The 451,412-nt window shown below is 48.1% G+C and overlaps 3 protein-coding genes and 4 pseudogenes across 9 annotated transcripts; 2 read left to right on the top strand and 5 right to left on the bottom strand.

Annotated features, from left to right (window-relative positions):
• The first annotated feature begins 63,024 nt into the window (after positions 1-63,024).
• LOC309639312 (RNA guanine-N7 methyltransferase-activating subunit-like protein) lies at positions 63,025-63,692 on the top strand. The gene has a single exon (XM_082416380.1). The coding sequence runs from the start codon at positions 63,131-63,133 to the stop codon at positions 63,485-63,487; it is 357 nt and encodes a 118-aa protein (XP_082272506.1). The 5' UTR covers positions 63,025-63,130; the 3' UTR covers positions 63,488-63,692.
• Positions 63,693-118,262: 54,570 nt separating this feature from the next.
• Positions 118,263-351,887, bottom strand: MYO18B (myosin XVIIIB). 3 transcript variants are annotated; one of them, XM_082416250.1, is made up of 44 exons: positions 351,627-351,887; positions 338,216-338,453; positions 336,280-336,428; positions 330,052-331,314; positions 329,449-329,515; positions 328,452-328,564; positions 326,971-327,147; positions 322,026-322,224; positions 319,850-319,992; positions 318,921-319,021; positions 317,806-317,869; positions 308,798-308,942; positions 288,798-288,971; positions 285,617-285,707; positions 283,670-283,862; positions 280,340-280,420; positions 278,117-278,264; positions 271,517-271,676; positions 268,912-269,095; positions 267,882-268,104; positions 263,151-263,260; positions 252,866-252,931; positions 248,070-248,198; positions 247,100-247,243; positions 245,527-245,616; positions 232,278-232,397; positions 231,884-231,992; positions 228,548-228,672; positions 223,952-224,106; positions 220,153-220,276; positions 219,075-219,275; positions 215,250-215,360; positions 210,928-211,032; positions 201,928-202,080; positions 185,962-186,075; positions 184,424-184,540; positions 183,555-183,638; positions 182,263-182,400; positions 179,713-179,898; positions 150,314-150,444; positions 141,506-141,550; positions 140,115-140,252; positions 120,717-121,905; positions 118,263-118,478 (listed from the first exon to the last, which is right to left on the bottom strand). In XM_082416250.1, exons 2-43 carry the CDS (start codon positions 338,262-338,264, stop codon positions 120,729-120,731), a joined length of 7,596 nt encoding a protein of 2,531 aa, XP_082272376.1. In that variant the 5' UTR covers positions 338,265-338,453; positions 351,627-351,887; the 3' UTR covers positions 118,263-118,478; positions 120,717-120,728. The 3 variants fall into 3 exon arrangements, with proteins under 3 accessions (XP_082272376.1, XP_082272375.1, XP_082272377.1); XM_082416249.1 differs by lacking the exons at positions 338,216-338,453; positions 351,627-351,887 and adding an exon at positions 337,457-337,790 and having other exon boundaries at positions 336,280-336,438; XM_082416251.1 differs by lacking the exons at positions 141,506-141,550; positions 338,216-338,453; positions 351,627-351,887 and adding an exon at positions 337,457-337,791 and having other exon boundaries at positions 336,280-336,438.
• On the bottom strand, positions 167,439-173,320 carry LOC309639315 (dolichyl-diphosphooligosaccharide--protein glycosyltransferase subunit TMEM258 pseudogene; annotated as a pseudogene). Its single transcript has one exon. The product of its transcript is annotated as a dolichyl-diphosphooligosaccharide--protein glycosyltransferase subunit TMEM258 pseudogene (transcript).
• A 5,452-nt stretch (positions 351,888-357,339) lies between the features above and the next one.
• On the bottom strand, positions 357,340-412,573 carry LOC309639617 (G protein-coupled receptor kinase 3-like; the record flags this gene model as incomplete). The annotated part of the gene is given in 19 exon segments (XM_082417025.1): positions 357,340-363,660; positions 364,674-364,787; positions 367,170-367,306; positions 370,799-370,961; positions 373,893-373,988; positions 374,771-374,837; positions 375,527-375,561; positions 375,565-375,627; positions 376,072-376,138; positions 383,465-383,572; positions 387,996-388,090; positions 390,585-390,715; positions 392,426-392,504; positions 398,952-399,051; positions 401,204-401,295; positions 403,124-403,159; positions 403,161-403,176; positions 408,029-408,090; positions 412,550-412,573. Coding segments are annotated over 19 exon segments (1,647 nt in total). The 3' UTR covers positions 357,340-363,498.
• Positions 367,324-370,336, bottom strand: LOC309639307 (phosphatidylinositol N-acetylglucosaminyltransferase subunit P pseudogene; annotated as a pseudogene). The gene has a single exon. The product of its transcript is annotated as a phosphatidylinositol N-acetylglucosaminyltransferase subunit P pseudogene (transcript).
• A 7,584-nt stretch (positions 412,574-420,157) lies between the features above and the next one.
• LOC309639616 (serine/arginine-rich splicing factor 3 pseudogene) lies at positions 420,158-423,081 on the bottom strand (annotated as a pseudogene). Its single transcript has 3 exons — positions 423,016-423,081; positions 422,558-422,612; positions 420,158-420,811 (listed from the first exon to the last, which is right to left on the bottom strand). The product of its transcript is annotated as a serine/arginine-rich splicing factor 3 pseudogene (transcript).
• A 49-nt stretch (positions 423,082-423,130) lies between these two features.
• Positions 423,131-427,305, top strand: LOC309639615 (thimet oligopeptidase-like; annotated as a pseudogene). Its single transcript, XR_014268572.1, has 8 exons — positions 423,131-423,457; positions 423,604-423,904; positions 424,105-424,479; positions 424,559-424,851; positions 425,675-425,806; positions 425,912-426,040; positions 426,682-426,818; positions 426,912-427,305. The product of XR_014268572.1 is annotated as a thimet oligopeptidase-like (transcript).
• The last annotated feature ends 24,107 nt before the right edge of the window (positions 427,306-451,412 follow it).

Below are 451,412 nucleotides of genomic sequence, written 5' to 3'. Positions count from 1 at the left end.
CTTCCCTGACAGCCCTCCGCATTTACTGAGTCCCCATAACCTAGAAAGTCTCAAACTCTGTGGATCTGATGAGAGCTGTCAATCTCCCTAGAAGGATACAAATGGCCACAAAATTGTGCATCCAATACCCGGGGGCTTTGTACACCCCTGAAGCCCAATCTGAAAATTTATCCATGTTCTGATCTGAGCACCGTTTCTCACATTCCCATTGTTAACGGGGCACCAGAGCTCGCCAAGGCTTCCTCTCAGCTCAGTCCCTTAGCCCTGCTGTACTCCCTTCCCCCATCTGAGCTGGAGTTCAAGGCCTACTCTCTTGCTTTGCTCTTGCCGAGCCCTGATTCTCAGCAGCTTGTCTTTTCTCCACAAATAGAGGTGATGGGGGGGAGAAAGGCAGATGCTTGGGGACAGGCAGTGGCTGGATGGGGGACAAGCTTGCGCCCACTCCTGGAGGCTCACTGTGTGGTCTACTTTTGCAGGCCCAGCCAGCTTCCCAGGCCTCTCACCCCAATTTAGAAAGCCCTCCTTCTCCCTCCCCCCACTCCACCTTGCCACACTATCCCCACGTTGCAGCCTGAGCAGGCAGAGGAGCAGATGGAGAGAAGGTTGCAGGCAGCAGCGGGGAGGAATATGTCTTTAGCAGAGTGGAGGAGCTGGGAGTCCCTATAAAGAATGGGTGGGGGAGTTGCATACTGGGTGGAGGAGGACAGGAGGGGAGAGGGAGCACTTTGGTCCAGGTTTCCGAAAGACCCTCCACACGCAAAGCTTCCCCAGTCCCTCATGCGTTCAGTGTTCTTTTACAGGGTCCTCACTACAGGCCCAGATCTGCATCAGGTTCTGGGGCGTAGAGAGCCCCCAATAAAACCCAATCAGTGGCTGCAAGAAGTTTCCATTCCTGGCAGTAAAGCCAATCGGTTTTGATAAAGAGGGAGGCTGAGGCACACGGTGCCCAAGAGCTGATTTCTCCTTTGGGGAAGACGAAGCATCCCCGTTGCTTTGCTGGATTGGGCGGGGGGGCTCTGTAAGGTGTGGCCTTGCCTGTCTTGCTCATCACCATCCACTCAGTACTGACACAGGGCTAGCATCCAGCAGGCTCACAATAATACTTGTTGAATGGAAACATAAACCAGCAAGAAAGACGGAGGAAAAAGAAAGGGGAGAAAGCAAGGGAGAGGAAAACAGAGGCCAGCTCCACACCTGGAAGCAAGGAAACTAATGTTTATAAGCATCTACTGTTTGCCAGGTGCTATAATGATATAATTTCACAATGATCCTGCCGGTGAGGTGTGACTGTCTCCATCTGACAGGTGAGTACCTGAGCCCTAGAGAGCGGCACAACCCAGCTTAGGTCACTTGGCCAGGATTCAATGCCAGGTCTGAGTCCACAGTCAGAACCCACTGCATCTCAATACGCTGTTTCCCAGGTATTTGATGGCTACCTCTATGCTATGATTCCATGGATGTTCCCTGGTGCTTCAACACCTCCTTGTTACCAGGAGACCACAGTGAATAAAAGTCTACCATCAGAGACACTCCTTTTCGTAAAGTCATGGGGCCTCTAGAAGATCAGTTGCTTGCATGCAGGTGTCTTATGTGGCAGAAGTGACATTGCAAACCCTTAACTCATTGAACGCATGGGCAGGGATTTATTCATTCCATTTGCCAGCTGAAACAAGGCACAAAGTCTTGAGAGAATGGGACATAGACCCAGTAACCTGAAATTGGATGCTGGGAATATAAGGGGATTCTCTAAGAGCAATATCGACATATTTTTTTCTCCCAAGAAGAAATACCATGATAGGGATAGAATTCTGCAAAGAACCAGAGCACCTTGCAGATGAAAATCTTCCCCTAGCACAATTTCAAAACCCATATCACAGATGAGGAAACTGAGGTTCAGGAAGGCAAAGTGACCCCCTCAATATCATGTACTTGGTCTACCTTTTGTCCAGGCTTATGCTCTATTACCATAGGGCACTTCTGGCCTCGATTCTGGCGTCAGGGTGGACTTCCTGCTACCCACTGCTGCCTAGGGAGAGAATCCGAGATTCTCTGCAGAGCTGATGACGTGTGCGCACAACTCTACTTTATATGTTGCCACTTGATAAATCAGCTCTTATGCAGCTAATATTGGTCCAGTGGAGACAAAGAGTTAGAGTCTAGCCTCACCTCTTCCTGCTGGGTAAGAAGGGCAAGTTATTTAACCTCTCTGAGCCTTATATTCCTCTTCTGAGGAATAGGGATAAAAATAACACTTACCGGGCTTCCCTGGTGGTGCAGTGGTTGAGAATCTGCCTGCCAATGCAGGAGACACGGGTTCGAGCCCTGGTCTGGGAAGATCCCACATGCCACGGAGCGACTAGGCCCGTGAGCCACAATTGCTGAGCCTGCGCGTCTGGAGCCTGTGCTCCACAACAAGAGAGGCTGCGATAGTGAGAGGCCCGCGCACCGTGATGAAGAGTGGCCCCCACTTGCCGCAACTAGAGAAAAGCCCTTGCATAGAAACAAAGACCCAACACAGCCAAAAATAAATAAATAAATAATTAAATAATTAATTAAAAAAAAAAAAAAAAAAAAAGTCAAGGTGCCTGAAATCAGATTTGTCCTATTTCTGCCTTAGTCTGTGTAGACCTGCCTTTAAAAAAAAAAATAAATAAATAACACTTACCATGTGGGGTGATTGACACAAGTGGATAATATCACTGTGACATAAGGAGATACAATAGCATCTATTTTATAAGGTTACAGAGAGCATCCCGTGAACCAATAAACTAGAGCATTTAGCCCAGTGCAAACCATAAGGAAAACACTCAATTTCATTCTCAAATGTTTGGTGTTGTGAACCAGAGAGTACTGGGATAGGAGTCCTGAGTTCCGATCTCTTTTCTGCTGATATGCTGTGTGATCTTCGGTGAGTCGCCAGCTTCTCTGGGACTCTGTTTCCTTATCCACCCATCCACCTATCTGTCCATCCATCCATCCATCCACCCACTCACCCACTCACCCACCCACTCATCCATCTATCTATTCCATCTATCTATCCCATCTATCTGCAAATATTGTTTGAGCATCTACTATTTATTGAGTGACTACTAGGTGCCAAACTCTATGCAAGGTGCTGTGGATACAGCAGACTCCATCTCTTGCTCTCTAGAGCTGATAGTCTAGTGAAGTCTGGTAACCTGAGTGCCCAAATCCTTTTCAAGATTAATGTTCTACTTCAGGGGAAGCAGAGTGGTTAAAAGTGGGCTTTGAAACCTGACAGAACTGAATTTGAATTATTTCTCTCCTACTCACAGCTGTGTGACCTTTAACAACTGTCTTAACCTCTCTGAAGCTGCTTCAATGAATGGTTGTCATTTAAGATTAAATGAGGGGCTTCCCTGGTGGTGCAGTGGTTAAGAATCTGCCTGCCAACGCAGGGGACACGGGTTCAAGCCCTGGTCCGGGAAGATCCCACATGCCGCAGAGCAGCTAAGCCCGTGCGCCACAACAACTGAAGCCCGCGCACCTAGAGCCCGTGCTCCGCAACGAGAGAAGCCACCGCAATGAGAAGCCTGCGCACCGCAACGAAGAGTAGCCCCCACTCGCCTCAACTAGAGAAAGCCCGCGTGCGGCAACAAAGACCCAATGCAGCCAAAAATAAATAAATAAATAAATTTATTAAAAAAAAAAAAAAGATTAAATGAGACAGGGCTTCCCTGGTGGCGCAGTGGTTAAGAATCCACCTGCCAATGCAGGGGACACGGGTTCGAGCCCTGCTCCAGGAAGATCCCACATGCCGCAGAGCAACTAAGCCCATGCACCACAACTACTGAACCTGCGCTCTAGAGCCTGTGAGGCACAACTACTGAGCCCACGTGCCACAACTACTGAAGCACACGCGCCTGGAGCCCGTGCTCCACAACAAGAGAAGCCCTACAATGAGAAGCCCACGCACTGCGACGAAGAGTAGCCCCCGCTCACCGCAACTAGAGAAAGCCCGCATGCAACAACGAAGACCCAACGCAGCCAAAAATAAATAAATAAAATAAATTTATTTTTAAAAAAAAGATTAAATGAAACAATCATTATAACACACTTAGGATAATGCATGTAGCATGTAGTAAACTCTCCATTCATCTGTCCACCCATCCATCCATCTATCCTTCTATCCATCCATCTATCCATCCTTTCAACAAATATTTTTTGAGCAGCTTCTATGTGCCAGATACCGTTTTCGGCACTGGGGATACACAAATGAATAAAACAAAGTCCCTGCTCTCTGGAGCTTACCTTGTCAGGTGAGGGATAGACAGTAAAACCTTAATAAGATTTCAGAAAGCTCTATGAGGAAGATAAAACAGGAGGAGCTGAGAGTAAACGAGGTACATTCCTTTTGAGTGATCAGGGATGGCCTCCCAGGCTAGGAGACATTTAAGCAGAGGAGTGAATGGTGCAAAAAAGGTAACCAGGTGAAGATCTGGGGAAGATGTTCTAAGTAGAGGACACAGCAAGTGCAAGGCTCTGAGACTGAAAAAGCGCTGTTGCGATAAATGCTAGCCATTGTCGTCATATTTCTCTGATGCCATTTTTCTGTCTACGCGAATCATAATTAACCAGGGGCTTGACTTTGAGTGTGCCAGGTAGTCTATACTCAGTAATTACTCTCCCCATCAACATACAATATAGGAAGTGTCAATTTTTATTCACAGTCCTGCCCCGCGCAAACCCAGCATCAATTTCTCCCCCTAGGAACGTCTGGTATTGGAAAAGTCTTTATCACTGGGGGAAAAAAAAAAGAGAAAAAATCTTTTGTCTTGGAGTAAAAATGGAATATAAAGGAGACATATTGAAAGAGAGGGAGCTAGTAAAAAGAAAAAAAAAAAAAAAAAACCCCAGCAAGAGTAAAGTCCAGGAGACAAATCCACCCTGGGTCTGTGAAGAGCAGGCAAAGCATTGAACCAGCATCTTCTCTTCATGTGTTTTCAACCCGGTCTTCGTAAGCTGAGCCTGTGCAGCCCCCAGGCAGGAAGCCCGTGGCTATCACATCGCTCTGGTCAGATGCTAACAAGGGAATGATCAACTGTGACACAGCCGCCCCCATCCAGTGCATCTACATTACCTGGAAAGAAGCAATTATGCCTATTTGATTTTCCTGAAATGCTGGATCTGTCTCTATCACCTGTCCTGGCTCTTGAGAAATGCCCATTGCACAGCAGAGATTTGCCTTTATTTCCAAACTGAAAGTTTACAGAATACAAAGTGAGCCTGCAAGATGGATTTGCATTCTCCAGAGGCCTGTCTGGCCAGACAAGAAGGAAAACCAGGACACTGTTAGAAACAGGAAGGAGGCTGAAGGAGAGGGACAAACATATAGGATCTGATGGGACCGCCACAGTCAAGTTCCTGAAAACCCAGCCAGGAGATTTTCCTGGGTTTAGGTTTTTGAGTCTCAAAGGTGAGAGAAAAAAAAAAAAATCAATAAAAGGTACTGTGTATATTTATATACTCTGCTGGCACTATCAACGGTGACACACACATTTTTCAGACCATGAAGAACAGCCTATATCTGCATAGAAGTACACACCTGTGGGCTATTCTAAGACTTTCATATTTGGTGACCCTATGAGCACCTGAGTCCTTTGGAATCAGCAGGTTTACCTGGAGTCAGACATGTCTGAGTTTGAGGGAGTCAGAACTCCCTCCTATATGTGTCACCTCTGAACTTCAGTTTCCTTGTCTATACGCAGCAAGGGATATTAGTAACTACTTCCGGGGCTTTTGTCATAGTAAGAGACAGGATGCATATTCAGTGCTGAACCAAGTACCCACGCTGTAGTAGGTGCTCAGTAAGCGGGAGGAATTATCATGTATTATACAGATTGTAAGTGAAAAGACACGGCCCAAAGGCCATAAAAAGCTCTTCTCTAACAGGATTTATTAAGTGTATTTCTGTATGCCTAGAACCAGAGGAAAGTCCAGCTGGGGTTAAGGGTATAGAATCAGTAAAACACCCAAGCCCATCAGGGACTTAGCCAGTCTAACTCATTTTCCATGTGACTCGCCTCACTTGAAATTAAGCAAGGCGGTACTGCTCTGTTCAGTTGTAGAAACATCCTCTAGCCCTTCGCCTTCCTCTCTTATCTCACCATTCTCTTCATAATGGAATACTGAAATACCAGGCACTGTCAGGTCCCTGCTGACCCATATACTGACCTTTCTTCCAGCTCCCCAGCCAAAGCCCAGCCTTTGTTCCCAGGAGGACAGGAGGGCGGGAGAAGAGGACTAATGTCTGAGGACCCTCTGAGGCTCTGTGTTTTTCCTTTACCCCACACTGTTCCCCAGGAGAAGCACCACCTGGCACCAGCAGGAACAGAGACCAAGGGGTTTCTCTTTAGAGATCACAGATGGACTTGAGTCCAGGAGCCCAAGGGAGAGTGGGCAGAAGTCGGAGAGCCCAGAGGCTGCCCCACTGACTCCTGTGCGATGTCTGTAAGTCCCTTGCCCTCTCTGATCCTTAATTCATCCATATGAAAAAGGAAAATAGGAAAAGTGATCTCTGAAAGCCCTCCCAGGTCTGCAGTTCCATCATTCTGTGGTAATAGCTTCCACACCCAAGAGATGATGGGCTGCAGATATCCTGGTGAGAATATAAGCTGACGTTTTCAAGCAGCTGCTTTAGAGTTTACTGTTCAATATCTCATTTAATCCTTGCAACCACCCTAGGAGTTTGTATCACTGTAACCCAAACTCCTACCCTAGCCTACAGGGTCCTCCAGATCTGGCCCCTTTACCCTCTCTGACCTTTTCTTGTGCTTCCCTTTACGAAGGTCCAGCTGCAAACATTCCAAACTCAGGTCTGTCTCTTATTCTCTGTGATTGCTGTTCCCCTGCCTGGGAGGTCTTTCCTCCTGATAGGTACACACGTTGCTCACTCTCACCCTGTGGTCAGCCAGAACGGCACCTCCTTGGAGAGAACTTCCTCAGTTTTAAATCCTTTCAAGCACGTATCACTCTCTAAAATCATCTTTCTTATTTCCTTATGCGTTTCCAGGTGTACTATCTGTGTTCTCCCCCTGGATTCTAAGGGGGATGAATGATGCAGATGAGTAAACGGAGGCTCAGAGGGGTAATGAAATTTGCCAACAGTCACCAATCAGTGACAGAACAGGGACTCAAACCCAAGGCTGTCTGACCTCTGGCTGGAGTTTATAACCACTTGACCACACTGCCTTTCAGTTCCGGGAACAGGGGATGCTTCCCAGCCGTAAGATTCGAAAGCAGCGGGAGTTCCCAGCCGGAGACACGATCTAAGTGCCAATGTCTGAATGTCTGTGAGCATTTCAAGTTGTTTCAAGAAAAGGCGACGTTAGCGGCACCATTAAAGCCTGCTGTTCCCCATCCCATCACTGCCATCCCCGCCTATTAAAATAATGGTATGAAAAATAAACAGGCTTTATGGACAATTTTATACAAATGGGTGCATTGTTTGTTTCTCTTACCGTTACCATGGCAGTGGTGTTCTCTGGATAACTTCATGTTTCTACATGATGGAAGGGAATGGAATAAAATTGCTTGTGGAAAAACTGTCAAACAAAGGCTTTTTCCTCTTCTGGATGCACCACCCCCCAGCACTCAGAGGCAGCCACGCTCTGAATACTTGTGCACAGGATCAAAACTGCCTCATAACCTAGAGCCTGCCATGGCTCCCTAGTGCCCATAATGTGAAGGCCAGGGGTCTTGGCATGGCTGTAAAGCTTCTACTATCTGTCTTCCTCTCCTGCCCTTTGTCCTCCTGTCTCATAGACCTGCCTGCAGGTAATCCCCCTCCTCATTTTGTCCCTCTCCCCTTGATGCTTCACACATCATACCGTTCCAGCCACCTGGGTTACCCTTCTTCCTTCCACATCTCTGCTGGGCCAGCTGCTACTCAGTTTTTCAAGTCACAGTTTAGGTCTGATCCTGTAACCTCCCTCCTTCCCCACCCATCCCACAATCTGGGTGAGATATTTTCCTCCCAATTTTTCCCATGGTCCCCTCAAGCGTAGCAGGATATGGTCACCCAGACACCACGCTGTTGGAGGACAGGAACGGTGCTTGATTTTAACAGTGTGCCAGGAGCACAGAGAGATGTTCAATAAATGCTTGTTGAAACAAATTAGAAAAAGAAAAAGCAGCTGGTCTGAGAGGCTGTCTAAAGGCACGTTGTCTGAGTGTCTCTCATTCTTTGGGAATAAATGTGGGGGGTTTAAATCAACACCCTGAGACAAAGCAGTGCCTTTCAACCCTGGCTGCACCTTGGAATCACCTGGGAGCTTTTAGGGATTCTGATGCCCAGGCTGCATCCCAAATGAATTACATCAGACTCTCTCTGGGAGAGAACTCGGGCATCTGCGTTCTTTAAAGCTCCCCAGGTGATCCCAGGGTGCAGCCGGGAAAAGAGCCACTGGACTCAAGGTTCTCAATCAGAGTCCCATTCACGGTTCTGTGTGAATGTGTGGGACCTGGGTCCAAGGACCCAGAGCCAGGACTGAGCCAAGATCCCCGCGCTGTGTGCATGGCAGGCGGCTAGGTGCTTTCCACGCTTCACATCAGAATCCTCTCTCTAACCTATGAAGTTGGCATCATGAAACTGAGACTCAGATACTTGTGAGATTGCCTGCGTTCCCATGTCCAGGCAATGGCAGAGACAGGATTTGAACCCGGGTCCATTTGAACCCGGTGTCCAGAGCCTATGCCCTTGAGTATTTCTTGAATGTAGGCAGGGTGGGGCAGCTGGGAGGAACTGCAGATGTTAGAAGTACCCTGGCCACCCAGGACAAGCTCACTGCAGAGGAGTTCCATCTGCCTCTCTCAGGCTTGGGTAATGCATTTCCCTCCCTCTTTGTTCCTTGTTTTTTCTTCTTCTTCTCCCGCCTTCTGTCCCTCCCTCCCTCTGCCTCTCTCCTTCTCTCTGTGTGTGTCTCTGTCTGTATCTCTCTCCCTCCCTGCCTCCCCCCGTCTGTCTCTCTCCCTTTTTCCCCCACCCTCAGTTCTTCTGGAGCAGTGGCTGGGAGCAGCAGAAACAGCCGGCAGCTGGGGCTGCCCGAGGTCCCTAATTAGAGCAGCATGGGAGCTGGGATGGGGGAGGGGCACTGGTGATTACAGACCACTCTGTGAGGCCACAGCCTCAGCAGTTTCCAGGGCTGGGATGCAGCATCCCCAGGGTGATGGTTTAGGATTGGAGGATGAGTGCTGGTGCTCCCCACACACAGCACTGACTTGGCATCCAAAAGGCTTCTTTGCACTTGTTTTCCAGCTGATGTTTATTGTGTGCGTTTTAAGTGTCAAGTCCTGTCTCCACAACAGCCCTATAAACCAAGTCACCTGCAAAATGGAATTTGGAAACAAGGACAAGAGAACACACGTTTCCATTTTCCAGGTTTTACTCAAATCTCAGTGAAGTCTTCCCTGACCAACGGGTTTTAAATTGCAAGCCCTCTTTATCCCACCCCTGACACCACATGCTACCCATCCTCCTGTACTGCTTTATTTCTCCACATACTACTTCTGAGCATCTGATTACTCTATATTTTTATTGTTTGTGTTATTTACATCTGCCTCCTCCAAACAGAATATCAATCTCACAAAGGAGAGCTGGGAAAGCAGGTCTGAGGACAGCATGACAGCAGTTCTGGGAATCTAGGAAGCTGGGATCCTCCCAAGTCCTTTAAAGAGGCTGCACTTGATATGAATCACTACCTGGGTTGGGTCATGTGACCACCTCTTGGACAGAAGAGGGTAAAGCTTTTTTTTTTTTTTTTTTTTGCCTGCGTTGAGTCCTCCTTGCTGCTTCCCCTCCAGGGAAGCCCCAAGAGGGTAAAGCCTTTTGATTGACAAGCCCACCAGGCCTGCATCTGATGAGTGGTTCTCAAAACAAAACAAAATTTTGGTCTGTTTTTTTAAGTCCTGTATCCCCAGCACCTAGATGTTCATTTGCCCATAACTGGCACTCACAGTATGTTTGTTGAATGAACAAATAAGTTTGCATTCTACTGGGACTTCCCTGGTGGCACAGTGGTTAAGAATCCACCTGCCAGTGCAGGGTACATGGGTTCGAGCCCTGGCCTGGGAAGATCCCACATGCCGTGGAACAGCTAGGCCCATGCGCCACAACTACTGAGCCTGTGTTCTAGAGCCCGCAAGCCACAACTATTGAGCCCGTGTACCACAGCTACTGAAGCCCGCACACTTATAGCCCGTGCTCTGCAACAAGAGAAGCCACCGCAATGAGAAGCCTGCACACTGCAATGAAGACGAGCCCTGGCTCTCTGCAACTAGAGAAAGCCCACACGCAGCAACAAAGACCCAATGCAGCCAAAAATAAATAAATTAATTAATTTAAAAAAAAAGTCTGGGCTTCCCTGGTGGCGCAGCGGTTAAGAACCCGCCTGCCAGTGCAGTAGACACGGGTTCGAGCCCTGGTCCAGGAAGATCCCACATGCCGCAGAGCAACTAGCCCATGCACCACAACTACTGAAGCCTGTGCTCTAGAGACCACGTGCCACAACCACTGAAGCCCACGAGCCTAGAGCCTGTGCTCCGCAACAAGAGAAGCCACCGCAATGAGAAGCCTGTGCACTGCAACCAAGAGTAGCCCCCACTCGCCACAACTAGAGAAAGCCTGTGTGCAGCAATGAAGACCCAACGAAGCCAAAAATAAATAAATAAATAAATAATTTTTTTTTAAAAAAGTGAAAACAAACAAAAAAAAGTCTGTTTTACTTAACCTCAGAGTTTTGTTTTCTTAGGCCATCAATCATAAATGTCATTCCAAACTTAGAGTAATAGGGCAACAGAGTCCAGCATGGTACCCAGCACATGACAGGGGCTTTGTCAATATTGGATGGAATTCATTATTATGTATTACTTAACACTCTTTGATGAAAGGGAGCTGATTCTGGCTAAATTCAGCCAGAAAAAGGTGTGAGAGCTTTGTCAGAAGAATAGGAGTATCTCACAGACCAAAGAAGAGTTGGGAAAGCAGGTCTGAGGACAGCATCACAGCAGTTCTAAGGACCCAGGAAGCTGGGACCCTCCTGAGTCCTTTAAAGAGGCTGCACTTGGTATGAATCACTACCGAGGCTGGGTCATGTGCCCACTTCTTGGACAGAAGAGGGTAAAGCCTTTGGATTGACAAGCCCACCAAGCCTGAATCTGATGAGTGGGTCTCAAAACAAAACTAAGTGTTGATACCAAAATAAAGATGGGTGTGAATTCTGGTCAGGGGAAACAATGGATGCCCATGATATTTGACATATCAATTCCATTGGGCACCCCAGTATGGGTAGGAGTCTATGTGGCTGTGAATGACCCATGCAAGGACCCTGTTATTTTGAGTTTTCCATGTTTCTTTCCCCCAGTCACCTGTGCTGTCCGAACAGTGAGGGGCCAGCCGTAGGTTGCATCGATGGGCATGAGCGTTATGGCAAATCTCTGAACTTAGAAGTCCCAGTTCCCCTCCAGTCTACCTGAAATAGGTTCTGGAAAAAAGGTGCATCAGTCAGTCTGGGAATGGCCAATAGCCAACAAGCCATTAGTGCATTCAGAGCAAGAGGCACAAGCAAAAAGGTGGATTTCATGGCAGAGACCAATCACTGTATTAATCAGCATAAGCTAGGTTATGCTGCTGTAACAAAGAAGCCTCAAACTTTCAGCAGCTTAATGCAACAATGGTTTACTTTCCACTCACACAAGTCCAACAGGGATTCCATTGCTCTCCAGGACAGCTGTCCTCCCTGCAGTGACTTGGTGATTTGGTAACTTCCGTCTTGCAGTTTTGTTATCTCTACATGTGGTTTCCCAGCCACCGCTCTTTAATTGCCTCCAAACGGAAGTGACATATTTCTGCTCACAGTCTACTGGTCAGAAGGGGTCACAAGGCCTCACTCCCAACTGCAAGGGAGGCTGGGAAATTCAGGGGACCACATGGAATATTTGATGAGCTCTACTATCTCTTCCGTATATACAGATGGCAGAAACACTTCCCGGCAACTAAGGTCATGACAGTGGGACACGGGCCTTGCAGGAGGCAGCACAGAAAAGCCTCTGAGTGAAGGCTGTAATTTGAAACCTGGAGATTCTTGCTTTTATATCTATACATGCCTGAGCTACACCACCACCAAAGCAATCTCTTGAGCGGATGGGACTGGATATTCGAGATGGAGATTCAACATGGCTCAAATGGCTAGCTCCATGCCAGGCATGACCCGCATCCCTTGTCACATACCCAACATCCCCTTGAAAATTGTGCTCATTTTACAAATAAGGAAAGAAATATAATGACTTGCCTGAGGTTGCATACATTATAAGTGGCACAGGTTAGAGAGCTACCTGAATCCAAACTCATGGTCTTTCCCCTACACCATGAAGCTCAAGAGTCATGGCAGATATTACAAGAGTCTTCTCTTCATTGGATGAAAATGGTAATGATGATGCTAATGGTGATAAAGATGATGGTGGTGATGATGATGATAATGACGATGATAACAACTGCTAATTATTAAGGTGTTACTTCACATTGAAAATGTGTAATCCCATTAATTCTCTCAATCATCCTGTGAGATAGGTTCTACCATTATCCCCATTTTGCAGATGAGGAAACTGAGGCTCAGAGAGGCAAAACAAAGCCTGTTCAAGACCACACAGCTAGTAAACAGCAGAGTTAAGATGTAAACTCGTGGTTGCCCTATTTCAAAGCCACTCCATCCTACAGAAAAGAGAATGATTCAATTCAATTGGTTGTTTTGTCTACATACCTCCAATCACCAAGTTTGACTAACTGTTTTTCTTTAAACCGATCACTTCTTGTTTAGTCATTTCTTAGATGTCTTCACAACTTGCATCTTCTTTCAAAACAGTTCTTAAAAGGGAACAAGAACAGTATGGTCTGCCCCACCTAGGATCCAGAAAACAAAGACAAACACCTTGATTATGTTCCCTGTAAAAAATACATCCTCACCTTTCTGTCCTTAACAAAAGACAGATGCTAATTAAAATTTTCACTAGCATTTACAGGCTCAGTTTTATTTGTACCAGATCTATCTGAATTTACTGTAGCCCTCTGATTAACAGGGAAAGAAAATCAATAAGCATACCAAAAAATTTGAATGTGTTATATGACTAATTCCAATTTTATGTTATAATCATGTTTTAATGTGGCTAATTACCATAATTAAGCTGCCTGTGACAGCACTGGCTGGGACAGAAGCTGTTACTATTCTAAGATAACTTGTCGAAGGCTTTTCCCAGATTTTGGGTGCAATTTGCCATTTGGCTGGTTTGGGGTGCTATGGGGGTGGGAACAGTGTGTGTGTGTGTGTGTGTATGTGTGTGTGTGTGTGTGTGATAGTTCTTGGAGCCCTAGCTCTGCCCAGGAGTGTGTGTGTGTGTGCGTGCGCGCGCGCGCGCGCGTGTGTGTGTGTGTGTGTTTGTGATAGTTCTTGGAGCCCTAGCTCTGCCCAGGAAAGCCTTGGCTCTAATGTTAAAGCTGAGCCAGGTACCATGTCCACGTCATTTATCAAATATTTATTCATTGAGCACTTACTATGTGCCAGGTCTTTTGATGCACTCTGGGAACATGGATGAAATTTTCTTGTCCACTGGGGTGAGTTAGCCATTTAACAATTAATTACATAAGAGGGAAATACCAGGTGATAGGAAAGTGGTTATCATTATCTACACATGCAACGTGATGGATAGGTCTGAAAAGCTTCCCGGAGGAAGCAAGTTCTTAGCTGAGACAATAAGAGTCTCAGGAGTTAAGCAGATAGGAGATCATTCGTAGGACATCATTCCTGGCTAAGAAAGCAGCATTTGTAGAGACCTCGAGTTGAAAGGAGGCTATCTACGTTTTTTTTCTTTCCTCTCTCCTTTCTTTCCCTTCCATCCATATGAAAAGTACCACTGACTATGTACCAGGATGTAGACTTCTAGCTCTTGACTCCGTTAGATGATGCAGCTCTTGCAGGAGCAGGTGAGGACCACATTGACTAGACAGGATTAACTCCTTCCTCCCTGAGAAAGAACAAAGAGGAGTTTGCAGATTAACTGCCAGGATATTCAACCACAGGGATCTGTCGTTCCCAACCTTTAATAGTCCATGGGATCCAACTGTGAGACTTGCTGACCATGCAGACTCCTGGGCCCCACCCCAGGCTGTGGTTCAACGGGCCGAGGGTGGGGCCTTGGAATCTGCATTTTAACTGGTATGATGGTGATTCTGAAGCAGGTGGTCCACAGGGCTCTCTGAGAGGAACACCACTTGGGCCTAATAACCATCCTTTACAGATGGGACAACTGAGGCTCAGGGAGAGATTTAATTTGCAGTAACGTGTATGATCAGAACCCAGCCCTTCACCTCGCGGGCCAGAGCTGCCCTCCGCTAGAAGAGGGAAGACGTCATGAGCTCCCAGGTACTTGTGCATTTGAGGCACACCCTCTGTTACTCACAGGCACTAATGGTGGTAACGAACTAAGGCAACCTGAGTTCACCCAATAATTGCAAACGAGGCGAAAAGAGTAAATATAATCCTCATTAATGTAAAGCAACCTTCACTATAGAGATCTTATATGAATTTTAAGCACAGGCAGACTAACCACATCCTTTATTCATTTAGCTTTCAGGAAAAAAAAAATTTCAGAATGCTTATAAAATACACACAGTACGAGAAACCAAAGCTATATCAAGTTCCCCAAATTCAATGTACGTAACTATATACTTGCATTAAGATGAATGTGGACACAGGCACATACCCATCTAGCCACCTTACATAGTCACCTGGACAGAGAAGCAAGGGGTGAGGAAGAAAAGGTGTGAGAAAAAAATGTAGCAGGATGAAATAATACAGATGGTATAATGTTAATTGGATGCAGGATACAAAATTCTATATGTACATTACCACATAGGTATAAAAATAAAAAATGCAACTATACAAGTCCTGAAAAGAACAAAATAAGAAGAAAAAAGAATCTCCAGGTAATTAAATTTGGGGTGTTTTTTTTTTTTTAAGCATCACTCCCCATCCCCCTCCCCCCAACAAAAGTAAAGAAACTGGGGAGAAAAGAATATAAGAATGTAATAGCAAGAGAGTGAAAAAAAGAGTTTCTCTTCTGGTAGGCATCCCATGGGCAGGGATTCTACAACTTTCTTGGAAATGAGAATTATCTGGAGGGTTTGTTAAAATGCAGATTCCCAGGCTCATCCCTCAGAGATGTTGATTTTAAGGAGTTTCTCATGTAGTTCTGATGTACATTGTGATTAGGACACAATCTGGTTCCAGACAGTAAAGCCTGCCCTTAGCCCCTCTTCCACCCAGCACGATTTGATCAGGCCTGAAATCCCAGTTAGAATCTATTTCCTATAACAAGTCTATGTTAAAATGCAATCGCCATCTGGGGGGATCAGCTATTAAAATTGATCTTCATAAGACAGTGTGATGGGCTTCCCTGGTGGCGCAGTGGTTGAGAATCTGCCTGCCAATGCAGGGGACACGGGTTCGGGCCCTGGTCTGGGAAGATCCCACATGCCGCGGAGCAGCTGGGCCCGTGAGACACAATTACTGAGCCTGCGCGTCTGGAGCCTGTGCTCCGCAACAAGAGAGGCCGCGATAGTGAGAGGCCCGCGCACCGCGATGAAGAGTGGCCCCCGCTTGCCACAACTAGAGAAAACCCTCGCACAAGAAACGAAGACCCAACACACCCATAAATATATAAATAAATAAATAAATAAATAAATAAATAAATAAATAAATAAAAAGACAGTGTGATAAGGTGAATCAGACCTTTAGAACTTTTCCTGATACTGGGTTCATGTGCTAAGAAAAGCAAATATTTATCGACTGCTTATGTGCCCAACGCTAAGAGCTTTCAACATTCCAGGAGGTACTACTCTGATTATCACCATTTTCCAAAAGAGAAAACTGAAGCACAGAGAGGTTAAGTAATCCACGCAAGGTCACACAGCTAGTAAGTGGAAAAGCCAGGTTTTGAACCCACATTATCTTATAATATATTAATATGTTACCTCTCCCCAATAGAGACAAAAGGAGATGACATTATGATTCTGGGAATCCAAAATGAGGGAAAAGACACAGCAAGAGAAGGTAAAGTAGGAATCCAAACCAAGTCTGATAACCATATTTCCCAAGCCAAAATTCCTGTATGTGGTTAGACAAAGAAAACTTCTCTTTTCCATTTAGCAAAGGTCTGAAGATGTGACCATGCTTACTCATCTTCTTAAGGAATAGGATATATTGAAATGAATAAAACTACGTGACTATATGGAAATGGGACTGGATCTCTCAATCAGGATAAAGATATGGGCTCCGGGTATGGAGGGTACAAAGGCCTGGGGTGGGTCTGTAAAGAAATTAGGATATACCCTCGGAGTGTTTTATTTTAAGCTCTCTGATATCAGGCAGACTTTCCCCGTAATCTGATGCTGTAAAGGAAAGTGCTGAAATATACTAGATGAATCAGAAGTATCAAGATGCCAGTGGTGTTGCATTGTATGGATAGATCGCAATTTGTCTTCATCAACTCACCTGTATGATGGGCATTCAGGTTGTTTACTTTTTAGCTATTACAAATAAAGATGCTACAAGAATTTGTTCAAAAGTCTTGGTGAGGCATGTGTTTTCGTTTCTCTTAGGTAAACCCCTAGGAGCGGAATGGCTATATCATACAGTAGGTGTATGTTTAACTAATTAAGGAACAACAAGATGGCCTTCCAAAGTGGTTGCATCATTTTACATTTCTGCTAGGAGCTTGTAAGAGTCCCAGTCACTTAACACCCATGCCAACCCTTGGTATAACTCAATTTTCTAATTTAAGCCATACAGTGGGTGTGTAGTGGTTTTAAGTTTCATTTCCTTAATTACTAATGATGATGAACATCTTTTCATGTGTTTATTTGCCATCCATATATCTTCTTTGGTGAAGTATACGTTCAATTCTTTTGCCCATTTAAAATTTGTTTTGGGGGAGTCCCCTGCTGTCCAGTGGTTGGGACTCTGCGCTTCCACTTCAGGGGGCACGGGTTTGATCCCTGGTCAGGAAACTAGGATCCTGCAGTCCGCACGGCACGGCCAAAATTTTTTTTTAAAAAATTATTTTTGTATTTTTAAATGATTGTGTTGTAAGAGTTCTTCATATATTCTAGAGACAAAACCTTTGTTGGATACATGTTCTCTAAATATTTTCTCTCAGTTTGTGATTTGCCTTTTCATTTTCATAAGTGTATCTTAAAGAACAGAATATTTAAATTTCGATCTTATCCAACTAAATGATCTTTTACAGTTTGTGATTTTTTTGTGTCATATTTTTCAAACTTTTGCCAAATCCAAGTCCACAGAGATTTTCTCTTATGTTCTCTCCTGGAAGTTTTATAATTTCAGCTCCTACATTTAAGTCTATTATCTATTTTGAGCAATTTTTGTATCCGATCTGAGGTAAGAGTCAAGGTTCTTTCATTTATTTATTTTGCATATAGCCATCCAATTGTTTTAGCACTATTTGATGAAAAGATCGTCCCTTCCCCATTGAATTGCCTTGGCAACACCACTGCAAATCAATTGATCATACATGTGTGGGTCTATTTCTCAACTCTCTATTCTATTCCATTGATCTATATGTCTGTCTTTATGTCAATACCAAACCGATACTGTCTTGATTACTGTAACCTTATAATACATATTAAAATCAAGCAGTGTAGGTCTTCAACTTGGTTCTTTTTCAGAATGATTTTTGCTCTTCTAGGTTCTTTGTTTTTCCATATGAATTATATAATCTTGCTGTAAATTTTTGCAAAAAGTCCTGCTGAGGTTTTAATTGGGATTGCATTGAATCTGTAGATCAGTGAGAGCAGTGCTGACATCTTAACAATATTAAATGTTCTGACCCATAAATGTGGTTCATCCTCCCATTTATTCATGCGTTCTTTAATTCCTCTCAACAATATTTTATAGTTCTCAGAGTAGAGCTCTTAAATATCTTTTGTCAAATTTATCATTAAGTATTTCACATTTTTCATGCTATAGCAGTGGTATTATTTAACTTTCAACTTCCAAAGGGTTGTTAACTAGTTTATAGAGATACAATTCATTTTTTGTATAATGACCTTGCTAAACTCACTTATTACTTTTAGTAGCTTCTTTGTGGATTCCTAAGGATTCCTTTGTAAAATCTCTAGGATTTTCTATAGAGACAATCATGCCTTCTGCAAATAATGTTAGTTTTACTTCCTCCTTTCCAATCGATATGCATTTAATATTTTTTTTTCCCACTTCATTGCCCTGAGTAGAACTTCAAGCAAAATGTTGAATGGACATGATGAGTGTGGACACCCTTGCTTCATTCCCGATCTAAGAGGGAAAGCATTCAGTCTGTCACCATTAAGGGTGCTGTTAGCTGTAAGGTTTATTTCTTTTTTTTTTTTTTTTTCTTTGTAGATACCCTTTATCAGGTTAAAGAAATTTCTTTCTATTCCTGATTTGATGAGAATTTTTATTAGGAATGGATATTGAATTTTGTCAGATGCTTTTCTGCATCTACTGAGAAGCTCATTTAATTTTCCTTTTTTAAATTCCCTAATATGATGAATTCCATTTATTGACTTTCAAATCATGAAACAATCCTGAGTTTCTGGCATAAACTGCACTTAGTCATGATGTATTATTCTTTTTTATACATTGTTGGATCTGATTTGCTAGAACTTTGTTAACCATTTGTGTGTCTATGTTTATGACTGATATTGACCTGATTGTAATGCCTTTGTCTGATTTTGGTATAAGAGTAATGCTGCCCTCATTGAATGAATTGGGAAGTTCTTTTTTCTCCTATTTTCTGAAAATACTTGTATTTAATTGTATTATTTTTGTCCTCACATGTTTGGTAGAATTCACCAGTGAAGTCATCTAGGCCTGGAGCATTCTTTGTAGGAAGATTTCCAGCTACAAATACAAGTTCTTTAATAAACCCAGTGTATTCAGGCAATCTCTTTTTTCTTGAGTGAGCTTTGGTAGTTGGCACTTTCTGAGGTATTTGTCCATTTTACCTAAGTTGTTGAATTTATTGGCATAGAATTACTCATAATATTCCCTAATTTGCTTTTTAATATCTATAGTGTCTGTAGCAATGCTGCCTTTTTTATTCCTTATATTAGTAGTTTGTGTCTTCTTTTTCCTGATTATTCCATCTAGAGGTTTACTACTTTTGTTAAACTTTCACAAAGAACAAGCTTTACTTTCATTAATTCTATTGTTTTTTTGTTTTCTATTTTATTGATTTCTGCTCCAATCTTTATTATTTCCTTTCTTCTGCTTATTTTGGATTTAACTTGATTTTCTTTTTTTAGTTTTTGAAGGTATAAACTGAGGTCACTGATTTCTCCTTTTCTAACATAAGTGTTTAACATTCTAAATTTCCCGCTCAGTACTGCTTCAGTGGCATCCAAATTTTGATATGTCGCCCTCTTCAAAAATTCAGTTCAAATGTATTTTTATTTCTCTTTTTTTTTTAATTCTTTGCCCCATTAGTTATTTAGAAGTGTGTTTTTAGTTTCCAAATATTTAGAAATGTTCCAGATATCTGTTAGGGATTTCTAATTTAATTCCACTGTGCTTAGAAAATACGCTTTGTATAATTTGATTCATTTTACAGGTATTGACTTGTTTTATGGTCTATAATACAGTCTATATTGGTAAAAATGCTCCATGTTCATGTACAAAGAATTTGTATCCTGCTGTAGTTAGGCAGAGGGTTCTATAAACGCCAGTTAGATCAAGTTGGTTGATCGCGTTCTTCAGTTATCTACACCCTTTTTGATTTTATGTCTACTGTTCCATCAATTATTGAAATAGGGATGTTGAAATTGCCAACTATAATTGTGGATTTATCATTTTTTTCTTTTACTTCTATCAGTTTTTCGTTCATATATTTTGCAGCTAATATTTGACTTTTTGAAATAGCTTTGTTGAGGTATAATATACAAACCATAAAAATCATCCAGTTAAAGTGTACAATTCAATGATTTTTACTAAACTTATAAACTTGTGCAACCATCACCACAATCCAGTTTTAGAACATTTCTAGCACCCCCAAAAGACCCCTCCTGCCTATTTGCAGTCAATCCTCCATTCCTACCTTTAGCTCTAGGCAGCACTAATCTGCTTTCTGTCTGTCTCTAGATTGGCCTTTCCTAGACATTTCATATAAAAGGAATCACATGATATGTGACCTTTTGCATTCTTCCACTTAGCATAATGTTTTTCAGGTTCATCCACGTTGCAGCATGGATGAGTACCTTCTTTTTTATTGCTCTTTTATTGTATGGATAGATGACATTTTGTTTATCTACCTGCCAGCTGATGGACATTTGGATTGTTTTCACTTTTTGGCAATTACAAATAATGTTGCTCTGAAGATTCGTGTACAAGTCTTCGTGTATTCACTTCTCTTGGATAAATTCCTAGGAGTTGAATTGTTAGGTCATATGGTAAGTCTATGTTTAAATTTGTGAGGAACTGCCAAACTGTTTTCCAAAGTAGCTGTACCATGTTCCATCCCCACCAGCAATGTAGTTCCAGTTTCTTTACACACTCACCAGTGTTTGCTAAAGTCTGTCTTTTTTTATTATGAACTGCTTTTTGACCTATTAAAAATGGCATTTCACATGATTCAACTTATTACTGAGGCAGGAGATGGATGGGCCCCAGGCTGAGCAGCTGGAGTTTGTCCCCTGTGGACAGATACTCCAAGATAAATAGCAGGAGGGAGGAGGAGCTGAGCCCTGCCCAGATACAAGACATGGACTCAGAGCCAGAGCAAGACAATTGGCCAGAGGAAACGTGGAAGAAATGCCCTATATACGTGATTCAAACTACCACGAGGGCACGACTCTCTCCCTGAGCTCGCCCGTGTGTGTCTATTCACACGTACTCTTTTTCTTCCTAATAAACACTTTACTTGTTCCACTACTTTCTGTCTCTTTATGGCAGTTCATTTCTACAAAGCCAATGGGCCAGGGTCTTGTCATTGGCCACTGGCCCTGGTGGTCTAGCGGCTAGGATTCAGCACTCTCATTGCCACGACCTGACTTCAATCTCTGGCTGGGGAACAAATATCCTGCTTCAAGCCACTGCAGGCCGAGGCCACCCGAGATCAATACTACCAGCCCATTATACAGATGTGGAAGCTGAGACTCAGAGGTAGGAAGTGGCAGAAATCTGATTCCAGTTTACCTTGGTCTATCATGTAGACCCAAGCTTTATGAGCTGCCTGTGGCTGCCACCCTTTCTCATGGGCAGCTCAGCCCTGGCTTTCCTTTCCAGTTACCAGGGAGCCAGGCTCCCATCTCAGAACCCCTTTCATCTGTTCTCTCAGTCCCTCTGGAGGCTGACTCGGCCTGTAGGTTTGCTGCCTCGACTTGGCTACAGAGAAAGACCTGCTCCACGCTTGCCGCCCCTGCAAGACTGATGCAGAAGGAAATCCGTGCTTGCTTAGGTGTGTCTGAGTCCCGTGGGCTTATTCCCAGATTGGTATTCATACCAGGAGTTTCTCAGCTTCTGCTTAATGAATCCCCTACAAATTGTGAGATAAGTTCATCCGAGTCTGTTTCTACATTACTGTTATAAGAAATCTTCTTTCAGGTTTGTTAAATTTGTGCTATTACCTGGGGAAGAACAAATGTACATATAATATACATATATAAAAAGTATATATATGTATATTTTCTCCAGCTATTTATCAGCTGACACTTTTCTGAAAACACATTCATTTAGAAACATGCTCTGACACCCCAAACCTCTGCGCAGTGGCACCACCTCCCCATCCCCACCAAAGCCTTGGAAACCTGGGCTGAAACCTGGGCTGGCCGCTGATGAGGTTTCCACTGGTCTGTGGGGAAGTGAGAAGAATAATGTTGAGAGAGTACTCAGAAAGCCACATTCATGTAATTTAAAGGGCTCTCCTCTACCCTGCGATTATGTTTTTTCCCTACCTTTTAGGTGCTAAAATGCCTTTGCTTTATGAGATGATGGTGGTAAGAGATGGTAGTCATTTTTATAAGAAAATGGAAACACTATGTCAATCCGCATATATTTATTTTAATTTTTATTTGCTTACTTTTTTGACTGATCAGTGATGTCCAAATGTCTCGGAACTACTGGCCGGGTGACCCAGGGATGGGGGAAAAATTATACAGACCTGGTTTTCAATGTGGCTTCACCACTCTGTAGCAATTTGATCTTGGGTAATAATAATAACAAACAAAAATAATGGCAGAAATAGACATTCCTGGATGTCTTTTTATGTGCCAAGCACCTTTCTAACTACCTTATGTTCATAAACTCATTTGGTCTTTATGACACCCAAGTAAGGTAAACAGAGTTAAAACTACCAGGATAGTAGTGAGTCAATTAACATGACAAGACAGCTATTTGCCTTTGTGCCAGGTTCCTGGCACAGAGCTCCTAAAATCCTTGGAATTTCCTGAGTGATAAGCATCTTTTGTTTTAATGAAGTACCTTGACAGCTTCAGGATGGGGGCTGGTCCACCGAAAGACCTTGATTAGAAGCTTGTAACTTTCAGCCCCACCCCTCCCAGAAGCAGAGAGGGGCTGGAGAATTATCAGTGGCTAATGATGTAATCAATCACACCTACTACTGAAACCGCCATAAAACCCCTAAGTGATGGGTTTCCAGGTTGCTGAACATGTCAAGGTACTGGGAGGGTGGCACGCCCACTCCAGAGAAGGCACGGAAGCCCTGCACCCCTCCCCCATACCTCGCCCTGTGCATCTCTTCCATTTGGCTGTTCCTGAAATGTATCTTTCATAATAAATCAGTAATAATAAGTAAAACACTTTCCTGAGTTCTCTGAGCCATTCTAGTGAATTATTCAACCTTGGAGGTGGGGGTTGCTGGACCCCCGGAATGTGTAGCCAAGTTGGGTCGAAGTGCTCATAACCTGGGGACCCCCGACTTGGGACCGGTACCCGAAGTGAGGCAGTCTTGTGGGACTGAGCCCTTAACCTGAGGAGTCTGCATTGACTCTGGGTCGTCAAGGTCAGAACTGAATTGAACTGTAAAACCCCCAGTTGGTTTCAGAGAATCAGAGAGTTGGCTGGTGTCAGGAGGGAAAAAAACCCCACCTCTCTGGGGCCAATATATTGCCTGACCAATTAATGTTATATATATATATATATATATATATATATATATATATATATATATATATATATATATATACACACACACACACACACACACCCAATTAATGATAATTCCTTTCCCCCTCCTTTTCCTCCAGGCAAACCCTCTAAATTTCTCATAAAGGGCATGTTAATTGGTTAACGACTTGGGTTTGGGGATCTAACAGACCTGGACGTAAGTCCAGGCTCCCCGCTTTCTTGGCCGGGAAGCTCCTGGGCAGTTTCCTCACACCCAGGCACCTCAGTGGCTGAAGGCTGGAGGGCAGCCGAGGACAGTTTTCACTTTGTATAATATTCATCCTCTGTTGGGGGAGAAGTCCAGAAATGAGAGACTGGGAAGGAGCGTCTGAATTCCACTTGTCTGGTTTTCTCCTCCTGGATGGGATCCACCGCTGACTGCAGTGATGTGTGACTTAGAGTCTCCTGCCCACCCTCCGCGGGGCAGAGCAGCTTCCCTCCAGCCCCACACCCCCAGCCAAGCTCAGCCCTGTCATCAGCGCTAACTCCAGCGGAGGGAGGCCTGGCCAGCCGCAGTGGAGCGTTAAGGAAAGCTTGAGTCAAACTTCATTTCCTCTTGCCCAGGGAGCCTAGCCCGCCACAGGCCAGATGCCAGGCCAGTGTACTCCTGGCAAATGAGCTTATGCTGCGTGAATTCACCACTTGCAGTGCCCAGGCGAGCAGGCACGCACACACCCACACACCCACCCTCTCCCCTGCCATCAAAGAGCCCCCAGGGACACCTAGCTTGATGCGCATTGCACAAATGAGAAAACTAAGGCTTGGATAGGCAAGGCTGCCTGCAGAACATCCCAGAGGGGCTTAAGTCCAGACTTCTTCCGATGCTGACTGTCCTTCCTTTTATGCCATTTTTTTTTCTTGTTTGCTCTTAGGTGCAAATGACTCATTAACCAAGCTCAAAATACAACACTCTCCTTGGAGAGCCTCGTGCAAAGAAAGAAATACAGCAGCTGGAGGGGAGGATTTTAGAGGCACCAGGATTGTCTTGCAGGATCTTGAATGGTACCAACTACCATTCTGTGAGCATTTAGGAAAGCCAGGGGTTGGGCTTTCCATAAATCATCTCATGTTAATCCTCACAACAACCTAGCAGGGAAAAAGCCAACAGTTCCCAATTCACAGATGCAGAAACTGAGGCTCAGAAAAGAAAAGCTCGGGATTGCACAGTCAGGAAGTACAAGGGTGAAGATGTGAACTCAGGACTGTGGCTTCAGAACAAATTTCCCTGAATGTCAATACACATGGCAGCAACCTGTCCCTCCTGGGGCTGGCCCAGAGGGTGTGCTGCACAGACCGGGGTGAATCTTTGGCATCCTCTCTCCTGCACACATGGGGCTGATGCTGCTCTCAAAGGAGCTATAAATACAGCACAACAGAACTTTGCCCCTCCAGTGGAAAGTGTCCAGCTGGGGAGCAAGGACACCTGGTTCTGTTCTTGGCACTGTTACTCAGTGGTTACCCTTTTCCTCTTTGAGTCTGAATTCAAATTCAATCAAGGAGGGCAATTAATTCCGACTTGTATGCCAACTCCTATCCATTGCTAGTTGCTGTCTAGAGTGTTGTATTGAAAAGAATCTTGAGGACCTCCCTGGCGGCGCAGTGGTTAAGAACCCACCTGCCAATGCAGGGGACATGGGTTCGAGCCCTGGTCCGGGAAGATCCCACATGCCGCGGAGCAACTAAGCCCGTGCGCCACAACTACTGAGCCTGTGCTCTAGAGCCCACGAGCCACAACTACGGAGCCCATGTGCCACAACTACTGAAGCCCGCACGCCTAGAGCCCGTGCTCCACAACAAGAGAAGCCACCGCGATGAGAAGCCCGTGCACCACGACAAAGAGTAGCCCGCGCTTGCCCCAACTAGAGAAAGCCCACGCGCATCAGCGAAGACCCAATGCAGCCAAAAATAATAAATTAAAAAAAAAAAAAAAAAAGAATCTTGAGGCTCAGCAATCTATTTGTAATGTCTGTCACTACAGAGGTGGAGGCTGGTGTGTTCCGGGCTGCTTCTACACTGTGCTCTTGCAGATTCCAAACCAGGGGCTCTCTAAGATCCCTAAAAAGAACCCCAACCTCCTGTGTCAAAGAGCTGGTTGTTTGCACTTGAGCACTAGGCAAGGGGGGCCAAGACCTTAGGGTTGCCAGATAAAATCTGGCAGTCCTGAATTCTTATTTGCTAAATCTGTCTACCCTGCAAGAGCTACAAATTCAAGAGACTCCAAAAGTCTCTCTCCAACAGCTCAGTTAAATCTCAAAGTTAGCCACCGTTGATATACAGTCACAGTTGGCCACAGACTTCTGTGCACTTTATTCTTCATTATTCACTCAGCTTAGCTCACGACCCTCTTTGTGAATAGAGGTAGAGCCGTCCCTAAGTATCTGCAGGGGATTGATTCCAGGACCCTACTCCCCTACTCCTGTGGATACCAAAATCATGGATGCTCAAGTCCCTTATATAAAATGGTATAGTATTTGCATATAACGTATGCACATCCTCCCATACACTTTAAATCATCTCTAGATGACTTATACTACCTAATACAATGTAAATGCTGTATAAAGAGTTCTAAATACAAAGTAAATGCTATATAAACAGTTGTCACTGCACAGCAAATTCAAGTTTTGCTTTTTGGAACTTTCTGAAAGCAATTTTTTTTTCAAATATTTTTTAACATGGTTGAATCTTTGTTTCTTTTTTTTTTGGACGTGCGGCATGCGGGAGACCAGGGATTGAACCCGTGCCCCCTGCCGTAGAAGTGCGGATTCTTAACCACTGGACCGCCAGGGAAGTCCCCTGAATATGGTTGAATCTTTGGACATGGAACCCAGAAATACAGAGGCCCAACTGTATTAACTTTGCTAAGTCAAGGCAACTGAGTTACTTTGGGGTGGGTGTTGTTAGGGTTAGGGTTAGAGATACTTCCAGGGGCAAGTATTTAAACTCAGTTTCTTTTTGGGCAGTTACTGGGACAATTCAGGACTCTTCTCCCTCATCCGCTTTGCTTATCCCTGGGTGCCATCTGAGTCCAGAGAAGGCTTCTGTCCTGGCTGGCATCTGGTGACCTTGTGCCAGGTCTCAGGGGTCAGCCTTCACCTGGCTGATGCCCAAAGTGCACCAAGGCCTGCAGTTGTAAGGCCCACATGCCATCCTTCTTGGTTCCAGCTGGGGGGCTTTGGTTTTACTGTACCCCGGGAGCTCTGAAAGGTTGCCTCAAGTCTAGGCAACTCCCTGGGTTATTGCTACTCTATGGTCAGGAGCCACGTTGATTTCAGGCTTATCTGGGAAGCCAGGAGCCCTGGGATGCATCTCAACTTAGGGAAGTTTTAGTGGCCCCTCTGTCTCTTCTTCTGCCTAAAGATCAGGACCCTGGGGTCCTTCTCAGGACCCTGCTGATTCTTCTTTCCAGCCCGCTGACGTGGAAGAATGGATATTATGCCTTCACACTTTCTTCTGCGCTCTGATTTATGCCCCAGGTTCTTGAAATTTGAAGCCAGCATCCAGACTTTTTTTTTAAAGGTGGGTTTTGTTTTTTTTTTTGCTCAAACATTTGACATTTTCAGGTGAAATCCATGGCTTTCAATACCACGGTTTCTGTTGTAGATTCACAAGAGTCTGCCTAAGAACTCTAAGCCAATACTTTGATTCTCAATTTTTTTTGCCTCCCTTCCCTGAGGGCAATCTGATGGGATTCCTCTCTGCTGCTGGAAAGGTAGGCAAAAGGGGCACAAGGACTTGAATATAAATACAGTTTTTAATATCAATATATTACGCTGCTATGGATACATTCAGAATAAGTTATGAAGTCCACAAACCGAAAGGATTTTACCTCCCATACAAAAAAAGATCATGTAAACATAAGCTGTGTATCTCATCTGACTTATTTCCAGGGAGGCTCACATATCTGTGGCTAGGATCCTGCTTTCCAGAGGTATTTCCATCCATCCATCCATCATCACCACACTGTGAAAAGACTCCCCCAGACTATATTTCTAGAGTCTCAGTACCAATTGTTCACTCATTCTCTCATTGATTCATCTTTTCATCTGCAGGATTTCTTATGCCTGCACTCTGAGTTAGGGACCTCGTGACAAACCAGAGACAGCCTCTGCCCTCACAGAGCTCACAGGTAAGTACAAAGCAGTATTGGGAAATGCTTGGTGAGTGAATGAGCAGATTCTTCTTGGATATCCCTTGGTTACTGTGTTATTTTACTAGAGCTGCCATGACAAAAGAGCATAGACTAGTGGCTTAAACAATAGAAATTTGGTGTCCCAAGTTCTGGAAGCTAGAAGTCCAAGATCAAGGTGTCAACAAGGGTTGTCTCTCTCTGAGGGCTGTGAAGAAGAATTTGCTCCATGCCTCTGATCTCGTTTCTGGTGATTTTCTGGGGATCTTTGGTGTTCCTTGACTTCTAGAAGCATAGTCTCGACCTCTGCCTCCATCTTCATATGGCATTCTCCCTGTATATGTGTCTGTATCCAAATTCCCCGTTTTTTTGTTTTTGTTTTTTTTAATTTTATTTATTTATTTTTGGCTGTGTTGGGTCTTCGTTTCTGTGCGAGGGCTTTCTCCAGTTAAGGCGAGCGGGGGCCACTCTTCATTGCGGTGCGCGGGCCTCTCACTATCGTGGCCTCTCTTGTTGCGGAGCACAGGCTCCAGACGCGCAGGCTCAGTAATTGTGGCTCACGGGCCTAGTTGCTCCGCGGCATGTGGGATCTTCCCAGACCAGGGCTCGAACCCGTGTCCCCTGCATTGGCAGGCAGATTCTCAACCACTGCGCCACCAGGGAAGCCCCAAATTCCCCGTTTTTATAAGGACACTAGTCATATTGGATTAGGGTCCACCCTAATGATCTCATCTTAGGTAACAACATCTGCAATGAACCTATTTTCAAATAATGTCACATTCTGAGGTGTCAGGGGTTCAGACTTCAGCATATAAATTTGGGGGGACACAATTCAACCCATAACAGTTATATGTGGGCTCATGGTTCTCATGTCAGAATGAAGATGAAGAAAGTCACCTGCCATATCAGTAAACAAAGGATGCTGTGGCCATCAAGCCCTCAGCCACTGCAGCTGCCCCTGACTGTGCACGGAGGGGATTCAGGATGGAAAAAAACAGGATACTGGCCCTGGACAGCTAAGGTGCGTGTCAAAGGAATGATTTCAATGAGCCCAGACTCTTGCATCTTCCCATATATAGAAAAGAGCTGAATTCATTAACTTGAGAGGTCTGTTTTTTCTTTAATTAACAGTAGCCTTTTGATGTTCTGACTACCTGGTTTTTGTTGCAAAAACTATTATGTATCCTGGCTCCTCCCTTACCTCTTCAGAACAGTCCATCAGAGCTTTCTGAGAGGCTGTCTCCTGGGCTTAAGTCCTCAGTATGTCCACCAAATAAGACATAATTCTCAACTTTTAGGTTGTGCATTTGTTTTCAGTTGATAAGACTCAAGGTCCATGAGGACAGGCTGTACCTTACACTTGCATATCCCCAGGAACTAGCAGAGGACACGCCTGTAGAAGGTGCTCCACCAATATGTCTTTAGCCTGGGAATTATCCACCAATTCATGGAAGGAAACATGGATACGGTGAGGTTAAGGACTTGGTCAAGGTCAAAGGTGCAGCTAGTGTGAATATATGAGAGTCTGTGTGAGAGTGTGTGTGAGTGTGCATTTGAGTCAGTGTGAGTCTGTGAGTGTGAGATGGCGCACGGGAGTATCAAGGGCTTGTGAGTGAGCAGACGGCTGTGCACGTGTGCAAGGAAGTGTCAGCTCATGAGCGTGTGTGAGAGGTGGTGAGCGTGTATGAGGATGTGGGTGTGAGCATGAGAGTGTGGGTGAGCATGTGGGAATGAGTGGCTGTGTGGAAGTATATCTGTGCACGTGCATGTGTGCGTGGAGAGGGAGCAGTGACTTCCTCGGAGAAGGCTTCCAGGCGTGGCCACGGATGGAGAGAGTCAGATGTGCAGGGAGAAAGGGGAGGGAGGGAACTCTAGACCCCGCAGTCTCCTGCTCTCCCTGGCCAAAATGCCTTTCTTTTCACAAGTTCAAACCTCAGCAAGAAGCCCGTTAAACCCAAGAACAAGGTTGGTGCACACACACTGTTGAATGTTTATGTCCAGGAGCTTGAGAGCCCGTACGCATCCCCATATACACAGCTGTGGAGAGATGTGTGTGTATATACAAATGACAGAAACAGACAGAGAAGGGGTGGGGAGAGATTCAGGACTCCTAGTTAACCCTTTCCAAGGTGCATGAGATTGATCTCAAGGAGACATGGGCCAGTGGTAGAGTGAAAAAATTGTTAAAAGTTTTTAATCTCTTAACTCCAATATTTAGCATTGGTAATTATGGCCTTTTCATACCCATAAATACAGTTTTTAATATCAATATATTACGCTGCTATGGATACATTCAGAATAAGTTATGGTGGCGAGGACTGCACTTCCGGCAGGTACCTTGCACACGTTGCTGTACTCTTGGGATAATTTACTCACTGACAAACATTTATTGAGCACCTATTCATTGCCAGGCCTTGGGGTAAGTACTGGAGATACAGTAGTGAATATGAAAGAGTCATTCATTCAATCATTCACTCATCAAGTTTCCGACTGCCTTTCTGTGGTTCTGAAACCGAGCAGGACCCTGTGAGGCCCTCCTAGGCAAAAAAGCCTTTCTGTGTCTCCCATTTCTTGTTTGTAGAAAAAAGACTTTCAGCCTCCCAGACCTTCCCTGAGTTCCAAAGGATAGGCTCAAGCAGTTACTAACTAGGAGAGTGAGGAATACAGAAAGAAACAATAGTGCAGCCACAGGACAGGGTCCTGGTTCCTTCTTGGGAGATGTGCATAACAATTTGATACAGACCTCTGAGTTCTTCTAAGGCCCCTACCCAGATGGAGGACGGCAACTTCAGGCTGAGCACAAGATTCCTGGAGCGCCACCCTCTTACCTCACCACCAACCAATCAGAGGAGGATTACATGCCCGGCAGCCCTCCCCATGAATTTTGCCCATAAAAACGTCGTCCCTGAAACCCATCAGGGAGTTCAGGTCTTTTGAGCACAAGCCACCCATTCTCCTTGCATGGCCCTTGCAATAAACGTTTCTCTGCTCCAAACTCTGATGTTTTGGTTTATTTGGCCTCACTGTGTGTCAGGCACATGAACTTGGGTATGACAACACTTCTGTACTAGACACTGAGGCTACCATAGGAATTCACACCCATTCATTCAACAAATACTCATTGACCACTCAACTGTGTGCCCCCAGAGTAACTCATTCATTCATTCACACATTCATTTATTCATTCATCAAATTTATGACACCTACCCTTGGCTCTGGGCTAGATGCCCAGGCTGCCACAATGAATCATGCAGGGATATGCCCATTTATCGACAAATGCTCACTAAGCATCTACTATGTGTGGAACAGAATGACTCATTCATTCACTCAGCAAATATTTATTGGAAGTCTATTCCCTGTCAGGCCAGTACCAAGTGCTGGGGATTCAGTGGTGAACAGACAGACAAGGTCCCTGCCCTCAAAGCATCTTGCAGAGTCATCCCTGTGGTCGGGGATTTAGGGGATTAGGGGTCCAAAGGAGAGAGACCATTCCAGGGGTCAGGAGTCACCTGAGGTGCTGATGGTGGGGACGAGGGTGGGACCGCATCTTCCAGCCACCCAGAGCCTGTCTCAACTGTATTGCTCATATGTGAGTAACCAGGGAGACCACTGCGCACCAGGGACGGGGCTGCACCCTCCTTCCACTCCCTGTTGCGCTCTCTCTCCGCCTCAGGTGCAACCCTTTGTTTCCTCCAAGTGGTCTGCCTTCAGTCTAACGCGTGGATATTTCCACTTCAGGAGCGCTGTCACAGCAAATATCCAGCTCATCCCCCTCCTCTTGGCCTCGTGGAGTCGGCCCTCCAAGCCTGGCCGAGGGGACCACACATCTAATAACAACACTTGACATTGCAGTCAAGACTCACGAAGCCCCCATTCTGAGCACGCAGATCAAACCCCACACTAACTCCCCCTCCAGGCCAGCAGCTTCCGGCTCTGGCTCTCCTGCAAGAACTCTGGCTGCAGGCAACTTCCCAGGGATTCTAGCATTTATTTTTGCCTGAGCAAGCTTATTTTTTTCCTCTTTTATTCTCTCAAGGTTTTGTTCCTGGCTCAGTTACTGGAGATGCTCTGGCTTTGCCGTGAACCGAGATGTGAGTCAGTGCAGGGGGAAAGAAAACGAGCAAAGTAAAGACTGCAGCTTCACATAAAATAGGTTTTTAGTCATCAGGAAAAAGCTGTAGTGAGGAATGGAAGTAAAAAAAAAAAAAAAAAAACTTTGAGCTCTTGTGGCAACATGCCTCCCACTTGCCTACAGGAGTCTACCTGGGGTCCAGCCATTAGGAGGCTTGTCAGGAGGGCCCAGTAAAGGGGTCTCCAAACAGTACTTGATTGATTGATTCATTCATTCATTCAATATTTATTGAGCATCTTTTACACTCAGGCACTGTGTTAGGTGCTTGCAATACACTGATAAAGAGAACAGACTTGCTCCCTGCCCTTTGAATCTTACAGTTGTGGGGTAGAGACACACTATAAAAAATTACCCAGCAATGTACAGAATGGAAGAAGTCTTTGAAAATTGTCTATCTGATAGGGGTTAATATCCAGAATACATAAAGAACTCCTACAACTCAACAACAACAAACAACCTGATTCAAAAATAGGACTTACATAGATATTTCTCCAAAGATGATACACAAGTGGTCAATAAGGAAGTGAAAAGATGCTCAACATCACTAATCATTGGGGAAACGCAAATCAAAACCACAATGAGATACCACCTCATATCCATCAGTATGGCCACTATCAAAAAACCAGAAAACAAGTGTTGGGTTGGTGAGAAATTGGAGCCCTTGTGCACTGCTGGTGGGAATGTAAAGTAAGTGAAATAAGCCAGTCATAAAAAAAATAATGCATAATTCTACATATATGAGGTACCTAAAACAGTCAAATGCAGAGAGACAAAAGTAGAATTATAATTGCCAAGGTCTGGGGGGAGGAGGGAGGGGAGTTGTTTGATGGGTGCAGAGCTTTAATTTTGCAAGATGAAAAGGGTTCTAGAGATGGATGGTGGTGAGCTCTACACAGCAATGTGAAGGTACTTAGCACTACTGAACTATGCATTTAAAAATGGTTAAAATGGTGAACCGTAAGTTATGTGTATTTTATCACAATTAAAAAAAAATTACCCAAAGGCATGGTTTTAAACTATAACAAGTGCTATGTAGGAAAAGCCCAGGGAGCTTTGACAAGGTCCACCAGGGAGGCGGTTCAGATCCTGTTTTGTGACTGGTCAGGGAAGGCATCCCTGAAGAGGTGACATTTAAGCTGAGACCTGGATGGGGAGGAGGAGTCCAGAAATCAAAGAGGGAGGAAGGGCACTGCTGGCAGAGGGAACAGCATGGGAAAGGCAGATTAAAAAAAAGATGAGATATTACAGCAGGAGGCGAGGTGACTTCAAAGTCTAATGGGAAATAACTGGAATAACTTTCAAGTGCTGACTCCAACTTCATTAAAAAGAGAACTCTGCTTACCATGTGATCCAGCAATCCCACTCCTGGGCAAATATCTGGAAAAGATGAAAATTCTAACTTGAAAAGATATATGCACACCAATGTTCACTGCAGTACTATTTATCACAGCCAAGACATGGAAGCAATCTAAGTGTCTATCAACAGATGAATGGATAAAGAAGATGTGGTATCTATATACAATGGAATATTACTCAGCCATAAAAAAGAATTGAAATAGTGCTATTTGCAGCAACATGGATGGACCTACAGATTATCATAGTAAGTGAAGTAAGTCAGACAGAGAAAGACAAATATCGGATGGTATCACTTATATGTGGAATCTAAAAATAAATGACCTTATTTACAAAACAGAAACAGACTCACCTACTATATAGCACAGGGAACTATATTCAATATCTTGTAATAAATTATAATGGAAAAGAATATGAAAAAGAATATGTATATATATGTATAACTGAATCACGGGAAACTAACACAACATTGTAAATCAACTACACGTCAATTTAAAAAGAAAAAGACTTCTGCAGAATGGACTGTAGGGGCAAGAGCAGAGGGAGGGAGACCAATTCGCCCAGACCAGAGATGATGGGGTGGGGGAGGGGTGGCATGCAGGGGTGGCCATGGAGGTGGAGAGGAGGGGGCAGATTCAAGAGATAGGTTTGAGGGGGGAGAGGCCAGTAGCTGGTGATAGGCGTCTCTCATGAACAAGGAATTGGAAGCCAGGTCTCTGATGGAGCACCTGTGATCTGAGGTGGGGAAGAAGGTCAACCAGAAACAAGTCACGAGGTCAGAACTGGAAGCAAGGAAGGGAACAGGGGGTGGGGCCAGGGGTCCAGTCAGCACATCCACGGCCCCCTGCCCCCCATGCCGGAGGTCTGCTTGCATGGACTTCATGGTACCGAGGCAGTCCTGATATCCAGGAGGGCTGGAAGAGCTCTGTGTGTTTACTGCACCTGCAGCAGCCAATTCTGCAAGGCAGGAGAACATCCTAGTGGGATCAGCCCACATGAGGCTATCGTGGAAAAATTCTAAAGACTGGTTCTGTTTAGGTGGCTGCTGTAAGTATCCTATTCTTATAATGCTGAGCTCGTGAGAGCTAATGGCCACCTGAAGTTTTCTGCGCTGCTATGGTAACCCTTCCAGGTGCTGGAAATGAGACCCTTTAAGAATGGAGGAGACAAAATTGGCAGTATCTGAAAGAAAGATGGTTCCCCTGACCTTGGGGAAGAAATCTCAATCTAGGGTTATTAAAAACTTGCACTGCTGTTCTATAACAAACGTGTTTTACTTGTGTGAAAAAAGGAAATGAAGAGAGAAATTACACTGTTGGGTTCCTTCATTGCCAGAGGCCACTTGTATCGATGCAAAAAGCAACAGGGGCAGGCAGATATCAAGATTCTTTAAATTGCTTATGACTTTGGTTGCAGTAACTGCACTTCTGAGATTCTTTCTTCATGAGAAGATCCTCAATACGAAATACAAGCTTTACAGACACCAGCATGGTCGCTGCAGTGGTACTTGTAGCAAATGCAAAATTGAAAACAGCCTAACTGTCCAAAATAAGGGCCAATAAATCCTGCCCCATTCTGCTCATAATGGAATATTATGTAGCCACTCAAATTGATGATTACAAAGCATGTATGCCAACCTGGGCAATGCTTATAATACACAGGAATGCCTGGGTAATTGATCTCAACCACAGAAAGACAAATCCACAACAACAAAAATAATGTTCTAAACAAAACCAACAAAACCTGAAGGAAATGTATCAAAATATTAACCACCCTTGTGTTGCAGGGATGGAATTGATGATACTGTTCTTTGCTCTGCTTTCATTTATGCAACAATATTTCTACAATGTGTGTGTATGTGGTAATGGGGAAAGTTATGTTTTGTAAGAAAAACCTTTTCCAGTTAGCTTCCTACTGGGAAATGACCTGAGCTCTTTACGAAGCCAGGTCTTCAAACATGGACACAGGGTTCAAGGTGATGGAGGAGGTGAAAGCAGTGCAGGGAGGTGTGTTTCATGGTGATTATGAACTTGGCCTTGGGCTTGGTGTTAGACAGGGCTTGAGTCTGGTGTGGCACCTTGCTGACTATGTGACCTTGTGTAAATGACTCCACTTCTGTGAAGATTTCTTTCTCATCTGCCACATGGAGATAACAGTACCCCCTCCATAGGGCTTGTGAGGATTATTTGAAGTGATATGAGGAACCACTTAACCATACGCCTGGCACATAGACTGCCCTCCATAAACATTAGCTATTATTAATATTGTTATTGACAAGGGACAGGCTTGAAGGGATGTCTATAGAAACAGTTGACAGCCAAAGAGTCCAGATGTCATTGGTCCAAGAGAAGCAGGCTGTGTAGGCATCTTTGCTCTGAAAGGAAAGCGCTGTTGCCATCGACACTCCGTGGAGCTTTGTGAAGGGAGGTGATGGCTGAGGCAGCGACCGGGCTAAGGGCCCCCCACCTTCCTGGGAGCTGCCGAGGGCATCTACGAAAGGGTCTGCATCAGATGGACTCATGGTCACTGTCATGTCGTGGAGAAACGCCTGACTGAGGTCACCTTAGCATTTCCCTGACTGCGAAAAACTCTTTTCCTCCATCTGGGGATCACAATCTCGCACTTTTGTAGCTCCGCACAAACTGTCTCCTTCTCTCTGAATGTGTGTCCCTCTGTTTCCACCTACTGTGAACTCCTACTCTACCTTCAAGACTTGGCTCAAATGTCACCTCCTCTGGGAAGCCTTCCTTGAATGCACTACCCTAGAATGAATCATCTAGAATGAACCACAGATAACGCCTTTGTACCTTGTACACCGTTAGAGATAAATGTACTTCTATCATAACCCATGCTTTCCTTCTCCATTGTAGCTCTTGTCATAACTATAGTAAAACAATTCATTATGGAACTGTCTATCTAATGCCTCCGTGAAGGCAGGGATTGCATCTCTCTTGTCATGGCTGTTATCCTTAGCAGTCTCTGGAACACAGTAGTTGTTTTATCAATACTGAATAGATCAGTCTCGGTTGCTCAATTTTAGGTATTCCACGGAATAGGTTTTCTCAGACAGAAGGAAAGCTCTGGCAGGGCTGGGATTGTGTTTGTCTTGTTCATTACTCTTTCTCCTATCATGGACTTGGGGATGCACCACCCAGATACCTCTCCCAGTGCTGTTGGCAGGCAGCGCTCTGCTCTCAGCCCCATTCAGGGAAGACTTAGCTGCAGAAAGCTGCCTCGTCCAAGGTCATGGCCTTCTCGGGGTGGTCACACCCAGTGAGTGATTGGTATGGTCCAATTTGGACCGATGCTGGAAGGCTATCCCAGCTCCAGGGCCCTCATGGGGTTGGTCAAGGCTGGTGTTGGTCTGTATGTGGCTTCTCCTCTCTCTGCCCCGTCCTGCATTCTTCTCCACCCTTCTATAGGTGATCCTCTCGAGGGCTTCTCTTTACTGCCCGTGAACCCTGTCTCAGGCTCTCCTTCCCCAAGAACCCGTCCTACCACATCTTCAGTCCCTGGATGGTTTGGGGACACTGAGTAGCTACTCACTAACTATTTCCTGAGAGAATAGATGGATGAGCGAATCCCCTGAGTGAATGATTGCTCTGTCTCCCTCTCCGCCTCCCCCTCCAGCCCGTGAGCTCACCAAGGGGGCAACTGTGTTTCCTTCATCTCTGTAACCTCAGCGCCTAGCGCCATGCCAGGTATACAGCGGCTGCTCCATACGTGTTGGAGGAATGACAAATACATGAGCCCCAAAGGAGGACAGCTTTGGGCCAGAGAGTGGGGATGAGTCAGCATAAACCCGTCTCCACTCTCAGATCTTAAATTTAAAGAAGTCTCTCGGCAGCTTCCTTGCCAAAGGTGGGCCAGAAGCACCGTTTCTAGAATGGTCAGGTGGGATTGGTGAATTTCCTCCTCCGCTTTCCTTCTCAAAGGCTCTTTTAGTTCCACTTGTTTGAGGAATAGATGCTAGCTCAGAACACAGTCGAGTCTGGTAACAATAAACACCTCTTTAGAAATGACTTCCACTACTTGTGGTCAATTTGAGGTTTGCAGGCCATAGAAACAGGTCTCAGCAGGCTTGGAGTTGTGTGGGATCAGCACCAATTGATTCTGGCAATTAACACGGCAGTTCTCCCAAGCCCAGACCCGTGAGAGGCTGTGCCTCCCACCGCAGCCTGAGTCGGGCTGGTCCAGAGGCAGTCAGCACAGCAGACAGCACCCAGACTTTGAGGACCTATGGGCCATCGCCCAGCTGCGTGATCTTGGGCAAACAGCTTCACCCCACGGAACCTCAGTTACCTTCCCTGTAAAATGGGCCGCTCCAGGCCTCCTCCAGGACAGAAGAGAATGGTAGTCCTCACAAGCTAAAGTTTGATTCAGATAAATGGGGTCTGAATTCCAACCTTGACCCTCGCTCAGCTGTGTGACCTCAAGCAACACGCTCACCCTCTCTGAGCCTCAGCTATTTCACCTGTAAAATGGGACTGATAACGCCTTTTCTTAGAAGTTGATGTGAGAATTAAGATTGTATTAAACCTGACTGAGTGCAGGTTTAATACAGGTTTGCTACTATAATAATTCAGGTTATGGATTTCGTTCTATTGCTGAGGCAATTATTTTGGAGCCTCTGTGGAGTCCACAAAGTAGTTGACAGAGGCTGTACCACATCTCCATTGCTGGCTGGCCCAGTTATTTCTTACCAACCTGCATCATTTAATTTTTTTTATATTACACTTCCATTTTCTCTGATTATATAAGTAACACATGTTCATTGTAGTATATTTGGAAACCACAGAAAAGCACACAGAAGCAAATAAATATCACCCAGAGATAAACACTGCTAACACTTTGGCTTATTTTTCTGCTCTGTGTATTCTGTACCACGTTCACATATGCATACGTATGTAAATACTGGTGCTTCCTCCCTTAAGTTGGGTCATATGGTATCATATGGTATAAATCAGATTGTAACCTGCCTTTTTCACTTAATAGATTATTTTCCTGTGTAATAAAATATTCTTCATAAACGTGATTTTTAATCTTTCATGGTATTCTATTTTATGGATATACCGTACTTCTTTAACCATTTTCCCATTAAGGTTTCTCCTCACTCCAAATTATACTATTGTAAACAGTACAGTGATGAACATCTTTGTGGCTAAATCTTTGTAGGCTCTTTAGAAATACTTGTAGGACAAATTCTTCAAGGGGAATTGCTGGGTGAAAAGATAGATATCTTTTAGGCAGGATTAATGCAGCCATGATTCCTGTATAATATGATCTATTTGCAGACTAAATATCAACATGATTTCTAACTATTCTGTTTCTGAAATGCCCCCCAGAAAGATTTACCAATATTCATGCTTTCTAATTATTGCATGGGTGTGCAGTTTTCTCATACCATGCCAAAACTGGCTATTAGCATTTTTTTTAAAAAAAGGTTTGCCTAAAGTGTGTTTTTAAAATACAAAAATCAACCCATACTGGATTTCCCCACAAGTTTGCTCTGTGACCTTGGGCAGGTCACATCCTTTCTTTGGGCTTCAATATTCTTATCTATCAAACAAAGGGGTAAAAAGTCATAGGATTCTCTTGATTGTAAGTGACAGAAGCCAAATCCAATTGACTTAACGCAATAATAATCATTTATTGGTTCACAAAACTGTGAAGTTTAAGGAGGACTTCAGGCACAGCTGCATCCAGGACTCAAACAACATCATCAAGAAGTAGCTGTTTCTGTCTTCCCAAGATTCTGTTTTGGTTTGCTTATTGGGAAGGCACCCTCCAGGGAATCACCTCTGGCACTCCCAAACTGACATTCTCCCAGCTTAGCAGCACCTCTTTTGTAAGAGAGTCCCAAGATTCATTCTGATTGGGCCAGCTTGAGTCATGGGCCCATTATAAGCCAATCACTGTGGAGAAGGAGGCTGGACTATGCTGACTGACCAGACCTAGATCTTGGACTCCCCCTGCAGGTGGGGAATGACGGCTCCCCAGTGAAAATCAGAGTGGTGTGACCAGAGCAGGTAGAATCAATGCTGGGCTGGCAAATCAGACCTGACAACCTCTGAGGATCCTCTAACCCTGATATCCCAGGAGTCCGAGGCCCTGGTTTCCCCCAGCACACCTCCTGCAGAGGTTTTTCATACCAGCTTTCCCTATGGGCAGTGTCTCCTGCCCATTAAACTCATGGGTGCCTTTTTCAGCTATCTTTGTTTCTAGGGGCAGTGGAGCAGCAGGGAGGAGAATTACCATATAGATTTATGGACCTCTGCTCAACAAACAGGGCCCTTTCCCTGCAAAGGCACAAAGCCAGTCTCATAAATATTAATCAGAAGGAAACGGCAATCAACTCAAGTGGGAGAGGAAATGGAAATTGCTTTTTCCCTCTCTAGGACATAAAAGCAACATTTATTTGTTGCATGACCAGAGGCTGTTGGGTGGGCTGCCTACTTCTTCCAGATTTCATTCATTCATTCATTCATTCATTTATTGTTTATTTTTGGCTGCATTGGGTCTTTCCTGCTGCGCGTGGGCTTTCTCTAGTTGTGGTGAGCAGGGGCTACTCTTCGTTGCAGTGTGCGGCTTTCTCATTGCTGTGGCTTCTGTTGTTGCGGAGCACAGGCTCTAGGCACGTGGGCTTCAGTAGTTGTGGTGCATGGGCTCAGTAGTTGTGGCCCATGGGCTCTAGAGCACAGGCTCAGGCGCTAGGCACGTGGGCTTCAGTAGTTGTGGTGCATGGGCTCAGTAGTTGTGGCTCATGGGCTCTAGAGCACAGGCTCAGTAGTTGTGGCACACAGGCTCATTTGCTCCGCGGCATGTGGGATCTTCCTGAACCAGGGCTCGAACCTGTGTCCCCTGAATTGGCAGGTGGATTCATAACCACTGCACGACCGGGGAAGCCCCTCTCCCAGATTTCAATGATAATCATAATAGCAACTACTATTTATGAGGCACCTACTATGCGCTGCACTTAAATGTGGCATTTCACATACATTCATGTTAACTCCTGTTTTACACATGAGGAAACTGAGGCTCTGGAAGTTTAAGTCACTTGATCAGGAAGACACAGCCAATAAACAGTTGAGCCGGGATTCAAATCCCATCTACCTGATCTCGGTGCCTGCGTCACTGCCCTTTAATGGGCTGCCTCGGGCTTCTCAGGAGGGAGGAACTTGACTATCCTTTGAGTTTTGGGGACACCGGAAATCAGACTTCTGTTTTATATATAGAAACATCAGGGATAGTAGCAAAGGGGATCCTGGCTGCTTTTGTAAAAAGTTGTCGACATGCGGGCCTCACAGCCTGAAGGTTCTGGAAAGATCTGCTCTAGCTCCAGCTTTGGGCAGAAACCAGGTGCCAGGTTTATATGAACTATGCGTTTAAGTGGATACCTAATGGAATCTTAGCCAACTTCCTCTTAACCAACTTGCCATGTTTACAGACACTCATTCTCTCCACTAAACATGACAAGGGATGCCCACCACCCAGTGATGGCTACAGACAGGATTCTCATTCAACGGGACACTTGGCAACCCCCCTGCCGAGTTGTACGCTTCCTCCAAGTCAGTTGTGTCTATTCCCAAACCTGTTTATGCCAGTTGTACTTGTTATTATAATTATACAATTTAATTAAGTAAACCGATTACACTAAATGTAGTGTGAAAAGAAAAGAAAATGTTGCTATGAATAGGAAACTCAATGCTATACAAAAACTCAGTGAAAAGGAGAGTTCCTGGGGGAAAAAAAATCCTGCTATCAAATTAGGTGTGGGAGGTGACTGAAGGTTCAGAGTCAATGCATAGCACCCAGTGGTGGCTTTGCAAGAGAAATTATAGGAAGCTCTAAAAGCAAAAACATACTCAGGAAAAAAGCCTTCCCTTCTGTCATAAGGTTAGTGAATCTATGCCCATGTCTTTGAATTTAAAAAAAAAAACAACTGTTAAGGAATTCACCATTTTCATTCTCAGTTTTAACCATGTTCCTTCTGATTCACTAAATTACTGGCCCTACATGGGTTTGGTAAGACGGCTCCTCTGTACACCCAAGATAACCAGTTGCAGAAGGATATGGGGAAGGACTTCCCTGGTGGTCCAGTGGCTAAGGCTCCCTGTTCCCAATGCAGGGGGCCTGGGTTCAATCCCTGGTCAGGGAACTAGATCCCACATGCCACAACTAAGAGTTCTCACGCCGCAACAAATATCCTGTACGCGGCAACAAAGATCCTGTGTGCCGCCACTAAGACCCAGCGTAGCTAAACAAATATTAAAAAAATAAATAAAGAAAGAAGGATATGAGGAGACAGGGGCATGAAGGAAATCAACACATTGGAAATGAACTCAAACTTCTCCCCTTTCTCCCGTCATAAACACTTTCCTTCCTCCGGAAGGATGAATGGTCCCTGCATCTGCCAGGATGCTTAAGCCAAAACCCCAGGATGCTTAAGCCAAAACCAGGTGTCATCACAGACTTTTCCTCCCTGCCTTCACCCACAGCCAAAGTCCCACTGATGCCGCCTCCCTGCCATCTCCCAAACCCACCCTGCCCTCCTTCCAATCCCCCTTTTTTCTCCCTCTCTTCCTCTCTCATTTCTTTCCATCCTTCCTCCCTCCTTCCTTCCCTGCTGTTCTCTCTTCCTCCCCTCCTTCTGCTTGCAAATACTTATGGAGTCTCCTCTATGTACCGGCTACTCAGTTGACTCTGGGGAGGCACTAATAAGCACGGCTGATGTGGTCCCTGCCCTCAAGGAGGTTAGAGTCTAACAGAAAAGACTAAATAAAGTAAGTAAACCACGAAACACACTAATAATTATAAATTACTCGAAGTGCTATGAAAAAAAGCAAAGCAAAAGGGACAGGGAAAGAAAACTTGTGGAGGAGTCTGCTTTGGAGGAAATCAAGGAAGGCTTTCATGAGGAGATGACATTTAAGCTGAAATCCAAATGATGTGAAGGAGCTGAAAAGAAGAGAAAAGAAGCAGGGAAAAAATATTCCACAGAGAGGAAACACCATAGAGGGAGGTTTGAAATCATATGAGAGACAAAAATGAAAGCTTCCTGGGGTGGCTAGAGTCTTCTGGAGAATGCGGCATCGTGGGATGATTTGGGGGGTCAGTGGGGTCTGCAGGCCAAGATGAGAGTTTGGATTTTATTACAAAGTCAGTAGGACACTTTGGATAGTTTTAGGTAGGGAGACAATGCTCTTTGAAAAAAATTAAAATTTTAATTTTGAGAGAGCTGTAGATTCACGTGCAGTGGTAAGAAATAATACAGAGATCCCATTCACCCTTTACCCAGTTTCCCCCAGTGGTAACATCTTGCAAAACTAGAGTACAATGTCACAGCCTGGATGTTAACATCGATACAATCAAGATACAGAATTGATGCATCACCCCAAGGGTCCCTCCTGTCACCCATTTATGGTCACACCCACTTCCCTCCCACACCCACCTCCTCCTTAGCCCCTGGTAACCACTCATCTGTTCTCCATTTCTATAATTTTGGCATTCAAGAACGTTATATAAATGAAATTATACAGTAACATTTGCAGTTGACTACCCCCCACCCCCAGGCATAGTTCCCTATAGATTCATCCAGGTTGTTCCAGGTATCAACAGTTCTTTCCTTTTTGTTACTGAGTGGTGTTTCATGTGTGGACGTACCACAGTTAGTTTAACCGTTCACTCACTGAAGGACATCTTGTTGTTTCTAGTTTTTGGCTATTACGAATAAAACTGCTATAAACATTCATGTGCAGGTTTTTGTGTGGACATAAATTTTCATTTCTCTGGGACAAATGCCCAGTGTGATTGCCGGGTCTTATGATATTTGCATATTTTATAAGGAGCTGCAAAGTTGCTTTCCAGAGTGTCTGTCCCATTTTACACTCCCACCAGCAATGTACGAGTGATCCAATTTCTCCACATCTTTGCCAGCACTGGGTGTTGTCACTATTTTTTTTTTAATTTCAGCCGTTCTGATAGGTGTGTAGTGATATCTCACTGTGGTTTTAATTTGCTTTTCTCTAATGGCTAATGATGTGGAGCATCTTTCCATGTGCTTATTTGCCATCTCTATATCTTCTTTAGTAAATCAATGCCCCTTTACGAATTTATCACTCTGCTTTTACTGACAAGCCCCTCTCCCTTAATAAGACTTGAGAGCAGGATCTGACCCATGGATGATGCTTAATAAACGCTCCTTGGATGAACAAACACAGGACCAAGAGCATCACTGAAGCCCAGACGTGGCTCTCCCTGGGTCAGTGGCCCTCCTGCAGCTCAGACCCTGACGCCAACAGCACAAATCTCACCCCTGCTCAACCAGTACACAGCTGACAGTGTCAGTAAGCTCCATCTAGGAAGGATTTGACGCCCAGAGACTTGCGCTCACTGTATAATTAGGTCTAGCAAAGCTTATGAAAGTAGTCCCAGATTATAATCACTTTTTAATTATATTTACCTTTGTCTGTAGAGAGGTGAGGTATATTATGGGCTCTAGGAGGTAACAATTCAAATCTTCATCCAAAGAGGCAGGTGCCCTGAGGAAAATGCAAAGAAATTAAAAATGATCCGCAGACACAGAGCTATGGCTTCCAGAATGAGTCTCGGATTCTGAGGCCAGGAAGTCAAGGATCTTAATGTTTTCTATTCTCAGGGCACCAGGAGGGTGGGAGACGAACAACAGAGTTCAGATCTTGAGTGCTACATGCTAAACACGTTCCATAAATATCTTATTTAATTTGCAAAAGTAACTCTGGAAGGTAGAAACCATTAGTATCATTCCCATTTTGCCAAGGAAACTGAGGAACAGAGAGGGTAAGTGGCTTATCCAGGGTCACACAGCCAGGGAGAAGCAAGACCAGAATTCAAATTCAGCTCTGCCAGATGTGAGAGCCCTGTAGGGAGCCCCAGTGCTGTAGACTGCTATGACCCTGCTTTACTACAGCTTGATCCTCTGACTCACACCCTCTGCATTCCCAGCCCCCTATGCTCACCCTCATTGGCTCAGGAGGTGTCACTCTGAACAGGATTCTTAACACCCTCTTTCCTCTTCCCTTCCTTACAGGGAACATAGCAGGGGACATAAAGTCTCACACTCCCACCATGCCTGTCCTAATTCCTGTCACCTTTGCTGCTAGCAAGATCCAGATCCCTTTCCAGAAAGTTCTGAGCCTGCAGGATCATGCAATGGTGATGATAATGATGATAGTGATGATGAAGCTGGCAATGACAGCCAGTAATTTACTGAGCACTTATTATATGCTGGGCGCTATGTTAACTTTTTATTTATTTATTTTTTGGCGGCATTGGGTCTTTGCTGCTGCGCGCAGGCTTTCTCTAGTTGCAGCGAGCAGGGGCTCGTTGCGGTGCACGGGCTTCACATTGCAGTGGCTTCTCTTGTTGTGGAGCACGGGCTCTAGGCGTGCGGGCTTCAGTAGTTGTGGCACGCAGGCTCAGTAGTTGTGGCTCACGGGCTCAGTAGTTGTGGCACGCGGGCTCAGTAGTTGTAGCTCACGGGCCCTAGAGCGCAGGCTCAGTAGTTGTGGTGCACGGGCTCAGTTGCCCCGCGGCATGTGGGATCTTCCCGGACCAGGGCTCGAATCCGTGTCCCCTGCATTGGCAGGCAGATTCCAAACCATTGCGCCAACAGGGAAGCCCTGTTAACTTCTTCATAGGAATTAGCTTATTGGGTCTCAGAAAGCAGTCCCTGGTCCAACAGCACCATCACCTGGGAATGTATTAGAGATGCAAATTCTTGAGCCCCAACACCAGATCTACTGAATCAGAAACTCTGGGGCCTAGCAATCTGTGTTGTCACCAGCCTTCCAGGGATGTTGAAGCATGCTCAAGTTTGAGAACCACTGTGAACTCATTTCCACCTCACAACCATCCAAGAAGTAGGTATTATCTTCTCCATTTCATAGGCAAGGAAACTGAGACGCAGAGAGGTGAGGTCACATGTCCAAGGTCACACAGCTGGTGAGACGTCGAGCATCTCTCTCCTCTTTCTGGCCCAAAGCCTTGCCTTTGCCTCAATCTCCAACACATACCTCCTTCTCGCTATGGTTGGAACCCCAAGAACATGGCTAAATCCTAAACCCCAAATCACTCACCAAGGGTCTAGATTGGGTTTCCTCAACCTTGGCACTACTGACATTTGGGCTGGATGACTCTTTGTGGTGATGGACATCCTGTGCATTGTAGGCTGTTTAGCAGCATCCTTGGCCTCTACCCACAGATGCCAGTAGTCTTTCCTCCCCCATCCCAGCTGTGACAACGAAAATTGTCTCCAGATATTGCCAAATGTCCCGTAGGGGAGCAAAACTCTCCCTGGTTGAGAACCACTGATCTAGATACATCACCTGCTTCCATTCAGGACAGAAAGAGTCACCCTGGTCCCATACCTTCACCACTTCCCTCCATCCCACTGGGTTTACTGCATATAAACAGAAGCTGCATTAATGTAAAGGGGAAAGTTTGAAGCTTAGACCTGAGCTCAAATTTGTCTTCCCACTGCTGTGTAACGGTTTGTAGCTTGCTGCATCTCTCTGAACCTCAGTTTCCTCCTCTATAAAGGTGGGGGTGGGGTGGTGAGATGAATGCCATTGGGCAGTCAGGAAGATTAACTATTCTGATGTAGGCAGACAGTCTTTAGGCCCTGGAATCAGACATACCTATTCCAATTGTACACCTCACCACTAAAAAGCTGTGTGACTTTGGGCCAGTAATTTCCCTTGATCCTCAGTTTCCTCATCTGTACAATGGAGATGTTTATAATAGATGCTTCCTCATAAAGCGCTTAATAAAGCACCAGGCACGTAATGAAGGGTCAATAAGTGGGAGTTTTACGTAGAACTGGAACACAGTAGGTGATAAGAGCAGTTAGGGCCGTCTCTCTATTCCACACGAGCCCCTGACCCTGAATCTGACTTACCTCATGGACTTGCCCAGTAGGGACCAGATTTGCCTGTCCCTGTCGGACAGCGTGTCAGGGCTAATGGGCTGCCCCCTCTCACGAGCTTCTGCCTCAGCCCCTGCTCCCATCTCCCCCTGGATGTTCCAGGCTCAGCTTGCCTCTCATTTGAGGCTGGACACTCAACTAAAGACCATGACCCTCAGTAAGAGATGAGTACCCTCTTATCCAAACTTGAGGAGGGATTTATATTTAGCTATTTGCTCATTCTCCAGTCGTCTGAAAATCATAATAATCTGCTGTCAGGACTGCCAAACTTGAGTCTAAATCCCATGTCACTTTGGTTACTTTTTGTGTCGCTTTGGGCAAATGAATTCTGACTCTCACTTCATCTTGCCCGAGTCCCAGTTTCCTCCCCTGTAAAATAGAGAGAATAGATGTATAGGGATCTCAATGGTTTCTCTTCCTGGAATACTCTTTCCTTCCATGTGCATCTGTCAATTTCTTTCCATCTTCCAGACCCATCCTGGGTTCCACTTTATTCAGGAAGCCTATTCTAATTCCCTTTCTCCTCTGCTCACCTGGTGTGTACTTTCCATGTTTGTTACAGCATGAAATCCTTATACCTCAGAACTCATTATAATACTAAGCTGGGTATCATTAGTTTTGGACATTTCTGCTCCTATACCAGGTCATTAGTTTCTTAAGAATATTGCCTAGCAATTCCAACTCATCCATCTATCTGCCCATTTCTCCATCCATCCATCCCTCCATTCATTTATTCATTTGTTTGTTGATTAATTTTTAAAATTTATTCATTCAAGAAATAATGTCATTATTTCTTGTGGCTAAAGGTTGAAGCCATTTAGTTTGGGTGGGATCTTGTAGGGAGGGTTTTGGGGAGTGAGGATAATGAGCAAAGAAAATCCCTAGAGAGCATTGTTATTTAGTGATAACACAACAGAGAAGAACCTTGACAGAAAGAGAAGTATGAAGAAAGGCCCAAGGAGGTATGAATGAAACCAAGAATTGCTTCAGAGGATCATGGAAAAGGAGTTATATGAAAAGGTATTATCAAAAGTGTAAAGTGGCATACAGAGGTCAAATCATAGCTTTGAAATCCAATTCAGCTGAGCTAACTTACTTAGATCCTTCTCTTCTGTGTGCTTTAGTTTAATCATCCAGAAATGGCAATAAAATATGCCTTCTTAGGGCCATTATGAAAATTCAGATAATGTTAATGGTCTAGCAGTACCTGACACATAGTAGGTACTTAATTAGTGATATTTTCCATTCACACTCCCATGACAGCCTCAACAATAAATGCTTCCAATTAAAAGAGGACCAGAGTATCCTCTATATGTGTACATCTCATTTTTCATTCTCACATATCAAAATGGTATGTGTTGTGGAAAAGGCAGTGTGGTGGGTTGGGTGATTTTCCCTTGCATGGTCTGGGCTGTCAAGGACTGACATCTCTGGTTCAGACTCTGCAGCGACTGTCATCTGACGCTACTGAAAGCCAGCTCCGAGCGAACTCCCACAGTGATGAGACTGGTACCTGTGCCCTTGGCATGCACCCTATCTGCAGCTGACGCGAGGGCTGGAATGTCAGAGCTGTCAACCTAGCCTCTTATTCAAGCAGCGAATTCCCCGAAAATGGGGTGTGTGTATATAATTATCAGAGACGTAGATCCTGACATTAAAACAAACTGTCTTGAATCCCCATCATCTCTAAGGATGGCAGTTGAAGAGGGAGGTGACATGCCAGCAATGATTAGGGAAGGCATATAACTCAGCATGCTGTGGGATGCATACAGCAGAAAAATAGAGGAGGCATTTAATAGCACAGATTATGTTTTTAATTGCTTTAGCAAACGAACTGTTCTTGTGCTCTGGTAAAGTTGTTGGTGAAGCCACCCCCGGTGTTCCCAGGCTGCCTCTGAGTCACCACCAGGATGGGGGCTGGTCTTGGGAAGCCAGAGAGCTTCTAAGGCAGCACAACTGGGATTGCAAGCGATGTCTTCTTCCCAGGGAATCCTTTGCCTCGTCCACCTATGGGGCACTCTGATCATTATCAGTGGTGTGGTCAGGAGCACCGGTGCTGGAGGCAGCCTAACTGGACTTGAAGTTGACCGCCACTGTTTACTAACCGTGTGAACTTAGATAAGTCAACTGGTTATGTGCTGAACTGTGCTCCCCACCCCTGCCGATTTATATGCTGAATTCCTAACCCTCAGTATCTCAGAACATGACTTTATCTGGAAACAGGGTCACTGCAGATATAATTAAGATGAGGTAATGCTGGGGTAGGGTGGGCTCCTAATTCAATGTGACTGGTGTTCTTATCAAAAGGGCAAGTTTGGGGCTTCCCTGGTGGCACAGTGGTTGAGAATCTGCCTGCCAATGCAGGGGACACGGGTTCGAGCCCTGGTCTGGGAGGATCCCACATGCCGCGGAGCAACTAGGCCCGTGAGCCACAACTACTGAGCCTGCGCGTCTGGAGCCTGTGCTCCGCCACAAGAGAGGCCGCGATAGTGAGAGGCCCGCGCACCGCGATGAAGAGTGGCCCCCGCTTGCCACAACTAGAGAAAGCCCTCGCACAGAAACGAAGACCCAACACAGCCATAAATAATAAAAATAAAAATAAATAAATTTAAAAAAAAAAAAAAAAAAAAAAGGGCAAGTTTGGCCACAGACACCCACAGGGAGAACGTTGTATGAAGATGAAGGCAGAGATCACAGTGATGCTTCTACAGCAAAGGAAGGCCAAAGATTGCCAGCAACCCACCCAAGGCTAGGGGAGAGGCAGGGAATAGATTCTCCCTCACAGCCCCCAGAAGGAACCAAGCCTGCTGACATCTTGGACTTCTAGCCTCCAGAACCATGAGACAATATTTCTGTTATTCTGTTAAACTAGTACCACCCAGTTTGTGGTACTTGGTTATGGCAGCTCTAGGACATTAATACAACAACTTTACATCTCTGTGCCTCTGTTTTCTCATCTGTAAAGATAATGATAGTATCTAGACCTCATGGTGTTGCTGTGAAGATTAAATGCAATTTATGTCAAGCATGTTAAACCATGCCAAACTACACGACAAAGCTCTCAATTGCTGTAAGCTGTCAGTTTGATTATCGAAACCCTTTTGGAAGGGGGTGCTTTGAATGGGGATTAAGAGAGGAAAACCAACTTGGATCAGATCCTTAACGCTTACTGGGAGCCATTCCTAGCCCCTTATATATCTTGTTTCCTTTGATACTTACAGCAAGAAGGCATTTTAATCCCATTTTACTCACAAAAAAGGTGAGGCTCAAAGAGGTTAAGTGACATCTTACCCCAAGGTTACACAGGCTGTAAGTAGCAGATGAAAGATTTGAACCATGAGCCTCTGACTTGGAAGGCAGTAGCCACACCCTCTACTAACTTAGTGCCTCCACGGCATTAACACTGAAGACATCATCTGTGCTCTTGGGATGGAGGAAAGGCAGCAGTGTCAGTAAGGGAACAAGTAGCACAAATTGTGAGAAGCCACCGGGTCTGGGTGGAGCAGATTTGGGTTCAGAACTCAGGGCCATCACCCTCCAGCTATCTGGCCAGGGACAAGTCACTTCCCCATCCTTGAGCCTTAATTTTACCATCTGTGGAAAGGGAACAATAATGACTACACTGAAGAAGTATGGTGAAGACTACATATAGCAACTTAGGTGAAGCACCTGACATGTGATGGGCACTCAGTAAATCCTCATTGTTATTACAATTCTCACCAGGAGAGAATGCTTACATTATATATATCATGTGCCTGGATGTGGGTGGGTCTCTGCTTGATCATTTCATGGTCACTCTCTCTGAGCCTCAGTTTCCTCATCTATAAGATGGGGTTATTAATCATCTTAGTCCTTTGAGGTGGTCCCTTGTGATATTCCCCTTTAGCTGGTGGGTTCTGATTTTAAAGCCCTTGCTCATACAGAAATGGGAGGCTGGTGGCCTCCGTGACCCAGTTCTCTGCATCTACAATTTCTTTGAGTTGCCCTATATTTTTGTGTTCCAGTCTCATTCCAGTTACTATGGCTGCATAACAAATTACCCCAGAACTCAGCAAAACCACCATTTATATGCTCATGGATTCTGGGGGCTGGGAATTCAGACCAGGGCACAGCAGGGATGGTTCATCTCTGCTCTGTGATGCCTGGGGTCTCAGCTGGAAGACTTGAAGCCTGTGCTGGAACCATCTTGAGTCTCATTTATTCCTGTGACAAGCGGTGGATGCCGACTATTGGATGTAGGCTCGGTTCTTCCCGTCATGGCCCCACTAGGTGGTCTCTCAGCGTGGGCTGGTTTGGGCTCCCTCCTAGCAAGATGGCTGCGGTCTGAAGTGAAGATGGGGGGAAGGGGGAGGGGGAGGGGTAACTCCAGGAAAGAACTGTATCCTTTCTTATGATCTTGTCTTGGATATCCCATAGCTTTATTCCCATTACACCCTATCGATTGAAACAGTCACTAGTCCCTGAAGAGATTCAAGGGAGGAGACACAGACCCCCTTCTAAGTGGAAGGAGTGTCAGTCCCATTATAGGAAGAGTTTATGGGAATGCATCTGTCTCCATCTTTGGAAAATACGACTTGCCAAGCTCTTTCATGGCTCTTAGGTAAAAATATATCATTAAAGGTCCCTAGAAAAGGCAACGTTCGGATAGCAATGGACAGAAGCCATCGTACAGTTGTACAAGAGAATAATATCCTCCTAGGACCAAAACCCCCATGCTCTATGATGGCAGGTTCCCTAAAGGAGTTTATAAGAGACAAACTATAATATGACAGCCTCCCGACAGCCCTAGCAGAGAGAATACTCTGGGTCCCCACTGGACCCCTCACCGGTCCCTGCCTAAACCCACTGAGGTTTCACCCGTGAGTCAGTGGATAGCTCTGAGCCACGTGCGCTCTGGCTAATCCCGCAGGGGCTGAGGTCAGGAGCGCAGCCTCGGCGCCAGGCGGGACAGAAAAGCGCATCACTGGATTCTCAGCCGCATCCTCCCCCACTGTTGTGGGAACTTACACATCATGAGCCAGAAAACTCTAGCTGTCTCTGGAACAGAGGGTACATTGGGGAAACTTCCTGGAAAATCAACCAGAAACACACAGTCGTGTTTGTTTCCCTGGGGGCAGATCGCGTTTTCATCATTCATTTAAACAACGACGGCAATCGGTTGAGGGTGTCCTACGTGCCAGGTCATGGAAATAGTGTGGTAACAAGTCTGGCTTCACAACCTCACAGTCAGGCAATGATGATTCAGTATCCTGAACGCTCTAATGGGGGAAACTGAGGTAGCTGTGGGCATTCAGAGGAGGCCTCTGACTCAGTCTGGGGATCAGAGAAGGCTTCCTGGAGGTGGTGATGTCTAGGAAGAGTTTTGAAGTTAGTGGAGGAGTTAGATAAACGAAGACGAGGTGGGGAAATGAGAATTCTAGGTAGAGGACCCTGCATGTACAAGGTCCAGAAACTCAGGTGAGGGAGACGGTGCACCAGGGCACAGCCTTCAGCTCCCGGCAAGGGACAGAGTGAAGTTTTGATCTCACTCCTGCTGAGAGAATCCTGGCTGGTGGAGGTGGCGATGCTGACAGGTGGCAGCTCTCTCCTCCCTACAGGGGGCTGCAGCATCTCCCCTCAATGATAGAGGGCTGAGAGCTTCTGAAAGTCCCCAGCACTGGGCTGGTGGTGGCAGGGGGCTCAGAAAAGGATGGGGAGGAAACCGCCAGCTAGAAATGTGGCAGTCGGTTTGGAAAGGATGCGAGATTTTCTTGAGATGGCTGGCAAGAGATGGAACAGAGAGAGGAAAGAGAGAGGCTGGAGTAGATGAAGCTGTAAGGAGGCTGGAGAGGAAACTGGCTGAGCGGAGGCTGGTCAGGGCAGAGTGGGGCGAGCACCGTGCATGGTGACTGAGCAGTCGGGGAGTGGTTACTAGATGGCGCGCGCGCGTGCACACACACGCACGCACGCACGCACGCACGCACACACACACACACACACACACACTTCTCATCAGTCATTTCAAATGCCCAGGAGGACCCTTTGCTCAGCAAACTGATCTTTTTATACCAAGGGGGATGACCCCAGTTCTCAACCCAACCAGATCATGGGGAGATGCCTCAAGCAGCAAATAGAGAACAGGTCTGTACTGTTCTTGTGATTAAAAATAGGTAACATTCATAACGCACTTACTTTGTCCTGGGTGCTGTGGAAGTGACTTGGCCCTCTGCAGGCTCCCGGGTAGATGGCCAGGGATTGACTGGAGAAGATGTTGCCCACCCATCCCAACTCCAACACACGCTCCGTGAGGTTAGACCTGTGTCCTAACAGATCCCAGAAACGCTTGTTTCTCGTGTCCCCACAAGCCTGTTTACTTGGGGCTTTTATCTCCTTTCAATAGAACCTTCACAGTCTATGCCCTTCTTAGGAAAATCTCAGACACCTGGGCCTCTTCTAGTTCTCAGGCAAATGCAGTCCCATCCTTAGATCCATGGCCACACCTGGGAGGAGAAGGCAGTGGCCAGGTGAGCCTGGACAACCTCTCTACCCTCCTCTTTAGTGGTTCAGAAAGTTCGTCCCCTTACATTTTTTTTTTTGGCTGCACTGCACGGCATGCGTAACTTCCCCGACCAGGCACTGAACCCGTACCCCCTGCAGTGAAAGCTCGGAGTCTTAACCACTGGACCACCAGGGAAGTCCCGCCTTGCATCCTTATAATACCCCTGTGAGGGCATGTCACCCTGTTATCAGACCCATTTCACAGATGGGGCCACTGAGGCTCAGAAAGGTGCAAAATCACTTGAACAGGGTTACACACATTTAGTAAGTAGTGGAGGCTGGACATGGACCCAACGTTTTTTTTGTTTTTGTTTTTGTTTGTTTGTTTTTCATTTTCCTAGATCATCTTTACTTGAAGATTTTTTTGGGAAAAAAAGTAGGTAATGCAAAACATTCTTATATTAAAACAAATGCAGATAATATTGAATAGAATATAAAATTTACATTCCTTTTTGAGACAAAGAGCCATCAAAGACATTTCAAGGTAAGCTACTCAGGAGCTTCAGGCTACATTCCTAAACCCCGGGGGAGGGAGGAGACCCTGCATGCCCACTCTAATATTGTGGGTGCTGCAGCTTTGATAGGGAAGTAGCAAATTCTGAGAAACAGCAAAGTAAGTGCTTACCCGTTGGGCAACAACCCAGTCGATCCCTGAGGGTTCTGAATCCACCGTCTCTGCCCTCCTCCAATGCCTTAAACAACATAAGGTGATAAGGTTAAATCTGCGTGGGGATGGAGTTCTCTGACAGTGCCTTCAGAAGGGAGCAAAAAGTCACCCATGACTTCAGAACGGACAGGACTGTGGGGCTCGGTCTTCAAGGCTGCGTAGGAGTTTGGTGAGGAGGGCACGGCTGTCAGGGCGGAAACTGACACGTGCGAAGGTGTGGCGGCCCTGTGACAAGGTGAATGGGGGAGCTCGGTGCGGCTGGAGGGTAGGGTGCAGGGGAATAAGGTGAGGTGGGAGGCAGAGTCCGGGAAAGGAGTCAGGAACCCAACTTTAAAGGACCTGGATGCCACACTGAAGCATTCGCGGGCACTGAGGACCCAGAGGAGACCAGGGAGGGCAGCGGTGGATCAGGGTGTGTTGCTGATGGGAGGTATGGCTGCTCAGCGGCTCAGAACCAGCTGGGGAGTCCGGCCGCTGCGCGCAAACCCCAGGGCTGGGGCTCCTAGCTGGTATCCTTGGGTAAATCATGTGACGGTTCTAAGCTCTGCTGTCCTCAGCTGCGAAATGGGGAAGGTGGTGATTAAAAATACATAACTCAGAGTTACCGAGAGGCGCAGAGGATATAATCCATGCCTAGCTTTCAGCGGGGCGTCCGGCACACGGCAAGTGATCAGTTAATACTCACTGCCATTGTTATTATTGAAGGGAACCTCTGGAGGTAGCATTCAAGTGGCATGAGCCAGTCGGGAGACAGAGGATGGGGATTAAAGGGGCTGCAGCAGAAGTCCAGACCAGCAAGGCTGATGCCTGGTTCAAGGATGCAGCTGTGGGGATGAAGCACGGAGTGCAGATTTGCGGGAAGACGGATGAGCGTCATTTAAACAGAGGATTAAATAAACTAACACGTATGGGACGGTTTTGTAAACTACACATTCCAGTATGATTTCAATTAGGGCTGTTTTCATCAACTTTATTTATGGGCCCATCAGCTTTGGTTCTCTAGAGGGAAGCTGCCACTTAATTCTCCCAGATCAAATATTTAACAAACACAACACTGAATAAACCCAGCCTTGCCTAGTTAGCATGCTCTTGGTATTTTTCGTTGCCAAGTGCAACGCCGGAGATTTACCACCTTGGCTGACACAGTTCTCTGCCTGAGACTGTTTATCTGTAATGGAGACTGTATACACATTGTCATGGCCAAGAATACAGTACCTGGAGCCCATCTGCGTGGGTTTGAATCCCGGCTCTGCCCTTGGGCAAGTTAATCTCTGAGTGTCCCCAATGATAAAATGAAAAGAATCTTGGAATTAACGTATGGGGCTCCTGTAAAGACCCCCGTGATGGTAGTCAGGGTCTGGGATGTATTATAAATCATTGTCACCACCGTCATCAATGTCACTCTCAGTATTTCTACTGTGCAAAAATACAGTTATTTTTCTGTAGAACATGTTAGGTATGTTAACTTGTAATCGTTTATTATTGTGATTTGTAAATGAATAAATGTTTTTAAAATGTGTCGGTGTTAATTTCTAATATGATGATTTTTACTGATATAAAACACATATATACAAAAGCTCTTTGGGGATCTTCCAGCATTTTTAAGAGTGTCAACAGTCTTAAGACCAATAAGTTTGAGAAACAAGAGAGAGACTGGGCAGTTACAGTTAACAGGCAGGGAAGCATTTGGCATCCCTCTTGGGTACCTGGGATTAGACTGCCCTGGGGTTTCTGGACCCCACTCCATAGTGAGGGCTGCCAACCCTGGCCAAATGAGGCTTCCATGACTGCAGCTGAGTGGGCCAGGTGTTGGGGGAGCAGGTCTGACCACCCTGCAGCCATCAGTGACTGCAAAACCACTGTGGGTTGACTGCCCTCCAGAAGCCGCAGCCTGAACTTCACGGTTGCTACACCTCTTTTTTTTTTTTTTTATAAATCATTTTCACAGTTGTTCCCCTTTTTTGGGTCTTCGTTGCTGAGCGCGGGCTTTTCTCTAGTTGTGGCGAGCGGGGGCTCCTCTTCATTGCAGTGCGCAGGCTTCTCACAGTGGCTTCTCTTGTTGCGGAGCACAGGCTCTAGGCACGTGGGCTTCAGTAGTTGTGGCATGTGGGCTCAGTAGTCGTGGCTCACGGGCTCTAGAGCACAGGCTCAGTAGTTGTGGCGCACAGGCTTAGTTGTTCTGCCGCATGTGGGATCTTCCCAGACCAGGGCTCTAACCCAAGTCTCCTGCATTGACAGGCAGATTCTTAACCACTGCGCCGCTAGGGAAGCCCTGCTACACCTCTTTATGGGCCATTAATCTCCTCTGTGTCAGGACGAAGTGCTTGGCTTGGGTGCACGTGCTTGTCCACTTCGGGAGTTGCTTTACTGTCTCTTTACTTTGGCCCCAAAGAGCACCATTCTACTAATTAAAGGGGCCTTTATTCTAGAGGTCTTTGGAGAGGGCGCACATAGAGTTATTATGCCGTAGACAGGCTGAGCCCTTGTCCTAATGGGGTCATTTTTGGGAGAAGAGCAGGAACAAAATTTTTATATGTACTTTGTGCAGGGCATGGTATCCTGGTGTTTTCAAGCATGGTTAAGAACACAGGCGTCAGAATCAGTTCTGGCATGCTGCGTATTAGCTGTGTGACCTTGGGCAAGTTGTTGCACCTCTCTGGTCCTCAGTGTCTGCAGCGGTACGATGGATATAATCGTCACACTGACCCTTGTAAAACTGCGGCAGGGATGGAGTAAAAATTCCCCCTGTGGGTGAAGAGTAAGCATCACTAATGGGTGCCTGATTCTGTCACTGATTAAGACTACCACTACTATGTTAATAAACATTCCCGACAACTCCACAAGTAAAGGAAGAGGAACCCAAGGCTCCGAGAGATGAAATTAGTGTCCAAGGTCACACAGCCATTAAGTGGCAGAGCTGGGATTGGAACCCAGTTCCTAAGCAGAGAGTCCAGCGCATGGCTCTGGCTGGGGTGGGGTGAGCTGAAGCCAGGAGCTAATAGCATCGTCTGCTTGGTGATTCCTGCTGTTTCCAACCGAGATCTCATTTTCCCTCTCTTTCATCTTGAGGTGAGTTGCTAATATGTGATAGGAAACCCGACATGAAACACAGGATTTGTGTAATCATTTTGTTTCCATGTCTATTTCTCTGTCCCTGAATGATGAGGAGGGGGTTTGCAGACATCTTTTTGACTAGAGCAGCAGTCCTGTTGGAGCTTTAAAATGATCCAGAAATATTTCAAATCATTAAATTTTTTTTTCTGAAGGATATCAATTGTAAGGACAAGGTTTTTTGTTTTTTTTTTTAAAACTATTTTGATTTGCACTGAATGAAGGGATGCTATTATAGGAACCAGGTGTGGAAGGAAGGAGGGAGGGAGGAGTGTGGAAAAGGAGGCCTGGAGAGACAGTGAATGAACATTTTCAAAATGGAGCTGCTGAATTAAGGCATCAGGAAAATGCCCCAATTATGGTATCAAATGGAGGAAAGAGAGACATGAAACTTACCTGGAAAATGAACAAGGTAGTGGAAAACTGAACACCTTCCAGATCAAGGGCTTCTACCTATTTGGAGAGAAAGAGCTGCCTTTATTTCCTTGATATGTATCACTTGCGGAAGAGGAGAAGAACTCAGATAGAGCCCAGTGACCACCATCGGTGTGGAGACCCACAACCCCCGTCTCCTGATTTGGGACACCCTGGGTGTCCAGTCTGTAAACTATGGGCTGGACTTCTGCCTGGGAAGTGAACAGATTCCCCTCGACCCCTCTAGAGAGGGTATGGGGAACAGGTCTGGTCAGAAGGTCTGACCCCAGACCTGGCTCTGCTGGGGCTTGCGATGTGATCCTGCGCAAACTTACCTATCTACTCTGGGCCTGTTTTCCCACCGGAGGATCATTCCTCTCCTTCCTACCTCGCAGGGCTGGTGTGAGACTTTAAATATGATCATGGTTCTGAGTAGGCGTCTAAAAGTTAAAAAGAAAAAAATATATATGAAATCCTTAATTTCTTTTTGTGGGGGGCAAGGCCCACTTTGCTGCATTCCCTAGATAGCTGTCCAATTCTCCTCTTAACTGTAAGGAGCCAGTCTGGGCAGAAAAAGGATCATTGCATTTTCAGGCTTCAGGAGGAAAGTGTTCAGGGAATTTACATCGTGCTCTATTCCAGAGGAGAGCCCTTGTAACAGGCCATGAAACTCAACAGGGAAAAGATGGAAATGGTAATAACAATTTAAGAAAAGGAAAAACAAAGCGACTCGAATCAACTATGATAACATACGAGGGAAGTGCTGGGTGATTTTTTTCTCCCCTGCAGACTTCCTGGCTTCATCTCCATCACCAGCTTCTGGATGGGCCATGGGCTGCTAAGTAATTCCTTTTGGGAGCAGTTTATGGATGTGGCCTTCCCTTTCCATCGTGCCCTGCGCTACTCCTTCCTCTTCGTCTTGAGATGGATTCTGGAAGGAAATGGCTCAACAGGCCCCTCCTCATCTTCATTTCAGGGTAAAGCATCCCTCTCCAGGCTGTCCAGAAACAAGTGTGAGGAACTGGCCCCTTGGAAGGAACGGCACCACCAGCCATTATTCAGGGAGGAACCAGTCCTTCTCCCTCTCAGGCCTGCGGGCAGCCCGTGGGCAGCAGCTCCATAACTGCCCGCTAAATCAAGGGGTTTGGCAGGAGGTGGATTCCTCTGGCCGTTTCCTTCCTCATTTGCTTCATGAACGAGAATCTTCTGGATGAAATAGTTGAGTTGCAGTCAGGTGGTCACTCACACTCCATCCTTACATCTGACCTGGCAGGTGTGTTTCATCAACACTCCAGCTTGACGGGTGGAGCCCGGAAGCATCATGGTGGCACGTAAGATGAGATGGGGCTGGATGACACCTGCCTGGGGCTCGCTGTGTGACCTCCTACACTCCTGGGTCTATGGAGACACTTGATCTATAAAGTGGGGAAAGAAATTTCTTCCTTATTTTGTGGAGAAGAGGGGAAGCGTACATAGAAATGTCCTGCCTTGTATAGACTGGAAGTTGAAAAAAATAAAAACATGGAAAAGATAACTACCATTGACTTGTGTGTGAAGAGCCTCGGAGAGGTTTAGTAACTGGCCCAAGGGAAACAGAGTTGGAATTGGGTTTGAAGCCTGGTGTTTAGACTGGACTCCAGGGTTCTTCTTTCAACTAGGTATGTTTTGTTTTGTTTTTTTAATTTATTTTTGACTGTGTTGGGTCTTCGTTGCAGTGCGCGGGCTTCTCATTGCAGTGGCTTCTCTTTGTTGAAGAGCATGGGCTCTAGGCACACGGGCTCAGGAGTTGTGGCACACAGGCTTAGTTGCTCCGCGGCATGTGGGATCTTCCCAGACCAGGGCTCGAACCTGTATCCCCTGCATTGGCAGACAGATTCTTAACCACTGCGCCACCAAGGAAGTCCCTCAACTAGGTATATATCCTACATCACAGCAAGGTCACTAACATTTTGTTGGAGAAGTGACACTGCCTGTGTCCTTGGTACCTCCTGGCTTCTCACTATACCTCACCTTCCCCAGAAAACACTTTGTAAAGACAGACGTTCTGTCTTCCCCTTCATCAAAACTTACTTGACTGGGGATCCATCCTTTTAGAGCTCAGCCTTCAGCCTACTATCATACATCAAAATCCAGAGAGATGTTTCCAATCCAGAGTCAAAATCAAGTAAGTACAGAGGCCAGGGCAGGTGTAGTGAATGTGAGAGGCAGTCATATGTGAGGCATCAGGGAACACTGGGGTCTGGGGCAAATCCTAATTGTGTACATTAATTATCTCAATTCAAAATAAAAAAAAAAATTTAATTATCTTAAGTTAAAAATCATTTGAAAATTTACGATTTAAATAAATCATTACATTGAAATATTCAGCATTAAATATATTTAAATAAATTATTAAATGAATTGGTCATTTAAAAGTAATTATCCCAGTTAAACATTTAAAAATATTTAACAGAGATAAAAATAGGCCTGGGGGCCCCATGTGGCTCACAGACCACTTGTAACTTTCTCTCTAATTCAGCTTCTATGCTCTGCAGAGGAAATGCAATTTGCCCAGGCCACATTGCTGACAAGGTGGCTGAAGCCACAGTGGTTTCAAAGCCACGTTTCTCTACTCCCAGTCCAGTACTTGTTTCACTCTGAGATCTAACTAATTCACACTATTGTGTTACTGACTGACTGAGCCTTTGTGTTATTCTTAGAAAGGTAACAGTCATGCTAGAAATCTATGCACTGTGACAGTGTGTTGGGAGACACTGAGAGTAGAGGCGCCCCTTGGCAGGTGTCCTAAGGGTTCATCTCTGCATTTCCAAGGAGGAAGGAGCATCCTCACTGCTCACAGGAAGTGTCGACGCCCATCGCTTCCTTTATGTTTTCAGGCAAGAGAGGTTTCCCAGGCTGCATGGCTCCATCTTAGGGGATCAGCTCATCAGTTTCCTGCCACCCACCCCTCCCCAGGAACCGACCTGGTAATGAATGCAAAGCAATGCCATCTCCTGCTATTTTCCTGTGCTTTCTTGGAGAAGGAAGCATGATGCCCGTTATCTGAATTCTGCGACCTTTGCAAATGCATGCCTGCTTATTCCATTCTGTTGCAGAGGTAAATGTGAAAACCCACGTGATGCAGGAGGAAAATGAGAGATCCTCCGAAGTTTCCCTTGGTTCTGGCTTGGTGATGTAGGTACAAAGAGGCCACATGATGCTTTCAGAGAGTTTATTTGTGCAATTCACAGGTTTTGAGGAGCCTCTGTTTTCCCTTCTCAAAAATGGGGAGAATATGAGAATTCCAGTCTAGTGGTTTGGAGTCAGCTCTTTCACTGCCAAGGGCCCAGGTTCGATCCCTTGTCAGGGAACTAAGACCCCACAAGCCATGAGGCATGGCCAAAAAAAAAAAAAATGGGGAAAATGTAAAGATGAAACCAGGAAACACAGCCCAAGTGGCCAGCACAGTGTCTCCCACATAGTAAGAACTCAATAAAGAAGGACAACAGTGTGACTAAGGGAGTTCCCTGGTGGCCTAGTGGTTAGGATTCCAGGCTTTCACTACCGTGGCCTGGACTCAATCCCTAGTTGACTAGTTGCTGAAACAATTTATTTCTGACCCTCTGCAGAAAAAGATTGATGACCTCTGACCTAGTGGAATCAGACAGGGCTGGGTTCATGGTTATGGAACAGGTTGCTTTGCTTCTCTGAGCCTCAGTTTTCCTGTCTCTAAAATGGGGATGATAATTGAACCTTCTTATAAAGATGTCACAAGGAGTAGGCAGTACAGGGCCTGGCACACAGTAGGGACTTAGATGTCAGTCCTTAGATATTAGTCCCTTCCTCCCCCATGTCTGCAGCCTCTTGGCCTCAGGCTGAGGCTCTCTGAAGTCTTAGACTCTCTTTAGGGTTCGGTAGCTGGTCTGGCCAAAGCCAGTTGTCCACACAACAGTGTCCAAGGGCCATTATTTGCAGAGTGGAGGCCAGGAGCCAGGCCCTCTGCTAAACCCTTGACCTGCATGAACAGTTTCTTTTCACACCACCCTTCTAGGTGGTAGGTATGTTGTCATTCCCATTCTACACGTAAGGAAGTTGAGATTTGGAGAGTTAAAGCTAGAAAGGGGCAAAGCTGTTCACTCTGCTTAGGGGACTGCTTGCACTTAGTAGTAGCAGTGGCTAGTAATAGTAGTGACTGGTACTAGCAGTGATGTTTCTAAGTAGTGGTAGTATGTAGTAGTAGTCAGGCTTAGTAGTAGTGCTACTTACTAGTAGCAATAGTGCTGCCAAGCTAAGTAGCAGTACTTAATATTCGTGGTAGTGCTTAGTACTGGAGGTGGTGCTTAGTACTACTAGTAGTGCTTACTAGTGTTATTGCTTAGTAGTGCTTGCATTTGGTGCTTGCACTTAGTAGGCCTATGCATATGTGTTGGGTTGAATGAAGGAGTATAACTGATGCTGGTAAAGGATATATATATAATCTATTTCAAATATACAAAGACGTTTTTCGTGCAGACATGTTGAACATGTAATATAAGTCTTAAAAGAAGATGTATTGGGGACTTCCCTGGTGGCACAGTGGTTAAGAATCCGCCTGCCAATTCAGGGGACACGGGTTCGAGCCCTGGTCTGGGAAGATCCCACATGCCACGGAGCAACTAAGCCCGTGCACCACAACTACTGAGCCTGCGCTCTAGAGCCCACGAGCCACAACTACTGAGCCCCCACACTGCAACTACTGAAGCCCGCGCGCCTAGAGCCCATGCTCCGCAACAAGAGAAGCCACCACAATGAGAAGCCCGTGCACCGCAACGAAGAGTAGTCCCCGTTCTCCGCAACTAGAGAAAGCCCACGTGCAGCAATGAAGACCCAACACAGCCAAAAACAAAATAAAAAATTTTTTAAATTAAATAAATAAATAAAAGATATTCATGAAGGGAAGGCTTTTTTAAAAAAAAAGATGTATTAGGAAAAATAATGGCATTGGTGGGTAATCAAAGTAGCAAGCACATTTACAGTGCTTACTAGATTCTAGGCACTTTACACAAATTGATCTGTTTAATCCTCACAACAATCTATGAATACCCTCATTTTACAGATGCAGAGACTGAATCACAGAGAGGTCAAGTAACTTGCCCTAGGTCACAATGCAGGAAAATCGATGGAGCCAGGATTTGCACTCCAGTAGTCTGACTGCAGAGGCCATGCTTTTAATCATTATACTATCTACTGTCTCTTTCCAGGCTCTGGCCGAGGAAATTGTGGCTACAAACAAAACAACAAAGAACAACTCAATAAACAAACATCATGGCCCATAAAAACATCTAAAGAGAGATGTTGAAAAGATACAAAGTTCGTGTTGTCTCAGGGGAGCAGTCTCAGAACACTGGGGAAGGCTTCTCCCCTCTCTGGTCCTCAGTTTCCTGATCTGGGGAGATGTCCTCCAGTGTCCCTTCCCATCTGGGGTCCTGGGTTTCTGCACAGCCCCCTAGCTACCAGCTACAGAGCCAGGAGCCCGGAGATGCCGTGAAATTCAGGTCACATGGGCTGAAATGCTCTGCTCATTTCCCAGCAGGACCTGCCTCCCCACAGGCTCCCAATGTGCCCAGCAAAATGGAAACCAGAGAGACTGAACGCTTTTATCAAAGGAGTAACTCTGGAGAAGCCGGGAGGCTGTGAAGCCTTGGGAAGGCAAATCAAAGGCAAACTTTGAGGACACACTTTGTGAAGCGAAAGAACATTCCATCGTGCTTCCAACAGCGTGATCGACTCTATGGAAGGTAATTTACTTGGAGCAGAGCGAGGCTGCGTCTGTTCATGTCTCCAGGCTGAAAAAGCAGACCCAGAAGGGAAGTCGGACAAGCATGCAGCAATCTGTTTGTCAGATAATTGGCATAAAAATGTTGCTTTTCCCTCACCTCTTGAATTATTTGGGTGCTTCAAGAAAAATCTTCTGTCCTCAAATTTTATATAGAAACACAATTGTAAACAGAGGTTTATTCTATATCTATCTATCCATCTTGCTATATAGATATCTATCTGAATGTATTAGATATATATTAGATCCTTTCTTTCTTTTTCTTTCTAGCTATCTATCTGTACCTATCTGAATATATATTAAATATATGATCCTATCTTTTTTCTTTCTGCCCACTTATTATCTATCTATAGAATCTCATCTGTATATATAATATAAGGGAATCTAATATGTATCAGAGAGTGAGAGAGAGAATCTATGTATCAGGCACTGTGCCAGGCTCTGGGGAGTCAGTGATGTACAAGACACACATGATAAGAGCTCATGGAACTCATGGAATTTACCATCTAGGGGGTTATAACCCAGCTGCTATATACTGGGTTGCAGCAAGCATGGAGGGGGCAGCTGGGGAACCAAGGGGAGACCCCAAATCAGCCTAAAGGGTGGGGAGAAATGATAGTAGTCAGGGAAGGATCCCTGGAGAAAGATACTATCACACAAAAACATTGGACTGGACCTTGGAGAGCTGAAGGGGTCCGGAGGTCCTGTGACGGTGTTCTGGGCCGGAGATCTAAACAATCTAAACATTTAACAGTACAGCTGCCTCAAATCCCTGGGAATTTCAGAATGACTGACACTTCTGAAGCTGTTCCAAATTTTGAAGAGATGTTTGCCAGTAGATTCACAGAAGATGACAAAGAGTACCAGGAATACCTGAAACGCCCTCCTGAGTCCCCTCCAATTGTTGAGGAATGGAATAGCAGAGCTGGTGGAAACCAAAGAAATAGAGGCAATCGGTTGCAAGATAACAGACAGTTTAGGGGTAGGGATAGCAGACGGGGGTGGCCAAGTGACAATCGATCCAATCAGTGGCATGGACGATCCTGGGGTAACAATTACCCGCAGCACAGACAAGAATCTTACTACCCCCATCAATATGGACACTATGGTTACAACCAACGGCCTCCCTATGGCTACTACTGATAGAAATGTCAGCAGCTTTTAGTAAAACCATTTACTCTGTTAACATGACAAAAGTTTATGTTGTATTTTCTGTTGGTCATAGTTTGACATCTGATTGTAGAGAGTGGATTGATTTTTTGGAACTTGAGACATTTTTTAAATTAGATCTTACTGGAGAGATATGATGGCTGCTGGAAATATCAATAAAGACTCCCCTAAAAAGAAAAAAAAAAAAAAAAAAAACATTGGACTGAAATTCAGGATCAACATCTATACTTTCTGCCACTTTCTTTTTACATGATAATGAACATGTCGGTTTCCCTAGTGACCTGGGTGGTCTCCTGCATGAAATCAAGTCAGCATTTCTCAAAGGATGTACCACAGAACACTTGTCCTTCATGAAATTCTGTGAAAGAAGGGTTTCCTGGCCAACCAGGTATGAGATACCCACACGGGATCTTCCTCTACTCAGAACACATACTACATTTTAAGGTATAATGAAGGCTCTGACAATTCTGCAGTAAGAAAACAATAATAATTGAATTTAACTCCACTTCCAAAACTTCTCTGAAATACATGTTTTTAAAGTAGAATCTCACTATTGTAGGATTCCACAGGAGGCTTTTTGCAAAGTGCAGAAACACAACTATGTTATTAAAAGTAGCTTACATGTGCATATCATTTTAAATTTTACAAGCATGTTCATAACATCCTGCTTGATTCTCACAAAAAGTCTGTGAAGGTGATGCAACAGCCCCTCCCTCCCTCTCTTCTTCTTTCTTTCCTTCCTCCCTCCCTCCCTGCCTCCCTCCCTTCCTTCCCTCCTTCTTTCTTTCCTTCCCTCAACATTTTTTGGAATGCCTCCCTGGACCAGAATTCAACAATTACAAAACATGAGGAAATTGAAGTCTACAGAGAAGAAGTGATCTCCCCCAGGTCACCAAGAGCTGGAGTTAAAGACCAGGATGTGTAACCCAGGGGAAAATCAAAGAAGCAGCCAGTCAAGGCCAGAGGCCTTGCTATCTTACTTCCCGATAAAGAGTCACAAACTCAAACCCTCCAGAGGCCAGGGAGTGGCAGCATCAATGAGCCTAGTAGGCCAAGTGTAGGGCAATAGGGAGTGGTGGTGACTGAGGCAAAGTAGAGAACGGAGTCCTTCCAGGAGAGGGTGGCCACCACTCGGCTCCAGCTGATGTTACTATGTGGAAATCCAGGCCTGGTGTTGGAAGATTTCTTGACTTTTCCTGGGGAGCTTTAAATCTAGATTTTTATGTGAAAACTCTAGATGATTCTTGGCCACAAGTTCAATTTTTATGGGGGCCTCCACATATGCTGATGGGCTGAATTTGACTCAGAGGGCACTGGTTAGAACCACCCTCCAATGAATACGCTTCCACCACAGCACTTGGCACCCCTTCATATACTTATTTACTTACACATCTATTCTCTTTCCCCACAACTGGGTTGTAACCCCCTTGAGGTGAGGGATTGTGGCTTAATCATCTTTGCACGTCCCACTGCACTTTATGGGGCTGGCACGTAAAAGGACATAATAAATGGTTATTGAATGAATGCTTACATTCCCTCCCTCTACAGCAGCTGAAAAATAAATATATAATAGCTTTTAATTAAAAAGAAATGGGATGAAATATGCGTGAGAATCCTAGTCTTTGACAGGAGGCAGCGTGTTAAGGAGAAAGATTTTCAAATTACGTTTGCCAGTGATGCTCCCAAAAGACTAAAAAAGTTTTCTGACACAGTCTCGGCTGGCGAAATCTCGTTCTCAGTTCTGCATTGCGACCAACGCTCACTCTGTTTGGAAAGGTCTCAAAGAATGAGAAGATTGCTTGTTAAAACAGGTTCCTGCCCTTGTCAGCCAGTTCTACTGGTGAGGAATCCCAACACTGCCTCAGCTGACCTCACGGCCATCATTTGGACTGTTACTCCCTGGAAATGTCTTTTCTGACAATAACGATGCACTAAGACTAATTACAAACTGCCTCCAATATGAGAGATGGTCCAGCAGCCTGAGGGTTTAACCACCGGCTTCGCAATCAGACAGAGCTCAGTTGGAATCCCTGATTTGGCACAACTACCTAGGTGACACTGAGCCAGAGACCGAGCCTCTGTGAACCTCAGTTTCTTTTTCTTAAAAATGGGATAATAATGCCTACCTTATAGTTTTGTTACTGAGGGTTGGGAATAGCATATGTGAAAGGCTTGGCATATAATAGGTGCTGAATAAATGACAGCTACCATCATTTGAGGAGATGGTTCCCAAACTTCTTTTAAGCAGCAGTATTTCTTTTCAAATTAAATCATATCTGGAACCCTGATAAGAGAAATAAAGCCAATCTCCCTCATTCCCAGGCTTAGCTTCCCTTCACTTTCCCTTGGGGGAAACTCTGCAGACCTCTGGGACTCTAAGGAACACAGTCTGAAAGCCATGGGTCTAGTTTAACTGTCTCTTTCCAGGAGGTGAAGACTGAATTCCAGGTGGGGATGTAGCATCCTTAGGACACACAGGGAGTCTTCAAAGGAATTGGGACTGGGACCCAGGAAGCTGGGTTCCTAGGCTGGTTGGTGCTAAGAGGTCAACAGAATGGAGATGAAAACCAATAGCTGAGGGATCTCTCCAGCCTGGTTCCTATCCTGGCTCTATCTCCACTGCCCGTGTGACAATGAGTGGGTCATCTCCCCTTTATGAAACTCAGCCTCCCCCTCCATACAAGGGAGACCATGATGAGTACCTAACTTGCAGAGCCATTACGAGAGAGAAATAATAAACAGAAAAGCACCAAGCAGGGTCCTTGTCCCATAGTTGACAATGTACAAAAAAACGAATAGCAGAAACAACAGAAATCAGTGTAACCATATTAACAATACCTTGTGCCTGTACAGAAATTCACAAAGGGTTTTAACAGTCGTTTTATCCTCATAACCACCAATGAGGTAGTGATTATTCCCCCTGTTGTGCAGACAAAAAAAAAAAAAAAAGAAACTCCAAGAGATGTAGTCATTTGCCCCCGATCACATGAGTAATATTGGGTTGGCCAAAAGGTTCATTCGGGTTTTTCCATAAGATGTTGGAAAACCCTGAAAGAACGTTTTGGCCAACCCAACAGAATGGTGGAAGCGGGTTTTATCAATAGATTTATCTTCTAGCAAGGGTCTACTGAACTGACACTCTGCCCTACTGCCACACTCCCATCTAGCTGGACTGATAGGCTTTCCACAAAAATACCCTGGGTCACAAGTGGCTAATACATGGCATATAGACCACCACGCTCCATGTCTGAGCTCATGGCAGACATTGCTAATCAATCCCCATAGTCTTCCCCACTGAGCCTCAGCATCTTTCCTTGTGCAGGGCTATGGTAAATGGGCAGCCATTTATGAGAGATTGGTGTTGGGTCCAGGAGCAGCAACTCTTTGCTCTTATCCCCCCCTCCCCCCACCAGCCCCAGTCTCCTGCCCTGGGCAGTCGTGAGCCCAGGAACCTGGGCTGCTATGCCTTACTGAGTACACAGGGCTCAGCACTGGTTGGGTCACTAGGACATCTTCCTTTGTCCTCTGCCTCTCTGCCCAGGGACGCCTGAGAAAAGAAACAGCTATTACAGAAAAAGCTATTTGTGCTTCAAAAAAATCCTTTATCTAGGTGTTGAATCATATAATTAGGAGTCCTTCCCAATAAGACTGAAGTTCATGTACTGATCACCATTGTACATAACATGTACTGATCACCATTGTCCACACTCCTCCCACCTCCCCACTGAATTTAGCTCCCTGCCCCCTGCCAGTCCCAAGCAATTTTCTTGGACTTGAATTAGATGCCAGTGAGAGCCTGCTTGTCCCAAATGGGCCCCCTTGAGATTTATGCCTTTCCAGGGCAGGAGGAGAGAGAGAATCATTCATGACCCCTTGAGTCCTGGGAGCTTTGTTTTAAAGACACACTGGGTTGGAGGAGTGGAGAACAATCTCAGACACTTGCTTCTAGTTTTGTCATGGTTGTTCCCACTTCCTCCTTCCCTGATGCTCACAGCTGTTCTTCTCTGGTTTGATGGGGGAAAATATGATACACTGATGCAGAGCGGATGCAGCAGTCACTTTATGATCACGATGTACGCAGCTCACTTCACAGTTACACACAGCTGACAGCTCTATCGTATTTCTGAAAGTTACTAACACCTACCCCCACATCCCCTCAAGGTATCTAGGTGTGTAAATGTGTGTGTGTGTGTGTGTGTGTCAGAGACAGAGAGAGATGGCCTATTGGTGTAATCACTCCTTTGCATTCAACCTTCCTATTCTCAACCTTCTACCTCCTTCCCACTCACGTGGCAAAGCCTCAACCCAGCTGAAATCCGAGTCCCGGCCTTTCCCCACCTGTGGCTCCACAGATCCACATGACTGCTGCTGTTTTTCACTTTAAATTCCTGCTCACTGACCCCACAACCCGGTGGCATTTCCTTGATCCCAGCTGCTGGACGACTTTCCTAACTCTCTCTCCAACCCTCCAACTCTTCCTCCTCCGTCTCAGTTAATAACCTCGACTCCTTTCCCCTGAGAAAACAGGAAGCTACTCCCCCGTGCCGTGCTCCTGCCACGTCCACACCTGCCAAGCTTCCCCAGGTGAACCTGTGCTCCTGCTCCCTTCCCGTGCCCAGGGAGGCCCATCTGAGCTGCAGACCCCACCCTGGGACCCTGGGCTCCTCCACTGCACCTACGTAAACCCTTCACCCCAGCAGCTGATCCCTTTCTCTCCGGCATCATCAGTTTTTCTCTTTCTATGGGGTCATTCCCATCAGTGAGCAAAGTTGGTCCAACAGCTCCCTTCTTAAGACAAAACAAACAAAAATAACAAAAAAGAAACTTCCCTTGACTCCACATCCCACTCCAGCCACCATCTGTTCCCTTTAGAAAAAAAAAAAAAAATTACTCCAAAGAGTTGTCCAGATTCCTTTAATTCTTCTCTCATTCTCCCTTGAGTCCAGTCCAGTCAGGCTGCCCTGAAACTAGTTCTAGCAAGGTCACTGATAAACTCCATTTTGCCATATCCAATGGGCCACCCTCAACATTCATCTTATTGGAGCTGTCAGCAGCATTTGCTACAATTGGTTGTTCCCTTCATCTTGAAATGCGTTCTTGACTTGGCTTCCAGGACACATGTGCTCCTGGTTTTCCACCTCCCTCCCTGGCTTCTCCTTCCCATCTCTTTCTGAGCTCCTTCTCATTGCCTGCCCTCTACACACTGGGACACCTTGGGACTCAGGACCCTTCCCCTCTACACTCACTTCCACTGAGTCTCATCCAACTTCTGAGCTTCACATACAAGCTGTGCTCTGACAACTCCCACGTCAAGTACACATACCCAGCCTCCGTCTTTCCAAACCCAGACCGTCCTGCTTAGGACATCCTGGATGTCTAATAGGCATCCAACCTAAGGTGTCCACCTTCCCCCACATCTCATCAATGGCACCTCTGTCCTTCCAGCTGCTCAGACTCAATTTTGTCACTTCCTTTTTCTCACTCTCCATGTATCATCTGTCAGGAAATACTGACCTTTCAAATAATCTAGAGTCTGATGACTTCTTAAAACCTCCACTGTTATTATTCTGGCCCAGGTCATCATGATATATAACCTGGATTATTTTGTCCTCATTTTTTTGAGATATAATTGACATAACATTGTATAGGTTTAAGGTGTACAGCATAATGACTTGATATATATAGTGAACTGATTACCATGATAAGGTTAGTTACCATCCATCACCTCACATAGTTAAATATTCTTTCCTTGTGATGACAGCTTTAATATCTTGGCAACTTTCAAATACACCCTGGATTACCGTAGTAGCCTCCCCATGGTCCTCCTTGCCTCTGTCCCTGCCACTACAGTTCACTCTTCACACAGCAGCCAGAAGCATCCTTTTAAAACAAAATCTAATCATGACACTTCTGCACTCAAAATTCTCCAATGATTTCCTATCTCACTTGGAGTCAAAGTGGAAATTCTTACCAGTGACTAAAAAGCTCCTCTGTGATCTGGCTTCCTCCGTCTCTCCCCGCCTTGCCCACTCCACCCCACACGTGGACTTTGCACATGACTTCCCACTTCCTGGGATGTTCTTCCCCCAGACACGTGCACGGCTCACTCTTTCACTTCCTTTGGTCATTTCTCAAATCTTATCTTATCAGAGAGATCTTTCCTGACTATATTATATAAAATACCACCCCCATCCACACACACCCATCCATACCCTGCCATGAGAGGCAGGAGTTGGTGGAAAATATCTCAGCTACCCTGCCTCTTGGTGGGCAAATATGAAGTGTGTTATTTGCAGGATTGAACCCCAGTTGCGCACAGCAAAACCTACTCATTAACATGTTATTTATTGGCTTTCTTCCCTTCCTTGTTTCAATTTCCCATTCCTTGATGGTACTTTCTAGGACCACCTCCTAAATAAATGACCTCCACTTGAATCCCCTACTCAGTCTTCTTTTAGGGGAAACCACACTAAAACACACTATTTGGCCAGATGCATTTATATGACATGATATATATTTATCTATTTATTTTCTTTATTGTCTATTTCTTCCCACTAGAACATAAGCTCCAAGAAGTAAAGAATGCTCTCCTCAGGGTAGCTGATGGGCACTCAGCAAATGTTTGCCCAGTGGAAGGGTTTATTAATTCATCTGACAAGCAGTTATTAAATGCCTACCCTGTGCCAGGCACTCTTCCAGATGCTGGGGATATGGTGGTGAGCAATATAGGTGAAGTTCCTACTCATAAGGACCTCACTTTCTGAGCGGATGGATAGGTAGATCGATGGATGGATGAATAAACAGACAGATGAACAGACAGACTCTAACTCTAGAGGTTAGAGTTAGGGTTAGGGTGGGTGGATGGATGGATGGATGGACGGATGGATGAAATGATAGCTGGAATGATGGGTGGATGGATGGATGCATAGATGGATGGATGGATGGATGGATGGATGGATGGATAGGAAAGATGGGGGACCAACTGGGACCCACGACAACCTTACAACACCCAACATTTGGATGCTAAGGTACCATACCTGTCACAAGATTTCTTGTATACAGCCTCTCATGACATGTTCTTGCTTCATCCATTCTGTTACCTCTACCTCTTTGTCATGTCCTTACCACATACATTTTCCTCAGAGATGCCTGTGACCTTCCTCACTTCTGCAGCTGAAAACTGCCTGCTCACTGCCCTTTCAGACTGTTTCACACCCTCTAATGTTTTTCCTGCCCCCTGTGCTCTGATTCCATCCTTTTTCTAGTCCAGTGTTTTTGAGGCAATTCTGCCCAAACCCTACATAGAAGGCAGTTATTTTCCCCCATTGACTCTTGGAGTGTAGTGTAGACTGGCATTTGTGTTCACAGGAAATTCATCTTTGTTATTCATGGGAATGGAAGGCAGGGTGGGGAGTGGTCAAGCCTTTGCATTCAGGAGTCAGATGGGGCTCAGACTGAGTCCTGCTACTTCCTAGCTGCATCACCTTGGGCTTGATACTTCATCTTTCTGAGACTCAGCTTACTCATCTGTCAAACAGGGACGGGAAAGCCTCTCCTCTCTCAGAATTATAGAGCAATCAAAGGAGATTATGAGCATAAAGGAGACGAATTTTTATTCAAATCCTGGCTCTGTGTGACCTTGGGCAAGTGTCTTCACCTCTCTGGCTCTCTGTATAATTACAAAATGGGGATAGATGTGAGCTCCTCATAAAGCTGTTGTGAGGATTACAGGAAATCATGCATACAGAATGCTGGGCCCAGAGTCTGGTGCGTAGCAAGTACTTAATCAATTATTACCATTATTATTTTTATAAAGCTTTTGAGCTCAAAAGCCATGGAGGACTAACAGCCACCAAGCCTGCTGAGTAAATCTCTGGAACATCAGACTGCTCACATGATGTGATGGCATTGGTGATAAAATCTTAACCTGGAGATGTTGCTTTTCTGGGGCTTAGAATCTCCTGTTCTTCCTTGGGCATTTTGCTTCTCAAATAGCACTTAGAAGCAAGCCAAGATTCTTCAATTCCGAGGAAGGCAAGTGCTGCAAAGCCTAGGGTAAAATGTGAAAGCCTTCCTTTTCACGTTTATCCCACCAGCAATCTTAAAGAGGGCAACACATCACCCTTTTATCTTCATCTGCAGATGAATGTAAAACACACTGCTTGGGGGATGATGAATGGGGAAAGCTGCTGAACAGATCAGTTCCTTTCCAGAAGGCTGAGGCTCCCTTTGTGAAGGCAAATACATCACCAAGAGGCCTGCAGGGAAGGCCAGATTTCAGCTGGGAGCAGGAAGAGAAAGGTTCTGATCCTCTTCAATAATGAATTCCATTTAATCTTTAAAATTTATATCGTTAAACAGATCGTACGTACAAAACAGTGAAAATCTATATATGCAGTTAAAGAATAATAATCGTGTGAATATCTGTGTCCTCACCATTTGGCTCCTGAAACAGAACATGATTAATAATTGAGCAGCTTCTAAAAGACACCACTACTCTGAATTTTGTTTTAATCATTTCCTTGCTTTATAGTTTTGCCATCATGTGCATGTTCCTAAATAATGATAATAATGACAGTGGTAATAACAAAGATAAAAATAATAATAGGAGAAGCAAGAAGAACTACAATCCTGCAGCCTGTGGAACAAAAACCACATTCACAGAAAGACAGACAAGATGAAAAGGCAGAGGGCTATGTACCAGATGAAGGAACAAGAAAAAACCCCAGAAAAACAACTAAATGAAGTGGAGATAGGCAACCTTCCAGAAAAAGAATTCAGAATAATGATAGTGAAGATGATCCAGGACCTCAGAATAAGAATGGAGGCAAAGATTGAGAAGATGCAAGAAATGATTAACAAAGACCTAGAAGAATTAAAGAACAAACAAACAGAGATGAACAATACAATAGCTGAAATGAAAACTATACTAGAAGGAATCAGTAGCAGAATAACTGAGGCAGAAGAACAGATAAGTGACCTGGAAGACAGAATGGTGGAATTCACTGCTGCAGAACAGAATAAAGAAAAAAGAATGAAAAGAAATGAAGACAGCCTAAGAGACCTCTGGGACAACATTAAATGCAACAACATTCGCATTATAGGGGTCCCAGAAGGAGAAGAGAGAGAGAAAGGACCAGAGAAAATATTTGAAGAGATTATAGTCGAAAACGTCCCTAACATGGGAAAGGAAATAGCCACCCAAGTCCAGGAAGCACATCGAGTCCCATACAGGATAAACCCAAGGAGAAACACGCCGAGACACATAGTAATCAAAGTGGCAGAAGTTAAAGACAAAGAAAAATTATTGAAAGCAGCAAGGGAAAAATGACAAATAACATACAAGGGAACTCCAAGAAGGTTAACAGCTGATTTCTCAGCAGAAACTCTACAAGCCAGAAGGGAGTGGCATGATATACTTAAAGTGATGAAAGGGAAGAACCTACAACCAAGATTACTCTACCCGGCAAGGATCTCATTTAGATTTGATGGAGAAATCAAAAGCTTTACAGACAAGCAAAAGCTACGAGAATTCAGCACCACCAAACCAGCTCTACAACAAATGCTAAAGGAACTTCTCTAATTGGGAAATGCAAGAGAAGAAAAGGACCTACAAAAACAAACCCAAAACAATTAAGAAAATGGTCATAGGAACATACATATCGATAATTACCTTCAACGTGAATGGATTAAATGCTCCAACCAAAAGACACAGGCTTGCTGAATGGATACAAAAACAAGACCCATATATATGCTGTCTACAAGAGACCCACTTCAGACCTAGGGACACATACAGACTGAAAGTGAGGGGATGGAAAAAGATATTCCATGCAAATGGAAATCAAAAGAAAGCTGGAGTAGCTATACTCATATCAGATAAAATAGACTTTAAAATAAAGAATGTTACAAGAGACAAGGAAGGACACTACATAATGATCAAGGGATCAATCCAAGAAGATATAACAATTATAAATATATATGCACCCAACATAGGAGCACCTCAATACATAAGGCAACTGCTAACAGCTCTAAAAGAGGAAATCGACAGTAACACAATAATAGTGGGGGACTTTAACACCTCACTTACACCAATGGACAGATCATCCAAAATGAAAATAAATAAGGAAACAGAAGCTTTAAATGACACAATAGACCAGATAGATTTAATTGATATTTATAGGACATTCCATCCAAAAACAGCAGATTACACTTTCTTCTCAAGTGCACACGGAACATTCCCCAGGATAGATCACATCTTGGGTCACAAATCAAGCCTCAGTAAATTTAAGAAAATTGAAATCATATCAAGCATCCTTTCTGACCACAACGCTATGAGATTACAAATGAATTACAGGGGAAAAAAAGTAAAAAAACACAAACACATGGAGGCTAAACACTATGTTATAAATAACCCAGAGATCACTGAAGAAATCAAAGAGGAAATCAAAAAATACCTAGAGACAAATGACAATGAAAACACGACAATCCAAAATCTATGGGATGCAGCAAAAGCAGTTCTAAGAGGGAAATTTACAGCAATACAAGCCTCCCTCAAGAAACAAGAAAAATCTCAAGTAAACAATCTAACCTCACACCTAAAGGAACTAGAGAGACCTAAATGTAAGACTGGACACTACAAAACTCTTAGAGGAAAACATAGGAAGAACCCTCTTTGACATAAATCACAGCAAGATCTTTTTTGATCCACCTCCTAGAGTAATGGAAATAAAAACAAAAATAAACAAATGGGCCCTAATGAAACTTAAAAGCTTTTGCACAGCAAAGGAAACCATAAACAAGACGAAAAGACAACCCTCAGAATGGGAGAAAATATTTGCAAACGAATCAACGGACAAAGGATTAATCTCCAAAATATATAAACAGCTCATGCAGCTCAATATTAAAGAAACAAACAACCCAATCCAAAAATGGGCAGAAGACCTAAATAGACATTTCTCCAAAGAAGACATACAGATGGCCAAGAAGCACATGAAAAGCTGCTGAACATCACTAATTATTACAGAAATGCACATCAAAACTACAATGAGGTTATCACCTCACACCAGTTAGAATGGGCATCATCAGAAAATCTACAAACAACAAATGCTGGAGAGGGTGTGGAGAAAAGGGAACCCTCTTGCACTGTTGGTGGGAATGTAAATTGATACAGCCACTATGGAGAACAATATGGAGGTTCCTTAAAAAACTGAAAATAGAATTACCATATGATCCAGCAATCCCACTACTGGGCATATACCCAGAGAAAATGGTAATTCAAAGAGACGCATGCACCCCAATGTTCATTGCAGCACTATTTACAACAGCCAGGTCATGGAAGCAACCTAAATGCCCATCGACAGACGAATGGATAAAGAAGTTGTGGTACACATATACAATGGAATATTACTCAGCCATAAAAAGGAACAAAATTGGGTCATTTGTTGAGACGTGGATGGATCTAGAGACTGTCATACAGAGTGAAGTAAGTCAGAAAGAGAAAAACAAATATCGTATATTAACGCATGTATGTGGAACCAAGAAAAATGGTACAGATGAACCAGTTTGCAGGGCAGAAGTTGAGACACAGATGTAGAGAACAAACGTATGGACACCAAGGGGGGAAAGCCACAGGGGGGGTTGGGGATGGTGGTGTGCTGAATTGGGTGATTGGGATTGACATGTATACACTGATGTGTATAAAGATGATGACTAATAAGAACCTGCTGTATAAAAAAATAAATAAAATTCAAAAATTAAAAAAAAATAATAGGAGCTACATTTACAGAGTGTTTGCTCTGTGCCAGGCACTCTTCTAAGTGCTTTATACATATTCTTTTCAGCTTCACAAGAACTCTTTGAGGTAGGGATCACTGCCATCTTTAATATTCTGCAGAAGAAGAAACAGGAACAGAGAGCCGAGTTAACTCACTAGGGTCACACAGCTGGGAGAAGGGACACCTGCTCATGAACCTGTTGTTGGCTCCAAAGTCCATAATGAGCATGCTATTCTGTCTCTCAACAGAGCATTTAGTTTTGCTGGTAATTGAACTTTATATACATGGTCTCATGCTGTGGCTTTTTATGTGGGATTTATTTCTTTAGCTCAATATTAACTTTCTGAGTTTCATCGACATTAATTAGTGTAGCTACAGTTTATTCATTTTCACAACTGCATAACATTCCATTATATTCATTCTGTTGATGGAAACTTGGGTTGTTTCCAGCTTATTTAATCTCTATAGAGATCCCACCATGTAGAATATAATCCTTTTGGTTTTCTGGATGAGGAAACTGAGGCTAGAGAAGAGAAGAGGCTTTCCCAGGTCAGAGCAGGCAAATGTAGAGAAAGCCTTCAAACCTGAAACCGTCTGACTTCCAAGCTTTATCTCTTTTTGCTGTTCCATGCTTAGACTTTAACTGCTGAGCACAGACTTTTAACTTTGAATCTGTGGTGCTATTTTTAGCCTTTCTTCCCTCTAGGGAATTAGCTCTGAAGTCTCCATTCTCTTCCTTCTGGGAGAAGCCACATTCATCTTTTCATAGCCACAATGTAAATGGCAAGCCCTGAGTTAAGTTTTGTGGATAGAGAGACGAATGAGGCACACCTGGCCTTGGAATCGCTCCAATTGCAGGGAGAGGAGACACACATTCCTAACAATAGTTAAAATGTACCTCAGATCTTATAGCAGAAAGAAGTTACAAGTGATCTAGAAGCACAAAGGAGAAAGTGAAATCAGGGAAGGCTTCTTGAAGAGGAAATATTCAAGTAGGGTCTTGAAGACTGAATAGAAGTTATCCTGTTAGATGATGGAGGGCACTGCCCCCTGATGGGGGAACAGCACAGGTCAAGACTTTTTCAGAAAATAGGGTGAAGTTTGGGGTGGTCTGAGTGTCAGCTGTGGGAGAAAAGGGAACCCTGGGGCAGGAAAGCTTGATGGTAAATGGTCTTGGATGCCAAGCTAAGGTGCCTGGACATGGTCCTATGGGCAACAGAAACGGTGTCAATGAGGTTTCAAGGCACAAAAGTGACACAACGGGACCACTGTTTCAGAACCATCTCCTTGGGGCCAGTGTGGAAGCTGGTCTTGGGGGATAGTCATGAAGCTTCCCTTTTGAGAGTATGGAAGTCCAGACTCCATCCTGGGAAGTGCTGAGGATCTCGAAGGGGACTGACAGTCCATATGCATAGCTTATCCTCTCCTTCACAGTAATAAATGTATTTTCCACGTGTTTAGCTCCTACTCCATTTAGCTGTATGAGCTGGGGAAAAATGACTTAAACCTTCTGTGTTGTGGGTTCCTCATCTATAAAATGAGCATAATACAATCGAATAATATGAGGTAATCTTATGACAATTAAAGGAATCCATACATGTATATTAGTTAGAGCAATGTCAGGTGCCTAATTTTTAATTTTATTGCAAGTTTAATACAATTATCACTATCATCATCATCACATTTTCAGAGCACAAAACCAGACTTTGAAATACACTGAATGATACTAAATCTTCTGAATATCTCTGTGGAGTGGGTAGCACAAGCGTTTTCCTCCATAGATTAGAGATCTGAGAGATTGAGAGAATTGCCCAGTGTCACCAGCATCAATAATGGGCTCGCAATCTCAATTCGTGTCTTCTAACGGGTTTCTAGCCATGTCCTCTTACACTAACTCTCAGATCAGGACGCTGCCCCATGCCCTACCTAGAACACGGAAGTCCCTGGAAATGGTCAACCATGTGGACTCTACAATAGCTCGGTCGGTACCGTGGACAGTGACGGGAATTCTTCAAAGAACCGAGCACTTCAGTGGCAGAGCGACGTTCCACCAGCTTCATTCTAGCATGACCGCCACCAGCCTTGCAATGAATTAAACAGCATCTTCAGGGGGAGTCTGGATGCTTCCTTACTCACTTTATAATTCCATAAGTCACTCCCCCCACCCTACACTCTTACTGTTTATCTTCAGGGCTAATTCTTTGCTCTGGTCACAGTGGGAAGCATGTGCCCAGTTCCTGAACAGTTAATTAAGGTCAAAACTCATTTCCACAAGAAACAGCAGTGAGATTGAGGCTGCAGACTGTTCTGTATCGTTCATTATTCAGGAAACAGGTCTGCGTGTGAGAGGGGCTGGGGAGAAGGTGAGAGAGAGAAAAAGTGAAAATTACAGAGCACGTTGGTAAACTCACAGGTTAGGCCATTAGGATTACAACTCCAAAAATTTTATGTCTGGGCCAAGAAATGAGGACTGAGAACAAGCCTAAAAGGTGACAAGTCAGAGGACCATAATGAGGTCTACTGGTGACTTAACCACACCTCTACCGAACCCAGAGATTTCATCTTAGACGTCCTTCTCTGAAACTAAGGAGGATTCACAAATGAACAGTATAAATGGAGTGATTTCTCTCCACTGCAGCTTTTACTAATCCTCAGCATTTGGACTAATTCTGGCCACCAGGAGCCTGTTTGGATGTTCCCTGTTGTCTAGTGGAGAAAGAACCTGAGCTGGATGCTGTAGACTCGGGCATGACACCAACTTGGTCTGTTACCCGAACCAGTCCTTTCTCCTTGCGTGGCTTCAGCATCCACATCTGTCAAAGGCAGGTGATACCCAGGTTGTGCTTTTTGATGGGTCCAAATACAAGCATAGATAGAATGATGTAAGCACTTTGAAAAAGTAAAAATCAACACAAGGGAGTTTAGCCCCCATGTGTAGCACTGATCACAACTAATTTAGTAATTATCTGTTTCTGTCCTTCTTTCCTACATGAAGGTAAGCTCCTTGAGAACAGGAGCTCTATTTCATTCATCCTTGGCTCTTTAGCACCCAACGCAGTGCCTTGCACAGAGTGGTCCTCACTAAACGTCTGCAGCACAGGAGTCAGGAAAGCCTAATAGTTAAATGCTTGAGCTGTGTTGTCAGAAAATCAGGGTCATGTCCTGGCTCTGCTGCATCTCAGCAGTGTGACCTTGGGCAAGTCTCTTAACCTCTCTCACCCTCAGTTTGCACACCTGTAAAAGGGTGATGACTCCTCCCTGGGTCGTTGGGAATGGCCAATGAGGCCACGAATATAAAGCATTTGGGAAAGTTTCTGGTATCTAGGCAACAAACCTTAGCTAACATATTTGTCTTCCATGTTCTAATTTTTGCATTATGGGCCATTAAAGGGTTTCGCAAGGGAACCTACAATTGCCAAGTGGGAACGCTGCCATTTTTTGTGTGGCTATTCCAAATCCATTTCAATCTGACCGTTTCATCAGCCAGAGGATATCCAGAAATAGCAAGAGTGTGCAGGTGCCGTAGGAAGGTGGACAGATCTCAGATCTGCCACTCACCTGCTGAGTGACCCCATGCCAATTGCTCTCTGTCTCCTGGCCTTAGTTTTCCTACAGGTAAAGAGGTGGCCAGGAATGGTTTCTAAGCCCACCCTGCTGCTCTAAGTGCCATGAATAATCTCTGTGCTAAAAAAAGGTCATCCTTTCAGAAACCCCTGCAGCTGCTCCCAGGGAGGAGTGGAACATAATAGAACAAGGGATGCTTGCTTTGGACAGAGCCAAGGTGATCCCTTGGGCATCAGTGTTGATGACCCAGCCCAGGGCTGGGCTGCCTGAAAGACACAATTCACAGCGGAAACCAGAGACAGCGCTCCACATTTCATTTGGGGGAAATCTGAGCCTGAGGGCTCTCCTGGATCCCACCCCCATTTCCCCAAGGAGTCAATTTACTTGGCAACGCATTTCCCTGAGCTGATCACTCTCTTTAAAAGAAGTCATCAGTGACTGTGATTCAGCAAAGAGACCATTGCTGCGCTACTGAAAAGGACACGGACCCATTGTTTTTATGGAAATGGAATGCTTGCTCAGGGAATTGAGCAAAAACAAACAAAACCAAAACAAAACTCAGAGTACACTTTTCCTTATCCCCTTCAAAAATTAGAGAGAGCACGCCAATCTTGAGTTTTCAGCAGTCGTGGGAGCTGGGATCCCTTTGGATGGCCTCAACAGTAACTGAAAATGTCCTGGACAAGACTCAGGAGTTGAGTCAGTTATGCCTTTGCCATTGACAAGCTGGGTGACTTCAGGCAAATACTCTCTTTTCCCTGAGTCTGGTACTCAGTGCCTGCTCTGGCTCATTTTTCCCTAACACAAAAGTAAGTAACAGAAATTGTCTAGGATGGGTCAGATGTATTGACTCTGAGTCCAGCACTGTCCTAGGTGCTGGGGAATGCAACAAGGTCTAGTTCCTGCCTGCCTGGAGCTGATGATTGAAGGAAGCAGAGGGATGGCAAAGTAAGTAGATAATTGCTTTACCATGAGATAAATGCAGAGCTGGAGAAAGTACAGGTACCTTGGGGAGATATAACGACTGTGTGTGTGGGGGTGGGGTGGGGGGTGGGAATCAGAGAAGCTTTCCCAGAGGATGGGCATCTAAATCGAAATTTGAAGGGAGAACAATCATAACCACGACTTTTTGAGTACTTACTATATGACAGGTAAAGAGTTATTCCATTGAACTCTTAAAATATTTTTTGAGGCAGGTAGTATTATTATCCTCATCTTAGGGACAAGGAAACGGAGGCTCAGAGAGATTAAGTCATTCTCCCAAATCTGCACAGCTAAGAAGTGACAAAGCTGGGTTTGGTCCCCATGCATTCACCAGCCACTACCCCACCTCTCGAAGCTGAAGCTGGCCGAGCAATGAGATGGTGAGAGAGAGCTCAAGGTAAAACAGTACGAGCAAAAGTACACGGGTGGCAGAGCAGTGAGTCTGGGGACGTGAAACCTGTGGACAGTGGCCGGAATGCCGCGTGTGCGGTGGGGAGGGTCAAGGGGGAAGCTGGCGGCTCCTGATGAGGCCAAAGAGAAAGGTACAGTTTATGATAACAAATAGACTGCCTTGAGGCAAAAAGCCGCAGCTGAAGAGCTTCCAGCATCGGAGAGCTATTGTCAGGCTTGCTATTTTGAAAACCCATTCTGGTTGTCCTACTGAGAATGGGGCTTCCCTGCCTGGGGCTGATGGCCAGGGGACTTGGCCACGAGAGACAGTGAGACGTCGTCCCCCAGGAGAGTGGTGCTCAACCAGCCCCTGCACCCCTCACTCACTGTCACCTTTTCTCCAAGCCATGACCCCAGAGCTTCTATTTCATCACTATGACAACATCTCCCAACGGGTCAGACCCATCAGTTAGGAGCCCAATGTTCCAGGACAGCCACGGCCAGAGGCCCATTGGTGTTTAGCACAAAGGACCACCTGCTACTTCCCACCCAATTCCCAGTCCCAGTTTGGGGGAGACTCCCACCGAGAAAGAACTGATGATACTGTGGAGAAAGACCAGAAGGCAACAGTGGATGCAAGTTCAACATCTGCTTCCTTATGCAAGCTGTGCTCCCTGCTAGACTGGTGGGTGACAGCTGATTTGGAGCCTCAGTTTTCCCATCTGTAAAATGAACTGGTTAAAGAAGGTCCATGTTTTCCAAAGTATATTCCAACAAAATGGATATATGAGGTGCTCCTTGGGAAAAAGATCCTGTGACCAAATAATTCTGGGGAAAGCTGCCTGTTATGACCCTCTTCAGGAGACTCACATCACACATTGGTACATTAAAGGCTCGGACAAGTCCTGCCGGAAGGACATTTGCTTAAACCATAGGCCCTTATACTTGATAATGGACTTTTCTGATATAATATCTCTGAGCATCATAGCAAACTACTGTCCCGTGGCACCCATATAGGGAAGTTTTAGAATGGATGTTAATTTCCATGCTCTAAGTGTCACTAAGTTTAAGATTAAGAGCTCCTGGAGGTCAGAGATAATACCTTACAAGATAATACCTTACACAGCAGGTGCGAATAAAATATAGCTGAGAGGAAGAAGTTCATAATTGCCTGACACTTATGCAGATTCTAAAGCTAATCCTTCATCGTTATCTGTATTTCACCAGGTGCTATATGATGCACATGGTAATTTCTAGAGCCAATTTTTGACCACTTACAATGTGCCAGTGTTGGGGGCTGCAGCTATGATTGTCCTCTAGCAGTTTCCAGTCTCTGGGGGACCAGAGCTAAACACAGTGCCATAATGGACATCCGTGCAGAGGATGGTGGGTGCTGGGCATCTTTTGTTTGCCCTCTACACTTCACCCTGCTCTGGCCTCCAGAGGCCAGCCCATATGGACTGCATCAGCAGAGCCCCTTGTCTTCTGCTGCCAGCTGTGTTCCGCCGATGAAAGGCACCAACAAGATACGGGACAGCAGGAGGAAAGTGAGGTTGGGGGTTTATCCTCCTGGCTCCCTCCCTGATACATCACTAGGAGGTGAGGCTGTCAGGGAATCCTACTGTTCTATCCTCTGTGAGTTTTGTAACTGTTCCTCCCTTTGCAGCTTCAGATCTTAGGTAACGGTTCCCCGGTGTTTTTAGCCCAGGTGATGCCCTATATCTAGTTGGTTTCTGGAAACCATGTCCACTGTAATGTATATTCCATTGTAAATAATCCCTTTATTAAAGCCGCCTCATATTGTCCAGTTTGTTTTCAACTGAGAGCCTCATTAATACATGAGATGAACAGGGAGAGCAGAGTGGTGGGGATGCAGAGTTGGGGCAAGGAATTAATCCTTGGGAGAAGAGGGTGATGACCAGTAAAGGCTTCACAAAGGAGTGAACATTTGAGTTGCGTTTTGAAGGCTCAATAGGAGTTGCCTAGGTAGATGTTATTTTGAGGAGGGAGACGCCTGAACAAAAGTAAAGGGGTATGAAGAGACACAGTATTTGGGGGGAACAACTAAAAGTTAAATGATGCTGGCTTTTCTTCAAAATCATCCTCCCATGCCTCCGAAAATGGCCATCTTGGTAGATGCAGAGGCATGCTATGGTCACAAATTTTTCAGGATTTAGTGACAAAGATGTGGCAAATGAGGCCTGCTCAGAGACTGCAAACAAACAGTCTGTGGGCCAGTTCAGCCACTTGAAGAGTTCTATTGTACTCACAAAGATCCTTAGGAAAACTCAAGCTAAAACTTAAGAATGGAAATATTTTACTTCAAAATTCTGGTTTCTCTTTTTTAAAACAGGAGACAAGCTGGCAGTACCGTTCCAGCCTTCCCATCTGGCAGCAATAGTTGGAGCTGGGAGGCTCCCTCTCCAAGGCTTGGCATAGGGCCTAAACTTTGCCACAGTCCCCACCACCCCCTATTGCCTCCTGACCACACATTTTTTTTCTTGTCCACCAAGCTCTATAAAAATTATCCACTGAGCTCTATAAGAGTAGATTGATGACCCTGGCTGTAGAGAGTACAGATGCATTTATAAATCCTCTCCCCTCCCTTTTCCCTCTGCACTTGCCTTCGTTAAACAAAGAACTTTTCAACACTCTGACCTGTCTTCCTCCAGGATCAGTGTCTGGGAGAGGCTGGAGCATGTTTTTGCCTCACTGTCTTTGTGCAACACATTCACAGCCTCGTTTTTAAGTGGCAGAGGGTGGGTTTGATGTGCCTCTTATGATCAGAGCTCGTGGGATTTTAAAAGTCTGTTCTAGAGGAAAGCCCATTCTTTGATATATGATGCCAGCCCCAGAAGGACTCTGGTAGCATTAAAATCAGCCCCCTAATTTTATAGATGGGGAAACAGGAAGAGAGACTGGTAGGACTCACACAGGCTCATGTAGGAAGTATGTAGGGAAGAGAAAGGAAACAGCATTTGGTGGCTTTATTCTAGGTGCTTTAAAGGGGATGCTTCTGTTCCTCTTACAATCAGTTAGATGACAGTTAATTCCGCTTTATGAATGAAGGGATGAATGCTTGGAGCAATGGAGTGAGATGTCAGAGGCCACACAGCCAAGAAATGGTAATGGTTCTGAACTTGGGGACCCCAGAGTCAAATGGACACAGGTGCAAGTATCAGCTCTGCTACTGACAAGAGGAGATGCGTCATCCAGTGGCTGGTCCCAAAGGAACAATCCCCCTTTCGAGGCTCAGAATGAAGCGGTCCTGAACACTGAAGGTTATCATCATGGGGACAGCCTCCCGCCCTGTAAGGGAGGATACTCCAGCATAACTTTAGAACCAGGCAAACAGGGGCTTCCTTGGTGGCGCAGTGGTCGAGAATCTGCCTGCCAATGCAGGGGACACGGGTTCGAGCCCTGGTCTGGGAAGATTCCACATGCTGCGGAGCAACTAGGCCCGTGAGCCACAACTACTGAGCCTGCGCGTCTGGAGCCTGTGCTCCGCAACAGGAGAGGCCACGATAGTGAGAGGCCCGAGCACCGCGATGAAGAGTGGCCCCCGATTGCCGCAACTAGAGAAAGCCCTCGCACAGAAACGAAGACCCAACACAGCCATAAATAAATAAATAAATAATTAAAAACTTAAAAAAAAAAATAGAACGAGGCAAGTATGCAGGTTCACATAACCACTCTTCTCTTTATTAGCTTTGGGTCCCTGGCTAAAACCCATCCCCTCTCTGAGCCTTAGGGTCCTAATCTCTAAAGTGAGAACATTACCTCTCTCATAGAACAGTTAAGAAGATTAATGCAATGCTGTTGTAAAGTGCCTTGTAAATTGCGGACCCTGCTTGAAAGGTTTGGTCCTGTTTGGGGGGTTCCCAAGACCATCCACACCTCCAGTGATCCACTAGAAGCCCTCATGGGACTCAGCACATCATTGTCTCCACGGCTAAAGTTCATTACAGAGACACAGGCAGGATGTGCAGGCAGCTCAGCAAGGGAAGGAGGCACGGGTAGGGTCTGGAGGAATCCCTGAGCAAGACCCTGTGCTCTCTCCCTCCTGTGGGGGTGGGGGGAGGAGGTCACACAGGGTGCACTCTCCCTCCAGTAGCAAAAATGCAACCACACATTTGTGATATTTGTTGTAATGCCCCTAGTAGCCTGTTTGAGACTCGCAAATTAGGTTGTTTACTGGGGGCTGATCACATAGATTTCTCTATCTAGGAACTACCAAAATTCCAGGTTCCTAGAAGGAAAGCAACCATAAATCACACTGTACAAACAACCCAGGCCCAGAGAATCAACCTTATCAGTCAGGGAACAGAGGAAGCATTCTGAAAGTCAAGTTCCCAGACGCCAGCTAAGGACCAACCTTGAAAGCAGGCCTTTCTAAAGATCACAGCCTCAGGCCTGTTATGTTAACTCTTTTCTGCAAAGACCCCCTTTCAGAGCACTTACATTCATTCTATGAATCTTTATGGAGGTTCCAATAAGTTTCTGGGAAGATGAGGCTCTGTGTGTTATGGGGGAGAAAAAGGTGCTGATATCAAGGAACTGGCAGTCTAGGTAGTGAGAGGCACAAAGGGAAAAAAAACAAAACCAAAAAATAATGACAATATAAGCCTATGCAAGACACTGGTTGGTTTGGTCTACCTGAGTCTCTTCCTTGCTTCTTGAGATAACAGCACCTTCTCTTTCTTTTTGGAGAACTTTCTCCCCCCACCCCCATACCCCAGACTTACTCTTCTCAGGTAAGGGTGCCAATCACAGATGCCGCGTACTTGTGCATAGACCAAATTTGGCCAATCACAGCCTGTTGGTCATGAATTTGAATTTTGATCAGAGTCACCTGAATTTTGATCAGAAATTTGAATTTCTGTCAGAGACAGAAAGTAGTTGGGACTGTGTCACCCATGGCAATGTCTTAGAGAGACCATCCTCCAACTTCTGCTTTTACGATCCCTAAGGTTTGCCTGCTTCCAGAAGCTTCTTCTAGTAACCCCTTGTCCTAGTTCAAATAAGCCAGGGCCGGCTTTTGACGTGGAGAAGTGTCTTGACTGGGGAAGGAGAGTGATATAGGACACACAGCAAGGACAGCTATATCCTAACAGAGTGTGGGATGAAGGGGGTTGGAATTCAAGCTACAACCACTGAGAGGGGCAGGGAGCGTGTTCCAGGCACAAGAAGCATCACACTCACATGTCCACGGTGAGCTTGAGGAACTGGAAAGTTCAGGGTCTGCAGCATTGCACGTAAAGCAGTAGGAGTAGATGGGTTTGGAGATAGGTTAGGGTGAACCAAACCACTGAGGCTTGCAGGCCATGAGAGGAAGTTTGGGTGGCATCTTGCAGGAAACCATGGCACGATGTACATTTTGGGAAGATCATTTTGACTGTAGAGTGGAGGGCTCATGAATGGAGGTCTGGTGAAAGCCATGTTCAAGGTCACTTCCTTTTTCAGAGAACTTTCAGACTGACACTTTCTTGCCATCTTCATCCCCTTCCAGAGTGAGGTAGGGCAGGACTTATCTCCACTTTCTAGACGGGAGGATGAAGACCCAAGCAGAGGGAGAGTACAGTGCACCACAGCAAAGCTGAACCTCTGATCAGTGACTCCAGGCTCTTGATCTGGAGGGTTTGTCATCGCAGCGAGTGAACCAGGGTCTCTCCCTGTGTCCCCTGAGGTGAGCCAATGGGTCTCAAACTCCACCAGCAAACAATAAAAGAGCAAATTGGGACCAGGTGGGCAAGCAGGAGTAAGGATGGTGGTAACCTGGTAGCCAACAGGGAGGCGTGACCTGATCTATGACTTCTCAAGAGAAGGTGGAAGTTTTTTTTTTTTGGCTGCACTGCGAGGCATGTGGGATCTTAGTTCCCAGACCAGGGATCGAAGCCACGCCCCCTGTAGCGGAAGCACAGAGTCCTAACCGCTGGACCACCAGGGAATTCCTGAAACATCCTTATTTCTGAAGCACTGTGCTGGCCAAACCAAAACATTTTATCCTGCAGGTCACAAGTCTTCACTTCCTACATTAAATTTCCACAAAGTTCCCAGCTAGGATTGCCAGATTTAGCAAATAAAATATAAGATGCCCAGGTCAATTTTAATTTCAGATAAACAATGAATATTTTTTAGTGTAAGTATGTCCCAAATATTGGATGGGATATACTTATGCTAAAAATTGTGGGTTTTTAAATCTGAAATTCAAATTTAACTGGGATTAGGGTTAGGATTAAGGTTAGGGTTAAGGTTAAGGATAGGGTTAAGTTTAGCAATCTTATTCCCCAGCTGACCCAACACAGAGGAAGTAAACTGGCTCCATATCCACCTCCTGGCTCATCTGGGGCCTGGGCTAATTCTGCATTTTCATCAATAATTCCTGGTGCTCAGCCCACACGTCCCCTGAAGACCCATGGTGTTACCTTCTCTTACTGCCCTTGATGAATGGGGACCTCAGAGTCTCATCAGGTGTAGACAGAGCAGACCTGCCATGCAATCGCCACTCCCAGACTCCACAACACATGCCAATGCAATGAGTATCATCTGTCTTCTGATCCAATGAGAGGAGAGGAAATCCCCCTGCCCCTCACAAAGCCAGGGGCTCCAGTTCTCTGGCGCTGAATAGATTCCGGAATAGGCTCTTTGGGATCCCGCTTCCCCAGGTTGCAGATGAGATGATAACGTGTCATCTTACTTGGATGCATGGTTTGGGAGTGTACAAACAGCTGAATGCAGTTTTCTTCCTCTGCGCACCAGGTATACATAGCCCTGGTTGCAGAGAGTCTTTTGTGGATGGCTGGGTGATTGGGGTGTCCAGTTTCTCATTCTTTCTTCTAAAAGTCCTCCATGGATGCCTCTGAAAGCCCTGCCAATGAATGGCCCCACTGTCAGGCGCAGATGAGCAGATAGTGGGCAGTGATTCCCGCAACTCCATTCCCTTTCTTTGCCAGTTTGGGAGGCTCAGATACCACTCACCTGTCCTTCCCATGCCTAGAGGGAGAAACTCAAATGCCCCTTTGCGCTCAGGAAAAAATGGTCAGGACTCACCAAACTTCTTTTGATATCGGGCCTCTGTTTGCTTCCTCTCCCCCAGCCTCTTCTCTGGCCTCATGAGTCTGCTGCTCTTTCTCTACCAAAGTGATTTACCAGTTCCTAACGGGCCTCCCTGATGCTGTTTTTTTCTGCCTTCAACCCAGACTCAGCCTTGGGTGAGCTTCTGCATAGGTCCTAAGGTGAGAAGAAGCAAGCTGTCCATAATCCCATTTATAATTAGCAGTGGAGCCAAGTTCAAACTCAGGCTCAACTGACCTCGGAGCCTCACTTCTCTAGGGCTCCAGCAGAGTCCAGCAGGAGCCAGAGCCAAAAACTGTTGGATTATCCACATACCAGCTTCCAGAACCATGATTTAATTACAGCACCGATGCCAAGGGCTTTGAAAGTCCCAGGCTAGGTGCTGAAAACACAGGAAGTAAGGGGGGTTTTGCTGTGCCTTGCTTTCCCTTCAAGAATTGCTCCCGGGGAAACATCAAATCCCCAACCCCCTTTCATCTTCCTTTTGCTGTTCCAGCTCTTTTGCTGTGGACTGTTTTTTTTCCCTTCCAGATAATTATTTACACAGAAGGAGAATAATTAGCAGCCCAGGAAACGCTTTTTTGTTCTCAGCTCCCTGCCCCAGCCTGCCTCTCGTCTGAAGTGGTGCACTTGGAAGAGGGACATCAAAGCTGCTGGGGAGGCTTTGCACGGAGAGGGATTTTCTTTGTCTGACTGAGAAGCAAAGAAAGACAATCTTGGCTTGTTCGTCTCCGCCCCCTGACGGCTGCCATTTCTCTGGGCCTGGGGATCCTCCAGTGACCAAGGAGAGGTTAGAATAACAGATTGCTTCCCAAGTACGGTGGGTGTTATCCTACTTGGTTTCAATCTCTTTTTCTGGACCATGAAGGGTACATTCTGCCTTCTCAGAAAATGTTAGAGACAAAAGAGTCTGTTTGGTCTGGAAAACACAAACTCAGATGCTTCTTGTGGTCATCAGGTCACAAGCTGAGTGGAGCAGACAAGTATAAGATGATGGGGAGGGGTGGAGTCTGGGGTAACTGAGAGCAGACGTGCCCCTCTTAAAACTTGTCTGTCGCTGCTATGTGGCAATGGAGGCCCAGTGTGGGCTGACTCCCAATTTTTCTAGAGAAGCTGGATACATGAGTTTGCATCTGAAATTAAATTGTAAAATACTGTGAGGGCCAAATGAAACACCAAAAGAAGGGCTGGCTATAGCCCACAACCACCGATTTGCAATGTCTCATCTGTTTCAACCCCCTCTTCTTGCCAGTGAGGGAAACTGAGGCTCAGACAGTAGCAGTAACTTATCCAAGATCACATATAAGGGATGAAGCCAGGACTGGAATCCAAGCCTTCAAGTATATCATGGCTATTTCCAGGGCTTGACATAACTTAAGATGCTTGGCACATAGAAGGTACTTAGATAGTTGTCAGCTAGATGATTAGCGACAACATTTAATTAGCATTGATCACCTATTATGTTTTAGCACTATGCTAGATGTTACATGTCTTAGATATAGTCATCAGGACTCTTTAGGTTGCAAATGACAGAAACCCAACTCAAAATAGTTTAAACAAACAAAGATGCATTCGTTGCCATATATAAAGATGTGTGATCTGCAGGTGTGGCTGTACCTAGACGTTTACACCAATTGTCAGTTCATTTCGCTTTCCCAACATTCTCTTCTTCTCACTTCTGCTTTCCTGAAGGCAGTGTGTTGACTCCATTCCGAGATACATGCAAGATGGTAAAATGGGCCACAGACAGCTTGAAGTTTGCCCCTTTCCAGCTAAAGACCCTAGAAGGCAAAAGAGCTCCCTATCAGTGGAGCAAAAGCCCCAGGGCTAACTCTCATTGGACCAACTGAAGTCACTGCTCATCCCTAAATCAATCCTTATGGCCAAGAGAATGAAATGTTCTGATTAGCCATGTCTGGGTCATGTGACCACGCTTAGCACTTGAGTGAACCTGGTTTTAGGTCTTACATTTAGGTCTTTGATTCATTTTGAGTTAATTTTTGTATGTTGTATTAGGTAAGGGTATAGCTTCATTCTTTTGCATGTGAATACCCAATTTTATCAGCACCATTTCTTGAAAATACTGTACTTTTCTACTGAATGGTCTTGGCATCCTTACTGAAAATCATTGAACCATAAATGGGAGGATTTATTTCTGGACTCTCTATTCTGTTCCATTGGTCTATATGTCTGGCACTAAGTCAGTACCACACTATTTTGAATAGTGTAGATTTGTAGTAAAATTTGAAACCAGGAAGTGTGAATCCTCGAGCTTTGTTCTTCTTTTACAGGATTGTTTTGGCTACTTGGGGTCCTTTGAGATTCCACATGAATTTTAAGATGAGTTTTTCTACTTGTGCAAAAAAAACATCAGTGAGATTTTGACAGGGACTGCATTAAAATTGTAGATAGCTTTGGGTAGTATTGACATCTTAACAAAATTAAGACTTTTAAAAATATATTTTAGGGCTTCCCTGGTGGCGCAGTGGTTGAGAATCTGCCTGCCAATGCAGGGGACACGGGTTCGAGCCCTGGTCTGGGAAGATCCCACATGTCGCGGAGCAACTGGGCCCGTGAGCCACAACTACTGAGCCTGCGCGTCTGGAGCCTGTGCTCCGCAACAAGAGAGGCCGCGATAGTGAGAGGCCCGCGCACCGCGATGAAGAGTGGCCCCCGCTTGCCACAACTAGAGAAAGCCCTCGCACAGAAACGAAGACCCAACACAGCCATAAAAATAAATAAAAATAAATTAAAAAAATATATATATATATAGTCTTTAAAAAAATACATTTTATACATCTATATACAGATACATATGTGAATGTGTGTGTGTGTATGTTTGTTTACATGTTTGAATGTCTGTGTGTTTTGCATATTGATTTATTCTGAAAAGTATAAGAAGTGGCTCTAAATCTAAGACACTCCTGGCCCACAGTAGATCAATAACTACTTTGCTGAATGGTAGTGAATTATACTGAATGAACAGAGAACTTGTTATTGGTCATAAAGTTCAGAGGCTGATGTTTATCTAGGATCAGCCAATGAGTAAGTTGCATTTGTGCTGATTTAATTATCTTATCTTAATGGTTTGTTTATTCATTCAATCGTTATATTATTTCTTAATATAAGCATTTACTATGCGCTCAACCGTCTAATACTGCTGAGGATATACAGTGATGAACAAGACAGGCACAATTTCTCCTGAAGTTTATGATTGAGTTGGGGAGAAAAACACCAAAGAAAAGATAATTAATGTTTTAAATGATGGCTGCTGTCTTCATTAAGATCTGTTAGCTCATCTTCATGGAGTTGGTTGGGTCTGTTAATTTACTTATGTCCGCCATGTTATCAAGGATTATCTTTGAAAGACTTTACTCTCCTTAAAAAAAAATATATTCTTTGATTTGTGAAGATGTCCCAATAAGCCAGAAGCCACAAAATCAAGGAAGGAATGATTGGGAAAAAGAAAAGCCACAATATTCTTGCAGCCACACTATTCTCAGACTCTGACCCTTTAAAATGGTTGGAGTTGGAATCTATAGTCACAGTTTTCACAGGTGGCAAATGGAAAGGCTAGTGGTGGAAAGAAAACACAGACGTTCTAGCAAAATGATGTTTACTGTTGGGGGGTAAATGTAGACCTTGGGGTGGGGATGAAGGGCAGAATCACTGTGTGCACCGGCTGGAAAAGAGGGAACTAGAGCCCCGCACTGCCCACGGATGGGAAGCAGCCAACGCAGCCTTGCGGGCTTGCGTGTAAAGAGAGCTAGACCAGGGCCACATATCCCACGTCAAGCCCTGACTGCCTCCCTCTGGCTATGTGACCTTGGGTAAATCACTTCATATTTTTGGCCACTTCAGTAACGTCTGCAAAATGAAACTCATCATCTTTGCCCGCTCAGAGGGTGGTCTGAGTATCAACAAGATTGTCTGTGGAAGCTCCTGTCTGACTCTGAGTGGTGTTGAGCTTGGAAGTTAATATTTCCATTGTTCTCTTCACACCTCTGATTCTTCTCATTTCTGCCACTTGTTTACACCTGTATTCTTGGCACTTCTGCCATTCCATGTGAGCAGTTTCCAAATTAAAACTGCCACTCATCTGGAAGGCCTTGGAGTCTCTTTTATTAATCTGAGTATCATTCAAGTCAACATATGTTGTTTTCTAGCTGCACCAAGTAAATTATTCCAGAATCAATGATCTGGAATCAATGATCTTTGGTGTTGGAACAGTATAACACAGAGAATGTAGACATTTTGAGCAAACACAGAATCATGGCATAATCTTAGGGGAGGCCCAGAGCGGGGTGACCACGTCCCTAAGAGCCTACCGAGCGGGTCTGCCTGTGACCAGTTCCCAGGATGCTAAGGCTGTGAGCTGGCACTGGAAAGATGAATTAGGGATGGAAGCTGCACTGTGCTCTTGTCTTGCTCCATCTGCTTCTCCATATTCAAGCACTCACTCTTATACAGCCACCTTTCTTTGGGGAACCCGGAATGGGTAGACCAGAACACCAGCTATGGAGCTTGACCTTGGGGACTGCATCCCAAGGATTCAGGGACAGCAGGGGGATTCTGACCCAAGGCGGCATGGCACATATATTGAACCAGAGGAGGCTGGGTTTGCTTCCTCAATTAGGTGCATTTCATTTGTGAGAGAGAAAAAGTGAACTCAAACTAGCTTAAGCAAAAATAAAATTTTAAAGGGGTGATGGGATTTATCAACTCATGTGATTAAGGAGTCAAAGAAATGGAACTAGCTTCAGACCTGGCTGAGCACAGAGGCTCAGGCAGTATTGTCAGGGCTCTGCGCTCTCTGCATCTCTCAATTCTGCTGTCTTTCTTGGGTTCTACTCCAATAGAGAGAGTAGAAACCCACCTGACAGCCATTTGACCTGCTGGCCCACTAGCATCCTAGCAACTCAACATCTCCAGTGGAAGAAAAAACAAGTCTTCCCTGAAACTCTTGCCAGAAAAGACCTAGCAAGGACTCTGATTGGTCCAGCTTAGACCTCATTCTTATCCTCAGCCAAGCCCTGAGAACAGAACTGGGTCACATTCCCAATCTTCGTGCTGGAGATGGTGGCAAGGGTGTCCTTCCCACCCACCCTGGATGGAAAAGGTCTTTGACTGGAGAGAAGTATCCTGTCACCAGAAGAAGGAGGGTGGGAGAAGGATGGAAGTTAGACAGAAAAAAATGACAAAAATTTATAATATCAAATAATGCTTCATGCTTCCCAAGTCCCACAAGATAATCCACACACACAGAGAAGAAGAGTTCCACATTCGAATTAGCTTTGAAAACACTATAAGCTCAATGGCTTTGTATTTTAAAGGTTCTGAGACACCCTGCAGCGAAGAGACCTCTTTAAATTTGTCTAAACTAGCATTTCCTGAAATGTTTGGACCACGGATTCTTTTTTTCAGAACCAATTTTAAAATCTAGAAAACAAAACAAAACAAAACAAAAACAGATGGTCTAGAGAGGGCCAAGATTCGAATGCCAAGAACACCAAGGCCAAACAACCTGAAGTTGGTGTTAACTGGACCAAGAGGCTGGAGCTGGGCAGAGGTGTGTTAAGAGCGTGAACAGTTCAGGAACAAGCTAAGAGCATCAGATGGATGACCTTTCTTGATGGTGGGGGCATAGCTTTTCCGGCCAGAAAAGCCAGAAACTGGAAACCCTAAGAGAGCCACCGACGGGGCCCATCTCACCGTGGGCAGGAGAGCAGTACTGGAGGATGGAGATGGCTGCTCATCAGGCGAGGGGAGAGAAACCCAGGGTCCTAGCAAGGACTCCTTGGTGGACGGAGTGTCTGCTCCCAACACGTGGCAGAACAGAGGCCCTGAGAATTCAGAGCCAAACTCTAACAGCTCAGTCAAGGTAGAAAACCAAATGCTGAGCAGGCCTCTCAGGCTCTGGCCTAGGATTCAGAGTCAGGACTTGGATCTGTCAGGATCGAACAAGGAAAACAGAGACAACTGTATGGATGAAGAATAGGGAATCTGAGACAGGGAACTGGTTATACACGTGATGGAAGGGCTGAGGCATGAACACGCCCCAGTGAGAGGGCCCAGAGAGGAATCCCGCAGGAAATCCCTACCCCGTCTTGGCTGGAGGCAAAAGGGGGAAGACAGTGTTACCCAGAGCCTGAGGTCCCCCAGTGGAAGCTGGCATCACAGTGGGCGAGTCCAGCAGAATCTGGGGCCACAGCAGGGGACACGGTAGCCACTGGAGATGCTGACCAGGTTGTGTGTGTGTGTGTGTAATTAACCATTTTCTCCCTCTCCAGTCTCCTGCCAGTACCAGCCAGTGCTGGACCCAGACAGAAGCCAGTGACCCAGAAGCCTCAAATGCACCGGCAGGAGTCTGCTCCTTTGGCAATTCCCTGAGCAGAAAAAAAAGGTGAGAGAGGTCCCGGACTAGCAAAGAACCTCAGCTTCAAATTACAAGATTACGTGGTTTCCCAGACTTTCCCCTAGATCAGGGATCAGCAAACTCTTCCTGTGAAGGGCCATTGCAATTCAGTCTCTAATGCAATGACTCAACTTTTCTGTTGTTTCCTGACAGTATACAAACAAATTTGCTGTGTTCTAATAAAACTTTATTTACACAAACAACAGTGGGCCACATTTGGCCCACCAGCATGTAGGAACCTGGCGACGTATGAAAGACAGTTACCATCTTTGCACCTGACACCCAGGAGGTGACCTCTTTGCTTCTCTCTACAGAAACAGCATCTTGGGCTGTACAAATCGCAAAGCTCATAAAAAAAAAAAATTAAAAATATTCTTATGCTTAAAATCGTTTCCCCCAGGATTCTGATGTGCAAAACCTTTCCTAGGCTGTCACAACAGTCTACTACATTGTCACGACATGTGTCTTTCAGATGCAACAACATGTTGTAACCTGGACCCACACGCCATATCCAACCTTCTCTAGGACAACATGTAATTTCTTCTTCCAAGAGCCCCAGGCACGAGGGAAGCTTGAACAGCAGGGGGTTGATTTTGAATTGAACATAACGAACCACCAGTCAAGGGCTGCTCTCTCATTGGTTTAAAGAGGCTCATTCTGTCTCTGGAATTGTGAGAATAATTCTCAAAGACGCCCTCTTGGGGTTTAAGGGTGGATTTAGGCAGGCAGTGGCAATGTATTCAAGCTGGAATTGGTCCAAAATGGTGCAGAGAGCAGCTGCTGAGCGCAGGGAGACGCCGTCCCCTTCCCCAAGCTCCGGGTGCAGACAATGCCTGAGCTCCTCTTGCCGGGGAGAGGGGCTATGTACGGAACTTTGACACATCCATGAAATAGAATTCTTCCCTCGAAGACACACTTCTTTAGAAAGCCCTTATTTCTTGGAATTCCAAATGGAAATGGAACCACTCATTTCAGCATCCGCATACGCCCTCTCTTCCCAGCCTTTAGACTTAGTGCCCCCACCATCTCCTTCATCCCACATTTTGGTCCTCCTCCCTTTGTTCTTTTCACCCCCTTCATTAATGTTCCCATGATCCATCACCCCAGCAGCCACTGCCCTCAGGCAGGTGCAGTAACGACCCATATGACATAGACTTTGGCTGGAAGAATCTTGACCGAATTTGCTGACCACACAGCATCCATCACTCAGGAAATGTCCTTGTCCAAGTCTACTTCAGAGAGGTCCCAAAGATTTTGTGAAGGCCAACATTCTACGACCCTTCTCTCTTAGTTCTATTACCCTTCCATTTATACGACCACCACATAAAAGAGGAGGGGGTGTAGGAGGGGAGGAGAAGAGCTCTCTTGTCTGGAGCTCCTGAATATATATATACTGCAGCTGTCAGTCTCAGCTTTCTGTTGTCAGGTTTTATACCCCTCGTCCTCAGCTTCGTGCACCTACAGATCGATCCCAGTCTTCCCGCTGTCTCATACTGACTGGCCCTTCAGCTAACAACTCCTCCCATTCACACCCAGCCCCCTCCTGGTAGTCCCCATCCCCGCTCCCATATTGGCTTATCATGGCCTTGTGAGCAGAGTATGGACATCAACTCAGAACATTGCTTATCTGTCTCTAAGATTCACCAGCATTGAACTTGGTCTTTCCTAGTACTTTGAGAGAAGTGACCTTGGACTGATAAAATTTTCTGAAAGCAGTAACATTTTTGAAAGCAGATACTCATTTCGTACTTATTATGTGTTGTCTGGAAGGCCTTGAACAGTGCTGTGTGTGGTGACAACAGTAAATAAGGTTTATCTCATTTCCCAAATCCAGTTGATCAGGAGTGCCTGCCTCAAACTACATCCAGGCTCAGCAGGAAGAGTTCCATAATTGATTAGTAATGTCTGCAGCAGAGATAGGCCTGGAGGGTGATGACATACGTGCTACTTATCTGCTGTCCCTTTGGTAGGTGGTCAACCAGTACTTGCTGAAGCTGGTGAGACAGGGAGAGCTCAGAACCAAGTTAGAAAAGACAGGGTTTAAAATGAGCATTGCTGCTAATTAGCTGGGTTGATACTGAGCAAAATCCTAACTCCTCTGGGCCTCCACTGCCTTAACTATGAAGAGAAATGTTGAGATCCAAACAAAAATATTTCACCTGGAACCTCCAACCTTGCAGCAGCTTATGAAACTAATGAACATTCCCCAAATGACTGCCCATATTGCAAAAGACTAATGAAAAGGCGGCAGCATATAATGGTTAAGAGTGACTTTGTAGTCAGATCAACCCAAGTTTGGAGCCTGGTGGGCAAGTTACAGAACTCCTTTGTACCTCAGTTTCCTCACCTGTGAAATGACCACTCATGACCACTTAGTAAAAATTAAGTAAGATAAGGTTTGTCAATCCCTGGGTGGGGCCCCAGGAGGCATCTAATACACCCTATCATTATTGGTATCGTTATTATTTTAGATGGGATGGGCCACTTCTCTTTTAGAAGCATCCTATTAACTGAGTGATCTTTAGCTACATAGATCCGTGGTTATTCTGTGAGGAAACACATCCTTTTTCAGATGATCAGAGCAGTTTAGTTTGCTGGCTGCATCCTTTAGAACATGAGGCCCACGGGAAGGGGGAGACATATCAAAGAACCCTCTGATGTGGAAAAGGCCAGGGACCCCAGGGATGGTTGTCCTCCACAGCCCTTTCTTATGCCGCATCTCTGTGCTCCTCTAAAGGCCAGCCACGAGTCTCTACAGGGCTCGGCACACAGGCAGCTCTCTTGGTGGGAGGCGATGCCATTCTGAGATTTTTCTCTACTATTCTGTGAGTCGGTGTACAGTTCGTGTCCCCTGTTGGGCCAATTACTGACTTAAAATGTTGTTAGGAAAAGGCAAGAACATTCATTATGTAGCAGCGAGCACGGAGGCTCCGTGGTTTTCTATTTATGCTGTTTGAAAAAGCCATTCTTCTTTGGTCTCTCTGTGTGTGCGTGCACCAAAAGGCCTCCGAACCACAGATTCTTCCCTGGTAGCTGTCCATCTTCTCTCCCCACGCCCGTCTATCACCCTGGCTCGCTCAGCAGGGATCGGCCAGGACAGGAACCGCAGGCAACAAAGAGCTGAGCAGGAACCGAAGTTGCTGGGGACAGAGATGCTTAAGTACTGTACAAGTGCAGGGGATGAAGAAAAGGGAAGCAGGAGCTGATTTATCTGGTCCACACTCTTGTGGCACAAATGGAGATGAGATCATATGATGCCACAACCGTGAGTAAATTCCACGAAGACACTTGAAACCATGAAAAAACCCAACACTCTCCTGGTGTGAAAAACAAGACTAGGAGTGAGGAGACCTGGCTTCTAGTTATGGCCCGTTTGACCTTGAACAAGGAATCAAATCTTTCTGGCTCCCAGACCGTCCTTCTGCAAGTTGAAATTGGTGATATCATCATCATGTTTCCATTCAGCCCCTACGATCCATGGATATATGATTCCATGAACCAAAGCCTGTGGATGCACTGAGTTCTTTGGTAGATTCCTATTTCGGCTTCATAGAGACCCAGTCTCCGTACTTATAACAGACCCTCAACCAACCACAGGGGAGGGTTCCCCAGATTTGGATACACTTTGGATCAATCCATATCCTTTAGAGTATAGAACTCAAATCTCCCGTGAGCTGGAATACTACTCATCTGATCAATCATTTTCATCCTGTGATAAATACTTTATTGCAAGGAATGCATACCTAGGCACTTTTTTTTATTAATCCAAGTCTGCAATCAGTCAGGGAATAGATTCACGCTTTCACTTTACTTTTCCTAAGCAAGCAAAATGAGCTCATCTCAGGCATAGGATTAGTTCCTCCAGGAGGGTGGAATCCTTTCTGTGACTTCAAACCAGCCTGACATCCAAGTCCTCACCTCATCAGGAACCTGTTTATCTAACCCAGCTACAAAGAGGCGGGCACGTTCTCCCAAAGTGGCTCTCCTGATTTTGTTTTTCTTTATTTTCTCCTGCCTTTTTTTTTTTTTTTTTTTTAAACAGCTTGCTCTAAGTATAAGGCACAGGGTTTCCAGAGTAACCTTTGGGAGCCTAGGGTTCTCCATTAGCTAAAAGATGACGACGGAGTTTCTCCATCTCCCCTGACTCCTTTCTAGCCTCCTGACAAACAGAAAGATAAAGAATTGCAAAGTGATCTGATCCCCTTTGCCAACAGGATGGCAACAATCTCCACGATGGCTTTCCCCCTTCAGTCTCAAAAGAGAAAGCCTCCCCTCACTAGAGTCATCAGCATCTCAGTGTTTACCGAGTTAATATGACAATGGTCTCCTTAGCAACCTTGCTCTCACAGGACTGAAGGAGACAAGTCCTTCTTTAATGCTTCCCCAGCCTAGACCAGAACACAAGCTCTCTCCAACATCAGTAAACAGAATGTAATGAGGTTACAAAAAAAGCCAGTGATACAAGATAGCTTCTCCCTGAGTAGCTTAGCAGGCAGGGTTGTTCTGTTACACAGGGGTACTCGGTAGCTAAGGACCTGGCACACAATGAGGTGGATGGAGCATTGTGTCAGTCTCATTCCTAAATGAACTTACTGTTCTACAGAGAAAAGAGGTTGGGCTAATACAATACTTACCTCTTAGCTTCTTACTGGGGCTCACATATTACAAATGAGAGCTCCTAGCGCGGAGCCTGACACACACCAGGTCAGGAAGCCTGACGGGGGTGAAGAGCTTATGATCTACTAGACTGTCCGCTTCATGAAGATAGGGTATCGATCTGCCCTCTTCAGTGATCAACATCTAGTGGTGCCTGGCACATAACTGATGCTCAAAATTTGTGTCACTGAAATGCACCTTCTATGTGTTATTACATCATCAGATCCTTAAGATACCAGAGGAGGTGGGTAACACCATTATCTTACATTTTACAGATGAGAAAAATGAGACCCTGAGGTCAAGTCTCTGGACTCAGGTCCCATAGTAAGTGACAGAGCCAGGCTCTGTCCCCATGTCCAGTTGACACTGGTGCCAAAGCTCTAGCCTTTACTACGCTGTCTCAACAAAGTTACTCTTTCTCTGGGCTCCGTGAAGAAAGAAGGCTCAGTTTCTCTCCAGTGCTCTCAGCCCTGTTTACCTGCCAACCTGGAAGAAGTGTGATGTGGAGATTCCCCTCAAGGAACTTTAAGCATCTGTGGTGATTTGAAATTTCCTAACTCTGCTTGCCCGCTCCCTCCATCACCCCATGCCCCCTGGAAGCTGTCTCCAGATTTGAAGCTTGAGTGATCCAGTTTCAATGTGGCTCATTCTAATTCATCAAGGAGAGCTCCCTCTCTGTTGCTTCTCCAATATATGTTTATCCAAATTCATCACAGGAATGGGGATTGCGTGTCCCTGGCATGGGGCTCTGCTGCATGGGCAGATTTTCCTGGCAGGGAACCCAAGCACCCAGAACTCAGGAGCTGGATGGGCATATAGCTAATTTCATTGAGCCCAGGTAAAGTTCTGATATCCCCTTTCCAGAGGCTAGAATTGTAGAAGAAGAAGGAGGCAAAAGTGTAGTTGTGAACATCTGGGTGAGGCAATGTAATTTATGATACAGGTTCATTAGTGGGACACCCAGAGAGTAGGCGATGCTGCAGAACTGTCTCCTGGGGCTGCAGAATGTGTATGTGGTCCTGGGACTCCCTGCTCTGGGCTGATGCGCATCAGTGGCCCGGGGAAATAGCAGTCACCCAAACTAACAACCTCAGAGGCATCCTGGGATCCGCCCTTTTTCTCCACCTCCGCACTCGATTAGGTTTTAGTATCACCTTTTGTGTCACCTCCTCTCTGAGTTCACCCAACATCATCTCTTACCTGGACCTTTGCAATAGCATCTCCGCTGTCCCCAACCTCTCCTTCTGCCCCTCTGACGTATCACCTCCTTTGCAGCTGGAGTGATTTTCTTAGAAGGAAAATCTACTCAAAACCCTTCAAAGACTTCTCATGTTTTTATCACAAAGCCAAATCCATTAGCCTCGCATTCAAATCCCTTCATGAGCTGGTCCCTGTCTAATTCTGTGGTCTCATCTCTTTGCACCTGGATTCATCGTTTCTGAGCATCAGTTGACCTCCTCGCCTCTACGTGGCCGCACATGCAATTTCTATTAACCACAAGTGCACTCCAGCCCTGGTGTCCTTTATGCAGTTCTTAAGAGTTGAGGTTTCACTGTCTCCCAAGGGAGCTCTCCAGCTCCCCAGGAAAATTTTCAGGAACCATGAATTTTGGGTTCACTCCCAAGAGACTGAAAGGCATATTGTACCAATTGAGCACCTCCCTCCTCCCTGTATTTGCACAGATTACACTAATAAGATGCTAACCAGGACGACAGGGGCTTAGAGTCTGGGCTTCTTGACCTTGACACACATGAGGCTGTGGGCAAAATGCTGAACCACATTTAGCCTGGGTTTCTTCCTCTGTAAAATAGGGGCAGCAATATTACCTACCTTATTGTTTAAAAAGAAAACTATGTAATATATATAAAAAAGAAAACTATATAAAACACTAATGCTGTATCTTGTACACAGATGGGTTTAACAGATAGTAGTAATGGTGATGAGAATAACTGACAATGTTGACAGCAATAATAGCATGACCCAAGTAAATCCTGGAGGACCATGTGGTCTGGCTTTGGAGTAGTCTGACATTCAGGGAAGCGGAGTCCAGCAACCAAAAAGTACTAAAAAGCAATTCCTTTACTTTTCTCTCTCAAGGAGACACCCAATTCATAAATCACAGCATCATGTTTAAAACTCCCTTCCCCAGTTTCTCTTATCCTCCCATCTGGTAGCTGCCCCAAAGTGATTTCCTGCTTACCCTTCCTACAAGTCTCAACTCTTATTCAAAAACTCAGCACCCCATCTGTCAATTTTTCTTCTTCTCCTTTCTTCTTGGGCCCACTTTTTTTTTTTCCTCCCAAATAAATCTCTCCAACCCCACATCTCAGTTCTCCCCCAAATGAGTTCTCCTTCTTTCTGCATAATACATGTTTGAGGACCAGGGGAGGAAGGGTGAGAATACTGGACAAACAATAGCAAAATTGTCCTTGGTCGGTGAGGGGAGGGAATGAAGCTGATAATATACATCCACGAGTCCCATCTTTCCTGTTAAAACAGCATCAGGGCAATATAGGACATGATAGACAATAAATTAGTGAATTGCCACCTCTATCCTTGGTAACCAGCTGTATCAACAGAAGTGATATTTCTTATTCTGTAAGAAGATAATGTGTGAAATGATCAAAACCATCTCAAAATACCCTGCACCCAAGATGGAAGGATTCCTAACCCCCAAACCTATGCCTTTAACCCCTAACAAGCCAACCTCCAGCTTAGCCAGCCACAGAGAAGATGGAGCTCTAGAATAGTGGGAAACCATACCAGTTTTAGATTTTACCAATAACTACTAAAATAGACCCAAAATGTACTTATTAATCTTTTGATTTAACCTTTCATGATTTATCCTGCAAATGACTGCAAACATGTATTCAGAGATATATTCAAGGATATTCATTACAAAATTATAGAAGCAAAAGACTGGAAAAAGTCTAAATGTCCACCAAGCAGGACTGGTTAAAATTATTGTTGGGCTTCCCTGGTGGCGCAGCGGTTAAGAATCTGCCTGCCAATGCAGGGTACAAGGGTTCGAGCCCTGGTCTGGGAAGATCCCACATGCCGCGGAGCAACTAGGCCCGTGAGCCACAACTACTGAGCCTGCGCATCTGGAGCCTGTGCTCCGCAACAAGAGAGGCCGCGACAGTGAGAGGCCTGCGCACCGCGATGAAGAGTGGCCCCTGCTTGCCGCAACTAGAGAAAGCCCTCGCACAGAAACAAAAACCCAACACAGCCAAAAATAAATATAAATAAATAAAAAATTAAAAAAAATTATTGTTGATTCATGCAGTGGCATGTTCTGGGGGCCCTCTTTATGCTGATACAGGACAATCTCCCAGGCATATTTTTAAGGGGCCAAAAAGTAAAGTGCAGAAACATTTATTAAACATGCTCTAGTTGTGTTTTTTAAATTATTTTAAAGTTTGTGTACTTTGCCTTTATGCTTGTCCGGGCATAAAAATATCTCAGGAAAGGTTAACATAGATCATGAGGAGTTTTAACCTCTGGGGAATGGGCCCAGGGTGGAAGTGGGAAGGAAACATTTTTTATTGCATATTTTGGGGTACTTATTATTTTTTCCATAGGCAGGTGGCCCGATGGGTGTGTTCACCCTTGTTTATTTGTTTTATAATTTAATTTCCCACCAGAGATTAACAGCGTTGTTTTTCTGAGGCCATTTCTTGTAAGAATTGAAGTCAACTCAAGCACTGATTCAGAATGGCTTTGCAAGGACAGCTGCTCTTTCAATTTAGAAGCTCCAAGGTATTAAGTCTGGATTGTGGCTTTGCAATGCAAAAGAGGGTCTGCCACTCTTTTGCACTTGCTGTATACCAGCCGCTGTGCCTGGTATTTAACATGCATTTTCCCCCTGAATCCTTGGGGCAGCTTTATGAGGCCGCTTTATGGTTATCAGAGAGGTGAAGTGACTTGCCCAAGGCCACATGGAGGTGTGGTCAGAACAGAGACACAGCCCTCTGGAATCCCTGTGATTATTGTTTCTCCAGCCAGTCGTTTGTCCTACAAGTTTGTATTAGTATCTCCCAGAGCCGGGCACATGAGATTCAGCTTTGACCGAAATGGTCACAACTCTGCATTTATGAAATCTTTATTACGTTTTGTCAGGAGCACATTACGCTTGCAAAATAACCACTGCCTTTTATTTGCCAAGCACTTTAAAGTTTACAAAATGCATCTGCACTCATTATCTCATCACGAATAAAGGTACTGTACTCCCCGATGCTTAAATAAATGGTAAATGAGACCTGTGACTTTGGAGTGGCCTATTTTGAAAGTGCATCCTCTCCACTCAATCTTTCCAAATCCAGAGGCTGTGTTTACTATCCTCGAAGCAATTGCATTTAAATTAAATTACTGTCCCTCTTTCCCTCACTTCACTCTCTGCCTTCTGCTGCTCTTAAAATGCTTCTTTGGTCTCTAGATCGGTGACTTGCTTTCCATTGCCACTGCATTTGGATGAACACATAGTTCTCTGGGCTGGGGGCAAGGCATCACCTTGAAGACGTACGGGGTTTGACTGACAGCTGGGGACAGCCCCCGAGCAGTCAACCCCCTTACGAAGTCTGCTCTTCCCTTATCACATCTATCCATTCTTTCTCAAGTTTCCTTCTTCACAATGTGGGGCGATAACAAGCAAACACTCTAACAATTGCACATCAACTGTGTGTTGATAGCCCTATAGCTCATGATAAAGAATTGAGATTTCTTTTGCTCCCAGGGTGATAGGGAACCACTGAATGATATGTCCCATCTGTGAGAGAGTCTGTCAGTTTCTGCATTACCTTCCTTTCTGCTGATGGAGAAAAATGCTGTAGGCAGATGACAAGAGCCCTCCTCTGTCCCTGAGAATTCCCTGTGTCTTTAACCCCCAGCTAATAATGATAATAATAATAATATCACTACATGTAAATCTAAGCCTTAATTTTATGATCTGGGGGGGGGGTCCATCATACACTTATCTCATTGTTCTAGAGTTTGGGGGTTCTTCAGCCTGTGCCCCAAGTCCTTTCAGGGCATTCCTCTAAAATTATAGTTTGGGGCTTCCCTGGTGGCGCAGTGGTTGAGAATCTGCCTGCCAATGCAGGGGACACGGGTTCGAGCCCTGGTCTGGGAAGATCCCACATGCTGCGGAGCAACTGGGCCCGTGAGCCACAATTACTGAGCCTGCGCGTCTGGAGCCTGTGCTCCGCAACAAGAGAGGCTGCGATAGTGAGAGGCCCGCGCACCGCGATGAAGAGTGGCCCCCGCTCGCCGCCACTAGAGAAAGCCCTCGCACAGAAACGAAGACCCAACACAACCAAAAATAAATAAATAAATTTAAAAAAAATTAAAAAAAATAAAAAAAAAAAATTATAGTTTGCATTCCTGTGTCAGGCCAGGAAAGAGTTCCTGTCCTCGTGGGTTTTACTGCCTAGTGGGTGATACAGACAACACACAGCAGACCAATAACTAAAGTACAACTTGTGATTCAGGTCATAAAGAAAATATACAGGGAGTAAGGTATAAAGTAACCAGAAGACACCTACTTAGACTCTGAGAAGAGAGGACATGTAAGCGGAGATCTGAGCGACGAGACCGGAGCCAGACACGTGACCTTCAAGGGGAAGCACATTCCGGGCACAAGGAACAGCATGAGGAGAGGATCAAAGATAGGAAAGGAACTGCCAGGAAGCCAGCATCGCGGGGTTGGTGAATGAGAAAGTGGTATGAGATGTCAGAGGCAGGTAGGGTCTGAAGAAGCACCCCGCAATAAAACAGAACACAAGCCACAAGTGTAATTTTAAAATTTCTAGATATTCAAAGGAGTAGAAATAGGTTGGTACCAAGGTGGCTGGGTAGGAATATCCTGCGCTCACCTCCTCTCAGGAGCACAACAGAATCACAACTATCTGCAGAACAACCATCGATGAGAAAGACCAGAACCTAACAGAAAAGATCTTCCACCATTAAAGAAGGAACCACAGTGAGACGGGCAGGAGGGGTAGACTCGTGATGTAGCCAAATCCCATATCCCCAGGTGGGCGACCCACACACCGGAGAATAATTACTCCGCACAGGTTCTCCCACAGGGGTGAGACCCCTGAGCCCCACGTCGGGCTCCCCAGCCCGGGCTCCTGCTCCGGGAAGACGAGCCCCCAGAGCATTTGGCTTTGAAGGCGGGCGGGCCTTCATTTCAGGAGTCCCAGGGGGCCGGGGGAAAGAGAGGCTTCACTCCTAAAGGGCTTAAAGGGCCCACACAAAATCTCACGCGCTCCAGGACACGGGGCAGAAGCGGTCATTTGATAGGAGCCTGGGTCAGACCTACCTGCTGGTCTTGGAGGGTCTCCTGGAGAGGTGGGGTCGGGGGGTGACTGCGGCTCACGCTGGGGACACAGGCACTAGTGGCAGCAATTCTTGGGAGCTCCTACCGCGTGGACGCTGATATAGGTGGAAGCTTTTGCTGGCGGCCGCCATGGTGGGAGCCTCCCTCCAGCTCATTAGCACCAACACCTGGGCCCATTCAGCAGCCTGTAGGCACCAGGGCTGGGACGCCTCAGGCCAAGCAACTAACTGGGCGGGGACACAGCCTCACCCACCAGCAGTCAGGCTGACCTAAGGCCCCCCTGAACTCACTGAAGCCTCAGGACGCAGCCCTGCCCGCCAGAGGGCCCAGAAGCCAGCTCCGCCCACAGTCCCATAATCCCCTGCGCCAGGCCCCGCCCCGGGGAGCCTCTGGGCCAGCCCCACCCACCTGGGGCGGACATCAGATACAAGAAAACCACAACCCCCAAGCCTGCGGACCCAGCCAGCTGATGGCAAGCCACACCCTGCCCTGGGACCAGCTGGGCCCCAACCCTGCCCACTAGCAGGCCAACACAAGCTTCAGGACACCCCAGACCCTGTACCCAACTGTGTCAGGAACTGCCCCCCTCACCTGTGAGCTGACACCAGCTCTGGGACCCCTGGGTGCTGCAGCCAGACTCCAGGACCCAGCTCTGCCTGCCAGTATCCGGCACTAGCCCCCCAGGACCTGGCTTCACCCACCAGTGGGGGGGCAACAGCCCCAGAGTCTACTGGACCCTGCCTCCGCCTACCAGTGAGCCAGCACTAGCCCCAGAGCCCCCTGGGGTTCCGCAGTCAGCTGCTTCATGACCCGATCCCACCAACCAGTGGCTGGCAGCCTCCACACAAGGCAGGGCCTGACAACCAGCTGGACCAGGGGCCAACCAAGCCTAGCAGACTGCCCACATAGTCAGCCCGCCACAACAGAAGGACCCACGCAGCCCTCATAGGAGGAACCCCTAGAGTATATAGCTTGAGTGTAGAGGGGGGGTGTGCTGCTGGGACCTATAGGACGTCTCCTATAGAAGGTCACTTCTCCAAGGTCAGGAAACGTAACCAACCTACCAGATACATAAAAATACCAACTGCGACTTAGGCAAAATGAGGCAACAGAGGAAGACTACAATAACTGAAAGGAAAAATGCACTAGATGGGATCAACAGTAGACTGAATGACAGAGGAATGCATCCGTGAGCAGGAAGATAGAGAAGTGGAAATCATTGATGCTGAATAGATAAAAAAAGAATGAAAAGGAATGAGGACAGAGACCTCTGGGACAACAGCAAGGGCACTAATATTTGCATCACAGGGGTCCCAGAAGGAGGAGAGAGAGAGAAAGGGCCTAAGAACATATTTGCAGACACAAGAGCTGAAAACTTTCCTAACCTGGAGAAGGAAAACACTGTCCTGAGCAGACAACCTCATGACACTTTTCGCAATTTAAATGTAGTCATTTTAAAGCCTGAAAGCTGCATTATTTTCATCCTAACTCAGGATGTAGTTTAGTGACCAGAACTGAGAAGAATGTGCCAAATGAGCGTCAATCAGGTGGATTTTGGGCTATCACTGCAAAAGTGGAATAAATTTATAAATTTAGTATCCTCAGAGTAAAATTTTGTGCTTCATAAGTTATTTTTTCTACATTAGAAAAAAGATGCCACACAGGGAATTACATTTCAGATTTAAAGAATGAATGGAAAGGATACAAAACATTAAAGTGTATCAGGTTATTGTTCATACTTGTAAAGCACCTCACATCATTGAGAAAATAAGAAAGGTGCCTTAAAAGACAAACTGAAAGGTAGACTGTAACTTAAAATGTTGGTGACTTGTTCTTTCACATTAATGAAAGGAAAGGTTGGTCTGAGGATGTAACTGTTGATGTGAGCAGTAGTAAACCTGCTTTTAGATACCATACTGTTAGTATTTAATTGAAAACTTACCTATTTTATTTCAAGCCTGAGTAACTTAAAGGATGTTGTACAAAGTCGAAAGCCTTCATCTATTGAACCTCCCAACATTTTGCTTATGGCTGTTAAAAAGTATAGAGATAAAGATGATTTAATTATATTTTCCTTTGTACTTCAAAAATTATCCTAACACTGTTGTACCTTAAAAGGATTTCCACCAAGCTTTCTTGAAAAGTAACTTCTATAAGGCAAGAAAGAAAGAAGTTGTTTTAGAATCATGTACTAACTCTTTAAATGACAATCATTTTAAGTTTTGAGACAGCAAATGTGAGCAGTGTAATTTCAGAAAAAATTTTAGTTGATCAGATTACTGTAGATTTTTAATGATGATTGCCCTGGATAAAATTGTACTTTTTCTGTCTCCTTTTCCATCCTTTCTTCTTCTTAGTTTCAATTCCTGTAGTATGATAAGCATGCATACTTTTATTTCCTTAGCTTCCTTATGAAGCACTAGTTTTTTCAGGTTTAGAGGGATACTTCTTCCCTGCCTTGACACATTGGATTAATTCAGAGGCTTAAATCAGTTTAAAATGAGCTTTTGCTTTTCTAGGTCATTAAGGTTTTTTGTTTTAGTTTCTTTAGCCTATAGTGGCTGAGTTTAGCACTTGGTTTTCAAAATTTTATATTAAGAAATGACAAGTTGCTTTGGTCCATTTCATAAGCCAAAATTCCTTACAGTTACATAATTAAATGTTCTTAAAATGAAGATTTACTGTTTCTTCTTTACTTGCTGGTAGAGCTGAAGTTTGTTTTACTTGGACATTTGTACATATACCTAAATGTTTTCAAGTGCCTTAACTGTTTAAAATCTCTGGCTTCAAAGATTTTTGGGGAAAGGTAGGCTTACCTCACATTTTTGTTTCCCTCAGTAGTAATATTTTAGGTACCTCACAAAAAATTTTATTATGGTGCCATGGCTGTTAGTTTTTAGTGAGTGCTTTAAGATACACGATTCAGTTGAAAATATACAGGATTTCCATTCTCCCAAAGTGGTAAAAATTAGCTACAATGGTATAATTGTCATTTACCTAGATAGGAATACTTTGCCACACATTACTATAGCTATTTTTGTGGAAATGTAGCTGATGAAGCCTCCCATCTTCTGTAATTTTGAATAATGCTCTAACAGAATCATAATATGGAATTAGATTTTACAAAAAGAGCTCTTACAACAGAACACACACCCTTTTCCCCTCTTCCTTTAGCAGTTTAGTATCTTGAGCCATTAATAATTTTTGGGTTTTTTTAAATCCAGAAGGTATATAGAAACCTTTTCAGATTTTTCATCTGATCTGTTCATGTAGATTGTAGTTCTATTAAAATCCCTTATTTTACCTTACAGATATTTTTTGCACAGACAGACACTGCTGTATTTAGAAATTTCTATTTCAGTTCATTAAAAACTGCAAAACCAATCTGTATCATGTACCAAACTGATTTAAAATAAATCTACATGTTTATTGGGAAAAAAAAAAAGTCACTGGAGTCCAGGAAGCTCAGAGAGCCCCATACAGGATGATCCCGAAGAGGAACACGCCAAGACACATTGTAACTAATATGGCAAAAACTAAAGATAAAAAGAGACAACATTAAAAGCAGCAAGGGCAAAGCAACAAATAACATACAAGGGAACTCCCATAAGGCTATCAGATGATTTTTCAACAGAAATGCTGCAGGCCAGAAGGAAGTGGCACGATATATTTACAAGTGATGAAAAGGAAAAAACTACAGCCAAGAATATACTCTACCCAGCAAGGCTTTCCTTCAGATTTGATGGACAGATCAAAAGCTTAACAGACCAGAAAGGGAACTTTCTGGGGTTTCATGAGGGAACTTTCTGGGGTGACTGTTTGACACTCCGCAAACAGACTGAACAGCACACTTTACTTTTTATTTATTTTTTTTGCCTGTGTTGGGTCTTTGTTGCTGCGCGCGAGCTTTCTCTAGTTGCGGCAAGCAGGGTCTACTCTTCGTTGCGGTGAGCGGGCTTCTCATTGCGGTGGCTTCTCTTGTTGTGGAGCACAGGCTTAGTTGCTCCGCAGCATGTGGGATCTTCCCGGACCAGGGATCAAACCTGTGTCCCCTGCACTGGCAGGCGGATTCTTAACCAGCGCGTCACCAGGGAAGTCCGAACAGCATACTTTAGATCTGAGCATTTCACTGCGTGTAAAGTTGATGTCAGTTAAAAAAGAAATATGAGCTATTGTTATTGTCATTTTTGAAAAATGCACCAAGCACTATGTTCGACACTTACGAGTCTTGTCTTGTAGTCACTGGACTATAAGTGCTATGGAGGCAGGGCCCAGCCCCTCTTGCTCCTGCCTGGTTTCCCAGTGCCCAGCACAGTGCCTGGCACATACCAGGTGCTCAGTAAATGTTTGTTGCATGAATTCATGAATGAACAAAAGAGTGAGTGTTTGAAGAGGGAGACAGCAGGAGTGAAAGAAATTGCTGGCTGGGAGAAATGAAGTCCTGATATTTACAGCCCTCAAACATTTCTGTTCTGGTATGCTGGACAAATGGGGGCTCCATTAACACTCATATCTATGTATTTACAAGACAGCCTGGAGGCTGCTTGGGAACTAATTTGGCATCTCAAGGAAATCATTTGCCTTTAGAAAAGATGTAAATATTCCCCACTCGGCTGAACAGAATGGCCCCACTGGGCTCCTGGAAAAACAGTCCTTGAGAACATTCTTTAACTCACTCAGGAAGGCTTTGTATGGGGAGGCTGGGAGAAGGATCCAGGGAAAGAAAGAGAAACTGACATTATGGAGGGTCTACTATGTGTCAGGCCCCATGCCGAGTGCTTTCACACACACCGTCTCCTTTAGTCATTATGATGATGAAGGTGACAAGTCACTGACTCTATTTCACAGATGAGAAAATGGAGGCTCAGAAGTGCCCCAGGTGAATTACACTCTCTGAATGGGTTGGCACTGAAACCCAGGCCTGCCTGGCACCCAGTGGGGGGTGTTAACTCAGGCTGTTGTCACTTGCTGGGTGCCCAGGGGCATATTATTCTCTGAGCTTCAGTTTCCTTATCTGTAAAAAAGGCATCCATGCCTTGCCTCGTCTGCATCCCCAGTTCACAGCCATGATGACCGCATCGTGAAGCATGCTCAGAAGGTTCAGGTAGTCACTAGTTTTTTTGTCCCTTCCAACAAGGAAGAGGTGAGGCAGAGAGGCAGCCAAGGGAAGGCAGAGATCTCACCGAGGGCAGCTGGGTATGTCACCCGCCAGGTTGTCAATACAGGGAACAGGTACTCATTTCTCCATCAAGCGTTTCCAGTTGGCTCTGCCTTCTAATTTGTCCTCTTCTCACCACCTCCATGGTGACCACTCTGGTCTGAGCCACCTTCATCCCTCCCTTGGATTAGTGGTCCCCAAGCTGATCTCGCTGATTCGGCTCTTGTCCCTTGGAATCTATTCTCCATCCAGCAACCGGCATGATCCTCATCAATCCCAGGTCAGATCGTGTCACAGCTCTGCTCCAAACCCTGCAATGGCTCTAGGGTGACCGCCTTGCCCTTGTTTGCCTGGGACTTCCCCGTTTTAGCATTGAACCTTCTGTGTCCTGGGAGCTCTCTAAGTCCCGGCAAACTGGGATGGTTGATCACCCTGAATGGCTCCCAAATCTGAGTTCAAGCCAACATCTTTACAAAGTGCTACATCATCTGGCCCCCATCACCTCTCTGACCTCGTCCACCACTCCTCGCCCCCTCGCTCACCCCACTCCAGCTGTACTGGATTCCTTGCAGATGCTCAAACACATCATTCGCCCTCCCACCCCAAGGCCTTTGCACTGGCTGTCTCCTGTGCCTAGAATGCTCTTCCCTAAGTTGCAGACATGGCTGCATCCCTCGCTCCCTTCAGATCTTTACTTAATGTGTCTTTTTCAAGAAGTCTTGCTCTACCCACTCCATCTAAAATACTCTCCACACGACTCTCAACACCTCCTGGACCCCTCTCCTGCTTCGTCTTCTCCCCCACACGTTTCACTATCTAAAACATCGAATCTTTTACTTTCTCCTCTTGTTTACCATTTGCCCCTACCCCCAACTAGTATGTGGATTCCATGAGGGCATGAATGCTTGTCTGTTTTAGTCACTGCTCCGTCTCCGGCGCTAGAATAGGTCCAGTGTCTGACACATAGAAGGTGCTTTATAAATCCTGGTTGAGTGAATGCATTTCTTCAGCATCAACCACAGGTTGGGTCCTGCATCTCAGAGTTGGGTGGGGGAAAGCAGTGGGTGAACAGAGGGCTTCATGCTGTGCTACATATATAATGATGGAGGGAGACACAGGTGGGGGGAGACTGTGGCAGAGCCCCCAACCCTACCCGGAAGTTAGGGATGACTGAGGACTGTAGGAGGAAGGGCGATTCATAAGGTGAGAAGACAGGTGAGATGAGATGTAAGTCTCAAACCAGGGACTGCGTCTGGGTTGTTCAGGTTGCTGAGTGGATGCCCAATAAATCCATTTGAATGAATGAATGAATGAGCGAGCCAGGCAGAGATGAAAGCATATGAGAAAGCGCAGAAGGGAGAAGGAACCGGGTGGGGTTGGGGCAGTGGCCAGGACAGGGGCAGGCAAAGCACTTGGGGACCGTATCACTCAAGACTGATATGAACAGCATGTCTATCATGATGGCAGCTCAAGTCCACAAGTGATTGTAAAGTGCAGGAGAGGTTCCAAGTGCTTTTTCATGCATCCATCTGTTTAATTCTCACAACCAACCTTTGCCCTAGTTTTAGTCTTAGCCCAGGCTCCCGAGGAAATAAACCTGGGGCAAGGTTTAGACATTTGTTATGTTACTGGAAGGTACAATCTCATGGCAGTGAGACTGAAGGAGAGGGAAGGGAAGGCAGGAAAGATAAGCTACAAGGTCAGTCACACGTTCTGGCCACGGTGGTTGCTGGGCTCCATGGTCTGTCTCTGTTAGAGTGCACAGGAAAACTGCCCGGCGTGGTCCAACAGAGGGAGGGGTGGAGAGGGAGCGTGTCCTCCAGTCCTTCACACCCCCACTCACTGGTGAAAGTGCTCTCCAGGGTGATACCCTTCTGGAGTGCTAGGAGGAGCCACAGAGCCTGGCGTTTGGCTCTCTGACCTGCATGTATGTTGCTGTAATAGTAGCTGCAATTCAGACAGCAGCTGAGGGTCCAGGAGATTGATGGGGCCAAGAGAACCAGAGAAAGCTCGGGAGATGGATCCAATACAATCACTGCTATCCTGCCTCTGTCGCTGTGAAACTGAGGCATCGAGAGGCTACAGAGCTCACCTGCCATGCCTCCAGCAGTCCTGACACACAGTGAGAAGAATGTGGACCCCTCGGGGCTGCAGAGAAAGCAAGAATGTGAAGATGCCATCAGGATTCTCTAGTACACTCTGGGTTATCCACAGTCAACCCAAAGGCTGAATTAGCCTCGAATCATTTCTCTCCAGCTCCAAGAGGCAGCAAGAAGTGAAGGGAAAAACACTAGGTTCAGGTCTGCTCCCAATTTGCTGTGTGACTTTGGGCAATAGATGCTCCCTCTCTGGTCCTGTTTCTGCACATGAAAAATAATGTGCCAGTCCAATGCACTGGCACCAGCAAGGCCCTTCCAGCAGTGTCTGCTCCTCAGCTACAGAGAACATCCCTGCCTGCCCCTCCCTGCTTGTCCCTGCCTTCCAAACTCACCTTAGAGATTCCCACACACAGGTATAGTGGGTAACAGTCCAGGGACCATAAGCCATGGCACCCACCCAGCTCTGACTGAGATACCCATTGAGCGATCAGCAGCAAGAATAAATTCAGTTACCTCTCTCTTTTCAGGAGAAGACAGATTTAAATCTATCTGATGGCTTCTTGGGCCATGGCAATTAGGTATGTCACTCAACCCATTAGGCATGAAATTGGGTTCCTTCAAAGACAGGAGAGAGGCCGGGCACCCATGGAGCCAGCCCCCCATTCCACCCCACCTTTGAGGGAGGTTGCTTGAGATCGGAGCTGGCAGCAGAGGTGAACGACTGCTAGGGCGGGGTCCTTGCTCAGTGTCTCTCTGCCTGTGACAGAGCTGGAACCCCCTTTTAGCCTTTCCCCAAACCAGCTAGACAACCAGGCCACGAGACTGGCAGGAGGCCACCGAACCTGAACCAGGAGTTAGGAACTCTGAACTCCAATCCCAGCTCCTTCACTGCTAACTTGGTCAGTCACTTGGTTTTGCAAAGCCTCAGTTTCCCCATCTGTAAAATGGGTGTACTAGCCCTTGTCCTCATGCTTCTGTGAGCCAGACAAGCTTTAAAAATTAGTGTCTCCTCTGCCAACCAAAGGAGTTTAGTAAACTGCTCGAGGTCACAGTTTAAAAAATGGCAAAGATGGGAATAAATCCAAGCCTGTTCCAAGAGTCTGGGCCCCATTACCTCCCAGGTAGAGCAGGCAGGGCCGGCTTAGTTCTGCCAGAGGGAGATGGCGAAGGTGAAGCCATATGATCCATAGACCTGTTCTACCAGTTGACCTTGTAGAAAAGCACTATCTACACTGCCAAGCTTGGCCCATGGTATTATCATCAAGGATGCCTGGGTTTGGAGTCAGAGCTCTGGGTTCAAATCCCAGCTCCCCTTGTCACAACTCACGTCCTCTCTGAGCCTCAACACCTGATTTGGGGTGGGGGATCCCCTACCCTCTCCTCTCATTTCCACCTTCTGCCTGACCCCTTGTTTGTTTCCCTCACCCCACATGCTGAGCGATGAAGAACTGCTGTTTACTGAATTGTTCAGAGTCAGCTGCAGTCACTGGACTCAGCTGACAGAGGGCGAGGCCACTGTGCCTTAAAGGACAGCGTCCCCCAGCCTCCCTCCACCTTGGGCCAGAGACTACTCCCCAGGATCAGCTGGGGGCAGGGCCAGGGCAAGGGCTTTGGGCAAATGCAGCTGTGTCTCCCCCTCCCCCCTGCGCCAGCCTGAGCGGGAAGACCACAAACTTGAGATGATGGGGGGTGGGGGATGGAGAGGCTTAAATAAGCCCCTGCCCTGAGCTCTGCACGCTGAAGGCATGTGCGTGAGCAGGATTTTGCCCAGAGCTACCGAGCCTTCGTGCAGCTACTTACAAAGCAGCGTTTCGAGTCATTTAAAGTGTTTTCTTGCAGGTGTAGAACACACAGCGTGATTGATAGGGCTGAGACCCCCAACACTGCTTCTTAGCAGTGATGTTTGAGTACCGCCCAGCACAGTGGCTGGCTCCTTGCAGACATACAAGGAGTGGGAGTGGCAATGGTTCTTAACAAAGGGTGACAAGGTCACTGCCTCACTTCATCACCAGGCCTGCTGCCTAGCCTCTGTCCCTGAGCCCTGAAGGTTGCTGACAGGTAAATAAGCAATCGGTTCTGGGGGTGGGAACCCCGCCGAGGCTGCCCATCACTCTTGGAAGACAACAGCGGGAGCTCGGCCAGGCCATTCATCACATCTAGAGCTGCCGAGACTACATCCAGCACCCTCCAGCACCCACGTCCCCCAGCTGCCACAGTCTTCCCTCACCTGTTCTTCCCACTTAACAATCCTTGGGATTGGGAAAGGATGCAAAACCTCAGTTCCTCAGCCCTGAACGGTGCAGACAGCCAGGGGGCTTGGGACAGGGCTGGGTCTCTCTTGGCTTGGGGAGGGCTCTGGGCAGGGCTGGGATGGGACGGACATGGGAGGATGACCTGGAGCAGGTAGGCTACTGAAGGGCCATCAGGTGAGCGGGCCCAGCCGATGGATACATCTCCCAGTTTATTACCTGTCTCCTGCAGTAAACAACAAGCTTCACAAAGGTAGGCCCTCTGGCCATCCTAGTCTCAGCTTTATCTTCAGTGCCCTGGACATGGGGTGGTAGAAAGATTAATAAATATTGATTAAATGAGAAAACGTTAATTGAGTTCTGAACTCAGACCTACCTTTGTCTTGGGACAGATCTTTTCCCTCTCTGAGCCTCCATTTCCTCACTTGTAAAATTACCTTGAGGCTTTCTTCTAGTCCTGAGAGTCCAGGCTCGTTTCAAGGCCAGGGCATGCCGCTAAAAACGGCCCCGGGGCCGGAAACAAGAGGAAACGTTTGGGGCGGCCACTCAACCCACCTGGATGTGAGACCTGCAACACCCTCACCTTTGAAATGACTTTGGTTATGATGTCAGGGAAACCACACAGGGCACAGCCGTGCAGATGGAGCCTCTGAGTTGGGCACCAGGGAAAAGCGTTTCTGAGCCCAAAGATCAATGGTGCCACTGTGGACCGCGGGCTACGTGCCAGGCACTGTGCTAAGTGCTTCCTGAGCATTTGATTTTTCACGGGATGCTGGGAGGCTGGTACCAGTTCTAGACTCATTGCACACATGAATAAAGAGGGCCCAGAAAGACGTGAACTAACCGAGGTCATGCACGGATGGAAAGGCAGAACCCAGGGCATGAGCCATTTAGTTACCCTGGGTAGCAGAAGTCGAAGAGGTGAAGGCTTGCACGGTGCTTACTGCACTGGGTCCTGGGCTGAGCTTGATGGGACACCAGGATCCATGCTAGAATTTCTGGAGTGAGCTTGCAGGGAGGAGGACCCAGCTGGGTCAGAATCTCCTGCATCAGGCTGTGTTGGGTTGGGGGATTCGAGAGGCAGGGGGACAGTGGTTATCTTCTAGAATGTTGAATTGATTTCTAACAGCATCTTCAGGATTTCTGTTTCCTGATGCACGATGAGGAAAGCTTTGCTGTTGTTATCTGGGTTTAATTTTTTTGAATGCATCACTCACACGACTGAAGAAAAATGATGGTTTCCTTTCTTTACCAAAAGGTACTCTGTAAAATAAACGTCCAGAAAAATTTTAACAGGAAACTTACAAGATAATTTCATCTTTATTTTCCTTTATACCACTTCTCACTCTCTGACAACATATTTATTTTCTTGCTCATTGTCTGTCTCCCCGGCGAGGATGTTGCCTCCAGAAAAGCAGGGGCGGGGGGGGTTCCACCTGCTCTCCATGGATTCCCCGTGTGGGGAACAGTGCCTGGTGCCTAGCAGGTGCTCAACAAATATTGGCTGGATAAGTAATTCTGCTGGCACAGGAGGAGAAGCACATGGAAACACACAGGTTCCAGGCCCTAAAAATGTCTGCAAAACTCCAATGCCAGGAAGGCAGTGAGAATCTCTATTCCTGATTTCCACTATTGCTTTTGTTTGGGGACCAAGCTGGGAGTTTGGGACATATTTATCTGATCACTACATTAATAATAATGATCATTATTAATAAACTAACTGGTCACCTTCTCTGGCATAGCATGTGCTATGGGCTGAATTATGACCCCTACAAAATTCATATGTTGAAGTCCTAACACCCATAACCTCAGAAGGTGACTGCATTTGGAGATGGGCCTTTAGAGATGTGACTAAGTTCAAGTGAGGCCCCTGGGCTGGGCCCTAATCCACTCTGACTGGGTTCCTTTATAAGACGAGGAAACCTGAACACAAAGAGAGACACCAGGGATGCATGGGCACAGAGGAATGACAACGTGAGGACACAGCAAGGAGGCGGCCGTCTGCAAGCCAAGGAGTAAGGCCTCAGAAGCCAGACCTGCCAACACCTTGGTCTTGGATGCCAGCCTCCAGAACTGCGAGAAAATAAATTCCGGTTGTTTACGCACCACTCCCGCCCCCAGCCTGTGGTATTTTGTTATAGCAGCTCTAGCAAACTAGTATAGCCTGCTACACTCTCCCATGCCCAAATCCCATTAGATTCTAATAACTAGTATTCCCACCGTTGAGATGAGGAAACTGAGGCCCAGTGAGGGAAGTGGTTTTTCCAAGGCTCCATGGGTTCCACCGGAGGAAGACACAGGGCTGTGTCTGCTCCCATCCTTACCCCACACCCAAACGTCAGCAAGCTTTTGAACAGCACCCTCTTCCTTGCCAGGACCTCTGATTCCCTGCAGAGATCTCGGATGTCCCCTCCACATGCCCCAGCTCTCTCCGGTGAGCTGGGGCCACTCCTGTGCATGGCAGGCTGGTGGGGGATGTTCCTTAAATACATATAAATATATGATGTATTTGTCTACAGACTCACCAAGCGGGAGAACGCTCCTGCATCTGAGAAAACACAGTCCACTCTTCCACTGACTCTCTCCACCAGAGAGACGGGCAGATGGTGAGGTCTTCCAGGGAGGGCATCCGGTGAATTTCCTTCCTGCCCCATCTCTCCTCCTCTTCCCAGTTCTACCCACAACCTCTGGCGAGGATGGTCAGAGCTGAGATCTCCCCTTCTTGGGGTGAGTGCCAACTGGTAAGTTGTTATGGCTTGAATTGTGTCCCCCACCCCCTCCCAAGATACCCGAACCCCCAGGAGCTCAGAGTGTGACCTTATTTGGGGATAAGGTCTATGCACAGGCAATCAAGTTGAGGTTAGGGTTGATTGACTGTGACTATGACTGTGTCCTCATAAAAAGAGGAAATTTGGACACAGAGACAGACATGCACAGGAGGAAGACGGACACACATAAGCCAAGAGAGAGTCCCTTAAGATACTCCAAAGAAACCAACCCTGCCAACATCTTGATTTTGGAATTCTAGCCTCTAAAACTTCAAGATATTAAGTTTCTGTTGTTTAGACCATGCAGTTTGTGGTGCTTTGTTACAGCAGCCCTAGCAAATTAACACACCGGTGATCCCAACAGGACTTTCCTTCCTGATGGCAGCTGTGACTGGCTGTACCAGAGGGGCCCTAGGAATAGAGGCACATGTGGGGTAGGACGTGGAGTCTGTGCCAGTGGGAACTTAAGGAGAAGCAGCATTGGCTACCTGAATGTGGGCATAAGCTAGTTCTGCCTTTGTAAATAGGAAAAAATAAGTAGATTTATCTCTTGGGACTTTATAAAGTTGGAGTGAGATGCACTGTGTAAAATGCCTAAAATGGTGGTCAGTACACAGTATGTGATCAATAAACATTAGCCTATAGTTTTAGGATTACTGACACTTCAAGGATGTTTGATAAAGTAGGTGTCCAGGCTGTAAGTGTGCCTTTGTGAGTGTAGTTTTAGGTACACATGCATAGTTGTGTGTGCATGGTAGGCTGTGTATGTGAGGTGTACAGGGGACTGTGGGAACAGAGGGTCACAAGTTCTTGAATGTTGCTGTGGGAGGACATTTGTAGAGATGCATATATGTCAGTGTGTCCCAGGTATTCAGGGTGTATGAGCCACTGACTTGTTCCATGGTTCATTTGCTTGTTCAGTCACTCATTCATCAAAATTTCTTGAATGCCTGCACATCTACACACAATGTAGATATGTAAATAGACAAGGGAAATATGAAAGAAGCATGGGATTTAAGGGAGAATAGAGAAAGAGCATTTATTTCAGCTTGATGTATCAGGGAAGACTTCCTGGAGGAGGTGACATTTGAGCAGAACTTAGCCAAGTGAAGAGAGCAAGGCCATTGCATGTAGACACGTAGGGAAAGAAATAGCATTGTGCACCCGAAACTACAAACAGTTTGCATTGGTTCCCTTCCTCGGAATCCTCCTACCCCAAGGTGCACCCCATCAGTCCTCCAGAGTCCTAGGTAACATGATCATAGAATAGAAAGCCCAGATGCCAAGAAGCCAACACTTTATTTGGTACAGACCTAGCATGCTGGGAGCCCCACGCCCCATGGGATGTGCCTCTGCTGGGCCCCCCTGGCCTCTTGAGGGCGGCCACACTGGCTGTGGACTCGAGGCCCCCGGGGAGGCCTGGCTGGTCTTTGTCTCTCTCTCCGGAAAGTCGTGGAGTCGGGAAGTCTTCAAGGAGGGCAGTGTGTCGCAGGAGGCTGGAAACAAACGCAGGTCAGAGCTGAGAAATGGGGCCTGGGGAGTGTGTTTTGGTGGGTGGAAGCCCCTGGAGCCCATATTCCCAGGTGGCGTTACTGCAGCGACGTGCTGAGCGGAATGAGATAGGAGGGGGGCAGAAGGGAAACGAGTGGAGGGAGCCTGAGAGACATCCTGAAGGGCCACCATTTCCAAGTGCAGGTACCTGACATGCACTGTGGCCGCTGGGGCAGTGCTCTGGGCTGGGGTCTCTGATTCACACGCCACTCACAATGCTACTTTGGGTAGTTGGCATTATTACCCCCATTTTCCAGCTGAGAACACAGACGCTCAGCAAGGTTGCATAGCTCGGCAGTTACAGGTAAGAACTGAGCCCTGGGGGCTTGAGTGGTTCCGAATCCCATAACACATTTGTATCGTGGGCAATGGAGCTGTATTGTCGAGCTCAAGACTCCAGCATGCAAGTCAAAGGTGGAGATTTTTAGGCAGGCGCTCCGTTATCACAGCGAGTGTTGCTGGGAGGGGGGAAGGGGAGCTGAGCTTTAAAAAAAAATGGCAGAGACAAGATGTTCTGTGACGACGTCTGCTAAGCACTGTTCCCGTTCGGGACGTGTGCCCTTTACTTGGCCTTTGAAACTGCGTTCTGTGTCCCCGAGAGCATAATAATGTAAATGAATATCAGATCTCTCCTCAGTAATTGAGAGCAGAGAGAAGGCCATGTTAAGTCAATTTAATTTGCTCTGATACAGTCCAAGCCCATCTCCGTGGAAGGGGCAATGGCTTTTTGATGGGCTGAGGGTGACTCTCAAAGTGACAGGACGTGCGGCTTGTTTGGGCCCAGGAGGCCTCTGGAAGGAGGGCTGGTGGCTGAGCCAGGTGTGGGCTGAGCGCGACCACTTGACCACCTGAGCCTTGAGCCGCTGCGAGTTCTGAGCTTCAGTGACACGGAGATTTACGGACGCCGGGGTTGGGGGGGCCCACCACTGGGCTGTGGGTTTGCATCTCGTCTGAACCCGGAGGGAGGCTCTAACTCCCCCTCCGCTGCTTCCTGGCCTGCCTCATGGGGCTTTGCATTTCAGTCGGGAGCTGTGAAGCGGAACACTCAGGGCCCTGGAGTCTGAAACATGCCCTATGAGGGGCAGTCAGGGGCCAGCCTGGCCTCAGGGCAAAGAGCACTGGACTGGGAGTCAGCGTGGCTGGGTTGGTGGCAGACTCACTGGGTGACCTTGATCTTGAGGTCTTCCTCACTTGTCCAAGAGTGAGGCTGGAGTCTGTGAGCTCCATCCCCCCCTTTAGATGTACGATTCTAAGCTCTGCCTCAGTTTGCCCTCCGTAGAGGCAACCCCTTTAAAGACCCAGCTCCATCAGTGTGGCTCCGAGTTTACTCACAAAGAGGCCTGGAATACGTACCTAAGAAAAAGTATCACCAACAAAAGTGTGGGGACTCTGGAGTTTCGAATCCCAGTTCTGCCTGGGTGATTCTGTACAAGTGCCTTAACCTATATGATTCTCAGTTTGTCAATCTGTAGAATGGGAATAAATCATACTCACCACCTCTTGGGGTAACCGTGGGCACCAAATGACTGCCTGATAAACACATTCAATAAACTGGAGCTGTTATTAGCAACGAATGTCTCTTCCTACCTTTATTGCAGAGAAGTGCCAGGATCGGGACGGGGAGGAGAAGGCAGAGGGAAGCACTGCTGCTCCCACAGTGTCACTCTGTGACCTTTGTACTTGTCCCCTCCTCCCCCTTCTAGGGCCCCAGTTTCTCTTTACACATTTAATGCAAGAGTTGGACTTCACTAACATCGAGGCCTCGTCTACGCTAGCCTGACCCTCCCCCTATCCACCCGGGCTCTCCCGTCACTGTGTGGACAGATGCCTCCACGGCTCCCCCAGCACCAGGTGAAAGGAGCGCTGGAAAGAGAACAGGACAAGGGTGGGAAAACTTTAAAAGCCCAGCACCTCCTTCAGCACCCTCCCCCCCGCCCCCCACAGGACCCTCACGCTTTCTGATGGGTCTGTATTTTCAAGAGCAGAGAAACCGGTGGCACCTAGTGAGGGCTTCTGATAAGTTTTGCATTTACCAGCAACACATTATTTGCATAAATAGCAACACGTTATTTCAGTGAAAACCTAAAAGCAGTAGCAGCAGCCGGTTGCCTCCAGGCTGCCAGCCCTGGGTGGACCACCTCGTTTCATCCCCCCAGGAGGACAGGGCAGCCGGGCGCTGTTACCTGAGCTGGCTCCTACTTCTGTAGGTATTTCTTCATGATGCTCTCAACATCCTCCGCTTTCCTCCCCGCCCCCGGCTCTTCGATCTCGGGGGATGTTCTCTCACCACCGTCACCCTCCAGCCGTGGGATTCTCGGCCGACTCTTGATGCTGTCGGCGCTTTTGAAGGACACGATGGAGCTGGAGGAGGAGGATGAGTCGGAGAGGTGAGCGGGGTCCTCCTTGGGCTCCGGGCTCTTTTTCAAAACGGCGGTGATCCCTGAGAGAAAGCCCCTGTCGGCCACTTCCGTCTCAAAGTGGACGCCTGAACGCTGTGAGCCGTCTTGCCCATCTCTGGCCGCTCGGGCCAAGGACGTAGGCATCTCCGGCTTCCGGATGGCCGGGAGGAAGTCATCGAAACCCACTTGGGTCTTGCGTTCGTAGTTGAGGCTCGGGACCTTCCAGCTGAATGCGTCGCTGCCCAGGGGGTCCCCCGTCAGGTGTGCAAACTGGCGGTTCTGGAAGACGAGCGGCTCCTTCCCGAGGTCCGGACAGCCCGCATCTTCCAGCGAGGACTCCAGACAGCGCCTCCGCGGGCGCAGCGTGGGCGACAAGAACGAGCGCCTCAGCGCCGTCGGGGAGCTCGGGGTCCTCCGCGAGCCGGGCCCCGATTCCAGGAGGGACTCGCAGGAACTGAAGCGGGTCTTCAGCTTCTCGGGCGGCGGGCTGGGGCCCCCCACGCTCTTCGAGGAGATGCACTTCAGGCTGGTGGACCGCAGGAGCCCCGCCGACGCGTCCAGGGGAGACTCGGCCCCGGCCCTCAGAGCCAGAGCGCCCTCGTCGCTGCTGGTCCTGGCCCTCCGCAGCGTGGACGCCCCGGTGGTCTGGTAGATGGGGAGAGTGGGCCAGTCCTCCAGGCCCAGCGGCGACCCCCGGCCCCTCTGCGCTCTCTTCCTCCGCAGCCCTTCCACGAACTCCGACAGGGCGGCCGACGGGCTGGGCAGCTTGTCCCTGGGCCGCGGGGACGCGTCTCCACTCGGGGAGGAGGACGGCGTGCCCGACCTCTCCGGGGGCTTTCTCTGGACGCCACACTCTTCGCCGTCCCCGAAGTGGCTGTACTTTCCTCGGCGGAGGGAGAGCGGGGACGCGACCTTGTCCCCCGAGGTCCTGCCGTGGGCGTCCCGGGCCCCGTCGCCGGCCTCCTCCTGGATCCTGCGCCAAGAAGAAACCCTCCGTCAGCAGACATCGTGCCGTCTCTACAGTCGGCGCGACTGAGCCCCAGAGCGCGGGCACTAATACTATTTTTCTTTGGAAATGCTGACCCCACCTGCACCCTCCAACGAACCGTGTGATTTAATGTGCAGTCAAGCCGTGTAAATGATTTCTCGTCGCTTTCTGAAATGCAATTTCTGTCTATAATTAAACCGAAGTACGTTTGAGTAGATTAAAACTGCACCTCTGACGGATGACTCAGATTTACGAGGCATCGTCTCTGACATGATAGGACCTATCACCACACAGCCTGCTGTGAAATAGGTAATTTGCTTCTTGAAGACTCAGGGGCACCTACGGGAGGTTATTTATTTATTTAGGGCCAAGCCCGGAGGACAGCCCCACCAAGCAGAGCTTGCTAGAGCCAGTGACCCAAATATGCGTCTGAATGAGATGCTCCATGACACCCCTGATTGTTTCATGGGATGGCGGTGGGATTAAAAACAAACAAACAAACAAAATACGGTCCTTCAAAAGGGAAACATTTACATCAAATCAACCTGAAACCAAGACTACACACAAGAGGACAGACGCTTTCTATTCTGGGACTGCCAGGCAGAGGCATTTTGCAGCAGCTGAGCCAAAACCACTCTGCCTCTGAAAAGTGGGAATCTCGCAGTGGGGCAAAATTATAGACTGTAAAACGAAAAGCAGGGCTTAAAGGAGAGAGACTGGAGTCCATCCACTGTCCCTTTAAAAAATAAAATCTATTTGTCCTCCCTCTAAGACAAACGACCTCCTTCCCACACACCAGCAAAGCTGTAATTTATAAAAAAGCAAGAAGGGGCGCCAAATGTCAGAGTTTGGGCGTGGCAGCCAGGGCCAGGGCTCAGCCTGAAGAAGGTGGGAGCAACGGTGATGCAGGTTCCCAGCCGTTAGCCCCTGCTTGCTGCTCTGTCACGACAGGAATGATTACAAGAGCCAGCCTCCTACGCATAAAGGTTGGAATTCTGGCACAAGACTGAGGAAGGTGTCCTGCTCACCACAGTCTGATTATCACCATTTCCATCCCCTGACCAGGTAGGATAGTTGAGATGGAAAAGAGCTGACCACAGTGACCCAAAGGGCTTTTCAGTCTCAGAAGAAGCCAAGCCCATGGCCCCTGGAGGTGATGTCAGGAGTGGAGAGTACAGATAGGGTAGGGGATTGGGATCTTTTTCAGGGACCTGGGTAGGGACCTAGGCACTGCCTTCCTGAGCTCCTACCATCCCATAAGCCTCTCTCTTCTGACGCTACCTCCCCTGACCCAGGACCACGGCGATGGTGCTCCGTGAAGAGGTCCCATGAGTGACAGGCACAGGACTGGCTGCGCTCATCTGTCCCTCCTCATGCCCTAGGTCAGCTAGGTGAAGAGGGTCAATGTCACAGTCTGGGGGCGGTGAGGAGACCAGGAGATGGATGCCAAGGTAGGCGTGTAGATGCGCCGCCTCCATCACGCACTGTCCTCACTATCCTTAGTCTTCCAGGGGGCTCAGGCTCCCGACCCCCTCCCCAACCTCCTGTCTTGTGAGTTAGCCCCTGGCTCACTCTGCTGCAGCCACACGGGTCTCCTGGGACAGGCCACGCTCTTCCTGCTTCCGGGGTTTGCATTTGCAGTTCCCTTCGTTGGATGCACTCCTTCCCCCTCCCCCACCATCCTGATCTCACAGGGAGATCAAGGGGAGAGAAGAAAAGCCCTGGGCCCCGTGCCGGGCACCTAGCTCCTCAAATAATGGTTAACAGTTATGATTAATAATAATCGATAGTGAATGGCTATTAATCATCAATAATTAGTTGTTAGGGCTCATTACGATTACTACTAACAACCTCTGGGTCTCTGGAGCCTAACCCACCACTGGACTCCACGGAAGCCTCACGTGAAGTCCCAAGAGGAGCGGGCAGGAGGATGAACGGGCAGGTGACCCTGCGTCCCATCACTCCCGGCAAAGGCTGGCCCCCACGTGCTCAAACAAAAGCCTCGCAATTTGCCCAGAGTAGCTGCTCCCTTCCTATTTCTTGCCTGTCACCTTCCATCTCCGTCACAGCTGGACGCAGGCCGGGAAGGGAGCTGGAGAGCTCCTGTGTGATGACCTGAAGGGGTGTTTGTCAACATCATCACTTTAGAATCGCTCCCCTAACACATGGCAAGATGGCATTCACATGCCTTTCTTTCTTTTCTTCATCTTTTTTTTTTTAATAAACAGCTTGGAGCTGCCAGGGGCACTGGGCTGCTGCAGAGCTGACAGAAGTCATTTCCGTCCTGTCTTGGCCCTGAAAGGAGGCGGACGTGATGAATGTGTCTTGGGCGCTCAGTCTCCTCCATCATCTGTCACGTGGGGGTGGCAGCACCCAGGCCTCCTGTTGCCGGGCCTCCTGGGACTCTGCCATCCCACTCGTCCCAGCTCCCCTCTGGCTGCAGAAGCCAAGACAGGGAGGGAAGAGAAGCTACAGGAGGAGAGGGTGGAGGGGGAGGAGGAAGAGTGGTAGGAGAAGAGAAGTGGGGAGAAGTAGAAGCAGGACCAACAAGAGAGAAGGTGAAGTGAGAACGGATGGGGGGATGGAGAGGAAGAGACCGGTGGCGATGGAGGTGGAGAAGGAAGAGGGAGGCTGAGGGCAAGGCCAGGGGGACAGAGGGGAGGGCCGCAGATGGGGTGTGGGCTGGCAGCTGAGGACCGGCCTTCCTCATCTCTGACCACAAGGTGGGACAGGCCGGGGGCACACGAAACCATCAGCAGCCCAGGAGCGGGGTCTGGAGGTTGCAGCCCATGTGTGCTGCTGTCCAGGCGCAGAGGACACAGGCTCGCTGGGCTGGAGCCACGGGGGACCTCGGCTCCGCCAGACCAGCGGAGATGTGCCCGCCTTCCCCAAGGCCCACCAGGAGCAGCATCTTCCAGAAGGCACAGCCGCTCAGGGCCCACCTGGCTGCCGCCAGCTACTGATCACGGAGCCCTGCTGGGGGCCCCCGTGTTGATGTCGTGGGGTGGAGTGGGCAGGGTCCCTCCTTCTGGAGTGGTCTGGTTGGTGCCTTCAGAGCCTCAGCTGGTGGGCTTGAAACCAGAACACAGTCCAAGCAGTGTAGACTCAGCGGGGGAGGGCAGAGAGGACTGGGAGTGGGGGCAGAGTGAGGAGGGAGGGAGGGGAGATGGGGATGGGGTGGGGGAGAAGGAGAGAAAGAAGCCTCGTCTCGGCTGAGCGCTGCCTCCTGGGTTTACCACTCAGAAATCCACCCACGCCTCTGCAGCATCTTATTCTATTTCCTGTCTGCTCCGCCACTCCAAGGGGGAAGGTTGCTGCATCCACTCCTTTCTGTGTGGAGACCGCAGCACTGAATCTGAATGCAGACGCCCTCTTGCAAGCTTCAGGGTGTGGGTTCTAGCTCTGCTGTCTGGGTCACGGTGATCCTCTCCGTTTCTGCCCTGGCTCTGGACACTTCAAGCACATTCCCCCGTCTTCCTCCAGGGGCCTGGGAAGACTCATTTTTTTCCCAGCTGTCCTCACGGGACGGCTCAGCTCAGGTGGAACTCCCTTCCGTTGGCATCGCGTGACGGACGGATGGTGGCTAATCAAGACGTTGCTGTGCCTGCCTCAGCCAGGGAGAGACGTGATGCACAAGAGGTGCTCCGAGTCGCTGGGAGACGGGTGCAGACACGACCTAGGCGGGGGCACTGTGATTCTCTGAGAAGGGACTCCAGAAACATCTTGGGAACTTCTGCACCTGCCCTTCAGTCTCTCCCAACAGGAAGAGGCTTCTAGCATACCTGCCTGATAAGCAGCCAGCAGCATTCCTGGGCATCCAGCCACACAGGCTCCAGGCTGGGCCCGAAACAGTTACCCCTGGTTGAGCACCTACTGTGCGCTGGGCGCCGTGCTGCTGCCATGGATACAGGGGAGAACAAGCGGGTGGGCCACCTGCCTGCACGGAGCTGACTGCCACGTCCGTTTATAACCTCGACGGCCACCCTGGGCGGTAGGAGTTGTGAGCTCCGGGCACAGTGAGGCGGGGTGGCACACACAGTTGGGAGTAGCAGAGGTGGGGTTCCAACCCCACAGCCAGCAGCACCCTTCTCTGGAAACTTCCTCCACACTCTGTGATGTGATACAGGGTTAACAGTGTCTCCGATGTCACCTTACCAGGTAACATCTGTCCCCTGGAGTCTAGTCTCATTCTGCCACTCACTAGCCACTCACTTGCCTTGGGATAGTCACCTAACTTCTCTAGGCCTCAGTTTCTTCAGCTGTACAATGGGGGGAAACCAGGTCAACCCTGCAATGTTGCGGAGATAAGAAAGAGCTCCAGGAGGGCAAGAGTTTTTGTCTGTTGCATTCACTGCTCTACTCCTGTGCCTAGAACAGTGTCTGGGCACACAGTAGGCATTCAGTAAACATCTGTTGAGTGAATGAGTGCCAGAGCCCTAGCACATAGTAGGTGCTCACTAAATATGTGTTGGATGAATGAGTGGACCTTGAGTCCTCTGGTGCATAGAAGGCATCTGATAAATATCCATTAAGTGAATTGATGAACAAAAGAATATATACGAATACTGTAGCTTTGTGGTATAGTCTGAAGTCAGGGAGTCTGATTCCTCCAGTTCCGTCTTTCTTTCTCTAGATTGCTTTGGCTATTTGGGGTCTTTTGTGTTTCCATATAAATTAAAAAATTTTTTGCTCTAGTTCTGTGACAAATGCCATTGGTAGTTTAATAGGGATTGCACTGAATCTGTAGATTGCCTTGGGTAGTACAGTCTTTTTGACAATATTGACTCTTCCAATCCAAGAACATGATATATCTTTCCATCTGTTCGTGTTGTCCTCCATTTCTTTCATCAGCATCTTATAGTTTTCAGAGTAGAGGTCTTTTGTCTCCTTAGGTAGGTTTATTCCTAGGTATTTTATTCTTCTTGAGGCGATGGTAAATGGGATTGTTTCCTTAACTTCTCTTTCTGATCTTTCATTGTTAGTGTATAGGAATGCAAGAGATTTCTGTGTATTAATTTTATATCCTGCAACTTTACTGAATTCATTGATGAGCTCTAGTAGTTTTCTGGTAGCGTCTTTAGGATTTTCTATGTGTAGTATCGTGTCATCTGCAAACAGTGACAGTTTTACTTCTTTTCCAATTTGGATTCCTTTTATTTCTTTTTCTCTAAGTATTGGTGGCTCAACATGTATGAAGGCTTATTAGATAAATCAGGATATGATCATGCAGAAATGCTGGAATTTTTACTCTTTCTAACCTGCAAGGCTAAGAATCCGGGCTTCAGGAAGCAGACAGGCCTGGGTTCAAATCCTAGCTCTGTGTCTTCCTAGCCAGGTACCTTGTGAAGCCTCGCTGTGACAGTGGGAACAGTAACTCCCAACCTCACAGAGACAACGTACGTCATCGGGACAGTCAGTACCCATGAGCGTAGCCCATGTACACCTCCACCTGCCCCCAGCTCTTCATGCCAGGTGGATTCTGGCGCAACTGAACTTGCATATATATTACTTATTCATTTCAAAACATTACTACTAATAAATATATGTTTAAAATCTTAATGATTGTTTTTCAATTAATGGCCCCTCCCATTAGGTTAGATTAGATTGAGGATTGAGGGCAGATGTTCAAGAATAAACAATTCCTATGTCCGAGCCTGCTCTGAGCAGCACAGAAAAGGGGTGAGGATACCCAAGTGGTCTGTTCAGCCTCAGAGCAAGCCAGCTGCTGACACACGTGTCTCCAAGTTGGGCCACACCCCCTCCCCTGACAGGCCATCCTGTGAATGCGGCTCCATCGTTTTCTCTCTAGTGCCTGCCATAGCAGTAGACATTCCATGAATACTGGGTGAAGAAAAAAATGCATGTACTTTGTATATATCATCTCATCAGGATGTGGATGATCACCCCATCTTGCAGATGAGGAAACTGAGGCTCACCAGTGAGAAGCCATCTGCTCGAGGCTCACACTGCTCAGTGGCAGGGCCTGGATCTGAACCCTGGCTGGCCAGATCTGAAGCCATTGCTTTGTCCTTCCACAACATCACACACCCCCCAGGTAGAAAGCTAAGAGGAAACCTCAACCACTTGAACTCATGTCTACACACATACATTGCTCAAAATCCACTGAGACACAATGAGTAAAACATAGAGAGGCCCAAGTCAGGGAGACACTGGCTTCACTGGCATTAGTCACGGTCACACAATAAAAACCAGAATTCCCAGGTCTGAGTCTGAGCAGAGCCTGAGCCAACAGTAACTACAGGAAACTCGATGCAGATTTAATGACGCCATGAATCATCCCAAAAGACATGCTATCACCCCCCCTCAATTCTTCATCGACACCCTGAAATTAAAGAGGAAATTTAAAATGTATCGATGTTCTTTAACATCGAGGCCTGAATGGGAAACCAGATGTCCTTTGAAGATGGCCTGAAGGTACTGGAACCGAGTCCAACACAGCAGTTGATGGTCTGTAATAGAAGCTGACATGGTGCCCAAAACTGTGCCTGATGCGGTAGGAAACACGAGACATTTATTAAGTCCCTAGAGTGTGCAGGTGAATTCTGCATCACAAGAGCCACTGTATATTGCGCCTTTAGGCTTTGCAGACGTTATTCAATTTTATTTTCATGACAGTCCTCTAAGTCAGCAACTCTTATAATCTTCCTATTTCACAAATGAGGCTCAGGAAGGATAAGTAATTTGTTCATGGAATAAATGGGAGAAACATGAATTTAAACTAAGGAATCCAGCTTCGGGATTCACGTGTCCTGACCACTCTACTCTGCTGCCTGCTATTGCCTTTGACTGTTCCATTCTACAGAGGAAGAAATGGAGGCTCAGAGGGCAGATGGAGAGGAAGGAGCAGAGCCGAGGCTCTCACCTCACTCTCACTGACTCTGTATCAATGCAACGCTCAGCTAAGCTCCTCATAGTAGGAGACGGGCTGCCTCAGCCTTTCGGAGGGCACACTGTGGGTGTGGACACTGGATCAACCCATGCAGAAGGGTCAGCAGTGCGAGCAACTCCAGGTACACTGTGAACCGTGGAGTGTAAAACGTGGCAGGAGGCTGGCAAGGGAGAGGCGAGGGGCTGCGGCCTGAGGGCACAGCCTTTCTGGAGGCGGCAGGGTGCAGTCAGGCTTTCGGAAGAGGGGTAGGATCTGGTGGTGGGAGGGGTTGAGGAAGACACCCCAAGTAGAAGAGCCCTCCTGCCAGCTATTAGCTTATTCAAAACTGTGGACCAGCAAGGGCTGATGTCTACATTTCACAGGCAGAGACACTAGGGCTTAGAAAGGCCACTCGGCTGAAGGGAAAGACTCGAAGCAAGGAGGAGGCCACGGGGGTGTGATGCCCAGGGAGGCCTGCTTGATGGCAAGCAGGAAAGCTGTGGAATAAGCAGCAGAGAGGCCCTCTGCCTGGTTATTTCTGGCGTGAAGGTGCAGAGACTTGAGTCAGGAAGTAGACTCTGTAAATACCCTATATTCCTTATAGTATAATGTTTTTATGAGGCAAGATAACTCTTAAGCCTTGCGTGTTGTTTTCTCTGATCTTAAGCAGGTGCTGAGGCCTTGACACTTAAAAAAAATGACCCATTAACTGCCCTCAGTGGACACCTGCCCACGTATCTCCTGTGGGTCACCAGAATTTGCCTTGTCTCACCCACACATTCTTACTGGCCACCAGGTACTAGGACCAGTGGGTTTTGAACAGAGTTGCCATCAGAATCATGCCTGAAACTCTACCAAAAAAATCAGTTTCAATGGGGGCGGGGAGGTAAGGGGACCATTCTAGTTTAAAAGAGAATAAGGACTAATGGAAGATGTTAATAAGAGGGGAAATTGAGGGTAGGAAGACAGAGACGGGGGAATATGGGCGCTCTGTTCTTTCAGCTCAATTTTTCTGTAAGTCTAAACCTTCTCTAAAAAAATAGTCTATTTACTTTTTTTTAAAAGAGACAGACCCAAAGAAACAAAACAACGAGATGCAATGAGTGCCCTTAATAGGATTCTTCTTTCAAAAAGTACAGTGATACAACTTCAGAACAATTGGGTTAATATGACTGTTGGTATCTTGGATGATACAGTGGATTTGTTCATTTTTTTAGCTGCAATAATGGTGCAAATAGTTAGGAAACATCCTTCTTCGCAGGATAAAGATGTGAAACTATCTTAAGGAGAACTGCCATGATGTTTTCAACTTACTTTCACGTGTTGGGCATAAAAAAATGTGTTTAGATATAGACAGAAGTAGAGAGGAAGGTAAAGATAGAAATCAAGTCAATATGAAAAAAAAAAACCATTGTCAAATTAAGGTGGAGGCTAGCAGAGTTGATGGTGCCCAGACACCTTCATTGTTTAAAAAAAAAAAAAAGAAGAAAGAAGGAGAGAGAGAGGGAAAGGGGAAGGAAAGGACACTTTACAGGTGATTCTGAGTGATAAAAAAAAAAAAAAAAGAAAAGCAAACATTTTTACTCGCCCTTCAATGTTCAGCCCCACTGCAGCCACCTCCAGAAGCCTTCGTCCACCTCCCAGGCTGGGCTAGGGGTCTCCTCTGGTTCCTACAGCCCCTGTGCTCCCCCAGCCTCTATCCTATAATTGTTTGCTTACTTGTTTATAACTCCCAACAAGACTGTTAATTCTGAACTAGACTGTATTTTTCTTCTATGAATTCCCAGGATCTAGAAGAGTCCCTTAAGGGAAGGGCGTGGAGTGGAAAGAGTGAAGGAATGGAGGAATAGAAAGATGAGGGATCGTGGGAATGAAGAAAGAGGGGACAAAAGGCTCCATCTGCCTCATCCAGCTGCTTCATTCAGACCCCAGCAGCCCCACTTACGGGTCAGCCAAACCCACTTCTCTGAGATTCAAACCAAGAGATTCAAAACCAACTTCCAGTACACAACCTAGAGGGGATTCCTCCTATGTCGAAACCCAATCCAAAGCCTGGTTTTATTTCTAGAGAATTTTATCAACTTCAGAATTGAGAGGGAGCTGGAACCACATTTGGTTTGAACCCCTCATTGTCCCCCTGGAAAAACAGAGACGGAGAGAGCCTCCGGGGTTCACAATCTGATGAGACGGGAAAGTATTGGCTCTCAAACTTGAGCCTGCCCTCTGATACAACCTCCACAATGTCCTGAAAGAACAAACTGGGTACGTAAAGTAATCAAATCAGATTAGAGATTCAACTTGGGCTCAACAGATTTTAAATAAATTTTCAATGCTTTCTTTCACTTTCTATGCATAGACATTAGCTCAGCTGAGTACTGTACAATGGCAATAACCACATAAAATCTCTGACTTATTCATAACAGCACCCAGTTCATCATAAAAATGCAGCTTTAAGCGAACGGAAGTTACCCATCCATCCACTCCTCCTTCTAGCCATTCAGAATCATTTGTTGAGTGCCATGACGCCAGCTGCTGCTGACACTGAGGTGAATAAACCTCGCATTCAAGAAGCTTATAGTCTAGAGGGGAAGGCAGTTCACCCACGTATGACTGGAGGGAAGTACGAGTGACCCTTCATGTCCTCCTGGGCATGGAAATTAAGGAAGAAATGTTTACTGAGCAAAAGGAGTAGAAAAGTCTCACTCAGCATCCAGCTTGATAGTCTAGCTTGTATCAGAGGAAACTGCTACTTAGGAAAAACAGAAAAGCTAAATTTAAACTTAAAGGCATTGGAGAGTTCAAAAAATAGGCTTATCTAAATTCAGAGCAGAAATTAGGATGGTGGTTACCTTTGAGTAAGGAGGAGGTCATGACTGGACATGATACAAGAAGGTGTTAGGGGGCTAGCAACGGTCTGGTTTCGATTTTGGTAGTTATTAGAAAGGTATGACCAATTTTTGAAAATTTCAAAAGATACAGCTTCCAGTATGTATGTTTTGATAAGTTTACTTAACAAAAGTTTAGCTCAATTAGAGAACCACAGATACTACAAGAATGTTCTGAACTATCAGTGATTAATCCAAATGGTTTTACGCAAAGTTGCATCTAACTTAGGTGAGCCTCAAAATTCCTGAAAGATCTGCAGATCTATCGTATAAGACCTGGAGCTCTGGATAGAAAACAGCCCTCCTTCCCACGGAAGCCTGTCCAAGAGTGATGCTGGCTCCAAAGATAAACCCCGGACAGAGCCAGACTTCTGCTCCTCACTTGCTCAGGCCTTGGGTCCATGGTTAGTATGTTTGCATTGAAAATTTCCATGCTTCCAGCTTCCACATCTTGCGCACTAATCTTCTTAATACTGATAAAACTGAAAAGAACCCTTTTGTCCTAGGAAGACATAAAACCATTTTCATGAGAGGCTCATTCATTAAGTACATTCAGGATGGATTAAAATGATCCTGAGCTCTGGTTCTAAGAATGCAGAGACCAGTAAATAAATGTGCTATTGAAATAAGATTATCAGTCGGATGCTTAACCTACTTTGAGAACAAGCTGTTTTTAACACCAAGTATCATCCATTCACATTTACATAATTAATGAACTAATTACAAACGAGTCTTATCTAATCATTTAAGCAGGTCTCACATGACCCATCCTTGGCCCCCACTTCTGCAGTAGAGTAATTGCATTTCCTTGAAAGTAATACAACTTTATTTGAAAGACAATATCTTAGGGCTTCCCAGGTGGCTCAGTGGTTAAGAATCCGCCTGCCAATGCAGGGGACACAGGTTCAAGCCCTGGTCTGGGAAGATCCCACATGCCGCCCAGCAACTAAGCCTGTGTGCCACAACTACTGAGCCTGCACTCTAGAGCCCGCGAGCCACAACTACTGAGCCCGTGTGGCACAACTACTGAAGCCCTCGCACCTAGAGCCCGTGCTCCGCAACAAGAGAAGCCACCGCAATGAGAAGCCCGCGCACCGCAACAAAGAGTAGTCCACGCTCGCCGCGACTAGAGAAAAGACCGTGCGCAGCAGCAAAGACCCAGCGCAGCCAAAAAAAAGACAAAAAAACAAACGAAAAACCCTCTATAGTTTAGACCTTTTTACTGATTCAAGCCAGCCTTATCCTACATAAAAATCCACGGGGGCTGATCAAAGGAGGATGGTGGTGTCTAAATCTTTTGCTTTTCTAAAAAAATTTATTTATATGGTTGAGCGGGGTCTTGTTTGCGGCGCGGGGTCTTGGTTGTGGCTCGGGCGCCTTAGTTGGGGCACTCGAACTCTCAGTTGCAGCATGCATGCAGGATCTAGTTCCCTGACCAGGGATCGAACCCCGGCCCCCTGCATTGGGAGCACGGAGTCCTATCCCCTGTGCCACCAGGGAAGTCCCTCTTTTGCTTTTAAACTAAGAACCACAAGCCAAGAGTATGGGGCTGCAAATGTTTACAGAAAGCAAATTTTTCCCTGAAAAAGGAAAAGTTGTAATGCCGTCTTTTAGCCAAATGAAAAGCAGTTGTGTTAAATCAGTACCAAAGCAAATGATACGTACAACAGTAATTAGCGAAGATTACACAGTAATTAAAATCACGATGATTATGTGAGTGAGAATAATTTATACAATAATCTCCACGCTCACACTGCAATATGGTACAAGTCCAATAGCAACAGTGCAGAGCCATGTTTGGTAATAAATTCAAATCACAGCATCTCTAATTATGTGGTGACAGATCGGTCGTTGAAATTGAGGGATAAATAAAGTCTCTGACCAGGATACATACAATTTTATTTGGACTTCCCAAAGCTACCAAATGGGGATCCCAAACACTTGAACACTCCCCATCCCTCCCCCCAACAGAGGGAGCCCCAGACCATCAGGTTCCCCCACTATATTCCAAAAATCCTCGTTCCATGCTGCTAGCAACTTGCTCTGTGATACAAGACAGTTACCCCGTCTGGCAAAGCCACACTTGGCTCTTCATATCAGCGTCATCCTTCTAATCACCCTATCAGAGTGATTAGAGAGGCCATCTAACTTCCATCCACTGGTCATTTATTTGCTCAATGCATGTTTATTGAGCACCTACTATGTGCTAGACACCATGGTGGGTGCTGAGGTAAGAAGGAAAAGAGAAAGCTTATGTCCTTAAATGGTTCACAGCCAATGAGGGAGACAGACACCCAAACAGATGATCCTAATGTATTATGGAAAGTGCTATGGGAGAGGGAATCGTGGGGTCTGCAGAACCACGGCAGAGGGGCATGTGACCCAGCCAGGGAGTCGGTGAAGTCTCCTGAGGTAGGTGACACTTGAACTGAGTCACAGATAAGAGTTCATAAAGTGAAGAAACATGGGAAGGGGGTCCAGTCAGAGCAAAAACCATGGACACAGGACCAAGGGTGGGAAACAACACAGCGTATGAGGGAGTAACATAAACCGTTTGGGGCACAAAGCATGAAGAAAAGATACAGGGAAATGAGACCAGAGAGGCAGACAAGAGCCAGGTCACAGAGGGCACGGGAAGCCCACTAAGGTGCTTGAATTCCATCCTGTTCTATCCTGTAAGGCAGAGGTCACAAAAGGTTTTCTATAAAGGACAGATAGCATATATTTTTGGCTTTGGGGCCATACGATCTCTGTTGCAGCTACTCGATTTTGCCATCATAATGCAAAGGCAGTCATAAACAATAAGTAAAATTTTAAAAAAACAAGAGCATGGCTGTTGATCCAATAAAACTTTATTTACAAAAGCAGGTCAAGGGCCATATTTTGCCTGTGGGTGGTAGTTGGCTGACTCCTGCTGTAGGTGACGGGAAGCTACCGAAGAAACCAGATTTTCATTTGAGAGAGATCATCCTGGCTGAAGCTCAGAGGAGGGTCTAGAGGAGGGTGGGGTTGGAAGGTCTTTGCCAGAGTCTAGAACAGAAATGATGGTAGCCTGACTTCAAGGTGCTGACAGTGAGGATGGAGAGAAGTAAAAAGGGTCAAGAGTATTTGCTTGGCTGCTTCCCTGGTGGTCCAGAGGTTAAGACTCCATGCTTCCACTACAGGGGACGTGGGTTCGATCCCAGGTTGGGGAAGTAAGATCCCACATGCCGCACAGCCCAGCCCCCAAAAAAAGCATTTGCTTAAAGCGGGGAGGGGCAGAATAAACAAGATTTAGGGATCAGCTGACTGGGGATGAGCAAGAGGGATGAGAGCCTCAGATGAGTTGAGGGCGCCAGCTTGGGTGGCTTTGTGGATGACAGAACCACCAAATGATACGGATGACATTGGTGGGGGAAAGGGAGGAGTCTCCCCTTGGATACGCTGGGTTCAGACACCAGGGAGACATCCAGGTGGCGAGCTTCTAAAGGTAGGCGGTTACATATGATATACGCGTTTGAAACCTGGGAGAACGTAAGAGCTGGAGGGCTAGATTTGGGGGTCATCCGCTTACGGTGAGGGAGCTAAAATCACAAGAGGATTGCCTGGGACCAGGTGGAGAGAAAAACAGCAGGTGAGAGCAGCATCCTGTGATCCCCAGCACTGGCGGGGCTGGGGAGAAGTCTGGGGAACGCCAAGGAGCAGAAACAGCTACAAGGCCAGGCAGGCAGGGAGTTCTGAAAAGTGTCTGACAGAGGCCAGTGCAGGAGAGAAGTCCAGAAAAAGATCAAGACTGGAGAATGTCCCCTGGTGTGTCCCTTTGGGAGCCGCTGACGCGGTGAGAAAAGTTTCAGTTCAGTGGCGGGGGCAGGCTCAGGGCTGGAGGAAAGTGAGGCAGAAACGTGAGGTGAGTGAAGACGGTGCATGTGGACCTTGCTGTGAAGAAGCCTGGCTCCAAAGGGAAGGGAAAGGTGATGGGTGAGGACACAGTTAGAACGGGGGGGACCCGCAGGTGCTTATAACCCGTGGAGGAAGGACAAGCAGAAAGGCAGAAGCTGAGGACGCAGGAGAGAGAGGGGGTGCTGCGCACTGCAGGGGAGAGGGGGCAGCGGGATACGGATTCGACTTGAACAGGACTGGATCTTATCTTCTGAGACCAGAGGGAAGACGAGGGCAGAGAGAGATGGATTTATAGACACCACAGAAGTTCAGACCATGATGTTCTTTTCTTTGAATGAACCAGGAGTTTAGGGTGTCTCCTTAGAGTGAGGAATCAGGGCCGGAGGAAAGTCAGGATGATTTGGAGTAACTGTCCAGTAAAATGAAAAGAAGCAACGGACCAGTGATAAGACATCAGCATCTGAACAGCTGGTTCAATTAATGCCCATCAGTGCGTGGACCCTGCAGAACTGTGTGAGTGACCAAGGCTGGGGTTCCGTGGGACGTGGGGATGGGGGTGTAGACAGAAATGGGGCTTGGACCTGCCTTGGAAAGCCCAAGGTGCTGTGAGGCCCAGAGGGGAGAGGAGAGAAGCCTTTCCTGGAGCACTCTTCCGGCAGGGCAATGGCCTGGAGGGCAGGAGGGAGAGGCCAGGCACCCTGCAGGGCCGGGGAGAGCATACCAGCCCTGGACGCCCTGGCACCACCTGCAGCCGGCCGTCAAGAGAGACTCCTGAGCCAAGCGTGGCTGCCACCACCAAGCTCATGAACTTCCTCCCCGGGGGCCACGGAGGTCATTTAGCGTCTCCGTCACCAAAAGCTCTTGCATTTATCAGCGGCAGCTGCATGATTCCTGGGCTGGAAATCATAAAGCTTTAGGTGTATTTCTCTTGAGTTGATATCCCCTTATAAATAATACAAAGAATGCTTTTATTTTTTTGGCAGAAGACTGCTTTCTCTCTCTCTTCTCTTTTTAGAGTGACCTTCTTTCTCAGTCAAATTTGGGAACGCCCAAGGGACTCATTTCTTGAGGCCTGTGATGGGCCAGGGAATACGGGGGGTGCGGGAGCACAGAGGAGCCTTGTATGCTATCCTGTCTCCTCGCACAAACAACGCCCGGATGATCTGGTAGCATCTAGTCAAGTTTAAAATGCAAACTCCCTTTGACCCAGAGAATCATTTGCCCACGTGCATAAGGATGTGTGCCTTTTTTTTTTAAAGGCTTACAGGTTAATAGCAAATATCCTGAACTCAAATAAAAGTGAAACAAGAAGATTGCAGTTTAATAAACCCATGGCATCATTCTAAGATCTTCTGCAGGAATGTAAAAGAATGAGATAGACTTATGTGGACTGATAGGGAGAGATCTCCACGGTATATTGTTGAGGGAAAGAAGCACTTCGTAAGAATTCAGGTAGAGCATAATATACATAAAATAACATCACACCATTTATGTGTTTTAAAAGCCCACAAAAATGTTATGTATTTGCTACAAGTACATGTATGTTTATAAATACACAGAGAAAGATGTGGAAGGATACACGCCAAACTGAAGACGATGGATACCTTTGGGAAGGGAACTGAGGTTGGGGTGGTGGCCAAGAGGACTGTAGCCTTCTCAGTTATATTCTAAGTTCTTAAAAGGGAGAAGGATTTACAGATTATAAAGCTGGAGGTCAAGGCACCTGAACTCTGGGTTAATCCTTACTATAAGCTTAGGTAAGATATTTCCCTCTGCAGACCTCAGTTTTTCCCATTTATATAATGAGAGAATTGGACTAAATAATCCGGTGGTCCCTTCGAACTCAGAAGTTCTAGAACCTTTAAATTGTAAACGTATTCCAAGGACAGGGCTTAAAATTTTCAGGGCTTAATGCCATGGAATCTGGCACTCAGTAGGCACTTAATAAATATCTGTTGGATGGATGTTGAATGTTGAATAAGGATCCTTATGCAGTTTTAATATTAATAACGGGCCAGCTCTTTGCCAGTAAACTCTGCCAGGTGAGTGATCCACCTCCTGGATAAAAGTCAGTCAATGGCAGTATGGCAAACACAAATACAGGCTTCGGAGGCGTTCAAACCTGGGTTCAAATCCTGCCTCTTTCACTTACTTGCTGAATGACATGGAGCAAATTTCTGACCCTGAGTCACAGTCAATGATGAGCTGTGACCAAGTACAGTTAGTATTTCTGCTCACGTGTTGATGTCATGGTTAGCTATTCATTCAGCAAACGTTTACGGAGCGCCATCTGTGTGCCAGCCCAAGGGACACCAACATGAAGAAAACTGACACGGAGCTTATCGTCTCTTCTTGCCTCCTGCCCCACTGCTGTCCTTGGCGCAGGCCCCTCTGCTCTGAACTGCAGCTGGACAAGCCTGAGGACTTGGAGGGGGAGCAGGCAGGATAAGGGGTACTAGGCTCTAGAGAGGGCTGCCTGGAGGCGCTGCCCGAGGCGCAGCTATAGGAACTGGGGTGTGGCCGTCTTTGCCTCAATCAGTTGTTCCCTAATCTCCGGGCCTCAGATCCCTCTTGTGCGACATGGGGGTAATGACATCAGTCTCCTGGGGTTACTCTGGGCATCAAGTAGATACCAACACTAATAAAGCAGCTAATTTTCTTGAGCTCTTTCTAGGGCTCTGGGTGCATCCTCTCATTAACCCTGACAATGATCTACTCACAAGAAAACATGAACAGAGAAGTTAAGCAACTCGCCCCAAACTTATGGTTACCAGGGGGGAATGGTGGGGGGGGGAGGGATAAATTTGGAGATTGGGATTGACATATACACACTACTATATATAAAATAGATAACTAATAAGGACCTACTGTATAGCACAGGGAACTCTACTGAATACTCTGTAATGACCTATGTGGGAAAAGAACCCAAAAAAGAGTGGATACATGTATATGTATAACGGATTCACTTTGCTGTACATCTGAAACTGACACACCATTGTGAATCACCTATACTCCAATAAAAATTATTTTAAAAAACCCAAAAACTTGCCCCAAATCTCGCAGCTTCAGAGGAGCGAATGTGGGATTGGAAGCCAGATGCTCTGACTTCAGTCCGTGTACTGAAACCACTGCAGCCTCCCACCTCCCACTCAAACGGGTGCCAAACAACTCAGTGTGTAATTCCTTATCATGCACCCTAATATAATTATAGTTATGAAACTTGGGTACTATGTTAATGAGCTTTCACATTCAGCTCTGGCTGCCTCAGGTTCTGCTTCTGCTGCCTTATACATTGGCTGACGGGGAAAAACAGAGGTATTTAGTTACGAGGAGAGAAAAAGTCCTCATCGTTCGGAGTTCATAGAGGACATGGCTCTTTCTCCACACAGGTCTTTGTTTTTAATTAAGAGCGGTAATCAGATAATCTTGCTTTAATTAACTCCCCCAATGCACCCCATTCTCAGAGCCTCCCTTTGATATTTTCGACATCAAATCTTTCAGCCTAAGATTATCAGCAGACACATGCCAGACATTTGTCATTTCCCGAATATGCCCAAAAGCTTGGAGTGAACTTCCACCCCTTTCTTTTTGTAGAGACAACTCCCTGCTTCAGAGCAAACACGTTTCAAGTCAGGAAGGGGTTGTCTGGGTTTGCTCCATTAGTTTGTGATTTTTCTTTCTATCTTATCACATTGGTTCCTCTGTTATCACACAAGCAGTGTGCATTTCATCTTAATTACGCATCTGCTTAATCCATAATTTCTGATTTATGGCCATTAGCTCCTAATTACAAGAGGGCTGCCCTTGAAAAGGAAAACCAAACGAGCTGAGCGGAATGGAGCTGAAAAGCAAGAGGGAAGATGGATTTAAGTCCTACAGCTAAGGCTGAGCCCCGGGGCCCATTTGTTGGAGCAACTTATTGCTGCCAGTCCTATAGATTTGTGAGGGTCCCATCTCAGGCTGTGACTGAATTTGTCTCCTTCTATGGTAGGAAAAAAATATAAAATTGTGACATTCAAACAAAGCTGAAATTTCTGAGGAGGAAATCATCCAGCCTAACGATCTTTATATGGACTCCCCATTAAAAGAAAAACAAAACCAAAAAACTTTAAGTAAATATGTTTATAGAGAAAAACTTAAATCCATAACTATCTATAAGTGGAAAACTAGTAGGATTTGCCTTAGATAGATAACAACTATAATAAATCCACAGCTATTTTTTAAAATGTTCACCCCCTGCTATTTAAAATCATCTGGAAAACTGTGCTTTAGGGAGGGCTGTATTAGATTCTCATCATTTCACCTGTTTGGAGCAGTAAATACAATTATATTTCCTTTTACAGGTGAGGAAGTGAAGTCTCAGAGAGGGTAACTGGTCTGCCTAAAGTCACACGGCTAGGAAGTGGCAGGGTCACACCTCAAACTGGACCATGCTTGTCCTTGTCTGGGACAGAGGAAATGGAAGACTTGAACAGCAACCTTCAAAGCCTGAGATTCTTTCAGCTATTGGCCATCCAGAGGCAGCAGCGAGATACTCTTACCTGGGGCTGAGGATACAGCTGCTGGTGGCTGACTGTCGAGAGGGGGTCCTCACCGTGTCTGTGGCCAGGGACAGAGTACAACTCAACCAGGACTGCAGACTGCCCTCTGGCTGGGAGCTGAGGATGGAGACGTTATCTCTAGAACCAGAATGCAAGATGTTGTCAACATGATGACAACCACAGTAACAGCAATAACTAGACAGTCACCCCTTAGCATGAGCCAGGCATTGTGCTAAGTGCTGACATGCCTGACTTTAATCAGTGCTCACAATACCGTCCCTGAGCGGTGCTGCACCTCTTACGTAGATGAGAGTAACGGGATTTGGGGAGGCCAGCTTGGGTCTTGACTAAGGTCACCCAATTCCAATGCCTGTGCTAATAACCACTGCTCTTCCTTGGGAAGATAAACACTCTAATATAGATGCTGAGGTATCTCTAATTTTGGAGTAAAGTTTGGCACTGAATTTCATACCAAATGATATGGTCATGGACTATGTCAAATGTGAAGGCCTTAACTCCTTGCCTACCTTAGCTGGAATGTCTTTGGGGACAGAGGCTTATTGTATGCCCCCTATTCTGAAAGCAGCACAGGGAGAGGTCTGTGTGGGACTCTCATTGCTGTGGGTATTCAATGATTATTTTATTTTCTGGTTGATATGTTCACTCAAATATATATTATATATAATATATAATAAATTTATATATTGATATATACACAAATTTGTTTGTTTGTTTATAGAACACTCTATGCTGGGCACCATGGGATGGAACTATAAACATGAACCCAACATTGACCCTGCCCTCAAGACCCCATTTTAGCAGAGTAGACATCTATACAAATAACCATAAAAGAAAATTATCAATGCTGTAGATAAAGACAAGATAGGTTCTAAGGAGGACAAGGAGGGAGCCCTGATTTGCTTCTTGGAGGCATAAGGGAAGGAATCAAGTAGTGGCAGTTGAGCTACATCTTGTTTGAAGGTTAGGGCTTGGCTACGCAGGCCTGGAAGGAACAGCACACACATAGGTAAGGAAGGCACGGATGATATGGAAAGCAGGAGTCCCAGGTGGAGGGGGAAGTAGGGGTCAGAATGTGCAGGGCTCAAATGTCAGTCTAAAAGTCTCTTCTGAGGCAACGGGGAGCCATTGACGGTGTCTGAGGACAGTGGCATGGTAAGTCACGGGCTTCTCTTTGTCTGCGAGAAGTTGGACGGTTCAGTAGTACATCCCCGGGGCTATACGTTATGACCATGGAGTCAGAGCTCTCGTGGGCACTGCGGGTAACTCTCCAGGTGGGTGTGGATGTTCCTTCTGCAAACTGGACACAGAGGGCCAGGGGCTCGTCTTTGGCTTTGGAGTAATTGGCTCAGTTCTACTCAGGGTTAACTTACGTCTCTTTTCTGCCACTGCCGCTACAATCCACTGCTGTCTGGACACTAGAAGGAGGCACAAGAAAGAGTCTGTTATCCTTGTGCTGCCAGGGGCTGGGGAAGAACCCAGTCTTTGATGTTAAATAAACTTGGGTTTGAGTCCCACCTCCAACCTTTGCCACTGTGTGATCTTAGGCAAGTCACTTGTCTTCTCTGAGCCTCCTGTGCTCTTTTGTAAAATGTAGCTAATAATGGGCCTCCTCCCCCAGAGTTGTGGAGCAGACTGAGATAACCCTTATCAAGATCTCAGCATGGTTCTTGGCAAATAAGCAATGTTAATTAAAGGGTAGCAACCATTACCACTCCTCCTGTTTTAGTACAACTAGTACTGCTATTAATAGCATCATAATTGTCAACGAGCACAGCATTTGCTCTATGTTCTTTGTGAGTGTCTGCAAATCAGACACAGGGATGCGGTGGTCGGCTTTCCCAGTGCATTCTGGGAAACTCTGAGCTAATTACAATAGTAGCTATTCTCTTGCGAGCATCCCTTGATTCAACAAATACGCATTACACGCGATCCCACTAACCACCTTGCCAGTCTCCCTCCTGGAGTTGAGGAAGCTGACACCCTTGTCCAAGGTCATGCAGCTTTGAATCCCAGGTCTGTAAGAGCTACTCAGCTCATGCCCTTAACCAGAGTGCAACCACCCAGTGTACGGGTACAGACAGCCAAACCACAAACCTCAGACACCTGAGCCGTGATTTTAATCCTGGTTCCTCAGGCCGGGACCTCCCAGCTTTATTCTTCAGTGAAATCTGGGCAATTCCTTCCCAGAAGCCCTGGTCACTTCCTCTGAAGGATGCACCTGCAGCTCCTTGGTCCCTACCCTCAAGGGCCAGTCACTCCTGGAGTCTCTACTAACACCTATTCATCCCCACCAGACTGAAAGAGCCCCTCACAGGTCAAGAACACATCTTATTCGTCCCTTTAGCCCCAGGGAAAAGGCTAGAGCAGAAGTTCTCTCAGACGATGCCTGGTGAATCCAATAGAACAGGGGTCTGTAAATGACGACCATGGGCCAAATCTAACCTACACATCTGCTCCTATAAATAAAGTTTTATTGGAACCAGCCACTCCCACTCATTTGCATTTTGTCCACGACTGCTTTTGCTCCACAGTGGCAGAGCAGAATAGTTGCAACAGAGACCACACTGTCTGAAAAGCCTGAAATACTTGCTATCTGGCCTTTTAAAGAAAAATTTGTTGACTTCTCCAGTATTAACAAAAAGCACCTTTTGTGAACGACCCCTTGAGAGGCAGAATAATGACCCCACAGATGTCAAGATCCTAATCCCTAATTCCAAGAACCTATGACTGTGTTTCCTGACATGTTAAAAAGGGCTGTGCAGATGTGGTTAAGGTTAAGGATCTTGAGACAGGGAGGTTATCCTGGATTATTGGGGTGGGCCCAGTCTAATGACTCCAATCCTTAAAAGCAGAGACCTTTTCCCAGATGTGGTCAGAGGGACATGTGGCTATGGAAGAAGAGTCAGAGATGCAACATTTCTGGCTTTGAGGATGGAAGGGGCCACAAGCCAAGGAATGCGGGTATCCTCTAGAAACTGGAAAAGGCAAGGAAATGGATTCTCCTCTAGAGTTTCCAGAGGAACACAGCTCTGCTGACACCTTGATTTTAGCCCAGGGAGATTAGACTGGACTTCTAATGAACAGAACTGTAAGATAATAAGCCATAAAATTTGAGCTAATTTGCTATGACAGCAATAGAAAACCCCTGCAATAGAATAAAAGTATTTTTGTAAGTGACCCTAAATCTTCTTGAGGATCTATATAAATTTTTTCTGATACAGCTTTTAAACAAACTATTTATTTATTTGTTTGTTTTGGGTGTGTTGGGTTGCGAGGGCTTTCCCTAGTTGAGGCAAATGGGGGCCACTCTTCATCGTGGTGCGCGGGCCTCTCAGTGTCGCGGCCTCTCTTGTTGCGGAGCACAGGCTCCAGATGTGCAGGCTCAGTAATTGTGGCTCACGGGCCTAGTTGCTCCGCGGCATGTGGGATTTTCCCAGACCAGGGCCTTAACCCGTGTCCCCTGCATTGGCAGGCAGATTCTCAACCACTGCGCCACCAGGGAAGCCCTAAACAAACTATTTAAAAATACTTAAAAACTTTAACTGAAGTGGCCAGTGTGAGTAGAACCAGCTTTATTCCTGCTGGTGGCCTGAGTCTCTTCTAAGGCTCTATGCGCTGGGGCTGCAGAAGGAACACCAGACTGTGAGGAAAGGCAGCTGAATCCTCGTGTTCTCACTGTGTGGCCTTGGCCTCCTCTCTTCCCTGTTCAGGGTGTCAGGTGTCCCCGTCTGTGAAATGAGGCGTTTGAGCCAAGATGCTTGGATGCTTAAAAATTATGTGCAATGGAAAGGATGCACTTAGGCCCTAGAGTAGGAGTCCTGGGCCTCTTATGAGCTTTTTTTTTTTAAGATTTATTTTTATTTACTTACTTAGGCTGCGCCAGGACTTAGCTGCAGCACGCGGGATCTTCTTTTTCAGTTGTGGCATGTGAACTGTTAGTTGCGGCATGCATGCACAGAGTCTTACTCACTGGACCACCAGGGAAGTCCCTATGAGCATCTTATATGAAGACCATGGAACTTCCATTTCCCCAGATGCACACAGACTCAAATTTTAGTGCAGTATCTGAGGGCTCAGAGTATAATCTCTCGAACTCGTGTGTGGACACCTCCTCCCTCGACCTACTAGTTCACAGACCCCAGTTAAGGACACTGGTTCCAGCTGACCAACGAAGCTAGAATGTGGTAGGCAAGGGCCCTGGGAAGCAGAGGGAGGGGTTTGCGTGAACAGGGCTACATCTCATTAGAAAGACAAAAGAACTGAAGAGTCTTGCGGCCCAAGCCGCAGAGTTCAAAACAGTGTGGCATGCGCCTTAAAAACAGAGAGGGTGAGTTGTACCTGGAACAAAGTTTCTCATGCCCGCAAGCAGGGAGGAAGGGCAAACACGGGCCACAGCAGGGGTGGGACTTGAGGCATGATGATAGAGAGGGAGGGGCTTCAGGCCCATTTCCCACCCCAGGAGTCCATGACCCTGATTACAAGAGGGTGCGCCCAGAGATCCTGGTGGGTGCCTGGGCAAGCTAATGTCTCCATAATCCTAAGGCAACTGGCCTTGAACTCTGTAGGAGACAAGGTCTGGGCAGCTGGGCATACTTCCTCACCCACTTCACTGGTTCGATCTTTAATTGAACCCGGCACAGGAATGTCTGCAGAGCACAATGCAACTAACCAAGGTGCAGGCTGGTGTTAATTCATCTGGCACAACTGGACATCTCAAAGTAAATGAGTCTCTAGTCTGGGGGGAAAGAGCCCTTTCAGAAGGGAGCAAATTCAAACACAGAGTCCACCCATGGGGAAACGTCCTCTCTCACTCCGATCAGAGGATGGCTGTACTTCAACCTAAGCTCGAATTTTCTATAGGAGTTTGCTTTGGTGTAAAAGAGGGGGTTCTTCTTAAAGGTGTTTAAAACCCACTGACGCTTCCACCACAAGAAGAAAGAGTCTCTGGACTTCAAGCTCCATGAGGCAGATCCACGTTTGCCTGTTCGCGACCATACCTCCTGCCCTAACATGGGAGGTTCTCATCGATGATGACGATGATGATATGGTGATGATGATGATGATGTTGTTTATCTGCTGGGTGGGCAAGCAGAGGCCCAGGAAGGGCAGGTGACCTGTCCATGGTCCTGATCTCCTTGGCAGTGCAGCCAGCACTGGAACAGGATATGTGGTGCCTGGTTTTCCCCTCATCTCCTGACATGTGGTCAGTGGTTCTTTCTCTTGCCTTGGTGCATGAGACTTTTCAAGAGGAACTTGGGCCAGGCACTTGTGGACAGGGGGATTGCTGATGAGCAAGAGAAGTAACTAAATGTCCTCTGTTGTATTCCTTTCAGGGGAGTCTTGGCTAGACAGCTCCAGCCTGAATGCGAACACTGCCTGGGAAGTAACACTTGAATGCACTGGCGCCACATCACAGTGACAGACACAAGTTCACCAGAATGACAGGCCAGTTACTTGGCAGAGAACAAAGACCTTGACAACAGAAAGGGGAAAGATGGGGTACGTTTGACATGACAGCAAAGCTTAGTCACTGGAGGTGTGGGTGATGGGGTCAACCTGGAAATCAAATCCCGGCCCCATCACTTACTGTGTGAGCTGGGGCCAGTTTCTTGACCTATCTAAGCTCCAGTTTCCTCATCTGTAAACTGGGGATGATAATGGTTACCAACCTCAAAGAGCTGTTGTGAGAACTACGTATGTGAGACAGGTAGGCTGTGTGGCCTGGCACAAAGTAAGTCCTCAGGAAAGAGTATTAGCCCAATGATCATGGTGTCCTGTAATGCCAGCGTGGATACAGCAGTTTGGAGCCCTCATTCCCCACGAACCCCACTAGCTGGGTATCCAGGCCTTCCAAGCTAGAAAGATGCTTAGAAAGACAGGTGTCCTCTGTGGCATCATTTAAATGTGCTATTCTGCATGAGGGCCCTGTGATGTAACTTGGATGTCTTAGAATAATGGAGAAGTGCTTTAAGCTCTTCCTTCTAAGCAAAATTAGAAGGTAAGAGAGTTGTGGGAAAAGAGACGCGGGCAGTCCCAGAGCCCGTCCTACTTTGTAGCAGGGACCGTTAGAGTCTGACCAGAGCCTGGGCCCACTGATGAGTAAGTTAACTCAGAATTATGCTCTCAGTGGCAGCTGCAATCTTTGGTTAGACTCAGATCTTTCTACTTGTCCTGCTGCAGCCTTGTTTTAGCCAAGTTAAAAGGACGTATGTTGGAAAATGTACAACTTACACTCAACACAGCAACAGAGAACTCCTTTCCAGGGCCTTCATCTCAGATGGGGCCAGCTGGTGTGGAGACACTCTTGGCTGACCCAGGAGTCAGGGGTCATCCACTGACCTCTCCACACTCCCCCCGACTCTGCCCCAAACTCCCAGCCAAGGTGATGACAGAGCAGCTGCAGACCCTGGGCCAGGAACAGATGGGGCTGTCAGCTGATGCACCCCTCCCTCCATGAGTAATAATCAGGCTCCAGGCCTGGGGGAACAGCTTAAAGCATTTCTCCATTAATCTAAGGAGGTTGACACCACAGTCTAAGTTACACCGCAAGGGCCCCGGTGCAGGCGGGTACGCGTTTAAATGCTGCCGCACTGGCCACCTGGCTTTCTGAGCACGTAGCCGCGTTTCCAGCCTGGAAGGCCCGATACACTGGGATCTAATACCCAACATGGGGAAATGCGACTTTTCCTAATTTGAACAAGTCTCCCAAAGAAACTCACCTCCAGCTGAAGCACCACTCGCTCTCTCTCTCCCAGGGTGGGTTTGAATCCTAATTGAGAGCTCAGTTTGGAGACAGACCTTGGCCCAATCCCTCAGGCTCCAATCCAACCCTCTTTCCCCAGGCGATGAGGCAATTAAGAGGGGAGTGCGGGGCTGAGCTGTCAGGCTGGGGAAGAGCTCGGGCTGGCCCTGGGGCAGGAGCTGGGGCTCTGCTCTGGATGGCGGCTCTAGAACCCAGCGGCGCACGTATTTCTTTGTATTGTTGATAACCAACTTAGCTGCGCTGCGGCCAGACAGCATGGTTTGCACGACGCTAATCCTCTGAAACTGAGACTTGAGAAGTGCTGAGGCTTCTCTGTGGCAACTTTTCCCCGGTCTTCCCCCACTCCTATGCTATTATTGAAACCCACGCTCTGTGGAAGTTTCAAATCTAAGTTACAAGACAGCGAGTCAGGACCAAGGCCTACTGAGCATTAGGAGATGCTTCCCGAGAACCACCCTGGGCTCAGGGCTGGCTTTGCAGGCTTGCAGCCCGTGCCCAGAGGGGCCTGTGCTTGGTGTGACACTCTGCTGTGACTGCCTTGGAATTCCGAACCTATTCTGAACAAGAAGCCCCGCGTTCTCATTCCACGGTGGACCCACACACTGTGCCCGTCAATCCTGCCTGGGGTTCGGGCGCTTCACGGGGACACGGTGAGCTTCCATGGGCCACTTCAAAAGGGGAAGAAAGGTGGGAGAGAGGGAACGAGCAAGAGGAGGAGAGCCTTTCTTTCCCACTGATCTCACTCGGGCACACTGGTCAACTTTCACTTCCTAGAATGTTCCTCATTTGCCCTGACTCACTTTTCTTCAGAGCTCCCGCGTCTGGCTCCTTCTTTTAATCCAGGTTTCAGTTCAGTTCTTCCTCTCAGAGAGGGCATGTCTACCTCCCTTGCTATTCATCAGAGCTCTGCGTTCTCTTTGTAATTCCTACTGTATCCTAGCATTTTATTAGTCAGTCTGTCCACTGTATTCATGGGCGGGGACACACACACACACACACACACACACACACACACACACACACACACACACGCTCGCCCATCACAATGTGGGTTCCACGAAGGCAGAGACCATACCTGTGCTCTCCTCCCTCACTACTCCCTCAGGAATTTAACTTCCGCCTGACCTCGGGCAAGTTATTCAATCTCCCTGTATCTGTAAGATGGAGAAACGTGATAACAAGAAGCAAGTGGAATAAGACAAACACTCAGCACAGTGTCTGGTGTGGAACACGTAGAATCAATCACATGAATGAATGAATGAAACTGATGATGGCTGAGCCCCTGCCAGGTAAAAGGTACTAAACCTGGGTCAGATTTTTTCACTTACTTCTTATTATCAACCCGTCTTACAAATGAAGAGACTGAGGCTCCGAGAGGTTGAATAACTCACAGAAGGTCATGCAGACATGAACCGCTGGATCCCTGACTGGAAATCAGGCTGGCTGAAATGCAGCGCCTGCGCCCTCCCCAAGCCGCCCCCACTTCCAGTTGCAAGAATCCCATGCGTCGCCTGGGCTCTTCCCGGTACAAGATGTATTTCTTCACACCTGGGGTTCTATGATCATTTCACCCCTCGCACAACCCTGAGATGCAGGTCAGGGCCCCTCCAATGTCAGGAAGCGTGAGTCAGGTACTGGGCGGACACTGGAGATTCGGACGAGGAAAAGGCACCAGACGTCCAGCCGAGACAAAGATGTAAAGCCCCAGAGACAAAAGGTCATGAAAATGCAGACAGAAAGCTAGGGTTCAGATTGGATCTCTGGGGGCCCAGGAACCAGAGCTCAGAAAAGCTGGATGGGAACCAGGGGGTGAGCACGAGGCTTGTCACCTGGAGCAAAGACAGATAAAAGAATCTCCTGTTAGGAGGAGGGTGCAGGCAGGGTCCCTTGAAGGCCTGAGGGGATCCCCTATAAACAGAGACCGGAGTGATGTCTGCAACCACCTGTGACCTCACTGCCAGGACCTCATGCCCCAGGTGAGAACCTGCTCCTTGTTCTCTGTCACACCTCTGTCCAGCCTGTCCCCGCACCTCCAAGCACGGACGCTCTGCCTCTTTCCAACCTTGTTATTTTTAGAACTTTCATTGTTTATTAGAAAAGCAATCTATTGCTATGCAAGTAAAAATGGTTTAAAAGTTTTGCTCATTCACACACAAAAAAAAGAACACAAAATACTAGTATATACAGCCATTAATTCCCATTATGATTAATGCAAAAGCCCTAGCATTTCTATTAACGGAGAGGCCAGCCAAGCATCGAGCGGGTAATATTGACGCCAGGGGTTTGTAATTACAGATGTTAGTTCTGTCATGACACTAATAAAACTGGAGGAGGGGAGGCAGAGGGGGTTCTTGAACGTGACCCTGAGCTGGAAGCAGCTGCAGCATCAGTATTAGCCGTTTCACCAGCAATTTGGCAGCTGTGGAAACTAGCAGGGCGTGGTAGAAATCCTTATGATGTTTGCGTGGGAGCCATTTTTGCACAAACTGAGGACGTTTGAGATAAAGCCCTTGATTTAGAGGCTAGAGCATGGCAAGTCCACTGGGTCTCTGTCACACTGACGCTGAGAATGAACATCTTCATGGGAAAGTCGGAGGCTACACGCTGCTGAGCAGCTGTCACCAGCCCAGGACTGCATCAAGGAGAGAATGTGCTCACGGTCTCATATCGGGGTATAAAGTACATGACTTATATGAGCAAGATCTCCCAAAGAGGACGCTAGTACAGCTAGGGATGTGTGTGCATGTTCATTGCAGAAATTTGAGAAAATCTACATAAGCCTGAAAAAACCAAAAATTTAGGTCAAAATTTAGGCGTTTAGTAATGGCTTCCCAATGTATTAGAACGTTGGTGTGTTTCCTTCCAGTCTTTTTTCTGGACTGGGCGTGGTCAGCTCTAACACAGATGCCTGGTTCTTCCCACTGGCTGGACCACAGCCCACACACAACTCTCTCTCCTCCCCCGCTGCCTGGCTCACCCACACCTCCCGCCGGTCGGCAGCTGGCCCTGCCCACACCCCAGTAGGAGGTGGCTGGCTGGTCCCGGGAGGAACCACACCTGACGGGTAACTCAGGGCATCCCGCCCCTCACCGTCTCATTTTCTACACAAAGAAAACGTCTCTCCCTGTCGCCCAGGCTTTGCTGCAGAGGCTGAGATGGAGGTGGAGACGCCACAGCAAGATGGGCGAGCCGGGCTCTAGGCGTTTGGTGGTAACACGGAGACGTCACCACCAGCGGGGAAGCATCCTGCCTCTGCTGGCCTGAGGCGGCCAGTTATTCCTCCCACGCCCTGGCGCGCCTGAGTCCCCGGACCCCCAGACCTGAGAGGGGAAGCACTGTCCACTGAAGGCTGCAGAGCTCCCCAGGGTGCAGCCCACCTGCCACGCCCAGCCCCAGCCGGCTCCTGGTAGCTTACCTCTCCGTGTCGCTGTCGCTGGACACCACCTCTTCCAAGGCTGCCTGCAGGTCAGCGATCCGCCGGATGGACGTCTCCAGGTCTGTCTGGAGGGTCTGTCTCACTGCGGTGAGCTCCTCCACGTACTTCTCCTGGAGACAGAGACCACAGCACACGCTGACCTTGGGCAAGACCCCCACCCGCCTACGAGAGCTCTGGGGAGGAGCCTGGCGCTCACTGGGACCCTGTGACATGGTGTGTGCCTACGAGGGGCTCCCTCTACGGACAGGCTCGTGGACCCTCAGATGCTCTGGATTTTACAGAGGAAGTGGATGCCTGGGGGCTCCAGGGCACGGCCCCGCACAGAGCTCACTCACCCACACCGGGGGTGCCGGCCCCAAGTGGACACCCTGGATAGATGGGTCAATGGATGAGTCAATGAATGTTTCCCAGGAGAGTTGCGGAGGCTGGTTCTGGAAGCGGAGTCTCTGTCCCAGGGATGGATGTGGAGCGGGAGATTGGGGGGAGGGCAGAACAAGAACGGGTCCCTCACAACTCTGTCACCTAGACTCCCCCAACTTTCCATCCTCAAAGGCAGCAAAAGGCAAAGATGGAAACCTCAGTGGGGCTCCCCGTGGAGCCGGCCAGCACCGCTGGCGTTTATTGAGACCTTTCCATGCCCAGCATTGTGCTCAGCGTTTCATGCTCCTGGCCTCACTCACTCCTCACAAGTCTGGCACGTGGCTCTTTATTACTGATCCCATTTCACAGATGAAGAAATGAGGCCTGGGGGAGCGCAAGCTTGAACTGGAACTCGAGCTGGAACCCAAGCTTGGTGCATCTGACTCTACATGCTCATCCCGTTACTCTCTGCCCTGATTGGATTTTTGTCCAGACTCTCTGGAAAATCTCTTTCATTTGTAACGTTATTCCCACACTCCTCCCCTTTAACACAATGATTGTCAACTGAGGGTGAGTCTTCCCTCCAGGGGACATCAGGCGACATCCAGAGGCATTTCTGGTTGTCACACTTGGGAGTCTGATGGCATCCAGCAGAGTAGAGGCCAAGGGCGCTGCCCAGCATCTTATAACGCACAGGGCAACCTCCACCATGAAGGATTACTTCACACAAATGTCAACAGTGTCCAGCCTGAGAAACCCTGGGTTAAAACCAGAAACCCACCTTCTGGGAATTAATCCCATGGGGTGTAAACCAAAACACAGAGCAAGGCTCTGTACCTGAGGATGCCTGGGGCAGTGCTACTGATGACACTGAGAGCCGCCTTGTCACCCAGCAACTGGGACTGGTTACGGAAATCACAGCATGTCACTTTGATGCTATTAGGCAGACGTCAACATTAGAAATAAGGATGGTGGCAGTATGGAACGCTTCTGTGAAATAACGTTAAGCAAGCAGAAGAGAACAGAGAATATCGTGCCCAAGTCTACATGAAGACAGCACACGTGCAGTTGGGAAAACACTTGGAGAGTTGAGAATATTTATGGATGGGAGCAAAGAGGGGTTATGGATAGGAGTTTTCTTTTGAGCTGCTCTAATTATGTCAAGTTTCTATTTTGACTGTTGTCTTAAGAAACATGTATATACCAACTGATGAGAGCGTGAAGGGGTGAAAACATAAGGACTGAGGGTCAATCTAAGCACAATTCCCAGCTCCCCACGCAACCCACTAGCTGCGGGACCGTCAACGGTTCACAGTCCCTCTCTGAGCCTGGGATTGTTTTTCTTTATTTTGTAGATGAGGAAACCGAGGCCACTGAAGTCACTCAAGGCAGCAAGCAGTCTGCCCTGCTCCCAGGCCAGTGATCTTTCTGGGGCTCTGTGTGCCCGCCCCAGTGAAAGCCCGCGGGGACCAGGGCTGCTCCTCGTTAGAGGGACACGCTCAGCTCTGCACGGCAGACCAGCTTGTCCATTTGCGGTATTGTAAATCTGTGCCTTTACACTGATTTTGAGTCTTCTCCAATTTGAGAGAGAGAGTGAGCAAAGACCAAGAAAGCCAAAGAAGCAAGCCCCGCTGACGAGAGAAGGGGTGGCGTGGAGAGGTGGGGGAGTGGCGCCGTTGGTTGAAACTGCCAGCTGTGAAATCCCCATCTTGGTGCTGACAAGGTGAGGAACGGTCGGAGGCAGGGCCCCCAGGCAGGAGGTCGGTGGACCGTCAGAGGAAACGACACACCGTGGGATGGCGAGGCGGGTGTTCGCCCAGGATGCGAGCCTGTCAGCTCATAAAGACACCGAGGAAGATGGCTGGGCACACAATCCCAGGAGATTACAGGAGCGTCGCCCGAGCGCTGCTTCTTGCTAGTGGGCCAGGACGACAGCGTCCCTGGGAGGCGAGGGGACGAGGCGCCTGTGTATCTGTAAGACACGGAGATGCTACCCATGTCCATGTCTGCGCCATTCCAGGCATGTGGCGAATGTTTCTTTTAGAGACGAGGAAACTGAGCACCAGAACAGCAAAAAGACCCACCCAAGGTCATGCAGCCGGGAGACCACAAAACTGGACAGTCAAGTCTTGGGTTCTCAGGTGAGGCCCTTAGGCCACACGAGCTGAGAGAGAAGAGCCCAGATGTCCCCTCCTGGTTGTGCCTGGGTGACCTTGGCCCATGTCAACGTCACACGGAGGGAGCAACGAGGTCTTACAGTCTCAATCCGCATGAAGCCTCCTGGCGGACAGAGGACAGGGAGGGGAAGGATGCTGGGTCTCAGGGACAGGTGGCTCTGAGCCAGGACCAAGCAGGTGAGCAGAGGAAATAGGGACCTGAGATGCATCAGATCCGTAATATCATGAAAGTGAAAGTAGGCTCTGGAGCCAGGATGACTGGGTTCGAATCCCAGCTCTACCACTCACTGGCTGTGTGACTTTCAGCAAGTTATTCAACCTCTCTGACCCCACGGGTAAAACGGGGGCAGCCGTAGTCCCCTTCCCAGGGCTGTTGTGAGGATCGAATGAGCTTGGCAGAGAGGAAAGGCTTGGCCAGTGGTGGCATTACTACGTTTCAACGCTCAGAGGGGAACGAGGAGCAGTTGGGTGGGTGTCCCCACATCACCGGGGAGGTTTGCCAAGGTCACGCAGAGAATAAGGAGGCTGGAATGCAGGACTCTGAAAGCTTTTTCACCATCTGCAGAGGAAAGACAGGGGTGGAAAGCAAGGGCAGCTTAGAGGGTGAGTTAACTAGGCAGAGCAAGGAATGCTGAGAGCAAGAAAACCATCAACAGACAGATGAGGCCTGTGGTTCCGGGGACCTGCCGCTACCACCACCCTCCACTGTGCCCCTTGCCCTCCGCGCCCCACCCCCATCTGCCTGGGGACGTGCCTCAGGCTCAGCAGGAACCTCCCAGGGAGATGGATTTGGGAAATTCAGAGTCTGTGTAATCAGCAATCAGCAAACCTTTCCTGTTTCAACTTGAAAACCAACTAGTCTGCTGATTGCCGAGACCAAGTCATTAGGCGAAATGGATGCGGTGCCCACACTAGTCTCCTGGGGGCAGACAAAACAAGGCCCAAGCCAGAGACGGCTCGAGAGACATGGAGGGTGGTGCACCAGGAGAAGGGGGCACAGGGGAGGCCCCCCCTCGGGCCTTCTTCCACCTCCGTGACCAGCAGCGCTCAGGATCGGGTCAGGACTGCTACGCAAATGGGATTGTGTTTTGAGGCCAAGTGTGAGCTTGGTCTTCTCTGTTTTTCTCTCTCTTTGGGGGCTTGGAGCAGGAAGAAGTTGGCGGGAAAATGAGGGAACAAAACTATTTAGACAGTAAGATGTATACAATAGAAACCTACTAATAAATATACTGTATGTCCATATTACTCCTCAGCTACAATGTAGTGATATACATTGTAATAGACACACAACATACTAACATAGATTATTATATATTCATTATATATATATATAAATATAAATATATAAATATATAAATATATATATATATATATATATATATATATATATATATATATATATATATACATATACACATACTGCCATACCATTCATTCAATAAGCATCTACTGAGCATGAACTATGTGCCAGCAGCACTGATCTAGGCACAGGCAGTATAGATAAAATCTTAACTTCCATGAGCATCATTCTTTCAGGGCCCTGATCTTTCTGTGTTGCTGCTGTCTAGAACAGAGCAGGCACTCAATATGTTTTGGGATTGAGTGAATGGCATTACTGCATGACTGTAAGAGGTGAATGAAGGAGGGACACTCACTAAGGCACACATAATACACACCACGCACACAGAGATCAACACAAGACTACGAGGTATATGTACGCGCCAGCCTCCCCCCCTGCATCACATAAGAGAGTCATCAACCCTTGTTAAACTCCCAAGCTGCTCTCCCTGGAACGTGCCGTGTGGAGTCGCCCATGTTGGGAGCAGTTTGTACGATAATTAGTGGCTGCAATTAAAATCATCTCCTCTTGTGATGTTCCATTAGAGGCTAATATTTAAAATTCTTGTCTGGTTTCTCTGCCCCGGGCATCTCAATCTTCAGAGGACCCTCTCCTGCCTGCAGATGCACAGGACTCTCCTATGTCACTTTCTGTGGCTCTGGAGGTTGCCTCTCTAAACTTTGGAGGTGTCCCGCAAGGCCTCCCAAAGTTAATTTCACCTAGTTTGTATTATAGATCAGACTATCTCAAAACATCCTCAAAACCTGATGAAAATTCATCTTGTTATTCTTTTCTTATGTGCTAATGACAAATAGAAACTTCATGTTACAGAGCCTGGTGTTAAGAAAAAATTATACGCACATGCATATGCTGTGTAAATGTGTATAAATATACGTTTATATAAAGTATACATGTAGTATATAGAAATGTAAATGTATAAATGTAAATACATAAATATGTATACGTGTGAATGTGTGTTCTCCTGTGTATTTACAGATACACACACAAATATTCCCAGTCTGAAACATAGCACATACTTAATAAGTATTTGTGAATAGTTAATAAATGAACGTATTTATTTCTATTTCTCACGTGGGCAGGCGTGCTACTAAATGTTTGAAAAAAACCCTTATCTCACGTTATCTTTATAAAAACCCTCAGAATCACGTACAATATAAACACGTAAAAAGTAACGCGAGAACATTACAACAAACTCGTAGCAGAGCTATTATCTCTGTGCAGTGAGATATCAGGTGATTCTTCCCCCCTTTTTTATACTTCTCCCGATATTCTGCAAAGAATATGATTTACTTTTATTATCAGAAAATTAAAAATACAGGACTTCATTTCTCTCTGCACTGCAATAAACAACTCCCTGGTCCACCTGCTCAATGCCTCTCATGGCAGCCTCATTATCCCCATTTTACAGATGAGCAGGCTGAGCCTCAGGAAGGTTAAGTCACTTGCCCAGGGACATGCACCCAAGACATGACAGGCTAGAGTGGACCCAGGTCTCCTGACCCCAGCCCACAGCTATTTTCCCCTTTGCCTCTATTTGCTCCTGCTTCATCCAAGGATGCCTGTGTCTCCAGAGCTGGGGGGAGTCTTCCCAGAAAGCAAGGTTATGAGGAACTGCCGCTGTTTCATTCAAATTGTCCAAGGGTCACTTGCCTGGGAGAAAGGAGGCTATGGGGGGAAGTAAAAGCCCCGTGCATTGTGTCCTGGCAAGAGCTCCAAGGCCATATTGGCAATGGAGTGAGCATTAGCAGGAAGTGTTCAGTCCCACTTTGGGAAAGAGTTGGGGTGCCCCTTAGGAAACCCCAAGTGATGCATCAGATTCTCTTATTTAAGATGGAGAAAGAGCCCAACCTCCAGCTGGAAGGGGACTAGGGAGAAGGTAGTTGTCACTAGACAATGTCCTTTCTTCATAATCATCCTACAAAGTGTTTTATTTTAATGATGTGGTGACATACACAGAGAGACTCATCAAAGATCCCAAAGTCACCCAGCTAGACAGTGACACGTAGGTTCAAGCTCAGGCCTGCCTGTTTCCAAAGGGTCAGGAAATACCTCACGACTCCTCCTGTCCTTTTCTTCGCCTGTGGCAGGCATGCCTAATCAATCACTGCACAGACCCAGGCAGTGTGGGGCCTGAGTCCTTTCTCTGAACCACCAAGCTAAGTGCTTCACCCCAGTACTGCCCTGTGCTCCATCCACCAACATCAACTGGAACTCCCAACTCTGCCACATTTCAAATGATCTCAATCCTCCTGGAAATGCCTCCTGAATCCTCAAAGAAGACACTTATATAAGTTTGTTGCGGCGGGGTGGGGCTGGTATTTCTCCTTGAAAATTGATGAGTGCTCTATGAAACCCAGGGAAGCTGAAGCCCAACCACACTTCGGGAGGGACCCTGGCTGGTGGGGAGGGGGAGATGCAAACTACCAACAACATGGGAGCAGCAGGAGAAGCACTGGCTTTAGGACTAGATGAACCCTGAAGCACTATGTGAATTTTGAAGAATTACTAACCCTTTCTTACTTTCAGTTCCTCATCTGTTAAAATGACAATGTTATTCTGCGACAAACAGTATTGCAAGGAACGAATGAAAGAATGTAAAATTGCGTATATCTGGTATACCTAATACTGTGGCACGTACTTGATACATAACAAAGGTTCCCATTTCCTTCTTTCAAAGTAAAGACTCCGAAAACATGAAACCTGCAGGGACTGTATAGTGAGGATAGCCTCATTTTTCAGAAAATGAATTCTATGAACCTGATACTTTTTTGTTGAAGCCAGAAGGATTTAATGCAATGCCTCCAAGGAGCCTGTATCAGTCAGGAAACTAGAAATCACTCTAGATCATTCAACCAAAGGAATTTAATACAGGGAATTGGTTTTTCAGGTGATGGAAAAGATGAGAAGCCAGAAGAGATTAACAGCTACAGGAAGGCACTGCCAACCTAGGGCTGGAAGGAAAAGCCAAGAAGTTGGGCCATCCAACGGGCAACAGCAGGGCTGCCCAATGGGAGCTGCAGTCAGGGAGGAGGGTCCCAAATGGGATCCGGAATTACAGAGGCTGGGCTGCAGTCAGGGATGCCCCCCAACCCCAAGGCAGTGCGAGAGAGGGAGAACTACTCTGGTTCCTCTCCTTCTCCTGTCTTTCAACTGTCCCTCACTGCCGTTCATTTGGCTGAACCTACCAGAAAGCAAGCTCTTAAAACAGTTTAGAGCACAGCAGAGAAACGGTGGGAATGAATCTGAGAGCAAACAGGAGAATTACTGGTACAGAGCACAGAGGCATCTGGGCTATATCCAGGCTTCATTATTAAAAACAGACGAGGGTGTTTTCAGTCTGTAAAAATTCATCCAACTGTACACTTTTAAGATTTGCACACTCTTCTAGTTGTATATTTCAAGGAAAACATTACAATAAATCCAGAATTACGATTGTCAAGTGTTACAACCAAATTCTGGATTACAACCCCCAGTCTGTATTAGTTATTTATTGCTACATAACAAATTGCCTCAACACCTAGTCATTTTGAAATATCAAATATCATTCTCTCTCATGGTTTTCTGTGGGTCAGGAATTCAGAGGTGGCTTACCTGTGTGGTTCTGGCTCATGGTCTATGGTAGGATGAATAAGGCCCCCAAAGATGTCCACTTCCTAATCCCCGAAACATGTGATTATCTTCACTTAGATGGCAAAAGGAATTTTGCAGATGTGACTAAATTAAAAATCTTAAGATGAGAGTTTATCCTGGATTATGTGGATAAGCTGGGTGGCCCCTACATGTAATCATAAGGGTCCTTATAAAAGGGAGGTGAGAGGGTCAGTGGGGAAGAAAACAGTGCTGTGATGATGGAATCATGGATTGGAGTGATGCAGCCAGGAGCCAAGAAATGCTGGCTGCCTCTAGAAGCTGGAAGATGCAAGGAATGCATCATCCCCTGGGGCCTCCAGAAGGAGCCAGCCCTCCTTTCACCTTGATTTTAACCCCTTAAGACTCATTTTGGACTTCCGACCTTCATGACTACCAGAGAATAAACTGTGTTATTTGAAAGCTACTATGTTTGTGGTAATTTGCTGCAACAGCAATGGGACACCTACACAGGATTTGTCATGATGTTACAGTGAAGATGTCAGCCAGGGCTATGATTGTCTGAAGGCCACCCTGAAGCTGGAGAGTCCTTTTTAGAAAGCTCACTGTCATGGCTATCGGCTGGAGGCCTTAGTTCCCTCCCACGAGGGCCCCCACTGAGCTGCTTGAGTGTCCCCATGACATGGTGGCTGGCTTTACCAGAGCAAGTGATCCAAGGGAGAGCAAGGCAAATGCCAAAGACCTTTTATAACCTAGCCTCCAAGTGACATACCATTGCTCCTGACCATCTATTGGCCACACAGACCAACTCTGATACAGTACGGAGGAGGCTACAGAGGGGTGTGAAGGCAGAGATGGGGACCGCTGAGAACCATCTTGGAGGCTGGCCGTCACAGTAACACTGACACTTCTTCACCCACAGGCCCCATCTCCAGTGACTCCCCCACCCACAAAGGAAAACCCTGGAGGAACCCTGAGCTGCTTCTCATTTCTCGGAGCACATCTGTTTATAGGTGGTATGAAGTCCCCCCCTCAAAGACATGTTGAAATCCTAATCCCCAGTAGTTCAGAATGCAACTGTATTTGGAGACAGGGTCTTTACAGAGGCAATCAAGTTGAAACGAGGTCACGAGAGAGGGCCTTAATCCAATATGACTGGTGCTCTTATGAGAAGAGGGAAATTTGGAAATGGTGGCAGTCATGCACAGAGGGAAGATGATGTGAAGCCACAGAGGGAGAGCGCCGCGTGGAGACAAAAGATTCAAGAGATGCACCTATAATCTAAGGAACATCAAAGATTGCCGGCAAACCACCAGGAGAGGGGCATGGGAGTTTGTTCTCCAGCGCCTTCAGGGAAGCAAGGCCCTGCCGACGACACCTTGATTTCAGATTTCTAGTCTCCAGGATGTGAGACAATACGTTGCTGTTTTACCGAGCTACATGGTTTGTGGTACTTGGTACAGCAGCCCGAGCAAACTAATATAACACCGTGTGCTCTTTTATTTTTCTTTCATACATCATTACCTTTCTTTTCTGGTTCTAATAGGGTTCATTACACAGAATTTAGAAAATAGAGTTGCCAAAGGAAAAAAAAACATTAAAAATTGCCCTTCAGTCTGTTACCTCGGGGACAGCCCCTCTTGATGACTATGCTGGTTTGTCTCCACCCTGTGTTCACTTCTGCATGTGTGTATAGACACATCTACTGGACACGCACTGGGACAAAAGAGTTTAACAGGAAAGGCAGAATGGAGCTAGCCAGGCGGACAAGCAGGGGACCGCGGTGCCCCTGCCCTGCCAGGACTCTCCGGTATCTCCAGGCAGAAGAACGCGTGGGGCTCCGGGCGCCTGCTTGCTATCTTTCCTTTCCCTTCTCATTTTTCAAGCTGACTGTTTTAAATGCCCCCAGCTACTGCCTGAGGGCCTTTATAGCTTTCTGGAAAGTTAATATTTTAGGTAACTTGGGCTGTTCTAGATGATAAAGAGCCGGCCTGCAGAAAGTCTCAGATGTATCTGCTACGCACGTCCACGCATCACGTAAACATCTGTGGACACACACACCATATACCAGGGGTCCAAACTGAGGCCCAGGGCAGGAAGCCACCTGGCCAAGGTTGCTGGGCCACTGGGTGGCAGAAGCAGAACTAGAGCCTTTGCTACCCAGGTCATCTCTCTGTCAGCAAGTGTGTGCCTCTCTCCTTTCTCTGTTCTCACGCTTCGGATGAGCCATTTTTGCCTAAATCCCGGCTCCAGCTACGCGAGTCATAACAGTGCCACGGGCTGGGGCTACAGTGGTGAGGAGGGGGCTCTGTACTTGATTCTTGGGGTCCCACATTTCTCCTGATGGATGGGGAGTGGCAGAAGGCAGAGCCTCCTTGAAAGGGCATGAGACCCTCACACACAGAAGGGGAATGTGGCTGAGGGTCTTTGGAGCCAGCAGGATGGCAGTGGGGAGGGCAGGGTGAGCAGGCTTCAAGGCACCAGCGGGCAACTCCGCTGTGAGTCTCAGGGTCACAAGGTTTGCAAATACAACTTTTAAAAAACCTCTCTAAGGTTCCTTACAGCTCTAACTACTCAGAGCTCGTAGCCCTCCCAGCCCTAGAACCGCCCCCAGCCTGTGACTTCTGCTGCAGCATCTTCAGAAAGGGATAAAGAACTGTCACCGGAGTGCAACTCTCTCAAGGTTGACACCCGCAGGGCCCTCACAAAACCTCCAGCCGCAGAAAGACATCCTGACCTGGCGTGAATCCGAACACCTCACTCCCCACTTCCCAGAGGTGCCCACCCAACTGCTTCCTGCAAAAAGGAAAAAAGGCATTTCATTTTTTCTGCTCCAGTGCAAATATGACGTATCTGTGCCACCTGATTTTCCTGACAGATAATTATATCAATGTAATTAAGCCTCAAATGCGGAAATTCTCTGTACCATGTACACCGACACCACACTTCCCCCATCAGAGGGCCATTGCTCCAGGCAGTAATTATCAAGCCACCTTTGACATGTCTTATTTCAATTTAAATGGAAATGAAGCTCATAGATCTTCCCAGCCCACGACCCCACATGACTGCAGAAATAGAGAAACTATTGAAACTTTGAACTTTGAATTACTGAACTTTTGAACCGGACTTTGAACCTTCTCAAGTGGCCTCAGGTTTTGCATCCAAAGAAGTTAAAGTGTGAGAACAACTTACTCCTATGTACCCCTGGCCCCTTCTCTGATCCTCAAGTACAGCATCTCATATCAACACAGTGGGCTTATCTCTTGCCTCTTTCCCCTGCTCTCCATCCCCTGTAAATTTAGTCTTCATCACCATCTCCTGAGGGTTCTCATCGTCTTGGTCCTCCTCTTCAGTCCAGCCCCCTCTCCAATCCACATTCCATTCAGCATCCAAGGGAGAATCTTTTTAATCCAATCAAGTCCTCTCCTGCTTAAGAGCCTTCAGTGCCTCTTCACCTCCCCAAGTCCAGACTGTGCAGTTGAGCCTATCCAGGCTTTCACAGTCTTTCTTCCAACTCACCTTCCAAGGTTCCTCTCCTTCCACGGCCAACAGTGCACCCACACATCAGTAATTCCCACAGTGCTCAAACATGCCGTGTCCTTTCGTGCCTCTGTGCCTTTGAACCTACCATTCCTCCACCTGGAGTGCTCTTCTCTACTCTGACAAGTGAACTCCTATTCATCCCTCAAGACCCATTCCACAGCCACCTCTTCTGGGATGGCCTCTCTGGCTCCTCTGGGTAGAATCAGCCACTTTCATCTCTGTGCATTGGGACAAGTCACTGAGTTAAGCACATACCTCCATCAGATTGTAACTAATTTCCAATTTCTAATTTCCTGCTATATTGAGCTCCTTATGAGTAGGGCTATACTCAGCCTAATATCCCAAATGCCTAATGCAGTAGCTGGAACTTAGAAGTCACTCCATAAATATTCATCTTTAAATTCTCCCAGCTCGGGACTTCCCTGGTGGCGCAGTGGTTAAGAATCCTCCTGCCAATGCAGGAGACACGGGTTCGAGCCCTGGTCCCGGAAGATCCCACATGCCGCAGAGCAACTAAGCCCGTGCACCACAACTACTGAACCTGTGCTCTAGAACCCACGTGCCACGACTACTGAAGCCCACGCGCCTAGAGCCCGTGCTCCGCAACAAGAGAAGCCACCACAGTGAGAAGCCCGCGCACCGCAGCGAAGAGTAACCCCTGCTCGCCGCAACTAAAGAAAAGCCCGCGCACAGCAACAAAGACCCAACTCAGCACCCCCCGCAAAAAAAAAAAAATTCTCCCAGCTCTACATTCACGGTGGGGGCCGTATGCAGCGGGTCTGACCACCACAGGTCTTCAACTCACACAGACATGGGCTTGCAACCCAGCTCCACCACTTGCGGCATGACTATGAGCAAGCCTGTCACCCACCTCCCTGACCCTCAGTCTCCTCATCTGTAAAGTGGGAGTACTGACAGCATCACTGTGCTGTCACTAGGGACTAGCTGAGGACTCATGGGTGGAAGGTGCTTGAAATGTTGGATAAAACACAGCAAGTTTTATGCTTGATAAACATCAGCCCTCTTCCCTGCTCTCAGAACTACTGGGTGACACCTTGTGAAACACAGCAAGTTTGGGGGGGTTTCTTCTCCCCCACTCCCCCATTTCTCCTGGCTCTCCCACACGCTTCATGTAGGCATCTGGTGACCTCAGTCTCACGCCCCACTGGCCTCACCATTTTAATGCCCCAAACACGGTCCCCCACATCCTTCCAGTCCCCTCGCCACCAGAACATGTTCATGTTTTGTCCCACTCCATCACTGCCAGGTCCCAAGTCAGGCAAACATGCCCCCACATCAGACAAAATCCTGACTGCCAACGTGCCAACCCCCCAGGGCAGGTTAGGTCTCACCCCTGCCAGCATCTGTATGTGTCCAGAGCGTCCCAGGAGAGACGTGGCCAGAGACTGCAGACACTGCCCACAGATACAGGAGTCGGAAAACGGCCCCTGAATAAAGTCACCCAAGACAGCAGTGACCAAAGTGACCACATCCCAGCAGCTATGCCAGGGAGGCACAGCCAGCGAGAGTCAGCACAGGGGTGAGGCTGAGACCCACACCGGACTCAAGACCTGGCAACGAGCCCCACATCCGCACTGGCTCCCCAGGCACCAACGAGCACACCCTCGAGTCTGTCCCCTCAACTCCATCAATATCAGCTCCCTCCCGATCTTCAACACAGAAGACTGTGAGGCTCAAGTCACATTCAGGTGCTCTGTAAACTGTGAAGAGCTGAGCGCATATGAGACATTATTTATCACACTGCTTCTTCCCTCTTCAGATCTCCTCCTTTTTTCAGACACATCTGATGGCCTCATCACAACCAAAGCCCTGGCCGGCGTTCTCAACAAACCAAAGTACCATCATGAATGAACTCGGGTGAGTGGGGAAAGCAATCCCTCCCAGGTAAATCAACCCCCGTTAGTAGTCTTGTATTATTAGATGCATTCCCTGCAAGAACTGATCAGGGAGAACAAGGACCAGAGAGATATTGGTATTGGCGACCAAGGCCATCCTGGCCTTCCTTGTGCTTGGACCAGAGACAATGCCGTCTCGCTGAGAAACAGGTGAAGGAGCTACTGTCAGAGAAAACGTGCGACACAAACAGCAAAAGACGCTGATAAGCAGCTGGCGGCCAGGCGTGATAACGACCAGAGATGAAGACAGTGATCTCTAGACTTGATTGGCTTCCATCTGCAGAGGCAAGAGGATGTTACAGAGACACCAACACCCTGGCCGCGTTTCAGACTCAGGGAAAGTTCCACCCATCCATTGGGAAATGGACATTTTTGGTAGTTATGATTCTCACTTATTCATGCCACTTTTGTGGGGCGGTTTCAAATGCTAACTCCTCTAATTCAAGGGCACTATGTGGCCTCCGGAGAGGGGTTCTGGATAGATTTTGATTTTCTGGACTGAAGAAGGCTGAGCTAAAATGCAGCGTTTCTCAACTTCAGCATTACTGCCACTGGGGCCACATGAATCTTTGTTGGCGGGGGGAGGGGAGTGGTCCTGGGTGTTTCAGGATGTTTAGCAGCAACCCCGGCCTCTAACGCACTAGGTATCAGCAGCACCCCGCCCCTAAGTTGTGCCAACCAAAAAGGTCTCCAGATATTGTAAGATATTATTACTTGAGAGGCAAAATCGACCCCAGGTGAGAGCCAAGCTAAAGGCATAGTGGTAGGTGGGAGACGTTAACTTAGAAGACACAGACTCTGGATCACACCGACATGAATCTGAACCCTGAATGAGCCACTTCCCGCTGTGTGATCTCATCTTACAAAACATAAACCTCCCCTTCCCGTGACTTCAGAGGCTGTGGAATAAGAAGAGGGTATCATGTAAGGCCAGCCACTCCCAGTGAGGTCCGTGTGCCAGCATCACCAGGAGGCCGGTCACAAATGCAGGCTCTCCGGCCCTGTCCCAGCCCTGCTGACTCAGGTTCTGCCTTTGAACAACATCCCCAGGTGATCTGTATGCACTCGATGTTTGAGAAACACCCGGCACCGCGACTGAGAGCACAGGTTTTAGTGTCAGGAGACTGATTCCATATCCCGGTGCCAAGCTTTCCTAGCTATCCAGCCTTGGGCAAGTCACTTCACCTCTACGTAAGCCTCTTTAAAATGTGTAAAATAGAGATAAAAATACCACCTCGCTCCAAGGATTGGCAGTGCCCATTTAATGAGATGGGGCACGAGGTGGGCCACAGCACGGACAGGCAGTACGTGTCAGCTCCTGGGCACCCAGCAGGAAGACTCAGAGATGCGGAAGGAAGCTCCCTCTGTGCACTTTTTTGATCTTCCCTTTGATGGAGTCTAGAATTACAACAGCCACGTGGCTGCTCATGGTCCATTTAGTCATTTACTGACCCAGCAGGAAGGAAAAGCAACCGCCAAGCGCTGTGCTCTCTCTCTCTCCCCTGCACATCTCAAGGTTACGGCCTGGTGGCACGTGCCTCTGGGAGGGACAAGCCTCAACACATCCGCCCCGCAGCTGTGCCCAGGGCTCTCCCAGGTCTGTCCGTCCTGCCCTCGCAGCGCTCAGGGTCATCTCCTGCTTCTCATCCAGAGGCTTGGCTCTGGGGAAGGCAGGCGTGGTTCCAACGGCTTCTCACTGGTTTCCCTCTGTTCAGAGAAAGGCTCTCTGGCTTTCTCCCAGCGCCAGGGAGCACGTCAGCCACAGCCCCTAGAAGCTCTTTCCTCCCCTCATTCCCTCACTGGAGGCCAGATGCTGTCCTGGGAGAGATGTGGTCTGAACTAGGCAAAACCATCCTCAAAACGGCCCCATGTCCGAGTGGGGCCCCTCAGAACCTCTAAAGTAGGTCTGTGAGTTTACTACGCAAATCCCAGCACTTGAGGAAACTTTTATGTTCCAAACAAGGTGCAAACTCTGGCTCCTGGGATCAAATCTGGCCTGTGCCTGTTTTTGTAAATAAAGTTTTATTTGAACACAACTACACTCGTTTGTTTATGTCTTGTCTACAGCTGCTTTCAGAGTTCAGAGGTTGAGACAGAGGGACTCTGTGGTCCACAAAGCTGAAAATATTTACTACCTGGCCCCTGTTCTAAAATCCTGAGGTTCAGACTCCTCTGGTGGTGCAGTGGTTAAGAATCCGCCTGCTAATGCAGAGGACACGGGTTCAAGCACTGGTCCGGGAAGATCCCACATGCCTCGGAGCAACTACGCCCGTGCGCCACAACTACTGAGCCCACGCACCGCAACTACTGAAGCCTGCGTGCCTAGAGCTTGTGCTCCGCAACAAGAGAAGCCACCACAGTGAGAAGCCTGCTCATTGCAACTAGAGAAAGCCCGCAGGCAACAAGGAAGACCCAGTGCAGCCAAAAAACAAAACAAAACAAAAAAATAGCAGGTTCTCAGTTTTGCATATGCAAATGTCTCACCGCAGTAGATAGCTGAACCCTTCCTGGGTGTGTAGTTAACTTTTGGGCCCCACCCTGGAAGGGTTAAGAAGAAAGTGATTCTTCTTAAAGAATCAGAAGAAAGGAAGAAGAAGAAGAAAGGAAGTAGACGGTGTCACTGGGAGAAAAAGACACAGAAGCAAAACCACCAAATCACTGATACAAAGGCAGGGACCATAAGCTAAATTGGGCAGTAGACTGTGTGATTAGGGTCTGGATGGGAGAAGCCCTGTCTCTAACCTTTCTCGGCCTCCTGCTCCTCATCTGTAATAGAGTCAGGGTGAAGCACCTACATCAGGGCTCTTCCTGTCTGTGTGAGTCACCTGAGGGTCTTGTTAAAATGCAGATCATGACTCAAAGGTGTGGGGTGGGGCCTGAGGTCCTGCAGCCAAGGTTGCTGGTCTGAGAATGACACTTTGATTTGGAGGTAGGTCACAGGGACTTTGGGAGAATTAAATGGCAGAATGTACAAACCATGTTTAGGCCTGGCACAAATGGTAGGCTGTTATAGAAATAATAATCATAACAGCGACAACAATGACAACAACAATACGTAAATACAAACTATACATAACCCAACTTAAAATCACCCTCCAGCTGACGTCCGTAACAGAAACAATAAATATGTAAACCCAGAGAGTCACAAATCAGGGTTGTGTTTACCCTTCTCCTACAAAGAGCAATCTCCTCCCCGCCCCCGTCAAGTGAGTCTTAACTATTAGCATCATCGCACAAACCTCAGAATTATCCTGAAGACCCTGTCTAAAAATCGCACCAGTTAAAACACAGAGATAATATTAGCTTTGAAACACAGTGTCCTTGACCTGCAGGCACAGTCTTCAATGTTGGCCCCACATTAAACTACCCTCATCAGCTACTCATTCTAACAAGAGACGTGTGTACACAGAATCTTGATTTGTGTCCTTGTGATGGAGGTGGGTGGGCTGAGCCAGGGGGGGCATCCTGGCGTGGGAGGGCCCTGGTAGAAACGGACAACAGAAGGACCATCCTTGGGAAACTCAGAGCCGCTAGACCTTCAAATGAGCTACAGAAAAACTGGCATCACCAATCCTGTCCCCATAGCAGGGGCCAAGAGGAAAGCTCCAGGCAGCCTTCTTTCATCAGGTTTACTCCCTCGTGATTTTTAGCAGGGGTGAGGAGGTGGGTACTAGGGAGAATTACACTTTATTAACATTTACTATGTGCAAGACACTCCTCTAATATCCAGGTTACCTTAGAGCCCATTTTACAGAAGAGGAAACTGAGACTCAAGAAGAGGTGACTTGGGCTTCCCTGGTGGCGCAGTGGTTGAGAGTCTGCCTGCCAATGCAGGGGACACGGGTTCGAGCCCTGGTCTGGGAAGATCCCACATGCCGCGGAGCAACTAGGCCCGTGAGCCACAACTACTGAGCCTGCGCGTCTGGAGCCTGTGCTCCACAACAAGAGAGGCCGCGATAGTGAGAGGCCCGCGCACCGCGATGAAGAGTGGCCCCCACTTGCCGCAACAAGAGAAAGCCCTCGCACAGAAACGAAGACCCAATGCAGCCATAAATAAATAAATAAATAAAAATTAAAAAAAAAAAAAAAGAACTAAGATCCCGCAAGCCACACGGTGCCACCGAAAAGAAAAAAAAAAAAAAAAAGAAGAGGTGACTTGCCCTGTACACACACTCTGGAAGAGCTAGAACCATGATTTAAATCTAGTTCTGCTATGCATTCCCTACTCCATTTTTCCTTCCAAAAGAGCTTAGAGTAGCAGCTGGCAAACCACAGTCTAGGGGCCAAATCTGGCCCACTGCCTGTCTGTTTTTGTAAGTAAAGGTTTATTGGAACACACATGCTCATTCATTGAGGTACTGTCTCTGGTTGCTTTTGTGCTACAGCAAAGTTGAGTAGTTGCGACAGACATAGTATGGCCTGCGAAATGTAAACTATATTTACTACCGGGCCTTTACAGAAAACATTTGCTGATCCCTGGCATAGCACATTTCATTGCTACTGGGTACAACCTCGTGAGGTTTGGCCACCCTCTCAGAAGAAGTGAAAACAATCTTATTTCCTGAGTTCTTTTCCTTTTGTTTGCTGAGAAGTCACATCAGTCGTCTTTTTTTCCCCACCTGCCAAGCAATTAGCTCATAAAGGCTGCAGCCTGAAGGATTCCCCCTGAGTGTTTGTTTATAAGCCTCCTTCCAGCAGGACGCTGCATGTCTAAACCACTGCCAAACTTTAATAACAGCATCGACTGCATCACCTCCCATCAAAAGCGAACAGGAAGCCTGGCTCGGCTGCCCAGCTGGGTGGATGTCAGTTGTGGACAGCTGCAAATTGCCTGAACAAGGACAGATGTAGCTTGTCTTTGCCTCTCTTCTTCCATGTGAAAACTTTTCGGGGGGAAGATTAGACTGCTGTTAGGGAAATGAATGTGTTGATTCTAATCATGTGAGCAGGGAGGCGGCAGAGGTGACATGCAGCAGGATGGGCTCCAGGTCATTTACCTGGAATGCAGCCAAGGCAAGACTGGGCAAACAACAGAATTCCAATGAAGCTGGTGCCCAGGACACTGAGCACAACAAAGGAGGCATCTATGAACCCATGGGTCACGGGGTGGGGGGGGGGGGACAGCACGCGGGGGACAGAATTCCCAGAACTGTCCAACTGGAAGTGATTTAACCACTGCCTAGGCTTATACCTCTGCTCTAAAGCTCAGAGCTTGCCTGTTCTCGAGGGGGCTCTTCTGTGCTCTCTGCTCTGGGTCTCACTCTCATGGTGATGCTGGTGGTGATGATGATGATAGTGTTGAGAATGAGGATGGTGAGGATGGTGATGATGGTGAATGATGATGGCGGTGGTGGTGGTGGTGATGATGATTACGATGGCAATAAGGATGGCAGTGGTGGTAGTGGTGATGATGGAGGTGACAGTGATGATGACTGCTTGGTCTGAATGCTGGCCCTCCACTCCATTCATATTTTGAAATCCTAACCCCCAAGGTGATGGTATTAGTAGGTGGGGCCTCTGGAAGTGATCAGGTCGTGAGGACAGTGCCCTCATGAATGGGATTAGAAGGCAGAGACAGTCCTAGACCCTTCCACTGTGTGAGGACACAGCAAGAAGGCACGAGCTATGAACCAGGAAGAGAAGCCTTGCCAAAATGCGACCATGCTGGTGCCTTGACCTTGGACTTCCCAACCTCCAGAACTGTGAGTGGTACATTTCTGTTGTTTATAAGCCACCCAGTCTATGGTATTTTGTTATGGCAGCCTGAACAAATTAAGACAGTGATAATGATGATGATGTGACAGTGAGTTTGCTTTATGCCCTGTGATAAGCATTTAAATGCATTATTTCATTAAATCTTCCTCGAAATGATGTGATGGAGTTGCAATGATTATCCCTATTTCATAACATAACAGAGACACAGAAGGTGAGCATCTTGACCAAAGGCACACAGTAGGGAAGTGATGGCACTGAGATTTGCACCTAGTCTCCTGACTCCTAGTTCTCTGCCATTTCTGTCAAGCTCCTACTTCGTTTGGTGTGCATTTTTTACGCCTCCTATGTGCCAAACAATGTTTGAGGGCAAAGGTAAGCGAATTTTTTTTTTCTGTAAAGGACCAGTTCATTAGATGAACTGATAAACTCCGTCTGTTTAAGCCAGTTTGAGGTTTGTCACTTACAACCAGAAGAGCTGTAATTTAGACCAGTTCACTCATCCATTTCTATTTCCACATGCTTGCAATTCCAAATCAGCCAATTCTCCCCAAAAAAACCATTTTCTTTACCATTGCTTGGTCTATCCTCAAGTTCTGAGGTCACCATCTACTTTCTCATTGTTTAAGTTCAGCCAAAAAAGACAAAAAAAAAAAAAAAAGGCACCAGAAAGAGACGAATTGTTTTTCAAACCAAATTATAGTCTGGAAATGAATTTAAAACATTAAGAGTCTGATCTGGGGCTCCCTGGGACCACTGTCTCCTGAAGATGTCCAATTGGGACAATGATTGTGCTTTCAGTTGTGAAGATTAACCTTCCCAAGCCTCTCTGACATGCAATTAAGTGTGGCTAAATCTCATCTAAACAATTCCAATTGGATTTATTTTAATAATTTAATGTACACCTGCACTGTTCAATCATTATCTCCTCCCACTTTTCTTTTTTTTTTTAAGTAACTTTGGGAGGTTAAGTTACTCTAATTTCCAGCAAGTCTAAGGTGACAAAAGTTCAACTGATGAAGTCTCTGGGGACAAGATTAGTATTTGCTCTTCTGTTTGCCATCTCCAGACTCCATGCGTTATTTGTAATTGGTATTAGCAACTTTCAATTCTGATTAATTACTGGAGCGTCTGTTTTTGATGCAGAAACAAAGCCACAAGTCAGGGAGTAATAGACCCAATTATTCCTAGGTAGGCTTTTGGTAATAGATTCTATTATCTAGATATCTCATCTCAGAGGCAGACACAAAGAAACTCATTTCGTTAGATGATAAGACCTCTTGAATTGAGACAAGCACGTTCACCACCCAGGATCAGGAGAGCCTGGAAAAATTCCGCTTCAGAAATATGTCTGGGGCTGGCAACACCAGGTTCTAAGTCCCTTTTAGGACCAAGTTTCTTTTGTATGGAAACCTTTGTGGGGAGGCAAGCAGAAGGAGCCCACAGTGCCTGGAAGTGGGGATGATACAAAGGCCCATGTCTTCCCCTGCCAGCTGAGAGCACAGGAGGCCGTGACTAGTGGGGAGGGAAGCAATGTGTGAACAGGGAGTTTATAAATGTGTTGGGCCATTTTGGATCACACTGAGATAACGGGACAGTAATTAGGAGAGCTATCTCCCTGTCAAGAGAGCTATAAAAGGTGTTATTTATAACCCTGCTCATGGCCCCAAATGCCCTCCACATGGAATGCCTTTTTAAATACTTCAGTTCCCAGCCAAAATAATTCATCTTTATGCTCTGAAGTTCAGAGCCATTGGCGGGAGAAAAACACTGAGAGCTTTTTAAAATGAAACCCTTAACTTTTGGTTTGGTGGATATACCCCCAGGGGCAGGTGGTGGGAGGGGTCTGTGTTCTGACCTAGAGTTTGGAAACATGTGTCTTCGGGCGGCCAAAAAACAAAACAAACCAAAAGCAAAAACAAACACAAAAACTAAACAGACTCTGGCTCTGGGCTTCCTGAAGCCCTTACCAGCTACGGCCAGATTCTCAGGAGACAGGAGAAAGAGAACCAGAGGGGAAGATGGAGCAGCCAGCATGCCTGCAGGGACAGCTATGTGACAGGCGGGGCGAGAAGCATGGTGTGGATTACTCGCTTCAGTCTTTCTGAGTAGATCTGATCACACCCATTTCATACATGAGGTGAAAGCACGTCCTCAAGAGCACAGAGTTCTCATAGTGAAGTAATCTGGCTTAAAAAAAGACAGTCAGTGAGCGATGACATTTGACATGAGAGCCTTCGGACTCCACGCTTCTGCTCTTTCTACTCCGAACCAGGGCAGGGCGACCCCGCCCCAAGGAGACTCCAAGCCTGTGATGCGCTGGAACCAGCTCCCACAGACTGGCAAGGGCTGACTGCTGACTTTTCAGGAATTTTGCGAGCCAGCTGTTACACAAATACGTATTATTAAAAATCGAATAATATCAACTTACAATTAAATAAATCACATTAAAGACAAAGGTAACACGTACTCAAAACACACTGCTTCCTAATCTTACTAACATTCTGCCCAGGCTTTTGAAGTTGTTTTTGGCTATCATGTCTGTCCAGTGGAGATGCCATGTAACAGTACTACTGGGCGTGGCTTCCCAACGCCCCATATCGTTAGCTGGAAACCAGCCCCGGGGGAAGATTCACACCACAGAGGAGATAGGAAAACACTACAGACCAACTGAGATTCCACCTACGATGGAGAGCCGGTTGTTAACCCTCTGCCAGAACACGGCCGCCCCAAGCTCTTCTCCTGGTGATCTAGCAGAGTCTTCCCAGATCCCAGTTCAAGGGAGAACCTCTCCATTGTGTCCATGGGAGGCTTTCTCCTCACAGGAAAATTCACCAACACAGAAGGGAGACATCCCCTCATCTCTTTTAGGACTCACATTCTTTTCATTTTTCCCCCCCGAAAGTGGAAAATATACCCCAGAGTAACACCAAATAAATAATTCATGAACCATATATAATTGATGCTGGGTTTAAAGGAAGTAGAGCCATGAGTGGTTGTCTATTAACTATTTATGACTGCTCGGGCTGCTGACAAGCCAGGCTTGGTGCGGAGATCTCACCCAAGCTCCCATGTTTTATTTAAACATTATTAAAAGCACACAGCCTGCAGCGAGGCCTTCCATCCCACTTAGAATTAGACTCTGCTGTGAAGTCACCTCTGGGTGTTGGAAAGGTTAGGACTGGCTTTTGCTGTCACTGCTACTGACTTTTTCCTTCATGTGGAAGGTGTTAGGCTGCCTCTTCCTTCCATCCTTGAATTTTTCTCTTCTTGATGTGACCCCCACTCCAGTTTTTCTGTGACCTGGGGCGCATCACATCACCCCTCTGCCCTGAGTCTCAGTTTGACCATCTGTAAAATGGGGAGTATCACAGGCGTTACCTTAAGGGTTACTGTGAGGATGAGATCAGGGCAGTGATTATTAATGGGGTGACTTTGCTCCCCAGGGTACATCTGGCAAGGTCTGAAGATTTTTTTTTTTTTTTTTTGGTCACACATCTGCCTTTATTGTGAGCAGCCGATGGGATACTTCCGGCGCAGTAAAAAAAAAATTAATTTACAAAAGCAGGGATTCAGTGAAGCCGCCTGGTTGGAACCCTTGGGAGCTCATACGTAGATGCTGACCCAGAGCAGCAGGAAGAGGACTCCAAAGCCCATGAAGAGCGAGGCCACGAAAGAGATGAGGAGCGCTTTGTAGATACACCGAGTGGATGCGGTGGAGGTGACCTCATAAACGAAGAACCAGGCGGTGAAGAAGATGCCAGTGGCCAACAGCACCACGGTCAGATGCGGAAGGACAGCCGGGTTCACTGGGCTGGTGTACCTGCTCATGGCCGCAAGCTCCACTTTGCCAGGCCCAGGGTAATCCACCGCTCCGCCACCGGGGGAGGTATTTTTGATTGTGATGACTTGGGTGGGGAGCTACTTGCATCCGGTGGGTAGAGGCCAGAGACGCTGCTGAATATCCAACACAGCACAGGACGCCCCACATCAGACAGTTATTCAACCCAAAATGTCAACAGTGCCAAGACTGAGAAACCCTGGATTACAGAATCAAAGGCGGTATTACTTTTTATGACTCACTTTTTAAAAAAGTACTTGAATGAGTAAATACCACGTGTCTAAATCTTCTGAGGAAGAGAATGGGTTTGAGCTGGTGAGATCTTGGTCCAGATTCTAACTCAGCCACTTAACTGGGATTGTGACTTCGGAGAAGTTGCTTCAGTTCTCTGATCTCAGTTTCTTTATTGGTGAAACAGGGATGGTTAACCTCAGACAGAGAGGCTTAAAAGAGAGATCTCATGTAAAGTCCTTAACCCAATGCCCAGCACACAGAGGTAAAGCAGTAGCTCTCATCAACACTGCCCCAGCCATCGTGCGTGTAGGACAGGATGCGGCCGCAGAGCTGGCAGACTTGTGACGGAGTCTGAGTGGACCAAGAAAGAGTCATCGGAGGAGTGAAAAGAAAGGGGAAAGAAAACAAGGGAGCATCTATTAAGTGCCTACTGTGTGCTATCATCGGGCACTTTCACATACACCATCTCATTTACTCCTCACAGCCTCCCAATGAGATCGGTTGTTTTTTGCTCCCAATTTACTGATGGGGAAACTGAGGTTCTTCAGTGTTAACTTAGCCACCCGAGGTCTCGTACTTCAAGTCCAATGCTCTTTCCACCAGCCTGCAGTGAGCTAAGGTGTCCTCCCCAAAATCATATCCACTTGGAACCTCAGAATGTGACCTTTTTGGAAATAGGGTCTTTGCAGATGTAGTTAGTTAAGATGAGGTCATACCGGATTAGGGGAGCTTTAAATCCAAGGCCTGGTGTCCTTATGAGAAGAGAGGACACAGAGACAGGGCAGAGAAGAAGCCCATGTGAAGACGGAGGCAGAGATTAAAGTTATGTGGCCGTAGCCAAGGAACGCCCGGAGCCCCCAGAAGCTGGCAGAAGGAGAAGGAGTCTCCCTTAGAGCCTTCCCAGGGAGTGGCCCTGTTGACGCCGTGACTTCAGACTTCTGGCCCCCAGAACTGTGAGACAACACATCTCTATTGTTTTAAGACAACCAGCTTTTGGCAATCTGTTACGGCAGCCCTGAGAAGCTAATACACACCCTCCTCCTCCCCAAGAGAAGCCAAAACAACTGTGTGAGGAAATGAGAGAGAAAGAGAGAGAGAAACCACATGTCCACACCCAGTCAAGTGAGAACTTGTCCAGCAAGAGAAGCAGCAGGAGAGAGCAGGTGGCAGTGGGGGGAGGGAGGGGTTTTGCAGCTGGCGGCCAGTGGGGGAGCTGCAAGGAGAAAGAAGGAAGAGAAGAAAGAAAGGCGGAGGTGAAGAGTCTGTGTTTACATCCTGATATGTGGGTGTATCTCTGCCTTTCTGGAGACCTGGACATGGCCCGCCACACGGCTGGCGTGCCCTAGACATTTGCTGAATGCAGGTCAGAGACGATGACGAGGTTGAGACGACCATGATCAGACGGCTGCTCGCCCAAAGCTGCTGGCCAGCACTGCATCCTCCATGCAATCTTCTCCACGTCTCCCGGTTCTACCAAACCACTGCCTCCTTTGCTCGCACATCCCATCCTGTACCAGTAGTATTTAGAGACACATGCATCTCCTCCTCTGGAACTTGAGATCTCCAGAGGCACAGTCCCTGGTCCATTCACATCTGCATCTCCCATAACATCAGGCACAGGGACGGGCACATGGTAGGACGCAAAGTAAAGTGTGTTGATCTGAAAGTTCCAATTTTTAAGATAATTTTTGAGCTGTTCTCTCAAAAGGTAAAACTTCAAAACGCTGTGGAAACTATTCATTCAGCAATTTCTGAGAATCTACCTGTGCCTAACCCTGAACTGGAGACCAAGAGTCAAATAAAACCCACCCCCCTCTCTCAGGTGCTCCCTGTCTAGGAAGACAAGAACACAAGCAATGACAATAACCCGTATGAATGGGGTGAACACAAGGCGATGTGGAAACACAGCGGAGGTACGTAACTTAGTGACGGGTGGGGCTAACAGTGAGGGCTTCCTGGAGGTGAGCCCTGACCTGTGACAGGCTGAGCAGGCGGGCAGAGGGATGCAGAACAAAGGTGATGAGCCCAGAAATGACCTGGCGCTGGGGCCTGACGCCTTTGTGCTTGAGCAGATCACGCAAGGTGATGAGAGGCACACAACCAAAGGCAGAGAAGTCTACAGAGGCTAGATTTCTGGGAAGAAGTTGGGGCTTTGCTCTGAAGGCAGTGGAGAGCCATGGAAGATTTCTTAGCAGAAGAGCAACACAGTAAGATGTGTCCCTTCTAGAATGACCTTTGGCATGGAGGAGCAAGAGTGGAGGAACAGTGGGGAGCCAAGATACAAGCTAACTGTACAGGCCCAGACCAGAGGGGTTGCAGATTAAAACAGAGAGCGAGGACACGGGGTTGGGACTGGAAAGGATGGATTTGAAAAATACCTCAGTAGGATAAAATCAGCAGATGTGGTCATTAATCTGTATGACTCAGAGAGAGATGGGCCACCGTGATTTCTAGCTTGGGCCACTGGGTGCTGAGCTAAGAGTGAGCAGAGGCGCCATCTAAGGTTTTCAAGGGAAAGTTAAGACTATAGAGAGCCAGGCCAAGGTGCTGAAGGGTAACCCGACAGGTGTAGCCTCCAAAGCCAGTGCATCTGGCTGAAAGCCTACAGAGGGCAGGCCTTCCTGTCACCCTCAACTCTAACTCTTCCAACTGTCCTTGACTGCCCTTGGTCACCCTGTCCTGGGGCTGAGGTGGTTTCCCCTGAGCTCTGTCACTATTGAAAAACAACAGGATATAAATCCACGGATAAGCTGTCTTGCCACCCCAGTGACAAAAGGACTTGAATGATTTAGAGCCAGAATATTCTTGTCTCCATAATGGTTCCTGGAGTCGCCAGGAATAGTGCATTTACGAAAATTAATGGCAACACCTCATTATTCTTTTTTCTGGGAAGAGAAGTTCCATCGGCTGGGTAATTGATCCTGATCTGGACGTGCCGGTTTGCCAGCCAGGGGTGTAAATCATTCACACGGAACAACCTGCGGCCCTTTAAACCAACACCAGCAGTGACAAATGGGACAGGGTGTGACGGGCGGAAAGGAACACTGAGGGGAGATCCATCAATATCCTTCCCGCTTCTCACCAGGGCCCAGAGTGTGGGATCCTTTTTGGGGTCTCCGCAGCAGAGCCATTTTTCAGCAGGGTTGGGTTGGGAGGGCAACGTGGTGTCCCAGTGACAGCTTTAGCGCTGGACACGCAGGGAAGCCCATCCCAGCTCCGCCACTCCTGACTCTGCAGCCCTGGGCCAGGCGCCCCTTGCATCCATACCTGCTGGGGTGACGTAAGCGTGAAAGAAGATGACATCTGCAAAGAGCCTGAGCCCAGAGCGACTCAATCAATGTTTATCCAAGGAATGAATGAAGGAAGGAAGGAAGGTATGCTTGGCCCAGGAAGCTCAGAAATTCACTATCCCTCCCAGAGAGATGTGAACTTATAAACAGAAGATGAAATGGGCAGTGCTTTACTCAAAGAAGTGATGTGTGGCGATGACCGGGAGCACGATGCCGGCCGGTCTTCTAAGAACCCTCCAAACCCAGCGCACAGACCCTTTGCTTTGCCTGTGAAAGCTCTGAGCGACCACTGCAGAGGAACATATAAAATACACAAGCAATGGCCTTGGCAGTATCTCTCCCTTCAGCACGCGCTCCTCAAGGGTGAGGGTGTGTCTTGTTCCCTGTTGGTCCCCAACATCCAGCACTGGGTTTGGCCCAGAGTAAAACCTAGGGATACACACCAATCGCATGAACGAAAGAACCAGAACCCTGACTGACTGCCTTGCAGGTGAAGTTTATCGGGAACACATGGCACGGAGCAGCTCCCCCCTTACCTTACAGGGGTAGGTTGGAGGAAGGGAAATTGGTGGCACAGACATGAACCTGAGAGGTGAGATGTCACCTCCTGGGATGCCTGGAAAAGTGCCAGGATGCCACGCAACGGGAGAGGCCTCACCAACAGGGTTCCTCTGAAAATGACAGTGTTCACTGAACTCTCCCACTGAGCAGCATTCTGTCCACACTGCGAGTGTGTAAAAATCAGGGACGTTATGATTCCCTGCCCCTCCCCTCCAATGCCCATCCCCGTGCCAGGCCCAGAGTTGGTGTTGAATGAATAGATGGATAAATGAAAAAGTAAGAAAATATGATATCTTCTCCTCCCCCAGAGGAAATATCCCAGGGCTCAAAGGCAAGGGGCCTACTTGAGGGCAGGTCGGTTGGGGAGCTCGGGACATCCTCTATCAGGACAGGTCTGCCAGCCTAACACTGTCCCTGTGAGCCCTGCCCATCCACGGAATCACTGCAGAGACAACCGGCTGTGCAGGAACACGCCCTCCCTCCGTAGTGGGTCGAAGGGTGGCCCCCCAAAAGTTACGTCCTCCCAGACCCTGTCAATATGGCCTTATTCAGAAAAAGGGTGTTTACGAATGTAATTAAAGTAAGGGCCCTGAGATGAAATCAAATTGGATTTAGAGTGGCCCCTAAATCCAATTACAGGTGGCCTTAGAAGAAAAGGCAGATGGGTATCTGAGACACCCACTCACAGGATGAGGAACCATGTGAAGACAGAGGCCGAGACTGGAGTGACGCGGCCATAAGCCAAGGAACACCCGGAACCACCAGAATTTGCAAGAGCAAAGAAGAATTCTAGCCTGGACCCATCAGAGGGAGCAAAGACCTGCCAATACTTTGATTTCTGACTTTTGGCCTTCAGAACTGTGAGAGAATAAATTTCTCTTGTTTTAAACCACCCAGTTTGGGGTAAACTTCTAAGGCAGCCCTGGAAAACTGATACACCGCCCAACCCCAAACACACCAAAATAAAAAGAACAGTTCAGCCTCGGTAAGCTTACCCAGAATCTTACAATGAGAAAACAGAGAAAGATGCAGGTCTAATTTTAGCATACACATAAGCTTTGTGCTTTGCAGTTTTGACCCATATATGGGGGTTGCATTTAATCTTTTCCAGATTCTAGGGCCTTTAAAGATCTGAACATGTCCCTGGGAATGGGGGTAGGGAGAGGAAAGTGAGAAGAGAGGGGAGGAGAGGGGAGGGGAGGGGAGGGGAGGGGAGGGGAGGGGAGGAGAGGAGAGGAGAGGAGAGGAGAGGAGAGGAGAGGAGGGAGAGGGAGAGAGAGGAAAAGAGCAGAGGGGAGAGGAGGAAAACCACTATCTGATGTGACGGGAAAGCCTGGTGTCCGGCCAGTTGAAGAAGACATCGGAGGAGGAGTGTTGGGGATGTTCTCTCGCTGCAGCCAGAGATGGCAGGAGGGGGCTCAGCTGCCAGAGGAGCAGGGCTGGTTAATGAGGAAGTTAGCCCGTCAGTTGGAAGAAAGAGCCTTTCCCTCTCCCAGGGCCAAGGCGGGTGGAGAAGCTGCCGGTCACGGGGCTTGGATTTGTCTGGGAACCTGGGTCTCTGTGCGGAGCCTCGCCTCACCCCGACACGACAGCCGGGCTGCTGGCTTGTCAGGGGCAGAGCTATGGGGATGACACCGGCCGCGGGAGGCAGTGGCCCGGGAAACATACTTGCTGCAGGAGGACAAGGTGGTGAGACTTGTCACAAAACCAGAGTGGACAGGGCAGGGAGGAGATGACGACGGTGATTTAAAGCCCTCTGGGCCGAACTGCAGCACGTTCTGGGTTGTCTCAGAGAAGGCTCTATGGTGGAGGGCAAAGGGGGTGCCAGACGCCTCCCAGGCTGCAGAAGCGGAAACCTGGAGGCTCGGGGATATCTGGGCTTGTGGGGAAAAGGAGGAGTGGGCGCGCTCAGATGCTCTGTGATCCCTGCAGGAAACTGTTCTCCGAAAAATACAATGAACAATGGAGAAACCTTCCCATTGGGAAGGAAACGAATTTTAAAATGCACCTTGGGCCACACCAGGGGACAAGCATGGCTTAGTGAATAAAAGCAGAGACTACAGAGTTGGACAGACCTGGGTTCCAAGTCTTACTTGCATGTGGCCTCAGGCAGGTGAATGTACCGCTCTGAGCCTCAATCTGGCACGTGTGTCCCCATGCCTCAGTTTTCCCATCTACTTCACAGTACTGACAGGAAGATTTAAACAAGAAAGGTTTAACCCAGAACCTGGCACATAGCCAGTGCTTAATAAATGGTGGATTTAGCATGATCGTTTTTATCTTTTATCTTTGGTTGCTGTTAACAGCCCAGAAAGAGCTCTGACATTTACAAGGTATGACCTTGACACATTATCTCAGCTCTGTCAAGCCTCAGTTCCTTTATCTGTAAAATGGGATAATAATACTGACTTCACAGGGTTATTACGACGCTTACACGGCATTATGGGTGTTAAGACTCCATGCAAGGGAGACATTTAATAAACGTTGGTTCTCTCCTCTTTGCACGAGGCCGCCCTGCCTCTGGAGGAGAATGTGTGAGGCAGGAAGAGAAAGTCCGGAGTCTGAGGCACAAAGGTGGTCGGAAGTCATCCTGCAGGAGTGAATGCGATTGGCTCACTTTGGACCTGCCCCTGGCGTTTGCAGCCCATGGCAGTGTCGGCTCACAGCCCATCCCCTTCCGGTTTCTTCCCTGCTTCCGGTCTACCCCCAAAGGCCCCAGGGACCAGGCCCTGAGGCTCCCATTCAGAAGGAAGGAGAGCTCCCCTCCTGAACCCTCTGTCACAGGACCACACTCACCAGCTCCACGCACCGCCGGCTGGCCTCGGCCTCCCGCTGCGCCAGCTCTTCCATGTCCACCTTCAGCTCCTCCAGGCGCCGCTGGTAATACTGGCTGCTCTCCCTCTGCTGGGACTCGGCCGTGGCTGCCTGTGAGAGCTCCTCACCCATCTTCATCAGGCTGTCCCGAAGCCGGATCACCAGGACCTGCAGCCCGGGCAGAGAGCACACGCCCACTCTGGAGTTAGAAGCCTGGGGCCCGACACAGGAGGCTCCAGAAAGAAATCTTTTGCTGAGTCTCTGTGCGTTTTTATAAAGTAATCAGGGTAATAATCCTGATTTCTGGTACAAAAATGAAGAAAACATAGAAAATGATAGCTGCTATTCTGAAAGGCAGTGTAGCTTAGTGACAGATGCTGAATTCGTGTTCTGGGTTCAAATCCTACCTCTACCTCTTCCTGGCTGTGTGACCTTGGGCGGGTTATTAACCTCTCTGAGAGACAGGATGATGTCCGGGATGCTGTCAGGGTTGAAAATGTTAAGTTATGCAGAAGGCTTAGCTTGGTGCCTGGCACACAGGATGTGCTGGGTAAGGGCTGGGAATTAAGATTTATAGCGACCTTCATTCAGCTCAAGGTTTGGGAGGTGGAGTGGCACGGTGGAAAGGACACTATGCCAGGGGGTCCAAATCCCTTCCCCAACATGGATTCTGGTTTCCCGATTTGTAAAATGAGGAAGTTTGAGCAAATAATCTCCCATGAGCCTCAGCTCTAATATTTCACGGCATTTTTCTTTGTGTGTGTGTGGGGGTGGAAATCCACAAGGACACAATGAAACTATGAATAGAGAGAAAAGAGCCGTAAGCATCACCAGTGCTACAGAAAACCAACCCAAAGGCTGTTCTGCAGAATTCATTAGTCAGCCAACAAGTCTGGAACCAATCGATTCTGATGGGTAAATACTCGAGTGATGACATAAAATGCAGCCCACATGAATATTTTAGGTGCCTGCTAAGGACTCTGAGCCCCTTTCCAGATCAGAGACTGAATAATGGCCTAAAAGAAAAGCTTTATGATTTGTTTCCTCTTTCCCCTTTCAACTGGAGTTTAGCAACGGTTTCAAAGGGCAACAGGAGGGTCATAAGAAGCGTAGTCCTCCAATTGTGTCCCCAAGGTACCCCATCTCAAGGACCTGGGATTCTACTAAATTCCAATAATGATGGCAGAGGGAAAAGTGAATTTGGAGATAGAATCTGCCATTTAAAGTTACGCTACAATTGTTTTCTTCTCTGCTATCACTTGACCATGCTAGAATCAAGCAAAAAATGATATGTGATATAGCTCAAATTATGTATTTAGTCATTTAAAATATAGTAGATCAAAGTTTCACGGTGATCTGCAGAGACAATTATGCCTTGAGGGATCCCTTGAGCAATTCCGAGAACCACTGAGGGCCAAGGCAAAGAATTTTTCTCTTGTCTTCATCCAGAGCAGGCTTCTTAGAGACCAAAAGCCCAACAGGGGATTGGGAGTAAATGTTTCGGAATGAGAAGAGCAGCCTCCCATCGCTCAGACATACCGTCATACTTTGGGTAAGCCCCCTGGCTGCAGGGAGATTAGAACCTGAGACCAGGATGGAGCGAAGGTCAAGAGTCAATCTCCTCCTGTCACTGACACTACCTGGCTTTATCTTAAATAACTCACTTGACCTCTCTGGGGCCATCTTCTCATTCTATCCTGCATGCCCCATGGGGCTGTGATGAACATCACGTGGAGTAGCTGATGTGGAAGGTTTTGGCAATGGTGATCTCCTCGGTAAATGTCCCATGTCATTGGTGTACAGAGCTAAATGTGAATACAGTCACTGAACTCCACCCCAGCCCATCCAAGTCTTACCTGTCCTTCAAGGTCCAGCACCAAAGCCACCTCCTCCTGTAAGCCTCCCTGATTCCCCAGCCTGAAAGGACCTCCATCCTCCAAACCTCACAGCCCTCTCTCCTTATTATGGGTATTTATGTACATATCTTACCCACATCTCCTACAAAGCTCTATGCTTCTGGAAAACAGAATCTATTTAATACATCTGTCTTCCACACACCCAAAACAAAGCTTAACACACACTAGGGGCAAAATAAATTTCTGCTCAAAAACAAGTGTCGGGTGCATACGTGGATAAGTGGTTGGATGGAGATGGGCAGAATTGGATCAATGGATAAAAACATGGACAGACAGAGGGGTCAAGGTCTGAAGGAAAAGAAAAGAATAGAGGAAGAGAAGAAAAAATAGAGAAAGGAAGAAGAACAAATGGAAAGGGGGATGATGGATGGACCGATGATGGTGTATGGAGATGGAGACAGAGGAGGTGACTAGGTTGAGTGAATGGGGAGCTTGTGAGACAGTGCGATAGAAGACAGGAAGGAGGGTTGGAGGAAGGGAACTCAGGAGATGGATGAGTGATACAGATCCAGACAAAGGCATATGAGTGGACAGGTGGACGGTGGGAAGAAGGATGGGTTCACATGAAAGCCCTCATAGCTCTAGGCCCGAGCAATATTTACACGCCACCAAGTACCTCAAATCTCTTGATCTGCACTTTCTGGAACTCTGTCTTGTTCTCCAGGTCACAGATGACCGCCTCCTGCCTGCTGACGATGGCTCGGTCCACTGTGGACTGCTCCAGGTACTCAATGCGCATCTGGGCCACCTGCAGCTGGGGACACACCCAAGAAGGCCGCTGACCACCTGGCAGCCCCGAGTCCCAGAATCGGGGGTCCCAGCAAGACCCAGCCCCGGGCCCATCCACGCTGCTCCTTCTCAGCTCAGGTGCACAAGCACGAACTGCTGGATCCCAGCTGAGGACCCCACACGGGACCCTGCCCCTTCCTGTGCCTTCAGCTTCCCAAGAGGCCTTTCAGTCAGCGCCTCTCTCACCTCCTCCTCCTGCCCTGATGACGCACCAAGCCGGGCTGTGGACAGCAAGCTTCAGCATCAAGAACACAACCAAGAGTGGGTTTGGGAGCCAAGCACATATTTCGGGGTTCCACACCTGGCTCCCCACTTTCTAGCTGGGTGTGTCGGGCAAGTCAGTGTCCTCCCTTGAGCCTTGTTTCTTCATGTTTGTGTGTGAAGGAGATTAGTGCCTGGTACCCGGCAAGCCCCCAGCAAGTGGCCACTCCTGCTATTATTTTTGTTCTGCTTGTTGTCACTCTGTGCCCGAAGATACTGCTGGAGAGTAGGTCACTCCGACAGCCACCCTAAGTGGGCACACGCAATGGTTCTAGAAGAGCTTTGAGAATTTCATGGATGATAGCAACCCACTAGGTAATGAGGGAAATTTAGGGGTGTTTGGAGGAACCATGACTTCAAAGGAAGAGGTCACAAAGGATGGTGATCCTGTCTTGCACAGACCAGCCCCTTCTCCTTGCAGCCATTTCTCAGGGGTAAACATCCTGCACGGAATGCCTGATGAGCCTCACTGCGTGGGGCATCTGTGGATCCTGCACAAGCATGGGCAGGAGTGTGTGTGTGTGTGTGTGTGTGTGTGTGTGCGTGCGTGTGTGTGTGTGTGCGCGCGCGTCTCTCTCCCCTCTCTCCCCCTCCCTCTCCTCTCTCTCCCCCTCCCTCTCCTCTCTCTCCCCCTCCCTCTCTCTCTCCTCTCTCTCCTCTCTCTCCCCCTCCCCCTCCCTCTCTCTCTCCTCTCTCTCCCCCTCCCCCTCCCTCTCTCTCTCCACCCCCCTCTCTCCCCCTCTCCACCCCCCCTCGGGATTGTCCTCAATCCATCTGTCATGCAACTGACGTTGAGTGAATGAATGAATGACAGTTCCCAGGATCCTCCCCCACAATACGGCAACTCTGAGCACGTACTTGTTCTTGAAGCTTGTGCTTCTCCTTCTTGGCTTCCTCTAGCTGCAGCTGCAGTTCCTGGATCTGCCCAATGTCGGCAGCAGACTGGTAAGACGAAAAATGTCACCTTGAGACCACAGGCTTTGCTGGAAGTCCCTTCTCCCCCTGCCCACAGATGTCTACGTATCACAGAGCATGACAACAGCTGGTTCTAAAGGGCACCTCACATCCTCCCCAGTATCCCTCATCTCGGTGTGCACCCAGTCACTCCCACTACACAGGCCCATAGCTTCGGTCAACTGTCCAGCGCTTTATTATACACCCTTGAGAGCCCAGACAGAATGAGCTGGCTGCGGCACCAGGACCAGAATTCTGAGGGAAGAGAACTATTCTAGGTCAGGTAACTGGGATTCTAGACCTGGATACCAGCCTTGGCAAGCCACAGAACCACTCTGCACCTCAGTATCCCCATCTGTAAAATGGGCTGATAGTCTCTGCTGAGACCCTCTACATAGGGTTTGTCCAGAGATTAAAATGAGGCAATGGAGAGTAAAGGTCCTTTAAAAAAGAGTTGAACCAAACTGTTGAACGCGACTATCCCCAAAGAAAAGAATTCCAGAGGATAGGAGGGCCCCTAGCTTTCTATTTTCCACAGGCATTTATTATTTAAATTATTTATAATGGGCATACGAATCTACTGCTTTTGTAAATGAACAAATAAACTTCCATTTTGAACAAAAGTAAGTGTGATTCACAGTTGCTATTTACCTGTGTGGCATTTATCCCTCCAAGGTCCTAGCACCAGAGAGTGGCCTGACCACATCACCTTCTCACTGTCCCCACCTACCCCACCCAAGGCCACCACGCCTTCTTCCACCCGAGGCCATTACCTGAGCAATGAGGTCCTTGTGCTTCTGCATGAGGTCGTTCAGGTCGTCCTGGTCCTCATCGATGCGCTTCAGGAGGTCCGCCCTCTCAAACTGCAGCCGGTACAGCTGCTCGTCTACCTGCGGGGGCAGGACGATGGCGGGTGAGAAAAAGGGGGGTAAAAGGGGGACTACAGGGGGCTGATGAAGAGCAAAGGCGGGGCTGGACTTCCCTAGCGGTCCAGCGGTTAAGACTCCCCTCTTCCAATGCAGGTGGCGTGGGTTCGATCCCTGGTCGGGGAACTAAGATCCCACATGCTGCGCAGCCAAACAATTTTTTTTAAAAATTAAAAAAAAAAAAAAAAAAAAAAAAAGAACAAAGGGGGACTTGCCTGTGGGTGTATCAGGTGAGTGAACATCTGCCTGTAAGGGAGGCCATGGCTGTGTCAATGAATGCTGTGTGTGTGTGTGTGTGTGTGTGTGTGTGTGTGTGTGTGTGTGTGTGTGCTGGGCCTGCCTGCGACTGCGTGAATGCAGCATGTGTGCACGTGAATGGATATATGTCCGTGTAAGCCTACCTGGGAATCTACATACATACAGTTTAAGTGTACATGGTGCACATGTGTCAGTGACTTCAATAAATATGGCTAAACTTAAATGTATATCTTACCTACGAGGGCATTTATTTTATATGCGTGTCTGGTGATTTTGTATGTGAGTGTGTACATTCATCCTTGCGTGAGCATGTGTGTGAATGTTTGCGGGCAAGTTCCCCTTGATCTAGCACAAATAAAATCTGGGACAAAAGGGCCAATGGGGATCTTGAGAAAAGCTTTTGCCAATAAATCTCTAGCTCTATCTAAACTTCGGATTTCACATGTTGTGTATAAATTTAAGCCAACCCTGTACATCCAGACGGGGCACTTAGAAACCCACACCCAATCTTCACCAACATAATAGATCCATAATATACGTTCATTTGTTCCTGTTCAGCGTTGAGCACACAGTAGGCCCATTACAGGTGGCTGGGTCTCTCTTAGGAGTGAGCCCAAGTGGGCCCACAGGCTACCCTTGGCTTAGCTTAGAAGAAAGGATGTGAAGAAGTAGCCCAACAATAGTGACCAAGTGCTCTCGAGGGTGGTGGTGTGTGTGTGTGTGTGTGTGTGTGTGTGTGTACAGTAGGTCTACAATAGATGGCCGGGAGCTGCTTCCAGTGGTGGGCACACTGTGGGCTCACAATAGATAGCTGTGCTCCCACTTCAGGTGCTGAGCAAACAACAGGCTCGTACTGGAAGCATCCCCATGGGGCTGAGCACACACTGGGTCCACAGCAGGGTTCCTGGCCTCCCTTCGCACAGGTGAGCACACAGCTGACCCTCACGTGTGTCCTTACACCTTTGTAACGCTCAGCGCTGAGTAGGCTGCCTGTGCTCTCGGAGCGTCCAGCACCCAGTAGGTCTACAATGGATGTCTGTACCTCCAAGTACAGTACAATGAGTGCCCCGGTCCCTCCTCTAATGCTGCACACACAGTAGGCCCCCAGCCCCAGGAGGGACCGGTACCAGGCTCTTGCTGCGGGTCACGCTCTCCAGCTCGCTGTGCATGCTCTCCAGGTCGGCCGTCAGCGCCTTCTGGGTCTTCAAGGCATCCTCACACTTGGTTTCACTCTGCTGCAGCTGGACCAGGCAGGAGGGGGAGGGGAAAGGGAGAGAGGCCTTGTGACACTGTCTCCTAGAACGTCCCTCCCCTCCAGCCCAGCCCGGCCCCTCCCAGGCAGACGAGTACTTTACAGGCGACCCTCCCCTCTTCACGGGTGTTCATCAACCCACAGAGGGGGAAGCAGAGGTGTTTGCAGTAGGGGCAGCTGGGTTCTGAGCCCACTCAAAACTGAACTAGCACTGCCTCACGAAGTAAAGCCAGGCGACCCCCAATTCAGTGCCAGGAGCGAGTCCCCAGTTCCGTTCAGCAGATATTTGCTGTCGCCCACTCAGTGCCAGGCACGGGGCATGCACAGAACAGTCAAGGTGGCCCCTTCCCTCCCGTGGGGGAGACAGGCAGAGACAGGTAGTGACAGCCCCTCTGAGGGTACCAGGAAGGGGAGGGTATGGGGACCCTGGAACACAGGATGGGGGCTGGGAAGTCTTCTTGGAGGAGGTGTTCATAGTTCATTCAGTGGGGACTTGCCAAGTAGACATTTTTAACCAGAGTTGTGAACCCCCTTTTAAATGGTAGGCAAAATATTCTGTGTGTGAGCATTTCCTGGTACATGACTTTCACTAGATTCTTGATGGTTAAGAGCCACTGACTCAAAGTTTCTCCTCCTCACCCTTTTTTTCTCTTCCTTCCGTCCACATGTACACAGTAGGCCTCCTAGCCTAGCAAAGTGGGGCCATGGAGATAGGTACAATGACCTGTGTGGCCCCACAAGACAGACACTTCCCCCGGGAGAGACCACAGTCATGCACAAACCCTAAGTTCGTTCTGCGATTGAGTTTCCCCCTGATTTCTGAACCCTAGAATCTCCAAGCAGAAAACCACCTTATAAATCACTGAAGGCAAACATTTGAGGTTCAGAGAGGGCTGGAGCCTTGTCTGAATTCACAGAGCTACAAGGAGCAAAGACACCACTTGTATCATCCAGACCAGCTCGCTTTCTCAACTGCCAGGCCACTGTCCCTCCAAAACAGTAAATGACATTAAGGCTGGTGCTAACAGATAGGGGAAAAAGAAAAGCCAACTAGACCCCTACTGAAATGACATGTACACAATCTGATCCCCGAGGCCACCCAGTGAATGGGGCGCATTGATTTACGAAAGGAAAATGAGGGAGCCAGGGCAAAGGATGCCCCAAGGACAGCTGACCAAGGCGGCGGGGCTCTGTGGGGAGAGTCCGCCTGGGACCGTTTTCATCTTCCAAACTGGGCAGAGAACATCCTCCTCAGAATGTCCAGGAGCTCACCCCAGATGCTAGAATAATAGTAATGACACGGGAGGTGGGGAGCAGGCAAGCTGCCATTCGTTCCAATATCGCCCGTCAGTCCTCCTGGCAGATCTGGGAGGTGTGCACTGCTAATACCTCCATTACGCAGGCTGGGAAACCGAGGACCCAGCCTCCTCCCGCAGCTTCCCCACACGGCACCCTAATCCCAGCCCCACCCCACTGCCAGCAGCCTCAGCCCACAAAAGCCCCATCTTCAAGGCGCCAAGGAAAGCGTATTTCTGCAGCTCGGCTCCGTGCTGGGCCTGGGAGGAGGGCTCGGTGGCCCGTTTCCCTCAGCGACTGGAAGGGATCAAGACACACTGAGAAAAATGATGTGGAGCAAGGGAGGTAACTGGCATTGTTAGAGCATAATCGACAGAGGAAATGAGAAGTCAGGCGCAGTCTCATCTTCCCCGCAGGCGAGTCCAGGGCCTCTGGGAAGGCCGGGGGCGGGCGGGGGATGCTGGGGATGGAGGGCTGCCCAAAGCCAGCCCTGGATTCACACATAAGTCAGAGGCCTTGCTAAGGAGAGGCATTTAAACTAAGACCTAAATGATGCAAAGGAGACAGCCAGGTAGAGCTTTACGTGGAAAGGTGCCCTGAGTGGAGGCAAGAGCAAGTGCAAAGGTCCTGAGGCAGGAACAGGAAGGAACTCGGTGCTGCAGAACAGAAAGACAGCCAGTGGAGCTGGCCAGCTACACAGAGAAGGCCAGGAGGAGGCGATGCTGAGGAAGTGGATGGGGATCACATCAGTGAGGCTTGTGAGCCAGGACGCAAAGCTTAGCTTTGTTTTTAGTCTGTAGGAGAACCACGGCTGCTCTCTGAGGACTGAGGAGGAGGGTGGCATGATCTCCCTCTGGCTGCTGTGGGGAGGAGGGGCTTTGGTGGACAAGAGTAGCAACAGGGCAGCCAGAGAGGATGTTGCTGTGGTCTTCCAGGAAGAGGTAGGTGGAGGTGCTCCAGTCGGAGAGGAAGGAGAGGAAGTGGAGAGAAACGGAAGGGTCTGCGCAGGGTGGTGTGCAAGGAACAAAAGAAATGGGCAGGCAGGAGCAGATGGGCCAGCGTGGGAGAGGATGTCAGATAACTAGTAGTGGAAGGGAGGTGTCCGGCGGGGCCCCGCTGCCAGGCCAAGTTGCTCGGCCCAGAGCCAGGAGGCAGGCGAGAGCCATTGTGAGTAGCTCGACAGGGCAGAGCCGATAGACAACAGCAGTTCCCCTCTGCTGAGCCCCTCCTTCAGCTGAAGGAGGGTTTCATCAACATGATGCTGCTGGTTCTTCTCTGAGCCCCTGGAAAAAGAAGGCTCTACTTTTATCCCCATTTTACAGACGGTATACCCAGACATGCTCCTTCCTTTCCCCAGTCTCCCTGGAGCAAGCAGGGAGAGGGAGGATTTATCCCCAGGCAGAAAGGAGCGCAGAGGCAGCATGCAGGCAGTGGAGGGCCTGCTGGCATTAGTCCCAGCTCCCACTGGGCTGGAAAGAGGACTATCTTGGCCCTGATGGTTTGGGCATGAGTGGCCACACCGGCTACTGTTGCTTGGGGACCATTTCTAGGGCACTGGGCTCTAGCGGCCTTGCTTCACAACAGCGTCACAACACCTCTAGGAGAAAGGCACCACCGTGAGGACCAACTGACCTCGGAGGAAACTGAGGCTCACTGAGGGGAAGCAACGTGCTCACAGGCACACGGCCGGCAGCAGAGGAGCCTGGTTGTTCCAACTCCAGAGCCCAAACCTTAACCACTGGGCTCCGCTGCCCCTCATGGAAAGCCATGCTCTGGAAAGAGTAACATGGATTAAAATGAAGAGAGAATTCCAACTGCGGAGAAAACAGCCGAGTGGCTTGGTGCCACCATGGAAGCCACTCAAGCCGTGTCACGGTGACCTGAGCCAGGCGGGGACTGTAGAATGAGAGGTAGACACATCAGGAAGAATGGACAGAACTTGGAGTCTGAACCCACGTGGTGGCGCTGAGGAAACACGTCGTGACCGGAGCCTTCCAGGGATGCACGAGTTCATCCCAAAGGGGAGAGGCAGGAAAGCACTACCCGTGTGGCATCTGCTAAGCGCCAGGTGCACCACGAGCGGGGCCAGAGCGTGGGCACTGGGGCCAGACCTGGGGGGTCTGCCTCTCGAGCCAGTCACTGAACTCACCACGCCTCAGTTTCCTCATCTGTAGAGTGGGGACGGTCACATCCTACCACCCGTGAGGGATAAACCAGTGAAAACATGAGCGTGCTTAGCACAGCACCCAGCACTGAGAAAACGCCAAAAAAGCAACGGTGGATGTCGCTGTTGTTTGTCTCCTTCAGCCCTTAACAGCCTGAGAAGTGGGGACTTTTAACCCCGTTTTAGAGGTGAAAGTGCCAGAGGCCAAGTGAGCTGTCAAGGTCACGGGGCCAGGGGGAGGCAGGGCCTGGACCACAGTCCCAGGGAGGGTTTTTAGGCTTCCTGGCCGACTGGGATGTATGCAGGGAGGGTGCCAACCCCAGAGGCACACAAGTCAAGCAGGCCCAGATTTTCGCTGGGCCTGGGGCTACTGCAGCAACACTAGGAATCCCCCAGCCCATGGCCTCCGCCGGGCAGGCCCGGGGTTGCTGCTGGCGAGCCGTCTTAATGCCGAGCTTTAAAAATTTCTATTTATTACACTTCAGGGAGCAGGAAGAAATACAGGCCATCTCGGGCTGATTTTCCATTATGGTTGACGTGGCGTAAGAATAACTCACTGCACATTATTTCCATATCGGGGCTGTTTGACTGACGTTTTTATGAAGTCAGGCGGCAAATAGTGTCAGGGCTGAGATCAGCTCCCTCAGCGGTGCGATGCTGCCACCGCTGCTCTGACAGTGTCCTCCCGGGAGGAGGTCCGGGGGGAGCAGTCAGAGCAGCCGGCTGGCAAGCGAGTCCCCAGGAGGGGCTCTGGGGGTCCCACCTCCAGCCCTGGCAGCCAGCCTGGCTATGAGGATCCCACACCCCCCTTTCAGCTCCAAGTCACCATCCGGTCCCCATGGACAAACCTTCCCAGGTTCCAAGCAGACCTCCACAGCATGGGGTGGGGAGCGCTGGGGGAGAAAAAGGCCCCCCGGGATTTCCATCCCTCTCCAGACCCAGCGTGGGGCGGGACCCACAATAGGCTCTCAGTGACACAACTGATTTGATTTTCGCACAAGTTCACGTTTTTCTTTCCTTCCAAATCTTGTTTCTTGCAAAATCAATACAATAACTTGCAAAGTATGTGGGTACAAAGCAGCAAAATGTCTTTAACAGCCAGAAACTCATCTCCCCCTCACACACGTCCGGTCACGCTATCATTCACTCATTAGATCAGCCACCCTTCCCCAGGGGCTGCTGAAAGGCAGGGTGTCATTTCCTCCCCAGCCCCTGAGCCAGGAGCCCTCTACCAAATGGACACCTTTGTGCATGAACGAAGGGTGTCGAAGCTCTGGCCTGGGGACATGTGGTGAGGTCCTGACTCTTGGACCAGTGTGGGAGGACACTAAGGGTCCTCAAAGCCTGAGTTCTGGGGGGCAAGATGAGACGAGCGGCATCCAGGCTCGAAGCGCTGCAGCGGCCCAGGGGGCTGCCGTGCACGTGGGTTAGGAGCCTGCGCTCTGACACGGTGCCAGGCGTGGCTCTGCCGTCACTCATTTAACCCTGACAACAACATGCGGAGCTAGGGTCAATGGCCATTCTTGTTGCTACTGTTGAGGAAACTGAGGGATAGAGGGGTGAGGTGACTTACCTAAGGTCACCCCGGTATACTACGTGGCAGAGCTGGTATATGGAACTAGGCAGCCTGGCTGCCAGCCTGTTATGCTCTACTCCTGTAACAGCAGTGCCCACCACGCATGCTCCAAAGGGAAAATCCAGTGATGTGACTGCACACGCCTGCTCTCATGTCTTTTGACAGCAGCATCCTATCTTCTCTGCAAAGAATGTCCACCCCCAAACGTCCATGATGGGGCCAACCCTCCTCCCTCAAGCCCAGAGAAGATGCATGCAACTCAGCCTAGCCAGGCAGAGCACCACCTCCTGCTGGCCACGGTAGTTGGTCGCGGGACAACAGCATGATGGACACCAGGATTTTGTCTGTGACTACGGACACAAGATTGGCTCTTTCTGATGCAGGATATAAGCTTGGAGTGTCTGGGGGCCCTCCTGCCACCAAGAAGGAAGAGATTGCCTAAGAATACAAGGTGACATCAAGGTTGTTGAGGCGAGAGACACATTCTTGATGACATGGTTGGAGCACCTAGATCCAGCCAAGCCTGAAGGCAATCGCAGCCTCAGAACTTTTCAGATATTTTGGCCAATAACGTCCCTTTTTCTGCTGGAGCAAATTTGAGCTGGGTTGCTGTTACCCAGAACCCAGATACAGGATGAGTGAGCAAGTCAGAAGAGCTAATACATACACAGGGTCAGCCACAGGGTAAGCAATCAGAACTGTGGTGAGAGTGTTTGCTGATGCTCTTCTGTCAAAAGTTGGATCAAAGTAGCTCCCTCCAAAACCCTGCGACAGAATAACAAACATCTATTTAACTATTCTGCGTATGGATCCCTCCTCATAGGGGGATAAATAGTCCCCCTTCCGGACTGTTCAATGGGGAGAAGAAGGAGGGATGGATTTCTTCAGCACCAACCATATCAGGCATGGTATAGGCCTTGATGCTTATTATGACCGTAGCCTACAACAGCCCTGCAAGGGAGTAATCAGCCTGGGCAGGGGGGTGACTTGCCCAAGGTCAGAGTCAAGTCCATGAGACTCTAAACCCAGGCTGTTTCTGGGCCACCACCAGCCCCCTCTGCACACAGTCTTTCTCTATTGCTGAATTCATCTCAGGCGTTCTCTCCCCAGCACCCACCCCCTCTCATTCAGTGGGAGGGCGATTGAGATTCCCAGCACACAGACAGCAACTACAAACCGATGAATAGCATTACTTTCCTATGCAATGCCATCTGCCCACTTTAAATACCTGGGTAAAATGTTTGCTCTGGACTTATTAAGCTATGAGATGAGTTGGCTCGACACACGGAATGAGGTGGGGAAAGAGGGAAAATTCTGATATTTCAGCAGAGCGGTCAGAACCTGGATTTCTGGGTCTGATTGAACAACTCAGAAGATTTAAAAATACCACATTGCAAACGCCACGGGGAAGTGCTCTAAGAAATGGTGGCTTTGGCAGGCTGATCTCAACACATCCCAGGCCTTGACATCCCATCAGTGCACTTGGAAGAGTTAACCTTCAGTAGGAAGGCTTTCCCTGAAGGGACTCACCAATATCTCAAACTACAGACAGCCCTGATAGGGAACAAATTTAGTAAGTGCAACATATTAAAAATGTCAGGTCAGGTCCACCAATGGTCTGTCCAACTCAGAAGTTTGATGACAGTGGCCTCAAGGGAAAGTTCCTCAGACCATATGGTGGTTACTCTCTGTGTCCTTGATCTCCAACTATTTGGGCATATACTAAACATTCCATGATTTTCCTTACATTGTGCTGGACAACCATCGTCTATGGATGCACTGAAATGCTTCCTGAGGATTTACTGTTTCCATCATCTTCATCTTCAGAGTAATAATAATCATGACGAGTAGTGGAATAATAATAACCGCTCTCTGTGGATGCTGACCATGTGTTTGTTCATTTGCAACATGTACCGCGTCTGTGAAGTACACAGTTTCATCTTCACTTTATCGATGAGGAAACTGAGTCTCAGAGAGGTCAGTTAATTTGTCAGGGTCACACAGCTATTAAACGGTGACTGGAGCCAGGACACAAACTGAGGTCTCTTTTAAACGCACCGCTTTTCCTTGTAAGCCCTGTGGCATGTGCTTACCACCTGCTGAGTAAAGCAGGTCTCCTTTTACTTGTTTTATGTCTGTTTCTTTGAGGGTTTAGGAGTCCTTTCTAATTTTGTGTCATAGGATCTAAGGATGGCACAGGTCCTACATGATTGAACAGACTTCAAGAATTTCCTTCCTGACTTCCCTCTGGTGACAATGGATTTGTAACTCACAGGTGCTCTCCAAAGAGAGAAAGAAAAAAAAAAACACAACACTTGGAAAAGCAGGATAAAATACTCAAAAAAGGTTCTCCCTGCCCCCATCCTATTCACGCCCCCCCTTTTAAAATTATATTCCAGCTCTCCAGTGCTCCTCTAAATAATTAGTACAACGTCTGAGGGCCTCCACGTCTGTCTTCCCGCTGGACAGCGGGCTCTGGAGGGTCACTGGGTCTTGCTCACCTCTGGGGGCCCACACAGTAGGGACTCCACACCCACGTGCGGAGGAGGCAAGGCTGCGAGGTCAGCTCAGCGCATCACTGAGCAGGCCCCTGTCGGCGGGGCTGCCCACGTCTGCAGCCTGAGCTGCCCACCACCCCAGGCGGCTCGCAGGAGCCCCGAATGCCCTCTCGGGAGGCCACCCGCTGCCTGGCCGCCCCCGGGTGCTCCTGAGCACAGATCTCTGACCCAGATGCCAGCAGGTGTCCACAGAGAGGCTCCACGGTAAGGACAAGGGGCAGGGGCAGGACCCTGCCAGCAGGAGCAGACGAGCTGGATGGGGAGAGCAACCACAGACACGTTCAGCAAACCCCGGGGCCCCGAGCAGCTCCCTTTCTGTAAAGCTGGAAGGAAGTCTGTCCAGGTTCCACAGGGGAAACCCAGTCAAGGCCCAGCTTCCGGGTGGGCAGGGCAGAGGGTGTTCTCATGAGACTTCCCTTTAATAAAAGGGTTCTTTCGCACACACAAAAATACACACATACTTGAAAAGCACCAGGATAGATTAAATCTTCCTTCCTCACTTTACAAAAGAAAGCTCTGAAGCCGCCCACCCTCCCCGCCCGCTTGAGACAGTGCATACTGGGGAGGGGCTGGATGGCCTCCAGCGGTACACCCTACGGAAATGCACACACATGTGCCTCCCCCATGTAAGATAGCATGGGGAAACATTCAGAGCAGCTCTATTCCTAACAACCAAAATCTAGATGACTTACTTGTCCATCAATAGGAAGGTGGCTAAATTGTGATACAGTCTCATAAACTAGCAAGGAGAATGAGGCAGCTAAGACATATGGTAACATCAGCAGGTCTCGTCTATATCAGTGGAACAAAGAAAGCAAGACACAAGGAGAGAACAGGCGGAGGATGGGAATTCAGCCAAGGGGTAACAAGAGCGGATGAGTAACCGAGGAACAGCTTTTAAATGTGCATCTGGTTCACTGGCTTCTCCCCTAAACCTATGGGTACCTTTTGAGAACAGGCCTTACGGAGAGGCCAGAATTACTTAGGGCTTGAGGCACTGGCTCTACGGTGACCAGCTCACCCCTGTTTGCCTGGGACTTTTTTGGTTTCAAAATCAGAAGTCCCGTGTCCCGGGAACACGCTCAGGGCTCTATGAATGGTGTCACGAAACTGAGCACAGGCTGTTAACACATTCTAGGTTGGATCCTGAACAGGGAGAAAAATTGTTACAAAGAACATCAGTAAAACAACAGGCAAAATTTGAATAGTCAGCAGATAAGATCAGGGGTCAGCAACCTTCTCCTTCAAGGACAAGCTAGACAATATTTTAGGCCATGCAGGCCAAGAGGCAAAATTGAAGTATATATGCAGGTACTTATCTAACTGTAAATGTAGCCATTTGAAAACGAAAACCATTCTTCGCTCTCAGGCTGTAATAAGAAAAACAAAAACAAGACAACAATGAAAAAATAGGCAGCATGGGCTGGATTTGGCCTGTGAGCCATAGTTCACTAACCCCTGGATTAGAAAATAGTATTTTATCAATGTTAAAATTTCCGATTTTGATTAGGGTAAAGGGACCTCATGTCTGTAACTTGTTTTCAAATAATTCAGAGAACGTGATTTAGTGAGAAAATGATAAAGCAAATGTGGCAAAACGTTAAAAAGTGAGGGCTCTAGGTGAAGGATCCAAAGGAGTCCTTTGAATTATTTTTGTAATTTTTTGGTAAGTTTGAAATTCTTTCAAAGCACATTATTTAAAATACATCCCAGTTGCCCCCCAAACTCTGTGACTTTGGGCAGGATTCTCATACGCTGCGCTTCCTCCTGCATAAAATGGGCCTAAGACCAGCTGCTTCCTCTGGAGACTCAGCCCACCCCGTGGGGCCCTATTCTCGCACAGAGCACTGCTGTGCGCAGACACGCTTCTGCACTCTGGCCCCAGAGAGAGAGGCCGCTCTACTCACGGAGCTCACTGCACTCAAGTGGGCTGGGGGGATAAAGTTCGGTCATGACCTCTAAGTGCTTGGCCCTGTGCCTGGCACGGTGTAAGCCACGGATGCTTGCCATCAATGTTCCCGTGGTTATGATTACCCTGGTGGGTGGCCGGGCTGCTCTGGGGGCCTGGCACTCCACAGCTAAATAGTACCAGGCCCTGTGGGAGAGATGCATAGACGGTGCTCCCCAAAGGCTGCAATGAAACCAGCCTTTTCCCGCCTCATTCATCACCGCCTTGGAAGTGTCAATATTTGTGGGGTGAACAGGCTCCTGATAACCATGTTTTTAACCAATTACAATTTGGACTTTATCTCCTCTGACAGGAGGTTATGTTAATATTGAATCAATTCACTCCAACACAATCTTTCTTTAGAAAAGTCTCTTCAAATAAAACATCCAGGCCACCTGTTCTGTGGTTCCGGGCTGGAGAGAAGTGTTCCCTCAGTGCTCGCTCACACGCAAGACTCCTGTCGGGGTCGTCCTCCCAGAGCTTGCTGGTTACCTTCAACGTCTCATGGAAGCGTGGGTGACACCTGGTGACCACCATCCTGATTAAGGGCACCGGGGATCCTCAGTCGTCTGTGCACTAGCAGGGACCACTGGGGGTTCACTGTGTGTAAGATGCACCAGGCCTAACGGCCCACCTGAGGGACACTGAAGCCAAGTCGCAATCCCCCAGTGGAGGGGCTACAGGAGCACTGAAGCTTCCAGACGGGCTGGGAGAGCCCAGAGTGGGCAGCAGGCCAACAGGAGGCACACTGGTAGTTTGGGGTGGTGGTTATCACACTGCCAGGGGTTTAAGTCAGACTCGCGGGGTTCCAGTCCCACCTCAATCACTTCTGACCTTTCTGTGACTCAAGCAAAGAGGTAACTGTGACAGAATGATCTGGACTGTCCTGGGGGAAGCCCAGGAGCTCGTGAGAGAAAGGAGCTGGGCCCTTCGCCCAGACCCTGGAGGTCAGAGATGGCTCCCAGAGATGAGGCCCAAACCCAAGTCCGGAGGATGACTAGATGCCCATCAGGCAAAGAGGTTTCAGTGGGAGAAGCGAGTGTCCGGCAGAAGGCATGGCTTGGTGTGGGGACCCCAAGACGGTCTAAGCTGCTGGTCAGAGGTGACGGGAAGGTAGGAGCTGGACTGTGCATCTTTAAAGGTCACGTTGAGGCACGTGGACTGTATTCTGAGGGCAATGGGGAGCCACTGATGGATCCTGAATGCAAAGAACCAAGATTGTATTTATATTTTAAAAATCTCTCTCCAAAGATCAGGGGGCAGAAAGATTGCTCGGACAAGACCGAGGCCAGCAGACTTGAGAGAATTCCAAATGAGAGATGCAGGTGGTGTGCGATAAGAGGGGAGAAGCGAGGAGGGGCTAGATTCCAGAGCTCTTTAGGGGGCACAATGGCTGAGACTCAGCAACAGCTTTGTCCTCCGCAGGAAGGGGGGAATGCGGCCCCCTGGCATGAATTAAGTAAACAACTAAAGAGCTCAGTGCAAACTCTTCTCCATTTAACAAAACAAAACAAAAAAAGCAAATAACATAGTTCCTTTCGGGAGGAGGCAAAGGTCAAGGCATGAATCAAATTTAAACAAAAAGCCGCCACTGCCTGGGAGCAGACATCACCTTCCACTTTCTCCTCGGAGCCAGGTGCCGGCAGCTGCTGCTCACAGATGTTATTTATGCACAGCGATTATATCAATGATATATCTTGGTTGTTGGAACTGCTTCTGTCTCCAGATTAGTTTGTTTCCAGTGGCAGCATTCCACGGGAATTAATTAGTAATTACTCCTGAAGAACAGGTGTCATTAGACCCACCCCACACATGGCCTCGTCTACCTGTCCAAGAGGTCTTGTGCAATCCTGGGCCCAGGATCCAAAGTCTTCCACCAGCTGACGCCGGGGGTTGGGACGCAGGGGCCAGTGGGCAGCTCTACATTTAAAACTCATTGTCTTGTAGTTTTCAATTTAGAGAATTCCTTTGAATCCAGGGTCTAGGGTTCTTTATACTAGCCCAATAGCTGGGAATATCAGGCTCTTTTTTTTTTAGGTAAGAAAAAGGAGCCTCTGAAAGACAGGGTGACTTGCTCAGAATCGTACAACTAATTAAGTAGCAGAGGCAGGATCTGAACTCACAAGGTGTGTGTCTTTCCTCCGAGAGTCTTCCATGTTTTACCCCAGAGTCTTTAGCCTCAGGTGTTGGCTGAGACAGAGCCAAGTCTCCCAATGGAGGGAAACTGGGCAGAAAGAGCCAAATAATTTTCTCGGGACTCTAGATGGTAGGGCAACGGGCAGAGGGGAATGCCTGCCCACCTGGGAAGAAGGCAGGGGCTCTGGGAGATGCTCTGCCTAGGGGAACCCTCCCATGCCTCTGGTTGAGCCCGGCATGCCACACATCACTGCTTCAGTTGGGCCTAGAATCCTGCCGTTGTTTTTACAAGCACTTCTAACCATGCCCTTCCCTGCTGTGTAGCTCTCTACAGCTCCCTATCACCTTTGGGATAAAACCCAAACTCCTTAGTTGGGCTCTCTAATCCGTTCACGAGCTGACTCCAGCCTCGATGACCGACGTTACCCTCTCTGCTCTTCCCCGGGGAACGCTGCACACCAGCAACACTAGGCCAAGCGGAACACACTCCCTGTCTCCTCCCGCCCCCGCCCCTGGTGCTCCCTCCTACAACGCCCATGTGCATCTTACCCAGCCAGCCATTCGTTCCCACCTTTAAGGAGACAGCTGAAGCCACCAGCTCCTCTCCCACAGCTAAATCAAGGGCATCCTCTTCAGCTAAACCCCAACATTCCGCCAGGAAAATTCAACACCCTGCTGGCCAGTCTGCTCCTAGGTCGGCCTCTCGCCTAGACTGGGAGCCCCTCTCGGGAAGGGCTCTTCCTTATTCCCGCAGCCTGGCCTTGAATTCGTCCAGAGTGGACACCTTATCGGGATCTGCTGAACACACACAGTTCACTAACAGTTGCTTTCAAACGCATTCCCTCATCTTTGCCCTCAGAGAGAAAACCTTTCTCTAGGTTACCCGGCACCATGGTTAGCGAGCTGTAGAGGCTGCAGAGGGTGTTCAGGCTTCTCAAGCCTTCGCGGGCTAGACCTCATTGGCCCCCACCCCCAACAGCACCTGGGACACGAGGCGATGACGATGCTCCGCCTCAGGAGAAGGGCTCACGGAGGTCCTGTCACACGGCGAAGGTCACAGCATTAGCAAGTGCGGGATCCAGTTCTCCTGACTCAATATTTAATGAATTGTAAAACTGGTTGAACTAGGCTCTGTCACACTAATATAACCTCACCATCAGTTTTCTCATCTGCAAAATGGGCCTATGCCATGGAACTTGAAAGGGAGTTTTGAGGGGTAAACAAGGCCCATGATTCCCAAATGGTGGTCCTAAGACCAGCATTGGAATCCCCTCATCTGACTGTTGAAAATGTAGATCCTGGGGCTTCCCTGGTGGTGCAGTGGTTAAGAATTCGCCTGCCGATGCAGGGAACACAGGTTCGAGGCCTGGTCCGGGAAGATCCCACATGCTGTGGAGCAACTAAGCCCGTGTGCTACAGCTACTGAGCCTGTGCTCTAGAGCCTGCAAGCCACAACTACGGAGCCCACGTGCCACAACTACTGAAACCCACGCTCTGCAACGAGAAGCCACCGCAACGAGAAGCCCGTGCACCGCAACGAAGAGTAGCCCCTGCTTGCCACAACTAGAGAAAGCCCGCGCGCAGCCATGAAGACCCAATGCAGCCAAAAATAAAATAATTAATTTTTAAAAAAATGTAGATCCTGGGTCTCAATGGGAAGAAAAAAGGAGGAGGGGGGCCTGTAAATCTGTGATTTTTAAACGGTACTTAAGTTATCGGATGTGCAGCCAAGTTTGGGGACCCCGAAATTCCAAGGAAAAGCCTGATACATAGTAGGTGGTTGAAAAATGTTAACATCATGGGTACAGAACTGTCGGCGCTGGCGGCATTAAGACATATGCTGCTGTGTGCCATTGGGTAAATTACTCAACCTCTCAGAGCCTGTTTCCTTATTAGTAAAATGGGTCAAAAATAGAAATAGCCACCTCCTAGGGTTCTGGTGAGGATGATCTGAGTAATGCACTTCTTGTTGCCACCCCGACCATCTACCAGTCCCGTCAGCTCCAAACCAGCCCCCACTTTGCCTCCTCTCACCATCCCCACAACCATTTAACCCAGGAGACCCTTTCCTCCAGCCTAGAGGGGTACTCTAGCCTCCTAACGGCATGCACTCATCCCTCCTCAATCCCTTCCCCACACAGAGGAGTGATCCGCTGAATCCGATTATGTCACGCTCTGCTCAGAACGTCCCAACGGCTTCTCATCACCCCGGAATAAAATCCAAACCTCCCAGGCACCGCACGTTCTGGTCTCTGCCTGCTTCTCCTTCTCCCAGGGGAGTTTAGCTGATCACCCAAGCTAAACGAGACCCCTTGCAATTCCCTATTCCTTTATTATTTATAATAACCCCACTTATTTCCTTTACTACCTGAATTAAGGTGTGGGATACTTCTGTTTATGTGTATCATTGTTTGCTTGTCCTCTTTTCCAGCAGACATCAGTTTCAAAGGGAGAAGACCATGCCTGTCTTACTAACCGTAATATACTTAGATCTAGCACATCGCCTGACACTCAGTAGATGCAGCATAAATAGTGAATGAAGGAATGAATGGAATAGTCCAGCACTGAAGACACAGCCGGCAGCAAAGTTAGCTCCCTCTCCCTTCCCCCCTCCCGTCTGCTCTCCCTGCCTCTGTCCCTGGAGGCTTCAGGTAAAGGACAAATACCGTACACGGGAGAGGAGAGACAGCAATGCCCAATGTCATCGCTACTTTATTTGATTAGCTCTGACTCTGGCATCCGGGACACGTGTGCTGGGAGCCAAAGCAACTGTACCCTGACCTCTGGTCCACACGATCCCATCCTTATAACAATTTCCATGACAACAGCAACAGAAAGCCAAGGCTGTGAATTCTCTTTGATAGGAGCCGGATGCAGAGATGGGGAAGAAGGACTTTCAGAAGAATGAAGCTCTTTGATTCAGCTCAAGGCGCCTTCACTAAATACCACTATTTTCCAAGAACACACATTTTAACCCTGCAGAGGGAGACTTCTCATGAATAATAAAAAAAGAAAAAAGAAAAGAGGAAAAAACAAAACCACTGTGGTTCCTTTCCAAGAACATTCACCTACGGAGAGAGGGGGACTTGGACGGCATCAGGAATATTTTGATGGAAGACAGGCAGAATACAGGGCCTCCTGCCAAGGGGGCCGCATGAACCCAAGATGCCCGAGTGGTGGCTGAGTGCTCAGACATCCTGACTGCCTGACGGAGGAGGCTCAGGGTCCTCCACCCACCTGGTCGGTCAGACAGACAGGAAGACGCAGGGTGAAGCAAAAGAGCCCCCAGATTCTGCACTTAGAATCATGAGCCCTGGATTTGAATCCCAACCCTGCCACCTTCCTGCTGTGTTACCTTGGGTGCATTGCTTCCCACCTGTGGACAGAACTTTCCCAGCTGTTAAATGCGCACAATATCATTTGCCCTCCCCCAGGGGTACCACGAGGACTGAGGGAGGGGACACATTCAAGCACAAGTGATTCTAATGTTCTGACATGGCCGTGAAGAGAAATGAGTGACCAACTGTCCTGGTGCCCCTGGGGCTGAGGGCTTGCCCGGGACACGGGACTTTTAGCACTAAACCAGGACAGTCTGAGCCCATCATGTCTCCTGAGGTGCTCAGCTCCCTCCTGGCCTCACCTCTCATCCGCCTCCCGTTCTTCTCTGAGGCAGCCAGGGAAGGTGGGGCCTGAAGACCTGGGTTTGAATCCCGACTCTGCCACCCTCTAGCTGCGGGACTCCGCGTGAGTCACCGCTCTTGTGAATGGAGGTGCTGACCCTCACGTAGGGTCTGCATTATCAGCACTGTCTGTTTCACATCCAGCCCCGCTGGTCACCACGCACGCACGCGTGCACACAGGCACGCGTGCGTGCTGCACTCAGCCATCCTGCCCCAGGGCCCTGATCTGCCCAAGGACTCAAACTCACTCTGCCTCACCCCTAAAGAAGGGAACAGGACTCCTAAGTCATTTATAAACCCCCTTCCTCATCTACCATATCCATGTGACCCATCCAGCCCCGCAGTGCCCTCCACCTCCACGCAGGTCTGTGAAAGTCAGACATCAGGGCTGTGGCCACGCCCATCTGGGTGGGAGAACCATTCTCCCCCCGCTGGCCGCAGCATCCTCCCCGTGGGGTTCTGAGAGGACCCCGTGACACCCACCTGGCTTTGCACTTTCTCCAGCTCCTCCTTGCTGACCGACGTCTTGCTGTCCTCCATGGTCCCCAGCAGGAGCTGCACGTCTGACAATAGCGCATGAGTCCTTCTGAGGTCCCTCCGAAGACGCTTCTCCACATCAAAGTCCCGATGGCCGATCTGGAAGCCAAGGGAAGGCTTGTGAGCTAAGATGGCAAAGTAGTGGCCAGGGTCCAAGTTCTCTGGAACCTGGCTCCCTGAGTTCAAATCGTGCCTCCACCACTCACACTGTGTGACCTTGGACAAGACCTTTCTCCTCCCCAAGCCTCAGCCTCCTCATCGGCAAAACAAGAATGGCAGCATTATCTTTGATAAAGGAGGCAAGAATATACAGTGGAGAAGAGACAGCCTCTTCAATAAGTGGTGCTGGGAAAACTGGACAGGTACATGTAAAAGTATGAAATTAGAACACTCCCTAACACCATACACAAAAATAAACTCAAAATGGATTAAAGACCTAAATGTAAGGCCAGACACTATAAAACTCTTAGAGGAAAACATAGGCAGAACACTCTATGACATAAATCACAGCAAGATCCTTTTTGATCCACCTCCTAGAGTAATGGAAATAAAAACAAAAATAAACAAATGGGACCTAATGAAACTTAAAAGCTTTTGCACAGCAAAGGAAACCATAAACAAGACCAAAGGACAACCCTCAGAATGGGAGAAAATATTTGCAAATGAAGCAACTGACAATGGATTAATCTCCAAAATTTATAAGCAGCTCATGCAGCTCAATATCAATAAAACAAACAACCTAATCCAAAAATGGGCAGAAGACCTAAACAGACATTTCTCCAAAGAAGATATACAGATTGCCAACAAACACATGAAAGAATGCTCAACATCATTAATCATTAGAGAAATGCAAATAAAAACTACAATGAGATATCATCTCACACCAGTCAGAATGGCCATCATCAAAAAATCTACAAACAATAAATGCTGGAGAGGGTGTGGAGAAAAGGGAACCCTCTTGCACTGTTGGTGGGAATGTAAATTGATACAGCCACTATGGAGAACAGTATGGAGGTTCCTTAAAAAACTAAAAATAGAACTACCATACGACCCAGCAATCCCACTACTGGGCATATACACTGAGAAAACCATAATTCAAAAAGAGTCATGTACCACAATGTTCATTGCAGCACTATTTACAATAGCCAGGACATGGAAGCAACCTAAGTGTCCATCAACAGATGAATGGATAAAGAAGATGTGGCACATCTATACAATGGAATATTACTCAGCCATAAAAAGAAATGAAATTGAGTTATTTGTAGTGAGGTGGATGGACCTAGAGTCTGTCATACAGAGTGAAGTAAGTCAGAAAGAGAAAAACAAATACAGTATGCTAACACATATATATGGAATCTAAGGAAAAAAAAAAAAGGTCACGAAGAACCTAGGGGCAAGACGGGAATAAAGACACAGACCTACTAGAGAATGGACTTGAGGATATGGGGAGGGGGAAGGGTAAGCTGGGACAAGGTGAGAGAGTGGCATGGACATATATACACTACCAAACGTAAAATAGATAGCTAGTGGGAAGCAGCCGCATAGCACAGGGAGATCAGCTTGGTGCTTTGTGACCACCTAGAGGGGTGGGATAGGGAGGGTGGGAGGGAGGGAGACGCAAGAGGGAAGAGATATGGGGACATATGTATATGTATAACTGATTCACTTTGTTATAAAGCAGATACTAACACACCATTGTAAAGCAATTATACTCCAATAAAGATGTAAAAAAAAAAAAAAAAAGAATGGCAGCAACCACACAGGGCCGCTGTGGAAATTAAACAGGTGTTTAGCCCACAGCATGACTCATAGTAAAGGCACAACAAATCTGAGCTGCTGTCATGACTGTTATCACAGCCTGTAAGGATCCAAAGTTATTCTGTCTCATAATGTGTACCATAGCCATCACCTTGCAAGAGCTTACATGTCAGGCGAGGCCCTCTGCTGACAGAAGTCAGGACAGCAGTTACCCTGGAGGGGCAGTGACTGGATAATACAGGAGGCGGGGTTGTTTGTGGTGTTAATCTGGGTGCCGGCTTTAAGAGCTGATGCAAATTCATTGAGCAGTACAGGTGGGATAAGGTGTGCTTCCCTGCATGTATGTTACACATCAGTAAATGGTATTAGAAATACTTGTGCTGCTTTTGAAGGTCTAAATCAAGCTTTTCTGTCCCTTGAGCGGGTCTCTTTTGCTCGTATAAAGACAGGCTATTTTCTGCAGAGGGACCTTGCCCAGAGGTGAGCACATTCCCTCCCCCGGGATCCTGTCCTCCAAGACAGTAGTCACGTGGCTCCTGAAGAAGCCGCAGCCTGGACTTGGCACGGGGAGGGTGAATTAGATTCGTTAACAACTCCCAGTGGCCAACAGTACAGGCCAAGACAAACCAAGCGAGGTGCAGAATCAGGTAGGGGCCCCATGAAACCCTGACAGCCCATGGTCTCCCCTAGAAACAGAACACCTACTTCAAAAGCATTGGGGTTAATGTCTCTGAAAGAAACTAACAGCCTCTTTCTCTGCAGGAGACCAGAGGAAGGAACATGGCACCACTGGTCAGATGGGGAGTTTTCAAGAAAATGGGGTGCAGGTGTGTCATCCATGGAACCCAGTTTCTACACCCCTGGACATCTGTGCCTCCACACCAAGTGCAACCAATTCCTGGATGCTCAGAATGCCCCGGAATATTCTAGAAAGAACTTGGGATTTAGAATGAGGTGGCCCAGGCTTGAAACCCTGGCTCGCCACTTGCTGGCGGTGGGACTGAGGCTGAGTCATGCCACCTCTCAGAGCCTGAGTTTCCTCATCTATAAAGGAAGAGGTAAAAAAAAAAAAAAAAAAAAATCCCTATCCTCCATGTTGAGATAAGACAAGGATCAGATGTGATAATGGATCGAAAAGCACTTTGTACACTGTCAAATGCTTCACAAATATAAAAGATTATGAGTACTGTCTGATGACCTGGAATGTATTCCTCTAGACTTTGTGTTATTTTTCTACCGCCAGTTCTGAATTCTTTGAAAAATGAGTTGGTTCTTAGAATATAGCCTCTTAGTTCTCAGATTTATTGCTTTGTTAAGTTTAAAATGCTGAGGTGTGTGTATTTATATTTATATATATATATCTCCTCCTGAGCTGAGGAGCTGAGGACTGGGCATGGTGCCAGGCCCTTTGTCACATATTACTGCATTTCACTCCTGTGATAGTCTCTTTAAAGTGACATTATTATTATTGCCTTTATTAAAATAGTAATAGCTTACACTTCGGGCTTGCTAAGCGTCAGACACTGTTCTAAACGCTTTATGGGTATGAACACGTGGAGTCTGCATGGTGAATCTATGGGGTGTGAAGTATTATGATTCCCGTTTTATGGATGATGAGACTGAGGCTTACAAAAGTGAAGCAGTTTGCCCAAGATCACACAGCTAATCATAAGTGGCAGAGTTAGGATACGAACCCAACTTTTCTGACTGCAAAGAGGTAATTTTAGTAAAATATACAAGAAAAGAGGTTATGGTTTGCTCTTTAATTTAAAAAAAAAAAAAAGGGTGTTATGAAGGCACAGAGGAGCATCCCAGCCAAGGCCGGGATGGGACTAGACACAGTCTCAAGTAAGCAGGAGCAAGTTAGGTGAGGTGCAGGAAGGGGCACAGCTGAGAAACCATCTTGAATATGCGGTTCTGGGTGATTAGCATGAGGGTATAAAACACAGGGATGGGGAAGGTCACAGAATGAGAGAAGTTCCCTGGGGCCAGCTCACGTCTTGTGAGCTGTGTGGAGCTCTTCAGTATGTACTGTCATAGGGAAATGGAGGCACAACCGATAAAACAAGAGAGTGTAAGTGATCAGCCCAAGGCCACACTGCTCCTAAGTGGCTACCCAGGGACTGGAACCCAGGCAGCTCAGTATTAGAATTCAAGTCTCTAACCACTGCACCAGAGTGCCTGGTGAAATCTGAGCCGGGACTTATTAACTCGAGAGCCCAGATTCTTTGCCATGATTACACTCAAGCAGCATGCTTTTGCACCTTCCTCATTTTTGTATCTGCTCTTGCTCTGCACACATCCTAAAGTGCCTTTAATTCTCCTGTGGGGCAGGTCAGCATCAGGGACATCAGGATGACCCCATTCTTGCTGCCAGAAAGGCTCTGAAAATGCTGGCACCATCTCCCTTCCAGAGGGATCACTGCAAACAAATTCACAACAAAACCTCAGACCAAGTCATCCTCCCCTTCATAATAAATTGCTACGCAAAAGGAGGGGGAAAAAAAACACCCCAAAACTCATTAGGTTAATGGGAAATAAATGTCATTCTGCAAGTTTACATTTTGCAGCACAAAGATTCAAATTTAGATAAAGCTGGTGAATAATTAACCAATAAAACTAAATGATGTTTAGTGTTGTTGTGGGAAACTCTGTTCCAACCTGGATTGTTTCACCATTTATCATTAAGGGTAAATTGTTTGGGGCAGTTGTTCAATGTCTGTCATCAAAGAACTCTCTAAGCACTTTTAACAAATGATCTAAAAATGTTATTAGGGGTAATCAAGCCACTTTACAGATGGGGAAATTGAGGCTTAGAGAGAACGTATGTAGCTGAAGGTTGCACAGCAAATTAATGGCAGATCTGGATTGCCTGATAACATTAGGAAAGAAGATGGCCCAGAAAAGGATAATTCTAGTTAACTAAACCTTAATCACTTTTTAAGCAGCATGGTGTTAGATTTAATTAAAAAATACAGGTTTTCAAATAATATATTGATAGACCTCACTTCGAATTCACGTAGGCCACTAACAACCTATATGATCTTGGGCAATGTGCTTTACCTTTTGAGCCTCACTTGTTTCATTTATATGAAGGAACTGATAGTATCTAATAGAACAAAAGAGATCATAGAAGACATTATCAATCTACCCCAAAGGAGGAAAGGAATAAAGGAAGAAGCAAAGAAAGGGGGCAATAAACCAACAAAATTAAACACAAAAGAATAGAAATAATTTCAAATGTATCAGTCATTATATAAATGTAAATGAATTAAATTCTCCAATGAAAAGTTAGAGACTAAAATATTGCATTAAAAAGTATCCATCTGTTTAAGGGACACACACACAGAGAAAGGTTAAAAACAAAGAGATAAAAAAGGTCTTGCGGGCAAACTAAAAGAAATCACACAAAATAAAATAAGGCAAAAATAATTCACAGAGAAAAAAAGGGACACCATACAACAATCAGAAGAACAATGTACAATGTGCCAAGGAAATAAAACAATAACAAACTTAAATGTACCTAAAAATATAACCTCAAAATATATAAAGAGAAAACTATAACACAATTATAAGCAAAGTGTATCCCCATGTACCACTATAATTAATAGAAGTATAGAAAAATATTCTACTTATAAGAGCCACAGAAACAACAAGATTCCTAGAAGTAAATCTAACAGAAGAGCTCAAGACTTATATGGAAAAAAATAATAAAATATACAATAAAATAAATATTATTTTTTATTATTATAAGGTATTAATTTACAATAAAAAATATATTTATGAAAGCCATAGATATATGAAGAAACATAGCATGCTCATGATTGCAATACTTCAATATTAAAAAAATATGTCACTTGTTCCCAACTAACTTACAAACCAATGCATTTGAAAATCCCCACCAGGCTTTGTTATGGAATCTCAAAAAGAAGATTAAAGGATCGCAAATAGCTAAGACAATTTTAGAGATGAGAAAGATAAGCTGTTTACAAGTTATCAAACCCAGCCATTAAGACCACATGGTGCAGGAACTGAAGAATAAACCAATTAAACAGAATGGGTAGCCCCAAAACACAGCCATACATATATGGAAATTGTAGAAAAAATTACTCACGAAATAAAACAAAGGTCGTCTATATCGGGAAAATATAGATTCCTACCTCACACATACCAAAATAAAATCTAGGTGGGACTTCCCTGGTGGCACAGTGGTTGGGGGTCCACCTGCCAGTGCAGGGGACATGGGTTCGAGCCCTGGTCCGGGAAGATCCCACATGCCGCGGAGCAACTAAGCCCGTGTGGCACAGCTGCTGAGCCTGCACTCTAGAGCCCGCGAGCCACAACTACTGAGCCCACGTGCCTGGAGTCCATGCTCCGCAACAAGAGAAGCCACCACAATGAGAAGCCCGCGCACCGCAACGAAAAGTAGCCCCCGCTCGCCGCAACTAGTGAAAGCCCACGCGCAGCAACGAAGACCCAACGCAGCCAAAAATAAATAAATAAATTAATTAATTAAAAAATAAAATAAAATCTAGCTGGGTTAAAGGCCTAAAAATGCTCAAAACTTTAGAAATTTTCAGAAATATGGTGAAATATCTTTACGAACTCTGTTAAGGAAAGAAATCTTAAAAGAATCAACCATAACTGATGAATATGACTACATAAAAAACACTTTTTATTAAGTAAAAAACATTATAAACAAAGTGAAATGATTATCCATAGAGTAGGAGATATTTGCAAAATATACAACCAAAAGTGGTTTAGCATCTTGGATCAGGATCGTGAATAATGAATAGAAAAAAAAGGTGAAGACAAAACACTACAAACAGGCAACTCACATAAGAGAAAACCATAATAAACGTGAAAAATGCACAACTTCACTAGTCATGAGGGACAAGCAGTACAACTTAACACTCAGTAACTGGTGAAGATCTTTAAATGTCTGACAGTGCCACGTGTCGGGGGGCGGGGGAATGTGTGGTAGCAAAGAAAAAACTGCTGGTGACAATGTAAACCGCCACAATCACTCTGAGGAACAATCTGGGCAACATCTAATAATTCCAAAATGGTACATTCCTAACAGCCAGCAATTGCTCTTCTAGATTCATACCCTGGAGAATCTCTTTCCCACGTGCACAGGGAGACACGTATAAGAATATGCACTGTAGCTCTGCGTCCTAGAATGGAAACAGCTAAATATCCACCAACAGAAGAGTAGGATTAAAGAAAATGAATACTGTGTAGCAGTTAAAAAAGAAAAGATTAGAGCTACATGTATTATCATGGAGGAATCTCAAAAACAGAGTACGGAAGGGCAGTAGAAGTAAAGGCAGAATCACATGTACTGTATACAGTTAAAGTTCAAATATACACACAGGGGAATTAAAGCCTCCAACCTCAGGAGAGTGGTCCCCTCTGGGAGTGAAGGACGAAAAGATGGAAGGATAAAGGGATGGGAGATGAGGAACAGAAACCAAGGGGCCACCAACTGTTTTTGAAATGCTTTGCTTCCTTAAAAGCATCCGAATCTGATGCGGCAAAATGTTAATTTCTGTGAACCCTGTCCTCTTGATGCACAAGCATCAATTACACTGTCTGTTCTGCTTTCCCATGTGTTTGGCAAATGTCTTACTAAGACATTTAAAAGTATCCAATGCGATGTTATTCAAAGCCTCCAGCTTGGTGACTAACACAAAATTAGCTTCTCGTTCACTTAAAGTTACCTTCTCCTTGCATGTAAAACTTCAAATTTTAGCAATATTTATAAAAACCTTTCTTTACTGGATTAATTCCTTTGTTTTCTTAAACAGACCATGCTGGATAGAAGGCAACCTTCTCCCAATGATTTCCGACTATCATTCCAGAATCAAATCCTGGGGTGTTCTCTCTCGCGCGGATGCCGAAGGGAGAGGAGCCTCAGTGGCTCTGCACTCGGTGGCCCCAGTGTGCTCGGCTGAAAACCCAGAAAACCCAAAGGAAGATCATGTAGTCCTCCCACTGATGTCCTCAGCTTCCGACTCTCGCTCTCACGGCTGTAGGGGTCCCGCTCTAGAACTCACTCATTTACTCAATAAAAAAACAAAACAAAACATAGTGAGCACCTATTTGTCCGAAGCCTGGCTGCCCTGGATGACCGTTTGGAGGGGCCCACATTCCTCTGTGAACAAGACGAACGACTGTGGGGAGGTTATTGACAGCAAGGTCGTTACTAATTCAAAGACAATGAACACAAGTTAAGCAGATACATTAAAAAACAGTCCTGTGATATTTAAAAAGAAATCATGGAAGCCACCAGCATTCCTCTCCAATGTCGGGGTTTCATGGAGGAGCGATTCCCCCCAACTCTGATACCGGGAGCTGGCTCTGGGCCCTGCTGGCTGCTTCCTTCACAGCAGTGGTTCTCTGTAAAGAGGGAGGTTGATTGCGTCCTGGAGGAACACGTGGTAACGTCCGTAGACACTGCTGGTTGTTACAACTGGGGGAGATGCTTCTGGCATTAGGAGGTGGAGGCCAGGGATGGTGCTCAAAGAGCCTACGATGAGACAGCGCCACCTCCCCCAGCACCCCCCAACCCCCGGCCGCCAACAACAAAGAATGATGCAGCTCAAAACGTCTGCAGTGCTGCAGCTGACAACCCTGGTCTACGGCGACGACGGCAACAACCCCACAAGGCTCTGCTCTCCAGCAGCTCAGAGCAGTTCATTAGATCACGCAAAGCCAAGGAGACAGAAGTGGCCCAGCTAGGGTCTAAAGCGCCATTGGCCTGACTCTGCCTTCAGCAAAAGTCTGTTCTCACGAGGCCAGCTCTGAGCACAGCAGCCATTCACAGTCAGCCCATCAAAGCAAAGGCTGTCTACACTCTCACCCCGACAGCGGCTGAAGGCAAGGTGACCTCGTCTGTCACTTGTGGCTGGGCCCACTCTCTTTATTCTCAAGGGTTCTTCCAAGAACCCTGCTGTGTGAAGACTCCCCCCATGGAAGGTGCCCTCTGAAGAGGCAGTGAGTGAGGGCAGAGACAGAATTGGTGAAGAAGGCGCCTGGGAGGAGCAGGTGGAGGCCAGCTGAAAGGTCTACCCTGGGCTGGTCCTAAGACCCCTCTAGCTGGTCACCCCACGAATCAGCTCTCTAACAGGGCCCCCGGAGGCAGGGGATGCGCTTCCCAAATGTCTGCTGGTGTCTCCCTCTTACCTGATCGCAGAGGGTTCCGATCAAGCCTTCTAAGTCCTGCTTCTCATGGAGGACCATCTGCTTCTCCTCATATTCTTGCTCCAGCTGCATTTCCAGTTGGCGGAGCTGTGGGCACAAAGGGCAGATGAAGGCATAGGATACAAGAGCTCTACCCGACAAACCCCACGAGGCAGGGACCCTCTGGAGGATGGGGTGGGGGAGGTGGAGTTCATGGCCCCTCGCCCAGTTCCACAACGGCTCACCTAGCAGTTGGAGGGGGTGTCTCTGTCAGAGGACTTGGGAGCCTAAAAGCTCAGGAGCCGGACAACTATGGGGAGAGCTGGCCAATTACGGGGAGCCCCCTGCCATTCACTGTGAAGTTCCCGCCCCCAGTTCCTTTCCCATTTCCTAACACATGTCACCTTCCTCTGCCATGACCTAGCTTGAATAGTTACAAGTCTTGGCACTCTGACTTTTTAAGACTCTGCACAACATTGTATCCAGCACAATAAAATGCATTCACCTTGCTTATTAAATACACTGTGATGTAGCAAAAAAAAAAAAAAGTTGCATTTGAGATTATTTGGTGTTTGGACTGCACGTTTGTCTCTCCAAAATTCCTAATCCCAATGCAGTATTATTTGCTGATGGGGCCTTTGGGGGATAGTGAGGTTTAGACGAGGTCATGAGGGTGGAGCCCCCATGCTGGGATTAGTGCCCTTATAAGAAGAGACACCAGGGAACTTGCTTCCTCTCTCCCTCCACTGCGTGAGGACACAGTGAGAAGGCAGCCGTCTATCTACAAGCCAGGAGCAGGGCCCTCACCCTGCACCAAATCTGCCAGCACCTCGATCTTGGACTTTCCAGCCTCCAGAACTGTGAGAAATATACGTTTGTTGTTTAAGCTCCCCCACCCCACGCCCCCAGTCTACGATATTCTGCTATAGCAGCCCAAACTGACTAAGACCTTTGGCTACGAGCAACTCATTTAGTTTACAATTGGCTCTGATTTCTCAGTAATCACCCAGCAAAGGCAGGCACTCCCTGCTAAAGTGGATGCCCCACTATAACGGTTCTTTGCACATCCTCTTCTGCACCAGACTCTCTCATGTGTGTTGTCTCACCCCTTCCTCCTTTCTCCATCCTGTGCTCTCAATGACCTTCTTTTCACAGACAGGTAAACTGAGTCAGAGAGCGGGCCTGAAGCATAGACTCCTACATCAACTGCTGCTGAGAACAGTTAGCATGCCGTCTCCTGGCCCCAGCTCTTGTGCCACACAAGACAGCCATAGGCATTCCCACCCAGGTCTCTAACGATTGATTTCTTGCCCTGGTGATAGACAGACTGAGCAGAGCAGTCACTAGATGTGCAGTCAATGTTAGTATCTGTCATAGGAGAAAAACACCTTTCTCTGACCTCCCCCTCCCCCTCTATAAATCTGTCCATGGAAAAGCCTCAGGAGGGTCTGGGTCACATCTCCAACTCATCAGGGTCCTGGCTCGGGGCACTCATGATGCTCGGAGGCACTCTTGGAATGCACTAGAAATTGTGCTCCCTTCACCTGAGGGCACATGGGCAGGGCCTGGGGGCTTCCATCTCCTGACCCACGGACAGAAAAAAAGTACTGATGGATGGTCATTTCAGAAGAAAGTTCGTTTCAAAATCTTCTTTTAAGAGTGAGAGGCACAAGGCACTCTGCTCACACCTGCTTAAAATGAAGACTGCAAAAGCTGAAACTCGTTTTGAGAAATATACAATAAAAATTATGTATCAAGCAGGGCAAAGTTTTCTGGAGTGTGTTCTGTAGAACATTTCCACATGGTGTTCACACATATACTGTGTGTGTGTGGGGAAGGGAGGGAAGTCCACGCTAGAATAAGTGTGGGAGAGCCACTGAGTTAACAGGGCCTTCCATGCAGTACTTATCAGAGCCTTTGGTGAGTTCATGTGCAGGGAAGTGCTAAAGGATGCAGCACTGCCCAAGGTTGACTTCTATCAAGTGCTTCCTAAATGGCCTTCCATAGTCCAAACATTTGCAAAATTAAAAAAAAAACTTTTTAAATCTAGTTATTTTGGTTAAGAGATTGGGCTTTGGAGTCAGACAGACCTAAGTTCAAGTCCGAGCTCATTTACTTCCCAGTGAGGTAACCTTGGGGAAGACCCTTCACCTTTGGGACTCTATTTTCCTCATCTGTAGAACCAGGACTATAACCCTTACAGAGTGCTTATGAGAATTAAGTAAGCTGACAGACATAAAGAACCCAGCCTGAAACACGGTGCCCACTGGGTATTCAAAGAATCTCATTCATTTCTCCCAAATATGCAATAATGGAAAATAAGCAGAAATTGGCCCCGCAATGATAATTCACAGCACTTTACAGTTTATAAGGCACCTGCCATTCTTTCATCTTATTCTCACAACAGCGTAGGTAAGGTAGAACATTTTCTCTTATTGCTCCCATTTTGTAGATGAGAAAACTGAGTCTTAGGGAAGTTACAAGACTTACTCAAGGGCACACAGGTCTGGTTGAACCTAAAATCTATGGCTCTTCTTTTCCAACTCTGGGGAGTTCTAGGGGGAATGCACTTGGCCCACTGGGATGATTCATGTAAACCCCCAGAAGGGCTGAGCTCTGAAGGGGCCCCAGAAGGAGTATTTGAGGAGCAGGAAGGGCAGCAGATGCAGCAGCACCAACCACTGGGAGTGGAGAGGGGCTCAGTTCTTACTTACTCCCCTCACCCACCCCCCAGAGCGATGACAGGATGCCAAGGCGACCCCATCTGCCCAGGACCTGCTCACTAGAGTCCCGTCTCTGCCGAGGTCCTGACACCACTGAGGCCTCCTCCAGCCCCGCCCAGGATGATGCTCTTGGGGGGCTCTGCAGAGCACCAAGTCCCTGAACCCTTCTTCTCTTGGATGGATTAGTCACACCCAAGAGCAAGGCAACCACCAGGTTTGTTCCCTGGTTCCTCTGGAAGGATCAGCTACCTGAAAATCCACACACACACTGGTATCGCTCATAAGTTTCCAACCATCAAGGGTTACATTACAAAGTTCTGTGCAATAGTTCCACATCTGTGATCTCCTTGAATCTTCCCTGTGACCCGGCAGGGGGCCATCATTATCCTATTTTACGGATGAGAGAAGTGAGGCTTATTAGCAAGGTTACATGATTTCTCCAACGCCCCACAGTTGATAGCTGATGGAGCCGGGACTTGATCCAAGCCTCTGTGACTCCAAATAAAGTAGCAACGTTGGCTTTTTGTGTGTCTTGTAAACTGGCTCTGAGTGACCAGCAGTGGATACAGAGAATGGAGTGTAGTTTAGTTGGAGTTGAGGGTTTAAAATCACTTTCCCAAAATCACACAGTTGTTAAGTTGGAAGGGCAAAGATTCAAACCAAGAGTCTATGAGTTCCAGCACCCATGCTCTCAGGCCCTGCAGTTTGGAGGTCTCTGTAGAGACTCTGTTTAGGGAACTAATAATCAGAGTCAACTTTGGGAGATGCTACTCGGCCCCTTCTTGGAGATTCACAATGTACCAAGGCTATGAAAGGCCCACAGAAATCCTGCCCAGACAAAACCTGTTAAATGAGGCTTAACCCAAAGCTTCTCAGCAATTCCATTTTAAAGATTCATCTTACACATTCACATCAGTGAATGCATCTGTAAGGAGGTTTGTCTCAGCATTGGCCATAAAAACAGAAAATGTCCAATGACAAGAGAATTAATGACAGCACACGCCTAAGGTGGAATACTTTTATAAGACATTAAACATGTAAATTAGATCCGCATTTACTGACATGAGAGGAGGCCCAGGACAAACTTCCCAGTGAAAACAGCAGGCTTCAAGGCAGCATGACCCCATTTAGGTAAAATGCACTTGTGGGTACAATGAAAGAGAGAGAGGAAAGAACATTTAAAAATAGTAATAATGATGGTGCCTTGGTGGTAAGATTTCAAGGGTTTACTGCCTTCTTATACACTGTTTGAAATGTCTGCAAAGAGCTTGGATAAAATGTAAGAAGTGATGTGCAAGGCAAATAGCCAGAAGGGACTGGTCCCTTTCTTGAAACATATAAATCCTTACCCAAAGCATCAGTCACATGGCACTGTGGGCTCTTGGTAGAAATCTTGGGGTGATTATGCTAGACAGTTTCAGAGGATCGTAGTTAGGACAGGTACGTCTGCTCCAGCACCCTTGAAAGCACTGAGGAAGCTAAGGTCTCAGGTGGTTGAAGAGTCCGTCCCCAGGCCCTGGGATTCCCCTCCCTCTAAGGATGAGGCACCCAGACTGACCCTGCCGGGACCCCAGGACACAGCTGTGCTCGTGGCTCACGTACCCGCTTCTGGCAGGACTGGCGGATGTCCTCCATCTCCTCCTCCTTGTCCTCTTGGTCCTTCTGGTGCATCTGCTTCATCCGTTCAATCTCCAGCTCAAACCGCTGGCGGAGCTGGGGGCAGCAAGGACAGCGCGTGAGGGTGACCCACACCGTCCGTGTCGTTCTTAGCATTTCAGCTGCATTTTTCATTTTGGGACCGCATGGATGAGAGTCAAGTTATCCCCCCCACCCCGCCCCAGGCAGCCAGGGAGGTCAGAAATGGTAGATAAATAGCCCAAATACTGCCTCTATCCCTTCCGTGGTCATAACATAACGTCACTATCAATCACACTCTTTGCCACTGAGTTTAGATATCATTTTGGAATCCTTCTCAACACTCTCAGAATGAAACAAATTTGTCATCCCTGGAGCAGGCATCAGGGAAGTTCTTCTAGATGGGTGGATAGGTGGGTGAATGGATGGTAGAATAAAATTTACTTATGAAGACAGGAAATCCTGGAGAGGGAGATAACTTGCCCAAGATGCTACCTTGACAATTCACTTTGCCTTTGGTTAGTTACCTTGCTCTGTAGAAAACAGCCTTCTTAAAATACATTTGTGAGAATGAAATGAGATGACATATAAAGCACTTAGCACAACGCCTAGCACAAAAAGATTACGTTTTCTTTCCCCATTATTTTGAAAACAGAGTAAGGATTGGCCCCTCCCTTCCCGGAAGCCTGACATAACCAAGAACTGTGTTCCCATTAAGGAGGTGAGTTTTTTCAGTGAGAGCCTCCAACACCTGCTCAGGGCAGGAAAGGAGCTGCGTGTGATGTTTAAGCTGTGCCATCTTACATAAAAGGCTCCAGAACTGGAGGCAGAAGTCATGGGATCCAATTCTAGTTCAAGAATTTACTTTCTTGATTTTCATAATTGAGAGACTGATCCAAGCTCTTGCTTGTCAAGTTTTGTGGCATATTAGAATTACCTGGTGCCTTTTTCTAAAAAAATTTCAATTCCAGGGCTTCACTCTAGACCTACTGGGTCAGACTCTCCAGGATACGGGCCGCAGGAACCTGTACTGTTAAGCTTTCATCGATGCATCCTCTTCAGTGCTGTTGGTCATGGAGCAGCGTGGAACCCACCAGTGCAGAGGGTCAGACTGTAGAAACTACAACGTTCTGACCATTTGCTACTCTGCCCTGGCACCTCACAGCAAGCTTTCATGAGGCTACAATTGCTGCCTCTCTAACATGGACATGCAGTCGAAAAAAGACAACTGTGGTCTTTCCCAACGTTGATGATATTCTCTACTACATAGGACTGTGGTGAAGAGGAAGAAGAATGGCGTGCATCAGAGCCCCTACTGTAGTTCTCAGCAGAAAGCAGGCTCACTTTAAAAGCCAACTTCCTTCCCTGCCTCCTTTAAAATGACAGAGGTTATGGGAAGATAATCCAAAATGAGGAGCATTTAAAGCAAGTAAATGTAATATTTCTTTTTCATTTTTTTCCTAGCCTCTTGGACACTCCTGACATCTGCAATACCATTTATGTCAAGCTTATATGAGTTAACATAAAATTTCCTGGAAAAAGTGCTATGTTGTAATCAATAAATATCTCCTGGATGTCTACAATAGCCCAGTGCAGTGTGAGATGATGGGTGAAGCTGAAGATGGATGAAAGGGTTGAGTCAGCTTCGCCTCCTGTGTAAGCTGACGGGGGTACTGGGAAGCTGCATTCAGCCTCGGGTCCCTGAGGTCACCGTAGCACATTTCTGCTTCCGAGCACCGAGTGGTCCCCTGGTGACATCTTCAAGAGGTAACACAACTTTCCAAAGTGCTCACTCTATTCTTGACTCTGGGTTGCTATGTGACGCTGTTCCACCCTCTACGTCCCAGAACGACCTGCACAGATATCCCACCTCCTTCATGAACCTTCACAGATTCACAGCTGGGGTTGGGGGGAGGCTAGGGGGTTGACAAGGCTCCAACTTCATTGTACAGATGAGGAGACTAAAGTCTAGAGAAAACAGGGGGCTCGCCTAACGTCACACAGACCCCATCTGCATGTGACCATCTTGCAGTTCCTTAAATGCCACGTGACTCCCCTGCCTCCAGGTCTTTGCACTGGCTGTTCCCCCTACCCGGAACTCTCCCCGTCAGCCAACTCAGACTCATCCTTCAGCTTTCAGCTTCAGTAAATGTCACTTCCTCCAGGAAGTCTTCCCTGACTGTTCCAAACCTGCTCCCCAAACCAGATCTGCAATTTAAACCTTCTCATAACACTCAGCATAACTATAACCTTCGGCAGAGTGGAGACCACATTCGTCTTGTTTACAGCTGTATCCCTAGCATCCACCCTGTGCCTGGCACACAGTAGGTGCTTAATAAATATGGGTTTGACTGAGTGAGTAAAGAAGCTGTTTTCTGAACCACTACAGACTGTCCCTCCACGCCTGCCACATCCATGTCTCAATACTCAGCAGACTCCATCCAGATGGAGTGGGGATAAGTGAGAAGCAAGGGCCAGCACCCCAGCCTCCCCCTGACCGCCCCCACTTCACCAGAGCTGCTCAGTTTATTTGCTTTTACGTATTCATGCTGCCTGGTCAGACGTTCTTGAAAAAGGAGTTCCAACCTTAAACCCATTTCAACATAATTACCCCTTATGAAATCCCACATGAGAAATTTCTTTAGAACTAAGCATCAAGAAAAGCCTTGCTTCCCCTCAAAAACCTGGCTTGTTTTTATCTTGGGGATGATAAAAAAGCATGTAACTCACATTTCCTCTTTCTCTCTGGCCACCAGGAATTTTAGAGCTAAACCTATTAAGTGTGTAAGATCGTATGTTCTGCGTGTCTGCTTATTAATTCACCACCCCCACCGTTCCTTAGCACCGGTTTTAATTTGTGTTTTTCTGGTTTGGCTTGTTTTATTTATTCTTCTATTTTATTATGCATACATCTTATAAGCTGCCTCAAATTCTTTGTGGAATGAGTTGGGCATATAAACAAACAAGCAGACAAAATATTCATCAGGTGCTTCGTTGAGGGGCTGGTACAAGAGTATTGGATTCCTGCCTTATTCCCCTCAGTTATTTTGCGTTTTCCAAAGATCAGGGCTCCCATCTCCCTGGAGGCTGTGCACAGCACAGGTATCCGAGGCCCTGTGGAGTCAGATGGTGCAGGCTCCAAATTCCATTCCTGCCATTTTCTCCCTGTCCCTGAGCCTCAGTTTCCACATCCGTAAAGTGGGGATAATACTAATATCTCAGCATATAAATTTCTTGGGGAGATTGATGAGGTGAGATGTGAAGAGAGCTTAGGGCTGAGTCTGGTACACAGACAGCGCTCAATAAACACCAGATATTGGGTCAACAGTTATTTAATGAGTACCAACTATGCACCGGCCTCATTCCAGGCTCTGGGGATGCCCTGATAAGCAAGATCAACCAAAAAGTCCTCCTGCTTCCCTGAAATTTATATCCTAACGGGGGAGAGAAGCACTGAGCACATTTTTTAAAGCACTATGGCACACGATGGCAGGTGCTATGAAGGAGAACCAAATGGCTAAGGAGTGGCGTGGAGGTGGGGTTGTTTTCAAGAAGGAGATCAGGGCAAGCTTCTCGGAGGAGCTGACACTGACGCCTGCAGGATGGCAGGAGGGGCTACATCATGAAAGGTCTGAATGGCAGACCTAGGGGGGCTGAGGTTCTCTGGGGTGCCAGGGAGCCACAGAAGAATGAGGAGCCGCTGAGTGAGGCGCTAATGTCGCATCTGGGTAACAACCTTCTGCACTGCAGTCAGCACGCGGCAGGGCATCGCCCTGGACAGGACCTTCCTACCCGCTCCAGCTGCTTGATGGTGTTTTCCTGCTGCTTGTGGATCTTCTCTTGCTCGAGGGCACTGGATTCCAGCTTCCAGAGCCTCTCCTTCAAGCCCGCAATGCAATTCTCCCCCAGAGAGGGTGACCCCAGCAGCTCCTGTTTCTGGGCCTGCAGCATCGCCACGTCCTGCTTCAGCTGCAAGGTTTCTTGCTCCTTTCGCTACAGAGACAAAGTGGGCAGAGATCCGAAGTCACATGACCGTACTCCTGCTCCCCCTGGGACAGCTCTACAACCTGCGGGAGGGCGCTTTCCACTGTTCAGTGCACGTCATCTCCACTGCCATCTCCACCTGGATCTCGCGGCCCCCCGCCGCGCCCCCTGTGGGACGCCAAGGGCCCCTCCCTGGGACAGCTCAGACAGGCTGGGGTGGCGAGTTTGTGGGAAGCAACGCCCTTGCCCCTAGAGCTAGACCTCAGAGCACAAACAGGAGGTGTGTGCCCCATTTGAAAGCTGTGTACCTGCCAAGGCTGGGCCTGAGATGCTGGAGCAGGGAAGCAAAGTGGCCAGGAATGACTCTTCCAGGTTAGAAAGTCAGCTCCAGGGTGAAAGAAGTCTGGGCTACATCATGAAGGAGCTGCCCGCCAGGCTAAGAGGTGCAGAGGTTCTCCCAGAGTAACAGGGAGCCACAGCAGGCCTTGAGGAGCAGCTGAGGGAGGTGCCTGTGTCATATGTTAATCAAATCCCTCTGCACTGGAACCTGCAGTGGACAGGGCACTGCCCCTAGCTGGGTCTACAGCTAATTCATCCTGAGCCAAGCCTCTCCCCGCTCCCAGGTGGGCAGCTCAGAAGTCAGGTAGGTGACCGGAGCAAGATCGTGAGGGACGTGGAGCTAGGGAGGCCTGCTTATCCATCACCTGCCACCCACGGTTTGTTGATTCAGGCGCCCTGGGCTCCGTGACCCCGGCAGGCCAAGGCCGGCCGACCAGGACGGCCACACACAGAGCTCTCGCCCCGCACCATCTGCAGCAGGCGCGAGAGGGGTTTCCTGAGACCCAGCAACCAAGAGCCAGGGGGGCGCCGTGCCCCCGCCCCTCACCTTCAGGTGCTGCTGAAGCTTGCCCAGCTCACACCGGATGCTGGTGTTCTCCTGGGCCACTTTCTCGCGGAGGCCCTTCTCAAACACGGACTCTCCCAGGGCCTGGGCCAGCTGCGTGTCAAACCTGTCAGAGCAGAACGCGGGTCATGGCCCCGAGGCGGGTGTGCCTGGGCCGGGGGCGGGGGAGGGAAGGCGGGTGCTAGAGAGAGGCAGTTAGCTTGCTGAGAACCGCTAGGGAGAGAAAGAGAATTAAATGATGCAGGGTTTGTGGATGTGGGGTAGGAATCCTGAACACCAGAGGGCAACGCTGAGGGTTTATAGTTTCCACAAAAATACCGGACACTTATTTAAAATGTGATAAAAACGTATACACAAAAATAAAAATAGAATAAAACTATACAAATAGAGAATAAGAACAAAAACCATATAGACATATAGAAAAAACTAACCTATCAGGTTTGCTGACATACACCAAGGACCTTTAATTCTACAAGGCCCAGGTTTGGCATCTAATATCCATTGATTGGTATATGAATGTATTTATCAGCCCAAACGAGGGATATTCAACATTTCATATTGTGCATGATACTGTGGGGCTCACGCACTCATTAGCCATATTAGAGCACGGTTATTACGGATAGAATGCTGGACGGTTATACATTCCACCTTGTCTTCATTTGGTTCCTAAGCAGAAAACACAGAGACTGGACAGTCCTACGGGGGCCGTCGGGGAAGGAGGAAGTACCTCCTTTGGAGCGCACCTGCCCCTCCACGATGGTGACCACTGGGTAGGAAGCGCTTCCTGGACTGGACATCATTCCACTCATCAGCCTCTGTCCCTATCACAGGCGAGGAAACTGGCAGAAGTTCTGACAAGCCTCAATAAGATGTGACTTTGGTCACTTGCCCTCAGCCCACACAGAAAGGCCACCTGCTCCAGGGAACTGGGTGTGACCAGAATGGCTGAACTGGGCACGGGGTTTTGGCCTTGGTGAGAAGAAGGTCTCCCTTGTTACAAGATTATCCAGTGTCCCTTAACGCTAGATGGTCATTCAAAGCCTCAAGACTCCTGAGAGAGCCAACTACAGGTCATATGAGGGAGCCCTACTGTTGGAAGGGCCCAGAGGCTTTCTGATTGGCTGTTGGTGACATCATTCAAGAGGCACTATTGGCTGCCTCTGAATGGCAACACTGATGATGATGATAAAGGTCCAGCAGTCCCAAAATGCCAGGCTCTGAGCTGGGATCCATGGGGTCCTTATAACAATTCAGTAAGAAACACATTATAACCATTTCATACAAGAGAAAACTGAAGTTCAGAGAGAGCTGAACTGATTCAGCCAAAATCCCAAAGCGGGTTTGAGCCAGCTTCTCTGCTGATTTAGCTGGTCCCCCATCTACCTGTTCATGCCCTGGAACAGGGAAGGAAAGACAGTGGGGGCCAGACAGTGATGGATGTTTTAAAGGAGTCCTTACTGGGCCACCTGATGCCAAAGAATGCCTCCAACAGACCCTAACTTTTGGAACACACTGACCGACCAACTGCCTGAGGCCAGAGGGACTCACGCCCTTCACCCCACTAGGAGCGGGCTGGGGGTCCAACCTCCCGTGGCTCCGGCACAGGCCTTATCCCCGTGGAAGCAGCTGGGAGCTCCATCAGCCCTCGGAACTGAGCTTTGTGACCCACGAGGAACCATGGCAACAAGAAGCCAACCTCAAATGGAGCCTTTCTGGGCCACTCTGAACTTGGAAGCCAAGGTGGGGCAGGGAACTCTATCAGCATGGAGACATCACTCCATCCAGAGCCCAGCAAACTAAGGAGGCAGCTGCATCTACACTTCAATTAAACTTAAAGAGGTGTGAGGAAGTAACACTAACTTCTAGATCTCTCCCTCACTATAGGCATTCTGTCTGAATTTCCACCGTTAGACAGAGACTTCTACCCCCTTATGGGCTCCCTGCTAAAATGCTAGCCCACCTAGAAAGGTAATGGCTGCTATTTGCAATGAGCATCAAAACATAAATTAACTTCTGCTAAGATACGGTAGTGGAGTAGAGAGCATGACAGGGCAGGTAAGTCTTAAGAAGAAGAAATGTAAGTATGATGAAATGGGGACTTTCCCGGGGGCCATCATGGGGAGGTTCTTGAGGACCTGGAACGACGGGTTCTGCCCAAGGGGGTCGATCACAGGAAAGACCAGAGAGATGGAATTTTCTGGCTGCATAAATTCCAAGGGCAGAACCCTGCCCCCTGCCACCCATCAGAAATCGGAAACCCCCTCATAAAGCCTCTCAGAAGAGAAGTGGAACCCACAGGTAAGGGCCAGAACTGTCACAGCTGGCAGAAGCCTGAGGGGTGATGGAGTCTCACTTCTCAATTTACAGATAGGGGCCTGTCAGAGCCACTCTTCAGCACCAGGTGGCCTGCTTAAGTCCAAGGACGGCTCTGAAACATCAGTCACTGTCTGGCCCAGACAAGTAGTGTCACTTGACAAGGTCACCCAGGAAATGACCAAGGTGGGACTAAGCCATTCTCCCCACTGCAAGGACAAGGTTTAGCCAGAGCATCCATGGGAAGCTGGAAAAGGAAACAGAGTCAGCTATCAGCAAGAAGAGAATAAACTTCTCTCATTTTGGGGGCATACTAATAACACCCCAAAGAGCTTCTTTTTTTTTTTTTTTTTTTTCCCCAAATGAAGGAGCCAGCTCAGGAAAGCTCGAAGGTAAATGAGAGAAACAATATTTAATGCAGATCAAGTTCAAAACCTGTGCCAGTCCCATGGAAATAAAACTCAGCTTGCTACCTGTTGGAAATAGGCACCCTCGGCAAAACCACATCCTGGCACACATAGCAAGGTTCTTCTGTGTTTTTATCCTGGACCTTCTCAAAGAGGCTGTGTTTCATCTATTTGCCTCCTAGGAAGTTTCCATTAGGGCTTATCTGGCTCAGAACAGGACCCCTGCACACCTTTACCCTCACCAGGTGAGCTGAAGAACTTTGGACACAGCCAAGGAGTCCAGGGATGAAGGCACCCCAGGAGCTGAGGTTCCACGTAAGGAGGCCTGTGAGTGTAAACCTGGGCTCCTGGTCTAGGCTCCACCCATGGAAACCTGTGACAGCACCGCCGGAAAGCAAGCACGGGAACCAGTGTGCAGATTCAAGACTGGCATCTTGTTTGTGCACAAAGCCCAGTCCCTGCCAGAACTGCTCACGTGAGCTGAGAGTCTAAACTTCAAATGAAAAGGGCACTGACTCAAGTTTTTGGCCTCCTCACCATTTTCAACAGTGGGAATAGGAACCAGACTCTAGTCCTGCAGGATCTACCAACTGTATCATCTAGTCTTCACCACAAGGGGGGCGCTCCACCTAAGGAGAAGAATCAGGCTGAGAAGGGTTGAATGACTTGTCCAAGGTCCCACAACTAGCAAGAGGCCCAGCTGAGACTTGAACCAGCACTTGCACCCCTAACCACCAGGCCAGGCTGTCTTTGCCCTCCACAACGAACTCTACACTTGATAAGTGGGGATGCGGAGGCCCAGAGAGGCCAAGAAAGTTCCCCAAGCTCACATGGTCAGTTGGTAATAGAGCTGAGACTGGATAACAGAAAAGAATGATTTCTTGCTGGATTCTTGGGAGAACCATATAGGAATGTGTGAGGGGAGAGAGAGGAAAATCAGAGCAGAACAAGGGTGGTAGGCTCCGTGGACGAAGAGCCCTGACTGAAGTGGAGGGGTTTGGAAGAACCCGGAGACCCCAGAAGACCCCAGCGCCCAGGTGTTGACGTGGAACGCGACTCACTTCTTCTGCTTCTTCTCTAGCTCGTGGTTTCGGCTCTGCTGGTTCTCCAGCAGGAAGTGGGTGTCCTGCAGGTCACAGGTCAGGTGGTGGCACTTCCTCTTCAGCTGCTGGGCCATCCTCTTGGCGCCCTCGTAAGCACTCTGCAGCTCCCCAAGCTGTGGGAGGAGTAGAACGTATCAGCCAGCTCCGTCAGTGCCGAACTGCCCCCTACTTTCTAGGTCAAGTAGCTGCTGTTTCCAGTGTGAGTGTAATGGGAAGAGAATAGGCACGGGGGCTGGAGCGACCCCGTCCTGACCACTTTTCACCTGTGTCGCCGTGAGGAAGCTACTTCTCTGAGCTTCAGTTTGCTCAGGGGTAAAACGGGGCGGGGGTGTCTATCATTCTCTTCGGGTTTTTAATTTTCCTCAGTAATCCTCCTGCCAGTGTGCCCACAGATTCTTTACATGCCCTGCCTCAACTCGACAGCCCCTTGAGGACTGTGCATAATTGACATCCCCATCAGTGGGCATAATCTGGGGAGACGCATGCGGATCAGCCGTGAAGCAACCAAAATGGCACATGGAGAAAATCTGACCAGGAAACCCCTGAGATGGGCTGTAAAGGTCAAGGCGGTAACTGGCACTTGAGATGGGCTGGCTTCCACAGGGACACACGCTGCTGGAAACAAACGGAAAAGCCACGGCACTTGCATCTTCCTCCAGGAAACACCCTCCCAAATGTCCTAGTTTAGATCTGGGAGAGAGGGCAACTCAGCACACTCGCTTTGAAGAAATAGCCTCATTAAAGAATTGCTTTAAATAAGCAAAACGCTGAGTTAATGAAGCCTGTAATTCTAAATTCAGTATTTGAAGGCAAATGGGATGTTTTCGTATATTCTGCTGCTCAGAAAAAGGTTGCACTTTTATTACTTTTTAATGTAGCATGAGTATCCCTCCTTCCTTGGGGAGGCTGACCCAACTTTATAATTTGTTATCAAAGAACTGGGCTGTTCCCCTGTGGCTGTCCCTTGCTGGTTATCTATCTATGTCTTCTGAGGATCATGATACAATGTCCATCTTGGAAGTGACCCCTAAAACCATCTCCAGAGAGCCTCACTTCCACTGTTTATAAAATCCCGTGTGATCTCTTCCTGGCCCACCTCTGCAAGTTGATTCCATGATACTTTTCTCTCACAATGAGGAGATATATATATATATATATAAAATAGCGGGACAGGAAATATGACTTCAACTCTTATTGTGCTTACCTCTAATGGGGACACCAAGAAGTAAGCAGATAATTACAACACAACATGATGAGGCTTGTATCTGGGGAAATAATTCAGGGGCACCCAACCCAATCTGTGTCAGGGAAGACTTTCTGGAGGGAAGGACATTTAAGCTGAGATCTTAAGGTTAGTTGGAGATATCTAGGTAGGGAAGAGAAAGAAAGTGTTCTAGGAAAAGGAAACAGCATATGCAAAGGCCCAGAGGTGAGAAAGCATAAGGCTTTTTGGAAGGAGGGGGAAAAAAAAAGTGCAATGGAACAGAATAGAGTCCAGAAAAAGACCCACAGAAATACAGTCAGTTGATCTTCTACAAAGGGGCAAATGCTATACAGTGAAGCAAAGACAATCTTTTCGACAAATGGTGGTGAAACGACTGGTCATCCACATGCAAAAAAATTGAATCTAGACACAGATTTTACACAAAAATGAACTTAAAATGGATCACAGACGTAAATGTAAAATGCAAAACTATAAAGCTCCTGGAAGATAACATAGGAGAAAACCTTGATGACCTTGGATTTGGCAATGACTTTTTAGATATGACGCCAAAGGCACAACCCATGAAAGAAAGAATTTATAAGCTGGACTTTATTAAAACTAAAAATTTCTGCTCTGCAAAAGACATTATCAAGAGAATGAAAAACCACTGACAGGAAGAAAATATTTGCAAAAGACATATCTGATAAAGAACTCATCCAAAATATACAAGGAACTCTTAAAATCCAATGATTAGAAAACAAACAACTCAAATAAAAAAACAGGCCAAAGACCTTAACAGACACTTCACCAAAGAAGGTTACTGATGGCAAGTAAGAATATGAAAATATGTTCCACACCTTATGTCATCAGGGAAATTAAAACAAGATACTACTACACATCTATTAGAATGACTAGAATACAGAACACTGACAACACCAATTGCTGACAAGGATGTGGAGCAACAGGAACTCTTACACATTCCTGATGGGAATGCAAAATGGTACAGCCACTTTGGAAGACAGTTTGATGGTTTCTTACAAAACTAAAGATACTCTTACCATATGATCCAGAAACCATGTACTTTGGTATTCACCCAAAGGCACTGAAAACTTACATCCACATAAACACCTGCACATGGATATTTACTGACAAAACATGGAAGCAACTGAGATGTCCTTCAGTAGGTGAATTGATAAATGAACTGTGATACATCCAGATGATGGAATATTATTCAGAGCTAAAAAGAAATGAGTTATCAAGCTATAAATGAAAAGATGTGGAGGAACCTCAAATGCATATTCCTAAGTGAAAGAAGCCAATCTCAAAAGGCTGCATATGGTATGATTCCAACTATATGACATTCTGGAAAAGGCGAAGCTATGGGGACAGTAAAAACATCAGTGCTTGCCAGAGGTTGGGGGCGAGGGTAAACTGATGGAGCACAGAGGATTTTTAGGGCAGTGAATCTATTATGTATGAAACTATAATATGGATACATGTCATTATACATTTGTCCAAACCCACAGAATATATGACAGTAAGGGTAAACCCTAATGTAAACTACAGCAAACTACAGTCCTTAGTGATGGGTCAACGAATGTTCATTGATTGTAACAAATGTCCCACTCTGGTGGAGGATGTTGATAATGGGGGAGGCTATGCAAGTGTAGGGATGGGGGTAGATGGGAAACCTCTGTACCTTCCTCTCAATTTTCCTGTGAGCCTTAAACAACTGAATGGGTTGGACTCAGTGGTGTGCTGGAGCTGTCTTGTACCAACTTACAAGAGCTGATTCTGCACATCTCTTCCCAGTTCCACATTCAGTAACATCACAATGGTAGCCTGAAATTGGCCATGGTGGGAACATTTACACCACGGAAATCGGCAACTGGCAAACATTACACATCAGGGTCTGTTTTTAGAGCGACAGTTTATCAGCACACCACTGGTTAAAGTGTAGACTGGGTAGAATGTAGACTAGGGGTGGTTGGAGACAATGCAAAACAGAGGCCAAATTACTTTCATCTAAATATGCCAGACAAGGTTACATTATATTTGTAATGCCCAGCTGCACTTTCAAGAAAACAAGGGAAATTGTAGGATGTCAGAAATGCAGAGGACACAAAACAAGAACACTCATGGTAGATGCTAACACTATGGCAGTCAAGGTGGGGAAGAAGAGCAGCAGAAAGATCCAGAAATATCCCTAATGATAGAGGCTGTGTTCAAATGCCCAGAGGGAGACAGGAGACAAGGCCTTGGGGCCATGGAAGGTGGGAGCTTGGAAGGAAGACCCTTGCACTAAGCCAGGGCCCTGAAAGAGCTGCACCGATTTGACAGGGCGCAAGGAAAGCTCCACGCACGGCCTGGAAGGAGGTTAAGAACGCTTGCTGCCGCTCTGGCTCCCAGTCAGGGAGAAAGGATTCCCGTGAGAAATCAAAACCCCAGGTCTGTGCCTCATGTGGGTTCAAAGCTCAGACTGACACTTTGGACATGCTGCAAAAATCTGAAATGCAGAATTTATTTAGCATAACCTCGGGGGCTGCTGCAGAAGAAAAAGTGCAAAAGTGCTTCTTCTAAGAGGAACACATCCAAAAACATAAGACTCCATTTAAAATCAATAAAAAGGTTTTTAAAATTTTTAAAATAAGATCAACTCAATTAAAAACAAAAAAGCTAAAGACACATAAAATCTCACCATGAGTCAGAAGGGAAAAAAGGAACATCTACAATGCCAACTACGTGGGGCTGGTGTGTGGGAGGCGCCTGTGGAAGATGAACTCACAATCAAAATTTACAGAACACACAGGCAAACAATTCCCAGCGACAGTCAGTCTAACTTGCGATAACAGAACAATCTGAAAGAGATGCTGAAAGATCCCCTGGCTGCTGTGTGGTTGAGGGGAGAGGCTGGAAGCAATGAGACCAGTTAGGAGGCTGTTGCTCTGATATAGACGAGAGATGGAGGTGGCAAGTTAGGCTAGAGGCAATGGGAGCTGATATCATTTGACTATTTTAAGAGCACATTACAATCATTTTACAGATGAGAAACCTGAGACCCAAAAGGTAAAAGTGCTTTCCACAAGGTCAAAGCAGAAAGGGAACTGGAACTCAGGTATCCCGAGCTCACTTTCATGTTCTTTAGTCCACAGTGTAGAACATTCGCATGTAGAGAAACTATCACCCATATCCCATAGCGACCTTCATGTGTAATATCAGTGGAGGTGGAGAGGCACGGAACAGGTGATGCCCTCTCTCCCTTCCTGGGTTCAGCCAACACCCTGAAGAGGGAGGTGAGACCCTGCCCAATCGCTGCCACTTTTGCAACCCAGACTATCTCCCCCCCTTACCTTCTGCTCCAGCTCGTTCCTAGACGCCAGCTCCGAGTCCAGCCTCTCCTCGGACTGCTGGAGACGCTTCCTGAGGAACTCGTTCTCCATCTGAGCACAGTCGAAGCGCATCTGCCACTCGTCCGCTGTTTAACAGAGTCAGAGAGGCCAGGATGGGAGGCTCAGTGAATGAGGGTGGTTCTCTCCCACGGTCTTAGCTCTTTGTGCACAATTTCACAGTGTTAATAGAATTCCTGAGGCTCGACCTCAGGCTTCAAATTAGGAAATCCCACTTTAAGTCCGAGCTTTAAAAACCACTTCCTCCAGGCAGCCTGCCCTGACTACCTCCAGGTGTGTAACGTTATTGACCACTCACTATTTTAAGCTTGGTCATTTTACACTGTTCAATTTCTCTACAAGTGTGCAAAGACCTTTTTTTCCCCAAGGAAAGTCCATAATTTTTGAGGGTAGGGGAGCTGTTTTAGTCATTTGCGGGTTTCTCCACACCCTCTAGAAGAGTTTCCCACACACAGCCATTCCCCCCCACATGGTAACACAAGTTCTCCAACTGAAGTCATCCTACTGGCCTACCACACTGGGTGACAGAGAATAAAATCAGTGACTGTTGGTTGAATTAATTAACAAATAAATCAATGAGCAATAATTAAAGTGTCTATTAAATGAAGAGCAACAGACACACTGGTCGCAAGATGTCTCTATGTGATAGCAAAACAATCCTTTGATTTGGTAAAAATCTAAGAAAAATCATTTGCTGGTGTGATGAAAACTGTCTGGCTGAAGAGAACAGGCTGCAGTTAAGTTGTGATATCTTTTAACTGAATAATAGAGTAACATCCTTTAAGGTAATGGAGATGTGGAAAACACTGCACAAATGGACAGTTTAAGATACAGACCCATCCATTTCTCCATCCACCCATCCGTCCTTCATCCATTGTTCCATCTACCTTCCATCCATCCAAACACTCACTGGGCACACTACTCCATACCAGGCACAAGGGATCATGAATAAGAAACCATTCTATCTTCTGGAAGTATCTACTTGTAGAGACAAATGTAAAAATTCAGCTTCAACACAGCATGACCAGTAGTCTCATAAAGGAACTTAAGGAAATCCAGAAGAGGACTCAAACTCATAAGGGCAGCAAACTCTGTTCTGTTCATGATTGTGTCCAAAGGACTTACTACGGTGCCCAGCATATCATAAACGCTCCGTAACTTTCACTGGAGAGGTGGGTGGATGGACGTTAGGGTGCACGGAGAGGTGGGTACGTGGATGGATGAATGGATGGTAGGACTGAGGTCTTGTAGGAGGTCACCCCAATAGGGATTCTCACATAAAACAGAAGAATGATATAACTGTAAGAAGTCAGAGCCTCTTCAAGTTTCCATCAAGGTAAATAATATCATGGTAGGAAAGGAATCCTATCTCCCCGCCAGGTAAAAAGTCTCAAGTAGCAAACAGCACAGCCTGCAAAAGGAAGGGGCAGCAGAAAGGATTTCTGAGGCAGCCTGTGTACTCTGTGCTCCAGAGAGGGGTGTGAGTGGGCTGCACGAACGGATGAGGAAACTTCTCCATTCTGCAAGGCTGATTTCCACCTCCAGCCTCCCTCCCCATGGGCACCGTTTTTCACCAGTACGTGTAAGTGAGCCCTTCATTTTCCAGGCACATCTTTCCTGGGTTTCTCTGACCTCCCCATTTACATTGCAAGTTTCTTGAGAGCAGGGCCCAACTAAAATTCTTCTATAAACCACCCCCCACACAAAACAGGGTCTGGCTCAGTGCTGGACGCATACCGTAAAAGGTTCTCTTTAAATACTTAACCATGTAGAGCGGGAAAACATATATATTTTTAGTAATTTCTACTGCACCTTGATCCATAGAAGAGGCTGTGGTGCCACTGCAGTGGTGTGGTTAAAGTGTTTTATTGCTTCTTTCAACTTTCCTGTATTTTAGAGATTTTCTGTAATGAGTATGTATTACTTTCATAGTGAAAAACAAAATATTTGTGGATTAGCTTCCTGGAATAAGCATCCCGAGCTGAAAGCCTGCACGGCTAATGTGCTCATGAGCTAAGCGCATTTCCCCCATCGTCCGACTCCCGTATCTTTGCACAGGAAAACAAATGGCCGGGGAGTATCATTCAAACATAAATCACGGTCAGGATGGAACTGGGGCTGATGTTCTTCTGGGGAAATTGTGCCGGTTCTGGGCCAACACGTTCCCCACTCCCTGCGTGGATCCTGCCTTGTTGGGTCTCAGGTATCTGAGAACCTCAGACTCCTCTGGATTAACCTCCCTGGTAGACACCTGCCCTGGGGGTAGCCAGGATGAGAGGATAACGAGAGTAGAGCAAGAAGCAAATGTGCCTTGCCTCTCCTCCACCACCTCTGGCCTTGGCTCCTCTGAGTGTCCCTGATGTTTCTAGGGCACTGATTCTCTGGGGGCACTGAAGGAATGATATCAACGTTTTATAAAGGCTGACAGACACGCTGGGAATCCTCCTCAGCTGACTCATTTAGACTGGGGAGAGGAGGTGACAAAGACGTCATCCTGCCCATCCAGCCGTGAGACGTGAGTCCCCAGGTTACCGTCTAAGACGGGCACCACCAGGAACCCCTGGCTCCTCCGAACATACCTCTCATTGGGCAATTCAGGGGTCCCCTCACCCTCTCTCCATTCATTCAGTAACTGCTAAGGGCCTGACGTCACTTTTAAACGGGGACAGTAGTCGCTGCTCCACAGGCGATGAGCAGGGATAATGATCCCGCTATCAGTAATACCAGAAATAATGACAAAGTAACTAACAGCTATTCAGCATTCTGTACCATGCACGTGGCTAAACACTTTCCATTAATCATCTATGGCTACATCCATTTGAAAGATGAGAAAACCGAGGCCCGATAATGTCTTTGCCCAAAGCCACCCATCTAATAAGCAATGGAGTCTAGAGTCAAATCCAGAAATGGGATTTTGTAGATTTCACTTTTTAACCACTGAACTGCCTTCCTCAAAAATTATATTAAAAAGACTCATATAAATATAAGGGTACCTTGCCCATCCATAGAACCACTATATTTTTAAATCATTCTTTGCATTATTACTAAACAGCACCTGCCACACTGATAATTTATTACTTGGGATATTGTTGGATTATCTGTTTAATGACTGTGTCTTCCACTGGGCTGAGAAGGCAAGGACTGTTACTTTCTCTCCGCCAAGGTCTCAGCCCCTAATGCAGCGCCTAGAGCATCGTGAGAGCGCAGTACATGTGAATGAATGGAATAAAAGGACAGCTTTTCCACCAGCGTCTAATGCCAGGGGTCCCAGTGGCTCACCTCCTCCAGTGTGACTCCTTTCCAAATCATTCAAGCGAATTTTCTGCTGGGCTTCTTCCAACTGCTTCTCCACTTCTCCCAAATTCTTCTGGACTTGCTCATACTTGCTCTGGAAGAGAGGTCTCAAGGTTTCAAACTGGAGCTAGACAGAGGCCATCTCACCTAAGGTGCCTCCAAACCAGTACTGGCCACCTACCCCCTGCACAGTCTTCACCCAGGACACCTCCAAGGCCAAGACTTAGGAAGACTCAAATGTCCTCCAGGACTCCGAGCGTGGGAGTCGGTAAGCTTGTGCATCCCAGATGTGAGCCCGGGGTTGGGGGGGGGGGGCAGGCCCACCTCTCCCAGCCACTCTGCTCGGCCGCTCCCACCCCCGGCACTCCTGACCACTCGCCTTTAGCTCCTGAACTTCCCGGGAGGCCCGCAGCCGCTCTGCCCGCTCACTCTCCAGCACCTGGCAGGCCACGTCCCCTTTGAAGCGCTCGTCGGCCAGCTCTGTGGTCAACTCAGCAATCTGGGAGGGGGAGGGTTAAGGCAGGGTTACTTGCTGGCGCTGCAAACCCTTCCCTCTCCACACACACTCCACAGGACCACCCTTGGACTAATCACTGGGTCTTATCACAAGGCAACCCTTCAGCATGAGGTGGTTAAGAGCACGGACGCTGGAATTTTACTGGTCTTGGTGTGTTAGGATTCCTGGCCCAACGCTCTGAACTAGGCGGCATGCCTCTCGGATGCTCAGTTTTCTCAGCTTTAGCGGGGTGGGGATAACTGATAGAACTGTCGTGAGAACTGAGATAATCCACATAAAGCTTAGCACGGTGCCCAGCACATAGTAAGCATTAAATTAAAAACCAGTTATTCTAGTAGAAACTCTCCTTAGCCATCCTTCAGGGAGCCATCTCACTGGACCAACCAACAGGCTCCCTCAGTAAGACACACTCACAGGTGTCCATCCCCCAAGGATGCTCTCAGCCAGGAAACCCCTCCATGGTTCCCCAGGGTCCACCTGCCTCTACCCGGCGACAGCCACGCTCACCTGGTATCGACTGTGTGTGCTCCCAACCTGTTTATGTCTCATACACTTTTACCACCATTACCTATCCTATTAGCTATTACATAAACCTGCAAAATGTGACCGGGCAAAGAGTTTCCATGAAAACTAGGTTGAATGCTTTGGAGGTAACAAATACAAGTGAGTTGCTTCTTAAAATTCTGTCAAACAGGTGTAGGTGCAAAAACTATACAGAAAAAAACAGAAGTAAAAAATTTAGGCTTTTGCATTCAAATTTCTTTGCCATTTGCTCTGCTTTAAAGAAATCAAAACTGGAAATCATGTAGCTGTGTGTTAGGGGTGTGGTCCAAAAAAGAAGTAGATCTGGGGTCAGACGCTCATCCTCCAAGGGCTTTGGTCCTACCTCAGTGAGTTGAGGTAGACACGTTTAAAGTTAAAAATAAAAATGTTTATTTTTAAATGAATTCCCACTTGCACTGACTTTCCACCCCCCCCCCCCAAAATAACCAACCAACAACAAACACCAAACGGGTCAGCGCTTCTGTGGTCTTATTGTTCCAAAATACAGCCTTCTGGGTTAAAGGATATGCCGAAGAAAGTGAGGAGAGGATCACGAGTGGACAGTTTAGACCAAGAGGCACAGAATTGACCTTGCGCAGAAGAGGAGTCCTCGTGAAACTGAGGCTACCCCTTGTGCGGGGCAGTGGCTCAAGTCCAGAGGGAGGGAACGAAAAAAAAAAAAAAATAGAGGCAAGAACCCCGTACAGCGTTCAAGTTCAGACACAACAACTAACATATTGTGTGACCCTGGACAAGTTTCTTCCTCTCTGGGGCTGTGGTCACCTGAACTACAAAATGCACTGAATTAGGTGATGTCTCCTGTCCTTCTGGCAATCCCATTCTATGCCACAGATCTTGCATATAAAGATGTCAGAACACCACAGTTCCCCATCAGACCCTCTGTGTGGTGCCGAGGGGCGGCTGTGCGGTGCTCTCACACACACTCGAGGTGGCCCTTCTGGTGTGGAACCCAGCCCCCGTCAACACTATCAGCTCACAGGCGGCCTCAAAAACCACTCAGCTGCCCCATGAAGGAGGAGGATGCAGATCTATATGTTCCGACATTAAAAAAAAAAAAAAAAAAAAATCCCCAAGTCATATTGCCAAGGGGAAAAAGAAAGCAACGTTGCAGAATAGAACGTTTGGCATGTTTCCATTTTTGTCTGTACTTGCACAGAAAAAGGCACTCCCAAACTGTGAATGGGGATTCCCCCCCACGGACCCGCGAAGGATGCACTCACAGAGGACTCCAATTTCCTTGTGACGCATTTCTGTACTGGTGACTTTTTAAACCGCTTTTGTAATCAGAAAAACACAAAACAAAAATATCTTTTTAAAATAGTCTAAACCATAAATTGAGCTGGGGCTGCCCTGTCCATTCTATGCCCCCCACCTTTCTTCCTCCTCCAGCCCATCAGCTTCACTCCCATCTTGATGACCATACCAGTGACAGCTCAGGCCAAAACGCCAATTTCAATAAACAGAGGAAAAAACCGAGGCTTAAGGGGAGCGTTCTGAAGTCACACAGCAAGTGAGCAGCAGAGCGTAGATGTGGACCCAGGTCCCTTACATCCAAGTACCGACCACCAGTTAAAGGGGAAAGGGCTCTCTGGCCCTGTTCCTGGCTGTCTTTGGGGTGGGGCTTCCTTTGCTATTCCTCACACTGTCGTCTCTAAAGTATTCATTGCAGTGACCTCGGACGGTTGTTTAAATGCAAATCTCAGGATCCTCAGATCCTCCAAACCGCAGTCTCTGAGGTGGGACCCAGGAATCTGAATTTCAACACACTCCAGGGTGATTCTTTAGCACCACAAAGTTTAAGAATTACTGCCGTAGAAACAGCTAGGATCGCCTCCTAATTTTGGCCTCACTTGGCTTTAGACGGGTTAGATTTGCCTAGGGATGTGCAAAGGCATTCAAGCTGGAAAAATGATCACTTGCAGTGGGTGCCGACTACAGGCCAGTGCAATCCAGGAGCGCCCCAGGTCACGCCCCGAAACATGCCCCGCAGCCGTGAGATCAGCACTGATCCCAAATGCAACTGTGTTCTCTCTGCCTTAGCCAATTAGTATGAAATTTAATTTGTGCTAATGGGCCTGAGCAAAGGGAACACAAAATTAATTTAATGCATTACTTCTGAGTTCCACAGACCCAAGTCTGGAGACCAAAGGACAATTAGTCCTTTTAACCTGGGGAAACGACAGCCGCTTTTAACAGAGACAGTAGCCCCTGACCTCCCCCTGTCCCCACAAAGCCCTCTCCCTTCACACGTTTTGGGGTCTGGGGGCTTTGTCCTTGTGGTGAGGGGTAGGCACTACGCCCAGAGCTATTAGGTGAGTGCAAAATGAAGGCCAAGTTAATGAGGGGAGGGCCTGGTCTTTAAAGCCAGAAGGGTCCTCTGCAGATTGCTCCAGGACCAGTTAACCAGAAATTATTCTGGAAACCTCCCTGGGTCCATCACTTGGCCAAGTCATCAGAAACCCTCTTTCTACTTAGGGACAATGACTCCAAGGGCCTGCCAGAGAGGGGGAGACAGAAAGGAATTAATCTGCTGTACATTTTGCACAAACAGAAATAATATATCCTGCATGCTGACACCATGCGCAGTTTGGGGCAACAGTGGGTAACGGGGATTTGAAGGACGTTAGTGCTGAGCACACGTGGGGTCCCGTGGGCTGTCACTGTCACCTGCCCTTCATGATACAAGCACCCCTGCCCTCAAAGACTCCACTGTCGAGTTGGGGAGAGAAGAAAACCACATGTGAGGCACCCAGGTGTCTTGGCTCAACCCTGCCCTGGGCTCTTATACTCAAGGACCCTCTGACCCCAAGTCACCTTTCCCGTCGAGAGCAAACAGCACCCTTTCCCTCTCCTCCTGTACTTTTCAGTTTAACCAAAAGGATTTGTTCATAATAAGCCCTCGAATGAGAAACAGCTCACTCATCCACCGCTGAGGACAGACATGAGCTTATTGAGCACTGGGCATAGACGCCTGACGAGGAGGGTCTTTGCACAGGACAAGAAACAGAGGCACTGAGAGGTGAAATGATGTGCTCAAGTCAGAGCTGATGAGTCTCGGAGGGAGTCCGCCAGGGCGGCCTCACTCCCGGGTCCTGGCTGGACCTCTGTCCAGACGGTCCTCTGTCCCGCATCCACTGCGCAACTCAATCCCCTGCCCCTGGGCCCCTGGGGGCAGCAGAGCAGGAATCGTCGTCCTCCAGGAGCAGACGTGGAACAGCCGGCGGGTGCGGGTCAGCGGCCTGATAAGACCTGGACCCCAACCACTCCACGGGGCCACGGCCAAAGGGAGCCTTGTGGACCCCCCATAGAAGGGAAGCCCCCATACCCCCATCCTCATCAACCTGAGTGGCTAAAACAGAAAATGGAAAAAAAAAACCAGAAGAGAGAAAAGAGAGAGAGGCGAGAAAATGAATCGACAGGTGAAGGGCAGCCTGACGGCAAGGCCAGCGGCGGGAGGGGCGGGGGGGCCGCTGTCTGCTGGTCAAGGAGATTAAGCAGGTCTCATGCTACCTGCCCCTAAAGCTGCCCCAGGCATCACGGATGACTCAGGACAAATCTCCGGGGGCCCCCAGAGATGCAGGCGGACACCAGTGCAGGCACCACTGTATTTCCCTTCCCAGCTGGGGACGCCACCTGCTCGTAAGTAACAGTAATAGTGATAGTGACAGTAACAGTAATACCTTAGTCACAATCACCACCACAGACAGTGCTGATGGCGTGCCCAGCACAGGCTAACCCACAGAACCCTCACGGCAACGCAGACAGGCGGGTACTGACGGCTCCAGGCTGCAGATGAGGCACCAGGGTGCAGGCGGCCAAGGACAGCCAGCCAGCCAGGGGCACAGCTGGGCTATAAATTATGGCAGCCTGGCTCCTGAGCCTTCACTTCTAACCACACCATCAAACTGCCTCTTGGGGGCTCAAAGAACGTGTGCTGAGTGAACAAATAAATGTGTGTGAACCAAGGAGTAAATGTCGGTGGAGACGGGCCGCTGCTTTAAGAATGCCGAGAGAAGGGGCATCTCCTGAGTGGGACGTGTGGGGATGGACACGTCACCGACTGGCCTTGGGGGGAGAAGGGACAGTTATGGGCTTTCACGAGCATTAGAAAGGGTCTTCAAGGAACCCTAGCACCCCCCAAAAAGATAATAACCCCTCAGATGCTGTCACCCACACATCCCATCCTGAGAATGTTCTTTGGTCCAGCCCCTACCTTCAGGATGGAGTTCAACCCTCTAACATGCTTCTCACGGCCCCTGTGACCCGGCCCAGCTTCATGGCCTGACCCCCACCCCGTAATCACCCTCGTTCCATGAGACACTCCAACCGCCAGGACTGCAGGTGCCAGATCAGGTCCCCTCTCTCTGTCTCTGCCCTTGCTCTGCCCTCCACCTGGAATGCCTCCCCACCCCATGACCTGGCTGGGCCTGCTCATCCTTCAAGACCCCTCCTCCGAGAAGCCCTCCCTGAGCCCATTCCCAGTCTGGGTAGATGCTCCTCCTCGATCCCAGCCAGACCTGGGTTCCAATCCCAGCTCTGCTACTCACGGGCTGTGTGATGTCAGACAAATCACTTCCCCTCGACGACCTTCACTTTCCTCATCTAGGACGTGGGGGTACCAACACCTCCCTCACAGTGTGATTTGAAGGTAAAATGAGATGATGCAGGTAAAGTATTTATCACAGCACCTGGCACAGACACACTGCTCATTAAATGTTACTTTAATTACTAAATTCGGTACTGTTCCATCCATTCATTCAACGCCCACTGAACGCTTGGAGGGGTGCAGAAATAGCTGAGATGTATCATTACCTTTGAGGAACTCAGTTTGCTGGGGGGAAGGTAAAAACGTCAGCTGTGTATTAGTCACAGTGCTGATGCGTCAGAGGTAGTGTGATGGCTGCTTTACCGGCACCTCCCCACACAGCCCTACACAGAGGAACGCGTAATATTACCGTCACCGTCTTACTCACGGTGACACAAGGGCTCAGGGTCTTGAAGGATCTGCCTACAATCCCGCAGCAATAAGGGCACAAGGTCAGCCGTCCCGATGGACCCTCCGCTCCTGTCCCAGAGCACCGGGGCAGGTCACTGTCCTCATCCCCACCTCGTACAGCCCCCGCTTCTGCATTTGTGCTGCAAGGCAGGTAGAGACGAGATGACGGGCCCCATTTTCACCTGGGGAAGCAGAGGCGCACAGAATGGACTTTCCAGCCGAGCCCTCCTCTGTGGGGCTTTGGCTCACCCCACCGTGGCCATCCTTGAACAGGCTCACCCGGTGTCGGCAGAGCCTCTGCAGCTGGCTGTCCGCCGGGAGGATGCCCTCCCTGGCATGTGCCCCCAGTGAAGGCCCGAGAGACCCTAACATCTTGAGTCAGGTAGGAAACCAGGCTGCTTTATTCTCCTGGGGACGAGGGGCTACCACATCCCGTCCCCACCGAGGCAGAGCGCTGTGCCAGAGCACGGAACCAGGCGTCAGGAGAGCTGGGATGAGGTCAAGGCCCGTGACCCCCAGCAAGTCACTTCCTGTCCCCTCCTAGAGGTCAGCTGCTGCTGGACACCGTCACGGCCATCAGAGTCACCTCCCTCAGGGCTGCGCTAACGCACTTCTGCCCTAAGTCTCCAGTCCCCGCTGCATCCCGGTGATTCTCTCGGCAATTCCTTACCCAGAAGTGAAACTTCCTGGGCTAATGAGGCCAGACATCGGGGCGCATGGGCCTCCGTCTTTTGCCGTAAATAAGGTCCTGGATGTATTCCAGAGAGAGAAGAGACCACCCCTCTCTCACGTACCGCCACGTGCTCCCGCAGCCTGCCAGGGGCTCCCTACCAGACTGGCTGCTTCCTTGTGAAAATAAAAAGCCCCACTTGGCATCCAGGCCGATTCTGCTTGAAGAAGATTTATAGCCAGCGACTCAGAGGCTCCTCGTCTCCTCTTCTGCTCCTTCGCAAATGAAGCACTCAAATCATTTTGCCATAACGTTGTCTTTTGACTAAGCCCCGTCAAATGGAGTTCCCACTGATGAGGCAACACCATGTTTCAGCCATGGTTCTGCGGCTGTCTCCCCCCTGCTGAGATGAGGGTGGGGTGCAGACGCCGTGAAGGGGGCTGGGGGGTCTTCAGGATGCACAGCCCTGAAGGAGTGTCTGCTCCCCAACTGTCAACAGAAACTCGCTTCCAAGAAAGGAGAACCGTGTGGAAGGAGATGTGGGAAGAGATACTTTGTATTAACATTTCTCAAAGTGTGATCCCCGGACCAGCAGGTTCAGCATCACCTGAGAACTTATTAGAAACACAGAAGCTCCAGGGCCACCCCAAGCCACCGACTCAGAACCTCGAAGGCCAGGATCCAGCGATCTACATCCTGACACGTCCTCTCGGGGATTCTGACACACATTCACCACTGCTCTAACACAGCACAACCCTCCCGCGTCAGAGTTACCTCAAGGCTTGGTGAAGAGGCGCTGAAGGACCCCCACCTCCAAGATTCCCTCCTGGGTCAAAGCCTTGAGAGATGGGACCAGGGAAGCTACAGGGTTAACAGCTCCTCTGGATGATTCCGATGCTCTTTAAAGTGCAAAAGCAACCAATATAAATCAACAGTAGCTTTGCCCAGGTCGTGGGTGGGAGGTGGTGGGGAGGGAAGGGAATTAGAGCCCTTTCTTCAAATAGAATCTTACTTGGGCCCCAACATGCCACATTCCACCAAATCTGAGCTGCCACTGATTGTTAAGATGCACCGTTACAGAATGTAAGAAACGAACATGCGGCCAATTTTTAGTGTTAGCTGCCAATGACTGTTAAGATGCATCCTGAGTCCAGAGATGTACAAAGGGAGAAAATAATGTGCATCTGAGAATCGATAAAAACATAGAATGAAACCAAAAAAGTGCATATACTGTAATGGATGCAGGTATGGGAGTCCTGGAGCCCTCTGACCTCCTCCTCACCCTCTGGTGGGTCTGAAGAGACACAGGGCTTCAGAAAACACTTCAAATTACCGCATCAGAGAAGGCAAGCCACAGAGTGGAAGGCATGTGTACTACTTACATTGAGCAACTGACCTTATATCCACGGCATATAAAGAACTGCTACAAATCAACAAGAAAAGCAATAGAAAAGACGTGAAAGACCACTTTGCCAAAGAGGATAACCAAATAGCCAAAAACATGTGAAAAGGTGCAAATTAAAATCACAATGTTGTACAAGTGCACACCCACCAAAATCGCTAAATGAAAAAGGCAGATAATGCCCAGTGCAGGTAAGGGTGCAGAGCAGGCAGAATGCTCACCTGTGGCCACGTGCAAGTGCAAACCGACACAAACACGGTAGCAAGCTGTTTGGCGGCATCTACGAAAACTGAACACAGAAATAACTTAAAACCCAGCCATTCCATCCCTAGGTGTATTCCTAACAGAAATGTATGACCTGTGCACCAAAAGACACGTGTGAGGCTGTTCACAGCAGGCTTGTTCTTTATAGTTGAAAAGCAGAAACAACTGAACGTTCCTTTAGAGTAGAAGGGGTTAAGAGTGGTCTCTGCGCATAATGGACTACTCTACAGCAAAGGGAGGGGGTGATCCACCACCACCCATGACGAGGCGGATGAATGTCACAAATGATGTCAAATGAAAGAAACCAGACACAAGTGAGTACACACCTTTGATGAATTCAGGCAAAGTGCAAAAACAGGGAGAAAACTAATCTATAGTGTCAGAAGTCAGTTTGGTGGTTACGGGTGGAGGGTAGTGGCTGAAAGGGGGCACCAGGGGGGAATCTGAGGGAAGCTGGGAGTGACCTGTGTCACACTCTGGGTGCTGGTTGCATTGGTGTGTCCACTTTGTGAAAATTCACTAAGCTGTACACTTAAGATGTGTGCACTTTTGTGTATGTTGGACCTTAACATAAAGTCTAAAAGGCAGGAGGAAAGGAGAAACAGGAGGAAGAAGAAGAGGCGGCAGAAAGGGGGGTTTGAGGAGGAAGAGGAAGAAATCCTAACACTCAGTCATCTTAATGTGCTTCCTAGATAAAGTGCTGCTTCGACTCCTGGCTGAATTCTCTTTATGGCACTGGCATCACACCCTTGGCTTGCGTTTCAAGGAGATGCTACCAAAAGCATTCCTACAGACCCCTCTTGTATTTACTGTGTGAATAGTGCCCTTGGTGCCCTTTTAATGAGGATTCATGGGAGAAACTTCTCTAATATCTAGATTATCTCAATACCCTGAAAAGTTACTCTTTTCTCAAGCAACAGGTGTGTGTGTGTATGTTTAACCTAGGCACAACATGTCTATGGAATATCCTGTTTTCCTCTTTGCTTTGGTTGCTAGGAAGCTCAGTGTCAAAATTTCGGCCCACTTTTAATGGTTCCACTCACCCATTCTGTGTCTATTCTGTACCTGGGGCCGGGCTGACGTGATAAGCAAGACACATCCCTGCCCTTGGGTTCTCCCAGTCTAGCTGGGACACAGGTGATTAGGTTGCACCAATCAATGCTGTGAGGGGAAGGAAGCACAGGGCCAGTGGTAGAATATAGTGGGGGCCTAACCCACCCTTAGAGGGTCAACGAAGGCTTCTTGGAGGAAGCACCACCTGAACTAAGTAAGAAGGGATGACCCGACATTTACCAGGTGAAGAGGGTGGAGAGGAATGTTCCAGGCAGAGGGAAGAGCACAGGCAAAGGCTGTGAAGTAAGAGTGAGTCTGAGGCCAATAGTAAATGTCTATATTCTAACTCTTTCCCTGGTTTTCTATATTCCTCAAATCTTAGTTCCCTTTGCTCTGATTTTCTTAGCTTTAAATTTTTGTCTTATTTTTTCAAGGCCCCGTGCATTCAACTGTGTGTGATACAAAGACAAAAAGAGCCTGGACAGAATATTCCGTAGGTGCTGACATGTCTATGCTTGGTTCAGGTCTCAGAAGCCTGGCTCCCTCCCTCTCTCCTCCCAGTGTCCCATAAGCTGGAGCTCTAGATGCTAAAGGTGCTCACCGCATCCCTCTCTCCAAGTCTTGCCCAGCAGCTGACACATCGCAAACCCCCAAGTCCAACCTGACAGCTCGAGATGAATTACTGCATCAAGCGTCAGCTCAGTGGGAAGGAATTTCTACCGGGAAGTCACAGATATTCCCCACCAGCCCACAGAGCTCCAATTTTTTGCTTCTGCTGCTCTACTCATGGCTACTTCCGGCAAGAGAGGTCAGGCCGCTGGCCCTCTGGAGCCTCGATGGAGAATGTAAGGCACTCTCAACAACAATGACAACAATGTAAGTTGTCATTTCCACTCCGCCTCACAGTCTCGTCCACGAGAGGGGCACCGGCTCATGGCACAGCAGCCCCGCCCGCCCAGCTTCTCCTAACTCTGTGTACAGACGTGACTCTCGCTTCCAGGGGCCCCTGCCTCTTGCCTGACCATAGGAGTGGGTGTGGATTAAGCAGACAGAGGACCCTTGGTGGGGAGAGTGGACACAGTCACGGGGAGGATGAGAAGGGTGGAAAAGAGACAGCCCCTCCACTCCAACTTCATTCCATGTCCCACGTGAGCCAGCCAGGCTCAACTCAGGCTGTGAACGTAGGGCGAAGGAGGAGTTATGTTGGCTTGATGGTGAATCTAATTACAGTCCCCATTAGCCATTAACCAAACCAAGCAATATTACCAGTAATGATAACATCATAGCCTCGCTGGTAGAGAAAGCTCTAGTTTTGCTCTGGACTGAGCTTTATCTCATGTTGCTTCAGGACCTTTGCACTTGCTGTTTCTACCCTTCCTCCAGATCTGCACAGAGATGGGTACAGCAAATCGTTCTGATCTAGATTCAAATATCTCAATCCACAGAAGCCTTCCCTGACCACTCAGGAAATACTGGCCCCCACTCAACCTCCCTCCATCATCACCTCGCTCTGCTTAATACCTGCAGCACTCCACAATCTGAAACCAGTTTGCATGTTTATTTACTTGTGATCTGTCTCCCTCTATCGGCCTGGAGACTTGGTGAGGACAGGGACTTTGCTTTGTCCCTGGCTGTATCCAAGGGGTCCGGTTGAATGCCTGCTACATGGGAGATGCTCAGACATAGTATGTGATGAACAAGGGAATAAATAAGTTCCATCTGAACTTCACCAGAACCCTGTGAGGTACCCAGGGCTCCCTGAAGAAAGGCAGTGAAGCATTCAACTAGGGTGCAAAATTGAAGGGAGCACCGAAAACCTCAGAAATCAAGATAAATTAAAAACGTTAACGCAATTTTTAAGAAAATCAAAATTAATGCCAAAAATCTGTGATGACTAAAATATCAAACTTTTAAATAAAGAATCAAGACAGGATCCCACCGTGCAGAGTTCGTCACTTGCCTCACCCTAATCTTGGCCCGCAAACCCTGCATTTATTTAAAATTCTGATATTCTGCTCATCCTGGATTTTTTGCATGCAATTTATCTCTTAAAAGATACTGCATTAGGTCTTCCCTGGTGGCGCAGTGGTTGAGAATCTGCCTGCCAATGCAGGGGACACGGGTTCGAGCCCTGGTCTGGGAAGATCCCACATGCCGCGGAGCAACTAGGCCCGTGAGCCACAATTACTGAGCCTGCGCGTCTGGAGCCTGTGCTCCGCAACAGGAGAGGCCGCGATAGTGAGAGGCCCGCGCATGGCGATGAAGAGTGGTCCCCACTTGCCGCAACTAAAGAAAGCCCTCGCACAGAAACAAAGACCCAACACAGCCATAAATAATAAATAAATAAATAAATAAAGGGGAAAAGATGGTTCAATTTGAAAAAAAAAAAAAGATACTGCATTAAATATTATTTATCTCGCTGAGTTTTTTGGTGCCCCTTTCAATTCTGTGCCCCAGACACGTGCCTTCCTCTCCTCACCCTCATCCGGCCCCGAGAGCTGAGTGGGATGGCAAGTTTTCCTTGGAGAGCTCTTTCGCCGTCTCCCCACAGCTCACTGACTGCGCCCCACATAATACGGAATGAAGACGTGTAGGGGTCTGTAATTTGAGATCGTCTCCTTGGGGGCAGGGCCATCCGGTTCACGTCTTCATCCCCAGCCCACGAACTCAATCCCCAGCCAAAGAGAGAAAACCCCGGCCTGCAGTCACACACTCCCCCAGCCCAACCTTCCCCAGTCACGTGTCCCTTCCATCCCCCAGAGTCGGCCACTACGCAGAATCTGGCATTATTATTCCCATGAATATCTTTACACCATAACTACTTAGGTATATTCTCCAATGTATAGTATTGTTGTGCACATTTTAAAAATTGATATGTACTGTAACATATTTTAGGCATTCTTTTGTAAATTAATCCTTTTCCTTCAGCACTTTGTTTTCGAGGGCAATCCATGTTGGTTCATGTATCTCTGGTTGAAGGGTCAGGAAACATCTTCTATAAAGAGCCAGATAGTAAATATTTTTAATCTCTGAAGGTCATACAGTCTCTGTCACAACTACTCAACTCTGCCTTTGTAGCACAAAAGCAGCCAGAGACTATGCACAAATGAATGGGCGTGGCTGTGTGCCCATAAAACTTTACAAAGAACAGGTGGTGGAATGGATTTGCCCTATGGGCCACAGTTTGCCTGCCTCTTTATCCATTTTCACTTTGGTAACTCAGTTTTTAGTATAACAAAATGTGTTCATCCATTCTGTCAACAGACTCCCTTTTGGGTGTTTACATTTCTTCAACATGACAAATGCTGTTGCTATAAGCTTCTTGTCCTTGCATTTAGGTGAGAGAGCTTCTCCTGCAAGTGTACCTAGAAGTGGAATTGCTGGGCCACAGGGTACAGGCAGCTTCATCTTTCAGAGATAATGCTAGATTGTTCAAGAGACATGAGATCAATTTACACTCCCACCAGCAGCATGAATTCCTGCTGCTACGCACCTCTGCCAGCACTTGGCTACATCAGACTTCTGGATTTTGCCCATCTGAAGCGTGAAATGACATCGTGTTAATTTACATTTCCTGATTGCTAGTTAGTTGCTCATCTTTTCATGAGTTTATTGGCCATTTGAATTCCTGATCACAGGAACTCTTGTTCCTGGGAACTGCCAATTCCTAATTTTTGCCCATTTTTTTAAACTGGAGTGTCTGCCTTTTTTCCAGTTGATTTGAGGAAATTCTTTACATATTCTGGTTACTGTTTGTCAGTTATATGAGTCGCAAATTTCATCTCCAAGTATGTGGTGTGTCTTTATTTTATGCTCTGACAATCAGAAGTTGATTACTTTACCCGGGGTCACAGTGATCATTTTCCCCCTGCGATTTGTGCTTTTGTGACTTATTTAAGAAATTCTTCCCTTTGGAGCCAAATGACATGGGTTTGAGTCTCAGCTCTATACTTGCTGATTGTGTGGCCTGGGGAAGGAACCTAATATCCCAGAGCCTCCGTTTCCTCCTCTGTAAAACGGGGACAGTAACAGCATACACTTCACAGGGTTATTCTGAGGCGGCGTGAAGGCACTTAGCACAATGCCAGGCTCATCCTCATCATCTTCTCCATCAGCAGACCTCCCCCCGCACAGGGACCCCGCACAGGAGGGATGGGGCTACCTTGCTCTCCAGCAGGTCTGTGTTCTGCCGGAGATCATTCCGAGACCTCTCTGACTTCTCTAGCTTCTGTCTCAGCGCTGTAAGCTCCGCCTAGAAAAGCAAACACCTTAACAGAAGCCATTCTGGACTGGAGGTATAGGTTCCATGTATACAATAAAGAGTGGCCAGGGAATGAAGTAGGCAATTCAGCAGTCTATCTGTGATGACACCCAGATGCTAAGTTCCTACGAGGGATGTTTCCTTTGACCATTTCTGAATATCAATGTCTCTGCTCACGCAAGTCTGGTCCACACCAGCCCAGTCTAGGGGCTGAATGCAAATCCTCAGAACAGGACCGCTGCTTACCCCGAGACTGGGCATGCCCGAGTGAGACGGGCGCTCAGCTCTTCATCTTCCCCAATTATCACTTTCTGGCCAGTGGGTCAGCACGAGGTTTACAAGACCACCATTAGGAGCAAGTGAAATGCCCACCCACTGCAGGCTGGTGGAGTGAACCATGAAACACACATACCAAGGAGGACTATGTGGCCATGAAAAGAGAACAAGGAAGACTTCTTTAAAAATGGGAATCCTGTGACAATATATAAATGTATCACATTAACATGTTGCACACCTTAAATTCACAATGTTGCAGGTCAAACATATTTCAATTAAAACATTTTTTTAAAGAAAATCCAAAAAAATAGACATGGCATGATTCTTAAAATATATTTTGAAGTGAAAAATGCAAGTTGCAGAAGAAAACATAGTATGCTACCTTTTGTGTAAAAAAGAAAGGAACCATTAGTTCAGTGTGTGTGTGTATGTGTGTATACAGGCATACTTTGTTTCATTGAGCTGGGCTTTATTGCACTTCACAGACATTGTATTTTTTTTACAAATTGAAGGTTGGTGGCAACCCTGTGTTGAGCAAGTCTATTGGTGCATTTTTTCCAACAGCATTATTTTTTAATTAAGGTATGTACATTGTTTTTTTTAGACAGAATGTTATTGCACACTTAATAAAGTACAGTGTCAACTTTTATAGGCTCTGGGAAGCCACCAAATTCACATGACTCACTTTATTGTGATATCCACTTTATCTCGGTGGTCTGGAACTGAACCTGCACTATCTCCGAGAAGTGCCTGTATTTGCTAATTTTTGCAAAAAGGAACAACAGGCAGGATAAACCAGAAACCAATCAGAGCAGTTATCTATACCAGGTGGGTGCTAACGGGGTAGAAGGGAGAGTAAGGGGAGTGCCCCCTGAGAGGTAAGAAGATAAAGGACTCAGAAACTCTCGCCTTGAGTCTCGCGGGGATGAGCAGTAAGCGAGCGTTCGCACGCCCCCGGGGTGGTGATGGCGCCTCTGACCAGCACCCACTAGCCTAGGGAGGAGCTGGCCACGTGGTGCAGGGCGGTCTGTGTCGAAGGGAGCAGAGGGATATCTGCAAGGGGGCAGCGAGGGCTGTTGGTGGAGCATTCCCAGATGAAGAGTTTCGAGGGGTGGGGCACTGGGTCTGGATGCAAACACTTAGGGGGTGGGGGTTGGGGGGGGCGGGGGGAGGCGCCCTGCCTGCCCCGTGGACCCACCTCCTTGGCGCGGAGCTGCTCCTCCCCGATGGTGGCACTCAGCAGGGGCCGAAGGGAACCCAGGAGCTGCCACCACGGCCAGTCCTTGACCGCCAGGAACACAGCCACATTCTTCTGGATGCACTGGGCAGCCAGCCGGTGAATCTGCAGGGGAGGGAGAGTGGAAACTGAAGGGCCTTTCCCAGGCCAGCTGAAGGAGGCAGAGGGTGGCAAAGGGTGTAGAGGAAATGGGTTTATCCTAGTGGAAGGGATTGGGTAAACTTAAAAAAAAAACAAAAAAACCTTCCTTTCATGAAGTCAGGCTCCTGGCATCAATATTAGGCCACAGTTTAATCTTGCATCACCTAATAATAATAATAATAGGACAAGGAGTAGAAAACATTACGTAACACAACAGGGTCACCTCTTACATGGGGATCAGGCTCAGAAGTCACTGTGCAAGGCAAAAACTATCCTCAAAAATCCCTGACACTGCCTGCGAGAAACAGTGGCCACGATCATGTCACTAGTTTATATTTGGTCCCAAAGGCCTCTGTGGCCAGGTCCTGCCCACGTGCTCTCTGCTGACCCATGAAAGCCAAGTTCTTCAGAGATGGGACAGGTTGAAACCATTTCCAACCCAGGAGGGCTGGGACAACCTCGTGGATATCCTGACCAAGGCTCACATCGGTGGTGATTTGATGTCAGGATCCTAGAACAATCATATCATCTTACAAAGTGTCTATTAAAGTCTGACCACTCGGGGTGGGTCTGCGGAACAGCAGCCCCGGTGCCATCATGGGAGACGGGCAGACCCCCGTGCTCACCCCAGACCCACTGGACCAGAATCCACACGTTAACATCCCACTGGAGATTCATGCACAAGAGGAAGTGTGAAAAGCAGGGATGACAGCCCCCGGACCAGCACAGATGGTGCTTTTCCAGGAACCAGCACCCCTGCCAGGTTCACGAGGCACTTGGGCCCCCGCACCTTCAGCTTCTTGAATTCCTGGCGAAACAGAAAGCCCTTGCAAGCCGCCTGGAACAAAATGATGCTGTGAGACACCAGCTTCTCCCGCTGCTTCTCCAGCCTGGAGATCACGCCCGCCTTGAGGAAGACCTGGAAGGAGAGAAGGTTGCAGGTGACTTCGCTGCCACCGAATCAGACTGCCTCAAGTGGGAGGGGCTGCCGCTCAGACCCCAGTTCTCCTAGATCTACCCGAAATATCTGTCGGTAGCTGCCCTTGACTGGGGGTCTAAATGGTCAAAGCATCTTGTCTCCTGATGCCTCCTCTTTCCCTTCTTCTGGTCCCTGGATGCTCAGAGTGGGGTCCACGCACCTGAGTGTGGTCATCGTCACCTCCTGGGGGTTTGTTAGAAACGCAGCATCTCAGACCCCACCCCAGAGCTGCTGAATCAGAACTGGCATTTTCATTTAATCCCCAGGGTATTCATGCACACACTCATTTGAGAACCACTGGTAGGACAGACCTGCCTAAGCGTCTCTGTGCACCGGAATCACCCAGGGAAGGTGGTCAATGCACACTCCCAGGCCCCACCCCAGGATATGCAGAATCATGGGCTTGGTGTCAGTCCTGGGTGTGCATTCTTTTTTGATAAGTGCTGTTGGCCATGAGACAAGCGCCACCCCAGAAATACTCGGTCCTGCCTTATAAGGAGGGGCAGAGAATGTGCGGGAAGTGAGGGCAGCCCTCCTTGGTCAGGAGGGGATGGGGCCTGGCTGGTGCCACCGGCGGGAGGTGTAGGCATTGAGCAGAACACAGCGGAAAACACAGTTTCCAGGCCTTGGCGCATCAATAATGGATGAGGGCCCCTGCAGCAAAGTGATCACTGCCTCCCCGGCACCCTCGCAGCTGCCCCCAAGAGACTGCAGGGAACACGGGAGGGTTTTCAGAGAGAACCGGAAGCTCTGGGGCCAGGCCTGCTCCGGCCAATGCGGTGGGGTCACTAAAGCTGGTGTCGCCTCCCCAGAGGCAAAGGAAAGACACTCTGCTGCTGGGATATGTATGAGTCGGTGACAGGGGAGGGTTACGTTTCAGACGCCTTCGTGCCGCTTATTTCTAAGCACAGTCCTGTGCGTTTCTTTGCCAGATGTGGCTTGTAGCCCCAAAGGTGTTCAGTTTCTCTGGAGCCACTGGTGAGCTCCACCTTGATCACTGATATTGTCAAGTAATCCATGACATTATCAATCAATGGCTAACATTGATGGAGCCCGCCTGTGTTCTGGATCTGAACTAACCGTTTGGTATGCAGGCAAAGCACTTTACATGCAGAATCTTACATGGTAGTTACAACAATCCCCCCATTTCATGGAGGGAGAAACTAAGGCTAAAAAAGGCATGTGCCAACAATCCTCCACCAGCAGGTGGTAACACCGGGATTTATTTCCCTCTCTCTGACTCCAGACGAGACTACAATTGTCACTGAATGTAATTAACATTTGCATGGCATCTACATTTTTCCAAAGCTCTTTCTCCTATGTCCCATTTTAATACGCAGAACAGTCCCACAAGGAATCTGTCAGCTCAAGGAAGCTGCGTCACTGACTCAAGTTCACATAGCTGGTGGTCAGCAAAGCTGAGACTTGAACCCAGAACCTCAAGTCCACGCCCTGTACCCATTCTCAATGTCGGCAGGAAGCTTCATTTCCTCGCTCACATGATCCAAACACCGGGAGTTTGAGGCTGAAATGCAATGTGATTCCAGGTGGAACAAAGGGTCTCAATCGATTCTCCATTCCCTTAAACCTATTTTCTGTAATGAAGACCACTCTGCTAATCCCACGGTAAACTTTTTCTCAGAGGGAAAATGGAAATTAGCGCAGCCGATCGGTGCTAACTCTGTTTTGCAACCCTCCATCGCTTTACAGAACACTATCAGCCAGGACTACCAAGACAATTAGCCTCATTGAAATAAAGACACGACTGACTCATTACCTATCAGATTGCCTCAATAATGACTGTATTAATTTCACAAGCTAGTGAGTCCCAAAAGCTGCTATAAAAAAAAAAATCAATGATCAAAGTGATGACAGCGCTAGTCCATATATTACAAAAGGCAGCGAGTGCTGCCAAACCCGTTATTGATTAAGTATGAGGCTTTCATTAAAAAGATAATTGGAAACGACCATACGCAGAGTGGGAATAAGTCATCGCCGCTGCAGAATCTTAGCTTGATTTTTTTTCTTTTCCTTTTAAGAGCGTACTGCCGACCAGAAGGTCGATGGCATGTGGAATCCCACCTTTTTCATAAATGTCATGGCCCTCGGCACAGGCTTCGATAAGGTACCGGGGGCTGAGAATCACAAAGAAAAATCTAAATTATTCACTTTTCAGGGGTCCAGCTGCTTATCGGGCCCACGCAGAGTGTAACATCCCAACATCCCTATCTTTAAGGGATCTCTGGGAGCCACTGTTGGGCAAGCCAAGGTTTAAAAATCTAATATGGCAACCGCTCTCCTTTCTGGTATTGCTGAGGAATTAGCTACCCGTCTCTTAGTAATTTTCCAGATTAGAAGAGTTTAATTCTTTAAACGTTAAAACGCTATCCTGTTTGACAAGCATCCTGACCCCGTTGGCAAATGCCTGCCACAAGTGATGACAGCCAGCCCCTGTAATTTACTGATTCCCACAGCCAGCTTGGGAGGTAGAGAGCAGTGGGTCCATTTTACAGATGCGGGAACTGAGGCTCAGAGAGGCTAAATCACTTACTCAAGATTCACACAGTTAGGCAGTGGTGGGGCCTGGGTGTGGACCAGGTCAGCCTGTTCTCTTCCCCTATTCACAGCCTTCCCACCTATTAAGTGCCAAACCCTGCAAAGCATGAGAGTTGCATCTGCCCTTAAAGATCTCAGTCTATTGCCTTGCCTGGCTTCCCAAAGGACACAGTGACCTTGATTTGCTCTGGACAGTTTCTTAGTGAATGCCAAGTATTAATAATAATAATGTTTTATTATGGGGATGTTTTTGGCTTGTAGACATCTTGCCTCGCCACTGTGAGACTTTGTATAGCGACTTTTCATCTTGCTGTTTTCTTCCCTGCTCTGCAATAGTTGATGGGATCACAGGGACTGGTTTTGAAATTCATGAAATAACTAAGTAATTTATCTAAACAGTGGTTCTCAAACTTGGGCATGTACTGGAATCCCCTACAGGGCATGTTACAACCCAGACTGCAGGGTTCCATCCCCAGAGTTTCTGAATCAGCGGGTCCGGGGTGGCACCTGAGAGTTCTGTTTCCGGGAAGCTCCTGGGTGCTGCTGCTGCAGCCGGCCTAGGGACCACACTTTGAGAACCACTGGTCTAGAAGGATGAAGTTCCTGGAGCTGGAGAAGAATTCCTCTGATTCAAGACCATAAACACCTGTGTGTAAAGAATCTGCTGTATATTTCCATTAATAAACAATAGAACCCACAGCGTATTGAAGAGAACTTGGGGGTTGGACCAGTACAGGTTTCCATGGGAGCTGTGCTCCTGGCTCCCTAGAGGACCTGGAAAAGGGGCTGACTTCCCAGAGGTACATTTTCCTCGTCTGTGAAGAAGGGATACCGTAATTATCTCAAGAGAGACTGTGAGGGGAAAAGAGGAATAATACATGAATTTGCCTAGCATAGCACCAGGCTTGTGGTGGGAGCCCAGTAACGCAGGGGTTTATCTCCTCTACCGGACACGTCCACAGAGTTGCTGCCAGCTCCCAGCAGGATCAATCAGGTTGGAACCACAGCAGACTAACAGCTTCAACCATAGGCTGTAGAAGGACCAAGAAGCCTGCGGGGAGAGGCTAGTGTGTCTAGGGGGCAATGACCAGCGTGAATGACTGTGAGCTCTCCGAGGAAAGAGGTGTGATGGGGCGGCACACTTCACTTTGCAAGAGGTACTAATGGCCAATAATGCTACCAACGCTTTACACGGTACCTGAACGTGGAAGGCAATTAATTGACAAAGGTTTCCTGGGTGCCATTAATCAATCAGTCGATAACTAAGTGGGGAGGTGGTCCCTTGGTCTCTTCTCTCTGCAGTTCGTATTTCTAAACGTTGTCCCTACTCCCCTGCCCTCCTCCTGGGTCCCTGCGTTTCCAACCTCTGTTCCCCACTCCCCACACTATGACCCAGGGAACGCTAGTTCTGGGAGGTGGTAATGGGTCTTCCACAAAAACGAAAGGGTGAGGGTTCCAGGGTCAGATCATCTGGGGAGCCCTAAACACTCTATGTTCCCTCTTGAAAACTTACAAGATGTATGAGCATATTAGGGCTCCATGAAATTCTTCTCTAAAGGTTTCAACTTTTCTGGAAGGGCTTTTGGCTCAACACCAGCTTGGAGAAATCTACGTCTCTCAGCCCTAAAATCATGTACCTTCTTCTCATGCCCTCTCCTTTCACTTACTGCTGCTAATCCGCTAGGACTACTGTTGTGTTACAGTTGGTTGCAAAGCAAAAGTTACAAGGCTTGGAGTGAAGATGGGTGTTTCTGAGGTTCCGAAAGTCCTACCTGAAGTCCAGATGTTAATTCTCCAGACCACTGAGGTCCCTGGGAGTGTTACCTCTAATAAATGATATTCCCCAATGTTATTTCCTCCCACATTATAACATTTTGTCTTAACAGCCTTGTCACATAACAAGGGCAGAGATCACTTAGCCCCGTGTTCAGCCCTGTCTGGTGGAAAGGAGACACACAGAAGTAGTGGATGCTGAGGAAGGACAAGACTCAGGTCTCACGTGCGTCCCTGATGTCATGGGTAGAACAGCAAAGGGAAGAAGCTCTACTCACCTGGCTGTGCCCCACGGCCACTGTCTTCTTCTCCAGATCCAGGGTCTGCAGGAGCTCTGCCACAGCCTGGGAAGAAGAGGAGAGTTAGAAAGGAAGACAGACTGAGGGCAGGAGACTCCCAAAGTGGAAGGTCAGCTGGCTGCATGGCTGAGGGATACACCGGGAGAGATAGGGTGACCCCACATGTCCATGAGCTGACAGAGCTCCACCTCCCCAGGTAAGTGCAGAGGATGAGCACGTACTGGGCACCTACTGTGTACCATCCACCTTGCTGGGACCTTCACAGACACCACCTCGTTCCAGCCTCACAGCAACCCTAGGTGGGTCGTCATACTACCATGCCCACTTCATAGAGGAGAAAACCACAGATGCAAAACTCAACAGAAAATGTGTCTGCTACGGAAAACAGTATGGCGGCTCCTCGAAAAGTTAAACATGCAGTTACTATATGATCTAGAAATTCCACTTCTAGATAGATACCCAAAAAAGTGAAAGCAGGGACTTGAACAGATACTCGCACACACTCATATTCATGCCAGTACCATTCACAGTAGCCAAAAGGTAGAAGTAACCCAAGTGTCCATCAGCAGATGGATGGATAAACAAAATGTGGTATATATGCCCAACGGAATATTAATCAGCTTTAAAAGGGAAGGAAATTCTGACACATGGATGAACCCTGAGGACATCATGCTAAGTACGATAAGCCAAACACAAAAGGACAAATACTGTATGATTACACTTACATAAGGTCCCTAGAGCAGCCAAATTCATAGAGACAGAAAGTAGAATGGTGGTTGCCAGGGGCTTCGGGGAGGGGCATGGGGAGTTAGTGTTTACTGGGTACAGAGTTTCGTTTCAGTTTTACAAGATGAAGGAATTGTGGAGATGGATGGTGGTGATGGCGGCACAGCAGTGTGAATATACTTAATACCACTGAACTGCACACTTAAAAATGGCTAAAATGGTAAATTTTATGTTACCTATGTTTTACCACCATTTTAAAAAAACGGAATGAAAGCATTTCCCCAAGGTTATAAGTTACACATGGGCCGAACCAGACTCGAATCAAGGTGTGTCGGGCCACAATGCAACACCTATGTCTCGACTGCTTCCCAGGCCCCAGACAGCTGCAGAGGGCCCTAGGCTACTGGGGAATTTACCTGCTGTGTCCCCCGTGACAGCCTCCCCAGCACCCTGTCCTTCTCATCACACGTGCCGGAGACGGCCTCACTCTCCCAAATATGTGAATAAATGGCGTGGCCTTTAACCCTGTGTTCCTGACCTAGGTTAGGGAGGGAGAGCCTGTGTTTAATTCACCTGTTTCCTCCACTGCACCTGGTACTGTTCTATGCATACGGTAGGAGCTCAATAAATATGACGACTGAATGAGGGAACGCCCAGCAAGAGAGACCCAGGGAGGGTAGAAACGGGGTAGGGTTGGGGGGGAGTGTGGAGAAAGGCCACCCCCTCCAGGAGAAACAAATTCACTCAGAGATCCCTGGATGCAGCCTTAGCCAAACCACCAGCCATTTAATGGAATTTTCCTCTTGTCGTATAGGCCCGCAGGCTCTGAAACAAGCCTGCCAGAGATCCGTACCCTCAGATGAACGCAGGTCGTGCCTGGCTCCCTGGTGACTGCCATTCCCCTCCCGCTCCACCCTCACACCACCCCTCACGGACCTTCCGTTCACCGGAAATCACAAAGTCTATCTTCAGAATAAGCTGTCAGAAAAGTAATTGCGACACTCAAAGAAGCAAAAGGTATTATGAGACAGAGTGATCTGGTAGATGAGTTTCAATTCCATGGGTCATTGGCATCACAGAAAACTTCCTAAGGTACACACAAAAAAAATGCTTATTAAAAGTCTACTCTGAGGCTGTAATCTGGGGGGAAGTTTCCTCCTCTGGCCTCTGAGAGGAACATTCCATAGCGCCCCCTCCAAAAATTCAGTGGTTTCACTTATTACATTTTAGCCAAAAATGTTCCAAGGGAGCTATAGGCAGCAGAATGCATAAAACCAACATATCCAGACTACAACATTTTTTTTCTCTCTGCACGAGAAGAAAACAAAATAAACATTGGCTGAAAACAAGATGGACGGATGGAAAAGAAACGAAGCCTACAGCTGGTGACAATTTTCTAACCTACTTTGGCGTTAACGCCCAGAGTCCACGTGTGGGAGGAAAAAATCAGGATGTGGAGTCAGATCCGCCTGGACTGAGATTCTCGTTTAACCACTCACGAACCGTGCGATCCTGGACAAGCATTCTACTCTGAGCTGCAGGCTGCTCTTCAGAAAAGTGGGGGGAAATAACGGCACCTATTATGGAAGACTCTCTGTGGCTGTGCCTGTGGAGGGCTTCACAAAATAGCTGCATACAGTAGGCACTCAGGAAACATTCTGAGCCTGTCCTGATGTCCCAGAGCTGGTCCTAGCGGCCTCCCTCTTGGATAAAATGGCAGAGGTGCTGCAGACTGCGGCCTAAGCTTCCATTGCTCAGGTGTACCCCAAACACGGCCAAAACACACACCCGGCCCCACAAGATCCAAGGATTCTTCTCCGTCTCCCTGCTTTCTTAGAGCCCTTTAGATGTCTGTGTAGCCAAGCACATTAGGCCTCACAGAGATATTCTGTCCTGTTGACCTCACTGTACAGATAAGGGCGCTGAGGTCCAAGTGACAGAGTGAACAGGTGGCTGCGGGCACTGAACTGTGCTTCTGACCCTCATTTTCCTCACCTGCAAAATGATGCTAACATTCCCTGCCTAGACTGTACAGCGGCCGGGACAATTAACTGAGAATATGTACATGAAAATGACTTTGTCAGTGACTTTGTACTCAGTTGCTCTCATTATCAACATTAATAGTACTCTTAGATCGAACCACATGAAATTGTCACTCGCTTAGGTGAAATACCAGTGATTTCATTTGTTTCTACCTAATATGATCACTGTCAACAGCCAGCCAGTGGATGACAGGGCAAGAATCCAGGTGGCTGTAAGAAATTTCTTCCTTGTTCCGCATCTTTACGGAATCAGCTAATCCATCTGAATTGTCCCGACAGTTGAGGTAAAACCGCTCGGCGTGGAAGGCTGAGTAAAATGTTGGCCATTTTGCTTCCAAAAAAAGAGTTTTCCCTTGTGTTTTGGGGTCTGAGCACTGCTCTAAGTGTTTTACCCATAACTCATCTAATTTTCAAATCTCTGTGACTATCTTAGGAAGTTTTATGCCCATTTTATAGAGAAAGAAAGTGAGGTCGAGTGCAATGAAAGGACTTGTCAAACATCACATGCTAAGAAGTAATGGGGGGGACACAACCCCAGGGAATCAGAGAACTCAGTTTGTTCTCTGCCCTCGGATGCTGCGATCCAGTACAGCTCCATCTTTTGCTAGCTGTGTGACCCTGAGCACGCCGCCCCTCCTCTCTGGTCCTCTTGGTGCCCTATTCCAGAATAGGAGTAGTCATGCCTATGCTACAAGGATGTGGTGGCGGTTTAATGAGACCACGAAAGTAGTGTGTAGGAGTGAGACTTCCAGAATGCCATACAAGGAGCTTGATAAATCCTCTCCCCCCCAAAACAATGATAGAAATGGATACAGTTTTCAAAAACAACAACTCTGATACTCTGGAAATTGAGCAAGGGGATACAGCAAATTGAGAAACATTTATTCAAGAGAAACTACTGGGCCTTTAAGAACCGTGGGAGTTTATGGCAGTCATGACCAAGACCCTTCCACTCCCCACTAAGCTCTGTCACTGCAGTGGTCCTACCAGGGCGAGGCAAGCTGTGAAAACCATCCACTTTGCTGCCAGAAGGAGTTCACTTACAAGGAGCAGAGTAAGGGGACATCCCACACCCAGGAACATTGTCAGAAACAGTAGTGCTCTTGGCAGCAAACAAATGCAGAAGGTCAATGGCACAGCTAGCCTGTTATCCTGACAGGGACAAGCAATGGGCCAGTGACTAGCCAGGTCCCTATGACAAGGAGATATAGGGAATGGGACAGTCATAGTGGGCCTTGAGAACCTCCCATATATTCCTGGCAATCTGGAAAGCTACACACATGCACGGGAGGGACTGAGAGAGCCTTAGGCATCTAAATAGCCCTACTTAAATATAAGGCCACGTGCACAGGCAGAAAACATGTGAAAGAGCCACATAGAAAGTAATATCTGTGGCACACTGCAAATGCCTGAATGTCGAATACATTTTCCAACCCACACAGAGTACCATAAGAATTAGATAAAAGCTTCACAGATTCAAAATGTTTGACCACAACCTCTCCTGACCACTAAGCTGTGCGGACACAGGGGCAACTCTTGAGAAACCACAATTTATAATAAAAACAAGAGTGAAACAAACTGAAAAGAGATGGCAGCAGTCTCACAACATGGGGGAGCCAGACTCCACAACCCTAGTTCAGATAAGTTACCAAGTAACTGGGAAAAGAGCAGAATTTAGAGATGCAGTTTTATATTATTGAAAATGGCCAGCTTTCAACAAAAAATTACAAGACACGCAAAGAAACTGGAAAGTGTGACCTATACTCAAGAAAACAAACAAACAAAAAGCAGTCAACAGAAACCCTCTGTGGGCTTGGATGCTGGACTTAAAGACTTCCAAGCAGCTCTTACAATGCACATAATGTACTTAATATCATGCCTGGCACATGCCAAGTTTCAATAAGTACTAATAACTGGTGGAGGTTCTGAGGTTATAAGTCCCTCTTTGGCACTGCAGAGTGATGACACTCCCTTCACCTTCACCATTCCAGGCTCAAATTATGAGTCCTTCAATGTACCTGGGAGAAACCCAATTCATGCCTCCACTTGCAGAATCCTTTTGTGTCCTAGAATTTTGCACAGAGCTTTCTCTCCAATGTTCAATAAAAAGCACACAGTCTGACATCTCACGTTAAGCTGAACACGCCAGACAAGCAGCGGAAGACTCCAGGAACCACAAAGAGCCATGGCTGGGAAGAGCTTCCCCAACTCAATCCTCAGCAGGTAGTGTGATGCAGGGAACCCACGTCTGTGGAGATAGATGCTCTCCTAGTAAACCATTTGGCTGTTGTCATTACAGCACCTTCTGCAGGAAACCCACACCATGACCCAATGGCTGCCATGTGTTTGGGCACCTACTATGTGCCAGGCACTTTGTTATGCCCTATCACGTGTTGTCCCTGGTCATACAGCTATCAAGCATCATGGGGCACGGATGAATGGAAAGAGAGATGGCAGATACCAGGATTTGAACCCAAGTCTGTCTGGCTCTAAACCACATGCTTTTAACCACTGAAAACTCTCACTTACACACTGATCAAATCATTCCATAAGGGCGGGGACTATATCTCTGTTCTTTAACTCTATAGGCTCAAGACTGTAAATAGAATGTCTGGCACAAAGCATAAACTATATGGACGAACATATAAATAACACACACATATTTATATAATTGGGTTGGTTAACACAGAATGGAAAACATGTAGAATTATTAAAACAGTAGACCCCAACTGGAGGAGGACGGCAAGGTGAGAAAGAAAAGGATGACGAATAAATTCCAGAGGGCTAAGGCTATGGAAGGCCCTGTAAAAATCGTTTAGCATCGTGAGAGCGGACAGCTCCCTCTCTCCCTCCCCCCACCCCTCCGCCCCAGTCACGGGCTCACAGGGGCCTCTCCCCAGCAGAAAAGGACTCTGAGACAAATTCAGATGAAATCGGGAGTGTCTACCAGGGTCTAAGACGGAACAAGAGTGGCTGCCTTTGACAAGACAGACTGGCATGCCTTAGGTGTGTTCAGATCAAGTCCCCAGGGACACAGATTTGGTTGGCTAAAATCAATCATCACTGTAGACTCAGGGGAAGAGGGTGGGCCCAGGGCTTTCCTATCATGGATCAGGGAGACTGAGTGATTCCTGCCTCAGCAGCAGAGAGACTGAAGGGACCAGAATCTGGGACAGAGCCAAGGTGAACCGAATGAGCTCTTCCAGGAACCTGCCTGAGGTCACTCCGGGAGGGCTTCAGTGTGGGTTAAGGCATAATCTTAACCAGATGGGATAACCTGGGAGAGAGGAATGGGACCCACGATGGTTACAGAGGAGAAACAGGGTCATTTTGGAGACCGGAGCAGGTGCCTGGGTGTCTAGAAGAGACGGGCATCCTCAACGGCTGGAAGTCGGCGTGAAAGCACTGCTCCCTATAGAGGGCCATGGCATGGGCAGAGCGGACTTGACTTCCTTCATAATTTTGCTTAAGCCAGTTCAAATAATAACGATCTGGTCTTCAAAGCCATGCTCCTGCTGATAACCTTTTGGTTAGCCATCACTGACCACCTGATAAAGCCCAGACTCTATCCCTGCTAACAATGACTGTGGACCGGCCCCTGCCAACAACCTCAGACCCTTTTCTTGACACTTGGCAGCATTTATGCTCCAGCCACACTAGATTAGCCATGTAACCTCGCGACTCTGGATCTCTGTACATGCTGTTCCCAATGTGGCTTGCCCTGTACTCTTTCTCTTACTTGATTCCTCGAAATTGTCCCAGAAAGCTCAACTCAATCATCATCTGCTCTGAGGTGTCTTCCCTGAATGTCCCACCCTCACCCCTGCTGCAAAAATCAGAAGTTTTACATGTGTTTCCTGGGGCATCCCAGAACTATCCCTCTGTCTGGAAATTACTCATTTTCATCTTTCTTCCCCACGAAGCTGTGTTCTGTTCATTCCTGTCTCTCTGGCAGCTAGCACAGGGCCTGGTGCAAAGCAGGCACTTGGTTACAGTTGGACGGGATCAATAATAATTATTTTAAATTAACATCACGGATGGCACATTCGATACAAAACTTCACGGAATACTCTGTCTTCAAAAGGCTCCCATTCGGAAGTCCTTTATGAACATGAAAAGATGCTCACCAGCCCTGACCATCAGAGGACTGCAAATCAAAACCACAATGAGATACCACCTCACACCCATTAGGATAACTACTGCAAAACAAACAAACAAACAGAAAACCCAGAAAATAACAAACATTGGCAAAGATGTGGAGAAACTGGAACCCTCGTTGGGGGGAATATAAAATAATGCAGCCATTATGGAAAACAGTTTGGAGGTTCCTCAAAAAATTAAACATAGGATTATCATATGATCCAGCAATTCCACTTTGGGTATATACCCAAAAGAATCAAAAACAGGGTCTCAAAGAGATATTTGTACACTGTGTTCATAGCAGGGTCACTCAGAATAGCCAAAAGGTGGAAGCAGTCCAAGTGTCCACTGACAGAGGATGGATAAACAAAATGCTGTACTACATAAACACAATGGAACAGTATTCAGCCTTCAAAGAAGGAAATTCTTCTTTTAAGAATGTGCTGCAACATGTGCTACAACATGGGTGAACCTTGAGGACATCATACTGCGTGCAGTAAGCCAGTTACAAAAGGACAAATACTAGATGATTCCACTTATATGAGGTCCCTAGAGCAATCAAATTCATAGAGACAGAAAGCAGAATGGTGGTTGCCAAGGGCTGGTTGGGGGGCGGGGGATGGGGAGTTCGTGTTTAATGAAGACAGTCTCAGTTTTGGAAAATGAAGAGTTCTGGAGATGGATGGATGGATGGATCCATGGATGGATGGATGGCAGTGGTGGCTTCACAACAATACGAATGTACTTAAGGTCACTATGCTTAAAAATGGTTAAGTATGCTTGAAAATGGTTAAGATGGGTAAATTTTATGTTATGTGTATTTTACCACAATAAATAGTAAAAAGCCCTATATGAGCAATTTGAGAGCCTGAGTTCAAATCCCAGCTCTACCACTGCCCCACTGCCCGGCTGCGGGGTGACAGCCTCAGTTGCCTCTGCTGTAAAATGGGGATAATTCCCAGAGCAGGGAGGCTTTATATACTGAGAGCTGTAACCTTTTCACATTACGCCTGGTATTTTGTGATGAGGGTTTGTGCATCTGTGGTAAAAGGCACACACTACTTTTGTTTCGGGAGCACAAAATATCCATCAGGGACCCTCCAAATGAGAGTACTTCACTGGGAAAGAGCCTTGTTTAAGCACCACGTGCATGTTGGGCACACAGGGGACGCACCAAGGCCCATTTCACACCCTGACAATGAATTCCCTCTGCTGCTGTCTAGTGTCTAATGATAATATTGACCTTTTCTAGCTGTCAAACTTGTCTTATTAAATCCTGAGGTCTTAAATGCTTTGCACACAGAGGCTGACAGTTTGCCCACCCGAGCACGTGTTCATGTATAATTCATGGCATATCATGTTGCCTGGCAAATGAATATTTATCAGCTTTTTCATAAGAGGCAGGATGGCGTTTCCTTTTGTTGCTACCAAAATCCTATGCTGCAGCAAATGAAATTTGTGAGCAAATAAAAAGAGAATAAGCAGCAGCAAAAACTCCCAAGTCCATTCCACTTGTAATTTTCCACTTTCCGAGGCCTCCAGCGAGGGTATGGAGGTGGTTTCGGTTTGGCTACAAGAGAGAACTGCTGAGTCGTCCAGAATAGAAATGCTTCCATATGCTACCCCCACTGCCCCCGCAGAAAGCTCCCCCACGCCCCACTTCTGTGCTGTTTTCAACTGCAGAGGAGCCCAAGCCCCTTTCAATGGTTCCATTCCAGATGCTCTGAACGGAGATTAAGACTGGGGGGGGACCTAGGATAAAGAACCCCAACGAAGCTTGGTACAGAGTGGCTGGTGGCACCAAGCCAGGCAGAGTTTCGTGGTTTCCAAGACGGGTTGGAGGGGATAGCCCTGCTCCACACCAGCTTGCGTCTGAGGTCCCCTCCCCATGGTGACTCAGGAGGACCACAGAGAAATGCCGCCTTGTCTGCAGGAGGTGGCCTGCGCCCTGGCCCCTGCTGCAGAAAAGAGCCGAGAGAGGACTTAAGAATTGTGACTCTTTTCACTCTTCTTGCCTCACGACTCAGTGAGCTCAGGCACGCAAGGACACACTCACTTGGAGGGGGAGTTTCAACATGGTTGTGAATATCCAGTCTGTGTGGCTTGGCTGCCATCACTCTGGCCTTGAAAGGTGATGATGGTGGTGCTGATGCTGCTGACAGTAGTTCATATATAATGAGCCCTTATTATATGCCGGGCCCTGCGTCAAGCACATCAATTATACTATTACATATAATCCTCCAAACGCCCCACTGGAGTTGGTATTATTGTTGTTCCCATTTTACAGATGAGGAAACTGAGGCAGAAAGATGGATTCACTCGTTTACGTTCACACAGCCCCAGCTGGGAGTCAACTGCAAGTCTGTTTGACTCTGGAGCTCAGGCTTTCTCAAAGGCACTCCCTGGAATCAAGAAATTTGGGTTCAAGGACAAAACCCATGAATGCTCGGCTGTGTGGCCTCAAGGGAATCATTCATCTCCATAAGCCTATGTCTCCTCATTTATAAAAGAGATGTAATAGCTCTTGTTTTGCAGGGCTGTTGTGAGGATGCACTAGGGCTTTGCAAATTCTGAAGAGCTCTATCATCATTGATTAGCCGGTGGCCATTCTCAATAGAAACATTTACCGAGGCTTTGGCACTACGGGTGAAGACTTCCGGCTCCAGAAGTTTACAGTAGAGATGGAGAAAGGAGATACCCAGGCGCAGAAATAACAAGGTTAGGTACATATTTTCATTCATTCATCCAACGGGAAATTTATCGAGCACTTGCTGTGAGCTAAAGAACACACAAGCAATCTGTGTATAATTTCAGATAAGGATAAGTGCTATGCAACTATTAAAATAAGATAATGTGATGGAGAATAGCATCTGAGCCAAGATCTGAATAGCAAGATGACAATGACACTGGCCAGGCAAGGACTGGGGAGAAAAGTGCTCCAGGCAGAGGGGACAGTTAGTGCAAAGGCCCTGAGGGGGAGTGTTTGGGACCACAGAGCCCTCTTTTCATAGACTATATCTCAGGGTGCTGGTGCCGCGTGGAACACTCCTATGGGTGGGAATGATGACTTTTCATCTTGCTAGGAGCCCTCCTGGCTGGGACTTGCTCTTTTCGTGGCTCTAATTCTTTCCCTGCACTTCCTCACACAGGGTTTCAGAAAGACCATTCTGGGATAGGCGGTGTCCTAAGTGACATGGCAGGGGGCGAAGTCTGGAGCAGGGGTCTGAGTCAAACCCCACGCTACCGTCATCTTAGCCCCCAAGGCCCAGCTCTCAGATCCCAGCTGCCCCCAGGGCCATCCCCTACGGAGCAGAAGAAATGGGGCCTCCACCTCCCCATCACCTGGCTCCACATACCGTCTTCTCATCCACTCTCTCGGGGGCCGACATGAGCTTCTTCATGAGCAGAGGGTCCAGCACCTGAAATCTTCGGCGGAACTGAGTGAGCCCCATGTGGTCAGCGTAGCCTGGGGTGGGGGGAGCAGAAGAACAAAGAATCCAAATGAGAAGCCCAGCCCGGGGTCCAGGGGTCTGCTCCCAGCCTTGCTACTCATTGTGTGCCCTCACGCCTTGGGGCCTCAGTTTCCCCATTTGCTAATTTAAGAAATTGGGTTCAATCAGCATTTCCCAACTGCATTCCCCAGAACAAGGACCCTATAAAAGGCTCCAATGAAAGTTTGAAAAAGCTGCCCCCTCATCTGCTTCTTAGAAGGTCACAATCTGTGTGAGCACTGATGTCAAAGGCTCCAGAACCTCTGCAGGGAAGATGCCCTTATTAGCTTTCCTTAACCCAGAGTTCTCCAAACTTGGACCATGGACAAAAAATTTTTTTTGGTTTAATACTTTTTACCGCCCCACAGACTGCATGTGGGAAATGCTGCATCAGACGGTATCTACATGTTAAATCTAACATGTAGGATGGACACAGCTGCACCCTTCTGTGTGGAAACTGGGAAGTGGCATCTGAAAAGCTACTGAGAGAAGGTGACGTCCGAGCTGGCCTTTGAAGGGGCCGTGAGAGTGTGCCAGAGGATTTGGTGTGGAAGGAAGTCCAGGCAGAGGGAGCCACAGCAGGAAAATACAAGGTTTGTTCCACAGTCATAGCAAAAGCAGTTACTGAGCTTTTATGTGTGCAAGACACTAGGATAACAACTTCCTTGTGTTACAGGCACTCTGGGGACTGTATTATTACACCCATTATACAGATTGGAAATTGAGGCCCAGAGAGTTCAAGCCACGTAGCCCAAGTGAAGTCAACCCTAACTCTCCCAGATGGGATCCAAACCCAGACAGCAATGATAACGAACCCAGTGGAGAGTAACCAAGAACGAGGTCAAAGACAAGCAGGGACTGGGTCCCCAAAGAACTTGAAATCAAATTCCAGACCTCGAGGCTTGAACTTCATCCTGGATACAAGGGGCGTGGTAGAGCCTCAGTTGCCTTAAAAAGACCCCTCAAGTGGCTGGATGGGAGAAGGTCTGGCGAAATCTCACTCCATTTTGAGACTTCACTTTACAATAAGCCAAATGCATAAACCATGAGGAAGAGTCATGGTAGGTACATGTGGCAAATCCATGAAGCCTTCCTGGGGGAAGAGAAGGGTTTCAGGCCAGGTTGGAAGGATGTTGACCGCACAGAGACCTGGGGGCTGGGAGGTTACAGGCCTGTCCTTTTGAGTCAGACTTACTTGGGTTCGTATCTCACATCTGCCCTGATTAGCCCTCTGACCAACGACAAATGACCCTATTTCTTTGAGGTTCAAGTTCTTCACTTGTCAGATGAGAGTAATAAGATCTCCTGTCACACAGTCACGATGAGGATTAAATCCAATGATGACTGTAGTATTGGGTTGGCCAAAAAGTTTGTTCGGGTTTTGCTGTGCCACCCCGAATGAACTTTCCGGCCAACCCATTAAAGGAGGCTAATGTGTTTTGAGCACTCTCCCAGGTCCAGGCACTTTTCTGTTATTCCCTTATTAATTTATCAACCCACTCGACAGCTCTCTGAGACCTGAGCTATCACAGGAGATAGAAGGCAGGCACGACCTAGGGCCCTGCCAGTGTCAGCCACAGTCAAGCCCAGGCCAACTGGCTCCAGAGTCTGAGCTGTGTCCATCAGTCTGCCCCATATGTAAGGTTTGCTGAGCATTTACTCTCCTCCAGGCATTGTGCTAAGGGCTTTGTGAGAACAACATCAGTTAGTATGTGTAACCGCAGTGCCCAGCACATCGTAGGTACCTGAGAAACAGCATATGTATGTGTGGCTCATGCGTGCATGTGTATATGTATTCAGGCACACCTGACATGTTGCAGGCTCAGTTCCGGACCACTGCAACAAATCAAACATCGCAATAAAGCACCCCCAAAACTTTTTGGTTTCCCAGTGCGTATAAAAGTTATCTTTAGACTACACTATATTCTTTTTTTTTCAATGTTAAACTCATCTTTTTAAAAATATTTATTTATTTATTTATTTTGGCTGTGCCGGGTCTTAGTTGCGGCACGCGGGATCTTTGTTGCGGCATGCGAACTCTTAGTTGCGGCATGCGCACGGGATCTAGTTCCCTGACCAGGGATCAAACCCGGGCCCCCGGCACTGGGAGCGCGGAGTCTTACCCACTGCACCACCAGGGAAGTCCCTAGACTATACTATATTCTATTAAGCATGCAATACCATTACATCTAAAAAACATTGTACATACTTTAATTAAAAAATACTTTATTACTAGTATTTTCCTGTTGAATTTTATAATCACTTTATTTTTACTAAAGGGTATTAATTGAATAAGTAAATTGATACACTATTTATAATTCTGTGTTTTTATAAAAAAAAATAAAATTTTTTTTAAAATACTTTATTACTAAAAAATACTAACCGTCATCTCAGCCCTCAGCGAGTTGTAAATTTTTGCTGGTGGTGGGTTAGAAACATTGCAAGAATTAACAAAATGTGACACAAAGACACAAAGTGAGCAAATGCTGTAGGAAAAAGCGGTGACAACAGACTGGCTTGACAGACGGTTACCACAAACCTGCGATTTGTAAAAAAGTGCACTCTCTGTGAAGCGCAATAAAGCGAAGCACAATAAAACAACGTCTGCTCGTGTATACGTTACATGTGCACAGATTCCAAACGATAAATATGTGATACATGTGTATGGATCTTTGTATGCTTGTAAATATTTCTTGTATGGTATGAGACAGAAGTGACTCAGAGCAGAAAACAATGAGGAGGACTTCCCTGGTGGCGCAGTGGTTAAGAATCCACCTGCCAATGCAGGGGACATGGATTTGAGCCCTGGTCCGGGAAGATCCCATGTGCTGCGGAGCTACTAAGCCCGTGCGCCACAACTACTGAGCCTGCACTCTAGAGCCTGTGAGCCACAGCTACTGAAGCCCGCACACCTAGAGCCCATGCTCCGCAACAAGAGAAGCCACCAAAATGAGAAGCCCGCGCACCGCAAGGAAGAGTAGCCCCTGCTCACTGCAACTAGAGAAAGCCCGCGCTCAGCAACGAAGACCCAATGCAGCCAAAAATAAATAAAACAATTAAAAAACAAAACAAAACAAGAAAACAATGAGGAAATGAACCAGGTCTGGGAGACAGAAATTTGGGAAGTTATACCACTAGACTTCAACCCTTCACTGAGTTGGAAGCTCCCTGAGTCGGGCGGCGCTGAGAACGCAGAGGGCGGACCCGCAGGGAGGAAGGGGACGCTGACCCGCGCCTGAGCGCGGGGACTCCAACCCTCGGGCCAGGGCGCCTCCGGCCAGCGGGGCACCATCGATCAGCCACGGGCTGTGACCACCTCGCTCTGCCCGTGCGACAGTATCTGTCTTCCTGTGCCTGTGGCTGCGTGGACAGGTGGGAAAATCAATGTGATGCTGAAGGGAGCAAGGGGCTCATCTTTGCTTCCAGCTGCTCCCGGCTTCTCCGTCAACTACGTCGTGCCCAGGGTTCCGTATTAATGCAGTGGGAGGACACGGGGGCAGTGACCACAAGCTGAGGCGTCAGTGACCACAGAAATATTAAACAAATGGGTGTCCACCCAGACTCCCCGCCAGCCCTGCCACCCCATCCGCTGACTTCGCCTGAGCTGTTTCTGGCAGGGACGGGAATCCATGGGGTGGCCTATGGGGTCTCAGAGGCAGAAGAGAATGGGAAAATTTCAGATCAAACTCAACTCATAAGATGAGCTAATGGGGGAACCCTGGTGCACGCTTGCTTTCTCAAATACAGGCCTGACACTTCATTCCTTTGGCCGAAACCCCTCATTCCCCTATCACCCCATCACCTCCTCAGCTGGACCCAGGAAAGCCAAACTTCCAAAGACAGCATTCACAGGCTGTCTCTCCTGGTGGATCCGCCCCTCATCTCCCACAATCCCCCACTCATTTTGAGCCCGATTCCCTGAAAACCAAGGCTCCTCCATGCCTCCCTGCCTTTGCATACGGTGATCCCTCGGCCAAGCTTTTCCTCTCCCTGCACCGGCCAGAGGTGAGCTACCTGCTTCCTTCCAAGACTCAACTAAGACGTTATCTCCTCCAGGAGGTTTTCCCAGTCTCCCTGCTTCCTCCTCTGGGCATCCCCATGTGACACATGCCCTGGTCCCATCACGGACCAGGCTAGTTTCCACACAGATCTCCCAAACCAGGCTGAGTGTCTTGAAGACCAAATATTAATCGTTGTGGAAATTTCACCCTCTACTCCAAGGTAGATGCCCCTGAGATGTTTGTTGTTGAAAGGAAGATGAGTAAGACACACCTGTAGTCTTCCAGGAGTTCACAACTAAGTCAGGAAATAAGATGTGCTTTGGACTCAAAGAGACCTCGGCATAAACCTAGGCTTTGCCGCATCCCGCTGTGTGGCCCTAAGCAAGTCCCTTCTCCTCTCTGAGCCTCAGCTTCTTCATCTGTAAAATGGGGTAATCATAGCTCCCCCCTCACAGCATTGCTGGGCAGTTTCGACAGGATGCCGCATGGAAAGCTCCTGGCACATAGCTGATGCTCCTGTCCCTCGGCTGCCACTGGTGCAGGAGCGTGTCCCAGGAGTCAGAGACAAGGTGCTCGCTCCCAGGCCGCCGCTTACCTGCCCTGTGCAGGCGCAGCGCCTCCAGGATGTAGGACCCTGCAAGCTGCACCCTCAGTGCCGGGATGTCCAAGGGCAGGGACCCGCCTGCCCCGGGCTTGTCTCTACCAGGCTGCGGTGGAGTCAGAGACCCCTGCCCGCCTCTGCTCTCCACCACTGGGCTCGGCACCAGGCAGTGGATGAAGTGTAACTGAGACCGTCTGATCACGCTGATCAATGCATCCTAGGACAGAGAGGAGACGGGGTCGCAGTCAGGGCCAGGGTGAGACAGACAGGGGTCTGAACATTCCCCAAATGTATATGCGGTCTGGCCTGGGCATCTCTGTGGGGCCCCTATGTCCTACACCAAGGACCTCCTATCCGTGGCCTGATTAGTACTCATGAGAAATAAAGGACCTTTATAACAACCCTTATTATAACAGATGGAGAAATTGGGACATGGAGAGGACAAGCGAGCGGCCTCAGGCCGCATGGACCACTAGCCGAAAAGGAAGACTAGAACCCGGGACCTGGTCTGCGGGCTTTTCCAGTATAATATGCTACGAGCCATTTCTTCAAACCAATCCTTCCCACATCCCACCCTCCGGAGCTCAGCCTGACTCAGCCTGACCACTTGTTTTTGGATCAAGGTGTCCAGGTAACATCTTTACACCCAGTGCTGGGTCCTGCCGCCTCCCCTATGGAGAGCCTAGAGGTAAACATGCAGGCCTGTGAGAGGTGAGGAAGGCAGGCGGGGCTGGTCTGGCTGTGACATTTGTCACCTTGGTCAAGAGAGCAACTGTGGTTCCTGCAAACTTCCTGAAGCTGCTTAAGCTAAACCAAGGAGCTGAGGCTTTGGCCTCAGACTTGGACGCATCACTTTCCACCAAGTTTCTTTGCTTCTCTGAGCCTCGGTCTCTTCCTTGGTGAAACGTGGGTGTTGCCGGCCCCTTCAGGCTCGCCGGGGAGCTCAGAGATGACGTGGGTGGGTAAGCCACCCTGGAGGCGGGCAGTGAGGCCATGAGTCCGCAGGGACAGGTCCCCCACTCACCATCTGCAGCTTGATCTGGGAGCACGGGGCCTTCCTCTTCACCGCGGCCAAGCTGCTGGCAAACGTCCTCCGCACCGTGCAGCTCCTCTGCTGGGCCTGCTGGGAGGTGCCCTCCAGGCCAGCCACGGCCCGGCACACAGGGGACAGCTTGGCCCGGGCCTGGAACAGGCCCCTCAGCTCCTCCCTGGCAGGTAGGAGGGGAAAGAGAGAGGTGCTTCAGGGGGCTCACAGGGTGGAGCGAAGGGGACCCCCCCTGCCTCCTGCTAATCTGCCTCCTGAACCCTCCCCTCGAATCATACCCTAACTGCCTACTGTTCATGGTCCCTTCTGCCACACGAGCCTTTGCTTGGTGACAAATGTCAGCCCCTTCCTCCATGCCTCCCTCCCTCCCCTGACCTCAGAGCAGCTTTCCTTCTACTGGACGTTTCCGTCACTTACGTACCTGCAGGAATTCTACCCCGCCTGCACTTCCTTAGAGGGCAAAATCACCTCGGTTATCCCGAGAACAGGCCCAGTACACAGCAGGTGCTTACCGTGCTTGTTGTCGAACAGACAGCCTGAGCACCAGGCAGACCCTACTGCGCCCTAGGAGGAAGTGGGGGCCCAGAGGAGGACCCGTGCCTCTCTGGTCGCACCAGCCCATCCCCTCCAGTGGACACCTGCGGGCACCTTCCATCACTCCCTGCAAGTCCGGGCCCCACCCTGGTCCCAGCCCTCAAGACCCATTATCCACCCGCCTCTATGCCTACCCGACTGTCCAATATTAAGGAAATGAGTCTTGCCAGATGCATCAAGGGTGCTGAGAGTGGTTAGATGCATGGCAGAGCGCACAGACTAACAATGGCTTGAATACACTCACGTTGAAATAAAAATCTGGGGAGGGAGCAGTTGGGGGGCGTGAAGCCCCTGGAAGCAGCAGCCCTGAGAGCGAAGGATGTTGGCACCAAGCCCTGGTACAGGGAGAGAAGGTCGGGCCCACAGCCCTGACCCCTGCACAAGGACTGCGCCATCTGTGGGGTTGGGAGACCTGACTTCTGGTCTCCAATTCAATTTGTGCCTTGGGCAGTCACGTGTCCTCTTTGGCCCTCCACTCCATATATATAAAGTGAAAGCTGAGTGGGCATGAGAACCTCCTGGGAAGCCCCCACCTGAGAGACTAGATGGGCCCAGGAATGAGAAGGCAATACCAGCAGTCCTGGTGAATCAGCGACCTGGGCTGCAGAACCACATGCTAAGAAAAAGCACCGTCTGCTCTCAAAATCACCAACGCTTGGCTCTCAAGCCTGCAAGACACCCTGCTGGGATTTACTGCCAACCTGCCGTGCTCTCTCACCTCCAAGCACACGCTGCTCCTTTTTCCCAGAACGTTCCCCCACTCACCAGGCCATCTGATCAACCAAGGTGTGCCCGCCCTTCCCTAACCCTACACCCCTCACTCAGCTTGAGCCACGGGATTTCAGAGCAGCAGGGAAATTTACAAGGCCACCAGACGTGTGTTGAGGGCCGGCTATGAACCAGGCTCCTTGATAAGCCATCTGTTATGTTACATCACCAAAGACTGACAGCACAGGTGTAAGCTTGGCAGCACCATTCCCATTTCTCAGACTGTGAAACTGTGACCCAGCTCACGCAGTTTGAAAAAGGCAAAAGCAGCATTTGTACATCTGCCTGACTCCAAAGCTGTGCAACATGGCCTTGCCCAACAAACCCTTATGTCATGGTGGAGGAAGCGAGAAACCCAGAGGAGGGAAAGGGACTGCCCACAGTCACCCAGGTGACACGGGGCAGGGCTGGGAGTTGACCCAGGTCTGCTGGCTCCCCACACAGCCCTCCATGTGCTCATTACCCTTCCTTCTGCTCCATCTTGACTTGATCTCTCTCCAGGAGCTGTGCGCCCCTGAGCCTCCCCAGATACAGGCTTTCCAATCAACTCTGACCACCTAGACCCAAATTGTACCCCGGCTCTGCCACTTTTTTTGCTATGTGATCAAAGGCGAACCACTTGGCCTCCTGGGGCCTCAGTTTTCTCATCTATAAAATGGGCCTAGGGATACAGTTGTTGTAAGAATTTAAAAGATGCTTATAAAGCATTCACCCTGATGCCAGGTGCATAGCAGGTGGTTAGTAAACGTTGTGGTCTCAGCTTCACTCACACGCACGCACACACACACAAACATTTCCCAATAGCTCTTTGAAGTCAAAGCAGCCCTCTGCTAGCACTTCTGAGCAGAGCAGTCAAGAAATGCAGTGAGCTTTTTTTAATGCTACAAAACATTATCACTTTGGTTTTACGACCCCCTAGTTTGAAGATGTCCATAAAAGTCCTTCCAGTCACATCATCTCCCAGATACTTAATGAAAGGCCAGAAGCCAAAATAAGAAGTCACAGCTTCCTAGCTTTTGTTCCACTTCCCCAGAAGGCCAGCTTTTCTCCTCAGCTGGACTCAGGCTGGCCCTGGGAGACGCTGAACTGCTCCTACTTGAGTACGGGTCTTTGCGCCATTAGGGAGGGGTTCCTGTACTGCTCTCCATCACTGGGTTGCTGTGACTTCACAGCCCCAGCACCTCAAATGCCCCGGCCCGTCCCCAGCCCTGGCCAGGCTCACCTCTTCGACTGCTGCAGGACCTGGGGGGCGTCCAGGGCCGAAAGATTAGGCTTGGCCCTGTGGAGCCAGCCCGTTAGGTCATAGCGCACGGGGTCGTGTCCCAGCTGGTGGGCGATCTCGCACTGCAGGGGTTGCTCACAGGTCCGGAGGGCAGAGGTCCCTGAAAGCAGATACGGGGCATGAGTCTTGGGACCTGGTGGGGACACTCTGTCATCACTTGGCATCACTGAGAACACGCTTTTCCCATTTTAATATGTTCCAACCTAGCTGAAGCTACCAGTTCTGGGCACCCATATTTCTCCTGCTTTGTGCATTTATGTGCATTACATCCAACCTCGATTCTGTTCCTCCTTGCTTTCTTAAATCCAGGATGCCTGTTTTTCCCAACTACCATCAGCACACACAATCTCCATGATTTTTGCCATACCCATGTATCACCTGGGCTGTTATTTACTTAATGTTTTCTTTCAATCGACTCATGTTTTTACCGGTAAAATGTATTTATACAGAAGCATTATACTGCAGATTTGGTGTGCCAGCCATATTTACTTTCTAATATTTGTGAAAATAAATACATAATTATTAAATATTTTGAAAATTCGTGTGTGTACCACCTGAAATTGTCTTGAATACCAGCTACCAAATAAATGCACAGCATATTCTTGGGAGATGCTGGCGGACACTTGGTTCCAAGGGACAGAGCGGGAGAAACAAATGGGCTTGGAGTTGAGAAGACCTGGGTTCCAATCCTGACGTGACCATTTATTACAGTGGGACAGGGGCCAAGCCACCTACATCTCTGAGCCTCAGTCTCCTCCTCTCCAAAATGTGGATTAAATAATACATGTCGGGCTTCCCTGGTGGCGCAGTGGTTGAGAATCTGCCTGCCAATGCAGGGGACACGGGTTCGAGCCCTGGTCTGGGAAGATCCCACATGCCACGGAGCAACTAGGCCCGTGAGCCACAATTACTGAGCCTGTGCATCTGGAGCCTGTGCTCCGCAACGAGAGGCCGCGATAATGAGAGGCCCGCGCACCGCGATGAAGAGTGGCCCCCGCTTGCCACAACTAGAGAAAGCCCTAGCACAGAAATGAAGACCCAACACAGCCATAAGTAAATTAAAAAAATAAATAAATAATAATAATAATAATAATACATATCTCCCAGGGCAGCATAAGGTCTGAAGGAGATAAGGTGTGTGGAGTACTTTGGTGGGGTGCCAGGGCAGTCACTCAGGAAGCAGCAGTCGTGGGTGTCACTGCCACTTCCTGCACTGAAACTTTTGCTGATGTTCTGGAATCACAAAAGGTTGACCTTCACATCCCCAGAGCCCAGCATCACGGTTGGCACATGACTGGAGTCTGGAAGTGCTTGTGGAATGAATGAATGAATGAATGGATGGATGGATGAATGAATGAATTCCTGATCGTTTTTCACATCCCTCTCATTGCAGTGATGCCCTCAGGCTGAGTAGTGGCTCCAGACCAATTATCATCAGGAGGTGTAGTACCATCTCGGTTCCTGTATCTACTCTGAATGATCTTTCTACATTTTCTCATCCCGTGATTGCCAATGGGCCAACACGTATCTAGGATCTTGATTGCCTCCCTTAAATCTTAATTTGCTTCCTCTACACTTCACTGAGCTAAGAAACGAAGGACCTGTGTTTCTTAGAACTCTGCACAAAATAAACAAAGTCCGAGAGTCTTCAGTTCTGATAAGTAAGGGGCATGGATTCTGCCGTCTGTTTGGCTGCTTGGAAATCCTTTGTGCTCACTTCCTGGATCTCCTCTATGTTCTGGATCATTAAAGTTACCAGAAAGGCACACTTCTGGTTAAGTGAAGCATCATTGCGTCAAGAGTGACGCATGAGCCCTTCAGAGCCGTGCAGTCCCTGTCCTTCCACTGAGAGAAGAGCAAGGGACTTCCCTGGCGGTCCAGTAGCTAAGACTCCGAGCTTCCAATGCAGGGGACCCAGGTTCAATCCCTGGTTGGGGAACTAAGATCCCACATGCCACGCAGTGCAGCCAAAAGATTAAAAAAAGAGAGAGAGAGAAGAGCAAGGGACAGAGCACACACTCGGCCCTGGGGTATACGTCCCCGACGCCCTGCAATGCTGCAGGTGTCTGCTTGCAAGGCTGCCTCCCTGCCCTGGACCGGCAGCAACGTGAGGGCAGGGGTTGTGCCCATTCAGCATGATGTCCAGCAGCTAGCACAGAGTTTGCTTCGAATGATGACCCCAAGGGCATTTGGGGAGGGGAAGGAGGCCAAGAGAGAAGAAAGGCTGCTCATGTCTGCTAAGCCCTGGCCACCCTCCATCACTCAGTCCTCACTCTGGTCTGTGATGTGAGCGTCACTGGCGCCCAGCATGCACCTTAGGTGAGAGGCAACAGACAGCGAGCTGGGTCAGCCAGAAAGCCCCATCTGTTCTGCTTGAATGAACGTTCCCATTAAACGTGGAACGATGATCAGAGCTAATCAGAAAGCCCTAGAGGCAAAATATATATATATTTTAATACCAAAACATCTGAGTTAATGTGTCTATCTCAGTCGGTACAGACAAGAATCTCCCCCCTGGGAACCGAGAGCCTTGCAGCATCCTGCTCGGGGTGTCCGGGACCGGCATGGTCAGGCCTCACAGGGAAAGGAGAGGGGCCGAGGGTCCTGCCCCAGCCACACCCTACAAGACACTTTCCACTTCTGACCCTACTCTGTGTGTCTTTAGCCGAAAAATCAGGACGAAAACATTCCATTCGAGAACTCCATTTCATTCGATTCTGGATCACCAGTGTGACTGGAGCAGAGCAAGCGAGGGGTGGGGAAAGGAAGATGGCAGGTGTCCACGGGGGCCCTGCTATGCTCCAGGCACTGGGGAGACAGCAGAGAACAAGACAGGGGCACCCCGCACCCTCGGGGCATACAGGGTGGTCGGGGGATTGACGAGAAGCAAGCAAAGCAAACGGTTCACCAAACATCCCAGAGCCCAAAAGGGGCCCTGAAGGAAATAAGCAGGGCGTCCTGTGATGGGACAACGTGGCTGAAGAGGGGACAGCTACAGACAGGGGTCAGGGAGGCCCCTGAGGAGGGGCCCTCGAGGAGGGGGCTGAAGGAGCACGTAGGCACACACAAGCTCCTCCGTCCTCACGCCAGCCCCCAGGGGCATCGCCATCTTACAGACGGGAGAGGGAGGCGATTTCCCAGAACTCACACACATTGCAATTAACTAGTGGAGCAGGGGTCCAACCCAGGTCTCTGGGGTCCACAGCCTGGGTGGGCTTTTAACAGATCTGCCTCCTGGCTTCCTGTGGGTCTACCATCCGCCGGAAAAATAAAAACCATTCCAGAACCCTGGAGACGTTTCCTGCAGACAGAGGCTACTTTCATAGCCTGGAGAAGGGTCAGGGGCCTGGCTGGCTCTCTGAGTGAGGCCTCCTGGGCGCCGCGCCAGCTCCGTTCTCGGTGCCTAAGGGGCCCCGGTCAGCCACATGGCTTCTCCAAGGCCCCAGATGCCCCCTGGAGGTGGGGCGTAGTGGAGCCCACAATGCCCAGCTCAGACTAAGGGCTCCACAAATAGCAATTTCATCTGCCCCTCAATCCCCGTTCACTGGCTGGCAGAGGCGGACGTACCTCAGAAAATAGAGGTGACCTTCCGGAACAGAGATGATCACTGGCAGCATCACATGGAGCACTAGGACCCCCTCCCCACCCTCCCGGGGGAGGGCAGTCCGGGGCTGCGCTATGACCTCCCCGGGCCCCGGGCACTTTGCTTTCATGAGCCCCTTCCTCCCTCTCTTTCCATATATATAGATATAGATATGTACTGTGTGTGTGTATATATATATGTATATACAAATACATATATATACATACACACAAAATTACATTTCATGACTGTTGGTATAAAAGCAAATAGATTAATATTAGTAATATATAAGTGTATTATATTAGCTTACTACAGCTGCCATAACAAAGTACCACAGACTGGGTGGCTTAAGCAACAGAAATTAATTTTCCCACAGTTCCGGAGGCTGGAGGCTGGAAGTCCAAGATCAAGGGGTTGTCAGCAGGGCTGGTTTCATTGACGTCTCTCTCCTTGGCTTGGAGACGGCTGCCTTCTCCCTGTATCTTTCCTCTGTGCATGTCTGTGTCCTAATCTCTTCTCCTAAGGACCAGTCATATGAAATTAGGACCCACCTCAATGACCTTATTTAACCGTTATTACCTCTTTGAAGACCCTATATCTATATAAAGTCACATTCTGGGGTGCTAGGAGTTAGGAATTCAATACATAAATTACTTTGCGGGGGAAATACAATTCAGTCCATAACATATACTTAAAACAATGTACTTAACCTAAACGTTTTTTCTTCTACTTTTAACAGAAATCAAAAGACTTTCATGGGCCGCTAAGAGTACTGTGGGCCCCTAAGAGTACCATAGGCCCCAGGCACTGCCCCTCTTGCCTGGGGGAGGAGTCGGCCCTGGGCAAGTCGCCGCAGACCCAAGCTCTCCAGGAGCCGTCGGGGTATTAACGCTCTGGGCACGGTCCAGGGAGAGCGGCTGGAGCCATCAGGTGGTACTGCTGTTTCTGCTGCTGTCAGCAAATCCAGCGCAGGAGTGCTGGCGGTGTATCCCGGACAGAGGCCCCAGCCCAGCGACACTGAAAGCTGTCACACGTCTTTCTCCAACTCTTCCTCCCAATTTCTCATAAGCCACTCCAGTCAGACGGTCACCCCCAACGCTCCCATTGGAGTTGTACTTGTCTTGGTGGTCAGTGACCTCCACGCACGCCAAGTCAGTGCCATTCCTCAGCCATGCCTCACTCGACCTTTCAGGAGCATTCAACTCGGTTGGTCCATCCCTCCTCCTGCGGCTTCCAGAGTGCCACATCCTCCCACTCCCCTCCTCCATCCCCGTCCACTGCTCCCCAGCCGCCTTTGCTGGACACAAGCTTTGTCCCTAGCCCCTTGACCCTGGAACGTCCCAGGGCTGAATCCCTGGCCATTTTCACTGCCAACCCTCATTCCTTTAGTGATCTAAACCAGAACTGTGGTCCTCAACATCTTACAGATTTTTTTTTTTTTTTTGCTTTATCACACATCTCCTCTGCTAGAATGTCAGTCCTTTGGAGTGGAGATTTTTGTTTTGTTCACAGATGTATTTCCTGGCCTAAGGCAGTGGCCACCACATTTTAGGTGCTCCTGAAATATCTGTTGAATGAACCAGTGAATGAATGAGCCCACATCCTGACCACCATGTCACTTAGGACCTAAAAGACCTCAGAGTGTACTTGTCTTCTTACGTGCCTGGGGGCATCCAGGTGAGGGGGGCTCACAGAGGTTTAGATCCAGACAAGGCTTGTGTTGAATCTGCCTTCTGACACTCACCCTCTGGGTGATCTTAGACAAGCGTCTCTACAAGCCTCTCTCTGGAGCTCACTTTCCTCATCCTGGGGGTAAGAATATCGACCTCCAAATACGTGACAGAATTCTACCAGACGTTGCACAAAGCTAAGAGCATGGGCCCTGTGTGGAGTGTGGACAGCATTCCTCCAGCCCCTGGAACGACAGGGATGATATTCTTCGTCGCATCCACAGCCTCGGCCTCATCAATGACATCACACCTGGCAGCTGACGACAAAGCTCCACAGGTACATCCTCTCACCCAATCACAGCAGCGGAAATTCTGGTGAAAGGGAGGCCAGGGCGAGCTCCAACCCCATTGTTCAAGACTACGTGAGATTTGTTCGGTGCCACGTTGGTGAAAATACGAATAGCCGGACTTGAACTTGAGGCTGACACGTGCCAAACCCTGTGGTCTCTGGTCTCACTGTCCCAGCTCGAAGTGTCCATCTCCCCTCGCACTTTTCCTCCTGCCAATCCAGCCCATCACCCGGTGCCGGGGACGCTGCCTGCTCGGTACCTCCAGAGTCTGCCCACCTCCCCGGGGCAGGCAGCTCCGCTCTCACCTCCCTGGCCTCCTTCCTATCGTGTCTCCACACTGCAGTCTGGGTGAACTTTCTAGGACATGAATCTGACCATACCCCCCGCTGCCTAGAATCCTTCATGGCTTCTCATTGCTCTTGGGTTAAGACCAACGTTTTCTGTGAGGCCTGCAAGGGCTCGAGGTCTGAGCCCAGATGACATCTCCCGCCTTGTCCTGTACTGCGCTCCCTGCTCTCTGTCACATTCACCGGCACGCCTCTCCCCCTGAGGGCCCCCGGCTCCCAGAGGAATGAGGTCTGCCTGCTGCCCACCACCAAACCCCAGTCTGCCATCTCAGGCTCAGCGGCCACACATGCGCTTATGTGTTAGCTTGTCATCTCCCCCGTCCCCGACTCCCCCCAGCAAGGACACAGATCCCATCAGTGCGTTTGCCGCCATATAGCATGGTACCCAGCACACGGTAGCTGCTCAGGACACTTGAGGAACACATGAACGAATGAACACACAAATGAATGAAAGCTCACCCAGGCACATGCACAGACGTTTCTGCACTCAGACTCCCCCACCCTGCTGTGCAGGCCTTGTCAGGGCTTTGACAAAGACAGATTCTAACCCCAGGCTGGACTAAGCACCCCGCCCCACCTTGCTCCCTCACCTTCAGCTTCAGCACCTTTCTTCTCAAAGGCGGCACAGAGGCGCTCGAGCACCACGCCGTCCCCGGAGCCCTCCACCCGGACCTCCTCATCCAGGACCCAGAAGAGGCCCCTGGCATCCTCAGTACCTCCTCTGGCTGGCAAGCGGACCTGGCAGGAGATCGGGATACACTGAGGAGTCCTGATCCTCTGACAGAGGCCAGGCCCGGGTTTCTCTTCCCACCCGTGGGAGTCGGGGGACCTGCCTCCCAGGCACCACAGGCCTAGATCCACACTCCCTACACCCCACACTCCCACTCACTGCAAGACTCTCAGTGTCGAAGCCACAAAACTAACAATCTCTTGGATACCAGGGGTCCAGATCCTGCCTCTGTCTTCATTTCCAGGGTGACCTTGGGCAACTTAACTGCACCTCTCTGAGCCTCATTTTTCCTCTTTTGCAAGATGGAGACTGGTAATCCTTTCCTCCAAGGGCCGTCGTGAGGGTTTAATAAGGGCAAGCACTCTGTAAACTACACATCTCTGGCTCCACACAGGCAGCTGGTCTATTCGTGCACAGCCAAACATGAAAGGATTAATCCCATCCGCATCACTTCCTCTTAGAAGTCTTAGTATTTTTTTAAACTAAAATCTTGAGGGGAAAAAAAAAAAGTTCCCAAAGCATGTCTTAGAGAAGGTGAAGTTGGTTCAGCGGCACAGACGCGGAATTCTAAATCTAGCCACCAGTGTCAGAGACCATCCAGGCGACCCTGACGCTTTGCATACAGGAAACTGAAAGAGGTCCGGAGAGTCTGCGGGACTTACCCGAGGGCCCACAGTGGGCTGACACATCTGAAAATGGTGCCAAGTGGTTAAAGTGGGAATGTGATGCATATGATGGCCAACGGTCCCAGTGCGCCTGGGGCCAGGGGCTTCCCAGGACGTAAGGATTTCAGTGCTGAGGCCAGCAAAGTCCCTGGCACACCAGCACAGTTGGTCACCCTAATTCAGGAATATCAGTCCACACCCCACTGAGAGGGGTCCAGAGAGGGGAAGGGGCACGTACAGGGTCACATAGAGAGGCCCAGGGGCAGAAGTGGACCTGGATCCCAGGTATCCTGAATCTTCACCTTGGTGAAGAAATCTTCACCTTATTTGCAGGGGTTGAAACCTACAGTCAGCCCATCCCCAGAAAATAGCTGTTCCAGCCACTGCCCAGGGGTCCCGGGGATACCATGGTCCTTCCCTCCTTGCACTGCCCGGGTGATCCCTTCAGGCCTGCCCCTCCCAGGTGAGGAAGCAGGACAGGGACGGGGAACCAGCCCGAGAGGTGCCAGCAAGAAGCAGCAGCAGCAGGTGTGAAGGGCCAGCTCAGCTCACAGACTGAGAGAGCTTTGCAGGGGCAGGTACAGCCCGCTGTGAGCCCAGAGAAGCCAAGGGACCAGGACAAGGTGTCCAAGTGCAGGAGAAACGCAACCTGCGGGACACCTACTGTGGGCCACACACCCTGCAGGGGCTTTACGTGCCAGATACCACGGGCGTTCACGACAACCCAGGGGATACCATCTATCGTTCCCACTTGGGTGATGAGGAAGCTGAGGCTTGGAGAGGTTAAGTGACGTGCCCAAGGTCACCAAGATCGGACCGGAGCCCAGCAAGTTCCATGGCCCAAGCACTTTCACACCAAGATGCGCAATGGCCAAGGGCAGCTCTGGGAGACGGTTGAGCATAGGTGCAGATCTGGGGTCAGCACAGTGGGGTCTGGGGCTGGGGAAAGGGAGATAAAGACTCAGGTATCCCCCAAACTAAAGCCTGTCTGCCTCCAAGGAACTCAAGAGCCTGGATCCACCATCACCCCCACTCTCCATCCCCCAGGGGCCCCTACTGTCCCGGTCTCTGCTGGGCACAGCACCTTCGTCTGAACACCCCATCTTTCCAGGTGACAGTGGCTGGAGACCCCTGGGCACCGGCCCTGGACTCCCCTCACCTCAGACCACAGCCCAGGTGTGGGTGCGTTCTAAGACGCAGACTCAGATTCGCAACCTGATGGGATGTAAATATTCTTTGCCCAGGCCACACCCCCCAGACCAATCAACACAGAATCGGGGAGTGGGTCCCAGGCGTCAGTGTTTTTAACAATCCCTGGGTCACGCTAGGTGCAGGCAGCGTTGAGATCCAGTAGCTCAAAGGCTCAAATCTGCCAGGATTTCTAAAAAGGCCGTGCGGCATCTGAGAGGCCGTGTTACCTGCGAGGGACTCTGATCCACAGCAGCCACCGTGGTCCCCAGGGACGGCTCCGGGAGGGCAAACTGCACAGCAACGTCTTCCTAGAAAGTCACAGAAGTGCAGCGTTAGCTCCTGCCACGAGCTGAAGGGGAAGAAGCTTCTGAAGGAGGAAAGAAAAGTGAGGACTTTCATCGTCACACTTTGGCCTTTTTTTATCATTATTTTTTAATTGTGGTAAGAGTAGACGTGGCATAAAATTTAACATTTAAATCATTTTTAAGTGCATGGTTCATTGGTGTAAAGTACATTCACACTGTTGCGTAACTGTCACTACCATCCATCTCCAAAACGTTTCTCACCTTGCAAAACTGAAACTCTGCACCCATTAAACACTAACTCCCCATTTCCCTCTCCCTATTTCTGTCTATGAATCTGACTACTATAAATATCTCGTATGAACAGAATCGTACAGCATTTGTCCTTTTGTGACTGGGTTATTGCACACTTAGCATAATGTCCTCAACGTTCATCCAGTCGTAGCATGTGTCAGAATGTCCTTCCTTTTTATGGTTGAATAATAGCCCCTTGTGTGAATAGATCACATTTCTTAATCCATTCATTCACTGATGGACACTTGGGTTGCTTCTACCTTTTGGCTATTACAAACGATACTGCTGTGAACATGGGTGTACAAATATCTCTTCAAGACCTTGCTTGAAATTCTTTTGGGTAGATACCCAGAAGTGGAATTGCTGGATCAAATGATAGTTCTATTTTTAATTTTTTGAGAAAACACCATACTGTATCCCACGGCAGCTGCACCATTTTTATTGTGCACAAGGGTTCCAGCTTCTCTACATCCTCCCCAACGCTTCTTACTTTTTTTAGTCTAGTGGGTGTGAAATGGTATCTCAATGTGGTTTTGATTTGCATTTCCCTGAACTAGTGATGCTGAACATCTTTTCGTGTATTTATGGACCATCTGTATATCTTCTTTGGAGAAATATCTATTCAACTCCTTTGCCCATTTTTAATCAGGTTCTTTGTTTATTTGTTTTTTATCATCACCCCTTAGCCTTTGTGTGAGAAGAAAGGATACAGACCAGCATCCCAATAATATCCTGATATTTTTCCTCAGGGTGGTCAGCAATCATGGTGAGAGCTTTATCAGGAACTGATAATTCAGGGCAAACTTTTCTAATATTTACTGAGTACCTAATAAGTGCTGGGCTGAGTGCTGGGTGCTGGATGCAGCAAAAAAACTATGGATAATAACAGTTGGCATATAAAATTAACCAGAAACATCCAGATAATGCTATGCACAAAGATGTTCATCACTGTGTTGTTTATAACAGCATAAACGTGGAAATAACCCAGACGGCCAAAAGAGAGTTCAGATAGAATCAGACATAACCACAAACATGCATCCTTACTAAGAGCTGTGAATGGAGTGAGGAAATGTGAATAACATAATGCTATGAGGAAGAACACTACAAACTCGTGTGTACAGATGGATGGGAAATCTGTAGAGAAGACCATATATGGAAAAATGGCTGGTATAAGATACAGACAGTGGTAACAGTGGTTGCCTCTGGGTGGTGGGGCTAAAAGAGATTGTGTTTTCTGCTTCTTGACACTTATACGCACTTTCCAGTTTTTAAATAAAAAACATGTTTTACTTTGATCAGAAATAAGTGAAATATGATGGCTGCTACCATATGTGGAATGCCTAATACAGATTACGCATTTTCTATCCCACTTCATCAAATGCTCCAAATAGCGCCTTTAGGCAGTACGGTAAAAATGATCGTGAAAATAACCGCCACCTCTCCCCTTCCCCGTATCCACACTCTCTGTACAGATATGGAAGTTTCTCCCATCAAAAAGTGGACGCCATTTCCCCGCCCCGTGAGTCAGGGCTCAGCCTTGGACTTGCTGTGACCAACTGAATAAAGCAGAGGTGACGTTGCCAGTTCCAAGTCTCGGTCCCAAGGGGCCCTGAGCACTCCTGCTCGCTCTCTTGGACCCCTGCCCAGCGCCACGAGAACAGCCTGAGCTAACCTGCTGGAGGACAGGGCACTCCTGGAACACAGGTGAGTCATCCTAGCCAAAGGGCTGCCTGGATCAGCTCATGGCCAGCTGACCCCCAGACACAGGGGAGAGCCAGCCAAGAGCCACCTACCCAACCTGCCTCTGACCACAGGCACATGCTCTCCCAGCCAAGACCAGAAGAGCTACCTAGGCAACCCACAGACCTGCGAGCAATAACAAAAGGTTATTTTTTAAGCTACTATGTGTTGGGATAGTTTATTATGCAGAATTATTGCGGGAAATGGTAACTGATACAGGAGTATTGCTATTTCTATTCTACATGTGATGAAATCGAGGTTCAGAGAGGGTGAGTGACTTTCCTAAGGCCACACAGCCAATAAGTGACAGAGTTAGAGTGAGACCCCAGGTCTCAGCAATGCCATGTGTTTAAGATTTATTTATATTGATGTTTTCATGTTTATTGCTGTGTGGGCTCCAACCAAAGAAATGACCATAATTTCAATACCCATTATCCTACTAATAAACAATATGATCATTTCTCATATTTTCCCATTAGCACTTGCTGGAGCCAAAGAGGTCCCCTTCAGGGAGGAAGGAGGGAGCAGATGCTAGGGGGCGTCTGGGGTGCTGGCGATGTTCTCTCCTTTCATCCTGGGTGGTAGCTGCAATGAGTGTGCATGGTTGGACAAATTCACTAAGCTGTACACTTCTGATTCAGGCACTCATCTGTGTAAATGTTATAGCTCAAAAAATTTTTTTAAGTATAAGTAAAGGAGGGAAGGCAGGGACGTGCCTGTACAGGTTTCCTGGTTCACATATACAGAGTTTCTCCGGGGGGCCTCATAGAATGGGAACTGTATCTTCACCTTTCCTAGATGCTCCCACATTATGATCCAAAAGGTGTGCAAACCCACTATTTTCACCCACAACCGGGCACGAAGGGCCTTCCACGGGGAAGATGCAAACTAACGGTTGGAGGAGGATTCAGCTTGGGTATGTGGGCGAGGAGGAAGAGGTCAGCACAAACAAGGGACAGCTGTGGGAGCGAGGCCTGCGGAACCCCAAGTTCTGGACTGTAAGGCGCAGGGGCCGTGGCTGGAGACTGGGCTGTAGAGGGAGACAGGGGAGCAGCAGAGGCCCAGGAGCCAGGCCTGGAGTTTGGGTTTTAATTATCGACGGACCAGACAGGATGAAGCTAAAACCTACCGGAGGACCAGACGACCACCCCCTCCCCTGCCCCGCCCAGCCTCACGCCCTCACTGAGGCCCTGCGAAGGCCCCGCCCCAGCCCAGCCATACCTCTCGGAATCGCTCCAGCGTTGAGACAAAGGTCCGCTGGTAGAAAAGCAGCTGCAAGCGCTCGTGAGCGTAATTGTGGCACAGCTCCTCAAAGGTGGCGGCCCGGTCTTTGCCCTGGTGCCGGGGGTTCTGAAAGCCTGGAGAGTCCACCACCATGATGGAGGCCATGGAGAGGTGGTGGGAGGAGAAGGATCTGGGGGGAAAGGAGAGGGGCCCCGAGAGGACATGGACTCTTAGAACCCCGCTGGTCCAAGCCTCCCGCACCCCTGCATCACAGAGATGGAGAAACCGGAGCAGCATGCTGGGCGGGTCTGCAGATCCAGCAGATCTCACCACTTGCAGGCTGTGTGACCTTCGGAAAGTTACTTAACCTCTCTGAGCATGGGTTTCCCCCACTGTTAAATGGTGGTAGGGGTGAGTAGGATGACCCCAGGGGCTGCAGTAAGAAGAGAAGGAGTTGAAGTATGGAAAGTGCCTCCCATGGACACCACAGGCCTTCAGGAAACATGCTCTCTCTACCAGGCCCAGAGGAGAGAAATGACTTGCTTAAGGTCGCACCACAAATTGGCTATAAAGTTAGGACTAGAGTCTCCTTTTCTTGCTTAGTGACACGCTGCTAGAGAAAAACAATTTTGTTCAGTGCCTGCCTCAGTTTACAAAGATCTCTCAAGCCATCACCTCCTTGGAGCCTCTTGACAAATCTATCAGGGGGACAGAGAAGGGATTATTCACATCAAAAAGCAGGAGTTAAGAGACTCTGGAGAAAGTCACATGTGGGCTCCAACCCTCGCTCAGCCACGGAGGGGCTGTGTGTCTTGGGAGAGTTGCCTGACCTCTCTGAAACTCAGCTGTGAAATGGCTAATGATGGAGATGAACTTAGAAGGCCGTTGGGAGGGTTGGATGTGATAAGACATCCACGGCTCTGAACGTGGCAAAGCGGTAAGTGTTTTCTGCTATTATTATCATTAGCATGACCAGCTATACACTTTGGACGGCCCTTAGTTTGAACCTGAGCTCTTTGCTGTTACTTGCTGAGGTTTTCCATCTGTAAAGTGGGGCCAATAAGATCAGCCACCACATAGACATGCATGAAGATTAAATCAGTTAATGTTCAGAAAGCCAGACGCCTGTGAGGTGCTCATAAACGTGAGCACAGTGGGTATCGTTCTCACCGATACACCCACTTCATGGAGGCAGGCTCCCAGAGCCAACCAGGAAGCAGCCGCCCTCTGCAGGCTGAAGCAGCCGCCCTCCACTGGCAGTTCACCAATCAATACTTCTTCCCCTAAGCACGCATGATCCCCCTGGTTTCTAGATAATGTGTCTGTGGTCTCAGAGGGTAATTACTCCAGCAGCAAGAGAGGGAGCCGATTCTGTGTCTGTGGAGAACCCCATGTGCACTGTTGCTACACGCCAGCCTCATCCCCTTAACAGGATGTCAGAAGCCTAATTACACCTCCTGCTTTCACAGAGGAGGGAGGGAAGCCCTTGGCCCAGCTCTGGTTTGGCCTCACTGGAACTGCTTAAAGATTCCCCAGGGCTCAGCAGCACTCAGCACGGTAGAAGACAGAGGCTCCCGGCCGTACTACCTGCAGATACCTGCAGTATTTTAGGACCACGATTAGGAAGAGTTGTTTACAGACACTACTTCTTTTTTTACTTTATTGTTTAATTTTTTAGTGATTTCTTTTAATCCTTGCAGTGACCCTGAAGGAAAGAGCCATTTTTACAGATGCAGAAGGGAAGGTCAGAGAGGTGAACTGATTCGCCAAAGTCACACAGCCCACGGGTGGCCAAGGTGGAATTTAAACCCAGCACCATAAGACATGGCTCAACAACCCCCTCTCCGGCTCAACAAAACTCCAGTCTGCTAATCTCCCCGGGCTTGGGCTCGTTCATACACTGCAAAGAGGCCGCCTCTGTAACCGGGAGAAGGTTGCCATTACCTGTTGATGAGCGAGACCACGGCGGCAAAGACCTCTTGGTACAGGCCCGAGGCCATGCCCTCCACACACTCCACTCCTGTCATCTTGAGCCCTACAGTGGGGAAGAGGGGGGGGTTGGCACCCCGTGGTCAGGACCTTGTCTGGGGCCGAGGACGTCGCTCCAATGCCATCACTACTGGCCTTAGCGCATCTTCCCCCAACGCGCACACACACGTCCCCCTACTGCTGAAATTACTTACGTTCTTAGGACCAAGTTCAAGTGTCTTACCAAGTCTTCCAGGGTCCTGTGTAACCTGGCCCTACCTCCCTAACCTCCATTGTGATCTCCTGCTCAACCCTCAGGGCTCAACCCAATGTCACCTCCTCAGGGAAGCCTGCCTTGACCATCACCACCAACCCATTAAGCCAATTCCCAGGTCTACCTTGCTTTTTTCAAAATTTTATTTATTTTTCAAACTGAAGTAATGATTGACATACCAAAAAACCTGTACATTTTTAATGTATACATCCTGATGAGTTTGAAGTATACACCCATGACACCATCACCATAAACACACCACAAACATAAACATCAGCTCTAAAAGTTTCTTCCCTCCGTCTTTGTGTGTGCGCCTGCGTGTGTATGCGTGCGCACGAGATAGGAACTTTTAACATAAGATTAACAAATTTTTAAGTATAGAATACGGTATTGTTAACTATAGGGACTTTGCTGTACAGTAGAGATATTCATCTACTGATCATTTTATTCATCTACCCTCTAGGATTTATTCATCTTCAATAAATAAAACTATGTGCCCTTTGATCAAAATGTCCCATTTCCCCCTCCCTCCACCGCCCTGGTAACCACCATTCTACTCTCTGCCTATATGAGTTTGACTTTTTGAGATTTCTGATGTGAGTAGTATATTATTCAATAGTAAAAAAAAAAAAGAAGGAAATCCTGCCATTTGCTACAACACGGAGGATGAACCTGGAGGACGTCATGCTAAGTGAAGTAAACCGGACACAGAAGGACAGATCTACCCTGATTTTACAGCACTGACCACAGCACATCTGTACTTTGTGGTTATTTCGTTAACCTGCGTCTCCCCCACCCACCACCCAGGCAGGGAGCGCCCTGAGGATGAGGACTACCTCTGGGTTTGCTGGCTCCAAATCCCCAATTCCTGACACATAGTAGTTACTCAGTAAATATCTGTTGTTCCCTCTTTCTAGAGGGAAATTTGGCAATTTTATAGTAGAAGCCATAACATGTTCATATACTTGGACTTAATAACTTCACTCAGGATTTTATTCTAATGAAATAATTCAGAGAAACAAAGATTTCTAAGTATGTATGGTCTCCCAATTGTTGCTTAAATTGGCAAAAAAAAAAATCACTTTTTTGAGACAACCTGAACATCCAACAATAGGAAATGGGTTAGATAATTTGTAGTCCATCTGTACAAAGGAATATTTAAAGTCAGGTCTAGAAGAATATTGAATGAGATGGAAAAGTGCCTGCCTATAGTGTTAGGAGGAATAAAAAAAGCTTAGAAAATTATTATAATGGCGGCCCCAATTTTGTACAAACACACACACTGGTCCCATTAGAACAGCCAGCCTTGATTAGGGGTCACTGAGCAAAGCGGGATAAGGAGTGGAGGGCTCAGATCACAAATATTGACCCTTAGGTTTTGGTTCCATCCACAGGATTGGAAACACAATTTGCAAATCTACACGCACTAGTGCCTAGAGAAACAGTTCTGCTTGTACATTCCAGGCAGCCCACTGCAACCCCAAAGCATTTCCCGTCCCTGCTTTAACTCTGCCCCCAACCTGGGTCGTTGCTAGGCAACCCACAGCCTCCCAGCATCTCTCATAAGCTTGCCGGTCCCCTGCCTGCTTAACGTCTACCCTTGAGACCTCAGCCTGAGAGGGTGACTCAGCTTCACCAAGCAGCGTGTGCATGCGTCTGTGCTCGTGTGTGCGTGTGTGTGCATATGTGCATTGTGTGCATGTGATGGTGCACGCACATGCATGTGTGCGCATGCCTGTGCATGGTATGTGTGTGTGCCTGTGTCCGAGAGGAGCTGTAACCATTAAGCAGACCCCAGCTTACACCAGGGCACAGACCTGGAAGGCAGTGGAGTCTCAGTGACATCAGCCATCAAGCTGAAGTCCCTGGCGGGTGGAGCAGCCACGGGAATCCGAGGGGCCTCTAAGAGATGGACCCCAAAACCACAGTTCCAAACACTGCTACCCACTAAGCCCAGACTCTGTGGTCTCTGGGAGAGCTACTCTTAGAGAGTTTTCAGTGAACCCTGGGGCTCCAAGGGGTCCCTCCGCCCTCACCTTCTGCAGCCAAAGCATCTGGCTGCAGAGGCTGCGGACTTGGCACTCAGCAGACCTCACTCTAGCAGGTGCAGTACAAAGCTCCTGCTTTTCCCCCAGGTCTTTTCAAGCACTCCCATTCCTCCTGCTGCTCAGGCCAAAGTCCTAGAAGGTGTCCTGGCCCCTCGCTTCCACCTAGGGCCCATGCCATCAGCTCTAACTGTAAACGAGACCTTGAACTGGTCCACCTCATCCCATCTGTTCCCACCTCCATCACCTCACCAAGGTGACTTGTACCCATTCCCACTCATTCCCTGATCTTCCTCCAGGCTGAGCTTCATGAAGAATAAAACAAATCATGCCATTCCCCTGCCTGTGCCTCCACGGCTTCCCTTGGTCTGAGCAGAAAACCCCTAGTTTACAGACTATTATGTGAGCTGACCCCACTGAGCTCTCCAACCTTATCTACTGTCCTCCCAGCTGGGCCAACCATCCTGGCCTTACTTCTGTTCCTCAAAGTGGAAGGTGAGTCTTCTGTCTACAGCGTAGGGGCTCAGCAGATACAACCTCCACTGGAAACGCGTTGGTCCCTTGGCACCAACCACAGCATCCCCTCTTTGCAGCACAGGGCCCCCTCCTGGGTTTCAGCAGCCTTTGACCCCTGGGCAGAGCTAACTATCTGACCATAAGCACGGTGCCAGAAGGAGCCAAGTCCATTTCCAGGGGAGTGGCTTCCCTTGCACCTAGAAGGTCTGCACACCGTAGACCCTCAGTAAATCCTCGATGGATAGTGAAAGGATGCTGGTGTGTCCCCGCGGGGCTGGCCCCGCAGGGACACAGCCCACCCAGAGAGGCAGCAGTGTGGTACCTGAGCTGGCCTCCTCATCCTCCGGGCCCCGGCGGCTTGGCCCAGACGTCACTTGCTCAATGATCTGTCGCAGGTGGTGCTTGAAGGTGGCCGTGTTCAGCTCCTCATACTCGCAGCCCAGGGCCTCTGCTGCGTGGTTGGCCGACTCGAAGTGCATGAACTGCTTCCGGCCCACTGTGCAGGGGACAGAGCAGAAGGAGGGTGGTGAGGTCCTGGGCGGGTGGTGGGCGGGCGACCAAGAACACTTCGGAGAATCTCGCCACCTCCCACCCTCAGCAAGAGCCTGAACAACTGCCCAGGCCTGGGCCCCCAGCTGATGGCCCTGGGCAGGAGACGCTTTCTCAAGAGACATGTTTGTCCTATTTCCCTGCCATTTGCATTGCTCACTTTCCCAAAGCAATTAAAAATATCATGGGGAACACTCTAAACGTGGGACTGGGGAATGGTCAGTAAGAGTATGACTTACCCACCCACATACCCACTGACCTATCCAACCACCACCCCTGCCACCCACTAACCTAGCCACTCAACTACCCACCCAGCCACATATCCAACCATCTAACCACCCTCCTCTTTATTCAATACATATTTCTGGAGCTCTTACTATGGGACAGGCACTGTGTCAGCCTCTGGGAAATCGGTGATGAGCAAGACAGACAAAGTGTCTGCCCTCACGGAGCTTACAGTGTTTTGAGAGAGGGAGACAATAAACAAGTAAGCAAATAAATAAATATTTCAGGTGATGAAATTATAAAGTTGTTTTTTCCCTCTAAGGAGAAAATAAAACAGGGTGATGGGGTCAAGAGAAACTGAGGGAGTTGGTATGGATGCACGGTGGTCAGAGGCGGCTCTATACGAGGATGTGATAGGTGGACTGGGGGTATGAAAGATGAGAAGGAGCTGGCCACACACAGAACCAGGGAAGCGCTTTAGAGGCAGAAGGAGGAGGTGGCGCAAAGGCCCTGAGGCAGGAATGAGCATGATGTGTTAGGGAAGTGCCAAGAAGGTCCGCGTGGCTGGGATGTAAGCGGGGAGGGGAGTAACCAGACGAGGTTGGAGAAGCAATGGGGAACCTCTCTATGGACTAGTATAATGCCACTTAATATCAGCAACAAAGACTGTACAACACGGTCAATTCTTATATTCAAAATGTTAAATGAAATGGGCTAGAAAATCACGCCACAGTATGACATCAATTGTGTAAATCACTCTAAACTACTATTAAAAAAAATAACAAAAAGGAAATATATCCCAATACGAACAATCACAGGGTAGGGGAATTTTTTATTTTCCAAACTTTCTGCAGTGGTTCTGCACTAACTTTGTAATCCAAATTTTAAAAAATAATGACTTATTAAAGCAAACACTAGTTCCATCCTTAAGTAATTTTCTCCCAACTCCTATCTTCCCATAAATGTGTTTCCTTCTTTGAAATAAGAATCACAGCTGCCAACAGAGATTTCTCAGTCCATCAGAAAGAGATCATAAGGGCCCAATTCTTCAAACAGACATCTTAAAGAATCTGCCTGGTTTAAGAAAAATTTGGAAATTTGGAAAAAGACTTTATCTGGGGCCTTGACAATACCCAGGAAGAAGGAGCTCTGGCCACTGCTTATCAAGTCCTCCTACATGCCAGTTATTCAGCACTGATTATCTCAAGAACAGCATTTTATTACCTCCATTTTAGAGACTGAATCTCAGCTTTATCAGAGAGGCTACATGGCTAGTAAAAAAGTCCTGCCACTTTATTTTTATTTTTTTAAATTAATTAATTAATTTTTTTTGGCTGCATTGGGTCTTCGTTGCTGCGCGCAGGCTTTCTCTAGTTGCGGTGAGCGGGGCCTACTCTTCGTTGCGGTGCTTTGACTTCTCATTGCAGTGGCTTCTCTTGTTGCAGAGCATGGGCTCTAGGTGCATGGGCTTCAGTAGCTGCAACATATGGGTTCAGTAGTTGCGGCACGTGGGCCCTAGAGTGCGTGGGCTTCAGTAGTTGTGGCTCACGGGCTCTAGAGTGCATGCTCAGTAGTTGTGGCGCATGGGCTTAGTTGCTCTGCAGCATGTGGGATCTTCCCGGACCAGGGATCGAACCCATGTCCCCTGCATTGGCAGGCGGATTCTTAACCACTGAGCCACCAGGAAAGTCCCCTGCCACTTTAAAAAATGGTGAAGAAGGTAACGATGGTGGTGATGACGTGGTGATGATGGTGGAGGTGATAGTGGAGATGATGAGATGATGATGATGACGGTGGTAATGATGGTGATGATGGTGGTGATGGTGATGATAGCAGTTACCACTCACTGACCCCATTTTATTCAACATGTCATCTTTGTTCAGCTCATGGCTTTTGGAGTCAGAAAGCCTGTCTTGGAGTTCCAGGTGTGACACAGAAAAAAACTCAATACATGCAAGTTGTAATTACTTATTATTATTATTATTACTATTCTTGAATCTTCACAAAAGTCCTCGAAAGCAGTATTATTCCCATTTTACAGGTGAGAAAACTGATTCGGAAAACTCACCAGAAATCAGGCTAAGTGGAAGAACTATTTCCCCAAAATCAATCCTTCCAATGTCACCTTTAGGAAATTTGTCAAATCCTTGTGTCCCTAGATAAGACTTTCTTTTAAATGGACTCACTAATCTTTTTCACGTACATAAATACCTTGGGAAAGGAAATGTTATAGCACTAACTTAAACAAGAACCCATTTGTTGAAGGAGGTCACTGAGAGGATATGACCACCAGGTGACCTGCGAGCTGGCCCTGGGCAATTAGAAGCTCCTCACCCCCTCCCCTGCCCTTGGAATATACATCCAGCCCCTTCCCCACTCCCACGGTGGGAACTGTTACAAGGACACAGCCTTGAGAGAGCGGGGTGTTACTGAGACCATCCAGAAGGTCTCCCGTGACTGAGCCCAGTTCCGGCCTCTATAAACTTTAAGACTCTGGCGGGCGGGGGTGGAGACCTACCCTTCTTGCAGCATCCAAGACAAGCCCTGTCTGTCAGTTCCCTTGCATATTACACCTGCCACCCACCAACCTGGAGTGGCTGCCTCTTTCTTCAGTCTCTCCCTGCTCTCCACCACAGTGGGGGCCAGTTTCTGAACCAACACTGTTATCACTTGTCACAAATAGAAAGTAGAAATAAATACAATATGCGTACAGAAATACCATTAGATTCTAATTAGATACAGTTACCTGGGAGTCTGAGGTCTGCTTTCTCTTTGTTGAAAAAGGGAGATTAGCAAGTATTACAGAGAGGAGTTAAAGGCTACTAGCCCTGAATGAGATTTCCTTCTTCCTGTGATGGGGTTGAAAGTGAATTAAACAGGAGACGACTGTCTAGGTGGGCAACATCCTGCCTCTTTCCTGCCCCATCACCTCCACTGCCACCCTCTGAAACAGTCTCCCACACTCTGCCCACAGTGACCTATAGCCTCGCTGAGCTGGGGAGAGCTCATGAAGGGGCTCGGCAATGGTTGTTTCTGAAAAGAGGAGCAGGAAATGGACTGGGCAGGACTCTCTAGGTCCCGCCTGACTTAAGGGGCATATTTCCAAATGCGCTGAGCAGCAGCCCGCTGGTGAAACCCAGAAGGCACATGGGAGCTCTGCCGGGAAAATGTATTTCTGCTTCCAGCTCCCGAAGGCTGGCCAGGCACCAAATCCAACCCCATGGGCCCCTCCGTCTTCGTCCAGACCTGGGTGGAGGCCACGCCTTCTCAGTGGAGGCTGAGAGCCCTGGGGCAGCACCTGCGGTGAGGAGAAGGGGACTGGGCAGGAACACAGACACCGGAGCAGACAGGGTCTGCGTCCCGTTCCCGTCATTCCCAGCTGGCAGCCCTTGGACCAGTCTCACAGCCTTTTTGAGCCTCAGTTTCTTCATCTGCAAAACGGAGTCATAAAACCTCAAACACCTCTTCGCTGGGCTGCAAGGACTGGGCGAGATGGTGGCACGTGAGCTTCTCAGCAGAGCACCTGGCCCTGAGAAGGTGCTGAACAAATCTGAATTCCCTTCTCCACCTGCAAAACCAAAGAGGGCACCATTCACCCCAACCCGGATTGCCCCGTCCTGGGGCTGCAGGGACTCCTCCAGCAGATGTGTCTGTTGCTTCACGGAGAGCGTGTGTGGAAGGGATAGCGAACTGGTGAACTCCGGATGCCGGTCACGCCCAGGGACTCTGAGCCCACCGAGGTCGTTTCTCCTCCAAGGAAAGGCGGACACACGCTGGGCTCAGCACTTCCCACCAACCTACCCAAAGCCGGGGACAGAGCTATCCTCGGAATGCCACCGAGGTCGGAGATGCCAGTACGCAGAGGGCTCCAGCCCCCGTGAAGCCACCACCAAACGAACGAGGACAGCCACCAAGCAGGGAGCGTGTGCCGTGTGCCAGGCACCGTGCCAGCACTTCCCCCGCCTCCTCGCTTTCCTCTTCTAAGCCCCTGAGATCATTCAGATATGGAACGGAGTAGGTAAGGTCTCATCTCCTGTCCAAGGTGGTTCCAGGAGGGAGGGGCAGAGGGGGAGCCCCACCCTCCCGTGCTGATGTCACACCGTGTGCAGCCGCCCGCTGTTCTGTGCCAGCAGAGGTCTGTGTGATCACTGCTCTGGCCTAAGAGAGCTGGCACCAGGAAGCGTTCAATAAACATTAATATGGTGAGTGATGAAATGAAACAAGGAGTCAACGACGAAATTAACATTTCTCACTGATGGCCAGCCCTGCCCAAAGTGGCAGATCTCCAAGATCTGGGAGAGAGAAACACTGTGTTTCCCTCTCCCCCAAAAACCAGCCCATCTGAACCTTAGAGCTGCCTTCTCTAACAAGAAAGGTCAAATAGAAGATGAAACAAAAGGGAGAGAGGCAGAGAGAGGCAGAGAGACGCAGAGAGACACAGAGAGACACAGAGAGACACAGAGAGGGAGAGGCAACGAGCCAGAGGTGGAAACAGAGAGACAGGACCAAAAAAATCTTGGAGGGGAGGGTCTGTGGATTTTTCCCAGCCTCGTAGCCCACCCCATAGGGGATCACACACTCTATCAGGATGCTTTCTTGCCATACAGCAGGAGGCGAGGAGGCTGTGCCCAGAATGATCCCAACGCCAAGTGCAGAGACCATTTCAGGCATGTGCGTTTGGCTGCAGCCATTCTGCTGGTCACTGGTGGGAAACAGGGCCCCGTGGCAGGCGGGCCCAGGGTTCGGCTCTGCGATGGGCTTTCTCACGCACACCATCTAGGAATCCTCTACCTCTTCTTCTGCAAACACCACACAAGGACATGTGATGGTGACCCACAGGAAATGCTCCCTGGTGCCCCACCCGTCACCTATCCTCTGTCTCACCCATCCAAGAAAAAAGAATCAGAACGCAAACTCCCAACAGTATTACAAAGGTGACCTTAACATCACAGCATCAGACAGCAGCACCTACAGTACCCCTTCCCAGGGCCAGGCACTGGGCTTGAGCACTGGATACCGCTGCCTCATTTAACCCTCCCTGCAGCCCTACGAGGTCAATGCTAATATCGCCCCTTGACTTATGAGAACACTGAGCCGCAGAGAGGGTGACCTTCCAAGGTCATGCAGCTGGTAAGTGGCAGAGGCAGGATCTGAACTCAAGCCTTCTCACTCCAGCTCTCAATATGCTAACCATGGGCCCGTGCAGAGGAGCTTTCTCTCATAAGGGGGTATTGTCCTGAAACCAGAGTCTAAGGTGAAATACCAAGAACCCTTAAAATTACCCTTGAGGATCTCTTAAATTGTACAGTACTGTAGCATATTTCCCTAAGTCCAACACTGCCAGCTTCCCCTCCAGTGGAACACCAAAGGAAATGGGTGGCTTGCCTTTAGGGCCCATGACATATGAAAAAATATGTATCTGTAACCACTGGCCTCACATTTGCCTTTGCGTGGCTGGATTTACATAAATACAATGCATGTCTGATAAGACCGCCCACCCTTGAAACAGTTCTATATTAAAGAACTACTTGCAAATACCAGTTCTATTATTATGCTCAGTAGCAAATGGCCCATGCACCTCGCCATGGCCTGGAGGATGCACACCGGGACGTGTCTATACAGAGCGGGAGGACGCTTGTATGACCTTGGCTGATCTCCCAACTGCCTTGCGAGGTCTGCAGGCTGAATACTGTTAGGGCTGATTTATAGTAGAGGCCACCAAGACCCAGAAAGGGACACCGCCCTGCCTTGAGTCACACAGCTGGTAAACGGCTGAGCTAGAACTTGAGTCTAGGTCCCCGGACCCCCAGGTCATGGCATGGGGTTAAGGGCGGCTCTGGTACTCCCAATATCCCACGTTAGACCTAGCTTGAGCACACACGTGGGCTGTAGGTCAGGTCAAAAGGAAACAGGGGCAGACTTCACAAGGCAACAGGGTGGGCGGACCAGAGCAGGGCTGTTGCTTCTCCACAGTACCCCCTGGCGCTCACTGTGCGCCCTACAGCTGAGGGCCTTCTCTCGTACTGGCATTTGCTGCAGAACAGGGTATGGGAGGATGTGGCACGGATTAACATTCCCGGCCTTCAAGCAGAGAAGAAGGTAAGGCCCTCCGAGTGCGATAACTCGGGTGCGTGCTCTATGCTGCCCCCCAGAGGTCCCTAGTGGGATGGAGCCCCAGTTGCCCACGGCGGCAGCTGGTTTTGGTGACACTCTTTTTGGCTGCCTTCCTTCCCTACTTCCCTTCCTCACGCCCCTCCCAGGACTTCCTGGGATCACCTCCCACATGAAAGTCTACCCCTTGAACCCTTGTCTCAGCAGCTGCACCCATTTAAAGTGCCAAGGCTCAGAGAGGGCCTCAGAAGGTTCTCTGAAAGGGAGCCAAGTTCTTGGCACGCTGCTCTGTTGTGTGTGCGCCTTTGTCTATCATTCAGAAGCCATCTGCACATCTGAGGTGAGGCCTGGCCCCAGCCAATGTGCTACCAAGGGCAGGGCTGAGTCAGAAACTCCCCGGGTGGCCAAAGGGATATGGAGCGGGGCACAGAAGCCACACGGCTGGGGCTCAGAGTTTCCCAAAGGGGCTCCTCATAGCGGTTGTTCCATGGAACGTTCATCAGCGTCACAGGGGAAAAATGAATTCTGCATTATACCAATGTGGGCATCGCTTTGGTGAAACAAGTTTCTTAACTTTGGGCCATCTCAGAGCCTTTAAAGTATATCATATGAAGCTCCAAGAAGGGGATGTTCTGTTCAGACTTATTTGGCCTTGCAATGCTTTTATAGAGTATCTTGATCTAATGTCCCAGGAGACACCGGTTTAGGAAATACTGGCTTAGCTCAGAGAGCCCTCGATTAACCAGGTGACCGCGGGCAAACTGCTTTACCTGAGTCACTTGCCCAAGATCACTCTGCTGGTGAGAGGCAGGCGGGGATTTGAATAGAAGAATGAATAAAGGAGGAACGAGAAAAAGAAAAAAGAAAAAAAGGAAGGAGTAAGGGAAAGTTATGGAACTGTAGTTTCTGAGCTGCTCAGATCCACCTGCAAAGGCAGGTTTTTCCCTTTATGCTCAACACAAAAAAAAACCCGAGAAAGAGGAAAAAATAACACGACTGTTCTCCCCTCATGCACCGTGAGTTCAATTGCTATCAACTACTGTGACCTCCTGCATTTATTAATAACCAAGTTATTTCTCCTTCCGACAGTAGCCATGCTGCTGCTGAACTACTGAACGTGATGTGACTTATTTATAACGCCGGCGCTCCCGGTTCACATTTCCTCACACAGAGGTTTACAGTTCGGAGGCCTATGAAGCAGGAGGCCACCTGCAGGGAACAGACAAGCCTAAAAGGCTGTGGGTGCTACGAGAAAAGGCAGCGCTCCAGAAACAGACTGCGCAGGTTCAAATCCCACCTTCGCTGCCAAAAGCCACGTGATGTTGGGGAAAACTGTCACCTCTTTGAGCCTCAGTTTCCTCCCCTGTAAAATGGGACTCTACCCCATGGAGTCCTTGTGAAGCGTCAGCGTGGTTCCAGGTGCAGATCGCTTAGCACAGGATCTGCTGGATAAATGTCTAGGATTATGATCACACTCGGAGAATTCTGCCCAGGGACATCAAGTTCAATTGTTGGGATCCTGGAAAATGGGACCGTCTTAAAGGCCAAAACTTTGAGTCTCTTCCTGCATCTTAGGGCTCCCGCCTGTTCCTGCTGCCCCCGGGTGCCATGCAGCCCTGCAAACCTGGACAGACCTTAGAGAAAGTCACCTGTCCATCTGCAGTCAGCGCACCCCGTAAGGCCTGGCCAACAAGCCGTCAATAAATCGCTGCTGAGTCACTCATAATCCAACATAAATCACTGCTCACGCCCTATCAACTGGAAAGACAACACTGGGACCACCCCTGATGCTCTAGCGTTCTGGACAAAGAGGGCTTGCTGAACAAATCAGCTGGGGCAGCATCCAATTAAACCAACCAAAATGGGCTGCTTCCCTGCAGGACTGCTCTAACCTTGAGTATGCCAATGTGCATCGGGAGTTGACAGGAGAAGGGGAGCATGGGTAGGGGTCTCCTGGACTAATTTGATCAAGAGGCTTAAGGAGAAAGGCGTGGCATCTTTGGGATGGTGGGCAGTTGTGGAAAGAACCAGAGGCTGGGCATCCAAAGGCAGTTTCCGCCTGGTTGCAAGATCTCAAACAGGAAATCTCACCTCTCTGAGCCTCAGTTTCCACATCTGTACAATGGGATGGTTCCTCTCCCAATGGGTCATTATAAGGATGAAACAAGACACTGGGTGTGAAACTGCCTGGGAGTGTCCCCAGAGCAGGTAATCCGACCTGAGAAGCAGAGTCACCAGGGAGACCTCAGTCGAAGGCGTCACTCATCACCTGGGGGAACTGCAGGAGCAAAGGCTCAGGGGTGGGACCAACCGGTGAGTGACCTGTGTGAGGTCACACAGCTAGTGAGGCAGAAGCCAGGATTAAACCCGGCTCTGGTTGGCCCCCAGTCCAACATTCTTTCCATATTCAAGGGTCCCTCACCAAGGTAGACTGAGCAGGGTTCCCTCAACTTATCACACTGTCTCCTTTGAAGCTGGGGCCCACGGGAAGCCCAGGAACAACAGCTGGTTTTTCCGGAGTACTCACCACATGCCTGGCCCTGTGCTAAGCACTTAATCTCATCAGTGTAAGAACCATATGAAAAGGTATGATTACTAATTCCCCATTTATTGATGACCACTGTGGACCATCCAGCAGAACGTGGCATGAAGAATAGGGAGAAAGGCTTCAAAGACAGAACTCCTCGGTCCCAAATTGAGCTCCTCCCCTTCCTGAGTCCAGGACCTTAGATAACTGCCTTTATCTCTCTGAGCCTCCACTGACTCACCCATAAGATGGGTATAACCCACCATACAGAGTTAACAAGGATTAAATGGAATAACCATGCACAGCACTTAAATCAAGCCTGGCAGAGAGCAGATTCTCAGTAAACAGTAACAGCTAATAATCCCATCACTAGCATCATCATCATTGCTGTCAGCAGTATTGTTATGCTCTGTCACTGAAGGGTGAGACATGCATGTACAGTGAGGTCCTCACTGAGTCACAGCCTCCTGGAGTCTCTGATGGGCAAAGAGACGCCAGAGAGTGTCCATCATCCCCACTGGGCAAGTCCTTTCCCCTCTCTGAGCCTCAGTTTCCTCATCTGTAAAATGGGGTAATGGTGCCTACTCCAGGGCATCATTGAGATGGCCAAAGCTCTTAGAATAGTACCTGCACCTTGTAAGCACTGGATAAATGTCAGCTGCTGTTATTACTTATGGGAAACAGAGGCCAGAAAGAGGGGAGGGGCTTTTGCAGGGCCACCCAGCAAGAGTGGCTAAGCCAACCTGAAGTCGGGTCTCTCGGGGGTTCCATCCTCCTCCCCCTGCCCTCCTGAAGCCCGGGGCTGCCGGCAGGGAAGCCTTCTAGCATCAGCCACTTCAGGGCTTTGTGGCTTTTATAATATAACTGTTTACATCCCACAGCCGCCATTCCAGCTTAACAAATGAATTCAATATGCTTAGAAAATGCCGAATCAATCCTTGCCTGTGGCCCAGAATAGGCCCGGCTGCGGCAGCTGTCGGGCAGGGAGCCAAGCCACCAGCTGGGGGCCTGTGGGCGCGGGAAGGCAGGCGGAGGACAGGGCCCAGGCAGGGACCAGACTCGGGGGTGCGGGGCCTGCTCCAGGGCCACGTGGTAATCCTCTCTCAATCCCGCAGCACCGGTGCCGGGGTCTGAGGTTGGCGCCTCGCAGACGGGGACATGAAGGCCCCAGGCCTTGCTCGGGCCACCACACCACTGCTCACCGAGGCTCTGCTGTCTGGAGCATCCTCCCTGATTTCCACTCTGTTTGGGAGATTCGGTTCAAGGGTCCCAGGCCCTAGGACCCCTTGGGCGGGACTGACCCCTCTGAACTTTGGGTGTCTCCTGCCTAGAATTTTCTCCTGGCGTCTCCAACGTGCCTGTCTAGGTCTCCCTCCCTTGATCAGACGGAAGTTTTGTCTTGGAATGTAAGAACGGCTTTGCCGAGGGCCTACCATCCAATAGGCATAGAGAAGAAGAAGAAAAGGAAGAGAGAAGGAGGGAGAGGAGAGAGAGGAAGGAGAGCAGTAAGGGGGGAGCGGAGGGGGAAGAGGGCGAGTGGGGGAGGAGGAGGAGGATGAAGAAAAGGAGGCCGCGGGGGCGGGGGGAGGGGGGAGGATGGAGCAGCATGAACGCAGCCACGGCCCAGGTGTTCAGAGAGCCAGACTCCAGTCTCACATCCCCCCCAGGCTTGTGAGGCTGCAGTGAGCCGACCCTTGTGAATACAGGCAGGGGAATCGAGCCGTGTCCATGGAAATGTTCAACCTCAAACATGCCCCCTGGTCCAGCAGGCCCAGGCCCAGGCCCAGGCCACCATGGCGCCAGAACGCTCACCCCTGCACCGCCTCCACATACAGGGATGTATGCCCACGTGGCGCTGTTTAGAACCCCCCAAAGCAGAAGACTGCCCAAATGCTCATCAGCTGGAGAAGTGCGACATCGACTGAGGCCCCCTCGCTGGGCAAGCCCTGCAGTTAAGGGAGAGAACAAGGGGCGCTACTGTGAGCCACAGGCAGAGAGGCCCACGCCGTTCCGGCACGGGTAGAAGCAGAGCACGTGGAAATGGAGCCGGTGTGAACTTGTTTGTATTGTAACAGCGCCAGCCAGCCACCCCCGTAGTTGTCACGTGCACAGGTGTAGCTCGTGCTCAGTCTAAAAGGCCTGAGGGTGAGGCCTACACTGGGGACACAGTGACACAGCCACGGCCACTCTCTGCTTTTGAGAGGGACTCCAGCCACGTCCGCAGCCACAACTGGGGGACGGGGTCAGGGACTCGATGTGTTACTGTTCCAGCTACTTATGAATCTATGATGATTTCGAATCAAAAAGTTTAAGAGAAAAAAAAAAAAGCTAGCCTGTTAGGGCAGTGGAACTAGCCTGGATCACACGGTCATGGTGGACACACGACATGACATGACACACTTGTCAAATCCCAGAGAATGTACAACACCAAGGGCGAACCCCAAGGTAAACTGGGGACTTCGGTTAATAACGGTGTATCAGTATTGGCTCATCAGTTGTAATAAATGTCACCTTTGCACCTTAACAACGGTCACCTTTGAGGTCAGGAGGATCAAGGGAGTGGGTGGGACCTGCTTTCGACATTCTGTGTTCGTCTGTATTGTTTCCATTTTTCATAGGAAGACAACCTTACAGTATTATTTGTGCAGTTATTTTAGAACAATAAAAAGAGTAAAGTGCGTGAATACATGGTGATTGCTTTGCGTTGACGGCATCACTGTTGCTACTCCCCGTGGCCTTCTGTGCTCAGGGTCTTATCCGGGCTTGGGGAGCATCAGGCCACCTCCTCCTATCCTTGGACAGACTCCCCTGGCTGCTAGATGTCGGGGGTGGGGGGAGGTTCCCAGCAGAAGGTAGGGGGCTGGGTTCCCGTCATCATTACAATCGTCTCTTCTTCCTGCGGGCCCCTCCGGGCTCCCCGAGTTACGGCCCCATCCATTCAGGGACTGATGTCTCTATTAGAACAGGCACGGAGTGGTGGCCGACGGGCAGCCTCCCTCCATCACTCCATTACAGGCCCCCCCCGGGTTATACATGGGCCCGACTGCATCATATATTAGGCAATGGAGTCAGCAACAAGTAGACTGGAAAATTTAGTAAAAGACAAATAAATTAAACCTCTCATCAGCCTTCAGAGCCAAAGGAAAGCAAAGCAACTCGGCCGTCAAGGCAGATACCGCATCCTTGTTATTTTGGATTCTGAACAGTACTGTCATTTTTATGGAGTAATGAGGGACAGCGGGCAGAGTGACAAAGAGCCTCAGACTTTCCAGGGAGGGTGTACGTCTCTTACAGCTACGGGACCACAGGGATTGGAGAGGATTAAAGACCAGCCCGAGTCATCTTTGTAGACTCAAAGCTTTGCCGGGGAAACGCCTGGATGGTGGGCAGGTTTTCCATTAACAATAATAATAGCAATAACAACAAGGGTGGCCGAGCTTTACACATTCAAACTGAATAACTTAAGCCTCCCAAGGACTGTTTATCCCCAGTCTACAGATGAGGACACTGCGCCTCAGAGGTGAAGAGAGTCACAGATCACACAGGAGAGCTGGGGTGAAACACAGGGCTGCCTGGCCCCAGAGCCCATGCTGTGAGCGTCGATTCCGAGCTCTCCTGCCTCGCTTCTGCTTAGCGGATGCCCTTCCAGATGAAGGAACGGAGATGGGAGACTGGGGACGGAGCCGAGAAGCTGCTCTCAGAGGGGAGGTGGAGGTCCGAGCACCCAAAATGCACCCAAGGACTGGGCCAGATGAGCGGCCTCACAGAGGAGAAGGACACTAGCTCTGGAGGCAGACAGGCACCGATTCTAACCTTGGCTCCACCACGTGGTGCCGTTTGGCCTCGGCAAAGTTACATAACCTCTCTGAGCCTCAGCAGCCTGAACTGCCAAGTGGGACTTCCCTCCCTACCTGTCACGGTTGCCGTGGGAATTAGAGGAGAGAACACAGGTTAAGTGACTCCCAGCCTTGGGCTGACATGCAGGACAGCAAGACCCCGGGAGGATTTTGTTCAGGGAACATTCCTGAGAAGAGGGTCCTGACTGGTTTTAATCTCACGCAGCCAAGAGGTCCCGAGACAAGAGAATTGTTTCTTGCTGCAAAAAGGGCTCCGAGTTCCTCCTTGATTTACTCTCCTGTGGGAAAAGGGTCTTTAGGGGCATCAGAGGATACTGGGGGGCACTGGTAATAAAAGTAGGGAGCAGAAATCCCAGGAGCATCCTCCTGCCATCCCAGCAGGGAGCCGGCAAGTATCTCCAAGCTTTGCGACTCCCTAATTCACAACAGCAGCTCTGACAAGTGCCTGGCACTGAGCTTAGCCCTTGACATACATTTCACTTCATCTGCTTAGCAGACCTGTGAAGTCACTACTGCTTTCAATCCCATTGTATAGGTCGGAAAACTGAGCCTCAGAAAGCTTAAGTTCCTTGCTCAAGACCAACATATGGCCACACCAGTATCTCTCACCCGACATATTCTCGAACCTCGTCACTCCCCCATCCAGGGTTGGAGTCTAGACTGCCTGGCCCTTGAAGCTGTGACACAGAGCATGGCAGCAGTGACACTGCATGATAGCTGAGGCCAGCTCAAAAGAGGTGATGCAGCTTCCATGCTGCTCTCTGGAAGCTTCCTTGGAGCCCCGAAGCCGCCAGGCCACAAGGAAGCCCGATCAGGCCCACACTGGGACCCGAGATCTGAGACTCGGAGAGACAGAGGTGCCCGGCTAGTCCCGGCGACTCCAGCCCCACTGTTTCTGGGTCAGCCACCCTCTGACCGCAGCCCAGCCGAGCCCTTCCAAACTGCAGACTCCCAGGAGCTTGGGGAGATAATAAAATGATCATTGTTCAAGCCACGGAACAACATGGGGCTGCCAGGTCATGGCAGCAAGGTCACATGACCAGTCACAAAGCTAGCAAGTGCTGGAATCCTCACTTCCACTTGAGCACAAGACCGTGTCACTCCTGACTGCTCTGACCACTACCCCACACTCTCCCTGGCCCTCAGAACCTTCCTCGAAGCTGTGGAAAGAGCACTGGACTGAGAGTCCGGAACTGGACCCCGGTTCTGAAGCTGCCATTCACTAGCACAGAGGTTTCCCCATGTGCCCTTCAGCAATGAGCTGCATTCCCTGGAGGCTTGAGTTCTCCACCCCGACCCGGCCCATGTCAGGGCAGGCTTTGATGCCAACAGAGCCAACAGATAACAAAAAGCACTTTGCAAAGAAAAGAGAGTCAGGGCTTGCTGAACCCCGCCCATGTGCCAGGTGGGTGGGATGCAGCCATTACCTGACTAACGATGTAGAAGGTAGACAGGGTTTTACCATTTTACAGGCACGGAAGCGGCGGTCCAGAGAGGTGAAACCTCTTGCACAGGTTAAATCACACAGCCAGGAGGTGGAGGAGCCTGAACTCAAGGCCGGCTCTGCCCACTGCAGGGCCCAGCGTGTCGCTCCTCCCCCACCCTCTCCTTGTCAAGTGAGCTCCAGAGAACAACTGTTTGCTGCCATTCAAAACCCATGGGTGCCAGCTGATTGTTCCATGGGCCACATTCTGCCAAAGGAAAGAAACACGAGGCTGGATAAATGGTTCCCTGATGGCTCCTGAGGGACGGCCCAGGCCATGAGTCTTGGTTCACAGCAAACCATCCCGCGTCAAATCACCCAGGGTTTTCTGCCTGCCATACCGAGGCAGCCCCCAGGGCCCCCTCCCACAGCCTTCCCAAGGGACCCAGCAGGGACAGTGAGCTTGAGAAACAGAAAGGAGGTGGAGACAGTGCAGACAGAGGGAAGAACGCGGCCTCTTTATGACCGGCTAGCCGGCCGAGCCAGGAGCCACCGGGCCTGCCCATGGGACGCAGCCCAGAGCGAAAGCATTACTAGCACCGCAGCCGTGCGTGAGACCCCAGTCGGCTCTCCGCCGCCCTTTCTCCCTCTTCCAGAGGAGGCTCCGGCGAGCCCCGGAACTTGGCGGAGGTCACACACAGCTAAGTAAGAGGCCAAGCTGAGACCTGAACCCAGGACTAGCTGACTTCGAGACTCCCGTGTCGCTGCTCTGCCACATTCTAGTGGGGTGCCCTCTCTGACTCCGACGCTGCCCAGGGCACTGCTGATGACAGGGTGATCCAGAGCCCCACAGGCAGCCAGCCTCCTGGGGTCAAGAACACCAAGTCATACGGGCTGGAGGGACCCAGAAGGTGGTGGGGGAAGGTCACGGTGGCAGCGCCCTGCAGGAACTCAGGGGTCAGTGGGGGCCTAATGCCACTCCCCCAAGAGAGGAGACTCAGGGGCCCCCAGGAGTGTGCTGGGGCCGTGACTGATTACAATGATTTAATCAATCACGCCTGTGTAATGAAACCTCCAAAAACCCCGAACGATTGGGCTCAGAGAGCTTCCAGGTCACTGAACACACTGAGGTGCCGGGAGGGTCGCACAGTGAAGGCAGGGAAGCCCCTTGCTCTATAACTTGCCCTGCGCATCTCTTCCATGCGGCTGTTCCTGAGTTGTATGCCTTACGATAAACAGGTACTGGTAAGTATAAGCCCTCCTAAGTTCTGTCAGTCATTCTAGCAAATTATCAAACCAAGGAGGGGTCTGTGGGAGCCCAACTTTATAGCTGGTCCATCAGAAGTACAGGTGGCCCAAACTTATGAACAATGTCTGAAGTGGTACAGTCTCGTGGGACCGAGCCCATAACCTGCACTAACTCCAAGTAGTATCAGGAGTGGACTAAATTGTAGGACACCCAGTTGGTGTCCGGAGAATCAGAGGACTGGTTGGTGTAAGGAAAACCCCACACATTTGGTGCCAGAAGTGTCATGAGTAAAAATAGGGCACCCCAGTGAAAAAGTGACATCACCAGCCCTTGGAGCCTGTGAGGCCAGAAGCAGCGGCACACAGGGCCAGGGAGGCCAGAGGTGTCGTCTCAGAGGTTAGGCTCAGTGCCTGGGCAGACCTGGGTCCAAATCCCACCTCTGGCTTTAGCTGTGTGCCCTTGGGGATGAGGATGAACCGCTCTGGCAGGCCTCAGTCTCCTCATCTGTAAAATGGGCATCTAATAGTTCTCGCTCCTCCTGGGCTAGTCTAAGGCTGTGCAGTGACATCACGTCTGTAAGCACTCAGCACAGGGCCCAGGAAAACAGGTCAATTCTCCAGCAAGGAATGACCCTAACAGCCCTCTGCAAAGTCTAGGGCAGGGGAGTGATATTTGCAGGGAGACCGGCCGTGGTTCCAAACTGCCCTCTGGAACATACTAGCTGTGTGACGTCAGGTAAACCGCATTCCTCCTCTTATAAAGCCGTGAGCCAAGTCCTGTGCTCACACGTTTGGCACTGACTCATTTAATCCTCATGACAAGCCTACAAAGTGGGTGCCATCATTAGCCCCATTTTAGAGAGGAGGAAACTGAGGATCAGAGAAGCCAAGCCAGGAGGCTGACTCTTGCCCATGGCGCTATCCTTCCTCACCAGGTTATTGTATGAATCCAATCAGATCAAAAGGCACAAGAGAGGTACAAGTGCTTTTGAAACCATCAAACGCGAAACCAATATTAGTGGTGGTTGTCGTTACTGCTGAAACAGTTCAAAAATCCTAAGTCCAGTTATAAGGTCTGAAATCTCCCCACAGGGACTGATATTGGTTTTTAAAAATAGGATCAGGACTTTCAAAATAAGTTAAGGAAGCTGGGTGCACTGGGAGGAGAGCATCATTTTAATGAAAAAAAAAAAAAAACCCTGATTAACGGAAATGATTCTTAATATATTTCGAAATGATCTGTTATGACACAAAGCAAAGACATTTATATATGACTTTGAAATTCTTAATAGCTGATTTGAGAGCAACCTATTATGAAATCTTCCAAAGCAGAATATATAGTAAGTAAATCATCAAGCAGGCCTCTCAGGCAGACTGACAGCAGCTCCTCTTAAAATAATTTATCAGGTGGTGTGGGGGGAGGCTGGGAGGAATTATTGCCATAATCACGTACTAATAAAATATTTATAAACGTGCCTTTCTCTTTTATCGCTACAGGCAGCTACAGGTATGAGTCCCGAGCCCCCATCAGAGGGGGTGCCCCAGGAGCCTCAGGAGAAGAAAGTCAGGCATCGAACTTCTCTGGTGACAGGTCAATAGACTGGGGGCTCCCTTAGCCTCTGTTTTGTCGCACCCGAGGCAGAGAGGGTTCAAGCGTGACAATGGAAATCGGAAGGTAGGTCCCAACGGCCCTGTCCTCTCCCTAGGCTTTGCTGAGTGCCGGGAGGGAACAAGACTATTCGAGTTGAGCAAAGCAGAGAGGCATGTGGCTGTGACACCCTGGGAGAGTCACCTAACCCAGGCTCAACAGCACAATCTACCGAGGGACTGCCTGGGGCTAGAAGCGTGGATGACCTGTCCACCACCCCTCGCCCTGGCCATTCCGTACATACCACCCCACACGTGTCCCTGGCCTGTCACTACAGGTACCTGTCTGCGCCTCTCTGCTTTCCTGGCTGCCGGACATGCTCAGCTCATGCATGGGGCAGGCTGGAAGGGCAGGGGGGAATGCTCCCCAGGAGCAACCTTCAACCAGGGAGAAGCAGGAGGCGGTAGATCAATATCCCGGCTCCCTCGTCCCTCGGGTAATACACGATGAGGAGACATGTTCTTCAGAGTCTCCCAGAGGTCCCCAGAGATACTGGCCCCCCACTTCCCACAGCTAATCCACTCCTTAAGACTCCAGCATCACCTGCCTTTCTTCCCTCACTTCCCTACTGGTTCCTCATGATACCCCCTCCCCCAAAGCCTACATGCAATGTTTGTCTCAGGGTCTGCCTCCGGGGAAAGCAGCTTAATTCAGCTTTCTCTTCTTTATTCCATTTAATCCTCACACCAACCCCAGTCTTGGCCCAATGAAAGAGGAGGCCTCTCCGAAGCTCAGAGAAGTTTGGTTTTAAACTCAAATCTGCCTCCCTCAAGCGCCCACAGCCTGGAGTTTTTTCTGGGGGGCTGCGTTGGGTCTTCGTCGCTGCGTGGGCTTTCCTCCAGTTGCGGGGAGCAGGGGCTACTCTTCGTTGCGGTGCGCAGGCTTCTCACTGTGGTGGCTTCTCTTGTTGCGGAGCACGGGCTCTAGAGCACGGGCTCAGTAGTTGTGGTGCACGGGCTTAGTTGCTCCGTGGCATGTGGAATCTTCCCGGACCAGGGCTCGAACCTGTGTCCCCTGCATTGGCAGGCAGATTCTTAATCACTGCACCACCAGGGAAGCCCCAGCCTGGAGTTTATTGCACCTAGACCTTCTGAGCCTCAGTTTTCTATTCGGTAAAATACGTTTGCTTCCTTCCACACATCCCCAGTCTATAGATGCCTGTGCCCCAACTCTAAACCTTCAACAGCTTTTCTGATCTGAACTGTGCAATGACATCCCCAATCCCCGTCCATTTACAAAGCTGGCTGATTTCCAAATGGTCAGGGCGTTGAGCATGGCCCACGGCTGATTTTTGGAAAAGGCAAGTGGCATGTGATTTTTCCATGTTTGCCCAGTTAAGCATGTCTGCCCTTGGCTTGGACCAACTGTGGACTCCCTACCTTCCCTATTTCTGACTCAGCATAACTTCTAGAAATGTCCAAAATCAAATCAGTGGACCAATGCAGCTCAAGTGTATGAAAATCAAAAGAACAGGCCACAAGGCCCACGGGTATGGGAATGGCAGGAATAACATGCCAGCATATTCCAAAGAAGTCTGCTGCCCCACAGAGGGATGGCCCAGAATGTCAGCCAGAGTCAACACATAGCTCCAGAGGACAGACCTCCATGAACACGTGTGTCCATTCAAAAAGTAAATTCCAACTCTATGTTCTGGGCCCAAAGGAAGCCACTCTCTACAGGAAACAGCTAGACAAGGACACAATCACAGTATAAGGTACCATAAGCCCCATGAAGGCAGAAGCCACACTGCTCTCAATATTGACCGTCTCCCCGGGACCTTTCGCAGTGCCAAAAGCAATGGCACAAGAGCCTGGTTAGGGAAGCGAGGAGCCTTGAATGCCAATCCAAGGCATTTTACTTGACGTAGCAGACAGGAGAGAGCCTCGGGAGGAGTCTAAGCAGGGAATGGCACTACAGGTCTACGTTTTAGAAAGGAGCCCAGTGGTCACAGTGAGGGTGGAGCCAAGCCATCAGCAGTGACGCTACCGCAATAGTCCAAGCAAAAAAAGGATTAGCAAATACTTAGTCTAAGGTGATAATAGTAAGAATAGAGAAGTCAGGACAGAAATGCCGTCACAGAAAGTATCTACAGGGCAAGGTCAACGACTGGATAGGGATGGGGGAGGGAGAGGGACGATGAGAACCACTCGGGGAGAGCAACTTGAAGCAGGGACAATAAGCAAACAGACAGTTAAGGATGGCGAGCAGGGTTGGGAGGAGAAGGAGAGCTGCGTCAGCTCCAGCGCATATGGCGTGAGCATCGCCAAGATGTCCAGACAGAAAACATCACTTTTAGTGCGTGGACCCAGCCTTCTCTCACCCGTTTCAGGGTGTCTCTTCTCAGCACAGTAACCACAAGCTAGCTACATGTGGCTATTTAAATGTACGTTACTTAGAATTTAATGCAATGAAAAAGTCAACGCCTCGGTTGCACCAGCTGCATGTCAAAAGCTCGACAGCCACGTACAGCTAGCGGCCATCCTGCTGGACAGAGAACCTCCCCCTGTCATCACAGAAAGCTCCACTGGACAGCGCTGGGTGACGCAGTTTGCTTGAAACATCCAGCCCGCTTCCTTCTCGGCACGCCTGGCTCGGCAGCCCCCCCGAGAGCAGTCCCAGAGATGTGGAAGATGACAGGCTGACCCTGTCCCACCTCACGGAAAGAAGGGCCTTGTCAGGCACCTGCTGGCGGAGACAGCCGGCAGCCCAGGTGAGCCCGGCGGCAGGCACGTACCTTTGCAGGCCCCCGCCGCACCCAGGTGGTAGATGGCTGCCAACACCCGCCAAATGGCCCTCTGCTCGCTCTCCAAAACGCCCAGCGTCTCCATGGCGCCCTGGAGCTGGACGAAGGCAGCTGCCGCCCTCTGCTTGTCTTCAGGCTGAGAGCAAGGGGAGAGAGGAAGACAAACAGGCCGTCACGGTGGAGGAAATGCAAACTTGCAAGTGGAAGCAGGGCTCGGTCTGGGGGGAATGGGTGGTCATTTTATGACCATGGTCAATTACCCACGATTAAGCTGGGGAGTACTGACACACAGAACTCAGGCTGCTGGGAAAGTTATAAAAATCATGTCTATCTGACTTTGGAAGGCGACACGAGTTTTATTCATTCGTGTGTTCATTCAATAGATTTATTGAGGCTCTGCACTGTGCTGGGCTCTGGAGAGACAGAGATGAGCGAAATCCAGAACTTGACTTTGAGGACCTCTCAAGCTAGAAGTGGAGAGAGACGTAAAAACAACTAAGTGCGAAACTGGCTAAGTGGGGGACTGTGGGATCTCAGAGGAGGGCCTGGCCGATCAATCCCACTCGAGAGAGTCAAAGAGAATGTCGCAGGAGATGAGACAAGATTGTGATTGAAGTCTGAAAGACAAATAGGCAGAGCTGACCAACTGGATGGAATAGAGGCCTGACGGGCAGAGGGAACAACGGGAACAAAGGACATCTTTGGAGACAACAGGTGCTCAACTGAACGTGGACAGAGAAGCAGGTATTTTTGGAGGTGGGGCAGACAGAGGGGGGGAGGAAATAAGCACGAGAAGCTGGCCGGTGCCATGAAGAAGGCCTCAAACACAATATTAAAGGGAACAGGCTTAAAACTCCAGCCACGATGGACAAACACGCGTCCCTATTTACACTCCTGGACCCGTGGCAGCCAACACCAATCGATGAAGATCCCACAGCAAACCAGCAAGTCCAGATTCTTTTCAGGATGTCCCCCCTTGCAGCCCCACCCAATGATCTGCCTCAGCAACTAAAAGAGACCCTGTCTGCCATCCCCAGGGCACGCAGAGGGAAACTGCCAAAGATTTTTAAGCAGGAGGAAAGAGAAAATAATATGACCAGATGTTTATGGGTTGTAGGGTGTCACTGTTCCTTTTTCAGATTTATGATCCCAATTATGTTTGTTTTTTTTAAATAAATTTATATATTTATCTATTTATTTCTGGCTGCCTTGGGTCTTCGTTGCTGTGCACGGGCCTCCTCTAGTTGTCGCGAGCGGGAGCTACTCTTCGTTGCGGTGCGTGGGCTTCTCATTGCGGTGGCCTCTCTTGTTGCGGAGCACGGGCTCTAGAGAGCAGGCTCAGTAGTTATGGCGCACGGGCTTAGCTGCTCTGCGACATGTGGGATCTTCCTGGACCAGGGCTCGAACCCATGTCCCCTGCACTGGCAGGCGGATTCTCAACCACTGTGCCACCAGGGAAGCCCCCCCAATTATGTCTGATTGAATATTAAAATTAGTCTGAAACTCCTAACTCCACACACGCCATCTGGCCAAGGAGACGCGACCCAGAAGCCTGCTGGGTTGAGAGGAAGTGAGCTGGGGATGAGAATTCTTCTGTCAATAATCCTCCAACAGATAATGAGGACCTGATTTGCACTTGGCCTGTTTACAGAGCTTGGGTGAGGAACTGTAAGCTGTCAAAGCTGGCAGGTCCTTGAATTTTATGGAGTCCAATGCTTAGAGAGGGGACAACGCTTGCCCAAGGTCACACAGCAAGTTAGTTTCAGATACAGGATTAGAATCAGGCTTTCTGACTCCCCGTCCACGCCACTTGTCCCCTCCACTCAAGCCAATTCTTCTAACTGGGAAAGAAACCTGCAAGGATCATCGACCTACTGGGACAACGTCAAAGCATGCAGTGACACTGAGAGGTTCACTGTGGAAACATTTCAATTAATAGCAGAAGCATGTTCCACTGATCCATCATATTTCTGGGGCACCACAGGACCACAAAAACCCTAGCAACGAGGAGCTCAACCTAGCAACCGCAGCTGCTCCACTGGAGCAAACGGAGGAGAGGAAGGCATCTTACCAACATGCTCTTGGTTATTTATGAGACTTCAAAGTAGCAGAGAAAGGACACCAAAAGGACAGTGGCAACACATTTATTATGGCTCCCACTGTCAGCCATGAGCATTTGACTTTAAATTACAGGCAGACCCCATCATCTGCCACTTAGCTCATACGAACAGAAGAATTAGAAAACTTCCACTAGAGCTTGTTTGCTTCTTTTTCTCTCCTCCCCGCCTCCCCCGGTCTCTGCTGCAACAGAAGACACGGAAGGATGAATATATATGCTTCTGATCTAAAGCAATTAGAATCACGAGGATGTTTACAGTTCCCTAAACTTCTAGGGAGCCAGACGCCTCTGCATAATGCCCTGACAAAAGCCAGTCCTTGCCTCAAAATCACAAAAATAGAAATCAGATCAGTGGGATAAATCAACTCACGGCCGAAATGTCGACCAAGAGGAGAATGGATAAACAGTGGGTGGTCCAGCCAGGGCACAGTGATGGGGTACCAAGCAGCAAGGAAAAAGATCACGTCACTGATCATGCAAGCACATGTATGAACCCCCCAGATTCCACGTGAGACAGAGGAGCCATGTACAAAAGACCACGCACTGTGGATTCCGGTTACATGAAGTCCAGATGTGGGCAAAACTCCCCTATGGGAAGAGAAGTTAGGATGATGACTCAGGCGGGAGGGATGCCTCTGATGGGGTGGGGACTCAAGGGAGCCTTTACTGGAATGAGGAATGTTCTAGATGTTGAGCTGGTGTGGGGCTGCAGGTGCGTGTGAGAATATAATCATCACTGAGTTGCACACTTAAAATTAGTGCTTTCATAAACATTTGACTGTATGTCTCAACTGAATTGAAAAAAAGAAAGTGAAAAAGTAAAAGCTGACTCAGAAGATGCCCAGGCTTTGTCTGATGCAATTAAAGACGCAAGGTTAACCCAAGATGGCAGGTAATTTAGTGCAAAAAATAAAATCCAAAATGTTCTCTCCACATTCAACCGGGCTGCATTTAGAGCACCCAGGAGATTCCGACAATGCAGAGAGAGGCCAGGTTTGGATTTGGAGGCAGACAGAACTGCGTGTTCTCTCGGCTCTGCGTCCCTGCGGTGTGACTGCACAAATCTCTTGCCCTTCCGCTGGAGGCTCAGTTTCCACCACTGTAGAATGAAAATAACAGCCAAACCTCCTCCCAGGCCACTGTGAGGATTAAATGAGTTGAAGTGCGTAAAGCACCAGCACAGCGCCCGGCACACAGTGGCACTCAATTAATGCTGGGCTCGACCCCATGCCTCTGCCCAGGCTGTCAGGCCTTCCAGGGACACCTTCCCTGCTGCTGCACAGCAGTCCCTGGCAAGTGAATCAGGCGTGGCCCGTCCTTGAGGGTCTCCCAGTCCAATAAGGGGGACAGATGTGCAGACAGACACTGACAGCACAGGGTGAGTGCTGGGCCTGGGGCGCTCCGGGGAGCGGTAAGGAGCCGGCTTCTGGGAAGAAGCACTGAATGAAGCCACCAGCACGAGCAGGAGAAGCGGGTGCTGGGCAGGCAGGCCGGCAGGCAGGGTCTCCTAGCAGAAGGGCGCGGGGCTGGAAGGCATGGTGCGTTAGGTGCCGAGCCCCCTGAGGGGGCACGTGCAGGCCTCTCTCACAGGGTGCAGGGCCGCAGGGAGCCACGGTCTGCAGCTGGGCGCTGCTCTCCGGTGGAGGGCGCGGCACCGGGGGCCTCCCTGGCCGAGGGAACCAGCTCCTGGAGTTCTGCCCCTGGTTATAAGCACGGTCCGGGCCCGGGGTCGCACTCTGCTTCACGGGGATGTTAACCACACCCCCTCCTCCAGGGCCAGGGTGTGCGCCCCTGTGTCTCTACAACCAACCAACCCAGGCCTGGAAGGATTCCCACGGTTCCAGCCCCTGGATCTGGAGCCGGATCTGGGAGGGAAATGCAGAACACTGACTCCATTCATTTGCAAAAGAAAAGTGGGTGCCTGCACAGGTGGGTGAACTTGACGGAGACCACGGGGAGGGCAGGACAGGTGTCCAGCAAGAGCCAAGGGCTCCCTTTACCTCAACACTGACGGGTCCAGGTTCTCTCCAGGCACTTCAAGTCCATTTAAGGAGGGAGAAGAGAAGGCTTAACTGAGCATCTACAATGCTGCACTAGGTGCTTTTACCTTGCAAGGCAGCTGTGAGTCTCTCCAATTGTCAGAGGAGAAACTGAGGCTCAGAGAGTCTAAGGCACTTGTCCAAGGCCACGCAGCTGGGGAGGGACGGAGCCACTGTACGCCAGATTCTCTACTGAGCGCCCACCCTAGGGGCAGACCGAGGGTCAGGGCGTTGCTCCACCCACTCCACAGGGGGAGGAACTGAAGCTGAGAGAGGAGAAGTGACCCAAGGCTGCACACTGGGGCACATCCCAGAGCACGCGGTCTGCAGCCAGGGCACAGACCTGAGATGACAGCGAGGGGCGAACAAGAGAGACAATGTAGAGTCAGGCCAACCTGGATGCCCTGCTTCTGCCACTTCAAAGCTGTGTGCCCTTAAGCAAGTAGTTTCACCTCTCTGAGCCTGATTACTCCTCCCAACCAACACATGTGATAATAATCCCTTCTGTTAAAGGGTCCTTAGGAGAATCAAGTAAGAGAAAGCTCCTGGCAGAGCCCCTGGCAGGAGGGCCTGATCCCCCATCCTTCTGTCTGGAGCCCATTCCTCCACAGTTGATGCCTGGGTCATAAAAAATAAATGTGCCTCGGGCCAAAGCCTGGCTGCTGCCAGCCAGAAGCAAACTGCTGGGAGGCAAGGATTATTATTATTATTATGACCACTGCTGCTGGTACTTTTTTAAAACATCAGTCTAGGTTGAGGAAAAACAAATTACAGAGGAGAAAATAATATGAAAGCTTTGTGATTTCAAATGTGTCCTGGTGCCCTAACCGATCTCAAAGAAGTTCCATTTAAAGCTGAAATGTGGGGCTTCCCTGGTGGCGCAGTGGTTAAGAATCCGCCTGCCAACGCAGGGGACACAGGTTCAAGCCCTGGTCCGCGAAGGGAAGATCCCACATGCCGCGGAGCAACTAAGCCTGTGCGCCACAACTGCTGAGCCTGCGCTCTAGAGCCCGTGCTCCGCAACAAGAGGAGCCACCGCAGTGAGAAGCCCGCGCACTGCAATGAAGACCCAATGCAGCCAAAAATAAAATAAATAAATTTTATAAATAAGTAAGTAAGTAAAAGTTGAAATGTGGCAGGCAGGGAGGACGCAGTGCAGGGACAAGGAGGGGAAGCTGGCCATCAGCGAGCGAAGGCGGCCACAGAGGGCCAGCACCACCCCGAGGGCCGGCTTCCCCACAACCTGGCCCCGCTGCTCCAGCTGACAGCCCCCCGGGCCCACACCCTCAACCTGTGCTCTGCAACCACTGCACTGCTGGCTCTCCCCCACCGTTGCCTCTGCATCGGGAGCTCGGTGCAGCAGGAAGGCTGGCCTCACTGCACCTGCCTAACTTCTCTCACAGTCCAAGACCAGCTTGTACTCACCGCCTCCAGGTAGCCCTCTCTGATACAACTTCAGCCCTCCAGGCCTGCCCATGTAATATTTGGGACACACTTAAGTTAAAAAAAAGTATTTGATGTTTATGTGAAACTCGAATTTAACTGGGCATCGTGTATTTTTTCCAGTTTTACTGAATTACAATTGACAAATAAAAATTGTGTATTTTTAGGTGTGCAATGTGAGGATTTGATATACATAAACACTGTAAAATGATTACCGCAATGAAGTTAATTAATACACCCATCACCTCACATAGTTACCGTTTCTTGGTGTGTGGTAAGAACACATAAGTTCTACTCTCCCAGGATATTTCAAATGTACAGTAAGTCCAGTATTATTAACTATAGTCACCATGCTGTTAGATCAGTTACAAGATGAATATGGTCTAGGTATCTCATATTTTTATTTGCTGACTCTGGCGACTTCGGGGGCCTGTACTTAGCAACTCTCATTCTTGGGGTGATTTCCTGACCACCAAATTCCTTCACTGAGTCAGTACCTGATGGCCCAATCCCAGAAAACTAGCCCAGGCTTCTATCAAAGACCGACGAATTTCCAGCTTGTATTTTTGCTCTTAGAGAACAAAGAAAACACTCTCCATGCCTGCCAGGTAGCAGGGTGAGAACAAAGAAATACCCTACCAGTTCCCACAGATCAACTAGTCTAAAAAAACAACCCCCAGAAACACACAGAAAAAGAAAGCCACTTCAAACACCTCCTCGATTGGGTTCACACTGTGCCCCATTCCTGTATGCAGACTGTGAACAAACAGGTCAGGCTGGGATGCTCACGAGGGCCTGGCTTGAGCCCTTCTCCTCATCAAAACCAAGAAAACAAACAACAACGCTCTTGCTGATTCAAATGGATACATGTGGCCCAACCTCATTAAAGAAAACCCAGCACTGGGATAGCCTCGCATCCCCTGCCGTGCTGGGGCCAGTCTGGGCTCCTAGCGCCGCGGAAACCAGGGGGAGAAGAGGCATGAAAGAAGAAAATACTGCAAGTCCCCCCCCCCCGTGGAGGGGGGTGTCAGGCAGGTGAAGCTGGGGGAGCCGCATCACCCCACTCCATCCCACTCCACTCACTGTCGAAACAGACTCACCTGCAGTGGTTCTCAAAGCGGGGTCCCTGGACCCACAGCTTCAGCATCAACTGGGGACTTGTGAGAAATGCAGATTCTCAGGCCCTAGCCCAGACCTACTTAATCAGTAACTCTGCGGATAGTACCCAGCAGAGAGAGAGCGTGTGAGGCAGCCTTACTGAGGTGTAACTGGCAAAAATAAACCACTCATCTTTAACAAGTACAGTGTGATAAGCTTTGACATCTACACCCGTGAAAGCCTCGGCACTCAAGACGATGGACACATCCATCACCCGCAAAAATTCCCTTTCATAATCCTCTCTCCCCTCCTCCTGCAACCAAAACCCCAGGCAACCATTGACCTGTTTGCTGTCACAGCAGATTCGTTTGCATTTTCTAGAGTTTCAAATACATGGGATTATATGGTTGTACTCTTTCATCTGAGATTTCTCACTCAGCACAATTATTTTGAGAGCCATCATGTTCTTGGATGTATCAGCAGTTCATTGTTATTACTGAGTAGTATCCTACCTTTACGGTTTTCTACAATGAATTCATCCATTAACCTGTTAATAGACATTTTGGGTAGTTTCTAGGTTTTGGCTAGTACACATAAAACTGCTAATGAACTTTCATGTAAAATAAATTTTGCACGAATGTCCACTTCCATTCTCCTGCATAAACACCTAGGAGTAGACTAGCGTGCCACGTGGGAGGTGTATGTTTAACTTTGTAAGAGCCCGTTTTCCGAGATGGTGCACTATTTTCCACTCCCACCAGCAGGGTATGAGAGCTCCAGTTACCCCAGATTCTCACCAGCATTGGTACGATCAATCTTTTCAAGTGTAGACACTCTAGTAATTGTGTAGTAGTTATTTCATCGTGGTTCGAGTTTCAATTTCTTTAATTTCTTTAATATACTTTCACATGCCATCTAAGTATCTTCTTTGGGGAAGTCTATGTTGAAATCTTTGGCCCATCTTTTTTGTTGGGTTATTTATGAGTTCTGAGAGTCATTTATAAATTCTGGATTCAAAGACTTTTTCAGATATGTGATTTGCAAGTGTTTTCTCCCAGCCTGTGGCTTGTATTTTCATATTAACAGTGACACGCAAAGAGCAGAAGTTCTTAATTTCAACAAAGTGCAATTCATCAATTTGTTCTCTCATGGACTGTGCTTTTGGGGTCACATCTATGAAGCCTTTGCCCGATCCAAAGTTACAGAAATTTTCCTCCTGTTTTCTTCTGGAAATTTTATGATTTTAAGTCTTACGTTAAGGTCTATGATCCATTTTTTTTGGTCGATTTTTGTACATGGTGTGAATTTGTGGACTGAAATTCTTTTTTTTGCATGACGATACCAAATTATTCCAGCGCCATTTGTTTCCCTGACACGTATGTTTGGAAAAGGGCTTCAGAGTAGAAATGATTCACTCCCCTCTGCCTGGTAAGCTCCTACTCATCCTTCAAAACACAGGTCAGATGTCCCCTTGGCCAAGAAGCCTTCCTTGACTGAGGCCAAGTAGCTTTCATCTATCCTCTGGTGTACAGAATGTTGTACAAACTCTGGCATTTTTCTTATCCCACACGATTGCATTAATTCCCAAGTCTTTCTCTCTTGATAGGGTGAAAATTCAGGGATGAGGACCATAATCCCAGCACTCAGCACAGGCCTGGCACAGGGGGTGATGGTAGGAGTGGGGGTGGGGGTGGGTGACTCAAAACAATTTTTAAAATATAAAAAAATAAATAAAAGAACAAACAAGTGAACAATGTGCTTTTTTAAACAACCGAATACCACCTCTCAAGGCCCTACTCACAGGCCCCATCTTCCAGGAAGCCACATTAATCATCAACAATATTTCCTAAGAAAATTGCCACTGACTGATGTAATCCAAGCCCAGTGCTAGCTGCTTTCTGCACATCGTTTCATTTAATCCTGACAACAGGTCCATGAGGCAGATACCGCTAGCTACTGTTGTTATTTTACCGAAGAGGACACAGACATTCAGAAAGGCTAGGGTCCATGCCGGAGGTCTCATATCCAGTAAGTGTCAGAGCCGGGGTTTGAACCCAGACAGCCTGTCCCGGAGACCGCACCCTTACCTCTACACAAACCACCTCCTGGTTCCCTTTATTAGCACAAGACTCATTTCCCTGACAAGCCCAGGCCCCATAAAGGCAACGCTGCCTCCCCCACGTGACCAGCCCTTGCCAACTACTCACCCCAGTGGCAGAGGGACGAGCCACACAGGGGACCCTCCCATCTTGGCCATGGGGACAGACACCCACTCACACCCAGAAGGACCTCCTCTTTACCTTAGGCCACACGCCCATGCCGAAGGAGCTGCTGTCTGCCAGCTGGTGCAGGTATAGTTCTGTCCTGGAAACAGAGAAGGGACCAGAAGTAAGGGAGGACCCACCCACACCAGTGGCCTGGCAGGGCAGGTGGGCATCATGGCACGGGGCTCCACAGAGTGCCCCAGGAGGCCCCAGGGTCTGCCTCAGGCCCTGGCCCTGCCTCCCGAATATTCCTCACTTGCTGCCCTCAATGGGCCCTTCTTAAGTGAAGGCCTTCCAGAAGCTTCCTTACTCCTCAGTTACCCTGCTCTGAAAACTGGGAGTTTCCTCTCTAATCTGCCCTCTCTCCAAAGGGTAAGGTGCCCCTCTGGCCTTAGCCAGGAGGCTCAGGACAGGTTGGGCCTGCCCTTCAGACGGGGGTGGAAGGCAGGAGACAAATGATGGGGGACGCAGAGGCAAACTGAAAATTATCACCCCTCGCCTGGGGTGAGCACTCCCTGGAGCTTCACTAGATAGAACCTTACTCATTCGTTCAACAGATGAGGAAACCAAGGCTAGAGACAGGGAGCCACATGTCCAAGAATTCCCAGGAGTCAGCGAGGGGCAGAGATGACTCCCTGGGCCACCTCCCCCAGAAGGCCCTCCCAGATGAGTCTTCTGGCTTCTCTGCTGTTCCACCTGGTGCCTCCTCGCCCTGAGCTACCTCAGGTGCACCCAAGGCTCTCACAGAGTTTAGGAGCTTCTGGAAGATTTGGGGTCTGCTGTTCCTTGCCCACCTCCCACGCTGCTGTCAGAACCTGTACCAAAATGTCACCATCACAGCAGACATCCACCACCACCCCCCAGCGTGTATAAAGAGCCATATGTGAATTATCTCACTTAATCCTGTAAGGTCAGTCAAGGTACTATTTCCACTTTACAGAGGAAGAAACGGAGGTTCAGAGCAGGTGACACACCTGGCCAGGTTCACCCAGCCCAGGAGCAGTACCAGGCAGCAGGAATCAGAGGCCAGATTCCTAACCACTGGGATCCACTGCCTCTCAGCTCTGGGCAGAGGCAGGGCTGGGGCCCTGGAGAGCGGAGGCCCTTTGTCTCACTCCCCTCGGCCGTCCCTGCTCAGCCCAGTCGCTCACCTGAGATCCAGGTCCAATCCGGCTAGCATCTGGGAGAAAACCTCGAAATTGCCTTCCCCTTCCAGCTGCCGGGCCACGTGGCTCTTCTCCAACAGCATCGTCTGCCAGGGGAGAGGACAGGCGCCGGTCAGCACGAGGCCCCGCTAGGCTGCCCGCACACCCCCACCAACCCCCAGGCCCACTCTTCGAGGCAGCACCTCAGGCCCCAACTTGGCTGGACGCCTCCAAATCAAAACGTGCCAGGCCTTTGTCTCACTGATTCAGAGTCCACGCCGGCAATCAACGAATGCAACGGGCTCATTCCGATGAAGGAATCCAAGGGTACTAACAATTAACCCAGAGCCGCCCTCCAACACACTCTTACGCAACCGAAGCCCTTAATAACTTGACCCACATGGTGATGCACGGTAGACTTTCAGGGCCGGGACAGAAAGGGATTTATCGTGCACCAGCGAGTCTGGGTATTCTCCTAGCTCCACATACAAACAACCCTTCTAATAACCTAATCCTGTTTTCTGTTCAAACAGAATGTTTGCGGGGGTGGGGGGGGAAGGGGAGGAGCCGGGTGATTTCAGAGAGAGGAACAAACAGGCCCTGTGCCTGTCACACACGGGCGGCCGCAGAAGGCCAGCGAGCGCCTGTTTAATTTCAGCTTACGCTTTTAAGACCCAGCTAATGAGCGGCTGAATTATGTATCTACTCATGAATATTTCATCCCTGTGATACTCCGAGGCACAGACGAGCCGCCGTGCTCGGGGAGGAGATGTCTTGGCACTGAGCGAGGTGGGGAGGAGCTGGCCTTGGCCTGGGGAGCGATGACCATTTAGACACATTCCAGGGTCCCAGCTGGAGGCGTGGGCCCTGCTGAGGGGGGCTGAGGCTACTGCAGCCCCATAGAGCCCCCTCTCCCTCCCACCCAGAGGCCTCACCTGGAGCTGGGCGGCCGTGACTCGGCCTGTGGCGTTGAAGTCCAGTGACATCACCATGGAGAACCGGGTGGCACGGCGGCTGTGGCTGGTGAACACGGAGCCAAAGGCCCGGAGGACAGTGAAGGTGGCTCGAATCTTCTCCACTGGTGGGGCACAGACGGGCATCACCCGTGGCCCGGGTGCTGCCACCCCCACCTCTCACAGGACCCCATTCTGGTCCCAGGCCCCAGCAGGGCCCCCTCCACTCCCCCAACTCAGCTCTAAGCCACACCTCTTCCGCTGCTGGGCTGGCCCTGTGCTGCAAGCAGGGGCGCAGGGGGAGCAAGAGTGAGCCCAGAAGGGGAGATACACACACCTAGGATTGGTACGATCTGAGTGACAAGGGCTGCCCTAGGGCCTCCTGGGCCTGGTGGAGTCTAGGAGGAGGGCAGGGCATTAACATTCTTGGACCTGCTCTCGGGGAACGCCCATCACAGCCAGCTCAAAAAGCCCTGCAGTCCCAGGCTTTTTAACATAACTATTTAACGAGCACCCACTATGTGCTAGGCACCTGGATACAGCCTAGCCTGACTCCCACGCCGCCAACACACACTTTCAGCAGAACTACATTCTGGGAGGGCCTCTCCTTGCTGTATCCCCAGCTCCTAACAGGGCTCTAACCTGGGCCAGGTGCAGAACAGGTGATCAATAAAGCATTGGAATAACCCCAGTGGAGAAGCAGGATAGTACAATGGTTAAACAAGCTTGAATATGGCCTCTCCCCGTTGTTAGTCACCTGATTTGGAGCAAATAAATTAACCTCCCTGTGCCTCAGATACCCCATCTATAAGATGGGGGTAATAATAGTACTTACTTACCTCATGTGGTTGCCACAAAGACTAAAAGATTTAATAATGGAAAGTGCTCAGAACATGCTCCAAATGTGGTGGTGTTAGTATTGTTTGTTATTATTAGAAAAGCAACACTGCCTGGGCCATATATTCTCAGCAGGGGGAATACTGCCCCCAAGAGGGCAGAAACTGATTCTTGAGGATGGGGGCAGTTTTCCTTTCTTACGTATAGAACAGAGCACAGATACACACACACACACACACACACATATATATATATATGTCTGTATATATATACACACATACACACACACTGCATAAACAAATATATGGTGAATCTATGGCATTAACTTTTCATGGTGGGAGACGATTAGGAGAAAGAACAACTAAAAAGGCTCCTCAGAGGGGCAACAATACACTGAGAACACTGGCCCAGGGGTAACAGCTCTGGAGCCAAACTGTCCGTGTTTGAATCTCGGTGCTAGGATGTATGAGCTGTGTGGCCTTGGGCAAGCTGGTTAACCTCCCTGCGTTTTAATGGCCTCATCTATAAAATTCAAATAATAATAATGTCTACCTTATAGGGATGTTTTAAATAATAAATAAGTTAACCTGATTGGAATAGAGCCTGGCGCGTAAGTCCTCAGCAAGCATTTACCACGATCACCATCAATATTGTAATTATTATCACCAACTGACACTATTTTTTACTGAAGTATAGTTGATTTACAACGTTGACACTCTTTCTTTAATGCCCAGCTCAAACATCATTTCCTCAAGAAAGCCCCCCGGCCCCTTCTCTGTGCTCCCTCCGCCTCTCCCCTCCCCAGCTCGGCCAGCAAGCGGTGCAGAGCATTGGAGTCTGGCACAGATGTGCAGCTGAGTCTCCCTTCCAGCTGTCAGTGCCTCCTTGTCTTTGTTTTTACTTATCGGGTCCTCTGCACAGTCCAGTGGGCTGTGCGCTGCACAAGGACACCACACCTAAGGGCACAGCATTTATATCAGATAGCCATAGGCCTACATACTTATTAGGATGATGGCCCAGAACGTGGTGGTCAAGTGTTTGGTTCTAACAATGTCAATGTGTGACGACTGTTCCACATGTGGCAGTGAGTGTCTTAGGCAAGGAGTACCTGTTTCTAATTCACACAAAAGTACCCAACAGACTCGGGGTGGCCCTGCCCAGAAGCCAGCACAGGGTCTGCACACAGCTAGGTGCTCAGTGAACGCTAGCTGAGCAGACAGAAGAAAGAGCCGCCCAGCACCCCCTCCGACTCTCCCTTCCCTTCCCCCACGCCACCGCCCCCACCACGTCCCAGCTGCACGTCACCTGGAGACCACTGTACCTGAGACCCTGCCATCCACACTGCCTGCCATCCCCACCAGGTGCTCCAGGACCTGCTCGCAGCAGGTGGTCTTGCCAGCACCGCTCCGGCCCAGGGCCACGATGCTCTGGTCCCTCTGCTGGCTCAGCAGAGCCCAGTACGCCCGCTGGGCCAGGGAGCCAACGTGGGCGGGTAGGCCATCCCGGCAGCTCCTGGGCACCTGCAGGAAGATCGCCGGCATCAGCCTTCCCACCCAGCCGGGGCCCAGGGAGCACTCCACAACGCTCCAACCCGGCCTCAAGCCCAGATCCACGTCCCTGCCTCCCATCCTACTCCAGCCTTGTCAGAGACGTCGTGCATTTTTCTGGGGAGAGCCCAGCCTGGAGATCTAGTCCTGCCACTGGCTCGCTGTGAGTCCTTGGGCAGCCTTGGACCCTGCTCTGAGCCTGGCCTCTTCTTCAGCCAATGAGAGGCTTGAACTAGAGCTGCATTAGCTCATGGGGCTCATCTCACTTGCTACACAAAGGACCGGATCGTACCTGTCTGAAATGAAGCAGGTGGATAAAATGGCTCAATTGATGAGTGACGTCTGCCATGGAAACAGAATGGGGCATGGGGGAATTGGCGGTACGTGTGCTATGTATTTGCTAATAACAGATTTAGATACCCGAAGCCCCTTTGACTTCATTCATTCATCCATCCATACATTCATTCACTCAGTAAAAAAAAAAAATATTCATTGAGTGTCTACTACATAGCAGGCACTAACCCAGGCACTGGGGGCACAACACTACTCAAGGCGAATAAAGGAAATCTCTGCGAATCGTGAGGAGATATCATTATACACCTATTAAGATGGCTAAAAAAACCTGTTTTTAATTTTTCTGACACACTAGCAAGTTCTGGTTAAGATGCAGAGCAAGTGGAATTCTCTCACAATGCTACACAATACAGCCACTCTGGAGAACAGCTTGGCAGCCTCTTTTACAGTGATATGTACACCCGTCATACAACTGAGCAATCCCACTCCTAGGTATTTACCCAAGAGAAATGAACACTTGTGTTCACCAAAAAACCCTCTGTCCCTGGTTATATTGAGTAGGCATTCAAAATCATCAACAAACTAGAAACAACCCAAATGTCCCTCAACTAAAGAACTAAGATAACCAACCACCCTGGTTTTAGCACTGAAAGTCCCATGTCCCAGAAAAACCATTCCCTCCCACGGAAACCAGGACAACTGGTCCCCCTCTGAACAGACAAACAAAGCTGTGCAATAAAATACAATAGAATAAAAGAACTAACGGCTCACAGCTGCAACAATATGGGTGAATCTCAAATGCGCTGTGCATTGTGGTAAGTGGAAGAAGCCGATTCCAAAGGTTACACGCAGTACAATTCCATTTATATGACTTTTCAGAAAAGGCACAACTAGGGAAAAGGGACAAAAGAACAGATTAGTGGCTGCCAAGGGCGGGACATGGTGGAGGGGATGACCACAAGGGTATGGAGAACTTTTGGGGGTGATGGGAACTGTCCTGTAATTGATGGCGGAGACAGTTTCACAACTATACGTGTTTGTCAAAAACTTACAGAAGTGAACACTAAAAAAGGTGACATTAACTGTATGTAAATTATACCTTAATAAATCTGACTTAAGACAAAAAAAAGCCCTGCCTGTAGAGCTTGCTTTCATTTGGGAGAAGACAGATGATAAAAAACCAACTAATTAAATTATACTGAACGGGAGTCATTTTAAAGCCATGAGCTTGGATGAGATCACCAAGGAAGTGGGCGTTTAAAGAGGGAAAGAGAAGAGGTGTAGGGATGGGGCACCCAGACTTGGAGAGATCAGGGACCAGCAAAGCAGGCTGAGAAGGAGGGCCAGCGGGACAGAAGGAAAACCAGGAGAGCAGAATTCCTGAGCTACGGAAGGGAGTGATGGCAGGAGGAGGGAAGGACCAGCCCCTGAAGTGCTGCTGAGGGTCAAGTCAGAGGAGGCCGGAGAATTGTCCACTGGGCTTGGCAGCATGGAGGTCACTGTGACCTTGACAAATGTCTGCTTAACGTGGTTTTCAGGGAGAACGGAAGAGGGCGGTGGAGGCAGTGAGGGCAGTAGAAAGGCACCAAAGGGAGCAGGGAAACGGGCCTGGCTGGAGGAGGACCCTGGAAGCCCAGGATGCTAAGCGGGTGACAAGTGGGCTAGCATCCACCCTCCCAGTGGCTTGGCAGGACCAGGGGCACAAACTCCGGTGGGGCGGCCCTCCCCCTCCCCGAACCCCCAGCCTGGGGCTAAGGAGCACCCCCAGTGCACTGTTGGCCTTTCCTACCCCGAGGCCCCCAGGAACAGCAATGAGTCCCCATCCTGACACAAATCAAAAGGCTCACAGACCTACTAGAGAATGGACCTGAGGATATGGGGAGGGGGAAGGGTAAGCTGGGACAAAGTGAGAGAGTGGCATGGACATATATGCACTACCAAACGTAAAATAGCTAGCTAGTGGGAAGCAGCCACACAGCACAGGGAGATCAGCTTGGTGCTTTGTGACCACCTAGAGGGGTGGGATAGGGAGGGTGGGAGGGAGGGAGATGCAAGAGGGAAGAGATATGGGAACATATGTATATGTATAGCTGATTCACTTTGTTATAAAGCAGAAACTAACACACCATTCTAAAGCAATTATACTCCAATAAAGATGTTAAAAAAATAAATAACTAAAAAAGGCTCAGCAGGACCCCAAAGCTGGCAAAGTAGGACAAGCCGCCACACTGGCTGGACACAGCCTAAGGGAACGCAGCAGGCAGGGGGTCCTGAGGGCCGAGCCTCGGAGCCACCTCCCGCTTTGGAAACATAAAGTTCAAGGGCCAGGCTATCCCAATCGTCAGCCTTCTCAGGCCTGCAGGGGAACAGGGAGGGTTCTGCAGACCCAGGCCCTGCAGTCACACACAGGTACCCCTGCATGCTTGCACACGGGCACGCTCAAGGGCACACGCGCCCAACAGCTGCAGAGGCCTCTGCACACAGGTGTGCCCATCTACACGCCACGCAGTCACAGCACGCTCACCCCAAAAGAGGCCTGCACCCCCAGGCACGCACCCAGCTCCCAGCCCCCCGGCAGGCCCAGACCCCCAGTGAGAGAGGCCCCCAGCCCTGCCTGGACCCCTCCTAGCCCATCTTCAAGGAGGCCTCAGTCCCAGCCTCACCGCAGGTCTCTGCTCCCACCTGGTGGCCATTTGAGGAACCAGAGGGGACTCAGCCAAAGACAGAAGGCAGCTGTGGGTGCGGGAGGCAGCGTGACTTGAGGGGAACCCACGCCCACCGCAGGGTTACAGGGGCTTAGGGGGATCACGGGACTCAAGTTCCTCCTACCAGGTTGGGTCCCAATCCCCGCACTTTCAGGCTCTTTGACCCAGGCCGTGTAGCAGACGCCGCAATCGAGGACAGTCACGGTCGAGAGAACTGGGCTTGCGGAGAGACCTGTGACAAACACCCCTCCCAGGGGCCCCTGAGGAACCAGAGCAGGCTCTCGGGGCCTTGGGCTGCAGTAACAGAAGCACAGCCTGCCTGGCAAGGGAGGGGAGAGTGCAGCGTCGCCCTTCCAGGCCCCTGGGAGGGGTGACAGCCAGGCTGGGGAAGGGCCTGGAGGGCGACCTAAGGGTGGGGGGGCGTCGAGGAGAAGAGAAGCCCCGGGGAGGAGGTGCAGGGCCACTGTCCCCTCTTTAATGGACTTAGCATCATTCAGGGGCTAGGAATGGCTTTGTCCCACGGGACGCCAAAGGGTAAGATGCAGCTTTTCGTCCTCCAATGACAGATGAAAACACCCAGGCTGGAGAGGTGTCCTGATCTTTCCAAGGTACCTGTGGCATGTTGAACCTTCCCACCAACAAGTCCTCAGAATGGAGCACAGATAAGACTTTCGACCTCCGGTGGGTCTCCCTGCCTCCACTTTTGTCCGCCTCTATCTAACTTCCACTGAGCAGCCAGAAGGGTCCTTTTACAGCGTCACACCACATCACTGCCCTGCTGAAAATCTCCATCATGCTCAGAGTAGAAGCAGAGTCACTATGACCACATATGAGACCTGGCACGACCCGTCCCCGCTCCTCCTGACCTCCAGCTTGCTGTCTCCTCCTCCACATGTTTCTCTTTGTCATGTTCGGCCTGTCTTCCCCCACGAGGATGGAAGCTCCATGAAGGCAGATTTATCTGCCCATCTTCTTCCCTGCTCCTCCCTCCGAGCCTGGCATACGGGACCCTCAATCGATACCTCAATCAGGAGCTACTGAGTGAACGGAGGGGATGGGGTGCAAATGACTCGGTTGTAGCTGCAGACCTCTCCAAGAGGTGGCGCTGACAGGTTTCCTTTGCCCTGACTGTGGTCTTAACAAAAAACGGGCCATTTTACACTCCACAGGGAAAAAAAAATAAAGGCGGAACCGAGGCTTCTGTTTCCCCGTTCACATGGGTGCCCGGGACTCCCGCGGGTCCAGCATGGGGTTCAGAGCACAGAGGGGCCAGCGGCGTGGGCTTCACCCCAGCTCCTCCACCTGCTGGGCATGAGTTTGGCAGCTGGCCCAGCTTCTCGTCCATGGAACGGGGCTGGTCATGGTCCCTGTCCTGTCAGATGGGCCTGAGAATTGACGGAGATGCACACGAAGGTGCTTGCAGCAGTGCCTGGTACACAGCTGATAGCCAGTCAATACACTCTCTCTTATTATTACTGTCTTTCACGCTCCTGTTGCTCTATCAGTTACTCATCCTTCCCCTCTAAGGAGCGGGGTTCATGTGGTCCCCAAGGCTACCCAATGCCCACGGTGCCCCAGAATCCACGTCTGCAGAATGCTGCCCACAGACATGTTTGCAGGGAGCTTTGGCTGCCCTGCTCTCCCCTGAGATGCAGAGGGACCCCTCCACCCCAGCCCTCTTGTGCAGTCCCCCAGCCCTGGCCCCATGGTCCCCCCTCACCTTGACTGCAGAGGGTGCCGTGGGTCCCTGGGGCTGAAGGACGATCAGGTCGGGCCCAGCGCAGGTGTGCAGCAGCCGAGCCCGGTGGCGGTGCAGAAGCGTGTTCAGCACACTGGACTCGTTGACACTGACCAGGGAGGCCAGGTCCTCGGCCTGGTCCAGCTCGGGGGGATTGGCCTGTGAACCAGCACACAGTGTCCTCTGGCCTCCTGGGCCCCACACCCACCCAAACACACACACAGCCCTGGTGACCCTGTCCCTGGAGAGCTCTGTGCCAAAGACCAGAACAGAACACAAGGACTCTGGAGACAGTGAGGAAACCCTACAAATGACACAGGGGAACCTCTTCTCCTTTGCTCTTTGTGCAGCCGCCCCCTCCCCGCATGGTCCTTCCTCCCTGTGCTCATGGCGCCGGGAGGGGGGATGCTCTCAGGACGACACAGCAAGACTTAAGCACCTTCTGTCTCTCAAACACGAAAGACGGGTGGTGCTCTAGAGTGAGGAAGTGTCCTCTGCTGTCTCCTCCTCTTCTGGGTCTTGTCGGGGAGCTCTGCGTGTGCTTCTGTGACACTGAGGATGGAGGGCAATGCCCTAACTGCCCCATTTCTGATAGCCCGTTGTACACTGATCGCTTGGAAATATGCCCAAACCCTTCTAGAAGCAAGGGACGACTGCAGCCTCTCCTTAGGGCATCCACTCTAAAAACCTTCCTACCATTCTTTCCAGCTTCAAGGAGTTTTGGGGGCCTAATGCTCTGGCGTTTGGGTCAACCCTCAGCTCTTTTATGGGTCAGTTTTTCTTCTGAGGACACTGGCCTTCTGCAAACTCCCAACACTGGTGGGAGTAGAGGCCCCGGGGTGGGCAGAGAAGGAGCAAAGAGGGATGAAGATGAACAAGGCCCACATGGAACTCCTGGAGGAAACGCCTTCTCAATTAGTAGGCTGTGAGGGGTGGAAAAGGATCAGGATAGGACCTTTTACTTCTATCATTAGACTCCGACTTATCCGCAAATAGATTCATGGTGTAGTGCAAAAATTATGCAAAACAACCAAAAAAACAAAAGGTTGATACCCAAAAGGTAGGCCAGTGGAACCTATGCTATGGTCAATGGCAAACTGCTAATTTGGCTCTGAATTCCCTGGCAGCCAGGGTGAAAAAGGAAGCATGCTTTGTAGCATGATTTGCAATGTCCATAAAAAGGAAAACAATCACTTTCTCAGATCAAGCAGAAGAATTCCCAGTCCCAAGACCTGACAAACACATCTCTTAATGTGTCCTCATAAAGGGGACACCATGGGACAGAGTAATGAGCCCTTAACAATATACCTCCAGCAGAGTAATGACTTCAATGGTGATCGTCCCTGTAATTCCCCCACAGGGCATCAAGCTGAAGTATTATGTGCAGTCAAGCACAGGGTAATCTCTCCCAGGGGTGGGGAAGGAGGGTGCGGAGCAGGCAGGGAGGGGGACGGGGGGCTCACCCGATGAACGTGGTCCTCATCCACCTCAGTGATGCTTTTGTCAGCATCAATGCACAGTCGCACCCTTCCTGCCGGCAGGTCGGCTGTTCCCTCGTCTGGCTTCAGCACCGTTGCTGGTAGACAACCCAGTGGGAGAGAGAGAAGGGGAGGGTGGGGGGGGAGAGAAAAAGAGGAGCAGGGAAAGAGGGGAGGGTAGAAGACGGGGGCAGGTGGGGAGGAGAGGAAAAGAAAGGAGAAGAGAGACTGATTCTGAGTTGCTGAGCCAGGCCAAGGAGCTGGCAAGGTCTGAGACATGTCAGAAATGGGTAGCATCGCCTCCCCTTGGAGCTTATTTACAGGGAGGGTTCTGAATTGTGACCCCAAACTCTTTGAGGAGAGAGGCTGGGTCTGACTCATTTGGGGCTTTTAGCAGCTGGCACAATGCCAGGCACCCAGATGGTTGGGTGCACTGACCCAATGCATATATAGACCTGGGACGGCAGATAATGGCATACAGGCTGCCGTTTTTCTCTCCAGGGCCCATGACAGACATCACTAATCAATCACTCTTCCCAGCCATGTTCTGAATGGGACTCAGAGTAACTTCTCGGTAGTGTTTGGTCACTAGCCACAAATCACCAGCAAAAGATGAAATGAAATGAAATCCACTGAGATGAAATCCATTTGCCCACCTGCACTAGACTCCAAGTTCCTTGAGCAACACTGCAGGAAGCAAACAATGCTTTTGCTGCTTTAATGAATTAGTTAAATTAATTAATTACCAAGGAACAAATGCCTTCGAAAACAGCACCCAACAGACCAGCTGCCAAGGGTGAAATGACATCCACCTATTCCCACCCCAAAGCCACATATCCCCATCCCAGGCCCAGCTGCCCCTAACCCCTTCCCTCCCCTTACTCCGCAGACTGGGATCAGGGCCTGGCAAATACAGCTGGCAGCAGCAGGGGGCGTAAGAGGGAGAGGCTTAGCCCCCAGATGTGCTAACACCCCTAATTACCAAGAGTAAATCCATCCTTCTGAACCAGCCAGACTTTCTCCGCCTCATACCATCTGTCCTCAGGAGCCTGAGGGCAAAGATCACATAAATTAGACCAAGATGACGCTGCCCTCCCCCAACCCCCGTGTGAGGGGCAGACCCCTTACGTGGGCACTTCTCACAGTGCGTCTGGGACCAGCGAAATCAGAATCTCCCGGTGCGGGTGAGGGTGCTTATTTAAATGCAGAAGCCACAGCCCCACCCCAGCTTTCTGAATGGTAAGCTCCAAGGTGGGGGCCGGGAATCTGCATTTCGAGCAAGCTGCTGTTTACCTAGCACGAAGAACTGTTGTGTGACAACGTAAGCTCAGGCTCGAGAGGACACCTCACATGGTTGGGATGTTCCCTCACTTTCTGGAGAATCTCACCCCGGGACAGGTGCTGCGGGGTCCTCAAGACCCCCGCTTGTGGTCGGGGGAGTGCCTGTTCCCTTCTCTAGGCTGGCCATGCCCTCCACTCCCGGTCCATCTCCTGTCCCTGCCTTGTCCGCCTCCAGGGGCAGGCCTTTCCCACCCCTCCTTCTCTGGCCTGCCCCTCCCCGCCCCCGGGGCCGCAGCCCCCTCACCTGGTCTGAGACTCCGCTCTGGCCTCCTCTGCTCCCCTCCTGCAGGGCTGGCCCCGCTCGGCTCTCCTGCCTCTGAGGCCTTTCCGCACGGTTCTCTAGAGCAGGCTGTCCGGGTCCTTGCGGCTCCATCTCCAGGGCCCCAGCCCCATCACCTGCTCTAGCGCAGGCCTCCTCTGCTTTCCGCCCTCTGCTCTCAGGCTGGTCCTCCTTCCCAGCTGTAACTGGGGTCTCTCCATGTGCATCCACCTCCTTGGGGGCTTTAGAGTCCTTCTCTGTCTTACTCCCGGCTTTACCTGCCTCCCCAGACTCGCGCTGAGGTTGTCCCACCGTTTTCATCTTCCCCTGGGGCTCACCTGCCTTTCCAGTCATGCTCTGAGGCTCGCCTGCTTTCTCCATCGCTCCAGGAGCTTCCCCCACATTCCCCTGCACTGCGCCCGTCTTCTCCACCTTTGTCTGAGGTTCGTCTGTCTTGTCTGCCTTACTTAGGAGCACACCTTCTTTGTCCTTCTTACTCTGGGGACCGTCCCACTTGCTCCTTCTGCCCAGGGAACCTCCCCACTTTCTCACCTGGGCTTGGGCCCCAGCCCACTTCCCTTCACCTGCTGCATCCTTGGAGAAATTCCACTTTGCTCCCTTGTTTGGGGGGTCCCCTCTCGCTTTCTCCACTGCCCCCAGTTGCCCCCCCTCACCCAGCCCCTCTCTGCCCTGGGGCTCGCACCCTTTCGCCCCTTTGGTCTGGGGGGCCCCGCCCCCTTTCCCCACTGTGCCTTGATCCTTCTCGCCCTTTGTCAGTAGCACAGTTCCTGGGTTCCCAAGATCCCCAGTCTGGGTCATCTCAGCCTTCAGAGCTGCATCCTTGGTGCTGGCCTGGGGGCCACAAGGAGTCCCTGGGGTCTCCCCCTTTCTTTCCCCTCCAGGGTCTGTGGCTGGGGTCTTGCAAGCGGGGCCATCCCGGGGCTGGGTCCTCTGCTCTGGCTTGGCTGAGTCCGGGTCCAGCTTGGCCACCATCAGCAACACATCGCCCCTCCTCATCCCTCTCTTGAAGGGCAGGCTTTTTTTGGCTGGTGTCACACTGGGGCCCGACTCCTGGGGCTTCTCGCCATTGATACTGGTCATCAGCACCGGGTCCATGGTGCCGGCCCCCTCACTCTTCTTGACCAGAATGTCTGAGCTTTGAGGAGAGCTCGACTGGTCGTCCTGGGAGATGTGCTGGCTTCCAGATTTGGTACCACTGTTGGGTTGGCTGGTGGAAATCTCTGGGGTCTAGAAGAGACACCACAACCATACTTAGCTGCTTGCTGACCAGACAGCTTTGTCATTCACTCATTCATTCACTCATTTGTTCAGCCAGCCATTCATTCATCCAAAGACCCTCAAGCATCTACGGGCAATGGGCCAAACCCCAGCACCCTACACCCTAGGCTTTGGCTCAGAACCTCAAGGCCAAGTGACATTATGAAAGGAGAGTGGACTTTGGAGCCCAACAGACCCAAATTCACTTCCGAACTCTGCCACTCACTAGCTGTGTGGCCTTAGATAAATTACGTCCCCTCGGGACTTCCCTGGTGGTCCAGTGGTTAAGACTCTGCGCTTCCACTGCAGGGGACACAGGTTCGATCCCTGGTCGGGGAACTAAGATCCTACATGCCGCGCAGCACACCCAAAACAAAACAAAACACACAAAAAACCTTCCCCTCTCTGAGTCAGTTTCCTTACCGGTAAAATAAGAAGCATAATGTCCTACCTCACCAGGTGGGCGTGAGGCTTCCCAGTAGCATATGGAAGCTGAGCCCAGCACCTAGTACGTCCTCAGTAACAGGAGCTATTGCGGCTGCTGTCACTGGTGCTGTTGTCACTGTTCTATTATTTATGCCTGATTCTTCCTGCTGGGCCAGGAAGGGATGGGGAAAGGACATGGAGCCTGTCATCAGAGGACCTGTTCTAGTCTTGGCTCCGATGCTTTCCAGCTCGGTGACCTTGGACGACATCGCCTATCCTCTCTGAGCTTTGGTTTTCCCTCAGTGCAGGCAGATACCACCTGACCATCCAGATTTTTTGTAGGCCGAGATGTGGAAATTGCAGAGAACTGAACAAAGTGATCTGCTGCTACTTTCGCCACCCTGGTCCCCAGACCACACCTGCACACCAGGTGAGGGCTCTGGATCTGCCCTGAGGTCTTCCACTTTTGCTTGGCCGAGACATCTGGGTACCCGACACTCAGGGGTCTCCACTGCCTGTTCCTCTCCCATGTCTTTCTACTGCCTTGTGATGTCAGCCCCGCCCTGCCCTCCATCCTTAAACCAGCCTGGCTGTGGCCTGAACTGCTCACAGAGACAGCTTTGCTCTGCCTCTGCAGAAGGAGACCACGGGGGGAGTTCTACCCTGATGCCGGGCTGCACCATCTGCCCTAGTCTGGGTTCTGCCACTTTGGACCCTGCTCACACCAGCCTCCCACACACCTGTGCCTGAGCATCTGGGGTCCTCATCCTTCTGCATACAGAACAGTCCCAGGATTGCGTTGATTCCACCTGCAAAGCTTCACACCTGAGTCTCCTTTCCCAAACCCAGGTCCACTCTCTCTCACCTGGGCCACGGCCACAGCCGCTGAGCTGATGTCCTGTCCATTTGCTGCCAGTCATTTAAAACCTCATCAAAAGATTCTGGAAGCTGCCCAGAGCCTCCAGGAAAGCCATTCAACACAGCCATCTGCCATTCAAAGTTCTTGAAGAGGAGGCCCCACCTCCACTTGGTATCACTGTCCCTGCTCGTCTCCATGCTTCAGCCACACCTGGCATCTCCTGCCACACCTGACGCTTCCCAGCTTCCATGCTTTTGTTCACGTTGAGCTTGCTGCCCGGAACGCCCTTGCCCTCTCCACTCGTCCACATTCTACTCGTATTTCTATACCCAGCTCAAATGCCCCCTCCTCCACAAACGTGTGCCTGAAGACCTCAATCAGAAACTGCCTCATAGACCCCCCGAGTCCCAGAGCCCTGTCTGTTCGTGCACCATCTGCACCATGACCACATTCTACATCCCATTCTAGCTCTGATTTGTCTTGCTCTCCTGTTTTAGGTGATGGATGCCTCCAGAGCACAGTCTCAAGCTTCATCTTTGTAAAAATGACAATAATAATAATAATGGCTATCATTTATAGATCTTGCAATGGGCCCTACATCGCCATAATGCAATATCCTTCTTAACCTAATAAAGAACCCAATGAAGTAGGTTCTGAACTTCTCCCCATTCTACAGATAAGGGAGCAAACACAGAGATGTAGGGGGCCCAAGAGACAAACCCAGAATGGAAAGTCACACAGGCCTCTCTGAGTCTGAAGCCAGTGCCCTTAACTGTTGAGTACTGACAGCCTTGCTTGTCTTTCTGGAACTCACTGGAATCTCCTGGGAGCTTTAAAAAATTCTGTCGCTTCGGCTCCACTTCCAGAGAGTCTGATGCAGCTGGTCTGGGTGGTGGCCCCCCAAGTGACTGCAACATGCCACCGGGGCTGAGAACGCCAGAGCCCGGAAGCTCAGTCTGACCTTCTGGGACCAGGCAGGACACCGCCTTCGAAAGGGGATTGGCTGCAGCTGGCAAATCTCACCACTGTCCACACCATTTTGAACAGTGAGTCAGGGCCTTATTTTTAACCAAACCCCCGTAGAGGAGACAGTAACACAGGGGTGGGCCAAGCAAGACAACGCATCCCAACCTCCCTCCCCTCTACTCTGTGCACTCTCTTCCTTCAGATTTTCTCAGTCACCAAAACCCTCAGATCCCATCTGCAGCCTTCTTAGTACAAGGGGGAAGAAGAACATCTAGAATCACTGGGGCTGAGAGAAAACTCACAGCCCAACCATTTTACAGATGAACAAACTAAGGCCAAGAGAGGGGATGGGATTTGGCCTGGAACACACAGAGTGGTGGGGCCAGAGCTAGAACCCAATTCTCCTGACATTCGATATGGATCTCTTTCGGCCCCTATGTTATTCCAGTCTCTCCCCATCCCTCACTGGCTGGGTGGCCTTAGGAAAACCAAGTCACCTCCCAGAGCCTCGTTTTCCACTCCTGCAAAACGGTGATGGATTCTAATGGCTCCCTGCAAGGATCATATGAGGCTCCAATGAAATGGCTGTGCTGGGGCGAGGAGAGAGAGGCCGAAGTTATTTAGTGATCGGGGCAAGAAAATTAAATTGGCAGGACCCAGCAAGGGTTCTCTGCCTTGCAGGAACATGTCCTGAGGCTGCCCTGCTCCAGCCCTGGGAACATCTTGGCCCATGGTCCAGACACCTGTTGTCTTCTGAGGCCTGTCCATCATACTCAGAGTCTACATCCATGCCCTGCAGTGACAGCTTATCCCTGTCCTCTGCTTAGCTCTGCTTCTCAACTTGTGCACAGCAAAGCCAGCACAGCCTGCAGGCTCCTGGAACCCTTCCCTCCCCAGGCCTCTGTGGCCACCACACCAGCCACCTCACTCCCCAGACTGGCCCTTTCCCAGGCAGCTTGCCAGAGCAGAGGACACACAGACTCTGGCCCTGGTCTGCCTCTATCTGGCCTCATGACCTTGAGCAAGTGCCTTGACCTCTCTGAATCTGTCTCCACCTCTGATAAGTGGGTATAATCCCATCCACCCCTTTGCTGTACAGGGTATCAAATGAGCCCCTGAGAAGACAGTGAATCTTGTCGAGTGATAAACGGCACACAGTAACACTGCATCGCAACCTAACAGCAGTCTGTGGGGGTGGACTTTGGCCCCCACTTACGCCTGCGTCAGCCACGGGTGGGGACAGAGCCTGCCCTCCCTGTCACCCCCCCCACAAAGGCTCAGCAGGGGGGTTTCAGCAGCTGCTGCCGTTCAGTCGCTAGAGGACTTCGCTGATGCATCAGAGTCACTGTGACCGGACAGGTGCAGGCACGTGGGGGACCTGCCAGGCAAACAACAGCTGAAGGGGCATGGGAGGCAAAGCCAGGGTGGCCACTGGGCTCAAGCCAACTCCAGGCCCTGAGGCCACCAGATCTCTCAGCCCAACCGCTGCAGCATCCACCCAGCGTCAAGAGGGCGCAGCAGAGATGCAAGGAGATGCCCTTTCTGTTAACACTGTGATATGCCCAAGGTGCAAGCACCCCAAGCCTGCTTCCCTGGGGTCCAGGCTCATCATCCTGCCAGAGTTCCCTGGCTGAAGAGCCGGGGGAAAGGAGGGAGGCAGCACTGGACACCATCAGGGATCAATCTGCAAGTCCTTCAAGCACAGGGACTGCACCTCGTCCGCCTACTGCTTCCATCCAGCAGTGCTGTTCAGAACATGTAAGTGGGCACCGACCAGTCAGAAGGGACGCCAGCTGGAGCAGGGCCCTGAGGTCCCTCCTGTGCCAAGCAGTGAGCCTTTAATCATTGGCTGTGGCCACTCTGAGGGACTCAGGAAAGGGGCCTAGCTGAGCATGGCAGCTGGGGGGCACTTGGGGTACTTGGGGCCATGGCATTTACCACCTGCTATGGAAGGGTTTCAGAATTTTAACAACCAATACAGCAATAATCAGAGAACAACAACTGAACATCTTTTCTGCTTAAATGAAAGCAAACTATCTATACATCCTCAGTTAATATTTAGGTTTCCCTTTTTACAAAAGTAGTGGCAGAATGATCCCCTCGTACATCAACTGTTACCATCCATTCACTCAGTGAACAAAAATTTTTGAGCATTCACTATGGGTCAAGTTCTATGAGAGCTGCTCAAGATACAGAGTCGAATGAGAGAGAGAATTGTTGCTCTTAAGGAATGCCTAGTCAAATAAGTCACATGATCAACTAATTACTATGCTGACCACAATTAAGACAGGCATAGAGGGTGGAGTGGGAATTAAAGGAAGGCAATGGGAGAGCTTTCCAGAGATGTACCATTAGAGCTGGGTTTTGACAGAGGTGTAGGAGTTCAACAGATCGAGCTGAAGTGGGGACTGCAGGAACAAAGGCTGGCAAGTGACTCAAAGGATGCTCACAGGACAGGATGGTGGGTATTTTTTAAATTATTTATTTAGGCTGTTCCAGGTCTTCGTTGCGGCACGCGGGATCTTTAGTTGCAGCATGCACATGTGATCTAGCTCCCTGACCAGGGATTGAACCTGGGCCCCCTGCAGTGCGAGTGTGCAGTCTTAGCCACCGGACCACCAGGGAAGTCCCCAGAATGGTAGGTACTGAGAGTCACCTGGTCCCCTTCCTGTGGGGCCACTTACCTCTCGTTCCGGGGAGGCAAGTGCTGCCTGTTTCCTCCGTCTTGCTTCCTTCGACTCTTTCTCAGTCTCCCGGACCAGTTGCCTAATGAAGCCCCCTGGGATGACAGAGAAAAGGGGAGGGGGCGAGGATGGTGGAGGGCTCCTGTCCTCTTCCCGAATCTGTTTTGCAGAAGCAAGGAAGGAGAAAGCTCAGTGAATGAACCAGTGGAGGCAAACTGCCCTTTAAAGAATCTGCGACAGAGCCAGGGAGGCGCCCAAAGAGGACATACACGACCAAGCTCACGTACAAGAGGCCACAGCAAAGCAAGAGAGGCTCGGCGAGGCTCTGGGAAGCCTCGAGACAGCGAATGAAAATGGAATGCACGAGCTTCAGAGGTTACTCCAGTTGGGGCGATCTCTGCCTGGACCCAGTTTCCTCATAATACGAATCTGCATGAACAAGGCCATGGGTTCCCTTCCTTGGTGTGGGACAGACCCATCTCTGGGAAGACCTGTTTCAGAAGGAGCTTTTCCAGGTTTCCAGAAGGGGATGGATCACAGGGAACCATCCACACTCTCCTGTCCCATCTCAGCTCGTAGTTAATAGATTAAGCAATTAATTCATCACTTTAATCACTTTCTGTGCCAGGAGCATGGTAAGGGAGGGAAGGGCGGGAGGTCATGGTTTATATAAGGATCCAGCCCTATGGCTACAGCCCGCTCCGCTGACCCAGTGCCGGGACTTCTTGATGGTCCTTAAGCCAGAATCTGGACAGCCAGGGGCTCCCCAATACTGGGCTTGAAAGCCTGCATTTTACCCCAGAAATGTGGTCTAAGCCAGCTAGCTGGACTTGGATTGCAGCTGAGACTTGCCACAGAGACCTTGGAGGCTGAGACCTGGGCCTGGCTGTGAGCGACTGGGGTGCGTCTTTAACCAGCATCACTGTGACTGCTCGTGAGTTTAAAAAAGAGAAAAAGCTCCAGCGCTTCTTATGGCAGAGCTACACACTGGTTTAAAATAAGCTCCTTATCAAGGTCCTCTTCAAGAGGGTGGCAAAGACTTGATCTCTGCAGCCCTGCTGATAAAAGGGAATCTAAAGGAGATAGGAAAGGCCAGGAGACAAAGCAGAGGCCAGGAGATAAGGCAGACTTCTGCCTAGGAAGAGAGAAGACAGAGACACACGGAGAGTGGGCTCACGTTTACACCACGCTCTAGTGGACTGAAACCTGACAGTGAAAGGCACACTCCGAAGGTGTCAACCTCCACTCCCTCCAGCATTGTTCTATGCTACACCCAGATCAGCCTGGGAGGGGCAGAGGCAGCCAGAAAGAAGCTTCTCGACCACCCCACCCTTCAGCCTCCAATTCATTTAATCGTGTCCACAGGGTGGGATGAGGTGAGGAGGAGATAACAAGCATCAAAGAAAGAGGCGGCCCTTCATGGAATCTTATGAGAAACACAAAAGGGAAAAGCAGAATCACTGGGAAGAAGGGCCCGTTGCCAGTTCTCCATGGTGACAGAAGGCAGGGATCGCAGAAACTCATCCCCATGGCATAAACCTGGCAGCCAACAGCCCTGCCTCTGCCCCCTCACCCCCCGCTTCCCCACCCACACTTCTCCCACACAACCCTCATGCTCATCAGAGCTGCCATGAGGATGGAGACTGGACAGCTGGTCTACCCTTGTTCCCCCGCCACCTACTGCGGAACAGACGGAGACCAGGCAGCCCTGGGAGGAGTCAAGGGCATTGTCACTAATGCCTGGCTGGGTTGAAGAGGCCATAGCTAACCGAGGCAGAAGACCGAAGGGGGACTGGACATGCCCCAGGGAGGCTCTGGATGTCAGAATCCCTGCCCCCGGTGGCCCCAGGTGGGAGGGGGCAGCCTGGGCCACCGGGGCCATGACTTGTCCTGGGAGGGTCCAGTTGGCCCATGTGGCTGCAGCCCGGGCCCTGACCGTTACTTTCCTTCTGCTCCCACAGGGCAAGGCGTGATGAGATGGCCATGCTGAGGCAGTGCCAGGACCGTGAGGTGAGATGAGATGAGGTGAGATGAGGTGAGATGAGATGAGATGAGGTGAGGTGAGGTGAGGTGAGATGAGATGAGATGAGACAGGATGGGATGAAGCTCTCTGCCGGGCAGCACGGAATACGGCTTTACGGACACATGCAGCGCATGAGGAGATGGACACGAGACTGACCCACGGAGACACAGAGGGGAGAGAAGAGAGGGACAGGTTAGCTTATGGGTACTGCCCATCTGTAACCCCCACCAATGGCACGAACCAAGACCACAAAGCCGGGCACAACTCACTGTCATTTACATCTGGGAGGAATGCGGTCAGCAGGGAGCTGCTGGCCATGGAGTGGACGGTGCCCTGATATCCTTGCCCCCTGACCCCGCACTTTAACTTTCTCTTGATGTACACAGTCAGAAAAGTACATACTAGTAAGTGTATAGCTCAGTGGCTCTCACATAAAGAACACAACTATATAACTAGCACCCTGACCAAATTAAAACTGTTAAACTTTTAAAATAAAAACATGATTTTATTTTAAAGTATACTGAATTTAATTTAAAATATTATTGATTAAAATTAAATTTTAATCTTAATTAACAATTTTAATTAAAATTATTAAAAGTACATTTGAATTTAATTTGAAATATTCTTTATGAATATTATAGTAAATATTGTAAACATATTATATAAATACATAAATATTATAAATAAAATAATAAACAGGCAAATCTAATCTAATCTAATCTATAGTGATGGAGGTGGGAGCACCACGAGTGGAACTTCCTAGGGCAATGGAAATGTCCTGTATCTTGATGCGAGTTGTGAAATGTGAAATAAAATGGAGTCACTTATGTCAGGGGTTTTACAATGGGGCCGTTAGGCCATCAAGGAGGGGGACCTTACACACATCCTCCCCCGGTGCAACCACGAACTTCGGAACTGGTCCAAACCACAAAGATTCCAAGGACTCTGCAAGAACACCTGGGATTTGTCCCAGTGAGGAACTTTTACTTCCCTCTAGTGATAGCCTTAGTGCTCAATCATGTTAATCGAAGACCAACTTCGACCTCCTACTCCAATTAAAATTCTTTGTAATGCAAACCTCCCCACTTTGCCTTTAAAAGCCTCTGAATTTTACTCCCTAGCAGGACACTGTTTGCGTTGCTACCAAAATCTGTGTGCCCGAATTACAGTTCTTTAATCTCCAATAAAATTTTTGTTGGATTACTGCCTTCTAAGTTTATTTAGGTTGACAGAGTGCTGGTTACGCTAGTATAGCATGTGTAAAAATTCATCCAGCTGTACAATTAAGCTGGAAAATTTTACTGTATTAAATCATATCTCAATTCAAAAAATAGAACATTATCAGCCCCTTGATCATCCCTCATGCCCGCTTCTAGTAACTATTCCCCTGAGGACAGCCACTCTCCTGATTTCTAAAACCACAGAAGACTGTGTGTTTCTTTTGTGAGGTAGCAGTTGGCTCCACGGTTTGACCGTGAAAATGAGGAAAGGGTAGGAAACCTTGACTATTATTAATTGACCCAGAGCTTTGGGGAAAAGATTAAGCATTTTTAGCATCATTTTGAAAGCCTTAACATACATACATAACTTTTGACCTAGAAAGCCCTCTTATGGAAAACAAATTTGAGGAAGTGATCCTCAACCAGAAAATGTCACCACTGTGTTGCTTGTACGACTAAAAAACCTAAGTCTCCGATAACTAGAGAAGTTGCATAAATTAGAGCACATCGGACTTAAAGGAATAGTATGAACCCATTGAAAAGGATGCTTAGGAAACATTTTAAAACAGCTTTATTCATCCCAGGTCAGACCTTCTAGGCCAGTGTCTGTACAAGCCTGCTGAAGCGAGTTTTCCGGTCTCCTTTATTCGCTTACTATAAATAGAAATGTTGGAGGGGGGGAATGTAAATTAGCAAGCCCAAAGTGGAAAGAACCTGTCAGCCTCATATCCAGGTGTCAATAATAAAATAAAATATTAAATTGTTAAAGTAAAAATAAAAAACTGCTTTCTCTGAGGTATAATTTCTATGCCAGCCGTAAGCTTCACCCATTGTGAGCATACACTTTGATGGTTTTTGATAAATTTACAGTTTTTAAAATAAATGTATAGTTTTGCAACCCTCACCAGAATCCCATCACCCCCAAAAGGCCCTTCATGCCTATTTGCCTCACTAGCTGTTCCCACCCTCAGCCCCAGGCAACCACTAATTTACTTCCTAACCTCTATAGATTGCCTTTTCTGGACTTTTGATATGAATGGAATCCTAGACAATGTACTCTTTTACGTGTGCCCTCTTTCATTTTGCATAATGTTTTTGAGGTTTGTCTGCATCGTTGCGTTTATCAGCGTTCCACCGTATGGATAAACCACATCCTCTTTATCCATTCCCCAGCTGACGGACATTTGGGTTGTTTCCACTTTGGGCCCTGATGAATAATACTGCCATGAAGAGTCCTGTAAGCCTTGGTGTGCCCATGTGTTTTCACTTCTCTTAGGGAGATTCACAGGAGGTCGCACTGCTGGGTTGTCTGCTCACTTTATGTTTGACTTTTTAAGAACTGGCCCAACCGTCTTCCAGAGTGGCTGCAGTCATTTCCCATCCTGCCTGCAGTGTCTCAGGCCCATTTGGGAAGCATTTGCAATCACACTGGAAGGTGCTCCGATTGGCTTGTGAGGTAAAGGAGGCAGAGGGCAACACGGCGCACACGCGCGCGCACACACACAAGAACTATCCAAAATGGGCAAATAACAAAGCACCCCACACAGAAAATGAAGAGCCCTCCTATATGCCCAGGTTCTGCATCTACGAATTCAACTAAGCGTGAATCGAAAAAACTTGGGGGAAAAAAAATTCCAGAAAGTTCCAAAAATCAAAACTTGAATTTGCTGTGCCCTGGCAACTATTTACGTTGTATTTACATTTACATTGTTTTTACATAGCATTTACATTGTATTTATAACTGCTAACATAGCATTTACAGTGCATTAGAGATGATTTAAAGTATATGAAGGAGGCTGTGCTGGGTTATATGCAAATATTACACCGTTTTATATAAGAGACTTGAGAATTCATGGATTTTGGTATCTGTGGAGGGTTCTTGGAATCAATCCCCGAGGGATACCGAGGGACGACTATACAGCAAGATCTTAGTGAAGGGGGTCAAGAGGGGAGGAAGGAGCCTCTTTCTTCCCCCTTCGGTTTTTCTCACTTCTATCTCTGAGCAGGATCCCTCACTGACCCCTCCCAGCCCCCTCCTGGAAGATAACCCCATCCTCAACACTCAGAGTTACCATGGTTCACGAGTTTTCGGAGGTCCCCTTGGCCTGTAAAGAGCTGCTTTCAGGGACTTACCCATAAGAAGATGGCTCGGGCAGCGTTCCCGGAAACCCTGCCCCACGCAGAGACAACTGCACATCCTGGAAGCTGATGAGACAAACCTCACGGGGTGGCGCTGAGCTGAACCCACCTCGCCAGACAACACCACGGCCCTTGTTTTCCAACTCCGCCTGGAGCGAGGTCAAGCCACTCCCATCATCTCGCGAGAGCCCACTGTGGCCCTCTTTCCAGCTCCGCGTGGGCGATATCACCCCCACTCCCCTCATCTCGCGAGATCCCACCGTGACTTCGCTTTTCAACCCCCACGTGAGGTGACGTCACGCGACTCTCATCATCTCGCGAGAGCCCATTGTGGCCCCCACTTTCCCACTCCACATGGGGTACCGTCACATGATAGTTTGAAATCAGCCAAGGGAGTGTTTACACCACAGAAACTGGCAAATACCACAAAGCAGGGCTTTTGCTCCCAGAGCCGGGCGTTAAACACTGACCAGCACAGCGCTGGCTGACACTGCAGCGCTCCTGCGGGGCCTGGCAACGATGAAATCACAAGATCCGAAGACCCAAGAAGGGATATTTCAGCTCTGATGAGGTCACGTGCCAATGGGAGACCCTTAAAACATGTTGGAGTGAAAACAGCCAAGTCTTTGCCTTAAGAAGAAGGCCCCATGGTGTGGGCTCTCCAGGTTGCAGAGGCAGAAGAGGTAAATAAAGCTGGAGAATAAGCAGGAGCCCAGGTCTCTGGCGAGAGGGGCTGGGGGAGAGAAGGGGACAAAAGACCCCCTCCCCACTCATCCCCTTAGGAGACACTGGAGAGGACCCGAGTGACTCACAGCCAGAATTCACTCCGCTACACGCCTGGGCAGAGGAGCCCAGGTTATGAATAGGCGTGACCTGCGGTTGCTGCCCTGGCCACTGCCCTCCCCGCAACACTTCCCATCTGGCCCAGGTCAGTGGCCGCTTCCCAAGAATAGCCCTCAGCTTCAAGGCTCTAGGGGGGATCCTGGCTGATGGTCTGGGTAGTCCTCAACCGGGCTGCTGGCAGGCCCAGGGGTCCAGAGCACATGGGGGAAATGAGAGAGCTCAGTCTCGGGCCTTTCCTCCTCCTGTCTTGCCCCTCAAAGGCACCAGGCCAGCCCCACTGACCCAGGGCCAGGAGCCAATTCTACCGGGGTGGCTTTGTCAAGCCTTAATTTAAGCAAGTGTTCTTATCACCACAGTCTCATCCCGGCCTGAAACTCACACCTGCCTCATCAGCTGCTGTTTTAAGCCCATGAGGAGGCCCCAGATGCTCCGAATTCGTGGGACAAAGTCTCAAGTCTCCCCTCAGAGGTGAGGGAGGCTGGTGAAAGGAGAAGTAACCCCCAAAGCCAGGGATGGTTTGAAACAGTTTTCCATGTAGACATGCTGGTCTGAGTGGCCCCATGGGGCCCTCAAGGCTTTCCCTCTCACATCTCAATGTTCAGCCCTAACCCAGCAGCTAATCCTCCAATGACTTCACCTGTCTCAAAGAACAAACTCCCAAGTCTTTACAGTGGCCTACAGGGCCCTCGTGGTCACCTGTCCTAATGTCTCTCCCCGTTGCTCCCCCACTTCAGTGAGGAGTGACCTGGATGCACCCTTCCACATTCTGTTCCCTCTGCTTCACACGCTTTTCCTTCTGCGTGGCTCACATCTTCAGCTCTTTTAAGTCGTTGCTCAGAGTCACCCTCTCAGTGATCCTGCCTTCACCATCCCATTGAAATTGCTGCATAGCTCCATTCCACCTCGCCGCACCCTTATCCCAGGACTGCCCACCATCTGATCTTACTCTTTTTCCCCCGTAGCCCTTGACCACTGTCCACCATGCTGTGTGTTCTTTGTTTAGTTTCTGACTCCCCATGCAGAACATGGCCCCTAAGAGGTTCAGCATTTCCATCTGTTTTGTTAGCTTATGTGGCCCCAGAGCCTAGGACAGTGCCTGGCACACACTTGCTCTCCATACATATTTGTCGAGTGACTGAATGGATGAATGACTAGGAGCGTGGCTGGGGAGGGGCAGAGCAGGCCGTTGCCAGCAAGTCTACAGCGGGGATTGCTGACGTCCCCCTGTGCTGTCTGCATCTACATCTGTTATCATGGCCCACGTTCATGTCCTGCCACCACTATTCCCTTGTGGGCGCCCAGGAAGTTCTCTGAGACTGTTTTCTCAGCCGTAAAATGGGAAGAGGACGGCCACATACCCACATGCTTAATCACTGGTAACTGCTTTCAATCATCTTTTCATTTTCTTTCGACTCCATGGCCAAAGCCGGCCTGGAGGCCCCAGCCCAGGACCCAGAACGGGGTGATTCACCGACATTTAGGGAGAACCTACACTGTGCCGAGCACTGAGATAGAAACCTTACACCTAAACTGCCCCTGGCCCCCTTAAATTCCTACTGGACCTGAAATTTAATTATCTTGAAATCCATTATCACATTTCTTTCCCAAGACAGCAACCACACGGTTGGCGCCACTCCCATAGAGCAGACAAGAGTCTCAGAGAGGTTGAAGCACTTGCGTGAGGTCACCCGGCGAGAAGGTCAAGCTGTTTCCTATCAGGACCCGGACCAGTACAGCTAGGGGGCAAGTAGGTTTCAACTCACATATCAACTCTGATAGATGAGTGGTTGTGTCTGGAGTGTTATACGGGAAGGACTCTGAGCTTCTGTCGGAGTGACAGATAAGGCATCCCATGTGACACCTGTGGGGTGCACCCTCCATTTTCTTGTCTGGAGCCTTCAACCATTTGCCAGGTGAGCAATTTCTCATAGCTCCCAGATTCTTCAGAACACGGGCCACTGTCCCCTGGGAGTGTCCTCCTAGACTGCTCTCTGCAGCACAAGGGGACACTTCCCTCCACAAGAGGCTGACCACGGTGAGCGCAGTAGGCTTATGCCCTTCAGGGGGCAGACGTCAGTCCCGGAGCCCTCACATCTGAGCTTGGGCCCCATGCTACCTGTTGCCAAACCTCTCTGGGCCTCAACTCTCCCATCTGTCAAATGGGAGCGCCAGTCTTTCTTGTCCACTTCCGGGGGGGTGGGGATGGGGGTGACACTAGCCCTCTGTACACCTGCGAGCCGTTACTGACTTTATTATGATGGCCTTTTGCAGCAGCCCTGTCGCCTATTGACTGAGGTTGAGTCCCAGTCCTTTAAGTTCCTGGACCCAATTCCAACGTGTGTGCGCCAGGGTGTAGGTGGGGCAGGTCAACTCAGTCTGACACTATCTCCCCAGACATAAGATTATATTCCATGAGTAAAGGGCTCAGTCCAACGAGACCGCCCTCTCCCCGCCCCCACTTCAGCCACCAATCCCAAGCTCCGATTGTTACCCGTGCTTCTGACCAACTGGCTATAAATCAGAGGTTTCCACGAGCCCCTCCTTGGGTTAGATCTATTTGCAGAGTGGCTCACATAACTCAAAGAAACATTTTACTTACTAGATCACCGGTTTATTATAAAAGGATATAACTCAGGAACAGGCAGATGGAAGGGATGCACAGGGCGAGATAGGGGGGAAGGGGCTCGAAGCTTCAACGTTCTCTACTCGCACCTCTCACCCCGAATCTCCACGTGTTCACCAACCCAGAAGCACTCCAAACCCCATCAATATATTTGGGACTCATAGCTTTCAAAACCCTTGGAATTTCCTAAGTGTTGAGAGTGATAAAGTTGTCATATATACTCTACCATGTATAAAATAGATAACTAATGAGAACCTACTGTATAGCACAGGGAACTCTACTCAATGCTCTGTGGTGACCTAAATGGGAAGGAAATCCAAAAAAGAGGGGATATATGTATATGTATAGCCGATTCACTTTGCTGTACAGCAGAACTATGCTCGAATAAAAATTAATTTTTTTAAAAAGGTGCCTTTTGTTATGTTAATGAGGTGACTTTTGGAAAGCCAAATATATATGAGATGACCAAATATATACATATATATTTTTTTTTCTTTTTTTTTTTTCCTTTCTAGATTACCAGTTTATTATAAAAGGATCTAACTCAGGAACAGCCATATGGAAGAGACGCACAGGGCAAGGTATGGGGAAAGGGGTGCAAAGCTTCCATGCTGTCCCACCCGGCACCTCCCTGTGTACACCAATCCAGAAGCTCTCCAAACCCCATTCTTTTAATTTCACTGAAGCTTCCTTATGTAGACAGGATTAACTGATTCAACCTCAAGGCCCTCTCCCCTTCAAGGCGGTGGGGGGAGGGTGGAAGAGACTGAAAGTTCCAATCCTCTAATTCTGGTTGGTTCCCCTGGCAACCAGCCCCTTCCTTAGGGGCTTTCCAAAAGTCACCTCATTAACACAAACTCAGGTGTGGTTGAAACGGTTTTGTTATGAATATCAAAAGACACTCCTATCTGGAAATTCCACGGGTTTTAGAAGTTTTGTGCCAGGAATGAAGGACAAAGACCAAATATATATTTTACTATACCTACTCCCTAATACTAAATCGTCCTGCTAATAAGGTAAGTACAATTAAAACTATAGTGAAATACCATGTTCACCTATCAAATTGGCCACATGGAAAAGTTTGCTATTACTCTGTGTTGGTGAGGACACGGGAACAGGCAATCTCATACGCTGCTAGTGCAAGTACGAAGGGCAGCATCTGCTGAAATTTTCAATGTATATTTCCTTTAATCCACCAAGTCCACTTTTGTGGGCAATTCAGAACCCTCTCTAGAATAAGGGTCAGCAAATTTTTTTTTTTTTTCCAAAAAGGGGGAAAATGTAAATATTTTAAGCTTTGGGCCATGTGGGAGATGACCAAATATATATTTTTGGTCTGAATGACCAAATATGTATTTTTCTTCATAAATCACAATATTGCACCCAGCTCAATAACAATCTCCAAATGCTTTGCACATCAGCTGGCTTTGACAAGTCTTCACCTCTCCCCCCACCCCCTTCCTCTCTCCCTAAATCATGCTCTGAGTGTTTCTTGAAGAAATAGAAAAATCTTGGCTCCTCCAGCACATTGCCTCTCCACTCTCCATATTTGTGGTTGCCTCACTGACCCAGCTTGGCCACACGTCCCTTGCCAGCCACGTACAGCCTAGTGAGATCCTGGACCTCCCAGATGGGCCTCCTGGCCTAGGGATGACCAGTAATATTTCTCTCAAATGCTAGCATCTACTGATCTGTAGTTGGGGGCTGTCTGGAGTGTTGTGTTGAGAAGGATCCTGAGCTATGGCTGAACTAGCAAGAAAGTGTGTGGTGATTGACCAGCAATGTCTGCCATGGGCGCAGGAATGGTTAGGAGTGGTGCCTGTGCCAAGTACTTGCCATTTCCAGCCTGGTGCTTCCCCTGCCACAGTGAGGCAAGAGGCTGGTCAGTCTTTTGCTGGGAGGCTCCCCTGATTGCTCCATCACAGGGCTGTCTTTCTACCCCTGCTCTCTTGCTACCTGGAGTTTTGCTGTCTAATACAGCAGCCACTAGCCACATGGGGCTATTTAAATTTAAATTAATTAAAATTAAATGAAAACTTCAGTGGCTTCCCTGGTGGCACAGTGGTTAAGAATCCGCTTGCCAATGCAGGAGACACGAGTTTAAGCCCTGGTCCGGGAAGATCCCACATGCCTCGGAGCAACTAAGCCCGTGCACTACAACTACTGAGCCTGCGCTCTAGAGCCCGCGAGCCACAACTACTGAAGCCCACACACCTAGAGCCGGTGCTCCCAACAAGAGAAGCCACCACAATATGAAGCCCGCGCACCACAATGAAGAGTAGCCCCCGCTCGCCGCAACTAGAGAAAGCCCACACGCAGCAACAAAGACCCAGTGTGGCCAAAAATTAAAAAATAAATAAATTTATTAAAAACCAAACCAAAAAAAAAAAACTTCAGCTTTTCATTTGCACCAGGCACTTTCCAATGTTCCACACGTGGCTAGTGGCTACCATATTGGACAGCAGAGATACAGAATATTTCTATTATCGAAGAAAGTTCTGTTGGACAGAACTAGGCTAGATCAGGGTTTTCAATAGGTGGTGATTGTGCTCACCCATGGACATTGGGCGATGCCTGAAGGCATTTCTGGTTGTCACAGCTGGAGACGGGGTGCTACTGGTACCGACCAGGTAGAGGCCAGGGATGCTGCTAAACGTCCTACAGTGCTCAGGACAGTCCTCCCACCACAAAGAATTACTCAGTCCCAAATGTCAGTAGTGCTGAGGTCAAGAAACCCTGGTCTAGAAGAATCATGTCAAGTGGAGAGGAGCGTTAAGGGGAAGAAAGGGCAAAATAATCTTGCTTCAAACAATAAATAGATGTGATATAGAAAGAATTGAGAAAATGAGTCAACCCACTGTTGACAGAAGAATAAGAGGAGAAGTCATTCCTGGACCCATCACCACTTAGTGGCTCTGTGACCCCAGGCAAGTCACTAACCCTCTCTGATTCTCAGTTTTCTCCTCGATAAAACTGGAACAGTATGATGCCCCCTCCTGGACTGTCAATGGATTAAATGAGATAATGAGTTTGAATAGGCTTTGTTATCTGTCCCTGTGGAACAGTGTTGCATAATTGGTTATCTTAGCTCACGTTGTTTATTAGCCTAGACTAAATAAACAAGTCTCTGGCAGCAAGGCACCAAGTCCCACTTTCATTTCACTCTGCATGACCTTGGGTCACTTAAGCCTCTAAATCTCACTTCCTGATCTGTAAAATGGGGCTAATCACTCATGCCCAAGCTCACAGCGATATCCAGTGTGAAGGAGACATTTAATCCCAGCAAGCAACCATCTCTCTCTCTCAACTCGACAGCTAATCTGGTTCCCCTCCATGAAACTGAAACTCAAACCCCAGCTGGTACCCAAGAAACAGCTGAAAATGCACGCACGCAATCTTTTATGGGCAGAGATGAATTCCCTTGGGACCCCGGACCTTGAAATCCCTGACTCCCTGAGCGTGAGTACTGGCTGAGTATTTGGTAAATCCACCTCACCAATTCTCGAAGATCTTTCCTTTACGGCCAGAAACTGTACTTCTTCAAAGTAATTAAGTAGCAGGGAGAAACACAGTGTAGAGCAGGAAAGGAAAATTACGGAGCTGGGTGAGTCACGCCAGGGCCGGGGGAGGTGATTCAGGTGAAGCTGATGTTGGCTCTGGGTCCTTCAGAATGAATGGTGTACACGTGTGTGTGTGTGTGTGTGTGAGTGTGAGAGAGAAGAGGAGAGACTGACTTCTGCCTTGATGGTTATGAGATATCCCAGCAGCTCTCATCCCAATGAGCTTGTTTGTGTAATAAAGTTCATTTTTGTTGAAACTAGAGCTGAGATTTAATCCTTTCGTTTGAGGCTTGGAGGATGATGGTGGAGAAGGTTTTGGGGGTGGGGTAATAGGAAAAATTGGGTTATTATTCCTAAAATGGGGAGCCCCAGGCTGTTCCCTGAATGCCAAACTTGAAGGCAGGGGCTGTTCTAAGCCCAATGCTGTCACTGCAAAGCTGTGTGTCCTTGGGCAAGTCGCTAACCCTCTCTGTGCCTCGGCTGCCCGATCTGTGAACAGGTGAGCTGGATTTGACAGCACCCAAGGGGCCCTCCACTTGCCGACTTTCTCCATTTTTCAAATAATTCAATTTCACATAGCTTAAATATTAAGGATACCGTGAAAAGACATGGAGGAAACTTAAATGCATGTTACTAAATGAAAGGACCCATCTGTAAAGAGTATGTACTGTAGACTCCAACTATACAGCATTCTGGAAAAGGCAATACTGTGGAGACAGTAAAACGATCAGTGATTGCCGGGGGTTGGAGGGAGAGGGGGATGAACAGGCAGAGCACAGAGGATTTTTAGAGCAGTGAAACTACTCTATAGGATACCATAATGATGGATACATATCATTATGCATTTTCCAGATCCATAGAATATACACCACCAAGAGTGAACCATCACAGACACTATGGATTTGGTGATAATTACGTGTCAGTAAAGGTTCATCAGTTGTAATAAACATCCCACGCTGGTGGGGAATGTTACCACGGGGGAGGCTGTGAACGTGGGGACGGGGGTGTATGGGAATCTCTGTACCTTCTGCTCAATTTTGCTGTGAATCTAAAACTGCTCTAAAAAATAAAAGTTATTAGTTAAAAACATTCAAGGAAATGCCATATACCACAGTCGCCATACAACGACTAACCACCTGCTTAAACCAGCCCATTCAGACAGTCGTTTGTATCTCCTAGGTAAACCAGGAGCCGCTGAAGGGCTGTGTCATCAAGGCCTAGAAGGAACCTAGCCAGAGTTCCCATTCTTTTGGCCGTGCCGGGAGGTTCTCTCCGGCGTTGGGGCCTTTTCATCTCATCTCACAAAGCCCCCAGAAGCGCTTGGTCTTGCCCCTGGCTGAACACGGGCCTTATGAAATTTTGCAATAATCAGACCCTAACAGAGGACAGTGCGTGTTTTCCATGTCTGTGATACCATGAGTTTTGACAAGGTGGGTGCTAAGCAGCAGCCCCCTGGGGTTTTGTCGGCTCCCACAGAGGAAAGGCGTTTCTCCAGCTTTGGTGGGCACCAGACGCGCCCATCAGGTTTGAAACCTGTGAATTTCCGGGCCCCTTCCCCCCAGGACCGCTCAGTAGTTCTGAGATGGTCCCGGGAATCTGCATGTTTAACACCCCCCCACCCCCACCCCCACCCCGTGAGGCCGGTGGAGATAATCAACGACCCATCCTTGGAGAAACGCTGCCCTGGATGTTGAATCCTGGTTGCCATCTCCAGGATGGTCTTGCCAAGGCCCTCAGGGTTTAGAAGGCGAAACTAAAGCTCAGATCCCGGAAGGAACTGCTCCGAGGTCGCAGAGTCAGCAGAGCCCAAACTTGGCTATTCAAGGTCATCGGGCCTATGTGCAGGTGCCACCAGACATCTGCACTGGTGACATGCAGCCCCTCCAAAGTCAGGAGACCCTCCTTCTCCTCCTCCTCCGTCTCTCTCTCTGTGTCATTATTTTCTAGAACTCATCCACAGCCTAAACTACACAGCGCCCCCTGGACGTATCACCCAGATACAGGAGAGCCTGAGTCAGTAGCAAAGACAACCCTGAGGGAACCACGGTCCTGTCAGACACAGGAAGCCCCAGTGGGCCCCTCGGCCCCCCTGAGCTGGTGCACTGAGCAGGCCAGGCATCTGCTCGGCTGGCCGCAGAGTGAAAGCGGCAGCCCAGTTCTCCTGGCCCGGCGGGTCGAGGCCAGACTGGAACCGACTGGACTTTCCCTTCCCAGCCACCTCTACGGAAAAGCCTTCCCAAGGCCATGGCCCTGAGGCCTAACTCCAGGGAGGGAGCTCCATGTGAAGACACAGCCCCTCCCCACTGTGCCCACTGCCCACACCACCCACCGAGGCCTGTGCCACTTCTCCATTCAAAGAAATGCCCACAACGGGCGAGCCAGAGAAAATCCCTCCTCTCGGACAGTGGATCAAGTCAGGGCCACATGAAACTCAAACCTCCGTCCACCATACCCCTTCCCGCCCCATGCTTATTTGGAAGAAATGGAATAAAAAACCATTACAATCAAGGCTTAGACTCAACAGTGTTGGAAACGTGAAAGGGGACGCGTTTGGCTTCCTGACCATCAACTGACACCCAGTTAAGCAGAAACCACTGGTAGCTGAGGGAAAATACGAACCCCTGCCGTCTGGCGGCTGAGATTCCAAAGTGAAGGTTATCTCCTGACTCTAAATATATTTAATAATTAGCAAACAGCTGGGGCCTGACCAGGGTGATCTTTAAAAGTATCCCCTCACCCCAGCGTTTGGTCATAAAATCCTTCCATGAAACACTCTTGTTTTCTAAGCAGGCAACCAGCCAAAGGGAAGAGGGCTCAGAGGCCAAAAGGCCTGAAATAGATGGCAAGACCAGAGGCCACCACAGCCCCCAAAGCACATTCTGGAAAATTAGGCCTATCCGCTCACAAGGCGCGCACCGTCAAACCCAGCCCGACGGTACCTTCTCCAGCCGGGGCTGAGGTCACAGGATCCACTCCGGTCCGAGGGGTCTCCCCAGGTCCCAGCGCAGAGACCCACCAGGCCAGGAGAGCAGGGACAGAGAAGAAATGGCAGCAGCTCCCCGCCCGGCGCCGGCACTCACATCCCCTTCCCTGACTGCTCCTCCCCGTCCTCCCCCACGCCAATGTGATAGCAGCAGCTGAGTGGACAAGTCATTTCTAAAATTAGCCGCTGAGCTCCAGGTCTGGACAGGAGGCAGCAGCCCGGGGTGGCCGCTGACCAGGCAGTTGGAGCGCATGGACGTATTTGGTGGTGCAGAACAGGGGCGGGGACAGCTCCCGACGCCAGCGCCTTCGCCCCCGCCCCCCACCCCACCCCCACGCCCCCCGCCCCCCGTCCCCCACCCCACCCCCACCTCCACATCCCCCGCCCCGGCCCCGGCCAGCGGCACAGCCATACTCCCTCCCCGGCTCCAGGCAGATAACCGGAGGCCACAGCAGCTGGGTGAGGAGGAGCGCCCGGCTCCGTGTCCCGGCTGGTCCCGGGAAGGAAATAGCTCGACCGAATGCCGGTGTCTCTCGGTGTAAGGAAGATGCAGCTGCTCTCGCTCACCCGGACAGCAGCCTGAGGTCTTTAATGAACTCACGTCCTATTCTCGACAACCCTAGGAGATAGGGCTTTCCCCATTCCCATGTCGCAGATGGGGAAACGGAGGCACAGAAAATGAACCGACTTACCCAAAGCAGTGGAGAGCCAGGAATTGAACCCACGTAGTTCTGACCCCAGAGGGCACAGTCTTAAACAGCAAACAGGATGCTCTAAAAGAGTGCTCTGTCCACTGCCTGCGTGACTGACTCGGCTCCTTGGGCTCTTTAATCAATAGGAACTGGTAAGAGGCCAGATGAGAGATTCAGGCGAGGCTTTACTGGGGCTCATGCTGCAGCACGAGGGAGCACAAACAAGGAACAGGTGCCCTTGCTCGCTCCCCAAGGAGGGCGGGCTGATTCCTTAAATGAGGTGAGGGTAGGGGCAGATCAGTGGGTCGGGCAGGAGACGTAGCCTAGGTGGTCTGCCCACCCGCTCCTGGTGCCGAGCCGTGTGCAGGGATCATGCGCAGTGCCGGCTTTTGCTCCCGGCACCTTAGAAATGGCAGTTGGTTTGCGGCCTTTCTGTATCTTATTGTTCCTAATTACCCCAGCTGCGCATGCTTGCAGTTAATGTTAGTACCTTATAGTTCCTCTGTATTCTGTTGCTCCAGAAGACGTTTGTCCAGGTGCAAACACTCTGGTAAAGGGCCCCAGGTCTCGGCCTATCTCACCTGGAAGGAGAGAAGTAGGGGCTTCCATAGATTAAGTATATCGTGCAGGTCCACACAGCTAGCAAGGGGTAGAGTCAGGACTCAAATCCAGGTCCTCCTGACTCTGAAGCCCACGGTCATTGGAACGTGACATGCTGCTTCTCTGAAGAATCATTTCAACCATCAGTACGTGTTGTAACTCTGCTGTCCCCATGGCTGATTGAGCAATAGTTTTCCAAAGGAAACTATTATTTTCTTCTGGCTGTTGACAATTAGCGTTTGACAGAAGTTCATAGAAACACAAAGTAAAGCCAGCTTTGGAAATGGCTATCTACACAATCAACATGAGATTGAAGAGGGTCCCCAGGGGTCCCACGGAGGGTGGTGTGGGACATCTTAGGCTGCTCCACACAAAGAGGTTGAAGATGACAAGTCCCCTCGACCTATTTTCTCCATGTCGTGCTGGATTATCTAACATTGAAACATGAACCCACCTCGTGCCACGTCCTGAAACTCATTTCATGGTGTGTTTCGGCCTCTTGTATCTTTTCATGGCTGTTGGTCTTAAATGGCGGGGTGGATCTCTGGGCCAGGGGCTGGGGGTCTTCATAAGCTGAGACCTATAGGGACGGTTAAGTTAACTTGGATCTATCTGCCCTGAGGGCCCCTGGCAAGTCTGCTTTATTCCCCTGGTACCCGTGGTGGTAGGTTTTCACCACCCAGGACAGTCAAGTATTGCTCTGACTGTGCTATGATTTAGGGAAGCCTCGTAAGCAACATTTTGTCACCTGGTTGAGCATTTATCTTTCTGTCTTGAGGCTCTGTTCCCTAGGTGCGGGAGGAAAGGACTAGAAAATGAAGTGGCCCTTCTGGTGCTTCCGGTGCAATTAGCATGGCATCACTGGTGCTATTCTTCAGGGTGTCCAGGTGGTCTAAGTGGCTGTAGGTCATCTTGGGCAAAGACTAAGGGAATCGTTACTGATCACACCTGCCCTGGGGTTGCTGGTCCTTCGTCCTGGACACCTGACCTCTTCTTCCTCAGGTAGTGAGCTCTGGGTCCACAAAATGGCCAAGGGATTGTGATGATTTATTGGGACAATTGACTTCAGTCGCTTGATTATCCTTAATTTTCTTTTCTGAGTGGGACCCTTGTTGGCAGCTCAATGTCTTTTGCCCCTTGGGGTGCTATTCATCATCTCCATCCGTCCTTTGAGCTAGGAGCCCCCCGCTGCTCCCTGGACCTCACCACACGCTAGGATGATTGCTTCCACCCAGCATCTGATGGTTAAGTGCTGTCATCGGCCTCTTTCATTTTGAGGCTCCTACCATCCTCACTGCCATCAGAGAGCTGTGTGTGTGTGTGTATGCGTGTGTGTGTGATGATAAACTGGAGAATAGTCTCGTGTGTGTCTGTTCGTTTGACAATCATGAGAATCCTCTCACGTGACCACTGCGGGGCCCGGTGTTGTACGTCATGATCCCCTTAAGGATAAAGGGGAACTGTCTGTGTCTCTTTAAGTGTCTGGTACACAGTAAGTGCTCAAAAATACATACAAAATGAATAATCAAATGTATGGAAACTGAGCTGGAGCAGCTGTCCCAGGGTCTGGTCCCACATCATGCTTTCTCTAGATGTCTGTCCATCTCCCACCAGTCTGTGGTCTCCCATTCACCCAGCACAGGGCCAGGCACTGAGTAGGTGCTCATGGGATCTCTGGAGAACAAAGTAACCGATGAATAAAAGACTAGCCTGGGGTGCAGAAGTGGGAGAGACTCCTGTAGAGGAAACCCCCCGACACCTGCCCTCTGACTGAGGTATAGAGATGACATGTCTGCACAGAGCCTGGCTCAATCCTGACCCCAGGAAGGTGGCCTCGCCTCACTGGGCCTCCAGACCCCCCTCTGTAAAATGGGGATCCTGATCCCACTGACCATTCCAGAGTGTGTGGCCCATGCTAGATACTCAGTGGATGTTTGTTGAGTGACTAAATGACTGAATGGAGATCTGTAAAAGTTTTTCATACCATCAGAGCTGCCAGCAGAGGAGAGCTGCCACTGAGCCTCTCAGTGGGCCTGATACGGGAGGAAAGGGATTATACCCAGTAGGTATCCAGAGTTTAGTGAACAGATGTTTTGTTTTTTTTTTTGAACAGATGTTTTAAATTAAGGAGTGCCCTTGGCATCAACACCTATGGAAGGATAGAGCACTCTTCTTTCACTCAGTGTTACCTTTTGACATTGGTGCATGTAACTATGGTTTATTTGGGTTTTTTATTTTGTTTGTTTTATTTTGTGTTTTTTGGTTTTTGTTTTTAATGTGACTATCAAATATATATTACATGTAACCCATACATATAAACTTAATCACTGAGCCTAACTAAAGTGGCACTTGTTTTTTATTGAAGTATTGTAGATTTACAATAGTATCTTAGTTTCAAGTGTACAACATAGTAATTCCAAATTTTTATAGATTATACTCCATTTAAAGTTATAATGCAAAAGGTAAGCTTTTGCGATGGCAACTACAAAGGGCAAATGTATTTGTTAAGCTTATGTAGCTAAGCCTCCGACCGTATGACCTTATTTTACATTGAGGGACCAAAATTTACACAAACAAATAGAATGTTCATAATTCTGTTCCTTTCTTTTTCCATTCCTCCTTGGTCATTTCAAGACAGAGAAGTGAAACCATCAAATCTGTCACACAGAAACAATGAGGCAGAAGTTGGGTTTAAAACAGGATCAAGCTAGTAGCCCCTGATGCACCTTCTTCCATCTTTCACTAATATACACATACAAGGCAGAAAATTTGGAAAATTCCAATGCAGAAAACTATGACTGACAGTCAGGTAGAGACATATTTTACTGGCTATCAAATCAGCACTGTTTCTACACCTGAAGACCTGGGCATTTTACCCACATCCCAAAGTTAAAGAATAAGAATAAAAATGTAAAACACATTCATTTGGGATATCCATAAGTTAGGCAAAATGTCTCCTTGCCGTGATTATCTGCTCTGTCTCCCATTTTGCCTGTTAGGGATCCATTAATATGAGCCACTAAGTAAATTTCCCCTCATGGGCTTTTTTGATTACGTGCATGTCCACAGCTGCGTACATGAGCACAGAGTGAAGCTTCAGTGTTTCATCTGGTTAATCCGATCCCGGGAGATAACCAGCCTGAACAATTTGGACTGAAAACCTTTTTTCAATCTCCAGTACCCAACATGGTTAGAAAGTGGCCAGGAAAAGAAAGCCTCCCCTTCAGTTCAACACCTGGTTTCCGCCCAGGTAAACCAGCAGGGGCTCCAGGGTTGAGGAAGGCACGGTTTAAGGGGGAGAGTGACACAGCAGTGATCCTTAAGGCGACGTGGGAGGAGCCCTGGGATATGCGGGAGAGCATCTCCTTTTCGCTCTACAAGTACAGCCAAAGTCCCTCACATTTACCCTTCGTAGGAAACTTGGGTGTTTTTGGCTAGAATGGTCCTTCAAGATCATCTAATTCAACTCTCTTAATTTAGGGATGAGAAAACAGAAGACCAAAGAGGTTGCCCAGTGACCTTGCTCAGAGCAGGGTCCCCAGGCTGCTCTCTCTCCTCCTGGGTGCCAAGGGGTGACTGGATTTCTGCAGCTCTCAGGAGCGATCCTTGGTTACGTATGGCATCAGACCAAGGGCCCTATCACGCAGCTGACCTCTGCCTACGATGCTGATGACGTGCTCCGTAGCTGGGGCTCCTGTCAACTGTTTTGTTAAGAGGTTTTCAAGTCGGCAAACACACATACATTCCAGGGAAACTGGATGGCTCCATGGACCAATCGTGATGTCCTTCTTTCTTGAACCAGCAAGGGACAGGAGGTGTTTCCACCTCAAGGACAGAGGTACCTACCCTACCCTCGACCTGTGGACCTACAAGCAGACAGTTCTGCCCAGGCAGCTGTGGCTCTGGGGCCACCACTTCCTTGGATTTCTGTTTTAAAGTGACATGTACCACGGGGTCTCTCCTGAAGTCTTCATGAGAGTAGGGATGGAGAGTGAGAGGCCTTAACTTCTGGGAGGGATGCCAAGGTCACCCCGGGAGTACATGGGGGAGCCTGGCATAGGTCCTAGAAAAACTGGAGACGAGATGGACCTCCTGGCTTTCCCAGACTCTTTTCTGGCACCATGTCTTCCACAAGCAGGTAGTCTCCCAAACCCTGATGCTGAAGTTGGCTGTGCTCCAAGAATCCATGAAATCAGCAGAAATGCTTGTTGGCAGTTCCCTTCCCTTTTTTTTTTAAAAAAAATAAAATCAGCCTCTGCATGAATTTCCTCCGAAGTTAGGATTCTTACAAATGAGTCACCTCCTTATGACCTAACAGCTTGATAAAGAAATGTAGTTTTTAGTTGGAGGGGGGGGGGGATAGCACACCGAAGTAAGTCTCTTTGTACAGATCCTTTTTATTGAGGTTTACATAAGCAATTTATCAACACAGAAAACCAGCCCGACTGCCCCCAAATAACCGTGAAAGATGGTGAAACTAACCGACGGTGACACACCACACACAGGGCAGGTGACCGCGGACTTGAACCAGCATCTTACGTGGGATACGATTTCAAACGTGCACTAGTAAACACATACTAAGAGGTGACCGTAAACCTCCACTGGCACAAGCGATGGGAAAAGAGATAAAAACAGATGGTAATTTAATAGGTACAATATCTAGACTTACAATATCAAATTCACTGGCTTCACTTGGTATAGCAATGCATGAGAGAAAACAGATTTATTTCCTCAAGGGCATTACACTTGGCCATGAACAGAGCAAATATGTGACCACGTGGATGGCTGTGCAGCTAGGGCAACAGGGAGAGAAAAACATCAGCATGTGAGGAGGGACCTCGTCTCACAGGGACCGATCTTCACTCTATTTCACGTGGACCCTTTTAACCATAGATGAGCCCATTTCCCAAACCATTTTGAGACGGCAAGGGGGGCAGAGTCACATTCGAATGTGCTGCTCCCAGAAGTGCTGTTTTAAAACCCAGCAGGGCCATTTCTAAAGAATGTGGAAGCAGCAGCTTCCATTTAGTAGTTGATGAATCAGGTGCAACAGTCAAATCTAGAGGCAATGGTGAGACCGACTGGGGGGACTTGGCACAAGAAGAATCAGAAATGATGCTCTGCAGGTGAACTGCAGCTCCTGAAGGCTGACCACACAGAAGGGATGGTACCTACCTGCCCCGCTCGCTGGGGCCCCTACACGGCACGGTGAAATCTACATCACGAGGGAAGGACGGCTATACACTTTCCTGAAATTCTTTTACGATGGAGCCAGCGTAGAATCAAGCATTCGAGGAACCTGTCAACAAGCAGGGGGCCTTCGGAAGAGGTCGATGAAAGCAGTTATTTCACCACAAGTTCACTGTCAGATGTTACCCCAAGAAGTGCGCTTGCCTCTCAGCACAGATCAGAGGGTTAAGCTATTGTTGAAAACAGTCCATGGCCGTGAGAAGGGATGTCCACCCCACATTGCTATACGCTTTGTTTCAATTTTATTTTGTGGAAAAAAAAAAAAAAAACAGAAACAGAAAGCACTGCATTTCCTTAAATAACAAGCCATACAAATAAAAAGGGGCAGAAGCGGTAAGCAATGTTTTTGATGAGAACTGAAGGATTCAATAAATAATATAAAATGCTTTTGTGCTAAAATAGAACTGTTGTTTTTATATATATATATATGTAGTTTGGCAATCTTTATGCTACCCAGAAAAAAGCCAAATCTATTATAATTTGTTAAAACATAGAAAAATACAATTTAACAATAGAACTAAAAAAAAAAAGGCCAGTGCTTACCTTATAAACCACATAAGTATGTACATCATGGAATATAATCAACTAAGAAACAAGAAGTTGAATTTCAAGTCCTTTGGAATATGAATACACGATTAGAAATATTTCTCCATTCCCTACCCCTTACATGAGAGACATTTTATATTAGGACAAAATTAAAATTGGAAGCATAGTTACCAGTTTTTCAGAGATGATTTTGAGATTTGTTAGATGTAAGAGAGTTTACTATAGGAACGTGAGTCATTTAACTCTCAAATGCAGGGTTTTCCTATATGGTTTTGATGGAATGATACACGTTAATCCATTTTCTGTAGTGTGTGCGTGTTTTTTTTAAATAAAGGCAATTTAAAATTTGGGGTGCTACATTTATCAGTAAGTGCTAACCCGGCCAGGCCAGTGAAGTGGCCGGTCACTCATGTCCCCAGGCCTTTGGACGCTGCCAGAGTTGGGCATCCCTGTTACTCGGCTGTCAAAGAACAGCTCTCTTAGTCTTCGAGGATGAAGGAAATCTAAAGGCCATTATGACTCAAGGAAGCCAAGAAGTATCATTTTAGACTTCAACTTTCATTCTTTCTACAGTAAATTTTTAAAAATGTGGCCTGGATACAAAAAATTCATATTAACATGAATTTAAGTGATTAATTAATTAAAGCTTCTCAAGTTAACCTGATGTGGGAGGGAAATCATGTTAGAGCTTTAGGAAGAAAAAATGTTTTGAAAAGTAAAGCTCACTCTGCTTGGCTCAAGCAGCAAGCCCAGTCTTGTCACTGTAGGGGAATTACGGTACCTTCAGTGGGTGTGCAGCAATGTCCCCACCTGACTGACAGGGTGACAGCAACCCACACCCCACCTCTGGCCTTCTCCCCCTCCCCTGATTGGCTGCAAGGCGCACACACCAAGATGGGGCATCAGCTCTGGGTCCCATGTGCCTTCCCCAAGGGTGCTGGATGACAAGGAGCGGCAACCGGCAACCTCATTTCTACAGAAAGTCCTGTGGAAAGCAAACAGCCTCTTATAAGTCCAGCAGCTCCATATTCAAAACTAAAGCGACCGAGTCTTAAAATAGTTACTATTCAACTCTTCTTGTTATAAGGGGAAAACCACCCCAAAGCACCAAGTTCAACTGTAATTTCCCTGGTGCTTTATGGTGTAAGGAGATTGGCTTTTCCCAGCGAATTAACTCCTTTTGTCCTTTGCCCCATCTCTACCAGGATCCTGCCTTCTGTGACCCCCACTCCATCCACGTCCCAGCGTGTGTCACAGATCCCAATGAAGCCCAACTCCTCTCTGGGTACAAACACATCCATCCCCTGGCAGGGGAGGAGTTCCTTCCCCAAGCATCTCTGAATGACACAGATATGAGTCCCTGAATGAAACTGAGAAAAATTACATATAAATTAAATCATACAAGATAAGCCTTATCTTACACCAGCACACTGCAAATTTTTTAACATATTTACGTCAAGCAAAAAAAGTCCAACTTTGAGAATTTTCTTTTCTTCTTGATAGGTTAAAATTTTGAAACATCAGAAAAATCAATTCCGCTGAAAAGTCAAATGTTGTATTCGACTGGCCCAACTATAAATTCTGAATGAAATAAAAAATCATCAGAAAAAAACACACTTTGATCTTCTTGAGAGTTAAACCACATTGTCAATTGGTCAATGATATTTTTTAATGGCCAGTGTGAGCCTTCAAACAATTGTTTTTAGTATCTGTACAGCATATTTCAAAGCGCAAATCAAAGCTAACTCTTGCTTTGAACAGATGGTTGTTTGTGGTCGTTGCTCTATTTGCTTTTCCAGCTTTGTTGCTGTCTTTCTTGAGCAGAACGCTTCCTTTCTTCAGTGAGCCTGGACATTTGCCCCTTCTCTTTACATATAGAATTTGAAATTGTCATGTCCGTGAATTGACCAATCAGAGGCACAGGAAGTGAAACATTCACATTAGCAAGTGAAACAACAGCTGATTTCTAGCAGTTTTGCTGAAAAATTGTACTTAAACATGATAGAGAAGGAAAAACCATGAGTCCCAATGACATAAGGGAATAAATGCACCAAAGAGAATGTTTTAGGTTAAAAAGAAAAACCTTGGATTCCCAAAAGTTTTTAATTCATTCCATATATGGTGTAGAGTAGAGCAGCTTAACCTATTATTTTTAGGCTTTGCTTTAACGATTCCTCTGAATTATGAAATCAAGACACTACTAACATAATTTTACAAAAATATCAACTTCAATGATTTTTTCTGACAATGTGAAAATATCCCAACCAAATAAATCTAAAATGATAACACTTGTGCTCAATTTTGCCCTTTTTAACACTCCAAACGTAGGTAGGGTCAAACATTAAGACCTAAAACAGCCACGTATACCAAGACTCCTAAACCAACCGACTTCTTTGGCCACGGGGGCACCAGGTGCTGGCACAGAAGGGTCCTGGAAGTGCCTTCCATCTGGCAGCAGAAACACTTACCCCCTCAGAAGGGCTGCAGGCACGAGTTCAGGAGGAAGACTGGCCTCTCCAGGCTGCCAAACCCCAAACACAAACACGGACCTCCCCCTAAAAAGCCACTCATCCTAACCTCACAGGGCACTTTTAATAAATCACATCCACGTAATGCACTTCTCAGCCCTGTCGTTACCCATCAAACATGAGGGAGTGTAAAAGTTCACTTGGAATAAATTTGAGGCGAGGCGAAAGGGCTCTCGGAATATTTCCAATTCATTTTTCTTTTGCAAAGGAAAGACAACCTTATGTTCTACTCCAGAGCATAAATGATATTTTTTCAGAGATGCGAATCGGCGTAGCTGGTGCCCTGGGTATGGAACGTGAGACGCTAAGCCCAGACCCTCAAGGAGTTCATGCACCTTCTCCACGTGAGGCTACATCTCTACTCTGTCCAGCAGAGGCAGGAGGCTCAGCGATTTCTAAACTGTAATTACCCATCTCTGAACCACAGGTGCTGAGCACATGTGACCTTGTGATGGAGCCAGTAACTAACTACAGCGGTGACAGTGACCATCAGCCATGCCTGGGGAGATGCTCACTTGTCGTGAACAGCTTTTCTATCTCTGGTGGTTTTTTTTTTTTTTACAAACACAATTTGAATACTATTCTTCCCTTTTAAATCAGGGGAATCCATGTAAATAGTAGCCCCCAACTTCTATACTGGAAACAGCAGATAGTAGAACATGTATGCTAAATTCCAACTAGTAGTTGAGATAAATAGTGAACCTCAAAGTTTCTTTTCCAAGGTAACTCCTCCTATGAAATAAAAGGCTCTTTCGATAATTATCTTCCAAATTCTCAAGATATCGTTTCATTAAAAAGGACTTACTTTCCCAGTGAGTGCAGCACACAAATATAAACACAAAGGTTTGGAACCACTAAAAATATCGAGGACAGGATGCAGATAATTACGATGTCAAGTTATTTATATTGTTAGTAGTCGACTCAGAAACAGACAATAAAACTGCACTGAGAAAGGACAAATATGTGGACTCTGAAAATTATTGTTATTATTTTTAGTCTGATGACATGGAGGACTTGGCTGGGAAACACACTGGTTCTTATAAACCAGCACTTATTTGGGACATGAAACGAACCATGGGGAGAGGAGGCCACTGGGATCAGGCTGTCGCTGTCACAGAACAACCCGCCAGGGCAGAGAATTATTCGCTAATGACAGTTGAACGACAATGCAAGTCAATATACACAGTTAACCCATTTTGACACATTCATCTTCAGCATTCTTTTTTCAGTAAAATTCATTTTAAAATTATACTAAAAGGTAAAACAGAGTTTCCTTCCTTGACACATCCGTTACCCAGATGCTTCCTGAGGTCAGCCAGAGGGAACCAGAGCTGCTGTGTCTCACGACGGCTTCCATCCAAGCCCAAGACGGGCGGGCGCCCGCAGGCGGTCCTGTGCACCCAGGGGAAGTGCACCGACTTCATGGTTTGAAAATGGCTGTGTCACCGTGAGATGCAAATGCCACCGCCTCTCCTGCGGAGCCACGGTGAGCCTCCAACCATCTACCATCTGACGCCTTCGATGTTGAGTGGCTCCCACGTCCTCGGTCCCAGCTGCCTAAGCTCCCGGTCAGAGGCAGGCTGGTACCCGTGGGTGCGGCACCCGCGGGGAGGGCCCAGGTGCAGCCCTTTCAGAAAACCTCTGCAGCTTTCAAGCCCCGAGACAACGAGAGGCTGGTTCTCAAGGGCACAGAAGACACCCAGCTGGTCTGTCATCCTGCCAGGACTATGGAGCAAAGACATCTAAACCCAGCCGGGGCTGATTATGGACAGAGCGTGGCAACGCTGGGGCAACCTGAACGGCAGACTGTTTGATCCCACCTTGGCAAGCCTGAGATACATTTGATATCGGATGCAAAAAGTGCCACAATCAGTAGGAATCATTTCAAGTTCTAGGTTCATCTATAACCAAAAGAAGTGTGTGGCAAAGAAAGAGAACTTCGTTTCTTCAGTAGTTTTGAGGGCGGATGGATGCGATCGTGGCGGGAGGCCCTCAGGAGGGGAGGAGGCGCCCCCAAGCCTGAGGGTGGTCGCCACTCCTAGTAGGAGCATCTCAGAGTCCTGGGTCCCCCCAGCCACGGAGCACCCCGGAGGAGAGCGACTCCATCTCTCATCCTCGCACTTCTCCCAAAGGCTCCACTTCGCGGGTCGAGCAGCCCATGCGGACTTCCCAGAGGAGGTGCCGTCTCGTGGGACCCTCCCCGTGCCAGGGATCAGAGGCCATTGTTGTTCCTGTGGCAGAGGGGCAGCTTCGAGAGCTCCACGATGGCCAAGCGGGATTTGTTGAGGAACTTGGGGGCTCGACGTAACAGCCGCTGGGCCTCGGTGAACGTCTCCGTCAGCTCTTTCTTCCACTGCAGAAACTCCGGGTCACTCTGAAGGCAAACACAAGAGGCGGAGGAGTTGGGACAGTGTCACTGGCTTCGCCGACACACATGGATGCCTCTGGCCAGTCCTTGGAACCCCCTTTCCCCCAGGGAAAGCACACCCCATGTCCCACCCCGCGGCCGGTGAGTAATTGGGGGGGGGTCACGCAGGAACTTCCTCCAGGGGCCCCTTGCCCAGAAGAGGGACCAAGCCCTTCAGAAGAGCCTCCTACAACCCCACAGGAGAATTGCTGCCTTGACTTTGTTGAAAGATCACCTTTGATCTCTGATGTCTGAAATAACTCAAGTCTAGAAAATAATGCATGAGGAGTTTTGACAAATTTCAGAAGCACCTTCACATGTGCAATGACGTCATGAAGTAATTAATCATACGTTTTTCCATCAACTACTAGATTATCTTTCTAAATATGCTCTTTACAAGCACGTATACACACACACACACACACACACCCCCAGTAGAAAAGTGTTGAAGTCGTGAAGCAAACACGTCTTTGTATCTACTACTGCTTTATCTCTCTAAATACGCTCTTTCCGCCCCCAAAACATCCCCCCACACCCCAAGAGAAGTGTTCAGGAATTAAGTTCGGGCTACAATAGAACTTTGGGGAGAGAAAGATGGCATTTCCCCTGTTAAGAGTTACTTGGGGATCTTATGTTTATTTCAACACACAAACCTCAACTTCAAACATGCTGAAAGATCAGATCAGATCTGGAAAACTGTGAACAAATAAAATTCAAGGCTCCTATTAAATACTGGATGGTTTCCAGATAGGGTAATCACTTTATTTCCTGTCCTTCCTCCTGCCATTTTCTAAGAAACATTTCTTTTAAAATAACTGTTAATTTGCTGAGATCCTTGTATCTTCCAACTTTCTTGCTAAGTTCGTGAGTGATAAAGCATGGAGTAAGAAAATGTTTGATAACCAGGCAGGCACCTTTGTTAAATGTTTATATAATTGTTCTAACTTTCACCTCTGGAAAAAATACAAATAAACACTCACCTCACACTGCAAGACAAATTGCTTCCCTCCTTTTATCCTCAACAAAATGCACTTTTTGTCTTTAATCTGAGTTTCTTCCACAGACACAATCTGTTCCATTGTCAGTAAATTTTGCTGACCGTAAAAATAAAAGATGATAAGTTACTTCACATTATTGCATGACTTTTTAAATTAAGTTAATAAATAATACTGAAAACTACCAGCTTAGAAAAAGTAAAGAAAAAAAATCAGCATCTTTCTTTCTTTGATGATATTCTATAAGTGGGGGGAAATGACTACAAAAGAAATGTACGAAAATTCAAAATATAACATCTCAAAGAAAGCTGCAAAGAAAGGAACGTCTCTATAAGGCAGAAAGCAAAGCTGTTCCCTCAGCACAGTACTGATGTGGGGATGAGTGTGAATCACACGTACCTCTCCTGCATCACACACTTGCCTAGACACGATCAATCCTGCTATGAGGGAACAATGACGCCGCTACCTACGATCTACATGAGTGAGAGGTGTGTAGCTGGCTTTGAACCCAGCACCCCAGTAAAAGTTCGGTCACGCTAGCTTGTAAGCGACTGATATTTTGATCACGTCGAAATGATGTTATAAACACAGGTGACGTCCTTAAACGACTGTCCCGCTGGGTCTACAGCATCACTGCTCCCGGTGAAGGCTACCGTGTCTCTGAGCACCTTACCATTTTATGTTTTTTGGAATAAATACTCCAGGAATCCTAAATGAAAAACAACACCATCATAAACCCACGTTTTCTTTTTCCCTTACTTAAACTTACGGATCTATCCAGGCACATTACGTAGCTTCGTGAATCAACGCTAAATGCTGACTCTTTTAAAACCAAGATAATTTATCATATCCAATGGTAAGCAAAAGAAGATTTTTGTTTTAGTTTTCGAATATCCTGAAAAGTGAGACAATTTCCTTTCAAAGTGTACAACAGTGACTGACCAGTAGATAGCATAGTAAACGCATACTATGCCCAGGGCCACTCATTATCTGGAAATAAACATTATATAATGATATATGTATGAATTATAACTCAGGTGCTAGTAAGTATTCTATAATGTAAAAAATACATATGTAATATTATACAAAATATAATTATCTTGTATTTATGTATAATCATATACACATGTTCTATGTAATATGCATATTTTATATTATACAATACTTACCAGTACCTGAGTTATAATTCAGGACCCCCATAGAGTCTTATTAATCATAACTCAGATCCTAGATGTATGAATTTTTAGAAAGTGACTTCTATGGCACTAGTAATAGTGAGAAGATCATGGTCATTTATGAAGAATGTGGTCATACACAGTAGCAATCACTTGTAATTAAATGGCATCTTCACCAACAAGGATTTGCAAAACACATTCCAAAGTCAAACACACCAGATTTGGGCTCACCATTTTCCATGCTCTGGCCAGTACAGAGCTATATTCTGATACAGGGGCCATATTCCAGAACACCAACTATGTTTTTCACAGTTGGGACCACTGTCCTGCTTATGATGACAACCATTCCCTCCCCCAAGGGCAGAACTCCTTCCACATGGGTTGCCACCTTCCATGGAGACAAGCCCTGGGCGCTTCACACAGCAGACGCTTAATAAATGCTGCCCCACTTGCTACGAGGGACGGTGTAGATGGGAAATTTCTCTTTTCTTGTTCACTAACATTAGCTCTCGAAAGGACCTTACAGGGTGGCTGTATCTTCCCATCTAATGCGATAAAACCCACTTCCGATCTTCCAGCAAGGTGGAGACAACGGGAGGGGGGTCAGGTGCCCTGGTCTCGGTGCCAAGCTTCTCGGCCTGCACTGCAGACCTCGTCTTACTCAACCCCTACTCAGGGAGGCCTCGTAACGGAGACATGGGGCACAGGCAGACCCCGGTCGGAATCACTCCTCATCCACACCTGTCACTGGCGTCAGACCTTCCCTCTCTAAGCCCTGGTTCTCTCTTTATAATATAAGGGCTGGACCTCAAAGGTTGCTAAACAAATTAAAAGTGTGTGTGTGCGTGTCTGTGTGTGTGTTTGTGTCTGTGTGTCTACAGCACCAGGCCCAAGATAAATCTGCAACAACTGTAGTAGTCGTTACCATTTCTACTTCTCCCATTTTACAGATGAGGAAACTGAGGCTCAGTCGACATAATGTGCTCCAAGTCCCAGAGACACGGAGCAGTGGATTTAAACACCTCTGACTCCAAAGTCCCAGTTTTTTCCCCTTTTTTGATCCACCTAACCGCTCTCCAGCCCTCCTCAAACCTGTCTGCTTTGACCTCCCTGGAAGGCACCTTCTATTTTCAGGTAGCACCAAATCCTTCCTTGACTCAGAAGTTTAAAAGTTAATGTCTGAACATGAAAATCTCATGTATACATGTTAAAAGAGATATGGGAGCTAGAGGGAGATCTGAGAAAACATTCCGGCGATGTGAAATCACCACGGAAACGAGTGCTCGGGAAGATGCTACAGACTTACTCGTGACTCGCCCTCTCCTCTCCATTCAAGTCTGTTTGGAAAGAGGTAAAAATATCGACGCTGCCACTGAGTCAGGAATGGGTTTCCCAGCTTCAGCATGTACCCATGCATGATGCAGTCTCTTCCCAGAGCGTAATCTGAGGCACGGAACACAACGATGAAATTTAGCAGGGTCTGAAACAGAATGTCTATATGCTTCTCAGAAAAAAAGAATGACACACTTTTTAGAAAAAGAGCAAGTTTCTATAAAGAGAACACACTATAGAAACCATTATTTTAGTTTTAAACACATTAAATAACAGGTCTCTTCAGCTCTCTACTAACATATTAAATGGCTGTTTCTCAATATTCTGATAAATTCATGATGTTCCTCTATTTCTCTGAGAGGGTCAGAGTTTGTTTGATAAATATTTTTTCATTATGTAGGGTGATAATTGGGGAATAGAGAGTGATTAAACTCAAGCTATGCCCAAAGTACCTTTGCCTTTATATGGAATTGGGCTTCTCCCTTTAATGTTATTTAAAAAAATAACAGAGAGGGGATTTTCTTGTCCAAAGAAGCCAAAGTAACACAAGGGTCAAAAACTGGTCTTTCCTCCACTTAAGGTTATAATTATCCTTCATATATATGGCTATGTAGGGAGGCCAAGCTAATTCACATGCATGTTGAGTTCTGATTACATTTTTACAGCAAAGTATTGTCTCAAAAAAAAAAAAAAAGGTCAATTTTAAGTGGCTTACTTTGCCTTACTTAGAGGCTTTGGTGATTGTGCTAAAATCATTCATTCACTCACTCACTCATTCGTTCAACGATGAAGGGAAGGTGCTGGGCATGTGCTAGGCATTCTGGACGCAGCAGTGGATAAAAGAGACAAAAGTCCTCGCCTTCAGGGAGCTTACATTCTAGTGGGAGATTCAGGTAATAAACAAATAAGCAAAACCCATGTTGTGTCACTTGGACACAAGCAGGAAGGAAAAGAATGAAGGAGGGAGGGGCCTCGGGAGGGTCCATGGTGATGGGGTGTGGTTCACGGAGTTGTCATTTTAATGGAAAAGGTGTCTGCATTTGTCAAGTACATTTAAAGTATACGTCTTATATTTTTACTTCAGATATCTAATCCTAGACTATATTTTTACTTTAAGGGTGACTTCTGAGATCTTCAACCAAGATCTAGTTATTCCTAAATTACTTAATTACATGTGAGAATAATTCATTAATTTGCTAGACGTTCTAATTACAGCTCTAATTAAAAGGCTACACTTCAACAAGGTCATTAACATACATATTTTTTTCTGGGTCCAATTTGTCAAGATTCTAGTGACATCATGGCTCTCCCTTGAGCAAACTACTGAGGCTATAATTTCCTGTGTAAAATCCGTAACAGCAAACGTGGTCCAGAGTGATCTCAGTGGACCCGTTCTCTCAAGAATGGCTTAGAAATAAAGCCCCTTTCCCTGCAGAATGGAGGTGAACACAGTTAAAGGGCTGTCACGTTCCCTTGGTGCACTCAGGCGACTTTTAGGTAAGGAGTCATTCATCCAGGATGGTGGACACTTTTCTAAACAGATGATAAATGCTACTGGGGAATGGTCGACAAGACCCAGGAATCCTGCACCAAGATACCCGCACCAAAGCAAATTGTTCACAGACTGAAATTGTTTCCGCTCATTCTTATTATACGTTAACCTCAGAAAGGTCTTTGCTTAGAAGTAAAACAAAAAGCTATCTTCATCACTAACCATAATAAGTTTAAATATCCAAAATCCATAAAGTCTTAGAAAAATCAAGAGTGGCAATATTTGGTGAATCAAAGATGACTGATTTATTTAATACTGGATGTTATGTATTCTCCTTTGGAAATCCTAATAGGGCACTCAAATACGGTAAATAAAAATATGGCTTCGGGCTTCCCTGGTGGCGCAGTGGTTGAGAATCTGCCTGCCAATGCAAGGGACACGGGTTCGAGGCCTGGTCTGGGAAGATCCCACATGCCGCGGAGCAACTAGGCCCGTGAGCCACAACTACTGAGCCTGCGCGTCTGGAGCCTGTGCTCCGCAACAAGAGAGGCCGCGATAGTGAGAGCCCGCGCACCGCGATGAAGAGTGGCCCCCGCTTGCCGCAACTAGAGAAAGCCCTCGCACAGAAACGAAGACCCAACACAGCCAAAAATAAATAAATTAATTAATTAAAAAAAATATATATGGTTTGGTGACTCTTTTTTCTTTTTCTTTTTTTGGGGGAGGGATACTTGCTATATGGTAATGCAGGATTTTACTTATTCTGTCCATTAGTAACTACTATTTGATAACATTTATAATATTAATAGAACTTAATCTAAGAGAAGTTCAACTTACTTCTTTTTTTTTCTTTTACATTTCAATACTGGATATTAATCAGAAAGATAGTCAAAATTACTATGGTCAAAATTTTTACATCAAAAATTTTTAATAAGTGTTTGGTATTAGTCTACATACAATTCAGTTTTTGGTGAAAAGTTCTTTGGCTGCAAGAAAGAACATTTGGTTTACTTCACTATTAGGAATATCTCTTAATGCTGGGATGGCTTCTTCTTGGTATTTCTTCTGCTGTTGGTTTTTGGCATAGTTATCTGTGATTGTATGAATGGAGTTGAGTGGAGAGGTACTCGTCATGTTTATTCCAAATAAGAGCACGTAACCAATCACTACGGTAATGAGGAGGTACACAGGCAGTGCAACTAACTGCCCACTATTTTTGAGGCCAATAGGTCAAGCCTAAGGAGTTTAGCCAAGATTCAGGAATAAAAGCCCACACAAGATATAGTATGAAGCCAAACTGGGAGCTTAAGAAAAGAATAAAGCCATAAGTCGCTCTTTCTGGCAATGGCGACGGTGAATTTTCCACCATTTTCCCCGTGGCTTTAGATAATCTCGGGTCCTCCATGCGCCCACTCTGGCCCCTCCCCACAGTTCGGCCCTGGTGACTCTTTCATGCTGTTTATAATATAAATGTATGTATATACACTTATGTCTCTTGACAAGTAAACATGTAATACTAAGTTCCTCCCCATACTTTGCGGGGCCCTGTGGAAAATGAAAATGCAGGCTGCTTGTTAAAAAATTATTAAGAATGTCAAGATGGTGCCAGCGGAGCATTAACCTGGGTCGGCGGCCTGATGAGACCACACAGGCCAGATACCCAGGAAGCTGGCCCTGTTGCTGACACCGTGATACTTAATCTTTAAGGAAGAAAACTTCCAAATTGGCCCCAAAACTCCAAGATAAGAAGGTGCATTGACAAAATACTGCTGATGACCTCCATACATATTATTTATATGTGGACTAAAGACTTTGAAATATCAAGTATATATTTATATATATATGTATAACTGAATCACTTTGCTGTACACTTGAAACTAACACAACATTGTAAATCAACTATATTTCAATAAAAACTTTTAAAAAATTAAAGACTTTGAAATATCATTTCACACTGATCTTTTCCAAGCCAGGTAAAATGAAAACAATTTATGGCATTTCCCCCACTCTACTGGAAAGTACTTTATGACCCAGATACTATTTTCAGCTTTACAAGAGATCTTGAAAATTCATTGCTTTAGAAATATCTTCAGACACACCAGCTATTTTACCTTCTTCGTGGCCAAGCTGCTTATTTTTAGCTCTCTTCCTGGCCTCGATTTTATCCGTGTCTGCATTTACTGCTTCATAAACAGTTTCCGCCACTTCCTGCTGCCAGCGCTCAGAGATCACCAAAGGGAAGTTCTTGTAGAGTTCTTGGTCGCAATCAAGAAGCTTATTATTTTAAAAAATCAAGATATGTATGATTTAACATGCTTACAAAGGCAACAGATTCAAAAGTACCATAACTGCGTGTAGGAAGATAACTAGACAACAGCCTATAACCATTAAGAGACAATTTATTACTTGTCATAAACCTCTGCCAATGACAATCGAGCGACCAAGGAATATACTGTACAACACGGGGAAGATAGCCAGTATTTTATAATGACTGTAAATGGAGTATAACCTTTAAAAGTTGTTAATCACTATATTGTACACCTGTAAGCTATATAATATTGTACATCAACTATACTTCAATAAAATCTTTTAAAAAGAAAAAAAAAGAAAGACAATCCAACAACCGGGATCCACACAGGGTGATATATTATGGGCACTTCACTTCCATCCCTGGGTCAGTCAGATGCAGCCCAATCTTCTACAGCATCTTCATAGCATTATTGCCAATGAAAACTAACATATATAGGGTTTTCTTTAAAGGATGACAAGAATCTGGCAACAAAATAATATCGATTATAGTGAGGATATTTTATTTGTGAAAACAGATCCCTATGGTTTTAGATACAGTTACAAGGGAGAAGCCAGGAGGGCTTTCTAACCACCCTCCCATTATTCTGTAAAGTGAGAAAAACTAAAAGGTCCACTAGGCCAAATTTACCATTTAGCCCATGAGCCTTCCAATGAATCCAAGTTGAACAGTATGATCATAAGTCTCGAGATACGTGGAGACTTTAGGCAATGTGGCCTTTCAGAGGTGCTATAAGAAAAGTTACACTTAACGATAGCATTTCTCTTCCAAACTATTACTCAAAATTCTTCATTCTTCTCCAAGTAAGCCTGTACTCTGAAAGCAAGCTAAGAAAATGGTTTTACAGATTTGAGTTACAGTTTTGTGGCAGAAAGACAAGTGATCCTACTGAAAGGAAAAAATAGCCCTGTCTTTCAAAAGCAGGGATCTCCCTAGAAGCTTGACTTGTTCACTCCCTTGCCTGAGAGATAAGTACGGGAGAGAGGCGAGTTATTAAGAAGGAAAAGGGAGAAAGACCAAGGGTGAGGCTCTTGCCCACAGGCCTTTAGTGAATCACTGAACCACTGGAGGAACCTGCATCCTGGTCCCAATCAGGATGCTCTCCACCCACCCTTACTGACTTGTCATCCTAACGTGCTGATTCTGAGATCAAAATGTGTACAGCTTTTCCCCTTTCAGCTTTCTTCAGACGCCCAAACCAAGCCTGGCGCTGACACCTTTGTGTGTCCTGAGTGTGAACACGCTCATGTGTGTGTGTGTGTGTGTGTGCGGCGCAGTGTTAGCGCATCAAGGCCAGGAGAGCACCCTGTGATAGGGACACTGGGGCAGATTCTGCAGAGTTTGGCAACAGTGAAAACACCCTCCTTTCCAAAGTAGTTGCTCTGAAATGGACAACTCTGCTTTATCTACAAACGGTTCCATCTCCTGTAAGGTCAGAGAGCCTTGGTCTTTATGACTCGGCCTATGTGAAAAATGAATAAAACAAAGCTCTACATGAAGCGAGCTTTTTTTTTTCTCCTTAAAGAACAATGTATTATTTTGGCTGCATTTTAAGAGACACAGCCTTCTCAGCTCTGGTTTCGGAAGAAGCAAAACCACCACAACAGAAACTCCTAGTGTACATGCCAGGAGGCTGACACAGGTGACCCACCCACAGAGAAGGCCTGGCAATGAAACCACTCACTTCACAGGCAAGAAAACCAATGCTCCCGAGGTTCCCTAAAGGGCCCTGATTCCCTTAGGTAGTAAGTGCAGATCTGAGGCCAGTGCGTCTGACTCCAAAGCCCAGAGTACAGTTGACAAAATTGAAAGCATGAGACTCTCTTTTGAACAAAATTTTCACAGCCTCCCACGTGATATTCGTTTTCCTTTTAGTGCCCTTTGCTGGAGAGAAGTATGTCTGATGACAAAATTCTACTGTGACAGCAGTGATCCTTTTAGATAACTCTGCAAAGGGACTGTTCCCGAAGCTATAGGGTGGTCCTGTCTGTCCAGGCCACAGAAGCTGCCGAGCGTCGGCACAGTGGTCACGCTGCTGTCCCCAGGGGAGCCACGGCTCAGACCAGGCCCTCTCCGCTGTGTTTCACCTGACCTTCCGCGCCACCCCCCATCCTGCCATCCTGGGAAACTGGCCACGTGAGCACCCCAGTCACCTGTACGGCTGCCTGGCAGGAAAGCCCGGGGGCTGACACAAGGCCATAAATGCAGGCAGCTGAGAAGACACGGGCAGCGGGGCCTCTCGGAGGGAGAGGGGAGACGCTGGGAGAAGCTGAGAAAGTGGGGGCAGTGAGCACTTGACGTGTAGTGACTCGGCATCCAAAAGAGGGTGACTTTCTCCCATGACTCACCACCTCTAATTATGCCGTTTACTTGGAAAATAATGATAGGAACCAAAGTTTGAAAAATGCGGAAGATGCTATATATATTAAAAAAAAACAAAACCGTGATTATTTCACTTTTGATTGACAAATGCAAAATGATTCATGCTGTTTGCTCTTTTCATCCTGACACAGAGAAACTGGGATATTTGGGAGAACTAAGATGACTGGCTGTCCTGGCATGAGGCCAAGTACGTTTGCCATCACCCGGCTGTTTTTGCCTGCTTCATAACACGTCTGAGTTTTCTATCAACCACCAATCTATCCAAATCAGTAAGAATGTGACCACTTTGCAGTTTATCAAACGTAAAATAGGTAGTCCAAAGAAAGCTGTCGTAGTCTCTAATTCAGGTCTTGACCTCTTCTACATTCGCCAAATATATGGACATTCATCTGTAAGCTACAGTCCATAAACAGGCCAGTACTAAGTCAATCATGAAGCCTGATTTCCAATTAAAAAATCCCCCACCCTCCAAAAAAAAAAAAAAAAAAACCTGAAAGTAAGCATTGCCAGTGTACCTTGATGCCTTTGGTATGCTCTTCATCAAATGAGCCGATGTCAAAGGCGTCGGCCACATTGACATCCCCCCGGGGAGGGATCAAGGGTGGAGGGTACTGGAAGAGCCAGAGAAGAAAGGTTCAGTGGAAGAGCCAGAGAAGAAAGGTTCAGTTACTAGGTGACTCAGGGCCCGGTCCCAACCTGCTATTCTATAAAGAGATCTCAGTGTAACACATCAAGGTGTCACAGTCCGTGCAGGGCTCATTCAAGCTCACACAAATCACAGTGCACAGTTCACAATGCCCCCAAAAGAGATGCAGCCCCACAACCCAGTTTGCTAGAAGCTTAACGCCTGCAATGGGGCAGGGTGGGGCGCCCCACACCCAAAAACGTCCCGAGGCCAATGCTGGCTGAACCAGCACCCAACTCTACTCCTAATTAGGCAGGACTAACACAGCATCATTCCTCAACGGTCTGAGTTCACGCAAAGATGAGTCCAAAGATGATCATCAACAATGAGAAAAAAACAACAACAACTTTAATTTGGGGTGTTTTCCTGAATCAATGAGAATATTAAAAAGTAGCTTAAAATAAGCCAAGGGGATTATGCCACTATACAATCACGCTAATTCTTAAATTATGGGGTGCTGGGCTCAAAAGTATCTAAGTGTATGACAAACGTTTCTCGTACATTTTTACATATAAACAAAGAGGGAGAAGTTGTTCCAAAGGGAATGAGCCATACGGCAGCACGTGGATAGGAGAACAAGAAGCAGGGCTGTGGATGGAGAGCTGGGGTGGACCCTGGAGACAGAGCCAGGACGTAGAGATGCATACAGAGATGCAGATGGAGAGCACAGTGGGGGTGGTACCCAGGGTGGGGTCCCAGCAGGAGTACCTTCTGCAGGTAGACTTGCTGCCAGTCGATGCCTCTGAAGAAGTCGTGCGTTTTTAGCTCCTGTGCACTGCGGGAGAGAGGGAGTCACAGCAGTAGTAAGTAAATATGCATTTGGAAATCTAAGAAATGGTTTGCAAAAATTATCTCCTATTACAGAACACACAGGGACAACTATTTCCAGCTCTTTAAGACAGCAAGTAAAATATGCTTCTTTCGAAGCAATCCAAGAAACACTGTGATGTTTAGAAATACTGCACGCTGAGCCTAGGAATATAATCCCATGTGCTACTTTACTGGGGATGCTTATCCCAGCCTGAGATAACCTAGGGGTTTTCACAGATTATATCTATATCTGATTCTGTAATCATGAGAACAAATTTAACTAAGAATTAAGTTAGAGATCTACACATTAAAGAGATTTACAGCAAATGTCTACAAGTCCTCATAGATCAGATGGCAGGGATATGAAGCACCAAATATTAATTTCGAAGCAAACTAGAAATCTAGTAGAATAGTGCATGCCAAACCCCTTCATAAACTGAAGAAACAGTTCTTCCCAAAGATCGTCGCAGAAGTTCAGTTCACATGGAACAGAAGAAGTTGCAGGCTCTGAGGAAAACACGTGGGCCAATATACAGAGTTCCCATGTGATTCCCTCCGACCCCCCTCTAATTGAAATGAGAGATTCTCAATGTATTGAAAGGAACTGTTCTGCTTTCCAGGTGAAGACGCTGAAAGGCAGAAGCAACGGCCTACCTGCGTCCGTGGCAGCCGAGTCGCTTACTAACATCTCACTGGAGCAAGCCTTCCAGAAGGGACTGCAGCTCAGGGGAGAAGATGTCTGGAAGTTCCACATTCTGGGGGTGGGGGACAGGGGGAGAATATGATCTCAAAAATGCATCCAGGGAAACAGTGCCCTCACCCCTGACCAGATTTAAAGGCCATTTCTTGCATAAGGATAGTGTTAAAAAAAAATTGCAGATTCACTGCCAATTAACATTGACTCTAAGAAACAGAGAACAGTTACTCATTTTCAGAGTCAATCGACAGGCTGGAGCCAGAAGAATCAGGTCTCCTCGCTCTTCTGCATCCCAGTCATTTTTCCTTTTATTTGACTTCTTTAGTTTTGTTTTTGATTTTCTACATCTTTCTCTTACTGATTGTTAGCAAACCCTGATATTTGCCTTGGCATCTATTTCCAGTGTTTTAAGAAAGCTTTTTTTTTTTTTTTTTTTACTGCTTGTGATGGAATGAAACATGAAAATTATAATGCAAAAAAAAAAAGTTTTTGATCTCCTTACCATGGTGAGTGTCATTCGGTCTATCTCATGCTTATCTTTGGTTTTATGTTGTCTGAAAGGGCTGTGACTGTAGAAATAAAGAAAATTCCATCACTAGATGGTTTCAGGTAACAGCAAACATAGTTGACTAATATTTGGGCAAGGTATTACGTTCTGTCACTGCACATTTGAAACTGCAGAAATACAAAAGCCATAAACATATAAGCATTTCCAGAGAAAAACTGATGATCAGATTGACGATCAGATATATTAGGTCCTGAAGGAGCAAGGCTTATGTTTACTTGAACTCCTGATCTCCACGTCAATGAAGTCATGGTATCAAAATATACTTTAGCAAATATATTCCAAGTGATAATTTAAACCATCACTTGGAAAAAAAATTAGCAAACAGGTATTTATGAAAATGAAAGTCATACACATGGCATTTGTCACATTAGTGTTTGAGATAATGGTAACTTTCAATTTTTTTTTTTTTTTTTTAGAAAAATGGGTATTAGTTCCTCGAACAATACAAAGAACTGCAGTCAAATCAAAACACGTCCAAGATGAACACACTTCCCCCCCTAGAATCCAGTAATTTTAAGCACTACATTCCTTTGAGGATAAGAGATATAAACTAACCCTGTGCTCCCAGACCCTCCAGAGTTCTGAGAACTGCTCCCTCAAGTCTTACTTACAAATAGCCCCAGACTTAAGAGTCAGAAACCCTGGGTTCACGCTGTGACTTGGCTGTTTGCCGGCTGTGAGCCAGTCATGGAAACCTCCAGTCTCAGTCTCTTCATCTGTAAACGGCATAATGCAATATCCGTCACCAAAACGGTGACGGGAACGAATAAAATAACGTACATGCTAGTAGCCGAGACAATGGCAGTATACAGTGGGTATCTGATACACATCTGTGAAATTAATAAGGATGAGTCTAACTTTACAAAATGAATGTCTGCTTGATCAACTGTGTAAAGAAATTATTCTTACTCTTGATTACATTTTTAAAATGCTGAATAAGCTGGCTTTTAAAGTTAACCTTAGATATCACTTATATATGGAATCTAAAATATGACACAAATGAACTTATCTATGAAACAAAAACAGACTTACAGACATAGAGAACAGATTAGTGGTTGTCAATGGCGGGGGCGGGGGGCCGGGGGGAGGAATGGATTGGGAGTTTGGGATTCGCAGATGCAAACTATTATATACAGGATGGATAAACAACAAGTTCCTAGTGTACAGCACAGGGAACTATAGTCAATATCCTATGATAAACCATAATGGAATAGAATGTGAAGGAGAATGTGTGTGTGTGTGTGTGTGTGTGTGTGTGTGTGTGTATATATATATATTTATATAACTGAATCACTTGGCTGTACACTAAAAACTAACACAACATTGTAAATCAACTATATTTCAATAAAATAAATTTAAAAAACCAAAGATACTCTTAGCATTAAAAGAGACTAGTAAACATGCAAACTAGAAAACCCTGGTCTTATTTATTCACTTGAAAATTAAAGAAGGGATATGATTGAGATTTCTGATGGTAAGACATGCCTGTAAAATGATCAACCCTGTAGATTTATTTATAAGGCATATATAACATAATCTGAGGCAAGATATTATATAAAACAGTTAACTCTATAAAATGGATACGGATGTTGAGCACATAAATCAATGTGATTTAGAAAAAAGAACTAAAACGTCCACCCACTCTTGCTACTGAATAAGTTAAACTATGATGATGATTCCACCTCAGAGTATTTATTATTTAAATATTTCAATTTTCACTTTGTACAAGAGAGGGCACTCTAACGCTTGCTTTCTTTCGTATGCAGTGAAAAACACAGTAATTTCCATCTCTTGAAAGCATTAATTTGGAAAAAAAAAATCTAAACAAGGTAAATTAGTACGAAGCAAACATACACCAATCTTTAAAACAGATTTTGATTGGAAATATTCTTTGCATCCTAATTGTTTCCAAGGAGAAAAATGTAAAATTACTGCATTTAAAAAGCAAATGGGATAGAATAACAAATGATATCTGTTGTTTATGAGATACTATAATTTTTAAAAACTTGACTTGTATCATTCTTGTATGCAAAATACACAGAGATATTAACATGTTCATGGTTCAAGAGAAAAGGAATATAGGTTTATTAAATCTTACTACAACTTCAGTCTCTCTTCATGACACAACTGCTCCTACCCCACAGAGTTCCTTAACGTATAAAACGGGATTGTGTGAAGGTCTCCTGTGTTTCGGCAAATCCATCTGCTTTGGCTCCTGTGTGCAAAGCCGGAGGACCCCTTCCTGCTCTCGACCCTCATGTGCCTGCTTGCATCTGATGCTGGAAGCAGAGGGCTGTGCCCGGACACTTGGAGAGAAGGACGACTGCGTTCTGACAGAGAAGTTCCGTGCTAAATTTAAAAACTCTTTCGTGTGACCAGAGGGAGGGCTTTGCGAGGGGACGGGAGTTAAAGTTCAACATTAAAACATTCCCGGCACACAGGCCCGATCGCTACAAATCCCATTTGATAAACATAGCTCTGCCACGTCTGACTCAATAAGAAACAATCGGAAATGCTTTTCGGTTCTTCGGTTCTGGGCTGTTGTGCTGAGAAAGTCTGGTCTTTCAAGTTCAAGTCCTGAGGCGCATCTGTTTCCAATGTCTTCTTGATTATTCTTTGTGAACAAAACCCAAGATTCTGTTTCTATTTTGGAAAATGTTAAAGAAAACCTCCTATAGTAATGATCTCCATTCTGAGGGAGGCACATGGTGCTCGCAGATCCTGTGTGATCACAGCTGCTCTCCGACGCAGCTGCTTTAAATAGGAGACAGTAACGGGCCTGTCAACAGCTTATGACGTAGGCCAAGCTCTTCCAACAGCACATGCAACACTCCGGTTGCGTCAGGGGATGTTATGGGAATAGAATTCACATGTACAGTGGTCAGATGTGGCTTTTGAATAACAGAGAGAGTGGGAGAGCCGCAAATTTCCCCCAAACGAGTTGGGAAAACGTTCAAGGCATGCTAAATGATGGGGAAACACACACACACACACACACACACACACACACACACACACACACACACACGCACGATACATCATTCACAGTGAAAAGATGAGCTCAAAAACAATCCATTTATAAATACAAGTGACTACAAATCCTTAGGTCAAAAATTAATTTTAGAATACCAAAAAGATTGCATGTTACATCAAATGTGAGTTTTGAACCTAAGCCAATAGCTACCAAAGTATTTATAAACATTCCTTTTTTTCCCTATGGGAACCAACTCGGCAACCTCAGGCAGAGCTCAGTTCTCCCCAGACCACCACCTGGGCTCTCTCCTCGTGTCTGACAATCAATGGTGACAAATTTAAGATCAAGGCTACTGTCACGTCAATTCTTTCCCTTCACAGAGAGCTGAACTCTAGACTGAGGATCATGACGGCGATTCCGCACATTTGCAACGTGGACACCTCTTTATACACAGGCGCTCTTCAGTGTCTGACAGTCAGCTGAAGTGGAAGCAGTGACCCCCACCCAACATACGGCCCTGAGCGGATGGGTCCATCACTGAGCCCAGGGATGCAAACACGTTCTCGGGCCTCGACAGCTTCCTTACATCCAGGTTCCTGTCCCATGCACCCTGTGGGATCCTTCTAGGGTGTCACAACAGAACTAGGGGTTCAGACAAGTGTTTCAGCAGAAGCAATGCGGCACACTGGTCAGTGCGAGAAGTATCTGATCAGAGAAAACAGAAGCGAAAAAAAGACCCTTGGTGACCACTGGTCACCCTCACTGCGCAGATGTGGGGAGGAGGGGAAGAGACTTGCTCTGGAGCAGAGTTTCTCATCCTCAGCTGTGCGATCCTTTGTTGGAGCAGCGGGGGCCGCCCTGTGCACTGTACGATGCTTAGCAGCAACCCTGGCCTCGACCCGCTAGATGCCAAGTTGTGACAACCAAAAATGTCCCCGGGCATTGCCAAGCACTCCTGGGGTTGAGGACGAGCGCTGGGGAGTGGCTGGCATGGAGTCTGGTTCATCCCATGAGGACTGATACCGCGGCCGCCCCGTAAGAGCACCAGGATACGGGGGGACAGACTGCCTGTGAAGCCCGCGCCCGGGAGGCCACGTTGGCCGAGCTCTCCTCCCACCCCCTCCTGAGTTACTGTTTCAGTTCCTTAGGCCCCTTGTGTCTGAGAAAAGACAGCTACTTGGGCTCCCTCTGTACAGTGTGTAAGAACTGAATAGGATGCTTCTGTACGCCTGGATGGAACCTTCTTTCCCCTTGTTTAAGCTGAGGGGACGAAGGCTGCATCCCCTCCAGATCTCACCATGATGCTTTGCTCCTGAAGGGCCCTCAATAAACATCAGCTTAATATGAACCACTGATACTTTATACCCATTGACATTGGTAGTGATACAACCATCCTCCCAATCACCTTGAATCTAAACTCCTATCTGTCCATAGCCAAGCATCCACTGAAAAAACAAAAACCGCTATGGACTGTAAGAACGATACTGTTAAGTCATTTGTGGCCTTTCTGATCCCAGTACCACAGCGCTACTCAAGCCTTTGCCTGGGTTCTTAGACATGCCTCCCACCAGCATCCTCTTACTGGAGAGCAACCCAACCTTTGCTTAAAAGATGCTTCCTTTCTCTGTCCCTCCTTTGCTTAAAAGCCCTCAGTCTCTGGGGCCTTAAGAACAAAGCCCCACCTGCACAGCATGGAATTCTAGGTGGCCCCCGGCCCTGCCCCAATTTTCTCCATCTTCTCTCTCAGCACACCTTCCCCGCGACCAACAGCTGACCACCCCCACTCACAGGTCGTTGATGGGAAAAGACCACCTGCACCTGCTCTGTATTGTGCCCTCTCCGTCATCTACTTCCGCTCCAGGTCTTCATCCTGCCATCCTGTCTGTGAGAGAACACTTCCCATACCAACTCCTACGTGAAGTTGTCAAGTCAGCCCTATGCTTCCAGGTTAGACCTGGTGATCCCATTTCTGCTCTCCCAGCACAGCCCATCCAGCTCACAATTTCGTATGTGTGTGTACCTATCTACTCTCCTCCGAGTTCCTCCAGGACTGTGTGTAGCTCCCTCCCTCCCTCCTTCCCTCCCCCACAGCATCAAGCACAGGCTCTTGCATACTGCAGGTACTCAATAAATGCTCACCGAATTGTATTTAAATCACTTAAGTCAAAAAATGTTTCCCCGCTCTTTGGTTTTAGCGCTCTCTCCATTCCTGGGATTGCCTTTTGAACAAGTATTAGAAAGAATGGCAGACGATCATACATCTTTGTAGGGAAGATTCGTCTATTCTCTTTGTTAGGCATTAGAAGGATTCTTGCCATTTCAGGCTCAGTGGATGGTCACCAGGCAGTGACGGGGAGCTGGCTATCTGTGAGGCAGGACATGCCTTCACAGGGCAGCTCAAATGCTGAATGGACATTCTCGCCTCAAATTGAAGTCTTTTCTCTCCTGAAAATGCTCACTGTCTAGAGCTGTACAGATGAGTATGCCTCCTTCAATGAGGTGGGCCTTCCGACAGCTGGACCAACAGGATGGCCGTCTGAAGCACTGTACCCAGCTCTCTGAACCTGTCCATAGGAGCCACGATTTCTAGCTGTCACCATTCTCATCTCATCTTATCCATCCATCCCATCCCATCCTCATGACCATCCTCTGGATGTCTTCCTGTTGGCCAAGATTCCTCTCAATAGGGGTCACATCAAACATAATGCTTCAATCAAGCCTGACCAAGGATGTCATAAAGGAATTACCACCTTCCAATGCAATCCTCCAAACCTGAACCATGACCAAGTAAGACGGAACTGGCTTTATCAGCTACAAATCACACTGCTGGCACAGAGATAACGATCAAACCAATTTTCAGATCTTTTAAAAATAGTGGTATATGCCAGATCATCCCTAGACTACACAGATGGACATTATTATAAACAGACAGAATAACAATATTAAACAAAAATCAATAAACAAAGCCCTAAATGCAAGACTTTGCAAGTTTCCCTGCCACATTTTACAACTGACTTTTGAATCTTGAGTTAATGCATTCAGCTTTTGCTGTTGTGCAGAGTTTTTCTTAAATCATCTCGTGACTCCGTAAGTGTGGATTCTAATCTCCAACCCCTTCTTCAGCGGAGACCTCAGTGAAGATGGTGTGTCTGGATGCACTTACCATGCATGCAGGGACTCCCGCTGGCTGGAGAAGCATCTCGGGCGGGAAGTGGTTTTCTCTGGTTTGCTTTGCAGAAACTCTAATTAGGTCAGCTGGTCTGATGACATGAATTAAGGCCATCCAGGCTCCACAAACATGGTAATTCAATTAAGGACCAACAGGACCTGACTCTCTGAGCAATAATACAATTTTAGTTCCCAAGTGAATGCGGTGAGCAGAGAACAACTAGATTATCCAGGTCCTGGGGAAGCAGACGGGGTGCTTGGAACCTAGTTTGGGGGGAAGACAGGGAATCCAGCCTCTTTTCAGATTGTGCTAAATGTAATAAGAGGATGCAGCGATGCTCAATAAGGCTTTCCGAGGGAAACATGGAAAGTTTAGCAAACTACCAGTCCTGTGTGTTCATAGAAGCAACGTTACAGGGAGAATCCTGACTAGGAAATTTTAATGTAAACTGCTTTTTGTATCTCTGTGAATGGAGAATAATCAAAAACATATCTTAAACAATTCAGTTCTCTGTTAAAATTGGCTAAAGACTCTTAAAATTAATGGAAATATTAACATAATTTGTAAATGTTCAATATGAGAACATATTTGGAGAGAGCTTTCATTCCATCCTCTTTCCGCTTGTATTTCATCATCTCTGGTAGATTAGAACTAAGGGTCAAGTATAACAAATGAAAAACACCAAATTACACAATTTCATTTTTGTGTTTTTAAAACCTGCAAATTTCAGCATGTTCACAAACAGATGCACACTTTTAAAACAGATTCTCTTTGGGTGTTCATCCTTTTGTGTAAAAAATGCTTTAACCTCACAAGACGATCATGAGTAAATTAATTCCTAGGGAAAAGAAATTCTCCTACCCTCTTCGATTATCTACATTTAAAAATAACACTTATTCCCAAAATAAGGCTTATCAATGGAAATATTCCAACAAAGTCTTGTTTTAGGTCTAAACGTGTTGGCATACCTTCCTGGCATGGAACAAGAATACCAAAAGCTTATGGGAAAGAAACTCTCACTTTTACGGGCAGAAAGAGCTGTGGGCATCGCCTGGATCAGTGTGTGTCTTAAAGATCACTGTGTGATCTAAAACGATATTAGCACCTAATAACATGTAAATATTTTTGATTTTGATCCAAGTGCATGCCATGGTGATGGTACTAAAAGGACGCATTTCACTCACCCTCTCAGAAGTTTGAAAAGCATACAACCCAGGGAGAACCAGTCGGCACTGCTGTCGTACGCAGTCCCTTTCTGCAGGACCTCGGGAGCCATGTACCCGTGGGTGCCCCTGGGGAGAAGAAAGGGTACGTGCGGTTATCAGTGCTTGCAGACCTTATAAAACATTCCCAGCTCACCAAGAGGTCTGAGCATCATGCATCCATGTCGGCAACTATGAACAAGGCGGCGGGGACGACAGTGCTTCCACCAAATATGATTCAGCAAACACCCAGTGAGAAAACGACCTTTCCTGTCTTCATTAGGATAGGACTGAATATAAATAAATTACCATATGAAATAAATATGAACGATGCGCACACTCCACGGTCTCGGAGGTGAAACGTGAGTCTCGGGAGTCCTTCCTCACTCCAGCCAGGAGGAGCCAAGGGCAGGCCCGTTTGAGGGCTCTCCTGAGGAGATGTGTGGGGCTGGGGGAGGGAGCGGGGGGAGGGGGTGATGAACAGTGACCTGGAAGGGATGGGCACGGGCGTCCCTGTGTGGCGCCACCCTCCCGTGCTGAGGACCGGGGCTCGCACATATGCCCGTCGTATCTCCCACCTTTCCACAGTCACAATGGTCTCCAAGGCAGGGCGGGCGTGGGGGGACAAGCCGACAGGTACGGAGACGGAGAAATCACGTATCCGGTTTAAAGAGCTGCTGACAGCTCAAAGGGCTCAGCCAAACAAATGTGCAGGCGACTTGCAGGAAGCTGAGAAAAATCACTTGGGAGGACAACCACTTATATATAATATGTGTTATCTGCAACTCAAAATCCTTTCCCATTCTGCGACTCCCCACCCCTCCTTAAAGATCTGAGCACGCACTGTTCCAAGCGCGCAAGAGAGGGCTCGTGGGGAACTTTCAAAGACGTGGCCTGAAAGGGCCCTGAAAAAGTCTTTAACTGTAGCTCTGTTCCCATCCTTCATTGATTTTCTTCACTGATAGAATGGGTGATAAAATGACACCTTCATCCCACAGGGGTGCCGTGAGGATCACACGTATGTAATGGGCTCAGGATAGTGCTGGCTCTTAAAAAGAACTCAACCTATGTTAGGGACTTTATTCTCTATCCTTATGTTATTATAATCCTTTTTAACTTATGCTCAGAAACAGTGAGAATCTGCTCCACCAAGTGATCCTGGATCAGCACTGGGCCCGATACCCTCTCTGCCTCAGAGTTCTATCTTGAAAGACTTTCTCAAACAGTGAAAATGGGCACTGGTCCATCCCTCAGAAAAGCTCCGTCATCCAGAATCCAAAGTCTGACAGCGTGAGGTCAGCAAGGCACACTGGGAGAGAGTCAGAGATTTCCTTAAGGGGCATCCAAGCCATTTTCTGGGGAGGTTTAACTTTGGTGTTGCTGGGAAAACCTTTGTGGTGACCTTTTTAACCTGCGATTCTTGGGATCAAAACCCAGTTCTGGGACGGGAAGATCTCAACAAGGATAAATGCATGGGGTTAACGCAGATCACGTCTCTTGAGTGGACACTGGACACAGCAGAGCACTGGACCTGCCCACTTCCATGGTTTTCAGCTTCTGCCTACACGGCAGCACCTAGCGCTTCCTGCCGCTTCACACTGACGATCTGTGCTGTTCATGCTGAAAGAACACTTGAGCATTTGAAGACATGGTGACAGGGGATTGAGCTTTGTATTCTTGGATAAAATAAGCTGGGACTTAATGATTCACTGATGATCTGTTTGATTCCAAAAACAAAGTTTTTCTGTGTCATTTGGTGGTTGCTCCATGGTTCACTTTCAGTTTGTCAGAATTGGATTCCATCGTTAGATGGACTGAGTCTAAACCTAGATGGAGAACCAACCACAACGCTGCTGTGCAGATGGGCCAGTGTCTGACGAAGTCCTGGCATCATACCTACGGCTTTGAAAAGACCAGAGAAGCCCAGTCTAGGGTGAAATTCTGGCCACAAATCTTTAATCTCGTACCAAGTCGATCCTCTCAAAGCCTCAGGGAGTTCAGACAGAGTGTAAGGAACACAAGCTTTGGAGTGGGACAGAACTGGATCTTAATTCTAGCCCCACGATGTGCCAGGCATGTGACTTTGTTCAAGTGCCTTAGTTTCCATCCCATAAAAGTAGATGATTATACCCATGCCCTGTGGGTCTTCTGTGAAGATAACAACATATTCAGAGCAGCTGGCCACACATGCCTGGGACAGCCGATGTTCAGCTCATGGCATGAGTGCTGTCCCCCACACCGGTCACTTCCCGGACAGCCCCTGGGGCTGCTGGTTCCAGGAGGTCAGGGAGCTCTTCCACCTCAGTCCCCGCTGCATTGCCAGCACCTGGCACACAGCCAATGTGAAGTAAATACTTATTACATGAAGGAGTTGACTTCACCCTCACAACTGTCACGTGAAGTAAGTAGCATTGTTACTACCTCTTTATAGTGGAGAAAAATGAGGCTGGTGCCACGTGGAAGGAGGATTCAAACCCACATCTGCTGACTCGAAAGCCTCTGTTCTCAGCCATGAAATGCCTCCTCTACTTAAAAATACAGAATTTTGTTGTGCGTTTATCCTTTTTAAGTAGTCGCCTCACTATCATCGTTTAAACATGGAAATCAACCTTCCCGATCCCATCCCTTTACAGATGCTGTTCAGCTATGGACAAAAGCCCGTCTTTCAGATCTGACATGTGAATTACACTAAGAAGAGGGGGAGGCCCTATAAGGGAATAAGTAACTGCATCTGAAAGTTAATTCCTTTGGGAGATTAACTCTTCTGAGCCCTCCGATTCATATTCAGTTGTGACTATACTAAATTGAAGAAATGAGCATACCAAATAGCCGTGGCATTAAAAATTCAAACGACTCTCTTAAAAATGTCTGATGGGGCTTCCCTGGTGGCGCAGTGGTTGAGAATCTGCCTGCCAATGCAGGGGACACGGGTTCGAGCCCTGGTCTGGGAAGATCCCACATGCCGCGGAGCAACTAGGCCCGTGAGCCACAATTGCTGAGCCTGCGTGTCTGGAGCCTGTGCTCCGCAACAAGAGAGGCCGCGATAGTGAGAGGCCCGCGCACCGCGATGAAGAGTGGTCCCCGCTTGCCACAACTGGAGAAAGCCCTCGCACAGAAACGAAGACCCAACACAGCCATAAATAAATAAATAAATAAATAAATAATTAAAAGAAAAAAATGTCTGATGAACTCCCTGGGAGAGGCTTATACAACCCCAGGTTCTGGCCTCATAATTGTCAAGTGTTGGCAAAATGCTAAGGCTTTTATCACCATATCCCAGATTCTGTAGGAAGAGAGAAACATGTTTACAGAAACGGTGCTAATCGCTATTAACATCTGATCAGAGCTTTAAACGGCAATTCTGATTTAACACAGTCCCTCATAAAGTAATGCAGTTTTAGAACCACTTTATTTTTAGCCCCACACACACACACAAAAAAAAAGGATTTATAGTTTATTTTCTGCACGGATGCATGAAATGAGACTCCTGGGAGTTACTTCAAGACCATTCAACACAGCAATGATGCACAATAAAATGGAATTTTAAGAGCTTCACTGCTAAGACTGATATATTAAAAAAGAAAAATCAAGCAAAAGTCACCTGTTTTTCCACAAACTGCACATATGTCCACATCTTCCACCCAGATAAACTGATACTAAAGAAATAGGAATAAAAACCAGTACATATTCCATTCTGCTTCTGCTGAGCGCCAGGGCAGCTACTTCATACTCCTGTTGTCATTTTAACAATCTCAGGTTCAGGGAAGTCTTTGGGCAAGTGTCAACACTTGCAGAACAAGCACGGCCACTGCTGGAAGCAGCTTAGGGTCCCCTGAGAGGGGACAGGTGCTGGCCGACGGCCAGGGCGTCAGGGAGCTTCCACCGCATGGTTGTTTAGAGGACGGACGTAATATTCAGATCTAACAATATGACCTGCATTAAAAGCTTGAACTGCAAGGAGATGATTTTTTAAATTAAAAAAAGACCCCTAATTTCTTTTTAGCAAAAAAAAAAAAAAAAACTGTTTTGAAAAAGAAGGAAAAAGTAGACGGAGAGAGAAACCTGACCTCTGGGCCCTCCTTGGAAAGTTATATGCAATTGCCTGTGCACCTTCTTTGGCATATAAGCTTTCAGGGGTCTATTACTACCTCAACCCTATAGATAAAGAGACTGAGGGTCAAGCAGGTGAGCTGACTGCCTCAGGGTCACACAGCCAGCACGGATTTGGGTCTGCTGCTGAGGCCCCTATCTTTCCCTTAGACCACCCTGCCCCCGGGAAGCTACACTGTGGGTCCCTGCGTGTTCCCCCAAACGGTGAGAGCGAGCACACCACCACCCTTATCTCCTCTCCCACAGCCTGGGATACGGGACCTTCCCCTGACCCGGCACTGCCACATGCTGAAAATCGCTATTGGCAAGAAAAAAATGGGGGAACAAATGACCACGTCAGGGTCTGAGTGAATAGGCGAGTTGAGTTAGGAAACGACAGTGACAGAGGTGCTATACTACTCACACACTCGCGTGCGGCTTCTTTTTGGAAAAATCGCAGGCAAGACCAAGGTCTGATATCCTAACGTGTCCGTGTTCATCCAAGAAGATGTTTGCGGGCTAAAATGAAAGAGAAGGTGATCTTCAAGAGTCCCCAAGATGTCCCAGGGGCTAACTTTTAAAACTATTGGCGCTTGATATCTCATTATTTTATCACAGTTCATTCCTACACATGAATCCTAGCATTAATCATATCATCACATCCAAGTGGGGCATGATACCGACAATGACATGTTTCATGTTACTTTCAGCAGGAAAGTGGTAATGACAGATGGGAAGGATTCTACTCATTTGATGATGGAACACAGGGCAGGTAACACGGGAGGGTTACAACCACAGTCCATCGGAGTTAAAGTATTTCTTTTTCACAGCAAGAAGTGCAATCCAGCCAGAATGGTGAGTCTCTCCACAAAGGGGGTGGGGGTGAGTCCACAGGCTCCTTGGCCTCTGTAACTACTAGGACTTCAGAGAATGAAGCCACGAAGCACAGCACAGAAAGGAACCTTGTAAAAATATACTAATAGTGACCAAAGAAATCAAAATATTCCACGGTGCCACATTAATCCCGATAAATGTCATTTCTGTTTATTAGTACAGAATCAACAGAGGGCCCTACCAAATGACCAAATATGATTTTGACCACAACTCTGATGAAATGTATCCATTAAGATTAGATTTAGTCAGCATAATCATGGAAAACAAAGCTCCTCTCCCTAATATACATTCAATTACAGTCATCTTGATATTTTTCTGCTGGAGATCAGCTATTGTTTTGCTTGAAATAAAAATAATGGATGCCATTATAAACTTGAAGCATGAATAATCATGAATGACTAGAATTAAGTCTGAATAAAAATTAGGTAATACCATTGCCTACTAAATAGCTTAGAAGACAAAAATACTGCATCAAGATGATTAAAAACCAGTTATAGATTTAAATTAAAATGTATTACAATGGCGCTTCATGGGCCTTCGGCGTGTATTTTATTCTTCTGCAAAACTCACCATGAGGAAATAAAATGTCATGTGCCAACCAGTATCTAATTATTTCTAATGTGATGAAAATACAGTTTTTCTTCTTTATGTTCATATGAAGGCTTAGGGAGTAATTCTTTAACCTTGCAGGAGGCTTTCAAAGTTACAAAGTCCCTTGTGAAAAACATAATATGCTCAACACTAAAATACACCATTTTAGATTCTTAGGAGGTAAACTTGAAAAGCTAATCACAACACATGAGCAAAGGAACATCATCTGTACATTTTAGCTGGTTAACCTCGGTTCTGGTTAAGAAGGAAGCAGAGAGGAGGCAAACCCACTCTCCTCCCAACCTCCTTGGGAAGTTGCCACGGCTATCATTTTTCTTCTCACCATTATTTACACCTTTATATATCTGCGTGATCATTTCTATAGTTTGTCAAGGTCCCGTTTATCTCCTCCCCCGTTCTTCATGTGGCTGGCTAGATGAATATCACCGCGGATGTACCAAGCAAACTCCCAACTCCCTCCTTAATGCAGAACCTGGGACCAAGCATCATGGTCTGGAATGGAAAAACTCAGAACGCACTTATTTCCTTTTTTTCAAGTCCAGTAAGATTTTAAAGAGAACCACAGTGAAGAAGCCCAAGCATGGAAGACTGGGGCTATGTAGTTCAGGGATCTGAAAATCCGTTAGTGATTTTTTTTTTTTAATTAATTAATTAATTTATTTTTACTGTGTTGGGTCTTCGTTTCTGTGCGAGGGCTTTCTCTAGTTGCGGCGAGCAGGGACCACTCTTCATCGCAGTGCGCGGGCCTCTCACTATCGTGGCCTCTGCTGTTGCGGAGCACAGGCTCCAGACGCGCAGGCTCAGTAGTTGTGGCTCACGGGCCCAGTTGCTCCGCGGCATGTCGGATCTTCCCAGACCAGGACTTGAACCCGTGTCCCCTGCACTGGCAGGCAGATTCTCAACCACTGCGCCACCAGGGAAGCCCCGTTAATGATTTTTTAAGGCAAATTCAAAACAATCTGAGGCTCATAGAGTGCCCTTCGGGGGAAATTCTCCAGGCTGTCAGCCACTCTGCCCTGATCGGATCAGGCTTGCCTCAAATGAGTTATGACTCAGCCCTTCTACATGTTAGTTCACAAGTAGATACTTCCCGTAAGACATATATGTTCTCTGCTAGTTCACCTTTGTACATCTCCTGGTCTCACACCAAGCCAGGGCCAAATCAGTTGCTTAGTGAACATTAATGGAATTACAATCAATTGTAAAATGGGCGACAACAAAACACCCCTACCCTGCTTTTCACTAATTAACCAATTAAAGTTTCTGAGTTGGCATATGTGCTGCATCAGACACGGAGGTAATAGGGACAAGTAGGATGGAGTCTTTAGAACAGAGTTCAGAGTCTGGAGGAGATCGACATCACAAAGGTGATGCCTTTATCGGGGCTGAGACGAGGAAAATGACAGGATACCATGAAAGAGGTGGAAATGCCTGGAAGACCACAACTGCAATACAACACCTATTGCACAGGTCCGATAAACGGAAGGAGTCTGTCCAATGGCCTTACCTTCAAATCTCTGTAAACGGCAAACTGATTGTGCATGTGTTCCAGCCCCAGGATGACTTCTGTGGCGTAAAACAGCATCTCCTTCTCAGAAAACACCCCGTGCTGTGAAAGATGATAGTGCAAATTGCCCCCTGTAATCAGAGACGTGGAATTTAAATTCAGTGCATCAATTTAAAGGGAACAAAAATCACTGTCATCCTGCATAGTTACGATACAGTCGAAAAAGGTAAACTATGCTTCTGCTTTGTCTATATATATATATGTATGTGTCATTGATTTCTGTAATTTGACCAAATGCTTTAAAAATTCGAGAGAAAACTAAAACATTGAGAAGACTTAGATGTGACAATAGCCAGGACGATATGAAACAAAGCCACCATTCTCTGACAGGTATCACAGTTCCCAGATGTACCATCAAGGGGGAGGGAGGGTTAGCTAATCTGCTTTGATTACTTGAGTTCTGTCTAATAACTGAATCAACCCATGTAGTGATCCAGTAGGTGGCTTAGCAACTCATTCTGTGGACAATAAATAGTAAGGAAACAAAACAAACACATTGATCATATTGATAGATATATGAGAAAGCAAATACAGTAAAATTTTAACTGGTAAAACCCAGGTGGTGTGTATTCAGGTGTCTCCAGTAAAATTCTTTCAGTTTTGCCATATGTTTGAAGTTTTCACAATAAAATGTTGGAAAAGGTAAATCGTCACATGGCCTCAAGTTACAGAGACACAGAAGGCCACAAACAGGGTAAGGGAATGTTCTTATAAACTATAAAAGAAGAGCCTCAATTGATCTATGAAAGTTCATGTGTGTCCAACTTTATTGCCCTTGATTTTATAAGTATCTTCCTGTTCACACACACATATTCCTGTATAACCACTACCAGATCAAGGTGTAGAAGATTTCCAACATTGCTGAAGGTGTCCCATGCCCATCCCAGGCAGTATATCAGCTCACAGCCCCTAATTAAAGCCAATCAGACTCTATTGTAACCTCTCCTCCCACAGATTAGTTTTGCCAGTTCTGATAGTCACATAAATAGACTCACACAGGGTACATGCCCCTGTGTCTGGCTGTGTCTCCTCATTATAATGTGTGTGAAATTCCTTCATGCTGTTGGGTAGGTCTGATTTTAAATCAAACACTCAAAATGTAATAAAACTTCAAGTGAATTTCAAAAAAGGTATTTCATTTGTTGAACTGTACGCCTTTTAATTTCAGCTCTCGTTACTAAAAATGCTTTGAGTATATATCATGTCACTTTCTAGTATTAAAAAACTACTTTTCTAGCTAAAACTCTTTCATCATTCTCTGGGTCAGCAGTCACAGTTTAAAAGATCAATGTACAGTGGAACTGGGCTAAAGGCACAGAAGACTGGGCTAAAATCTGTCCTGGCCCAAAGTCACTCCTTCAAAGTTGGTTTTTAAATACATTTCTATCTTCAGCCTATGTATCTTTAGGAGGCATTTCATTCCTAAAAGTTGAGGGCCAGGAACAAGCAAACTAAACATCCAGGCCAGTTGCATTCCAGAAAATCAAGTTTTACTGTATTTTAACTATTTTATGAAAATCTTTTCTAGAAACTGCAACTTCCTGGGGAGAGACTGGGAGAGCCAGAGGGAAATGGCAGTCAACATTTTTAATTGAAGTTTAACTGAAAATTGAAGAATAAAAGGTTTCCTTAAACTTCAGGAGGAATTTAGTTACCTGAAAGACGCAAATGGCCAGTCTGTCTGGAGCAATGCAAGCTAAGATAAAACATCATGAAAACACAAACAAACAACATCATGGCAAAGTCTTGCAGTGTATTCAGACTTCCCAAGTCTTGCTTACCGTTCATCAGATCCAAGATGAAGCAGAGTTTATCTGGCGTATGGAAGGCATAGGTCATACAGACAATGAAAGGACAATCCTAGAGTGAAAAATATATATATAAGAAAAGCAAAAGCTGCCCTGGAAAGCGCATCTACTGCCAAACACCATCTACACATTTTTTTTTTATCCATGCCACTGCCCCGTCCACGAAACACAGACACCGACCTGGTAACTTTAACAGACCCAGGAAAGTGGGTCTGGTTCTGTGGAAAAATGCACAGAGACACAACACTGCTAATTAGAGATGAACTCAAAGGTGCTCTGTCACTCTGATTCAATCATGACTCCTCTATCTACATCTTCAAAAGACTCAGATTCTACAGAAAAATATTACTGCCTTGCTAGTCTTTCTGTTGGTCTACATTTTGGTTCTGGCTAGTCAAGTACCCATTTCAATCTCTGATTCTGAGGTTGAAAGAACCATACCATGGGGGGAAATGTTATCTGTATTACTGTTTTGAAACACTGAGAATAAAAATGGAATTAAATTAGCTTTTGAAAGCGGAAAAATGTACCAGAGCCGAGGACAGAAAAACTCAATTGTAAAGATGTCAATTTTCCCCCAGATTAATCTCTAGATTCCATGCACTCTTAATTAAAATGAAAATTGACAAACTGATCCCAAAATTTATATGGAAATGGAAACGGCCAAGAAAAGTTCAGATACACTTGAAGAAAAATAAAGCTGGAAAACTCATAGTGCTAGATATCAAGACTTATGGTAGAGCAACAGTAATTCGGTACGGAACTAGCCCAAGGACAGACAAATCGACCAGTAGAACAGAACAGAATCCTGAAGCAGACCCACATGTAAATGCTCATTTGATTTGTAATAAAGTGACCCAGCAGGGTGGGGGTAAAGCATGGCCTTTTCAATCAGTGGTGCCGGAGCAACAGGCTATCTGTACAATCAGCTGTGGACGTTCACCCCTACCTCACACCACACACTAATGTCAACCCCAGGTGGATATAGACCTCAAGGTAAAATAATAAAGCTTCTAGAAGAAAACCAAAGAGAACAACTTCAGGATCTTAGGGTGAAGTAAAGATTTCTTAAACAGGCCACAAAAAGCACTAACAATAAAAATATTGATAAGCTGGACTAAAATAAAAGTAAGAACTTCTGTTCTTCAGAAGACACCATTAAGAGAGTAAAAAGGTGAGTCACAGAATGGCAGAAGATATCTGCAATCCATATATATCTTGAATATATAAAGAACTCTCAACAATCAATAAAGAAAAAGCAAACAACCCAGTAGAAAAATGGCAAAAGAGCAACAACAACAACAACAACAATAATAATGTAGGCACTTCACACAAGGGAGTATCAAACGGCCCGCAAGCCTATAAACAGATGCTAGGCCTCAGTTTTCCCTAAAGAAATGCAAATTGAAAATCACAATGTATCATCACTAAAACCGATGAGAATGGCTAACATTAAAAAGACTGACAATGCCAAGTGTTGCAAAGGTATGGAGTTTAATGGAACTTCCAATATGGTGCTGGGAGGGCGGAATGGTACTACCACTTTCACAAGATGTTCAGTGGGATCTGCTAAAGCTGATCACCACTTGCAAAGCCTATGAGCCAGCATTTCTACCCCGGGGTATTTACCTAACAGCAATCTGTACTCATGTGCACGAGAATCTGTACTCATGTGCACCAAGGACATGAGAATGGTCCTCATGGCACTATTCAAAATAGCCCAAACCAGGAAATAACCCCAATGTCTACCAACAGGAGGATGGATACACGAATTGTGGCACATTTATATGATGGAATACTATAGAACAGGGGCCACCAAACTTTTTCTGCAAAGGGCTAGACAGTAAATATTTTAAGCTTTGCAGGCCTCATCCAGTCTCTATCACATATTCTTCTTTGTTTCTTTTCTTTACAATGCTTTAAAAAGGAAAAAACCATTCTTAGTTCATGGGCTGTGAACACAAGCCAGATTTGGTCCCTGGGCCACACACATAGCCTGGTGACCCCTGCTATTTAGCTACAGAAGGCGCTGTTGCTAAGAGCAACGACTCAGATGCATCTCGCAAGCAACACTAAGTGAGAGAAGCCAGACACAAAAAGAGTACATTTATATAAAGTTTCAACACGGGCAAAGCTAAATTACGGTTTTAGACATCTGGGTAGTAGTTAGCTTGGGCGTGGGGTGAGTGGATGGAAGGGACACAGGGAGACTTCTGGAACACCGGTAACTTTTTATCTCTTGACATGGGTGCTGGATACACACATGCGTTCCCTGGTGAAAATCCATCAGTGCCCCACTAGATCTAGAACTAGGTCCATTGAGATAAATATACAGTGTACACTTGCCACTCAACTGATTCAAATAACAAATGGCATGAAATATCTATATCCACTTTCTTAACAGAAGCAAAGAATTATTAAATTCCACAGAAAATATTCAAATTTCAACAGAATAATCTGAAACAGAATTCACATTGTTCACACCTGTCAATTAAGGGCATACAGATAAATTTGTGTTAACACATTCCTATGTGCTCAAGATTCATGAACTTGAACTCAATTTCCACAAAGCTTCTGGAGGAAGTTACTCCAGAATGAATTACAAAATTCATTTTGTGGTTACCTAGTTTTCCTTAGAGGTCTGTTGAGAGGTGTTAGTGTTTACTAATGTTAAGATTTATTTTGCGTTAAATAGGTAAAATAAAGGTGTTACCCTTTAATCTGTTAAAAGCCACGTGGTTCTCGGTGGGCGGGTACCCTCCTACTTGCAATCCCACCAGTGTTTCACCAGACCTTTCCACAGTCTGCTGGCGATGGCTCATTCTGCTCCAAATATCATGCTTCTTCCGTAACGGCGTTCCCCACATACTCTTGGTTCCTGATCTGATGAACAATTCATCTCTAGAGCAGAGAAGCGGGTGGACCAGGAACTTAGTAAAGCCTGGGTCTTTCCCAGCCTGAGAGAGCAACTCCACTCACTTCACCCAGAGGACAAATAGAGCTTGGAAAGGGGGGTATTTCTGAACATGATGGTGTATGATCATTCTAATGACGGCCCTGAGAAAACTGCAAAAGGTCAAAGTATAGTTAAGATACTACGTTATTAAGACGGGACATGAATTGGAGATTCAGAATCACAGGCCACCGGAGTAGAAAGGGCTCTTAAGAAAGAAAAAAAAAAAAATCACGTGGTCCGATTTCTTTATTTTAAAGACAAGGAAGCTAAACTCCCCACCCCCTAAAAGGGAAATGTCTTGCCTGAGGTCACAAAGAAATTTGGTAGCCAGCCAAGATTCAATCCCCAGCTCTCTGACCCTGGACTCTTGGCAGAGCTGTCCTATGTTACCCTACTTACGAAGGCAAAGTTTCCATAGCAACATGAAATAAAAGCTCCACTAAAGGGATTTGACTTGGTTACCTCTACAGAATTTGCTGACCACGATCCCTCATCTCTCAGGCCCTGAGCAGATGCCATCTTGAGTCTCAGGTGGGGTCTGAGACACAAAGAACTGAATACTGACCCAAGTGGACAAACAGGCAGCGGTTTAATGATGGTGTTGGTACGGTTTCAAAGATAACTATGGTTAAGATGTTCTGCCTTGATTACAAATTCAAGGTAAATAAGAACTAGGGGGTTTTTACAGGTGGATACTTAAATAAAAGCTCTTCAGCAAGGAACTGTCTTCTTTGATTTCCTACCTAGTGAGCAAAATAGCCTGCATTTTGCAGGAACTTAAAACTGTGATAAAATAGACCGTAAAGTAATCCTTCAGAACATTTCTCTACACTGCAGTCAGAGGAACCTTTTCAGACTTGCAAGGCTTATCATGTTATCTTCCTACTTCAAACACTTTGTTTCCAACGGCTCTTAAGATTTTTAAAAATCCTCAGTACTGGCCCAGAAAGCTCTTTCTGGTCTGGTCTGGCCTCTGTTTGCCTCTCTCCCATACAACTTCATCTTGTGGTCCTTACCCTATCACTTCTGACCCCACCTCTGCCGACTTTCTGTGAGTCCCCAGAACTTCCGTGCTCGGGACCCACACATGCCCCAGGACCTCCTCTGACTTCAGAGGAGCGTTTGTGGACAATACCTCCGCCCTGCTAAATGCCTTCCGAGCACCGTGGACCTGTCTTTCCTACCTCTTGCCACGTGTTCCAATGATCAACGCATTTGTGAGACTGTCTGAATAAACACCAGCTGCTCTTACTCTATGCAGCTCTATAAGAACAAGGACCAAACTAGGGTTTCAGGACCCCCGTCTCGTAGTGGAGGGCCCGGCACAATCTAGGTCTCAAGTATGGATCAAGGAATGAATGAGCAATGCTTCTCACGAACAACAACTGACTTAATTAATGAAGGTGCTGACGGCTCCCCCCAGTCATGGACATACATGTCCTTGATTCCCTTTTTACTATCCAAAAGTTACAGAATAAAACGCGAACAGTACTTCCTACTATCTCTTTGGGGGATGAGAAGTAGGAATCCTCAATTTGAGACTGAAAGAGAAAAACAACCTTCTAGTAAATAGAAAACTCTGATGGGTGACTCTGGCTCACTTTCATGCCAACACCTTAGGAAATCATACTGATACAGGCCGATCTAAAGCATCACCTAAGGAGGCAATTTTAAACTAAAGATTACTTAAATCCTATAAACCGTGGCCTTTCATTAGCAAAAACAATTCCAAATAACTTTATTACAATTCTTTCAATTCTTTACTATAATTCTTTAAATTATGTACTTATACATGTTTAAAATGCTAAACAGTTTTGATATTTGAATAAAAAATATAAACAAGTCTTTTAAATTAGCTCAAAGCAGTAGCCCAATATAACCCCAATTTTTTATTTATTCCCTTATGGATAGACCAGTGAGGAACTCTACAACCACTTAACCACTCTCCCTCACCTGAATAAAACAAAAATGCTACATGAAAATTAAAATTGTACGTATAGTTTTCCAACACCAAAAATTTTTTTCCATAGGCTTTCCTGTGAATAAATATCCAAGGCTTTGAGATAACTCATTAAAAATTAATATTTTAATAAAGCACTTAAAGTCTGCAGTAAACACACATCCATGTCTGAAATGAAGACACAGACATTTCAATAGATACTAGAAGCCAGTGTTATTCACATTGATTCCAATACAGTGTGCAGGCTACTCAGATTCCATTCCAATCAGTTAAAATCTTGGTCATGCACACAGGGTAACTCTTATTTGAAATGCTTAATGTCCATACGTTGGCAGGTAGAGGCACACAATTAGACATTACTATTTATAGCAATGGCATTTTCATCTGTTATAGTTGAGCTAAATTATGATATTCATTGGCTTCGATAGCAAATAGACTTTCCAGAACCACTTAAAACTAATGCTAGAATAATATAAACCCCAACACAATGAATACAGGTGACAAACAATAAAACATGGAGCCTACAAAGGGATGAGAAAAGAACACTGGGCCTGTCCAGGGAGTCTGGGGACTTTGGGCAAAGAAATGATGTCTCTGGGTCTCAGGTTCCTTGCTTACTAGCTGAAAGGAATTCTTTGAGTCACCATTAAGATCTGAGTTTTTCAAAACCTTTGTGTGAAGATGACCTTATTTAGAACACAGCTATGGAAGCACCATCCCGCCTCCCCCAGGGCCCCATGTCTCACTTGCCAGGACACACGGGCACTGCCCAGGTTCCTGGCATGGTGGCTTTTTCTGGGTGTCTTTATATACATCTGTACAGGTAAATAAAAGCCGAGGTTTTGATCCTGGGTGATATTATTAAAGGAAAAGAAATCAGAATGGAACACTGCTTTGCAAGTCAAGATGACACAGTGTAAAAGCTTGCTTTTACACGTGCCGAGCTAAAAATGACAGCCTGACATACAAATAAAACATCCAACAGGCAGAAACGTAGTGCTGGAAATGGAAAAGGCCAGCGTCCACGGCAGGTAAAAGCAGCAAGTGCTGAAAAGATAAGGTTCCCTCCAGATGAAACACGGACTGGGGAGCACCCCGAAGGGACAACGGGGGTTTGACTAAAGCCAAGTCACTTCCTCTCTTTCAGTCTGTGAGGGACAGGAGCTACGTTTCTCTTACGTTTTCTTCTCTGGGTTAGTCCTTCTCAGTCACACAGCCAATTCTTAACTATATTCAAGTGATTTTTTTTTGTCATTGATATGATTATTTTCTGCCATTTCTGCAACTATATTCCACAAAGAAGGAAGTCATAAATACTCACTAAAGGGACAAGTTGTCAGTGTGCACAGCGATGGTGGCTAGTACGTTCCTAATTCCCAAATTAGACAGAGGTAATATCTGAATTATTATTTATACTAACTTAGTGCTGCTGCTCCCTGCTATAAATTCTAATCCCCCCAAGAACCGGCTAGCCGCAGAATTCACCAAAAAAAAAAAAAAAAATGCCTGTATTTTAAATAAATTGTCCTGATACAAAAAACAAACCAAAAAAAACCCAACAGTGTTCAAAATTGAATACTTACTCCTGTGCTCACCAGGGACAACATGATCCTTTCATTTAAGGCTAAGGTTTCTCCTTGTTTCATCTTGACCCTCTTCTTATCGAAGCATTTCATCGCATACCTAGAAACATAAATATTATTGAAAAATCTGCACTGAGAATACATCTAAACGGATTAAACGATACGCATCATACTGGGGGAAGTTTCTAAAGATTTGACAAGTGTTTTAAAGAAGCAAAATGCTTCTAAGAAACTAAGGAAATCTGAATCAAGTGGAGACTTCAGTCAATAATAACATATTTGTTCGTTCATTGTGACGAGTGTCCCACACTAAGTAAGATGAGGGTACTGGGCATGGGGTACACGGGAACTCCCTGTACTATTTCTGCACTTTTTCTGTAAACCTAAAATAACTGTAAAATAAAAAGGCTATTTTAAAAAATCAAGCAATAATCAAGATACTTCTATTATTATATGAATTGATGTTTCAGTTAAATAAGAGCATAAAGTAGACGGATATAAAATTCAGGGAAATAAATTTTGTATGTATTGCCACTGCCTAGTACCACTGTGTGTGTGTGTGTGTGTGTGTGTGTGTGTGTGTATGTTTTGTGGAGGTGCTGTACATGTCATATTTAGCATTTAGGAATTGTGAATTCAGCACTGGTCAAGATTTAATAAGCGCATAGAGTGCAAGACTCTAAAATGTTGGTGATTGACTAAATGGGAAGGGAAAGCATGTGTCCAAAACTCCGTGTTCTAAAATGGCACTTTATTGATTTGTTTTAAATCTATATTTAAGTTATCATATTTTAAATAATAAAAAGAATCAGTAAGATTTTTATATTCAAGTTATATTAAAGTTAGTTGAGAAAAAACCTTTTACAGCTTAAGATTTTTGAAGATTTGGAACAAAATCACATTAAGGAAATACAGACATGTTACTCAGCACACTCTGTAATCACAGGTTAAAGAAAGCAGATGTTTTTTCAGCAGGACAAGGGAAAGCTGAAAGGAAATTTTTACAAGGGTTTTGGGGGCTTGAGAATTCTGCATGCATGACTGTAAATTCCCACTGATATACTACTTCATGATACCCAGGTATACCAGTTGTCTGGCTGTGGTAGGACACACAAAATCCACTTATTCCTAACTTACTTATAACTTATAATGTTATGAGTTACAGCAAAACAGAGATAGATGTTCAAATTTGATATTTTTATCCACTCTTCCAGGAGCTCTATATGACAAATCCATTTGCGAGACACTGATTGGCTTAATTATGGGATCAAATATTGAGAACACATGAAGTGATGCGTTCTTGAAATATTTATTTTTTATGATAAAGAATTTTCAAAATGCCTCATACTACTTCTATCACCACCCTGCTGTGACGATGTTTAATAAGACCTTCAGATTGCAGACCACAGAGAAGGTGGCACCCACAGGTCTTGAGCCCCTCAGAGTAAGCAAGCTGAGGGCACCCCCCCCAAGGGCAGGTGGCAGGTCACTGTCACTGGCAGCCTGCAGGCTGCAAAGGACGTGCTCGAGGATTCATGGGAGCTGAGCTTGGCCACTTCCTAGCTGTGTGACTCCTGAGAAGCGTCTACCCTTAACCTATAAAATAGAAGACTATTTACCACACCCTGGCGATTTCCAAGAGTCGGGTGAAATCGTAAATGTGTATGAAGAGACAAATTGATATTATTTACTTCTAACAACAACACGTGACAGACTGGGCATCCTCAACACCTCGACAAGCAGTTATGATGAAATAAAACTAAAATTTAGTGAAAGGTAACGAACGACAAGTAAAGTGCATATTAGGATCAAAAAGCCCACCGTGCAGCATAGAACTGGAAGGTATGTTTTCTATCACCCCAAACTGCACACGCTAAATCACAGGGGGGTCAGAAGAGAATGTCTCTCCCCTGCAAAGCAGAGAATTCTCTGCAGTCTGATCGGGCTGGGAGGCCGTACGTAACACCCCTTCTTGGCCACCTCTGGATTCCTGGCTCTTCACCCACGGCCTGAAACACTGCAGGCTCCCGATACACAGTTTCTGGTTACCTTCCCATTTAGCCCTAAGAGGTAGAAGTTCCAGATCATCTCGTTTGCTGTGCTTTACAAAATACAGCCTATTTCCTTCTGAGGTAAATTGCTGCAGGAGTGAGATCACGGGCTTCCATAAATCTACACAGGGGTTTTCTTTTGATGCGAGCATAAAATTCTCTTAAAATTCCCAGCAAAATATACAAGCCTAGAAAGCTTACATTTTTCCAGTGTCTGCTTTCCTGCAACCATATACTTCACCGAATCCTCCTCGTCCGATAATCCTATGTATGCTGAAATCATTCACGGTCAACTGTGAATTCAAAATGCGACATGGAAACGTAAAACTGCATAAAAATTATGCTGTTGTTTTCATGTAAAACATATACAGTTATTAAAATAGAGATTCAGATACACCTGCTCTTTCCGTGACTGGTCCCTCAAACTGAGAGGTGAGAAGCACAAGATGGCAGGACATTCTAGAACCACCTTCTATGCAAACTGCACAGAAGGCACACCACGGAGGCAAATGGGAAGATGATACAGTGGTAGCCGAGTTACATTGGTTTTCTGATCTCATAAATCTTATAGTGGAAGATGTACGCTTTGAAGACAAGTGAATGTGAAATTTCCACTCAAAACACAAAGCAACATCAGCTACTCTGAAGCCTAAAGTTTGGGAACAGTTCAGCAAGGCCAGGAACGTCATGGTAGAAAAATAGGTCCACATCAAGGGCATCTATGTTTTCCTAACTCTGGGCCATATGATCAGAAAGCCCAACAGATGCTGGCCGTGTGGATGTTTTATCAATAACGTCAGTGAGTAGAGAGGACTCATGCTGGGCATGTGAGCATGAAACCAGACCAAGTGTGAGTAACTCTATGAAGAGGCTTTGTTCATAAGCACTCTGTCAATATCATCCCAGCAATGCCCTGCTTCCTAAGCAGTTTTCATGGCATTAGATGGTACAAAGGCAGATAGATAGTCCTATGTTCGTGGTAAGAGGCCATCAGATAACAGCAAATGCCTACTAGTTTATGTATCCTGGCAAATGAAGGGTCAGATGCTTGAAGGGTTTCCCCAGACAACCCTTCAAATATCATGTCTGCAGCCAGGGAGGGGCATCTGGCCCACTAGCTTCATGTTTGGTGCTCAGAGGACATGAGGACGTGATGACATGAGGATACCATGTCTGCTAAAGCAACACAAGCACAAGAAACCTCCACAGCAGATATGAGGGATTTTTTTTTTTGGCCGTGCTGCGGCACGCCACAGCGACAGACCAGGGATCGAACCCGTGCTCCCTGCAGTGGAAGCATGGAGTCCTAACCACTGGACCGCCAGGGAAGTCCCAATAAGGGATTATTTTTAAAAATGTGTCACTTCCTCTTGCTTCTCAATCCTGCCAGGAAATGGGGTGGAGAGAGGAGGTTATAAAGAAGAAGAAGAAGAAAAAAAAAACCCCACTTCTTCCAATCGTACTGCTCAAGTAAAAATCTGAAAAAAAAAATCCAGTTATTTCTTTTTCTCAATTGCAAACCTATGTGAAGGGAGAGCATGAAGGAAAGGGGAAGAGAAACGTACACTCTAAAAGCGAAGTAAAGAACATGCCCTAGAATTACTGACAGTGAAGAGCTAAAAGAAGATACAATGCTAAGGGGTTAATGTCAGAAAGTAGCCTGTCTTTGAGGACTGCTTTTATCATTCTCAAAATAATAAAAAAGATGAAACCATGGTCTAGTAAAAGATGTCATCATGTTTATTACATCAATGCACCTAAGAATAAGAAAAAAAGGAACTTTACCAAGATGGCATAAGGCACGGGCATAAGGGAATTACATTATGTAGAAGACTTGTATTTTTACAACTACTTCTGTTAAAAGGTCAATTACTGCTTAAAATAACCAATCTTAAATAAATAAACACATTCTTACATGAATATGAGAAAAGAGAATTAAAATTCAAAGTGTTTACAATTGGGTATAGGAGGATGGAGTTTTCATGCATAAAGCCATAAGCACGACATCTGTTTGGAAAGTGTGTCACCCTTGGGAGTATGCTGCCGAATAAAATATTTTCTCACAAAGTTGAGCCAGAGGAAGTTTTTATTTAAAAAAAGAAAGGCAAAGATGATACTCACATGGATATTTAATTCCACGTTTTTCCACTGACAAAAATCTAGTGAACTTGTCACTGAAAAAGAACGTAAGGAATTACTGAAAAGTTAAATATCAAGTTAACTGAGAAACTAGAATTGTACTGCTGGTGTTGCTTCTCAAATGGAGTAAGTTTTCATAAACATTTTTTCACAAAGGATTCACCTGGTATTTAAGGCTTTATTTTATGATTCAAATTGAAGACTTTGTGTTTCTCCTTTAACTGTCATTATGCTGTGGTAACATCTTTATCTGAGTCAGCACTGTCCAAGAGACGGGTAACAGAAGCTGCGTATGTAATTTAATTTTAATAATATATTTTATTTAAACCAATGTATCAAAAAATTATCATTTCAACATAAAATTAAATCAAATCAATATACAATTTTAATGATAGTCTACATTCTTGCTTTTGTATTAAGTCTTTGAAATCTGGTGGGTATTTGCCCATCTTAATTCAGACTAATCATATTTCAAGAGTTCCACAGCTACACGTGGTTAGTGGCTACGATACTGGACAGTGCAGCTCTCAATGACGAAAAAATTGCTGTTTACAAATAATTACAGGGGTAGCAAATATAATACCTAAATAGTGCTTATCATGCTCCAGGCCCTGTTCATCTACTCCTTCAACAACTCCATGATCAGGTACCTTGATGATGCCCAACTTACAGCCAAGAAGAACTGAGCTTGCCCAAGGTCACACGGAGAGAGAATGGGTGGAGCCGGATTTGAACCCAAACCAATGTCTGCCTCACAAAGATGCAAACAGTGCAGGAGAGGAACCCTCAGACGAGAATCGGAAGATGGAAGTCATACTGCACTGATAAGCTCCCAGTTTACTCAACTGCTGGAGAAGTGTTTTTTTCATCCATGAAGTAAGAAAGACATCTATCCCATTAATAAAGGCATTGTTGGGATTATTTTTTATTAATGAGCAACATATCTATAAAATGTCTGCTTTTAAATTTTTTTTCAGAAGAAATGCATTCTGGATTGAATACTCCTTAAAAGCAAAGAACATTTTTGGTGATTGTTGGACTTCATCTAGCCCCTGGCATGATTCCTTACATAGGAACGGTATTCAGGGTTCTATGAAGGAATGTATGAATTAAAAAAGGAAGAAAGGGAGGGAGAGAGAAAGGCAGGAAGAGAGGGAGTTCTTATGAAGTGCAAGTTACAGGTATTATCAGTACTATAATACGATGCCTTAAGGCATCCAAATATCCCAGGTCCCTGGGGGTTTCATCTAATATGCCTTCTAAGGATCTTTTAAAAATACTTCTGAGGCTAATAATCAAATTAAGAATTAAAAGCAGAAGAACTCTTGCAATTACATAGCATCTTTTTTCAATGACTCTGAAATGACTTTTAAAGAGTGTTTCACTGATCCTCCTAACATCTCTATGAGGTTGGTAAAATAAATTTTGAGTTTCTGAGAGTTATTTCAAAGAGTTTTTTTTTAAAGCATGGTGAGTACAAAAGGTGAAACCACACTGGGGTGAATAAGTCCATGACTTTGAAATCACTTGGTGCGTGAGGCTAGCTCACACCCTGCCTTCTCACGGATTCTGGAGTTCAGAGATGGCAACGGAGGTGGGGGTGTGGGGGGGTGTGATCTGGCACATTTTATGAACTTGCAAACTACCTGGGGAGGGTAAACAACCAGGGAGAGAGAAGTGCCCTGCTGGCCAAGAGAAGAGTCGAGGAGAATCAACTCCCAACCCAAACCCTGCGCCAAAAGAACACACACTCCATCAAAAAATAAGAACAGACATTTTGCCCGTTAAGTACGATAACAAGTTCTTCTTTAGCAAGTACAGACGGCTCCTGGGTGTCCTGGCTGTCGTGTGCCCACGGGGTTCCTTGAGCTCCATTCCTAGGCAATATCTAGTCACTAGAATGGGCACTTCTGGATGGGGAGGAGGAACCGGGGCTGAGAATAGGGCAGAGCCTGGGCAGCACAGGGCTTCAGAGCGAGAGCCCTTGCAGGTGACTTAACCGCTGCCTTGGAGGGAAGAGCAGGGGTGAAAGATACAAAGACGACTGGGGCGCAGCGAGGGTGAGCAGAACGAGTGTTTTTAACTCTAACCCCTGACGTGGGCTTTAGATCACTGAGCAATCTGACGTTCACTGCTGAAGCGAGGCTCACCAGCCTCATCCAGAAGAGGGAAAGCCTCCCTCCGGGATTCAGCCCCACAGGGAACTTAACCCCGTGTCCCTGCTGGGCCTCAGGAGAAGGTGGAGAGGCAGGCTCAGCACTGCTGAAGACGTCCTCTTTGTTTTTTTTAATTTAATTGAAGTATAATTGATTTACAACGTGTTAATTTCTGAACAGCAAAGTGATTCAGTTATACACATATATATTCTTTTTTATTATGGTTTATCACAGGATATATGTGATATACATTCATTACATATTCATTATGGTTTATCTAGTTCATTATTCATTATGGTTTATCTAGTTCCCTGCTATACAGTAGGACCTTGTTGTTTATCCATTCTCTATATAATAGTTTGTATCTGCTAATCCCAAACTCCCAGTCCAACCCCTGCCCCACTCCGCCTCCCCCTTGGCAACCATAAGTTTGTTCTCTCCATGAAGACTTCTTCTTTACTTCTCTACTATCAAACTGCAGCGTGGCCACCGAGAAAAGTCGCCTGAACCGTGAGGCCCTCAGAGAGCACGGCCAGTCCTGACGATGCTGAAGCCTGCAAGGTTCTATTTATGGAGCGCCTGTGCTTTTCAAAACCCAAACTCTGGACTTCCCTGGTGGCGCAGTGGTTAAGAATCCGCCTGCCAATGCAGGGGACACGGGTTTGAGCCCTGGTCCGGGACGATCCCACATGCCGCGGAGCAACTAAGCCCGTGCGCCACAACTACTGAGCCTGCGCTCTAGCCCGCGAGCCACAACTACTGAAGCCTGCACGCCTAGAGCCCGAGCTCTGCAACAAAGGGAAGCCACCGCAATGAGAAGCCCGTGCACCGCAATAAAGAGTAGCCCCCGCTCACCGCAACTAGAGAAAGCCCACGCACAGCAACGAAAACCCAACGCAGGCAAAAATAAATAATAAATTAATTAATTAACAACAAAAAAACCCAAACTCTGAACTCTTGGCCTGACAATGGATTTTTTTACTGTTAATTTGATAATGTATTAACATAAAAAGAACCAAAAATATATATGTATAAATGAACTGACTTTAAAAATAATTCATTTATATAAAATGGTAACAGTTTCAGAAAATCCAATGTGCATGCCTGCCTAAAATGCAAACAGCTTCACTTGTATTTCCTGTGGTGATAAGAATGAATGGTTAGGGGGAGGAGGTTGGGAGAGGGATGGATTAGGAGTCTGGGTTTAACAGATGTAAACTAATACATAGAGAATTGATAAATAACAAGATCCTACTATATAGCACAGGGAACTATATTCAACATCCTGGGATAAACCATAATGGAAAAGAATATGAAAAAGAATGTGTGTGTGTGTGTGTGTGTGTGTGTGTGTGTGTGTGTGTGTGTGTGTGTATAATTGAATCACTTTGCTGTACAGCAGAAATTAACATTGTAAATCAACTATACTTCAATAAAACTAAAAAAAAAAAACCACAGTGAACGGTTAACTCAGTGGGAGAAAATGACCGTGCAGGTTTACCTGGTGGATACACAATGGAGTTAACAAGACCTCTTCCCCAATTTTAATTACCATCCCCATTTCTCCCCTCTCCACCAAGGATCATATAACAGCGAGGTTGACCCAGGAGTTTGGGAAAAGTCAGATTTTAGAATCAACAGCAGTGGAGACGGCCCAGGACTTGGTTGAGTCTCACCCCTGAGCCTGCATCCTATCCCCTCAGTTTGATTCCACGGCTTTTTGGCAAAGCCTCTGCTCCTGCTCAGAAAAATGTAATCATTTGTATGCAGATTCATTTCCTGAGGTATTGACTCTACTCCAAGATAAAATTATCTCTTGAACTCTGGTAGAATCATGACACACTTTTTAAATTTTATTTTAATTATTTTAGTTCTATGAACATGTGGAGAAAAAAAAAAAACTGCACTGAAGTATTTGCTCTTAAAGGGCAACTACTGAACAGCCACGGGCTGCTCCATCGATGCGGCACGGTCATCACGACAACTGTCTAGAAATTAGCCGAGTTTATGGAGAAGAGTACAGTCAGTGTGAATGCAGATTCAGTGTTAGAAAGTCCAATTCCAAAGATGCATTATCATAGAGGAACACTCAAAATACTGAAGGATTGACTCTTGGGTGCCTGAGAAGCATGTGAACACTTTTATAGGCATTACCGAAAATTTTCACAATTTTATACGACAGACATACCCTATAGCTTGAGTAACCCAGAGGGACATATTTATCGGGTACATTAATGATATATATGACTACAGACATTTGCCGATACTTAAATTCTACGATGTAAAGAATCAAGAGAAGGCTTGTCTCACTTTGAAGGATATGATTTCAACATATAAACAAATGAATTAGATATAGACTTGTGCTTGCATTAGCAAAGGTGTCCCAATAAGATACTTTTAATTGTGAGGTTCCTTAGCCTATTTAAATTTTGGACCATTTTGAAGCTAAACAACTAAAGGTCAACGGGATGTTAAGATATACAAATCCTAAATTATAAAGTACAGAGGAAACAATCTAATGCAAAGTCTGGCACATAGCACATGGTCAATAAATGCTTGTTGAATGAATAAATTAACACATTTTAAGGACAGCACTTATTGGGTAAAATGAGGTACACCTACACAGTACGAGATCTTATCAGTATAAAGACACTGATATATAACCAAGAAAATGTTACATGTCAAATATATCTCTATTAAAAAAAAAGATTTTATACATAAAGTTTCATACCTTTCCATGAATTTTTGAAAAATGCTGCCTCGAAGACTTTCACAAATTTCTTCTATGTATGGCTGGAAAGGATGGAAAAGAAATTCCACAGTGCATCAATAAGAACATAATAAAGTGAAAAGCAGAAAAGGATGAGACTCAGACGAGGTGAGGCTCCAAATTACGTGCTCCCACAGCACCTTGTACTCGCCCTTCTCAGCCTTGTCCAATTTTCACCAATGGACTCGTGGTCACGGTTATTTACTTGTAGTAATCTACACCACTCAATGGCATGTTCCATGAAGGCAAGGACAGGTCTGTCCTGTGTGCCACTGCATCCCTCCTGCCTAGCACGGCTCCTGGCAAGTCACAGACACATCTTAAATGGCTGGAATTAGCTTCATGGGCATGTGACCCATGCAGTCCCACAGAAGAGCCCAGGGCTCGGTTTGGTGCCCTGCTGTTGTCATCCTGAAATTCTTAACAATTTCTGAACAAGGGCCCCCAGGTTTTCATTGCGTACTGAGCCTTGTAAGTTATGTAGTGCATCCCATAAATTACTATTAATTATATAATTGCTATTAATTATGATTATCATAAATGATCAGCATTAATATTGACTTTTAAAGACTAAAACCCAAGGGACCCATGGAGTAAATTTTTTTTTTTTAAACATCTTTATTGAAGTATAATTGCCTTACAATGGTGTGTTAGCTTCTGCTTTATAACAAAGTGAATCAGTTATACATATACAATATGTTCCCATTTCTCTTCCCTCTTGCATCTCCCTCCCTCCCACCCTCCCTATCCCACCCCTCTAGGTGGTCACAAAGCACTGAGCTGATCTCCCTGTGCTATGTGGCTGCTTCCCACTAGTTATCTATTTTACATTTGGTAGTGTATATATGTCCATGACACTCTCTTACCCTGTCACATCTCACCCCACCCCCTCCCCATATCCTCAAGTCCATTCTCTAGTAGGTCTGTGTCTTTAGTCCCGTCTTGCCACTAGGTTCTTCATGGCCTTTTTTTTTTTTTTTTTTCCCTTAGATTCCGTATGTATGTGTTAGCATACTGTATTTGTTTTTCTCTTTCTGACTTACTTCACTCTGTATGACAGACTCTAACTCCATCCACCTCATTACAAATACCTCCATTTCATTTCTTTTTATGGCTGAGTAATATTCCATTGTATATATGTGCCACATCTTCTTTATCCATTCATCTGTCGATGGACATTTAGGTTGCTTCCATGTCCTGGCTATTGTAAATAGAGCTGCAATGAACATTTTGGTACGTGACTCTTTTTGACCTATGGTTTTCTCAGGGTATATGCCCAGTAGTGGGATTGCTGGGTCGTATGGTAGTTCTATTTGTAGTTTTTTAAGGAACCTCCATACTGTTCTCCATAGTGGCTGTATCAATTTACATTCCCACCAACAGTGCAAGAGTGTTCCCTTTCCTCCACACCCTCTCCAGCATTTATTGTTTCTAGATTTTTTGATGATGGCCATTCTGACCGGTGTGAGATGATATCTCATTGTAGTTTTGATTTGCATTTCTCTAATGATTAATGATGTTGAGCATTCTTTCATGTGTCTGTAGGCCATCCGTATATCTTCTTTGGAGAAATGTCTATTTAGGTCTTCTGCCCATTTTTGGATTGGGTTGTTCGTTTTTTTGTTATTGAGCTGCATGAGCTGCTTGTAAATCTTGGAGATTAATCCTTTGTCAGTTGTTTCATTTGCAAATATTTTCTCCCATTCTGATGGTTGTCTTTTGGTCTTGTTTATGGTTTCCTTTGCTGTGCAAAAGCTTTTAAGTTTCATTAGGTCCCATTTGTTTATTTGTGTTCTTATTTCCATTTCTCTGAGAGCTGGGTCAAAAAGAATCTTGCTGTGATGTATGTCATAGAGTGTTCTGCCTATGTTTTCCTCTAAGAGTTTGATAGTGTCTGCCCTTACACTTAGGTCTTTAATCCATTTTGAGTTTATTTTTGTGCATGGTGTCAGGGAGTGTTCTAATTTCATACTTTTACATGTACCTGTCCAATTTTCCCAGCACCACTTATTGAAGAGGCTGTCTTTTCTCCACTGTATATGCTTGCCTCCTTTATCAAAGATAAGGTGACCATATGTGTGTGGGTTTATCTCTGGGCTTTCTATCCTGTTCCATTGATCTATATTTCTGTTTTTGTGCCAGTACCAAACTGTCTTGATTACTGAAGCTTTGTAATATAGTCTGAAGTCAGGGAGCCTGATTCCCCCAGCTCCATTTTTCGTTCTCAAGATTGCTTTGGCTATTCGGGGTCTTTTGTGTTTCCATACAAATTGTGAAATTTTTTGTTCTAGTTCTGTGAAAAATGCCAGTGGTAGTTTGATAGGGATTGCATTGAATCTGTAGATTGCTTTGGGTAGTAGAGTCATTTTCACAATGTAGACTGACATAAGTACATTTAACTTGTTTTTGACAGCAGTGCAAAAGCTATCAAGGAAGAATAGACTTTTCAAAAAATGGTACTCAAACAGCTGGACATCCCTCGACAAAAACAAACAAACAACAAATGAACCTTAACCTAAACCTTACACACCTTACACAAAAATTAAATCAAAGTGGATCATAATCTTAAACGTAAAAGCAGGACATTTTTAGAAAAAAAAATTGGAGAAAATCTTTGGCATCTAGAACTAGGTGAATAATTCTTAGACTTGACACCGAAAGTATGATCAATAAAAGCAAAAACTGATAAATTGGATCTCATCAAAATGAGTTAAAAATGCTTCATAGAAGATCATTTTAAGTGGATGAAAACTCAAATTACACAGTGGGAAAACATATTTGAAAATCCCACATGAGACAAATGACTTGTATCTATAATATACAAAGAACTCTCCAAACAACTTAAAAAAATCCAACTAGAAAATAGGCAGAAGACAGGAGCAGACATTTCATGGAAGAGAATATACACATGGCAAAGAAGCACATGAAAAGATGTTCAACATCGTTAGCCATTAGGGAAATGCACATTAAGACCATAATGAGATATCAGAGAATAACTAAAATTAAAGTATAGTGACAACATCAAATGCTGGCGAGTACATAGAAAAATTACATCACATCACTGGTGGGAAAATAAAATGGTTTAGCCACTCTGAGAAACAGCTTGACAGTCTCTTTTAATCCTAAAAGTAGATTCACCCTACAATGCAGTAATTGTACTGTTGAGCATTTATCCAAAAGAAACAAAAACTTAATGAAGTTCCCACAGAAACTTACACAGAAATGTTCACAGCAGTTTTATTTCTAATAGCCAAAAACTGGCAACTACCCAAGTGTCTTTCAGTGGGTGAATGTTGAAACAAATTGTGATAAAACCTTATGATAGAATACTACCGAGCAACAACAAGGAACAAATTATTAATATATGCAAAAATTGAAATGAACTTCAAGGGAATGATGCCGAGGGAAAAATTTTAAAAAGCCAATCTCCGAAGATTAAGTAATTCATGATTATGTTTACATATTATTCTTAAAATAACAAAACTGTGGCGATGGAGAACAGATTAGAAATTGCCAAGGGTTAGAGATGGGGGTAGAAGGTACAGCGGGGGAACTTTGTGAGGTTTTTGTGGTCCCAGTACAAATAATACAGCAATCTCGGTTTTAATCCCTAAAGATTTTTAAAAGCAATTCCTAATAAGAGGTGTCCAGATATTTAGCAATGGCAGCAGATTAGAGGTATAGCTCCCCAACATGACAACTTCGAAAGAGATCTATACTATCAATACTAATTTAATGCATATGTTAATTTTAAAAAGGCCAGTCACAATACTTAAATGGTACATATCTTAACGATAGTATTCTGGGTATCCAGCTACACCAGATGGACTAGCAGGATTTTCTGTACATTCAATCTTATTTAAGACAGTAAATCTTATAATAAGACAGTTAAAAAAAGAAAAAGAAAAAAAACAAACCTCAACTACAGTTGGATATTCTCATAGGAAGATGAGGTGAAAATATGTAGCAGCGGTTCAAAAGCTTAAGCAGTGGCACCTAAATTTGGCTGCACATTAGAATCATCTGAAGCACTTTTTAAAAACCCTCACACCGACGGTTGCTCATCCTAGACCAATAAAATCATTTTAAATCTCCTCAGACGATGCCAATGTCTAGCCAGAACTGAGAACCAGCGGACTAAGCAGAAGGGGATGTTTCTACAAAGATCTCTTAACAATAAGTCCTTCCACCCAATCAAGATTTACCTCCCCGCAAAGGGGTAAAGAAGGCTAGATGTTGTCCATACTTGCTTAGCTTTAATTAGCACTTGTGACTTGCCCAAAACCTAGATCATGTTTCCCCTAAATTTCATGTTATGCCCTAAGTTTTTCAAACCCAAGGCTAAGGGGTTTGCCAGGATGAGATTTTAAGTGCTCACACAGGGGAAGTCCCTGGCAAACCAGGACAGCGGTCACTCTACACTGAAATGTAAAGCATCCTAAATAACCCTGCCACTGCTCCCAGATACTAGTCTGTGCCAACCAGTGGAGAAAAGGCATTCTCCATTACTACCACGGCAAATGCTACTGTACTTACCTCGGCTAGTCCCTATCTTTTCCAGGCGCCGCTCCCCTTCACCTGCTGGTGGACGCTTTGGCCAGCTGACAATGCAGATATTTTCAAACTTTAAGGTGAATAAAAATCATCTGGAGGGCCTGTTATAACAGAGATCACTGAGCCCCCGAGAGTTGCTGATTCCATAGGGATGGGACCGGGCCCTAATACTTGAATATCTAACACATTATCAGGGGACGCTGGTAAAGCTGGTCAGGTAAAGCCCGGTAAAGCTCGTCAGGAAAAAGAAACCCGACGTGTCAGATCATAAAGTACGGAAGGGCAAGCCCGCCGGCAGGCCAGGCCCGGGGGGACCGGGGTCCCCAGCCCTACAGAGCCAACGGCAGCCCGGCTCGGGCGCCCCTCGGAAGCGCGGGGTCCCCGCGGCCGAGCCTGCGCCCCCGGCCGGCCCCGGCTCCCCTCTGCCCACCCTGCGCGCGGGGGCTGGAAACGGCCGCGGAGAACCACGGCGGGGCGGGAAGGGGAGCTCCAAAGAGGGTCTGGCGACTCGAGTAGCTCCGTTTCTCGGTGGGCTCAGCGCGCGCCGTGGGGGAAGAGGGGCGGGGGTCCGGGAAGAGGGGGCGGGCGGCACTCACGTAGACCGGCAGCGGCCACGGGTAGACGGCGGGCTCGGCTCCCACGGGCGACTCCAGCCTCAGCTCCAACTTCTCCCCCGTGTCTTCGCGCGCGGCCCCCCCACCAGGCTAGTCTGGCGGTTGGGGGAGGGGCGGGGCGCCGCCGGCGGGGGCGGGGCAGGCAGGCGGGCGGGCGGCTGAGGGGAGGGGGCCTGGCCGGGGCCTCAGCCGCCGCCGCCGCCGCGCTCCCGTCCGGCCCCCGGCTCCCTCTTGGTGGTCACAGGCCCGGGGCCTCCAGCGCTGCCGCCAACTCGGGCCGGCGTGAGGCGAGCACAAGGAGCCGGGGCCGGGCTGAACCACTCACTCGCGGCGCGAGCGCCGCCCACCCCCGTGGACTCCCACGCACGCACGCACGCACGCACGTCTTCGGCTGCCCCCGCCCACCCCCACCGGCTCGAAGTGGGGACCCGGGGAGACCCCTCGGGGCCTGGGGTGGCGGGTTCGACTCCCGCCCTTGACGTACCGTGACACCCCCCCCCCCAAATAATAAGACTATAATTCCTCATTAAATATGACAGCCGGAATCCCGGCTTCTGTTCACAAAAATGCTGTGTATTTAGCCTATGCTAGGCACCAGACCCTGGACGCTCAGTACTGGCAAAAAAGGAAATGCCCTGCCCTCATGGCGCTGCCATCTTAATTGGAATAGTAGTGACAATGGTCAAGGGAGAAAATAAAGTGTCATCATCGCCACGGGGATGGTTAATCTCATGTGCGCACTGCGTGGGGCCCCGGCAACCACAAACATTATTCCAGATGTGGCCAGGAAGGTATTTTTCAGAAGAGATGAACACTGAAATTGGTCCACTTTGCGTAAAGGAGATTGTCAATGCCGCGGCGTGGGTGGGCCTGGTCCATCAGTTGAAGGACTGGAGAGAAAAATGAGGTTCCGTAGAAAGAGGGAACTGTTCCTCCAATGGCCTTGGGACATCAGCTCTTCCCTGTGTCTCCAGCCCAGAGTCCTGCCCTGACTTGCCTGCCTCACGGTCACATGAGTCAACTCCTTAAAACAAAACTATATATGTAAAAATACTGAATATATACAAGCCTATTAATTTGTATATGTGTGTATACATATTATATATGTATATACATATGTTTATATGTGCGTGCGTTTGTAGTATATGTGTAAGTACTATATACAGTATACATACAAGCCTATATATTTGTGTGTATATATATAGTATACATATTATAAATGTGAACATGCTGTATATATACACACACCCATATATTGATATACGGGTGTGTATATATACAGTATATGTACACTGTATGTATGTATACAGTGTATATTTATATATAGGTGTGTATATATGTTGTATACCTGTATGTGTATATGTTTCTAAGTATTATATGTATATATGTATATACTATTTATACACACTTGCGTGTGTATTTATATGTGTATGTACATGTGCATATTTACATATAGGTGTGTATGTGTGTGCATACATTGTATATATGTATGTGTATATATCTTATATATCTGATATATGTATGTATATATACGATGAATTTATATATACAGTACATATATATTTTTATGCTATATGCTTTTATATGTAGGTGTATATGTGTGTCTATATGTATGTACGTGTATGTATTGCATATATTATATGTGTATGTATGTATACTGTCTATATACACACCTAAATATCTTTGTGTGTATATATGTATGATATATATGTACCTAGGTGTGCATATTGCATATGTTATATGTATGTGTACATACTGTATATATACAAACTATGCATTTTATATCTGTGTATATATGTATGTGTGTATTGTCTATACTATATGTGTATATGTGTGTATGCATACCGCATATGTACACAGCTGTATATTTTTGTATGCGTGTACATATGTATGTGTGTGTGTATATACACACACACCCCCTATGGATTCTGTTTGTCTGGAGAACCCTCACTGATACGGACACTTATGACAATTGAGTACCTGCTCTTTGCCAGCCAGGGAGCCAAAGGCTTGTCCTTTCGGTGTCTCCCTTAAGTGTCACAAGTCCCAGGAGGGAAGGTGATGCGGCTCCTGCCAGTTGAGGTGCCTCAGGGTCAGAGAGGTGCACAGGGCGGGGGGCTGGAGCCTGGTGGAGCCCAGGTGGAGTTCTAGCAGCAGTACAGCCTAGCAGTCCCACTTCCCCGGGTGCTTCTCACAAAGAGGCCCAGGGAGAGACGGGATCTGAAGGAGGGGATGAGGAAGCTTCTGTGGGTCCGCAAGCCCAGACCAAGGCTGACTCGTCAAGGGTGTTAGAGGTCAGGACTGTGGTTACCCTGGGGGTGGGCTTACACAGAGCCAGTCACATTCTGAAAAAGTATCCATTCTGCTCTTGTTTGTATGGTTACCCCCCTCGCCCAAATCTTTTAAAAACAGATTCTCTTGGTTGCTGGGAACACACACGGGGAAGTTGTGTGTGAGGGGGTATGATCCAGGGGACAGGGAGGATAAGCCCCCCGCTCGTAGGGCCAGGAGTGGCTCAACTTTGTGAGCTGAGGATGGCCCACGAGGTCCCAGAGAGAAGGGTCCCTGCTCCGTCCCTGCTCTGTGCACCCCATTCCCAGTCTGAGAAGCCCAGAGCCTCCCCCCCCCCCACCCCCGCAACACACACACACCAGGGAGGAGAGCCAGTCACCCTGGCTCCCAGGCTCCGGCTCCAAGGCTCCGGGCACTAGGAGCTATTTTCAGCTTTCATGCCCTAGGACACGGCCAGAGCTATTGTCTCCGGAAACTCTCTGTCTGTCTCTCGCCCGCCCTCCGTCCCTCCCTCCCTCCCTCCCTCCTCCGCTTCTTTCCCTCCCGCTCCATCTGTCCTCCCCTCCACCCTGCATTTCTACACAGGATGGCTCACAGTAAGCTGCTCCCCGTGCCCAACTGCCACCATTCGATGGATGTCAAAGCAAACCCTGGGGACTTCCCTGGAGGTCCAGTGATTAAGACTCCGAGCTTCCACTGCAGGGGGCACGGGTTCGATCCCTGGTCAGGGAAATAAGATCCCACATGCCTCACGGCACGGCCAAAAACAATACATGAATAAAAAATAAAGTTATAGTGATGAAACAGCCCTAGTGGTGCAAGGATGGGACGTATAGCTCTATGGTATAGAATAAAGGTCCAGAAACAGATATATGAGAACTTGATATGACAGAAAGTGGGGAAATTAAGGAGTTTTCAATAAATGGTATTAGGACGATTGCATATCCATGTGGGAAAAAGTAAATTAGAAAAAAAAAAAAAGCAAGCCCTGGTCAGGTGTGACCTTGGGCCCAGGGCCGTTGGCACACGTTGTCATGTGGGACGTTCTTCCTTAGACTCCTCCCTCCCTCCTGTGTCACTGTCACTTCCTCCAGAACCTTCCTGGACTCCCCTCCACAAGCCCGGGGTGTGCCCTCACCCGCCCTGGATCACCAGAATTCCAATCCCGGCCCACCCTTCCCCGCCAGGTAAAGAACTGTGCATGGTCAATAAGACCGTAGAGGTCATTGGCCATTGCTATTGCAGCTGGAATTGTTACTGTGTTTAGATAGGGTGACCAACACCCACCCCCAGTTTGCCCAGGACCGCTCAGGTTTGAGCGCTGGAACTCTGGGGAAACCCTCAGTCCCGGGGAACCCCAGAAAGCTGGTCAGCCTATTTAGGACGGATCTTTCACTTGATCTCCCAACCCCCGAGAGCCAGAAAGGGAATCTCCCCCCTCCTTCCATTGTAACCTTCATTCATTCATCCACTCATCCCTTTATTCAACTCCTTTATTCAGCAAGTATTTATGAAGCAGCTACTACACAGCAGACACTCTTCTAGGTGCTGGGGACATAACAGCATCCCTGTCCTCAAAGAGCTCACGTTCTAGCGAGGGCAGCAAACAGTAAACTGAGAAGATGTGATTTATTACATGGGGATGATGTCTCAGAGACCACTGCAGGGCAGGGGAGGTGGGAGAGGAAAGGGGCAGTTCTAAATGCAGGCGCTGATGGGATTGGGGCAGACCTTGCCCTGGGCCAGGCTGGTTGCTTCAACACAGCTGTCCTCGCCCAGGGCCATCCTGCCCCCGCCTCACCCAGTTCTTCCGTGATGTGTGGGGAAAATCTGTGGTTGTCACAACTGGGGGGGAGGGGCCCCCGGAATCAAATGGGTGCAGCCAGGGATGCTGCTAAACCCCACACAGTGCCCAGGAGGGGCCCTCAGCAGAGGATGACCCGCCCCGAATACCCCAGTGCCGCGGGGGAGACCCTGCACTAATATTATTCAGACCCGCTGGTGCCCCCAGATTCCTGCACAGGCAGGGACTCTAACCGGGTCACCTCTGTATCCCGAGGTGACCTAGAGTGGGGCAGCCAGGAGGGCTGAGATGAGTATCGGGGGTGAAATGACAAATCTCTGTGCCCACTCTCCCCACCGCACCCCAGGGGTGATGGCCTCTATCTCCTCCCTGTGCAGGTAGCTTTTCCCTGAGCCATTTCTTCTTGTCAAGGTCCCTGTCGCAGGTTGGGTTCCCCGAAGATGACGCTGAGAGCAAGGATTGCAGTGCAGGTGGTTGATGTGAGACGTGCAGGAACAGATACAGCTGCCATAGGGTCCCGCAATTCCACTCCTGGGCATAGATCCGGAGAAAACTCTAATTCAAAACTATACATACACCCCTGGGATTTCCCTGGTGGTCCAGTGGTTAAGACTCTGCACTTCCAGTGCAGGGGGCATGGGTTCCATCTCTGGTCGGGGAACTAAGATCCCACATGCCATGTGACAAAAAAAAAAAAAAAAAGAAAAAGAAAGAAAGAAAAGATACATGCACCCCAATGTTCATTGCAGCACTGTTTACAATAGCCAAGACATGGAAGCTACCTAAATGTCCACTGATGGATGAATGGATAAAGAAGCTGTGGTACATATATACAATGGAATATTATTCAGCCATAAAAAGAATGAAATAATGCTATTTGCAGCAACGTGGATGTACCTAGAGATTATCATACTAAGTGAAGTAAGTCAGAAGAGAAAGACAAATATCATATGATCTCACTTATACGTGAAACCTAAAATACGACACAAATGAACTCGTCTACGAAACAAAAACAGACTCACAGACATAGAGAACAGACTTGTGGTTGCCAAGGGGGAGAAACAGTGAGGGAGGGTTGGATTGGGAGTTTGGGGTTAGCAGATGCAAACTATTAAATATAGGATGGATAAACTACAACGTCCTACTGTCTAGCACAGGGAACTATATTCAGTATCCTGTGATAAGCCATAATGGAAAAGAAAAAACTTTTATTTATAGGTTCCATGCCTAACTGAGCTGGCCCATCCCCTCTCATGGTTCTAAGTGCAGCCCGAGGCTGCAGACTTCCCACCGTGGTCTTCAGCTCCAGAGCAAGCCACCTGCAAACCACCCACATCTTCCCAGGGGTTGGCAACTCTCCTTTGCTACCGATTCCAAGACACATCCAGATAGCAAAAATGTGACCATGAAAAGAAACTCAGGCATGTTCAAATCAGGGAAATAACATTCTTGTCTCTGTTCAGTACTCGCTTAATTTCAGAATAGCTTAGAGTTACAAAAAAGTTGCAAAGATCTGTACAGAGTGTACAGAGTGCCGTAGACCCTGACCCAGTACCCCTATTTCCAACACGTTAGTACCTTAGTACGACATGTTTATCCAACTAAGGAACCAAGATGGATACATTGTTATTAACTAAAGTCCACACTTTGTTAGAATTTCCCTTGTTTTCCCCTAATATCCTTTTTCTGTCCCTGTCTCTTCTGGGCTGTGACATTTCTCAGACGTCCCTGGGTTTTGATACCTTGAAAGTTTTGAGGAGGACTGGTCAGGTATTTTGTCCCTCAATTTGTTTGTCTGTTTGTTTTCTGATGTTTTCTTATGGTTGGTCTGGAGTTATGGGGTTTGGGGCGGAAGACCCAGACAGAGATAAAAATGCCATTCTCCTCAGGTCACATCAAGGATACACACCATCAACGGGACTTATGACAAACGATTTTACCCTTGATCACCTGGCCAGTATCGTTTTTTTTTTTTTTTTTTGCTGCGTTGGGTCTTCGTTGCGTGTGGGCTTCTGTAGTTGTGGCACGGGGGCTCAGTAGTTCTGGCTCCCAGGATCTAGAGCGCAGGCTCAGTAGTTGTGGCCCACGGGCTTAGCTGATCTGTGGCACCTGGGATCTTCCCGGACCAGGGCTTGAACCTGTGTCCCCTGCATTGGCAGGCGGATTCTTTTCTTTTCTTTTTTTCTTTTGCAACCAAAACTTTAATCCCAAGGATTCTCACAGAACATGTTACAAATGACAGCATGAAAAAAAAAATTGCACAGTAACTCAAAGTTCAGCTCTACAATATACTCTTAATCTGGCAGGACATTGGTATCTTGATAATCTCAAATTTCCAAAAAATATTACAAAGAGCTATGTATTCATGTACAGCAATCACAGAGGGGACTTATGACCTAACTCAAAGGTAAACTAACTTCCTTGAAACTTCTTAGATTCTAAACTCCCTGGACAACCTCTTGGCTGGTGTGAAGACTAGTGGAATTTTTAAACCTCTAATCTAGGGTAAGGGTGCGGCTTTCAATTTTACCTGCTGGCTTGTGTTCACAGCACCTTTTAAAGACTGCTTGCTTAACTACAGCTGCATACCATATCGCAGCTACAGAAAGTCTTTTCAGTGTTTGCCAGTGTTGTTTCCATAATAGTAAACATCACACTTTAGGTGGGCAGGAGTTAAGAGTTTTATTATCAGTCTAGGCAAGACCAAAAATTCAAAGCAAATTCAATTTTGCTTAAGGGAACATTGTAAGGTAACAATTCTTCATATCACATGCCTCACAGGACCCATTTCAAACCAGAGAGAATGACACCTTTATGGGTCACTGTCCCAAGAGACAAACAAATGTGAACAACTAAAACATTTAAAAAGTGCACCAAGCTTCGGAAGTCTCAAACAAAACTTGAATGTTCTGTACATACTCCTGCCAAATGGAGTTATTGCCTGTACACCACTCCTCTTGCAAAGTGGCCTTCTATTTCCTTTCATTTGACCTAGATCGGCTAGGAGACCTAGAGAAAGATCGGGACGGCTTGTGATTTCTCTCCTGGGACAGTGATCTCTCTCGTCTCCTGTATCTAGAAAGGGACCTGCTCTGGCTGACGGAGAAGGCTCTCCATCTTGGAGATGTGTGGGAGGTGGAGGACTCCTCCTCCGATAATCATCTCGAGGGCGACGACCCCAAGAAGGAGGCGGTCACGATTTCGACTTCTCTTTTCCCCATTCGACAGGTCCACTCTTACTCCGCAGTCACATAGTGTTCTCCCATCTAGTTCTCGGACAGCATCGGCTGCATCTCGGGGATCTTCACATTCAACAAGAGCGAAGCCGGGAGGGTTTTTAGCAACCCCACACACTTCAGAGTGGTCCATAATAGCCTAAAGCTCGTTCCAATTCAGTCTTGTTACCACTGTTTCCAAGATTCCCTACATAAACTTTACAGTCCAACGGACAGGAATCACGATGCAAGACCCTCGCGGCTCCTGGGTTTCACGGGCCACAGGGTGGTCCCGGGCCTCTAGAATCTGGCAGCTGAATCTGCTCGCACAAGCTGTCCTGTGGGGATGCGTTTCCCCCTATGTGTCCAGCCCGGGGCCCTGCTGTCTCGGCCCGGCCTCCCAGGTGAGAGGGTGAACCCCAGCTCCCTGGAGCAGACACTCAGAGCCCTGGTGACCGGACTCACGGCTGACGGGGCTGGAGCGGCGGCTGGACACGTGTGGCCAGCCTGGTGGTGTTTGGCCCCGTCTGCAGTTCCAGTTCCAGCTGAGAAAGAGCCTCCCTGTGTTATTTTCTCCTGGTTGTGTAAGGAACCCCGGTGCCATTTGACAGAAATGTAGACGGTGTGTTCTTTCTCTCTTTTCTCCCTGCTTCCTCTCCTCCCTCTCTGCCTCCCTCTCTCCCTGTCCCTCTTTCCCTGTTCCGCTCTCCCTCTACCTCTTTCCCTCTCCCTCTCTCTCTCTCCATCTGTCTCTTCCTCTCTCCCTCCCTCTCTCCCTCTCCCTCCCTCTCTCTCTTTCCTCTCCCTCTCTCCCTCTTCCCTCTTCCTCTCCCTCTTCCCTCTCCCTCTCTCCCTCCGCCTCTTTCCTCTGCCTCTTTCCTCTGCCTCTTTCCTCTCCCTCTTTCCTCTCCCTCTTCCCTCTCCCCTCTCCCTCTCTCCCTCCCCCTCTCTCCCTCCGTCTCTCCCTGTGCCTGTTTCCCTGCCCTTGTTTCCCTGTTCCGCTGTGCCTCTACCTCTTTCCCTCTCCCTCCCTCTCCCTCTCCCTCCACCTCCTTCCCTCTCCAGAGAGGGAAGGAGGTGGAGGGAGAGGGAGAGAGAGCAGGAGAGGGAGGGGGAGAGGGAGAGAGGGATAGAGGGAGGGAGGGAAAGACATCTCTCCCTCCCTCCCTCCCTCTATCCCTCTCTCCCCCCTCTCTCTCCCTCTCCCTCTCTCCCTCTCCCTTGTCTCTGCCTCTTCCTCCGTCTCTCCATCTCTGGGAGGGAGTGAGGGAGATGGAGAGACGGAGGGAGAGGGAGAGGGAGGAGAGGGAGCGAGGGAGAGGGAGAGGGAGAGAGGGAGGGAGAGAGGGATAGAGGGATGGAGGGAGAGACGTCTTTGTCTTTCCCTCCCTCCCTCTATCCCTCTCTCCCTCTCCCCCCTCTCTCTCCCTCTCCCCCCTCCCTCTCCTGCTCTCTGTCCCTCTCCCTCCACCTCCTTCCCTCTCCAGAGAGGGAAGGAGGTGGAGGGAGAGGGAGAGAGGGAGGGAGAGAGGGAGAGGGAAAGAGGTAGAGCAAGAGCGGAACAGGGAAACAGGGACAGGGAAAGGCGGACAGGGAGAGAGGGAAAGGGAAAGAGGGAGAGGAAGAGCGGAGCAGGGAAACAGGGACAGGGAAAGAGGGAGGCAGAGAGGGAGAGGGAAACGGGGAGAGGGAGGGGGGACGGATAGAGGGAGAGGGAGAGAGGGACAGGGAAAGAGAGACAGGGATGGAGGGAGGGAGAGAGGGACAGGACAGGGCAAGAGGGACAGGGAGAGAGGCAGAGGGAGAGATGGAGGGAGAGTGAGAGGCAGGGAGGTAGAGGGAGGGAGGGAGGGAGAGAGGGAGACAGAGAGGGAGACAGGGAGAAGGGCTGATGGGGGCACCCTCCCCCTCCCATCCTCTGCCCACTGCTTTCTCTTTTTTCTGCTTCAACAAACACCAGGCGCCTTTTAGATCAGCCCTGAAGTCAACGTTGATGCTTGGACGGCCTGACCTCCCCGCTGCCTTCCAGCCCAGGACCACAGCTGGGAGATGAAGTCTGCGGGACCCTGGGCGGCGGCGGCGGCAGCGGCGGGCTGCACAGGCACCTCCTCTGACGCCCAATCTCTCCTCGTTTACGAGGCAGCCGCCAGCTCCCCTCCCTGACTCCACAAGATTTGGGGCCTTTTTAATATGTGTCGATAATGCCATGAGCTACTATTTAACTTTTCCACGAGGACTCATCTCCCGAAATGCAGTGGTTTTCAGCCTTGGCTGCACTAGAGAACCCCAAGGGAAGGGAGAGACGTCTGTACCTCCCTCTCTCTCCCTCTCCCTCCGTATCTCCTTCTGGCTCTCTCCCTCTCCCTCTCCCGCTCCCTCTCCCTCTGGGGTGATGCCCGATGAGCTCAGATTCGCAGATGTTCCCCCCATCCCCTCTCTGTGCCTTGCGTGGGGTCTGGGCCTTCTCACTGTGGCCCGGGTACAGCCTTGACATTCAGACATCGGTTCCTGCAAGGACACTTGCGTTTGGTCCATACCGCGTGTGGCTGCAGCCTGTGCTTCTCCCGTTTAGCATCTTCAGTAGATGGGGGCTGTGCATGAGCCCTTCATCTTCCCCGCAGACACCACTGGTGCTTGCTCGGCCTCGCGGGTGATGCGGGGGGCACGGCGGACAGTCCTGTGTCCCCACCTTCTTGGGCTGCAGACAGGCCACGTTGGTCCTGTGGTGACTGGGGGCTCCCAGGAGAACCCCACCGCAGACCCGGAGAGGTGGCCCCAGAGAAGGTGGCGTACGCCTGGGGCCGGGCCTCACCAGCCAGCCACGGGCCACCTGCAGCAACAGGCCTCTCGCCGTCCAGGGGCTGGCTGTTCGGGCACCGTGGGGATGAGCTGCTGTCTGCACGGCAGCCGAGTTTGTATTGTTGAGCCCTGGGAGGCCCCTGGGTGGCTCCTGGAGAGCCTGGTCGCATTTCTTCCTGCCCTTGGCCTTAGAGCTCATCACGGTTCACGCCGTTTCTGGTTCCAAAAGGACCTGTGTTCATAAAGACCACGTGTTAGGACAGCACCAAAGTGTCTAGAAATCCGGGCCAGGAGGAGGAGGGAGGGGGATTGGCTGTGCCCGCCAGTGGCCTGAGAGCCCTGCCCGCCCACAGAGACCTGGCCCGGGGCCTGTGGGGAGGGCGTGGCCCACGGTTCCCAGCGCTGGCCGTCTCTGGGTTCCAGGAGAACTGCGCGATCCTCGGGGAGCTGGTAGGGCTGCAGGCTCAGAAGTCCCGCCTGCTGGGGTTCAGCACGCGTGCCGACTCCGTGCTGGAGATGAACATGGCCAAGACCAGCCAGGTGGTGGCCACTTCCCTAGGTAACCCCGCCTCCCCGAGTCCCAGTGGGGACGGGGCTCAGGCGGACCTTGACTGGACGTGGTGCTGCCTGAGACCCCACTGTGTCAGCCCTTGGGGGTCGCCTTCCCCAACCCTTCATTCTGCCTCGAGGGGCGTGGGGTGGGGGGCGGCTGGGGGGCTGCCACAGGGACATAGCCGAGCCTCTCCCCTCCGCCCGCAGATGAGCTGGCCCAGAAGCTGAAGCCCCTCGGGGAGCAGGAGCGGCTGTGATCCTGGAGCTAAAGAAGGCTGAGTGCCAGAGGCGGGCCTGCACTTTGACGGGCCCATCAACGTCTAGGACCTGCGCTACTACATGAACCAGGGGGAGGAGACGCGCTACCATGTGGATCAGTACCTGCTCAGTGAGTCCTTCCCCATGCAGGTGGTCACGCGCGGGCGGCTGGGCATCTCCCAGGAGCTGCTGGGGCTGACCTTCGACCTGGAGGAAGGCGCCAACATGTGTCACGAACATGAAGATGTGAGGCTCTACACGGTCTGGGACGCGGCCTCGGGCAAGGTCATCCATCAGCAAGTTCTACCTGGACCTCTACCCTCGGTGCATGCGTGGGGGAACCTGTCGGCCGTGGGCCAGGGCTCCTCTGTGGAAGCGGGGCCTCACCCGCGTCCCTCCCCAGGGAAGGGAAGTCCGGGCACATGGCCTGCTTTGGCCTGCAGCCGGGCTGCCTGCAGCAGGATGGGAGGCGCCAGATCGCCATCGCGGCCATTGTGGCCAACTTCACCAAGCCTACGCCCAACCCGCCCTCCCTGTTGCAGCATGATGAGCTGGAGACCTACTTCCATGAGTTCTGGCAAGCGATGCACCAGCTCCGCTCCCACGAGGGTGCGGGCGAGGGGCTGCAGGCAGGGGGCGGGGAGGGCCCGGGCTCTCCCGTGGTCCTCAGGCAGGCCCTCGCCACGGGATTCTTCCGCTGATGTCACCCCGCACGTGGCGACGCCCTCGGTGTCAGTTGCCATCATCAAACCCCACGCACTGGGCGCGTAAACAACGGAAGTGGATGTCCTCGAGACTCTGGAGGCTGGAAGTCCCAGATCAAGGAGTCAGGACTGGTTCCCTGCAAGTGAAATACATGTATTCAAGAGTTGCCTTTAAAAAAGACAAAATAGAAGAAAGGAACGTTGCATGCAAGTCTGGTGACAGGCGGTGATGAGAACCAGAGGGTAGGCTCTGGGGCCGGGAGCACCGCGCCCTGTGAGGCCCTGGGGCTGCTGCCAGTCTCGGTGGAGGCTCAGCAAGTCCCAGTGACTTCCCAATGGGGGGGGTCCCCAGCTGAGCGTCTGGGCCCAGGACCCAGTGCTCGTTCAGTCTTCCTGTGGTCAGCCCTTCGCCCTGAGAGCGATGCTCTCACAGGCTGCACCGGAACGCGTGGGGACACTTTACTGAGCTGTGCAGCCGTCACTACTGCCCTGTTCTGGGACATTTCCCTCACCCCCAAAATGTCCCTCACGCCCTTAGTTATCATTCCCTCCCCTCCCCTGCCCCTGACAACCAGGAACCCACTCTGACTCTGTGGATCTACCTGTTCCGGACGTTTCCCCTCAGTGGGGTCACACTCTGTGTGTCCTTCTGTGTCTGACTTCTCTCGCTGAGCATCGTGTTCTCAGGGTGCATCCACATGGCAGCGAGTGTCAGGGCTTCACACCTTTGCGTGGCTGAGGGCCGGAAAAAAGACAAACGAAAAGAAAGGCACATTGCCTGCGACTCTGGTGACAGCCGGTGATGAGAACCAGAGGGAAGGCTGTGGAGCCGGGAGCGCCGCGCCCTGTGAAGCCCTGGCGCTGCTGCCAGTCTCGGCGGGGCACGGGCAGTATCGTCCCCCAGGAGCTGCTGGACAAGCTCATCAAGTCCCGGCTGGCCAACCCTGGTGCGGCCGGGCCGAGGGAAAGGAAAGGGGCTCCCGGACCACCCGGCTGGAAAGCGTGGCCTGGACACAGTGCCAGCCCCCCGTCTCCTTCCTCCCGCCCTCCAGGCCTCTTCAACCTGCACCAGATCGTCCTGGCCAAGGTGGACCAGGCCCTGCACATGCAGACGCCCTCGGACCAGGCCCAGGACAATGCCCGCCTCTGCCAAGAGATCCTCGGGGTCCCAGCCACGCCAGGTAGCCAAGCGCGCGCCGGGCCCACGTTAGTGGTCGGTTGGCGGCTACTGCCCAGGTCAAGAGGATCCTCTGGTGGTGTGTGAAGGGGGACCGACTGACGGGCTCTGGCCGAGGCCCGCTGACCTCTGGCCTCTTCCTGCCTGGGTTCCTGGGCTGGTCCCTCCAGCTGTGGCCCGCGGAGTCCGAGGGTGGGGTGGGCGTATCTGCACGTGCTTTCTGGAGAGCCTGGAAGAGGCAGGAGAGGGCTTCATACCCCGGACGGAATGCGTCGATGAGGTTTGCCCGTGCGTGTCGTGTCGGTGCGGAGACGCAGTTCACTCCCTCGTGAGCGCTTTAACCCGCGCTCTCCCCGTGCTGGAGGGCGAGCCCTGACTCATCCCTCGGAGCCTCGGGCAGCTGTCCTTGTAAGAGGCTTAGGGGTGAACCCTCGTGAGCTTCAGCAGAAAGTCGGCAAAGATTGATTTGTGTCCCTCCACTGAGTTGCCAGCAAGGTCCCCGTTTTCTAGAAGTGTTGGGCCAATACTCCCTCTAGTGGCAGGGGACTCAGACAGGGCTGCTTTGAGGCCCCAAGCTCTGGGCTCTGGGGAAGGGGCATGGAGCGGCCAGGGGGCTGGGCAGGAGCCTCTCCGCGTGTGTCCCAGGGACCCACCTGCCTGCGACCTTCGGCCGCCTGGCAGGAAGCTACGACGCCCAGTCCTATGGCTACCTGTGCAGCGAGGTGTACGTCGCGGACAAGGTCCACACACGTTTCAAGCAGGAGGGCGTCCTGAGTGGCAAGGTGAGAGGCCGGCCTGCCATGCAGACCAACACGGAGGTCCTTGGCCTGGGCCTAGATGCTTGTGCCGCCCGCCTGGGCCTGCCAGGCTCTGAGGGCCCTGCCATGGACTACAGAAGCTGCATTCTGAGGCCAGGGGGCTCCGAGGATGCCAAGGGCATGGTGAAGCTCTTCCTGGGTTGTGACCCCACGCAGGACGCCTTCCTCCTGAGCAAAGGGCTGCAGGTTGAGGGCTGCAAGCCGCCGGCCTGCTGACGGCACGGGGTTTTGCCCCCCCAGGCGGGCCGGGTGCCTTAGCGCCCCGTCGGGGTGGGGGAGGGGACGCGTGTCCTCCCAGCCCCAGAGTCCCCGGCGGCTGGCCTACGCCAAAAGTCTCCACCTGGAAGTGTCTGGAGAGCCTGGCATCAAGGCTCCCCCTTGTTGCACTAATGCAATCCCTTCCTGGGGAGCTTTCCTGGTAACAAAACGGTTCTTTGAAAACGCAGCCATTAATAAAAAGACTCTACTCCTGGTCTCTGCCTGCTGTCCCTTCCACCACAGGAGTGGCATGGGGGCCGTCACACTGGGGGGATTTCTGACCTTGGTCGGGGATCAGCCCTGGGGCCGTGGTGACGTGTCTGGGTCACTGGGAGATGGCTGAGCTGTGGGGTGAGTTCAGACGGCGATGGTGCCCCACACCCTGGCCGGGCAGGCTCTCCAGTGAGGGGGTGCCAGTTTCCTGCCGGCCTCTCGCCCGTCACTGTTGGGCATCTCGGGGGCTGTGATTGGCTGGAGCTGGTTCTGGCGGTGGGCACAGCTGCGGGAAGCCTGGCTGTGGCTGTCCCTGTCCCCGTGTCCTGTCCTCCTGCTCACGGCCGGCCGGCCGGCTCCCTCTGGTCATCGGCAGCTGCTGAAGTCTGGACCACAGCAAGGGGCCGCCTTCCTGGGTCCTAGTGATTCTTCCCAAAGGCCTTAGGGATGTGTTTTGGTGGCAGTAGGAATTCAGAGAGGGTGCTGCCCCACTGGAGCAGTAGGGTGGCTCTGGACCGTCTCGTGTGTCCTTCCCTGGCCTTTGAGCTCCTAGGGAGCCCTGCCTCCGGCCCTTCGCCCCCACAAAGGACGCCAGGCAGCGGAGCGAGGGTGCGGGTGGCGCCCCGACCTTCTCCCTGTGGCCCAGGCGGGCAGGCCGTGCCACGCTCTGTCCTCCAGCCTCAGCCTGCCCACCCGTTCTCACCCGCCCTAGGCCAGTCGGTTGTGGACCAGCCTGTGATGTCTGCCCTTCTGCGGACCTGGCTCAGCTCCCTGCACCCACTTCTGTGCCTTCTGTGTTCTGGGCTGGTCGCAGGCCCAGAGCCGGTGGGCAGGCACCCTGTGGCCGGGAGGGCTGTCCGTGTGAATTCCCTGGGGCTCGAAAAGGAGCACAGCCGGCCTTCCATCAGGCACCTCTCGATGGACATGGAAGGGGCGTATGGGGGCCTGGGGGCTGCTCGTCTTCCCGTTCACCGAGCCCCAAGATGGTCCCCGTGCAAAATCCAGGGGTGGCGTTGGCACCCCAGCCGTGTGCCGGGCAGTCCGTGGCGGGCGCCACAGGCCTCAGGCTGGTGGGCCACAGGGTTCCCGAGCGGCAGGTCAGGACTGAGAGGGTGAGGCCTCTCCCTGGGTCCAGGGCCCAGGCTGACGCCGGCTGGAGGCCCCTCCGCTCACCGCCCGCTCCCCCCAGCCCCTGCCCTCACGTGAGCCCCCAGGGCTGAGCTCAGGTGTTGGATGCCCAGGCTCCCCGGCAGCCCAGCCCGTTCCCAGTCCTCCGTGGTCACTGAAGGACTTGGAAGCAGGTTGCCCCACAGAGACTGCTGTTCCCCGAGCCCTGGGCAGGGGGCAGGGAGGACGGGCACAGGGCCCTGCAGGGGTGTGGGCGCCGGGACAGCCGGAGCAGCTCCACACAGTAAGTAAGAGCATCTCACCAAAAACAGTGCGTTTCTCCAGCCGCCCCGGGACCTGAGCTGAGGTCCTGGGGCAGGAAGGGGCAGCAGTGCAGCTGTTAGCTGTCACTGGGGGTCGACTGTGGCCTGGTGCCACCTCTTAGATCCTCCCCCGTCCCCTTCCGGGGTTGCGACCGGACCCCTGCCAATCGGGTTCTCACTCCTCCCCATCCCCTACGCCTGCTCCATGAAGGTGGAAGGAACACATTTTTAAAAAGGTTGGAGACTGGGCTTCCCTGGTGGCGCAGTGGTTAAGAATCCGCCTGCCAATGCAGGGGACAAGGGTTCAAGCCCTGGTCTGGGAAGTTCCCACATGCCGCGGAGCAATGAAGCCTGTGCGCCGCAACTACTGAGCCTGCGCTCTAGAGCCCAAAAGCCACAACTACTGAGTCCTCGTGCCCCAACTACTGAAGCCCGCGCGCCTAGAGCCCGTGCTCCGCAACAAGAGAAGCCACCGCAATGAGAAGCCCGCGCACCGCAACGAAGAGTAGCCCCCGTTCACCGCAACTGGAGAAAGCACACACTCAGCAAGGAAGACCCAACGCAGCCAAAAATAAATAAATAAATTTTTAAAAATCATATTAAATACCTATTAATGAGATTTTAAAAAACAGTCAGTTAGTTAGTTAGTTAGTTAGTTAGTTAATTGTGCCGGGTCTTAGTTGCCACAGGCCGGCTCCTTAGTTGTGGTAATCAGATATTTTATATTCTTTTTTGTTCCTGAACAAAGGCCTCAGAATCCAGTATCTATTTGATAATGTTCACAGCATAGCTCAGCACGGAATAGCCACATTGTTTTTCTTTGGCTGCTATGTACCAAACAGCCTTTTGTACTGTTTTACCAAATGCATGTATTTAATACCTGTTTTAAAAAACATAGTGAGATCTCAAAACTTTAAATTGACTAAAGTAAGATTCTCTCTGTAGTACTACTTATTTGACCAACACCACCTGATAACACCGGTGTGGTGCACTGAGCCTTACTCTAGCATATCGGGATAAACCCTGTTTCGACAAGTGTTCATCCTCCAAGTCCCCAAGGCCTCCCACACACTGCCAGTGAAACTGCTTCCTGCTTGGGAAAGAGTGCCCCAGTTGTTTTCTTTAGAAGCTTGAAGGCTATGTAAGCCCTCCAAAAGGTTAGAGGGCAAAGAACAACTCTAAAACTGGCACATTTGTTTAAAAAAAAAAAGACTTGTCAATATTACAAGAGCCAGCTTGCTTTCACTAGTGACACGTTTTCTTAGGAGGCAAGGGATGTGGCCATGTGACTTGGACAAGCTGTTTCCCTCTGTCTCAGTGTCCCACCTGTGAGTGGGTAGTCTGACTAAACTTAATTACAGACTTCTGAATAAGGATCATGAACGGTGGCATCTAACTTCCAAAATAAAAACAGGAGAATGAGTATGTCTTTTACAACAGGACGTCAAGTCTACCTCTAAGATATTGGTAGCCTTGAGTCCATTGCTTCTCACTGAGTGCAAGTGTGCCCCCCGGGGACATCTGGGAAAGTCTGAAGGTGATTTTGGTTGTCACAACTGGGAGGAGAGAGAGGGAATGTTACGGGCACCTAGTGAGTAGAGGTCGGGACCTTGCTAAACACTCTACGATGCACAGGACTCACACACCACAGCAAAGGTTTATCTGGCTCCAAAAGTCAATGCCTTGGTTGAGAAACCCTGCCTTAGAGCAAACCACAGATACTCATCTTTAGCAGGTAACAGGGCATTTACTACCCACCTGTAAACCTACAGACTTCCCGACTTGCACAGCTAATCCTGTGGCAGGAATGAAATAGATAGCGTGTGACCATCTGGTATTATCTAGGTTTGCCCCTCAAGTCACATGGGACAGTGCTAGAGACTGACATTTTCTATATTGGAGGTCTTTGGCAAGCCACCAGTTTTCTAACCTAAAAAGTCTAAGCAGCATTATTACAATACACATAATAACACGACAATTCTGCTTTTACAGAGAAATTAGATGTGGGAAAGGAGCTTATCTGACATCAGAAGCAAATGTTTTGAACACATCACATCTGCTGGTTCGACTGTCAAATCTTGACAGCTGGAGACGTAGGAAGGTAGACAGGAGCGAACAGACCAAAGTTACGGGCCTGCTGAGTCCTCGGGTCTAACCATAATACACTTCGTACTGCCCTGGGTCCAGGGATGTGTTCTAACACCCTCTCATCGAAAGACAAAGGAGAAGCCACAATGAGACGGTAGGAGGGGCGCAATCAGAGTAAAATCAAATCCCATAACTGGTGGGTGGGTGACTCACAGACTGGCGAACACTTATACCACAGAAGTCCGCCCACTGCAGTGAAGGTTCTGAGCCATCCCGGGGCTGAATCCCTGGCCATTTTCACTGCCAACCCTCATTCCTTTAGTGATCTAAACCAGAACTGTGGTCCTCAACATCTTACAGATTTTTTTTTTTTTTTTTTTTGCCTTATCACACATCTCCTCTGCTAGAATGTCAGTCCTTCGGGGTGGAGATTTTTGTTTTGTTCACAGATGTATTTCCTGGCCTAAGGCAGTGGCCACCACATTTTAGGTGCTTCTGAAATATCTGTTGAATGAACCAGTGAATGAATGAGCCCACATCCTGACCACCATGTCACTTAGGACCTAAAAGACCTCAGAGTGTACTTGTCTTCTTACGTGCCTGGGGGCGTCCAGGTGAGGGGGGCTCACAGAGGTTTAGATCCAGACAAGGCTTGTGTTGAATCTGCCTTCTGACACTCACCCTCTGGGTGATCTTAGACAAGCGTCTCTACAAGCCTCTCTCTGGAGCTCACTTTCCTCATCCTGGGGGGTAAGAATATCGACCTCCAAATACGTGACAGAATTCTACCAGACGTTGCACAAAGCTAAGAGCATGGGCCCTGTGTGGAGTGCGGACAGCATTCCTCCAGCCCCTGGAACGACAGGGATGATATTCTTCGTCGCATCCACAGCCTCGGCCTCATCAATGACATCACACCTGGCAGCTGACGACAAAGCTCCACAGGTACATCCTCTCACCCAATCACAGCAGCGGAAATTCTGGTGAAAGGGAGGCCAAGGCGAGCTCCAACCCCATTGTTCAAGACTACGTGAGATTTGTTCGGTGCCACGTTGGTGAAAGTACGAATAGCCGGACTTGAACTTGAGGCTGACACGTGCCAAACCCTGTGGTCTCTGATCTCACTGTCCCAGCTCGAAGTGTCCATCTCCCCTCGCACTTTTCCTCCTGCCAATCCAGCCTGTCACCCGGTGCCGGGGACGTTGCCTGCTCGGTACCTCCAGGGTCTGCCCACCTCCCCGGGGCAGGCAGCTCCGCTCTCACCTCCCTGGCCTCCTTCCTATCGTGTCTCCACACTGCAGTCTGGGTGAACTTTCTAGGACATGAATCTGACCATACCCCCCGCTGCCTAGAATCCTTCATGGCTTCTCATTGCTCTCGGGTTAAGACCAACGTTTTCTGTGAGGCCTGCAAGGGCTCGAGGTCTGAGCCCAGATGACATCTCCCGCCTTGTCCTGTACTGCGCTCCCTGCTCTCTGTCACATTCACCGGCACGCCTCTCCCCCTGAGGGCCCCCGGCTCCCAGAGGAATGAGGTCTGCCTGCTGCCCACCACCAAACCCCAGTCTGCCATCTCAGGCTCAGCGGCCACACATGCGCTTATGTGTTAGCTTGTCATCTCCCCCGTCCCCGACTCCCCCCAGCAAGGACACAGATCCCATCAGTGCGTTTGCCGCCATATAGCATGGTACCCAGCACACGGTAGCTGCTCAGGACACTTGAGGAACACATGAACGAATGAACACACAAATGAATGAAAGCTCACCCAGGCACATGCACAGACGTTTCTGCACTCAGACTCCCCCACCCTGCTGTGCAGGCCTTGTCAGGGCTTTGACAAAGACAGATTCTAACCCCAGGCTGGACTAAGCACCCCGCCCCACCTTGCTCCCTCACCTTCAGCTTCAGCACCTTTCTTCTCAAAGGCGGCACAGAGGCGCTTGAGCACCACGCCGTCCCCGGAGCCCTCCACCCGGACCTCCTCATCCAGGACCCAGAAGAGGCCCCTGGCATCCTCAGTACCTCCTCCGGCTGGCAAGAGGACCTGGCAGGAGATCAGGATACACTGAGGAGTCCTGATCCTCTGACGGAGGCCAGGCCCGGGTTTCTCTTCCCACCCGTGGGAGTCGGGGGACCTTCCTCCCAGGCACCACAGGCCTAGATCCACACTCCCTACACCCCACACTCCCACTCACTGCAAGACTCTCAGTGTCGAAGCCACAAAACTAACAATCTCTTGGATACCAGGGGTCCAGATCCTGCCTCTGTCTTCATTTCCAGGGTGACCTTGGGCAACTTAACTGCACCTCTCTGAGCCTCATTTTTCCTCTTTTGCAAGATGGAGACTGGTAATCCTTTCCTCCGAGGGCCGTCGTGAGGGTTTAATAAGGGCAAGCACTCTGTAAACTACACATCTCTGGCTCCACACAGGCAGCTGGTCTATTCGTGCACAGCCAAACATGAAAGGATTAATCCCATCCGCATCACTTCCTCTTAGAAGTCTTAGTATTTTTTTAAACTAAAATCTTGAGGGGAAAAAAAAAGTTCCCAAAGCATGTCTTAGAGAAGGTGAAGTTGGTTCAGCGGCACAGACGCGGAATTCTAAATCTAGCCACCAGTGTCAGAGACCATCCAGGCGACCCTGACGCTTTGCATACAGGAAACTGAAAGAGGTCCGGAGAGTCTGCGGGACTTACCCGAGGGCCCACAGTGGGCTGACACATCTGAAAATGGTGCCAGGTGGTTAAAGTGGGAATGTGATGCATATGATGGCCAACGGTCCCAGTGCGCCTGGGGCCAGGGGCTTCCCAGGACGTAAGGATTTCAGTGCTGAGGCCAGCAAAGTCCCTGGCACACCAGCACAGTTGGTCACCCTAATTCAGGGATATTAGTCCACACCCCACTGAGAGGGGTCCAGAGAGGGGAAGGGACACGTACAGGGTCACATAGAGAGGCCCAGGGGCAGAAGTGGACCTGGATCCCAGGTATCCTGAATCTTCACCTTATTTGCAGGGGTTGAAACCTACAGTCAGCCCATCCCCAGAATATAGCTGTTCCAGCCACTGCCCAGGGGTCCCGGGGATACCATGGTCCTTCCCTCCTTGCACTGCCCGGGTGGTCCCTTCAGGCCTGCCCCTCCCAGGTGAGGAAGCAGGACAGGGATGGGGAACCAGCCCGAGAGGTGCCAGCAAGAAGCAGCAGCAGCAAGTGTGATGGGCCGGCTGGGCTCACAGACTGAGAGAGCTTTGCAGGGGCAGGTACAGCCCGCTGTGAGCCCAGAGAAGCCAAGGGACCAGGACAAGGTGTCCAAGTGCAGGAGAAACGCAACCTGCGGGACACCTACTGTGGGCCACACACCCTGCAGGGGCTTTACGTGCCAGATACCACGGGCGTTCACGACAACCCAGGGGATACCATCTATCGTTCCCACTTGGGTGATGAGGAAGCTGAGGCTTGGAGAGGTTAAGTGACGTGCCCAAGGTCACCAAGGTCGGACCGGAGCCCAGCAAGTCCCATGGCCCAAGCACTTTCACACCAAGATGCGCAATGGCCGAGGGCAGCTCTGGGAGACGGTTGAGCATAGGTGCAGATCTGGGGTGAGCACAGTGGGGTCTGGGGCTGGGGAAAGGGAGATAAAGACTCAGGTATCCCCCAAACTAAAGCCTGTCTGCCTCCAAGGAGCTCAAGAGCCTGGATCCACCATCACCCCCGCTCTCCATCCCCCAGGGGCCCCTACTGTCCCGGTCTCTGCTGGGCACAGCACCTTCGTCTGAACACCCCATCTTTCCAGGTGACAGTGGCTGGAGACCACTGGGCACCGGCCCTGGACTCCCCTCACCTCAGACCACAGCCCAGGTGTGGGTGCGTTCTAAGACACAGACTCAGATTCGCAACCTGATGGGATGTAAATATTCTTTGCCCAGGCCACACCCCCCAGACCAATCAACACAGAATCGGGGAGTGGGTCCCAGGCGTCAGTGTTTTTAACAATCCCTGGGTCACGCTAGGTGCAGGCAGCGTTGAGATCCAGTAGCTCAAAGGCTCAAATCTGCCAGGATTTCTAAAAAGGCCGTGCGGCATCTGAGAGGCCGTGTTACCTGCGAGGGACTCTGATCCACAGCAGCCACCGTGGTCCCCAGGGACGGCTCCGGGAGGGCAAACTGCACAGCAACGTCTTCCTAGAAAGTCACAGAAGTGCAGCGTTAGCTCCTGCCACGAGCTGAAGGGGAAGAAGCTTCTGAAGGAGGAAAGAAAAGTGAGGACTTTCATCGTCACACTTTGGCCTTTTTTTATCATTATTTTTTAATTGTGGTAAGAGTAGACGTGGCATAAAATTTAACATTTAAATCATTTTTAAGTGCATGGTTCATTGGTGTAAAGTACATTCACACTGTTGCGTAACTGTCACTACCATCCATCTCCAAAACGTTTCTCACCTTGCAAAACTGAAACTCTGCACCCATTAAACACTAACTCCCCATTTCCCTCTCCCTATTTCTGTCTATGAATCTGACTACTATAAATATCTCGTATGAACAGAATCGTACAGCATTTGTCCTTTTGTGACTGGGTTATTGCACACTTAGCATAATGTCCTCAACGTTCATCCAGTCGTAGCATGTGTCAGAATTTCCTTCCTTGTGTGAATAGATCACATTTCTTTATCCATTCATCCACTGATGGACACTTGGGTTGCTTCTACCTTTTGGCTATTACAAACGATACTGCTGTGAACATGGGCGTACAAATATCTCTTCAAGACCTTGCTTGAAATTCTTTTGGGTAGATACCCAGAAGTGGAATTGCTGGATCAAATGATAGTTCTATTTTTAATTTTTTGAGAAAACACCACACTGTATTCCACAGCAGCTGCACCATTTTTATTGTGCACAAGGGTTCCAGCTTCTCTACATCCTCCCCAACACTTCTCACTTTTTTTAGTCTAGTGGGTGTGAAATGGTATCTCAGTGTGGTTTTGATTTGCATTTCCCTGAACTAGTGATGCTGAACATCTTTTCGTGTATTTGTGGACCATCTGTATATCTTCTCTGGAGAAATATCTATTCAACTTCTTTGCCCATTTTTAATCGGGTTCTTTGTTTATTTGTTTTTTATCATCAACCCTTAGCCTTTGTGTGAGAAGAAAGGATACAGACCAGCATCCCAATAATATCCTGATATTTTTCCTCAGGGTGGTCAGCAATCATGGTGAGAGCTTTATCAGGAACTGATAATTCAGGGCAAACTTTTCTAATATTTACTGAGTACCTAATAAGTGCTGGGCTGAGTGCTGGGTGCTGGATGCAGCAAAAAAACTATGGATAATAACAGTTGGCATATAAAAGTAACCAGAAACATCCAGATAATGCTATGCACAAAGATGTTCATCACAGTGTTGTTTATAACAGCATAAACGTGGAAATAACCCAGACGGCCAAAAGAGAGTTCAGATAGAATCAGACATAACCACAAACATGCATCCTTACTAAGAGCTGTGAATGGAGTGAGGAAATGTGAATAACATAATGCTATGAGGAAAAACACTACAAACTCGTGTGTACAGATGGATGGGAAATCTGTAGAGAAGACCATATATGGAAAAATGGCTGGTATAAGATACAGACAGTGGTAACAGTGGTTGCCTCTGGGTGGTGGGGCTAAAAGAGATAGTGTTTTCTGCTTCTTGACACTTATACGCACTTTCCAGTTTTTAAATAAAAAACATGTTTTACTTTGATCAGAAATAAGTGAAATATGATGGCTGCTACCATATGTGGAATGCCTAATACAGATTACGCATTTTCTATCCCACTTCATCAAATGCTCCAAATAGCGCCTTTAGGCAGTACGGTAAAAATGATTGTGAAAATAACCGCCACCTCTCCCCTTCCCCGTATCCGCACTCTCTGTACAGATATGGAAGTTTCTCCCATCAAAAAGTGGACGCCATTTCCCCGCCCCGTGAGTCAGGGCTCAGCCTTGGACTTACTGTGACCAACTGAATAGAGCAGAGGTGACGTTGCCAGTTCCAAGTCTCGGTCCCAAGGGGCCCTGAGCACTCCTGCTCGCTCTCTTGGACCCCTGCCCAGTGCCACGAGAACAGCCTGAGCTAACCTGCTGGAGGACAGGGCACTCCTGGAACACAGGTGAGTCATCCTAGCCAAAGGGCTGCCTGGATCAGCTCATGGCCAGCTGACCCCCAGACACACGGGAGAGCCAGCCAAGAGCCACCTACCCAACCTGCCTCTGACCACAGGCACATGCTCTCCCAGCCAAGACCAGAAGAGCTACCTAGGCAACCCACAGACCTGCGAGCAATAACAAAAGGTTATTTTTTAAGCTACTATGTGTTGGGATAGTTTATTATGCAGAATTATTGCGGGAAATGGTAACTGATACAGGAGTATTGCTATTTCTATTTTACATGTGATGACATTGAGGTTCAGAGAGGGTGAGTGACTTTCCTAAGGCCACACAGCCAATAAGTGACAGAGTTAGAGTGAGACCCCAGGTCTCAGCAATGCCATGTGTTTAAGATTTATTCATATTGATGTTTTCATGTTTATTGCTGTGTGGGCTCCAACCAAAGAAATGACCATAATTTCAATACCCATTATCCTACTAATAAACAATATGATCATTTCTCATATTTTCCCATTAGCACTTGCTGGAGCCAAAGAGGTCCCCTTCAGGGAGGAAGGAGGGAGCAGATGCTAGGGGGCGTCTGGGGTGCTGGCGATGTTCTCTCCTTTCATCCTGGGTGGTAGCTGCAATGAGTGTGCATGGTTGGACAAATTCACTAAGCTGTACACTTCTGATTCAGGCACTCATCTGTGTAAATGTTATAGTTCAAAAAATTTTTTTAAGTATAAGTAAAGGAGGGCAGGCAGGGACGTGCCTGTACAGGTTTCCTGGTTCACATATACAGAGTTTCTCCGGGGGGCCTCATAGAAAGGGAACTGCATCTTCACCTTTCCTAGATGCTCCCACATTATGATCCAAAAGGTGTGCAAACCCACTATTTTCACCCACAACCGGGCACGAAGGGCCTTCCACGGGGAAGATGCAAACTAACGGTTGGAGGAGGATTCAGCTTGGGTATGTGGGCGAGGAGGAAGAGGTCAGCACAAACAAGGGACAGCTGTGGGAGCGAGGCCTGCGGAACCCCAAGTTCTGGACTGTAAGGCGCAGGGGCCGTGGCTGGAGACTGGGCTGTAGAGGGAGACAGGGGAGCAGCAGAGGCCCAGGAGCCAGGCCTGGAGTTTGGGTTTTAATCATCGACGGACCAGACAGGATGAAGCTAAAACCTACCGGAGGACCAGACGACCACCCCCTCCCCTGCCCCGCCCAGCCTCACGCCCTCACTGAGGCCCTGCGAAGGCCCCGCCCCAGCCCAGCCATACCTCTCGGAATCGCTCCAGCGTTGAGACAAAGGTCCGCTGGTAGAAAAGCAGCTGCAAGCGCTCGTGAGCGTAATTGTGGCACAGCTCCTCAAAGGTGGCGGCCCGGTCTTTGCCCTGGTGCCGGGGGTTCTGAAAGCCTGGAGAGTCCACCACCATGATGGAGGCCATGGAGAGGTGGTGGGAGGAGAAGGATCTGGGGGGAAAGGAGAGGGGCCCCGAGAGGACATGGACTCTTAGAACCCCGCTGGTCCAAGCCTCCCGCACCCCTGCATCACAGAGATGGAGAAACCGGAGCAGCATGCTGGGCGGGTCTGCAGATCCAGCAGATCTCACCACTTGCAGGCTGTGTGACCTTCGGAAAGTTACTTAACCTCTCTGAGCATGGGTTTCCCCCACTGTTAAATGGTGGTAGGGGTGAGTAGGATGACCCCAGGGGCTGCAGTAAGAAGAGAAGGAGTTGAAGTATGGAAAGTGCCTCCCATGGACACCACAGGCCTTCAGGAAACGTGCTCTCTCTACCAGGCCCAGAGGAGAGAAATGACTTGCTTAAGGTCGCACCACAAATTGGCTATAAAGTTAGGACTAGAGTCTCCTTTTCTTGCTTAGTGACACGCTGCTAGAGAAAAACAATTTTGTTCAGTGCCTGCCTCAGTTTACAAAGATCTCTCAAGCCATCACCTCCTTGGAGCCTCTTGACAAATCTACCAGGGGGACAGAGAAGGGATTATTCACATCAAAAAGCAGGAGTTAAGAGACTCTGGAGAAAGTCACATGTGGGCTCCAACCCTCGCTCAGCCACGGAGGGGCTGTGTGTCTTGGGAGAGTTGCCTGACCTCTCTGAAACTCAGCTGTGAAATGGCTAATGATGGAGATGAACTTAGAAGGCCGTTGGGAGGGTTGGATGTGATAAGACATCCACGGCTCTGAACGTGGCAAAGCGGTAAGTGTTTTCTGCTATTATTATCATTAGCATGACCAGCTATACACTTTGGACGGCCCTTAGTTTGAACCTGAGCTCTTTGCTGTTACTTGCTGAGGTTTTCCATCTGTAAAGTGGGGCCAATAAGATCAGCCACCACATAGACATGCATGAAGATTAAATCAGTTAATGTTCAGAAAGCCAGACGCCTGTGAGGTGCTCATAAACGTGAGCACAGTGGGTATCGTTCTCACCGATACACCCACTTCATGGAGGCAGGCTCCCAGAGCCAACCAGGAAGCAGCCGCCCTCTGCAGGCTGAAGCAGCCGCCCTCCACTGGCAGTTCACCAATCAATACTTCTTCCCCTAAGCACGCATGATCCCCCTGGTTTCTAGATAATGTGTCTGTGGTCTCAGAGGGTAATTACTCCAGCAGCAAGAGAGGGAGCCGATTCTGTGTCTGTGGAGAACCCCATGTGCACTGTTGCTACACGCCAGCCTCATCCCCTTAACAGGATGTCAGAAGCCTAATTACACCTCCTGCTTTCACAGAGGAGGGAGGGAAGCCCTTGGCCCAGCTCTGGTTTGGCCTCACCGGAACTGCTTAAAGATTCCCCAGGGCTCAGCAGCACTCAGCACGGTAGAGGACAGAGGCTCCCGGCCGTACTACCTGCAGATACCTGCAGTATTTTAGGATCACGATTAGGAAGAGTTGTTGACAGACACTACTTCTTTTTTTACTTTATTGTTTAATTTTTTAGTGATTTCTTTTAATCCTTGCAGTGACCCTGAAGGAAAGAGCCATTTTTACAGATGCAGAAGGGGAGGTCAGAGAGGTGAATTGATTCGCCAAAGTCACACAGCCCACGGGTGGCCAAGGTGGAATTTAAACCCAGCACCATAAGACATGGCTCAACAACCCCCTCTCCGGCTCAACAAAACTCCAGTCTGCTAATCTCCCCGGGCTTGGGCTCGTTCATACACTGCAAAGAGGCCGCCTCTGTAACTGGGAGAAGGTTGCCATTACCTGTTGATGAGCGAGAGCACGGCGGCAAAGACCTCTTGGTACAGGCCCGAGGCCATGCCCTCCACACACTCCACTCCTGTCATCTTGAGCCCTACAGTGGGGAAGGGGGGGGGTTGGCACCCCGTGGTCAGGACCTTGTCTGGGGCCGAGGACGTCGCTCCAATGCCATCACTACTGGCCTTAGCGCATCTTCCCCCAACGCGCACACACACGTCCCCCTACTGCTGAAATTACTTACGTTCTTAGGACCAAGTTCAAGTCTCTTACCAAGTCTTCCAGGGTCCTGTGTAACCTGGCCCTACCTCCCTAACCTCCATTGTGATCTCCTGCTCAACCCTCAGGGCTCAACCCCACGTCACCTCCTCAGGGAAGCCTGCCTTGACCACCACCACCAACCCATTAAGCCAATTCCCAGGTCTACCTTGCTTTTTTCAAAATTTTATTTATTTTTCAAACTGAAGTAATGATTGACATACCAAAAAACCTGTACATTTTTAATGTATACATCCTGATGAGTTTGAAGTATACACCCATGACACCATCACCATAAACACACCACAAACATAACCATCACATCTAAAAGTTTCTTCCCTCCCTCTTTGTGTGTGTGTGTGTGCACGCATGCGTGTGTGCGTGCACGCATGCGTGTATGCGTGCACGCGCGTGAGATAGGAAATTTTAATATAAAATTAACAAATTTTTAAGTATAGAATACGGTATTGTTAACTATAGGGACTTTGCTGTACAGTAGAGATATTAATCTACTGATCATTTTATTCATCTACCCTCTAGGATTTATTCATCTTGAATAAAACTATGTGCCCTTTGATCAAAATGTCCCATTTCCCCCTCTCTCCACCGCCCTGGTAACCACCATTCTACTCTCTGCCTCTATGAGTTTGACTTTTTGAGATTTCTGATGTGAGTAGTATATTATTCAATAGTAAAAAAAAAAAAGAAGAAGAAGGAAATCCTGCCATTTGCTACAACATGGATGAACTTGGAGGACATCATGCTAAGTGAAGTAAACCGGACACAGGAGGACAGATCTACCTGATTTTACAGCACTGACCACAGCACATATGTACTTTGTGGTTATTTCGTTAACCTGCATTTCCATCCCCCGCCACCCAGGCAGGGAGCGCCCTGAGGATGAGGACTACCTCTGGGTTTGCTGGCTCCAAATCCCCAATTCCTGACACATAGCACTTGCTCAGTAAATATCTGTTGTTCCCTCTTTCTAGAGGGAAATTTGGCAATTTTATAGTAGAAGCCATAACATGTTCATATACTTGGACTTAATAACTTCACTCTTAGGATTTTACTCTAATGAAATAATTCAGAGAAACAAAGATTTCTAAGTATGTATGTTCTCCCAATTGTTGCTTAAATTGGCAAAAAAAAATCACTTTTTGGGGACAAACTGAACATCCAACAATAGGAAATGGGTTAGATAATTTGTAGTCCATCCATACAAAGGAATACTTAAAGTCAGGTCTAGAAGAATACGGAATGAGATGGAAAAGTGCCTGCCTATAGTGTTAGGAGGAATAAAAAAAAGCTTAGAAAATCATTATAATGGCGGCCCCAATTTTGTACAAACACACACACTGGTCCCATTAGAACAGCCAGCCTTGATTAGGGGTCACTGAGCAAAGCGGGATAAGGAGTGGAGGGCTCAGATCACAAATATTGACCCTTAGGTTTTGGTTCCATCCACAGGATTGGAAACACAATTTCCAAATCTGCACGCACTAGTGCCTAGAGAAACAGTTCTGCTTGTACATTCCAGGCAGCCCACTGCAACCCCAAAGCATTTCCCGTCCCTGCTTTAACTCTGCCCCCAACCTGGGTCGTTGCTAGGCAACCCACAGCCTCCCAGCATCTCTCATAAGCTTGCCGGTCCCCTGCCTGCTTAACGTCTACCCTTGAGACCTCAGCCTGAGAGGGTGACTCAGCTTCACCAAGCAGCGTGTGCATGCGTCTGTGCTCGTGTGTGCGTGTGTGTGCATATGTGCATTGTGTGCATGTGATGGTGAACGCACATGCATGTGTGCGCATGCCTGTGCATGGTATGTGTGTGTGCCTGTGTCCGAGAGGAGCTGTAACCATTAAGCAGACCCCAGCTTACACCAGGGCACAGACCTGGAAGGCAGTGGAGTCTCAGTGACATCAGCCATCAAGCTGAAGTCCCTGGCGGGTGGAGCAGCCACGGGAATCTGAGGGGCCTCTAAGAGATGGACCCCAAAACCACAGTTCCAAACACTGCTACCCACTAAGCCCAGACTCTGTGGTCTCTGGGAGAGCTACTCTTAGAGAGTTTTCAGTGAACCCTGGGGCTCCAAGGGGTCCCTCCGCCCTCACCTTCTGCAGCCAAAGCATCTGGCTGCAGAGGCTGCGGACTTGGCACTCAGCAGACCTCACTCTAGCAGGTGCAGTACAAAGCTCCTGCTTTTCCCCCAGGTCTTTTCAAGCACTCCCATTCCTCCTGCTGCTCAGGCCAAAGTCCTAGAAGGTGTCCTGGCCCCTCGCTTCCACCTAGGGCCCATGCCATCAGCTCTAACTGTAAACGAGACCTTGAACTGGTCCACCTCATCCCATCTGTTCCCACCTCCATCACCTCACCAAGGTGACTTGTACCCATTCCCACTCATTCCCTGATCTTCCTCCAGGCTGAGCTTCATGAAGAATAAAACAAATCATGCCATTCCCCTGCCTGTGCCTCCACGGCTTCCCTTGGTCTGAGCAGAAAACCCCTAGTTTACAGACTATTATGTGAGCTGACCCCACTGAGCTCTCCAACCTTATCTACTGTCCTCCCAGCTGGGCCAACCATCCTGGCCTTACTTCTGTTCCTCAAAGTGGAAGGTGAGTCTTCTGTCTACAGCGTAGGGGCTCAGCAGATACAACATCCACTGGAAACGCGTTGGTCCCTTGGCACCATCCACAGCATCCCCTCTTTGCAACACAGGGCCCCCTCCTGGGTTTCAGCAGCCTTTGACCCCTGGGCAGAGCTAACTATCTGACCATAAGCACAGTGCCAGAAGGAGCCAAGTCCATTTCCAGGGGAGTGGCTTCCCTTGCACCTAGAAGGTCTGCACACCGTAGACCCTCAGTAAATCCTCGATGGATAGGGAAAGGATGCTGGTGTGTCCCCAGGGGCTGGCCCCGCACAGACAGAGCCCACCCAGAGAGGCAGCAGCGCGGTACCTGAGCTGGCCTCCTCATCCTCCGGGCCCCGGCGGCTCGACCCAGACATCACTTGCTCAATGATCTGTCGCAGGTGGTGCTTGAAGGTGGCCGTGTTCAGCTCCTCATACTCGCAGCCCAGGGCCTCTGCTGCGTGGTTGGCCAACTCGAAGTGCATGAACTGCTTCTGGCCCACTGTGCAGGGGACAGAGCAGGAGGAGGGTGGTGAGGTCCTGGGCGGGTGGTGGGCGGGCGACCAAGAACACCTCGGAGAATCTCGCCACCTCCCACCCTCAGCAAGAGCCTGAACAACTGCCCAGGCCTGGGCCCCCAGCTGATGGCCCTGGGCAGGAGATGCTTTCCCAAGAGACATGTTTGTCCTATTTCCCTGCCATTTGCATTGCTCACTTTCCCAAAGCAATTAAAAATATCATGGGGAACACTCTAAACGTGGGACTGGGGAATGGTCAGTAAGAGTATGACTTACCCACCCACATACCCACTGACCTATCCAACCACCACCCCTGCCACCCACTAACCTAGCCACTCAACTACCCACCCAGCCACATATCCAACCATCTAACCACCCTCCTCTTTATTCAATACATATTTCTGGAGCTCTTACTATGGGACAGGCACTGTGTCAGCCTCTGGGAAATCGGTGATGAGCAAGACAGACAAAGTGTCTGCCCTCACGGAGCTTACAGTGTTTTGAGAGAGGGAGACAATAAACAAGTAAACAAATAAATAAATATTTCAGGTGATGAAATTATAAAGTTGTTTTTTCCCTCTAAGGAGAAAATAAAACAGGGTGATGGGGTCAAGAGAAACTGAGGGAGTGGCTATGGATGCACGGTGGTCAGAGGCGGCTCTATACGAGGATGTGATAGGTGGACTGGGGGTATGAAAGGTGAGAAGGAGCTGGCCACACACAGAACCAGGGAAGCGCTTTAGAGGCAGAAGGAGGAGGTGGTGCAAAGGCCCTGAGGCAGGAATGAGCATGATGTGTTAGGGAAGTGCCAAGAAGGTCCGCGTGGCTGGGATGTAAGCGGGGAGGGGAGTAACCAGACGAGGTTGGAGAAGCAATGGGGAACCTCTCTATGGACTATTATAATGCCACTTAATATCAGCAACAAAGACCATACAACATGGTCAATTCTTATATTCAAAATGTTAAATGAAATGGGCTAGAAAATCACGCCACAGTATGACATCAATTGTGTAAATCACTCTAAACTACTATTTAAAAAAATAACAAAAAGGAAATATATCCCAATACGAACAATCACAGGGTAGGGGAATTTTTTATTTTCCAAACTTTCTGCAGTGGTTCTGCACTAACTTTGTAATCCAAATTTTAAAAAATAATGACTTATTAAAGCAAACACTAGTTCCATCCTTAAGTAATTTTCTCCCAACTCCTATCTTCCCATAAATGTGTTTCCTTCTTTGAAATAAGAATCACAGCTGCCAACAGAGATTTCTCAATCCATCAGAAAGAGATCATAAGGGCCCAATTCTTCAAACAGACATCTTAAAGAATCTGTCTGGTTTAAGAAAAATTTGGAAATTTGGAAAAAGACTTTATCTGGGGCCTTGACAATACCCAGGAAGAAGGAGCTCTGGCCACTGCTTATCAAGTCCTCCTACATGCCAGTTATTCAGCACTGATTATCTCAAGAACAGCATTTTATTACCTCCATTTTAGAGACTGAATCTCAGCTTTATCAGAGAGGCTACATGGCTAGTAAAAAAGTCCTGCCACTTTATTTTTATTTTTTTTTAATTAATTAATTTTTTTTTTTTTGGCTGCATTGGGTCTTCGTTGCTGTGCGTAGGCTTTCTCTAGTTGCGGTGAGCAGGGCCTACTCTTCGTTGCAGTGCTTTGACTTCTCATTGCAGTGGCTTCTCTTGTTGCGAAGCACGGGCTTTAGGTGCATGGGCTTCAGTAGCTGCAACATATGGGTTCAGTAGTTGCGGCACGCGGGACCTAGAGCATGCAGGCTTCAGGAGTTGCGGCACGTGGGCCCTACAGTGCGTGGGCTTCAGTAGTTGTGGCTCACGGGCTCTAGAGCGCATGCTCAGTAGTTGTGGCGCATGGGCTTAGTTGCTCTGCAGCATGTGGGATCTTCCCGGACCAGGGATCAAACCCATGTCCCCTGCATTGGCAGGCGGATTCTTAACCACTGAGCCACCAGGAAAGTCCCCTGCCACTTTGAAAAATGGTGAAGAAGGTAACGATGGTGGTGATGACGTGGTGATGATGGTGGAGGTGATGGTGGAGATGATGAGATGATGATGATGACGGTGGTGATGATGGTGGTGATGGTGGTGATGGTGATGATAGCAGTTACCACTCACTGACCCCATTTTATTCAACATGTCATCTTTGTTCAGCCCATGGCTTTTGGAGTCAGAAAGCCTGTCTTGGAGTTCCAGGTGTAACACAGAAAAAAACTCAATACATGCAAGTTGTAATTACTTATTATTATTATTATTACTATTACTGAATCTTCACAAAAGTCCTTGAAAGCAGTATTATTCCCATTTTACAGATGAGAAAACTGATTCGGAAAACTCACCAGAAATCAGGCTAAGTGGAAGAACTATTTCCCCAAAATCAATCCTTCCAATGTCACCTTTAGGAAATTTGTCAAATCCTTGTGTCCCTAGATAAGACTTTCTTTTAAATGGACTCACTAATCTTTTTCACGTACATAAATACCTTGGGAAAGGAAATGTTATAGCACTAACTTAAACAAGAACCCATTTGTTGAAGGAGGTCATTGAGAGGATATGACCACCAGGTGACCTGCGAGCTGGCCCTGGGCAATTAGAAGCTCCTCACCCCCTCCCCTGCCCTTGGAATATACATCCAGCCCCTTCCCCACTCCCACGGTGGGAACTGTTACAAGGACACAGCCTTGAGAGAGCGGGGTGTTACTGAGACCATCCAGAAGGTCTCCGTGACTGAGCCCAGTTCCGGCCTCTATAAACTTTAAGACTCTGGCGGGCGGGGGTGGAGACCTACCCTTCTTGCAGCATCCAAGACAAGCCCTGTCTGTCAGTTCCCTTGCATATTACACCTGCCACCCACCAACCTGGAGTGGCTGCCTCTTTCTTCAGTCTCTCCCTGCTCTCCACCACAGTGGGGGCCAGTTTCTGAACCAACACTGTTATCACTTGTCACAAATAGAAAGTAGAAATAAATACAATATGCGTACAGAAATACCATTAGATTCTAATTAGATACAGTTACCTGGGAGTCTGAGGTCTGCTTTCTCTTTGTTGAAAAAGGGAGATTAGCAAGTATTACAGAGAGGAGTTAAAGGCTACTAGCCCTGAATGAGATTTCCTTCTTCCTGTGATGGGGTTGAAAGTGAATTAAACAGGAGACGACTGTCTAGGTGGGCAACATCCTGCCCCTCTCCTGCCCCGTCACCTTCACTGCCACCCTCTGAAACAGTCTCCCACACTCTGCCCACAGTGACCTATAGCCTGGCTGAGCTGGGGAGAGCTCATGAAGGGGCTCGGCAATGGTTGTTTCTGAAAAGAGGAGCAGGAAGCGGACTGGGCAGGACTCTCGAGGTCCCGCCTGACTTAAGGGGCATATTTCCAAATGCGCTGAGCAGCAGCCCGCTGGTGAAACCCAGGAGGCACATGGGAGCTCTGCCGGGAAAACGTATTTCTGCTTCCAGCTCCCGAAGGCTGGCCAGGCACCAAATCCAACCCCATGGGCCCCTCCGTCTTCGTCCAGACCTGGGTGGAGGCCACGCCTTCTCAGTGGAGGCTGAGAGCCCTGGGGCAGCACCTGCGGTGAGGAGAAGGGGACTGGGCAGGAACACAGACACCGGAGCAGACAGGGTCTGCGTCCCGTTCCCGTCATTCCCAGCTGGCAGCCCTTGGACCAGTCTCACAGCCTTTTTGAGCCTCAGTTTCTTCATCTGCAAAACGGAGTCATAAAACCTCAAACACCTCTTCGCTGGGCTGCAAGGACTGGGCGAGATGGTGGCACGTGAGCTTCTCAGCAGAGCACCTGGCCCTGAGAAGGTGCTGAACAAATCTGAATTCCCTTCTCCACCTGCAAAACCAAAGAGGGCACCATTCACCCCAACCCGGATTGCCCCGTCCTGGGGCTGCAGGGACTCCTCCAGCAGATGTGTCTGTTGCTTCACGGAGAGCGTGTGTGGAAGGGATAGCGAACTGGTGAACTCCGGATGCCGGTCACGCCCAGGGACTCTGAGCCCACCGAGGTCGTTTCTCCTCCAAGGAAAGGCAGACACATGCTGGGCTCAGCACTTCCCACCAACCTACCCAAAGCCGGGGACAGAGCTATCCTCGGAATGCCACCGACGTCGGAGATGCCAGTACGCAGAGGGCTCCAGCCCCCGTGAAGCCACCACCAAACGAACGAGGACAGCCACCAAGCAGGGAGCGTGTGCCGTGTGCCAGGCACCGTGCCAGCACTTCCCCCGCCTCCTCGCTTTCCTCTTCTAAGCCCCTGAGATCATTCAGATATGGAACGGAGTAGGTAAGGTCTCATCTCCTGTCCAAGGTGGTTCCAGGAGGGAGGGGCAGAGGGGGAGCCCCACCCTCCCGTGCTGATGTCACACCGTGTGCGGCCGCCCGCTGTTCTGTGCCAGCAGAGGTCTGTGTGATCACTGCTCTGGCCTAAGAGAGCTGGCACCAGGAAGCGTTCAATAAACATTAATATGGTGAGTGATGAAATGAAACAAGGAGTCAACGACGAAATTAACATTTCTCACTGATGGCCAGCCCTGCCCAAAGTGGCAGATCTCCAAGATTTGGGAGAGAGAAACACTGTGTTTCCCTCTCCCCCACAAACCAGCCCATCTGAACCTTAGAGCTGCCTTCTCTAACAGGAAAGGTCAAACAGAAGATAAAACAAAAGGGAGAGAGGCAGAGAGACACAGAGAGACACAGAGAGGGAGAGGCAACGAGCCAGAGATGGAAACAGAGAGACAGCACCAAAAAAATCTTGGAGGGGAGGGTCTGTGGATTTTTCCCAGCCTCGTAGCCCACCCCATAGGGGATCACACACTCTATCAGGATGCTTTCTTGCCATACAGCAGGAGGCGAGGAGGCTGTGCCCAGAATGATCCCAACGCCAAGTGCAGAGACCATTTCAGGCATGTGCGTTTGGCTGCAGCCATTCTGCTGGTCACTGGTGGGAAACAGGGCCCTGTGGCAGGCGGGCCCAGGGTTCGGCTCTGCGATGGGCTTTCAGGCACACCATCTAGGAATCCTCTGCCTCTTCTTCTGCAAACACCACACAAGGACATGTGATGGTGACCCACAGGAAATGCTCCCTGGTGCCCCACCCGTCACCTATCCTCTGTCTCACCCATCCAAGAAAAAGAATCAGAACGCAAACGCCCAACAGTATTACAAAGGCGACCTTAACATCACAGCATCAGACAGCAGCACCTACAGTACCCCTTCCCAGGGCCAGGCACTGGGCTTGAGCACTGGACACCGCTGCCTCATTTAACCCTCCCTGCAGCCCTACGAGGTCAATGCTAATATCGCCCCTTGACTTATGAGAACACTGAGCCGCAGAGAGGGTGACCTTCCAAGGTCATGCAGCTGGTAAGTGGCAGAGGCAGGATCTGAACTCAAGCCTTCTCACTCCAGCTCTCAATATGCTAACCATGGGCCCGTGCAGAGGAGCTTTCTCTCATAAGGGGGTATTGTTCTGAAACCAGAGTCTAAGGTGAAATATCAAGTACCCTTAAAATTACCCTTGAGGATCTCTTAAATTGTACAGTACTGTAGCATATTTCCCTAAGTCCAACACTGCCAGCTTCCCCTCCAGTGGAACACCAAAGGAAATGGGTGGCTTGCCTTTAGGGCCCATGACATATGAAAAAATATGTATCTGTAACCACTGGCCTCACATTTGCCTTTTCGTGGCTGGATTTACATAAATACAATGCATGTCTGATAAGACCGCCCACCCTTGAAACAGTTCTATATTAAAGAACTACTTGCAAATACCAGTTCTATTATTATGCTCAGTAGCAAATGGCCCATGCACCTCGCCATGGCCTGGAGGATGCACACCGGGACGTGTCTATACAGAGCGGGAGGACGCTTGTATGACCTTGGCTGGTCTCCCAACTGCCTTCCGAGGTCTGCAGGCTGAATACTGTTAGGCCTGATTTATAGTAGAGGCCACCAAGACCCAGAAAGGGACACCACCCTATCTTGAGTCACACAGCTGGTAAACGGCTGAGCTAGAACTTGAGTCTAGGTCCCCGGACCCCCAGGTCATGGCATGGGGTTAAGAGCAGCTCTGGTACTCCCAATATCCCACGTTAGACCCAGCTTGAGCACACACGTGGGCTGTAGGTCAGGTCAAAAGGAAACAGGGGCAGACTTCACAAGGCAACAGGGTGGGCGGACCAGAGCAGGGCTGTTGCTTCTCCACAGTACCCCCTGGCGCTCACTGTGCGCCCTACAGCTGAGGGCCTTCTCTCGTACTGGCATTTGCTGAAGAACAGGGCATGGGAGGATGTGGCACAGATTAACATTCCCGGCCTTCAAGCAGAGAAGAAGGTAAGGCCCTCCGAGTGCGATAACTCGGGTGCGTGCTCTATGCTGCCCCCCAGAGGTCCGTAGTGGGATGGAGCCCCAGTTGCCCACGGCGGCAGCTGGTTTTGGTGACACTCTTTTTGGCTGCCTTCTTTCCCTACTTCCCTTCCTCAAGCCCCTCCCAGGACTTCCTGGGATCACCTCCTACATGAAAGTCTACCCCTTGAACCCTTGTCTCAGCAGCTGCACCCATTTAAAGTGCCAAGGCTCAGAGAGGGCCTCAGAAGGTTCTCTGAAAGGGAGCCAAGTTCTTGGCACGCTGCTCTGTTGTGTGTGCGCCTTTATCTATCATTAGGAAGCCATCTGCACATCTGAGGTGAGGCCTGGCCCCAGCCAACGTGCTACCAAGGGCAGGGCTGAGTCAGAAACTCCCCGGGTGGCCAAAGGGATATGGAGCGGGGCACAGAAGCCACACGGCTGGGGCTCAGAGTTTCCCAAAGGGGCTCCTCATAGCGGTTGTTCCATGGAACGTTCATCAGCGTCACGGGGGAAAAATGAATTCTGCATTATACCAATGTGGGCATCGCTTTGGTGAAACAAGTTTCTTAACTTTGGGCCATCTCAGAGCCTTTAAAGTATATCATATGAAGCTCCAAGAAGGGGATGTTCTGTTCAGACTTATTTGGCCTTGCAATGCTTTTATAGAGTATCTTGATCTAATGTCCCAGGAGACACCGGTTTAGGAAATACTGGCTTAGGTCAGAGAGCCCTCGATTAACCAGGTGACCGCGGGCAAACTGCTTTACCTGAGTCACTTGCCCAAGATCACTCTGCTGGTGAGAGGCAGGCGGGGATTTGAATAGAAGAATGAATAAAGGAGGAACGAGAAAAAGAAAAAAGAAAAAAAGGAAGGAGTAAGGGAAAGTTATGGAACTGTAGTTTCTGAGCTGCTCAGATCCACCTGCAAAGGCAGGTTTTTCCCTTTATGCTCAATACAAAAAAAAAACCGAGAAAGAGAGAAAGAGGAAAAAAATAAAACGACTGTTCTCCCCTCATGCACCGTGAGTTCAGTTGCTATCAATTACTGTGACCTCCTGCATTTATTAATAACCAATTATTTCTCCTTCCGACAGTAGCCATGTTGCTGCTGAACTACTGAACATGATGTGACTTATTTATAACGCCGGCGCTCCCGGTTCACATTTCCTCACACAGAGGTTTACAGTTCGGAGGCCTATGAAGGAGGAGGCCACCTGCAGGGAACAGACAAGCCTAAAAGGCTGTGGGTGCTACGAGAAAAGGCAGCGCTCCAGAAACAGACTGCGCAGGTTCAAATCCCACCCCTGCTGCCAAAAGCCACGTGATGTTGGGGAAACCGTGTCACCTCTTTGAGCCTCAGTTTCCTCCCCTGTAAAATGGGACTCTACCCCATGGAGTCCTTGTGAAGCATCAGCGTGGTTCCAGGTGCCGATCGCT

The sequence above is a fragment of the Balaenoptera physalus genome, assembly GCF_965194825.1.
Source record: "Balaenoptera physalus genome assembly, chromosome: 12".
NCBI lineage: Eukaryota > Metazoa > Chordata > Mammalia > Artiodactyla > Balaenopteridae > Balaenoptera > Balaenoptera physalus.
Note: the sequence above shows the minus strand (reverse complement) of the source record. Positions and strands in the feature narration are given on the sequence as shown.

Bases quoted from the DNA above. Each gene is read 5' to 3' on its own strand.
- LOC309639312 (XM_082416380.1), top strand. From the start codon at position 63,131: ATGACTGACACTTCTGAAGCTGTTCCAAATTTTGAAGAGATGTTTGCC.
- MYO18B (XM_082416249.1), bottom strand. From the start codon at position 337,537: ATGCTGGAGGGAGTGGAGGTTGACACCTTCGGAGTGTGCCTTTCACTG. The intron at 271,677-278,116 runs GTGAGGGAGCAA...ATCTGCTTTCAG, and splicing joins GAAAGGTGCTGAAGCTGAAG to GGACCTCTGCCCTCCGGACC. The intron at 184,541-185,961 runs GTACCGGTCCCT...CTGCCCCCGCAG, and splicing joins TGACCCGCAGCAAGAGCCTG to GTAGACGAGCAGCTGTACCG.